Source organism: Trichomycterus rosablanca, chromosome 15, assembly GCF_030014385.1.
Source record: "Trichomycterus rosablanca isolate fTriRos1 chromosome 15, fTriRos1.hap1, whole genome shotgun sequence".
In the NCBI taxonomy this organism is placed as follows: domain Eukaryota; kingdom Metazoa; phylum Chordata; class Actinopteri; order Siluriformes; family Trichomycteridae; genus Trichomycterus; species Trichomycterus rosablanca.
Window position 1 is genome coordinate 6,415,913 of NC_086002.1, and position 576,716 is coordinate 6,992,628.

Below are 576,716 nucleotides of genomic sequence, written 5' to 3' on the forward strand. Positions count from 1 at the left end.
TCTCATCTCTTTCTTTCCCTCTGTCCTCACTTCGTCCCTCTGTACCTGGGAGCTATGCTATCCCTCCACTTCATAATGAAGAGGGACAGACGGGTCGGACTTGGTAACGAGTCCAGCGCCGCGACTCTATTCCACTTCCACTCGCTCTACCCCCACATGGCCCTATATTTATCCTCTCCTCCTAGTTCCTCCCACCCCATCTCTTCCCAAAGAACCATAGTGACAAAAGGGGGAAATACCCAGGTGGTTTCAGTTTCCAGATGCAGATGACTCGGCGAGGGATGGCAATTGTATAACTTATGAGCGTTTAATTGTTTTTATTCATGAGCTGTGTGATTGATATGATGGGAGATGAAACTCGCTAATTGTCCTTTGATATGAGGCCTTGTCCTGTAGGACCTGTTGTATCATTGTGAAATAAACAGATATTAAACAGAGTTTTTTCTTTAAGATGTTTTCATATTGAGTGGTGTTTCTCAACAACCCAAATATAGGTCACAGGACTATTATAGATGGGTCATAGGCATGTTGGGCAGAAGGAGAATTAATTTAAAACATGACTTAGACTTATATAAACATTTCAATAACATTAAATCAACCTTTTCAAAAGTTTTACATTTTAATACTATTGTACCCTCACACGGGGCACCAAATATGTAAATATTATAACTGTGCCTTTCACAAGAACAGCACTAATAATTACTACATATTTAAGTAATTTAGTAATTTAGCTTAAAGAATGAGTGTCAAACAGCAACCCTCACCTCTGGTCACTACCTGTAAGGAGTTTGGCATGTTCTATGTCTCGATTGTTTCCAGGTATTCCCATTTTCTTCATTCTTGCCAGTGGGCCAGTAGGTACATCAGCTGTGCTAAATTGCTTTTAGGTGTGACTGACTGAGTTTTGTCCTGTGATGGGCAGGTGCCCTGTCCACGATGTGTTCCATGCACCAGGTGTTTCTGGGTAAAGCAAGACCCACCTAACCCCTGACCGGGAGGAAGCCATTTTTAAAAAGGTGTTTGGCATTGTTTCAGCTGAAAATCTAACTTTAAAGAAGTGTTGCAAATTCTGTCAGGATGAATTTAATAAGTCAAGCCAAGTCATCATTTTAATTAATCCCATCATTTTCATTCAAAATGTTTGTTTTTTCTACAAATTAAATAATATTTAAATAAACCATGAAGTCTAACCTATGTATTTACGAGGGTTCTTCAAAAAGTTTCTGCACTTATTCATTTTGAAATTCAAAAAACAAATGACATCACTTTTCTACAGTCACCTTCCGATGCATTTTTGCCAGCATTGTACCAATTTTTTTATGCCATCAACTGTTTTTTGTTGAGCGTGTAGCCACTGATGCACTGCTGCTTTCACATTATCATCACATGAAAATCGTTTTCTTCTTAAAGCTTCTCTGAGCTTCCAAAAAGGTGAAAATCAGATGGAGCTAAATCCGGACTATAAGCTCTCTCAGTCCCTCAGACACGACCAATTACTACTCATCCCACCCTCACAGTTTCCAACCAAAATATTAAAGTGCTGAAACTTTTTGAAGATCCCTCGTACTAGTAAAGCAGCTTGAGAGTGAAATATCACATGGCAACACACAACTACTTATTCACTTACTCACACCTGGAGATAACTCGGAGGCAAGTGCCGCACCATTATGTCTGATGTCATATGACACGAGTAAAGGGTAAATACATACTCAAATGAAAAAATAAAGTTGAATCAGATGCATTAGCAGATAAAAATGTATGTTAACTTATTAAGTGAAGGCCTGATAGTAGCATTGAACTCTTCGAGAAGGTTTCCTGCAATAAGGAAGCTTTGACGAGGACGTGACTTGCTTGATTGAGATGATGAAAGCCTTGCTTGTCAGAGTGATTGTCTCTCTCCTGCTAATCTGACAGTCCCTTATTCCCCATCTAATCCTGCACATAAACCATAATTAAAACTCAAGTGGAAAAAACCTTAACGATTAAGGTAAGCGTGAATGAAAGGAAGGGGGGGGGCGGGGGGAGCGCAACGCAATGGGTTCCGGCAGAGCACATATCTGCTACCATTAAGCAGCATCTCCCCAAAGAGCCAGCAGGCCTGTTTGTCAGCTGCTGCCTCTGCATGCTTTATTAAAAATCCCATCCGCTTCAATTAACAGCGACTACCAAACACTTTAACTCCGCTTTAATCCCATCAAGTTGTTTAAACAAGCGTCGCTAAGGAAGGCTTTTAAGGATGGTGCTGCATTTTTTCATCTCAAGGGCAGGAGGGGAATTTCATCAGGATCTGCTTCTAGATAATGTCAGGGCCTTGAGCTTGTTCATGTTGCTACGTGTGACTTCCTGTGGTCTACTTCCTGTCCCACGTGCTTTGTTTGGGGAGGGGTGGGGTGGTTTGACAGTTGCTGTGGCGCTGTCACCGGGGGAGACAGTATGGCGCTGACAGGAGAGAGGAAGGTGTAAATTGGGTAAGGGTGGACGCAACACGGAGTGTTAGCCCGGTGAGCTTTCTATAGCAAAGTGTCTTTCTCTCACACCCTCACCTGAGGGAGAAACAGTGAGAAACAGCGAGAACAAGAAAATGAAATGGATGGATATGTGCCGAGTTAATCAGCTTTCGGTGGAAGTGGAGCGTAAAATAAAAGTTGCGCTCATCTTGTAAATTCAGAGGCAGAAGCAGCGAGAGTTGGCACGTCACGCCTGCGAGTTAACTAACTTTGGGCCGTAAATACAAACAGCGTCCACATCTCTTGATTCGATATTAATTAATTTGCTGAGGGTGAAATAGGCAAAGCTCTAGCAACAGAAGCGCGATTTAACGGAGAGCAGGTGTGCCTTGCCCTTCATCATCACAGCTCCCTGGCCCCTTTAATTATGCGTGATACTACGCACTGCCATCAGGAGGCCAGTTGCAGTTGATGTATTTTTAATCAGAGCTGTTAGCATCAGTGATGGATGCCCATTGACTCTGCCTGTGCGTGGAGAAAGCTGGAAGGTGGCGGTTGTCTGGGTTATCATAGCCGACAGCACATTTTTACATGCGTGTACCGGCTTGCGGCGGTACGTGTCAGATGGGATCTACAAAGTATCAAAGGTGGAAAGTATCAAAGTACAGTTAAAGTAAACTTTTATTTACACTTGTTAGGAACACGCGTGTCACGTTTTTGGAATTTTTTAATGATTTCTGTAACTGAATGATTCGAACACATACTGTACCTTACTGGTAGGATTTCCTACATTAAGTGTTGGGTCAGAAATATAGATGCAGCTTGGATAATAGATTTGCTGGTGTAGAATCATCTATAACAGATTTTTTAAACTATTTTTCCATGATTTTTTACTCCACCCTGGCAACACAAAAACGCATCTTATTCCCTCCACAAGGGGACGTTTGCATCCGTTAGATTTTTTTTTTCCTATTTTATTTATGCATTATCTCCCATTTTCTTCCAATTTAGCATAGTCAATTTGTCTTCCACTGCTGAAGGATCCCTGATTGCAGTTGAGGAGGGTATATTGCTACTCACGCCTCCTCCGACCCACGCGCAGCCCGCGATAGCCCTCTATCTGCTAATCAGGGTCCTTACACAGTGTTTGAAGACCCCACCCACATAGTCCGATCATCCCGCCCTAGCCGAAATGTCTCTGCTGCAGGCACTGCCAATTATGCTTGCTAGATGGCGCCCAGCCGACCGGTGGCAACTGCAAGTTTCAAACTGAGGAGTTCAAAATCTTGGCGCTGCTGTGCTAGCGGAATATCCCGCTGCGCCACCTGGGTGCCTATTTGTCCATGATTTTTTACGCCACCCAGGCAACACAAAAATGCATTTTATTCCCTCCACAAGGGGGCGTTCGCATACAAGTTTTAGGTTAAGCACCTGTTAAAATTTGTTTGTTTAATTATTATTAATTTTATTATAAATTTTTTGGCTCACGACCACCCAAGGTTTGAAAACAAATGCTACAATGTTATTTTGCATCAACTTTAGTTTTGGTGTAGCCTAGTCAAAGTTCTGACATAACCCCATGAACATGCTGTAGTAACTTAATGGCGTTAACTTCGTTTCACTTGTCGATACTTTGGCCACCTCTGCCTTTTTCCTTTTTATGTTGTGGCTCTTTAGCTCTAGTAGTGTTGTATCCTGGTAAAGCATCCTGTTAATCGGGTTCGTTTTCAAATCGTGCAGGTACGAGGCTACACCTGGTGTCCCAGTGGTGAGGTGTAATCATTTGCTCCCCTTTTTCTCCCGACCTTTAGCGCGTCCAATTACCCATGTGCATTATGCTTCCTCTCTACTGATGCTGATCCTCACCCTGACTGAGGAGAGCGAGACTGACACACGCCCCCTGCAACATGTGTGCAGTAGCCGACTGCATCTTTTCACCTGCACAAGGCGAGTTCATATGCAGATCAGCATTGTGTACAGAGAGCCACACCCTGATCAACACATTTTTCCTAGATTCTGTGCAGACACCATGATTCAGCCAGCAGAGGTCGTAATTGCATCAGTTATGAAGAGTCCCTATCCGGCTCCCACCCTGTATGAACAACAGCCAATCGTTGTTCATGTAGCTGCCCAGCCCAGCCGGATGGCAAAGCTGAGTTTCGAACCGACGAGTTCGAAATGTCAGCCCTGGTGTGCTAGGGTGTTTTACCGCTGCGCCACCTGAGCGCCCATACATGAAGTCTTTTTACAAGTTGACTGACACTTTTTACTGTACTTATGAGACCATACTACTTATTTAATGTAGAAGGACAATTTTCAGCGGTAACCTTAAATTCTAGTTTATGGATGTGGTGCATGAGGTGGAGGTTGACAAGGTGGTGGGGGTTGCTGTGGTGTGGTGGATATGCAAGTTACTACTCTGCTGTATTAGACATTTTACACTGGAATTAACTGCACCACAAAGATTTAATAACACTTTTATACTTTTATACACAGACCTGAACTAGTTTATTGAGATTGTTACGTCTCTAACTGTATGTAAAGCCCATTCTTAAGGATTTAGGAACGCTCCTCTGGGAGTAAGTAATGTTCATCCATCTCGCAGGAAGCTCAGAAGTGAGGTGTCTGCACTTTGTCCGGTTTCGGGTACAGCAGTGCCTATAGGGCAAAATTACAGAGTCTGTTTTGTTGCTCCCTCCTCCTTTTCTCAAAACCTCAGGCTCTTGTAACTACTGCAGGGTCAGGTGGTTGTACTGTTACCCCTAATTTTAGGTGTTTGCTTTTGTTTGGTCTAACAGTATTTGAAAATCCTGCTGAAAGTACACTTTTTAATATGCTAACACATACTAGTGTCCACTAATGATTGCTATGCAGCCACTGTTGGGCCCTTAAGCAGCCTTTAACCATGTCTGCTTTAGGAGTGCCATACAATGCCTGACCCTGCGCTCTGAACCCAGCTTCCGAACGAGCTGGGATATGCAGAAAAAGAATTTCATTGTACTGTACACATGTATATGTATATATAATACGAGTATTCTTCAAATTCTTCTTCTTTAAAGTCTCTATATTAAACCATGCATCAACATCTATTGCACCCTTCAGTAGATCTAGCTACAATCATTTTATAATCATAACAAAAGCAAAAATACTGCTCATAAACAAACCTTGATTACAGTATGTGTATCTGTGTGTGTGTGTGTGTGTGTGTGTGTGTGTTGTTTTTCTGACTGTTTATGGGCTCACCTCAAGCGTGTGTTAAGCTCACACAGCTGCCTGGCTCCACAGAGACCGCACATGATGAGACGCAGGCAGTTATTGAACACTGAGCGATTTGATTCAACCTGACGACGACGCTAAATATAATATCAATTCTTAGCTGATATAAATGCATAGAGTATCGACTGAGTATCTTTAGAATACAAATGGGCATCCACATGGCCAAAAGTAAGAAGACCTTTATGCACACTGATCAGCCATAACATTAAAACCACCTCTTTGTTTCTACACTCACTGTCCATTTTATTAGCTCCACTTACCATATAGAAGTACTTTGTAGTTCTACAATTACTGACTGTAGTCCATCTGTTTCTCTGAGTGTCATCATACACTGAAATTGGGAAACATTCAATGTAAAGATGGCATCCTACCACAGTGCCACACCAGGGTCCTTGCACAGTGTTTTGAAGACCCCACCATATAGTCTGGTTATCCCACCCTAGCAGACAATTAGTGTCGGTTGCAGGTACTGTCGCCGAGTTTTGAACCGAGGAGTTCAGAAACTTGCTGAAATATCCCACTCCACCACCGGGCACCAGTAGCATTTGTGAGGTCAAGCAGGATAATACCTGGCTCACAGTCAAAATCCCAATACATCCCAAAGGTGTTCAGTGTGGTTGAGGGCAGGGCTGTATGCAGGACACTGGAGTTCCTAATCCATGTCTTTATTGGCAATGATTTATGCACAGGGGCACATTTACTGGAACAGGAAGGGACTTGATCAGGTTGGCAACTAAATGTAATAGTTCAAATTTGCTATTGTATAAAATGGATAAAGTAAAATGCTGATGTAAAAAACTTTTCCAAAGACAATGTAGATCAGATTAAAATAGGTGCAGATGGGAGCATCATTTTTATTCCTTTTGGCTTACATGTGAAGATTAATCCTCCAAACGTTGCCACAAAGTTGGAGGCATGTCAATTATTTTGCATAATTGATTGTATACACCTGTTGGAACTAGGTGTATTTAAAACAGTAATTAGAAGGAGTGTCCACATATTTGTGGCCATATAGTGCACTTTTGTACAAAGAGTTTGACAAATCCTCGGTGTTCTGTTTCATAATGAGTTTTATAATCCAGCTTTTGTCAAAAGCAAAACTTCTCATTCATTTGGAATCACAGGATTTAAATGAATACTTACATTTATGCCTTCTAAATGACTTAGCGCCCCCGCCCCCCTGCCCACCTTGTAAATACGCTCATGAAGCCATGGCACAGGTGCGCTCGGGCCTCTCCTAAACCACTGTCGCTCTGAGAAACGTTTCTTCTGAGTGCGTTTTCTATCTGTCAAGGGTCAGCGAGTAAAGATGTACCCTCTTCATCGCCTCACCCCACCCACCCCCCCTCCTCCTCCAACATCCTCCTAGGTGGATCTCTACCTTGTGCTTTTTCATCTGGGCATGACCTGTTGCTAGGTAACCCTGGGTCACAGCTGTACGAGGAAAGTGAAGCCTCTTTTTTATTTATCAGGGAGTTATAGGGGAGGCAGGATGTAATTTATTAGTTTGATATTGCCAGGCCGCTCAAGTTTGGGATTATAAAGGGGGCAGCGCTCGGAACAAAGCATATTCAAGATGCGGGTTGAATTTAAAAGCGCTCTTTATGGCGTTTGTGATGTAGACTAGTATCAGCGGAGACTGACAAGTGACCAGCCCCTGGCTGTGATTCATTCTGTATATTGCCAGCACTTCTACTGCTCATAACAGTAGATATAAGACTGCAATATCAGGTCTGAAGAAGAAATAATTAATAAGATTTTTTTTCCTTCAGTTTGATTTTAAAAGGACAAAAATCTATGTAAGCCAAAAGGAATAAAAGGATGCTTTTTTTCTCCCATATGCACCTGAACTGTATTAACAATCATCACAAACATAAATATCCACACATTTTTCTATAATTTCTCTATAATATTATACATGCTGCTAACACAAAGATGTTTTGGATGTGGCAGGGTCAGCACCCTGGTTGTGATGACACTTCACTAGGCTTCAGCTTGAGCAGAGAAGTCCTGTAGGAGAGCTGACCTTTGCCTTCCAGACCCAATGTGTGTTTTCTGGGTGCGTAACTCTCGACCAGAGATTTGTCGAAGATTAGTCTGAAGAAACTTCAATATACAAAGTCTTGTGCACAAGTGCAGGACCAGACCCAGTTTAAAATGTATACACCAATCTTTGCTTTCTATAGTTCCAAAATGCACCCTCATACAAAATAGTATGTCTTGTTTAAAGCACTACAAAAAGTGACACAAAGAACACTATTCGGAACACAGCCAGGAAATAATTTGCATGTGTTGAGTAAACACGGTCCATCTGTCAAAATAATAGCTGTAAGTTGTTTTTTTCTATTTTATTTCTGCATTTTCTCCCATTTTCTCCCAATTTAGCGTAGTCAATTTGTCTTCCGCTGCTGGGGGATCCCTGACAGCAGTCGAGGTGGGTATATTGCTGTTCACGCCTACTCCGACCCGCGTGCAGCCCTTAGCAGTAACCCTTTTTCGCCCATGCACTCTGCACAGCGTTTAAAGACCCCAATTACATAGTCCGGACATCCCGCCCTAGCAGAAACATGTCTGCTTCAGGCACTGCCAATTATGCCCGCTACATGGCGCCCAGCCGACCGGTGGCAATGCAGAGTTTCAAACCAAGAAGTTCAGAATCTTGGCACTGGCGGTATATCCCGCTGATGTAAGCTTTTAAGGCTGAAAAATGTCAGTTAGGTTTTGTAATTTTGGGGGACACATTAAATGCAGTAACAAAGCAAAGCATTTAAAGTTTAGTTTAGCATTAAAACTAAAACTAAAAAAAAATCGAAAAGTATAGCAGGTGGCATGGTGCCTTGGTGGGTAGCACTGTCGCCTCACAGCAAGAAGGTCCTGGGTTTGATCCCCAGGCGGGGCGGTCTGGGTCCTTTCTGTGTGGAGTTTGCATGTTCTCCCCATGTCTGTGTGGGTTTCCTCCGGGAGCTCCAGTTTTCCCCCACAGTCCAAAAACATGCAGTCAGGTTAATTGGAGACACTAAATTGCCCTATAGGTGAATGTGTGTGTATGTGTGTCTGCCCTGCGATGGACTGGCGGCCCGTCCAGGGTGTTACTGTGTGCCTTGCGCCCATTGACAGCACACACACACACCCCACTCGATCCAAAATGGATAAGCGGTTAAGAAAGTGAGTGAGTAAAAGTTTTGAAATAAAATTGTTCCACTCATGTGTAATGTTAAGGTCAGTCATTCCTCCCACCAGTTGTTGATATGGCAGGATCGTTTAAGAATGGCAGCCCCCCATGTTCAAATGATGTCTAAATCATAAGTGGCTAGACCTCACTCTCTCCCGATACTCATCACAACCAAATAAATTACAGCAATAGCACACAATGGAGACCTTGAGGACAAGAGTGTCTTTATTTTTGTAATGTGATTTTAATGTTGTAACGAGTGCATCCGCGAGCACAGTTTCTGTAGATTAGACGCGCGCATGTGAAATTGTGGCGACACCGGGGGAAAATGTGTCGTGTTGCTGTTGCTGTTTTTCCCACTGACATGCTCCTGATTTATCTGTGCACGATGATGCGACTAATTCGTGCCGCATCTGTTGCGGTTTCACGCAGCCATCATGTTGGGTTTTTTTTTATCCTGCGGGCCCCAAGCGGAAACGGCGGCCTTGATTAGGAACGCCGAGCTTTGTTAAATTCTCCTTAATGTTTTGCATATTTTTTCAGATGGCTCCTTTAGGCCGTCTTAGATCAAACCTAAATGCACCTGCACTTTTTTGCATCTGCCACTCCCTGGAGACCTGTAAAAATTGACTCCCTGGCTTCCTCCACAAGGCAATTATGGGCCATCTGTTCCCGACTCAGTAGTTCCAGCTCGTTTTGTTTCTGCAATTGTTCCTGTGATGTTATACGCTCTGAATGAGAATTAGAAAAAAAGTTACAAGGTAAGTTTAATTCGATTCACTTGGACGTATCTGAAAATATGACGGCATCCTCTAAAAAAATGTGACAGCATCAGTACGCACTGTTCAGAAAGTTAAAACAGAGCTGCATACACAACATAGACGTCTCGAATATTTGACTCTAACTCTAACTGGATAACCCCATTAGCCTGCCCGACCACCACTGCTTATGTGTTTTGCCTAACAATTCATTCTGCATGACCCCTTTGGCATTAGGCACAATATTTGTTTGCTCCGTTGCCTCATTGTTCACTGTCAAAGACATAAAGGCAATAAAGCAACATGTTTATTGAATTGTCAGAGCTGCAGGTGTTTGGAAAATATTATTTGAAACAAGACAATAATCCATGTAACAGCACTTAAAATTGGCCATGGCATGCAAATAATCTCAGTAATTGCCTCAATGCAATATCTAATAAACGGGTTGTAAAATTCCACAGTTGCGTTACGTCTGGTCCTCAGCATTTGTTATCTTAGAATACAAGTTTAATGATGTAGACGACAGAAACATTTCTCAGTCAGCACAGAAATGATGATGTGTGTTAATAGAGGGTGGGAAGACTGGCAGGCAAATGTAATAGACAGATGCTGAGGAGGGAAGGTGGTAGGGGGTCAGGGGTTGGACAGCCACAGAATGAAAATTGATGCTCTTGTTGGTTTGTAAAATAAATGTGAGAAAACAAGACTAGATAGATGTGTTTATATGCGAACAATCATCTTAGAACATGACGGGCTCAGTTAGCCCTGCATATATTCCAGTCTAGGTTTTAAAAACACAGATTAAGTCTAATTTTCTAGACTTTTAGTCTTAAATTTAAAAACACGTCTTTATCGTCTCCCTTATTGAAATCACTTTTATGACAAGTGCTTTAAGTGATATCCAAGTATATTACATAAAAAAAGAATATACACCGATCAGCCATAACATTAAAACCCACCTCCTTGTTTCTACACTCACTGTCCATTTCATCAGCTCCACTTACCATATAGAAGCACTTTGTAGTTCTACAATTACTGACTGTAGTCCATCTGTTTCTCTGCATGCTTTGTTAGCCCACTTTCATGCTGTTCTTCAATGGTCAGGACTCTCACAGTACAACTGCAGAGCAGGTATTATTTAGGTGGTGGATCATTCTCAGCACTGCAGTGACACTGACATGGTGGTGGTGTGTTAGTGTGTGTTGTGCTGGTATGAGTGGATCAGACACAGCAGCACTGCTGGAGTTTTTAAATACTGTGTCCACTCACTGTCCACTCTATTAGACACTCCTACCTAGTTGGTCCCCCTTGTAGATGTAAAGTCAGAGACGATCGCTCATCTATTGCTGCTGTTTGAGTTGCTCATCTTTGAGATCTTCATCAGTGGTCACAGGCACTGCCCACAGGATGCTGTTGGCTGGATATTTTTGGTTGGTGGACTATTCTCAGTCCAGCAGTGACAGTGAGGTGTTTAAAAACTCCAGCAGCATTGCTGTGTCTGATCCACTCATACCAGCACAACACACACTAACACACCACCACCATGTCAGTGTCACTGCAGTGCTGAGAATGATCCACCACCTAAATAATACCTGCTCTGTAGTGGACCTGTGGGGGTGCTGACCATTGAAGAACAGCATGAAAGGGGGCTAACAAAGCATGCAAAGAAACAGATGGACTACAGTCAGTAATTGTAGAACTACAAAGTACTTCTATATGGTAAGTGGAGCTGATAAAATGGACAATGTGTGTAGAAACAAGGAGGTGGTTTTAATGTTATGGCTGATCGGTGTATGTTATTATATTACCAGAAAGCTGATGATTGTGTTAGTACCTTTTGTTTTACAAAACATAAATTTATAAATTGTTTTACGCTTAAATTTCTAAAGTCTAAAACATGCAATTTTGCTAAAAACAGTCCATGTGTCATGTATTTTAGTTCTTCAGTCATTTGGTTTCCAGTTCTACAGTTTTACAGTAAACTGCTGATGATTTTAAGCCAATGAATCTTGATCTGAAAACACTGTTTATGCATTAAATAAAAAAATATTATTTATATCAAAATGATCTACATTCACCAGATGGAACATGATGGTCCAAGACATTTGTGCACTATGGCATTTTAACCTCCTACACTCTAAAAATGTAATACAAAATATACAAACGCTAATTTAGTCTCAAGAACGAACAGTTCCATCTTGTTTTGAGAAAGTTTCTTTCTTTAACATATGAATTGGATTTTGGCCTGCATAAGAGGAAGCCTGCCAGATGGACAAAATAATTAGACGATAAATAATAAATGACTGTGATGACTGATGAAGTTTGCCATCATTAAAAAAAGAAAATGGTCCAACCTGAGAACCTTACAACATAAAAAATGTCTTGACCCAATAACATCGGAAAAAATATCAATTTAACAACAAAAAATAGAACATAATACTAAATACCAACAAGCTGTAAAATCTGCAGGTGAAGCTAAATATTATATTATTTTAATATTACAAAGGTCAGATAGTCCAAAACTGTCACCTTATATTAGGAGATGATTTGTCTAGTTGTGTAGTTGGTTAGATACCACCAAAAAATCAGAAGATCACAATAGTCACTTACCAGAGTCATTCAAGCTTTACGTTGCTTTGAGCTTAAAGACTGTCATTGGGTGGGGCAGTCCGTGTCCTTTCTGTGTGGAGTTTGCATGTTCTCCCCATGTCTGTGTGGGTTACCTCCAGGATCTCCGGTTTCCTCCCACAGTCCAAAGAGATTCAAGTGAGGTGAATTGGAAATACAAAATTGTCCATGACTGTGTTTGACATTAAACTTGTGAACTGATCAATCTGATCAATGAGTAACTACCGTTTCTGTCATGAATGTAACCAAAGTGTAAAAGTGTAACAAAGTGTTATAAAACATATAAAATCCTAATAAATAAAGGCTGTCATTAAAGAAAGAAGCTCTTGCTACCACTGTTTTTCTTTGTCATTTGATCATCATTATTCAAGATTTAAGCTTCACTGAAACCTTCTAAGCCCGTGGTGATGTGAATCTCACTTACCTGTGGACGGTGTCCTCTGTGATCCAGCGTTCTATCATTTATGACAGACCTACTTTTGCTTGTTCTTTTAAAGTAAATCTCAAAGTCGAAGAAAAATGGCAACGATCAAACATGATGAGCAGTTGAAATACTTGGTACGCTTGGTACAGACTCTGAAAACACACTGATACCTCACACTGGTCTGCAAACACAAAGGGGCTTAAAACATGACAAACAAGGCAGGGGAATGCAGGACAGGTGAGTACAATCAAAGGTAATCAATGGAACTGAAAACAGGTGAGAAAACAAGGAAACATCAGGGGCAGAAAACAACTGGCAAACAAAACCAAGCTTAGACCATTACAAGCACTTACACTCAGACTTTCACCAACTGTGATGAACACAAATGTAAAAAAATTGAATCAATTAAGTCATGATTGAGTTAATTAGCTCTTCAATTAATTAAATCTTTGTATGAATGTATCTGGTCTACATATGTCAGCACATATATAGTGCAGGTTGACACAGTGGTTCAATGGGTAGCACAGTTGCCTCACAGCAAGAAGGTCCTGGGTTCAATTCCCTGGGTCCTTTCTGTGTGGACTTTGCATGTTTTCCCTGTGTCTGTGTGGGCTGATGCCTGGGTTTGAATCCGCAGCAGTGCAATTGACGCTTGCATGTCTTATTGTAATGCTTTTGGCTTAGTGTAATTGGTGCAGTCAAACTAGCCCTATTTATATAGGCACAGAGCAGTCCCACATACCTGAATTATATCTCACTAAAAAAATAGCTCTTAATGGTATCAAGAAAGCATTTAATGCTATTGATAAGACCAATTTTGCTTGAAAACTTTTATTCATTAATTCATTTATTCATAGTCTGTTTTACCACTGCTTTATACTGGTCAGGGTTGCAGTGGGTCTGGTTCATTAGATAAAAGGCAGGAAAAACCCTGGACAGGTTGCCAGTCCATCACATACACACACACACACACACACACACACACACACACACACGGCAATTTTACTAGCTCTAGTTGAGCTGACTGCATGTCTTTGAAACCGAAGCACACAGAGGAAGCCCACACAAACACAAAGTAGTACCCTGGCTGCCCAGCCGGGGAATCAAACCCAGGCCTTCTAGCTGTTAGGTAACAGCCCTACGCACTGTGCCACGATGCGGCTGTGAATATTTTTATAATGTTATTTAATAAATAAATGTGTGTGATTAATGGTGATGAACGTGTGAATATGTTTGGGGGACTGTCAGTATACTTGTTGAGAGAGCACCCAGGTATAAACAAAATGTGAGAAACACTACAGAAATATGTTTAAATACAAATGTTTACATTTATGTGTACAATTGTGGCAACCAGTTCCATATTGTGTAACAACCACCCTCAGTCTGTATTTAAACCTAGATAAAACACTCTGGGCTTTGACTGAACAAGCTATGATTGATACTGGATATTTAATTTAAGAGATATTAGGGACAGCTAAAAGGGTGTCACTGAAATGTGTTCTGTTGTATGTGTTTAAACAGACTGAAATATTGTAACAAAGAAAAAATACACCGATCAGCCATAACATTAAAACCACCTCCTTGTTTCTACACTCACTGTTATCATCACTGCGGTGACACTGACATGGTGGTGGTGTGTTAGTGTGTGCTGTGCTGGTATAAGTGGATAAGACACAGCAGTGCTGCTGGAGTTTTTAAACAACTCACTGTCACTGCTGGACTGAGAATAGTCCACCAACCAAAAATATTCAGTCAACAGCGCCCCGTGGGCAGCGTCCTGTGACCACTGATGAAGGTCTCGAAGATGACAACTCAAACAGCAGCAATAGATGAGCGATCGTCTCTGACTTTACATCTACAAGGTGGACCAACTAGGTAGGAGTGTCTAATAGAGTGGACAGTGAGTGGACACGGTATTTAAAAACTCCAGCAGCATTGCTGTGTCTGATCCACTCATACCAGCACAACACACACTAACACACCACCACCATGTCAGTGTCACTGCAGTGCTGAGAAAGATTCACCACCTAAATAATACCTACTCTGTGGTGGTCCTGTGGGGGTCCTGACCATTGAAGAACAGGGTGAAAGTAGGCTTAAAAAGTATGTAGAGAAACAGATGGACTACAGTCAGTAATTGTCGAACTACAAAGTGCTTCTATATGGTAAGTGGAGCTGATAAAATGGACAGTGAGTGTAGAAACAAGGAGGTGGTTTTAATGTAATGGCTGATCAGTGTATATGTTTAGCACTGCCCCAAAGATGTAGTTGCCCTCTTCTGGACACAGAAAGAACAACAATGAAATATATCAGCACAGCGAAGGAAAAATACGGAGGCATCCAACAGGGGATTCAAATGAAAATGAAAAGATCGTTTACGGGTCAGGTGCTACACATTCATACATCCATATACATTCTTCTTTACACTGCATACCTATTTTTGTGAAATACTGTTGTAAACTGGTTAAACTATAATGTATGACCTAGAGTATTTGGACATCTAACCATGAGCTTGATGGACATCCCATTTCAAAAACGAAGGCTTTTCACACGACTTGAAAATGTCTATGGGAATTTGTGCCCATTTAGTCAAAAGATCATTTTATATGGCTGGGCACTGTCCAGGAAAGCCTCAGTTGATGTTCCAGTTCATTCCAGAGCTGTTCAGTGGGGCTGAGTTCTGAGCAGGCCACTGGAGTTTCTTTAAGCTGAGCTTTTCTTCATGTCTTTATAGATCTTGCTTTGTGCACAGGAGCACAGACATGCTGGAACAGAAACGAGCCTTCCCTAAACTGATGCTGCAAAGTTAGAAGCATATCATTTCCTTTTGATTTTACACCTGTGAGCAAAGATTGTGGCTGAAACACATTAATTCAATAATTACAAGGTGTGTCCCAATACTTTTATCCATATAGTGCAGATCTAATCCAGTTATTTAAGAAATAGGTATGCTTGTGTTGATTCATCTTGCCAAAATACTTTGTACCTCAATTTACTGTCTGTGAGTTTACCATGTTTCACTATCTTTGTGAGCTTCATCTGAGCACTTTTTTTCTCCTATCTGTCAATTATGTGGACTGTGTGGTTGTTCTAGTGTATAAGTAAATAAATGAACTGTTAAGTGTGTGAGCCCTAGCACATTGTCTAGGAATTATTCCTGTGTTACACTTCACCCAGTGCTTATCAAACTTTAATCAAATCAAACTTTAACTGGACACAATGGAAAATGGGTTTGTGTTTTAGTTCAGGGCAAAATTAGATTTTTAAAGTGATCCTAGATACAAAGACATATTTTATAATTAATGTTACCTTTGAGGCAAACAGGAAAAAAGTTCAATGTTTAACAAAAAGACTTTTACAATTATGAATTAAGGCCTTAAACATATTCAAAATTTACAGAAATATAAAAACTACCCTGAATCAGTTTTAACAGATTTAGGCTAAAACTATAAGGTAAAAGTAATAAGAAAATACAAATATCAGTCATGTGTATGTTATAAATAAAAAATGCAGCTGTGGCTTAGTAAAACAGAATTGCTAGTATTTCATGACATCTAGTGGAGAATGTGTGTAAATGCGTGTAGCTTCAAACTCTCCTCCGTACCCCACCCACCGCTAACCTGACCACCAAAACCGAAACGCCGCACTGGGATTCATGATGGAAATAAAAAAGTAAAATAGCCTCTATCATGTACAAACACATCTATTATATCTACAGTTGCATTTTCAATTGCAAATTTGGTTTATTATCAAAACTGACAATTTTCAGCTGTTTGCAACAAAGTAATCAAACATAAACAGTTCAAATATCTCTAAACAACTAATAAAGCAAGTGGTTTCCCCACATTCAACACAAAATGCCACTTTTAAAGACTTCTGCAGTCTCAGAATTATTCAACCCTCTCCTGAAGGGGTCTCTAGTACTTAGTGGAGACCATTTTGCTATGATTTGGTATGATCTGCTGCAAACGTGATAGATGGCCAGACACCAGCTTCTGGCAGAGTTCCTGTATATTTTGTGTAGTTTGGGACACAGCCTGATTTTTTACAGAAACATAAAATAAACAGTTTGTAGTAATGAAGGTGTCTGTTAAAGTTTATTTGAGTAAAAGTAAATAATTTCTTTGGAAAACATAGTAAAGTAAAAGTTTACAAATGCTGTGTATCATTTCAATGGGCGCAAGGCACACAGTAACACCCTGGACGGGACACCAGTTCATCGCAGGGCAGAAACAAATGCACACACACATACACACACCCATTCACCTATAGGGCAATTCAGTGTCTCCAATTAACCTGACTGCATGTTTTTGGACTGTGGGAGGAAACCGGAGCTCCCGGAGGAAACCCACGCAGACATGGGGAGAACATGCAAACTCTACACAGAAAGGACCCGGACGGCCCCGCCTGGGGATCGAACCCAGGACCTGCTTGCTGTGAGGCGACAGTGCTACCCACTTAGCCACTGTGCCACCCACGATTGTTATTAGAGTAAAATTATTTTAATGTAGGAATAAGGTAAATTATAACCATTTTATAAAGATTGTACATGTATAATATAACAAACATTTTATGTATCTGCAACTTTTCAATTTTCCAAACACATGAAAATGGTGTTAAATACATTTTAAAATTCAAAAAGTAAAATATTACAGAACTTAAGATGTTTACACACAGCAGGAGGGTTTAATGCCTGTTCATGTACAGGAGGCTGAGTGGAGGGAGGTGTGCTGGTATGCAACATGAGAGATTGTGGGAGGATGCAAGTAGAGTAGAAGGAATGATTTCTGATCCAAACCCAGAACACAGCGATGAAGGTGAGGAACACCTTTGTTTAGGTAAGAATACTATAATTATCTTATAGGACAATTTGAAAAACATGTGGATGAACAGAAAAAGCAATATTTTGCTCTTTGAGTGCATCTGTTAAAAATATCTGTTTTTATATGAGCTCTAATTTGTCATAGATTAAACATGCATAAACTGTTTTAAAACCAATGAATTTTAAGCAAAAATCTGTCTAGTACATCACTACACCTGTTAATAATTTTATTACTATGGCTGTCTGGGATGCCTAAACTGGCATGTTCCCCGCTCATCCTTCAGTGTTTATATTTTCTTTGGTCTACATGTTAATGTTATGCAGACTCATTGGTACATTAGTAATCTGAGTCCTCATTCATCTTTAATGTCAAGTAATCTGATCGTCACTGGTGGCCACATTGGAAGAGTGGATTTGTTACTGTGACAGACAGTGAAGCTTTGACACACACAAAAACCTGACCCGTTTACAGCCTCAATTATTCATTTTGCAATCAACATGTTTGCAAATGAAGCCTTTGCAGATAAGAAAAAACCTCTACTGCATGCATTGATTTTAATGTTAAAATGTAAGAGTCTTTAACCAGCCATTTGCTTTCACCCATTTGCTTTTTGTTTGTGTAGCTTCTTGACTTGTTAACTACCAAGTCTTACTTTTATCTAAAATACTAGATTGATAGGAGATAGATAGATAGATAGATAGATAGATAGATAGATAGATAGATAGATAGACAGACAGACAGACAGACAGACAGACAGACAGACAGACAGACAGACAGACAGATAACAGTATTTAACACTGCTACGTAGCAACACATGGTGTGACCCACAAGTCCCTAATGTAGGGGTGCATCTAGATATAATTGCCATTATTATCCACCATTCTACTCTTAATCACCCATAATTATGAAGTTTGACATCCATTATTCATAAAAGTATTCAGTCCCTTTATTACATACTTTCTAAAAGCCATTTTGGCAGCAATTACAGCTGTTGGTCTTAAATACATTTCTAAAGGTTTTGCACACCTGGATTTGGGCAGTTTATCCCATTCGTCAATGCAGATTTTGTATTTCAGACTGGATGACGAGTGTATGTGAACTGCCAGCTTCAGGTCTCTCCACATATGCTTTATTGGAGTGTTATTTTTAGAAATCTGACTCTGAAGCCACTCTAGTGTTGTGTTGAAAGATAAAATGACACCCTATCCCAGATGCTAAGAAGCACCCCACAGCATGATGCTTCCACCACACATGTTTCACTGTATGAATGGTATATATTTTCACGTCTTTATGCGTGATTATGGGTAAAATGATGGGTTACAATTGCAGTTATAGCCTTTCAAAATTAAATCTACAGCAAACTGCATTTTTATGTAAAGGTTTGTTGTATATACTGTAATATATATATGAAACTATAAAACTATTAAACACAATGCAACTGTTAAAGTACAAATAATGTAAATATTCTCTAAAACACTTTATGTCCACTAAACGTTTTGCGCTATACTCTTTTAGGTGGTCTAAGAGAAGACACACGAGGCATAATTTTTAAAGTACCACATGAACTTTTGGGTGTTTTAAAAAATACTCAGATCTAAACCAGATTATTTACTGACAGTTTCAGATGCTGATGTTTAAATCTAAATGAACAAACTCATTATTTATCCATTTACACTCAGGGGTCATATGTTTCCCCGTGGAATGTATTTTGTGAGAGCTCTCTGGTAAATTGATACCATCCTCTTTCATCAAAGAATAAGCTCTGTTCTGGCTGTCTTGGGAGAATGTGTTCTGTGTAGAAAATGACAAAGATTTAGGACATTTATCCTGCTGACAAACAGTTTGTAAAACAGATTGTTTAAGAACATACATTACATTGTGAGAGCTATTTATTAATGAACAATGATGGAATTAAAGCAAAGGTGGTTAAATCTCTTTGTGTGTGATTGTCCCAGATAGCAGTGCCCTCGGTGGTTGGGTCAAAAGAGACTGTGTGACTTTTGAACAAGAGGACTAGTGTTCTCATGAACACTAATCATCATGCACACCAGAGGATTTCACAGAAGAATGCAACCAAGGAAAATAAACCATAGAACACGCCATATTACCACAGTAAATTATAGCACTGTACACAGTTATTATTATGCAAACGGTCTGAAGTTTTTCTATATGGACTGTTAAATATTTATTAATATTTATAGTCAGCTTCAGTATTATTTGCCATTTGTAAAGGTGGTTAAATGTTTTTTTTTATCCTGCTGCCCCTGTATTTAGGGGCCAGCAGAGGTCATAGGTCATAATTGCACCAGTTATGAGAAAACCTGGTCCGGCTCATCCCACCCTGAACAACAGCCAATCGTTGTTCATGTGGCCGCCCAGCCCAGCCGGATAGATGTATTAAAAATCCCAGCTCTGGTGTGCTAGCGTATTTTACTGCTGCGCCACCTGAGCGGCCAACTCCCACTGTTATTTAAGGTGTTTCTTTTCTTCGTAGGTTCTAGAGGCTTAATTATTCTTTATGCTGGGGTGAAAGTAGTTGTGACCAACTGTTAATTAAAGACTAGGTTGCTTGCATATTTTAACTCTGAAATATGGCTAATTGAATGATTTTTAATACAAATAGTGCCAATACATCTGAAGCTAACAGTGTATTCATATGCCTATGTGCATAAGTATTGTGCTTAACAGTATTATGTCATTAACTTATATGTATATAATGTACCTCAGTTGAATTTTTAAAACTTTTTTTTACACAGGCATTTCATCAGTAAAGCCCTGGGATCCAGACTCTCATGATGATGCTACTTGGATCTCACTACAATAGGAAACCTTTTTCTGGGATATCTCACTCAGTGTACAGCACCCCTGTACCACCTCATACTGTATCTACAGAGAAATCTGACCATTCCTCCTTAAGCATGAGCTCTTTACCTACCTGGATAACGCAGGCCTTGTGTGACCTAACACAGGGTGAGCAGGAGCTCCAGCACCTTAGAGAGCATCAGACAAATGAAGTGGATGAAGTGAACCAGAGCCTTGACTCTGCGATCTTTGCTGCCCAGAAGGAAGAGCGTCGCTTGCTGGAGAAGGTTGAAAAAGACCATCGAGAAGCTCAGCAGAGACTGCTGCAACTCAAAAGAGAAAATGCAGCAGCAGCTAGAGTGGGCCAGTCTCTGGTAGATCGGCAGCTGAGAAAAATGAATCATTTAAAAGAGCAAATTCATATGTGGGGTAGATGCCCCAGTGGACCCAACAAAAGTCAGCTACTGAGAGGAGTTCGAGAAGTAATTCAGCCCTGGGAGATTTCACTCTCTCTGAAAAAAGTCTTTTTCCAGCCCAGTCCTGAGTCCAATGTAGTTCACTTTGGGGAGATTCATGTCCAGGAACACAGCTTGAGTTTTCCAGTTGGGGTATGTGGCCCACAAGGGCACAAATGTGCAATCCACACAGGTCAGATGTCACCTAAGAACCATGTGACTGTGTCAGAACAGATCTGTGCCCCAATTAAAGGTAGTGGAGACACGGAAACCCCAAAATCAAACAGTGGAAGTAGACGTGTTGTCAGGAAGATTCAATTATCGGTCTCTGAAAAGGACAAAGCACATAGCACAAAACCAAGTAAGCTTCGGCAATGCAAGCCAGACAACTCAGAATCCTCCCAGGATGAGGAATTGGAATTGCTCAGTTCTGATTCACACGAAGAAGATCTGTTCCTTGCTATTAATCCAATGCCAAACCAACGAGATCTTGAACGAGAGAGCCCTGATTCTGGAAAACATAATATCAAAAGATATAAAAAAGGACAAAGAAAACAAAGAGCTCTTATGTCAGTTTCAAGCCAAGAGCCCTCCTGTCCTCCAGAGGAATGTAGATCTGAGGACTGTTGTAGCAGCCAAGAATTCCAGAGAGGAATATCACCTCTTACCACTTTTCCTGGATCAAAATCTAGTTACAGTTGCTTGGATCTCTCCTTTAATAATCAACAACAATATGATCAAAGCTTGGGTGAATTAAGGCAACCATCTTCCCCAACTGACAGCGTGGACTCAAGCTACACCTTTACTATCAGATCAGCAAGAAGCTGTTGTAACTCCCAACCTTCTACCTCTACAACAGACCTAACTGACGTGGGTTCCTATCTAATTAATGGGAAAGAAAAGTTTCAGAGTGATTTGGCAAGTCCCAGTTCTATTCGTGGTATTAAAATAGATGAAACGCCAAAAGGCAAACCAATAAAGGACAGCAGTGAGGTCTCCAAAAGAGTATGTCGTTCTTTATCTATGTCTGAAATAGAAAGAAAAGGAAGAAGAACCAAGACTGAGCATAATGGAGACAGAGGCAAAAAAGAACAATCCAGTTCAGGTCTGCTAAATGTTGAGAAAGAAAGGCGATCTCTGAAGGTGGGGCATCTGGTGAAGAAATTTGGCAAGCAGGGATCAGGAAGAACTGACTTCACTTTGCCGAGTGGAGTTCATGTCACACCTCAGGGTCAGCTGTACGTGGTGGACTGTGGAAATGTCCGTGTGCAAATAACAGACCAACAGAGAAATGTTGTTCAGCAGGTGACTCTAGCAGCGAGTGACAGTAACTCACGGCACTGTCGCAATCTGTTTGATGTTGCTGCTAACTCAAAGGGCTTGATAGCCCTGACGTGTGCTGCGGAACGGTCTGTGCTGGTGTTCAACCGCCACGGCCGCCTCCTGCAGACCTTTGGAGGATCTGGGGCCCAGCCAGACTTTGAAGCACCAAGAGGTGTCACTGTGACGAGGTTAGACGAGTTCCTAGTAGCAGATATACGGCGTGGTACTTTGACAACTCTGAAACTTGACTTTAAGACAGGAAGCAAGATGGAGCGCACAGTAGTCACAGGTTTTTACAGACCCTATCTGGTGGCAGCATGTCTTACTACAGGACTAATGGCTGTGTCTGAACGGGGCAATGAAACTGGACGGTCACCTTGTATAAGGGTGTTGGAACCTGGGTGGAACACTATTCGCATTTTGGGGGTGTGCTCTGGAATGGGCCCTGTCCTCACTAGCCCGTGGGGGATATGTATTGATGCAGATGGAAATGTTCTAGTGGCAGACTGGGGCAAGCAGCATCAAGTGGTGATTTACCCTGATGTTGGTGTTGGACGATCTATTGTTACTCAAGGTCTTAACAGCCCTAGAGGTCTCGCTCTGCTGCCTGAAGGTCAGCTTGTGGTGTCAGATAGTATGAACCATTGCATCAAGATTTACCGCTACAAGTAAGACTGGTACCCCAGTTTGTATGTGCTGACTGGAGTCATTAAAAAGTATAGTGATTGTATTATAAGAGAGCCCTAAACATCATTTAAATATTAAATTATTTTATATTGGTTACATTGTGCACTAGGTAGGGTGTAGAAGCCATTATGTTGTATGAAATGATTGTAAGGTGTAGAAAGGCCCATTTAGGTCTACCTTAAAAGTCACTGAAGAGTAAACTGCACATGCATAGTACTAGAAACTATGGTTGAAAATATGGTTTATTATTGTATTACATCCAAAAATATAAACTATTCATTCACTGTTTGTAGCTTGTGTGTATATATGTATAATTTAGACTTATTGTTTAGTGTAGGGCGGCACGGTGGCTCGATGTGTAGTACTGTCGCCTCACAGCAAGAAGGTCCTGGGTTCGATCCCCAGGTGAGGCGGTCCATGTTCTTTCTGTGTGGAGTTTGCATGTTCTCCCCGTGTCCACGTGGGTTTCCTCCGGGAGCTCTGGTTTCCTCCCACAGTCCAAAAACATGCAGTCAAGTTAATTGGAGACACTGAAATTGCCCTATAGGTGAATGGGGTGTGTGTGTATGTGTGTCTGCCTTGCAATGGACTGGCGTCCTGTCCAGGGTGTTGCTGTGTGCCTTGCACCCATTGAAAAGCTGGGATAGGCTCCAGCACCGCACCTCTGATTGGATAAGCGGTTAAGAAAGTGAGTGTTTAGTGTGATTACAATTTGCTTCCATTATGGTTTTATGCTTTGTTTTTTTGTTTTTTGTGATTGTTCTTACAGTTTTAATCTAATATATTGACACACATTTTAGGACAGACTACATGATCACAGGACTTAATGTTGTGAAAATGCAGATGTCACAATATTAAATGAATGAGGCTTTCTTGATTAAATAAATTCATGAGTGTACTTACTATTATTTGCCTTGTTGCTCATTTATAATTTAATGTAACTGTAATTGTTTTAAACCATATTGTGTTAACATTAAATAAACTGAATGTGGTGTCCAGAATGTTTTTTGTCTGTTAAATGTTGTGACTTTTCATTTTCAGAATAATTTTACAGGGTATAGTGAAAGTAAATAAGTGGGCGGCACTGTGGCTCGGTGGGTAGCACTGTCGCCTCACAGCAAGAAGGTCCTGGACTCCAGCGACCCCTAACAGAAGCAGCCGAGGAAATAGAGAGAGAGTGTAAGTAAATAAGTAAAAGTGTTATTTGGGTTAAAGACAAACAACTTTCAAAAGCTCTAAAATTGTTTCAGTAAAAGTTCCAATCAACTGGAACTGTGATAAACTTACCTGCATAATGCGGAGGATGGTAAGACAGGCAAATAAAATAAAAAAAATAAAAAGGATAAATGTTGGAGGGGTACAGATACAATTAGGTTTCACAATTGGATACAATTTTCCAGCAGGACAGTGATTCAAAACAAATGTCCAGATCATCACAAATGTGGTTTACTGAACACAACGTCAAACTTCTGTCATGGTCACCTCAGTTCCTTGATACAGAAAACCTGTGGATTGAGTTAAAGAATAAACTGCACAAGAGCGGATCCAGAATCCAGGATAATCTGGTCAGATTTTGTAGAAAGACTGATCTCAAATTCCCTGCTCTGTATTCTCCAACCTTATCAAATATTAAAAGAGGAGACTAAGTGCTGTTTCTGTGACAAAGGCATGGTGTACGATGATTTTTATGCAAGGGTACCAAACATTGTTACAAATAATTAACCACAGTAGTAAATAGTTTCTTGACGTTGGGTTTCTTTCTCTGAATAAATTTACTTCAATTAAAGTTTAAAATGTCTCATTTTTTCAGTTTAAGATTAAGCTAATTTACCCAAAGGTGCTTTTTTATAACTCATCTTTATTGCTGAATTTGAACGGAATTTACTTGGGTGCACTGTGTATGACACAGTTCCTAAAACTCTAATATGCTATAACCCATGTAGCCTATGCAGTAAAAAATTATCCATTTAGGATTTCACCTAACCATGTTACACTATGTGGCCAAAAGTTTGTGGACACCTGAGCGTGATCTTATTGGGCTTCCCATTCCAAAACAGGTGGTGCAGTGGTAAAATATGCTAGCACACCAGAGCTGGAATTTCGAAAACATCGTATCGAATCTCAGCTCTATATGAACAACGTTTGGCTGTTGTTCATTCAGGTAGGGAGCCGGATAGGGACCTCATAACTGAGGCAATTACGACCTCTGCTTGTCTCATGTGTCGGAGGGGGCGTGTGTCAGTTCGCTCTCCTCAATCGGGGCAGGGGTCAGCACCAGTAGAGAGGAAGCATAATGCAAATGGGTGAAAATTGGGCGTGCTAAAAATCAGGAGAAAAAGGGAGAAAACGCATTAAAAAACTATGGGCATTAATATGGTGTGTCCCCCTTTGTGACTACAGTCAAGTACAGTTACATCTATGCAGAATTGGGTGTGGCTAAAATACCTGAAATTAATAATCAGGAGGAAGGTCCACACTTGTGGCCATATAGTATATCTTAAAATATTCACCATTTTGTAGCACATGTGGTTTTGTTTTGTTAAAAATAATTAACAAAAAGCACAATAAATAAATTTGTGATCCAGGATTAAAAAAAAAAAAAAATTACTTCAATTCAAGGTTGGATCTCAGATAATTTGTATTCTAATAAGACTAATACATATAAACAGTGGACTGTAGGCTTAATGGTGACACATCTAGTATGTGGTATTTATGGTAATGTTTAATTCTTGTTAATGATGCATCACACATGATTACTCATTGTAAATCTCACCATGTTCTACTGCAAGTCAAGTTTGTTTGTTTGATTAGTTTATCTCAGTGGGTTTTTGGGTCTTCCAAAAACAGAAAAAAACTATCTAATTCCTCCTATGTAAGCCCTTGTATTAAATTCTAATAACATCCAGTGTAAATTATTTACAATTATTTTGCACCTACTCACAATACTTACTGTATCCAAAAGGTGTTTTTATTTGTATCAGAAATGAAGTAATGATATGGTTAGTACCCTGTGTACTGGTTATCTAATTCCAAAATTTTGTAATATTGGACTCTCCACTCTTACTCTCACTGGCTCTGGTGGTAAACAGTGACACACTGTTTGAACTATTCCAGAAACAGGTACACCCACACAGGGTGCTACTACTACCCCCGTCCATGAAACCAGTATAAAAAACCTGGTCTACTACTGTCTGAGTGCATTGTCTGGATCTTAGCTAAGATTGTTTGAGCAGACTGTTTACCATGAAGTGGAACTTGGTTATTTTTTGTGGGTGTGTGGTGCTGGCTTTAAGCTATGCAGCTCCAGCGTGAGTATGCTTCCTAAATGACTATGCAGCTAATAACCATCTCCATATGTTTAACCTAATATACAGTATGTATCTAGCATGTTTAAGTGGGGTGATAACACACAGCAACGTGGGTCCCAAGGACTTGGGTTTGATCTTAGCTTTGAATCACTTTTTAAAAGAAATGTCACATGTTCTCTCTGTGTCCATATGAGTTTCTTTAAGGTACTTTACTGAATACACATGTGAATGCTGCTAAAATGGTTATACTTTATTTTTCTTGTGAATCTGTTTAGTCTAGTGGAATATTCTGTTTACAGAGTTAAGCACTGGATCAATAATGGTCAGGCAGTGGTCAAAGTCAGCTGACTTGTTCAGCAAATATGTATTTACCAAACGTTATTAGTCCATTTGATATTAATTTAGATTTTTCTTTAAATTACAGTCACCATGATGATATAATGGCAGGTATGTACATGTCAACTTCACCAGCCTGCTTTAAAAATATTTTAATATATGTATTTTTTACATTTAATTAAAATCATAATGTACATTTATAGTTTAATTGTAAATTATATTTTAACTTTTTTTAAATTATTTTACTAAAATGTTTATCCACACTTTAGTAAATCATTAAACTACATGCTAAGCTTTAAAGGTAATGAATACTATAATAATACATTCATCCCAAACAAACACCAATTGTAGATCATCCTGAAGGAAATCCAGAACCCGAGGAAGATTCTCATTACAATGCCAAGCTTGACCGCTGCGAGGGAATCGAGTTTGATGCCATCGCCCCTGATGAGAAGGGAAACGCAATCTTTTTTAAAGGTTATTTGAACAAACTTTTATTGTTTATATATTTATTAATCCAGTGTTGGAAAGCGGCGGTTCATGATGTTTACCAAGGATTATCACATTTAATCCTGGGGATTGACTGCAAGCCAGCAGTTTTGACTGAAAGCCAAACACATTTAAATGCCAGTGTTTGATGAGAATGCTGTTAATGCGCCCAGGTGGCACAGCGGGATATTCCACTAGCGCACCAGCTCCGAGATTCTGAACTCCTTGGTTCAAAACTCGGCCGCCTGGGCGCCATCTAGCGGGCATAATTGGCAGTGCCTGCAGCAGACACATCTCTGCTGGGGAGGGATGACCGGACTATGTGGGTGGGGTCTTCAAACGCTGTGCAAGGACCCTGATTGGAAGGAAGAGAGGCGCCTGTGTGTGTGAGTGCATAGGTGAAAAAGGGTTCCGCTAAGGGCTGCGCGAGGGTCGGAAGAGGCATGAGCAGCAAATTACCCCTGCTCGACTGCAAGCAGGGATCCTCCGCAGCGGAAGACAAATTGACTACTCTAAATTGGGAGAAAATTAGAGAAAATGCATGAATAAAAAATAAAATAGAAAAAATAGAAAAAAATAGAAAAAAAAACAATGCTGTTAATAATGTCTGGCAGTAAAAATGTGTAACCATTTGCATACTAAATCTGTTAAAGCTGCACTGTCTAGGTATTTACAGGCTAATTACTACCCAATATTTCTATAAGTGATTGCAGCAGCAATGCATTTCCAAAGGACTTTAATAGCCCTATACCATGGCTGGATTACTGACCGGGCCAGTCGGGCCAGCGCCCAGGGGCCCTTGAGGTCAGGGGGCCCCGGGGGGGCCCTGGCCCAAAACATTTTGCGATGCCTATCAACATTTATGATACAATATATTTTTATTTCCGAGGGCCCTCCATTTTAAGGATCCTCTGACTATTAGGGACTTTGACCCCAGGGCCTCTTGGGGGCCCTAGCCATGCTTTTGGGGCCCCTAGCCATGCTTTTGGGCCCTAGCCATGCTTTTGGGGGCCCTAGCCATGCTTTTGGGCCCTAGCCATGCTTTTGGGCCCCTTATGAAAATGGATGAGGCGTTGTGGCACTGCTCTGACTTCGACTTCTGGCTATTAGGGGTCCTAGGAAAGAGGGGGGCATATTTTTAGAGGGCCCTGGTTATGAGAGCCCCTACCAGGGGGCCCTAGAGAAGAGCAGGGCATACCATTAGAGGGCCCTTGATCACGAGGGCCCCTGCTATGGGGCCCTTGACTTCCATAGAAGTCGTTTACCATGGCTCCTTGACAAACTTGTGTCCTGTCTCAACCACCGTTTGAATGCATACACACACTTAACTGAGCTATTTGATGTTCTTTTCATGCCTGACAATATGTCCAACAGTGAGCTCACTTTAAAGGCTAACTCACTCGCTGCAGCATATCCTTCAGATCTGAACATGAGCCTGGCAGATGAATTGATACAATACAAATCATTCATAACAGAAAAAGAAAAATGTCCTAGTAAAATGCTCAAAACCATGATAAATTTGAATTTACAGTCAACCTTTCCAAATGTCTACATAGCACCTAGACGTTTTTTGACTGTGCCTATCACAAATTGTGAACTGGCTCGTATTAAGAATGAACTCAGGATTAGGATGCGCCAAAACCGCCTGAACTCACTGTCACTTCTAGCCATTGAATCAGATTTGGTCAGACAGCTTAATTTTGATGAATTAGTGGATGACTTTGCAAGAAAGAAAAGTAGAAAGAAACTTATATAAAATAGATTCTTGTGTTAGGGTTAGTTATTGACAGGTTGTTTAATGTATTAATTTATTTATGTTTTTGGAGGGGGGGTGGGGGGGGTTGCCCAGGGGCCCAGACTATCCTTAATCCGTCCTTGCCCTATACTAATGATAAAATCTAGCATTAGTCACAAGTAACAAGCTACCTGAGTTGTGCTTTTACCAATTTTACCTAAGTAGTAATATTTCTGACCTTTATTTCTTGTGAGCAAACTGTTGACCCCATTTGCATGATCTGGAGAACCAAAGTAATTTGTAGAACAAAAAAAACTGATGTGGAATTCAATTACATTCACATTTATGCTGGAATTCAATAACCTCCACAGGTGATCATTTATGGAAGGGTTTCTCAGGTCCAGCAGAGCTTGCGAATGGTACATTTCAGGAACTAGATGAATACCATCAGCTGGGTCATGTGGACGCAGCCTTCCGCATGCACAATAAAGATGAGGATCAGAAAGACCATGACCATGTCTTCTTTTTCCTGGTATGTTATTATATATACATAGTAATTAATTATGCATTAAAGAAACAGGAAATTATTAAGATTATTAAAAAATTATATATTGTACAACAATATTACCAGCTTTTACAATTAATTTAAATTACAATTTTGTAACAGGATGACAGAGTCTTCAGCTACTACAACCACTCTTTGGAAAAAGGCTTTCCAATGGAGATTCAGCAAGTGTTTCCAGGAATTCCCAACCATCTAGACGCAGCGGTTGAGTGCCCCAAAGGAGAGTGCATTACTGACTCAGTCCTGTTTTTCAAGGGTAAGGCAATACATATTATAATTATAAAGAAATATCCTGACACTAGAGATCAAGTCTTAGAAATGCCACTGCACATGTCAAGTACTCAACAGACACAATTAGGCATGTCTGAGGAAGGGAAGACTAGATTGGCAGTCATATGTTTAATACCTTCATTCGTGTTTAACCTATATGTAGTAATCTGCTAATGGCAAGTGCCAGAGGAGGCGTGTTCCAGCCCACAGCCAGGCATATGTGGGTGTAGTGCATGCCCAGGAAATTCTGCTAAAGAGAAATTGGAAATTATTAAGTAGTTGGAAAAGGCCAGCTTGGATTGGTTACTTTGTCAGATCAGTATAGGGTGTAATACTAATACTTAGTACTAATATCAGCATCTAGTAAAATTACGAGAAAATATGGGCTCAGTGCTTTCTGCATTCTAAAGAGTTATGAGCTTGGTTTTAGTCTTTATTATGTAACTGGATTTATAAGGCCATCATGGGTATTGTAACTTCTTATCCTCTCCTCCATTTAACCATAGGAAGGGAAGTTTACAACTTTGATATCAAGACCAAGACAGTAAAGACGAAGGTGTGGAATCACTTGCCTAACTGCACCTCTGCTTTCCGGTGGTTAGAGCACTACTACTGTTTTCACGGTCACAACTTCACCAGGTTTCATCCTGTCTCTGGAGAGGTGGTAGGAAATTACCCAAAAGATGCCAGACATTACTTCATGAAATGTGCAGATTTTGGTGAGTGACAGATCTTCAGGTCTTAAATTTTACACCTGGATATAGTCCAGATTTCTACAATTTGAAAACTTATTTTATTTTTTTGTTTGTTTTTAGGTCATGGAGCTGGTCACAGAAAGCCTCGCTGCAAACTTGATGCCATTACCACAGACAACACAGGAAAATCATATGCATTTATAGGTGATTTATGATTTCCTACAAGAGTCATGGTGTGCAAAAGATACATTTCAAACGTACAACCGACTTTATGTCAAACAACAAAAATCTGTATTTCTCTTAATGCTCTTCATACACAAACAGGAAACAGTTACATTAGGTTGGACACACACCGAGATGGAATCCATCCGTTTCCTATTGTAAGACTGTGGAAGGAAGTCTCAGGACACGTGGATGCTGTGTTCTCCTACAGTGGCAAGTTATACATTATCCAGGTAAAAAAGAACTGCTTGTATTTCTGACAGTAACTCTTAAATTCTTTATGAGTGCTCATAAAAACAGCATATATCAGTGCACTCAGACAAATCCTGCTTGGTTTCTGCACAGTGGTTATGCCTTTCAGCTAATGCTGAGAATAACTTTGATTTTCCTACATCTGCACATGCTTTAATACCTAAGAAAAATGGGGTTCATTTTAACCTGTGTCATACCAAAAGACTGGGCACCAGCAGTTCTGCTATTAGCCGGCCGGGCGTCTACATGGACACACGATTGGCTTTATGATGCTGGTAAAAAGAAGCAAACGGCAGCTGCGCAGATGTTGGAGGGGGCGTGTGACAGCCTGAGCCCTCTGAGCAATGAGAGAGAGATAGGTTCCAACTGTACACAACTGGATTTAGTGAAAAAAAGGGGAAAAAAACTCACCGCCCAATAAGTTTGTTTGTTTATTAGGATTTTAACTTCATGTTTTACACTTTGGTTACAATCATGACAGGAACGGTAGTTACTCATTACACAATGTTCATCAGTTCACAAGGTTATATCAAACACAGTCCTGGACAATTTTGTATTTCCAATCCACCTCACTTGCATGTCTTTGGACTGTGGGAGGAAATCAGAGCACCCAAAGGAAACCCACGCGAACACGGGGAGAACATGCAAACTCCACACAGAAAGGACCCAGACCGCTCCACCTGGGGATCGAACCCAGGACCTTCTTGCTGTGAGGCGACAGTGCTACCCACTTAGCCACAGTGCCACCCGTCGTCCAATGAGTAAAAATGAAAACATGATAAATAAATGCTTGTTTATTGACAAATGGGGTTTATTTATTGGTATCAACATCACAGTTATTTGAAGTTATAACTATTTAATTTAAGAGTGACATCATAATTTAAGCTCCATAACCATTCACATCTAATTTATTAGAGGACAAGGTCATCTAGACTTTCTACCCTTAAACAATGCAAGTAAGACGAACTGGACGTGCATAAAGTAGATTTGTATTTAGTCATTTTAACACTATAGCAACTTATTAATTATTAAGAGACATTAATCCTCTAGTCTTGTTTTTTATTCTGACAGGGTGATCAAATCTACATCTACAAATCAGCAGTACATTACACCCTCATAGAGGGCTATCCAAAACCCATTAAAGAGGAGCTGGGTATTCAGGGACCCGTGGATGCTGCATTTGTATGTAACGAGCATGTAGTGCATGTTATACAAGGTATGGCTCTGTATAATCGTATAGACATTTGACAAAGGAATTCTTTCCTCTTTCCTTGAAGCAGTTTGAAATGATAACTTTTACTCTCATGTGTGTATCAGTTGTAATCTGTAATCTGAGTAATATTTAAGAAAAGTTATAATAATAGCTAATAATATACAAGCCTTAGTCCACAATATTCACCTGTTTGCTTTTGTTGGAAATAATTCTCTCATGCTTTCTTTTTATTATGTGATTTTTACACAGGTCGGAAAATGCTTGACATTGATCTGGAGGCCACCCCTAGACTTTTTAAGAGAGAATCGTTTTTGCCCTTTCCCAAAACTGATGCCGCTACATGTTCCACTGATGGTGTGCAGTTGTATGTTGGTGCAGAATATTACAAGTATCAGAGCCCAGAACTTCTGGCTATGAGCAAGATCAATCCAGTACCACAGAAAATCTCATCTGAGAAATTTGCCTGTGAATAATAAAAGGTTTAAAATGCTGCATACTTTTTGTCAAACGTTTTTCAACTAATGCTATGTAGCACATTTAAATAAAAAAAAATGAGACAATGTTTGTATAGAGCTTTGTTACAGTCTCAATAAATTACAGAAACAAAATTAAGAAAGGATTGATTTTCCTAAGATCAAAAATCAGAAAAATCTAAATGTAACATTCACTCTTTTACAGCTGATAAAACCTGTGGGGACCCTCCTGCTGAGGTCTTCCAAAATACCCTGTTTAGTCCACAGTAATAAACCTCAATTTAACACCTACCATCAAGTTTAACTTTCCATCCAAATAAAACACAATCTTTGGCTACAGAAATGTTTATACACATGCTTCAAATTCCAAAGTGACTACAAAAGTTACATTGAGGATTGACCCCATCTGCATCTTAGGCCAACCTTTACTGGAACTCGAACCCAACAAATTGCTGATGTGGAATGAAACGCGCCCTAGCTGTAATTCTAACAAATAACCACTAGATGGAGATAAATGCTTATCATATTTTTTATATGGTTTTATTATGGTTTTATATATCTTTTTTTCTCATGTTAAATCACTTAAAATGTAATGAGGGTTAATTAATAGCATCTACTGGTAGGAAAACAAAAGTTTGAAAATGACATGATTATAGGCATTTGGCAAGGAATTCTGCCATGCTTTTATTTGTGAGCAGTAAAAATATGGTGTTGAGACAGGCTGTTGTAATCTAAACTAGCAGGAGATGTAAACAAACCAGTCTAGTTCAGTTTTTCAGGCAACGTTTTCTCACGATTATGATACACTTTCTTTAATTAAATTGTTTTAGCAATTCTTATTTTACCCTGGTTTTAATAGTATCAACAATTAAACAAGGTGAACTACGGGAGCAGACTGTTTTCCTCCATACATTTACATCCATAGCATCATAGAATGTGAGCCCTTTAGCAGGGGAGTCTGACAGGTTTTGACTTGTGAGGAGTAAAGGTTACAGTATTGTAATGTACTTTTATAAAGTGATTAGCAGAAGATATCTAAACAAACCAGTATTGCCTTACTTAGCAAATACTTCTAAAGATTATAATACAATTCAACCAACAGTTAGGTTTTCATCTGAACCATAGTGTTACAAGATGCCAGCGCTTTAGCAGAGGTGTCTGTTATATGATAGACTATAATGTAAACTAAGAGAAAAATATAGCAAAGCTGTGTTGTCATATGATGTACTCTTAAAATTCTGATATGTTTCAACAATGATGTAGGATATCAAGGTGCACAGGGTAGGAGTTTAAAGCAGCTGTCATGGTTTACCTTGCATCTCTAGTGTTGCAAGATAATAGTGCTTTAGAATTGGAGTCTGTCATGTTTTTATTTGTGAGCCTTTTATAACTAGGCTGTCAGAAGAAACTGTCAATGAATCATTTACCTTGGTGCTTTTACAAGATAAAGTTTTATACAGTGTGGTAGTTCATCATGTAGCCTAAAGCAAAGTATTGTAAGATTTCAGCTCTTTAGCAGGGGAGTCTGCCATGCTTTTATTTGTGAGCTGTACAGAATATTGTGTTGTGTTATGGTGTTTTTACAGCAAGACTGGCAGAAGAAACTGTCAATACGTACAATTAATTATCGAGCTGTGTGCATTTTGCAGGATGAAGTGTTATGCAGTGTGGTAGCTGTACATGTACATAGTCTAAAGTAAAGTATTGTAAGATGCTAGATATTGTGTTGAGACTGGCAGAAGAAACTGTCAACACGTTTGATGATTTATTGACCTGTGAGCTTTTACAAGATAAAGTTTTATGCAGTGTGGTAGCTGTACATGTAGCTTAAAGTATTGTAAGATGCTAGCTTTTTAGCTAGGGAGTCTGTCATGCTTACATTTGTGAGCTAAACAGAATATTGTGTTGTAATTGGCTTTTATAACGAGACTGACTGTGCCTTTGTCAATATGTAGGATAAATTATCAAACTGTGCGCTTTTACAGGATGAAGTTTTATACAGTGTGGTAGTTGTACATGTAGTATGAAGTAAAATATTGTAAGATGCTAGCTCTTCAGCAGGGGAGTCTGCCATGCTTTCATTTGTCAGCTGTAAAGAACATTGTGTTGAGAGTGGCAGAAGAAACTGTTAACTCGTTTAATGAATTATCAACCTGTGAGCTTTTACAGTATGAAGTTTGATGTAGTGTGGTAGCTGTACATGTAGTTTGAAGTATTGTAAGATGTCTTGAGCGGGGGAGTCGGTCATGCTTTTATTTGTGGGCTGTACAGAATACTGTGTTGTCATGGGCTTTTATAACGAGACTGGCAGAAGAAACTGTCACATGTAGGATGATTTATCGACGTGTGATGGTAGCTGTACATGTAGCCTGAAGTAGAGTATTGTAAGATGCCAGCTTTTTAGCAGGGGAGTCTGCCATGTTTTTATTTGTGAGCTGTAAAGAATATTGTGTTGTCATGGGCTTTTATAACGAGACTCATGTATGATGATTAATCGACGTGTGTGTTGGTAGCTGTACATACAGCCTGAAGTATTGTAAGATGCTAGCTCTTTAGCAGAGGAGTCTGTCATGCTTTTATTTAGATTATAGAATATAGAATATTGTGTGTCATGGGTCTTTATAACGAGGCTGACAGAAGAAACTGTCAGTATGTACGATGAATGAAACTGTGCCCTTTTACAAGACGAAGTTTGATGTAGTGTGGTAGCTGTACATGTAGTTTGAAGTATTGTAAGATGCCAGCTCTTGAGCGGGGAAGTCCGCCATGTTTTCATTTGTGAGCTGTACATAATATTGTGTTGTCATGGGCTTTTCTAACGAGACTGGCAGAAGAAACTGTCACATGTAGGATGATTTATCGACGTGTGATGGTAGCTGTACATGTAGCCTGAAGTAGAGTATTGTAAGATGCCAGCTCTTTAGCAGGGGAGTCTGCCATGCTTTCATTTGTGAGCTGTAAAGAATTTTGTGTTGAGAGTGGCAGAAGAAACTGTTAACTCGGTTAATGAATTATCAACCTGTGAGCTTTTACAGTATGAAGTTTGATGTAGTGTGGTAGCTGTACATGTGGCTTGAAGCAAAGTATTGGAACATGCTTGCTACTTAACAGTGGAGTCTGTCATGTTTTTATTTGTGAGCTGTAAAGAATATTGTGTTGAGACTGTAAACACATCCGGTATATTATCGACCTGTGCATTTTACAGTATGAAGTTTGATGTAGTGTGGTAGCTGTACATGTAGCTTGAAGCAAAGTATTGAAACATGCTAGCTACTTAATAGTGGAGTCTACCATGTTTTATGTGTGAGCTGGGTTTTACAGTATAAAGTTTTATGCAGCATGGTAGCTGTACATGCAGTCTGAGGTAAAATAAGATGGAGGGGAGACTCTCCCCCCTCCTCATTTCCCGCCTCTTTAATGAGCGTTTGAGTGAGTGAACCACGCCTCATGTTTGCTCACACCGGCCATATTGAGGGGCCTCTGGTGCTCCTCTGCCTCTTTCTGTTAGCGGTGGATTAAACCGAACCGGCTCAACCTTCACTCATCATTTTCACCACCGTTACAAGCTGTGTGCCAACCGGACGCGAGGGCTTCAAACCTCCACACATTCAGGACATTCTTTGTGTCCGTGTTTATGAGTTTGAACAGCGTTTCTGGAATTGATAGTTGGTTTTAGGAGACGCAGCGCTTGAACCAAGGTGAGTTTTTTTTATTGGCTGTTACGGCGCTCGGTCTGCTTGTTCTGATGCACGGTGGCTGTGCTATGTATGTATTAGCCGTTACGTTCGCTTCATAACGTTAACAGTGCTCGTTTGTTTTGTTTGTCCTTAATTGGCGATATTTACTGAGAGACGGTTATTAATGGAGCTTAACGGTAACACCCGCTTAGAGATTAAAGCGCACTTTTAGGGTATTAGGCTGTGTCCCAAATTACGCTACAGTTTACTAGATAGTGTGTCAAATAAGCACACGATTCATGCATTTTCAGGCATGCTATGTAGTACGCACTGTGCAGTTTGGGACACAACCATAGACTCTTAGTTAGCTTTCTCGATCCCGTATTTAGTACTTTAACTTTATAATTATATACATAAACATGTACGATATTGTCAATTAACTCGTATTGTGCGCACTAAAGCACTAAAAGCGCAAACGTCGAGACTCATAACGAAAGTTTGGCCGTGTTTTCCATATGGTAGAATGGTCGCTGTCACAACTTCGACCAGCTAAGCTGTGTGGATTTAAAACTAATAGAGCTCATTTAGCCACCGGGGTCTTTCAGTCAGGACTAAAAGAACAAACCGCATTTCTGCACATTTGTGTTCATGTTGTAGTTTAGAAAGGCCTGGAACTTTCTCAGTGCTGCTCATGGAACAAATATGGCCTTGTTTCCAACGAAGCTGCTGCTGATTCACCCGTTATTTTAAACCACCTCAATCTGGTGCTTCTAGTTTTGTACCAGGATAGTTTTGTACCACTGTTCTTATTATTTAATAAGCTGTAAGTGCATAAATCCACATGAAATGTATTTTTTACAAGTCTTTTAACCATGTAGAATGATGAACAAATAGTATTTAATTAATATGTTATAAAATAAATGCATAATTAGATGACGAATTTAATAGTGAAAGATATGGACACCACCAACTAATAACATTTTTTAATTTTAACTTCAATTTCCTTCGGGATCAATAAAGTATCTATCTATCTATCTATCTATCTATCTATCTATCTATCTATCTATCTATCTATCTATCTATAAATAACATTTATAATGTGTTATATATGACATTCATTTGTTATATATAACATCCATGTGTTTTATATAGAACATCCATGTGTTTGTTTTATATAGAACATCCATGTGTGTTATATAGAACATCCATGTGTTTTATATAGAACATCCATGTGTGTTATATAGAACATCCATGTGTTTTATATAGAACATCCATGTGTGTTATATAGAACATCCATGTGTGTTATATAGAACATCCATGTGTTTTATATAGAACATCCATGTGTTTTATATAGAACATCCATGTGTTATATAGAACATCCATGTGTTTTATATAGAACATCCATGTGTTTTATATAGAACATCCATGTGTTTTATATATAACATCCATGTGTGTTATATAGAACATCCATGTGTTTTATATAGAACATCCATGTGTTTTATATATAACATCCATGTGTTTTATATAGAACATCCGTGTGTGTTATATAGAACATCCATGTGTGTTATATAGAACATCCATGTGTTTTATATATAACATCCATGTGTTATATAGAACATCCATGTGTTTTATATAGAACATCCATGTGTTATATAGAACATCCATGTGTTTTATATAGAACATCCATGTGTTATATAGAACATCCATGTGTTTTATATAGAACATCCATGTGTTTTATATAGAACATCCATGTGTTTTATATATAACATCCATGTGTTTTATATAGAACATCCGTGTGTGTTATATAGAACATCCATGTGTGTTATATAGAACATCCATGTGTTATATATAGAACATCCATGTGTGTTATATAGAACATCCATGTGTTATATATAGAACATCCATGTGTGTTATATAGAACATCCATGTGTGTTATATATAACATCCATGTGTTTTATATATAACATCCATGTGTTTTATATAGAACATCCATGTGTGTTATATAGAACATCCATGTGTTATATATAGAACATCCATGTGTGTTATATAGAACATCCATGTGTGTTATATAGAACATCCATGTGTTTTATATAGAACATCCATGTGTGTTATATAGAACATCCATGTGTTTTATATATAACATCCATGTGTGTTATATAGAACATCCATGTGTCTTATATAGAACATCCATGTGTGTTATATAGAACATCCATGTGTCTTATATATAACATCCATGTGTGTTATATAGAACATCCATGTGTTTTATATAGAACATCCATGTGTGTTATATAGAACATCCATGTGTGTTATATAGAACATCCATGTGTGTTATATAGAACATCCATGTGTTTTATATAGAACATCCATGTGTTTTATATAGAACATCCATGTGTTTTATATAGAACATCCATGTGTGTTATATAGAACATCCATGTGTCTTATATATAACATCCATGTGTGTTATATAGAACATCCATGTGTTTTATATAGAACATCCATGTGTGTTATATAGAACATCCATGTGTCTTATATATAACATCCATGTGTGTTATATAGAACATCCATGTGTTTTATATAGAACATCCATGTGTGTTATATAGAACATCCATGTGTGTTATATAGAACATCCATGTGTGTTATATAGAACATCCATGTGTTTTATATAGAACATCCATGTGTTTTATATAGAACATCCATGTGTGTTATATAGAACATCCATGTGTCTTATATATAACATCCATGTGTGTTATATAGAACATCCATGTGTTTTATATAGAACATCCATGTGTGTTATATAGAACATCCATGTGTCTTATATATAACATCCATGTGTGTTATATAGAACATCCATGTGTTTTATATAGAACATCCATGTGTGTTATATAGAACATCCATGTGTTTTATATAGAACATCCATGTGTTTTATATAGAACATCCATGTGTGTTATATAGAACATCCATGTGTTTTATATAGAACATCCATGTGTGTTATATAGAACATCCATGTGTCTTATATATAACATCCATGTGTGTTATATAGAACATCCATGTGTTTTATATAGAACATCCATGTGTGTTATATATAACATCCATGTGTGTTATATAGAACATCCATGTGTCTTATATATAACATCCATGTGTGTTATATAGAACATCCATGTGTGTTATATAGAACATCCATGTGTGTTATATAGAACATCCATGTGTGTTATATAGAACATCCATGTGTTTTATATAGAACATCCATGTGTGTTATATAGAACATCCATGTGTGTTATATAGAACATCCATGTGTGTTATATAGAACATCCATGTGTTTTATATAGAACATCCATGTGTGTTATATAGAACATCCATGTGTGTTATATAGAACATCCATGTGTTTTATACAGGTCCTTCTCAAAAAATTAGCATATTGTGATAAAGTTCATTATTTTCCATAATGTAATGATAAAAATTAAACTTTCATATATTTTAGATTCATTGCACACCAACTGAAATATTTCAGGTCTTTTATTGTTTTAATACTGATGATTTTGGCATACAGCTCATGAAAACCCAAAATTCCTATCTCAAAAAATTAGCATATCATGAAAAGGTTCTCTAAACGAGCTATTAACCTAATCATCTGAATCAACAAATTTACTCTAAACACATGCAAAAGATTCCTGAGGCTTTTAAAAACTCCCAGCCTGGTTCATTACTCAAAACTGCAATCATGGGTAAGACTGCCGACCTGACTGCTGTCCAGAAGGCCATCATTGACACCCTCAAGCAAGAGGGTAAGACACAGAAAGAAATTTCTGAACGAATAGGCTGTTCCCAGAGTGCTGTATCAAGGCACCTCAGTGGGAAGTCTGTGGGAAGGAAAAAGTGTGGCAGAAAACGCTGCACAACGAGAAGAGGTGACCGGACCCTGAGGAAGATTGTGGAGAAGGGCCGATTCCAGACCTTGGGGGACCTGCGGAAGCAGTGGACTGAGTCTGGAGTAGAAACATCCAGAGCCACCGTGCACAGGCGTGTGCAGGAAATGGGCTACAGGTGCCGCATTCCCCAGGTCAAGCTACTTTTGAACCAGAGAAGCAGCACTGGACTGTTGCTCAGTGGTCCAAAGTACTGTTTTCGGATGAAAGCAAATTTTGCATGTCATTCGGAAATCAAGGTGCCAGAGTCTGGAGGAAGACTGGGGAGAAGGAAATGCCAAAATGCCTGAAGTCCAGTGTCAAGTACCCAGAGTCAGTGATGGTCTGGGGTGCCATGTCAGCTGCTGGTGTTGGTCCACTGTGTTTTATCAAGGGCAGGGTCAATGCAGCTAGCTATCAGGAGATTTTGGAGCACTTCATGCTTCCATCTGCTGAAAAGCTTTATGGAGATGAAGATTTCATTTTTCAGCACGACCTGGCACCTGCTCACAGTGCCAAAACCACTGGTGAATGGTTTACTGACCATGGTATTACTGTGCTCAATTGGCCTGCCAACTCTCCTGACCTGAACCCCATAGAGAATCTGTGGGATATTGTGAAGAGAAAGTTGAGAGACACAAGACCCAACACTCTGGATGAGCTTAAGGCCGCTATCGAAGCATCCTGGGCCTCCATAACACCTCAGCAGTGCCACAGGCTGATTGCCTCCATGCCACGCCGCATTGAAGCAGTCATTTCTGCAAAAGGATTCCCGACCAAGTATTGAGTGCATAACTGAACATAATTATTTGAAGGTTGACTTTTTTTGTATTAAAAACACTTTTCTTTTATTGGTCGGATGAAATATGCTAATTGTTTGAGATAGGAATTTTGGGTTTTCATGAGCTGTATGCCAAAATCATCAGTATTAAAACAATAAAAGACCTGAAATATTTCAGTTGGTGTGCAATGAATCTAAAATATATGAAAGTTTAATTTTTATCATTACATTATGGAAAATAATGAACTTTATCACAATATGCTAATTTTTTGAGAAGGACCTGTATATAACATCCATGTGTTTGTTTTATATAGAACATCCATGTGTGTTATATAGAACATCCATGTGTTATAAATAATATCAGTTTTAGCTTATTTCTTGACGACCAATGTCAGCATCTTATAAAACAATACATAAATAGAATAAATACATAACTTGTTTTGTCTTATTTAACTTTTTGTATGTATTAATACAGATGTGTGTGTGTGTGTGTGTGTGTGTGTGTGTAAACCACCTTCTTGTTTCTACACTCACTGTCCATTTTGTCAGCTCCACTCATCATATAGAAGCACTTTGTAGTTCTACAATTACTGACTAGTCCATCTGTTTCTCTGCATACTTTGTTAGCCCCCTTTCATGCTGTTCTTCAATGGTCAGGACCCCCACAGGACCACCACAGAGCAGGTATTATTTGGGTGGTGGTTCATTCTCAGCACTGCAGTGACACTGACATGGTGGTGGTGTGTTAGTGTGTGTTGTGCTGGTATGAGTGGATCAGACACAGCAATGCTGCTGGAGTTTTTAAACACCTCACTGTCACTGCACCACCAACCATAAATGTATCCAGCCAACAGCGCCCTGTGGGCAGCGTCCTGTGACCACCGATGAAGGTCTAGAAGATGACCGACTCAAACAGCAGCAATAGACGAGCGATCGTCTCTGACTTTACATCTACAAGGTGGACCAACTAGGTAGGAGTGTCTAATAGAGTGGACACGGTATTTAAAAACTCCAGCAGTGCTGCTGTGTCTGATCCACTCATACCAGCACAACACACACTAACACACCACCACCATGTCAGTGGTAAGAATGATCCACCACCTAAATAATACCTACTCTATGGTGGTCCTCTGGGGGTCCTGACTATTGAAGAACAGGGTGAAAGCAGGCTAAAAAGGTATGTAGAGAAACAGATGGACTACAGTCAGTAATTGTAGAACTACAAAGTGCTCCTATATAGTAAGTGGAGCTGATAAAATGGACAGTGAGTGTAGAAACAAGGAGGTCTGTTGGTCGGCCTATCAGCTGGGTCATTGGGACCTTATGTTAGCATTAATGATACTCAACATCCTCGTACCAATGTATTTATCATATTGCTCAGTCCACCTTACCAATTTGCCCAGTGTAAGAACTAGGCGTTGATGGTTGCTATTACCACTAGCCACTTTTTTTTTCACTGCATATTTATTCTACCCCTGATAATGCCCACCATGGTGAGACAGGATCAGCATTTCAGTGGGCAGTGTGGTGATCTCAGTCATTCCCCTGTACAAAGCACTTGGAATGTGGCAAATTTCCACATTAATATGCATTGGATAAAAACTTAAGTATATCTACAAGTACCTGTGTTCATTCTATTTAATGTTTTAGTCTGTCCTTATAAAGAATAAACAATTTGTTTTATTTTAAACGTGGGCAGAGTAAATATTTTTACTTTAGGCCTTGAGGCTTTATTCTTTTCTCCGTCACTGCATTCAAGCCAGCCGTCGTTTAAAGTGCTGTTTGCAAATGTGGATCATTCTGGAGAGCATTTGTAAAGCATTAAAGCTTGTCTTAGCAGCAGAAACAAAACAAATAATTTCTAAACTATTTGCTCACCTAACTTTAACCTTATTGCATGCTTTACATAAACAAGAGTAAAATCTGGTGTGCAGCAGCAGAGCTTCCAGGGTATAAATAGTATAAATCAAGAATCGCACACAGGTGGTTTGTATTTATAGGACAGTCACTATAGATGTATACAGGTTATAATTACTTCCCTGTGGTGACAAAGCACAGAGATTTGTTAACAGTAGAATGTTGAATACTGGTTACATCTAGTAGCCGAGTCAACACACACACACACACACACACACACACACACACACACACACACACACACACACACACACACACGTACAGCATTTATAGGGTTACACAAATGAGGCACTTTTTTGGAATCCACTTTTATCACCTCAGCTCAGCAGGCAGGTGGTTTATAGGTATATGATATGCTATATAGTTATATGTTGTATACCTACAACAACCAAGTACTTTTAGGAATATTACAGCTAGGGATGTCCCGATCCGATCTCACAGATCGGGATCGGGGCCGATCAAGGCATTTATAACTGATTGGAAATCGGCTTTGCTAATGCCGATCATAACCCGATCTTTTGTTTTACGTCAGCATGTCCGCTGTGTGGAAATACTTTAAATTGGAAAGTGAAACGAGTCCAACAGCGGTGTAATGTCTGTAATGCGAGCGTTTCACGAGGCGGTGGGAGCAGAGCTGCGTTCATTACTGTAGAATTTTACTGTTTATATGGTGTGCGAGTCGAGGATCACTCCGGTTTACAAAACAATAACTTTTAATCCGAGTATGAAAACTTCAGGAGCATAACATACAGCTTTTACGAGTTTACGTGTTACAAGACTGAACGACATCTCAGTATCAAGCTCTCTGATTGGCTTAGTTATGTAACCGAGCGTCGTAGTGATGCACTCGCTTAATAAAGAAATAAAATACACGGTATATTCACAAATTGTCGGGAGCAGAACACTTTATTAACTTATTCTGTTCCGAATAGCGGACAGCCAGAGCCGAGCACGCTATCCCATGCACTATGGAAGCCCCAAAGGGTCAAAACACACTCACTTCGCATAGACCCGTCCATCAAACCACTGTCACAATACAAGCACTTTAAGAACTGGCTTTCCTTCATAACAAAAGAGTGACTTTCCATTTTATTTTGGTATTCAGGGTTTACTGTAATGCTGTTAAGTAACTTATTTGTTTTTTTATATTTAAGTTAAGCTGCTACACCACTTGTGAGTGGAGATTTTTGTTCATTTTTAGTGTATCACTGCATTAAACAGAATTATGTTCTTTGAATATAAAGTTCAAAGTGAAACTAATTATCTCACTTCATTTTTACTACAATGCTGCACTAGGTTTGTTTACTTTTATTTTATTTCAGGCCATTTTTTTCCTACAGTGCTGCAGAGCTATTCAGTTGTTAAACAAATACATTGGATTAATTTGAATAACTGTAATGTACTTGAAGTGTGCACTGTGTAAACAGTGTTATCTAGTTATTATCTAGACAATATCTAGAAAATACAAGTATCGGTTTGAGAATCGGTATCGGATCGGGATCAAAATTAAAGATCGGGATCGGGAACAATTATTAAATGTGATCGGGACATCCCTAATTACAGCATCTCAATACAAAACTCTGTTACCAACAATAATAATAAATATTAGTGTACCATATAAGTCTTGTCGTTTCAAAATCTAAAGTCAGCATTTCTCTCCAGTGCTCTGTGTTTGTGCCAATTAAAAAAAAAAAAGAACTTTTTTTTTAATATATTTATATGTATTATGCATTTTCTCCCCTTTTTCTTTTGACTTTTCTATGGAGAGACACACCCTGATCAACACACTCTTTCCCCACCTCTGTGCAGATGCCATCAATCAGCCAGCAGAGGTCATAGTGCATCAGTTACGAGGAGTCCCTATCCGGCTTAATACCCCACCCCAATATGAACAACAGGCCAATCGTTGTTCATGTGGCCACTCAGCCCAGCTGGATGGCAGAGCTGAGACTTAATACGATGTATTTGAAATCCGAACTCTAGTGCGCTAGTGCCATCCCCCCCCCCCCCCCCTTTAAGCTTTTTTGCACATGAGGGAAAAAATTTTGAAATCTGCTGGTTAGTTCAGGTAACAGACACACAAAATCTGCCCTGTCCTACCGCTGCACACTTACAACATTTTCTGCTTATTCTGCCACGTAATCCTCCTGCCAATAATAAACTCTGTCTGGAAGTAGATTGTAAAGTAATATTTTATTTAACTGAAATATTAATGAGAAAAACTGCTTCGTTTTATGGAAATACTCATAACTCTGCTGATAAACTCTCAATCCACATACTGATGCAACAATACATAAAAAGATGTGTGTGTGTGTTTTTTCTTTTGTGGTTACAGCTGCATATTTTTGTGTGGGAATGTCTCATCTTACAACATCTTAGCGAGCATAATTTGTCGAGATGTGCTTAATTCCTGCAAAGCTGAATTGTAGTTCTGAGTTGATATTATCTCTTGTTCTTGGGAACCGTTTTAACCGTTATTCACACCGGATGTGACTTGCAGGACTTCCTTCTACCTTATCCTATTGCTGCCCTGTCCAGGGTATTCATGTCTTGTACCCACCGTTTCCCGGTGGAGCCGTGCCTGCTGCGAACCTGACAGAGATAAAGTGCTAGATTAAAATAAAATTTAATAATACAAAAATATCCACATTGTGAGCTGAAAAAAGCAAAATAATACTAATCCAAATGTGCCGGATTTAACATGCAGTTAGTCTAACAAGACAGCTTCTGTTTGTGATGTTATTGCCTAATAAATGTGTCATGCTTTAAATAATGTAAATGTAATAAGTTACACTGTTTGGATAAGAACTGCATCAGTTTTTCTCTAAATAAGAATGTAAACAGTGAACTGGCGCATGTGCACTGAGGTTGAGTCTCAAATCAGTCTGAGCTCTCTGTAACGCTGTTGTGTAGAGCTCTGTAGGTTCAGTCTAGGCTCAAATCGAACGTTAGCTGTTAAATTAATTTAAACCACTGTTTTGACAGACACCGTTAATCTACCTCCTACCAACCTCTTGGTTGGTTATTGGTCGGGTGCTCCGTTTTCCTACCACAGTCCAAAGACACGCAAGTGAGGTGAATTGGAGACACTAAATTGTCCACGACTGTGTTTGATATAAACTTGTGAACTGATGAATCTTGTGATGAACTACAGTTCCTGTCATGAATGTAACCAAAAGTGTAAAACATGATGTTAAAATCCTAATAAACAAACAAATAAACATTATTTACATATTAACATATTTGGTTATGGTTTAGCTGTGTGTAGTTTACAAGTTTGTCTACAAGTCATTTCTCGCTCTGTTTCTTTCAGGTCCTGTGGCAGTGGATTCGGGTCGTCCTGTATCCGAGGACGAGTTTTTCTTTCTTTTTTTTTTTTTTTTTCCTTCTTGGATAAGGGAAAAGGTTGAAGGCCAAGATGCCGAAACCGGTAAGTCATGGAAGTTTGTAGCAAAAATGAGTTTTATTCATAGAAATGTATCAACTGCATGCTAATGTAAGGAGTAAAGCTTTACTTGTGTTTAAAGCTTTCACCTTTTGTTTGAATTGAGACCTGGTTATGAGCAGGCTTAGTTGTAAAGTGCTTGTTCAGTGGTTTGACTCAGAAGAAAGTGCTCTAAATCTTAGCAATATGAACTGAGGTTTTCTCTGAATTGCTTGAGTAGAGCAGCGTTTATATTTTTTTTTTGTTGGCTGGCCAAACTCTTGACTAGAGCAGTTTTGGGGAAGAACTGCTTTGGTTTTTGGCATGGTGAAGTGTATGAATACGATTCAGAGTTTATTATTGGTCTGCAGGGGGCATGAAGCACGAGGTTAAAGGAACACAGATGTTGGAAGGTTTAAAAGAGGTCATCTGAATTTTTTTTGCTTCTTTAAACTATATTGTCTTCTCTGTCTGATGGCCAAGACCGTCTATGAATGCAGGTGTTTTTAAAAAATGATGAGTTTTAATTTACACATGCGCAAAAAGCTGAAATCAAAGTGACAGTGATGTTCTTTAGATATTTCACATTAAATATGACATTATGAGGATACATACTGCTCAGCAGGCCTCTGACTGGTGGCTTCATGTGTCAGTGGAGGCTTGTGTGGTCCTGTGGCCTTCCTCATTTGCATTTGTAATTGTAGATACATTGAGTGAAAATATACAAACTCTCATTTGTGATTACATTCCTGCATGGGGTACCGTACCCCCACCTGAAAACATGCAAGTGAGGTGAACTGGAGATACTAAATTGTCCATGACTGTGTTGGACATAAAACTTGTGAACAGTTTCTGTCATGAATGTAACCAAAGTGGAAAACATGACGTTAAAATCCTAACAAACATTGTGTGTTAAGTTATTAAGAAGTTAGGAGACCTTGGAACTACAGCAGATTTACATGGAGGAGAGAAAAACTGATGTAAGATTGCAATGAACAATTATTTGACTTGTGGATAAACTTCAGTCAACCTCCAAATTCTAGCTGACCGGCAGACACGGGGCACAACAGTGTCAGCTCACTCCATCCATTGCCATCTGAATGAAATGGGACACTATGGTAGGAGACCCAAGGGGACCCCACTGCAGACACAGAGACATAATACAGCCAGACTGGAGTTTTTAGATCTTACCTGAGGAAGTGTTTCTAGAAGAACATGCTGCTGACAGATGGGACTATAATAGAGCTTTTTGTGAAGTACATAGTTGTACTGTATACAGAAAGGTCAAACATGGTGGAGGTTCACTGATGTTTTGGGGTTGTTTTGATGCTTCTGGCACTGGAGACAGCAGAGATTTCTAAGCTGTTTTGAAGAAATTGAAATATCGAACACTATGAGACCATTCTCAGTGATCGATGGTGTGAAGTGAGCTACCCTAGGATTACAATCAAAAGTAAATGAGTTGGTAGTAGAAGCTGAGCACACCTAAATATTCTCATGATTTCAGCAAACTTTGTACTGATTCAGCCTTTACCTCAACAAAACCTCCTCTCACGTTTCAGTCATCCTTGTGTACCTTCTTTGTCACTTGGGCTGCACTGTTCATTTCAGAAAAAAACACCTACACGCTAAGGTTGCTATTTTAGGCTATTGTGCGGAGGTGCTAAAATGCAATTTACACCCCGGTGAATGTGCATTAGCAAAGATTTAGGGTCAAAAACTCGCACACTCGCATGTCATGGAGGTTTATTGACTTTGGCATTAAATTTACCTTCACTAAAGGCTTAAACTAACAAAGTGTGGCTATATAAGCAAGATAACTGGTCATAAAGATAAGCATTTAAAGCTAATATTGACAGCTGCTGAAGCCACTGATTGTGTTATTAATGCCTGTGGACCCTAAAAGAATGATAATCTGAGTGATAAGTGCAGCACACTTAACCAGAGTGTATTTTCTTTTTGTAAAACTTCCAGAATCTCTGATTAATTTTTGACAAATATTTTCTACATGTTTATGACAAATACTGTTATATAAATGTGTGCATTCTAGTGTTAATAGATGTTAATTAATCACCAGTTAATCAATAACAAACAGATTATTGTTCATAATTGCTCTTTTAAAGCCTTTGAATAAAAGGTCATTAAATTAATTTCCAATCTAAGTTGTATTTGAACTGGGAGTGAAGCTACAGATCTCTACAAACATGCGGTATGTAAAATATTGCCTATCCAGCTATTGGTTCCATTATATGAACTATTGCTGGAATTCAACAAATATAGAAGTTTTGGGAAATAGCTGCACCATTAAATGGCGTGGTAATGGAATATAGAGTGAGAGAGTAGATATTACACCTGGTTTGAAGGGCGGTATGCTATCATGGTGACGTGCCTGTTAAAACATAGGAGAGTGAACAGATTTACAATATCCTTTATTGACAGCCACATGAACAGATCCATTGGCTTGAGTGTTATTAGGAGCCATGATGAAAAAGGGATGCAGGGATAATTATACAGACTGCGACTGGAGGATTTAACAGGATGGTTGAACCAGTGAAGGACAAGATCCACTTAGAATAAGGAAGAGGAAGACTGGGCCAATAGGAGCTTAATCCGGGATGGATTGAGAAAAGTTAAATGCGTATGAGGTTAGTAAGGAAATGGATGGAATTTGATGGATGTTGGATGGCTTGGAGGAATTGGATGCAGGAGTTTTTTTACACAGTAAATGGTGTAGACGGCTGATTTGTAACTAGGGATGTAACGATACACTCTACCCACGATGCGATTCGATTCACGATACTGTGTTCACTATACAACTTGTTTTCCCGATTTTCCTTTTTTTTATTATTATTTTTTTTTTAAACAAAATGAAATTGAAGACAAATTATGACAATGTTTGCTTTTATTATTTCTTTAAAAAAAAAAAAAAATACTGTATTTGTGCTCATCTTTTATTTATCTAAATAATGAATGCCCTTTTATTTCTGAGGTAGCTACAAACTATGCCAAATAATCCTTATTGTGCAAAAAAACTGAAATAAAAAGTATCCTCACATAAATACATTTGGCTGGAAAATTCCAAACCTGGCAACTTTGTGAAGTGCCGTCAGCCAGGCGAGTTGAATAGCGCCAGTGCCCTCTGCTGTTTAAAATGAATAACGATTCATCTTAATCTCTTGATGCATGCTCAATAATCCAGGTACACAAATCCACAAAGTTGAATCCGTTCATCTGGACACGAGTTTGTTGTAGAGAAACGTTACGTCACTCATCCAAGTGACTTCTTCAGTCAGACTTTGTGGATTCATCTTAAATGAATATCCGATTCGAATCGTGGCACATGTCGTGTGGTGCATCGTTACATCCCTACTGTTTACATTTTATTCAGGGAACGAGCGCTGCCACTGAGGTCAGAGCAGAGAAATGTTTTAATGCAGTGATGTTGTTTAAATCATAAACGCTGGAACTGTTGTGCTTTAACATTTCAAACACAAGCAGTTTTGTGTAAAACCAGTATAAAGTCTGATTGTTAAACTTATATCATGTTAGCACGTTATATCTGTGTAGGCTTATAATGTTGGAATAGTGACTGACATGAAGTATTTTTGTCCCGTAAGACAAACCTGGAATCCACGGTTTTATTTACAGTGGTACCTCTAGATACGAGCTGCTCCACATACGAGCTGCTCTACTTACGAGCTCGGCTCTGGAACGAATTAAACTCGTATCTAGAGGCACCACTGTATTGCTCTGAAAGCTTCACTCTCGACTGTCTATAGAGGAATCGTGTCCTTGCATATGTGGATTGTTACTGCGTTCGTAATAATGTTGTTTGCAACAGTCGTGGCTCGACAAACCGTACAGTATATGGTGTTTTAATTTGTTCTAAACTGCCGACACGCCTCATTTCTTTGGCAGGTTCTTCCCCTCTTCTGTCTTTTTTATTTTCACCATTTTGAGGAAACCTCTCTCAACTGTTAAGTCATGCTAACGCTATCTGTATAGGGTTTTTTTCCTGACCAGGACAATAGGGATGAAACACTAAAATGCAGGTATGGTAGGCAGTTGGGTATGAGCAGTGACGTTGTTTCAAATACTATTTTAAACCCCTCAGTCAACCAATCATTCACGAATATAAAACTGAGGACTCACATACGAAGATAAATAAAACAAAAATGAAACAAGAAAGACACGAGCTGCGCCCGGAATCACATACTTACAGAGTACGTACTAGATTGGAGGAAGTATGCACTACTCAGCCGGTAAAAAAGTACATACTTTCAGTACAGAAGTGTGCAGTATGCACACAACACCGCTACGTACTACATCCGCCATCTTACTAACGTCGAGTGATGACGTGAGGACGTGATGACGTAATATCACCATAGTTAGACTCATTACAGACCCCATCGCCAAAATTTTGGATATTTATCGTGTTTTTGTCTTATTTATCTTACTTACACTTGTGAACAGAGGACTCCGTTTTCCGCTATCTATCTTGTTTCTTATTCCGCTTCAATCACCTACGCAGCTCCAGTTGCATTATGGGATACATTAGCGGACCGCAAGTGTGCATCGCTTGCATACTCAAACAAGGCTGCCCAGTAAGTAGGTCATCCGGGTACTTCTCGCGTACCTCTTTATTTATACTATGTATTCGGACATACTAACCGCTCTCGCGTACTCATTTCGCGTACTATTGAGTATGGAAGTATGCGATTCCGGACGCAGCTTATGACTTGGAAATATTATTAAATAAATAAAAAACTTCAGTGTTCCTGCCATGAATGTAACCAATGTGTTAACATGGCATTAAACAATAAAATAAACAAACAAACAAACAAATACCATTGCACCCCACACATGCGAAATGCAGAGAAAAACACAAACAGCTGATTCGAAAGGAAATAAACTCACATAAAAGCACCCGTAAGTTTCCCCCCAGATATACTAGTCCAAAACTAATGATGCTCATGTTGAGTCTGTTTTAATGCGAAGTCCAATCAGAGCTCTTCCCCATCTGTACCAGCAGTTCTCTAGTCTGGCTCCTTCATGCCTCATTGCTCTGTAAACCTCCCTCTCTCTAACGGCGCTGGTTCGGTGTTATGAGGGTCCTGCATTATTTACAGGATGAGCAGAAGGTGCTCAACGATGCCGTCTTCCTCTCTCAGGGAGTGTTTATGAGCTGATGGACGCCACAGGAAGAGGTCCTGCATGTGGCCTCGCGTGTGCCTGTTTTTGCTTGCACTTTTTTGAGAGGAGTGTAAAAAAGGCCGCTGTCAGTTAGGAGGTTTGGACCAACATCCTGTGGGAGGAACTGGAGTGGAGTTTGGGTGAAGTCATTTGACGAATTGCTTTCACAGCTACAGAAACAAGCTGCTTCATTTAGGATTAATACAATTTAAACCATTCGATGAAGAACATGATTGTAAAAAGTTAGTAGTGTTTTTAAAGAGCTCTTGGATTTCTGCTATATGGGGGGAATTGGTGGCTCGGTGGGTAGCACTGTCGCCTCACAGCAAGAAGGTCCTGGGTTTGATTCCCAGGTGGAGCAGCCTGGGTTCTTTGTGTGGAGTTTGCATGTTCTCATGGAGTTTTAACAAAAACATTTATTTATTTTCATAGAGGGAGCCCAAACATTTTGTATGTCTTTCCATATGAAAACATGTTTACTTCTCATCTGTTAGTGGATTATACACAGGAAAACCATTCACACATTAGCCCTGCTTTTAATCAGCCCTAACGAAGGCCAAGTTTTGACTTCTCTCACTGTTTTCATTTCTGACAAGGCCATCTCCTCTCTTATCTGTAGCACATGGCCACCCATCTAACATCCTGTTCACCTTCTTTTCCTCCCGAAGGTTGCTGTGCTCTCTAAGCTCATAATGTGAACACTTTTTGTTTCAAATAGGTTTATTTATTTATTAGGATGAATGTCATGTTTACACACTTTGGTTACAGTCATGACAGGACAGGTAGTTACACAAGATTCATCAGTTCACAAGTTTAATGTCAAACACAGTCATGGACAATTTAGTATCTCCAATTCACCTCACTTGCATGTTTTTGGACTATGGGAGGAAACCCATGCAGACACCGGGAGAACATGCAAACTCCACATTTACATTTTCAGCATTTAGCAGGCGCCTTTATCCAAAGCGAGGGCAGCACAGTGGCTAAGTGGGTAGCACTGTCGAACCCAGGACCTTCTTGCTGTGAGGCACAGAGACTCTCACACCAATCCCCAGTATCCCCCAGCTGGTAATCCCTCTCTTAGACGAGCAAATAATTGTCTGTATAGGTAGCAGAACTAAAATTCGAACTTGTGAGCTTGAGACGTCAGCTCTAATGTGCTAGTGTGTTTTACTGCTGTGCTGTCCAAACATCCAGAAAAGGAAACATGCTTCTAATCTCTTTATTCATGCTTACTTCGTTTCTGTGAGCTCTTGCACATCTTTTTTTCAGTCTTTATAAAAGAAACACTACTGTGTAACCATTAATTCGTCCCGTTGGCCTTTACTAGTCTGAGGAAAACAACTAGTTCATCGTTTTGGAGATCCATAACTTGGTCACGAACTGTTCGTGCCGAACAATTCACTCAGCGCATTTAATTAGCCTGGCCGCTTTTGGTGTGTTTTGGCTCGGGCGCATAAACAAAAGGCCAGGCATTTCACGGCTGATTGCAGGACATTAGCTGCCTGCTTGACACAAAGAGCCTGCCGCTCGTAAATAGTGACCCAGAAAAGATAATTAAGCTCTTTTGCGTCACTTCTTTGCCGTCATACCATGTGTCTGTGTGTGTGTGTGGTTAAAGTGGTGGGGGATATAAACGTGAATGTTCATGAACCTCCTGCTACCAAATCATATTTACACAAGCAGTCAGCCACTTTGGGTTTGTGCCTAGGTCTTGTTTTCTTACTGTTGTTAATGTTGAATCAAATTGTGTCTTTGGTGGCCTAGTGGGTAGAGCTGTGGGTTAATAAACAAATTTTATCTGCTCTTGATTATCACTGATACTATTAGTAGTTTTGCTATTAAATTCTTTAACACAAAGGAGAATAATAGCTGTAATTAAGAAGAGTTTTATTGTTGACTCTTCTCCAGAGATGCGTATAATATCGGAGACTACCTAACGGATACAAAGCACCCACATAAACCTTTCCTGCATGTAACTCTCAAGAGTAAACACGGCGTTAAAAGATAGATGGATGGATGGATGGATGGACCAGAGATGTGTATACGTTGCTCGTTTGTTGTGTGCTTTGTTTTTATAGGCAGTAATCTTGTTTCCTGACATCCTAGACATGTTATAATTAATCTTTTGCATACTTTACTGTTGTATGGCTATGCACTGGTGCTACTGTGTAAATCGCATTAGCAGCAAAGCTACAATGAAGTCTGTGGTTCTAACCAACTAAGCTAATAAAAGTACCTGATTAGTAAGCATTTTGATGGAATTACCTGCAGTTTCTTGCAGCTAATAAATCAGCACACCTTCACCAGTCATGCCATGCACACTTTTAAAGCCATTATGTATATACTGGCACATATACTGGCACCTATACTGAAACAGTTGGCCGTGTCGGTCAGAATGGATGGTCAAAAGGATTCTTTATCAGTTGAGTGATTTCTGGTCTCTGCTGGCTGCTACGTGATGCTGTTCTGTGTGAACTCGTCTCTGGTAGGGTGAAAAGAAGTGGTTGTCGGGTGCACATATGTTGGAGGATAAGGAGCAGGGGCTAAAAAATACAACTGGTAAGTGGATACGACTAGATTTGAGGAAAGAGGGGAAAATTAGGGATGTCCGGATCACGTTTTTTTTGTTCCCGATCCCGATCTTTAATTTTGATCCCGATCCGATACCGATTCTCAAACCGATACTTGTATTTTCTAGATATTGTCTAGATAAGAACTAGATAACACTGTTTACACAGTGCACACTTCAAGTACATTACAGTTATTCAAATTAATCAAATGTATATGTTTAACAACTGAATAGCTCTGCAGCACTGTAGGAAAAAAATGGCCTGAAATGAAATAAAATAAAAGTAAACAAACCTAGTGCAGCATTGTAGTAAAAATGAAGTGAGATAATTACAGTTTCACTTTGAACTTTATATTCAAAGAACATAATTCTGTTTAATGCAGTGATACACTAAAAATGAACAAAAATCTCCACTCACAAGTGGTGTAGCAGCTTAACTTAAATATAAAAAAACAAATAAGTTACTTAACAGCATTACAGTAAACCCTGAATACCAAAATAAAATGGAAAGTCACTCTTTTGTTATGAAGGAAAGCCAGTTCTTAAAGTGCTTGTATTGTGACAATGGTTTGATGGACGGGTCTACGCGAAGTGAGTGTGTTTTGACCCTTTGGGGCTTCCATAGTGCATGGGATAGCGTGCTCGGCTCTGGCTGTCCGCTATTCGGAACAGAATAAGTTAATAAAGTGTTTTGCTCCCGACAATTTGTGAATATACCGTGTATTTTATTTCTTTATTAAGCGAGTGCATCACTACGACGCTCGGTTACATAACTAAGCCAATCAGAGAGCTTGATACTGAGATGTCGTTCAGTCTTGTAACACGTAAACTCGTAAAAGCTGTATGTTATGCTCCTGAAGTTTTCATACTCGGATTAAAAGTTATTGTTTTGTAAACCGGAGTGATCCTCGACTCGCACACCATATAAACAGTAAAATTCTACAGTAATGAACGCAGCTCTGCTCCCACCGCCTCGTGAAACGCTCGCATTACAGACATTACACCGCTGTTGGACTCGTTTCACTTTCCAATTTAAAGTATTTCCACACAGCGGACATGCTGACGTAAAACAAAAGATCGGGTTATGATCGGCATTAGCAAATCCGATTTCCGATCAGTTAAAAATGCCTTGATCGGCCCCGATCCCGATCTGTGAGATCGGATCGGGACATCCCTAGGGAAAATACATAAATAAAATTAATATGACCTTGTCAATGAAGTTCTGCTTCATACTGGATCATTAGGCAAAATATCCAAATAACATTTGTTAAGAAATACCAGTATATCCTAATGGTTTAATATTTTATGTACCAGCACAGTGGCTCAGTGGGTAGCGCGGTCACCTCACAGCAAGAAGGTCCTTGGTTTGATTCCCAGGTGAGGCGGTCTGGGTACTTTGTGTGGAGTTTGCATGTTCTCCCCGTGTCTGCATGGGTTTCCTCCAGGAGCTCCGGTTTCCTTCCACAGTCCAAAGACATGCAAGTGAGGTAAATTAGAGATACAAAATTGTCCATGACTGTTTGACATTGCTGCTCACGCCTCCTTCTACCCGCGTGCAGCCCTTAGCGGAACCCCTTTTCACCTATGCATTCTGCACAGGCGCCTCTCTATCTGCTAATCAGGGTCTTTACACAGCCAATCGAGAATTGGAAACACAAAATTGTCCATGACTGTGTTTGATAATAAGCTTGTGAACTGATGAATCTTGTGTACTGAGTAACTACAGTTTCTGTCATGAATGTAACCAGTGTAAAACATGTTAAATCCTAATAATAAACAAACACGGCCAAACAAAGGACCCCCCCCCCACATAATCCGGTCATCCTGTCCTAGCAGAAACGTGTCTGCCTCAGGCACTGCCAATTATGCCAGCTAGATGGCGCCCAGGCGACCAGTGGCAACGCCGAGTTTCGAACTGAGGAGTTCAGAATCTCTGCGCTGGTGTGGTAGCGGAATGTCCCGCTGCGCCACCTGTGCGTGACATTTGAAGTTTTTGACGTGTACAAAGTGGTTAAACCCGTAGTGAACATGCCAAACAGGTGCTTACTTCTCATGACCATAATCATTCATAATAATCACTTCTCTTTTCCCTGCTCCATTTAGCAGCACACACCCGTTCACATGCACTTCTGTTCAGCTCGGTCAAACACTGCTAACATGTGCCTGTATAAACTTCAGTGAGAGCGGAGATGAAAAGCTCAGTGAGCGAGCGAGCTACATTTCTGCTGATGTTTAGCCTGACGTGTTGTTTCCAGCTCAAACGTGCTTCACAGGAAGTGACAGAATGTATTTAGTTTGTTTTAGATGTCAGCACATCTTTGCTGAATTCTTTGATCTTCTAAACCTCCACTAAGAACAGAGTCGTGCTCAGTGCTGAGCCGTTAATTCATCTGTTCAGACTGTGTGGAGGAAGTGTAAGAAAGGTCAACAACAATCGGCTATTATTTGTAGTCGCGAATGCCTTTGTACGTTGACAGTGCAGTCACATCTTGATTTGCATGTATAGCAGAAATGTGGAACAGCAAACTACATACAAACTGGTATTAAAAGTAAGACAAAAGAAGATAGTGTTCTTGTGTACTCATTTTCATGTGTTTAGTACAATATGAGCTTTTTATCTCTATAAATGGGACAGTATAATAGTGCAGTGAATACAAGGTGTATTACAAAAAATTGATAAAAACTTACATTAATTTTCACTCGAATGCCGGGTGTACACTAATCGAGTATTCACTTGTTTGTTCTTTTAAGGTCTTGTTTTGTCAAATTTTCAAAATCCCTGGTTGTAGGTCATGTGCTTTGACATGTTTGCTCCTGTCATAGACTAATACGTTTTTATTTTATTGGTCTTTTCAGATAACGTTATAGATGGATAGATGAATGGAGGGATAGATAGGTAGATGGATGGATGGATAGATAGATTGATGGGTAGATGGATACATGGGTAGATGGATGGATGGGTAGATAGATGGATGGATGGATGGATGGATGGATGGATGGATGGATGGATGGATGGATTCATGGGTAGATGTATGGATGGATTCATGGGTGGATGGATGGATGGATGGATACATGGGTAGGTAGATGGATACATGGGTAGGTAGATGGATACATGGGTAGATGGATGGATGGATGAATTGATGGATGATAGACGGACGGATGGATGGATGGATAGACGAGTGGATGGATGGATACATGGGTAGACGGACGGATGGATGGATGGATACATGGGTGGATGGATAGATAGATGAGAGATAGATAGATAGATAGATGGGTGGATGGATGGATAGCTTGAAGTGTAAGTAGGTCATCATTTGAGTACACCATGTTTCCACCACTAACTAGAATAAAAGAGCTCCATATCTATAGGATACACAAATCACCCTAAAACATGGGTAGTAGGGCTGTCGCGCTAACCGCAATTTTGAAATATCGCGGTATAGACCAGCCAACCGCAGGGCATGCCAAGCAACCGCATCACCGCGATATTCACGTTTTTTCTTTCTTTCTTAACTTTTTTTTTTTTTGCAGGGTCCATCTTGTTTTATACGCTTACAATCGGGCGTAATAAGTGTTAAATAAGTTCATAATGAAAATGAGCTAGGAGCGACATTTTCCCGCAACCTGTTCGCATGCGTTGCTGCTGAGTGTCAGGCTTTGTGTTTTAAAATGTAAACAATCACAACAGGAATTATAGGCAAGTTTATTAATGATCAAATTGAGTTCACACTCAATAAAATACTTGTAATTTAGACTATATTCAAACAGCCTTGGTGAACTAAAACACTTAATGACGGTTAATATGGCATTGCAGCCTGCAAATATTCTCTTGCTGGCTTGCTGGAATGATTTAAATGTATTTTTTCGTTGAATAAAAATGTATTGAAACGAATAATAACTTAAAATGTAGTATATATTATGTTAATTATACCTACTAAATAGATGGTTAATAGTGACGCGACAACCAGGCTAGATTTGCTTTGATCTGTAAAGTCGCATGCAGGATCAGTACACGTGTATTAGTGCAACATCGGTAACGTCGGGAACATCTCTACCCCACTCAGATCCTCTCTAAACCACATCAGATGAACATGTTGGTTCTTCTAGCGCGCATGATAACGCAGGTTTAAACTCTTACAGACTTTATTCTTTATTCTATTTTTTTTTACCATATTTTGATTAGATGAGCATTTAAAATATTTAGCCTAAACTCTTTTTTTTTTCGTTTCACAGTGTATATCTATCCTAGGCTAGAAGCTAAATTTAAACCTTTTTTAATAGAGAAAAGACGCGCATCCCTGCTCTGTTCTGTATTTAACATTAAACATGCATTTCATTGGTCTTAAAGCTGTCTCATCTTTGTCATTATAAAGCAATAATATACCGAATCATAGCCTAACAATAAAGCTTGTTTATATAGCTCTAAAATCCAGATTAATTAAGTAATTTTCAAAAACAAAAAAAAAACAAAAAATGGCGATATCACCGCATACCGCGATATTGAGACAGGTTGAATATCGCAAGGGGAAATTCTTTCACCGCGACAGCCCTAATGGGTAGCACTGTCGCCTCACAGCAAGAAGGTCCTGGGTTCGATTCCCAGGTGGAGTGGTCCAGGTCCTTTCTGTGTGGAGTTTGCATGTTCTCCCCGTGTCTGTGGGTTTCCTCCGGGTGCTCCGGTTTCCTCCCACAGTACAAACTTGAATCAGTTCATTAAAACTTGAACTGATTAATCTTGTGTAACGAGTAACTACCGTTTCTGTCATGATTGTAACCAAAGTGTGTAAAATCCTTATAAATAAATCAATACATTTAGATTTGTTAACGGCATCTATTAATAATACCAGATACAGTATGTTCTTTTACTAGATTAAGATGACTGTTTTGTTTCATGACACATGCTGGAAGTAGCCTGTGTCAAATGAGTATGTTTGGCAGATATACCTCATTGTTGGTGCTCTTGAACTTGTCTTGGTCTCAAAAAACATGTTTGTGATCGTAGCCCCACCTGAGTGTATGTTTTATAAGATAAACTGGAGTTAAATAGAGAGGAAAGGAAACCCTGACACATGGATATAAGAGACTAAGGTAACTCTATTCCAACAGGACGGCTCGCTGGATCACCTTTCTCGTGTGTGTGCATTTATATGAGTGTGTATATGTGTGCAGAGTGAGAGTGGTGTGTGTGCATACATTAGAGAGAGTGATAAGTACAGCCTGTTGCTCAGTACGCTAGCGTACTGTCGGTCAGCATGTAACTCTGCACCAAACAGCATCCGAAGGGACACACATGAGCACCCATACTCACAGGTGGAGGAGGGATGACCCTAAGGCCATTCTTCACCCATCAGATCATGCATCAGCGGACAGTCACCGTCTGCAACCAATCACAGAGCTCGGTCAGCTGCTCTGTCTCAGCAGAAATGCAGGCAAGGAAAGGAGTGCTGTTTTTGTAATGAAGTGAAGTGTTTAGCCTGAGAGTGCAAAAACGTGGGTGGGTGCTTGATCCACCAGTCACCCGTTGTAACCCTCAAAAGTGCACCTGAGCAGCTCAAAATAAACATCAGAAAACCAAGTTCCCTATTTTTTTTAAGAACAGCATGTGGTTAAAAATACAATTGATGACTTAGTGGCTAAGGTACTGGACTAGTAAGCAGAAGTTGCCACTGTTGGACTCCTGAGCCATTAACCCTCAATTGCTAGAATTTTACTAGATAATAATTGTACACTGATCAGCCAAAGCATTAAACCACCTCCTTGTTTCTACACTCACTGTCCATTTTTATCAGCTCCACTTACCATATAGAAGTACTTACTGACTGTAGTCCATCTATTTCTCTGCATACTTTGTTAGCCCCCTTTCATGCTGTTCTTCAATGGTCAGGACCACCACAGAGCAGGTATTATTTAGGTGGTGGATCATTCTGAGCACTGCAGTGACACTGGCATGGTGGTGGTGTGTTAGTGTGTGTTGTGCTGGTATGAGTGAATCAGTCAATCAGCCAGCGCTGCTGGAGTTTTTAAATAGTGTCCACCCACTGTCCACTCTATTCTCCAATGTTGTATAATAAAAATAATAATAATAAACTCTTGGACAGGCCACCGTTATTTTGCTATGGCAGGAGAAAACTCTTCAGTTTGAAGCGTGACTTTTCTGAGCTGCCTCACTCTGACGTCTTTCTGAAGCAGCTATTCGATCGCCTGAAGGTGTCTGAAATTGGTTCAGATGCTCACAAAGCGGGCTTTAAGAGGTTCTTTCATTCTGTTTCACCTTTTCATTCCACATGCTCACATGCCATGTGTAACCGGCTCACGCGTCACACTCCTGATCCCTCAGCGTTAAAGGTTTTGACCGCTCTCTGAAAACACAATGTTTTGTGACGTCAGGTCACGTTTTTCTGTGCACATGAATGAAACGGTCACGTCTTTGCCCAGAACCTTTGTAATGTAGGGTATTGAAGTACTTTTCTTTTGCAGCGAGGTCAGTCAGCTTCAGTCAGGATTTTAGAGAACTAAATACATGTTTTCAATCAATGTCAGTGATTTTTCACACATTGCTTTGTGTAAGTGTGAGGTTCTGAACAAACCTGACAAGGTCTAAATTGTGGTGACTGTTGAGTGTTCCCAGCATGCAGTGGTTTTAACTTACAAAAAGGTGTCTAAGCAAGTCTTAATTTATGTGCAAGGTGAGCAGGGACTATCCCACAGAAGTGGTACTGTAGATAACATTGCTGAAAAAGTTAATGCTGGCTGGATTCCCAGGTGGAGAGGTCTGGGTCCTTTCTGTGTGGAGTTTGCATGTTCTCCCCGTGTCTGCAGAGGTTTCCTCCGGGAGCATCAGTTACCTCCCACAGTCCAAAGACGTGTAAGTTAGGTAAATTGGAGATACAAAATTGCCCATGACCGTGTTTGACATTGAACTTGAACTGATGAATCTTGTGTAACAAGTAATTACCTGTCCTGACATAAATGTAATCACGTAGGATTCCCCGTGCTGATCCCTGTCCACCCCCGGGAAGCTTCTACAGTGGGCATGTGAGCATTAAAACAGGACCATAGAGCATGGACGAAGGTTGCCTGGTTTAATTAGTCATGTTTTCTTTTACACCATGTGGACGGCTGGCTGTGTCACCTACCTGGGCGAAGATGGTGCAGGATGCACTGTGGGCGGAAGGCAAACTGGCATTGGTAGTGTAATGCCAACTACCTACCTAAACATAAAGTAAACCAAGGGTTTGAGGAAAATAAAAAACACTTGGCCTTAAAATTGGTCAGATCTCAGTCGTCTTGAACATGCTGGACAACCAAGTCCGATCCTTAAATGTCCTGCAACTTACGTCTTTGTGACGGATAACACCTTAAGAGGTCAGATAGAGGCTCGAATTGCAGATCACTTTATTACTGATAAGGTCAGTTTGTGAACACAATTCATCGACGCCTCAGTGTATGGGGCTGCATAATAACAGGCCAGTGAAAGTGCTCACGCTAACTCTTGTCCATGGTCGAAAGCACAGACAACCTGTTTGCTGGCGTCAGAAGGTCGACTGGTTTGACGAATCCTGATCATGTAAATGCTAAACAAGCCCAATTTACAATATTAATTACTGTTACTGTATCTTTGTTTACAATGCTACCATGTTGAGCTTTTTATTTGACAAAGCCTCTACCGATGGCAAAATTTGTGTCCTTAATTTAAATCATTTTAAATGGTAAAACTATCAGTATCAAGGATTTTCTTTAGTATTTTTTTCTGCATGTTTTGACTAAACCAAATCTTATCTGTGCTTTTCAGATCAACGTACGGGTGACTACGATGGATGCCGAGCTGGAGTTTGCCATCCAGCCGAACACCACAGGCAAACAACTGTTTGACCAGGTAGGTGCAGTGCCTCCCTGAACGCAATACCTCCAGTACCATGAAATCTAGACTGGCAAACGTGTTAATTACTCAAAAACTGTAAAAGGAAGGACTTCATCAGTGAGCTAAACAACTTTTCTGTAGTTATGCAACTTTTACATTTTGCACATCATCTAACCTTGTTTCAGTAACTGAGGACGAATTGTCGGTTCAAATCCACGGTCTGCTATGCAGCCACTGTTGGGCCCTTGACGAAAGCCCTTAACCCTGTCTGCTCCAGGGGCGCCTACAATGGTCGACCCCACGCTCTGACCCCAGTTTCCAAACAAGCTGGGATATGCGAAATAGAAATTTAATGGACTGTATGTGTGTATGTGTATAAATGATAAAAAATAGGCGTTCTTTCTTTATTCTTATTTACTGTGATCACATGACATTACACGCATGAATCTTTTGTGGACACTTATCAGTGATTGACAATGAAATGTCTGAACAGCTCCGGTGCCACTGTTAGTTCATCATCCTTCTCATAACTGTGTTATTGACTTTGCTGACACTGACGCCACAGTCAAGCTTTATTAAACATGAACCGTGTGTATTTGTGCTTGTTTATTAAAGCTGCACCTCAAGCAGAATTTCCACTGTTTATCTGATATGACACGATAAGTTCAGTACACCCATAATGATTACTGTGAAAATCCTAATAACACGCACACAACAGCAAAGCAGCTGATAGAACCACAGTCCACTGATGCAAAATAATGTTACTGACCAGCATAGCGGGTTTTATTGCTGCTTGATGATAAACATGGCTTATTATTTTGTAGCAATATTAAAAATATCAGAAGTTAGGGTCTGTTGTATTGAAATTGTCCTTGTGCAGCCGGATGCACAATGTGAGAATTATTTAATACGTTTTGAGCAAACAACATTTAAAACTAATAAATAAAATGGGAATAAATTATCCTAAAAGCACAATAAAATAGAATGGATTTTTCCAGCTGACAGGTGGACAGAGAGGAATGGATGGTGTAAGGATGTAAGGTCAGCTGTGAGGTTGATTTTTGTGAGGCTTAGGAATAATAAACGGATAATAAATAAAATATGTAATGAATAATAACAATAATAAATAGTAATAAAAATACATAATTTAAATTTGTCAAATTATTTAAATTAATTAATTTATTTTAAAAAAGACAAACATTTAAATCCATGCGTTTTTTTGTTGTTTATTATATTATAATTATAATTATTATATAAAGCCAAAAATGGACCAGCCCCAAGATACCTCCAAGGTCTAATCAAACCCCGCTCTGTACCACGCAACCTCCGAGCCACTAGTCTCGCCTGACTTGATCCTCCACCCAGGACTCAAGGAAGACAAGCATCAAGGCTTTTCTCTGTACTGCACCCAAATGGTGGAACGAGCTTCCCCTGTCTGTCTGAACATCTGAGTCTCTCGCTGTCTTTAAAAAACGATTAAAAACCTTCATCACCTCTTTACTAGGCACTTAAGCTGACTTGTACTTACTTACTCACTTACTTACTAACGCTCTTATTCATTTCTTGCAAAAAAAAAAAAAAAACACCTTTGGTTCTAACAGGGTTTCAGCAGATTTGTGTTCTTGGATTGTTGTTTACTTTAACTAGAGTAAGGTAATGTTCACTATGGAAGCACTTCTGTAAGTCGCCCTGGATAAGAGCGTCTGCTAAATGCAGAAAATGTGAAAGTAAACATAATGGGATACTAGTTCATACATACATTGTGTGACTTACCACTGCTTTAACCTGCTCGGGGATGCACTGGGTCTGATTTATTGGGTAAAAGGCAGGAAACACCCAGGACAGGTCACCAGTCCATCACAGGGCACACACACACACACTTGTACAATTCTCAGTAGCTCCAATCGACCTTACTGCATGTTTTTGAAATATCTGAGCACCTGTAGGAAACCCACACAGATTGAGGGAGAACATACAAACTCCCAGAATTGAACCCAGTCTCTTCTTGCTGTGACGTGACGGCGCTACCCACTTCGCTGTCAATGCAGATTCAAGTCAAAGTTAACCAAATTCAAGTTTCTAAAGTAGATTTGCTCCTGAAGTCTGCAATGCAAAGCTGCGGATTTGTGACATCTGCTTAATTCAAATGTTATTTTACTTGCAAAGTTTGTTAGGTACGAAGCTGCTGTTTCTTTGTGCTCCATTAGTTTTGCTCTTGATTGCTGAATCTGTGTTGTAACATTTAAAAACCTACTGGAATTCTAATCAATTCCTACAAACGTTTTAATCCCGTGTGTTTAAAATGAAATAGACTGGCTTTAATGAAGTAGCCAGCTTTCTCTAGAACAAGCTCTCTCACCTAAAACTGAGAACGTGAGCTGCTTACTGAAGTGCCGTTTACTAAAGTTTTGTTTTAATGCATTCCTTGGGCGTTTGTTTCCCTTTAAGAAAGAGCAGTCTGTGCTCGCCTCCCCCGGTCAGCATTTCACTAGCATGCGTCAGCAGAGAGAGCTGCTGGCTGTCGATTCAAATTTCTCCTTTACAATGATCTGTTTTTAAGGACTTTGTAAATCTCTGTGATCTGGCATGGAAAGCAGATCCTTCATCACTTTGTCGAGCTCCACTGAACCTCGTCTGGCACTAAAGTTTAGGGAAAGTATTTAGTGCGTTCCTTGTATTTAGGCTATTTAATCACTGAAGGAGTTTTACTGTAAGGGTCAAGTGGAGTTACTGGAGTCATGATTCCCAAAAGCGCACAGAGTAGCATACACATGGGTCATGTCTATTTAAAGTAATCACCCTCACTCATGCCTATTTCAGATACTGATCAGCAGCATGAGTGTTGATGAGAATGTTGGGGGAATTTTCTCCAGTGGGGTGGAGTTACTACTTTTTGGGGGAGAGCCTCAACTAAACTAATTTAAAATAGCAGCAGCAACAAAAACAAAATACATGAACATTTTTTTTTTATTGTCACTAATGTAAGAAATGTTTATTTTCATAGCTAGTTTGCCACTGCACGCTGTCTTGATATTTGCCTGAAGTCAGTCTATACTGTGTGAGTCTTAAAGCTGACAGTAACAATTGATGCAAACTGTTTCATCGAGTAAAAACAAGTCAGAAACGACTCTTATGAAATGACTCAAACGAATTGTTCATTGAAATCGAATTAGGGAGCTGTGCCATTATCTATGGAAAAGATCCATTTGTTTTCATCATGGTGTCATGAGTAAAGAGTAGGGATGTAACGATACACTCTACCCACGATGCGATACGATTCACGATACTGAGTTCACGATATAATTTTTTTTCCCAATTTAAATTTGTTCTTTAAAACAAAATTAGACAAATTATGACAGTTTCCTTTTATTATTTCTCTTTGAAAATGTTAATAAAATACTGTATTTGTGCTTATCTTTTATTTATCTAAATAATGAATGCCCTTTTACTTCTGAAGTAGGTACAAACTATGCCAAATAATGCTTATTGTGTAAAAAGAACTGAAATGAAATTTTAAAACAAATCTAACATTACATAAATAAATGAATAAGAAAGTATCCTCACACAAATAAATTTGGCTGGAAAATCCCCTGCCTGGCAACTTTGTTAAGTGCCGTCAACCAGGCGAGGTGAATAGTGCCAGTGCCCTCTGCTGTTTAAAGTGAACAGCTATTTTATTTATTTATTTGTTTTTTTACTGGACAGCTACTGATTTGTACATAAAACCCCCCATGCTCAGGGGTGCACGTCTGGCCATCTGTATTACTCTACTTCTGGTGCTTTCAACTCCCCATCTGCCCTTCCTTTCCTCAGACACGACCAATTTTAAACCACAGTACCACAGTGGTGTGTAATCAATAGGCAGTGTGCATGTAGCAAACAGCATTGCATGCTCAGTATTGCCTTAATGTGAACTCACATCAGACAACGTAAGAACAAGCACAAAAATGTTTGTCAGAATTCATAAACATACACAATGATTACAGCTGAGTTTATAGTTGGTAGCTGGTTTTAGAAAACCAAACCACCATCCCTTACTTTAAATCTGCTTTTTTTTTTTCATGTAAAGTGGTTGAAAATGAAAAGGAAATAGGTGGTGTAAGGTAGAAGAGAAATTCTGTGTATTAATGTGCTTGTGGTTTTAGTTGCTGTAAAAGCAATTTCACATTCACACTTCCTCTTGGTTTCACTCTTTGGCTTGGGTGTGGTGCTCAGAGAACCCAGATTTTACAAAACCTAGTGTAGCCATGCAGTATCGGTAGGGCTGGGCGATATGGCTAAAAAAAAAGTCATATCTCGATATGCTTTTAAGAAGTGGCGAGATACGATATGATATAATGTAAACTTAAAGTACAATGGCAGACCATGTATTTTATCTTATATTGTAATAGTCCTAAAAACACAAAACATTGTACTTCTGATAAATTCTGACTAGTGTTTATATTTTGTATTATTACAGGCTGTATTTGTATTCATATTGACAACGTTTATATTAAACAAACCAGCAGAATCTCACAATGACATTTCTGCTCCGTTTTACTTAAAAAAATACAAATAAAAAAAAAAGCAACAAAAAAAAAAAATCCCGAAAACGTTTCATATTTGATAATGCTTTGCTATCATTGCAAAATGAAATCACACGGTAAACAGCAGCACCGCGACCCAGATCAACCACACAGCAACATAAAATCATAACCGCAGCTTACCTTGGAGGCCATCTTGTATATTTCCAGAGTATTTCCAGAATATTTCCAGAATATACAAATCCATATTTAACTGTGTTTATCCACCTAACTAATGAAAACCGTCTTGAAAGCTGAAACTTTTAATTCGTTCACTTATCTGTCAATTATACAACAACCAATGAAGAGAGAGATTGAAATTCTGCTCAAAATTTAAATTTGAAGCTCTGATTGGTTTATACAGCTGAATCTCTGTAAACCTGTGTATTCTACGCATACTCGATATATAGAATATGGTCATTTTCAACAAAAGTGTAATCAAATATATCGATATTTGCGAAATACCGCCCAGCCCTAAGTATCAGCACTTCAGTTAGCTGCTAATAATTTATTAAAATCATTTAATCGTCTTTCAACTGTAAATAGGTTACAAACGTGGGTGGCCACCATGGCTGTGCAGCATAATAATAATAATAATAATGTTTAAGAATGTTTTACATTATCATATCAAAAAGATAGTAGGACAATACATTTTAACCATTATCACTAAAAGCTAACTCATTTGAAACAAAGCTAACTAAATAGAACATAAGGAGGAAGTTCAAACCTGTAATTAAGCAAAATCAGAAGGAGTTTAGCTTTAAACATGATGTGTTTAGGAGACTAGAGCCAGAAAACCTGTGTGTAAATATGCTAAGCATCCTGGGCCTTATAGGTAAGGAGAACCTCCTTTAAAATTATAAGGTGTTTAACTTTGGAGTCAGTTGAACAAGAGTACAGTGGTACCTTGTAACCCTATGTCGTCCAAACTCAAAATCTTTGAAACTCGACACTCGTGTTCAAATGAACAGTAAACAGCCACTTTGTTCAAAGCTTCGCTTGAGCAGTGCAGTAGGACATCATCAAGATGCGAAGATAAGACGAATCTGCATTTGTGTGGAATAACGGTCAAATCCACTCCGAAAGCTCCACGTGTATCTGTGTTTAGCTGGATTTTCTTTCTGTTTCACTTGTTACAGCTCTGGGCTAAGAAATTGTAAGATAAGTCAAAAACGCTTAAGCTTAATGTGACTTAATGTATTAAAATTATGACATAGAAACACTAAAAACAACCCCATTATTTTAAATTAACGGGACCATGGAACACATTAACAGGTTTCCCCAAACATCCTTATGGAAAAAAAATACCTTAAAACTCAACACCTTTTAAACTCCATGCCACTCCCACAACCAACTGACGATGAGTTTCAAGGTACCACTGTGTTTAAATTTAACTACTAAATTTGGCATGTATTGTAGTCTGTCTGCATTTATCAGGAACGCCAAACTTAGAGTATTACAACAAATAAAATCCCTGCATGTGTCAAGAAACTGTCGTAGCAGGATTACTAATGTCGGATAACTAAAGTTTATATTGTATATCTAGAACTATGTAATTATGTATATATTTTTGGTTTATTTTCTTTCGGCTGCAACCGTATTCGATCGCCACAGCGGATCATTCTGGTCTGAATACCTGATTTGGCACAGTATGCATCAGATACCCTTTTTGACCCAACCCTCTATTTTATTTGGACTTATTTCATCCCCCCCTCAGACACAGCCGCTGAGTGGGCTAGTGTATTTTACTATGCAACTATGCAATAATTGTACAACTGGTATAGATGATCTTATTAAAAAGCAGTGCATATATATTATTAAATATATTATATAATATATATTTTATTATTTAACATATATTAAACCTTAAAATGTATTGATCAGGTGGTTTATACCAGATGCTGCATTGGACACACACAGTTAACACACACACACATCTTGTAAGAGGGGAAGCTCCTCCGCTCTGTGATGCGTGCCATATACCCATTTTAATCCCATACTAACCCATACTAACTGAATGTTCTAAATACTTACAGCATCAGCAATCCAGTGCAATACCAAAGTATATGACACAAATCTTTAATCAAGCTGAAATTAAAATAGTTCTTGAGTTTTTAGAAAAAACTGGTATAAAGGAGCGTATCTAAAGAACAACACTTGACAAGGACTATAAACTAAAATATGAGAATTACATGTAAGCACAGCGTAAAACATCCAAATAAATAAATAAAACCTTAATCGGAATCTATTTAGATGACGCATGGTTTAGTTTGACTTTTCTTTGTGTTGCATCACATTTCTGACTCATATCTGTTCTGTTTCTTTAGGTGGTGAAGACTGTGGGGCTGCGTGAGGTCTGGTTTTTTGGGCTACAGTACACAGACAGCAAGGGCTACACCACATGGCTAAAGCTCAATAAAAAGGTGAGTCCTTTCCCTCTGGTCATTTCCAATGCCCATGCCAGCTCTGAAACTACAGCTGCCATTAGCTTGCGGTAAACCCAAACCTCAGATGTGCAGTTTAACTGGCTTCCTGCTTTGTGCTGCCAGGCAATAAAAAAGAGCCTCCAGGCTGTAAACTTCTGGTGTGTGTGTGTTTGTTGGCGCGCACTTTCATTAAGTGAAGCTCAGCTTAGCACTCTCATGGGTATCATGTGTTCTTACTTCTGAGCCACATGTATGAGTGTGTAAGAAAGACAGAGTAAAAAAAGTAAGTGCTTAATGAAAGAGTAAAATAATCCCACTCTGGCCCACTCAAGGTGGTCGCATATGATGGCACATTTTGGTGTGGAACACATTTATGCCAGTTCTGGGCATGAAGTGCTCACAGTCTAGTGAGGTATTACAAACCCTGGTCCTTAGTGACTTAGCTCCTTGTTTTGGGTCAAAAAGAATAAAATTTTATTTTTATCAACTGCTTTATCCTGGCAAGGTTGCGGTCCAGTTTTATCTGGAATCATTAAGTACGAGGTATGAACACGCACTGGACAGGGTGGCAGTCCATCGCAAAGCTTTGGTCATCCCTCCATTAAAAATAGTCAGACGTGTCTGTGTAGACCAGAGTTTTTTTAAGCAACCCACATTTTGTCCAAGATTTTTGGCAATCTGGTCCCACTGTGGTTTACAAGATGTAACAAAGCCTCCACAAGGGGGTGTTCATGTACACGTTTATTTTGTGTTTGCAAAAATTTGTTTTTAATTATTATTATTTTTCTGTGCAACCCATTATTTGGGCTCTCAACCCACCCAAGGGTCTTGACCCAAGGTTTAAGAAACCCTGGTGTAGACGACCTACGGGTCAATAGCACAGCTGAGATTCAAAACCAAATCTGTAGTGGGTTAGCGGAGCCACCTGAGAGCCTAATCAGACGTTTTTCTTATGATTTACTTTTTTTTTCATGCAGGCAAGACTTTTTGGTAATTAGAAAAAATCCAAACATGTTTGGAGCAGATATCCATGCTGCCTAATGGCATGTTAAGGTTCAATCTGCTGACCCTTTGTTTACAGAACTTTTGATTAATCATTGTTTTGTTTTACCTGTTGCAGTCAGTACAAGCAGGTTAATCTTTTTAAACTAAAGTGAAGAATTTCTCTTGATCAGAACTGATTCCACACATTCATGTTTTAATTAAAGTTTTATTTTAAATGGACTGACGTGTGTAACAGTGCAACATGAAGTCTGTTTTACTAGCACATTTAACATTTAAATATCTCTTCCTGCTTCAAGTAAATGAGCTCTAGACTTGCTGCAAACTGAACTGAATCAGAAAGAAAGTTTATTAACAAAATAATTTCATCATGTTGTTTTTGTGTAACCTTGTCTGTGTTTGTTCTGCAGGTAACCCAGCAGGACGTGAAGAAGGAGAACCCTTTGCAGTTCAAGTTCCGATCAAAGTTCTTTCCAGAGGATGTCTCTGAAGAGCTGATTCAGGAGATCACACAGCGTCTTTTCTTCCTGCAGGTAAACGAGTACATTGGGATGACAGGGCTGTAGTTTAGTTTTAGGTCTTAAATCAGAGATTCAACTCTGGGACTAACTAATTGACTTACCTTTCATGAAAAACTGGACCAGACTTTTAGCAATGTGTCAGCAGCTCTGTGATGGATTGGCTCCCTGTTCAGGGTGTGTTCACATGAACACACCCTGAACATTACATTGCATAAGAGTGAGAGCAAATCTGCTCATGTACAATCTATTCAAACAATTGCTCAAACAAATGTTTAGTTCACCATTTGCATAAAGCCATGCAATTTGCATAAAGTCTTAAATTACATTTGATGATGCCAGTCTGTCTCTACAGCGGGCAGTGTGTGTAGCAGCATGAGACCTGAGGAGCTGGGTTTTATTCTTGCCTCTGAGTTTTGCATGCTTCTTCTATGGCAGAGTGTTTTTTTTTTTTTTTTTTTAGTCTCCGGGTACTTTGGATTCTTTCAGCTCTTAAAAACATGTATTATTAGATAAAATGCACTACATTTTACATGGTGATTTAAAAGAAATTAGAAAGCAAACTTTAAATGTGCATATCTAACTGAAGTGGTAACCCAGGGGTAGATCTTTGGGTTACCAGCTAGAAGCTTGTGGCTCTGCAATGCAGTCACTATTGGGCCCTTGAGCAAGACCTTTAACTCTCTCTGGTCCTGGGATGCTGTATGATGTCTTCCCCTGCACTCTGACCCCAGCTTCCAACGAAGTCTGTACTGTATGTGTATATATGACTGATAAAGGTGTTCTAATGAATCTCCCTTAGATTATCAAGCCCAACTAAGCTACTTTGCTGCTTTTCAGGTGAAGGAATCTATTCTGAATGATGAGAATTATTGCCCTCCTGAGACGGCAGTGCTTCTGGCTTCCTACTCCGTCCAGGCCAAATACGGCGACTATAATAAGGAGGTTCAAAAGCCCGGCTACCTTGCCAATGACAGGCTGCTGCCACAGAGGTGAGCCATAGTGAAGCTTACAGTGTAACGTGCTTTATATTGAATAAATGTCACGCCCATGATCTGATATTTTATGTAATGAGCATGGAAAGCATGGACCCTTTCAGCTATTATTGGATTATTGACACATTATGTGGACATGTACACAATTTGGTGAGGTTATGACTGCATTATTAGAGATATGTGGTCTTCATTGAATAAGTAGTGTCAAAAACATTGGCATGTGTCATGAGGGCTATAATTAAACGACCCGGTCTCTTGGCAAGCATTTGAGAGTTTACTAGATCACCTTGTGTGGGCCTCTGACTCGAATGGAAGACTGTAGTCACTTTCACCTTCAAAACATATCTAAACTTTGAGTTTCCGTAACCCAGCGGTTGCCAGCCTTTTTGTATGTGTAATGTAGAAAAATATCCGGCCATAGGTAAAAAAAAAAAAGAAAAGTGCCGGCCACACCCTCATTTGGCACAGGTTGCCGGTTATAAGAACCCCTGCCTTTACTGGTAATGATGCAGATATGTGTTAGTCACATCATGGCTTTATACTGCACTATATCAGGTTGCCTCCCCCTCCATTACACCCCCACCACACACGCGCACACACACACACACACAACCTGTTCCACTAAATCTGTTGGAAATTTAAACTTAAAATAGTTTGTATATCAGTTGAGTCTTTACTTTGCTTAATGACTCATTTATAATACTAATTCTCTTCTGATTCATTTACAAATGATTCTGTATTGGACTCTTTACTAGGCCTGTGCTTTAATTTTTCAGTTATTTTAATTAGCAGGTATTTTTCTGCTCTAGATTAGTTTTACACAATCAGGTGACTAATTAAATGCTTTTGTTTACACATGAACTAAACCAGTATTTTTCAGACAACAGTACTAGGCCATGACCAAGGTTAAGTGTCAGTTTACTAAGCGTTTCAGCTCTGGGTTGCTACCTGGTAGGTTGCCGCCTAATAGCCGAGTTATAGAGCATGTGTATGTTATTGATGTTTTGTTTAAGAAGGGCTAAAGGAAACAGCTTTTGAATAATTTATGGCATTTAAAAGATGCTTTAATTCAAGCTGACTTAATTGTGACCTTATACAATTTGAGCAGTTTAGGGATGAAGGCCTTCCAAAGCCTAGAAGTGATAACTTTACAGTTGTATAGTTTGAACCAGCAGCCTTCTGGGTACTAGACCAGTACTTTAACTGCTGAGCTATACTCCTGCACCTGAAACGCTAAGTCACTATTAAAGAAATGTTTTTGGTCCAAAATAAAAGTTTTGTTCAAGGATTCTATCATAACATGTATGACTTATTTCACCTACAAATAATATTGCTCACAGTTTTATTTTTACATTTAAAAAATATTTTTCTGGGCGGCATGTTGGGTAGCACTGTCATCTCACATCAAGAAGGTCCTGGGTTCGATTCTCAGGTGGAGCAGTCTGGGTCCTTTCTGTGAGGAGTTTGCATGTTCTCTTTGTTTCTGTGTGGGTTTCCTCCGTGAACTCCAGTTTCCTCCCACAGTCCAAAAACATGCAAGGTGAATTGGAGATACAAAATTGTCAATGACTGTGCTTGACATTAAAGACTTGTGTGTGAAATGTGTGTAACATGAGGCTAAAATCATAATAAATATAAACCATGAAATCAATATAACCGTATAAACGTAAATTAATTACCTTTTTGAGTCTAGAGTTCGTCTTGAGTGTTGATTGGGCATCTTTTTCTTGTGTTCAGAGTTCTAGAGCAGCACAAGTTGACCAAAGAACAGTGGGAAGAGAGAATACAGACCTGGCATGAGGAGCACAGAGGCATGCTCAGGTAATTACTGTTTTCACCAGTCACCCACACAGCACACTCATAAAAGCTACCAGCTGCACGTCTGTTTGTGTTTCTCGTAGCTCTGTACACTGTTCGTGTCTGATCCTGAGCTGTCTGTGTGCTTTGTGTTTGCAGAGAAGACTCTATGATGGAGTATCTCAAGATCGCTCAAGATCTGGAGATGTACGGTGTGAACTACTTTGAGATCAAGAATAAGAAGGGTACCGAGCTGTGGCTGGGCGTGGACGCTCTGGGTCTTAATATTTACGAACATGAAGACAAGTGAGTTACGCTAGACTGAAACTCATCCCAGGACTGTGGGCTAGAAATGAGATGAGCAGAAACGTCAGTGTTTTTGTTGATGGTGTAAAACAGTCCCAAGTTATTTATCAACTTTTAAATAAAATAAATGCAGAGTTAATTTAATAATAACAATTTATTCAGCAAAGTGTGGTGCTGACTGTTGTAAATTAGATAATTAGTGATAGCTGCATAGCTGACAAAGCACAAATCCACTGTTGGGACAGTTGTTAATAAGATAAAATGACCGGCATTGTAATAAAAAACCCTGATCCTTACAATGCTGTTTTGCCTGATGCACAATGAAAGGATGGTAAGAGAGGCAAAATAAGTTTGTAACACTTTTGTCTCATAGGTTTCAAAATACACCAGTTAGGCATAACAATATGACCACCTTCCTGATATTGTGTTGGTCCCCCTTTTGCTGCCAAAACAGCCCTGCAACTGTGATGCACTGTGTATTCTGACACCTTTCTATCAAAACCAGCATTAACTTCAGCAGTTTAAGCTACAGTAGCTCGTATGTTGGACAGCCTTCACTTCCCACGTGCATCAATGAGCCTTGGCCGCCCATGACCCTGTCGTCGGTTTACCACTGTTCCTTCCTTGGACCACTTTTGATACATACTGACCACTGCAGACCGGGAACACCCCACAAGAGCTGCAGTTTTGGAGATGCTCTGACCCAGTCGTCTAGCCATCACAATGTGGCCCTTGTCAAACTCGCTCCTGCTTCTAACACATCAACTTTGAGGATAAAATATTCACTAATATATCCCACCCACTAACAGGTGCCGTGATGAAGAGATAATCAGTGTTATTCACTGCACCTGTCAGTGGTCATAATGTTATGCCTGGTCTGTGTATACAGATAGAAAACATTTATACCAATGTTTTTGTTTTTATCTGACCACAAACTTCAAGTCTTGAGTCTTGCTACTAAAACTGTAGTCAGATCAGACAGAACGTCTTTAGTATCTATTTAATTAAGTCTCAATAATTTTGGATTGTATGTATGACCAGAAAATCCATTTCCTGATCCATATGCTGTAATATGCAACTGTGGTTCTTCACAGAGTGGTAAAAGCACTCGTCTTTTCTTAGAGGTGTCTCTTCAAGATTTTAAACTGTGTCTATGGGAATATGTGCCAGTCCAGAGGTTTTTCCAAAGGTGTTTAATGTGGCTGAGTTCAGATGTCAAGTTCTGTCTTTATAAAATCTTGCTTTTTGCATGGGGCACAGTCATTCTGAAACAGAAAAGGACCTATAAAAAAGATTTTATACAGCTGTCAGCAAAGAGTGTGTGTGTGAAATGAACCCAGCAGTCAGGAGGGGTGTTCACACTGCTGACCATAAAATGTATCCAAAATAGTCAAATGATCATGCTGAACCACAGCCTTGTAAACACTGGTAGACAAAAGAGGTTACAGTACAAGCCATGCTTACCCTTTTATCTTCCGTCTGTTGGATTTGTAGTACTTTTTGAGATTGCTGCATGGAATAGAAAAGTGCTGCATCAGTCACGAAAATGCAACATGTCAGAATCTCCACTGAGGTGGTGTAATGTTCTCTATGTAATACAGTTACCACAACTTGGACAAAACCCTGAGTTCATGATTCAGTGTGTTTATCCAAATGATCCAGTTTCAGTAAAGTCGGGTTTTTTGGACGTTGAAATTAGTGGCATAAACCCTCTTTCAGGAAAAAAGCTTACAGAGAGAGATTTGGTAGACGTGTCGACAAAGAGGACTGTGTTATTTTTGGCTTTAACAATAAGAGCTTTGAAACGGATGTACCAGGGTCGAGTGTATCTCAGTGGAGGATAACTCGTGTGTGACCCGTACTTACAAAAAAGGGTCTGAAACGGCACATGGTCATTGGGTCACATCCTTTTTCCTTAAAAAAATAATGATTGTGCCACACCAGTCAAGCGTTTTGATATGTAGATGTTTTAGTACACCTAAATGTTTTTTTTGTGGATGAGTAGTGCCCTAAATAAGCTTCTTATGCCCTAAATAAGCTTCCTAAATAAGCTTTTTTATGTTATGAATTAACATAAAAAAACCCTTAAGGTCTCAGTGAGTAAGTGAGTAATGGATCTTTGAAGTAACCCCACAGTCCTTACTGGAAGTTCCACAGGAGATTACTCGCTAATTACAGATCTAAAGCTAAAGCTGATCAGTGTGTAATTGTACAATCGAAGCCTGGTTCCATCTGCTGGCCAGACTCAGAATAGGACGTCAGTACTGTAATCCACTGTTGTTTTAACCAAAACTAATTTTAACAAATGTTTTTGTTTTTAGGCTCACACCGAAGATCGGCTTCCCCTGGAGCGAGATCCGCAACATTTCCTTCAACGACAAGAAATTTGTCATCAAGCCCATTGATAAGAAAGCACCAGTAAGTGGTCTTAACCAGGGAATGAATTAACATAAAAAAATTTGGGATTTAAAAAGATCCCTAAAAACTGTATTGTTTATACACTTCTAATATGTAGCAGCTGCAGGAAAAAAAAAAAACATCCGGCAAAATTTTAAAACCGAAGCATTTTAGCTTAGGAACAATCATCTCTCCATCATGGTCTTACACCTTAAAGATAATAGTGTAATAAATAGTTAGAAATGTATGAAAATAAAATTCACCCTACATTTATAAAGAGCTAATTCAGCAGTATGGTTGTGACATTCAGACTTTCTATAGGTTAAGCATATGCTAAGCATTAACATAATTAGGTTTATGTAATATCTAAACGCTTGACAAACAGAACGAGAAATGTTTAATTTTTTTTGTTACATGAACTAGAATTACATCATTAAGCTAAGTGAGTAGCACTGTCGCCTTACAGCAAGAAGGTCCTGGGTTCGATCCCCAGGTGGGGTGGTCCGGGTCCTTTCTGTGTGGAGTTTGCATGTTCTCCCAGTGTATGCGTGCGTATGGGTGCTCCGGGTTTACTCCCACAGTCCAAAGACATGCAAGTGAGGTGAATCGGAGATACTAAATTGTCCATGACTGTGTTCAATATAACTTTGTGTGATGAGTAACTACCGTTCCTGTCATCAATGTGACCAAAGTGTAAAACATGACGTTAAAATCCTAATTAACAAACAAACATCATTATATTATAATAATCTAATTGATTGTGTTATTGCCACAATAGCTATTGTTTCTACATATATTATTAGACATAAAGTGTCTGTAAATTTGCACAGCATTGTCATTTTTGCCCAAGTTGGAATCTCAGTTGTGATAATGGCTGGCCAGGTGCCTACACTGCATGATTGGCTGTGTGTGTAAAGGAGAGGGACAGTGATAAAGCAGAGATTCAAGGCACCTTCACAAGCCGTGATTGATCGCAGATGGCGTGTGTGGCTCTCTGTTTGTGATACTGTGCTGTGTGAAAAATCACCTGGTGAAAAGAAGTACAGTCTGAGCAATTAAAGGTTAAGGGCTTTGTTTAAGGGCCCAACAATGGCGACCTGGAAGTGGGACTTAAACCAGCAATTTTTTGATTACTAATCCAGTATTCAGTTTAAATGTACAGCAAATCAAGTGCATAAAGTGGTGTAAAAACTCAAATAAATAAATGTACAGTATATCACAGAAGAAAGTGTTTTTGGAAAAGAGAACTTCGTTGCCATCAATACTGTAAATGTCACTGCAAAAAACAAGACAGACCAAGCGTAAACTAAAATTAACAGACTAGAATAAACTAAAATATTAAGGTTAGTTCATATGTAAGTGAACTTTACTGTAGCTCTGCCACACTTTACTCCATTCCCATACACACCCCAAACACACTCGATCATAAATGTGATATATTTGTTTTTTTTTATTACAGGATTTTGTCTTCTACGCACCACGGTTGCGGATCAACAAGCGCATCCTTGCGCTGTGCATGGGTAACCATGAGCTTTATATGAGGAGAAGAAAGCCAGATACCATTGAGGTGCAGCAGATGAAAGCTCAGGCCAGAGAGGAGAAACATCAAAAACAAATGGAAAGGTACATCCACCCAAATAAGCCACACAGGTTCTAGTCTGGGTGTCTGTGTTACACATATCTGCTCTGTGAAAAGTAGGTGAAGGTCAAAACAAGAATTAGCATTCCAATGAAAGACTAGTGGAGAAGTTCCTCTGATGCCATCTAGTGGCTGGTTGAAGAACATGTTTAACTTTTTTCACAACATAAAATGATGTAGCCTAGATTAGTGCTTCTTTATTCTTTCTTTATGTTCTCCACAGGTCAGTCTGATCTGTTATAATATTGTCAGATTATTACATGAATTTTCTTTTGATCAGAAGAAGAGCTTTGAAATATTGTGGGTCAGATTTGCACAAGGGGACACATGGAGCTTACACAGTAAAAGAAACACATTATGTTTATTAAGCAGATATTTTAAAAGGTCAAATAAATTACAGAAATCATGGACAATTTTGTTTCTCCAATTTACCTAACATACACATCTTTGGGATGTGGGAGGAAACCGGAGCTCCCGGTGGAAATCCACACAGACACGGGGAGAACATGCAAACTACACATAAAAAGGACCCAGACTGCTCAACCTGGAAACTGAACCTAGGATCTTCTCGCTGTAAGGTGACTGTGTTATCCACGAGCCACAGTGCCGTCCCCTTTTACTAAAAATGTTCAAGGCCATCTGGTGTTTAACACTGACAAACTTTCAGTTGTAATCGAATTATTTAAACATTGTTGCAAATTAGGTTTATTAGCACAATTTACAAGCATTCAGCTGTTTGCAATAAAGCAGTCAAACAGTTGAACAATTTATATAGGTCACTACAACTTATATTAGAAGTCGTTTCTCCAAATTCAACATAAAATGCCGCTGTACACGCACCACAAAAGCCAGATTACAACATACGATTGCAACCGTACATGTACCACAGTTTAAGCAACAGCATTTTCAACCAGAAAATATTGATTTTGATTGAACTGCTTATTTCACTTATTAGATTTATGAAATAAAAGTAACCAGCAAGAACAATGTTCTAACTGAACTGCTAAATCATGCGGTCAGTGTTTAACTTTTTTCTGTAGTAGCTGTTCTTAAACCATCTGTACTTTTAGCACTTGCATCACAGCTTACCACATCCCCTGTTCTCACCAGGAGCTTCTATTCATTTTTCTCTCCTCCAACTTAAAGGGCTCAACTCGAAAACGAAAAGAAGAAGCGTGAGCAGGCAGAAAAGGAGAAGGAAAGAATAGAGCGTGAGAAAGATGAGCTGATCGAGAGACTCAGGCAGATTGAAGAGCAAACGGCAAAAGCACAGAGAGGTACAAAAGCATGGTTTGCAAAAGTTATTGCCCTCTTTTCAATCGCACATTTGTTACTATGAAATATTTTATTTAACAAATCATATTATAAAAAACACACCTTACTAAAACCAAAACCTTTTGTGTGGAGTTTACATGTTCTCCCTGTGTAAGTGTGGGTTTACTCTGGGTGCTCAGGTTAATTGGAATTACAAAAAAATGCCATAAGTGTGTGTGTGTTTCACCTGGCAACCTGTCTGGGAAGTTTCCTTTCTTTTGTCCAATGAATCTGACCCACCACAATGCGTGATAAATGACATTTAAGAAATTGGATGTTTTATTTTATGAGCATATCATTTAGGTTAAAAGCTTCATGTGTTTGTGTGCAGAGCTGGAAGATCAGACACGCCGAGCTCTGGAACTGGAACAGGAAAGGCAGAGGGCAAAGGAGGAGGCTGAGAGACTGGAGAAGGAAAAACAGTCCGCTGAGGAGGCACGAGCAACACTGGCCAAGCAAGCAGCAGATCAGATGAAGACCCAGGAACAACTGGTATGTCAGTATGTCATACATATATCTCTCTCTCTCTCTCTCTTTAACCATCCAACAAACCAATCAGTCTGGTGTGAAGGGGCTTCAGTGACCTGCAAAGAGCGTCGACTTCCAGACTTTGTGAAGACTGTTGCATACCAATCACCATAAAACACATCCTGAACGAATGCCCAAAGTAGCACAGAGACATAAAATACATAAGCCCAATACATTAAAAGAAACTTTTAATATAATACAGAAACAATCTTCAAATTCCTTAATGTTATAAGACTGAAAACATATATATATATATATAACACAACACAACACCAATAAACTAGCGTAAAACAGATTCCTGCTGTAAATCATAAATGTGACATGGTGTTATAAAATTAAACAAATAAATAAACGATTACAGTAATTGACTTTTAGATACAACAAATTGACTATTTACTTTTATATTTGCAGTACGCTGTTACTTGCTTGTATTGATGCATATTGCTGGTCGTGCAGTGACTGTATGTCTGTCTGTGTTCGTATGCCTATCTCTGCACATGTGTGTTGGCTTTGTGTCTGAGCTTATTCCTTCTGTTTTTTGTTATCGTTACAGGCTGCAGAACTGGGAGAGTTCACCGCCAAAATTGTCCTGCTGGAAGAAGCAAAGAGGAAAAAGGAAGACGAGGCCAGTGAATGGCAGCACAAAGTAATACCAGCTTATTTTTATTTTTATCTAACGCTTTCATTTTTATCAACCTGGTCAGAGTCGCAGCTGGTCCAGTCACACAGAGCAATACCCTGGACAGGGTGTCTGTCATGTCTGTGTAGATGCCTGGTCTGCCGATAGTACAGCAGATTTTCGAATCCAAATCTCGGCAGTAGTAGGCCAGCATAATAGCACCACCCGAGCGCCCTTGCCCTTTTTTCTCCCTAGTCTGATGCATACCACCTTCGTCTTTACTCTTAACCACCATAAGCACATGAAAAAAATTGACCCACCACCTTGACGTTTAAATAATCTATCAGCTAGCCATCATGACAGCCATTGTAGCTGACATGGGGTTAAGAATGAAACAAACAACCCACCTTCATCTTAAAGACGTGTGTAATGTGTCATTTTAAAATGTGGATCAGGACTTTTATCGTTGGTGTGTGATTACAGCTTTTGTTTTGATTGCACACATCTGTACATTTCAGCTCAGATAAGCATCATCTACAAAGAAAGCCTCTGACTCAGGGCTCAGTGAGTGCATACACTCAATGTGTCACTTCATTTCATACTCTGTGCACTCAAATAACCACTGAGGCGGATCGATAGGAGGTCAAGTGGTGCAGCATTTGTTCCTACGTCCTAATGGATGTGAACTGTTCCAATTAATGGAGGTTCTCTTGGGATTTATGTTGCATAATGCTGAAATGGGACTGAACCTCGTGTTAAGAGTTCAAGCCATTAAACTCCAATCAGGGAAAAGCCAACTTCTGCGAACACTCACAATAAGCATCATTTTTTAACACACATCCAGTTCTGATTGTCATGACATATTTTCATACTAATACATTACTGTACCTATAATTGGTTGTCATCAATTTTGTGGAGTAGTTTTAGCACGACGCTGATCACTACCTTTCTCTTACTGCAGGCACTGTCAGCACAGGAGGACCTGGAGAAGACCAAAGAGGAACTGAAGAACGTCATGGTTGCAGCGGTGCCAGCCGTGCCAGCAGGCAGTTCAGCAGAGAACGAGCACGATGAGCAGGATGAGAGCAGTGCCGAGGCCAGCGCCGAACTCTCCAGCGATGGCCTGGCACATCTAGATACGGAGGAGGACCGTCTCACAGAAGCCCAGAAAAATGAGCGAGTCAAGAAGCAGCTCCAGGTCAGTCCACGCTTCACCTTTACAACCTGATTATTAGCCAGCTGTTGCTTGGAATGACCTAGGTTACGGGAATTTAAATGAACATGCTGTAGCTGTAATGTCTGAAGGTCACGTGATCATACGCTTGTTGGACAAGTATCCCATTACAGAAGCTTGACCAATAAGATGGAGCTGGTCTCTCATGCTGCAGCTAGAACCTCCTCCACTCGTCTGTAAAGAGTGTGTTCTGTAAAACTTTGTACCCGTTCAGTTAGTGCATCTGTAAGGTCAGCCACTGATGCTGAACGAGAAAGCCTGACTCACAGTTGTCATTCCAGTGCAACCTAAATGTGTTGTGAATTTGAAGTCACGACTTTGTGCAGTATCCTGTGCAATCACTGGCTGTAGTTCAGATGCCAGTCCATCGTGAGGTCCATGTCATCACCCCCCTCCTCAGAAACAGCCAATCGTGTCTGTGTGTAGATGCCCAACTGACCGACAGCTCTGCTGCGGATTCAAACCCTGGATCAAAATAAAAAAAATCAAGTGATTCCACTTCAGTTCGGGCATAACTGGCAGTGCCTGCAGCAGATACTAATTGGCCACCGGATCTGCAGAGTGGGGGCCGGACTATGTGTGGGTGGGCATGTGTGTTGGGGACCCTGATTGGCGAATGAGACGCCTGTGCAGAATGCAGGGGTGAGAAGAGGAGGGCTGTACACGTGTCGGAAGAGGCGTGTACAGCGACGTGCTCTCCTCGGACGCAATCTGGTATCTCTCAGCAGCGGAAGACAAAATTGAGTGCGCTACATCGGGAGGAAATGGGAAGAAAAAGCATTTAAAAAACGATTTAAGCTCTTAATAACCCATATCATTTCATTTTTCCTCACTAAATAAGAGCTAACACACTTTTCTTGCTTTTCAGGCTCTGAGCTCAGAGTTGGCTCAGGCCAGAGATGACACCAAGAAGACACAGAACGATATGCTGCACGCAGAAAACGTCAAAGCCGGCCGTGACAAGTACAAGACGCTGCGCCAGATCCGCCAGGGCAACACCAAGCAGCGAATCGACGAGTTCGAGTCCATGTGAGGGGTGCTTTCCCCGACCCAGCCCTCATTACTGCCCCACTCTCGAAGCTGCAGCCCCGATGCCTTGGCAGCTGGCTTACAAGCACAGCTTTTTATAAACCAGCTCATCCCTGCGCCCCTGTAACCTTTAACCGATGACTTTTGATCCCATAATTCCACTCTGTAGAGAGGCTAGAGGGATACGGTCGCCACCTCACTCTCACACTTTGCCAAAGCTCTCGCCGTCCTTGATCAGCCAATCAGGCTGCCTAATTTAAGCTCCTCCCACGCCCTACTTGAATCGCCTGTTTAGGACAAGCTGTGTATCATATCTTTATGAACATTTAAAATTATATTTTCTTTAGAGAAGTTACTAAAATAATAATGTCATTTAAGGGGGAAAGGAAGGATAAAGAGCTAAAAGAGAGCTTTTATCAAAGTCACCGTTTATTTCTGATTTATTAGAAAGTTTGTCCACTCATGCTTTATTTACAATATCTGGAGTTGCAAAGTGTTTCTTTTAAACGTTTTTCTTCAGTTCTTCCCATTTTATTAACACGCTGCTTTTAGTTTCTGCGTATTTCATGGTGTAGCAAACTCGGATGGTGGGTATTTGTTGGGATTTTCACCTTTATTGTCCCCCAGTAAGCACTCTTTTTTTTTTAAGCACTCGTTTTTTTTCGTAGTGGCAGAAAGTGCAATAAGGAGCCGCAAACGAACGCCAGGAACCGCCGAAGCGCTGTCGGTAAACAGGTGTGATGAATGACTTAACCAAAACTGGATAACCAAATGGAAGCTAATGTCTGCATCAGCTAGGAGTTACAACTCAGTCTTACATGTGTTGAGAAATGCCACATATTAGTTTAAGGGAAGTTTTAGTTCTAAACTGAGTTTGTTTGTTCACTGTGTGCAGCTATAGACCACTAGAATAAAACGGGCCCTCATTTACTATCACACACCACGTTTTTGGGAATATGTTACACATGGGGAGGATGTTATTGGTCATGTTATGTGTTAGTTAAATAAGATACGAGTGCAAAACATAACAACTGTTTATATAAGCGGGGCAAACATTATATATACACAACCAAGTTCACAAGGCCGTGTGAGACGAAGTGTTTTCAGGTAGAATAAATTGAATGTAGAGAAAATCACAATTATTTTAAAACCACACTGGATCCTATTAATATTTAGTCTATAGTCAGTTTGGTGTTCGTTCTCAGACTCCCAGCGTTTGGTGCCCGGTCTCCATTTAGATGGTTTTCCCTGCCTGCCGGCTCACAAAGGCCTTGCCATGTCAGATAGGCAGACAGACCAGCTGCTTGACTGAATGCATAAATGAAGGAATGAATGTGTGTTGCTTGCAGAAATGAGTGTGTGTGTGTGTTTGTGCCCTCACGCAGATCTGTCTACCTCTCTGTTGTGTGAATGTTAGTATTAGTTAGTGAATGACTGATGTGCCACTTTTAAGGCCTCTCTGACCGGGGAGCATATGAAAACATCAGTCCTGGAATTAGGACGGCTCTCTACCTCATTAAAGCATGGAGACAGTCACATTAAACTCTGGGTGTGTTCCTGAGCGCTCTTTAGGCAAAGACCTTCTTGGTATCCCACAGTTGTGCACTGCTCCCTCGCTGGGGACGACCACTCACATCTTCAGTTGAAAACTGTACGTAATAGTATTTAAAGTGGTAATGACACCAAACTGCCATAGATGTAGTAAGTTAGCATGGGGTTTGGGATGCAGACAGAGACTCATGAGCGACTGATGTTCCTGTGTACTAAAAAAAAAAATACAGATGAATGCCTCTATTTTTACTCTTTAGGTTTTGAAAATATGGGTATACAGGGAAAAGATTTAGGGCTACATTGTTTACCGTTTTACTCATGGTAATGACCTTCGCCCTGTTAGTTGATGCAAGCTCAAAAAGTTGTACATAATCGTACACAGATTAGAGTATAGAGGAGCACAATTTGCATCACAGCAGTCAATGCACCATTCTAATGGATCAATAGCAGGACTAGGCCAAAATATATCCCTGTGAACATAGCCTTCTCCTATAGCCTTTATCTTTTGGTTCTGGTTCTTGGTGTAGCATTCATTTTTGGATCTTGGTAATTAGATTCAGAATTATTAGCTCAGTATTGTTTCCAGTTTCAATCACCGAGTAGTTCTGCTTCATCGTCACACAGAGCTAAGATAACGAAACCAAAGCTGTTGCATCTGTGTGTTGGTTATGTGCTCATTGTTTTTTTTATACGATGAGAATAAGTGTATGTGAGAAACTGCTGAAGTGCAACAGTAGCGCATTTCTTCTTCAGAATAGCACATTGTGAGGATCAGGTGTAGCAAATAAGTGTCTCCGATCCGCAGACGTGTCGGCTGTTCGTCTTTCAGTTTCATTCTTTCTATAATTAACAGTATTGTGTGTGCACAACATGATCAGATCTGTAAGGTTTTGTGAAATCAGATACATCACAGCTGTATCCATGCTGACGATGTGCTAGAGTTCCTTTCCTGATTTATTCTAGTCCCTCACAGGGATGCGAAAGCAAAATAATGTCAGCCTGTTACGCTGCCTGTTTGTGACCTATAGTTAATTTTTCAGGTTGCAAAGTTAATTATAGCTGGTCCATAAATTCCCATCCCAGGAGAAAAAAGGACACTAGGTCGTTCCTCTAAAATCTCCTTGATTAAAAAGCTTTTGAAGGAGCATTTAGGGGTTTTTGTTGTTGTACTTTTTTTTCTTTTGTATTTAACTATGCTATTTTTGTTGATTTTAAACAGTCAGGCAATGTTGGTTCAGATATTGACCTTAAAGCCTAAAAGCACTTGTTTTGATGTTTAGGACACCGAGGAGCTTTACAACTACCCTGCAGTTCATGTGTCCGCAAACCTAGCATGTATTGCCATAGTAGGAGAATTAAGTGCTTCCAAAACATTTAATGCTTTACAAATCGAAATCACCAGCGTTAGCATGCTAGCCCTCGCTAAAGAGGAAAGAACTGCTACCTTACTGCCACAACGGTGTGAAAAGTTGTGGATTTTGAGTTATGGTTTTCTATTTTTAAGTTAATTTTGTTGTCCTATTCATGGATGTTGTCCTACTAGCGTTGAAATTATTTAAAAGAAAAAAACCCTTCCAGAGCACAGCTGCTACCGCTGCTTTTGTAGCTAGCTGTCATGTTTGCTATTTCCCCCCTCATTTGTTTATATAGCTTTCTGTTCTATAGAATTAACACAGTGAGGCTTTGTTCATGACTACATATGTTCAAAATAAAGATTAAACATGTATCCCTGGCTCCCGTCACTTTTTTTTATTCTTAGTTGGCTGTAACTGTCACTTATTTGTTTGTTTTAAAAATAACTATTTTGGGATCTCGAATACATCGTATCGAATCAGCTGGGCTGAGCAGCCACATGAACAACGATTGGCCTGTTGTTCACATAGAGGTGGGATATTAAGCCGGATCGGGACTGCTCGTGACTGATGCGACTGCGACCTCTGCTGGCTGATCGATGACGCCTGCACAGAGGCGGGGAAGGGTGTTGCTTTCTGTACACAAGGCCGATTCGCATATATGCACTCGCATAGTGTGGGTGAAAAGATGCATGCGGCTGCTGCCCACGAGCATAAAATCTGAATAGCAATACCGCATTGGTCCTGCTGATCTCAGGTCACTTCTGGAAAACAGTTTTTAATGCCTTTACAGATGTGGCTGTAGTGCAGGTCCTTGTCTTTCATTGTGGCTCTCTGGAATTCACAGCTCAGTTTCCTTAAAAATCTTTCTTTTTTATTTTGTCTTCTATTCTTTTTAAAAGCTCCACTATTACTGTTCAATCCAATTTCTTCATATTATTAATTCTTCTTTGAACTTTATTAGTTCGGCGGCACGGTGGCTCAGTGTGTAGCACTGTTGCCTCACAACAAGAAGGTCCTGGGTTCGATCCCCAGGTGGGGCGGTCCGGGTCCTTTCTGTGTGGAGTTTGCATGTTCTCTCCGTGTCCACGTGGGTTTCCTCCGGGTGCTCTGGTTCCCTTCCACAGTCCAAAGACATGCGAGGTGAATTAAAGACACTAAATTGTCCATGACTGTGTTCGATATAACCTGGAGAACTGATTAATCTTGTGTAATGAGTAACTAGCGTTCCTGTCATGAATGTAACCAAAGTGTAAAACATGACGTTAAAATCCTAATAAACAAACAAACAAACAACTCTGTTAGTTCCATTTATATCTGCTCTGGTTCTCAATAGCATCTGAAATTGGCTTCTCATGTTTTTCTTGAATAGAAATATGTTCTTTAGGTCATATTTTGGAAACCTGATTTTTATTAGCTTTAATTGTGTAGAAGTTTGTGGTCTGTTCTACTATCAGCGCCACTCCAAGTCAACCTTGTACGGTGGTGTTCAAAATAATAGCAGTCCAACACCATTAACCTGATAAATCACTGTTTTTAGTAGAAATGCTATTTCTACATAGCAAAAAATTCACTTAAAAGTGTAGTCGAGTAATGAAAACAAAACAAACCCAACAATTAGGACATGCATCCCACTCATTCTGAGTAATCGAAGCATTGATTGAAAGGGGGTTGTTCAAAATAATAGCAGTGAGGAGTTCGATAGATAGATAGATAGATAGATAGATAGATAGATAGATAGATAGATAGATAGATAGATAGATAGATAGATAGATACTTTATTGATCCCGAAGGAAATTAAAGGTGAAGTCATTCATTCTGCAGAAGAACGGGTGTCAATTTTGGCCTTTATTTAATGTAGGAGGGGGGCAAATGTTGAACAGGTTGGTCATAGCGCATTTCCTTCTGAAATACTGGGTAAAATGGGTTGTTCCAGACATTGTTCTGATGAACAGCGTACTTTGATTAAAAAGTTGATTGTAGAGGGAAAAACATACAGAGAAGTGCAGCAAGTTATAGCCTGCTCAGCTAAAATGATCTCAAATGCCTTCAAGTGACAAACCAAAACCTGAAAGACGCAGAAGGAAGCGTGGAACTACTGTTCGACTTGATCAAAGAATAGCCAAAATGGCAAAGGTTCAGCCAATGATCACCATCAGAAAGATCAAGGAACATCTAAATTTACCAGTGAGTACAGAAGATGATTAAATGAAGCCAATTTACCAGCAAGAACTCCTTGCAAGGTCCTGTTGTTAAGAAAAAGACGTTTCCTGAATGGGTTAACATTTGCCAAGGAACACATTGACTGGTCCAAAGAGAAACGGCTCAACATTTGTGGACTGGTGAAAGCAAAATTGTTCTATTTGGGTCTAGTGGCTGTAGACAGTATGTCAGACGACCCCCAAGCACTGAATTCAAGCCAAAGTTCACTGTAAAGACAGTAAAGCACGGTGGTACAAAATGATGATATGGGGATGTTTATCATACCATGGTGTTACGCCTAGTTATCACATACGAGGGATCATGGATCAGTTTAAATATATCAGAATACTTGAGGAGATCATGTTGCCCTATGTTAAAGAAGAAATGTCCTTAAAATGGGTGTTTCAACATGACAATGACCCAAAACAACTTGGTTACAGACAAACAAGATTGAGGTAATAGAGTGGCCAGCCCAATCCCCTGACCTCAATCCCAGAGAGAACTTGTGGGCTGATATCTGAAACGTGTTTTTTTTTAGGCAAAACCCAAAAATGCAGAACTGTGGAATGTTGTCTAATCATCCTGGACTGGAATACCTGTTCAGAGGTGCCAGAAGTTGGTCGACTCCATGCAACACAGATCTCGGAAACAATTGTTATGCCACTAAATATTAGTTCAATAAAAGTAAAGTGAAACCTCAAAATTTTTTTCATGTTATAGATAAATTTTTTGAGTTTTTAAAGAAAAATGCTGCACTGCTATTATTTTGAACAGCCTAATATTCATTTTTCTTAACTTTCCGTAAAGGATTGACACAAACTGACTAAATGTTGTTAATGTTTTGAATTAGAATTGAAAGTGTAGTATTTTCAGTGCATTTGCATTCATGGAATTAAAAGTTATTATAATGATTTTGTGCTTTATTCACTTTTTTAAAGTCACTGCTATTTTTTTGAACACCACTGTACATTCGTTGGTGCAAAGAATGTAGTTGATTTGGTTTTGGTGTCTAAATTCATCTGGTAATGTCCAGCTCTACAATGTCTTTGGTTGCTTGAAGAATATAAGTAGTGAAGAAGTCACATTATGAAGTGTGGCAGGGTGCATTATCCAGCTGAAATGATCATTAGGGAATGCCACTGCCATGAAGGAGTGTACTTGTGCTACAACAATGTTTACTTAGTTGAGGTGAGTCAAAGCCACAGGAATGCCAGGAACCTCCACCAGCTTGCCTTCTTCCCATAGTGTGTCCTGATGCCATCTCTAACCCAGGTAAGCAACACACACACCTGGCCATCCACGTGGTACAAAGAAAACGTGATTTATCAGACCAGACTTCCTTCTTTCATTGGTCCAATTCTGATGCTTGCATGTGTGGACTGGGTCAGCATGGCTATGCAGCCCTATACACACCAAGCTGTGATGTGACACCTTTTTACTACAGCATTAATATTTTCAGTAAATTCTGTGGGATCAGAACGGACTGGCTACCCTTTGCTCCCCAGCCACATCAAAAAGGGCTCGAGTGTCCATGACCCTGAACTGGTTGTCCCTGCTTGTTTGTCCTTCCACTTCTTGTAGGTTCCCACTTACAGGAATTGATCACTATTTGGGGATTGATGCTTGAACCTGGGTTGATGCTTGAACTTGCAGCTGTGGCTTAGTTCTTTACAAAAAAAATTACACCAGGGAATAAAGAGTAAAATGTAGTCGTGGAATAAAATGTAGAATAATTTTCACAAATTCAAACAGAAAACATGATGTCTTAGTATTTTTATTTCAATAAAAATACACATTTGGAAACTTCAGGATATGCAGCAACAAACTCTTGACCACACAATTTGTCGACATGATTAAACAATCCAAAACTAATCTCTCCAACAATATAATTTTCTCTGGTTTCGAAAAATATCTGAAAAACTATCTGCTTTAACCGAGAAATGCTCTATCAGGCTCTATTAGTTCACTGTTTACTTTGGTCCTTAAGCGTAAAGCCTACATATCGTGAAGCGAGAAGTTTCACCGGTACATCTACATGGAAACACATTCAGCAGTGGTGCAGCTGTGTGCATTGTTCTGCAGTAACAGGTTACAGTAATCAGCCTATGTACATGTTCCACCACGTGGTGAGGTGGTGAGGTGAAGCGGAATAGCAAAGCACGCTGAGAAATGAGAGAAGGCATGACAGCACTACAGCAACAATTAAATCACGTTAACTCAAGTCCATGCAGCACGTCACAATGAAAAACAACTTCAATATATCTGAAAACTGGTGCCGCTTTACTGAAGGAGTCCATAATGTCCTCTTGTTTTAGCCTCTATAGCCAATTAGCTTTAACCCAAGCAATGGAACCAGCCAATAGAACTGCTGCTTTTTTAACTCATAGAACAGCTGAACTTGCTTGGAGGACTAAAGCAACTATTCCACATAAATGAGCTCACACGCCCACGTTAGCTCTTAAAAACAGTATGAAGAACTCACAGTACTCTAGAGGATTTCTGTGGAAACTCTTGGTTGCCACACACGATGTCAGAATTGTTATCAAGACAGACCGACATTATGGACGTCCTGCAATAAAACCGGCCCTGAAAACTCGTAAGCTGAACATGGTTCAGATTATTCAGATGTGTCTTAAGCACAATGCCGTGTAGAGGCATTTACTCTATGCCCACGCCACTGCCAAAGATGGCACATGGTGCCACCTGGCTAGAGAGAAGGCTCTTCTTTTTTAAATAAAGGTGCTCCTCACATATATTTCAGGCAGCATTTTACCCCATCCTTTTACCTTTCTGAATTCTGTGCCCAGCCCACGTTACTGCTTATGGGTAAAATCAGGTTGTTTTTCCATAACCAAATCCAAAATAATGTGGCTTTCGTTTTCCCAGAAGTCACATAGCATAACCAGTTTTACAACCCTGTGTTCCACTGTACCTGGTATTCTTGAAACAAAACTCTATTTAGTGTATGGTCACAATATTTCACACATTCTTTTTTATATAATAATTAGTTTTTCGTATGTGTGATGTGCTCTGGTGTTGCAACGGTATACTATGTTGGCCCACTACTGCTGGGATCCAGGGTTCGAATCCACAGCCCTGCACTGGATTAGCCTCTGGGGAAACTGGACTCTGATCAAGCAGTGGTAAAACATAAAAATCAAATGAGAAGTAAAATGTATGTTTAATACTATACTTTTTAAAACTTTTACTGCATTAAACAAAAAACCCAAAATACTGGAGGTGTTAATGTGAATCCTTACTGTTGTTTTTTTTCCTCATTTATTCATTTAATTAACTCATTTAATTCATTTAAAATGAGATTATATGGGTCAATTGTATGGAACATGGACTCATTATGGTATCATTGTCATCATCATACTTTAATCAGCCCCTCAAAAAATTAATTTGTACAGATTTTTGAGCTTGTACTGAGATACTCATTAAAAACTTTGGTATTGAAAATAACTATGTAAAAGTGGTAATATGTATACAATTGGGAAACTGTTAAATTTCAACTTCCAAGTACAGTGGACACTGGGTAAAAAAAAAAAACACCCTACCATTAAGTAGTCAGTCTTCCAACTTGAAAATAAAAACCAAGAAATTTTGCCGAAACATACCAGTTCATTCCCCAATAAGCCAAATTATAATTCTATATCTAAAGCATAAATAACTATTGACATTAAAGAAAATAAATAAATAAAATAGCAAATCTCTTCATTGATACCCTCCTTCCTTTTAAAAGATGCATTTGATGCACTTTTTAGCCCCCAGAAATACCAACTGTTTTCCTTGAAGTAATAATAAAATGTTGCCGAAAATATCTTAAATTACACAAGTACTACATATTGTACATAACTGTGTGAATATATTTATCCATAGATTAATATGTATATAAATGTCTCTGTGTTAAGGTTTTAAAAAAAGATACAATTTGTATCAACGAGGACAGGTATTCTCTGGCTACCACAGGTCACGTCCATAACAGATGTTTTTATAAGACTTCCTCGGACATCAAAATCCACCACGTTTTATGATGTCATGAAAGCTTTTCAGGTGAGCCTCATAACTGCTCGTAGAGGACCAGGATGAAGAGGACTGACAGTAGAACGCACCCGATACGTGAAGCCAGAGACGTCCCTTACTAAAACTAAGGTACAAAGACAGATTGCTGATGTCTGTCTTAACTACACTACACCTGTGGCTACAGACCATGGCCAAGTTTCCCAAAAGTGCCAAGAATGCTGCAAACTCTAAAACAATTGCAGATATTTTTATAACTTTTATGATCAATCACCAACATTCTTTACTATAAAAAAAGTTTAACCTTTTGGGAAACTTCCACACTGTCTTATAATACTGACAAAACAACACAAGTTAATGAGGCAAATTCACCCATACATACATAAATACATACAGCACACAATCACATTCATCCATGAATAAACATTTCTGTAACGAAACGAAACAACAGAAACTAATACAATAATTTAACTCCACTCCATGAGTAAAATAATACTCGGTGAGTAGTCGCTAGAGTAGCTATTGGTGCACATCCCCCAAAATGATTCTTGATTTAAATAGATCGGCTTGAGGAATACCAAATGAAAGAAAAAAAACAACATAAAATTTCAAGTGAGGGTAGGCATTATATCAAAGATGATGAAGGATCAGAGAATGTGGGAATGTGTAACTGTGGGAAATTAAACAACTGAATTGACATAAAAGTTTAAATAAGCAAAACAGACAGCTGTGAGGCTTAGATATTTGCAACAACTAAGAAACTTGAGTACCTAAAGGTGTGTAGCACCAACCTGATCTGTACTGCCAAACTACAAAATGAGCTATTCAAGTGTCTGTACTATCTATAGAAAAAAAAGCAAGCAGGGTCCTGTCCTGACCTGTCCTTAATTTCATTAAAAGCAAAGATGGTACCACAAGCTGGACAGTCTATTTAAGCTTTGAGAGCAGCTGTAGCCGAGTGGTTAAGGTACTGGACTAGTGAGCAAAAATGAGCCCCACCACTGCCAGGTTGCCATTGAGCAAGACCCTTAACCCTCATTTACTTAGACATTATACTATCACAGTACTACTGTGAGTCACTTTGGATAAAAGTGTCTGCTAAATGCTGAAAACATAAATGGATTGGTAATTTTTAGATCAATTCCTACAAATCTGACCTTTCATCAGCTTATTTGATTGACATGCTATCAAACCATTTAGAATTTGATAAACAGCAATAAAAAGTGCCTTGTGAATCAGTACATGCTCACCTGAACATAACTAACATAAAGCAAAACCTTGCAAGAAATATATAGAGCAAAATAAATAATCACACACACTCACACACACTTCTCCACACATTCACGCCTCAGGTAGACAACAAATTGCTACTAGCAGTTCTGGATCCACTGCTGGATAAACTCACCTTGACCGACCTCAACAGAGTTAAACAAGAAACCCAAATGCGAGACGGCTCGTCCTAACGATGGCCGTCTTTACAGGTTTCCCATCGAGACTCTGTGAAACCTCCAAACGGAAGCGCTACATTACCTAACATGGTCTGAACCATTTCTGTTAGATGCTTCTGTAATCCTCAGAAAACGTGAATGACACAAAAGCAACACGTTTGTAAAAGTTATAGTTTTTAAGCGCCCTCAGTACCCAGACTGGCTCTTTTCAGCCAGGATAGCGGCTGCCAGTTGTTGGGCATCTGTAACGTGAGGGTACCGACCCATAACCAGGCGCACAAGCTCAGTGGGAAAGATGTTGCACAGGTTGACGAAGACTTTCTCGCGTACCTCCTGGTAGCGGCTGAGAGGGGGCGGCTCCTGATGCTGATGGGAAGTGTGGGATGGATGAGGAGGAGGAATGGAGGCTTGTCCCCAGGGTACACGCCATGTTTGCTGTCGGTTTTCTGGAAGGCTCTGGAAGGTGAAGGGCTCGTAGCAGGGCTGCTGGTAATACGGCTCCCAGCTTGCCAGCCGTTCCTGATCTGAATATGGATTCCTGGTCAACAAAGGAGAGCGCTCATAGAGCCTGGAGTCGGACACACTATCAAGACGTGTGGAAGCTAAGCCTCGGCCCATTGGAGAACTGTGAGGGGGGTATTCCCCAGGACAACTGGATCTAGCGGCAACCATTTGGTGCTGGAGTTGTTGGCCCATGTAGGACAGCGAGTGCTTAAAGTGAGGCTCTGGAGACTGCTCATCCTGTGTAAAGCTGTGCCCACGAGCCATTCCATGGTGGTACCCCGGGTGTGCTGATGGGACTGGGGAAAGTACACGACCCTGATGGTGGTGATGTGGCGGCGGAGGAAGAACCATAGGCATTGGGTACTGTCTGCGGTGGTGATGAAGATGATGATGGCACTTGAGTCCATCATCCAGCAAGGAGTCGGGTGAGCTCATGCAGGAACGTTCACCAGGAGGTGCTGTGCCATACGAGTCAGAGCTGGCACTGCCTTCACTGCTGCAGTCTGATGCCACCGAACTAAGTCTCGTGTCCATGTCTGGCAGAAAGGGGCGCTCTGGGCTTCTTTGACTGGACAGGTTGAGACCAGAGTAGGCCCGGACAATGGAGTAGTAGCTAAGGTCTGGAGACTCACAGGTGGGGTAGGAGTCCGTTTGAGGAAATGCTGGTAGAGCATGGTTTTTGGAGAAGCATGTTGGTGGTTCTCTCTGATCTTGTGGGTAAGCATTGCAGGAAGGTGGACCACCTGGTGCGGGGGGCAGAGCCAGGCTGCTCTTCTGAGGGTCTGCTTTGGTTTTAGAGCTCAGCTTGTCCTCTACGTCGCTGTAAGAGAGGGTGCGGACAGTGGGGTCGGACTGCCTCTTTGGGTGCCCGCGCTTTCCCTCGCCAGCTCTGTCGTTACGGGAGCCCCCGGGTACACTGTGGCTTTTCACTAGGTTGGATTCACTAGTTCCTTTGGCTGCAGAGGTCTTAGCACTAGCACGGAGCTCATCAGCTACAGCACGCTGGGGCTGGGTGCCTCGCTCGGGGTGGTAGAACTTGCACTTATGCCCGTAGGTGCACTTCTTACCTATGGAAGAAAACACCAACATTTAACAATAATACATCTCCCAAGAATGTTGGTCTTCCATCATGGCCTTATTCCGTTTAAGGAAAAAAAACGGATGGTACAGACAGCTGCCTTACTTGCATTCATTTACCAACTGTTCATCAGATCTATCTTTTTGGAAGGATCTATTAATTGAAATCTATACTTTTAGTGAAGTGCTTCTCAAAGTTGGGTCTAGCAATTGCAGGGGGTTTGTGACACGGTGTTAAGTCCAAAATGAATAAGGAATAAGCCAACAGTAACATATATGACACTAGGCAGGACACACTTCTTAATGCCTGTGTGCAAAGCAGTGATGGCATAGTTACCTTTAAAAAGTAACTTAGTTACTTTATTGATTACTTGATTTTAAAAGTAACTAAGTTAGATTACAAGTTACTTCATTAGTTACATTCAGCAGCTGCCGTAATGCAACTGGAGCTGCGTAGGCGATTGAAGCGGAATAAAAAACTAGAAAGATAGCGGGAAACGGCGTCCTCTGTTCACAAGTGTAAGTAAGTAAATTTTAAAGACAAATAAATAACAAAAAGACGATAAATATACAAAATTTTGGCGAGTGGGGTTTGTAATGAGTCTGTAACTATGGTGATATTACGTCATCACGTCCCCACGTGTAGTACGTAGCGGTGTTGCGTGCATACTGCACACTTCTGTACTGAAAGTATGCACTTCTTTACCGGCCGAGTAGTGCATACTTCCTCCAATCTAGTGCACACTCGATTTCGGACGCAGCTCATGACTTAATTGTCGCATAGGCCAGACGTCACTCCCCGAGTTGCAAAAATAGTAACGCACAGTAACTTGGATAAGTAACTTTAATCTGATTACTGGATTGGAAATAGTAACTCGTTAGATTACTCGTTACTGAAAAATGTGGTCAGATTAGAGTAACGCGTTACTGACATCAGTGGTGCAAAGTCATCTGCCATTTCTAAATAGCCGGATTAGCAAACAGAGAGAAAGATCCAATCTGTCGAAGAGTTTCACTTTCAGTTTTTAGTTGCAGTGGGTCCGGTTTCAGGCAGTAACACAACCCTGGACAAGTTGCCAATTTTCCCCCTACCCCCTTCCCCAATTCCCATCTTCAAAGGCCAACCATGTCTGCATGTACACAGCCAACTGGCTGGAGATTCAAACCTCAATCCCATCAGCAGCACAACACCATTAAAGCGCCCCTGCTGATATTCATCTGAGATATTATAAAAATATTAAAAAACATTTCAACACATGAACTGATTAAGAAATCAAAGACATTCAGCTGTTTAACAGTCGAGTGAGAGCAGCTATATACCATAAGGACAGGGCTGCTTTTTGTGTTCAGGAATGATGGGTCTTTTTCTTAGGAAGTTCTCTAGACTGGGACCGTGACGACCTAGAGGATCATCAGGAGGCATGAACCTAAAAAAAGAGACATCATAATTAAATAGCTATTTTTGTATAGTTAAGACAGGCTGATTCTTAACATACACCGAACAGGCATAACATTATGACCACCTCTCTGTTTCTACACTCACTGTCCACGTTATCAGCTCCACTTACCATATAGGAGCACTTTGTAGTTCTACAATTACTGACTGTAGTCCATCTGTTTCTCTGCATGCTTTGTTAGCCCCCTTTCATGCTGTTCTTCAATGGTCAGCACCCCCACAGGTCCACTACAGAGCAGGTATTATTTGGGTGGTGGATCATTCCCAGCACTGCATTGACACTGACATGGTGGTGGTGTGTTAGTGTGTGTTGTGCTGGTATGAGTGGATCAGACACAGCAATGCTGCTGGAGTTTTTAAACACCTCACTGTCACTGCTGGACTGACAATAGGCAGCGTCCTGTAACCACTGATGAAGGTCTAGAAGATGACCAACTCAAATTGTAGAACTACAAAGTGCTTCTATATGGTAAGTGGAGCTGATAACATGGACAGTGAGTGTAGAAACAAGGAGGTGGTTTTAATGTTATAGCTGATCGGTGTCTGTTACTATGTAAAAGTGTGTTAGCATTAGCATGTGCTTATGTCTTGCCAGTTTTCGTACTTGGTGAAAGGTCGAGATGTAAATCATGGTAATGTAAATATGAATACGACACAAACACTCACTTATCGTTGACAAACGAGTACATGAGGAGTCGTTCATCGATAAATTTCTTCCATTCTGGTTTCTCCACCGCTAAGTCTCTGTAGTTGTCGTTAGAGACGATGATGCCGTCTGATTCGTAGGCTAGCTTGACGATGAACCGGTCATCGTAGCACACCACTCTCCGACCCTGTACCCTGCGAGAGGGGGTGAAGACTAGAATCTTGTCCTTCTCCAGTCGCCTTAGAATCTCCTGATCTGAATGGAGAAATAAAAACAGACTTTAGTCTTGATCGAAATAAAGTCAACAGATGAACAAATGCTGCAAATCAACTCAAGGTTAGAAAAAGATCAAAGTGACCCGACCATTTTAATTGCAATTACAAACCCGATAATGTCTGTTTTTAATCACTTGCACTTACTCCGATGAGGCATAACATTATGACCACCTTTCTAATATTGTGTTGGTCCCCCTTTTGCTGCCGAAACAGCCCTGACCCGTCGAGGCATTGGCCGCCCATGACCCTGTCGCCGGTTTACCACTTTTCCTTCCTTGGACCACTTTTGATAGATACTGACCACTGCAGACCAGGACACACCCCACAAGAGCTGCAGTTCTGGATATGCTCTGACCCAGTCGTCTAGCCATCACAATTTGGCCCTCGTCAAACTCGCTCAAATCCTCACGCTCGCCCATTTTTCCTGCTTCTAACATCAAATTTGAGGATAAAATGTTCATTTGCTGCCTAATATATCCCCCCCCCCACTAACAGGTGCCATGATGAAGAGATAATCAGTGTTATTCACTTCACCTCTCAGTGGTCATAATGTTATGTATGGTCTCAAATACCGCTTGTAGGACCCAATCATTTGCATCATGTGAAGAACATGAACGCCACAGTGGCTTTGAAACATTAATACAAACATGCTGTACCTCTCAACATTAAAGCAATATTTAAGTGCCTTTTCAAGTGATTGAGGATGAAAAGGTGGATTGGTATCCTGTCTGGAGTGAAGTACTGCTTGGCGCCTAGTGATTCCAAGGAAACCAGACCAACAGCGACCCTGACCAGAATGAATATGTAAGGCTTTTTACAGAGCGGAACTTGCCTGTGATAGGAGCATCAGGCCGGGACTGTTCTTTCCTCCAGGCTGGTACAAACACTGTGATGTCTTTGTGGCCACGCTCAAGGAACCAGTCCACTGCGAGCTGAATGCCCTGGCAGGAAAACACCTCCTTGTTGCCGTGGCTGCAAGAGTGAGAGAGTAACAGAGAAGGTGTTAGGTACTAACCACTGTGGACCAAGCTCAAACTAAGCCTCAACATTTCTGGAAAAAAAAATCTCTTATATATATTACACTCGTTCTGCTGCCCTTTTGTGTTTCAATATTAATCTCAACAGGAAAACAGAACATGATTTGTCAACACAACCTGACTACTTTCTTCCGCCCTATATTCTAACTTAAGCAGAAATATACATTTAAATCATTATATAAACTAAAATGAGTGATTATCAATACACTTTATTTAGTTTCATAGAATTTACTCAGTGGCACAGTTAAATCCAGGAAGCAGTTTATTGGTGTGGCGTTTTGGTTCGTGGACACACATTTCCCCACTAAAATAAATTTGAGCTAATAAATCAAATCGCAAACATCACATGTCTTTATCAGTGGTAAACACTGGCTGAAGCCAAGACTTGGAAAACACAAACTTTTGTTTGCTACAACAGAAAAACACAGAGACTGAAACGTTTAGCCCAGCACCGGTGAGATCAGGGTACGATTCTCAGCTGCGCCGACAAGAACAGACGTCTACGCAGACGTGATTAGGCCAAAACCCTATAATAGATTGGCACCCTGTCCAGGCTATTCCTGCTTGTGCCCAGTGTTTCCTGGTGAAACTGGGCCTGGCGTGACCCTGAGCAGTATAAAGCGGTTGATCAAAATGAAATGCAATTAAGAAAATAAATTTGTGATGTATTGTAGTGTATTATTTGCCCTCTGGGAAACATACTTTTACAAGACTAACAGTCATTTTTAAAATAGGAAATTTTGCTTATCCCTAATATTTAAACATCAATTAAAAAAAAAAAAATCAAACAAGACAAAAATATGAAGGAATTGTAAGGAATTGTGCTATAATTATTTTGCTATAATTTACTAATTTCTGCTGTCTAGAGTATGACTAGGGTAAGCAGAATAAGTTACACTGTAAAATGAGTAACAGCCAGTGAAAGCACCTGTGTCATTTTCACTGTATAGTTATCATTATAGACAGAGAAATAATCAACAGATAAGAGGTTATTTTCCTACAGGAACTGAAGAGCTCAAACCAAGCTCTGGTTAAAAAAGGCAAGTAGCTGACTGAGCAATATGAGTAGATTTAGCTTCATGTCAGAGCGTGTGACCGATGTTTCTCAATTAAAGACCTTAACAGATGTCCATAATAAAGTAAAATAGTTAAAGAGTTGGTTACAACTAACTGTGCAAATTAAATATGATTCAATACTGTAAATACAGTCTTTATTTGAATAATTATTAATATATTGCAAAATTGTAATTACTGTGGCAGAGCAGTCACAAAAGCATTTCACTGCCAGTTGTACTGTGTATGACTATGTATGTGACAAATAAACCTTGATTTGATTTAATTTGATTTGAAATGCCATATATAAACTACCAAATTCAGAAACCTCAATTTTTTTATTAGAGTAGGGCTCTGTGTATTGTACATAGAACATATCTTATATATTATTACTTATACATTGAACCCCCAACCCAACGTTTTCCACTCTTAGCTTAATTCCACCAACACGGCAGGACAGGTCTGTAGTGCGCGCTGGTTTGGCTGCGAATCACCAGATGGCTGCTTGTCGCAGTTGGTTACTCTTGATCCCCTCATCCCTACCAGTGGCTGGTCGTGTGACTATGTTATGTTTTGTTTACATGTGCTTGTGTGCTTAAGGAGCTTTTTTTTTTTCGTGTTACCATAGTGGGCTCCTCAGGGAGCACAATCTGGTTGCTGGTTTTTTTTTTATCTCCTATCCTCCCAATGTGTTTATTATTTCTTGTTTCTTATCCTGTCTTCCCGTCCTGTCTCCCCCCCCTGTCATATTGAGTGTTTGGACGGGTGGATGGCTAATTTCGCTGTAATTGCACTTGTTGCAATTTATAGTGACAATAAAGTTCTACTACTACTACTACTATCTATTTATTTATATTAATCTTTTCTCTAATACAACATGCAGTCATGATTCACAGCAGTCACCAGCTAAATAAACAACCACTTACAGCACCGTCACCAGACATATTACTTAAATCTAAAATGAGGGAGAAATTCATGTTTTTTCAGGGTTTTTCTCAGTTAAAATGTAGCAACCCATCTAATGCAATTAGAGCAGCATTATTACTTATTATTACTTATATATGCCTCTCGCTGACATTATTGATTTGCACACTTCTGACAACAGTAACCAAATACATTTCGGCACCTTTCATGTGTTGATCAGCACAGCTTTTATAGGCTATTGTATAACTACAAACTTATAGTCAACAGAACTGGTTCTCACCTCATGGCTACATTGCTGCCATCCACAACTATCGGTCGTAGGTTATCCTTGTCATCCAGCATTGCCTGAGATGGCGACTCAGACCGACGTGAATCAGTAGAGTCAGAAAAGCTACATGCCGAAGAAGACGATGAACCGGAAGACACTAGGGATGAAGAATTGGGTGTAGATAAACCTGCTGCACCACTATCGTTGTCGGACTTGCTGCCGAGTTTGACCAGCTCTCCTAGGATGTCGTTGATCAGTGCATCTGACCCGAGCTTGCTAAGGACCAGCCGGACTAGGTCTTCAGCATATCCCAGCTTCAGAGCAAATTCCAGCTTGGTCTGGTACTCCCTGAGTGTGTCAGAAGGATGTATGTCGTCCTGTGTGTTCTGTGTGACCTCCGGTAACCCTGGAGAATCCAGATCCAGGCACAGAGAGCGGCACAAGGGTGGGTGTACGGTTCGGGCTGATCCATCGCTCTGTGCGAGTGTGCAGCCAGTCTCCACCTCTCCGTCAGAACCGGCGCTGTCCTCCGAATCGGCCCGGGATGAAGGAGCGGGTGTTATAGAGTCAGGGGCCCCGTCATCACCGGAGTCCAATGAGCCCTTTTCCATGCTTGGAGGGGCATCAGCACCGACCTGTCGGTCTACAGCCTTCACGTGGAGGTAGTCCAGATCCAGCCCCAGGTCGAGGATGCGGCCTGCTCCATCATCCAGATGGTCCTTCAGGCCCATGAAGCTGTCACGGACATTCAGTGCCGTGCTGCCAGTGACCCCTACTGACCTCTGGCCCGGCTGCTACTAACCTCTCAGACTGCTCTGTTCATGTGAACCTAGAACAGTGGAAAGACAAAACAGAATGAATTAGAACTAAGAACAACATCCTGTTAAACTTTCACTTCCAATATTGTGCTTAAGCATGCTATTTAAAGGGTCTGTCTCAAAACCTAGTGAGCTCTCTTCAGCATTTTATTGTCATCCTACTCGCACTCCAAAAAAGAAGTCTGTCTCAGTTTTTAGATGCCTCCGAATGATGCCTACTGAGATGCTTTATTCTAACCGATATTCTGACTAAATAACGAGGGAGATCCATGTGCTTTCTCATCTGTGAAGGCAATCCCTGCATACAGTGCAGCAACTTTTTCCACAATGATTTAGGGTCATTTTTCTATAGACAGATGGTCCAAAACTAACTGTAATAGGAATTCCATGCTGCTTTGTTTTAGGGCCTGAAAAACTTGCATTAATTGAGAAAACAATACTTTAAAAACGGTACCAAGAAATGCTACAGAAAGAATATAAGGGTAGTGGTCCATGACCTGATAAAGATCCACTTGAGTGGTACAGTGAGCTATTACACTAGCCTATCACTGCTGAAGTCTGGGTTTAAATTTTAGCTGTGCTATAGGCCGCTGGAGGTCTACACGGACTGAACGGATGAATGGCTATATCAGAGGCTGGATAGCCGAAGTTCATGTCTCGTGCCTAATGATTATGGATGAAACCGGACCCACCACTACCCTGATCAGGATAAAGTAGCCAATCAAAATGAAATTAAATAAATGAACGGATTAGAAACTGTTCCTGCAAAATGACTCAAATGGTCTTGGATTTATTCTAATTTTGATTAGAATTTTAACAAGTTTTATAAGCACCTACAGGAAAAGTTATTGCTATTAAGAGTGTGTTGGTAGTTTAAGCAGATTGTGTTAGTCTACTATTATGTATTTTATGCAGAAATCCAGCTAACTTGCGGGCGCATACCTATTAAATGCTAAAGTCAGGTTACATTTTAACTTTGTGTCGACTGTGGAAAAACTGTGGAGTACAAGTAGGCCCAGATAACTGGGAAGTCATCCGACAGATGCACAGTCTGAGTTTTAATAAGACGTAGCTGAATTATAATGAGCGAGGAAGGAGGGGTGCACTAGCCAAACAAAGGTCGGCCTGGCAAGTCTCCAACTGTTGCTAGGCTGCAGCTGCTTAAAGAACGTTCCTTCCAAATGCCACAACAGAGCGGGAATAATTTAGTCCCATCCAACAAAAGAAGGGAGGGGGGGTAGAAGGAGGGAGGTGGTTTAAGTCTGTCTGACTTGTCAAGCCATAACAAAAGAGTTAGCAGGACAATTCTGTTAGCTCCCCCCAGCATACAAGCAGATAAGCAAATTAGCTGCTAGAAAAGGAGCAATCATCATTGTGTAAAAATAGCGGTAAAAAGTAAACAGGAAACTTTAGCTTTATGGATAGAAATATTTTACTAAATGACCTTGTAATATCTACCAAAATGAAATTTCTGTTTGTTTATAGAGTTTGGTGCACAGCACAACTACATTTGCTGTGATAAACCACAAAACCTGTGCTGAAGATAAACCATCAAGGAATGTTTTGTCTATTGCCACTCACTTCCTCCGTCTTCTACAAATAATGTAAACTAGTAGGAAGTAAAACTAATCTGGCACAAAATAAAAAGCTATTGGCTGGACTCTACAAAATACCAAGCTAAAAACATAATGAAATAATTTCAAACAACTTCAAAAGCAAGTTGGTTGGTACTTAAAAGGTTACAACCATTTTAATATTTAATAAATATGATGTAACATTTATTGCATTATACGTAATATGTACTGGGGTGGTGGGTGGGTGGGTTTTGGAACACTGCATGGCACAGTGCCTAAAGTCTGCTGGCACTGTCAGTTATTTGATTTGTTGGCATTTTTTAAATTCACCAGTAATGCCGCCCCGCCCAACCGTGTGTCCATACCAAGGAGATAATGCATATGTTACATGCCGATCTGCTAGAGTTCATGCATGGTGAAGTGATGTAGGGGGGGTTGGGGGGAGGGGTAACGCTGTGCCGTCTACACTCCTGAGACAAAAGCGAGGATGAGGGCCAGTGGGATGCAGCCAGCAGGGCAACAGATGTCTGCTGAGGCCACAGGGGAAAAGCAACTGGTGTTCTCCTCCTGCTTCTACCATGACGCTCAATAGAGCAGACTGCCGCATATGCCCCGCCTCTAAGCGTCACATGACAAAGCGAAACCTCGTCTTAACCCCGGAGTGCAAACATGCAAGCGGCAACGGCCATGTACATGGGTAACGCCCCCCCCCCCAACTCCAAAAAAGAAAAACTCCTGGGGTACCTTTAACCTTCTAAACCCATGTACACGCCAGTGAACTACCCTTCATCTACATTTTCTAACCCGTTTGGAAAAATTTTAACTTTTGTAATCTTAATAAAAGCAATTAGCAGTATCAATAAAAAAGAATTGTATTATTTTTAAGGACCAGACTGTAGTGCCCAGATACTTAATCATATACACAAGAGGAGTTGGGTTTTTAGGGCACCAAGCAAGAGCTTTAACTGATCTGGCTTCAAGTGATCAATTAAAGATAAAGCTACCTGATTAAAAAGTGGAGTCAGTTTTAGCTTGTGCAAGGTAGGCACAAGCCACACCAGGCCTTTGTGCATAAGACAAAGTACAAAAGCTACACTGCAGTGTGTACAATGAATAAGTATGGACATTAGACCTATGATCACCTATGAACTTTAATAAACTTTATTTATTTTCTGTAAGACCCTTTAAGTAAAAAATTTGATGTTAAAAAAGGGGGTATAAAACGTCTGCATATTTATGAAAAATAATTTAAAGCTGCCACCAAATAATTGCCACATTGCCACCTACAACTAGTGCAAAAGAACTGCCATTAGAGCTGTTACGCAAAAATGACAAGACCAATGTTGCAAAAACAATGAGCTAAAAATAACAGAATTTATACTAAACAATCATGTTTTATTTCCCAAAAAAGGCCAAAACAACATGTTTAAGAACTTAGTTAAACCAAATGGTTACATGAACTCACCGGAAGTTGAGACAGCCTGTACCAAAAATCCACTTCAAAGTTCCCTAAAAGTGCTCTAAATAAAATACAAATCGTACTCCTCAACCCAGTATCAGTCAGACGCAATGGATTGTCCAGCACAAACTAGCAAATCCTCTCCGTGCACTTGTACTTTATTCCAACTGAAACTGGAGTAAAGCTTCCCAGATTGTATTGCGACGGGCCTTCAAACGCCCGGCTCGACTGAAGAAGAGACTCTGCACCATAGATCTTTTTTCTGCACAAGGCAGTTTAAACAATAAGAGCTGGAGCAGATGGAGGTACAATGTCTACCATTCCCTATTACTGAGTCGCTGCCCATGAGCCAATGGGTGAGCAGCAAGATCACAATGGAACACACTCTCAAACTGGGGGAGCGTGCAGATAAGCCAGTGGCTGTCATTCCAAAAGGTCTTCCCTCGTGCGGCCCATGAATCAATGAGGGGTGTGTAGCCAACAATAGAGCCACACAAAAGAGGGCCCGAGCAGGCAGCTGCAGCACGAGGCCTCGGCTATTAGGGAGCAGGCCGGCAGTGGGAAACACCTGGCTAGTTGAGGGACTACAGTGGCTCACCCTTCTTTGTGTTTTTTCTTTGACTGGACGCTCGAGGGGGGGCTGGGTCACAACCAAACAATAGGCCAAATTATGTTAAAAGCATGGCATGCTGCTTAAAAAGAGAGAGCTGGGGAGAGAAAGGACAGGGAGAGAGAGTGGGGGTGTTCTTAAAAGGGGCGAAGTGTGCCTCTGTGCTGGGGGGCATCTGAACAACTGCAAACAATAAGCATGTTTCACGAGTTATTGGAAAAAAGACATCTTCATTGTTGGGACACACTTCCACAAAATGCCATTTTAAAAAGAAGAGGCCAGTATGATGGGCTATAAAGCCCCATGTTTCTGGTGTGGTCTGTTGCATGGTCAAATGTTGGCACCTTGTATTTCCTTTTGCGAAATGGATCCTACCTCTCATACTGCTGCAGGAAGGCACAGACCAAAAGCTTTGCATTTTGAAGGAAGAAATTATTTGACCTTTCAGACAAACTAGTAAAACTAAATCAAAAGATCTAGATCAGTCAGATGATACAAATCAAGCAGAAATGACAGCAGGTCTGCAACAATCAACAAGATTTATAAAATTCCATAAAAATAAAAGTGTCTATTAACAAACCAGTCTATAGCCTGATCCACACTAGCACGGTACATTTTTGTTAAAAGGTCATAAATATGTTTTGACAACAATATCTTTTCAGTCCATTTTTTATTTGATAAACCTTCTGTCCACAATAAAATGAAATCGGCATCCAGGTGCAGGTGTCGAAGTCATTATGTTATTTCAGCTGCTTTTATTTGTTGTGAGTGGACAATCAAGCTGAGTAAACCAAATCCCAAATGTTTTTTTACCCTTTATATCCGTGCTCTAATGCTGTAGTTTATTTTACGTCATTAACAATAGTGGGTCAGTAATGTACCGCTGTGCCACCCGAGTGCACTATATATATTATAGGAATATCACAAATATAAGATTATTTTTCGACTTCCTTTCAAGTACAACAGTCATGAGTTTTTCCATATTGATAGCTAAGAGTGTCAATATATTACTTGGTTTAAATCCACATTAAGTATTTAATAGTAACAAAGACACCTTAAATTCAATAAAAAAAGACCCAAAATGGTGAGCAAAAGAGGTTATCTTTTCTATAGAAAGAAAATGGCAGCACATTCTGATTTAGCTCTGGACTAATAAGATCATTTGTTTTAGTTCATATTTAGTTGATGAGAAACCAGAGCTTGAAGCTACAGCAGAGATCACATAGTTTATACCTGAGAAGCCCATCCAAATCCAATGAAATCAAAATCAGTTATAGTACTATTAGCAGAAAGGTGGGGTATATCTACTATGTATATCAAACATATTAGATATCTCCTCCCTTCAAATTACCAATAGTATCATTTTACCACTATCCTGGCCCTCATTTTTTCTGATTTGATGAACCTGTAATAGCAGAATAGCTATGCAGATCAGCATAGTGAGAATGAATAATGAATAAAGTCTAGCAGGTCTCTTACTCTGCAACACCAATTAAAAAATATAGAATATTAAAAGTAATTATGTCAGATTAGATTTATTTCAACAGCTTCGCTCACTGTACAAAGGTCAAGTAAATGGCACTTGTGCTGGGTTTGAACTCAGCTGCTACACGTACAACAATGCCTCAAAAGGATGTGAAACATGCTATCTGAAAAGTCTGCAAGTAAAAAATCATCAGAGGAGGAACTTCTTACTTTAGATTCAGCACTTCATTTGATTTCATCATATTTCAATAGATAATAGATCTGACTGTAATGAAATTTAAATCGACGATATCAATTTATGATCAGTAATAAATAAAATTAAAACCATTGGTTGAAATAGGGTGGCAGACAGGTAATTCCATTTTTTACTAGAGAACTATTTTGTAAATGTATAATAGTTCTGTAAGTAGTAATCATTTATTTTATTATTATTATTATTATGCACTAAAAAAGCATTTTGGTTTGTGAGCTCTCTGAACACAGTTTAGTTTAGAGTAACAAAAAACAGAATGTGTGTGGGTGTATTTTACTGCAAACTGCAAACTTGTATAATACTACATTCAGCTAATTCAGTAAAATACCAATAATTTTGACAAACCATCAAAAAAGTTATCAAGTGTGTTTCTGCTTCTGGTGTCTGAAATATTCTGCCTCAAAAATCAGGTTCTTTTCCTTTCTTCCATTCCTATCTTCTGAAAGTGGGTCTTGTGTGTATTGTTGTCCAACATTTAGAATAAGCCTGATAAAAGTCTATAATGAGATTTAATCTAGCCAAATTCACACTAGAGCTGGAACAATATATTGTGTCAGCATGACATCACCTGCATTTGCATAGACGGTAGTTACCTAGCAAAAGCTGTAACAGTAAGTTTGGATGACAAACACAAAATGTTTTTAATGTTTTTTTTTACAGTGGAAACAGTTTGCTCGATGTCAGCTTAAACCATGTACTGTTATTTTTTTTATTTAAAAATCTAATAAGGAACTGTAACCGTGGCTGCTGGTACAAACATTTGTTTCCGTAAAAGCTGGGACATTTTGTAAAATTTAATAAAAACAATTATCTGAAAAGTTGAAACTATTCTGAAATGTCCTAGATAAGTAGGTGAATTAGCAACTGATGAATAACTGGGAATTATGATTGGGCATTAAAGAAGGATTCACCAAAGGCTCAGTGTATGCAAGCAAAAATGGATTATGTCTCATGAGTTTGTGCCAAACTTTATAAGAGAACTGTCAATCAGTTTAAAAAGAACAATTTGCTACATTTTCTTTCACTATGTACCATATATTATATTGTGAAGAGATTTAGGAAATATGGAGAAATTTACCAGGATGGACAAGGCTGAAAACTACTGTTCAATGTGTGCGACCTTTGAGCCCTCAGACAGCAATGCATTAAAAACCATAATGCTACTGTGATAAACATGTTTACACGGGCTCAGGAGTATTTTGAAAAGCCTTCATCAATTAATACTGCTGCGTTAATAAAGGCAACCTGAAACTCTTTTGTGCAAAGAGAAGCTGGGCATCAATTCAACGCAGAAACACTGCAGAGTTCTCTGGGACCGAGCTTATTTCAGATGGACTAAAAGAAAGTGAAAATGTGTGCTGTGATCAGATGTGTCACCATTTCGGCTTGTATTAGAGAAAAATGGATCCCGCATTCTCTGTGCCGAAGACAAAAGAAACTGTTATCAGACTGTTATCAGCGCACGGTGCAAGAGCCAACATCTGTCATTGTATAGGGGTGCATCAGTGCCCATAGCCTCTGTGACTTGTATATGTAAATTGTGATTTTAGGGAGACATATGCTGCCATCAGGGCGACATCTTTTTCTGGGAAGTTCATGGTTATTACAGCAAGATAAAGCAAGAATGTACAAAAAGTCCACTAGCAAAACCACAACTATTCGTATCCTTAGTTCCAAAATGATTTAAAAGATTGATAGGAAGGGTGATACAGTGACAACGTTTTGACTGTGTGGCAGACATTACACTCTATTTTTTATATTTAGAAAATACAATTAAATTGGTCAGTAAAAACATTATAAATTTTAAATAAAAGTTTCAGATAATTAAAAGATTCTTGCCTTTATTGCATTTTACAAAATGTCCCAACTTTTCCCAGACACCGAGTTTGTTTACATTTATCAAATGTATTTAAAATAAATGATCCAATACTGTAATAAAGTTATTTAACAAATGCTGTTATTAAATCAAAAGTGTTTAATTATATACCATACACTTAGTTATAAGCAGATAGCTGATTGGTGTCCCTCTTTCTACCTCAATGAGCAACAACTGTTGTGGTTAATTTGATACATGAAGTAACTTTCTAACAATACCAATCTGATATTTATTAGACAAATATTGCAATATAATGCCTTCATAGTAGCACTGGGCCCTATTTTGCACTAAATCCATCTGAATTGCTCGCAAAACAAATCAATTAACATTTACTTTATGCAAGTAACAACAAGAGGAAAAAATAAACATGAAAAGCATTTTTCACACCCCACATCAGTAGAAATGTAACCACATTTATACAGATTGGTTGTGTGCAGGTTGACAGTGAAGCTTGTTGGACAGGACAAGCTGCTTGACTCGTGCTGACTTTCTAATTGCTCCTCAGCTGCCGAGTCGCTCCTCAGGGTCAGCTAACTGACGACCATCTGTTTGGTGGGCCAATGTAAACAGGTGTCATCATGACACCAACTGCCTGAGGTTATCAAATGCTCCTGTCTGGATGGTTCAGGCCTAAAATGAGCTGATATAGCTTGTGACTCATTTGAATTTGGTGTTTAATTATTGATGTAAAAATCTTTGATTGTTGAATAATTTTATTGCGGAACATAAATGGCTTAGAAAAAGAAGCTCCACCACTACTTCCACTAACAGAGATGGATACTTTGGCTTTTTTTCTTTTAGACAACTAATACCTAAATACGATTCCAAACAGCAAAATTAGGGGGTCAGGGGGCTAAACCGGAAGGCAATTTTAACAGGTTGTTACTGTACGATTTGAGATACACTATATCTGAGGTAATGCTTTTCTAAGATGTCCACCCAGGCCTATGTCCGAGTGAAATTTTCAATATACACTTTTTAAAGTTCTGCCATTAAACAGCCATTTTCAAAGTTAAATTACAACCAAAATCAAATGATATAAAAATAAAAATATTGTTCTGAACTGTATTCTGTTCAGGTTCTAAGCAAGTCCAGTTCCACCAGGAAACACTGGGTGCAAGGTAGGAATACTCCAGACACTGCACCAGTCCATCACAAAGCTTTACATTCACCCAACAGGCCTTTTGTTTTTGTTTTTTACCACTTTCTTGTTTCTTTTACATGTAAAATAAGTTCTTCATTTTAGAACAAATTTCTTTTTAAAAGTGAAAGGCCTGAAAAGCTTAATATGTAAAGAAATCCTCAGTTAGGATTTTACCTTGTCAGTATTTCAGGTCTGTACTATATTGTATTTGATCCACTGCTAGTCAATGTATCACGGTAAATGTAACACAAAAAAAAACTCTGAGTCAAGACAATGCATAAATGCCATAGGGGTGGTGGCCTTTATTGACCCTCACAAAAGCCAGCTGATGTGGTCAGCAAGGGGGAGGATTACTTTCCAAATCCCATTTACTCAGCAGCTTCTCTCAAATCAAATCACCAGAAGGTGGCCTTATGGCTGAGACGTCTTTTCCATGCCCCTAAGTCTTGCTTTTTGCAGACCCTTTCAGTCAAAGGGATAACTAACTGAGCTAGACCTACAGCAACTCCAGCTGATCAATTTAGTTGCTTAGGATTTTGAGCATGGTGCATTTCTAATCCTCTGATAGTATGCAATAGATTGCTGCCCTTTCCAGGGTATTCCTGCCTTGTGCCCTTGTGACACAATGGTCTACAAGAGCCCTGAGCTAAATCCCATTTAACACCTTTGGGATGGTTTGGAACACTGGTTGTAAACCAGGCCTATTCATCCAACATCAGTGTCTAAACTGAATGACTGAATGGGCACAAATTCCCACAGAGACAATTCAGCATCTTGTTGAAAGCTTTTCTCAAAAAGATTAGGCTGTTATACTGTAACTGCATGGGCAACTCCATACTCCAGGACAGGGTAAGCTCATTGGTTAAGGAACTGGTCCAAAGATGAGCAAGGCCCTCAACCCTTAATTGCTTTGTTTTGTCTTATAGTCAACGTAAATATTTATGCCCATGGTTTTAAAATGATGTCCAACAAGCTTTTACAAGCATACTTTTGGCCATAAGGTATACTTAACACAAGTTGAACATTTGTCTGTAAATCATGATCATACCTTTTCACTTGCTAATACTGAAGCATATTCATCTAAATTAACATTCATATATTAAATGTTGGATGGCACGGTGGCGCAGTGGGTAGCAGCAAGAAGGACCTGGGCAGCCAGGTTATGTTCTATCTGTGTCTGGGTTTCCTTTGAGTGATCCGGTTTCCTCCCACAGTCCAAATACATGCAGAAGGCCAAATGGAGCTACTAAATTGCTCTGAGTGTACATGTGTGTGTTAATGTGTGTGTCTGCCCTGCGATGAACTGGCAACCTTTTTTGCCTTTCGCCCATTTAACCAAACCCACCAGGACCCTGACCAGGATAAAATGGTGGTAAATCAGACAAAAATGAATTAATAAATAAGTAATCACTTTTTAATCGACTGCCAGTTTTAAAGTGCAGCCTTTTATGAAACTTCTTTCTCAATTCATACTTTGTTTTTCTATAAATTAATGATGATAGATGCTGTGCCCAGACTGTATAAAGCAGCAGAGGGGGAATGCCATGCTCCAGGGTGCAGGGTGAGGACCTTACAGACTGGCTTAGAATGGAGAGATGGTCCCTAAAGGCATGGGGGCCAGCTGTTGGTACGAGCTTAGACACCATCCCCAGCCAGAAGAACCTATTGTGAGTTCAGGCCTCTGTGCAAACCTTTCACCAGGCCATGGTCATGTCTGTGGGTAGGGGGGAACCTCCCAGCTGACTAGGCAAGTATGGAAACCCCAGTGGAACACAATCTGTTTCTATGACTTTTAATGAAATGTTTAAATGCACAGTCTGTTACATACTGCAATGAACCATTTTCAGGCACCAGTGTTAAAGGGTCAAGCTTAAACCTGACACAAAGTCAGTCACAGTTTAGGATCTGATGGTTATCACTAGGGATGCATCAATACCATTTTTTCCCAACCGAGTACGAGTACAAGTACATGTATTTTTGTACTTGCCGATACCAATACCGATACCTATTGGATCAGATATCTGACATGTTAGAACAGGGGTTTTCAACCTGGAGGAGTACTTGTCTGGGGGGGCGCCAGTGCCTGACCAGGGGGGCGTGGCATTATGAGATTTTTTTACTTCTAAAACTAAAGCAATTAATTTTTCACCCACGGGAGACATATTTAATTAGTCTAACTGACCACGCTCACACGCACGTTTAATGTTATTCAGTTCAGTCTGAAAAAAACCTTCAAAATAGAGCCATCAGCGAAGATAAACCGGTGACAAAAGCAATGACCGCTGTTATAGGACGTGTGTGTGTGTCTAAGAGAGGAGATGCTCTGTTCACAGTATTGATATAAGTGATTCAGGAGTCAATTCATTTTAAGCGCAGCGTAAGTTTCTTTTCTCAGTCATCTCTCCATGTTTACTGTTATAATGAATGTTGCGGTTGTAAATAAACACCAACTACTACAGAACATCCTGTGTGACTCGCTTACCTTAAAAAGCTCAGGCTTAATTATACTGCTTATTACCACAGAGCGGGAGCCGACTCAGAGTCGTTCTGTCTGTGGAGCTAAACGTTTTCTGTCAGTCAGAGCAGATGATCCTGAACTAACCAACTTAGTAATTGATGAACTTTTGTCTATGCTGGACTCTGTGAAGTAACGTTTTCTGCTCTCATCTACATCAAAAAGCAAGAACCGCTTATGATTTACCAAAGTGAACCACGAACTTATATAATGTGCTGATAGAATCGGCTCAGATGGGGTCGGACTGTATTATTTTAATTATTAATATAAGTAATATTTTCAATCAGCAAAATTGCATCGTATGTATGATGTGCTCAACGTTATTTTAGCTTGTCAGAAGCTTGCTCGATGATTTCTGTGCGGTGGTTGACGAAGGGGAGGGGGCGTGGCGCAAGTGGGGGTGGGGTGCAAGTTCGCGGTTGGCACACGCGCGCTCACACTTAGTGATCGAGAGCCAAGTTTTGATCGCCGAGCGAACGCCGAGTTGCTCCCGAGCCGGCAAATCTAGCGCCGACCAGCCGCCGAGCGGAAATCAGGGCAAAAGTCATGTAGTGTGAACTAGGCGCAACGCAGCAATAGACACGGTATCGGCAGTGGCGGAGCCAGACAATTTTCATAGGGGTGGCCAGACTGAGACCATTGCTCACACAGGGGTGGCACAGAAACTGATACCTTTTTGTATGTGGTCACTCACTCATTTACCTATACAGGCAGTAAGTGCCATGTAGAATTACATCACGAAGAATAATAAGCTTTTTTTCCTCTCTTCATTTTCTCTGACAAGTGAAAAACCAGAATATAGCCTATAACCTTAACGTTATGAGGAAGAATTTCAAAGATATTCCTTTGCAATACTTTATCATTTGGCTGCCAACTTGTGTGTAATGATGAGACTCATTTGAACACCAGAACATGCTAGTGTGAATGCATGGAAAACAAATTTTAATTTTCTTTCAAGAATATGATACAGACTGACCAACACTATTAAGCCAAATCAGCATTAAAAATAGACTTTACTTTTAATAGCCTTCTACAATGCTGGAGCTTCTTAAAACGGAATATATATTTTTTTAAATAGAAGTGTTATTTAACTGCTATTAAATTGTTTTCCAACAAAATCCGCCCAATTAGGATGATAACCGCCCAATCTGGCAACACTGGAACGCGCAGAGCCAGCTGGCGCCTTTACTCGTAGCTCGCCACAAATACTACTAAATAGTAATAGTAGTACTAGTAGCACTAAGTAGTACTACTTCTGTAATTGTGTTGGTGGTTGACATTTATGTCGAGTGTATTACTGCACTGTTTTGGTGGAGAACTACTTCTTTGAGGTGCGCTGTTGAATTGCGTCCCTGTGAGAACACCTGCGTGCAGAAATGCTTCCGCAAAAAAAGTTGCCGGTGATGGGGGGGCCGGAGGGGTGGCCGAAGATTCATTTATGGTGGCCATGGCCACCACTGGCCACCCCCTGGCTCCGCCCCTGGGTATCGGATGTTTAGTATCGGAGCCTCGTTTGCGAGTACGAGTTAATGAGCGCGGTATCGGCAAATACCCGATACCAGTATCGGTACTCATGCATCTCTAGTTATCACACTGTTTACAATACTGAATAACAGTGTATTTCAGTTTATTACTGTGTAAAACAACAGTCTTTTCATGTCACTTAAAAGGAATCTCCCATTTTTGTCCATCAGCTGTTTAGGCATTTCCAAGAAGCCTAACAACTAAAAATCTTAACCTTTTTTACCTACATGTTTACTAATCCTCCTGTGCTAAGATAAGCTAGTAATTATTTTTACAAGCCAGGTAGACATTTAATTTGTTGTTTATACCAACACAGCAGAGCTGGGCGGTATGACGGTACATTCGGGATACCGGCTTTGATTCCTCGTACGGTATTATTTTTTCATCAGTGGTGACTGGGAGACTGCAAAATCTCGTTTTATTTGTTAAATTTGCTAACGGTAATTGTATAATACTTACATATTATATTAATAATAAACATCGTGTGTATACACCGATCAACCATAACATTAAAACCACCTCCTTGTTTCTACACTCACTGTCCATGTTATCAGCTCCCCATTCATGCTGTTCTTCAATGGTCAGGACCACCACAGAGCAGGTATTATTTGGGTGGTGGGTCATTCTCAGCACTGCAGTGACACTGACATGGTGGTGGTGTGTTAGTGTGTGTTGTGCTGGTATGAGTGGATCAGGCACAGCAGCGCTGCTGCAGTTTTTAAACACCTCACTGTCATTGCTGGACTGAGAATAGTCCACCAATCAAAAATATCCAGCCAACAGCGCCCTGTGGGCAGTGTCCTGTGACCACTGATGAAGGTCTATGATGACGACCAACTCAAACAGCAGCAATAGATGAGCGATCGTCTCTGACTCTGACCAACTAGGTAGGAGTGTCTAATAGAGTGGACAGTGAGTGGACACGGTATTTAAAAACTCCAGCAGCGCTGCTGTGTCTGATCCACTCATACCAGCACAACACACACTAACACACCACCACCATGTCAGTGTCACTACAGTGCTGAGAATGACCCACCATCCAAATAATGCCTGCATCTGTAGTGGTCCTGTGGGGGTCCTGACCATTGAAGAACAGCATGAAAGTGGGCTAACAAAGCATGCAGAGAAACAAATGGACTACAGTCAGTAATTGTAGAACTACAAAGTGCTCCTATATGGTAAGTGGAGCTGATAAAATGGACAGTGAGTGTAGAAACAAGGAGGTGGTTTTAATGTTATGGCACACGTACTGATTCCATCATTATTGTGTTAATTTGTGGGGCCAAGCAAACCTTATAGTAGTCAAAACCTTCACTATATACATGGTGAAATGAAAATGTTCTGCTCTGGCATGTAAAATAAAAGCCACAGACATATAAAAGTCCCAGTCATACAAAAAATAAAACATACCGTGATATACCGTGAAACCGTCAGAATATTAAAAATACCGTGACACAAATGTTTGGTCATACCGCCCAGCCCTACTACAAAGTACTACTGAAAAGCAAAGAAATTTAAAGCAATCAATCATCAGGTTTAACAATCTTACATTTTCATGCACTGCAGGTTTTATGTCAGTGATTATCTTTTTACATTGCAACTGTATGTGTTTACTTTTGAAATTTGATTCGTTTTTCCTGAAATATTAGCCTGTACCATTCTCTTTTTAAGACATTGACTATATTTGTAAACCATTGCATATTTTACCTCAGAACACAGAGACATTGATCAGAAGAATGCGATTTAATATCATTATTTAGCTTTCCGTTGTATTACAGACAGCGTTCAACAGCGACCACAACAAACCAACGGCCCGGAATATGTGCTAACCCGGCTAACGGGCTAACATTCAGCGAGTTTACCTTACCTAGCTCAGCTTTTAGTGTGACTGTTAATAGTGAAATACACGCACGAAACCCGGTAAATAATACTGCCGTTATTCAACACAACAGCAATACGCATTTAATGCTGTTTTAGCATGCATGCTACCCGCCCGCTCGACATAGTTTTACTCAAGTGTTCATTTTATACAAAATTAAACGGCACATGCCGACTATAACTGTCTGTACTCAGCGTCAACGTTTTATTACCATGATATTTCACTAGAAAAATAATAACACCACGGATAATTTATAAATGTAATATAACTTACCGTTTCAGCTATGCTAACTGGTTAGCGGTCCATCATCGCCCAGTCCCAGCCCCTCCTTTCAACACAGCCAGGATCTGACCAGCCACCTGCCGGGCACTCAACCTGGCGTTCGACAATAAGCCGCGTACCAAATCACTCTATATCCAATAAATAGTGCACTTCATAGCCAGCATTTTCACCCGATCTAGTACGAGTATGAAGGGAATAGGAAGCTAAATGGAATTTGGCCCAAAATAACGGTTTATAGCTGCATCTGGGCAAGAAAAGCACCTGACACACAAACAGCATGCCTTGCACGTTATAATGTTTCTAGAATATTCTTGTATTACTAAATCCTGTTTAAACAGTGGTATTGTTTTAGTCTCGAAATGAAGATAGGCTTAATTGCTGTTTATAAGCAAGTAATAACAGGTATTCGGGGTACTGAGTAGAATTTCTAACCCCTATATTAGTAATAATGGGCTCTCCATTTAAAGATGGTAAGAATATATGTACATTTACCAGACGCTTTTATCCAAAGTGACTTACAGTACAGTGACAGTATGTTGTCTAAGCAATTAAGGGTTAAGGGCCTTGCTCAAGGGCCCAACAGTAGCAACCTGGCAGTAGTGGGGCTTGAACCAACAACCTTTGGATTACTAGTCCAGTACCTTAACCACTACGCCACAACTGTCCATATGTACAAATCTCAAGTGTAATATTGTATAAAATTTTTTTGTGAATATATTACTTGAAATTTTATTTTTTAATTGTATTTATTTTTATTTAGTCAGATTTCAAATACACATAATATACATAAGCTGTGCTTTGTGTATAAATGGGTGGGTGAGCTTGTGATGCACTGCAATGAACTGGCACTTTATCCAGGGTTACTGAAGTTGAATAAATGAATGACCATGGTATTGTCTTCAATGTCTTTAAAATTTAACTGAATTTTCCCCTTAGAGAATGTAAGCTTGTTACACATTGAGGAAGTTCTTAAAAATAAGAAACCAACATTTGAAATTGTGCCAATAAGATAAGTGACTTGTTATGAGAGGCATTAATCATAAAACTAAAAGTATTTGTAACCATGCAGTTCATTAAGAGACACTAGATCCTGTATTTTGTGATGGTCAATGATCTAATTGTTTTACCAATTAATGCTGCACATTAGCCTTTACAGTGCAAATGTTACATTGGTTACAGAAACTGTGTAACCTTTAAACAGTACTTACCTTCAATATTACTAAAACTTGGGATATGTAAGTCATGGCAGTAAACACACAGTTCTTTATTTCTTTATTTATTATTTATACTCTTTTTTTTATTCACGTGCATGTGCCTTAACCAGGCAGTTAATGTTTAGTTGTCTGACCTTCCCTCACCTGAGACATGCCGTTGCTGCCACGTCATCTGGGCACCAACATTATAAATCCTTGAACACCACCAAATGAACAATCTAAGTAGCTGTAGTTCATACAGCAGATTTGTTCATATATCAAGACAGCCCACAATAAATTCAAAAAGTTTTTTAATAAAGACGTATCCATATCAAAAAGAAAAGAAATTGCAAAAAAAATATTTAATACATCATATACTAGTGTAGTATACTAGTGAAGTATACTAGTTTTAGTATACTAAAACTTTTCTATCTCTAGATAAAAACTCATTCTCAGGTCATGCGATATCTGAGGTGCTTCCACAAACGGTCATTGGGCCGCATCGTTTGCCTCCACCTCAGCACTCCCTTCTTTTTTCGGATTGATTGGATGGGCTCTGGCAGGAGCGAGTAATCTGCATTCTTCTCACTCTCGACCAGAATTACTTGTACACCGGACTGAATGATGACAGTAAAAAATTCAGTGTCTAGCAATTCGTTGAGCCTTTCTCGGCCTTCAGCCAGTGGAATTAAGCTTTTTTCTTGGTGATCGGCCCGGCTTGATCCTGAGAGAATGAGCACCACTGTTCTGCTCTGGCTTAACACATCAGTCATGTCTGTAATGCTTCCTGCAACCAAAACAGCTTAACTGATTAGATGGACATGTGAGTAATAACTGTTGATGACTTAAAAACTTGTTATGTTTACATATCTAATGATATCACATATTCCTAAAAATACTGAATACCATATTCCTACTGTATTTAAAATTTTCTTTTAGGAAACAGGCTAGCCATTGTTTCCTATAGCCACCAGTCTGGTTAGGCCCTTTATAGACACAACTGGTCATGTCTCAGGGATAGTCAGGTGGGATATCTCCTCCTTGCCACTGCAACGATTCCTACTGTCTGGTTAAGTAACTGGCACAATTAGTGAAGAAATGCTGAGAAATGTGTTTAAAAAGTAACTTAGACTAAATACAGATACCTAATTTGTATTCAGTATACTTATATAGAATACTTATCTTGAATACTTATATATTTTGTTACAGTGCAACCCACTGTGTATAGCCAGAAAATCAACACTTCATCTACCTTCTGTGCTTGAGTCATCACGGCCATGTATAAAGAGTTTGAGGTCATGCTGCTGCTCCAACACCTCAGGAAAGATTTTCAGAGCCAATTTCTCTGCTGTAGAAGGCCCAGGACCATTGCCAGGAAAGTAAGCCACATACGAATTGTATAGTTTCCCTTCCTGAGTTTTGTCTATAGACAAAAACGGAAAAATAATTTTCATTAATGTTTTAATTAACAGGAGAACATTTCTGAAAAAATACTTTCAATACATATTGCTTGATTTTATTTGCCACTTGGTTGCAGTAATAGCTCCCTTTTGTGGAGAAACTTCTGCCTGCTGACTAAGTGAATAAATAACTAAGTGAGTTACTTACAAATGAGGGCAATTAGATGCTAACTAATCATGCTGGGTTAGCACCCTCAACCAATCCAGCCCTGGGTTACTAAATATTTTTACATTTGGTTATATTTTATTGGTGACTTTAAGGGTTATGTGTATCTGTGTGTGACAGAATGATTGTTTACTTACTTTTGCCAAACAGTTGACGGTAAGATAGGATTATATCTATTTTAAAAAACATGAGCAGGGCAAAACCCAGAGCAGCTGCTAGTAAGATGAGTAGAGCAATGATCCATAGTGTCTGGGTAGTATTTTCCTCTATGAAAAACAAAAACAAGTCATTTCATGTCTGTATATATTATATTATAAGTAAATTTAAAACTACATAAACCTAAAACGTCATTGTTTTACTCTAGACAGGTCAGTGACTCTAAGTGTTCTGGCAAATACAGTGCTCTTTAAAATGCCAACAAATACCACTTTTTATTTTATAATGCCTACCTTGAATGAGCCACACTAGACCCGTGTCTGAACCCCTCGGACTAAGAACGATGCACAGGAAAGGTACATTAAAAAATTCTGGAAGTACTTTGGAAATGAACAATGTTGATTTCCCGTATATCTGATTATTCTTTCTGTGTTCTCTGAGCAAAAGGTAAAAATATGATTTATTATTAGTGTTGCTGTAACAAAAAAATAATAGTTTAGGGCAATAATAAAAATAATGTTTAACCATCTATAGGTTGCTACAGATCAGAGATGTTCACAAGTCACAAAATACGAGTCTGAGTCAAGTCACGAGTCTGTAGGTTAGAGTCTGAGTCAAGTCACGAGTCTTTAGGCTAGAGTCCAAGTCAAGTCACGAGTCTTTAGGCCAGAGTCCGAGTCAAGTCACGGGTCTTTAGGCTAGAGTCCGAGTAAAGTCACAAGTCTGTAGGCTAGAGTCTGAGTCAAGTCACGAGTCTTTAGGCCAGAGTCAGAGTCAAGTCACGAGTCTGTAGGTTAGAGTCTGAGTCAAGTCACGAGTTTTTAGGCTAGAGTCCGAGTCAAGTCACGAGTCTGTAGGTTAGAGTCTGAGTCAAGTCACGAGTCTTTAGGCTAGAGTCCGAGTCAAGTCACGAGTCTTTAGGCTAGAGTCTGAGTCAAGTCACGAGTCTGTAGGTTAGAGTCTGAGGCAAGTCACGAGTCTTTAAGCTAGAGTCCGAGTCAAGTCACGAGTCTGTAGGTTAGAGTCTGAGTCAAGTCACGAGTCTGTAGGTTAGAGTCTGAGTCAAGTTATGAGTCAATATAATCTACATAAAACATATATTGGAAATGTAGTGTAGAAATAAACAAATAATATGTAAGTTCAGATAAAAAAACAACAGATTAGCGACTGTATTTTGCCGTTTTACTTAGTGCCTTTACTTTCTTACGTACCAGTTAAAAGCTTAAACTCTTGTTTTGTTTTCATTGCAAATCGCGGCACAGCGGCCAAAATCCCAAACACAGCAAAAAATCCAAAACCACTGCTTGCCTTAGCTTATGTTGTTCCAGATGATATTAAATTTATAACCGTGTGTCCCATTAGGAATATAATTCGTTATTTTGTAAATGTACTTATAATTAAAAACCTCCAAACTTTTCCCGGTTGTGAAGTAAAACACAAACTCGAACATTTACCCTTTGCATGCGTTTCGGGTTAAGACGGCCGGAGCGTTATTAGAGAGCAGATATATATAAAATTGTCACACGTAACTAATGTTGCTGACTTTTGTTGTCCAAAAGTCATTTATTGCGAGTCACGAGTCAAGTCCGAGTCATTTTAAATGAGTTCGAGTCGAGTCTGAAGTCGCTGTGTGTACGACTTACGTGCAATTCGAGTCCCTATCTCTGCTACAGATTCTAGGGAAAAATGCCTGAGACTATCTTTATTGTTTGCCAGTGTTTTTTACTTTTTGCATAGAAAGGACACGAGCTTCTGAATTCTAAACATGCCTCCTAAAAGGCTAAATTTTTTCTAAAGAAGCAGCAAAACAGATGATCAGCAATGTGGTGCAATAATTTAATCTAGAATATATAAAAGTATATTGTAGATGAAGCATTAGCAGTCCATGTACTGTAGGATCCCTTCAAAATGTGTGGCTAGTCATGCTTTTATATAAACTTACATTGTTAGGTTGTTCTGAAGCTGTGAATAGAACTCAGAAAAATTATGGTTTACAGTCCAGTAAATGGAGGTTTCCATCGTTGATTCCTCCTTTAAACCAATAAACACTGTGCACTCCAGTTTTAGTTTCTCGCCTGCTTGAACATAAAAGTAAGCAAAATAAATCACTGCTAAAATACCTAATCAACAAATACTTTTCAAATTGTTAAATGTTTGATGTGATAATCTTCTATCTTTCCTTGCTTGACGTGCAGAGTGACATTATGAGGCTGTATTACTCTCGGCTTCTCCACAGGCTCTAAAAAATAAATAGTTACTTCTAATGTTATTGAAAGAAAGCTACAAGGCTTCTACCTAAAAACTACAGACAACACGGAGAGAATACACCGATCAGGCATAACATTAAGACCACCTTCCTAATATTGTGGTGGTCCCCCTTTTGCTGCCAAAGCAGCCCTGCAACTGTGATGCACTGTGTATTCGGACACCTTTCTATCAGAACCAGCATTAACTTTTGTTGCCGGTTTACCACTGTTCCTTCCTTGGACCACTTTTGATCAATACTGACTGCTGCAGACCGGGAACACCCCACAAGAGCTGCAGTTTTGGAGATGCTCTGACCCAGTCGTCCAGCCATCACAATTTGGCCCTTGTCAAACTTGCTCGAATCCTTACGCTTGGCCATTTTTCCTGCTTCTAACATGTCAACCTTGAGGATAAAATGTTCACTTGCTGCCTAATATATCCCACTCACTAACAGGTGTCGTGATGAAGAGATAATCAGTGTCAATCACTTCATCTGTCAGTGGTCATAATGTTATGCCTTGTCGGTGTATATACAGTCCTCTCCATTATTATTGCCATTATTATTACCCCTGGTAAAGAGGAGTAGAAAAGGCTTAAAATAAATTCACTTATTAGTGAATTAATCCACCAATCACTAATTAATCCACCTTTTTATTAAAGTAGATTTATTTAGAGAAAAAAAGGGTAGCGCTCCAAGAGTAGCTAAACACTACTGGGATTTTGACTGGAACCATCTTCTATGTGGAATGAAACATAAAAAGTTAAAAGGCAACAAAGTCAATGTGGTTTTGGAGTAAAAACAAGGAGGACTAGACAGTAAAGAACCTGATATGCACTGTTGAGTATAATAGGGTGAGTGCGCATCAACACAGTGGCTCAATGTGGAGCCACAAACCTGCGAGATGTAGGAAATTTACCCAATGTGCATGATGCTTAACCAAGGTGGAACAATACTGTGGCTAAAAAGCCACAAAAGAAAAAAAAAGAAATAACTAATAACTAAAAACAAAACAGTCAATCTACATCACTCACCATCCGTAAGCACTTTAAGCTGAATGGTTCGAGAGGCTGTGTAGTTTTTGCCTTCATAGCGGAAGGTAACCATACAGGTGTAGTTAGCCATGCTGCTCACAGATACATTAAAAAGATCAAGGTCACTTCCTTGTATCCCTGTAGGTTTGCATTCCTGTAAAGGGTTGTTAAAGGAAATACACATGTTATTTTCCCCTCTTTTTGAACTACGAATACATAAATGCATTTCCATTTTTGACAAAGACGATGTGTTTGATCTCCACTCCTGATCCTAGAAACAGGTCATAAGTTTCTGTGCACAAAACAGGCTCCATAAAGATATGACGTGGCCAGTCTGGTTAGAAGGAACGCCAGTGACTTGCACTAATCTCAACCCTACTGAACACCTTTGGGATGAATTAGAACGTCCATTGCGAGACAGATCTACTTGTTCAACATCAGTGAATCATATAACTATATTAATACCATGGGCATTAATATGACCCCAATTTCCCAATTCCGATATAATAATCTGAAAGATGAAATGTTGCCTCTGGTAATTTGTGTCAGTTATGTTGGACAAGAGGGTCTGGCTGGCTTACAATTAATGTTCCACTTCATCCCAAAGGTGTTCACTGGGGTTGAGGACACAGCTCTGTGCAAGCAACTGGAGGTCCTCCACAGACTTGTCTTTATGGACTATACCGTGCACAGTCATGCTGTAACTCAATCATTAGAAGGGGTGTCCATAAACTTTTGGCCATATATTCTAGAGGTTATAATATCGTGGCCTGATTTGGGCCTCAAATTACTAAAAGGCATTAAATCACAAGAGTTTCTTAGAATGTGCATGGCAGTGCCTATTTCATAACAGTAGTGCATGTGATGGTCAGGGATGCAATAAATGTCAGGCTGATGGCAGTTATTTGTATTACAAATTTTAAATGCAATGAATATAAACAGCATAAAGACCTGAGTGACTTTGATAAGAGTAAAATACTTAGGGCCAGAGTTGAAGTATCTTCAAAACAGAGGTTTAGATGTCTTATGGAGTCCATGTGTCTCGGTGGGTCAGAGCTGTTTTGACAGCATTTTTGACTTGGCTTATTGGTGTATATAACTAAATACCTTTATAGACACATGACCATAAGTAAGATTATGTCTGACCTTCCACCACTGTACTTGCAGTCTTTGTCCCAGAGTGGGAACATATTCCTCAGTGCAGGAAAGGTTAACATTGGATCCTGGTAGTGCTAACTCCACTGGAACTGGTGCAGGACATGGTCCAGTCACAACAGAAAGTAACACTCCAAATTCCGTGCTCAAAGTTAAATTGGTGCTGTTGAAAACAGATCAGTTTGATTAGCATATATAATAAATATACAGAAAGTGGATGAAAATAGCAAAAAATTAATAAAAAGGATTCATGGGGGATTTACAGTTAAAGTTAAAAAAATTTACATACACTCACACATACAGACATGTACGTATAACGATGCAGTCTTGGAATTTCAGTGCAACTAGTATTTTAGTATGATTGAATACATAGAGTACACGTACAGAAAACTAAAATTTGCCATAGGGATAAAAATATGTGAACATTTACATGATATACTGAACACAACTGTCACTTGTCACTTTAGCCGTCTTGTGATTTGTTGCAGCTTAGTCTTGCTGCTATGCTTTTAGCAATTATGTACTTTAGATCAAATACTTTTTACATTTACTTTTTTCAGTTTCTTAGTTTATTCTATTTTATACTTATCCTACTTTTTTCTTATTTCAGTTATGTCACACACACTGAGGCCTGGGTAACTGTATTTCGTTCCTATCATGTATGTGGTTGAATGACAATAAAGCTGAGTCTGAGCTTGTTGGAAATGCCACTTCCCTCATGAATCTAACAGCCAGTAATTTTCTGGAAATACTTTACACAAAATGTTTCAGGTTTTTTCCCCAACTTTTTTCAATCATGTTAGAATGGGTGTCCACATACTTTGGCCATATATTATGCATATATTAAGAAGCATCTGGCACAACTTTGGTTGAAGCATTGTTCATTGTACTCGTCACATTTGTTGGTTTGTTGACATGGACCTGACCTAATTTAGTCTGATTTTGCCCCTCAGCAAAGCAGCCCAATAGCATAATACTACCACCACCACCATTGGCCATTCAAAGCTCATTTGACTGTGAACAGTTATACCCGCTATTGATTAGTATTTTTTGGATTACATCTGACTATCCAGACAGCATTCATAAGTGATAGTTTGTTTTTACTTCCAACATTTGGATTTTGATTCTACTGTACATTTCAGACACTACCAAAATGTTAAATGTCTTTGATCACAGCAGCACTAATTTGACCACCAGTGAATGTGTCACATTGTGTATTCCAAGACCACTGATCCTTACTCACTTACTCACTCCTTACCAAAAAATCTTTTTCAAAGATTCAATATTTCAATTCAATATTTTTCAAAGAATAGGACTTGAGCATGGGAAATAGAAATGTGAGCAAATGGTTGAGACAGCAAAATCTAGTTTCAGAATCAACAATCCAAGTTCTTCATCTTTTTTTATTTAGGGACCCTATTTCAGTCCTATAGAAATAAATAAAAAGTGCTGAAGAAATATCAGTAGTGCTGAACTACTATTCACTGTATGAATTCATCTTACCTTCTGCATATGTAGAGGCCACTGTCAGATAATACTGTGCTTAAAATCCATAATGAACTTCCTTGTGCTTTAATACGTGAGCTTGTTTTTATGGTCTTGTTTTCTTTACTCCAAATAAATGTGAAATTTTCGGACACCTGGTCTGTTTCACAGAAGAGTTTAACTGCATGACCTTCAACAGTGGATGTTTTCTCCATCTGCTCTGTAAAAGTACCGAAACATACATTTATTATTATTATTATTACAAATATATTTAAAATTTAATTTAGCTGGTAAAAAACCTTACCTATGCTTTTGGACATTGATAAGAACAAGGCAAAAGCTAGCAGAATAAAAACACCAGTCATGTCCTTAAAGAGTAGTTAATAATAAAACATTAGAACTGTGTAAAAGCTAAATAATTTCCTCAACAATGGTGTTGAAGCACTGTGACTGTGTGAGTAATAGATCAGATGTCCAGTTTCTCTTCTTTTTCACTTAAGTTTGTACTAGCACTTCTGCATTTCTTATTATACAAATGCAGAACTTTTGCATGTGATGAAGCTACCAGGAACCAGGAAGTAGTTAATGTTTACCTGTGATTATTTACCTGGGTTTTATTTTGTGCCACCCATTTTCAGTTATGGGCTGTTTGCAGACTATGACATTAGCCTTATTTTGTTTTCATTTATACACTAGTTCAGTCAGACCAATTCCATTTATTTGTGTGTGTGTGTGTGTGTGTGTGTGTGTGTGTGTGTGTGCCCAGTCTATCCAGGGTGTTTCCTGCCTTGAATCAGACCCACCGAAATCATCATTAGGTAAAAGTGGAGGTAAAACAGATAATGAATATTTGTGGTTTGGCTAGGGCTAACATGTGTGCTCGATTTGACCAGACATAAATGCTGCTGCAACTTGGTACACTGCTTTCTCTAATATGTCTGTTTTATAATGTAGTCCGTCTTTTATTTGTCAGCGACTTGCATTAGAAACTCCTTTTGTATTTCTTTCTTTGAGCCCATTCGCATACTGTCTGTAAAATATACTGGCCAGGCCAACAGGCAGTCAGAACAAGAACTGATGTTCAGATTAGGGCCACTGGGAGCACTGTGTATCAAAAGTCTATAAAACTGCCCTCAGACACAGTGAAGAAGGTGCATGCTTCATCTTGTTTCTTTACTTTGAGGATCTGCTGATACTCAAAAGTACTTTGGAGTATTGGTTCTAGCAGTCCTTTGTTTCCCACTGTTTCTTAACTAAAACAAAATAAACTAAAATCAAACAATGGGACCAGTGCCCCTGTAGTCCCACTTGTTTCCTGGTAACACGGTGTTGGTGCTAATTATATTAAAATAAACAACATCCAAATATCCAAGTACCAGAAAGGATAACAAAATAGTCTGATTTTATTTCTTTTTACCTTTTCAAAACATGCAGCACCCAAAAGATGAAAAAGATGAAAAAAGACAAAAAGTCATTAGTTGTTACCCTTATGTTTTATGTATTTACTTTGTTTATCTACACAAGTACTACACACAAGGTTGAGGCTGGTCACAAAAGATAACAATGAGCATATTAAAATTATTTATGGCAACCAATGATGCAAGAATTTAAACATAATGTGATGTACTTTTTCCAGTTTTACATCTGTCCAGCTTTTAATGTTCAACATTTGCTCTCCAAATCAGGCTGTGCTCTAATTCCTACCATGTGGACTTCTGTGTAATATCCTAAATATACACATCATACAAACTAGTCAAAACTTTCTATTATGAAATTAGATTCAGGTTCTGGTCTAATACTATGTATTCTAAGATCAATCACTTTAGCTACAGTTATTTAATCATCCATGTGCACCCAAAGTTAATTTCCATAATTTAAAATATGCAGGTCCCTAACAGGCTGTATTTAATGTCCCTTTTTGATTTTTTTAATCCAAGCTCTTGTCACTCCAAGCTAGAGATTTCCTTTTGGCAAGTTCCATCCAAGATGGCTGTGTTCTGTCTGGCTGAGACTGCTGCTGATCACTTTCCATTTGGTTGGTACTCCTAGCTCTGGATTTTGATTCCCCCTGTAACAAAAAAGCAAAGAGTTAACGTTGTGCTCTTAAGAGTAATGACGAGCAAGAAAACTTAAAATCCAGTAACAACAGTTTCAAACAATTAACTCCACAGCAATCCAACTTCATTCCTACATCACAGGCAAAACTCCTTTGCTAAAATAGAAGGACAGATGTGCATCTAAAAGTTAAACTAAAGTATTAAGACAAATCAGAACACTTTTAAACAAAATTTCACCTTAAAAGAAGGGTTGTGGATTTGATTTCACCCACAGTGAAGTGCAGAGGTGAACACATAATGATATGAGACTGAGTCTCTATTAACAGTACAACATTATGGATTATCAATATATATATAATAAGGGGAAAAGTCTGTAGTGACCTTTAAAAACTGCATTCTTTTTTCTTAAACCCAACATTAACCACCCACACTCCAATGATTCTTTAAACCTTTAAATCTTTAAACCTTTAAATAGTTTATACTGTTTATTATTAAGCATATACCACAGATGCATTTATAATCTGTTTTGTTTAGCTGACCTTAACATCCGGCAGTTCATCTGCATTTGTGGATTGGCTCGCAGCACTCTTTTCTGCTCTCTGATTAGACATGCTCCACCTTTCCAGCATTAGCCTTGGAGTTGGTTTGGGAGGATGTTGTGGTAATGGTTGATTGACTGGCTGTAGTTCTGTGGTGAGGGATGTTTTAAGCTGGGATTTGCTGGTAGGGAGTAACAAAGTTCTGGGTTGTATTGTTGGTTTTGGTATTGTTGGTTGAGTGCTGGAGCTTAGAGTTGTGGATGAAGATGCAAAGTTAGGAGGGAGAGCTGGCTGTGTAGGTGGTTTGGTAAAGGACTGGTGGACTCTTGTCCTCTCCCGGGCGATGCCCATCCACGGTGGTTCTGATCTACAATCTGTTTCACTTCTTGAGCTTGGTCTGGTGCATGTCTCTCTTTCTGAAACTGATAACAAGAGCAGCCATTCAGTGTTCTGTGATATTTTTGTTAAAAACAGAAAAGTATCCTGCCCAGTACTACAGAGATGTTCTGAATCTCAAACAGAATCTGAATCTCACACTCGGTTGTGATAAACCCTGAATGCTAGATTATCCAAAGTTAACTTGTTTGGCTCTACAAAGTACTACTGAAGAAACACAAACCAGAGTTACCTTTGTTTAAAGTTGGATCATCTTGTGAGTCTGTGCTCTGTAGTGCAGACATTCCTTGAGGACTGATTGCTTCCATGTCACTGATAGACGTTTCTTCTCCAAATAGGCCTGATTGCAAGGGATGGGCCTCCAAACTATGTCTCTTGGTTTTATCCTTTAAACTGGCTAAGTCAGAACGATACCTCAAAGACAATGATGTACTGCGCAATTTAACCCCAAAAAGTCCACTCCTGTCTTCAGCTTCCTCACTATTTCTAGATTCTTTGTTTTCAGGGTTGTTGCTTCCTGCTGTCCTGGAGGCATTTTGGGTCATTGTGTTGCTCTGCAAACTGATTTTCTTATCTGGATTTGAATCAGCATTTCTGCAACCATCTGTGGTTTTGGTGTTTGCTACTGGTTTCACTGGGGTTGGCAGGTTCTGGTTGTAGGATATGCTTTTCAGGAGCATTATATTATCATAGATTTCTTCATCCTGTTTGCCCATTTGCTCACCACTTGTCTTGGAAAGATACTTTGCAGATGCACTGCAAAAACGAAATGACCCGGATCTCTCTGGCTTATCATCCTGTCTTGAAGAGCTTTCCATGACTATGTATGATGCAGCCTCATTTTCGTTACTGGGTTTTGAACTGGGTATTTTTATGGGAGCGTTATTATTTTTGGGTGCAGGAGTTGGTTTTTTGGTACGGAGCGGAGGAACAGGATTCATTCTAGTTGAGGATTCTGCTGATTTAGAAACATCTGTACCTATATTCTTTGAATCTGTGCTACCTGGTGTCACAATCTCAACAGTTTTCTCATTTGTAACATCATACAAAGTTGTTCTGTTTACAAGAGAGTGAGGTACCTGCACTGTAGTGGTCTGAAACAACTCTTTAACATTGACTGTAGTTTTACTTATGTGTTGGCTATCATCTAGAGGTTCTTTTCCCAGTTGGTCTTTAGTAAGGTCTGAAGCTCTCTCAGTTTCATCACACAACATTGAAAAGCACAGGGTGGGCATAGGCTGCAATGCAGGTGTATTACTCCTAATTTTACTCTCAGGTTGGAATAGCTCGGCAGGTTTTATAGCTTCATTTCGCCGCTTAGATGGACTCAGTGGGCCACCATCCAGTGCTCTGACCTTCTCTTGTTCCTGTAATTCTATAGTGGAGGTAAGTGAAACCTCTGCCAGTGTGGCATCCTGAGAGTAACAGGAGTAATCATTCATTGTCTGTGTAGTTGTGACACTTTGTGGTGTTTCCTCTGTCTCTGATAAAGGCTGGTCCAGGTTATTCAGGCTGTTGGATTTAGGACGACGCAGATTCTAAAAAACGCAGATCAGACATTAAATAAATAAACAAAACCTTGGCCAAGTATAATCATAGCTTGCAATTTTGAAATCAGCAACCCTTACAGGTGGTCTTTTTCCCTTGGTGCTTGCTCGTTGATTTCTAGGCTTGACAGACATGCGATGACGAGCGGCTGAATTGTCCAGGATCGGGACCTGGGCGGGGCTCGCGAAATCCACACCTTCAGAGGCTGAGGCGAAATCTGCAGGTGATGAGATGAGTGCCAGAGGAGATAAAGGCGAGGCTGGTGAGAGAGGCCTTGATGAGGGCTGTGAGAAACCACCCTGAGATTGAAGAGAATAAAAACCGATGAGAAAATAAGTTTAAATTTCTGCACCATTTCCTCATAAACTGTGGTCTTAATTTGACCTTAGACAAAAAGAGAAAGAAATACATTCTGTCTAAGCTAATATGAAGTTAAATTAATTAACATATTTTAAGAATAGTTATTGCATGAATCCAAATTAATTCAAAGGGTTCACAATTAAATGTATTTCTTTATTTTATTTATAATAATAATTGGATCTAATCTTTTTGCAACTTTGCCACAGTGGTAAAGAAAGTACAAAGTACCTGCTCTTCCTCTTCACTGCCAGTTCCTGCTAAACTCAAACAGCTGAGATGCCTTTTAGCCCTAGGAAACTGTGAAGAACAAAATTACAAGCACGCTCACGCTTCTCACGCTTTAATAACTTTTAGTACACTTCATCACTTTTATATTTTACTTTTACATCTAGCTGTTTCATTTACCTTTAAATTTGCTCTGTGCGGTGCCTCCTGAAAAGACATCTCAGGAGGACTGCAGGGTAAACCATCATCTTCAGAAGTTGCTCCAGAGTCTTCGACGTGCTTGCCAGGAATCAACAACGGAGGACGAACCAGACGCATGTTCTGCTGCTGAAGCTTCAACTTTACGGAGTCAAAGACAATATAGTTTATTACTTAATGAAATTTTAGGTACCTTCCACCCTAACTGAAGCTGAGTTCTTTTGTTCAGGGGTGTAACTGCTTTATTTCCTAAAAATAAGTTCATTCATCTAAAGTAATCCCTGAATTTTAATCAGGTGTGCAGATAAATTGCAGATATCACATAATTACCCATACCCTTCATTTCTTACATTAAAATTAAAATTGATTAAAATTAGAGCAAGCCACTCAACCTGATTACTTTTGGAAAGGGGGTTCATTCAGAACTACCCGAAGGACACAAAGCAAATATGCTAGAATCAAAGACCCACACTATCTGTTGCATCACCTTAATTGGTAATAATAATGCAACAGTTAGGTTTTTCCTTTTTTGATCTGTGAACTGCCAATAGCTGGTACAACCAACTTTCTGCAAGCTGCTCTTTCATAGTTATGTGGTCACTATTAGTTTCTCATGCTCTTCCTGTGTCTAATCACATGTACCCATTTACCTCAGGTTCTTTGGATTCCTCCCAACAGCTGATAACATGCAGAATTTAACATATAGCTAAATTTTAATGGTCATGTAATTCCACTTTTTGCAGGCAGATGTCACCAGACCAATGATGTGATGTGAATGGTGGCATCTACAGAAATGGATTTTTATAAGACACATGACAAATACACTACAGTATACTAATGACTGAAGTTGCATATGTGTGGCATGTCTGCAAAGATTTAATCATGTGAGGTACATTCTCCTGTGCTAATACACTGATATTTATGACATTTAGCAGATAGAACAATAGAACAAAATGCCTTTATTTGTCATATATACATATACAAATGTACAGTACAAGTAAATTATGTTTTCGCATATACCAGGTTATTTGGAAGCTTGGTTATTTAGCCACTAGGCTATCACTGTCCCTATGAAGCATTTATTATTGTGACCAAATACAAAGCAAGCAACTGAAGGTTAAGGACTGCTCAGGGACCCAAAAAGGGCAACTTGGATTTGCTAGGGCTTGAACTGGCAATTTTCTGATTACTAGTCTAGAACCTTAACCACTGCGCTACCACTGCTACTAATGTAAAATTTTTGTTTGTGGCCAAACTTTTTCTTGGTTTATACTACCATAATTTAACAACAGATTTCACCTAGCCAAAGTACTGTGTGAATGACTCTTGGTAGTGAAAGTGCATGTCCTACATGACATATCTGTTAAATTCGGTATAAAACTTTATGACAGTGCTTAAAAGCTTAAATGTTTTGTAGTATGGATTCCATTTGATTATAAAGTTAGATTGATGTTTAGAAATAAAGTTATATATGCAGAGTGCAACTGATAGTATATCTGTATTGCATGTAGTGATTAGTACATCTGGCTTACCTGTAGAGCTTTAATCCTGCTGTGTACATTTTCCTGTGAGAGAACCCGTGTTGGCTCTGTGGACTGAACTTGATCAGCCAGAAAGATACTGTCATGAGACAATGCTCTGGAGCTCAGCGTTCCCTTTGGATAGCTGCAACATACGACCAAGAGAAAATGTCCACATATGGAACTAAACTGTTAAAGACTTAAATGTGTGAGTATTGAAATGGCTTTTCATACAAAATACAACAGGATGGAGCAATATAACTGTAGAAATTTGGAATAGTAGCTCTCAAGTGGTGTGGTAAAAAATGAGTTCGTCAATGAGCCTATCATTCATAGGTCGGGGGGTATCAAGCCCTTAAGATGCCATTAACCATCTGTGGCCATGAAGATACAAGCCTAGTAGCCCTGCTATTTGGCCTTTCTGTCCCCTTCATTAATCATATAATGCTAGTCAATCTAGAGCATCTGTGAGCATCTTAAAAAATGAAAAATGCTTTGTGGTAGGAAATCAGCTGTTCACTTTTGTTAGAGATCCACAATAATGTGAGGTGTGCAGAACAGTTTCCCAAACCTTTCCTCTAAAATGTTTAGGAGTTGCTTTGCTTTTTTTAATCAGACATTGCTGCTGACAAATGTGATCCCTTTTCTGCAATATCCACAGTGTAGCTGCACATTTACAATAATTAAAAAAAGGACCTCATGCTTTCTTACTGGTTAATTGTGGGAACAGTCCTGATTGATCAAAATTAGCAGCCCTGGTATATTATGCAAAGATTGGTTGAATTTATGTTGCTTTCCAAACACAGATTCCTAAAGGAACTGCTGAATAAATAAACCGTAAAACCTAACCATTTCCTTTTACTGGTATTTGATTGAATGGATTTATTTTGTCACTTACAGAGAGTCGTCCTCTGATTCATCCTCACTTCTTCTGCCCTCCTGAGCGGTAACGTCACCTGTGGACTGACTCTGCTTCATCCTTCCTTCAGTCTCCTTCTTCTTCAGACGGCTAAATAGACGTGACTTTAGGACCCTGAACCTTGACTTCTTTCTCACTAATAAAGATAAACAGATAAACACATTTCAACACAGACCATCTTGACATAACTCTGATATAGCAAACAGCGGCATAAACCAACTTCAGAAGGAGCAGAGGCCGAGGTGTGTCCCACATGTTTTTCCCCTCACAGCTGGGCACACTTTGGTGTTTAGAATCATATTAATGTATATTGATTTTGATTGATTAGCATTTAGCTCACCAAATAGTTAATTGTAAGTCAAAATAGGAAGGGTGTGGGATAAAGATTAACCGGTTTGCTTATAGAACATTACTGAGTTGGAGTTTGTATTTCTCAATTTCCAGATACAAAGTTTATCAGCCTATACTGGTCCAATACTGACGTCATTAAAGTAAAAGAGCAGACCCTCAACAAGAAGGTTATGCAAATGGTTGCACATTTTTTAATGTTTTTGTCCTATGTTAGAGCAGCGTTGGTAGTTAATGCACTGGACTATTGATCAAAAAGTCGCTGGTTTTATCATTACTGAAGAAGATAAATAAAACCACAGGAAGTTCTCTAACCTGTTAGATCCTCTGTGTGTCCATCAGTTTCTCCTGAACTTGACTCCATCATTGTACTTGCTCACCTAAAATGGAATTAAAAATGTTTTAATGATAGTGGTGACCAATAAAAAATATGGGAACAGCTTAAAGGAAAAAACAGTACAAGAGCCAAAGATAATGCAGCAAAAATGATTGTAAACATGAGTAAATCAGCAAAAGACTGATTGTGTTTTAATTGTTTGAACTACTTTAATATTGCAGACAGTTACAGGAATGCTGTATGTATTTTATTATATTGTAAAAAGTACTTGAAGCACTAGTCCATTATGCTTCTATTTCTGATGAGTCAGTGGCTTTATTAAAAGAAGTAGGTATGTGTCTGGGATTAAATGGTTGTTAATTGAAACAGAGCCACCTGACGCGGGTGCGGAGTTGACTTTGGCCCCGACAGAGACACTGGTTGCCTAGCAGTGTCTGCCACACAGATGACAGGATGTTAGGCTTTATTAAACCTTATTACTTACTCCTGTTTAAACAGATACACGCAGCGCTGCAACCAAGGAAACACACAGTCGGCCTAAACTCCCTTATCCATTAGTCACAGATATCCACACAGGATTTTCTGCCAAGTTAGACTTAGAAAAGGCCAAAATTCTAAGAGTGTTAAGGGTTTTTGTGGCCTCTGGGTTATGTCCTTGGCCAATTTGTGAGAAAAGCAACAAATATCCTTTTTAAGCAGAAACATTATCCCAAACCAGAAGCCGTCCAAGCTTTCTAAGCCTTTTAGAGTACACATTTCAGTGTGTGTGCATGTTATCGAATGAGGCAATGAGCTCTACTGTAACAAGGCTTCCTGTCCTGCCTGTAACAAGCCACTGTGGCTCATTGTGCAAACAGTTAACACCACTGCAAACAATAGACTCTTTATTTACATCAAACACCAATATACTGGATCTTTTAAAGGTGTTCTTTTATAGATTTAGCAATAAGTCCCCATACAGTGACGTAATGAAGCATTTTATTTGTAGTACAATGTCTGACTTTCTTTGGATCTCAACAGCACTCAGTTTGTAAATATAAAGTGCATGAAGAGAAATAAAAAGATGACATTGTACTGAATAATACACTATTTAAAGGAATAATGTGCTCTACAACAAGTTTCCATTTATGTACTATTGGACAGCAGTGTCACTACAACTTTGACTACATTTGTTGGAAGTACTGTAGGTAGTGGTGCTGCTCCTTTTAAATTAAATGGCTTGCGGGCACTTGGGTGGCGCAGGGGTCTAACACACCATCGCTGTTATTTAAATTTCTCTCCACTGGAATTAAAATGCCAAGGTCAAGACATTAAGAAAACCCGGACAAATCTTCTTCAAAATACTTTAAAGCTGCACTATGTGTTTGACCTGAAAGGGCTTCTCTAGCATCTGCAAAAGATTGATTTGAAAGAATGACATATAATCAATCATCACTGTACAAAATTTTACAAAACTGGAACTGCAGGTTTTGTGTTTAGCTGTTCAGCAATTCTCAGCAATTAAAACCAAAGTTTAAGCGCTCTGTGGTCCCAATTTTGTAGGCTTTTGTGGAAAATATATTTGTCGTAGTAAGTTTGCATTCCTTGACTGGGTTTTAGAAGATCAGTGACTGTCAGCATCCTTTCCCTTCTTAATGTTTTTTTTCATCATGGATATGAGTATAATAGCCAAAAAAAAAATTCACATACTTTGTCATATTGTGTATGTCAGTCTTTTACAAATAGTTTGTTTATTAATAATATCATGAGTCACTGTTCATTCCTCCCTCTCTTTATCAAAACCAGTAACTCTCTGGCCTTCACATGAGGCTGACTGCACAAACTCGGAAATCTCTCTTACTGTTAATAATCCTACAAAACAGTAACTAATTTCTTTAGGTTAAAGAAATGCTGACAAGCACTGCTTACATAAGGTAAGTGCTTAAACCTTTCTTACATTGTTAGTTAGTTGTGTAGTGTACTAAATCAGGGCAGTGTTAGTCAAGAAGAATAGGCTTAATCTTTCTTTTTTACACAGCAATTCCAAAGAGAGACAAGGAGCTGAACTTTTCAGCATTCTGGTAGAGTACCACCACCATTGTACTGTTTTCATGTGGTGCCAACCAAGCACAAAGACACAGAATTACAAAATTCACTCAAAGAGAACCACTGCACATCTATTGTTCTGCCTAAACATGTGCATCTTGATACATCAGACCTTCTCTTTCAGAGCAACTTACAGAAGTGCTTTGTATAAAGATATTTGGACTTTTTTTTGCATCAATATGTGTCTCTCTAATGGTTAGGTTCATGTAGTACCGTGTGCCTTTTGTATTTGTGAGCACAGCTCCGGGATTCAAACTCTGAAACGCAGGTACTGCTGTTACCAGCAGCAAGGCTCTTATCATAATAACTACACTAATGTGGTCAGGAAGTGCTTTAGCTCTTGTAATAATCTGTTCACTATCAGTTACCATTTAAATTCTACATGAATGATGCTGAACTAGTTTCTTACTGTTCTACATCACTGCCATGTTCACTACATAAAACCACATTCACTAGATTCATTCACCCTTTTTCAATTAAATCACCCTTTTTAAAACCAACTGAGTTGTCATACAAAATTTTGACCAAAATAACAGGTGAAAGCTGCCAGGACAACTTCTAAATGACTTTACTTGGCTATGTAGTGCACTACATAGTGTGAATAAGCAGTTGCCTATTTTTAAATTGATGTGCAGTTGAGCTTTAAGACACTAATCTTCGATACTTCTATGTGCAGCAGACTTTAAGCCCATGGTGACGTAAAGCTTGCTCGACTAAGGACAGTTTATACCCATATTCCATCAGCTTCTAATTGCAGACCAGTCTTCGCTGAATCTTCAACTGCATGTGAAAATCCAGACAAATCTCTTCTAATCAGAAGGTAAGAGTTTGGTATTTCTTCCTGACCTTGGCAGCAGGCTACTGTTCCATGTGAATTTTAATTAATGCAGTCAAACATGCTTTATTTATACGAGCCACCAGCTACAGGAATTAAGAGTCAGCAACAAAGTTAAATGACACTATTGATTTATATAAAAGAGTTTAGATGCTCTCCATAATCTCAGTTTCATGTCATTTAATGCACAGCATCTGTTATGTTACAAGATTTGACATGATCTGTAAGAAATACCTCAGCTTTATATAAGATGTGATGCTTATGGTTGTGTAATGAAGGTCCTGTGTAGGTAAGTATTATCTATACTTGGAGCCACTATGCAATACCCAGTTATAGTACTTTATTAATAATATATGCTATTTAAATCTATTTAGCACAGGATATTTTACTGGACATTCTGTCATTTCTGCTGTAATTGTGACCATTTTAATCTGTTCTACTCTAATGTGACATGATTGTAAAAATGAAACAAGACAATTTTAGTATTTGCTGAAAATGTGTTAAACAAGGAGCTTATTACTTCATCTAAGGTATTTTCCTTCCTGTACAGGTTTGCATACTTTCGTAACCTGTCCAACGTTTTTATATTCAGTTCATTAATGGCTATGCAAATCAGTTGGAGGCTCCCCACAGACTAGATACTGTGTAGCTAAGCTTTTTATGATGATTTTCCCACTTGGGCTTTGCATGCTACTCAGATTAACTGTAACAGCCTTTATAAAGCAGTTATAGCACATATAACTATAGCACAGAGTCCACTTATGATTCCCAAGATATAAAGTGTATCCCTGGGCCTCTTTTGTTGTGCTTTTACCCCACCCCTAGTATTCCAGATTTGTAGCTGTTGTGTGCTAGGGTAGAATAAGCAGTTACTTAATTAGAAAAAATATTATAAGTAATAATAGTAACTGTTGGTTCTGAGCTTTATTACTAGTGAACAAGGGGTTAACCTTCATTTGCAATGCAAACCACGCACAGAACCAGAATCATTGTATTTCAATTTCGTTGTGCAAGTGTACAAGTACAATGTGCAATGACAATAAAGGATTTGTATTCGTATAAAACTTTTAAGCTGGCTAATTTAATGTGTTAAGAAAGTAAAATACTTTTTATCCTAAGGTCTGTTTGGTTAAAAGTTTTTTTTTACCAAATATGTGTTTTATAAAACCATATTTCAGATATTAAAGGGCAATTTTTAAAAGCTGTTTAAAGACTAAAACTTGTAAGTGTACTAAGTTGACAGATTTTGCATTTTTCCAGCACTGAGCTCTGAGACGAGTTTAAATTTTATCTGTAGTAATGACACGTGTTATTGATGCAGTAAACAGAGATTAGGCCGAACATGCTTTATTCCTTAAAAGGTAACAGAAGATAAACAGACCAGGTTAATCATGAGCTCTTGTATCGTTGTTTATATGTTTAATCTTCAAGGAAATTTGAGTCTGACTCATCGAAGAAACATTTACACCCATACCTGTGTTCTTTCTAATTACAAATGACACACCTTTTAATCATTTGGGTGTCTAATTCCAGGGAAGGACATTCTTGATGCCACAGCATACAAACATTTATACAGCTTAAGGAAGGTCTATTCCTGTTTGGTGTGACACTTCATTCATACCCATAATTCAAAATCGGACAGGGAGCTTTTTTGTTTTCTTTTATCAAAGTTAACAGGGACCAACTCTATATTAATGGGTGTCCATACACAAGATCATAGCTATTACATAGATGCTATTGTTCTTTTTAGACTGCACCTTTATTCCTCTGCGTAGCTTTCTGAATGCTTTCATTCAGATGCTGCCTGACAACAGAAACTTTATCTGTGCAAAAAGGAAACTGTAGTCCGTCTACTCACTGTTTCCTGTGACTGTGTTCCTTCTTGCAAATGAATCGCCTAACAGACTTTTCACTTTTCAGACGGCCATTTATTTCACATGACTTGATCTCACCTATCCTTAGTGAAAGTTATATAAAGTCAGTTCCAGATTAATTGACACTTTTTTGTAAAGCTACAAATTATGATAAAGGGCTGTAATTAATCAGCTCTAACTCACACTGACATTATGAGAGAAAAGCATAACCTTTCAAAACCTCTAAAAGTAAATTATGTCTTTTATTTCTGAATAAAACCAAGTCACACACTTGGGTAGCATAAACCACGCTAGCGCACCAGAACTAACATCTCAAAGTCACAAGTTCATATCTCAACTCTGCAGGCCAGGCGCCTATACGGACAACAATTGGCTTGTGAGAGGGTGGGATTGCCAGAGGGGATTCCTCATGACTGCTGCAACTGCGACCTCTGCTGGCTGATCGATGGCACCTGCACAGAGACGGGTGATAATGGAGATTGGTGTGTGACTCTCCACGCATGATACAGATCTCATTATGAACAGATCTGCCTCGTGCAGGTCAAATGAAGCAGGCAGCTTTTTTGTAACACTTTCCTTTATTCATTTATCAACAGTGGAGGAGGATAAAAGAATACACAACAAAACATATATGTTGACCCATATAAAACCAGCACTTGGCTACATGCTTGAATGTGGCCATATACACTATTGGAGGAAAAATAAGATGTTTAAACTATCCAGGGCTGTAACCTGTTTGTAAAAAATGCAGGTGTGTTTTGCAAACATGCAAAGTATAAATGGCTGGACAGGCAAACATTTTTCTAAGAATCATCAGACCAGGAGAATTACAGCAGATAGTTGCATGCTACTTTTACGCCAACAACCTGCTTAGAAAGCTTGCCATAAGGGAAGCCTTTTTTCTCACAAAAAGTAGCCACAATAATAAGTACCTTAAGTTTGCTAGACACTACTGGAACTAGATTCTATGGTCAAATGAGACAAAAACAGAGCTTCTTTTTGAACAAACACTCAACAGCAGTGATGAGGTTATTTTCTGAATAACCATAAAGTCATCTTAGGTAAGAATCTGTGATGTTTTCAGCAGGTGACTAATCCAAAACATACCTTCAAAGCCATATACAATGATTCAATCAATTCAAAATCAAGCTTGTGCCATGGCCATCCCAGACCCCCTTACTTAATCCCATTACAAATATGTGGGGTAAGTGAAACCTGAGAAACCAAGATGAAACCTAAGAGCCTGGGTTTACTTTAAGGAAGAATAAGCGCTTTCTTTTTCTTGGGATACATTTACTATAGTTAAGGGTTAGATTTCTCATATCTTTATTATAGGCTTTAGCTAATGAACCAGAAAAATATCTTCTCATATCTTCATCTAGGATTCTAGAGCTGAGTATGTCAGGACAGTCTCAAAAGCAAATTTGAGATTTAAACACAATCCATACTCATTTTAGCTGGATCATGTGTATATGTGTAAAAGTGTGCTAGTAGTACTAATACTTATGAAAGTTCCCTTCAGCATATGTAATTAAAGTACATTCTGGCTACATTACCATAAGCTTTTTCAAAGTTAAATGTTCTGTATTACTCAGTGCTGTTTGAGTTACAAGAGCTGCTCGATCATTAACAGCGTTTTTGCAGTCGCAGACACTGTTCCTTAGCAATCGAGTGAAGTCATGCTCCTTGCTACCTGACCTTTGGATGGCTTTTATCTGTGGTATATCTCTGTTAGCTCTTCTAAGCTGCAAACATAGCACACCAATCATTGTACAAGTCTAATAACAATGCCTTTACCTTTTCCTTTTCCTTTTTTATCCAGAAGCCTATACCAAAAATACTTGCAGCAGGGCAAAAACACACTAGATGATAAGTCAGCCTGTCAGAAACTGTTAACACTCACTCTCCAAAGAACAATTTCAGAATATCCAGTCCTGTTGTCAACATAGTACTGGAATGTGTGTAAAAACCACAGTGCTCAGAAAAAATACATGAAGAGAATATACCTCCCAAACTACACAGTAACCAGAGCACAAAACTGAATGTGGGATTTTGAAGCTATGTGACACCACCAGTCACTATAAGTCCACCAGCTATGAAACGCACTACAGTCAACCAAATGCAAGTAGATTCATTCATTCATCTTCAGTAACTGCTTCTTTTTGGTGAAGGCCATGGTGGTACAGCTGCCTCATGCATTTAGCCAATAAATGCACGCTAGTGATCAGAGAAGTGAGGTAGCACAGTGTCATGAAGTCAGAGAAAATGTGAGTCCAGTTTTAAAAAGTAAAAGACAACCAAAAAAAACAGCAAAACCCACACAGACACAGAATAAGCATTATATGAGTGCATGTCACTCAAGTTTTACGTTCATTTATTTACCAACCTTGTGTCACTTACACAGTTTGTTTGTTTATTAGGATTTTAACGTCATGTTTTACGCTTTGGTTACATTCATGACAGGAACGGCAGTCACTCATTACACAATGTTCATCAGTTCTCCAGGTTATATCGAACACAGTCATGGACAATTTAGTGTCTCCAATTCACCTCACTTGCATGTCTTTGGACTGTGGGAGGAAACCGGAGCTCCTGGAGGAAACCCACGCGGACACAGGGAGAACAAACTCCACACAGAAAGGACCCAGACCGCCCCACCTGGGGATCGAACCCAGGACCTTCTTGCTGTGAGGCAGCAGCGCTACCCACTTAGCCACCGTGCCGCCCCATCTAATGACTCTTTTAACATCTACATCATTGGCAAATTCAAACATGGAAACAATTCTGTAGTTTATTCTGTATACATGTGTTGCATTTATGCATTAGTTTTACTAATACAGAAAAAAAAACTAACTAATTATCCTGGTCTGGGGCGCATTGGGTCTGTTGTCAACCGCAAACGCTTGGGTGACAAAGTGCCAAACCACCACAGGGCATCACACATTTACCCCTCTTGCCTGGGAGTAGTTTCAAATAATAAAAAAAACACCTCTGCATGTTTTTAAGACATGGGAGGAAATACAGGGAGAACATGCAAAACTCCTCACAGACTGTGATAAGAGGCTTGTTGTCCAGGATCCCCCCCCCCCACCACACACACACACACACACACACACACACACACACACACACACACACACACACACACACACACATCTAAACCAACTGTTAAAATGTAAGTTTGATACACTTTTAACAGTACATTCTACTGTATGTATCTGTGCAAAATGTGTTTATCAGCGATGGTAGTTTGATAAGAGCCTCTCATGTAAGTGAGTACACAGTTAGTACACTGTATTTCGCTTCAGTACAGTAATGTTAATACACCGCAAAGCTTTATTACGCTTAAGTATTTAATATAAACACTTACTTTCCTAATTTAATCCCTTAAAATGCATTTTAATTATTAAAAGTTATAATGTCATTTGTTATAAGAAAGGTTAAAAACAACAGACGGCTCACCTGAGGAACAGCAGAGCGCGCAACCGCCTCTGACATGCAGGTGAGCGAGGACTCTGCGCGAGGCATCTCACGCGACTCTAAGTCACGCCCCCTTCAACTCTCTTAAACTATCATTGGTCAAAATTCTCCGTCATTCAAAACAACGCTACCTGTTCCCGCCCATTCTGCGCAGTACCTGTATACCTGTGACAAATTAATAGAAAACAGTACGACTGGGTTGTCAAGACCCACCAAAACATTGAAGTCTGTTAAAAACACAACAATTCTGATGGGTCACCAAAACCCCCCAGTAAACTGCTATATTACTGCTGTAGCCTATAGTATAGTCATTGCAGTAAATGAGTTTTCTGTATTCAGTGCAAACCAGCACTGCCAAGTTTAAATAGGTCAGTATTTGCAACAGAACCAGCTTAACACAGCAATTAGGTTAGGTTTTTGATTTCATTCATTCATTTCTTTATTTAATTATTTAATTATTCATTCATTCCCAGCAGGTTGGCTTGAGATCTAATAATTTAGAGATTCAATAAATGATTTACTGAACTGTGGCTAAGTGGGTAGAACAGTCGCCTCACAGCAAGAAGGTCCTGGGTTCGATCCCCAGGCAAGGCGGGGCGGGGCGGGTCCTTTCTGTGCAGAGTTTGCATGTCTGCGTGGGTTTCCTCCGGGAGCTTCGGTTTCCTCCAGGTTAATTGGAGACACTGAATTGCCCTATAGATGAATGGGTGTGTGTATGAGTGTGTGTATGTATGTGTGTCTGCCCTACGATGGACTGGCGCCCGTCAAGGGTGTTACTGTGTGCCTTGCGCCCATTGAAAAGCTGGGATAGGCTCTAGCACCCCCCTGCGACCCTGATTGTATAAGCGGTTAAGAAAGTGAGTAAGTGAGTAAGTAAATGATTTCTTTTTTCTAGTTTTCCTCAAGAGAATACTCCCATCATAATAGATGTCTCGTATATTAACTGTGTGATCTGTCAGAATACCATGTTACGTTGCAGTGCCACCTTTTTAAAAAGAGTCATATGGACTCAAACCATGCCAGCAAAATCTTTATCACAGTAGTTGCCAGACTCAGTGTAGGGGTCAAGCATTGAAGCCTCTTGGTGTATACCACACATACATAATGGTAAGTGAATTATCTAAACATATTTTTTTTACATCTCTAATGCGTCCAGCACCTTTAGTTTCGCACCATTCAACCTGAACAAATGTGGATTTGTATGATAATTCTTACACAGTCTGATTCCATCCTGTATATATCAGATTCAAGGGAAAGTCTGATATGAAAATATATCAAGTCCCTGCAACTTTGGTAAACCATAATAATTTAAAGGTTGTTTGATGATCTGGGACATATGAGTTTAACAAATATGCAAAAATAGAAGAAACCGGGTATGGGCAAATCAGTTTTCACAGCAATATTTGAATGTAGTTTTATAAAGATCAACCTCGGCTTATGTGTTTCAAAATGACTTAGCATGAACATATCCAAAAAATTAAACATAATATATAATGTATTAAAAATAACAACGTGAGACATTTAAATGTAAAACAATAGAGCACCAATCAGCCAGGGTTCATTTTATAGGTAAAGCTTTAATATGGCTTTAAGAATAATTATGGCTTTAAGAATAATAACATGACAGACAGTAAGAAACAGTGGATGTTTTAAATGTACAGCCTAAAAATGTAGCACCATCCAATCAAAAGCAATTTCATCCTTTAAATATTAACCACAGATTTCAGTGTTCTTTTGACTAGACAGTACCAGAGTTACAGTAGTACAAATACATATAAGGACATTTGATTGATTTAATATGACAGATGTTCAGTGGTGTCACAGTACATTTGAAAAGCATCCAAACTGCTACAATGTCTGATGTAGAGAATTCAGTTCCATCACGCTCTGCTTTAGTCAAACAAACCACTGAAGGTTACACTTCTGTAAAAAATACAAAAACAAAACAGATAAATTATGTATATAATTATAATCACTTAATAAATGTACTGTATTTATTTATTTATTATCTTTTGTAACAACATATTGAAAGCCTAATCTGACTAGTTGAAACATCAGCTATGTTTGTACATTTTTATTGTTTTTTAATTGAATATAGGTTTAAAAGGATTTGCAAATAGTGCTGTCTATTTTTAATTACATTGTCATACTGTTCCCGCCCTGAAGAAGAATGATTGCTAACAAAAGCCAAAATGACAAGATAATTTTGATTTGTTTTGTAACATCATGAGATCAGAAGAACATTCTGTAAAAAAGAGTGTTAAAGCACAATGGGACCCCAATATGCTTACAATATCTTTAAAAGTAGTATTATTGTTAAACTGTTTTGTATCATTAAGATAAAATGCATTGGTTAATGAATTACAGCTCAACGTCCCACTGCTTCTAAACTAGTACCACACTTTTGACAACAACCAATTTGAAAAAAATATTTGTTTCATTAACTGTTTACCACCCTAAACCACTATGGGGCCCGGGTCTTTCTGGTTCAAGGGGTAAAATGTAAACAGTCAAGTCATTTGGCATGTTACTGTGGTATAAGCTGAATAAAGCTTGTGTGCTGTGATTGATCAAAGCCACATTGCACTGCCCATTACTCATTATTTTTCTGTAACAACAGGTCCCATTGTGTTTTATTCATAATTGTTCATAAAATATTTTGGTCTTTAAATAGTGCAGAAAAATCTAATGCAGTCTAACTATATAAGACAAGCATAGATCTTTATTGTATAAGGGTGAACAGAGCTCATGGGTGTGTGTTTTTTATTGAGTTTAATGGTATTGTTAGGTGCACAGACCTGTCAGGCGAGCGTCTCTTGGGCAGGTGTTCAGGACTGACGTAATGTGAGCATTCAGGTGAATAGGATGCGTAAGGGCTGAGGGAGCGGCGGATAGATAAAGGAGAAGTACGTAGTGTGGAGGTAAGAATGGGAGAGCGCATGGATGAGGATAACTCCAAGCTGTGCAACTCCTGTACTGCACGTTTCCTACCACAAAACAAACAAAGGCAGAAATTGGAGGAAATAAAAGAGAGAATGGGTGGTGCAAGCTGTGAGGACAATGCAATGGGGAATTAGAACAAGGAGTAAAATGATATAGTGATTTAGGCAAGGTCTCTACCTCTCGAAACGCTCACAGGAAAGCTGCCTCCTGGTGGTCTCTAGATCAGCCTCTAACTGTGCCGAGCGAATCCTTAACTGAGCCATCTCCCGGCTCTGAGTGCTCCTGAGATACACAACATGGTACAACAAAACACAAAGTAAGCTGAACTGACCCACATAAGTGTACTAATAAAATGTACTATTTAATATGTTACAATACAGTTTGAAGTGCAGGCTGATTCAATTACTGCAGTTCTTTTAAGCTCAATCTTTAAATTGCAGAGATTGGCTTAAAAATGTGGTTTGGTATGGACAAACCTGGGGATTTTGACTTAATGTTGTATGGAAACTAGAGTTATCACTGCTGGTCCTATGAGATTAGCCAACCCGACTTCACTGAAGCCGTAGATTTGAGTGTGTACTCACGCCTTGCTGTCGGCCACAGTGAGCTTTTCTCTGAGCAGTTGTATCTCAGCAAGTCTCTCCTGAGAACTGAGCTGTCTATTCAGTTCTTTCTCTCTGTCTCTTCCTAACTGCTTCCTCAAGAGCTCCAACTCAGAGCGACTTGACTCCAGCTCTTGCTGCACCTGAAATGGTAAAATACACAGAGGAATTTTTTAAGCTTATACTTTGGAGAAATAAACATTTGCATTTATTAATATATCACTTTTATACACATACACATGTAAGTAATTCCTTTATCCACCATCACATGTTGTTGTCTACTACATTTAACAATAAACTATCTATGTTCTTCATACAGGTGTAAATAAAGCACAAACCGCCTTTTTGCCAGCGTCCAGTTTAACACAAAGCTCTCGTGTTTTCTCCAGGTTGTGTTGTGTCTGTGAGTGCTCACTCTGAACCTTCCTCAGCTCTTCCTCCTGCTGCTGTAGCTCAAGGTTCAGCTGGGAAAGTTTAGCATTGCAGCTTCGCTCTGCACTCAGAGACTGGCAGACAGACAGAAGAAGTATGTACAGTGTACAGCATCTGGATAGATAGATTAGCTTCTCTAAAAGTGAGTGAATCGGTGTGTATGTTCTCCCCTACTGCCTGCAAGCTGGTTTCCAGGCTCTCCAATCTCTCCTTGAGTCTGCGATTTTCTGAATCTGAGGTTCGCAGTTCTAACCGACACTCCTGTAGCTCCTTGCACTCCCGCTCCTGCTCAAACAACAATGTGTTAAAAACGGTCAGAAACTGACACAGTGATACACTGCACTGCTGCATGAGCTCATATAGCTTGCATCTTAATCCAGTATTAATCCAGGTATTCAGGATTGGATACCTTGTAGGCCAGAAGGTCTTCGATACGGGAGACATCAGACACATAGTTCTGAACTTTCCTCTTCAGAATCTCAATCTCCTGAGTGGTTTCATCTAAGTTGTGCTGCAAAGTCTACAACAGAAAATGCCAAATCTGGGGTCACACACTATATGGCCAAAATAATGTAGACAAGGCCTCTAATTATTGAGTTCAGATATTTTAGCCATACCTATTGCTACTGTTGTATTGCATAAAAAAATGCTTTTAACTTTGTGACAACAGTTTGGTAAATGGCTTTTCCTGTTCTAGATAAATACATAAACTCAATATTAATACTTTTATTAATTCATGATCAGATGTCCACCTTCTTTTGACCATTTCGTGTTTATGTCCAGTATGAAATTGCTTCACATTTAGAAGCTTTGCCCTGACCACTATTTTTCTCCATCCACATTTTTCCAGACCAATTATTTTTCTCCAGTTTTAATTAACCACATGATTAGCTGTACTGTCCACATTTTCAGGGCTTGAAAAACAACACTGATGGTTAACTAAAAAAATGATCATTTATGTGTTTTAGCCATACCCAAACTAAAATCACTTTTTAAGTACTGACCCATTAACCCTATTTTAATGTCATTGTAAAATAAGTAATGCTGTTTAATACAGTCAGTCAAACTCTTCTTCTTTTTTAATTAAAGTTTGAGAATGCCAAAAACATAAATCACATAGGGCATATAGAGCTACTGCTCTATAAAACATATTTTACCATATACAAGTTATATTTCTATAAGTGATATTTTGTCATTTATGGAGCAAAAACCTACACTACACACAAAATTGTCTTCATGTAAAATGATCTAGTTATAAAACCGATGCCAGTCTCTCACCTGGTTTTCCATGCGAACTTGATCCAGTTCATCCCTGAGTTGCGTGTTCTCTCTCAGTGTAGCATCTTTAATCTTCATCACGACATTAAGCTCGTCCCCGGAGTCCAACAGTTTCCTTTTTACTTCATCCAGCTCTCGCTCTCTATTGTTAGCCATTTCTCTCAGATGTCTGGAGACATGCAGCAGTGTTATAATTTTCCATGCTATAGTCAATGTGATATTGCTTTGTAGCATAATAGACCATAGTAATTACATTATTACACACAATCATTTATCAGCATTACATTATATTCAACATGGGAACACACAATTACACTGTAAGTGTTTTAAATGAAGTAAGAACAGTAACACACTACACAAATCATTTACACAAAAATGTGTAAGCAACCAAATTATGTAACCAAAGACCACATCTGGCCATCATAATACACTGAGTACGTGTACACTATTATATCTGTAATAAGTAAAATATAAACATAAAATATAGTAATGACTGTTAGGAGTAACATGGCATTGATGAACTTTACTTGATTTATACCTACATTATATTTTAATTTCTCCAGAATTTACATGGAAGCATTTTTGGTTTGAAATTACATGTAAAATGCAGACAAAGTTTGGAAAGTCATTTAGATATCTGAAACTGAAACACTTGTGAGAAAAGTCAAGTTATTTCTGGAGATTCTAAGTGTTTAAGCTGACAATATACCATATAATTATCTTAAAGGTTCCCTATCTAATTATATTGCTTCCTTATTAATCTGAGAGAAGAGGTTACTTACTCTACAGTCGTCTCCAGTTCTTCAATCTGCAGCTTCAGTGAGTAGATGTTGTTTTCCTAAAAACATATAGTGATTAAACAGAAGCCGGGCGTGAGTTTTTCCCCTAGTGAATGCGCTTGTGTTTAAAAAGAAAAACAAATTTACCTTCTATATGTGTTGTGTGTCTGGCTTTGTCATCTCTCTGAGTGGTGTGTGAATGGTGTACATTTCTTGTTTAGTTGGCTGTGCAATGTATATGTGCAAATATACGTTTTGTTCTAAGCAATTTATTTATTTATTATTGCTCTCTGTCTCGTGTTGCTTGTAGCAGACTCGCCCCTAATAAAGCCATCAGGTGAATATACAAAAAGAATTCGCTACCTTGTCATCCAGCTCTTCATTCTTTCTTTCTAGATGCTCCTCTAGGGTATTCTTCCGCTGGTTCCGATCTGACACTGTGTCCTGCAACACCATCAGCTCCTCTTTAAGACCTCTCATTTCCTTCTGTAATGACTCTACATAAATACACATAATAAGTATTATAGTAAAATACATACCAAGCCCTATCTGCCAAAATATTATGTGTCAGAGCAAAGAGGCTGTTTGTGTAATTAATGAACACTTAAAGACAAACGTGAGTAACAACATTTATTTGGGACAGTTCCCATTTCATTTCCCTGCCATTTTTTTGTCACACCACAAAGAACCAACTGTTAAAATACTAGTCAATTTCACATTAAAAACAATATTTAGCAACTAAAGCAACTAAAAACAATTTTTTTTGGCTGATAGCCTGAATATGAGACCAGCTTGTATAGGACATGTGGGCAATGGGCACATTTTAATAGTGACATTATGAATGGTTATATAATTGTTGTTACATACTTTAGGTCCTTTATAAGTACACACAGTTTATCATGATTTATCAGAAACAAATTTTAAGGTTGGTTGGGTTTATTGATACTCAGACTAGGCATGATTTAAGACTGCTTGCTTAACTGTTTTACACCAAATTCTGACCCTACAATGAAAAAGAAATGCATCTTAATCAAGAAATCAGAATTTCTCTGACCATGAAAGGTTCAATTTTCCACTGTCCAGTTTCAGTGTGCATGTGCCGCTGCCATGCAACCAGGCCAACTGGAGCTACTAGATATTGCCTTGTGTGTGTTTCCTAACTTTAACCTAATTAATAAGGCCCACCATGACTCTGACCAGGAAAAAGCAGTAGTTAAACAGACAATGAATAAATGAATGAATCAACTGGATGTTAAATTTAGACGCATTTTAAACACAGACAGTGGGCATACAAAACACACTTTGTGCCACACTTTCCCCTCCACTGTGTATTCAGTCCAATGTACGTTTAGTATTAGTAGTATCTAGAGTTAGTACATAATCGTACGACCTTTACCATTCATCTCATCCAGCTGTTTATTCTTTTCCTGCACTTTCTGCATCTCTTCAATCCTGATGGTCAGTCGTCGCTGAGTATCGCTCAGAGTACTCTCTGCACGAGTGTTAGACAGCCTGCCAAAGTTACAATAAACATAACAAGATTATTGACAGTAAATGATCTAAATCGAATTACGAACTCAAAGCCTTCCTCTTTAAAGTGAATGTATAAATTTAGTCCCTTAGCACAGTAAAAGAAAACTACCATTCAGCTGCTTTTGGCTTTTTATTTGTTATACTTATAGTGCAAATATCCAACTCAAATACAGATTCAAATGATGTCTTTTTCCATCTGAGCGCCCAAGATATTCCCACTGTATATATGAATCATATGAAATCATTCTAATTTAAACAAAACAGTGAAGAGGTAAACCTGAGCATGCTACATTCATTCCTCAGATGGTTAAGTTCATCTTCACTGGCGGCAAACTTTCTGCCCAATGTGCTGATCTCTTCCTCCAGGCTCATCGTGGTCTCTCTCATCTGGGCCTGCCTGCTCTTCTGTTCCCCTCGTTCCTGCTCCAGCTGTGCTCATACAGACAAAAGTTAAAGACTTTGGTTTAATACAAAAACACCTAGTTAAGAGTATTAGATAGTTTACTATCAGAGATAGAACTAAGTGCAGTTGTATATTTGAACCATATCATTAAAGCTACAATAAGCTGTCTGGATTTAAAGGCAACATAATTAAACAGTACTGATTGGTTAGATGTTGGAGGTCCATATTATTTGTTTTTTTCTGTTTGCTGTTGATTGTTGGTTGAGAGTTACTTTAACTGATAGCTACCATGCCAATGCTACAGTATTGTGTAACGTACAGTATACATAGTACTAAGTAGTATACATAGTACTAAGTCATAAAACTGAATCTAATTTAAGGGACACTGGTTTGTATCATTGCATTGTTGGCTAAAACACAGAGTTGAGGTCAGCTGCGACTGTTTTCAGCATTTTTGTGTCCACTTTATTGTTCATACCGTCAGTATAGCATTCTGCAGGTCCTCCACCCTCTGCTCCAGGTGAGCTCTCTCACTAATGGCTGTCTCCTGAGAGACCTGTGACATCACACACAGAATCAGTACATGCACAAACATAAAAATAGAAAATAACATACTATAAAGCAGTAGGTTTCCTATTTTTCCCAGTGGGATGTGACTCAGCTTATTATTGTGTTATTTATGGAAGACTATTCTATTAGTCATTTTCCATAACTGTGTCGTATAAAAATATGAACACTTTCCAACAGCAACACTGTTGAGACCATCCAAAAATCCATAGATATGTCCGAAGATACTATAGGATATGTCTGAATTTTTAAATTTGTTGTTAAAGTAGATGTGTTTTATCTATCATGTGCATATTATGTAAGTGAGGCTCATGTAGACGACACATCCCACATTACAGGTTGTATAGTGAAAACAAAGCATAACATACAAATATACACATTTATTTTCCATTTTTATTAGTCATTTTATCCTGTTTAGTGGGTCCAGCTGCCATTCCCACCAATGGGTGATTTGTTATGCCTTTATAAGAAGGTAGAGAGCAAACCAGTTGCAATAACAATCTGATATTAATTGACCGAGACTGTAATGTAGTTGTACCTTAAGTCTCTCTCGAAGGCTGTCTCTCTCCGTGCTCATACGGTGCAGGTCGGACGTCGCCTCATCTCTCTCTGCTTCCACGCGTTTGAGGATGCTGTGAGCCGTCACGCTGTATTTCGGCCCCCGTGACACCTTGGACCTCATCACCTGCCGCCGAAGTTCCGCAATCTCTTCTTGAGCCTGCACACAGCAGAAGGAAGGATAGGACAGAGAGCAATTATGTACGTAACCATGTGTTTTAAAATCATATAGCTATAAAACAAAACTATTACGAGCTTGGTTACATTCAGATAAATTATCATGTAGGTGCCTGGCTCATTGATAACACAGGAGAGATTCAATCTCAGTGGTAGTGTTATCATGCAAAGGTACCTGTACTTAAGTAACATGTTTACGTACTTTAACCACTCCTGACTGTAACTGTAAGTATAGCTGCATTAAAGATGCTTTAGGAAATTATAATAATCCCACGTCTATAATATGTCCAGTCTGATGGGTTCGATCAATACCTGTTGGTAAAGCGTTTTGGTTTTGTCCCGTTCAGCAGTGAGCACTCGTACATTGGCTTGAATCTCAGACATGTGGCGCTCAGACTTATCCAGCATGCACTGGAGCTCGTCCCTTTCTCTTAGTACCCTCATCAGCTCTGAGTCATATGTGCCTCCCTTGAAACATACACAGACATTGAGATGGTTCATGGTTTTGTCCAGGCGTCTAGAGATACTATATTATATTAAATACTGTTAGCTTACTGTTACCTTGACAGGAGACTGCTTGACAGGGCTGGTTGATCTCCGAGACCTCAGTGTGCTCTTCATTCTCTCAGCTTTCTGATTGCTGTCTTCCACTAAACCAGCCACAGAACAGTGCAGACCAGAGCCACAAGCAACTTTGTCATCTGTTATTTTCTTTTGTTCTGAAAATAAGTAACAAATAAACCTGTTTATTCCACATCGGCTCTGACACAGATATGTATGGTAAAATGGGCATTTTACCCCAGAGATGTTCCAAAAGCAGCTCAAAGGATGTCCAAAGAGGTTTAGAGGCAAATATAAAAAAGGTGGGCATTCAAATTATTAGAACCAGTTTACAATTATTTATAAATAAATATTGTGAATAAAATTGCTGCTTGATGTATTGCACACTAGTGATACAAACCAATATATCAGGGATTCAGACCACTTGACACACTTTTAGCACACTTTCTAAGTGGCAAGTAAGAATGGATGGATGGTGTGGATGAGTGAAACCAAATACAAGAACATCCTGGAAGGGAACTCCCCAAGGACCCATAAAACTCTGAATATTGTAGCAACAGTTCACCTTTCAACAACACTGGAGTGGCTTTAGGGGAACGTCTTTGTCTGTGAATGTTCTTGAGGGGCCCAGACAAAGCCCACACTTAAACCCCATCAAACATCTGTGGAGAGACTTCAAGATGGCAGTCAACATATGCTAGTCATCCAGTCTGACAGAGCTTGAGAGGATCTGCCATAAAGTATGGGATTATCTGTTCAAATCCCAGTGTGCAAAGCTAGTTGAGACGTATCCAAGAAGACTTGCAGCTGTAACAGCTGCCAAAGGGACAAAGTGTTCATTAAAAATTATGTGAAGAAGATTTTTTTATTATTGACGACACAATAAAGTGTGCAACAACTCAAGGTGTCTGAATACTTTCTGAACAGTCGCCCTCGGCTTGCTCAACAGGGGTTTTTGTATCTGTTGGTCCTGGATTTTGTAAAGTTGCTTTGAGACAATGTCTATTGTAAAAAGCGCTATATAAATACATTTGACTTGACTTGAATCCACTGTACACTCATTTGGTCTGTGCTGTTGATGTGGGTTTAGGCCAGTAAACCCCCCCTGAGAGACGCACCTATAAGATACAGTTGCTGCACCTGTTTCTGCAGTTGGCTGCGTTCACTCTGCAGCTGCTGAAGCAGATGCTGTAGCTCCTGATCTGTGTCTGATCTCAGCTGTATCTGCTTATCATCACCATTCAGCTCTGGAGGCCCGACTACTACAATGACCTTGGTGAAGAGATCAAGACCAATTAACCAGGAGAACAGTAACAAAAAACACATGAATCTCTGCAATGGATTTGCGCTGTGTCTTATTGGGTAGGTGTGTGTGTGTGGGGTTGTTGCACAGCTGTTTAATTTGCTAGCCCACCACGAAGTTTGAATCTCACAGTCTCATTGGTTAGATGACAGAGGTGCCTTCATTTAAAATGTCAATAGAAGGGGACATGGGGTTACACATCAGCCCTTTTTAAGGCACGGTTTTTTTTCAGCTCTGATTGATTAAAACTTCATCATGACTGTTGTAACAGTTTATATTTTGGCACACTTTATGTCTCAGTTTATTTTTGCATTCTATAATCCTGTTAAATGTTGATTTATGACTAAGGGAGTTTGCCATTGTATTGCCCCGTATTTATACCCTAGGGAAACAGAAAGTAAAAAAAATCTACTAAATATTTACCAAGGGTGTCAACATTTTTTGTAGCTGACTATGTATATTTGTAAATAATGTACATTATTATTAGGCTACCTCCTCTGTGATGACAGGAGTTTGAGTGTGTTTCTCCAGCTCTGTGAGTTTGTTTAACAGCTCCCTCTGCTGACTTGAATCTGCTTTCAACTCTTGCTACTAAGCTTCTGTTCCAGTCTGTAGTAAATCAGCTCAAATTTAAAACAAATCAGGCAGTAAATGTGATTTTTAATTAAATAAACTTCAGTTTATTGATCCCCTGCTCAATCATTTAATAAATGACTGTAATGGGATTCACCTAAATGTGGTAATATATGGCCACAAGCTTGTTAAACATTCTGTTCTTAAACTAGGAGCAATCATACGAAGCTGGCCACATTCTTAAGATTTTGAATTGTGTGCCCATTCAGTCAAAAGTGCATTTGTGACATGAGGCATGGATGTTGGACAAGAAGGCCTGGTTTGCGGTTCATCAGTAGAGATTTGTCCAAACTAGGCTGCACCACTGTATCATTCCTGTATTGTGTTGTGCCACTGATATAATGTTTTGTTATGACACAGTAAGTCAATAGGACAACATGCTTTTCAGAACCATAATTTATATGGTTAGTATATTTGGTAACATTTTACAAAATGTTTTAGTTTATTTACATGGGACTTAAATTTTGCAGGGACAAGATTGTCTTTTAAAATAATATCTGACATTCATATAGAACTATGAAATATTAAATCATAACATCAACCTATTTTTAGCATGTTTGGTCAAACACATGATTCGATTTTACTCAAAAAAGTCAGTGATGTTAAAAAGCTTGTGTTTTAAACAAAATGATTTAAAAATAAAAAATAGCATCAATTTAAATTCACCCCTCCTTTCTATGTAACTCATGTAACACACACATTCAGTTTCTGTGTACTCTTGGATGAGTTATGCCAATAATAAGTTGTCAATGTTTATTTTCTGCTGTTTACTATGTATGGTTGCCACTGGACAGAGAGAGGCCTAGTTTCTTTCTTGAATATAATCAGATATCTAAAGTAAATATACATATATATGCAAATGATTGGACATCACTAATTAAATGACATAATTTGTTGACACAAAATGGCTTAACAAATAATTTAAATGCACAGTAATTTTATATTTGATGAACTAAAACATATTAAGTTTTAGAAAAAAAGTAATTGTGTTAGTGGTGAAAAAGACTAAACGTCCTACAGTCAGCAGTTATTGACACCTACTTTGGCAGACACATCAGCTAGGAGTCTCTGCTTTTCCTTGCAGAATTTGCTGATATTTACTGGAATCTCTGTTTACTCCATCATTATACACCATTTGTTTCATATATGCTCTTGGCTAGTCTTGACTTTCATAGTTCACAGCTGTAGTTGCTATCAAAGTTTTTCAATCTGCATTGCAAATTAGGTTCATTAGCAAAATTTGCTTTTGAAAAAACTTTTGGCTGTTTGTAATAACAGGATAATAGCAGGAACAATTTGAATAGTTTAGCAAAACTAATGGTAGCCTAGTGGACGTGGTAGCCTAGTGGTTAGGGTACTGGACTGGACTGGACTGTACTAAACTACTAATCAGAAGGTTGCTGGTTCAAGCCCCACCAATGTCAGGTTGCTGCTGTTGGGTCCTTGAGCACGGCCCTTAACCTTCAATTGCTCAGACTGTATACTGTCACAGTACTGTAAGTAGCTTTGGATAAAGGCGTCTGCTAAATAACGAAAATGTAAATGTTAATGTAATATAACCAGTGATTGTTCCAAATTTAATTTGTTTTGCCAATGAACCTGATTGGGATGAATATTTTGTATTACAATTGTATTTATTTATAAAAGTATTTGGAATAAAATGTATTTTAAAACATTATTAATCCTTTTTTAGATATTAAAAATGTGTGTTTAAGCAGGGCCCTAACTACAATATAACTGGTGCACTTAGCGTCCATGAAAGGGGTTGTCATAGCAACTTCACATTTACTTTCAATTCATGGTGCATTTTTATTAATCCTAATTTATTAAGAATCTTATTCTCTTATTAGAATCTCCTATTAAGATTTTAATTATTTAATGCATTTAACCCACAATGTAATTAAATAAATAAAGATGCATTACTGAGTAAGGCATGTATCATTTATCTATGGGAAAACGTTTTATTCATGTACGATCTGCATCCTAAGCGCATACTACCATACTACATAGTACATTTAAGCACTTCACCCATAAGCTTACTTCTATTCTTGCATACTTCCTAGTACGTATTCGCTATGGGGGTTATTTTACTTATATTTCTAGCTGATCGTCTTATTTAAAAAAAAAAACACACTGTTAAGTTGTAGAAGAGATATACTGGTTTGCATTTCTAATATAACATTAAGTAAATGCATGTATTTTTCTATAGTAATTAAAAGTTATATTACCTTCCCACTGCAGCAGGCAGTTCCAGTGCAGACTACTCAACAGCTTTACTGAGTAAATCAGTCCCGACCAATCACAGCTCAGCATAAACCAGCAGGTCGAGCCGTCGGAAATAAACCGACCAATCAGAGCGCCTGTTATTCCAACAAGCGCGTCCGTTGACTTGACAACACAGAAACTTAGTTTCAAATAGAAACGTGATTGTTTTTAAACATATTTTAAAAGCGTTTAAAAGTTAAATCTTGTTATTTCTGCAGATGGAGAGAGAATGGGCTGGGTGATACAGGGATACATGATTGTTTAAAAAAACAAAACAAAAAAAACAATACCCTATGCTTTCTAGTCATAAACAAAAGTAATATTTTTTTGTATTTTTTCCCAATTTTTCTCCCAATTTAGTCATATCCAATTACCCACTCGCCCCCTCCAACACGTGCAGTAGCCGACTGCATCTTTTCACCTGCACAAGGCGAGTTCATATGCAGATCAGCTTTGTGTACGTTTGTTTGTTTATTAGGATTTTAACGTCATGTTTTACACTTTTAGTTACATTCATGACAGGAAACGGTAGTTACTCATTACATCAGTATACATCAGTTCACACAAGGTTATATCGAACACAGTCATGGACAATTTAGCGTCTCCAATTCACCTCACTTGCATGTCTTTGGACTGTAGGAGGAAACCGAAGCACCCGGAGGAAACCCACGCGGACACGGGGAGAACATGCAAACTCCACACAGAAAGGACCCGGACCGCCCCACCTGGGGATCGAACCCAGGACCTTCTTGCTGTGAGGCGACAGCTTTGTGTACGGAGAGATACACCCTGATCAACACATTATTCCTCAACTCTGTGCAGGCGCCATCAACCAGCCAGCAGAGGCCGTAATTGCCTCAGTTAAGAGGAATCCCTATTCGGCTTCCACACTGTGGGTGTGTTCGAAAACCTAGTGCGCTTTCTACATAGACAGCATTTTATGTCATCCTATTCAGACTTATTTTTAAATGTAAATAAATTATCATTGATTTTTAATTTGTATAAAGGTTGATTTATTTGCAAGTTCAGGCTTGTTAGGGACAGTTTAAGCGTTTTCGGTACACAGAGGGAGATGTTATTTGACATGCCTGCGCATTGTGCCACCTCATCCCATTGGTTTGAATAGCATGATGCTAACTGTGTTAGCTTAGTAATCAAAACCCGATGTTATCACTGTCTAAGAAGTGCGTTCAAATAACCTGACTTATAAGTAGATGACTTATTAGAATCCTCTCTACTTAGGCAGCTGCTTATGTAGACAGTAAGACAGCAAGGTAGTTCCCTAGAGGCACTGGATGGCAGAGTTTTAAATCGATGAGTTTGAAATGTCAGCTCTGGTGTGCTAGCATGTTTTACCACTGCGCCACCTGAGCGCCCTAAACAAAGGTAAATTTGATATGAAAAAGTTAGTGTATTTTATTATATAAAAATACATGAATTTACCAGGCTTTATTTGGATAGGTGTGTCAGTCTAAATAAACAGCAAGCATAAAATTTTAATGCTAAGACCGGCCGAACTAATGACAAATGTTCTGTATACATTCGTTTACCCCCTTCCCCCCAAGTATCTTGAACGCCTGGAGATCGTAATCAAGATAATTTCGCATAACAACCGCCTAATGTCCAATGCAAACTGCGGCAAATTTGTGGGCATCACGGTGGCTCATTGGGTAGCACTGTCGCCTCACAGCAAGAAGGTCCCGGGTTCGATCCCCGGGTCCGGGTCCTTTCTGTGTGGAGTTTGCATGTTCTCCCCGTGTCTGTGTGGGTTTCCTCCCGGAGCTCCGGTTTCCTCCCACAGTCCAAAGACCAGCAAGTGAGGTGAATTGGAGATACAAAATTGTCCATGACTGTGTTTGAGATTAAACTTGTGAACTGATGAATCTTGTGTAATGAGTAACTACCGTTTCAGTTATGAATGAAAGTGTGTAAAACATGACGTTAAAATCCTAATAAATATTTGACTTTGTGGTTAATCATTTAAAGCTGTGCCATGTGCCTGATGGGTTTGTAAATAGAGTATGTATGTATGTATGTATGTATGTATGTATGTATGACCTTTTTGGCGTTCCACATGCAAGGACGCGCGGACGTGCGACAGAAAGCTTTATCCGCTCGGGAACGCGCACTGGATAATGAGTCCGCTAGTTTAGCGATCTGGACCAGCTAGTTTAAAGTATTGTTCGTGCACATTTGCACATTTTATTTTAATATTTACTTGTGGATTAAAGCTGTAAACCTGGGGAGTGTATGCACTGCGGTTGAGTGTATAATTCTGTACCGATCACACTTTCTGTTGGAAAGGGAGCCGAGAGCAATCGGAGTGTTCGTTCGGATTTGGAGTTTGGGAACAACAACCTCGGCCTGAAGAAAACAAACACGCTTTTGGATTTAAAGTTGAAACAGTTGAAGGTTTTTGGTCAGCAGGAACGATTGTTGGATTATTGGTGAATCGTGCTAGAGCAGTTCCAGGCTTCATTCATCCGTGCGTTACATTTGGTGCTTTGTTGTGCTTTGTAGTAACATAAATCCGCTCTGTCGGAATAAATAAGCGCACATTTAAACGTGTCTCTGTTTTTTACACTGATCTGAATGTGCCAAATAATTTCCAGCATTTAATATTTCTAATATTAGTAATAATAATATATATATATATATAAAAAAACAAACAACCATTACAGGATCACCATGCGATCGTGTGAAAACAACTGAACAATGCAGCATCAATAACAGATGATCCTGACTCACAGCTGTTTATTTCCTAACATCTTATTTATCAGCCAACTAAATACCTTGGAGCGACCATGTCTTTCTTTAATTTTCGCAAAATATTCAAGTTGGGTCCTGAGAAGAAGAAAAAACAATATGATCACGTTCAGAGAGACGTGAATCCTGAAGAAACCTGGGAGATCCTGGGAGAATTAGGAGATGGAGCCTTTGGGAAGGTGTACAAGGTAAACAGTATTCACTACACCCTTAATACACAGTAATAACTGCAAAACAAATGTGTAGTTTATTACATTTGGCCTCTTGTTTTTTTTTTTATTTCTTGGCACACATTAAAATGGTTTCTACTGTTTTTTTATGTGGCTCTGTATTTATTTATTAGTGGTTACATTCATGACAGAAACAGTAGTTATTTGTTACACAAGATTTATCAGTTCAAGTTTAATCTCAAACACAGTCATGGACAATTTTGTACCTTCAATTTACCTCACTTGCATGTCTTTGGACTGTGGGAGGAAACCGGAGCGCCCGGAGGAAACCCACACAGACACGGGGAGAACATACAAACTCCACACAGAAAGGACCCAGACCGCTCCAGCAGGGGATTGAACCCAGGACCTTCTTGCTGTGCCGCTTACGTGGTTCTTCCTTCCACTGTTAATGGTTAATGGTTTTCACCATTGATTGCCCCTTTTCCAATCAAGATGCTGGTGCATACATATACACTTACATATTATAGTGCTAAAATGTACAATTGCTTGCTCCATGGGCAGTACCCTCAATAATGCACATTCTGTATCTTTACAGTGCATATTTATAAAATTATGTACCACATATTTAGTATTTACAGTACTGATCAAGTAACAAATTTTACTCGTGGGAATATGACACCCCTGCAGTTACTTTTAGTATTTGTAGACTGTAGAGTATGGCAATGCAATGCAACAAACTGCATATACAGGCTATGTTTTAATTAAAACTACCTTGCCTTAAAAAAGTTAATTAAAGATGTAAATCTGCGTATGACCTTATAACTGAAGAACAGAAACACAGAAGTCAGGTAAAGAAATACGCTCTTAAATGTTAATGTAAGGAAGTTGTGAACAGAAAGAAAGGCCGCACATACAAATAATAAAAAAAAAATGCAAAAAATAATTTTAGGTTACCCCTTTTGTATCAATGATGTATAAATAAAAATACTCATTTCTTTGAACAGTTAATTAGAACATATCCTACCTTGTTATTACAGTTTTAAAAAGCACATTGCATCCTATTGACCACATATTTTGTGTTTACCAGATTTGTTAATATGACCAAAGTCTATAGCAGTGGTAACTTCTATAGCGATACTGAAACAGTACAAATAAATTTTTTCCACCATAATTTTTTCATCATCCACATAGTTTTTTTTTGTTAGTCTTTTCTTCTTTTCTTTTTTCAGTTTCTTGTTTAACATTTAAAAAAAGCTGTCTGGATTCAACTTTTTAACTGTCCTCTTAATGCAGTGGTATGCATATACACTGATGAGCCAGAACATTAGTTCCAACCCTCAATAACGTGCTAACAATGCTGATTTCATAACAGCTGGGCTAATGATAGTTACTCGTAGTGCACTGTAAGACAATTCTGGACCTGCTGGTAATATCCTGGTACCAGATACCACAGGACTCCTTCAGATGTTTTGTAAAGTCCAATGTTTTTATGTAACACATCAGGGAAACATATCTGTTTTCATAGTGAGTGTCTAGTTGGATAATCTAAGCATGCCAAACTATGCAGATCTAGATTCACTTTCACTGTCAAATCATGTGATGTTTGACTTCAGATGCAAATGACTACTAACTCATAAATCTACTTAACTATGTGTGTGACAAATAAACCCTTGATTTGTATTGACTTGACCAGTTTTTTGAAGAATTGTTTTAAAACATATTAGTTAGTGAACTGGACATTTCTCCAGATAGTAAAGATTAGTGTTAGAACACAGTTTAAACAGCCAGCACATAAATTAACATGAATAAGTGGAAAGGCAGTATGTTTTTTTTTCTGCTGTAGGAAATAGTGCAGGATTTCCGTATAGGGTAGGAGAGTAAATTTGTTTAAAGCAAAGAAAGAGTTCCTGCTTGGTGCTTCATAAAGATTTAAAGTCAATGTGCTTAGTTTCCTGCTGGTAAGAGTGGTGAGAATGAATCAGAATCTAAGCTGACAACCTAAAATGTTCACCACCACCACCAATAAAACATATTTTAAATATGTGTGGTTTTGCAATGCCCTAAAATGTACACTCCTGTTTTATCATTTTTATACTTGTCTCAGATTGCACATTTTAAATATAGTGAGTTTGAACCGTGCATTATGTAAAAACCTTTTACTTACACACAGGTTTAAATATCTCATTTTTTGTGAGGTTTATTATTATACTTAAGACTGTCTAGATCAGTGAAATGAGAATTCAGAATAATTCAAAGGTCTGAGCAGAGAAAAGCACAAAGTCACACCACAGATCTCAGTTCATTCCATATGTAGAAAATATGAAACTATAGCCATACTGCCCAGGTCAGACCCCTTTCTAATCAGGGATGGCATTTGACACATAGGATGTTGTGGCTGCCACTGTCCCTTCTTGACTGAGTTGCAAAATATGTTTATATAACAGGCTGTGACTAAAGACATTTACTGGAAAAGTTTAAAGAAGAAGAAAAACACATCCCACAAACATATCTTTGCTTAAAAATAATTTGCATGTAACTTGGAGGCTCTACACTAAAGTAGCAGAAATTCTTGTTGTCTGATGACGTCAAATTAGCCTTACTATTCACTAAACACGATTCCCACTGTGAGATTCAGTAGTGTCTTGCTATGAGGAGGTTTTTTAAGCTCTAGACACTGATTGTGTGGTCAAGATTGATAGGAAAATAAATGGTGCACCTACAGAGTTTTACAAACTTAGACTGCGAAATACATGTCACATATTTAAATAGTCAAAGGCTGCATGGTTTCATTTAGGCAGATGTGATAATAAATATGTAATAAACTAGCAAACTTTGACCTTGGTATTTTACTGCTGATTTGGTTCTGCTGTTTATTCTTCCTTCAGATTCTAGAATTCTTGGTTGTGAGGCAAGAGTGCTGTCCACCGAGCCACCATACCGCCCTATTACTATGCTTGTAGAAATGTTTGTAATTTTGGATTTGGTTATTTTTAGCCAGCAACTTTGCATATGAATAAACACAATCAAACATACAGCCATACTGAACAGAAGTATAAAAGCTGCTCTACCACCAAGCTTCTACAGCTATGCTCCTGAGCAACAAAGCTTATCTGATAACTGGCAAACAAATCAAGTTAACAGAACATCACTGGCGATTGGTAAATAGGGGATGGATAAATTGGTCTGTACTTGGTTGCAACACTTACAACTGCTAAACAATGTCTCTGAATGCAACACTGGCATCCACACACAAGCCGGCATTGGTGAAAGTGGTATACAACACAGTGCCATTGGTCGTTGTAGCTGTACAAACACATTCTGGGAAATTATGAATCACATTTTTTTAATATCTGTCCATCAGATGCCAAGAGATCACTAGAGGAAATACAGAGTGCTGGCTGGTCTTTGGCTATTTCTCAAGGTTTAGTCTGGGCCTCTGAGTTTCTTTGAAAAGAAATCTAAATTCTAGGGAATTGTGTACTATCAGCTTTGTGACTACAGTTTGGTTAAGGCCCCTTCCTGTCTGTTTTCTTCTGTTTTGTTTTATATAGATGTTATACTGTTGTCTGTTGTTTATTCTACATATTTCCTTTTTGCCTTTGTTCCTCTCTCCCTCTAGTAGCCTTTTCCCTACTTACCTGGCTGTCAAAATAACTTGCCTGGCTAAATTAAAGGTTAAATAAAACACTAAAAGATCACAGTAATTGCTTAGTGTAGCATTAGTGTACTTAACCCATTTCAATTAAGTTAAAATGTAAATAGACACGGCAGCTAATGCTTGTATAGTCTTATCAGATGAGTGTTGTAGACTGTAAATTAAAAGTGCTTAAACATAATGTGTCAATATTAAAGGTTATTTCTTATCCACTTTGTTAATATTTGCCATTATAACAGGGCAAACAGTTCCTGGGTCTGGTGTTTTTCTAATTCTGTATGAAGCTCTAATTACTGAAATTATTTTTTATTTTTTAGGCCCAGAACAAACAGTCTGGCATTTTGGCAGCAGCAAAGGTGATTGACACTAAAACCGAAGAGGAACTGGAGGATTATATGGTGGAGATCGACATACTGGCATCATGTGACCATTTCAACATTGTGAAGCTCCTGGATGCTTTCTACTATGAGACTAAGCTCTGGGTGAGTACACACAACGTGTCTATTAACATGCACGGCATTAGCCCAGTGTAAAAAATAATGGTTAAACAACATTCTTACATTAAATTTGAGTGATTCTTATCATTCCATGTAAATATTAGAATTGTGGTAAAAATAAACTACATTGTATAACTTAACTATGGTATAAGGTGCTGTTCATTGCCTGGAGTGCCATATATGTTTAGATGTGTTGGGACGTATTTGACTTGTTTTTGGTCTCATGTCACACAAGTAGGGCAGTGGTAGCTCAGTGGTTATTGTACTGGATTAGTGATCAGAAGATTGCTGGTTCATACCCCACCGCTGGCAAATTGCCACTGTTGGGTTCTTGAGCAAGGCTCTTAACCCTCAATTGCTTGCATTGCATTGGAGAAAAAAAGTTAATAAAGCTTGATCTATTTTATTTTAGTCCTGAAAAAGTTTACACACCAGTCAAGTTACAGATACGGATAATTAGCTGTTTCTGAGATGATATGTGTTAAATTACAATTGAAAATAATTTAAATGTTTGTCTGCACTTTGACAAACATTAATTCTTTAAATAAAGTTATTTAATGAGCAACAGTTAAGTTTCTCCTTTCTGTCAGGCACAGATTTTAAAAGGGGCCTTAAAAACCTGGACCAACACGACAAAACAATCAGTAAAACTCCCAAGAATCAATTTGTATTTAGATTTTTATATCCTTTATACTTAGATAACGTAAATAAAACTTGCTAGATAGTGCACAACTAATGTACTAATGTGGGAATATTTAGTTGATGTTTTTAGAGCGAGGTTGGTACACACAGTACAGTATTGTATGCAGTCCATTGTCAGAAGAGGCCAGCTGTAATGACTCAGTTATTATATTACTGCCCTACCTGTCCTCCCCTGCCTACGTCCTTTCTTTTCATTTTCCCCTAAAACATGGGCGTGTAATGTTGCAGTAGGTGTGCAGGTTGTTATGAGGCTCAGAGGTTCACCGAGAGATATGCTCACACACTCAGGATTCTGCTTCCTTATGAAGTATTAAACAGACCTGTCATGTAAACGTGTGGATTATATATTTACATTTATTACTATTTGCAGCCATGGTTCAAAAGTCTAGTGTGGGTCATAAATAAATACAGTTGTGTATTAAATAAATACAACTTGGGTGTGGAGAAACTCCAGTGACCTGCTTTTACGCTATAAATCACCTTAAGGATGAATTGAAGTGTTGGTTGTGAACCAGGCCTTTTCATTCTACAGTACTGTCTGACCTTACAATTGCTAGTTAACTGAATGGGCCAGTCCATCACAGGGCAGACACACAAACACACAAACACACACACACACACACACACACACACACATATACACAAAGTCACACTTAGGGCAGATTTAAGTTGCTCCATTAAGCTTGACTGCATGTCTTAGAATTTGTGAGAGGAAACCAGAGCACCTGGAGGAAACCCACACAGAAAGAACCTTAGCCAACCAACTGGCTGGGGAATTAAACCCAGGCCCTTTTTTATGTGAGGCGGCAGCACTGACCACTGTGACCCTGTGCCGCCCTTTGTACTTAACATTATAAATAAAAAGTATGTCTTTATATGCAGAAAAAGTTGTTGACAACTATAGCTTTGAGGTATTTAGTGTAAGAAATAGTTTGCTTTTTGCAGCATTGTGGTTTACTTTTACCTCATTCTTCAAGGTTTAGACAGTCCCTCCAACAGACCTGCAGTTACAAAATTCTTCAAGTCAGGACTTAGTTAAACCATACAAGCACCTTCACATATTCTTACCAATCATTCTTAAAATGTTTGGCTTTATTTTTGGGGCAGTTGTCTTGTTGAAACATCAGTATTTACTTTCTTGTCTGATGGGCTAAAATTCCTGTCCTGTATTCTGGTACATCTTTTATATTGATACATCTGAAATCCATTAAGTTTGGGGTTCAGTGTGTATTGTCCTGTGTTGTCTTTGCTTAGAGTAGTTAAAAATAAGGAGAAATAGTTGAATTGCTACTTCCTTCTAATTCCTTTGTTTGTGTGTGTAACAGTCTGTAAAGTTTATAACCTGAGACAGGCGGTAGATTTGATCAAACATTAACAGGATGTAATGGCCTGAATGGCTCCTATGGAACTGTTCCGCTGGACAGGAAACCAAAGGCCTGCCATCTTTGGCTGTGCTAGTGTATGAAAGTTCTCTCTGGTTCACTGTGTTACTGTACGCTATTGTGTAGCGTAATCGACACTCCGCCCATAATAAAACAACAGAATTGCCCTGGTAGGTGTGATTGTTTAGAGTGTGGCTGCTTTGTTGCTTTGTTAAGCAATGAGATAAAACACCACATTGTTGGCGTCTTTTTTGTGTATCTTTAAGGAAATAGTTGATTAATAATCAATATTATTATTGACAATAAGGCAGATACTGCTGGTATTGTGGGTTCTTTAGGTCCTTCAGATTTGCTACACCTGTCAAGAACATGCGGGAGGGAATTGGTTACTTTATTATCCCTAAGTGAAAACTCGCCATGTTTCTTTTCTATATGTCAATTTTTAGCAGCTGATCAGTAATATATTATTTATCCTTTATAAAAAGATAAACAAAAATCAAAACACCAATAAACCAAGGCATTAGAACCACCTGCCAAATGTTTTTAAAGCAGCTCTAGTATCTGGTACCAGGACATTACCAGAAGGTCTTTAAATGTCTGAACATTGTGAGGTTTTGCTTTGTGTTGACTCTGTATGAGCTCCATTGTTGTGCAGATTTAGATAAAAAAAACTAATCCCCTTAGTTTTTAACAAGGATAAGACCTGAACTCTGAAAGAAATTCTTGAATTCTTTAGCTAACAAGCTTGAATATGATTATAATTATACTGGTGGAAATTAAGCTCTTGAGAGCAATGTAAGAGTGTTTTGTACTGATGGAGGTATGCCTTTCATTTTATTTTAGATTCTGATTGAATTCTGTGGTGGAGGTGCGGTGGATGCTGTAATGTTGGGTAAGTAACACCAGCACTGCATTTACAAAGACATATTTGGCATCCATTTAACTATTGACTGAATGTAAGTCAGTAAAATCATGTATCAATCAATCAAAAAACGAGCTTCATTCATTCATGTCCAGAATCCAGCACTACAGTGACAATTTCAGATATTATATTATCAGAACGTTTGACCTTTTTCATTGTTACTGCCAGCTGTATGCCCAGTGATTTCACTGCAATTCAAACCAGGATCATGATTGTGCATTGATTGTGTTTATTATTATACATAGCAATTAAATATAGCAATTAAAGGTCAGCAGTATATATTATATATAGCAATTAAATATAGCAATTAAAGGTCTATAGTATAGATGTACAGTCTGCAAATCCATTAGTAACAGATTATGAACCACTTGGTTAAAACCCTATTTTAGGTACCTGGTACCTGGACAATTAAAAGATTCCAGTTTAGAATCACCTCTAAAATTTGGATTTTAATTTAGAACCACCTCTACTTAACACAGTGTTAAAATATATATTAAAGTAAGTTTTTAGATTGGGGATTTAGTTTAGAAGTGCTAATTTTGGATTAGAACCACCTTTACCCAACACTGGGTCAAAAACTTACTTAAATGTATCATGTTCACATAGGTTTTGTGTAGCAGTTCTGAATTAGGATCAGGCAACTATCTGTACCAGTCATAGCTTTAGCCAAACTGTAGCAGAAATGACATCCATGAACTGATCATTTTCAAAAAAAATGACAAAAAGGTTTACAAAAATGTTGGTAGACACTGTTTTATATTAAGTAATTTCTTTATATTATTTTCAAAATGTGTGAAAATGTTTTCATTTTGTGCACTTTATATGTAATTTATATGTATTTTTGTTGGATGTAGAGCTGGAAAGGCCGCTGACAGAGCCACAGATCAGAGTGGTGTGTAAACAGACTCTGGAGGCTTTGGTCTACCTTCATGAAAACAAAGTCATCCATCGAGACTTGAAGGCTGGAAACATTCTGATTACACTGGACGGGGACGTCAAACTTGGTACTGTGTGAAAACAAGCGGAAATATAATTCAATTCTGAAGTGAAGCAAAACTAATACATTTAACACTGTCAGAGTGTTATTAGAAATAGTATTGTTTAAACAAACGTCCATAAAAAATACCAACTTAATCGTTTATATTAATTCATACCATTATACCTAATCTTTTTGAATGCTATAGCAGCTGTTTGACATGCTAATATATAGAAAATATCCTTCTTCCCCCAAGTTCCTCTTGGAAAATGAACAGGTTATGTTATCCTCCTTTACCCAGCCAAGAATTGCTTCAAACGTCCCTACTTTTTGCATTTTCCCCCACTTTTGCTCCAAATCTAGTCGTGTTTGATTACTCAAGAGCATTTTGCTTCCATATTTTACATGAGCTCCCCTAACTTTGCTACCATTAACCCAATGTGTTTTTGGGATTGATGATGTAACATGACTGTGGAATTGCAGATCTCCCAAGGTTACTCCTAATACAAAATATAGCCTTCATTAGATGAAGATAATTAAAATATGCAGTATATATGAGCCTAATGAAAGTACTGCAGGAACTACTGGTGATGAAGTAGATCATTAGAGTGCATGACGACATGCTCGCTGTTCTACTGGTGCACTTTTCATACCAATAAAATCCTACCAAGTGACTGTAACGAGCTTTAAAAGATAACATAGAATCATCTGATGAGATAGCTTCTGTTTGTGCTGGAATTGCTGCTGATTCGGCTGTTTTAATATTATTGATGACACCCTCAGAAAATGGGTTTGTGTACATTGAATGAGCTGTTCCAATTAGGTTTCATCCTCGTTCTTGGTGCTTTTACAATTTAAACAAAAGGCCCGGCTGTAGTGCCCAGTGTGCCGATGCACTAATAAGCGTGACACAGCATGCCAGAGAGAGGGAGACTTTTGCATGTCAAATTTAGGAAACTATCTGAAGCATCTTGAGTAGTTTAGGTAAATGTGTGATATCAGTGATTTGCATACAAGCAGGCCAGTTCAGTACACACTATATGGTCTAATGTGTGGAGGATGTCAACGCCCTATTATATGTATAAATTATATGTGTAAACTGGTGAAAAAATAAATGAATTATATACTCCCAATTATATGACTGTACCTCTGCACACAAATTAAGGTTCATAAAGGCATGGTTAGATGCGTTTTGTGTAGAGAAACTCTAGTGGTTTGCACAGAGCCGTGACTTCTACTTTATTATATACATTTGGGGTGAATCAGAATGGCAAATGTGAATCAGGCCTTCTTGTCTAACATTAGTGCTGTGTTGACACAGACGAAAATCTTGGAGAAAGCCTTTTCATAGAAGTGGGGGCCCACCTTCTTTACAGAAAACAAACTTTTGTTTGTTGTTTATTTGCTGAATAAACTAATAGGGAAATACAAAATGTGGCAAAAAGTTGTGGAATATTTAATATTTAGGGTTTTTTTCTTTTTAATATGTCAAAGTTAGCAAACAGTTTCCTAGAGACACCTGAAAAAGTGCTGCTACACTAAGTGAGTTTCCTGTAAAAATTAAAAAAGTGGACCAAAGAAAGAGCAGGTTGCCAACAAAGGAGCTGGCAAGTCTGAAACTGTGATAGATAGAAACACTTTCACCTGGAGCAAACTGACACTCAGCAAGGCGCTGACACTTTAATTATTTGCGCCTTCATTCCACATCTGTCAGCCATATTTGTGAAGGCAGAAGAACATTATTCTTATGCCCATGGCCAGTGATCTCGTTACACGTGTACTTGTTGTACTTTTCATTCTAAAACTAGGGTAAATACGTCATAGTTACATGAGTGATTCCATGTGATCTACTAGCACCCTAAAACAAAACTGTATAACTGCCTGGTGTCCTGTGTTTTTATCTGATGCCAGACCCACCACAAACCTAGTTTGGATGAAGTGGTTACTGAGGATTCAAAACAAAGACAAACAAAGCCAAGTTATATAAATGCTGATTTTAACCCAGAATCACAGCATTCGATCATGTGACTGAAATCCACTAGTGCAGGACTAGTATTTACACTGTCTGTGTCAACAGCATTTAATTGCATTGTAATAATGTGAACCAGTAATCAGTTTACTCTTTGTATTTTGACTGCTGACCATGTGCTTGTTGGACAGCTCATTTCACAAACAAATCATATTAAAATAGGGTAAGCTCCATGTGATCTATATAGCTATGACAGCAGCAGCCAGTCTACTGAGAAGACTTCTGGACACTGGGTACTTTCTTGGTCAAGAAAGCCTCAATTGATGTTCCAGTTCATTGCAAAGCTGTTCTGTAGGGCTGAGGCTTTGTGCACAGGGGCACATTCATGATGGAACTGTAAATTTCCTTTGATTTATTAATTAAAGTGTGTTGTGGTTAAAACACATACATTCAATAATTAGAAGGGTGCCCCAATACTTTTGTCGATATAGCGTATGTGACTGGTACACACAGATGCTATTTACTTGTTATTTGAATATTATTTATTCCGAAAAAACTCCCAGACTTGATCTAATCTCTCTCACTACATTTTTCTCTAGCCGATTTTGGAGTGTCTGCCAAAAACACTAAAACCATCCAGAGACGAGACTCTTTCATTGGAACGCCATACTGGTGAGATGCTAAACCGTAATTACAGGCTGGAAATTTTCATGTTTTCTTATACAGTCTTACTAATCTGGTTTCCTTTCTGTCCTATTTTACTCTGGAATGTTATCACACCCCCACACGCAGGATGGCGCCAGAAGTGGTGATGTGCGAGACGTCAAAGGACAGGCCGTATGACTACAAGGCAGATATCTGGTCCCTTGGCGTAACCCTAATTGAGCTGGCACAGATCGAGCCACCCAATCATGAAATGAACCCCATGCGGGTGCTGCTGAAGATCGCCAAGGCCGATCCACCCACCCTCATGCAGCCCTCTAAATGGTAGGACAGACTACGAGTACCTGATAGTAGTATTTGGGCTTTGGTTTGTTTAATACAGTTTGTTTAATACAGTAAAAACAAGAACCTGTAATTTTTTCATTATCTTGAGTCTTTATTTCCATGTTTTCACTGATCAACTTAATTATTTTGTAAATATAAACAAATTTATAATTTGATGCCTGAAACATAGGAAAAAATTTGGACAGAGTCACGTTTATTGCTGTGTTTCATTACCTTTTCTATTAATTACACTTAATTATTTGGGAATTAAGAACACTATTTTTTACTGTTTTGCAAGTGCAGATTCTTGCTTGATACAATACTTTAGTTCCTCTAAAGTGGTCTTCATTATCTATTTTTTTCCTTATGATACATTTTCAATAGGTGACAGATCTGGATTGCAGGCAGGCCAGACAAGCACACACACACACATGTTTACAAAGTAATGCTGTTGAATCATATAAACAATGAGGCCTGGAATTAATAGACTTCCCGGAAAAAGACAGTGCCATGATGGCAGCAAATGTCACTCTAAAATTCTCATTTGCTGTGGGCACTGGACTTACCATGATAGATGTTGGCTTTTGTACTGTCACTAATAACAATCAGGATGGTCCTTTATTTTGGCACAGAGAACTCACCATCCATTTATACCAAAAACAATACAAAACAGAAACTCATTCTGTACAGAAATAATGTATGGCTTTCTCTTCACATAATAGACTTTCAGGTTACATTTCTTTATGTGGCGGTTGAATGAGTTAAGTGACAACGGTTTCCAGAGTGCTTCTGAGCCCACGTGGCTATTTATAAGCCGCTTGAGAGCTTGAAATTCACGCACGTTTAACAGTAGTTTCTGGCCTTATCCTTCGAATTCCCCTGAATCTTTTTACAATATTATGTGTGGTAGATGGTGAAATACCTAAATTACTTTCCATCTTATGTTGGGAAATATTCTTTTTAAACTGGTTGACAGTTCTCCAATGAAGTCGTTTGAGGAATCGAATTTTCTGTTTCTCTAGGTCTTCAGAGTTCAGTGACTTTCTGAAACATTCTCTGGATAAGAACGTGGACAACAGATGGAGTGCACCGCAGCTCCTTCAGGTGAGTTTACTTGAGGTTTAGAAATGAAACATCACAATTGGAAACCACACTAAATGACTAGTATGTGGACACCCCTCGTGATTATTAAATTCATGGACTTTAGCCACACTGGCTGTTTAATTGATTACAGAAAACAAGTACTGCACTATGTTTCCAACTTTGTGGCAACAGTTTGGCCCCTCTCCTGGCCAGTGAGGTTATTGTGCAAGCAGCAGAATTCTCCTGAGTGCATAGGGAAAAATAGGCCACAAGAACAGAAGTCTGAGAAGTCTGTTTAGTTTTTTTTAAGGATGCAGTATATGATTAAAAGTATGTGGACACATGACTATGAGCTTAATTGACGTCATTTTCATCATGTATTAATATGGAGTTGCCTCCCTTTTCAGCTGGAACTGCCTTTACTGTCCTGCAAATACTTTTCAAGGTTTTGGAGTGTGTTTGTGAGCATTTATGCCCCCTTAATGAAAAGGCCAGACACATATGTTATTAAACAAGAAGGCCTGGCTCACAGTTGACATTCCAGTTGACCCTCAAGGTGTTCATTGTGGTTAACTCCTGTCTTTATGGACTTTATTTGCTTTGTGCCCAGGAGCACAGATATGCTGGACTGTAGATGGGCCTTTTCTGAAACATTTTGTTTATTGCATATGCATCAGGTGCTTACAATGAATCGGCATGTTGATTTAGCTGCCTGTAAGACCCCTGTGTTCATCCTTACACTTCTACGTCAGCAAAAGAGCTTTCCTTAGGCTTAAAGCAGCCCTGGCTTGAGCAACACGTTCCCTCACACGAGTCAACACACACACACACAAACACACACACACACACACACACACTCATTTACTCACTCACATGCACATAATGTTCTGCTTCAGCTACTGTGTACATACAGCAGGATTGTATAGCAGATAAAATGGACTAACAATGTCTAACTGGAGGATTTTTATATGGAGCTCGCTATATTAAAAAAGTTGCATGTTTTTAGATCTGTTATTGATTATGTGCAGAGGGGGGTGATCAAACCCCAGAAGGTAAGACTGGGCTTTATGTTAAAAATAAAACATGGTGATGTATTTAAATGTAATGGCATGTGGTGTTGGAAACAGTTGTGTACTTTGCCTAGTAGAGTAGTTTGTACTGCTTTAAAGGTAATTTGGTTAGTAACGATGTTGGCTCTGTTTAAACAAAGCAATGAGATATGAAATACAGGATAATTTGAATATTAATACATTAAAATGATTAAAAGGAATAAATGGAAGTGACACTTAAGCTTATTGGGGCTCTTGTCACTGTTGCATTCATTTTGCTTTGATTTGCTCTTGTGTTTAGCATCAATTTGTGAACAGCATTACTGATAACAAATCAATTAGAGAGCTGATAGCTGAGGCTAAAGCTGAAGTCACAGAGGAGATCGAGGAGTCCAAGGAGGAAGAAGAGGACGAGGATCACGAAGCACATATGGTAAGAGTGTTTCAGGATGTTGAGAAATATCATCTTTTTAACTGTAAAACACCTTGTTAATCTGGCTTCTTACTTAATTACGCACTCACTCTCTTACTTACATAGTTACATGTAGCAGGCTAAAGTTTCTCCGAAAGCGAGGCCTGAAGCACTGTCAATGCTTTTTGTCCTGAATCCATCCAGGTAGCAGTTTTTGTCATTTTAACCCGCTGGATTCACAGGCTGATGTTCTTTTAACTGACCACAAAATAGCAGTAGGTGCAATATTCTTACAGAGTTTCATTAGTGCTACATGATGCTACTATAGTTTTAAGAAACTGTTTTGCTGTTTGTTGCAACACAGAGGCAGTGTGGGGACTTTGCTTTGGTGATGAACCCTCTGGCACTTTGTATGCAGTCTAACAGATTATAATAAATTTTTGTGCAAATAATAGCAGGCACACAGTAGATAGAGAAACATATCAGGTTAAATGTAATTTTAAAAGCTATCCTTTTTTAAACTACATTGGTTTAAATGGACCAATTTTTATGTGCCAGTCTAGGATTAGGCAAAACTGACACGTGCATGTACATGGCATAAAATAAACCACTCATCTGTTGTGCTATGGTCAGATGTAAATTTAATATATTCTAAACAACAACAACACTTTTTTGTGTTGTGAATTTAATTTTTAGTGGATTTAATTGCCTTTTTATTTTTTTTACCATAAATCCACATTTAATTACCTGTAAAAATGGCAATCATATCCTTTCACAATCAATAAACCAATTCACAATACAATAAAGTGGGCAAAACACAAGAAGTCTGGATACCTTGTCTATATTGTTTAGAAAACCATATTTAATGTGTTCCTACTCTCTTTTCTTAGTGCTTTTCCTGTGACAAAAATAAAACCATGGTGCAATCATGCATCAGATTAATACCTGCCATTCAGTTCTTTCTATTAACACATGCAGTTTCTGTTTCAGAAATAATAAATCACATAATGAGTGATAAATTATCTTTTATCTTATCATTAATTTCATTCATCTTTTCATTAATTTATCATTAATTATCTTATCATTAATTTTATTATCTTTGGATCATGTTAGTAAATCAACATTTTTTTAAATGATATTATTAAGTTTGCACATGCAACATAATTCCAGCACTGTTGTTTATATTCCAGCTGCTTCGTGGACACAAGCGTGCCTCATCTGATGCCAGCATTGTGAGCTCTGAGGACGAGAAGCTTCCCCAGTCACCATCCACCTTGGAAGTCGTTCCAGAGAAAATTGAAGAGATTGCCACTCCCACAACCCCAGATGTGGAACTTATTACTAACAAGACAGCTATACCTGAAATCCCCAAAACAGATGTGAACCACATCCAGGAAGCTCCAGAACCTGTCCAGGAACCTGCAAAGGTACCAAGTCCAAGTGTAAAAACTCAGGAACCAAAAGATGATGAAAAAATTGTAGAAACTACTAAAGAACATATCAAACCAGAAGTGGTAAAAGACAAAATACAACCAGCACCAAAAGAAGAAATGATGCTGGACAGGCCTGAAATTGTAACTGTAACTCAAGAAAATGATTCATTGGTGAAGGAAGAGCCTGTCCCTGAGAAGGCAGTACCGGAGGAACCTGTTAAAGACATTGAGGTTACAGTCACTGTGCCTGAGAAGATAATTACACCTCCAACTTCTCCAGTAAACGATGCGGAAAAGACAAACGTTGAGGATGAGAAGTCTGCAGAAAGCCCAACAAAGCCCAGATTTCAGAAGAAAGACTCAGCAACAGAAAGAAACAGTCTAGATCTAAACTTGTCTATCTCCAGCTTTATGAGTAAATCTAAGGAGGCTGGATCAATGTCCATACAGGTGAGCGGTCTTACTAAAGAAGATAAGGGGGAAGGGGTTAAGTAGCCAAATGTGTCACAATAACTTTAATTTAACATCAGCAAATGTACGGCTAATGAAGTGGAACTTCTTCTTGTGGCCAAAAAGAAGCAGCCCGCACCAGTTGGCTATATTTGACTCTAAAACTCTGATTTTTCCACAGGATAAAAAACGACAAAAGAAGACCCTGAAAAAAACTCGCAAGTTCATGGTGGATGGAGTGGAGGTTAGCGTAACGACGTCAAAGATCGTCACAGATAACGACACCAAAAATGAAGAGATGAGATTCCTAAGGTGAGCTGTCAACCAATCAGTGTTGTTTTTATTCCTACACATAGTACACTATATGGACAAAAGTATCTGTACACTAGACCATCAGGGGTGGCACGGAGGCTCAGTGGGTAGCACTGTCACCTCACAGCAAGAAGGTCCTGGGTTCGATCCCCAGGTGGGGTGGTCTGGGTTCTTTCTGTGTGAAGTTTGCATGTTCTCCCCGTGTCTGCGTGGGTTTCCTCTGGGTGCTCCTGTTTTCTTCCAAAGACATGCAAGTGAGGTGAACTGGAGATACAAAATTGTCCATGACTGTGTTTGATATAACCTTGTGAACTGATGAATCTTGTGTAATGAGTAACTACCGTTTCTGTCATGAATGTAACCAAAGTGTAAAACATGATGTTAAAATCCTAATAAACAAACAAACATATCAGAATATCAGAATAAATTTGTTTAGAAGGATTAATATGACCATATTAATCACCATTACTGCCACAACAGCCTCCGCTTTTTTAAAAAGGCTCTCTTTTTTTAAGAGTGTGGGTCCATTCTGTTTAAAGATTCACAAGGTTAGAAGAACTAACTTGCAATTGATGTTCTAATTCACTCCAAAAGTGTTTAATAGGGTTGGGGTCAGGGTTTAGTGCAGGCCACTGGACTTCTGGAACTAATCAAACCAAGTCTGTTTAGGCATTAAATAAATAACTGATTCAGTTTGCATTTAATGAAGCAGTTTTGCATTCTAAGTGATTTTTGTTGTAAGATCTCCAAGCCAAGACCAGTGATGTCATCGCTTTCTGTGGTTGCCACACAGCACCACTGTCCTTAGACCTGAGTTCAAACCTTGCCTCTATAGTCCTTCCTCTGTGATCTGTTGGGACCCTGTCCAGGGTGTATCCCTTCCATGTGCTCAGTGTTTCTGGGTGGGAACCCTGATCAGGATCAAGCTGTTATTAAAATGAATGAATGATTAAATTACAAAACAAACAATAACCTTTAAATGATACATAAAGCTCAAGGAATTTATGACATTTGACTGGTCTCAGGACGGGAAATGTGGGAAGTATGTGGTTGCTAAATTGTACTTCCTGTCTGCGTGCTGAAGTATATCCTGTTAAGCAGTCTAGGATGTCCTCCAAAAGCATTTTCGGGTAAGATTTCATGCAAAGCTGGAAGGTTTTTCAACTTCAGAGGCTGGAGAAAATAATGAAAACAGTTAATAATATTTTAATATAAAAGAGCAGTGAGGTGGTTGTTATTAAACCCCATTTCTGGAAACAGCGGGATGTTTTGTAAAGTGCAGTAAAAATAAGAATCTGTTGTCTGTTAGTTCTCTTTAAAGTACAAACAAATAATGTAATGTTTTCAGTTAAACTTAATTGCATTCTGTACATTTAAACATTTTAAATTTGCAAAGTTTATAGGATATTTAATTTGCATAAGTAGTAGTTTCTCAACACTAAATTGCAAATTATTTAGGTCTTTTACCATCTACTGTGCATGCTATTGTGAACAGATGCAGGAAATCTGAAGAGATCTCAGTCCATGTAGTTCAAGGCCAGAAACAACTGTTGAATGTGTTTGACTCTTAAGCCCTTAGATTGCATTGCATAAGAACCAGTTCTGTAATTAATGATGCCACATGGGCTCATTTTGTCCACCTTCTGTAATTCTGTGTATTTTCATCCTGACACCCTGCTTGTTTGATTTTGTCTAGACGTCAGGAGCTGAGAGAGTTGCGGTTGTTGCAGAAAGAGGAGCAAAGAGCCCAACAGCAGCTCAGCAACAAACTACAGCAGCAGAGAGAGCAGACCTACAAACGCTTCGAGCAGGAGACCACGGTCAGTACAAGAGTCCAGAACTACTCAGCTTCCACTGAGATCACCGTCCCTATAATCACTATATACACAGTGTGATCTGATATTACTTATTAGTAGTCTTCATCAGATCTGACCCTTGGCTTAAGCAAAATGAATACACCACATGGCCAAAAGTATGTGGACACCTATTTTAATATGTTTTACTCGCATCCATTGCCACATATAAAATTATACTGACTTACCGGGTTGAGTCCACCACTAGGGCGATCCAGATTAGAGTTAGCAAAGCTGGTTGGGTACTCAACAGACACGATTGTCCATGTCTAAAAGAAAGAAGCCCAATGCAAATTCACCTCCTTGCCATTGCAACACAAATCCAATGATCTATGTGTGTATTGTGTTTCTTCATCCACATTAAAGCTTTTTGTAAGAATTTAGCAGCCGTTCAGTAATTTTGCTAAAACAGCATAGTTTGTCACCCTAATATTTCTTTCTGTATTGGCGCTTCACTAAATGTTCACTTACTCACTTTCTTAATCGCTTATCCAATTGGGGGGTGGGGGGGCTCCAGTCTATCGCAGGGCAGACACACACCCACACACACCCATTCGGCAATTCGGTGTCTCCAATTAACCTGACTGCATGTTTTTGGACTGTGGGAGGACGCGGACCCGGACCGCCTCGCCTGGGGATCAAACCCAGGGCCTTCTTGCTGTGAGGCGACAGTGCTACCCACCGAGCCACCATGCCGCCCGCTTTACTAAATGTACATCTTATATGACTCAGCTCAGAGTGTTACAATCTTTCATATGCAAGTTAATAATTTATGGAATAAATTAATATTTTATGGTCCAGTTACTAAGTGTTACTTAGTAAAAATCAATTAATTCATTACAACAATTAAAATTAATGACTATATCTATAAGAATGGCTATATCTTTAAGTTTATGATTTGTGGGTCATCGTCAAAACGTGTAGATTTCTTTCAGTACGGCACTGGACTTAGAGAAGCTTTTATGGATACAGATATTAAAGACTACATCCTCTCGTTTCTCAGAGTAAGAAGCGGCAGTACGATACAGAAGTGGAGAACATGGAGCGCCAGCAGAAGCAAACTATCGAGCGACTAGAACAGGAGCACACCACCCACCTCCGCGACGAAGCCAAGAGAATCAAGGGCGAGCAGGACAAAGAGCTCTCCAAGTTTCAAAACATGCTGAAAAATCGCAAGAAAGAGGTATTAAAGTTTCTTAAATTGCAGTACAGTTCTGCTTTATTTTGATAAAGGTCACAATGAGTCTGACGCCTTTGAACATGAGGCAGTAACACAGTCTGGACAGCAAGCCAGTTTATCAAAGGGCAACTTACACTTACTCATTTAGTTGGCCACACCTAGGGGCAATTTAGAGTAGTTCACCTTCTGCATGTTTTTATGAGGTGGGAGGAGTAACTAGAGGAAACCCACACAGACAATTTAGATAAAACTTTTTGCATTTGTTTGATGCTTCTATTTAAATGATGGATATGTGGTACGATTACTTTGCCCAAAAGATGAGATAAGATAGACTTTATTGTCATTGTAGTTATATAAGAAACATTGTTTGTTAGCTCTCAGTGAGACCAGCAGCAATAATAAAATAAAAATTAGATCATAAAAAAATATAAAACAAATATATATTTTAAAAAATATGACTAGGTGCAACACAAAAATTATTGTAAGATAAGTTATGGGAAATATGAAGTATGTATATGGTGATATGAATATATCCACAGGGTTTAAATAGTGCAAAACAAAACAGCGTAACTGGCATCACAGTGGAAAAAAAAACATAATAATAATGATTATTGCTCAAATTGTATTGATTTATGTAGGGAATGTAAAGTAATCTGTGCATTTAATAGCAGCTTGGGGAGGATGGGGTACAATACAGTTTGGTTTGCTGTCTTCATCATCTATGGATGTGTGTGTGTGTGGGTGGGTGTGTGTGTGTCCGAGGAAGCTGTTCTTAAGTCTGTTTGTGCATTTGTGCAAAATATTGCTTACTGACAATTGCTACGAATTTCCACAGATATTAATTTTTATTATAATATAATAATTTTCATATCACGCAATATAGATACTTAATCATTTCTAATGTTAAAATTAAAGTTACAGTAGCTGAAATGGTTGAAAGCAAAGATCCTAAGCTTTGAACAGTGCCTCAGGTATCTGTGCGACCCAAAATTCTCCATATATGCTGTAAATATACATTTCTATCTGTCTCTGTTCAGGAACAGGAGTTCTTGCAGAAACAGCAGCTGGAACTGGATAGCAGTCTGAAGAAGATCATCCAGCAGCACAAGCTCGAGCTGGCAACTGTGGAGAGAGACTGCCTTAACCACAAACAGCAGCTGCTCCGAGGTGAGCTGTAGAAACCTTAGTGCTGAGGTTCCTTCAGATACATTAGCACATGGGCTCTCAACTGTAGGGTCAGGATTGTAATTGGGGACGTCTGAGATGTAGAATGGGTCATAGAGGATTATTTTCAAACCATTAGTATAAAGGTCTAGGCAAATACATGTATAAAATATAATTTAATTAATAATAAAGTTTTTAGCATGGCTTTATTTTGTTAGCTTAGGCACCTCTCACACCAGTTCATGTTTTGGTATTAACTAAGAAAATACTTACAGAGTGAGGAGTGGGTTTGTCTAAAGTTGAGCCATTGGCCAAAAAAATGTAAAAAAAAAAAGTTTTTAGCATATATTGTTACTTATTGAAAGATTTTATATTGCAAACATTAGTGCTTCATGGGAGATGAACTCAAAATTCAGTGTGTCACTGTGGAAAATATAGAAATGAAAGTTTTCTGCCAGGCATTTTTAACAGCTCTGTTGAAATGTAAGGCTGACAAAGTCGCATAAATACATTATATTACCAAGTATGTGGACACTTGAGCATGTGCCTGTTGTAAATCCATTTCCAAAACCATGGTTATTAATATAAACCCCTTTGCGTCTGTAACAGCCTCCATTCTTCTTGAAATGGGAAACTTCAGCAGCTTTGCTGGTTTTAAGTCTAGTAAATCCTCTTTGTTGTGAGTTAATGCCTGTCATGTGGTTTTCACACATTGGGGATCAGAGCAGCTGTCGCCTACATTCATAGAAATGTGCTCTGGGTACTTCCGAATATTCTGTAGACAGAGTTGCAAGGGTCATGTGATCAATAAAGCAATAAATGTTGGCTTTATTACTTAAACATTCTGATGCTGCATGTATATATGTAATAATACTTTTAGGAATTTGATTGGTTGTGTATTTTGTGTCAAGACAAGTAATGTTTACATCCCAAGCTAATGCTGTTAGCATATTACGGTGTTTACAACTAGACCTAATAATGCAGTTAGCATATTACATTAATGCTGCATTCCAAACTGTACACAGCTCCTCCCACTAGGGGTCCCACTAGATCCCATCAGGATCTTCTTGCTATAATAGTTTTACTGCTATGTAATAGCATGTCACATTTATTTCCTCTTATTGGGAAGTTGCTATAAAACCTTTAAACAGTTTTGATAGCGCCACAAATATTACCTTCGACTGGGCGACATCTAGCGGTCACAATTGGGAGTGCATGCAGCAGACAAATTGGCCACCAAGTCTGCTGGGTAGAAAAAGGCCGAAATAAGTGGGTGGGGTCTTGAAACGCTGTGCATGGACCCTGGTTAGCAGACCGAGGCATCTGTGCTCGTCCACAGAAGTGCGAAACCACCGAAGCATGGGCGAAAAAGGGACTGCGCACATGTCTGAAGGGGTGTGGCGCAGGCAAATATACCCTCCTTAAACACTACAAATACAAATATGTATATATGAGAAAATGCATATATACATATATAATATATATTATTATTATTATTATTATTATCTGTTACATGGAGGTTGCAAGTTCAATCCCTGATATTGCCGCAGAAGCTGCGTGCTGATTGGCACAACTAGTTAAAATTTTAACTAGTTAAAATCTAGTTAAAATTTATGGCCATTTATTTTCAGTGTAAAAGCATGACATGGAGCAAATGTATGCAAATTTGCCTTTACACAGTTTTGTGACAAATCTCTGTGATTGGTCTCAGTAGATCAAATAGACCAATCTTATGCCATAAGTGTCCCACATCATTCTGACTGCCATCTTACATATTTCTTCTGAGTTCTATTAAAACCTTAAACATATAGTTAAGCATCTGGTAGCTCCTGTGAATAGACAGTTAGAGCTTGTTAATCTGTTCAGTAACATGAATCAGGAACGCTAAGGAAAATTCCCAAATAAAGTGACATTTCTTCTTCTGTTTGTTGAAGTGAAGTTTTGTTGAAGTAATGCTGTGAGATGTACAGAATATTCAGAAATTGCTTTAATAATTTTTATCAGAAGTATATGTTGGCAGGTGATCTATTATCTGCAATTTGCATGGCATACTGTAGCTGCCGCTTGACTAACCTGATTTGCTTACAGCAAGGGAGGCAGCAATGTGGGAGCTGGAGGAGCGCCACCTCCAAGAGAAACACCAACTCCACAAACAGCAACTCAAAGACCAGTACTTCATGCAGAGACACCAGCTGCTCAAGAGACATGAAAAGGTATGATCGCTGTTGTAAAATCACTCACCTTATTGTGTAGCTTGGAAATTTATATGTTCAGTCTCTGTTATCATGAATAACTACCACATAGATGCGTTTTATAAGTATAGAAATACGGACTGTGGCTAAAACACCTAAACGTAATGGTTAGGAGGGGTGTCCACATACTTTTGAGCATATACTTTAACTGTAATTTTTACTAACAATGTTGGAGGAGAGCATCTCCATTTTGTGTACAATTGCAATAGCAAATATTTAACCCCCACTCATCTTAAAAGGTACACAGTATGGACAAAAGTATTGGGACACACCTCCTAATTACTGAATTGTAAAATCAAGTACCTGGCCATTCAGTCTGCCTTTACAAACATTTTTGAAAGAGCGGGTTGATCTAAAGAGCTTACTGAATTTGAGCATGGTACTGAAATAGGATGCCACCACTGTAACAAATCAGTTTGTGAAATGTTTTTCCTCCTAGATATTCCACCATCAACTGTGAGTGGTTTTATTGAAAAGTGAATGCGTTTAGGATGCACAGCAACAAAGCTGTGAAGTGGCAGACCACTCAATAACTACAGAGTTCTAAACCTCCTTAGAATTTTGAGAGGTGGTTCTAATATTAGGGCTAATCAGTGTACACTGTGTGTTTGTTTTATAAAAGGAAATGGAGCAGATGTACAGGTACAACCAGAGACTCGTGGAGGAAATGAAGACAAAGCAGACCCAGGAAAAAGCACGACTGCCTAAGATCCAGCGCCAAGACGCCAAGACACGCATGGCCATGTACAAGAAAAGTTTGCGTATCACCTCTGCAGTGGGAACCCCTGAACAGGAGAGGGAGAAGATCAAACAGGTTAGAGGTCAATTTTTGCATTTATTTATACCTGATGTCGCCCAATGCATTAGTAGTATATGGACTATTACCTCAGACAGTAAGTTCAACATGTTTGTTGTTCAGAGTTAAATATGGAACACTTGTGTACCTAAAAACTATGAACGTTTTTTGCAAAATAGGAATTTTGTATAACATTTGGACTTTACATTTTTAAATTTTAGTTTACTACAGTCCCTTTGATTCACTGTTTCAAAATCCTCTCTACATAATCAACAGTATCTACATCAGGATGCATGCCTTTTACCTGTTTTGAGATGTTAAAACAATACATTTAACCCTTCCTTCTCCAAACAGAGCAATCTGAACAATTGCCCAAGTCTTCTAATTTGTTTAAATGCTCATGTGCACATTTAAAAACTTTCTGTGGGGGTGTAGATTTATGGTCATGGGAATCCAGCACCAAATCTAATTCACAAATTCTAATACTTATTCACAATTAGAGCCACTTCAGTCAGGCTTGTTTTAGCAGTGGGAGGAAACCTGACGTCAGGTCCTCAGGATGTGTTACTATGCTGCTGTTCAGAAACCATTCGTTCTACCAGCTACACCACAATGCCACTATGGAAATCAGTGTCTGTAGTCATTGAAGTCTTGTGGTCAAATGCTTGTGTATTATTTTAGAGCACTGGTATTATTGATGTGGCTTGTCAGTATATCTCTGTGGCAATTATTATACTGTGTCTATTAATATTTTTGTGTGGTATAGTTTGCAGCACAGGAGGAGAAGAGGCAAAAGAACGAGAGGCTTCATCAACTTCAGAAACATGAAAATCAGATGAGAGACCTGCAACTGCAGTGTGATGCCAATATCAGAGAGCTGCAGCAGTTACAGGTATAAACACTTTCAGTACCGGGGCTTTACCCCAGGTTTTATAGAAGGTTTAGACATACACGAATATTATTAAAATGGTTCAGTACATGTAAACTAAGTACCTTACAATTAAATAAATTTTTGTTACAAATATACAGTGCTTTAAAAAAATATGTTACTTTTATTATATATACATTTGATGGCTACAAGTGTGTGATATACGTGTGTATTATTAGACATAGTTGTTTCAGCCATAGCTATGCTTTTAACTGTGTGGCAATAGGGAAAGGCTCTTACCCCTTTTCACATAGCAAGGTCCATAAAGACATGATTTGATGAGCTTGATGTGAAGGAACTTTAGCTTCCTGTACAGAGCCTTGAATTCAATCCCATTACTCATCCTTGGGATGAACTGGACCATCATATATGATTCTTGTAAAAAGCCTCCCCAGAAAATTAGAGGCCAGTTGTTATAGCCACAAAGTAAAATTTCATAATAATGCCCATATATTTGGATGTTCTGCCATATACTGTGTACAATATTATAAGTAGTATACATATCATTGCACGGCCTATACTTATGCAAATGTATTTCTTTGTTCATGGCTCAGAATGAAAAGTGCCATCTGCTGATTGAACATGAAACAGAAAAGCTGAAGGAGCTGGATGAGGAGCACAGTGCCGAGCTAAAGGACTGGAGAGAAAAACTGAGACCCAGGAAAAAGGTATGATACAAGACCTGCTGTAGAATCTCACCTGCCTTTAGTTTCTGCAAAGAGTTTTGTATGTTCTTCCTTGGGGTGTCTTGGGGTTCTTTTGCATACGCCAGTCCGCCCCCCCCCCCCCCCCCCCCCCCCCCAAAAACCATAGATGGTAGAGCGGCTGCTCTTAATTAACACTAGTTGTGAATGAGTGAGTGTGTGATGGATTAGAATCCGGTCCGTGGTCCATGGTATTTCTGCAATGCTCACAGTGTTTTTGATTTGGCTCTGAAACCACTGCAGCCCTGTTTAGAATAAAGTGAGATTTTTAACCAAATATACAAAGCCAACAGCATCCTGTGATCAAAATATGATGAAAAATAAAGGAAGATTAACACACATTGTAAATGAAAAGTAATAGTTATAGCTCTAGTCAACATGCTTGTATGTATCAATACATTTTCTTTATTCAAATTCATTCAGTTCTATACACATCACCCCATCAGTTCCGATCAAACTGACACATTCAGACAGTACTTTCATGTGTGTGATCTCATCACTTCTTTTCTAACAGTAGTAAATAAATATTCACTCTTGTCATGTGTGTGTGTTTTGTGTGTGTGTATAGGCACTGGAAGAGGAGTTTGCTAGAAAGGTTCAGGAACAGGAGGTCTTTTTCAAGATGACCGGAGAGTCCGAGTGCCTTAATCCTTCTGCCCCGAGCCGAATCTCCAAGTTTTACCCTGTCCCCACTGTACAGTCCACCGGGTTTTAACACACACTTAAACAAAAGTACTGCGCAAGTTGGCACAACCGTACCGAAACCCAGCTGAGCAATGCAAATATATTTATATTGCTTAATTATACAGCCACAAACTATACAGTGCACACACACACCTTGTGACTGATTAACATGACTGAACATTTGCTGCCTTCCCCCTCTAAAACAATCAGGTTTAAAAGGGGGGGGGGGGGAGGGGCACTTTAAAGGGCTATAGAACCTTAACTTTTCTTGTAGAAGAAGTGAGTTGTCTATGTTACAAGCACATAATGGCTAAGGAATTGATTATATTTAGAATTTTAAATATAATTCAATATATTACATTAAATTAATAAGCCAGTAGTTGTAGTCATTGGTTGAATTAGAGGCTTTAGTCATACTAGTTAAATTAACTAGCAGTAGGCAACCACTCACAGTAGAGTGGTGCATATAGAACAGCACAGTGACGCTCTGTGTGTGTACTTTTTAAATTGAATTTGTCAGCTTTCTGTCTTTGTATAGCTGGCCTGGTCAACTGTAATTGCTGTTGTTGTAAAAAAAATATTAAATACCAACGTGAGTAGGCTGTACAAGTGCACACAACTGTACCATAGAGTGTAAAAACATTTCTCCTGAGAAACAACTGGAACTGTGTAAAATGCATCATCATTGGACCCTCATTGGGTACATTTATACAATCTCTGATGTTATGAATCACACAGACAAACAGACAAACATAGCATTGTTGAAAACTATAGTGCCATCTGTGTAGTTTAATTGTGAAGGAACAAGTCAGTGGTTTTTAATGGGTTTGGCTCCTTGGGTTTTTAGAAACAAACATTTTGGAAAAGGTCTGTTTTGTTTCTGTATGACAGTGCTGCTGTGCATAGAATAAAGAAATGTTTGTTGTAGAGGAACATCGCTGGCCTATACAGATCTCTAAAACCAACAAGATGCATTAGAACCCTGACAAACAAATCCCCATAAACTCTGTTGTTTTAAAAGCTATTGAAAAGATGTTATTAAGTAAAGATGGACTAATAATTATAATCAACATGTTTAACTGGAAAACACATTATGTCTGGCAGAGCATGTCCAAGTAAAAATAATGCAAATGTTTTTAAGTACTAAACCTGGCTGATTGCACAGAATATAATGGCTTTATTTTAAAGCACAGTTTGATATTTCTTGTTGAATAGCATGCTGGGCCAGCTGGTTTGTTCTACAAAGCGTGAGTGTGTGTGTTACCCTGTAAAGGATGGACATCCTGAGTGTATCTCTGCCCTGGAGTCAATGAAAACAATTGAATGCATGTTGTGTTGAAGTGTGTTGATGTTGCATAATACATGAAAAACTGAAAGTGCTGCATTAAAGTTTTTAGATTTTCTTTTGTTTTAAGAAAATATGTTTTCATATTTATGTTTTCATTTCACAGCAAATACGTTTTTCATCAAGGTATCTCCACTTTCAATGTGTAAGTAATAATTTGTATACATACTGTATCTGTGTCAGTATAAATGTAAGAAGATCGTAGTTTTAAAAAGCTGCTGTTAATTTGTCATGATTGACTGCAGTTGATTGCAGACACATTTGTTGTAAATATTAATGTTGGGTTTTTCTTTTTTTGCTAAGTAGTAAAGTAGCTGTAAAATAAAAAGTGATTTTTAAAGAACCATGATTAAACAATTTTCCAAACTTGGTGTCTTATTTTTTTTACAAATATTTTTACAAATAACAAAGAAAACACAACTAAAGATACTTACAAGTTATCCAAAATTTAAAGCAAGCATATATCTGAGCGATTGGTGGTAAGGCCTCCAACAGCTGCTTTTTTGTAGGTGAACTAGGTACCGACCACTGAGCTACAAATGCATTAAACTCATTACACATTAGCTTGTACTTAAAATAAAATTGTCACATTTGGGTAATAAACAAAAAATGCTGTAGATTTCTTTTCTTCCAAAGTCACAATATTTAACCTGAAAACCAGTTCGAAGAAAAAAGCTTGAGTACCACATACAGTCAAGAATATATGTGTCGACATGAACACATGAACTAGGAGGTGTATAGTAGTATAGTATAGTAGTCTGGGATGTGTGAATAGTTTCTATGTGTTTATAGCATCCTAAAACAGCCTGCTAGCTCTAGAACTGCAAAATCTACTGATAAATCTGTAAACCATTGGACTGTTTAATAGTTAAAATACTGTCATTTCTTTAAAGATTTCTCACACTGTACATAAAGAAACTGCTTAAAGAGAGTCATGCATTTTTTAAAATGACTAAATTACAAGTTTTTCTAAATGCAAACTACGAATATGCAATAAAATGACATTAGAAAAAGATAGAGTGGAAAACAGCATAAAAATGCTCAGTGCTTTCTTTAAAAGCCAAAACTGAAAATACTTCCTTAAGAATAAATGTAAAAAAAAAACCTCTTGCACTCTGAAAAGAAGCAATGAAGTTTCCGCCTACATAGTTTCATCTTAGAGTGTTTTGTGATTTCTGCAGTTTTACAGGAGTATTTTCACATGGTAGCATTATTTTAGTAATTAGTAATTATTTTTTACTGTTTTGTATAAAAATACAAAAAAGTTTATAGATTGCTGCTGCTAATGATGATAATGATTGTTTTCCATCTACACACCCAAACTTCTTCTCTTCCTTCTGTGACTTAGGTAAGCAGCTTCTCCTAAAAACAAAAGAAAGGATTTTGGTCAACATATCCAAGACGTATATAAAAGTTAATAAGGATGAAAAGATACGGTCGATACCTTTTTCTCCTTTTTGTCCGTCAATACCAGGACGTCCAGGGATTCCTTGCTCACCTCTTGGACCTGCATTTGGCCAGTAAAAGATTGGATCAGGTCTAGTTAAATGTTACATGAAATAAGAACTACAGAACATTTCTGCAACAAAGAAGCATTCCAGAGGTAAAAATCTAGTATCTGTAGTTCCCAATAATCAGAAATGTTTGTCACAAAAATCAGTGTCTGAAGCCTTATATTCTGCAGCACTAAATTACATTTGTAATAAAATGTATTGACAGACTTGTATTTGTATGATTTGTATTGTACAGTAACTACTTCCTGTTTTCAGGAGGACATGCATGGGAATGAACCATCTCAAGTTTGAAATAGCTAAATATTTAGTCTTATATTATTGAATTAAACAAATGAATAAATGAATGGTTCTTCTGGCTGCTTCTATTATGGATCAACACGATGGTATGTATGTAAAAAAAATTGAAGTGCAATGCAACATGGATACATTAACACCAAAGCCAGCTGCACATAATTTGGTCTGTCTGTTTCCCCAGCTGCTCCCGTTAGGGTTCGCCGGCGGATCGTGATCCACATTATTTATTTTTCTGGGCTTGGGACCGGCACTACGATGCACTGGTTTATGCATCCTAGTGGCTAGGTACCTATAGGACAATTCAGTGTCTCCAAGTAGCCTGACTGCATGTTTATGGACAGGGGGAGGAAACCGGAGCACCCGGAGTAAACCCACACAGACACGGAGAGAACATGCAAACTCCGCACAGAAAGGACCCGGACCACCCAACCTGGGGATCAAACCCAGGACCTTCTTGCTGTGAGGCGACAGTGCTACCCACTTAGCCACTGTGCCACCCTCAGCTGCACATAATTTGGTAAATATAAATTAGAAAATATAAACTGTTTTTAAATTAGTAACACCAAAAGTCATATTACGAATATACAATAGCAATTAAAGATGATTCAAGATTCAAGAGTTTTATTGTCATGTGCACAGAAGAACCAGCAGTTACACTGTACTAAATAGCTAGTTGACCTGACTAGTTGATATAAAATTTATGAACGAATATGTGAATTTCATTGTACAAATGTAAATGCTGCTGTAAGCAGTGGCTTCATATGAAGAAAAAGGTGCTGATCCTATTCCAAACAATGGGCATTAATTCTAACATTTTTCTAATAATTATTTAAACTTCATTTAAAAATTCATGAATTTGTTTAGTAATTGATGGAATAATCATGGATTGGATCAAGAATTGTACATATTGATGCAGTTTCAGTGATATTCTAAATGATTAGATTATAGTGATAATTATATTAGATTATAGTGATAACTATTATTGTTATTAGATTATAGTGATAATTACGGTGATAATTTAAATGATAATCTAAGTGATTATCTAAAATAATGTAATTTCAGATGCTACTTACAACTGAAGCAGAATCTAACCTTTCATCTGAATGCCCTTATTCAAGAGGCAAAAAGACATCACTTCTGGCCACTAGCCCAGAACCATTACAAACATGCCACTTTCCTCTTTAAGTCTTTAGCTTGTGAAATGGCATCCCATACCTTTTGATCCCTTTGGACCTGGATATCCCATGTCTCCTTTCTCTCCAGGTATGCCAGGTGGTCCAACCATGCCATGGTCTTCAAAGAAAAATCACATTAGTAGGTTGTTGGAGATGCAGAATGAAACAACGAGAGGGCAAAAAGACTTTTAAAAAAGACAGTATGGTACTGACATAAAATAAATTCTAAATAAAGCATTTTGTTCTTTATACAAAGTGTCATAATTGGAAAATGTTCTTTCTTACCTCTAATATACTGAACAATTTCAGTCATGTTGGCGTAAGAATTGTATGAATGTCCAGGTAGACCCGGTCGTCCAGAAGGGCCAGGAGGCCCCTGAATATTTTGCAGCAACAAGCCATTAGCTGAAAAGATCATACTGTTTTTAAAACACCCCTACAGTACTTGAAGCTCTCTCAGCATTCTTATATTACATTGTTAAAAAGAGACAGTGTACAAAGATGACAAAGACGTGTTTAAGACCCAAATCTGCTTGACTTATGTCCTTCTCACATGTGTCCTTTAAGATCAGTCCAGTTATGCATTTTAATGAAGCCATATTTGGAAACTTACATTTGATATAGTCCACAACTTGTTCTGCAATAATGTGGTAGTCCAAATTCTCGCCCATATAACCTTGGGGTCCAGCGGGACCTGGAGGACCCGGGGGACCTTGGACACCTAAAGATACAGAAAACATTATAATATATACATTATAAATTATTATATATTATATATACATTATAAACCCTGCCACCTATGACAAACAAAATTTTTTTGATATCGTAGAATTGCTTGATAACCAAGTTGTTTGTGATCTCTGCATACTTACTTCTAAGATACTCCTGCAGTTCTGCACGAATAGGCTCTTGTGCATTTTCAGCATATGACACTAGACTTTTTATGATCCCAGGAGGTCCCTGAGGTCCAGGAGGACCAGAATGTCCTATAAAACCAGCATCTTCAATAGGAAAAAAATTTTTGTTTTCTAAAACAAATAAGGATAAGAGCAAAAACTGCATATTGCTTTAAGAGACAATCTTCAGTTGAATGTGTTTCAAATTTAATTTTTACTGGGTCAAAAACGACCTAATTTAATTAGGGGCTGGACGGTCCTCGCTGATAAAGAGTGAGGCAAATCTACACACCTGCAATCTACACACCAGCATCAAGCTGCGATATGGCTCAGCATCACAGCTTGAGAGAAAAGCAAGTGAATTAATGTTTATGAGGCAAAGGTCACTACTGATTAAGAGTGACTGACACATCAGTCATCTGTGCCTCCGTGCCCCTTCTGCTGGCCAAAATGGCCAAAACTCTTATTGTGAGTCAGCCACCTTACATGTGTGACTATAAGACACATCTTTGTAAGGTGTTAAACCTAAATGATTAAAAAACTAAATGGAAATATGGAGGTTAATGCACCAGGAATACTAATTTAAAAAATATTGGGTAAATATTGTGTATATTGTAAAAGGTAGAGTAAAATGGCACTAAAAAACTCTTACTTTGTAAAAGATGAGAAATATCACTGTAGGGTCCTGAAGGGTCAGATGGTCCGGCTTTTGTAAGCAGACCCTCCTCTGAAAATAGACAAATTACACAAAATTTCTTTATAAATGTAAAAAGTGCATAAAAAAAAGAAATCATATAATAAAACATGTACAGCGGATCAAGCTATGCTCTGTACTGTATATTCCTCTACCACCTGTGTCTCAACCAGACAGTAGCGGCAAGGAAGCGCTTTTCCTCCCTAGACATGGTCAATTGGGTCTGTAAAACAACCAGACAGGTTGGTAGCACCACTAATACTCAAACCTCTAAATTCCAGCAGTGTTGTGCTAGCACATAAGACTGCATTTCTTTATTTTATTATTTTTAAATTACCCTTATTTCCTTATTCCTCATTATATCACTGTTCCTCTTTCTCTCACTTTGTTTGCACAGTTGTAGAGTTCCCAAAGCTTCCCAACACACACTTGAATGTACAATTGCTGTTAACTGTTGTACAAATAACAAATAAACTTGAAACCTGCTGTAAACATTTGAGAAATATTCATAAATTTTAGGGCAGGCACAAATTCAAAGTAAAGCTGCTCTAGCACATGAGTTTTAAATTATTATGGCCTGTTCATTCAGGTTATTTACAAAACTCAGACTTGATTACCAATCAAACTTACCGTTCATTAGATTGAGGACTCTACCAGCTACTTCCTGAGGGTTAATGCCTGGAATACCTGGAGCTCCAGGAGGTCCTGGGGGACCAACCAGGAATAGCCTCACCTCCTCTCCTGCAACACAATTGATGGCATTGTGACTGTACAATATGGGAAATAGGTTATATATATATATATATATATATATATATATATATATATACATATACATATATATATATATATATATATATATATATATACATATATACATACAGTGTATCACAAAAGTGAGTACACCCCTCACATTTCTGCAAATATTTCATTATATCTTTTCATGGGACAACACTATAGACATGAAACTTGGATATAACTTAGAGTAGTCAGTGTACAGCTTGTATAGCAGTGTAGATTTACTGTCTTCTGAAAATAACTCAACACACAGCCATTAATGTCTAAATAGCTGGCAACATAAGTGAGTACACCCCACAGTGAACATGTCTAAATTGTGCCCAAATGTGTCGTTGTCCCTCCCTGGTGTCATGTGTCAAGGTTCCAGGTGTAAATGGGGAGCAGGGCTGTTAAATTTGGTGTTTTGGGTACAATTCTCTCATACTGGCCACTGGATATTCAACATGGCACCTCATGGCAAAGGACTCTCTGAGGATGTGAGAAATAGAATTGTTGCTCTCCACAAAGATGGCCTGGGCTATAAGAAGATTGCTAACACCCTGAAACTGAGCTACAGCATGGTGGCCAAGGTCATACAGCGGTTTTCCAGGACAGGTTCCACTCGGAACAGGCTTCGCCAGGGTCGACCAAAGAAGTTGAGTCCACGTGTTCGGCGTCATATCCAGAGGTTGGCTTTAAAAAATAGACACATGAGTGCTGCCAGCATTGCTGCAGAGGTTGAAGACGTGGGAGGTCAGCCTGTCAGTGCTCAGACCATACGCCGCACACTGCATCAACTCGGTCTGCATGGTCGTCATCCCAGAAGGAAGCTGACGCACAAGAAAGCCAGCAAACAGTTTGCTGAAGACAAGCAGTCCAAGAACATGGATTACTGGAATGCCCTGTGGTCTGACGAGACCAAGATAAACTTGTTTGGCTCAGATGGTGTCCAGCATGTGTGGCGGCGCCCTGGTGAGAAGTACCAAGACAACTGTATCTTGCCTACAGTCAAGCATGGTGGTGGTAGCATCATGGTCTTGGGCTGCTTGAGTGTTGCTGGCACTGGGGAGCTGCAGTTCATTGAGGGAAACATGAATTCCAACATGTACTGTGACATTCTGAAACAGAGCATGATCCCCTCCCTTCGAAAACTGTTTTCCAACAGGATAACGACCCCAAACACAACCTCCAAGATGACAACTGCCTTGCTGAGGAAGCTGAAGGTAAAGGTGATGGACTAAACCCAATTGAGCACCTGTGGCGCATCCTCAAGTGGAAGGTGGAGGAGTTCAAGGTGTCTAACATCCACCAGCTCCGTGATGTCATCATGGAGGAGTGGAAGAGGATTCCAGTAGCAACCTGTGCAGCTCTGGTGAATTCCATGCCCAGGAGGGTTAAGGCAGTGCTGGATAATAATGGTGGTCACACAAAATATTGACACTTTGGGCACAATTTGGACATGTTCACTGTGGGGTGTACTCACTTATGTTGCCAGCCATTTAGACATTAATGGCTGTGTGTTGAGTTATTTTCAGAAGACAGTAAATCTACACTGCTATACAAGTTGTACACTGACTACTCTAAGTTATATCCAAGTTTTATTTCTATAGTGTTGTCCCATGAAAAGATATAATAAAATATTTGCAGAAATGTGAGGGGTGTACTCACTTTTGTGATACACTGTATATATATATATATATATATATATATATATATATATATATATATATATATATATATATATATATATACAGTATATATATATATATATGTATGTATATATATATATACTGTATATAGATAGATAGATAGATAGATAGATAGATAGATAGATATAAATATATATATATATATATATATATATATATATATACAGTGTATCACAAAAGTGAGTACACCCCTCACATTTCTGCAAATATTTTATTATATCTTTTCATGGGACAACACTATAGAAATAAAACTTGGATATAACTTAGAGTAGTCAGTGTACAACTTGTATAGCAGTGTAGATTTACTGTCTTCTGAAAATAACTCAACACACAGCCATTAATGTCTAAATGGCTGGCAACATAAGTGAGTACACCCCACAGTGAACATGTCCAAATTGTGCCCAAAGTGTCAATATTTTGTGTGACCATCATTATTATCCAGCACTGCCTTAACCCTCCTGGGCATGGAATTCACCAGAGCTGCACAGGTTGCTACTGGAATCCTCTTCCACTCCTCCATGATTACATCACGGAGCTGGTGGATGTTAGACACCTTGAACTCCTCCACCTTCCACTTGAGGATGCGCCACAGGTGCTCAATTGGGTTTAGTCCATCACCATTACCTTCAGCTTCCTCAGCAAGGCAGTTCTCATCTTGGAGGTTGTGTTTGGGGTCGTTATCCAGTAGGAAAACTGCCATGAGGCCCAGTTTTCGAAAGGAGGGGATCATGCTCTGTTTCAGAATGTCACAGTACATGTTGGAATTCATGTTTCCCTCAATGAACTGCAGCTCTCCAGTGCCAGCAACACTCATGCAGCCCAAGACCATGATGCTACCACCACCATGCTTGACTGTAGGCAAGATACAGTTGTCTTGGTACTTCTCACCAGGGCGCCGCCACACATGCTGGACACCATCTGAGCCAAACAAGTTTATCTTGGTCTCGTCAGACCACAGGGCATTCCAGTAATCCATGTTCTTGGACTGCTTGTCTTCAGCAAACTGTTTGCGGGCTTTCTTGTGCGTCAGCTTCCTTCTGGGATGACGACCATGCAGACCGAGTTGATGCAGTGTGCGGCGTATGGTCTGAGCACTGACAGGCTGACCTCCCACGTCTTCAACCTCTGCAGCAATGCTGGCAGCACTCATGTGTCTATTTTTTAAAGCCAACCTCTGGATATGACGCCGAACACGTGGACTCAACTTCTTTGGTCGACCCTGGCGAAGCCTGTTCCGAGTGGAACCTGTCCTGGAAAACCGCTGTATGACCTTGGCCACCATGCTGTAGCTCAGTTTCAGGGTGTTAGCAATCTTCTTATAGCCCAGGCCATCTTTGTGGAGATCAACAATTCTATTTCTCACATCCTCAGAGAGTTCTTTGCCATGAGGTGCCATGTTGAATATCCAGTGGCCAGTATGAGAGAATTGAACCCAAAACACCAAATTTAACAGCCCTGCTCCCCATTTACACCTGGGACCTTGACACATGACACCAGGGAGGGACAACGACACATTTGGGCACAATTTGGACATGTTCACTGTGGGGTGTACTCACTTATGTTGCCAGCTATTTAGACATTAATGGCTGTGTGTTGAGTTATTTTCAGAAGACAGTAAATCTACACTGCTATACAAGCTGTACACTGACTACTCTATGTTATATCCAAGTTTCATGTCTATAGTGTTGTCCCATGAAAAGATATAATGAAATATTTGCAGAAATGTGAGGGGTGTACTCACTTTTGTGATACACTGTATATATATTGTATATATTGTGATATACAATACACTACAGATGAGGTAGTTAAGAGCTAATACACAGCTAGTCATTTGTCCTAAAGTTATATTTGAGAAAGTAAAAAACTTACTTTGGAGGTAATTGATAACACGATTAGCCAAGTCATCATCAGATATACTTCCAGGTGGTCCAGGAGGTCCAGGTGGACCAGTAAAGTATTCTCTAATGCCATCATCTTTAGAAAAGAAAGCAGAAATACATGACACAATTAAAAATAAAGTTTAGAAAAACAAGAATTTGTCCTGAAAGCTGTATTGGCAGGAAACCACCGCTAAAGTGCAGAGAATACTTACTGTTTAGAATGTCACTAAGCTGCTGAGTAACTGGAAAGCCGGAACCATCACCTGGAGGTCCAGGAGGCCCAGGTGGTCCAGGAGATCCTGGAGGTCCAGCTGAACCTGGTGTCCCACCTGATCCTCTGCCTCCACCTTAGAATTAAATGTAAAGAGAACTGTTTAGTTTATAAATGACCAAGTGTTAAGCATATTGTAATTTAAAGCCATTAAGCTTCATTAAGTACCTACCATAAGAATAGCCTGGAATGCCAGGGGCTCCTGGAACACCACCATCACCTACAATCAATAAAATAATAGAATTTGATATGCGTACTTAATGTATTTATATCTGTTCTATATCTATATACAGAAATATTTTAAAGAAGTACTGTTTTTATTTTACAGAAACTTCTGTTCAGCATGTCACATATTCAGCTATTTGTGTAGGCTATTGTCTCATTTAGTTCTTGATACCTTTTGGACCAGGTGACCCTTCAGAGCCTGGTGGTCCCGGAGGTCCTATTGGGCCAGGTACACCCCCAGGACCTGGAGGTCCAACTGGGCCTGGAGGCCCTGGAAAACCTGGTTTAAAAGAGATGGGGAAAAAAAATGCTTCAGAAATTTATATTTATGTCCAAGTGTACAGTAAAATTATTGGGGTTGCAAAAAGGTTTCAACCAAGCATAAATCAATGATTTTACTAGTAAGTCAAATACAGTGTATAACAAAAGTGAGTACACCCCTCACATTTCTGCAAATATTTTATTATATCTTGTCATGGGACAACACTATGGAAATAAAACTTGGATATAACTTAGAGTAGTTAGTGTACAACTTGTATAGCAGTGTAGATTTACTGTCTTCTGAAAATAACTCAACACACAGCCATTAATGTCTAAATGGCTGGCAACATAAGTGAGTACACCCCACAGTGAACATGTCCAAATTGTGCCCAAAGTGTCAATATTTTGTGTGACCACCATTATTATCCAGCACTGCCTTAACCCTCCTGGGCATGGAATTCACCAGAGCTGCACAGGTTGCTACTGGAATCCTCTTCCACTCCTCCATGATGACATCACGGAGCTGGTGGATGTTAGACACCTTGAACTCCTCCACCTTCCACTTGAGGATGCGCCACAGGTGCTCAATTGGGTTTAGTCCATCACCTTTACCTTCAGCTTCCTCAGCAAGGCAGTTGTCATCTTGGAGGTTGTGTTTGGGGTCGTTATCCTGTTGGAAAACTGCCATGAGGCCCAGTTTTCGAAGGGAGGGGATCATGCTCTGTTTCAGAATGTCACAGTACATGTTGGAATTCATGTTTCCCTCAATGAACTGCAGCTCCCCAGTGCCGGCAGCACTCATGCAGCCCAAGACCATGATGCTACCACCACCATGCTTGACTGTAGGCAAGATACAGTTGTCTTGGTACTTCTCACCATCTGAGCCAAACAAGTTTATCTTGGTCTCGTCAGACCACAGGGCATTCCAGTAATCCATGTTCTTGGACTGCTTGTCTTCAGCAAACTGTTTGCGAGCTTTCTTGTGCGTCAGCTTCCTTCTGGGATGACGACCATGCAGACCGAGTTGATGCAGTGTGCGGCGTATGGTCTGAGCACTGACAGGCTGACCTCCCACGTCTTCAACCTCTGCAGCAACTCATGTGTCTATTTTTTAAAGCCAACCTCTGGATATGACGCCGAACACGTGCACTCAACTTCTTTGGTCGACCCTGGCGAAGCCTGTTCCGAGTGGAACCTGTCCTGGAAAACCGCTGTATGACCTTGGCCACCATGCTGTAGCTCAGTTTCAGGGTGTTAGCAATCTTCTTATAGCCCAGGCCATCTTTGTGGAGAGCAACAATTCTATTTCTCACATCCTCAGAGAGTTCTTTGCCATGAGGTGCCATGTTGAATATCCAGTGGCCAGTATGAGAGAATTGTACCCAAAACACCAAATTTAACAGCCCTGCTCCCCATTTACACCTGGGACCTTAACACATGACACCAGGGAGGGACAACGACACATTTGGGCACAATTTGGACATGTTCACTGTGGGGTGTACTCACTTATGTTGCCAGCTATTTAGACATTAATGGCTGTGTGTTGAGTTATTTTCAGAAGACAGTAAATCTACACTGCTATACAAGCTGTACACTGACTACTCTAAGTTATATCCAAGTTTCATGTCTATAATGTTGTCCCATGAAAAGATATAATGAAATATTTGCAGAAATGTGAGGGGTGTACTCACTTTTGTGATACACTGTACATTTTAAACAAGCATAGTGCATAAATCTCTCACCAAGGCCAGGTTCTCCTGGTAATCCAGGCTGACCAGGATTCCCTACAGCAAAAATGAATAACAAAAGTCAGTAAAAAGGACTATACAACAATAAAATAAACAATAACAAATGTTTTATTAAAATATATGTATATATAAAATGTACCTGGAAACCCTTCAGAGAAAAAAGAGAAGGAAATAATGACAGATGATTATTAATATGCTCCTCTTATGTATATTATTTACACAAGTATGATATTGGACTATATTTTGGTGCAAGGTTTATGTGCATTTTTTAAACATATTTACATATTTTAATATGATTTGAATATTTTTAACATATTTAACCTTGAGGTCCTCCAGATCCTGGAGGTCCTTCAGGTCCAGGGGGTCCAGGAGGCCCAGGGGGTCCAGAGAAGTATGTCTCTGTTTGAAGGATTAAAAACATGAAGATCAGTCTAACATTGTTCGGGTATTTAATTCTAAAATAAAATGTACAACAAGATGTTGTAGCCCATAAGCTGTGCAATACTGTGCAGGAAGGTTGAGGTTATTGATTCATAAGTCATTTAGTTTTAAATTATTTCCATAGATTATGTATTTGAATGAAACTTTCAGAGCAGTAGCCACTTGCCATGTTACTGTTCATTCACCAGTATGATGCTTCATTAGTGGCAAAATATGTTGGCTGCTTTGTGCAGTATTTATTTCTGACTAAAACTTTTAATGTTTTGATTTGTTTATTTTTTATGTTTGTCTCAGTAGTGCCACTGACATGGCCTAGCAGGGTACTTGAAGGACTACAGTTGGCCATGTCTGAGAAAGGAATTAATGTATGGGTAGAAAAATAAAAAAATATCTGAATAAAATGAAACAAAGAATTCATTTTAGTGTAGCTCTGTATAAAAATAATAAATAGATGTATTATGTATAAGGTCTGTTTGAAAGACACTGAAAAGAAGAAAAAAGGGAAAATGAGAAAGACACTGAAGCAAATCCACCTCAGCCTTTGCTTTTTAATCCAAATAAGCAATGACAAGCAATACTGATATATTGAGACAATGAACATTGTCTTAAATTAAAGCACACATTTACAAAACGTTTCTATAAACAGCCTCAACTTTCAAACTGAGAAAATCATCAATCAAGCATAATATGCACAATGTACTTACCTGGGGAGGGTACAAAGGTTCCGGGCTCACCCTTATCACCAGGTGGACCAGGCAAACCAGGTGGACCAGGTGAACCAGGCACACCAGCTGTACCAGGCTGACCAACACCTGGATAGCAAAAAGTTGACATCAATCACACACACACACACACACACACACATACACACATACACACACACATTAAAAATCTAAAGGGAAAATAGGTAGGTAGTAGATGGATAGTGTCGTTCTATTAACCATGAGTGAGTAAGTAATAAATAAGTCAGGTTTATAAGGTGTTTTGCATTCTTAATGATACACAACATTACTGATGCAACACAATCATGTACTGTACTGTGTGTATCCTGCAAGCGTGGACAATGCAAAATTGGAAAAATACTGATAGATGCAACCTGACAATTACCTGCATAATTATTAGTTAAGAGGATTTACTAACCTGGCACTCCAGGTGGACCAGCTGTACCAGGAGGTCCTGTTGGGCCTATTCTGCTTTCACCTGCAAAAATAACATAAAATTGAATTAAAACTGCTCTACATATACAAATCAACTCAAAAATTTGGGAAGGAGTGTAAATAAAATCAGACATTAATATTTGCCAATTTTTTATGACTTGTATTCAGCTAAAAACATACAAAAACAAGATATCCAATGTCTCAACTAATCAGCTTCATTGATACATAATCTTATTCTTAATTTGATGGCTGCAACAGGTCTCAAAAAGCTGGAAGTGGGGCATGTTTATCATTATATAATGCTATATTTACTTTAAAAAAAGGCCATTAACTAATAACTAATAACATAAATTGTTGTAGTTGTAAAAGTGGAATTAGTTTCTGTTCTTGATCAGGGTCTCACTTGTCACATACTGCACATTATAATGCTCCACATGTTTTAATGGGAGACAGGACTGGACTGCAGGCAGGCCAGTCTAACACCAGCGCTCTCTTACAACAAAGTCTTGATGCTAACACATGGAAAAGGTGACCTGTGTCTTTCTAAAACATGCAGGTATTTTCTTTAAAACAGGTCATCTAGATGGCAGTAATTTCTACTTATAGAGAAACTGCTTCTGTATACACTTTACAAAGTCACCCATCCTTGCTTGTAAATGACTGAGTCTTCTGTTACTTGTTTTCAATTAAATACCTATAAATATTAGTATTATTTAATTTATTTGGGCTTTTAGATGAAATACTAATAGAAACAAAAAAATTACCTGGTCTTCCAGGTTCTCCAGGGGGTCCAGGAGGTCCAGGAGATCCAGGTGTGCCAGGACGACCAGGAAGACCATCTGAGGCAGCTGTTAAATTGATTTGGAAAAAAAAAATTCAAGTATTGTCACATAAAATGTTGTAGAAAGTCTTCAAATATACACAATTAAGTTATAAAACAGGACTTACGATCAGACTTGAATTTTTCAAAAGATTTTACAGAGATGCCAGGTTCTCCATCATCACCCCTGTCACCCTTTTCTCCTCTGGGTCCTGTAAAAATCACTCACAGGTCAAAGAAAAAAAACCACAGAAACTATGTATACAATCTGTACACTAATCAAGAAGGACTATGCTAACAGGGACTTTTCTGAATGTTTGTGGAAGATGGGAAAAGAAGACCCTCCTAACAGACAGTGATGAACAGAAAATTGATGAATATGATGAAATATGGAGTCTTACCAGCCGACCCAGGAAAACCAGCAGGACCAATGGGACCTGAGATGAAACAACATATTACTAAATGTTTGTAAATGTTAATATACTGAGTACATTTTTAAGACTCTTTAAGAATTTGCCTGAATAAATTTGTAATTTGAACTATTTCTATAAAAGACTAAAAATATAGAAGATTGATGCGTCAAAGCCAATGTCAATGTCATACTTGTAAGGCAATTACATAGCTTGAAAGTCATTTTGACATTTACATGTATGATTAATGTCATTTTTCTATCTGCTTCTGTATTTAAATGTCACCACAGTGGATCTGGTTTGCATATGAAACTTGGAACAGTTTTTCAGCCATCCACCATCCCAGGACATTAGCCAATCATGTTCATGTAGACGCCCGACTGGCTGATAGCACCACTGAAATTTGAACCCTGGATCCCCAGATCTCAGCACTAAAGGGCTAGTGTACTTTACTGCTGCACCACCCAAGTGCCACCTGTATAATTAAAGTTAATGTATTTATTTTATTTAATATATTATCAGTTTCAGTGTTCAGATTATAAAAACCCTTACCCGATAGTCCAGGTGCTCCAGAAGGCCCAGGTGGTCCGGAAGGTCCAGCAGGTCCAGGAGGTCCAGAAATGCCCAGAGTGTTTGAAGAAGAGCCTAATAAGAAAAATAAAATCAGACACAGTTTATTTATAAAATAACAAAATTGGAAATAATGAGATTATAAGTCCTTATTTAACTCAAAGAAAGCTGAAAAATACAGCACAACTGAATGACAATAATGAAAGCTGGAGAAAGATTACCTGCAGTGACAACTCTTCCAGGATCACCTGCATCACCTTAAAAAGGCAACAGATTGTATGTGACACGTAATGAAACACATTTATTTGATTTGTTGATAAAATAAATTAGTTAAGTATTAATTACCTTTTGCTCCAGGTTGACCTGGTGTTCCTGGCAAACCTACAAGCAAGAATCCAAACGAATTAGATTTTTTTAACTTTGTATGCTTGTACTTAGTACATACACAGGGTTTTGGGAATAATTATGAATTATTATGCTTTAAAATAAAAAGACTACATTTTCGTAATAAATATTATAACCTGTTACTTGTGTATACAAAGCTTGTCTTTACAGTCCAAAATTAACTGAATTGGTTAATATGGTATCTAGATTAAAAAGCTATTTGTCTGTCATTTCTAAGCTAGTTTTTTTTCTCTTTTTCTCTGATTTTCCCCCCAATTTTCTCCCCTAATGTAGTCGTATCCAATTACCCTGATTGCGTTACACTTCACCTCTACCGAGGAGCTTCAAAACTGACACACGCCCCTCCGACACGTGTGCAGTACCAACTGCATCTTTTCACCTGCACGAGGGGAGTTCAAATGCGGATCAGCTTTGTGGTAGGATTTCTTTTAACAATAACTATTTTTTCATACCTACATACTTTTAATTAGGTAACATTTAGCAATTAACAATTTACTATTGATCTAACTCAAGTATAAGTATTTGACACTTAATACAACACAAAACATTTAAAAAATAAATCATACCTGGTGGTCCTTGGAGTCCAGGGGTTCCTGACAGTAGTGAAACATGAACCAGACCATCAGTGCAGGAGTCAAATAATTATAACAAATAACATAGACTTTATAGATGAATTAAAGTTAAGAAATTCTCATGCTGATAGAAGTACCTGGTATTCCAGCATCTCCTGGAGGTCCAGCTGGTCCACGTAAACCTGGAGGCCCAATCGGCCCTTGATCACCTAAATTTAAGTAAGAGGTGTCAGATTTAGGAATTATGTTTAATTAAACACAATAAAACAGGGTGGAGGAGTTTAATTCAATGTTAAACATACCTCGACTTCCCTTTGCACCATCTGGTCCAGGGGAACCTGTAAAGTTAGATAAATAAGATGATAGTGATGATAATGTAGATAATAAATATGATTCTAACACAATAAATATAGTTGTCAAGGTGGAAATGTAAATATTATGAGTTTGCAATGAGTCACGAGGTTTTTGGTATATAAGATTCCTTTATTGATCCCCATGAAGGCAGCTGCAGCAGAGTAAAGACAGTAAATAGAGTGAATAAAAATGACTATGTAATTTTACACAGCAGTATGCCAATGACAACTAATAGGAAAACACTATATATATATATATATATATATATATATAAATATACACATATGGGTGTTGTATGTAATGTAAAGTCAAGTGCCACAAAAAGGTGTGTGTGTGTTTAATGTGTGTGTGTGTGTCTGTGTGTGTGTGTGTGTGTGTGTGTGTGTGTGTGTGTGTGTGTGAGATGGGGGGGGGGGGCTTGTCAGTGTGAGAACAACCAGTGTATTGTTATTCCAATATATGTTACAACTATTTTTTATTGCACTTTTGTCATTATAGACGTTGTAATTGTGGCAGTAATGAGGAATCCCTGCGACCGTCCTTCCTTGGACTAGCCAACCATTGTCTGTTTTTGTGCCTGGCTGGTTAGCAAAGCTGAGATTCAAACTGTAGTAACAATTATTAGAAATGGTGGTATGCCCCATGTTGTTCAATAGAATAGGTGTTTTTCCCATAGGTGTTACCTGCTGAGCCTTTGAGTCCTTTTTCTCCTGGTGGACCAATGGGTCCTGGCTGCCCTGGCTCTCCTAAAACACAAAGATTATCTAGTTTATAACAATAATTCAGAAAGACATATAACATACTATGCCTTTGTTCTGCAGTGTTTTAATAGTGCAGCACATGGCAATTGTACCTACCAGATGCACCACGAGGTCCTTTCTCTCCTTGGTCACCTATTGTGGGGGGTAGGAGAGACATCAACATTAAATATATTTCATAAATAACCTTTTAAAAAAGCTCATTCTTTACTTAAGATTACCTTTAGGTCCAGGAGGTCCTGCAGGTCCTCTTTCACCTGTTAACAAAAGGAAAAGAAAACAAATAAATAATAAAAAGATAATATACACATTTATATATGTATTTTTGTATGATTAAAGGTTATGCATACCCTTTGCTCCAGGATCACCAGCATCTCCACGAAAACCTTGAGGACCAGGAGCGCCTGGAGCTCCAGCAGTACCGGAAGCACCCACCTCTCCTGTTGTGACATTATTACAGGTACATATTAAAACTACAAAACATGACTAAGAATGCACCAAATCAATATGCAGGTTATGCACATTAAATTGTTCTTATGTCCCTGTAACATTTCAACCCTGATTACGTGTGGCAGACTCGCTACTCGCGATTACCTCTGGGTCCCATAGGTCCTGGTGGTCCTGCAGGTCCCATAGGCCCAGGATCTCCAGATGACCCTAGGGATAAAAAACAAGTGATAATGAGATTAGGAACAAAAAAATGACAGTTTAGAAGAATTAAATTCAGTGTACGTTGTTTTAGTGCCAGATCGATTGCTTGATTGATTACATTATTGATACCCAAAGGGAAATTGCAGGATGCCCATGAAGAATTCAGCATGAACTACAAACCACGTAGCTTTAGATTAAGCTTTTACCTTTTTCTCCCTTCTCTCCAGCTCCTGGAAGGCCGGGTTCCCCTCTGGGTCCTGTTGGCCCTTCGCGGCCTCGCTGCCCAGGTTGACCCTCATTTCCTAGCTCACCTGATTTGAAACACACGTCAGCTTTAACAATCATTATCATCAAATCTAAACAAATTTTTTTTTTTTTTTTTCAGTCACACCAAATAAATGCACACATTAATACATGATTGTGTAGAGGCCTTCTCATCCTAATTGGTTTGTTATTGATAACAGGCTATATTGGCTATTGGCTAATTGGCTATATTTGTTGATAACCGCCAGGATTTTAAAATAGTTCTGATTTAAAAATCACTAGCCCCACTTTTAATATGTGAACCATACCAGCGCTTCCTTTAGGTCCTCTCGGGCCTTCTTGTCCTGGGTGACCAGGAGTACCAGGAGGACCTGATGAAGAAGCATTTATCAGGCATTAAGACATGGCAGATCTCAAGATTTAATAACAAAGTGTAAAACTGCTCTCACCTGGTGCTCCAGGAAATCCAGCATCACCTAAAAAACAAATATGTGCAGATATAAGCATGTCAGATCAATGTCAAATGGGCAGAACCAATTCTGTTGTTAGTTGCACATGAATTACAGCCTTTTAGGGGTTGTTTTGTAGTATTGAAGGGCAGAAGTAGCTTAGTGGCTAAGGCTTTGGTAAGGCTAGAGGTTGGGAGTTCAAGTCACTTTGGACCCTCACTACTGTTGGGTACTTGAGCAGGACTTCAACCAATTTTATTAAGCATTTTATAGTCTCATTGTCTATAGTAATGTACAGGGTTTGGGAATAGGGTGTTTAACAAGCTTATGCTCAGTGTATGTTCATTTGTGATATATGACAGTTGTTTTTAATTACAGAACAGGCTAAAATGGGCTGTTTGTGTTTTGTGTCGCCTCTTTGAAGAGGTAAATGCCCATTTGGTGTGCTGGCAAGTTGGTGATAGTCCTTTGGCACATTGAACACTATTTAACATTATACAAGACAGATGTTTTTCAATAGCTTTATATTTATAACATTTTGTGAAATCATTTAATATAGAGAAAGAGAAGCAGAGTCTTTAAACTTTGTTGGCCTACCTTTAACCCCATGAGATCCCTGGTCACCTGTGGGAAAAAATAACAATGGAGAAAACTTTTACTTTAAATTGTCAATGATTCTTAATGTCTTTCACATTTGTTAAAAAAATTCTCACCTTTAACTCCAGGTTCCCCTCTGTTGCCTTTTAGTGTAGCTACATGGATAATAAAGAAAGGTGGATGAGAACAGTAACTACAAAATAAGTATTCATTCTCATAATCTAGACTAAAATACTACAGATTTAAAAATACACTACATGGCCAAAAGTATGAGGACCCCTTGGAGGGATATATATGGCAGGGGCTACTGGAGCCTCTCCTTTTTTGGACGACTTACACGATTCGTAACGATTTGAATCGTTACTTATACAATTTGTACCCATTTAGTAAAAAGAGTATTTATAAGTTCAGACACAATGCTCAACGAGAATATCAGGCACAAATTAGCCGTAAGGAGCTCATTGGAGTAGCGGTCAAATGGGTAAAGATCTATTCAGGTCAGTGGATCTTCGTTTCACCAAACTTGTCAAACCATTGCTTTGCTTGCTTTGAGCACAGGGACACAGTTATGATGAAACTGGAAATGGCCATCCCCAAACTGTTTTCATAAAGTTGGAAGCATATAATGTATTTTTTTATAATTCATTTGTTAGCAGTAGGTGTAGCTCAAACACCTAAATGCAATAATTAGTAGGGGTGTCCACATATATTTGGTCATTTAGTCTATAGGAATGGATGAATAAATAATGCTGGATCAGTTCATTAATTATTCTAAAAGATTATCAGCAATGTGCTTTAACACAGACTGCTACTGGTCACTGGGTCTACATACCTCTCATGGTATCGGATTGTAATTCAGACTGGACTAGTTGTTTCACAGTATTTTGCAGTGCAACAGTGTCGGACGAGATAAATTCAGATCCCAGCCTTCCAAAAGTCTTCGATATTGATGGGTCTCGTCCATCCAGTAGTGGATCTACAATGTTTACATTTCCGGATGACTGTAGGCGACCAGTCGACATCCGCATTTCCCCACCACTTTCCAAGCGGTCCACACGAGCCTTTAAGTGCTTTAGTTCCTCAGCTGGAATATAGACAACACACACACACACATGGTGCATTTTGAGTCATAGTTTTAACCTTATTTTGAACAATTTGAACACTCTAGCTTGTAGAGTGGGTTCTGCACAGCAAAGTAGTTTCTGAGGACCTGGGATCAAATCTTGATTGCATCTGCAGTTTTGCATGTTCTCCACTGGTCAGATGGGTTTCCACTGGGTATTCCAGTTTTCTCCCACCTTCCAAAAACATGCAGAGGGTGTATTATCTGCACTAAATTGCCACTTAGTATAAATGAGTAACGGGTGTGATAGCTCGGTGGTAAAGGTACGAGACTAGTAATTAAAAGGTAGCTGGTTTACGCCCACTGTTGCCAAGTTGCTACTGTTGGGCCCTTGAGGGGTGTTTTTGAATAGGAGTCTGCTCAGTGCCACAAAAGTAAATATGTGCTTCATTCTGCACTGGATTGGCATTATGGGTATTCTTGACATGTGCTCAGTGATTCTGGGTGGCACTGGACCCACCGCAACCCTAACCAGGACAAACTGTGTAGAAAAATTTATTAAATTAAAACAATAAACATTTTTCTGAATGGATGCATGATAAATTGGGAAATGTTAGTAAAGCAGGTTTTGTGGGTGTTGGACTACAGAAGTACAGGGTCCAAATCTTGATTTCAGTCAACAGGAGTTCAATATGTTCTCTCTGTGTCCATTAAAGGACAACAATTTGTTATACTCAGTTGTTGTTTATAGTTTTGTTGTTGAGCCAAAGACATCCTCAGATTTGTTGATCTGTTGATTTTTGTTGGTCCTTCTGATTGGGTGAGTCAGTGAATGGGTGAGTTTGTGTTGCCAAGTGATGCAGTGGTGCTCTCTCACTGGTGTTTCTGCCTTGCATAGTGTTTCCAGGTAGGCTTTGGAGCCATGTGAACCCTGATCAGGCTGTTCTGATTCATTGGGTGAAAGGTAAGAAACAGCCTGAACAGGTTGGACAATTTAAATTTGAATGTGTATTTATTGCACTGATTGTGGATGAGATTGATTTATCCTCAAACAGTAGTTTAATAGCTCCACTGCAGCAAACAATAGTAGCAAACAATAAACAACAAACTGTTTTTCTTTCCTTTTTAATTTGTAAAGTCAATAACGGCTTAAAAAACCTCATTAACAACTTTTAAGAAACTTATTTGGCTAAACTGTCTCACCCAGAGCAATAAGTCCAAAGAGAAGTCCCAGCAGGAAGAGCAGTCCAAGCAGCAGTCCAAGCAGCCACTTCCACCAAGTACAACATGAGCAGAATCCCATTCCACCTCCTCCACCAGATTCCTCCTTACTAATTTCTGTAGTAAACAAATAAAAATAATAAAATGTCATTGCATTTTGGCATAAAATGTAAAAATTAAATGAAATAAAAGGAAAATGTTGCTAAGGCAGTTAAAAAACAACTCTGGCACAATATTTACACTAACAAATCCTCACGTTAGCTGAGAGTGGTGGTGTGGAGCAATCCTTAGGTCTTATCAACAATACTTGATTTTTTAAATACATAATTGCTTTATTTCATTTTTTTCTACTGTACATTTATTTTATGTTCATTATTGACCAGACTGCCAGTCCCTGCTGCTGACGGACATCTCCATAACACAACGCTACCCTACCATGCTTAAAAAGTTAAAAAGTGCCTACCATGTGACTTAAAAAGTTCAATTTTCCAAGCTTTCTAAGTGACTAAGCATAATATGACCTAATGTAGGGGTGTGACTGTATTTGTTTTTATTAAAATTTCTATAACTAATCAACTCTGAGGAGCTCTAAGATAAGTTTTGTGCATTTGAGATGTTTCCTGTATCCCGCTCCAGAATTTTCTAGGATGGAAGGTTTTAAATGTTTTTTTTTCTTTACTTGTGTTTGATTATGTTTTGCATAAGTTTAAAGCTTATGAATAAACACTTTTCTTTGACAAATGCTAGTAAATAGATTTTTATTTTATTTAAATCATGCAGTTTATAGATTGACTGTCAGGCAGTTTATTTTTTTATGCATCTTTTCCCAATTTTTCTTCCAATCTAGTCATATCCAATTACATGATTTGTATTTCCGTCTCTACTGCTGCAGACCTCCATTCCTGACCAAGGAGGGTTGTAAGTAACACACGTTCTCTTCGTCAAATGTGCATTAGCTGACCGCTTCTTTTCACCTGCACAAGACTTATGTTATACTTAGGTTTATATGGAGATCTGTATCACACATGTACTGATCTCCACTATCCCCCTGTCTCTTTGCAGCCAGCAGAAGTCATAATTGCTACAGTTATCAGAAATCCCTACAGCCCTCCATCCCTCAGACAGGTCAATCACCATCTGTGTAGGCGCCCGGCCGGTCGTTAGCAGAGCTAAGAATCAAACTTGCGAGCTTAAAATAGCAGTGTATTTTTACCTGCATAAGTAGCTTTGTCTTTAGTTGGAGCTGCAGCTCTGACACCTGTAAAAGCAAACATATCATCAGGACATTTTAGAAATCTGCAATTAAAAAATTAAAAAAAGATAAAATCTCTGTATTTACCATTTGCCATCATGGCTGTTTCTGTGGAGATCATTTTCTTCTCCCTCTTCAGTGAGTCATCTGAAACTGCACCTGCTATAATAGAAATCTATACATTTAAGCTTCAATCTGTAACATGAAAATGAATCATTTATTTGTGCAGTATTTTATTTTATTATTTATTTTATATTTTATGCTTGCATTTCAAGTAGTCACCAAGAAAAAATGCTTTAACTTTTAAAGTGTATATAAACTTTAAAAAAGTAGGTCAGACGTATAATTTGTCACTTACACATTCTTGTGGATGCAGTGAACTGTTTGCCTGTGTCTTTAGACACGATCAGCCTCTCCGTTTCTTTTTTTACTGGAGCGTTATCTTTCTCCAGCAGCATGAACTTGTAGTCCTTAACAAACACATCGTCTGTGGAGATCGGACTGGTGGGGACAGCTGAAACAAGGAAAAATAAATATGTAGTTTAACAGTAATTTTGTTTTAGTTTGTTTACATTCTCGACAAATGTCACTGTTTCTTACAGGTAGCAGTGGTTGCTGCAGTGCCAACGACATTCCTTCTAGCTGTGTATACTGCAAGAGAGAAGAGGGCAAACATTAAAAAACACACAAAATACACTTACTTTCAGCTAGGGATTTGATCCTATACTATCATGAAAATGCAGGATTTTTATCAGGGTAGCAGGAATAGAAAAAATGTTTATAGTTGATTTTGTTTTCTTATTTTTCTTACATTTCCCCTATTTGTCCATCTGAATCATTTCCACTTCTCTTTTACAATTTCTCTGCCCCTTGTGCCACCCATGCTGGCTGAGGAGGACCACAGACTAGCACCCTCCCTCTGATATGTGTGCAGTGGCCTTCTGCTTCTTTACTTCAGACAGCAGTGAATTTTAGCAGACAGCCGTAACATATACTGAACATGACGCTATACTTCATGTGTTCATCCACTATGTGTTTTTTAACAAACCCACTTGTGACACAGTTATTGCCCCCCTGCATTTAGTTATTTAGTACTAGTCTTTATAACCCAGTTAAACTAGTCAGGGATGACCCCTGATGAGTTCCTAAACCTACAAACTTTAAAAAAAAATTACAAATTCACTTTGTATAAATCTTACAAATGAGTAACATCTTGTTATTAAGGATTTCTAGGTGCCAGTAGTTTTCAAAATCAAATTATATTTAATTCATAAGGATTTTTACCTTAATCATACATTTAAATATATACAATGGGGGGCTAATGTCTGGACTACTAGTTAACTTTTTTCATTACAATCAAATTATCAGCTTAACAATTTAAGTAAAATGTTAAATTTTTTTAAAAATTACATGAATTTCAGAACTTGCAGACAAACTGTGAAAAATCTGATGACTTGTTTTATCCCAGCATGAGTTTACAATGTTCTAATGCTTGGCCGTTTCTTGTCTTCCACTGTGACATTGTTTCAAACAAAAAAAAAAAGCAAAAGAAGCATTTTTTTCAGTGTGAAATTGATTTAATTTACTGGTATTTTTATATGACATTTCTTATTAAAAATGCCAGTAATTGTAGTCGGTTTAGGATTTGTATAAATCCACTGTAAGGACATTTTAAACCAGTACAAACGTGTCAGCAATATTGTCTAAATGAATTACAAAACACTAAAGATGCTAAACTAATAATTGGTCAAAAATTGCAGGAATATTTATTTAAGTTTGCTTCACTTGCCTGGACCAGCACTGATTGCATTGGCAGAGAGTCCAACACCACCACCGCTGGTTAAATTATTCTGCATCCCATACACTGAAAGTAAAAAGTGTGACATTACTGGGTAAGGTATGAGGTATTAAGTATAAATAAAGTCATATATAAAGTTCCAAGAGCATTTTAATTTATTTCTAGCCTATATATGTATATACAGTATATATACATTAACATTTAGGGGATGTCATTTAGTGTTACAAAGTGCTTTTAGTGTTTATTCCAACACAGACCTGCATTTACAGCAGAGAGGCCACTGCCCATGGTCGATGCACCCAAGGCCAAGTTGTTCTGCAGACCCACTACAAATATCAAAACACAAAAAGCACCAATCAGAATGAACAAGTACAAAATGTCATTGACTGTCATACCCACCAGATTGGCATCAGACATTAAACAAGATAAGCGCAAAGACACAATAATGAAATGATCTTATAAGCTAAATTAAAGAAACCAGACTTTATGAACTTTCCTCAACAATCCTCACCGACACAATACGGCCTATAGTACCCTGAGATTCAAACCCTGAATCCCCAGATCTCAGCAGTAGTGGGTTAGCGCACTTTACCATTTATGTACATGTAAATTCACAAATAACAGACTGGCTGTCATTTTGATCAACAAGGTAGAGAATGCCATCCTCTCCACTGAAAAAATTCCTTGGTCACTGGCTATGGTATTGCTGGGGATTAAATTTGTGATCTTGTTAATGGATAAAGACTTCACATTTTGACACTTTGGAGCCGTGGTTTAACACAATAAGACATAAGTAAGATTTCTGTATATCTGGCCAATATCGTCTTTGTTGGGCATCGATGCCTGGTACCCACTGCACAGTTTCTTCACACACATTCACAATTCAAACAATCACAAACACTCACTGTTGTGCTGTAGAGTGGTGGGGCTGAGGTTGTTGGGGTTGGTGTGGTAGCCAAAACCACTGTATCCAGAATCCATGACAGTGCTGTCATATCCTGATGGGTTATAAAATAAACAGATTAGGTAATGTATTAATCACAGTGCTACTTTTGCATACAAATTGACACTCTCCACAGTTAAAGAAATCAACCATGTATTTAGGCGGATAAAAGTTTGTTGACTTAGTAGCATCATCCTTCCCAAACCCCCAGATCCACCCTTCTTTATTTTTTGAAATCTTTGATAGTTTAAGTTTTGAAGAGACAATTTAAGAATTACAGTTAAAAAATTTATGCAACATTTAGGAATGAATCCTTTTTTAACACAGCTGTCAAATGTTGTAAAAAGTGTGTATGTGTGTGTGTGTGGTACCTGAGTGACTCTCGGTGCGTGTCTCCACAATGCGTTTTTTAGGTATAGGCAGAGTATTGGTGGGAGACCGAGGAGGACTGCTACTACAGGAACGACCCCCTTTCAGCAGTTTCTTTACATCATCCAGTTCAGTCCCTAAATTTACATGTACATAAATGTTTAGAGAATATAAACCCAGTAGATCTCTTAGATCGATGGACTCAGGTCAGCTAGTTGAACCCAGAGTCCAAACTAAACATGGTGAAGCAGCATTTAGCTGTTGGGCTGCATATAACTGGAACAGACTGCCAGAAGATATTAGATGTTCCTCAAATGTAGAAATCTTTAAATCCAGGTTAAAAACTTTTCTTTTTTCTTTTGCCTATGATTGAGCTCGAAATTTTTGCTATTACCCTCATTTTACCATTTTTCTTTTAGTTTTTCATGCTCTTAATAATTTTTTATAGGAGTAGTGTATGAGTGTTTGTTGCTTGTTTTAATTTTATATTCTCTAAACTATAGGGTATATTTTACTATATTTTCCTTTAGTTTTCATGTTCTTAATTGCTTATCTGTCTTGTTTTAATTTCATATTTCTTAAATTGTAGGGTATATTTTACAATATTTTCTTTTAATTTTTCGTGTTCTTAATTTTTATCTCTCTTGTTTGAATTTCATGTTCTTAATTGTAACTAAATGTTTGCAAGAAGTCTTATATATATATATATACAGTGTATCACAAAAGTGAGTACACCCCTCACATTTCTGCAAATATTTCATTATATCTTTTCATGGGACAACACTATAGACATGAAACTTGGATATAACTTAGAGTAGTCAGTGTACAACTTGTATAGCAGTGTAGATTTACTGTCTTCTGAAAATAACTCAACACACAGCCATTAATGTCTAAATAGCTGGCAACATAAGTGAGTACACCCCACAGTGAACATGTCTAAATTGTGTCCAAATTGTGCCCAAATGTGTTGTTGTCCCTCCCTGGTGTCATGTGTCAAGGTCCCAGGTGTAAATGGGGAGCAGGGCTGTTAAATTTGGTGTTTTGAGTACAATTCTCTCATACTGGCCACTGGATATTCTACATGGCACCTCATGGCAAAGAACTCTCTGAGGATGTGAGAAATAGAATTGTTGCTCTCCACAAAGATGGCCTGGGCTATAAGAAGATTGCTAACACCCTGAAACTGAGCTACAGCATGGTGGCCAAGGTCATACAGCGGTTTTCCAGGACAGGTTCCACTCGGAACAGGCTTCGCCAGGGTCGACCAAAGAAGTTGAGTCCACGTGTTCGGCGTCATATCCAGAGGTTGGCTTTAAAAAATAGACACATGAGTGCTGCCAGCATTGCTGCAGAGGTTGAAGACGTGGGAGGTCAGCCTGTCAGTGCTCAGACCATACGCCGCACACTGCATCAACTCGGTCTGCATGGTCGTCATCCCAGAAGGAAGCTGACGCACAAGAAAGCCCGCAAACAGTTTGCTGAAAACAAGCAGTCCAAGAACATGGATTACTGGAATGCCCTGTGGTCTGATGAGACCAAGATAAACTTGTTTGGCTCAGATGGTGTCCAGCATGTGTGGCGGCGCCCTGGTGAGAAGTACCAAGACAACTGTATCTTGCCTACAGTCAAGCATGGTGGTGGTAGCATCATGGTCTTGGGCTGCATGAGTGCTGCTGGCACTGGGGAGCTGCAGTTCATTGAGGGAAACATGAATTCCAACATGTACTGTGACATTCTGAAACAGAGCATGATCCCCTCCCTTCGAAAAACAGTTTTCCAACAGGATAACGACCCCAAACACAACCTCCAAGATGACAACTGCCTTGCTGAGGAAGCTGAAGGTAAAGGTGATGGACTAAACCCAATTGAGCACCTGTGGCGCATCCTCAAGTGGAAGGTGGAGGAGTTCAAGGTGTCTAACATCCACCAGCTCCGTGATGTCATCATGGAAAAGTGGAAGAGGATTCCAGTAGCAACCTGTGCAGCTCTGGTGAATTCCATGCCCAGGAGGGTTAAGGCAGTGCTGGATAATAATGGTGGTCACACAAAATATTGACACTTTGGGCACAATTTGGACATGTTCATGTTGGAGTTATTTTCAGAAGACAGTAAATCTACACTGCTATACAAGTTGTACACTGACTACTCTAAGTTATATCCAAGTTTCATGTCTATAGTGTTGTCCCATGAAAAGATATAATGAAATATTTGCAGAAATGTGAGGGGTGTACTCACTTTTGTGATACACTGTATATACTGTCACACCGTGTACACTTTATGCCTTAGCCTTTTTTACATAGATATGGTCACTAAATCTATGATTGGTAAAAATTGGACCATCATTTGCTACATAAGTGGCTAACAGCCAGTCCTGTGGCCCACACACATGCATTAATGTATAGATACAATATCCTGAACACTACAGTATAGAAGTGCAAGGTGCACCTTCCTGTAAGAAATACAGATTTTTTCATGTAGTTTTTTAGCTTCCCATTGCACTTGTGACCTCCGCTGCAAGCATAACACCCACTACTAGTATATGCTTCCAATAAGTGTTTCTCCAACTGGCCTTCTTTTTGTCTGCCAGTCGGGGATTCCAACACTGAGCCCTCACACACAGAGAAACATGCCAGGCTCTTTGTATTCCTCCATCGCTCATGCCACCTCCTTAACCAGACATTTGAAAGTGACTCCAAATTTGGCTTTTCCAGTCTTAGACGAGATGGCACAGATGGCACTTCCTAGACTCAGCATCTGCAATTTTAGGTTTTGCACGGCGATCTAACTGCAAAGCCTAATACAGCATTAAGTAATGTAAGTTTGTCAGTCAGTGATTGGGTGATGTCAACTGGCTTCAGTGCAAAACTTGACAATCAAATGTCAAGACAACAAACTTGCCTCGGATTACATGTGTGGTAGGGGGTAAAAGGCTTTTTAGTTTAGTTATTTGGTTTTGTTTTGCCTTAAGACTTAATAAAAAAAAATAAAACCCAAAGTTATAAACTTATTGCAAAATATCTTTACTAACATCTTGTGGATGGGGAGGCACTCTGCAGTCTGGCTCTGATCTCGCTCTCTAAAAAGAAAAAGAAAACAGAAATAATTACATTGTGTCGTTTTTCACGTTTACTCTTACGACTGATTTACTTTTATAAATAATCTGTTAGACAATAAAAGTCATTGTGTACCTCTGGTCTGGGTGCGCCCCCTGGTGGCTGCACTTGCAGCTGCTGAAAAAATAAAATCAAGAGAGCAGTGAATCCGAATCTAAATCTGTACATTATTGACATGGGTGTATTCATAAAGGTGCCATCCAATGACAGTGGCACACTGATGGTTTGAATAAAAGACAAAGATTCACAGTCCGACCATTCATATGCTGGTGCTAAAGCAGAATAACCAAACATAATAATTATATGGTGTGAGTGTGATTATTTTAAGTAAGTGGGAATGTTTTAAAAATGTGTTTAAAATCAATAAGTTGTATAATGACTTTTATAATTGTTTTTTACTTACCATACTCTTTCCTGGTGTATTCAGGGGAGGAATTTCCACTTGAGCTTCCTAAAAAATTGGAAAAATAATTACATATTACAGCCAGATTTAGAATGATCGGCATCCTTGGTTATGATGGTTAAAAAGGTTATGTGCTTAGTTAGCTTAAACTCACCCTTTTTTTAAGTATATTTTTAAATAAAATTTAATTGATTTAATTTTTTATTATTATTTTAAACTGTAACTGTTAAAATTGAGCTGAATTAGGAACCACACATATCATATATTCTTCTGTAAGTGAGGGATCAATCCTGTTTTGGTTGTCTATATGTCTATATGGTCTCATATTATAAGATATCTTGAGTTAAGAAAAAGGCCACATTCCAGTATCTTTTATAGAAGAAGACGTATGTAGGTGTATTTTGCCCACAAGCACTGTGAGGAAGTTCAGAGAAGAAAACATTTCTTTAAAGATCATGATTGGAAATTTACAAATGATGGTAGCATTGTGGAGTCACCAAGTTACTCAGTTGTATGCAATAAAGTCCTTTTAATATTCAACGGCAATCACATGGACTTTATTAAACACTACTGAAAATCTGGCTGAAATTTGTCCACAAGAGAGAACCAAGAAGCTTAGAGAATGTAAAAACATTATGTGGTAAGAAGAGCTGACTGTATGTATGACTAAAAAGCTGTTAAAAACATAACAACTGTTATTAAAGTTCAACCTCGGACCTTTGACGCACCTTCATAACCTCCAGAGCGCAGAGTCACACTGGTCTTCCTCTGAGTAACTGGGGAGTAGGTCGCACTCTTCATTGCACTCGTTGAGGAAGAAGAAGTAAATCTGGTCGAACCACCTCCTCCCGTCATCACAGATGATGATACCCCACCTCCAGAAGTCATGACTGAGGAAGAAGCCCCACCAGACAGGTGCAAGGGACCAATCGAATAGCTAGTCATTTCTTCAGAGGGGTAGGACACAAACTGTGAGGACAAACGGGACTCAAAACCACCAGCGGAACCTCCACCTCCTCCTGAATAACCTGTAATGGAGGAGGAGGTGATGCCAGAAGTTCCTAAACTGCCACCTGAAGATGTTACCAGAGAATAAGGGCCAGGTGAAGTCACTGATGAGCTACCAGCTCCACCGGTCACTACTCGCACTGTACTGCCACTCAAGCCTCCCAATGAAGAAGCTGAAAAAGAACAAAGAAATAGACACATATGACAATAAGCTTGTAGCTTACATTTATAGAACAAACTATTTCTATGAACATGAGACATTAAATTTCCACAGTTTTCTGCCTCACATCCAGTGTCTGACATTAACTTAACTTAAATAAATGTTCTGGTCTATTGTTGCAATCATGGATGGTAAAGGTCATCCACATTCCTAACCGATTTTTTTTTACTAGTAAAGCTAATGTTCCATACAAGAGAATTAATTAAAACTTGCCCTTTTATTTGTCTTGATCACACATTCATTGAAACAGCCTATATTAGTCAGTGTGTGTTACGCTGATATGGATTGGCACCCTGAGCTCAATAATACATGAAACAAACACACACACACACACACACACACACACACACACACACACACACACACACACACACACACACACACACTGGGGGGGACTGACAAACTGCCAAAACAAGCAACAACATGCTTGTCGGCAGTGTTACCAACAAATCTCTAAACTTTTTTTTTCCAAGCGGCTGTTACAACTGCTGAATAGTCAAACACTCACTGCACGACAGTGATTTTATTTCCCATTGGGGTTGTTAGTACAACACTGTCAGAAATCTGGCAACCTTTGGGTAAAATAGATAAGGAAACATTTTCCAATAAAAATCACTGTATCATGTAGCACAAAGTAAAAGAATAATTAAGCAAGTTTTTGGCTAAAAAAATTAATTCATTTGTCTTTAGGCCCACGAAGTTGTACGAAAGGGCACGAAGACGAACGAACACTTAAAAACGCTACAAGAACAAAGACGCACAAACTTGCACGGAGACGCACAGAAGCGCACAAAAGCGCACAAAGGCGCAGGAAGGTGCAGAGAGGTACACGACAGCGAACAAAGACGCGCAAACTTGCACGGAGACACACAGAAGTGCATGAGAACGCACCAAACACCAACATGCACCGCAACGAATCAGACAGGCTTGCAGTACGCAATTTTTTTCAATTTCTCAATTTTAATTTTAATATTGAAAAAAAATCTGGCTTCAAACGCGCTGCTTTAGCCGATAATGTAAAGGCCTGATTATTGCAGTGTAAATTATGGGCCTTATAGTCTCAAGTATGTTCCTTTTTAAACTATGTCCAGTCAATTCAAATTACAACAGGTGGACTCCACTGGAGTTCTAGACACATTTCAAGGATAATTTAAACTGACATTATGCATCTAAATACAAATGTAGAGTGCCTCAGCAATACATCTGAATACTTTTGTAAATTAATCCACAACTTAAAGTGTGTAACATGTCAAGGGGTATGAAAACTTTCTGAACCCACTGTATACCAACATGAAGTGTTAGCTTACAGGATTTTACATTACTGCTACTTCCTCCTCCAGCACCACTGCTCTGGGTGAGGATCCTCTTCTCCACCACCACTGTTCCTCCAGATCCAGGTACAGATCCGGAACTAGAACTAGAGCTCAGCGTGCGCTGAGTGCTCACTAATCCACTGCTGCCCTCTGAAGTTACAGATATGCAAAAAAAACCTTGCTCATCATATGAAAACAGTGGCAATAATACATGAACATTTAGAATTACAAGGCAGAATCAGAAAATCTAAATTGTTTTGGTGTTAATTCCTCTTAATAAATCTAAAATTATTTTTGTAACCATCAAACTGAAAATAAGCTACATATGGATTTGTATGTGATAGAAATAAATAAACTAAGAATTCTGGGATGGGCAATAGTTCGATCACCTTCCCATTGTTAAGTCTTAACACTTTGCCTGCAGAGCATAAAAAATTCCCTCCTTCAAGAAGCTGACTGAAAATCTAATAAATAGCTTACTGATGTATACAAAGCAGAGAAATTCTAGAGAAAGAGATTTTAGCGTGTTGTTTAGGTGATACAGCAATCTAACATCACTGCAGAGACACGGCCTGTCCAGGCGCTCAACAAACACAATTAGGCATGTCTGAGGCAAACAAGGCTGGATGGGGAACTTCTGTACATGCCAAAATTACTAAATTTAACTAATTAACTAATAGGTAAGATAATCAAATATAAATGTTTTTTACATTAATTTAGTAGTTTGATGTTTACCTATTTTTCTTTTACTTTACTTCTTTACTACTTTAAAATCAACAAAATGTGTAATTTGGCCCAAGGTGCCCAAGACTTTACTATAGACTGTATAGCAAAGGCTGTACTACTGTATATTAATTTTATGCAATCAAAAATGCAGTAAGCTAGTGGACACTTATCATGACACTAGTCTTAGTAAATTATTTAGTCTTTATACTACATGGGAACAGGGGTTCAAGTTTGTTGACACACTGGCACTGGACCACACAGAACCATCCCACCAAACAAAAACAGAAAACTAACTCCTAACTTCTAACAACTTCTTAACTAATTCTTTTTGGAACTGATGTATTGACCATTGTAATACAATTAGAATTATTTTTTCTCTAGAAATCAAGTTAAATATTTTAATATTTTTTTCCTGCTGTGTTTTAATGATGGTGAATTTGTTTACCAAATTTAAAGACACCGAATTAAGATTCAATTAAGGAACCAAATCAGTGTTGAATAATTAACTTTGTTGTCACAGTGAGTTGTAGTAGTACAGAAAAGTCGTCCACACTTACTTGGTGGAAGGGATGTCAGTCTTGAGGAGGTAAAACTCTCTGTTACTGTAGAAGGTGAAAAAAATATTTCCATAAATCTTTTATAAATCGTTTAGAATGACTTAAACACAAACTGTTTTAGTAATACCCAGAGTACACTTGCGTGTGCACTTGAATATTACCACTAGGTGGTGCCCATTAAATACAAACGATTAGTCAGTACTGTATTTGATATGTGATGCCATTGTTGCGAAATGATAAGCAACATTAAATAAAATCAGACTAATTAGATTTTTTCATAGACTGCCATTATACAGAACAATTTCACTACTCTCAACAGAAGATGAATTCTGCACAAATTAAAGCAAATTATTTTAATGATTAGATGAACATTAATTTGAACTTACCCCGACCTGAAGCACCAAATCCTCCCTCCGTCTTGCTTGTGATTAAATCCATTCCATGTTAACTGCTTAAAAGTACCAAGTCAGCAGAATTTTAGGTAACTGGTATGAAATGAAAAAATTACAAAAACCTTCAAAAATCATTCAGCAAGTCTATTGAGTAAGAATACTCATTATAAAGCAAAAGTTTTATTTATTAGTTTTTTTCCACTATTATTGGCACTGTTCTGGCCACCATTGTGGATTTAATGCATTTGTAATTATATTTATTAATTATATTATGAAAAAGCTTTTTCAGTCTGCACTGATTTATTTAGACTGTTGCCTAAAACAGCCATCCAAATGTAGAAAAAAAACAATACTTATAAAACACCACATCACCCTAATAAGTATTTATTCAATTGCATTTAACACTTTTCAAAATCAGTATTTACACTCACCACTCCTGGTAAAGCCAAAACTCAATCCTAGAAACCTTAGTCCCACCTGAGCTACAGTAGATAAGTAAAGAAATCAAAGCCTAACACACCCTCTGAAGACATTTTAGCTATGACATTAAACATCTTATGCATATTACAAAAAATAGCAGGTTTCAACTTGAAGTCCCTCCTCAAGGCAACATCGTTATGCAGACCTTGACTGGAACTGAAAACCTTTTCATTTATAGGCCTGTCTTATCTTATCACTTATCTATTATTTAAACTAGATGTATTTTGAATATTTTATTAAGAATTACTTTTTAAATTAGGAAAAATAAAACTTGTTTGTTTAACATGCTTATCAGAAATAAAGGAGCACAAGCAATCAGAGAACTATTTACAAACCCTATTTCTGGAATAGTTGGGACATTTTTGTTAATTCACTTAAACTTTTATTTAACTGACAAAAGTACAAAAAGACTTTTAATGACTTTTAATGCTAAATACCTTAATTGTTCATTTAAACAATTCTTTTTACCCAATCCAGTCAAGGCCAATTGGAGCTTATCGTTCTCTCGCCGCTGCAGCCTTCCATCCTTGACTTAGTGGGACTGAGACTACAACATGGCCCCTCCAACCATGTGCAGCTATCTATTGTTTCCTTCCACCTTGTCTACTGTAGAGTAGACTGTTCTTTCTGAGGAGGCTGAGGTCTTACAGTGTGTGCAATAGACTGATGAAAGTATTTTATCAGTCTGTGGTGGCCAGTGCCCTCTTTTATGCTGTGGTGTGCTGAGGTGGTGGCATCAAGGCTGGAGAAACCAGCAAACTAAATAAGCTGGTGAGGAAAGCCAGCTCTGTGGTGGGTCTACAGCTGGACAGTCTGGAGGTAGTGCGTGAGATGAGGATAAAGGACAAAGTCAAAGCCATCTTGGGCAATCCCTCTCACCCTTTCAATGAGGAATGAAAGGCAGCTGGGCAGCTCATTTAGTCACAGGCTCATTCCACCAAAGAGCAAGACGGAGCGCTTCAGGTGGTCTTTTGTGCCCACTGCCATCAGACTACATAACAATAGCAGAATACACAGGCTGTCCTCACACTAACCAGCCAGAAAGACCTTTCACCCCCACCTTTTTCCTTCACCTTTTTCTTGCACTTTACTTTACATTACATACTACAGACATATAAATATATATAATTTATATAGTGTTTTCCTGTGTAGTTATAATTTGTCATCTTCGTGTATAATAGTAATTGCCACTACATAGTCATTCTTTTATTTTATTTTATTCTACTCATTTTACTCTGTGCTGGTGCTGCTATAAAACTCGAATTTTCCCCATGGGGATCAATAAAGGAATCTTATCTTATTTAGGGACAGGTTCTTACAGAGCTCAGTATCAGGTGCGGAAAAGCCACACGCTACCATCTGTGATCAGCCGTCCCCCTTGCAGGCACCTTGACTGGTCAGCAGAGGCTGCACTTGCCCCAGCCCTGTTTTAGCTATTGTCCAGACACACAGCCGATCATGTGTACTTTTTCACAATTTATTAATTCACCTTTTTTTTTTTTTTTTTTTTTTACAAAGTTTGGCACAATGTGGTGAGCCTCAATTCATTTTTGCTTGCACAGACTGAGCCTTTGGTGGATCCTCCTTTTATAACCAATCATGATTTGAATTAGGCTGTTTGGAGCTCATCTTTAAATATCACTGGGTTACTTTTATTAAGATCAGGGTAGTGAGTGATTACTAAAGCTGCATTTTAAGATATTAAAGTCTATTACTGATCACCCAAGGCAAAGTCTAAAGAAGTCTAAAGGCTTCTGATTATGGGCTTCTGTTAAGTGTGGCTATGTATCGTTTTACAACCTTTGAAATTGTTACTTCATCACACTATTATGTCATCACACAATAGCAGTAATTATGACCACAACTGACAGTAATGCTGTACTTTAAAACAGCCATTGCACTGTGGCTTTGCTTAACCATTGTAAGTGTTGATAGACAGATAGATAGACAGATAGATAGATAGATAGATAGATAGATAGATAGATAGATAGATAGATAGATAGATAGATAGATAGATAGATAGATAGATAGATAGATAGATAGATAGATAGATAGATAGATAGATAGATATACAATGGTTAGGCAAAACCGCAGTGCAATAAATTTATGTTTACATTTTTACATTTTTATTTTAAAAATAAGCAAAAGTAAGCAATACAAATAATAATAAACTGTAATTTCTATAGTTAAACTTTTCATCTGTGCATCTCCAACTTTTCATAGTAAACTAGCTTAAAGATGTAATAAACACAAACACAAATATACTATATCTTTATAGTTATTTATTTAAACTCAAATTACTGTTTCACTGTACCAGCATAACTAAACCTTACAGAAGACTAAATAATTACTGTGTAATGTTCACAGAGCAAAACAACTCACCTGTCGTCTCTAAATGAAGAAACGGCTCACGCTGTGTTCTCATGCAGTGGTTTGACTGTTTATTATATTTGTGACCTGGTTCCGTTCAGGTCCGGTGACAGAGAGGACAGGTATGTGGGACCGAAATCTGCAGAGCTGATTCTGACTCACACACAAGTTTTAACAGGATGAGGGGCTGAAACAGGCACATGTCTGTAAGAGAGTGAAAAAAATTACCCTCCAGGCACTTTAATTACAGAAAGAGAGTGAGCTAAAAAAAAAATGCATCCATAATTATTCTACTGTCATTAGTTTTTTTCTTTTCACAGTTAGGGATTGATGTTTAATATTAATGCACCATATCTGTATATTGTGAACACATTATGATAATGTTAAATGTATGTTAAATGTAACTGTGGAAGGGTAGGGGTGGACAAATGTAAATAAAAATGACAGATAATTACACAACCAAAGGTATTTGGACACCTGAGCTTGTTGGACATTCTATTTAAAAAACAAATGGTATTAAAACAGAATGACCTCTATGTGATCTAGAGCAACTGCCACTCTTTTGAGAAGGCTTCTCACATGAAGTTGGAAGTATGTCTGTGGGAATTTGTCCCTGTTCCGTCAAAAGAGCATTTGTATTGCTTGGCGCAGAAAGCCTTAATCGATGTTGCAGTTCATTCCAGAGCTGTTCAGTGGGGCTGAGGTCAGGGCTCTGTGCAGGTTACTGGAGTTTTTTTTTCAAACCGAGCTACATTAAAGGCTCTAAACTGTTGCTGCAAAGTTGAAAGCATATCATTTATTCTATATAATTAATTTATTACACCTGTTAACAATTGTTGTGGCAGAAGGTGTGTCCGAATACCTTCCTCCATGTAGTGTACATGGCTCACTGCGGGGAGATTTATGTACAGGTATGTACATTATACCTACTGTGTCTCTGTATAGCTGCATCTGATACTCTCACATCAAGTCTAAACATATACAGACGTGTTTTAATAAGATTTTTTGAAGTCACGCAAAATTATGAAAAGCTGCAGGCTAAAAAGGGGGTTTTGTATATTAGTGAGTGTTTCATATTGATTTAAAGTTCATTCAGTAGTGAAAAATAATTCATGAGATCAGGTTACTTATGTAAATAACTATTTAAAAACATATTTTTTTCTATTTGGAACATGCACCTATATAAAAAAAAGCTGGTCTGACAACCTGTTCTCGTACATTTCTGCAGAAATTCTTACTTTTTCTCACATCAAGGTCCACCTATTTATAACAATGTACTTAGACCCTAGTTTAAAAAGCATGCAGACACCTGCCCATATTGGACATGTTATTAAAACCACAGGCATTATTATGGAGTTGGTGCCCCTTTGCAGCTATAAAAGCCTCCACTTACCTGGAAAGGCTTTTCACAAGACTTTGAAGTGTGTATTTGGAAATTTGTTCCTATTTAGTCAAAAAGCTTGTGTAAGGTCAGGCAGTAATTGGTTGTATGAGAAAGCCTGGCTCATAAATGAATTCATTTGAATTCATCCCAAAAGTCCCCAGTGGGGTTTAGGTCAGGACTCTGTGCAGGTCACTGTATTTCCTCCACACAAGGAACGTGTCAAACTATATTTTTAAGGAACTTGCTTTATGCACAGGGGCAGAATTATGATGAAACAGAGAAGGAAGGTCCTTCTCTAATATTTCATATTATATATTATATAAACCTATTTGCAATTGGTGAAGCTGAAACACCAGATCTCAATAATTAGAAGAGGTGCCCACATTATATATCAGTATATCATTATATCAGTATAATAATAATAATAGTAATAATAATAATAATCAGTATATCAGTATAGATCAGATCTCATGGTGTATTGGCACACCACGGTAAGTAAATAATTACTGCAAAGTTTCTGTTATGAATAAACTAAAAAAAAAGAATGTGATTGCATTAAGATACTAGAACCCTTTGAATAATTTACAATGTGGGCAGTGGTAGTTCAGCACTTAGGGTGATGGACTAGTGATCAGAAGGTTGCTAATTCAATCAAACCCTCAACTGCTTGGATTGAAATGGGTTACAGTTGTAAGTGGATTAAATTGAGTTACAGTTGTAAGTTTCTTTGAATAGAAGCGTCCATTTACAGCATCAGCCTGACGCTTTTATCCAAAGCAAATGTACAAATAAAAATGTAACAGATATAATGACCCCAGTCTCATAATGCACTGTGACTAGTAGTTCATTCCAGTAGTGGCACTGCTCATGGGAAATGGTTTATTTCCCAGCTGTATAAAAATCATATAGTCCCTCTAAATTCCTCACAAAGCATCTAAACTTGACTCCAAACCTCAGCATCACCAGAAAAGTATTTGTGGTTAGAAATGGAGTGAATAAACAAACAAAACAAAACTCAGGTTTGCAGTGTGTTCAGACTTATGTTCAAAAGGTTTAAAGGTACAAGAGGGTAAATTCAGACAAAAGAGAAATCTTTAGCTTTAAAATGTTTTATTTTCTGCAAGCATTGACCATTGACATTAGTAACTTAGTGTCTGGATGCTGTGACAAGTCTGTAACAGTCTGTGTTGTTCTTAGTGTAGATTTAACCCTGTAAACCTTACTGACCAACCATTAGATTGGAAAGCTATTGGGGCAGAAACAGACCTTATTATTATTATTATTATTAGTAGTAGTAGTAGTAGTATTGTTGTTTTTGTCATGCTGCTTGGAAAGAAGGTGTGGTGCTTCAAAATCTAGCCCCAATAGCCCGATTTTTTTTATTTCTAGCTCTTCTTCTCATTGTCTGTGTGGGCAAAAGACATTTTGTGCACTCGTCCAGGCAGGTTCACTGCAGCTCAGGTCGTTTCAAACTTTGTGTAGTTATTAATACAGATGTTGCCTGATTTATGACGATCTACTAATAGCAGAACCACACATCACATGACTTCACACAGTTGCATTATAAAGTACTGTAGATGATATACAGTTAACAAAAATCCTGTTTTTGTTTCTTTTGACTATTATGCAAATCTTTATTATATAACAAATTTTGAAGTTCATGTTTTTTATAAGTATTGAAGTTGCACAAAACCACATTCCCTTACAAACACACACATACTTACACCTACACACTATTTAAACCCATAAATATGTTAATTTGTGTGTGAATGCACCTTCTGTTTTCACCTCACACCCCAAGTGCATTAAAATGAGGGTAATAAACTGTGAGAGGTCGTGACTATAAACCATGATAACGCATGATTAATGATGAATCATATAACATACTATGTTATGAAATATATTTCTGGAGAAATACCTCAGGGCAGCTATAAATCTCTTTTGTGAAATCATATTATTACTGCATACATATACAAATTTAAGATTACATTTTCAAAAAAGTGTTTTAATACATTTTAAAATAACACTTCTCCTATAGAGTATAGTATTTTACTTAGTAAGAGGTGTTTTAAAATCCATTTATTAATAACCATTCATATTTAGAGATGCAGCAGGTTGTGTTGGTGCTGCAGGGGTTAGATATACAGCTGTGTGGTGTCTGGTACATCTCCCCTAAGGTACCACTGGGTCTTTTAGGGGTCCTCCAGGTTTTGTTCAAGCTAGTATAAACAGGCCAGTGGATGTTGTGACTACGCTAAACTCTGTGTGTTGGAGTGTAAATGGACAGTTGAGTGGCTTTCCAGAAACCGTGGTGCCCTGTACAGAGTGTTCTTGCACCCAGAGTGCATCTCAAAACTATTAACAGATTTCACAATGACAGTCATGTAAAAAAGATTATTTAATACCAAACTAAATACAAGAACATCTACTGTACATCCATCCAATCATGCAGTGTTTCCTGTATAACACATGGGTTACACTTCAGCACCCATCTAAAGTTTACTGACCCCAAATATGTCTAGTCCTAAATTAGATTTTTAAGTAGGTTTTTGCCTAGTGGGCTTATATACACTGATCAGGCATAACATTAAAACCACCTCCTTGTTTCTACACTCACTGTCCATTTTATTAGCTCCACTTACCATATAGAAGCACTTTGTAGTTCTACAATTACTGACTGTAGTCCATCTGTTTCTCTACATACTTTTTTTTAGCCTGCTTTCACCCTGTTCTTCAATGGTCAAGACCCCCACAGGACCACTACAGAGTAGCTATTTTATGGGTGCTGGATCATTCTCAGCACTGCAGTGACACTGACATGGTGGTGGTGTGTTAGTGTGTGTTGTGCTGGTATGAGTGGATAAAACACAGCAGTGCTGATGGAGTGACACCTCACTGTCACTGCTCCACCAACCAAAAATATCCAGCCAACAGTGCCCCGTGGGCAGCGTTCTGTAACCACTGATGAAGGTCTAGAAGATGACCAACTCAAACAGCAGCAATAGATGAGCGATCGTCTCTGATTTACGTCTACAAGGTGAACCAACTAGGTAGGAGTGAAATAATAGAGTGGACAGTGAGTGGACACGGTATTTAAAAATGCTAGCAGAACTGCTGTGTCTTATCCACTCATACCAGCACAACACACACTAACACACCACCACCATGTCAGTGTCACTGCAGTGCTGAGAATCATCCACCACCTAAATAATACCTGCTCTGTGGGGGTCCTGGGAGAGTCCTGACCTTTGAAGAACAGGGTGAAAGCAGGCTAAAAAGGTATCTAGAGAAATAAATGGACTACAGTCAGTAATTGTAGATCTACAGGGAGCTTCTATATGGTAAGTGGAGCTGATAAAATGGACAGTGAGTGTAGAAACCAGGAGGTGGTTTTAATGTTATGGCTGATCGGTGTAAATCATTTGTCCTTACAGGAGCAGTTTTCAGCCTCGGCTTAGGCACTTTTAACAAATAACAAAGAGTTGTAGACATATATACTATTAATAGAGTTGTAGTAATTATTGTTTTGAATGGTTTTTGTGTTTTCTCTGGATACTCCATTTTTCCCACTCTTCTAAAACATGCTGCAGGTTCATTCATTCTAAATGCTAAAGGTGTTTGTGCATGAGTGTTTGTTTTGCCCTGTGGTAGGGTGGTGCCCAGGCGTCACTACCCTGATCACGATGAAGCGGTTGGTGAAAATGAATGATGAATGATGATGAACACATTATGTAAACTGGTAAAACTCATACAATACATTGTATCTATTCATGTCTATAATTCTTAAAAATAAAATTTTATTTAAGCTCATGCTACAGTTACTCCTTGAAAATGTTTGAACATGATACATTACAAAACTTTAAAATGTAAGCATTAATATCGCAGCTTTGTTAGTGTATAATCTTCTCTAACTGCTCTTTTCTGCGATATAATCATAATTAGTGCACTGTATTTACGTTTAATGTTCAGTGAATTGAGCTATAATGAAACAGCAGATATATGTAGCCTGAGGACAAAACCTATTAAGTTGTGAAAGTCAAGTTAAGGCAGCATCCCACCTCCTGCTGTTATAGTTTATAAATTCGAGAAAGGTTTAAAAAATATGAGCCAGGAATTACATACAATGCGTATCAAGGTTCAGTGAAACCAGAGACTCCTTGAAGCAAAATCCTGTACAATTATTCATATAGGCAATTACATCAACCAATACCTTTTGCTTAAGTGAACACATCAAATGGCAGGTTTAACACTCTGTTTGTGCATTCCTGCTCTCCACCTAGTATCATTTTTTATATTCTGGCCTTTTGATTTAGCTCTGGATCCGGTTTTAACAGGTAACACTGAGCACTAGGCAGGATTACCTGGACAGAGCGCCAATCCATCACAGGGATTCGGCCACCCCCTTCCCAGGCATAACCAATAATGTCTGTGTAGATGCCCAGCAGGCCGATCTAAATATGAATCTAAATATGAAATAGTCTGGCCCTTTGTTTAGGGTATTTTCCCACTTGGCGCTCAGGTGGCACAGTGGTCTACTATGGCAGCCCACCGTGCCACCTGAGCGCCAAGTGGGAAAATACCCTAAACAAAGGGCCAGACTATTTCATATTTACTCATTCACATCTGGGAACAATTGCATGATATTGTGAGGTGGAAGTACACATGGGCAGAGACAAGTCAGCAGCTCTAGTCATAAATATTGTCACTAAAAAGAACCTAGAAGGCCATGTTACAAAGTTTAATAACATTATAGACCTTATTACAACCCCAAATAAACAGTCTAAATTGGGTTATGTATTTTACTTTTAGTAACTGCTTCATCCTGGTCAGGGTCATAGTAGGTGCCACCAAGAAACACTTCTACATGTTTTATGCCAGCAGAAACCACCGCCCTGACGAAACGGGGAACACACCAAAACTTTCACAGACACCAAACCAGACCAGAAGTGAGGACTTAACCCAGTTCCCCAGTATTCATGTTGCTGTGCGGCACCTATCAGGTGCACCGCCATGAAGCCCTCATAACATATCATGCTTTCATGAAAGATTAAACATGACATTATGCTATGCTTGAATCATAACAGCAATGCCAAGCAATCCAGCAAGCCTCAACGTCCCAGCGATTCTCTCCTGAGGCAGTCTTCAACATCAAGCCACTGAATGCCAGCACTGTCAGAGCAAGCTGTTTAGTGATTGCCAAAGATCATAAACAGACAGCAGAAATTATAACACGTACAAGAACAAACTAGATACTGGGATTTCTCTAGGGCATTATTAGTTTGATTTGGAAATAAATCTCCTTAGGGCTATGAAAATATGAATCAGTGCATAACTTGAATATCTTTTCCTTTGATTTTCATCAACTGCTTTATCCTGGTCTGGGTCACGGTGAGTCTGGAAACACTGCACAAGGCAGGAAAACCTTGGCCAGGGTGCTAATCTATCACTGGCCCTCCAGGAAAATAAATCTGCATGTTTTAGCAAAACAAAAATCCAAACATGAAGACATAACAAATAAATTGCAAATAAAACTATAGCCGTGCAAATCTTCTGGCTATTTTAAAATAAAGACCCACATCACCTTCCGGCATTTAAAACCATTTGCCAAGAGGAATAGGTTTTGAATTAAAGCTCAAACTAACTTTTTCTTACTGTGAATGTCTCACAGCTGTAATTGCACTCTTTTGAACTGCTATTATTTGGGAGGGGTTTTCTTCATAAATTTGCATATTTAACGGGCGGATCGTGACTTGTCACTAAGGCGGCAGGTGTAGCCCCGTACATGCAAGAATGGGGAGGATAAACCCAATATGCAGTAGACAAACAAAATTAATAAAAAAATGAGACTACAAAACAAAGAGTGGCCAAAGGGTCTGAAATTAATGAAACAAACAAAACGACCAAATAAAATCCGCAGCCCAGAGTGGATAGGTGATAGAACAGACAGATGCATTACTGGAATATCACACTCTACATGATCGCCCAGAAAAGAAAAGAGATGTTTGCTCCACCGGGATGTAAGTCAATGCTGTCCCCACTGTGAGTCCAAAAATTTAGGAACTCACAGGAACATTGTTGACACACTCTGTTTGTGCATTCCTGGCCTCCACCTGGTATCATTTTTTATATTCTGTCCCAAATTTAAATTAAATTAGTAGCCCTAGGTCCAGGTTCACTAGGACAGGGTTTTTCAATTTTTTTTCACATTTTGTCCATGATTTTTAATGCGACCCAGGCAACACAATGCATCTTACTCTCTTACAGTCTGGTCCCACTGTGGTTTACAAGATATAACATAAAGCCTCCACAAGTTTATTTAATTATTGTAATTTTTTTTCCCCATTTTGTGACTCATTTTTACGCTTGAAAAACCCGGCACTAGGAAACACTAAGCAGCAAAATGCACAACCACAATGAGATAAAAACAACAGGAGTGAAAACTGGAGAAATCACAACACTAGCTACTCGGTCCACCCGTGAGTGATAACTGGAGGTCAGTGTATGTCAGGTGGCAAGATGGAGCCTATGTCCAGTGTGTATTTTTCTCTGGTCAAAAGAGTGCAATCATGCCACCTCTGATGGCAGTTTAGGGTAAATACTCAACCCCAGTGACAAAATGCCTGCCAGCTGTCCAGTTCTGTTTAAAAATGTACAATGTATCATGCAGAGGAGAATAAGACAAGGGCCACCACTGACTGCTGAGCAGCTGATGTCTTGTATCAAGCAAGAAAGGGAGAAACTTACTTTCACTTACAAAACCGCAGGATTAATGTCGTGATTAAGAAGTGTAATTAATAGAAAAGGTGATGTAACACAGTGGTAAACATGCCTCTGTCCCAACTCGTCTTTTCTGAGTGTGTTGCAGGCTTCAATTTCAAAATTTGGTTAAATTAACAAAATATATTTAAGCTGGTCAGTGAAAAGATTGAAAATTCTGTCAATTAAATATGAAGCTTTAACATAATTAACAGATCACAGATTCTTGTACTGCATTTTACAAAACATCTAAATTTTTTCATCTCAAATTGTGTTTGTATGTTAAATAACAACAAAAAACTATTTCTCCCCACTGATTATGAGCCAAGGTTTTGTTTCCAGATAGAGGTATTACTATAAGCTGCTGTCATTAAGCCAGTTGCTGAGAGCATATCTGATGGAATGTTGTTTTTGAGACTTGAGGGCTGAATGAGTGACATGGGTTATTTTTTATTTGACATATTTTTTATGGCTGTACTTTTTGTGCAGCCAGTAGTAACATGTATTATCACACAGGACTAATCTTTTTTAATGTCCAGCAGACACTTTTTCTAAATTTCTATAATATATATAATTGGCCTTGCTGGCAGCACAAACTGTATATTGAATAAGTTCTGAGATGCATGCACAGAAAACCAGAAAGCTCCAAAAAGAGTAGAATGAGGAATCATGGCTGACCATGGTACATACATGTGGCACACATCTATACTATTTTCCCCATACATTTATATAAGGTTTCTCATCCACTTGGCTGTGGACCTCTAGTAAGGGACAGACATAGCCTATTGGTTAAGGTACTGGACTAGTAATCAAAAGGTTGCTGGTTCAAGCCCCACCACTGCCAGGTTGCCACTGTTGGGCCCTTGAGCAAGGCTCCTAATCCTTGATTAGACAACATACTGTCACAGTACTGTAAGTCACTTTGGATAAAAGCATCCGCTAAATGCTGAAAATGTAAATGTAGGGATTCATATACCAACATTCAGATGAAGCCAGTGGGCAGTACTGGCCAAGTGATAACTCCGCTTATCCAATTAGGGTAGCAGGAAGGGGGGGTGTTGGAGCCCATCCCAGCTTTTCAATGGGCGCAAGGCACACAGTAACACCCTGGACAGGGCGCCAGTCCATCGCAGGGCAGACACACATACACACACACACACACACACACATACACACACTTATTCACCTATAGGGCAATTCAGTGTTTCCAATTAACCTGACTGCATGTTTTTGGACTGTGGGAGGAAAACGGAGCTCCCGGAGGAAACCCACACAGACACAGGGAGGACATGCAAACTCCGCACAGAAAGACCCGGACCGCCCCGTCTGGGGATCGAACCCAGGACCTTCTTGCTGTGAGGCAACAGTGCTACCCACCGAGCCACCGTGCCGCCGTGCCGCCCTGCCAGTGATATCACATTATGTAATTAAAAAATAAATAGTACAAATTATTTAAAGTGTTGCTTTTAACACAGATGAATCAGCTGTGTGGATGTTATCACATACAGATTAGTTCTACACTCATAGCAGCTAATTAGCAAGATATTAAAAGACATAATTCTTAAATAAGAGCAATTTAATGCTGTATTCCCCAGAAAAAAAGTATAAGATATTCTGTGAGCACAATTTTAAATACATTAAATGATTCTTTTATAACACTAAACCAAAAGCTTCTTCTAGAAAGTGTTTTGTCGCAATTTAATGAAAAAAAAACATAAATAAGGAAATAAATAAATAATATATCATTTAAATGTAAAATTTTATGACATTATACATTTATAAAATTTAATGTATAATATTTTATATAAATATAACAATACATTTTAAGCAATGCTCTTCCCAGCTATTCAAGAGTGCAGTGCAGTCATAAATTGTTGGGCTTTGACATGAAAAAGGTTAAGAATTCCTGCATAAATGTACATGAGCAGCTCGTCAGGCTTTTAAGCAGGTGCAGGTTCCAAATGGAAAAAAAAAAACATTTTAATAGATAGATACTGATTTACATAATAAAACTCACACTAATACACAAAAAAAAATCCCCTTTTTAGCCTGCAGCTTTTCATCATTTTTTCGTGACTTTAAGAAATCCTATTAAAACACGTCTGCATATGTTCAGACTTGATGTGAAAGGATGAGATGCAGCTGTGCAGAGACACAGTAGATATAATGTACATGCATAAATCTCCCCGCAGTGAACCAGGGGGATCATAACTGTCTATAACAGAAGTGCATATATAACCTACTGGTAGGTATCCTGCATACATACCTGTGTGAGGGAAGTGGATGTCATGTCATGAGATTTTAATGTTTAATGTTTTCTCCAACAGTTTTGTTCTAGGAACACATTCCTCTGTCCAGAATAAATAAATAAAATAAAATAAAATAAAAATGTCATACTATCAGTACAAACAAGTGACTGGAAGTAAATGGAACAGTGGTCTCTCTGGTTGAAATGAGAGTCCAAACAGACACTGAAACTATGCTGAAATTTGTTTAGAAAACTAAGAATTAAAGGGTGACAGTGTTCACAGTCAAGCAAGCTTTAGATCTCTATAGGCTAAGATACTGTCACCACTGTTCCAAAACTGGCACTATTAAACCCAAATAGTTTGTTGTTGATCACATAGATAAGAAAAGAGTTTTGTGGCCAGATTAAACTAAAATGAAGTTATTTGGACATAATGACCAGAAATGTGATTAAAGAAAAGGTAGTAGGGTTCAACCTAATTACACTGTACCTACTGTCAACTATGGTGGTAGGAATTTTATACTCTGAAGCTGTTTTGCTTCCAGTACAAATAGTCCATTACAGAAAATAGATGGAGTAATATTTCTTTAGCACAACCATAAGCTATGAGCCCGGAGATGCAAATAGGTGTTTCAACAGGGCAATGGCTTAAATCTGTTTTAGGGATGACTTATTCAGGCTACATTTCAGCTTTTAGAAATTACAAAATGTACTAAAAAAAAATCAGAGCCATAGTGAAAACCAACATTTTGGTTAAAATATAGCAGTTATGAAAGCAGAGTGGCAAATATAACAACTGGAGGGGAAAAAGAATCAGGGGTAATAGCACATTTCCTTTTTTAAAACAAATGCCCTAAACGCCATAAAAGTAACCTTTTGGCCTAAGATATAATCTACTGTAAAGCAGCTTAATTCATGTCATCATTAGATTGGATGTGGGTTTTAGTGACTCTGACCACAATACATAATTATTCAATCATTCATTCATTTTCTTATCCGCTTATTCAATTAGGGTCGCGGGGGGCGCAAGGCACACAGTAACACCCTGGACAGGATGCCAGTCCATCGCAGGGCAGACACACATACCACAATACAGAAGTTTGTAAAAAAATTAATAAATAAAGCAATTAACTGTACTTTATTTTTGCCCTACAATAAGCTGATCTGCAAATTTACAATAGCCAAAATATGTGGACATCTCTAATTATTAAGTTTGGGTATTTAACAGGTCTATAAAATTTCTTACATAAACTGTATATTTAAAATACAAGCTTTTAACTGTGGCAACAGCTTGAAGAAGGCCCTCACTTTTTCCTGTGCCCCTTTGAGCAAAGTAAGGGTCCATATAGCCAGGGTTTCCCATCCAAAATTAGTACCTGGCCTCATAAATTCATTGTTTAAGTTAATTGGCATACATTACAAGCCTTACAAGAAAAAAAGCTCTTTATATATGACTATGGTCTTGGAATTGGATGTCATGGTCATGGTCAGGTAATCTCATACCTTTGTTCATATCATGTATTACTATGTGTATTATAATGTGTTGATTACAAAAGAAAATACCTGCATACAAAATGCACTTTTTAGATGTGACATGGCATCATTTTATTCACTCATTTAAACTGGCAGAACAAGGTGCTTTAATAACATCTTGCAGTTCCCAACATGCACCAGCGGAGGTCACAATTTGCCCAGAAGTTTTGCCAACGTTGTTGTGTACCGCCAATCATGAGGTAATTACGAAAACTATCAACAGGTGCCAAGACACTCAAGCCACCAAATCACTTCCACACAAACACCTCCAATGCTCCTACCTGCTACAAGTATTCCTTAGTGAATTGTTGATGTTCACTAAAGGTAAAATGTGGCTAAAAGCTGTGGTGCTTCTTGTGCTCCTAAGTTCTGAGGTTAGCCTGCTTCCATATACGAGTGATGGAACTGAGTCTGACCCTAAGTGGAGCCCCTTTGAGAAAACTCAAGCAAGAGTTCCAGGTGAAGAGACTTTATCCACAAAACAAGTTGGTGCTTCATGTTCATTTTTGAAATTACCTGAATCTCAGCAAATCCTGGCTTCTGATGTCCAAAAAGTCTTTTTCAAATCAGAGGCTGGCACCAGACCACTGCCTGATGTGTTGAAGTCTATCTTGTTGCCACCACCTACTAAGAAACCAGTATCTGTTCAAGATTCTCAACCAAAGACGATAGAGATTTTGTGTCACCTTGACAGGATTTATGTGAGAGTTTTGAAGAATTTGTTAACCAGTCTGGATGCTTGGAAAAATCTCAAAGTGGGCACATGTGTAGTGAATCAAATGACCTCAGGGTATTACTTCTTTCTGTATGCTATCAACAGCTGTGGAGTTAAGCGTCAGGTGCGTTAGTTGATCTTGGTTACAATGTTGAGCTGCTTATTTGTGTTTCAGGGTGTTGTCACTTATTTACCCTCATCTCCCCTTTACAGGAAGATGAAGATCGGGTCACTTTTTCAAACACGCTCACTTATGAGCCAGTAACTAATGGCCTATTCACTCGGGAACTGTTAACCTGGAATGTCATTACACCAAGTCAGAGCTCTTCTTCCTTGCTCAACATGTATGATGAAATGTGCTGCTTCCAGTGAGACTGTGTGTGTGTGTGTGTGTGTGTGTGTGTGTGTGTGTGTTTGTTTGTTTGTTTGTTTGTTTGCCTTAATTCAAGAGTTTATCTCTTGGCTGTAGATGGTAAGTCATCCCAACCTTCATTTTCTATAAAATGAAAATTTTCTATCAGAAAATGCTTTTTATTGATGTATTGGCATTCATTGACTACTGGAAAAAAAAGGGAGGCCTGTTGGACTAATGTTAACCATTTGCAGGTGTCCATTAGTTTAGTGTACCCTATTGTACCCTAGCATAGTCTAATGGTACCCTACTGACCTTGCATGCCACTGAATCAGGTGTGATGGAGCAGGTTAAAAAGTGACTTGTGTAAGGTAGTGATGCTTGGCCTTCTTCAAAAAGAATTGGTGTGTTCCCCAAGAGACCTGATCTACTACTGTACTAAGTTTTGCTCAGATGTTTAAATATTGCCTGTTTGTGTAACTGGGAAACTGTCAAATCCCAAATGGCCTCTTATTATTTGCACATGTGCTTTGTTTGGCATACAGTAACTGTTTACTGTATGACTTCCTACAGAGACATGGAAACCTCTTGCTAACTGGCAAAGCTTTGTAGCCGGCCAGCCCATGTACTTTGTTGCCAAAGCTCCCGAGTCTCAAGAAGGAAAGAGGCTTTATCTGAACAAGTGCTACATCACTACTTCTCAAGACCCTGAATCTACACCTAAATACACAGTGTTAGACAACTATGGGTAAAAAGGGACTGTGCTATTCCTTGCTTTGATGGACACTTAGTATGGTACATGCTATATCTTTTATATATGCTTTTATACAGATGCATGGTGGATGGGAAGAATACTCCACAATCCACTTTCTTTCCCAGCAATTCCATGACTACAGTGCGGTTTGCAGTGGGAGCCATTTTGTTCAAAGATATGGTCAGGCCTGGAACACAGAAGGCAAGTGTTACCATGACTGGACCATTTCTGGTGCTTGTGATGTTCTCAATTTGCAAATGGGACTTCTGTAAAACTGATCCTGATACAGTATGCTTGTCTTCCAATTCCAGAGTATGTTCTTTCACTGTGAAATGACTTTGGGGCCGGAAAGTGCAACTCTAAGCGCAAAATCATGTTTATACAAGACTAATACAAAACAGTAAATCGACTTCCTGGCTTTAATGAGTTGCGTTTTTATTAACTTGATTACTGTGCCTTAGGTGGTCTGAGTTGTATGGTAAGGACCATGCTTGCTGTGACGCTTCTTGTCCTTCTCCAGAATCTTTGAGTCAGTATCCATAAATATGTTTTTAATCTAAATGTCATGTACTTTTACTGTAAGTAACTGTTTCTTTTGTGAGTAGCTGTAAAAATGATCAGCAGCGACGCTTGGGAACTTGAATATGAAAGTGAGTATGACACACCTGTACCAAGGAATTTTAAGTCAGAGGAAGAAGACCTGGATAAAACTGATTTCGACATGTTCTGGGATTATTAAAACATGCACACCAGTGCATAATTGTTGTATAATTAAAACATGACATTTGCACTTACTATGACTTCACTTCTTAAGGAAAAAATCTCTCACAGCTCTGTAGACTTGGACATCAGGAAAAAGCTACTATGTGGTCTGCTTCCATCATGTATTTTTACTGTATAACCTCTGAATTTTTGGCTGATACACTGCTGTTTTAACTGATTTAAAACTTAAAGCAATCGTAATTTGGCTTTGGTGTGGGGAGGACAGTGGTGAAGCAGATAGTTAGTGCTGCAGTTTTAGGAACCTGATGGCCACCACATGTGCCCCCTTCACACCTTGCCCCCATTGTTGTATGTTTTATTATTTTTTAAATACCTTAGCATTCCCACAAACTTGTGCATTTACCATATTTGCTTAAATGCCCATACTTACACTGGCAGAGGGTCACTGCAAAGGATTGCACTTATTCTAGCCAAGGAACTGATCTATATGACAATAAACATGTGTTTCCATTTATATGACTTAGTTGCTGCTCAATAAAAGTTCAAAGTTTATGAGACCACTTGAAAACAACATTGCTTACAGTCATGCTGTGTGTGTGTTGTGCACTGGTGGGATAGTGAAAATACTGCAATCTTAAAATGAGCTTACAAAAGGGTGAATAGATACAGAACAGGAAAAAAAACACCCTTATGCCTTAACAGCCTTAAGTATTAGTATTTTAATATGATTTATTATTGTTTGCTAGTACACGATTAAGTAGTACGTTACTGCCACCTAGTGGTGTATAAAGTATAAAGGTTGGAATACCTACTGAACTGTATTTAAACAGTACAGTTCACAAACTCGGCATGAATTTTTGGTTAAAATATTAAAAACTCGCTAATCAGACTGATACTTCGTGTGCAGCCTGATGCAAGTTTAGCCAGGTACTATTTTAGGGACACTGTGTGAATTGAAACACAGCCCTCCAGATCATCGGCTAAATCAGCGTCCTTTCTGCAGCGTTAACAGTCTGATAATGAGAATTTTGAATATTAAAATTACAAAATCCACACAAAAAAGGGTTCTGTGAACCTGTCTAATTGATTGCGGTGCACTTTGGTGTCTGTGCGTTTTTTCGCCCCTCTGTGGGGGAGCAAGTTTGTGCGTTTTCGTTCGCTTTCGTGTGTCTGTGAGCGCCTTCGTGCATCTCCGTGTCCTTTCGTGCGTCTTCGTGCGCTTTCGTACATTTTCGTGCGCCTTCGTGCTGCTTTGTCCTCGTTTATGCGCTTATGTTAACACTTTTCTTCAGTCCAGGAAAATACAAACACAGCGATGCCAGTTTTCTTGTAGTGTGTGTGTGTAGGGTGACAATCCATCCCAGACATCACACACTGTAATGTTTAAATAATAGGCTTTTTAATTAAAGGATGTGTGATTAAAAGAAATAAGAGATTGTGAGATATGGAGCCAAAGTCAATGCTGTTATTACAATATGCATTTCCACCAATACCCCCAACCCCCCCCCCCCCCCCCCTCCAATATAAATAATCATATTTTACTTTCTAGCTTTGCATACTGTTAGGACCCGTCAGTGTTCCCATTATCAACCCCCCAGGTTGAACACTGACAGGCCCTAACACCAACATCAGAAGGGATGTTCTGATTCTTTAAACACGGCAGAAATGACACTGCTTTAGCTGACAATGTGGACAAAGTCCACACACGTTAAAATGTGCCTGAAATACTGTAGTAGCTGCTTTAACTTGATGTGTCAAACTGCATACAAAGCAAGACACTTTTCACACATTTCATGTTGTTGGGTGTCTCTGTATACATTTGATTGTATACTTTCCCATCATTGTTGATATGATTACAATAATTAATCCATGTACAGTACATCAATCTTGGAGTGCAATGTAACACTGCTTTATGTCTTCCTGTGGTCCTCTAAGCATGCAACCTTATTAAGACTAACACAAATAAGGGGAATCCTTCTCTTATTTTGCCATCGAAACATACTCCTGTATAAGCACTGGTGCATTTTGTATCAGTTCCTGTAAATGCTGAACTGGATCTCTATCAGATGCCAGTGGCAGAAAAATGTTTGTAGGCTTTGCTGTTTGAAAGTCTTTAGGAAGTTTAATGTCACCTGGAACATGAGAGTTCCCAAGTAAAGCATGGTAGAAAGTTCCCTCTTGAAGCCTCTGTTCAAGAAATGTTAGCATGTCCTTCAGTCTGTCAGCTATCTTATCACTTTCCCACTGCATTGGCTTATGTGTCAAAAGCAAATTAAGCAATGTGGACTTTAAATGGTAACTTGTAAGGCTACACTTTCCAGTAAGATCATTTTGTTTTTTATGTAGAAATGAAAGGATCTGAAGACACTGAATATGGCATGAATTTGATGGAAGAATATTACTGAAGTACTGAAGTAAGGCCTTCTCATAACTAGTAAAAGAAACAGGCCAGTCAGTGTCTGAGATGTCTTGTAGGTTGCAAAGATGAGAGACTAAATACACCTTTGACTCTTCAACTTGGACCACTGGGGTGATATTAAACAGAATAACCCATCCTGACCTGAATCGAACTCTTAAAGCTCCAGGAGCAACCTGGTTGCGAAAAGCTAGCTCAAACTCATACTTGTGACTAATTTTCGTCCAAGCATTTTTAATAAGTGTCCTAAACCATCTGACAACTTGCCTTTTAGCAAGATATGGTGTGTTTGCCTGGCAAAGCATTCCACCAATGGCATCCTTAATTACTTTGCTAACCTCATTATGAGGATGAAGAAGACACAATGTATCATCTTCATCTAGGTTCCCATCCATGCAAGGACAACCATTTGAAATATTTTCAGTCTTCACCATTTTAATCTGTCCAAAATCCTTATGTCCTTTCAAAAATTCTACTTCAAAGCCATAAGGCGTTGGTGCAGTGATGGGTACATACAAATCGCAGACCATGCTCTTGCCTGTAGCCCAAGTCTCATATATGCTTCCTACTCCAATAAAGTCTCCAATCTGCATGTTTACTTCTTCACTGCTGGACTCTCTTGCAGCTTCTAGAAGTTCATCAACAAACCCCTCCACAAATTCACAGACTTGTCCAGACATGTTTGGAGGAATTTGTACACATTGGTCATAAAAGCTAGTCATAACTTTGCTGTCAGGTAAAGATATTTTTGTAGCAAGAGGTACAGAGACAGTCTTGCCTTTTATAATTGAAGTCATCATTCCTAACATTTTTGAATTGCTGCTTAGGCATTTTCTGAGGAGCCTGATCACTGACAGCAAAGAGAGAACTTTCCAAAAATACCAGGTGTACGTGTCCTCTGACTTTTGGTTTGAGATTTGCTCAGTGCCTGGTAATTCTTCAGAATTCAAGGCTGTATTTGCCTTAGCCTGCGTTTGTAAATCTCCACCATCCTTTAAGCCTTTCTCTTCTTGAGGTAGATCAACTTCTTGAGAGGTCTGGAATGACTTTTGCATGAATTCATATATGTTCTGAAAAAATGACCTGGATTCTATTTGTGAGGCTTGTATACTTTCCTGGGATGGGATCCGTTTGTCGATTACTGCAACCGAATCTGATGTGAAGGGCTTTTGAACGTCTGTTGGAGCTGGCACGTCTTCTTGACCAAGTACTTTACTGTCCTTTGACTGAATGTTTTTACTTTTATTTTGGCCAGTTCTTACAATTTCTGTTTGTGTCCCTTCTTCTGAAGACAAAGTCTCATTAAGCACCAAGACTTTGTTATCTGCGTTTGGATCTTTTTGAGACACGTTGTCTGGTAAAACAGAAATCATTTTATCATTCTGCAATTCATTCTGTTTGTCCTTTATTAACAGATTGTGGTGCAGAATATTCTGATCCTTTCTTGACTTTTCTTCTATGCCATTTGGTACCATTTGTTGAACATCTGACTCTTCACCCTGCAACACTTCCTGATTTGAATGTTGCAGGTCTGTGGCTAGCGAGTGCACTTCCTGCTCTAGTTTTGTTGCCTCCTTTTGAAGCAGATCCTCCCGCTCTTGCATGACCATGATGACGTCTTCATCCTGCCCCTCCAAAACAGTGTGGTCTTTTATGTACAACAGGCTGACCACCAGCACACAAACTCGTAGGAACATCTCCTCCATCCTGAAGCCAAACAAGATTTCTTTGGTTAAATGTGCCATGTCATTAATAAAACTGATTGAAAAGCCCAAAACATTTACTATGTCCATCTTAAAATAGAATGAAATGTAATAGATGATGCAAATCAAAGAAAATGTTAATGAATTATAATAATTTACTTTCTAAGATGTTGAACTCTAATAAAGCAGATGTTTTTGCATTACTAGTTTGATATCAAGAGTACAGTAGCAAAATAATACAAATCTGTTTCATGTATTGATTTTTGTAATAACTACTTATACACAATAGGGTTATCCAAATCATAATAAAAGACACACATATTAATACAAATATGAATCACTTATTTACAGTATGTAAACCTAAAGGTTTTAAAATTAAAATACTAAAATAAGGCCTGGGTTGTTGTGGTGTATTAACATATAAAGGCAAAGAGATTCTAAATCTGTTCATGTAAACCATCGTCTGATTATTTAAATTTTTAGAAGACCTTGACAGAACTCTAGAAATCCATTAAACATTCAGTAAAAACAATCAATATTTTTTTTAAATGTCACTGTGAGTGCATTCTACAAATATAACATCAAGAGCATATAAATTACATTGCTGAATAATATAAAAATAACCAAAAGGTTAAAGTCGATGACCTCCAAAAATCTTTAGAAAGTGTCCACTATAAATTTGGCACTAAATAAAAATGTTGTAGTAGTAGCAGATCATAGAAAAAACATGCTGCATGTCTTAAGTGCAAAAAAAACCCCTAAATGTTAAACAGTCGAATATTCCACTCTGCACTAAAACTTTATTTTGTGAAGCATGGTGGAGGAAGCATCATAGTTTGGTGGTACATACTGTATGTGCCTCCTAGAGTCTAGACAGCTTGGGGAACAATAAATTCAAAATTGTTTTAAGACATTTATGACTGTCAAAGTAACATGCATCATATATTAATAAAAAATAGTTGATGCAAAGAGTCCATGTTCCTAAACACACAAATCACAATAAAATGGTTTACAATTTTTTTTTTTTATTGCTCCCAGTTCAGACCCTAAATGTATATTTAAAATTTGCAAAATATAAAAAAAAAATGGTCTTAAATTCCTTCTTTTTTAATGCAAGTCTGATTTGCAGTTACAGGAAATGTTTAAGCTGCTGATGGAAGTTCTACGAGTTATGCAATACAAGGGTTTTTATACCGCTGTTATACCAATGTGTTTAATAAAAACTTACAATTTCAAACCTCTATTGTTTAGTTGTTAGTTTATGCATAATGTTTGTCTTTTATTTAAACATCTAAATCTTTAATTGAACAAAATGTATCAAAATTCTGCTATTTCCTGGTTCAGCTTCCTTTCTCACATAATACATTTAAAGCTTTTTAATGAATTGCTGTTTTGTTTTTTACATAGAAAATTTAAATTAACTCCACCTACCTGTAAAGTTTTGTGTTTAAAGACGAAGTTAGAAAAACTTCCAAGCATCAACGTTTGAAAGTAAGTTGCAGTTTAATGCAGGGTTCTGAACCTTACATCTCTTCCTTTAAAGGATGCAGCCTGTCAGATTTGAGTTTGACAACACACTTCCTCATGCACCTCTTTCCTCTCTGACTAACTGTAATACGTATACTGCCTCAAGGGTATGATCAAGGTCTATAGAGCAAAGGCTCTTATCATCAATCCAATTAGTAACCATTAATAAAATGTTTTTATATAATTTTCATCATGTAATAAAAATTTTAAAAAAAATTTAAAAACACGTGTTTTTATGGTCAGCATGATGGCACAGCTTACAGAGTGACTGCCACAGAGCAACATGGGTCCTGAGGACCTGGGCCCTTATCTGTAAACTGTCCCTTGGTGTGTACATGAGTAAATGTTGAAGTGAGTGGAAGTCCTGCAGTGCATTGGTGTCTTGTCCACAGTTCGCTTCTGTCTTGTGTCTAGTTGTCCAGGTTTATGATGATAATTTAATATGTTAAAAGTGCAATTAGCTTAATCCCTACACCAACAAACAGTGTTTTGTATTAAGCCACAGTTCTGCAAATGGAATATTTGGAATGATTTTTTGTATTGTATTGTTATACACTGATCAGCTATAACATTAAAACCACCTCCTCGTTTCTACACTCACTGTCCATTTTATCAGCTCCACTTACCATATAGGATCACTTTGTAGTTCTACAATAATTACTGACTGTAGTCCATCTGTTTCTCTGCATGCTTTGTTAGCCCCCTTTCATGCTGTTCTTCAATGGTCAGGACTCTCCCAGGACCACCACAGAGCAGGTATTATTTGGGTGGTGGATCATTCTCAGCACTGCAGTGACACTGACATGGTGGTGGTGTGTTAGTGTGTGTTGTGCTGGTATGAGTGGATCAGACACAGCAGCACTGATGGAGTTTTTAAACACCTCACTGTCACTGCTGGACTGAGAATAGTCCACCAACCAAAAATATCCAGCCAACAGCGCCCCGTGGGCAGCGTCCTGTGACCACTGATGAAGGTCTAGATGATGACTAACTCAAACAGCAGCAATAGATGAGCGATCGTCTCTGACTTTACATCTACAAGGTGGACCAACTAGGTAGGAGTGTCTAATAGAGTGGACAGTGAGTGGACACGATATTTAAAAACTCCAGCAGTACTGCTGTGTCTGATCTACTCATACCAGCACAACACACACTAACACCACCACCATGTCAGTGTCACTGCAGTGCTGAGAATCATCCCCCGCCTAAATAATACCTGCTCTGTGGTGGTTCTGTGGGGGTCCTGACCACTGAAGAACAGGGTGAAAGCAGGTTAAAAAGGTATGTAGAGAAATAGATAGACTACAGTCAGTAATTGTAGAACTACAAAGTGCTCCTATATGGTAAGTGGAGCTGATAAAATGGACAGTGAGTGTAGAAACAAGGAGGTGGTCATAATGTTATGCCTAATCGGTGTAATTTGGAACATATTTGGAATGATTTTTTAGTACCTGCATTTCTTTACTATACAGCTCAGAAATCACTGCTTTTGACAGAACAACATGGTGCTGCACAGCAATTCAGGAAAACACTCCAGCAGCTGTTATTTGAATAGGGTGAGGCAGCAACTTTGGCTAGGACCACACTGCATGGTTGTATCTAGCTATGGAAATAAGATACTTTTTTTTAACAGTGGCACAATGGCAAAGCTATTTGAGTCTAAACTGTATCAATAGTTTGTCCATAATTATAGTTACCTTGTGAATAAATATTAAAACATTTTTAAAAATGACAGAGCATTCATGCTGTTTTTGATCAGACTACGCAGTGATTGTATGACAGGGTAGCAGTTCTCTAGTTCTCTAGTTTAGGAGACTGCGTCAAAGGTTCAGCCATTGTAGGAAGTGTGCTGGAAGCATCAGAGAACATTCCTGAACATTCCTTGCATATTTGGATTAAAGAAATCTCACTAAACAACTTTTGACGAATTTGTAAGTATATTAAGACTTTCATTCATCTTTTTTAAAGCCAGTTACTGGTGATTGCATTAAAGCTTGACCATTAGTTATAATAGATATGTTTACCCTTACATGGAACACTGATTGTTTGCATTGAAAAAGTCTTTATTATAATCAGATATTGAGTGTACAAGGAAAAATGTGAATTTGTTTTTCAGTGTATATATAAAAATAATGGCATTGCAAGACAATTTGATAAAATATGTGTGTATCATACACATACAATATGGGCATCATATTTATGACTGAATGTTGAATTTCCTAATGCTGTTTATTTACAAATTCTGTTTGTAAATCAACTTAAAATTGATGTTACAATTTATCCAATAGGTGTCCAGCGGGAAGTCTGGGACGTTAGGGTCAGGGTTCTATGCAAGGCAGTAGAGCTTATCCACATTAAAGTCATTTAACCATGTCTTTATGGGCCTCACTTTGTGCACAATGAACAATGATCCTGTATAAGAAAAGGGCCATCCCAAAACTGGTGCCACAAAGTAACTTATTATATAGAAATAATTTAATACACCTGTTAGCATTGGGTGGGGTCAAGACAGGAAGACTCATTATTATTTTAAGATGTCCACATATTTTGGCAATATAGTGTCCTTCTTTTAGAAAGTTTCTAAAATCCCTTGTATCCATTGTAAGTAAAGTAAACTTTTAAGGTTTTTATTGATAACAGGCCAGTTTAGTGAGGTGTAGTATAATATACTTTCAACATTTATACAATCAGCTGAAGAATTAATTGCACCTTTATTGAAAATTTTTTTGGTTAATAAGCTTAATCTAACACTACAAATGTGAAAGGAATCTAACCGTCATTCATTCATGTATTCATTGTCTGTTTTACCATCGCTTGATCATATTTAGAGCATTGGTGGATCCGATTCACAGGGTAAAAAAAAATAGGAAACACCCTGGACAGTTTGCCGGTCCATCACAGGACAACAATTTATTTCAGTATCATTTTAACAAATCCTATTTAAATAATAGTTTTATAAGAAGTGTATGTGTCATAAACATTGGTGCCCCTGCATTAAGTACTTCCAAGTAACCCAATTTTATAGGAACACACATGCATCTGGTAAACCTGTGTGGAGAGCTATAGGGAAAAGAGAGTACTACAGTACATTCATCAATGTACTTGACTTAATTAGTTGCCATTATCATTTTAGATGTTTTGGTTTATATTTAAAACACTTAAACACAACTTATTCAAAAGTATCCACCTAAAAATGATTAAGTAACTGTATTCTTGCCTTGTAATGGACTGGAGACCTGTTTGGGGTGTTACCTACCTTTCCCCAGCGTTACGGTGGCTTGGTGGGTAGCACTGTCACCTCACAGCCAGAAGGACCTGGGTCTGATTTCCCGGTGGAGTGGCTTTCTGTGTCGAGTTTGCATGTTCTCCCCGTGTCTGCGTGGGTTTCCTCCGGGAGCTCCGGTTTCCTCCCAAAGTCCAAAGACATGCAATTGAGGTGAATTGAAGATACAAAGTTGTCCATGAATGTGTTTGACATTAAACTTGAAGTGATGAATCTTTTGTAAACACAGATTACCTGTCCCTGTCATGAATGTGAAGTGTGTAAAACATGATGTTAAAAATTCCAATAAAATGAATAAATAACCTACTTTTCCTGTGCCCGGTGAATTGTACCTACAGTGACCCTGAATGAGATGGAGCAGTGGTAAAACAGACAATGAATGAATGGATAACTATATTCTCAATATGACCTTTACAATGTACATGCCTGAATACAAATATTTTTGACAGCCATTCAGAACATCCACTCTCAGCAACAGAAATATTAAAATTCTATGTACCCTTAAAGTGAAAGGATGCAAAAGCTGAATGAAGTTTTAAAAAGGTGTGCATAGAAGTAAAAAAAAAAAAAATCTGGTTTATTCAGAATAGAAGATGCAAAGTTTGTACTTGCCTTGTGGTCTTTAAATAGTTCTGAGAATGTAAACTTCTGCACTTGGTTGTATAACCTAACACTACCCTAAATAACTAAGACACAAAGCATATTTTTAGTAATTATTTATCTTTGTCTCCCAGACAGATTTTTATTTTGAAAACCAACATAAACAAACCAAAATGGATAAGTTTCGTATGATGTTTCAGTTCCTTCAGTCCAACCAAGAGTCCTTCATGCATGGTATTTGTGGCATAATGGCTCTAGCTAGTGCTCAACTTTACTCAGTTTTTGAGTTCCAATGCCCCTGCATGCCACAATACAACTATTCCTACGGGATGGGGATCATGTTTGCCCCAGCCATTTGGTTCTTCCTTCTTGGCTTTGTCCTGAACAATAACGTGTCAATACTATCTGAGGAATGGAAACGACCACCAGGGCCCAGGGGCAAGGATCCGACAATCTTCCGCTACATGATTATTTCTGTAACACAACGATCGTTAATTGCTCCTGTGGTTTGGATTTCCGTCACTCTGATGGATGGTAAAAGCTTTCTTTGTGCATACAGCATGGATTTGGACATTTCTCAGTTTGGAAATGTAACTGACCATGGTTTATCCGAAGAGGAGTTCATAAAGCTGCTCGCCAAAATCCCTTGCAAGCACATATTTGATGGTCAAGATATTGTTTCTAGAGAAGCAGCCACCAGGTACATACAATGCGTGTCACAGGTAAGCCCATCTTGTCTTGTTTGTCCAAAAAAATTGTTCACATAATTTCAGTATTTATTTAAAGTATTTAGTCCCTTTTTAATCTTTAAATGTAAAACAGTATATTTGACTGAAAAACAGAAGGCATAATGTCAGATCAACAGAAAAAGTAAATGAATTATAAATATTGACAAATATAATACACAACAATAATAACAATGGCTTTAAATAGAACTATAACTAGTTTTAAGCTCATGCAAGTCATTACTTTTCCAGTTTACTAAATTTGTTAATAGTTAGCTAAGAAATTCATAAATAAGTCATTTAACTTTCTTTCCACAAGAATAAATATCCATTTGTGGGGTTTGTTAGTATGTTAGACACTGTCCACTAAACAGACCAAGAAGAAAAAGTAGGTCAGAAATCTAATCATAGAGAAGAACTGGTTGACTCATTTTATAACACAGCTTACAAAACAATTTAAGGCAGACCTGGTTTTAATAGTTTTTGACCAACCTCACTTATTTCCTCTACATATTAGGTGACTTATCTATTAGCTATTTGCTTTCTGAAATTGATGGGTACAGTCAAACTGATCCTATTTATATAGACACATAAGGGTCACCAGCTGTAATCAAACATACTATCAAGATTTTTGTTTTGTTTAAAAATACACAGTAAATCTAATGTCCACTTTAAACATTAATATTTTAGTCAAGTTGATAAAATCCCAGGTAGAGACAATGTATAACCAATACTCAGTACTGAGCTGTATTAACATTTGAATTTTTACAGGCAGTCGGCTGGCTCCTCCTGTTGATTCTTACTTTAATGGCTTTCCTTGTCCGAGCCATGCGTCCCTGCATGAACCAAGCAGTCTTCCTCAAAACTAAATACTGGTCCCACTACATCGACATAGAGCGTAAAATGTTTGATGAGATGTGCTCTGAACATGCCAAAAGTTTTGCTAAGGTCTGCATACATCAGTACTTCGAGAGCGTCAATGAAGATATGCATGGCTCAGATCATCAGGAGGACAAGACAGACAGCAAAGAGGACACCAACGAGGACAAAGATAAAAAGTGTAAAGAGGAGGATGACAAAATGATGGGCATACATGGCCAGGATGCCATCAATAGAGTTCTATGGGACTGGCACACATGTAAGCCTCCACTAACTCTGAGGAGGAATGAACTTGATGAAAATGACCACAAAGTTGGCTATGACAACGCTTCATTTAACAGTGAACAAAGGGGCTCTGAGAACAAATACAGCAATGGCAACTGCAGCACAAATCAAAATGGTCTTCTGAATGATCATGCAAACGGCAATGAACACATTAGCCAGCACACAAATGGTCTTCTGAATAATCACGCAAACGGCAATGGAAACATTAGCCAGCACACTTGGAATAAGCATAATCATCTTATGGAAATAAGAAAGAAACAGTGGGCTGCGTATTACAGCAAAGTCTAAAGATTCAGGACTGCTAGCATCTGAAAAGTTGGTAATTTTAGCACAAACAGCTAAATGCAAGCTAAGAAGCAAAATAAATTGATGCATGGACAGAGGTATTTAAAGATTACTTGGAATCTCTACACACATGACCAAGCTGAATGGAATAACTTTTTTAGACTTTTTTACATCCTAAGATGAACCCAAACAAGAAGTTTGCAACTCTCGGGTTTGCCTTCCAATACAATGACTAAAACATGGAACATTCATTGTTCAAATAAAATATAAACATCTATTGTTGGGGCGTGTGTGTATTGTGAGATGTATTGTGAGATGTCAACGCTTTTGCCTAAACACCTCTTTGTGAGGAGCCGCTAGCTATAACTGAGCAATGCCTACAATGCATCAAAGAGTCATGGACAATGGAGAGATCAATGTTGTTTTTTTCTGTTTGTACTGTACTATGTAGGCTTTATCTAATGTTATGGTTGTTCTGGAAGCAAGAGCGAATTCATTTCACTCAAACTTGTCTGACTCTCACCACCTCTTGCAAATCACAACAGAGGCCATGGCAGAGTCACACTGCTTTACATACTGATGAAGAAACTAACTCCCGATTTGCATACATCTGCTTTGCCCGCCTTTAGAAAGGCACATGGAGTTTCTTCAAGAAGCATAAATCATATTTTAGGTATTTATATACCTGAATGGTTATTTTTAAGCCTTTTATTATCCCTCAGGGGGGATTTGCAATGTTACAGCAGCTTCAAAAGTATAAAGATATTTAAAAAAAATTTATACATATATAATTATATAATATTTATACACATAAAATGTATACATTTTGTTGATCTCTGTGTTAAATAACTATACTGTTGCAATGCATAAACAAATAGTAAATCGCCTTTATGTTGATTGGATGTAGGTTTGTCCAGTTTGGTAGATTCTGTGCTTGGTTTGCCAGTAGATCCCTTAAAGGCAAACAGTCATATTCAGCTGTTTTTAAAGATACCAGAAAGGGCTGGTTAATTATCTTACTGTTCATTTAAACATTTTCTGGTGAGCATTGGAGGAACTCCCCCAGACTGACTTTTACCAATACATTATGTAGCTCTTACTCAATGCAGCTACATTGATTATTGGGAAATGAGTTCTCATGTTGTATGATAGACACAGTCGTGTCACTCACCCTGTTTTTTATAAGTAGGCTTGAAGAAAAAAAATTCCAAGTGCTGGTATTACATTCTTTCCTGCTATTAAAATAGAATAGACTAAATAAAATAGAAATTGTTTCCTTTTATACCCTTTCTTGTTTATCTGAAGACTGTAACGTGTAGAAGTGCAGCTAATAATGGACTTGATTTGTACTTGTTCACATAAAATGTAACTAACTTAAAATGTAGGCTCCGCATTAAAACTAAAGAAAACTGGCTTCCTGCACATGTGCTACTCCACTAGTCCTGATAGAGGGCACAGTTTACACAGAAGGCCCAGATTTATCCCAAGTAGAAATAGGATTTAGATATTATTGCATGTTAGTAATTATGAATGGATGGATCGATAAATATGTGTGAAATGTATATTGATCACAAAGGTGCTGCTGTTCAGTAAGGTTGTTTTTGACAGCCTAATCCGTATGTATGAAAATGTATCTTAAAATAAAGTATTTTTGTACAGCTGTCATGTCATTTATTTATTTATTTATTTATTTTTTTTGCAGTATTTTGCAAGATGATTTGTGTAGACTAAATCTAGTACAGTATGTAGACTAAATCAATTATATAAAATGAATTACTTGCTTTAGCATGGCGGTATGCCACTTTTGGAATAAACTGGAACAACAATTGTGAACCAGGTCTTTTAATTCATTTATTTAAGCTAATGGTTCGGTGCACACATATTTAGCCATACAATGTACCTTGAATCATAATTTTTTTTTAAATCTTGTAAAATTTTCATTGATTTCAGGCTAGAGACAGGTGGATAAGCAAAGCATTTGTACTCTGCAACCTTTGTTTGCTTGTTCCTAATTCTAGGAGCATTACATTCCGCCCCACTTTATATCACATTAGATTTGTCTTCCAGACAAATAAATTTAATAATTGCCCCCCTGTGGAAATATATAATCTGTATATCTCGGCAGAGATCAGGTTTCTTGTGCATAGAGTCCATCAGCATCTGCCAGGCCTACGGCTGAATCCCTCACTGGCAGTGTGCTTTTATTTAAACCCTCGCTCCATCTGCACAGACTTGTTTATATTCAGGTAAAAGGCGAATCGATTTAGGTTAGTGTCAGTCTTTTATGAAGTCAGCATTAAAGGTGAAATGCAGTGATAGGATCTGAGCTGGTGATGTGTGTATATCTCTACATAGAAGGGTTAACCTGGGTGTTTTGGTTACCTTTGTTTGCACTTTTTATGTTGTGTTTTCTCTTTTGGTGTTGTCCCTGGTGCAGTACATATGGCTCCTGCATACAGCAGGAAAGAGGTCATCGTTTGACTGCAATCACCCCAGAAAAAGACAAGGAGAAACAGAGGCACACTGAGAGTGAGGGAGAGAGATTGGAGGAGGGGAATAGCATGCAGGACTAAGGGAAAGAAGGAGGAAGGGAGGGAGGGAGTGAGGAAGGGAGGGAGTGAGGAAGGGAGGGCGTGAGGAAGGGAGGGCGTGAGGAAGGGAGGGAGGGCGTGAGGAAGGGAGGGAGGGCGTGAGGAAGGGAGGGAGTGAGGAAGGGAGGGAGGGAGTGAGGAAGGGAGGGAGGGAGTGAGGAAGGGAGGGAGGGAGTGAGGAAGGGAGGGAGGGAGTGAGGAAGGGAGGGCGTGAGTTGCGAGGCAAACCGGGGATCACATGAGCAGAGATCTGTTTACAAACTGAAGCTGGGAGACTGAGGCAGCGAGAAACACAGGAGCTAATACTCCGGGGCGACGACAGCCTTGCTTAACATACGTACAAACATATGCTCCACCCTAAACCCAGTCTACAGAGAACAAGGAGATTTGGATGATATGTTGAACAGTTATCTGCCAGTGCTGTTTTTGATTTTTTGCTCTTCGAGGAAAGGACCGATGGACCAGATGGTTTGAAGCGACAAGAAAAACACTCCCCCACACAACCTGCACATACAGTGCTGGTTCATACTCGCAGACACAGTCACACTACATATAGTTCTCTTCCAGCTTCAAGGTGTTATAAAGGTGCTTTGTTGTCTTTTGTTTTCATTTTTTGTATAAGGCTCTGAATAAGGATACCACTGACGGTTCGGCCATTTTCAGGAAGAGGAGGATTTAGAAAGAAGAATGACATCAGACGGAATAAAAACTGTTGTGAGATCATTACCATTGAGGACAAAGACTTCTGCATGAGATGTAGACAAAGTGCTGTCAACCATCAGTCTGAAGGGTGACACTCAGAAGCCTGTTTGTGGATCACAAAACCAGAATAACAATATATTTATAAACACTTTTTATCATCTCTTGTGTGTCATATTTGTCCTGGTTTACATTTTTTTTGGCAGTTACATTGAATCATTCTTCAAGTCCAGCAAACGAACATCAAGGACACATGGACCTGATCTCTTTGTCTTTGTGATCGTGCTCATGAATTCTTTCGTCGCTTTTCTTGTGCCGATTTCCGACGAAGAGAAATGATGACAAAACACCAACGAGGCGTCAAAAGCACAATTACCACGTAAATTAAGTTCTTACCAAGAGCTTGTGCAACCGGGACTCGGACACCTTCCAGATTTACGTGAAAACTCGAGTGAAAGTATCAGCTTGGAGTCGCGTTCAGTTCGGTTCATATTAAGTTCCGTGTCGGATTACATGCAACCATTTCAATGGTGTAACGGTAAGCAGCTACTATGTTTATTAGTTTTATTAGTTTAGTATTGTAATGTTTTATTTAAATTAAGTACATTATTTTAAAACATCTTGATGAGCATAAAGGTGGTGTATACTGTTGGATATAGTTGAATATATATATATATATTAGATAGATAGATATCATTCTACCAAAACAAGGTCCATTTTAAACGTTTCCCTTGACTAAAGACACAAGTCTTGTTTTGTGAACCTTATTAAAAATGCTAGTTTAATGTCAATGGTGTATTAGTTTAAGTGTTGTATTTTTCGACTTCAATTAAGTACATCATTTTAAAACAGCTTGATAAACACAGGTGGTATATACTGTTGGATATAGTTGGATAAATAAATGTATATATCATTCATATAGATGTATACATAGAGAGAGAGAGAGAGAGAGAAAACCAAAACAAATCTTTGTTGCAGATGTAGCAAACAACAGATTACTACAATGTCAATTTTAAACATTTTCCCTTTACTAAAGACACAAGTCTTGTTTTGTGAACTTTATTAATGTCATGTCAATGGTGTAACGGTAAGCAGCTACTCAGAATATTTGTATTAGTTTAAGTACTGTATTGTATTTTTCTATTTTAATGAAGTACATTATTTTAAAACAGCTTGATAAACACAGGTGGTATATACTGTTGGATATAGTGTTATATATATATATATATATATATATATATATATATATATATATATATATATATATATATATATATATATATATATATATATATATATATATATATATATATATATATATATATATATATATATATAGAGAGAGAGAGAGAGAGAGAGAGAGAGAGAGAGAGAGAGAGAGAGAGAGAGAGAGAGAGAGAGAGAGAGAGAGAGAGAGAGAGCTCCTACCAAAACAAATCTTTGTTGCAGATGTAGCAAACAACAGATTACTACAAGGTCCATTTTAAACATTTTCCCTTTACTAAAGACACAAGTCTTGTTTTGTGAACTTTATTAAAAATGCTAGTTTAATGTCAGTTAACGTGGTGTGGTGTTTTTACTACCCCAACAATTGTAGTTTATTTTCACAGGGCATGCTAAGGTAGAAAGGTACTTGTCCGTGGTTATTGCTAACACTCCACGAACTCGTGTAATATAGGCCTAAGCAGTAGAAAGTGAAAAATGCCATTCATTTTCTCTACAACCATTTCTAATTTTAGTGAGATAGTTTGAACATGACAACAGTGACCCAGCACGACCTACCATGTCATCGTTCAGTGTGATTTATACTTCAGTGCTGATGTACCTCAGGTGTTGCTCTGACTACGTGATCACAGACGTCCTCGCGCAACAAAGTATGCTAGTAAATTTGTGTAAACAGACTAAAATAGTAAAAAAAAACTCACAACACTGAATTCACACAGCTACACTATTTACAATAAAACACCTATTAAAGTAAACCATATCAAAATGCTCTTTGTTGGAGGAAAACAGCTATAATGACATCACTTGCATTTCTTTATAAGGCCTTCAGTTTATTACTTTGTAAAATGCAGCAAGGATAGTCTTGTACCTTTGGCTTAATTTCTAAAATCTTTTTAATTCAATATAATCGCTAAATGATTGTGAATACATCCTATAGTTGGTCAGTTTGGTTGAACTTTTTGAAGTCTTGGATGTTAAGTCTGAAAAGTTTATGTAGAAAATGAAAAGCACTTTAGTTTACCTCACCCGTTACATTAAAAAAAGTGAGCAGGCAATGTGTTTTCATTCTTATAAATGTACAGGAGCACATTGTAGTTTTAGTAATTAACTACATTTATTTATTAATTGTCTGTATTACCACCAGATGGTAGTTTTGTTGGATGTGGTGTCAAGGTCTCCCGTATTTGATTTATGCAGTGCTAACTACCCAGATGTTACCTGGCATGGAGTGTATAAACAGAATCCAAAAAAGCTACTAGTGTTCTTAACCAAATATTTGCTTTAGCTTTTATGATTTGGCTTAATTCCAGCCGCTATCAGTGGTAATATGTGCATGTTTATTCAAAGGCTGCCTTTGTGGAGTAGGACTGCAGCGTTCAGACTGCGATATGTCGTCCGAGGATCTGTACCACCTGCCTCTCAACGTCTACGTCATTGTGCTGGGCATTGGCCTGTTCATCTTTATGCTCAGCGTCATCTTCTGCTGCTATCTGTTCAGGTGTGGGCAACGAGCATACTTGCACACATTACACCCTCACCAAAACATCTCATAACATCTCATAATTTGACAACTTTGTCATACAAAAGTATGTGGACATTATGTCAGTTTGTGTTTAACATTATATTCAAAATTATGGACATTAATATGGTGTTACTTTGTTTGACAAAGTCTACTGAAAACATTAACAGACTTTTTAGCTCTATACACTCTAGCACTCATTGGGCATATTCTGTGGCTCACAGTGACACTGATGTAGCTTCTAGGCTTTTCTATTTCACTATATCAGCATTTAGAGCTGACAAACTAAACTGTTATGTAGGTGTCATTTTATTACAGTGCCATGTTAAGAAGTGAGCTGTACAGTACCTGACTTTCCCTTTGGGATTAATAAAGTGATCTATCTATCTATAGTATGAGCTACTGAAATACCAATTGTTTGACTATGAAGGCTGTATGCTTGCATCTAATGTACGGTAATTTGTCAGATAACATAAATATGGTTTAATATGGTTTCTGAAGTTGCAATGTCTTGTGGTGATGGTTTATGTACAGAAAATATAAGTGGTATCGTGTTGTGTTTGTTTGCCTTTGCAGGTTGAAGCAACAAGACACAAGACAGCAATATAGCTACAATGAGGTACTGCTTGGTTTATATACAGCTCTTATAATGTCGTCAGAACCCTTTCTATGTTGGCATAGAATCTGAGAATCCTCTTGGCCATTGTAACTGTGTGACTGATTACTAATACTACTTAAGACTACTACTAGTTAAGATGTTCATGTAAAATTTACTTTCAATTTAAATTCACAGTGGTTTTGTACCATCATTTTGTTCATTTTCTAGAAATACAGTAAACGTGTGTGGATTTAAGCACCATTTTTATGTCAGATCACATGCTCTTGCTCATGCGTGGAAACCCAGTGGAGAGAGAAACATCTTGTTCTAGGCTGCACCCCAAACCTACTACAATAAATATTATTTTAAACAGGAACACTACCATTGATGTTGTTTCCGTGTTGGCAAATGTAGAAGTTGACAAATCTTGTAGTTGCACTTGTGAACACTCTTTTGAAAATGACTAAAATCATTGCTTACGGTGTTCATGCAGACTACTGTTTTTATGCTAAACCCTAATTCTAATGGCAATTCTGTACCAGCAAAATTATTATTATAAGAAACTGTTGGTCTGGAGGAATTTCTTATGTTCTAAAGCAATGCAGCCGCAGTATTACAGGCAGGGCTTGTGGGTTAGTAGTGGTGAATGTAAATATAGCTTATGCTGTGCAAACGTCACTATGAAACTCAATATCTTTCCTCATCGATGGCCTTTACATGATAACCTTGCATTACAGTGGGTTTGTAAGTGTCCACTGTGAAACTGACCTGACACAAGGCATTTGGCAAACACATAACTGGCATCTGCCCCTGCAGTTTGTGGGCCATTCTTGAACCCATGCTTATTGCGTAAACGATAGTAAATGATATTTATGGTTTAGTAAACAGCTCTCTGATGAGTAACTGTTTGGTGTTTTTTCGTAAAGAATGAAAAGTAATGTGAATGTGGCATTGTCTTTCTTTACAGGTTGTGCTGAAAGGGGCAGGAAAGAAGCTGAGCCTTCTAGGAGTAAGTATTTATTTGCTTGTGGTGAATGTGTGTGTTTTTGTGTAAAAACGGTGTGTCTTTGCTTTGAGAAGTACAGTGCGATTTATGCACTTCCTCTTTAACTCTATTTGGCCTGGTTTTAAAATGCCACAACGGAAACTTCACTACCTGTCTGTGTATGACATCTAGTGTGTGGGTGGTTTCCAAAAAAAGTCAATGAACTGTAAAACTCAAATTATTATTTTTAAACCGTAAACTTCTTTTGATTGGTGTAAAATGAGGATTTAGTTTAGTATTGGTATTAAAATTAGCCATTACAATTTTTTTAAATAGACTTTTGAGTCCCAACCATACCAGGAACTTGCTTTTCATCTTGCTTTGCAAAGTATTTGATTTTAGCCAGACCAAAAATGGTCCACCATGTTTAGTTGTTTAGTTAGCAATTTAGCCACAAGGTATGGCATTTTAGATATACCGAACTTGTCAATTAGGAATTTATTTTAATTTGCAAGCTTGTTAAATGCAAGTAAACATGCATAAACTTGGTGTGAAACATGACATTATACATGTTTAGGCTGTTTAAAAACCTAAACATTATTTGTCTGTGTTTTGTAGCAGCCCTGTGCAGTTTGTCTGGAGGAATTTAAAGCTCGTGACGAGCTGGGTGTGTGTCCATGCTCACACACTTTCCATAAGAAGTAAGTGCTAAATCAGATTCTAAATACTTTTACAAAACAGTAGAAGACTGTCTTATTCATTAATACAAATATATGAGTTGAAACTGATTAGAGTAAATTAATAAGAGGCAACATGTAATGTCACTCCAAAAGGCAGCTGAAATATCAAGAGCATTTTATTTTTTTCCGCACCACCATCTGTTAGCACTTACTTGTCTAATACGTGTATGATATGGCCAAAAGCATTTGGACATCTGACTATAAGCTTGTTGGACATCCCCTTTTAATAACAAAAAGTACTAAAATAGAGTGACCTCTGTGTAATATTTTCAGCTATAGCAACTGAGAAGGCTTCTCACAAGACGTATTACTATAGAAGTATGTCTGTGAGAATTTGTGCACATTTATCAAAGAAGCTTTTCTATGTCTGGGCATTGATGTTCCAGTTATGCTGGAAAAGGAAAGGGCCTTCCCTAAACAGTAACTGCAAAGTTGGAAGTATATAATTTTCTTTATATCATTGATTTATTATACCTGTTAGCAATTGTTGTGGCTAAAACATGTGAATTCAAGAATTAAACGTGGTGTCCCAATACTTTTGTTCATACATTGCATTCATATATGATTGTGACATGCACTTACACTTGATCCAAAAATAGCTTTGCTTTCAAAGGGGTATTATAATGTCCACACAGATGTATTAACATGGTTTGACCCACCGCAACCCTGACTAGGATAAAGGTTATGCTAATATGGTTATGAGCCAGTCAGAGAATGCAAAACTTATACCAGCACATAAAAAAACATTCTTAGCAAGACCTGGATCAAATTGTAAGATCTTTTCCTAGATCCTGACTGGCCCAGCAGAAGTTGTTAGTGCTTTTCTGTATTTATGATTTTGTGGATTTCATATTTTTCTGTAACCTGTGAGCATCAGTGACCCTTTGTCAATTAAAAGCAGTGCTGTCAAGACTCCTAGTTTGGTGGACGCAGAATTTGGAAACCATCCAGTCGAGCTTCAGAGAGCTGGCTGTCTGCAGTAGTAAATAGATCCTAAAATAGACACCTACACAAGCGCTGGTGCATTGCTGGTGAAAAAAGCCACTTAAGCCACTTTTTGCTACCAAAAAGCCACTTAAGGGTCCTTAACTACTGTGCTGTAGACTTGATTTCAGGTTCACGTTAAAATGCATGTAACGTAATGTAAACCCAAAACCGCAATTCCCTTTAAAGCTAGCTTATTTATGAAAAAGTCCAAACTTTTCATTAATCGAGTATCATGAAGGAATTTGCACTGCTTTTTTTCAGATGCCTTTTGAAATGGCTGGAGATCCGGAGCGTTTGCCCCATGTGCAACAAACCCATCATGCGATTACACAACCCAGCACGTGGCGCAGAGGGGCCACAAGACCCTGAAGAAGTGTGACCCACTGAAAATTTTAACAACTTTAAAAAACTCTGCCTCAGGGCCATGTTTATCATCTTAAGTACTGCCGCTGTTGGAGCACACAAGATCCCACCGCCACCACTGGAGGATTAAATACAAGCCACTGTGTTCACCAACCAGTAGCACCCGATTGCACCGATCTAGGCAACAGTGATGTTCAGTGAAGGTAGGATGTGCACCACTGTTGATCAAAACAAGGTGTAACTAGGCAGGTATGGTATGGATGCATGAGAATCAGTCTGTGATAGCCTTAAGGCTATTGATGGTAAATAAAATGTGTTGTCTGTTTGACTGGTACCGCAAGTCTTTAACAGGCCTTGTTTAGTGCTTCAAAGTAATAAAATAAAATCTAAATATGAATATAGATACACAGCAGTTAAACCCTACTTCCCATTATTGAATGTATAAGGATCTCTGTTGCCACTTTTCTTATTTTGTATGGCTTGATGGTTTTTAAATAAAATTGTGTTTTGTGGTTGAACCTCTGGCCGAAGACTGATTTTTAAGTATATTCTTGTATGTATTAATTTATTTATTCGTTGAAATTGCACTTTTAGACTAAAACTAAAAAAAACAGCTGTAATTAAAATGGGCTGCATTGCAATCTACACTATAACATAATATAAAGCTCCTCTAACAAGTGCACCAGCAGTAATATGGATAAACACATGTGCCATGAGGACCTCCAATGTCCTCCTGTCCTAACCAAGCAACTACAGTGCACCAGCACTGTGGTCTGTCTGAAAACCTATTAAGCTGCCTTGGTCCCTATTGCCTACCTAGGCAGCTGCCTAAGTGGAGAGGATTCTAATAAGACATTGAAATAAGGCAGCTTAGTAGGCAGCATTTTAAGGTATCTAAGAATTCTTCTGAGTCTTCTGAGGAGCCACCCATAGGATGACGTAAAATGTTGTCTATGTGGAGAGCTCACTAGGTTTTCAGACAGACACAATGTGTTGCTTCTGTTCTGGACAACAATAGCAACAGAGGTGGACGTTTTGAAGATTGTATGTTTTAAAGCACAGCACTTATCAAGCATTAGCACGAATCAAAGCCATTGATTACACAAACTTTGCCCAGACAATTATCTTGTTAGAAAATGTGGCCGGTCCTGCGGGACTAGCTTTATGCCAGTTTTGGTCGGTCTGAAGCCTATCCCAGAAACGCTTGGCGTAAAGCAGGAACACACACCCATTATTGGGCACCAGTCCAACACAGCACACCATACACTGTCACTCAATGATGCAGACAACCACTGCCAGCCTTACCCACAACAGTAGAATTTAAAAACTGTTTTGATTGATTAGAAATCTGTAGTCATTACATCATCCTGATTAGGGTGGCTATAGGTCTGGTGCCGAAAGGTCTTGAGGAAATTGAAATTCTTCACAGTAATTCGAGGCAAGGTGCAAACCCAGGTTTTTAAGACAATGGAGATGTGAGGCACCCACAGTGTCAGTATATGATTCAATTGTTTTTTTAATTATTTATACACAGATGAGGATGGACGAGTGTGCCACCTACAATTTTGGACTTTGAAATTTGTAAATATTTTGTAACACACAAGACACCGATCCATTGTGGGGCCTCAGCCAATCAGTCTCTATGTATGTTGGTGATGGACAGCACCTCTGTGGGTTCGATCTCTGCATCCCAGCAGTAGTGGGCTAGTGCAGTTCTCTGCTGCATTACCTATATTAGAATAATAATAATAATAATAACCTACCTGTCATGTTTTGGATTGTTTTAATTAAAAAAAAATTTAAAAATCCAGAAAAGACAGAATTGGACATCAACAATTGTACGCCATTTTACTGACCTTTTATTATTAGTTTCATTACAAAACCCAGAGTTCATGAAATCAGTACAAACTTACATTTTTGAACCTTGTTTTAGTTGTTTTCCTGGTTCTGGAATAAAGATTATAAATTGAGTAGAATCTCTATTTTATATAACACATTCAAGAGAATCTTTTTTCATCTGCTGGATGATGAGAATTGTTCTCACAGTTAAACGTTCAAATTTAAAAAGGTTACAGGTTCTAGCTTGCAGCTTCAGTTCCTTTAGACTCCACGTACTCCAGAGCTTTCTGTTTGACTGTTTGGATGCTCTCTGGTGTGCCGTGCTTCTTCTCGTAGTCCAGGAAACGCTTAAAGAAGAACTTGATCTTCTTTACAGACATGCTCAGGTTGATCACACGATCGAAAAGAGCCCTATAGAGTAAAAAGAATTAAGATTTTATGTAGGATGTGTTTCCTCAATTTTGTTTATACATTTTATTTACTCCAAGCTTAAATAATCAACTCTTTTGCAGGGCTTAAATAATACAATACTGGAAATAGACACCACCAACAATTTTTTTTCTATTATTGGCTGAATGTGAATGATTATACTTGGCATATTGATTATAAAGTTTAATTTTAATTTCATAAAAAAATACATAAAAATAAATAAAGAAATAAATTACTTTTATTATGCTAAGTCAATTATATACAGCTGAGTAAAGAGCTATCCTTAATGCAGGTCTCAAGCTGATTTCAGATCATTTAATAAAACAACAAAAATATTTAATGCATATTTCATTTTTGATGCATATTAAAAAAAAAATCTGACAGGCACGGGTGTTTCTCTTAGTTTGTAGCAGTCATTTTTGTGTCATGGATTTATAAACACAATGTGTCAAAAAGATTTTTTGCTGAGCTTTACCTGTGCTGATTAAAGGTAGGGAGGTGACTGGTGTCTGGGTGAAGTACACTTTGGTGTGCAAAGAAGTGACCCAGCAGTATGTAGGGATAGGATTAGAATGCACAGAAATGGTCGTGGTGGGAACAGATTCTAATCGCAGCTCAGCTCTGTACAGCTTATTCAGTTTCTTAATCTTTAAAACTAATATACAACCCACCTGACGTCTTTCTGTGAGCCCTGTTTCACCATCAGATCGATGAAGACAGACCACAAGTCAGTGCGTTTGGGGTAGCTGCTTAGCACCTTATCAAACATGGCCTTGGCTCGCTCAGCATTGCCATACTGGAACTCCAATCGGGCAAATTTTACTATCAAGTCCACATCTGTAAAGGAAAATGGAGTGAAAAGATATATAATTACTGTCTGGCACAGAGGTTACATAGTTTAACAATATTAAATTTGATCTTTGAATACTACATAAATTAGGAGAAAAAATAATACAAAAATAAATAAAAATTTGCACATACGCTCTTTATTGGAAAGACTTTGCAGCGCCCTCTGGAGGAGAGCATTGGCAGCGTCGCTCTGTCCCTGACGCAGCAGGAATGCACCGTAACTCTGCCAAACTGCTTTTTCCTGCCTAAATCGCTTCACCATGTTCTTATACAGGCTCTCGGCTTCCTGTGTAAAGAGAATTTACAAATAAGATTTCTTCTTTATTGCATTTGACCTACTGTACCTACTTTTACGGATACTGGGTTTGCAGATCGCTACAGAACATGCTAATCCATTACAATCAGCTGCTTTTGGTTATGTAAACACATGGATTCTCACCTTGATCTTGTTGGAGTTGGTGTAGATGTCTGCCAGCTGTTGGTAGACAGCCATGGGCTCACAGTACTGAATGGCTCGCTCAAAGACTTTCTGAAGACTCTCCTCAGTGCCGTACATGTTTTCCAGGTTGAGTAGAGCCACCCAGACATTTAGCTTCTCCTGCTCCTCTCTATAAAGTCATTAAATATATGATAACCTTATTAAAACACAACTGCCAGTATTACAGAGACAGGATTGTCTTTAGAATGATGTCCTCTGCAGTGTTCCAGACTTGATAAGCAGTATCTCATCTGCTACAACAGTTTGGATGACAAAACATCTCATGCTGAAACAGGCTATTTACAACTTGTCTAATCAGGGAATTGGAAATGACTAAACAAAGGGGAAAAAAGCTTACTGCTTTGCTAACTTGCATGTGCTATGCTGTGGTACACATGTGTGTGTACAGACACTGTATTTTAACCAACGACTCAATTGTGGTCATTATGGTCTCTCCCACCCACCTGAATGAAATGGTTTTGAGGGCTCTCTCAGCCACGGCACGAGCCTGTTCGATCTGTGTGGCCTGCAGCTGAAATGCCATGTACTGCAGCCAGAGCAGAGACGAGTCAGGGGACGAGAGCAACAACCTCTCGAACGCCTCTGTACTCTCCGGCCTCGCCGACGGTTCCATCAGCTCCGCCTCCAGTCTACTGAGCTTCAGCTCCGCATCCTTCCGCTCCTGCTCCACCTCACGGCGAGACATCTTCACAGTCTGACCAGAAGAATAAATGATCAATAATGCAAAATAGTAAAAAAAAAAAAAAAAAAAACACACATATATATGGTTCCATTCTGTATGTGTGTAAAAATGACCTTGTTCTGATCGTCCTGCTCATCGTCGCTGGACCCGTAGTCATCGTGGACAGCAGAGACTGGCTTGAGAGAGCTGAGTGCTGTGTCCCAGGAGAACTCAGAAGTTACCTGGAGCCTGCTAGGTTCTGCAGTAACTGCCCCCTGTTTAAGATAGCATCTGTTAGTACACTTCACACTGAATTACTTTCAGTCATTTAACAAAACATATAAAATATAACTTAACTATTTAATTTATTTAAAGAATAACATGATCCAGCTTGTAGGTCCCACAGCATCAAATCTGAGAGTCACTGATTTGAAACACATGATTGAACACTGAGACCTCAACTTATTATTTGAAGAAGCAGGTGAAATGAATTGCCTATAACACACTCAAGTGGAACTAGCTCAAGTGAGTCATTTACAATATGCTTATAGAAAAAAAAAAAAAACCACACCCTTTTCCAGAGCGGTGACGTCACTGAGCACCCTAGGAATGTTTAGATCACACCAAAATGGTATTTGTTGCTGTATTTGTATTTTCTAATTCCCTGAATCTTTTCACAATATTATGTCTGGTAGATGGTAAAAGACCTAAATTATTCACAATCATGTAAACAAATGTTCTTTTTTTTGTCTGATTGACAATTCTCTCACAAAATAATAAGCAATGGCCTATCTTTGTTGGCAAAAAGTGAACATTTAGTAGATCTTCCTTTTATACTCAATCATGCTTCCCTGTTCATGTTTTTAAGCTCATAACTCTAGTAATTAACCCTCATTCTAACTTTGTCCCATTTCAAAAACATGTTGCATCAAATTCCAAATTGATTCGTATGAACAAAATCCAATTAATTTATTTTGCCAAAACATTACAAGTTTTTTTCTTTGCACTTTTATTAATAACCATTTTTCAAAATCCATTTTTATGCTGTTACTATCAAATAGTGTATATGTATTATCATCAGATATTTTATTGACAGCAGACAATGGATCACCTAAAATCACAACTCAATTCTATTAAAATAAAACCATTAAACACTTATTAAAGTTTAGTAGTTAAATAAAACTTACCTTTTTCACGGTTTTATCAGTCTCCCCTTCTCTGAAATAAACCTCGACTCCACTATCGTGGTCCTCAGCTTGTGTTTTTTTCAGCTTTTTCTTTTTCTTGTCTTTTTTCTTAGGTAATTTGTTTTCTTCTTTCTTTGCTTTCTTCATTTGCTCAGCTTCCTCCTGTTAATATAAAAATGTTACCACAACTTCATCCTCTACATCAAGAGTAGACAATTAGTAACTAAATATGTTTGTTTGCTTATTAGGATTTTATCATCATGTTTTACACTTTGGTTACATTCATGACAGAAACGGTAATTACTGGTTACACAAGATTCATCAGTTCACAAGTTTAATATCAAACACAGTCGTGGCTAATTTTGTATCTCCAATTCACCTCACTTGCATGTTTTTGGACTGTGGGAGGACACCGGAGTTCCCGGAGGAAACCCACGCAGACACAGGGGGAACATGCAAACTCCACACAGAAAGGACCCGGACTGCCCCAGCTGGGGATCGAACCCAGGACCTTCTTGCTGTGAGGCAACAGTGCATAGCTAAATAATACTATGCCACCATCTACAGTAATCATCTTTTTTGTTCATGGTTTGAAGCAGACTGTAAACACGTAACCTCAGTATCTCTGTCTGAAGAAATCACTTGGATGAGTGGCGAAACGTATCTCTACAACAAACTTGTGTCCAGATGAACTGATTCAACTTTGTGGTAACCTCAGTATAAAACACTGACCTGTTTGCTCTCGGACATCTTGCGCTTCCGGCCTGTGTTCTTCTTATCGTACTTCTCTTTCTCCTTTCCTTTTAGCCGTAGTTGAAGGTTGAGGGATTCTGGGAGAATGTCGGCTTTTCCGGTGTCCTCTGGAAGCAATGAAAGGTCCACATGGCCAGTCTTTGTGTCAACACTACACATAAAGAAAGAGATTTACCAATTTTTTTATTATGTCTGCTAGATAGCAAGATAATTCATAAAATGTGTTATTTTTTACCAGCTTAATAATAATAATAATAATAATAATAATAATAATGTAAAGAATGCAAATGATATAAATAAACCCATGCTGTCTATAGCACACTTACACATTATGGCTTTAATTATAAATCTTTTTTTATAATTACATAAAAAGTATGAAATATTATAATATAATTGCATACTGAACGTAAGTGTGATACTAATAAATGTTATATTATTTTTTAACAGTGTACAACAGGAACAGGAATGTCATCCCTGACTCACGACCACAGAAGGTTATGGCATAAACTGGAATCAAACTAAGATTTCTAAATTATCAGTAAATTATTTTTATAAATAAGATTTTGGGGCTGAATCTAAAAAGACAAGAATATCATCCTAAAGTTGACACAATGTTGGTAGCAAATAATTTATTTAATATGATTGATTTTATACACCTGTTAGCAATGGGTGTGTACAAAATAGTTAGTTAATAGATTGTAATGATTTGTAATTTGTATTAGATTGTAATAATTATAAACCTATATAGGAAGTCCAAACTATACAACGTGACTAAATAAAATTAAATATTAATGCTCACACTAGTGATTTTTTACAACTTTTATACAATGATGCATTAATACTAATATTTATACTGTAAATATAAAAAATACATGAAACTAGTTGATATGGTTGAACCACGGTTTGCTTGGTTAAGAGTCTAAGATTTAAAACACGACCTTCTGCTTTCAGGTGACTATTTGTGATCTACACAGCTTCAGATATGCTTACAGATCTGAAAAATTTTGGACCAGTCAGCAGCTCTGTGACCTTTAAAAGGTTAAAATGCACGCAGTGAAACTACAGCAGCAGTGCTTTACTGCAATCACACAATTAATAAATAGCTAGCTTTTTAGCAAGTGAAAATCTCTTAAGTGTACGTCTATATCATGAATGTCTGAGGCCGGCTCAGTCCTATTTGTTTTAGATGCTGTTATCTCAGTCTTTGATCAAATTGTCACAGCAGCAGTTCTTCCGGCCTCATTTCCACCTCATTTGCAGTATTAAATGAAATTAAATATTAATCAGATCAAATTTGGGAAGGAAAAAGGGAAGTTAAAGCTAGAGAGTTTTTAATAATAATAATCATCATAATAATAATGACATTTCTATTATCCTAATAATACATATTTCCTTTCCCTTTTCTTATCATTACTGTTCCAATTTTTAAACTTGAAAAAAATAAGGAAAAGAAACTATGGTTCCATAGATTGGGTGCTTCTCTGAAGAAGAGTTTGAATAGAGGAATAACAGCAGACTTGAGAAAGTGAGTGCTTTAGTTTCTAATAAATCGATTTCTTAAAAAAACTGGAAAAAAAAGCAAGACTGTTGCAGTCAAGGTGGAAAACTGGCCATGCTGTTTTACAGTAAGCCAGTGCAGTAGGAACTGCAGATGAAACATGATGCCATGGCTGAGTGTTAGAGAGAACACGGCCTGCTGGGTTTTGATTGATTTTGAGCATATGCAGCAATCTAATGCCAATGAGCGGGCACTGCAGTAGCCAAGACGGCTGAAAATGTGGATGTGTGGATGAGGTCCAAGATAATTTTAAAGTAGCAAATTATGGGTGGAGGAGGGGGCATTTCAGTAAAAGCATGTAAACCAAAATTGCATTAAACTAGACACTAATTCAGTTATCAGGTTTGTATAGACTTTAGTTTTCTCATAATGATAAAACTTTGGATCTTCATGAGCCAGTCAGTTATCGGACACCTTAGAGAAGCAGCTCTACAAGTGTTGAACCTAATGCAGAGTATTCAGAAAGTATTCAGACCCCCTGACCTTTTGCCCACTTTACTGTATTGCGCATTTGATTTTGACCTTCAGTGGCCAGGCAAAAGACACTGCTGAGTAAAGAGCATATGACAGCTTGGAGTCTGTTCAGTGGCATTCAGGACACTGACATTGACAACACTGGTGTGATGAGATGAACACTGAACTCTTTTGGCAGAACAGCAGACACTATGTCAGCTGAAAAACAGGCACTGCACATCACTGGGCTAGTAGCTTTATTACAGTGAAACACAGTGGTGGCAGTATCATGCTATAGGAGTGCATCTATAGGGGCAGGGGCAGGAAGACTGGTAAAAAAAGGAGGGACAGATGAAAGCATCCAAATACCTAAACATCCTTGTCAAAAAACCTCCCCCCCAGCACACACAAACTTGGACGGGGTGACGGTTTAACTTTCAGCACAACAATAACCCCAAAGCATACAGCCATAGCTATACTGGGTCTAAAGTGGTCCAGACTATGCCCCGACTTAAACCCTGTTGAACATGTAAAGAGACCTGAAGATGACAGTTTACAGACACTCTGCATCCAATCTGACAGAGTTTGAGAGAATCTGATATGATGAATCGGTTAAACAGCCTAAATCCAGGTGTAACTTTTAGATATGTAACTAAGATGTAATACTTGTCAAAGGGGCTTCAACAAAATACTGAATAAAAGGTCTGGATAGTTCTGTGAATAAAAGACTTGGATGGATGGATGGATGGATGGATTGATGGATGGAGGGTGAGAGAGAGAAATAAGGATAGTATGATGTAGATAAAATGAGATTTAGTATCACTGCAATATTAGTAAATGTGCTGCCATAGCAAGCTACCTTTGAATTTAATAGAGAGAGAGAGAGAGAGAGAGAGAGAGAGAGAGAGAGAGAGAGAGAGAGAGAGATATGAATGGATGAATAGATACATAGATGAATTGGATGGATTTGTTTTTTAAATGTATAGTATTATGTTTTAATAAGGAGCAGAAACTGGAGACCTAAACAAGATTCCTATAGCACACGCTCTCTCATGGCTGTTTTTTAATCCAGTCATAATGAGGAAATAGAAATACTGCCAGATACCCTTATCACATTACAACATCCAGACCTATAAGGCACCCTACTGTCTGTGCAGAGTCTTACTGGAGTACTTTGGTGGTGAGCAGTGCATTCTGGGAGATGTGCTCTGAGAACATGTCAGGGTCATTCACAAAGAAGTTAGTGGAGTGCTGGAACAGGACTCTTCCCGTAATCGTTCTCGATAACCTTTAACAAACAAAAGAGCAGCCGTAAGAATTGGTCAAAATGAACAAACACACAAACTGATGGAATATTTTATACACACTGTACATAAAGGTGTAGGTAGAATTTTGACTCAAGCAGTTACAAGAACTACAGCAGCAGGTTGTTTTCTCATTCACAACCACTTGTTGAGTGTTTTCTCAGTCTTTTTATGCTTACTTTTTTATTACATTGTTTTACACTGCAGATACACTAAATAAGCAAATGTATTTGGACATGCATCCATAAGTGAAGTCTAAAGGCATGGGCTGTGGAGGAACTCTTTTGCCTTCACAAAGCCCTGACCTCAACCCCACTTCTGGTCCAAAATAGGGGCCTGACATCACAAATACGTGAATACATTTTACTTTTACAGACAGACAAGTCTAAAATCTTAATCTAAAGCCTTTCCAAAAAGGGTGGTGGGTTGGTGGTTGTCATAAAATTTCCAACAAGGTCACTGTCAGGTGTCCACATACTTTTGGCTAACAGTGTATATTCAATTTATTTGCAACTGTAAACACAGTTAAAAGTGACCAATGCACCATTAACATATGATATGAAGTTTATGCTCCCAGGTAAAATGTCATTACAAAAAAACAAACAACAGGTCAGTACCTCATGAATATACCATTTTGTCCAACGTTCTTCACATAGCCTTGGATAATCTGTCCCTCTTCAAGGTCTGAGACAGAATTGATTTCTGCGTCTTTGACTGGCATGTTCTTCCCAGCATGGATTCTACACACAAGAAGTGTTGATTCAAATTAAAACAGAAAGCTGTGGTTTAAAATGTTATTTCACAGATATTTGATTGACAACACAAAGGAAATATATTTAATGATTTCTCAACTTTATTGATTTTTTTTTTTTTTTTTTTTTTTTTTTTTTTAAATATAGCCTAGTTTGATGTCTGGAACACACTAAAAAAAAGTTTAAATGGTCCAATGTAAGGTTGTGAAATACCAACTTTAGATCTTAAATAGGTAAACAAATTTAGATATAAAAGGAGAATTAATGAAAAGCTTAGTGACATCATTTATGAGCAGAAATAGATTTGAGGTTTGTCATTTTATTAACAAAAACCTGCATAAGTGAATAGCACAACAGCTTACGGCACAACACCTTTTTTCCTTTAAACTGAACTGCATTAAAAACAAACATGCTTTCGTAATAGACTGATGCAGCAAGAAAATATGCATTGTGCTTTAACAAGTCCACGTTTTAAACTTGTACCAAGTTTAAACACCAGTGTCATATCAAGGCTGATTAGGAAAATTCACAACTATTAAAACCGGTGTTCTCACTTCCCAAACATTTACACCATTCCTAACATTTTGGAATGTGTTGCAGCCATTAAAAGAATTTGCAAATGATTGCTGTGTTTTTATTTACATATTTCTACTGACCCAGGAATAAAACTGACTCAAAAGTAGGTTTATGTCCACCAGTAAGTCTACCAGGCCAAGTGCTACCATGGTAGGGATATTTTCACCCTTTTCCCTACAATTTGGATACATCTAAAGCACCTCTGTCAAAACTCTAATCAGCTTGTGCATTTTATATTTGGCCTAAATTTTCTTCAAACGTGCTTTAGGCTAAAGTCATGCAAATAAGAAGTCTAGCGCTTGATTTAATCTGCCACCTGACAGCTGTGTATGAACAACTAACTGCTTAAGGTTACCTGGACAGACGCAGAGACATGTGGAACTTTCCACCTTCCTCCCCGATAACACAGCATCTGAAAATGCAAAAGAAATCAGCTGTATAAAATACACCTCTTATTCCTTTTGTATATCTTCCTCTTATTAAAGTTTTTATTTGTCTTGTTGTTAAATATTGTTACGTAACACCATAAAACAAAATGTTACACAGGGAAGGACATATGACTAAATCCAGCTGTGAAAGTGAAAATGATTTACCTGTAAATAAAGAGACAAATATCAAGCAAAATATTTTGACTAAAACTAAAAGCCTGTGGGTAACAAAGTATGAATATTTGATGAAATCAGGTGTGTGTGTGTGTGTGTGCGTGTGTTTCGTGGGAGGGGGGTGTTAAATGACCATCAATAGACATTTATATGTTACTTACCTGACCACCTGGCCTTCTTTGTACTGCTGCAGTGGATTCTCAGTGTAGGTGTCAGACAGATCAGTTATAGAAGCCGAGCCAAAATTCCTAAATGGCAGTTTCAGAATCAGGCCCTTGTAGGGGCAGATTTTCGACACCATCCCCATGGTAACAACCCCCTGTTCAAGAGTGTGCATACCTATTGAAACAGTACACAATGCGGTCACCCATGGGTTAACATGATCATACCAGGAGGTGCGTGTTTATTCACTCGGCACTGGAGATGTTAGCATGTTCTGGTACCAGTAATACTGTGTATTCAAACTCATTGTGAACTTCTCTCTATAGTGAGAGTTACTGCTACATCAGCTTGATCTGATTGACTGCATGCTGCGTGCTTGTTTAATAATGTTTAATAATTTAAGCATCTTTTACAAAATCTGTTTAAATACCAGGGTATATGTACACAGCATTATACCATGTAGCACATTTTCCAAACATGAATGAATGGTACACTCTACAAGCTGGCACCAGATCTGGTATTTTTAGATTAGCATGCATGTCTTTTCTGCTATATGTTCCATTACTAAATAATAACCCAACTTATTTCACATAACAAATCATGCAACACTTTGATGTGTTTACAGCCCTGATTCTTAAGACATCTGGATTTGGTTTGTATGTTATTACAGTCACAGAGTGTAACAGAAAAATTCAACTGAAAACTGAAATAATAGGTGCAGAAATAAAAAAGAACTTAACTGGTGTTCAGTATCTAGGGAGTTAAACCAGATGTTTCTTTTTTTAATCAAGCAATTTAAAGCTAAGCTTTCTGAATGTTACCTGTAAGGGAAAGCCTGAGGCGCTGTGGCTGTTTGGTACAGACTCCAACAACCTTAGCAGAGACACACTGACCGAGCTTAAAGAGCTTTTGTGGGTGAACGGCTTCCTGCAACACACAGTAATAAGGTCATGGGTAAGGAAATTTTTTCATGTGAATATAAGCTATATATAAACTTTAAAATACCCAGGCATGCTAAACATTTAACTGTAGATTTGTATAGAAAATCTGGTGAACTGAGGATTACATATAGACACTTAAGGGAAAAACAATATAATATCTTGATGATGTATGAATATAATGATGTAAGATTTCTAAGAGGGGTTATGCTCATGATTCATGCTTTTCTTAAAAGCCCTGTGTCCAAAAATAATCTGCATATAAGGGTGGACGGAGGCACCAGTGGACATTTTTTAATCTTGAGATTGCAAATATGCAATTATTTCAACAGACTACTTATGAAATATGTACATTTACATCTACTTACAATTGTAACCAATTACAGTGCAAACAATTAAGGCTTAAGGGTCCTGCTGAGTGGCCCAACAGTGTCACCTAGATGGTGGTGGGGCTTAAACCAGCAACCACCCAATTACTAGTCCAGTACTTTAAGAGCTCACTCCCCTGCTCTCTTTTAAATAATCCAGACTACCAGTCCAGACTACCAGTCCAGTGAAAACAGATAACTCACCCGCGGTTTACTGATCATAGCCAGCAGCTCTACAGATCCAGTGACATTCGGAGACACAGCAAGCTCTAGACATTTAGCCTCTGGCACATACTGCAAGAAAGCAGAAGTGTCAATCATAAAATGTTTAAAATTAAACACAGTTTCAAACAGGCACAAATACGGACACACTTTTCTTACTTTTGATACATAACACACGAGTTCCTCTCCAGGTTTATAGTCCTCCAGTTTGGGTTCATTTTCCAGTGAGAACAAATTCTCCCCATCCAGCAGTTTACTGTAACAGAAAAAAGCAAAGCAAGTGATACACTGTGGTGCCTTACAAGTGAATAAAAACACTAACTAGTCACGTTATTAAGAACACTATGTTAATACAGTGTAGGGATCCCACTGGCTCTCAGAACAACCCTAATTATTTGTGGTATGGATTCCACAAAGATTTTGGCCCATGTTGACATAATTGAGTGATCTGAGGAGAAAAAGGGCATTTTGGACAGTCGTTTTTATTTTAGATTTCAACCATTACTGGTCTCAACTTTTACTATTACAGTATCAAATTATTTGGTTTACAAACCACTGTTTATTATAGGACAATAATTAAAGGGTAGTTAAGGCTCTGTACCTTGGGAGAAGTGTAAGTTCAGGTGAAGTGAACACAAAGTTGGGATGTGTGATGGGGAGATACCTGTTGAACAACAACAACAACAAAAAACACACAGGCAGACCATATTAAAAAGAAATGCAATTTATTTGTAATTATTTAGACACATATGATATCATTTTCTGCCCCAAAATACCAGAACACTTACTTGTGGCTGCGGACCTCTCGACCACCAATGACTCTTCCCTTTACTTCAGTTCCAGCCTTCAGCGATGAAGTAGGAAAGCTTCCCACTTTGGGTGATTCAGAAATCTGGGACACGTGCACCGTCCCCGTGATCCCGTCCGGTAAAGTCACCAGCACACATGCGGGTTTGACCGACCTGACCAGCGCGGTTACCAAGTCTCCTACCTTGTGTGTGTGTTTTTCACCTTTGCACTCAGACGTTCTGCGTTCGCGTTTGGCCGTTACAAGCTGCCAATTTACGAGAGCTCGTCCACCCAAATGTTCGCTGTTAGGCTCGATAACAGTCACAGCCAAGTCTCGACCCACAGACAGCTGTTCTGATTCAAAACGGAATGTTTCGTTCGGATGAGTGGTCACAGGGACTACGGTCAGGTGACCGGCGTCACCCAGTGACACGACGGCAAAGTCTTTGTCTGCAAACTGGACAGTCGCGGTGTGCTGAGAGCCTTCCTTCAACTGGAGAAAAACAGAGGATATAGGGTCAGATGTACAGAGATAAAAAACTGTCTGTTCACTACTGAAGTGTCAAAATACTGACACCACCTCTGGTATTGCAATAATTTAAGGCTATGAATTGCCGTACGTGGGTTAAGATGCAGTCAAAATGGTTAAAAGTTAGTGTTTCTTATTTGCATCTTTATAAAAGATTATACATCCTGGATATTTTATTCTAAATGTTTTAATATTTTCTAATTTTTAAATAATAAAGTTTCAAAGCACCCAAAGCCAAACAGAAATTTTAAAATGAAGATTAAAAATGAAAATAAATGCACATTTTCTGTAGAACACAGCTTTAACCCTCATGTTCTGTTTGGAGTCCCTGAGACCCCAGAGCTTTGAACTGCTCACAAAATATCCTTATTTCTTTTTCAATCAGCCTGATACTTGATGACTTTTCCTAATTTTATGCAAATAAACTGCAAATTAACAATATTTATACTTATATTGTGTTCCAAACACCCCCTAATGTTTTCTTTTTACCCACACACACACTGGGGTCTCTGAGACCCCAAATACCAAGGCAGTAATGTCATTGTCAACAGAACACAAGGGTTAATTAAGCAGAGGAAATAAACCCAAAAACAATACTCAGTTTATTTTATGTGGGTTTAGTTTTATGTCACGTTAAGCGAAACAGGCCTCTTAATGCAATTACATAAATATGTGATGTGGAAAGCCAGTGATGTCGCCAATTATAAGAAACACTAATTAAAATGTATCTGTGATTAAATATTTATAGTTGATTAATTCATTAGCAAAGAAACAAACACCCACGGCTCTGTATCTTCCTACCTTTTTCCTCTTCCCTGTAAGTTTATTCAAGAGGGACACATGCACCTCAGAGGTCAAAAGATCCACGTGCAGCACCACGGCATTGACCTGGCTGTCCGGAGTGGTGTCGACATCTATAACGATTTATTACATATTTAAAGAACTGTTGATATTAAAATCAGTAAATGAAACAGCAGTACAAACTGTACAAGGTCTAAAAGGTATACAAGTGTATCATCTTTACAGCTGAACTCATGTTGAACTGAAACAGATCGGAGTGAATCGCTACCTGCTGAGTGGTACTTGGAGGCCACCAAGGTAACATCACAGAGCTGATCTGAGATCAGGGTTACTGAGCCGTCCTCTCTGACCTCTCCGACGGTCACCTTGAGTTTATCTCCTAATGACACTGACAGTTGCGGTAGCAAATCTGAATCACCTGAAAGAAAATATACATATTATTTAAAAATACATTTTATAACAGTGTGTTGTTTGGGACACAGCACAGTGGTTAAAGGCAGAAGGTAGCTGCTTAAGAAATTTCTGGAAACATTAGCATTAGCAGTCTCTACCTCTTGAGATCCTCATATCGCACAAAGTTCTCCTTTCACGCTGACCCTGGATCAGTCTGGCCTGGGCCTCACTTCCTTCCCAGCTCACCTCCGACACCTTTAGGCTGATCAGGAACCTGCGCTTCTCCTGGTCCAGGTTGGTTATCTTGGCCAGCACCGTCTGTCCTATTTCAAACACCCCAACTGTCTCTGTGATGAACCTATCACTCATGGCCTAAAAAGAGATGCATATTTAACAGCAAATAGATAAATATAAAGGGTTGGGGGGGTGCATCCAAAGAGAAATTACTGGCAAATATCTACACCAAAGCTTAAAGCTAATATATAAATGTATGACGTTTTGCATGTTAAGCAGTGACTTACAGATTTAGGCACGAGGCCAAACAGACCATGAGGAAAGTCAACAAAGACGCCGTAGGGCATGATGCTCTTCACCCAGCCAACCATCACCATCCCCACCTCCAGCTCGGAGAAAGACGAGACCAAGTTTCCTGCTTCCAAAGCCGCTGTCAGCAACGGCTTCTTACTGAGAGCCTGAGTTTGACTTGGTTAAAGGACAAATGTTTTTTGACAATGCGCTCCTACTCCTGCTCAAGCATGTACTTCAGTAACCTCTTTGTCCTAAATCAAGGTCACAGTGTAAGCAGAGCCTATCCCAGAAACACTGGGTATAGGGCAGGAATACAGCCTGGACTAAGCGGTAGCATCACACATCACTAATTAACACCAGTGTACATGATGAGTAATTTAGAGCAGTAGATCCACCAACTGGTATAAACCACATGAGCAAAAGTAAGAAGAAACCTGACCAAGCGCTTGTAAGACATTTTATTCCACCACTAGCATAAAAACAAATCGAGTGCAAAAGGATACGATTCTTTGTTTGTTCTTGCTGAGACACATAACATTAGAGATGGTATCTCCCTCCTCTATGCTTTCCCACAGCAGAGGACTGTTGGTCACATGGTCAGAGAGGTGCACCGTGGGTAGAATAGCAGGGACCTCCTCTGGAAGAATGGACACCTCTAGACCAGTCTGGTTTTTATTGAGCACCCTCACTTCCACTTTCTGGAAAAAAAGAAAAACAAATAATATTGAATTGTCATCTATAAAATATATTTAAATTTATTGATTCATTTTTACTTATTCATTCACTTTATTCTGGTCAAGGTCTTGGTGAATTAACCCAATGTTTTTTTGTTTGTTTATTAGGATTTTAACATCATGTTTTATACTTTTGGTTACATTCATGACAGAAACGGTAGTAACTCATGTCATGGACAATTTAGTGTCTCCAATTCACCTCACTTGCATGGCTTTGGACTGTGGGAGGAAACTGGAACACCCAGAGGAAACCCACACGGACACGGGGAAAACATGCAAACTCCACACAGAAAGGACCCAGACCGCCCCACCTGGGGATCAAACCCAGGACCTTTTTGCAGGGGAAGTGGGGTAGTCATTAAGTATACTGCCAGTGGATTACACAGGCTGGACACATAGACCAAGTAAAGCATGGTGAAGGGCTTCTTAAATTCTGAATGGCCCTGAAGAGTGTCCACATGTTTGTTTATTTCTTTTTCAGAGCTCATTTAAAATTTGATTAGAGGCAGGGTTTATATGACAAGAGCAGATTAAACTTTGTTGAATTTTATAGGGTGGGGTACATCTAAAACCCACACCTGCCATCTCCCATCATCTACTGAGGTTTCTACTACTACTACTACTACTGGAAGTTATGGAGAAGTTATTTGCCCGGGGTACACATACTTTTACAGTTTGGACTGTGAATAACGATAATAATCAGCAGTCAGGATTCTGGATTTGGAAAATTAAATGATGCCACTTTTCTTTTGTTTGGGAGCATTTTTACTATTTAGTCAGGCCAAGAAAGTTCAAACCATTCATTTATACTGATAGTCAAAACATTAAGACTATGGTCCTAATGTTTTGGCTTATATGTTTACATTGTAAGAAAAGTGCTAGGTTAAAAACTACCTTCTTCCAACAGTATTAGTCAACTGTTGGAAGTAACACAGAGGCCAATTCAGTACTCAATTCACACTTATTTTAAAATATACAACACTTCATCAAGGACTCTCTAAATTCTAAAAACTGATAAGCCTGATTTTGCATTGCAAAACACAAAGAAAGTTGAGGGATGCTTCACCTTTCCAATTTCAAAATCGAACTTTGCACTCTGGATACTCTCGATATCTCCACGAGTCACTGCTTTTAAGGAGAGGAGCAGTCTTTCGTTTTCAGGGTCACATTTCAACACTTTGGCTTTAACAACCTGTTTAAAAATGAAAAGAATAAAATTTCATTAAAGGTAACTGAGCACAAATGAATGAATAAATGAATGATTCCACTCCAAGAAAATAGAAAACATTATACACTTATTACAAGTCAGTCACCAGCTTAGCACTTCTGCTTAATAAGACATTATTAACTAAATATAAATCTGTCTTTACATGGAGTTAGTAACCATATAAAACGTTTTTAACTAATTTAAGCATTTAGTCCATTTTATTTTCAATGAAAGTTCATTTCCTGACCTGTCCAACATAAAAGAGACTCTGCGGGTTCAGCGTTGGCTCCATGGTCAGCTCCTGCGTCGGCACCAGGCCCTTGACTTCGCCGAAAAACCTCACAACGCAGCCGAAGTCTTTGATGCAGACGATGAAGCCGTGGGAGACGAGGCCGACCCGGGCGTCTGCATAAGTGAGGAAGAGAGGGAGCGGAGTCTCCAAAAGGGCCTTCTTCTTGGTTAAAATGATCTTTCTGTGTGCCAGGTCCACTGATAAAACCTACAGACAGATAAATACATGAGTGCATTTTCAATCTGCAATTCAAAAAATTCAAAGGAAATAGAGCTCAAATCTAAGCACAACAAAAGAATGTTTATGGCCTCCTTTGACAACAAAGATAAAGCCTAATTTATGCGACTATTGAAACCAGTCCTTCTCTGAACCAAAAGCAGCAACAAAAAAATGGCATTACATTTACATTTTCTGCATTTAGCAGACGCTCTTATCCAGAGCGACTTACAAACTTAATTTGTCCTTTTGGTGACAGCATTAGAAGTAATGTAAGCTACATGCAGCATACACACCCTGCACTTGACCCTGAATCCCTGCTTAAACTTCTTCTCAGGGTTGTTGAGGATGACATCAGCAAGATGAATTCTGGGAACGAGGCCCTTAATGTGGTCCGAAATCTTCACATGCATACCGTACCTCTCCAGCCTCTGTACAGAGCACTGAAAACACACACAGCAAGACTTTACAATCAGAATCTCACATTTCCTGAACAATGTGTGTTTTATTGTTTTATTGGCTGCAGGTTTCAGTTTTCTTTACCTCAACGATGGCTCCTGGTTTAATATCTTGATAGCTGAAGAACATTGCTTCAATCGTTTTCCTTTTTAAAAAAATTACGTTGAAAATGAGACATGAATTATACAGTGGATTTAGAAAGTATTTAGATCCCTTGACCTTTCTGCACAATTGCAACTAATTTGCAGAAAACATGAAAACTTTATTATTGTTGAAGATTATAATATCTTAATAATATGAAGATTATATAGACTAATATCCCATCAGTGCATTTTTCCAATTCGAATTTACACACTATGTTTCGACAGCATATCAGGTGGGTGGTTTTGATATTATGGCTGATTGGTGTGTACATGCACATTATTATAACTGAATTATAAGGCTGTAAATAGAGTTATAATGGCTGTACATGTAAATGGAGCCACTGATACAAATACAGACACACACTCACTTGCGCAGTGTGGCCATGTAGATTTGCTCCATGGGGCTGTAGTCGATGATTCTCAGTTTGTGTTCAGGCTGGGCCAGCAGTCTGTTAGGGTTGAACTCTTTACTGTGCTCCATAAGTTGGGTTTTCTGCAAGATCAAAGACAAATATCAAAGGTTTGTTGCTTGAATTAAATAAAAATACAATATTCTCAACAGAAAACTGGATCTGGTATCAATTTCACACAGAGCAGAAATGTAAAGCTTACCTCATTAACCCAATATGCACTTAAAATGTACCTACCGATATACTTTATGGCCAAAAGTATACGGACACCCCTCCCTACATTTGAATGTATGTGTTTGTAACACCCATTGTCAACTGGAATAAAAAATTTACTACAATAAATAACTTGTGGGCTTATAACTTCCTTTTGGAGAAACACCATCCATATGGTCGCCAGTCAGAGACGACTTGACAGCACTTTATAATAATAACAACAATGAGGCGCCTGGGTGGTGCAGCAATCCATTAAGCTAAATTTAAACCCGGATCTCAGACTGGCTTTCAGTCGTCTGGCCGTCTACACACACATGCAATTGGCTATGTCCGAGGGGAGGATAAGCAAACACTCGTCCAGGGTATTCCTGCCTTGTACTTAGTGCTTCCTGGTGGAACCAAACAAGCTGTAATACTCACCAGGACAAAGCAGTTAATAAAAATTTAATTAAAACAAAATAATGGAGTTTGGAATTGTTAAGGTGAGACTGTGCAGGAATCTTTGTATATAAAATAAATGAGCTGCCTCACGTGCACAAAGGCGCTGGTTCCGTCCGGCAGCTCCATTATGGCTCCAGAGTAATGATGTACGGTTACCATCTTGCAACCTTGCAGGACCTCCCCTACACGCTCACTTGTTACATTCTCCAGCATGTTGTCCAGCGAGGGCAGAAGGTGGCTGCGCACAGAAAGACCCACCAGACGAGAGGAAGAGTCCACATAAAGAATACGAGCCTTCACCTAAACACGATAAAAATGCTCAGGTTAAAAAAGCAACACTCAATATGAACAGCGTAGTCAGTTACAAATTATTAGGGTAGATGAAAAACCCAAAATTCTCTGTTACGATGTATGAACACACTGCAATATCATTTATAGGAATTTGGTCTAATCAGCACAATATACAACATCTCGATCATTATTTAAATATTGTAGATGATACCACATCGCGCTAACTAACATTAGCCTAAGTCTGAAACAGCAGACACTAAACACATATCAAGACGTACAATATATGGCCAAAAGTATATGGGAACCAACCCATGAGCTCATTGGACATTTCGTTACGAACCATAGGCATTCACTGCCCAAGCTGTATGGCTATTTTATTTTTCCAATTTACCAATTTACACATAATCATTAGGAGGGGTGGGAATTTAGTGATTACTGCAGCTTTTGGTTTTCTGTGACTAAAACAAAAATACAAATAAATAAATACTATTTTTATGTACTATTTTTACCCATATTGGGAATCTGTGAAAAACAGTCTGCATAAAGCTTTATGTTATGATTATGCTTTTATTCATGGATTCTCACCTCATCCCCAATGTTGTATGCGACCGCTTTGTCGGGGTCAATGTGCATGAAGTCCACCACACCAGTGAAAGATGAGAGGAATGTTACAATCAGGCCATGAGGAGTCACCTACAGAGACAAAAAGCAAACATTGAGTCTATTATTATCAGGAAAATGACATTATAGCCAGGGCTGATTGTGTATGGCAGAGTTTTTCAAACCAATGAACTGCATAGTGGGAGCAATTTTGGCTAGTGTCCCTGAACTTCTATGGAAATGTACTGTTTGAGTTCAACAATATATGTGCTTACCTTTTGTACAGTTGTTTTAACCAGAAGTCCAGGTGTAAGATTGCCTAGTGTCCAGCCATGCTGGGTGTCAGCATAGGCCTGATTAACAGCCGCTGGGTCCACGGACAGACGCACCACCCGCCCCTCGTTCTTCACCTCCTCTAGTACTGCAGTCACATACTGGCCAACTTTCAGATCTGCAAAATAAAAGGTTTTACCAAATCTGCTACTGAATTCACAAACATTGGTGAACACTGATAAACCACAAAAGAATCAGAGGTAAATTAAACTTGAAGGGCATCACTGATTTCTATATACAATTTGGTCAAAACTGCTGTTCCATGAGTGCATAAAATCTTAACTGTGAAGCTACAGTATAACTGTTTGAAAAACATCTACCTATTTTGGGTGACTTGGCTTCGTTCTTTGTTTTCTCTTTGGGGAGAAAAGCTTTGGTTCCACTGACTCCAATGTCGACCAGGAAACCGTGATCCTCAACACTCTCTACGCATCCACTGAGAGTCTAGAACCAGAGATAAATGTAACACACAAAACAGAACAGTTGATGATTGAATTACCACAGGTTAAATACAGTATAATAATAATAAGATAATCTAGGGCAGAATAAACACCTTTGTCATAGATACATGTTCATGTATGCAGTACAATGAAATTCTTTAATTGCATTTCCAAGCTTCTTTGAAAGTTGGGGTCTGAGTGCAGGGGCAGCCATTGTATGGCACCCCTGGAGCCAAAAGGGTTAAAGGCCAGTCTCAACAGTGGCTGCATGGCAGAGCCGGGATTCAAACCCACAACTTTCTAATTAGTAACCCACACCTCTACCCACTAGGCAAGAAACAATATATCTAATTAAAGGGTGCTTTATTTTATGATTATTAGAACCAGACACATTCATAACATTAATATTAATATTATATAATAAATAACATGGAACACTCACTCCTGATAGCAAAACAACAATGATCAAACCTCAAAGGCCTATAAGTACAGCTTCTAAGCATCAAAACCACTGTTGGCTAATTTAGTTTACTGAATAGTTAGTTTAAACAAGCAACAGTGGATTGAAAATTGATCAAGTATTTTAACAAAACTGATACACTATACAGTTTTAATGCTTAGAAGCTGTACTTATAGGCCATATCTGCCGTTTTGTCAAATACACGTTAAATATTTTGCTATTACAATTTAATTAAATAAAAACTATGGTTAAATATCTCCTGTGAAAGTCTACCATAGCAATATCTTGCAGAGATGCCAGACTAAACTGTCCACCTATATAAAGCAACAGCATTACAAGACAACGTCAGAGGCGGATGATCACAAAGATAATGACGGTAATGACATCAATTCAGCTGCGCGGAAAAAGGCAGCGGTAAACCAATTCTGTATTCTACTGAGAAAACCAAATGGATATGAAAAAACCACAGTGACTCTCGGAACACTGAAGGATGGGAACCTCAGCTCGGAAAGCGCGTTATAGTTAGAGGAATAATGACCAAACCATTGAGAAACCTGAAGGCCCAAACAGAGGACAGCATGTTCTGAAAACAAAACAACAAAAAAAAAGCACCAACCGTATGGTTGCCAGGAATCAAAATCAACTAGACGGCACTTAGTAATAATAACACCACAACAGATCATTTCTAAATAAAGCAAAATAAACTGATGTACTCACCATGCCTGGTTTCAGAGAGCTGGAACTGAACTCTTTGTTCACAGCTTTAGGGTTGATGGAGACTTTGAGACTGAGAAAGCCCTCTTTGGATAATTCCAATGATGACACCACACATCTCACCAGCAGACCTGGAGTCAACAGGTAGGAGAGGGAGACAACGTCCTGTACAAAAGAAAATGCAGGAGCAGTTGTTCCAGGACAGAATTCTTTGCGAAATAAACAGCACAGTCTATTTATGCATGTATTTATGCACCAATCAAGTTTAAATATTCACAAGAAAGTGACATGATAAACTGAACTGATAATTATATATGCAAGGCAAAGCTAAATGTGTTATTGGCACAAATCTGAATGGAAAAAGGGGCTAAACGTTGCTGCCATTCGGGTCCACTTACCTCTAGATCAGTGCCGGAGTCTAGCGATTCACCAAGGATCTTAGTGTACGCGTCGCAGATATTGGAGATGGGAAGGAAGCCCTTGAGGCCACTCGGGAGGCCGAGGACAACCTCAAAGTCTGAGACCTCTTTCACACAGCCGAGCATTAGAGTGCCCACTTTCAAATTCTGCACAAGTACAGGAGTTCAAAATGAGACAAACTGCCAGAATTGATTATAATAAACAGAAACAACAAATATTTAAGCAACCAATGAATTGCACCATGAACGTTTTATTAACTCTAAGTTTAATTAGCTCAGAAGACAATAACTGAGATATTATATTATTATTATCATTATTATCCAGAATATTCTGTTTTCTGTTCGGGTCTTCCTCTAAATGTTTCCATCCATCTTGGTCCTGGCCGTCCTCTTCCTCTTTTACATTTAACATCTCCAAGATTCAACATGACTGTGTTCTGCAGTGAACTGATTCTTCCCATAATGCGTCCAAAATAAATTAAAGGTTTGATGTGGTCGAGAGTTTGTCTGTCTTTGCCAGCACCAAAGTTTAAAGGCATTGATATTCTTTCACCCCAACACTGAGAAAACCATAGTCTACAATTCATTTTGGAGAATAATAATAGTAATAGTAATAATAATAATAATAATAATAATAATAGTGGGCTAGTAAAAATGGTTTGCATCCCTGGAGGTGCTGATGAAAATGAAACAAAAGCAATATGTAAGATCGGATGAAATAATTTATACTTGTTTGTTGAGAAAACAGGCCCTGTAAATGATAGATCGCAGGCAAACGTACCTAGCTGTGTACAGTGGAAAAACATGATTTTCTTATGGACTCTTACCTTGGTATGTAGGATATCCACATTAGTAGTTGTGTTAAGCTTCAGACCACCTTCAGTTCTCGGTTTTTTGGTCACTTTGTCACCATCCTGTTTATGAGAAGACTTCTTCTTTTTCACAGCTGGTTCTCGAACCTGTAAGAAAATCATATCCATATGTAGCTGAATAAAAAGTGGGTCCGGCACCTACATCTATTATATGTTACGTGGAAGGTAGATGCTGTGTTAAACTACATAAAGACATTTTTATTTTATTTTATTATACATACTGTAGAGCTCTACAGTACAAGCATTTCACTGATATTTTCAGCACAAATTCAGTAAGTGTGAATGTGCACGATTATGAGAGAGGGTGATTTTTGGCAATTCCTTTATTACCACCATAATGACCACTTACCTCAAACAGATTGTCCACCTCCACATGAGGCTTCTCATGTTTAGATGCTTTTGACTCTGAAGACTTCCTAACTAGGCCACCACGGGGAAAATCCTCTTCCAAAGATGCCATGCTTTAAACGAAATCTAGACAGATGAAATGGAGCAATTGTTGAAACACACATATTAATATGAAATACTCATACTAATATGAATTTTAAAAAACAAGCAAAAAGGATAATACCACATACCAAAAAAGTGGTAAAAAGCACAAGATTCACGGTAAATTTTAAATAGTATGTTCACATAATATATATTACAAAAACATTCTTGCAGATAAACATTTTGGATACAGCACAACACAAATATTTAAAAAGTGTTAGAGGTGCATATTACAGAATCATAAAAATGCCAGCCAGAAGATCTGCCCTGTTTTTCTTATTTGTAAGCAGTTGAAGAATAAGAATAATAGAAATGCTCATCAGTGCACCTCAATGGGACAGTGGAAGCCTAGTGGGTAGTGCTAAAAGGTTGACAGTTTGAATCCCAGTTCTGCCATGCAGCCACTGTTGGGGCCCTTGAGCAAGGTCCTTAACCCTGTCTGGTAGAGGGGCGCCGTACAATGGCTGACCCTGTGCTCTGACCCCAGCTTCCAAACAAGCTGGCATATGCAAAGAAAGAATTTTGTTTCGTTACTGTACACCTGTATATGTATATATAACAAAATAAAGGCATTCTATTTTAGTCAATGGAAACCAGGGTGTAAATATAGCTGCCTTTCTGATTTCTCCAAACCATGTTAATGAAAGTCTAGTTTTAATCATCGTAGACTTGTGTAACGTCTTGATTAAACATAAAACTGTAGAAAGCAAATGATGATATAGAACGACTACACATTGAATCGTCATTATGTTCTCAGTACTGGACAACGTGTTATCATTGTCCGTGGTAATCACACACAGGCTACAAACTAGTCTACAGGCTACAAACAATCGGCCAGTCTGGTCAATTTTAAAGAGAGATTTAATAATAAGAGAATAAAATATTAACTTCTGATTGCATTAATGATCATACAGCAGCTTCAATCAGTACCAATGCTTTCTTACAGTCAGCTGCATGTTTACACACGTCGTCCCTGCTACACTCACACATGTACACACTCTCAATATGTAATGATCAGAAAACTCACTCGAAACACAATAAACAGCCTGTTTAACCATTTACTTACGTTTCTGATGATTATACTAGATCAATACTGTGGAGTTGTTCCTTCATTCACACACACATGTTCCTCTCAGCACCGCGCCATGTTGGCCACACGGAAACCTACAAGGCAAGGCAAGTTAAAGACAAGTAACCAATAGGAGACGCGGTTTAGCTAGATTGACATTAGAAAGAGCCACTCCGTTTTAAGTTGCTGAGCCTGTTTGGACCAATCAGAATTGTGAATTTCAGCTGCCCACGTCAAGTAGGCGGGATTTCCTCTGAGGTAAGCTTGCTGTACGGCCTCAAGTGAAGGACATCAGTTCAGTCAGACTACACTGCATATACAAGGTAAGAAACTTATTATTTCTTACATTAAATGTATTCAAGTGTTTATTTTGACATTTTAGCTGTGAAAAAGGGGGCAAAAAAGCAACCTATGTATTTCTGTAGTATTATCTGAACTGTAGGGCACAGCATGTACAGGTTAGCCTGGATGCTAAGTCAAAATGCTGCGTTCACAAATAAAAATCACGAATTAATCTCGGACTATCTTGTTTAATAATTTGTCAATTTAATTACTTTGTATAGAATTAGAACTCCCGAAATTAATGTCTTGATTTTGAACCGATTCACGCCTGAGTTTGTAAATTGTGAGAAACTAGCTTGTTAGCTTGATATGTCAAGTAGTCTCGGATGCAGCGTTCAATGTCACGGTACATTTGCACATGAAGTGTTCGTTATGTTTCAGGACCATGGGTGGCCACGACGCAGGTACACAGCACCAGTTCACCGGCATTGCCAAGTACTTCAACTCCTACACCATCACAGGAAGGAGGAATGTAAGTCATGACCTTCTCCCTGTTTTATTAATTCGGGTGTCTGCGAGCATAGTGATGCTTATTTACTAAATCTGAAATTTTGATTTTGCAAATATTGTATTGTGTGATTTGCAAAGGTGACTACTGTGTCATATGTGTTCGACACCATTAACCTGATAAATAACTTTTTTGTAGAAAATATATTTCTACATTGCAAAAAATTGACTTGAAAGTGTAGTAGAGTAATGAAAACAAAACAAACCCAACAATTAGAACATGCATGCCGTTCATTCTGAGTAATCGAAGCATTTATTAAATGGGGGTTGTTCAAAATAATAGTAGTGAGGAGTTCAATTGGTGAAGTCATTCATTCTGCAGAAGAACGGGTGTCAGTTTTGGTCCTTATTTAAGGTAGGATGGTGGCAAATGTTGCACAGGTTGGTCATAGCGCATTTCCTTTTGAAATACTGGGTAAAATGGGTTGTTCCAGACATTGTTCTGATGAACAGCGTACTTTGATTAAAAAGTTGCTTGTAGAGGGGAAAAAACATACAGAGAAGTGCAGCAAATTATAGCCTGCTCAGCTAAAATGATCTCAAATGCCTTGAAGTGACAACCAAAACCTGAAAGACGCAGAAGGAAGAGTGGAACAACTGTTCGACTTGATCAAAGAATAGCCAAAATAGCAAATACTCAGCCAATGATCACCTCCAGAAAGATCAAGGAACATCTGAAGTTACCAGTGAGTACAGAAGATGATTAAATGAAGCCAATTTACCAGCAAGAACTCCTTGCAAAGTCCCGTTGTTAAGAAAAAGACGTTTCCTGAATGGGTTAACATTTGCCAAGGAACACATTGACTGGTCCAAAGAGAAACGGCTCAACATTTGTGGACTGGTGAAAGCAAAATTGTTCTTTTTGGGTCTAGTGGCTGTAGACAGTATGTCAGACGACCCCCAAGCACTGAATTCAAGCCAAAGTTCACTGTAAAGACAGTAAAGCATGGTGGTACAAAATGATGATATGGGATGTTTATCATACCATGGTGTTATGCCTATTTATCACATACGAGGGATCATGGATCAGTTTGAATATATCAGAACACTTGAGGAGATCATGTTGTCATGTGTTGAAGAAGAAATGTCCTTAAAATGGGTGTTTCAACATGACAATGACCCAAAACATCTTGGTTAAAGACGAAAAAGATTGAGGTAATAAAGTGGCCAGCCCAATCCCCTGACCTCAATCCCAGAGAGAACTTGTGGGCTGAAATCTGAAGCGTGTTTTTTTTTTAGGCAAAACCCAAAATTGCAGAAGAACTGTGGAATGTAGTCTAATCATCCTGGACTGGAATACCTGTTCAGAGGTGCCAGAAGTTGTTTGACTCCATTCAACACAGATCTCGGAAATAATTGTTATGCCACTAAATATTAGTTCAATAATTTAAAGTAATATTATATATATATATATATATATGTTGGGCTGATGTTAGTTACTTGTATTACACGTGTTGAATGCAGCAGATATTTACATTTACATTTTTGGCATTTAGCAGACGCTTTTATCCAAAGTGAGACAGTATACAGTATACAACTGAGCAGTTGAAGGTTAAGGGCCTTGCTTAAGGGCCCAACAGTGGCAACCTAGAGGTGAGGCTTGAATCAGTGACCTTTTGATTACTAGTCCAGTACCTTATCCACTAGACTACAGCTGTGATTAGCATAAAGACTCATCACTTTGATTAGGGTCAAATTGTCATGGATACAAGCTTGGGTTGCTCTCATCGACAGTGGCCCAGGAGGGACAAGCCACAGACCACCGACAGGTTGTAGGATGGCCAAGACTCATAAATGCCAGAGGACATGACCGCTATGGTGTCTGGTTTGGACCAACAGGGGGATTGAGGCTCCAACTGTAGATCGTTGTAATACTGGTTATGAGTTGAATGTGTCACAACACAGTGCATCGAAACCTTATGTATATTGGGATGCGTAGTCACAGGCCAGTAAAAACACCCATTTTAATGCCCGTCCACTGTTGAAAGCACCTATAATGGGTACAGAACTGGACATTGGAGCAATTTAAGATAGTTTAGTGGTCTGACAAAGATCATGTGAATGGCCAGGCATGTATGTGTTTTTAAATTGCTGGAGAACAGGATGCACTATAGGCTAATCCACCTAGTAATGTACAGATGTTGAAGGATCTGCTGGTAGTGTCCTTGTACCAAATAGAACAGGACTCCTTCATGTCTTGTAGATGAAGTCTTGGAGGATGAGAGATGTTTTAACAGCATGTTATGGCCCCCCTAGAAATGTGCATGATATCTTGTACATCAAAATGTACTGTAACAATGTAAATATGATTTAAAACATTTATAGTACATGTTGTGTCTGTCTCCCACAGTGTGTGTTGGCCACATATGCCAGCATTGCTGCCATTATTCTTTTCTTTAAGCTGAAACCTAAGAAGGAGAAGGCTGTAACAGCGAGCTAACTTATGGTAACTATTCAAAGTTTTAATATGAAGTTAAATGGCAGTATTATAGTATTATGTTGTCAGATAAAATTAACATGTAGGCAGTTCTAGGCACAAAACTTGAGATGAGTTAACGAAGCTAAAAGGTACTCTTTATATATAGGTAGCTAAACCAAAGCTATCTGTTACATAAAAGGTAGTAAACCACACAAGCTACTTAGTACTGGAAACTGTCTCCAATATTAATGTCCACTTTAGAAGCAAAACTGTTTTTTGCATAACGTAGGTGTTTAGCTTAAAAAAAAAAAAAAAAAAAAAGCTTACATATCACATCAGACATCTGAACTGTATAGGACTTTACGTTTATACTGATTCAAATATAATCTACACACAGAAAACAAACATGACATAAAAATTAACTGTTCAAAACTATAGAAGTTAGCTCGTTCTGTGTGGAATACATTCACATTTTCACTTTGAAAATTGACATCTTGATTTGTTTAGTAAAACATTTAAAAATTGAAACGACTGACTGTTCCCAACAGTTCAAGCTCTCTGTGTTTAGACTGAAATTGAGTTCTTTAGTGTCTTACCGCCTGCCACTCAACAAGTGAACCAAAACAAGAATTAAAATGATGTAGCATTCTTAAAGCTGCTCCACTACGGGATTGATATAGTATAGATATAATATTTACCAGCAACCTAATATAGATGATGATAATTAGTTTAACCATAATGACTTCGATGCTTTTAGTGATATGACTGCCTAATGTGTGTGTAGGCATACGTTCATGAAAAGATCTGACTTTTTCTTTTTCCCCTCTTGCAGGTCATGCTGTGATGTTTGTTGTATAAAGACTGGATAGCTGGTTGTCTTGTGTTCCATGATGTTCTAAATAAAACTATTCAAAACCCATCGTATAGAAAACCTGTTTTATTTACACATTGAGCACCATTTAAAAAAAGACTGTACAGTGTTGGAAGCTGTGACAAATCTCTATGGCAGTGATGTCCAGAAACAAACTTAAAAAATGTAAAATTGTAGTTTGTATAACTTAAAATGTGATACAAATGCCCACATGGTTCAAAGGGAATTAGTTCAGTCTCACTTTAAACATCCCATTAGGAAAGATGATTATGCTTGAGCGGTACAAGTCCTTTTGAGCGCTACATCATTCAGTCATGGAAGGATAAAATGACATGGTTATTAAAGCCACATTGCCAGGCTGCACTCACTGGGGATTGTATGCACCTGCGGCTAGTAGAAGGTTGCGTCTTGTGAAGTGTACATGAATAATGTGGGTGGATTTGGTTAGGTACGTTCCTAGTAATAATTCCTGGGAGTTGTCGGGTATGTGAACGTGGCCAGTGGCTGCTGTGAAATCGTCTGTTTCTATATCATCGATGGCCCTGAAGGCATCCCACAACCGTACTGTGTTGTCCATAGAGCCTGGAGGGAGGAAAAAATAAGAAGTGGGAAAAAGATCCAGCACAACAATCAAACCCTGTACAGTGAATGCCACACATTTAATCAGCCAGTCATGAGTCAAGCTCTTTTGTATAAACAAAAGAGTAGGACAGTGTCATCACTGACTTGCTCTTTTGTATAAACAAAAGAGTAGAACAGTGTCATCACTGACTTGGCTTTTTGCACACAGCAGTCACTAGACTGGTCCCATTATATTTATAAAAAATAAAAATAAAAACCATCCAGAGAGCAGCAGTTTTGCAGGTAGAAACATGCCCTGACCTAAGAGTAATTCAGTAATACAACCTGAGAGTAATGAAACATAGATGTCTATATAGGCACACACCTGAGGCCAGGATATCTCCATCTCGGCTGAACTTTAGTGCATAGATGGTGTCGGTGTGGCCCTTCAACTCTCCGATCATCAGCCCGTGGCCTATATCCCACAGGAGTACCCTTCCATCCGTCGAGCCAGACGCCAGGAATTTGCCACTGGGTGAGAATGCCAATGAGTGGATGGGTCCCTGTGTGGAGACAAACAGTAGTATACACTATAAGGCTATAAGTATGTAGACATCTGAGCATAAGCTTGTTGGGCATCTTGTTCCAAAACTATGGGCAATAATAAGTTTCTCAAACCCCTTCCTGCTTTCCAGTTTTCTGCCTAAGCACTGGGAGTCGCACTTGTCAGTCCACTCTCTGTGCCAGTTCTAAACCTAGATAAAAAAAACCTAGCATAAAAACGGTTCCAAATTAAGTATGTGGACAAGAACTGCTGTGGCGACTAAATACGGGAGCAGCTGAAAGAAAAAGAACAGCAAACTAGTGTGGCTGAAACGAAGGGTGTCCACATACTTTTGGCCATAAAGTGTAAATAAAATGAACCATGTCACTCAATACTACTGACTGTATGAGCCTAAAGAGACCAACATAAACTGTGCTACTTGTGGACGCCTACCTTGTGCCCAGTTAAAATTCTGACACAGTTGCCGTTCAGAACATCCCAGAGACGCACTGTGCGGTCAGCTGAACCCGTGGCTATGTAATTGGAGTTTGGGTGAAAGCGAGTGCAGGTGATGTCAGCAAGATGTCCGGCAAACATGCGCAGTGGCTGGTAGTGGTCAGTCGCCCATAATCTACAAAAACCAAAAACACACTCCATGACATGTCAGTATTTAGAAATATGTTACATGCACATAAGTGTGTAGACCTTCTACAAATTTTCCCAGGGGCAAGAATATGAAGTTGGCCTCCCTTTGCTGCTATAACAGCCTCCACTGTTCCTTGGTTATTGATAACATCGGTAATTGTGGGCAGTTGTAGCCCACAGTACTGGATTAGTAATCAAAAAGTTGTGGGTTCAAGCCCTACCACTGCCAGGTTGCAAACTGTTGGGCCCTTGAGCAAGGCCCTTAACCCTTACTTGCTTAGATAGTAATGACAAAATGTAATTCTTTTTAATTTAGAATAACTCTCATACCAAAATATATTAATACTGAAATATTGCTTTATTTATTTAAGGCACTTTGGTGGCGCAAAGGTAAATAATGCTAACTCACTACCACTGGGATTAAGGGTTCGAATCTCCAGAGGTGATATCGCACGTTCTGGCGTCTACATATACACATGATTGGCTATGTCTGAGGAGGGGGGTGGCCAAGGCCCTGCAATGGATTGGTGTCCTGTCCAAGGTGTGTTACTGCATTAAGTCCAGTGATTCTGGGCAAACAGGACCCCCTGCAACCCTGATAAGGATAAAGCGATTGGAAAACATAAAAAAAGAAAAAAATCTTGATATAGGAAGCAAAATGATTTTAGATAGTTAAACAGTAGTCAGCATTAATGCTAAGTTTATGCACCCATTTCTAACAGGTGTATAACATCTTTAATTATTTTAAATAAATAATATGATTCCATCCAGCTACATTTAGTGCATGAATTACAGCATTTACAAAAAATCATGTAACCCCAATACTCAAATCTCACCGGGCCACTCGGTCATGTCCTGCCGATACAAAGTAATACCCATGTGGGGAGAACTGAGCATCCCACACTGGATAATTGTGTCCTTTATATGCAACCAGGCAGGTAAACGTCTGCAAGCTCCACAGCCTGACGGTTCCATCTTCAGAGCTGGATAACAGATAGTTCCTGAGAAACAGACAGACATACTCAATCACTATTGATTAATATCAGCATCGGTTTTAGATACAGAGGCCACCTTGCTGAACAGACCTGTCGGGACTGAAGCTGACCGCGTATACCGGGCCGCTGTGGCCGTATAGGATCTTGGACTCGCTGGCCGTTCTCTCATCCATGATCCTTTCCAGCACATCGTCGGACTCCTTGTCTATTAGGCTGAGATCTGGAATGTAAATCAAGGTGTGACTTTGAACGCTGTTTCACATGTGGTATAGCAGAATGTTTAACAAAAACACACAATGGCCAAAAATAATTAAAACCCTTAATGAGTTCTAATGTACATTATTTCCATTAGATACAGGTAAAATGTTGATCAGTGCTTAGGCTCACCTGCTGCTGATTTCACCTTGCGCAGTTTCTTGGGTGTGACGCTCCATACTCGCACTGTGGAATCAGCAAAACCTCCTGCTATCAGACTGGAGTCGTCTGTAAAGTCCACTGCAGTCAGACCCTAATGGTACAATAGAGCAGCTCAGCATGCATCGTTTCCAATTTCCAATGAAATGTCCATATAACACCACTAATGGTGGGGACTTTAATAGAACTACAAACCACCAGCATGATTGTACCTGGTAAGCATTGAGGAACGTGTAAAAGCATATAGAGGGCAGCATCTCTGGACCAAGGCGGAGCTTTTTGGAGGTCTCTTTCATGTACATAATTTTATCTAGCTTATCAGAATCCTTCAGTTCTGGTAGAGGAATCCTGCAGAAGATAAGAATACAGTACAGACAAGAATGGATAAAAGAATTTGTAATCTCATACCTACCTTGGTCTGGTTAAAACATGTATATTACATAAACTTCAGCCCCACCTGTTTTGTTGTGGTGCATTGGGGTCTTGCTTTTTGCTTTTTGAGCCCATGCTGTCCTTCTTGGGTTTCTTCTTTTTGGGTTTGCCCTCTTCGTTTTCTGCCTCTTCATCCTCATCGTCTAGAGGAACCTCAATTTCTGGCTCCTTCAGCAAGCCGTAGAATACCTGCTCAGTAAACACAACAATAATTCTTACTGTACGCACGAGAATACAGTGTACATGCAGTACAACTGCCATTTCATTAGAAACACTGAATGAGTCTTTTTGACTGCTCTTGTTAAGTGTTACACTGAATATGTGATTTGGCACAGTTTTTACATGACGCAGCCCTCCTGTTTATTCAGGCTTGGTACCGGCACAAAGGATGAACTGACGTGTGTCCCTCTATTAGTAACGTTCATGTTACGATATGCACCTTTTGTATTTGTAAGCCCAGCCCAGGATCGAACCCCCGGAATTAGGGCACTGCCTCTTCTTAGCAGGATGTTTTCTGGCTGCCAAACTGCTGCTTACTGGATGTTTTTGTGCCAACTCTCTGTCACCCAGACTGAGGCATGGCGGTTGGTGCCAAACAGGCTAGTTGGAGTATGTCAGAATCTGGACCAGGATCACCCAAAACACAGGTCATAGTACACGACACTCATGTAGTTAAACCTAGTGGCAATTTATATTAGCAAATCCACCTTCCGCGCATTTTTGACACGAGGAAGAAACCCACATTGACATGAAGCGACCAACCCAGAGTTTCTACATTTGATGATGTGGGGCATCATAAAACTCCACAAGCTCACCTTGGCCTTGTTAGCCTCTCTGCGGGCCTCTCCGGCCAGACTGCCGGACGTGCTGTCAATCTGACCCTTGCTGCGTGGCATGCCATCGAAAATGTCAATGTAAAGGTGCTCCTGGATGATGTTCCAGATCTGATTGTTCTGGCGCTCCTGCAGGTGCCGTTTTAGCTGCTGGTAGGAGTCACGTGAGATGCGCAGCACAAACCGACTGGTTCGGAAATCTAGCAGCGTCTCGTTGCCCTTCATGTGCTCCTTCTTGGTGAGGCTTGAAAGTACTCGGAGGTCGTCCTTGTAGTAGCATTCCTGATCGCCACTAAACCTGATATAGGGAGAGACAGAGTAAGACCTGGCAATACAAGGACACTTCTGTACACCAATAGAGCCTATTAGTTGATATGAATATTTTTCAGTGTGCTGACAAGGCCAGCACCTCCATAATCTGGGGCAGTTGGGATTCTCCTGACATTCTGTAAGTTTATTTCTAATAACCATGCTTACAAAAAGTACAAACAACTGGTATTTCAGTATCAGAGTCTCGGTTGATTTTTTTTCTGGGATTTAACTGAAACGGGATAATTATTTTAACACACTCCCATTAACCATTATTCTGTCATCTTGGTACATTTAAATACAGCTAATATGATCTGTTTGACATTTTACTGCAGTTAATGTTGAGCCTCTCAGGACTTACTTTTCGAAAAATGCCTTCGCTTCATTTTCTTGGTTGTTGTAGACCAGCTCTAGATACATGTGAACAAAGAGCGGGTAGAAGAGTTGTGACAGCTCGGCCCTGTGGCAGTCCAGCACAGAATCTATGAATTTTTTCAGGCTGCTGTAGTACACCTGATAGAGGGAAGGATCTCCCTGTTGGCTGTACGCTGAGAGAACAACATTGACGTCTGGCTGATCCTCTCCACCTGTAGCTGAAGGGTGAACAAAAAGTTACTCATAAAGATGAGAGTAAAGATGATTAAACTCTGCACCTAATAGTACCTCTGGTTAAGCATTAAGCTGGCTATGTCTAAAACTACATACTACCATACTAAACTGTCAAAACAGTCCATTAAAAAGTGCTCTTCCTTAGTAAATAATGAATTCTACAGGTATTCAAAATCTTTGCTTTAAGGTACAGTCTGTAATACTGGTGTAGGTTTTAAAAAACAATCCCAGCCTTCTTTCCAAAAGTCTAAAACACAGTAAGTCTGCATATACACAAATCTAGCCGAAATGTAAATAATTCCTTGCCGTAATAATCCACTACACCAGCCCCCCCACCACTGAGATCCAGGTCCAAACCTCAGCTGTGCTATCAGCCACAGAAAGCCTAGCCATTAAAAGGTGCACTTGTCAGTGCGCTTTTAGTGCCAGTCACAAGCACGAATACAATTCGAGGGTTGCGTCTGGAAGGACAACCAGCATAAAACTGTGCCAAGTTTGGTATACGGAACAGATCCACTGTGGCGACCCTCTAAATATATGGGATCAGACAAAAGAAACTATTTTTATTCAGCTTTGTGCTAATTACATTATTTGGAATAAAAACATTTTATAGAAAAAAATACAAAGTTGACAAGACAAGTCTGTCGAAAGATTAGATGCTGAGAACAGGACAATGTCTAAATAGTGTTGATTAAGAAATCTCCATATGACACTTTTCACTATTAATATATTCACAAAGTTGAATCAGTTCATCTGGACACAAGTTTGTTCTCTACAACATGATGAACTGATTCAACTTTGTGGATTTGTGTACCTGGATTATTGAGCATGCATCAAGAGATACTATTAATATAGCGTCTTAAAATTCTACTTCAACACAATTACAATCTGACCTGGGCGCAGATGTCAAATCTCCTCGTCCTCCCTACACAAGTGCACTATACCTGGTACAAAATAACTCTCTCTGCTCACCAACTAGTGCACTAACGGTTTTAAAAGCAGTGATTTAGAATTCAGCCTGATTGGAAGCGGTTGTTTTTGAAAGCCACCTTTAGCGGGAGCACTAGATTGAAAGGACACCCTGCTGAGCAGAGAGTTCCCGTCCACGGCGGCGGCAGCAGCAGCGCCGCTCAGCCCGGTCCCTGCAGCCTCCGCCTCGCCCGCCTCCTCCAGCTCCTTCGCTATACGCGCCTCCCTGCGCAGGATCTCCACCGACTCGGTCAGGTTATTCCTCTTCAGGAACTGCAGCACGGCCAGTAAAGTCTGCTGCTCCTCGGGTTTAGCAGCTCCGGCTTCAGGAGCAGAGACCGTGGGAGACGAAAGTGTTCCAGTCGACATTCCGGACAGATTCCCAGCAGGTCCATCGTTTAGAATCTCTGCTTTAGTTTCTTTCTCGCTCTCCAGATCGTTCGGGCCATCATGCACAGCCGCCATTTTTCCGGGCGCTGAAAACAACATCGACGTGCCTACGTACGCCTAAAAGGAAGAACGTAAGAACGACGTCGGGAACGTGCGATGTGATTGGCTACATTTTGGGACGGTCAGACAAAAAGGGCTGTGGCCCAAATCTGCATAGACCGCTGAAGTCGTGCGTCATTCTGTAGTCCTCGTTATGCCCATATTTGGAGACCCGGGTCTAACTCAGATTTCCTATGGGAAAAATGAACGGGGTTTTCAAATCAGAATCAGAATCAGAATCAGATTTATTGGCCAGGTATGTGGATACACACAAGGAATTTGTTTCCGGCTGATGGTATCTCTCTAGTAATGGTACGATACAGTGTACAAGCAACGTATACATTAAACATTAAACACAAAATCACAAAATTAGCCAAACTATAAGATTATATACACACAATATACAGATATGTAATTTAGCAGCATCTGAAATATTTACAAAACAGTAAAGTGCACAACATGTAGGATGAGTACTACAGTGTAGTCAATTTAGCAGCAGATGAATATTTTTACGCTTACGTGTTATGTATTATCAGTCATTTATTTATTTAGTAGGGAGATGGCCTGTGGGAAGAAACTGCTTTTAAATCTGGTGGTTTTAATGTGGATGGATCTATAGCGCCTGCCGGAGGGGAGGGGTTGGATAAAGTAATGTTCAGGGTGTGAGGAGTCAGTGATAATTTTCTCTGCCCGTTTCTTGGTTCTTGAAGTATACAAGTCCTGGAGAGAGGGGAGAGGAGCACCAATGATTTTTTCAGCTGACTTCACCTGTCGCTGCAGTCTGTTCCTTTGTTGTGTTGTGGCTGCACCAAACCAGACTGTGATGGAAGTGCACAGAACTGATTAGATGGCCGCAGTGTAGAATTGTCTTAGCAGCTCCTGTGGCAGTCCCAGCTCTCGCATTTTCCGCAGAAAGAACATTCTCTGTTGGGTTTTCTTGATGGTGGAGTTGATGTTATACTCCCACTTCAGGTCCTGGGAAATGATAGTGCCCAAAAACTTGAAGGACTCCACAGTTGAAACAGGACTGCCTAAAATTGTGAGTGGGAGCCGTGCTGGTGAGTGTTTTCTGAAGTCCACTGTCATCTCTACAGTCTTGAGCGTGTTAAGCTCCAGGTTGTTCTTACTGCACCAGTGCACCAGCTGGTCGACCTCTCGCCGGTAAGCAGATTCATCTCCGTCGCGAATCAGACCAATGATCGTAGTATCATCTGCAAACTTCAAGAGTTTCACAGATGGGTCACTGGAGATGCAGTCATTGGTGTAGAGTGAAAAGAGCAGTGGTGAGATAACACTTCCCTGAGGAGTACCAGTACTGACTGTCCGAGTGTGAGAAGTGACTTCTCCTAGCTTCACCTGCTGTGTTCTGCCTGTCAGGAAGCTGGTAATCCATTGACACATGGCAGGGGGCACAGTGAGCTGAGAGAGTTTGTAGGAGAGAATTCCAGGGTTGACAGTGTTGAAAGCCGAGCTGAAGTCCACAAACAGGATCCTTACATAAGTCCCAGGGCAGTCGAGGTGTTTCAGGACGTAGTGAAGGCCCATGTTGATTGCATCATCCACTGACCTGTTAGCCCTATATGCAAACTGCAGTGGGTCCAGTAGGTGTCCAGTGGTTTCCTTCAGATGGGCTAGCACCAATCGTTCAAATGACTTCATGACTACTGATGTCAATGCTACCGGTCTGTAGTCATTCAGTCCAGTTATGGAGGGTTTCTTGGGGATCGGGATGATGGTGGAGCGTTTGAAACAGGAGGGAACAACAGACAGTTCCAGGGATCTGTTAAAGATACGTGTAAAAATTGGAGCCAGTTGGTCAGCGCAGGCTTTGAGACAGGAGGGAGAGATGTTGTCCGGGCCTGACGATTTCCTGGTCTTTTGTCTCCGGAAGAGCTGGCTGACATCTTTCACACCTATCTCAAGTGTAGCCTGGGTGACTGGGGGGCCAAAAGATCGGCTCTGTACGTTTTGTCCTTTGTACATTTTTCTCCTGTACATCACTGGATCCTCTGAATTACGAGGTTGTTAAAGGGTCGTAATACTAATAATGCTACACGAAAGCTAATGCTACTGCACATTAATTAGACGTCACTGAACTACACCAATCAAATCAACGGAATGAGCGGCTCGCTTTTGTTGAGTACAACCAAAGGCGTAACACCCGACCATCCTTGTTTTCTACTTTAATGTAGCTACCTACTAAAAATTTCAGCCAAAACTTGTGAATATCACTCCACTGTTACACTGGTGAATCGCGCTGCTTCGTGCGGTTATTTAAGAGGCTTATACAAGAAAAAAAAAGAAAACATTAAGAGGCTTCCAGTCTAGTGACGTCAATTCAGTGCGCAGTAGCATTAGCTTACATGTAGCAATATTCATATTTTGACTCTTTAACAACTTCATAATTCAGAGGATCCAGTGATAATGGACAGAAGAATCTCCATAAAACAAAATGTAACAGCTTTGGAACATTTCCCATTCAAAATTTCTCTTAGACCCGGGTTACCAAATATGGGCATAACAACATGGCGTGGCCTACAAAATGACGAAACGACTTCAGTGGTCTATTATAAAGGACATGGATGTCATGGCAGTTTTAGGTAGTGGTGTGCAATACTGCAAATTTTGGTATCTATCTGATACCAAGTAAATACAGGGCCAGTATCGCCGATATCGATCCGATACCGATACTTTTTAATAATTAAGGTAGATGCATCATAAAATTGCTCAATCTGAATTAATTTTCATGACCTTTATGTGTATTATTGTAATACATAAATTTTTTGTAAGTTGCTGCTCTCAGTAGGGTTGTAGGTAAATTCAGTTGTTTAAAGCGATCAGATTTCTTGTTTCTGGTGCTTTACTTTCTCACAATGTTACCATCATGGCGTATCACCACAAAGCGGCTAACTCACACCACACAGGGTGTGTTCGAAAACCTAGTGAGCTGCCTTGCTGTCTTACTGCCTACATAGGCAGCTGCCTCAGTAGAGAGGATTCTAACAAGTCAATGACTTATAAGTCAGGTTATTCGAACGCGCTACTCAGACAGCGATTCCATCGGGTTTCCATGTTTGAGTATGCAAGCGATGCACACTTGTGGTCCGCTAATGTATCCCATAATGCAATTGGAGCTGCGTAGGCGTTCGAAGCGGAATAAAAAACAAGATAGATAGCGGAAAATGGAGAGTACTCTGTTTACAGGTGTAAGTAAGATAAATAAAATACAAATTTTAAAGACGAATAAATAACAAAAAGACGATAAATATCCAAAATTTTGGCAAGTGGGGTTTGTAATGAGTCTGTAACTATGGTGATATTACGTCATCACGTCCCCACGTCATCACTTGACGTTGGTAAGATGGCGGATGTAGTACGTAGCGGTGTTGTGTGCATACTGCACACTTCTGTACTGATAGTATGTACTTTTTTACCGGCCGAGTAGTGCATACTTCCTCCAATCTAGTACGTACTCTGTAAGTATGTGATTCCGGACGCAGCTATGGTCTTTTCTTTCTGGCGAAACAGGAGAAATGTGCTGAATGTAGCAGAGAAAAAGTTAAACTAAAGTATCGATCCGATACCAATACCAACGTTGGTATCGATAATATCGATATTTGGATCGATCCGCCTACCACTAGTTTTGGGATATTAAGTTTGGGAAGCTTCGGTTTCCTCCCACAGTCCAAAGACATACAAATGAGGTGAATTTGAGATACAAAATTGTCCATGACTGTGTTTGTGTTTGACATTAAAACCTGTAAACTGATGAATCTTGTGTAACGATTAACTACCGTTTCTGTCATGAATGTAACCAAAGTGTGTAAAACATGACGTTAAAATCCTTATAAATAAATAAACATATGCAAAACAGAATGAAATGTTTATATATTTGCAGCCTTAGGTGTCGCAGCACCCACCACCTCTCCCATCCCAGACACTAGAGGTCGAATTTCAGCTGCTGTTGCCGAACAGCCAGGTTGTGTCCCAAATTGTGCCATACTCCATATTCCCTACATACTTAAAACTATATAGGAGTGTTTTACCCTTACGGGTTGGGTCACTTGAAAACTAGAATATTTCAATGAACTATAATGTTGCATGATTTTGATGAATAATACCTACTGCGCGTTCGGGTGTGGCTACAAAATACAAAAGTAGTGCACTACGTAGTGAATAGGTTTCGGTTTTAAACGCTGCCATATCATTCAATGGCCTGACTGTGTCTCCGCCCCTTTTCCCAACACCTCGCGTCTGATTGGTTTGCGCAGTTGGCGTAGGTTCCGTGCGCGTTCTCGATTCTCGTTATAATTTAGCGTAGTAACCTGATTTCTACGTGATGCGGTTTTACGTAACTTACGTTTTTTACGTAAAGGGAACGAGCCAGTAGAAAGTACGGGAGGAGCCGAAGGAGCCGAACATTTAGCGCATATAGCACTGATGGGCATTCCGGCTCTTTTCAGTGAATCATATTCATTGACTCAGCTCACTAATAAGAATCGGTTCTTTCACCTCCTATATGACTTTTTGTCATATAGGCTGTCATTTTTTTGGCAGAATTTCTGTAATAATATTACCAGTTAGGTATTTAACCTAATCTTTTCATTTTGTTGCCCCATATGGTACTTCATATAAGTTAATGTATGAACTTTATATAAGTAAGTTTTAACCTAATTTATGTAAAAATGTAAACCCTGTAGGCCTGCTAAGGTTTAAAAAACTAGTGTACCGACTCTCGTAGCTTGTTTAGATTTTCAGTTTAGTTCATCGGAATTTGTCTGTCAGAATATGTGAAGGAAGTATGCAATTGCAGCCTCGTAACTTAGTCACTGAACAAGAAAGACAGCCTTCTGAATAGCAACTGGGACAAAACCAGCCATTCAAACTAAATAGCAGAAGTCAGTGTCTGTGACTGAAGGAGATTAGCAAAAATGGTATTTCAAAGAAGAAGCCCTTACTGAAAGAATCACAGAGCATTATTTAAAGTAGCTGGTGGAAAGAGTTGAGTGATGAGACTAAAGTGAAACTTTTAGGTTTAAAACGAAAATTTTAAACAGTGTGCTTCGTGTAAATCATCCTGTTGTGATTAAGGTAACATAATGACATTAAGATCCCTTCTCACCCTATTTATCAGCTGGGTCTAAAGTCTGGTTTGCTGTCAAAACAAATACATTAATGTACAAAAAAGATCTACAGCAAGGAGATATGGACCTCATCTAAATCTTAACAAGTGTTATTATTTTTTTACTAGCTGCTTAGTCTTGGTCAGGGCTGCAGTGGGTTCAGCATGACTGGAAAATGCAAAATTACATTCTAAACACAGAGTTGATTGATTGCAGGGCATCGTGCATCCACTTATTTACATTTGTGTTTTTATTCTTACTGGGGAAAAGATTGATGTCTGATTTAAAAATTAAACTTTTAGTCACATTTACATTTTTAGCATATGCTTTTTATCCAAAGCGACCTACAGTATTGTGACAGTATATTGTCTAAGCAATTTAGGGTTAAGGGCTTTGCTCAAGGGTCCAACAGTGACAACCTGGCAGTGGTAGGGTTTGAACCAGCGACCTTTTGATTACTAGTCCAGTACCTTAACCACTAGGCTACAACTGCCTAAACATGGGCCAGATTTCTACAGTTATTAATATGCAAAAGGGTCGGGGATTAATACTATTAAGTCCACTATAATATGAACGTAATACAATGATCCAGTGCAATGGAGTACAAACAAAATAAATTGTAATTTATAAATGGTTTAAAACAAGTTGCACTCATTTGAATTACTTTTATTACTTTACAAATGGGTTTAGAAATCATTTTGCATCCTACAGTGGTCAGCCGTTTTTATTCTGTATATTTTATCCTTGCTAACGCCAGAAAACAGGGAACTGGATAAAAAAACCGAGTCTTTACCTCGAGTCGACTCCAAACGTTAATTGTAAAGAGTCGTTTGAAGAGTCGATTCGTTTTCGAACGACTCATCGCTAGCACCAGATAGAGATTTTGCCAGTAACCGTGGCCTGCCTTGTGGAGCTGGATTATCGCTGTGGGTTTTACCAGGTTAATTTCGGTTTGCTTCAGAGTAAATGTTGTTAGTTTTATGTTTATGGATGGTGGAAGTCAGAATTTTTGTATGAACAGCTTTTATTTTGTATTTTATTTGTGGTTGAACGTTGGGCAGGGTGAATCTGGGAGCCGCCATGGAGAGTGGATAGAGCATGGAGAGCTTCAATTTTAGCTTCATTTGAATAACTAGCTACCTCAATGTAAATTTAACGGATAAATAACTAATACTAAGTCTAATACAGCGCGGAACAAACAGAAATCCTGTCTGAATGTTGGTTTCGTTTTTTAAATCCGTACCTACCTATTTAAATGTCTCTGTAGCTTGCTGCTAGTTAGCTAATAGGTTACATTCAAGCCGTCTGTGTTTTTCGGACGAGCTCGACTGAATTGAGTATTTATCTATTTTCCCGTCCTAATGGGTGCCAGTTCTGCTTTTTTATTGGATTTACACAATTACTGCTACCTTCATTTTTGTTGAGCTGACTTGAAAGCCTTAATACAGCGTGAAAACCCTTGGCACAGACAGCAGGAATTTAGCTGACCACTACAGAATCTGAACAAGGACTCGTCGACATCCCGGTTTTCTGATAAAGACTCAGTTTAAAGAAGCAATTTATCAGCACTGAAGATTTATTCAGGTCGGAAAAGGTCGAGGAAAAGCAGAGAACAGAAATGTCTGGGCGACCGAGAACCACTTCTTTCGCCGAGAGCTGCAAACCCGGTGTGCCGCAGCCTTCAGCCTTCGGAAACATGAAAGTCAGCCGTGAGTATTCAGTCCACATCACTCACACTGATATTAATCATCATTTCTGTTTAATAAAACAACATTATACCCAACCAACATTGTTCTGAAACTGTTAAGAGCTTGACCAGGAAGCTAAACCAGTGTTAAACACTCTCACGGTTTCTCCTGGTGCTTTATGATTTGTTTTCTGAAATTCTAATGTCCAAATTAGTGCCCACCAACACTGATCTACACCAGAAACCAATTTGCCTTTAGAAAAGAAAAAAACAAGCAAAATCTGGGATAAAACACTCTTAAACTGCCCTATTAGGCAAATCTTATTGTCCTCTTATGAAGATATACTTTAGGATTCCTGTCCAGACCACTACTGATCTAAAAGTAAAAAGCCACTGACAGCTAGATCAGAAAGCCAAATTGATATTTTTTTTTTATGAAGTAATCCAAAATGTGTTTTTTTGGCTCCCCAGTTTAACGTATTCTGGGACTGATCCATGCACCTGGTGTTGGGCGGGGGCCCTCACACAGAGCTTAGCGTGGCTCTTGGTACGTGATGCGGCCCTGTGTGGGAACCCAACGCTGGCAGGTGATAAGAAGCGTCGGCAGATTGAACACGTGTCAGAGGGGACGTGTGGTGTTCTGCAGAAACAGGTTCCCAGTCTGGAATTGGAAATGACTAAAGGCTGGAAAATTTAGACGAAAAAAAACAACCCATTGGATCGCGGTTGGGTTAGATTTGAAATTGCGTACCTTCCGAGTATGAATATGAATATGGATATCGGTGATGTTGGATGGTTAGATGTGATATGAGATTTGCTTTGACATGCTGTTCCCTGGATGTGTTTCATGCTTTGAAAGTGTGTGGTGTAGATTGAAGTGACAGATTATCTCTGACAGCTTGCTTGGAAAGAGCCTGCTCATGTCATTGTTAGGATGTTCGTGTAGAAATTGTAGGAAAGCATTTTCATGATACACATTAAGCATTTATAGCAGTATGTGCTTTTAAAGAGGTTCGCCAAGTATAAATGCTTTGCAAGAAAACAAAACTTTAAAAACAAAGTATTTCTGCTTTTTCTGGAAGTAAAAATACTAGCTGTCATACCATTAAACACGGTAAGCTTAAACGGTTAATGAAAGGTCAGATTAAATCATTACTATGTGTCAGAGTGTGGTCCATCAACACATCATTTATCGATCAGGGTCTGATGTTGGCCAATATCCAGAGCTGTAAAATCGGCGTAGGATCAACAGTGTTAAAAAATGGAACTGGCTGCAGAAATTCTTTAATATGAAACCACACTGATACCAGTTCTGATTTTGATTGCCCCTGTATTTTATAGGTAAAGGCAATTCTATAAAGGTTTCACCAAAACAATCTAGAACAGGACTACTGTAGTAATTTAAAGGTTGCTGGTTTAACCCACACAACTGCCTGTCTGCCATTGTTGGGCTCTTGAGCAAGGTCCTTAACCCCTAATTGCATGGATTGAAGTTGTTTTGGATAAAACTCTGCTAAATGCTGTAAATGTAAATCTGTCACTTACACTCTGATGATGCTTTATGACTTTTTTTTTTAAAGTTGTGACAGTGTTTTTGGGATAGATCAGTTCTAATATGTAAGTTTTCTTCATGTCTAGTCAGATTGGTACAGGAGAACAGCTTAATCTCTCCGGGGGCCTACGCCCCGTGTCCGGTTGCTCTGTAGTAGCAGGGATTGGCTGTGCACTGATGTGCTTTACTGCACTAAAGCAAAGCTGCAGCCTTAATGTGGATTTGGAGATGCAGAAATAATTGATTTTAACATTTTAAAGGCAGCTGTGTGTGGAAAGTGAAGCGGTCAGTGTAATATGCCAGCGGGACTTCTCCTCTTCTTCTCAATAGATAAGTGCTAAACTAGGGCTGAAACTAACCACTGTTTTATTATTTGTTTAATGTAACAGTCTTTATTTAAAGAATTGTTTTTTGGATTGTTTTTATATACACATGGTAGTGTGAACTAATGACTATAAGCAAGACCATGAACATATTTCTTGCATTTGGCCCCAATTTTGGGCCTCCGCTCTTGGCAAAGTTTTCCCCAATATTTCTAAGTAGGTTTTTGATCTTTAGATACAAAAAGACTTTCAGAAATCAAGCCTACACGTGTCTAGTATAATTAATTGCATTATTAATGACATCTGGTTAATTGTTGGACCAACACACTGTCATACTATCACTCTTTTTAATTTTTAATTCATTTTTATCAACCGCTTTATCCTGTTTAGTGTCGTCGTGGGTCTGGTTTCACTGGGAAACACTGGGCACACTGGACAGGACACCAATCCATCATTGAGCCTCGACCATACTTCCCACTCCCTCAGACAGCCAATGATGTCTGTATGTAGAGCGATTTATTAGCATTTAACTTTATGAAGCTCTCTTGTCTCTGCAGTGACAGTTTAAGCTTGGTGGAACCGATTCTTCAGGTTTTGCTAGGCTCAATATCTGCTTTTAAATAGATATAGTTTCCACAATCCTTATAAGAACTTATCCCAACTCATTGCTGTGAAGACACTGGTATGCCTTTTTACATTATTCATAGCCTCTTCATCACTTGCTAACATCTCTAGAAAGCACATAAAAATACTCCTGTATGTGATTTTTGGCCATTTGTCGTTATCGAGTGCTGTTGTTTACATTACATTACATTGGAGTGCAGGTGCAAATTTATTACCAGAATTTTTGTAATAAACCTGAGATTCCTACTGCTGGCAAATTCCTATGTTCCAAATGAAGTCTTTATTCATAAATTAAAAGATCAGATTGAATTTGTTTTTGCAGTGCTGCCCGGTATGCTTTGCACATTTGCTCGAGAGGTAGTGCAGCGAGAAATCTGCGTGGGGTTTGGAATAATGTGCAAATCCCACCGATCTTTATTATAGCTCAATCAGCCACCTCTGTTACAGCGTTCATTTCTGGCTGCCTCGCATCATCAACAGATCAGCAAGAAATGACTTCCAGTGCTGTTGCTTTTGTTTAGTGCCTCCAAATGAAGTAATGTGCATGGAGAAGCAATCATGCTTTCAGTGCCTCGTCTCATGCTTGACAAATAGTGGCTGTTATTTTTATTATTTATTGATTTATTTTTTATATTAATCTCTTTAAAGGTACTCCTGTACTCAGAACTAGTTGTTTCCCCTTTTCCATAAAAAGTTGTGGTTACATGACCTCAGTTTGAGGTTTCACAGAATTATTGGCAGTGGATACAGTCGTCTGATAGGGGTGTGCATCCAGGAAGAGCTTAGTATTTTTGTCTGAGAAATGTCAAGTATCGGCCTGGAAAGTCACCACAATCATCCAGTGTAACTGTGTCTTATCCACTCATACCAGCACAACACACACTAACACACCACCACCATGTCAGTGTCACTGCAGTGCTGAGAATGATCCACCACCTAAATAATACCTGCTCTGCGGTGGTCCTGACCATTGAAGAACAGCATGAAAGGAGGCTAACAAAGCATGCAGAGAAACAGATGGACTACAGTCTGTAATTGTAGAACTACAAAGTGCTTCTATATGGTAAGTGGAGCTGATAAAATGCACAGTGAGTGTAGAAACAAAGAGGTGGTTTTAATGTTATGGCTGATCTGTGTATAACGTAACATTATAAGAGGGGCATTTACATGATTTGTGGCAAAACTACTTTTGCGATGCCTGTGCCATTGGTTGTTAAGGAGTGAACTGGTGACGCTTACCTTCCTGCTGGGCCGCTTTGAGCGCCGCACGCCGTGCCGATTTACTGCTTTGACGCACGTTTTTTACCACTTGTCGCCACACTCAAATTTCAATCTGATTGAACTTTAATCCAGTTTATCGCTGACCTTTTTAAAGCGCAGCCGATGACACATTGTTTTATGATGAAAACAGAACTAAAACACGGACATGACGGAGAGAAACCGATTCTCACTGTTTTACGAAACCACCCAGAAATGTTTGATTTACCCCTAAATATAGCCTGACATTGTGAGAAAAATACGGTATAGCGACTAGTCAGCTGTAAAGTGTGGAGATTGGGTTTGCATTTTAGATCCCGCATTTACTAATACTGGATTCGCTTGTCCTGGTTTTGTAGTTCTTCAGTATGATTTAATTCGACATTAGATTCACAAAACAAAAAAGTTGCTTGAAGCCCGTTTATTCTTTTGCTGGGTTTTTTATCTTTACATCTCCAAATGATGACTTTTGCAGAGCTTTTTTCATTTAAACTAAGATACGTTTACAGACAAAACTGCATATGAATAAACTGTCGGTCAGTATTGCGGTTGGTTTGATTGTTTTCAAGTTTGCCACTCAGTGGCACAGCCAGCAGAACATGCATATCATTTAAAGTTGTAAATGCCGCAGTAAGCAGCAAGATCAATGAAGCGCAAAACACCAATCATGCAAAAGCCATCTGTAAGGGGCGTTATCTATGGGAAATAAGTAATTGCCATTTTTGTGTGCCAATTAATCATCAGCTGAAGTGTAATTAATGCGAGAGGTCATGTAGTACTGCTTGTTTACTCTCCTTTTTACCCTCCTTTTTACCAATCAGCAGTGGACTCTTGTAACGTATGTACGAACATGATATACTCAAACATTCCTCCACCACTCATATTGACACATCAACCATTTGGCCAATTATGTCTAGAACGTCTGACTCAGCTGGTGGGTCAGCGTAATAGACTACTGCACCACCTGAGCGTCCCTTACTTGCATTTTGCAATGATGCATAATTGAAACTGATGTGTAATGTCCTGATTATATTATCAGATTAAGTCATAGTGTGTAATATGGCACACAGTTACAGGTACAAATAATCTTAGTCATTAGTGACCCCAGCATGTTCCCTGTTTAAATTCTTTTCCTTGGTCATTCATTACTTTATTATTTATTAAATTTATTTGTATTATTCATGCCTCGTTAGGTGAGTCCTTTTGTAGCAGGCAACGTTAAGCTAGGTGTGGTTTGCCAGAAGTGTGTACTGCCTGTAGCTCACGTCATCATCTACTCAGTCAGCGTGTGCTCAGACATGCCCAGTCAGTCCTCGTTTATACGTGTCAGGGCAAAAATCTCTCTCTGGATTTGATCTGAAAGGATTTTATCGACAGCTCTTCATGATAACCACAGCTGGACATATATCCATCAGACGTAAGCTTGTTTTCTTATATATATATATATATATATATATATATATATATATAAATGACTATAAAAAACAAACATGGTTATACAGATGGGCAGGAAGTGCCTGAAACTTGTGCTTTTCTATGGTCATGTGTACATTTGTACACATGTATAAATGTAAATACACGTTTTATTATTGTTACTTTATTTTTTCATTCATATTATACATTCAGTGTAAGAAATGTTAACTTGCTCTGTAATTGGCTACAATTGTAAGTGGCTTTGGATTAAACTAGGATTGAACTCCAATGGTAAAATAGATTAGCATAAGTTTTAACCTTTTTATTATTTACGATAACTGTACCTTATAACGTTAAATTTCTTATTTACTGAGTTAATAAATTTCAGCACTTTGTTGTGCCTCTGTGAGAGCAATGACCTTAAATTGCCCCCGTTGCAATCACTAGAGTTGTGAACTAATGGACACTTGTGTACCTAACCGATTTAAATTTCTATAGCATGGATTCCTATAGCAAGTGCTCTCAGTCAGTGGACTGTGTGTGTACTTTGACCTGTCACGTGACTTTGGGATTAGCACAGGCATAGTGCTCTTTGTTCGAGACTTCACCTGCAGGCACACAGGAAATAAACCAAGGACACACAGTTAATCATCGTAGAATTATGTGACAGAAATTCAGCATGTGAACAAATGCTTAGCAGAATGCATACAGAAGAAAACCTCTTCTCATTTAGTATATGTTATTTATCCTTTTTGGCTTTAACACTCCTAACCTTTTATCTTATTCTGGTCCAACCAGTTCTGCTGACCTGTTTGTAAGGGCTGGGATCGGAACTTTCATAGAACGATCTGATCTAAGAACTCGGGGCACGCCCAGCAATCATCTATTTACAATAGTAATTTATTTATTTCATTTAACAAGTCTGTTTCCTTGGAATTCACTCAACCTTTCACATAGTGACTTCTTACACTATATACAGTGGGGTAAATAAGTATTTGATCCCCTGCTGATTTTGTAAGTTTACCCCCTTACAAAGACTTGAACAGTCTATAATTTTTGTGGAAGGTTTATTTTAAGAGAGAGACAGAATATCAACAAAAAATCCAGAAAAAAAACATTAAATAAAAGTTATAAATTAATTTGTGTTTAATTAAGGGAAATAAGTATTTGATCCCCTACCAACCAGCAAGAATTCTGACCCCCACAGACCGGATATGTGCCCATGAGGCACACAAATTAGTCCTGTCCCTGTATAAAAGACTCCTGTCACAGAATCAGTTTCTTCTGTTCAAATCTCTCGACCACCATGGACAAGACCAAAGAGCTATCAAAGGACGTCAGGGACAAGATTGTAGACCTGCACAAGGCTGGAATGGGCTACAAGACCATCAGCAAGAAGCTTGGCGAGAAAGAGACCACTGTTGGTGCGATCATTCGAAAATGGAAGAAGTACAAGATCACAGTCAATCACCCTCACTCTGGAGCTCCATGCAAGAGCTCACCTGGTGGGGTAAGAATGATTCTGAGAAAGGTGAGGTCAGCCCAGAATTACACGGGAGGAGCTTGTCAATGATCTCAAGGGAGCTGGGAGCACAGTCACCAAGAAAACCATTAGTAACACACTTCGCCGTAATGGATTGAGATCCAGCAGTGCCCGCGAAGTCCCTCTGCTCAAGAAGGCTCATGTACAGGCCCGTCTGAAGTTTGCCAATGAACACCTGAATGATTCAGAGAAAGCTTGGGAGAATGTGATATGGTCAGATGAGACCAAAATTGAGCTCTTTGGCATCAACTCCACTCGCCGTGTTTGGAGGCAGAGAAATGCCCGGTGGGGACGGTGTTCTTGGGGTCATATCCAGCATTTCTCTGCTCCCAGCTCCCTTGAGATCATTGACAAGCTCCTCCCGTGTAATTCTGGGCTGACCTCACCTTTCTCAGAATCATTCTTACCCCACCAGGTGAGATCTTGCATGGAGCTCCAGAGTGAGGGTGATAGACTGTGATCTTGTATTTCTTCCATTTTCGAATGATCGCACCAACAGTGGTCTCTTTCTCACCAAGCTTCTTGCTGATGGTCTTGTAGCCCATTCCAGCCTTGTGCAGGTCTACAATCTTGTCCCTGACGTCCTTTGATAGCTCTTTGGTCTTGCCCATGGTGGTCGAGAGATTTGAATGGAAGAAACTGATTCTGTTACAGGTGTCTTTTATACAGGGACAGGACTAATTTGTGTGCCTCATGGGCACATAACCGGTCTGTGGGGGTCAGAATTCTTGCTGGTTGGTAGGGGATCAAATACTTATTTCCCTTAATTAAATACAAATTAATTTATAACTTTTATTTAATGTTTTAAATTATAGACTGTTCAAGTCTTTGTAAGGGGGTAAACTTACAAAATCAGCAGGGGATCAAATACTTATTTCCCCCACTGTAGATAAATGTGAACATCTGACCATGAGCTTGCAGGACATCCCATTTTAAAATCATAGGCGTTTATAGTGAATGACCCTTCTTTGCATCTTTTATCAGCTTTTGCTTTTAATGGATGGATTTGCTTTTCACAAGATCTTTCAGCATTCTGTGGGAGGTAATGCCTGTTTTTCTAAAGAGTCTGTAAGGTCAGTCACTGATGTTGTACAAGGAAGCCTGACTCACAGTTCATGCTCTAAATTAGGGATGTCCAGACTACAGCCCATTACCATTTTTGAAATGGCTTGCGAGCTATTTTAAAAATAAATTTAAATTTGGCCCGCTATTAAGCAGTTTAAAAAAAAAAAAATAAAAAAAAAAACTGCTTTAACTGTTGAAACTCTGGGTATCTCTGTCGCATAAAACAAATCTTAAACGCTCCCCATCTTCTTTCCCCCAACAGAAAACATTACTGTTACTGGTAAACGTTACCAAGTTTTTGGATAAACATGGCAGCTAGACAGCGTAAACTCCAGTTCGTAAACTAAACGGCGAATGCAGGAGATTTCAGGTGCGCTGGAAAAATAATTTTTTTTTCCACTGAGAATTTAAGTAAGTATAATAGTTTTTCTATTAGGATTACAATCTAGTGAGTAAAATTGGCAAAATCTTAGTTTACACAACACTCATGGATGGAGTCAATTAGTCAAGTGGATAATTAGTTAGTGTAATTGTTAGTAATAAGTTATATTTGTTTTATTACAAAAGAGTGTGTGGCCCGTGCATATTTTTACTCCATCTGACCCCTCAGGCTCAGTGGGTAGCATGGTCGCCTCACAGTATAAAGGTCCTGGGTTTGATTCCTAGGTAGAGCGATCCAGTGTGGAGTTTTTGTGCTCTTCCCGTGTTTCCTCCGGGAGCTCCGGTTTCCCCTCACAGTTCAAAAACATGCAAGTGAGGTGAATTGGAGATACTAAATTGTCCATGACTGTGTTTGACATTAAAACTTGTGAACTGATGAATCTTGTGTAAATGTAACAAAAGTGTGTAAAACATGTCCTTAAAATACTAATAAAACTTTACATTTACACCAGCCAGTAGCGATTATTAGAGCGCCTCACTTTTTTCTCCTTATTCTTCTACCACTCGTGCCAGCGCCTTGACCAGATTGTGGGATTGGCTTAAACAGTTGCAAAGAATTTTATACCTCATCCAGCCTTTCCTCTGTCACTTTCAGTCATTGCTAGTTGTGCCAATAGATCACTCGATCAGGGCAGTTTCATGGCTACATAATTCACAAAATAACCTGTATACACTATGTGCAATGGCTGTGGCTTAAATACATGACCTCCGGAATTAGAATGGATGTCCTGTTCTTTGATTGATGGTGTTTAACACCAAACGTCATCCAGAGAACCATTTTTCTAAACAAAGAACCATTTTGGGATCTTTTTTTAAGGGTGCAGTGCCACGTCACTGAGCTCCTCAGTACAAGCCATTCTAGTGAAGTGTATTTTTGTACACCTGTCAACAATGGGTGCAGCAAAAATAAGCCTAGAATACACACTGCTGGCTTTTATTCCAGCTCATTGTTGGAATGTGGCAGTAATTAGCTGTACAAATCATGTTCAAAACCCCTTCACATGCACAATGATCTCGTGGACATTTTTAAACCCAGTATTTCATTTGCAAGGCACCTGACTGGGTAGACCGGGTTTTAAGGTTCGGTGGATTACATGATTTAAACTATGCATATGCGTGTCCTGTTTATTCACCACAAACACACAATACACATGCTGCTTCATCATCACTTAAGAATCTTCAGGACAGGCTTTAAAGCATGCTGGACTTTTTCAACTCAAATAGACATTTCCTCTAAGAACGTAGGGGCATGGGGGAGTTTTCAATCCACATTTTTTATACTTTCATCACTGGAAGTGTAAAACAACATTTCTATCAGGCATTAGTACCAGGCATAGTATATTAAGGCATATTTTTAAGCCATAAGTGCAGGACGGCACATTGGCTTGGTGGGTAGCACTGTTGCCTGACAGCAAGAAGGTCCTGGGTTCGATTCCCAGATGGAGCGCTCATGTTCTTCCCGTGTCCATGTGGGTTTCCTATGGGAGCTCCGATTTTCTTGTTAAATCTTGTGTAACCAGTAATTATCTGCCCTGTCATGAATGTAACCAAGGTGTGTAAAACATGATGTTAAAATCCTAATAAATAAATTAATAAATAACACTTGAGAACAGAGACTTAAAGAGAAGAAAATCACAAATTTGTCATGTTTGTGGTGCAATTACTATTATAATCCTAACATGTTAAAAACTAAATTCATTGAAACAATTAGTTGTTACCTTTCACTTGAAATTTATGCAAATAAAGCTCCAACAGCGCATAAACCACTGCATGATTTGCCCTCAGCCTACTTCCTGTTCTCCTAAGGAGACCGGGTCGGTGATAAAGTGCTTATTCATAGCACTGGAGTAATCTGCCTGCATCATTAAATGAGCAAGTTCCCTTCCTGAACTGGGTGAGTGTGTCAGTCATTAGGAATGTGAGGTTGTGAATGCTTATGACGAATAAACTCCCAGTTCATTCTCATGGCAGAATGGTGGTCGGGTGGAGATCTGATGTTTCACATGTTCACACATACCCATTGCAGTCAGTCATCTGAGCTGGTCAGCAGGCTCTTTCGTAACTGGCACTTGACGTGGTTTGGTGTATTTCTAGCGTTGTATTAATGAACCCTACATTTGAATAAAAATTGATGCTGCTGCCATAAGTTTACCACTGATCAACACACTTCTCCACATCGACTCAGACGTTACTGTAAAATACCAGGGGTTGGTACCGCCTGCCAGAATAAAACGATTAATAATCATACCTGATCAGAGTAAATAATGCTAATTAGACAGCTGCCTATGTAGGCAGGTAGGCAGTAAGACAGCAAGGCAGCTCACTAGGTTTTTGAACACACCCTATGTGATATTTTAAGCTATATTTGTACCTTTTTAGACCAGATATTTTGCCACTGGACCATTACTGGTGGTCACTTTAAGACATAGGTGGCGTAGCTATAGTCATCGTCTTTTTTCACCAAGCTCTGATTGTTTTTAACAGACCGTAATAACAGTTTTTCATAATGGAAATCAAGCTGTGCATAGTAATTACTGCATTTATATGCACACTATGTGGCAAAAAACACATTCTTATAGTTGAAGTGGCTGTTGAGGGACTAAAATGAAGTTCATTTTATTGCGAGTCCTTGTTTGCTTGAGTCATAATTGATAAAACACAGCTTGAAACAGCTATAAAACCTTAACTATAGGGTTTGGAAACACATCTACGTTCCACCTTACGATTAACCCAAAGCCGTATAAATTCTGCAGCAAGCGCAAGAAGTGTTAGTTGCTCTCATACACACACTGAGCTCTGGGGTTCAAATCCCAGGCTGTCGGTCTAATTGAACTGTTTAGCATAAGACTGTTTTTTAGTTTATTTTCATCAACCATATTATCATGTTCAGGGTCACAGCAGATCCGGTTCTACCGGGATATATCGGGCGCAGGGCAGGAATATCCTGGACAGGGCAGCGATCCATCACAGTTATCTCTGATTTATGCCTCTGCAAAACATAGATTTATAGATAAAGAATCATAGATAACTGGTTTGATTTAAGAACATTAAATATGTATTGCAACATGCTTTAGATGCATTTGTTTCCAAGACTTTGTAGAGAAGCTAATACAATATATAATGTAAAAAATGTCTTTTTGGACCTCCGTGCACATGGCCTCAGTTGTGCAGGAGCAATAAAGGTCTTTTCTTTCGTACTGCAACAAAGTTGAAGCTTCTATACACCTGTTTGCAGTGGTTGGGGCTAAAACCAGAACTGCCAGCACTTTTGGCGATTTAATTTACTTTTCATAAACTGCTTTGTCCTAGTCAGGGTGTGTCCTTTTCATCTTAAAGCACTGGGTGTAATGCAGGAATACCCTGCATAAGGTGCCAGTCCGGCACAGCGTTTTGGCCATCCTCACAGCCAATTAAGTTTGTGTCGATGTCTGGCCAGCCGATAGCACCGCTGAGATCTATCCACACAGACGTGATGAACTACACAGACATGGGGGCTGGCATAGTACACAGCTGTGCCACCTCAGCGCCCCATTTCCGGAGATGACTTCATGAATTGCGAAGGCATCTGTCCCCTATTAAAATGCATTTAAAGCAAATTCTAAGCCAGGTCAGATAGACTATTAAGCAGTTTCTTTCTTGTCTTTTTTTTACTTTAGAATTGTAATGTGAATGAATAGCTTGCTTTTTTTTCAAATGGTATAAGGCTGAGAAAAGCCTTGGGCGCATGTCGTGTCCTAATTGTAACTTTGTGCTGAGTGCTGATCCAGGCTCGATTCTCAAGCATTCACAGCTATATTCATTAGCATGGAAAATGCAAAAACAGCTCCTGGATTAGCAGAGTCTTAGATGCACATGTGGTTTTATATTATAGGGCAGTGATAGCTCAGTGATTAAGGTACTGGACTAGTAAACAGAAGGTTGCCAGTTCAAGCCTCGCCACCACCAAGTTGTCACTGTTGGGTCCCTGAGCAAGGCCCTTAACCCTCAATTGCTCATCGTGTTCCGCTCATTGTGTAAGTCACTTTAAATAAAAGCGTCTGCTAAATGCTGAAAATGAAAATGTAAAATGTAAATATGACCTGAAGTGCGTTAGCTTAAGTTTGGTCTAAGTGCTACCATAGCTGAGTGTGAACCCCTTATTAAGCTTCCTCTACTGCCACAGGTCCCAATTTTCACCTGGCCAGACTGCTTCAAATAAGTGCTTAAAGAGGTTGGCACGAAATTAAGCCGAATTCAGAATAATTTGAAGGCTTTGACCTAAGGATGCAATTCATTTATTTTTCTTTCTTTATAAAAAGCACTTGCCCACCTGATTATCTGCAAATGGTCTATTTAATTAAAATGATGAAGCACATTTTCTTAATCCTCTTGTTCTTGCTTTCCTCAGGAGACAAGGATGGCAGTAAGGTGACAACAGTGGGTGCAACCCCCGGCCAGGGTCCAGATCGGCCTCAGGAGGTCAGCTATACGGACACAAAGGTCATCGGCAATGGCTCGTTTGGCGTGGTGTACCAGGCGAAGCTCTGCGACACTGGAGAAATGGTAGCCATCAAGAAAGTCCTGCAAGACAAGAGGTTCAAAGTAAGGAACTGCCTGTGTGACGTGATTGATCAGGATGGAAAAATAGGTTTTAATAGGTTTTGCAAACACTTCTTTCAGACCACCAAAATTAAAAAAAAGCATGGGGTGTTTATTATATTTGCACTATATAAACAAAAGTATGGGGACCGGTTTGAGGGGACAGAATTGATGACTGGACTGTGACCAGATTTTTAGGGTGGAAATTCATCATTATATTTATAGGGAAATAATTATTAATTTTATACATCAGTTAGGAATAAATGTGGTGGAAACATCTGAACTCAGTAATTTTGAAGGGTGTCCTCATACTTTTGGCTATTCAGTGTATATTAGTATAAATGTAGTTATTGTCTATAGACAAGGCCTTACCTAATTCACTTCGCTGAACATGAAATGAGCCGCTTCCCGTGTAATATGCAAGTTGCTGTGAAACTCAAAATTTAAGGTTTGTGTTTAGCAATTTAACATTTTTTATTCAGTTGGAGTTCAAGTGCCTCAGGTTTACTGGTTAATTTGCACTATAAGGCGGTCCTAGCAATCCTACAATTCATTTAGTAATTGCTTAGGCAAAGTGTCCAAGATCAGTTCTGTGGAGGGTGGGGAGTGTTAAAACACGGACGAGTATTTTCGTATTTGAGACAAAACATGAAGCCATTAAGATAGGCTGTGCTGTGTATTATAGCTTCCATTCATCCTGTCATTCAGTTTATGTATGTTATTTAATGACTGCCGTGGCACTTGTTTTTAAAAATCAGTGTAATCTGTGAAAAATGAGGTCTGAGGTATTAAGCACATAGTAGGACCCTATTTATAGGACATTATGTGATTGCAACGAGAGTTCTGAGAACTGATGTCATCAGTCTGTGCTGAGCTTTTTCATCTGTCATCGTTCAGCTCACAGATTTTAGTTTTGTCTTCTGATTTTTTGCTGCTTGCTGAACTTTTGTCGGGTACATTTGGATGAGTGCTTAAATTAAATCCTGTTATTACTGTAATAGCACCCCTTGTATGGCTGTTTTTAGGCTTGTCTAGAGAAGAGAAATCTGTCCAGCTGTTTGTCTGAATGCTTTGGAGGCACTTTACTGTTTTCATGAGAGAGAAATTCTAGACATGTGAATTTTTCATGACTTTTTTTTTTTCTTTGTTTTTTTTTTTCTACTCGTGCAGAACCGTGAGCTGCAGATCATGAGGAAGCTTGACCACTGCAACATTGTGCGTCTGCGCTATTTCTTCTATTCCAGCGGTGATAAGGTGAGTCCCATGGGCTTTATTTTTTTCTCTCAAAATGTTTTCATTGGTCTGAGCAGTACAGTGTGATACGCTGCAAAATAAAATCCCATTTACCCTTACAGGAAACAGTTTGTCATTTTCTACAATGTGTTTATAGAGGCAAGTGTATGAGCATTGTACTCAAGAGAGCAATTTGCGGTGCCTACAGGTGCCACAGTTATGAGCAGACTTTTATTTAACTTTTTTAAAGGATTGCCCTTTTTTTAAAGGATCGCCCATGAATTACCTTTTACATTCAGTGTGACAGCATAAAGTTTTTTATATAGATCTTACTGCCACTATCAACTGAGCCGGTCCCAGTTCTGAATTTTCTTTCTAATGATTAAATTGTAATGATTTAATCACTGCAAAAAATGATTTGTTTCTGATGTTGGTTTTCATTTTTTACCATTTTTATCAGATCATAATATATGATGGTGAACTGTACATCAATCAGAAAGGTGAAGTGATTAACATTGATCTTGCTATGGCATCTGTCTAGGGTTGGGATCTGTTAGGCAGCAAGTGAATAGTCAGTTCTTGTAGTCAGTTCTTGTAAGCAAGGTCAACGAGCAAGTGTAAAAAATAACTTTGACCAGAAGTGAATTGCCATGGCTGGATGACGAGGTCAAAGCATTTCCAAAACAGCTGGTCTTATAGGGTGTTATTCCCAGCATGCGGCGGTTATTACGTACCAAAATGAAGTCCAAACGAGGACAGCCAGTAAACCATGGTGGGGTCATGGACGCCCAAGGGTCATTGATTTTTGAGGGGAGCAAAGCCGAGTCCGTCTGGAACTACAGGAGCACAAACTGCAGAAAACTTTAATAACTGGATGTGATAGACGTCAGAAGACAGTACGTCACAGCTCTCTTTTATTAAGGGACTTGGTGAAGCAGCAGTGTTGTGTGCTTGCCCACTAAGTTTTAGTCTCAGTGGTGCCACCGGCCTGGTTGGGATTTCAGCAAACACAAATTTGCGGCCTGCAGCAGCAACTCCTGCTTCCTGCACCAGGTACTGGTGGTAGAATAATATGATGTGCATAGTAGGGCTGAAACGATTCCTCGAGTAAATCGGTTATTAAAAATCATCGATTCAAATTTTTTGCATCGAGGAATCGTTTAATCCGCACAACCATATACAGCTCACGGTGTTTTACACGGACGACTTTCACTTTTGCGCAGCGTGTTTAACGCTGTGTGCAGGTGACGTGAAGAATCTGAGGGCTGCGTCCCAAATATCTTAAACATAAACAGAACTCGCCGCTCCTGCGAACTGAACGTATCAGTTTAGGACGCAGCCGAGATTTGATAGCGTGGACTGCAAAATATATAGAGAAAATAGCGAACAGGAGGAGACTGGACAGAGAAAACCACAGAAAGTTTGAGATCATTTTAAGCTGATAAAACTAAAACTCAGTATAACATCCACACCATCAGAGCGTCATGTTTACTTTACTCATGTTTACTGACTTTACTTCGTTTCAACCACCACAGGCTTTTATGAAGATTTAGGCAAACACACACAAACATACACACACACACACACACACACCAGATCTACCTCATCTAGAGACACAATCCTGACAGATTTTTATCCCCCTACAAACACCACAAAACCTCCCAACAAAATATTAAAGCTTTATGTTCTGCGTGAGCTGTAGCTGAAACTGAGTTTTGAAAGTTTTTACAATTACAGGCTTATGTTCATGTATTTTTGTTTATTATTATTTATGACTTGATGACCTGATGTTTCAGGTTGCCTGTTTACATTTTAAAAGTAAATTGATTTATTTTTGATTTATTTATTTTTGCATTTAAAAAATGTTAAACTGTCCTGTATGCAAGGAATACAAATGTACAGTTTGGTTTAAGAAACATGTCTTATTTAATCTAATATGTATTTGTTTTTGCTCTTTGTTAAAGCAAAAGTATTTCTTATCCGATTACTCGATTAATCGCTGGAATAATCGATAGAATACTCGATTACAAAAATAATCGATAGTTGCAGCCCTAGTGCATAGCATGTCTTTTTATGCAGGGTAAAAGCTCTTTGTTGAGATTCAAACTCGTGGCTTCAGTCCGCACTTTGCACTGGTGTGCTAGCGAGCTAAACTACTGTCCCACCCGAGTGTGGTAAACAATTTTGTGATTGTCTAATCATCCTCTCAAGAAAACCTACCACCCAGTTGTGGAGCAAGGTGCAGCAGAGTATAGGCAGCGAAAAACTGTTGCACCATCTTTGTTACTGATATTTAATTATATGTCAATACCCTGCAAAAATAAAACTTCCCTTACACAGGGTAAACAACACTAAAGTTAATTCAGAAAGCTTAAAGTCATGCTCACGGTTTAAAAAATTATCGTTTCAAAGCTCCACTTCTGCAGTGCATTATTGAAATGAATTAGTGATTGTCTTATCATCTTGTCAAGAAAACCAGCCAGTTGTAGAGCAAGGTGCAGCAGTATATTTGTCAGCATGTATGTAGTGAGAAACTGTTGCGCCATCTTTGTCACTGATATTTGATCTGTCAATACCCTGCAAAAATGTAACACTTCCATTGAGTAACCTTCCCTTACACAGGGTAAACAACACTAAAGTCCATTTAGGAAGCTTAAAGTCGTGTTCAGTTTAAAAATAGTTTCAACAGATCCACTTCTGCAGTGCATTATTGGAATGATTAGACATTATATAAATGGCTTCATTCCTGCTGTGCATTTCCTCATTAGAGCCAGAGCTTGTTAAAGACTTATTTGTCATGATTGTGGTTCACGTTTTGTTTGTTGCTAAAACGCAAGCATAGCCATGAACGATTAAATGGCAGTTGGACTCATTTGCATTATACTTTCCATCCTATGCGCTCTGTGGGTCATAGTAATGCTACTGTTTGTAATGTTTGTATAGTAAGGGTATGTAGGTCTGTTCTAACAGTCTTCATGCCAATGGACAGTGCCTTCTGGGGGATTCCTTTGACATTCTACTAACAGCTGGAAAGGAAAACTAGATACAGTGACAATTGAGTCAGTGACAGGACAAATGATTAACAAGTGGTCTTAACCTAAAAAGGGGCCCTATTTTTATCAGGGGACATTGCTTGATGTTATGGGATGTCTCACTGGGGCTTTCATTTGGCCAGCTGCCTGCTGAGCATACAGTAAATACTGGTTAGATTTTCAGGCTTTGGTGCTAGCATGTGCCTAACGTAGCACAGGAAGACTTGTGTAATTTATGTATTGGGCCTAGTTTTTGGAGAAAAGGTGGACAAAGTTTAAAAGCTATTTCTTTAGTGTGGTGTTTTATTTAGCATATTTATTTGGAAAAACCATGATGGGCTGTTTTTTTGTTTAATCCAAGTTGGACTGATATATTTTCTCCATTTGCTTGATAATGCTGATTTTTCAAATTGCATGAATGACCTGAGCAGTTTGCAGTTTACCTAGTATTTAGTCTTAGTCTTTCACTTGTGGCTTAAGGCGAGAGCCCAAAACAACTCGACCATGTACAGTTGAGTGACCTGTTTGAGTAAAACACTGCAGCATGAACATTGGCACCAACTATACCATATGATGCATAATTATTAATGTTTGTAAATCATATTGCTACATTTTACACAATTAATTTTAGTCTAACTGGATACTATTGTTTAAATTCCTGGGCAGTAGATCTATCTGTACAGCGGTGTCTTCCCTTTACTCAGTGGCTCGTTATCACTGTGATTGGCTGCTAATTCACTTGTAAATGATTTATCAAGACAAGGTCACTACAGGATTATGGACAGCATTTCTATTGCACAGTCATTTCTATCTGTAAATAATTTTATGGTCTTATGTTTTACATGACAGGGAGTGATCGGCACCATCATGACTAGTTTCTTTGCTTTCCTTGCCATTCATCGCATGTTTTACCTTCAATAAAACAAGCTGTAGAAAATGTGAAGCCTGTATAAATGAACTTGTTGATTATTTTGGTCAATATGCATTTGTACTGTGCCACTGCACACGGAGTTGTTCACATAATTACTTGATTGTAGACAGAATACATTAAGGTGTTTTAATACAGTTTGGTATATGTGTGATTGTAATGAAGTCCTAAAGATTCCCAATCTAATATGCTTCCATAAATTCTTGTAGTCCCTCCAAATGCACACTTTGGTATTGTTGTCTAATGTCGCCTCTATGCTGCACAGTGCTTGAGCCCAGCAGACAAGTGGGTCCATAAAAACTGTAGCCTGCTCATGAATAGTCCAATGGTTTGTTTTTAAACAATACGTCCTCAGTACTTGAATGTATGTGAATGCACTGCTTGCTTATACTTTCTGTTGACTCACCAACTCAGTCGACTGAAATACACACCCAGAATTCACTCAACAATACTTCATGGCATTCTTTGTTTTGTTTGCATTTAGAATGCAATAGAATGAAGAATTTAGAACACCTTTATGGTCATATATACAGATACATGTGTACAGTACAATGAAATTCTTTTTTCCGCATATTCTAGCTCGTTTTGGAAGCTGGGGTCAGAGCGCAGGGTCAGCCATTGTACGGCGCCCCTGACCTAGAGCAGTAGTACAAGTACAAAGTACAAGATGGGAACATCTAATAAAAGCATTCACATAAACAAAAACGCTTCTAAAACAATCCTTTATTTTTTTAATTTATTTTTTATTTTTTTTAAAGAATGTCTTTCACACTTTACTTTGCATATCCCAGTCCCTGGAGCTGGACCCAATGGTCTTGCTTGAGCAAGAGTCTCTAAAAAAATGTTGCCTTGCTCATACCAGTCCCAGAGATCACAGGGTCTCAATCATGGTAGCAACAAGGATATTGCCTTCAAATGTTCTATGGTTGTATTGAATAAAGGTTTAGTCTTTGGAGGAAATGCCGAAGAGAACGTAAAACAACTTAGTGTTCCTTAAATTGTTCTGTTGCCAGCAAATAAGATATTAGCAGTTGGACTTGTGAAAAACTAATCTTACTGACCTGACTGAGCGGTCTGAACTGAGTGACTGGCCTCCAGCCTGTACTATCCGTCAGCACTGGGTTCTTTCCTGAACAGCTACAGCCTTAGATCACACACCATGATTAGAATGGGATTTATGAGGTTACACACTCTCACACACACGTTCTTGCTCACTCAGTCGCTCTGACCAGGACACAGCTGGAAAGCCACACAATCTGCTGACCTCATTAGCTGTTCTTGCATGCACAATGTGAACATACGCATGGTATGTTGAGCGGTGGGACAGATTTTGTACCATTAACTCTACTTTGTGGGGTAATTAATCAATGTGGTGCAACGTGATGCGCAAAACCTTGCACCAAATCACAGGATCCTATTTATCTAATCTGTTTAAAAGCACAGAGAGTTTACCAGCTGTAATTAAAGTAACTGAAAGACCATTTTGCAAAATAAAGAATCCAAGTTTTATATATTTTACTCTGCAGACAACAAGCTGGTTATGAACAGTAAGCTTGTTAAAAACTTTAAGCTTGTTGAAAGTCATTGTCCACAGAATTACTCTCAAGTTGCCTGCCATCCTGGGAAGGCTGTTCACTAGATTTCACTGTGTCTGTTGTAAGAGTGGGCTGCTAATTCTCTTGTTATTGATGTTGACAAGGTCACTACAGTGCTATGACACTATTTTTATTTCATTAGATGGGAACCAAGTTTTCTTGTCTAAGATAAGTTTCTTGACCTCACCTATGCTCTTAACTAAATGGACACAAACTCCCACAGACACACTGTAAAATAGTGTAAAAAGCCATTTTGGATAGGTTTTCTACCTGCAAATGTGGGGGATCCATGGTTTTTTAATAGGAAGTCCAATAAGCTCATGATCAGGTGTCTGCATACTTTTAACCATTTAGTGTTTGTTCTTGTTGCTTTAATACTCCATGGATATGTTTATCTGTTAAAAGAAATGGGCAAAATTAGCATCTTTAGTTATTACGTTCGTCATTGGGACGCAGTGCTTGATGAGCTTGGTGTAAAGGAACTCCAGTCATGTTGGAACAGGACAGGGTCTTCCCCAAACTTTTGGCACAATGTTGGAAGCATATAATTTATATATACAGTGTATCACAAAAGTGAGTACACCCCTCACATTTCTGCAGATATTTAAGTATACCTTTTCATGGGACAACACTGACAAAATGACACTTTGACACAATGAAAAGTAGTCTGTGTGCAGCTTATATAACAGTGTAAATTTATTCTTCCCTCAAAATAACTCAATATACAGCCATTAATGTCTAAACCACCGGCAACAAAAGTGAGTACACCCCTAAGAGACTACACCCCTAAATGTCCAAATTGAGCACTGCTTGTCATTTTCCCTCCAAAATGTCATGTGATTTGTTAGTGTTACTAGGTCTCAGGTGTGCATAGGGAGCAGGTGTGTTCAATTTAGTAGTACAGCTCTCACACTCTCTCATACTGGTCACTGAAAGTTCCAACATGGCACCTCATGGCAAAGAACTCTCTGAGGATCTTAAAAGACGAATTGTTGCGCTACATGAAGATGGCCAAGGCTACAAGAAGATTGCCAACACCCTGAAACTGGGCTGCAGCACAGTGGCCAAGATCATCCAGCGTTTTAAAAGAGCAGGGTCCACTCAGAACAGACCTCGTGTTGGTCGTCCAAAGAAGCTGAGTGCACATGCTCAGCGTCACATCCAACTGCTGTCTTTGAAAGATAGGCGCAGGAGTGCTGTCAGCATTGCTGCAGAGATTGAAAAGGTGGGGGGTCAGCCTGTCAGTGCTCAGACCATACGCCGCACACTACATCAAATTGGTCTGCATGGCTGTCACCCCAGAAGGAAGCCTCTTCTGAAGTCTCTACACAAGAAAGCCTGCAAACAGTTTGCTGAAGACATGTCAACAAAGGACATGGATTACTGGAACCATGTCCTATGGTCTGATGAGACCAAGATTAATTTGTTTGGTTCAGATGGTCTTAAGCATGTGTGGCGGCAATCAGGTGAGGAGTACAAAGATAAGTGTGTCATGCCTACAGTCAAGCATGGTGGTGGGAATGCCATGGTCTGGGGCTGCACGAGTGCAGCAGGTGTTGGGGAGTTACATTTCATTGAGGGACACATGAACTCCAATATGTACTGTGAAATACTGAAGCAGAGCATGATCCCCTCCCTCCGGAAACTGGGTCGCAGGGCAGTGTTCCAGCATGATAATGACCCCAAACACACCTCTAAGACGACCACTGCTTTATGGAAGAGGCTGAGGGTAAAGGTGATGGACTGGCCAAGCATGTCTCCAGACTAAACCCAATAGAACATCTTTGGGGCATCCTCAAGCGGAAGGTGGAGGAGCGCAAAGTCTCGAATATCCGCCAGCTCCGTGATGTCGTCATGGAGGAGTGGAAAAGCATTCCAGTGGCAACCTGTGAAGCTCTGGTAAACTCCATGCCCAGGAGAGTTAAGGCAGTTCTGGGATATATATATACAGTGTATCACAAAAGTGAGTACACCCCTCACATTTCTGCAGATATTTAAGTATATCTTTTCATGGGACAACACTGACAAAATGACACTTTGACACAATGAAAAGTAGTCTGTGTGCAGCTTATATAACAGTGTAAATTTATTCTTCCCTCAAAATAACTCAATATACAGCCATTAATGTCTAAACCACCGGCAACAAAAGTGAGTACACCCCTTAGTGAAAGTTCCTGAAGTGTCAATATTTTGTGTGGCCACCATTATTTCCCAGAACTGCCTTAACTCTCCTGGGCATGGAGTTTACCAGAGCTTCACAGGTTGCCACTGGAATGCTTTTCCACTCCTCCATGACGACATCACGGAGCTGGCGGATATTCGAGACTTTGCGCTCCTCCACCTTCCGCTTGAGGATGCCCCAAAGATGTTCTATTGGGTTTAGTCTGGAGACATGCTTGGCCAGTCCATCACCTTTACCCTCAGCCTCTTCCATAAAGCAGTGGTCGTCTTAGAGGTGTGTTTGGGGTCATTATCATGCTGGAACACTGCCCTGCGACCCAGTTTCCGGAGGGAGGGGATCATGCTCTGCTTCAGTATTTCACAGTACATATTGGAGTTCATGTGTCCCTCAATGAAATGTAACTCCCCAACACCTGCTGCACTCGTGCAGCCCCAGACCATGGCATTCCCACCACCATGCTTGACTGTAGGCATGACACACTTATCTTTGTACTCCTCACCTGATTGCCGCCACACATGCTTAAGACCATCTGAACCAAACAAATTAATCTTGGTCTCATCAGACCATAGGACATGGTTCCAGTAATCCATGTCCTTTGTTGACATGTCTTCAGCAAACTGTTTGCAGGCTTTCTTGTGTAGAGACTTCAGAAGAGGCTTCCTTCTGGGGTGACAGCCATGCAGACCAATTTGATGTAGTGTGCGGCGTATGGTCTGAGCACTGACAGGCTGACCCCCCACCTTTTCAATCTCTGCAGCAATGCTGACAGCACTCCTGCGCCTATCTTTCAAAGACAGCAGTTGGATGTGACGCTGAGCACGTGCACTCAGCTTCTTTGGACGACCAACGCGAGGTCTGTTCTGAGTGGACCCTGCTCTTTTAAAACGCTGGATGATCTTGGCCACTGTGCTGCAGCTCAGTTTCAGGGTGTTGGCAATCTTCTTGTAGCCTTGGCCATCTTCATGTAGCGCAACAATTCGTCTTTTAAGATCCTCAGAGAGTTCTTTGCCATGAGGTGCCATATTGGAACTTTCAGTGACCAGTATGAGAGAGTGTGAGAGCTGTACTACTAAATTGAACACACCTGCTCCCTATGCACACCTGAGACCTAGTAACACTAACAAATCACATGACATTTTGGAGGGAAAATGACAAGCAGTGCTCAATTTGGACATTTAGGGGTGTAGTCTCTTAGGGGTGTACTCACTTTTGTTGCCGGTGGTTTAGACATTAATGGCTGTATATTGAGTTATTTTGAGGGAAGAATAAATTTACACTGTTATATAAGCTGCACACAGACTACTTTTCATTGTGTCAAAGTGTCATTTTGTCAGTGTTGTCCCATGAAAAGATATACTTAAATATCTGAAGAAATGTGAGGGGTGTACTCACTTTTGTGATACACTGTATATATATAGGTCTTTTCATACATCTTTTAGCATAAGGTGTAGCCACAAGACCTAAACTTAATCATTAGTAGGGGTGTCCACATGCTTTTGGCCGTTTCTGCGTATGTTTCAATCATTCATTTAAAGAAAAAGAACAGTTGCAGAAATCCTTTAATTTACGAAAGTCAGGGTTGACTGAGCTTCAGTCTACGCTGACGTTCTCTATGCTGATACGTTTTCTGCTAGCCTAATTGTAATATGCAAAAGTTTCCCTTTTTCCCGGATTTGATTGGTTAGGTTTTGATGGCCTGTCTGCCTTTCATCCTGTGTAGGTGTCATTTTTCTCACTCTCCCATATGCACACAAATCTAATCTTGCATCTGTGGATGACGCGCTGCTCCTCGACCATCACCCTCGTCATCTAAGAGCATGTGCGACTCTCCAGCCAATCGCACACTACCATTCAGTACCCACCGTTAAGGAGAACCAATCGCGTGGCTCATCGCAAACCGTTCAGCCAGTAGGGGAGTAATTGCAGGGCTGCTGTTGTGAGGCAGAAAGTGACTCATCATCTTCAGCGGGTTTATTTCTGAGGCCGTGCTGCAACAGGAGGCCGTTTTTCAAATACAACCAAAGGCGCATGTTTAATGCAGCGAGGGAGAGATTTGGAAACAGTCAACAGGTTTAAATCAGCGTGGCACAAGCAGTCCCCGCAGATATGACCAAAGATTAGTTTAAAAATGATGTCCCCCCCCCCCCCCCCCGCCAAGTCCGAAAATAGATGATAAATGATAAATCAGTATTCCTAATAATTTACAGATAAAGAATGAGCATTTTTGCAATTGCTTTGAGTCCAATAGATATTTTATTTGATAATATTGATGAATGTTGTAAATTGCCCCATGCTTTGACGCAGTAAAACCAGTAAAAGCAGTATTGAAACATGTTTTATAGGTTCTGTAGGAGGGTGCTTAGGTGGTGCAGTGGTCTTATGCACTAGCACACCACTGTGGAATGTTTAACCCTGAGTGTTCAAATCTCAGCAGAGTCGCCAACCTGGCCAAGCACTTAACATCATTGGCCGCATTTGACTACTACACTAGCCTAGTTGGTAAAGCTATGGGCTATCAACTAAAAGGTTGAGAGTTTAAATCCTAGCTCTGCCATGCAGCCACTGTTGGGGCCCTTGAGCAAGGCCCTTAACCTTCTCTGCTCCAGAGTGACCTTGTGCTCTGACACCAGCTTCCAAATACAAGCTGGGATATGTGAAGAAAGAATTTTGTTGTACTGTACACTTGTATATGTATATACGACAAGTAAAAGCATTCTATTCTATTGATGGAGGGAAGGTTGGGCAGGTTCTCTTGTGCAATTTCTGGCTCCTAGGGTCTGTGGGGAGAGGGGGCAGCATGTGGAGCTTAGCATGGCTCTCAGTACTTGGAACAGCTTGGTGATAAGAAGTGGTCCCAGATTGGACGTGTGCCGTAGAGGGTGGTTATCCGACTCTCCTTGATCAGATCGGGGGTTGTGTAAGAGGCGGCAGATTCACAAACGTATACTGGAAATGACACGGGAGAAAAAAATCCAGAAAAGGAGCAATTATGCACTTTAAGTTACTCAGGCAGATGTTTTATGTTGATGACCAGATTTGCATATTAGTTCTGGCAAACATGGTGACCTTAAATAAATTACCCTGTTTTTAAAAATGCAGCATCCTAGGACATCCTTTACTTATAGTTTAAATCCATAAGCCATCGTGATTGTGACTTGGAAACTAGTAAAACAAGCATTTACTTGATCATTTTACACTTTTTGGATAATATTCGTAGTCATTACGTTGGCTTTACTTTTGCTGCAGTCTAATGACCTGGTCTGTGTCTGTAGTTACAATAGGAGGCAAACCAGTGAAACATTTTTCACCTTTTAAAACATCAGTGTTTGTTCGGAGAAAATAATGTTTACAGTTTTGTTTGTGTCTAATTGACTTTGCAGAAGGATGAGGTATATTTGAATTTGGTCCTGGACTACGTCCCTGAGACGGTGTACCGAGTGTCCCGCCACTACAGCAGAGCTAAGCAGATGCTCCCCATGATCTACGTGAAGGTATGAATTTAAGCCTAGCATGTTTCCTTTCTGACACAGAACATTGGCTTCTCCAAATTAAAACATTTTTGAAAGGGAATAGTTGTAATTCATTGTTGTAATTGTATCCGGAAATATTCAGTATTAGATAGTATTGCTTTCTGTATCTGGCCAATAATAAAGAATCAGGTATTAATTTCTGCAAAAAAGTTCCTCATGTGGTTGGATTTAGGATTAACATATCATTGATACATACATTATAAAAATCAGTTATTTATATCACATTTAATTTTTAAAGTCAACATCAGACAAGAAATTAAAATGTGTGTGTGTGTGCATGCAGCTGTACATGTACCAGTTGTTCAGGAGCCTGGCATACATCCACTCGTTTGGTATCTGCCATCGGGACATTAAGCCCCAGAACCTGCTGCTGGACCCTGAGACAGCCGTGCTCAAGCTCTGTGACTTTGGCAGGTGAGAAAAGTGAAATGATCTGTCTGTTTCTCATATAGTCTTAGTAGAATAAAATGCTACCAGTCTGAATAGAAATAAAATAGAATTTGCAATAGTTCAACCCATACAATACAATTAAAGTCTTCAAGAAAGATAATCAGGTATAAAATATAAAAATTCAAGAATCAATAAAAATTCAGGAATCAAGTCGAATGATGCTCTTAAAAATGGATTCTAACTATAAACTGTAAACACCAAGGGTTAAAGGGAAAATGAAAAAATATGATGAAGTATGAAAATAGGCCATTGTAGGATTGGACTGTGTAGCCAGAATTTGGAAAAATACCCATTTTGGTGCTTCTTATTAGCCTACAAAGGTCACATGACAGTACATGAACCAAGCTATTGAGGGGACACATCAGTACATCCTTAGTATTGGTCCCAAGCCTGAATAAATAATGCATCCTGCATTAAATCACATTAAATGGTGACCCCTAACAGGAGCCAAAAAAACCATCGTGATGTAAATATTCAAAACAAGTATTCGCTGGTTTAGACAGAAAACAAAGGTACCAAAGGATCATTGTTTGTACTAACAGTATCTCTCTCTTCTTACCTTCTATTTTATCCCGCAGTGCTAAGCAGCTGGTGCGTGGTGAGCCCAATGTGTCTTACATCTGCTCTCGTTACTACAGAGCCCCTGAGCTCATATTCGGAGCCACGGATTACACGTCCAGCATAGGTACCCCCCATTTACCACCAACCAGTTCTCACCACTCATATACAGTGGAGTATTTAGACCTTTTGACTTTATCGTGTTGTGGATTTGATTTGATGGATATAATGGCTGTTTAACCCATCAATCTGGAGTAATAAAGTAAAACTATGCTTCTAGAGTTTTAAAAAAATTAAATCATGTCTAACACACAAGTATTCAGACTCGTTGCCACAACAAATTGTGCTCAGGTTTATCCTGTTGGGTTAAATTTTACACTAGAGCTCAATTGGAGTTCACCTGTTGCAATCTGAATTGATTGGACACTGTTTGGAAGATCACACATCTGCCTCAAATTACATTGCATGGTCAGCACTGACTTGCCGCTGTAATTAGCTTCTACAAAGTATTGAATAAAGCATCTGGATACCAGCATTGCCTTTTTTTTTAAACTCCATAACTTTTTAAATAAGGTGGCTTGGTGGGTAGCACTGTCACCTCACAGCAAGAAGGTCCTGGGTTTGATTCCCAGGTAGAGCGGTCCAGGTCCTTTCTTTGTGGAGTTTGCATGTTCTCCCCTTGACTGTGTGGGTTTTCTCCAGGAGCTCTGGTTTCCTTCCAGTCCAAAAAAACATGCAATTGAGGTGAACTGGAGATTCAAAAGTGTCCATGACTGTGTTTGACATTAAACTGTAACTAATGAATCATATGTAACCAGTAATTATCTGTCCTGTCATGAATGTAACCAAAGTGTAAAACATGATGTTAAAATCCTAATAAATAAATAAATCTTTGTAGGTTTAGATTGATGGGTAAAAAGCTTTTCAAAATCAAATCCTCAAAACAAAGACTGGGGTGTGAATACTTTCTTAATCATATAAGTAGTTTAAATGTAGTCTCAGCTATGTTTGTAACTACATGATGTCCTTGTTTCTTAGACGTGTGGTCGGCTGGTTGCGTTTTAGCTGAGCTGCTTCTTGGGCAGCCTATCTTTCCTGGAGACAGTGGGGTGGACCAGCTAGTCGAGATAATCAAGGTATGTAATAAGACACTGTGCAGATCATGCAACCCTGATGCCATTGGGTGGTGTACTTGTCAAATCACTCTTTGTGCTGGTCTAAGCCCGGATAAAAACAAGGAGATACCTGGCAGAAAAAACTGTTCCAAATCGGGTATGTGGACCAGAATGATCCACGGTCACCTTACATTTTAAAACACTACACGACTTTCCAAGTCGTCAGGTCGCTGTACAGTTCACACTACACGACTGAATCTCCTGCACTTGGGAGTCTTTCAGTCGGTGTATATTTCACACTACACGACTGATCGGCGATAGGGGATTTCACACTACATGATCCATCACCAACTGTAATCACGAGAAGTTTAATGATACCACGTCCAAAAAAAGGAACGTCAACAAGTAGCGAGAGATCAAAGGGTTTGTGCGCTGATGTGCAGCGTAATATCAAGGAGGAAAAATAAATGAATCTGAGTGGATTTGGCAACACGAACAGTATATGGCTTGTTCTGTAGTAAGTTTTGCAATGCAGCGTGGGTATTATGTTTTGTAGAGGACGATCAAATCAGAAATACTGTAAAACGTGTGTGTGTGTGTCGGTGTATCTTGATATAAACTATATTAATTAAGCCCCTGTCCCATGTCCTCTCCTGCATTTCCCCTCACGCTGTATCCTGTGTTCTCATTGGCTGTTCGACATGTCACTCATTCCCAGTTGCCCGTCTGAGATCAGATATCTGACGTGCTAGAAAACTCAATCCAGTCGCCGAGCGGTCGGCGAGCCGGTCGGGTCGAGTTGTTGGATAGTTCACACTTAGCGACTGAGAGCCGAGTTTTGATCGCCGAGTGAACGCTGAGTTGCTCCCGACCCGGAAAATCAATCGCCGACCAGTCGCCGAGCGAAAATCAGGCCAAAAATCGTGTAGTGTGAACTAGGCATAAGTTGCTCAGTGGAAACAAAATATTTTTTTTATACTTTTGTCAGTTAAACAAAAGTTTGGGAGAATTACCAAATCCCAGATTCTTGTTTTTATTGTATTTTACCAAATGTCCCAAATTTTCTGCATGGGGTTTGTAGATATTACTGGTTCTTAAAGGTCATATGTTCGATTATCTTTTCTTATTGCAAAGTATTACAATGGTGCTGCAGGCTCCTAACAATCTGGGCTTGATCCCTGCTTCATGTCATACTGTAGGTTCTAAGAACTTTCTCCTTTGGTCCAAAAGAGTTTCATCTGGGTACTGCGGCCTTCCTCTATGTTCCTAGCGCATTACACCACTGTGCCACCATACATAATTGGGATTTAGCTGTTTAGTTAATTCATAGTAAATAATGCAGATCAACATTGTCATGAGGGGAAATGCTTAGCCACTGATGGGTTTCTGAATGTGTGTTTACAGGTGTTGGGAACCCCAACACGTGAGCAGATTCGGGAGATGAACCCTAACTACACAGAGTTCAAGTTCCCTCAGATTAAGGCCCATCCATGGACTAAGGTAAGACAGCTTTTACACCTACACACTGCTGATGTGTTGGTACGTTTTGAAAGATGCTTTATGGCCAAAACAGAAAATTTGGAAATGCCACAGTGCCCTCTTGTGGCTGTGTGGTACTGATGCACTTTCCACTGAACACTCGAGCAGTGTGTTCTCCAGTACAACTTAACCTGTGTCCTGTATTTTCCCACTCCTGATTTGGAACTACGTTTTGGGTTGGGTTATGTTATTAAGAACGTTTGTTCCAACGTTTGTGTGCATATCTTAGGTGTTCAGGCCGAAGACACCTCCTGAGGCGATTGCTCTATGTTCTCGGCTGCTGGAGTACACACCGACGGCGCGTTTTACTCCACTGGAGGCCTGTGCACACACCTTCTTCGATGAGCTCCGCACACCCACCCTCAAACTTCCCAACGGCCGAGAGAGGCCTCCACTCTTTAACTTCACCACGCAGGGTATGTCTGGCATTCATCTTGATTATCAAATTAATAACATTTTGACATACATGCTGCTCATACTGTCTGATATTTTTGGTCAATAAGTTTAGGAAAAGCCAAAGTACAGTAATAATTCTGCTTTTGTCTGGTTTGTTAGAGTTGTCCAGTAATCCATCGCTGGCATCCATACTCATTCCTGCACACATCCGCAACCAGCCTGGAGCCTCCTCTCCCTCAAACGCTTCCTCTGCTGCAGGTTAGTGCTACTTACTAAATAAGTGAATGAATTAATAAATGAAAGATTCCTAATCCGCTAGCACACCAGCGCCAAGATTCTGAGCTCCCAAGTTCGAATCTAAGATCGGCTGGGCACCCTCTAGTAGGCATAATTGGCTAATGCTCTTAGCAGAAAAAATTGGCTTCCAGTCCGTTGGGTTTGGAAAGACTGGAGTAAGGGGTGGGGTTATCAGCACTGTGTAAGGACCTTGGTTGCCCAGGGAGCCTGTACAGAAAGTGGTGTAGCCCAGAGATCGGGGCGTGGCTCTCCGTACGCTCAAATCCACTGAATTATAGGTGAATTAGAAAGGATTAGTGAAATATACACCCTCCTTGGATGCCATGCCGAGGTCCCCAGAAGTGGATTGGCTACACAAAATTGGGAGAGAAAGGGGTAAAATGCATAAAAAAAGATGATCAAAAAAAGATTCCTTGTTATTATTAAATAATTTGATATTTTATGCCATGTTCTTTGTTATAATCTCTTCCAGATGCTGGCAGTGGCGAACGTGGCCCTGGTCCTAACGTTGCTTCTGGCTCTGCCCCCAATCCATCAACCTGATTACCATCAATTCCTCAACAGGCCAATCCCATGATGCTGCTCATTAACCATGCCCACTTCCCCAAATCAGGGGCCGGGCTTAAAAAAATTTAAAAAGAAAGAAAAAAAATGCAAAGCTCATGACGAGACATGGACGAACCAACTGAACTCTCTAACCTCTACCCACCTATTCTTCTCATTTTGTTTATTTTTATTGTAGGTAATTTTATTTATTTATACTTAAGGACAACAGGATGTCTTTAAAAGCCTCTTGTCAGTTGACTGTTCAGCGAGGAGAGCGACAGACTGTGGAGAAGTTTCATAATAATATATACGTCTGCTTATATAGAGATACGGATATATAGACCTACGCTTTCTGTGTGTCTTGTTTTTGACTCCCTCCCCATTTGTAGCAGTAGCGTTTGCTGCTGCTTGTGAATGCAGATTTCTGCACCCAGCTCCATGACACTCGCCCTCCAAGAACAAAGTTTAAATGTGGAAGTTTGCCTGCGTCTGTCTGTGGAAAGGAAAGATGCCGTCAGTACTCGTTACAATGAACGTTCAGTTCACACACAGTTAAACGCTGTTCCCAGACCAGTCGGTGTGTTTTTGATGCATGAACATGGAAGTTGAATCAAAACCAACCTGGTTTTATTTATAATGCCAGTCATAGCAGTTTATCCTCAAAATGGTTAGGTTCCAGGTTGGCATACTGATCCCAGGTCGGCTTTAAAGGGCTACTTCCGAGGCTTTGTTGCAGATTATTGTGAATAATCTTGTCTTTGTGAATGATGTTGCCTTTTCACCTCAATGTTAGGTTGACATGCTGTGTGTTTGGCTTTGAATGGTATGCATTTATTCCAGTCATTTTCTGTCGGAGAAATGTAGGCATTGTTTCGGCTCCTCCACTTGCAAGTCTTCCCATTGTTTACTCTGTACAGTTTCTCTATAATGCTTTGCTTCATCGTTTCTATGTAACATTTACTGTATTTAAAATGCGCCCGAGAAATTAAAATGAACAAAGTCAGGCCTACTTTTACTTTTACTTAGCCATAGACATCATACTAGAGGCTGCAGTTGCAGAAGACGTGACCATTTAGGATATGTACTAGTTTCGGAGTGCCTTTGTTTGTATGGCTTTCCGGTTTTTGTCATGCTGTGTAGGACGAAATCTGTTGTGTCCTGAGATTCATCGACCTGTTTTTATTTTAGAAGATGCACAACAGCTGAAAGTGCAGAGAGATTTCTATCTAAAACAAAGATTAGGCGTTCATGGTTCATGGTATATCAACGATATATCAGTGATTCTCAGCCTGCACAAGTGAATTAGGGCTCACGTTTTATATTCTAGGCTGATTATTACAAGTCATGCATGTGTGCATCCCACAATATGACTATTTGGCTGCTGTTGCAGCCAAGTTGATAAAAATGTTGAAAACCTTCGACGTGTGGCGGCGTTTATGTGCCAGTCTACTCAGTCATTTAAACGCTTGAGAAAAAGATAGTGATTGCTCTAACATGCCAGCTGAGGTTTTTGTTCTATTCAGCACCTAGATTGAGGAATAACAAAAAATAAAATTGGTTTTTAATCATTTAAACTTAAAATCTTTGGCTCGGGTTAGTGTTTTAGCACCATTAAGGCTGCTGATCTTAAGTCAGCATGAGCTTTTTTGCTTCTGGTCTTAGATCAGTTATGCAGCCTATTGTCATGGTAAGGTAAGACTGTTTATTTTTATTATTATTATTATTATTATTATTTTTAGAGCAATGGACCCCCACTGGAGTGCTGCTGAAAGGACACTACTGTCTTTAGTCATAATCTGCTTTATCTCTTTCATTTCTGCATGTACCACTGTTATTTCTGACTCAGAAATATATTAAATGGCCTGATTCACAGGTTAGCATGCATGTGGTTTAGACTAAGGTTAAGCTTGGTTTATAAACCCGTTAGCCTGCTTTGAGGAGCCATTTTTGAATTCATATGTTTCATTTTATTTCATTGTATTTATCAGGATGCAAAGGCCGCTGTCTGGTCCTATTTATACTTGAGAATGAATGATGACTTTTTAACATGTAATCTACTGTTAGCTCCGATTTATTGCTAAGGTTCTTAATGATGGATATTTAAATCATTTTGCTAATTGAATCACCACATTTTAATTACTAGTGTTAGAAATTTCTCATTGTATTGTTCCACTGTCTTTTTCACATCTGCCTAGAATTTAAAATATTGGTCAGTCACACAGTACTGATGCTTAGTCACTCACCTGAGTGTAGGAATAAACAATGTGAGCTGTCTAAGCAGTGAAAAACTTGTAATGTTTATGGTTTATCAAAACAGTAGTATGTTTTCAGCTGTCACCGACTCGATCGGAATTATCTTGTGTTAATTTTTTTTAAAAGAGGAAGTTGATAACTTAATGGATTAAAAAAAGAATCACTGCTTTGCTAAATATTCCTCAATCCATAGGCTGTGTCCCAAACCTCATACTATGTAGCATTGATGTCAGTATAGTGCTTGTGAAACCATTGATGATGTACAAATTTGTCGTACTATTTAATACATATGTGATTTGACACATCACGACGTCTGTATGCCTTAAATCGGCTTGTTTCCAATCACCTCCCATCAACTAAAGTTTGGAGGCTTCCGTTTGTCTGCCTGACTGTCTGTCTGTCTGCCTGACTGTGTCTGAAGCTCATTTCCGACCATCCAAATGTTCCTTAAGATTGCATTAAATACGGCTGAATAGGAAAATTATTGATACCATCCAGTATCAGTATCTAAAAACCAAGATATGTGCATATTATTGAGAGTTAAAATTTACAACCAAGGATTCAATATGAATTAATTATGCAGCCAAAGGAACAGTGTAACTGGAAAAAAAAACTGCTGTCAACCGGCTGGGTGCCTAAATGGACACGATTATGTGTCTGTTGGGACGAGAGACAATGGTCAAGCAGGAATTTCTCATCACTGCTGTAATTATGGCTTCTGCTGGGCAGTTGATGTGCCTGCACAAGAAGTGGTTGATATCAGATGGCAGCGCGTGTGTCTGATGAGTTGTGTGCCAGTATTTGGCCCTCCTTGGTCAGAGGTGGCGGGTGGCAGCGTCAGGAGCAACGTTGCAATTGGATTTGACCAGATTTGGTGAAAAATTAAAATAGGAAAAGAGAATATATACACACTATATATACATGCGCACACACTTGAATTAAGTAAAGATACACCAAGATGATTCCTGCTATTTAAATGTTTTATTATCTATCACAAATAAAGCAGTGGACACTTCCTTTTTAAATTCCTCACAAATTCCAAATTACATGATTCTGCAGACAGGTAACCTTTCTCCTGCAGAGATCAGACAGCTCTGGCTGCACCAGAAATTTGCCTTTTGAATTACTTCACCAAGTACATTGGATCAGGCAGGGAATGGAAAATTTTAGGCTGTTGTGTTTTTGAGTGTTTTTGCTTTACCTGGCCTGTAATGTGTGTGGATATTCTTTTTTGTAAGCTTTGTAAATGCAAATAGTCCCTAAAATGAACATTATCACAAAGTTTTATTCATTGAAAGTTTGTCTGGAGTTTGACCATTTGAGTAGCTTCTCAGCTTTATTGTAGTCAGTTTTGGTAATAGTGTATTAAATCTTAGTCTCTGGTGCAGTTCTGGATCGACTGTACATCGATTTGATGCACCACGCCTTTAGAAGTCAACAGAGCTAAACAGTTGTGCTGTTGAACACAGACACGAATATGCGGGTCAGCGTTCAACAGTTTGACCTTTGCTCAACATTTGACCTGCTCTCACTCTGAATCTGTTATTGCAGAATTGCTTACCGTAAAAAACTGTAACACTTAAAATCAGTGTCGTTTTGCACACCGCATTTCACATACAGAACCTGGTGTGACCAGACCTTTAGTGTGGTCAGTTTTGTTTTTTTTAGTTTTTTTTTACAAAGAACCTCACCAAATGCTCTACTTAATAACATACTAAATAAAAAAAAAAAGTTGCTGCTGGGACATGATCTAGTACGTCCTCTACTACAGTATTACTTAATCAACTATGGCAATAAGTATTACACAAGTAGATTCCTCACATCTACCTAGCTGTATCTTGCGCTTTCAGCAGCACTCAAAAGGGAATGATGTCATGTAGCACTTAATAAAAAAGTACATTAAATACAAATAATAATACAATACTACATTTAAGCATATGTAAATGCTTTCTGCCTGTAAAATTCACAGCCATAAATGTTGCTTCCTAAACGACTATGGAACACATCACAGTTCTAGTGATTTTTTTTTTCTCTCGCACAACCTGTACAGTCTCACAGGTTAAACACAAATGCTTAAAAAAATGTAAAAATAATAAAAAAAGATAAGTGAATATTTGGAGATACACTTGTGTATAGCTGTTGGCAGTTGTAAGAGACTTTGTAACTACAGACAAACCAACTATGACGTTGCTATTACTTGAATGCCTGTTTTTTTTTTTTTAAAATAATTTACTCAAAATAATTTTGTTTTTTTTCCCTGTGATTGTTATGCTAAATGTCTCTTTGTAAATAGCATTCTCTTCCTCTGTGTAAAATGGTTCAGAGACGTAGTTACCCGGTACTGTCATTTGCATTGAATAAAGTGTAGGTTAGCCTGAAACTCTATTTATTTCCCATTTCTTTCAGTGTATCTTTATTTCTTGCCTACATTGTTGCAACCTTTTGCCATATAAGACACTTACACAGATCAGCCATAACATTAAAACCACCTCCTAACATAAAAACCTACTCCCACTGTTAATTTTATCAGCTCCGCTTACCATATAGAAGTACTTTGTAGTTCTACAATTACTGACTGTAGTCCATCTGTTTCTCTGCATGCTTTGTTAGCCCCCTTTCACTCTGTTCTTCAGTGGTCAGGACTCTCCCAGGACCTCTACAGAGCAGGTATTATTTAGGTGGTGGATCATTCTCAGCACTGCAGTGACAATAACATGGTGGTGGTGTGTTAGTGTGTGTTGTGCTGGTATGAGTGGATAAGACACAGCAATGCTGATGGAGTTTTTTAACACCTCACTGTCACTGCTGGACTGAGAATAGTCCACCAACCAAAAAATATCCAGCCAGCAGCGTCCTGTGATCAACTCAAACAGCAGCAATAGATGAGCGATCGTCTCTGACTTTACATCTACAAGGTGGACCAACTAGGTTGGAGTGTCCAATGGAGTGGACAGTAAGTGGACACGGTATTTAAAAACTCCAGCAGTGCTGCTGCGTCTGATCCACTCATACCAGCACAATACACATTAACACACCACCACCACGTCAGTGTCACTGCAGTGCTGTGAATGATCCACCACCTAAGGAATACCTGCTCTGTGGGCGTCCTGACCATTGAAGAACGGTGAAAGTAGGCTAAAAAAGTATGTAGAGAAACAGATGGACTACAGTCTGTAATTGTAGAACTACAAAGTGCTTCTATATGGTAAGTGGAGCTGATAAAATGGACAGTGAGTGTAGAAACAAGGAGGTGGTTTTAATGTTATGGCTGATCAGTGTATATGACATTTTGTCATGTAAGACACATCGTAGCTCATTAGGAACAACTCCAAAGGTGGGTTTAGTGTTTTAAACAATGGTTATATAGAAAAGAACCTAATCTCCAGTGTTAAGTGTGTGAATAATGTCATGTTTTGATTCTTTGCTCCCAGAGATCCTGGGAACCCTGTGAACATAAATGGCATCATGAATTGCTTATTCTCGCTGAGCCAGCCGTGAGCTCTGAGATTTCTGCCTGGGGGAAAGTCATTGCACAAGTTGGCTACGAATAGGATTAAAAACAAATGCATGATACACACAGACCTAGTATAACCTCCACCCTCCCCATAACTCATGCAAAGCAATGTCCACAAAGAGCAGAAAGTAGTAAAAGTCTTTTAAAGCACTGTCTCAGAAATTGGTTTACTATTTGATTTGCATTGTTTCTTCTGGGTGACAGCACAGCCCTTAGCTATGTCCATAATCTGTGATTTGTTAATTCTCCGAGAGCTTTATTTAACAGATTTTTTACCGAACAACCTAATTGTATTTTATTATTATGAACAAACTTAGAATTTAATGTCATTAACACACTTAGAAAAAGTTGGGACAGAGGCATGTTTACCACTGTTACATCATCTATTAATTACACTTTTTAATTGTTTTGGTGGGGCGCAGTGCATAGCACTGTCACCTGACGGCAAGATGGCCCCAGTCTGTCTTGGACTTTTTCTTATTTGATGGTAATGTATATCTGGTTGCTGTTTCTGATAAGGACAAGAGCTAGCTTAGCCTAATGGTTTGTTGGGACCTTTGGCTCACATATGTATGAAAATGAGTACAACATCTGTTCATCTGTTCAACATCATGTGGACAGCTCTTTTAGTTATTGAATTCAGGACTTTCATCCACACCTATTATTAACAGGCATTTTTTATTTAATGTAATTATATAAAATACTGCTTTCACTTTGGTGGCAAGAGTTTGGAAAAGGCCTCTTTCCATCCATGCTCTGTCTCTCAAATGCTCTTGTAATTATTCAGGCACAAATTCCTACAGACATACTCCTAAATTCTGTAGAAAGGCTATGTATGACATGTGAATGCCACTCCTTTGTGCATGTGACCAATATTTTGAAACTACCTTGTAAGCTACAGTACCTTGCTGGCCTGTGTCAGAATCTATAAATAGAATTCAGAATACAGCTAAAAGAGGTGTTCTGGTTCATTTCAAGCATGTTTGTTGCTCTGGTAAACGGAGTCTGCTGAACAGCATTAATATGAATGTATGTATTTTGATTAATCCTAGTGGCTAATATAATAGATTCTCTTTTCTTGTTTTTGCCACTAGAGGGCGAGATGCAATATCAATAGCAATTCTGTCTTACATTCTACTGTACTAACTATTTTACAAAAGTACTGCACCTATGCTGGCCTAATAATGTGAATGGACTCTGTCCAGCAAGAAGGGCAAGAAAGTTACATGTAGATAGATTTATTGTATGTAAAGATGTACAACATGTATGACATACTATTTAACAGTGATAACTTGTGTGTGGATTGGGGAAGGCCCTGGTGACCACTGCATGACAGGATGTCATGTTTGTTTGCGGTTAAAGAAGTCTTAGAAGTCTTAGACTCCAGAGAGGGCTGGTACAACTTTCATAAATGAAATCCTGCTGTCTGGTCCAAAGTTACTGTTGAAAAATATCAACTGAAATCAAGTTATGTTAAAGTCATACTGTTATTTCAATTTAATGTTTTATTTTGATTTGCCTAAATAATTTTAATTGTTGTAACAACCACAAATGTGACACTTTATTTAACTGACAAATGTACAAAGAAATTACTTTTATTGTTTTGGCTGTCCAATCCAAAGTCAAATTGGATGTCTGCACCACCAGAACCACTTATGAATCTAGAATCATTTAACATCAGCAGAATCTCTCTTGCCTCGCTCTGGCAGGTCTCAGTGATGGCAAAATGTCCAGTGCTGGCTGTTTGTCCGGTGCTGGCTGTCTGTTGCACCATGTTCAGAATTATTTTGCTCCTGACATGCCAGGTGGGTGATTTTCTGGATGAACTTTTTGTTTGTCTTGGCAGGATCCATGACCACACCCTTTGTGCCACAGAAATGCTACCTCCAGCTTTATTAACACTTGTTTCTTAGGGTTAAGGGAGGCCTGGTGCTGTAGAGCTGTGTAGAAACCTGCAAGATGTACCAGCAGGTCATCCAGGTACACAGTGCGGGTGGTGGGTGGTATACCTGTCAACACTCTTATCAGTAACCTCTTGAAGGTGCTTGGGCTATTGCAGAGACTGTTGGAAGAACTGTGGATTCCCATAGTCCCATGCTGAGTGAGAATGCTGTCTTGTGGAGGTGCCAGGAACTATCAAAATTAATATTGCTCATAGTGAGGTAAGAATAGTACTTTATCTAGAGTGGTAAAGAGGTGTTTGAAATTTTGAGGATGAAAGCAACCTGATGTCTACTGTAGTTGGGGTTCTACTAACACCGTTGTTGCCACCCAGCTGTTCCTATTGCAAGTAAACATCTATGATTTTATACTTTCTCACTTTAAAGAGACTTATTTTAGAACATTTTGGAATAGAACAGACATCGAGCCCCACTACCGCTGTTGGTTGGGCGCCCACATACAGACATGATTAGCTATAGTAATGATACATTTGAGGATATAATTGAATAGAAATGGTAATACTTCTCTAGAATTTTTTTTGCATCAAAATGTTGATGTTTTATAGAATCAGCTTCGTTTTCTGTTCTCTGTGCTACAAAAATCTGACAAATGAAACCTACAAATAATAATTTATAATTCTTTCGAGCAGCAACATAAAAGTGCCTGAATGAACATTTTATCTCAAAGACCCTTAAATTACAGCGTAAATACATTTTATTTATTTATTAGGATTTTAACATCATGTTTTACACACGTTGGTAACATTCTTGACAGAAACTGTAGTCACTCATTCACAACATTCATCAGTTCAAGCAGGGCCGGCGCTAGGGGGGGGCTGAGGGGGGCATTGCAATGCAATGCAAGCAACGGCTATTTTTAAAATTATCTCTGAACCAATCACAAAAATGCATTTTGTTTTACAGTGTGAAGATATTTCCTTGCTTATTCCTGATTGGCTCTTTGAGTCATATAAAAATCGGCAGACTGCCCCAAACAGTTCAGTTCGGCAGTATATGTTCTGTTAGTGTGAGCGAGAGGCAGGTATACTGGTAAACACTTTTTTTTTACAGAATTAGTATTCTTTTGTTTTCTTTATATTTTAATTTCCCAATAATATAAATATTCTCACTCATTCCTATTTCCACGTTTGAATATTCTCAGTCTGTGTGTAGGTACATTTGTCAGCTTTGACTTAAATTTGTATTAAAGCCTTTCAAGAAATAGAGTTGTTCTATTAGTAATGGCAATTTAATTAAGGGGGCGTATTAAAATGAAATACAATTAGATAAACTTAAAACCCAATGATTAAAAAATACATGTTGATTATGTAAATGGAGAAAAAAGATTAAGTTCGAAAACATGCATTTTTATTTCTTTACCTCATACATCACTTTAAGCCAGTATCAATAGCTTGGCTGTCATCATTCATGCACAAATCAAGCCTTGAATATATTTCTGGCTTCAAAAACATGACTATCAACATGCCCCCTCATTAGGTTTTACTGCCCCCCCAAGCAAATCAGTCCAGAACCGGGGCTGAGTTCAAGTTTAATCATGGGCAATTTTGTATCTCCAATTCACCTCACTTGCACGTCTTTGGACTGTGGGAGGAAACCGGAGCTCCCGAAGGAAACCCACACAGACACGGGGAGAACATGCAAACTCCACACCGAAAGAACCTGGACCGCCCCGCCCGTGGATCGAACCCAGGACCTTCTTGCTGTGAGGCGACAAACTGAGTGCTACTGGGCCACCGTTAAATACATTAAAATTTTTTAGTAAGTATTTGTTATTAGCAGGTAAAATATTTCATCACACAGTTCAGTATTACTAAAATATTCCTTTTGTGCCAAAATATACATTATATAACCTTACATTAAAACCATCATTTCTAGGGAATCAAAGATGCGTCTTTTATTAAATTAAACCATTCTGATTTTAAAGTGTTCTTAAAATGTAAGTTAAATATTCTTGATGCTTATTTTTAGCGTTATAAGGGAATAAATGAAGTGGTTTTGGTTGACAGATCTTTCTCGGTTATATTTGCATTGCAATTGAATGTTGACAGTCATGTGTTTGGTTAATAATATAAATCTAAAAAACAATGATTGATCAGTCACTTCAATACGCAGGCAAGTCGTAGCCTAGTGGTTAAGCTACTGGACTAGTAATCAGAAGGTCGCTGGTTCAAGCTCCACCTGATGTTGGGCCCTTGAGCAAGGCCCTTAACCCTCAATTGCTCATGCAGGCTGTATATTGTAATGCAAGTCGCTTTGGATAAAGGCTTCTGCTAAATGCCGAAAATGTAAATGTCACAAGCAATTCAACAGATGAAGACTGTATTTACACTGCAGATAAACTACAGTTTATAACCGTATACGGTTTATTCTTTTAGTTCTGGTGTCTGGAGCGCGTTGCGTATTTAATATTAAGAAATATTAACAAACAATAAAAAAAATGCTCAAGTCTTTAGTTAAACAGTATAAGAAATGTGACATTAATTATCTTAAATGCTGCCTGTATAGTTGTTCTTACTGAATATTACAGGCATGACTATTATTAAAAGATCTAATCATAGGTACTCAATTAAAAAAAAAAAAAAAGCTTTTCCGAATTAAACGTAAATGATTTGGTTTTGATCAATCACATACAAACCTAAGACAATATCCGAGAACTTATTTAAGGTTTTTGCAATATATTCTTGGGTGCCTTTATGTTTTAAAATTTAAAATGTAAAACAAATTGTTAAATTACGTTGTTTTTTGTTTTTTTTAAGTAGAAAATGTAAACACATCATCCGTAAACAATTAAAATTAATATGCCATTTTGTTAATTTATTTTTACTTTAAAAATGTAACAAAACATAGAATTTGTGTCCAGACTTAATCCAGAAGTCAGGTTCCTCTGACATTGCTCTCCAAAAACAAGGAGACACAATTTCACTCATGCAGAATAAATACAGTTCACTTGTACGAAACACCATAAATCACCCAGTGATGCTTAGAACTCAAAATCTTCCATTATAAATATATGTGAACACTTTTTTATGTGGAACCTCTTGCTTAAAATGCATTAACATTTACTAATAACATTTACTATACAGATAAATTAAGCGAATAAAATAGTAATTGTCAAAAGAAGAATGATAACTCATCAAATTAATAAATAAATAAATAAAACGTGTTAAAACGCATTTAGACATCACAAAATGAGGTCGCAAAGTCCCTCAACTTCTGGAAAAATTGGCCATATTTCCCATTTATTTATATGACAGAAAATAACCCAGTTTGCCTGACTTCATCATGTCATTGTATTTTAGTACTATTCAGATTTATGGATGTATTTAAGGATATTAAGAGCTTAACAGTGTTTTATTTACCCTATGGTTCATCAGACATATGCAATCTAAATACAATCTCTGTTTATCGTCTATTTAAAAGTATTTTTAAACAAACTAAGAGGTTATAAATTTTTTTTTATAAAATATACAATTAATTTGAATTTTATTGCCAATAAATACATTATTAGCAAAATGTTCCACATAATAAAGTGTTCACATATATTCGTAATTACATTTTTTGAGTTCTAAGCATCACTGGGTGATTTATGGTGTTTCGTACAAGTGAACTAACTGTATTGAGTGAAATTATGTCTCCTTGTTTTTGGAGAGCAATGTCAAGGGAAAGTGACTTCTGGATTAAGTCTGGACACTCTAGTTAAATTCTATGTTTTGTTAATTTTTTCAAGTAAAAATAAATTAACAAAATGGCATATTAATTTTTATTGTTTACGGATGATGTGTTTACATTTTCTACTAGAAAAATAAAAAACAAAACGCAATTTAACAATGAGTTTTACTTTTTTCCCTATAGTTCTGTAAAACTGCATGTGGTCTGTTCAGTACTGGGTAAACCACACAATGTAATGAATTAAACTGTTACCCTACAAAAATGTGGTTCAGCTACACACACACACACACACACACACACACACACACACACACACACAACATAAATACAGTATAAAATGTAGCTTCTACTTTATGCTTTACAGCAAACCCAAACTAAATCTACTATCAATTTCCCCTAAGAAATTATTATTATTTACAATAATAATTTTAGTTTGATCAACTGTAACAAGTAAAATGTTTTAATAAAATAACAATACAAATTAAATAAAAAAAGTAACATTTTTAAAATAAAAAGTAAAAAAATCCAAGTAAATCAAACAAAAAAAATATTGAGTAATTTGTTAACTACATAAATAAGTTATTTTTGATCGACAAGCAATTTTTTTCCGATTGCCAGAGTTTTTTCGGGTGTAGCACTTAAATTTACTGTTATTATGACTCGCTTAGGAGCATTGAAATGTTCTACTTTAATAAAATCTGCATGATAAGAAAGTGTTTTATGTATTGAATAAACTGGAGATAAACAGACATTTTACAACCTCTTAAAAGACATTTACCCAGGTGTTATTAAGTACATTGTGGCTAAATATTATTTTTAATTACTTAAAGGATTTAATTGTTGCTTTATTTGGACAAACGTATATTCCTACAAAACGTTATAAGTAAAAACGAAGTGATTATTTCGACCACTGTTTGAATGTCAGACACCTAAACTAAATGTACATAATAACGTTGAAAATACTTAATTACTGACACTAAATTAAGGTCTCTTTTTATTTAAATAAGCATAAGAATAATGTTACTTCTTGCTGCTTCCACTTCGTTTTGTCTTGTTTAAGTTACATGTGAATCAATTTGTGCAGAATCGACTCAATTGTTTTATCTTTTCTCCTAATTCTTTTAATGCCAAGATGCGAGGACTCTTATCCCCAACAAACCCCAAACACAGCTACTAAATAAACAGTTTAAAACTGTTCAGTTAACTTACATATCAAAGCTCGTAAGCGAGTCATAATAACAATACATTTAAGTGATGCACCCGAAAAAATTTGGCAATCGGAAAAGAATTGCTTGTGTATTAAAAATAACTTATTTAAATTAGAAAACAAATTACTCGATACTTTTTCTGGTTTGATTTACTTAGATTTACTTTTTATAACTTTTTTACTTTTACTTTTTATAACATTTTTATTTTATTAAAATAAATTAAGAGTTTTAATAAAAGAACCAATTATGTTTTAGTCACAATGTTTTTGAATGGCATTGAAACAAATATTTTCAAACATATGAACAGTTAATGATTTAAAATATATTAATTAAAATAAATGTAAATGTTTCAGTAAAATCTACTTGACCATAATTTTAATTTAAAGTAATAATGTACTATTTACTTGATAATAAGTCTACAGTTTATTGTTTATGCCTAATTAAATAGTTTTCCTGTATAGGGGAGGATAAACAACCTCCAAAAAAGTATAAAATCTAAATGAATGCGCTAAACACAACATACAAGATTAAAACTGAAAACTAGAACAAATAACTCTTGCTTGTCTAGACAATAAACTATTTTATGTGTCATTATATAAACAGACTAACTGAACAGCTCGACACATCCCACAAAAATAAGATAAAACCGAGAATATAAACGTTAAAAAGAATAAACTTTATTGACTAATAAATATTTGGTCTTTCAAGGCACTTTTTAAAGATAAGGCCAGTAAGTACTTCTCGTCACATGACGGACAAACCCCAGAGTTTTTACATCACAAAGTCCATGAATTCAGACAAAAATGCTCTACAAGAGCATGAATATAATACATATACATTACGCATACACTCTGCATTGCATTTTGTTCAAATGTCTTATATTTTAAGGCTACACAGTGAGAAGGAATGTAAGACCTCAGGGATAAAAACGGTGATTTTTAGGAGAACATCTCTACAACTCAAATGCAATCTGCACCCAAAACGTGCATGAACAACATCAATAACAAAGTTCTGCAGTCATTGTGGTCACTTTTTGTTGACGTTATTGCAACTCCGTTCTCACGTCAAGAACACTTGTTGTGTATAATGACTCTTATTAGTATCATTAAGATAAGTAATACATTCCGTAGGGCGCGCCGAAAAGCGCGGGCACGGCCAGGCTCGGGCGCGGGAGCCCGGACGCGGCGGCGCCATACATAGCCGGGGGCGCATGCGCAGCAAAAGAGAAGGGCAGCGCAAGAGCAGCAGGCAGTACAGGTTTGGCAGCCAGCTTCAGCTTCTCCAGCTCGGCCTCATGTAGCCTCTTGGCTTTGGCACGTCGGTTCTGGAACCAGATCTTCACCTGGGTCTCGGTGAGGCTGAGCGAGCTGGAGAACTCAGCTCGCTCGGCTATGGACAGGTACTGCTTTTGGCGGAACTTGCGCTCTAGTGCCAGCAGTTGCGCCGTGGTGAAGGGGGTGCGCGGTTTGCGGTTGGTCTTGTGCTTGCGCAGGTTGCACGCAGTGGATGGACTCACAGCTCCTAAAAAGAACAAAACAAATTAGGGTTAGTTTGCAAATGTAAAACAATGACAAGAGTTCAATGCAAACGCTCAGGGTAGTTACCATGGACCATACTTTTCTACCACAAAATGACCTGAATTTAAAACTAATTTAAAACACAACTGTACAGGTAAATGGGTCTGAAGTCCTGTACTTGGTAACTGCGCCTTAACGCACACTACAGTAGTGGACAGTGCTGCATTTATTAAACCAAAAGTGACGGAAAGGGTTTGCAAAGCAATCCATTAGAAGAACTAGTCTCAAAGAATATTTAATAGGGGTTTGAATAATTTTGATCTGATTTTTTATAATTAACATTATATTTTAAACATGTTGCATAATTATGAAGATGTGTATTTAGTGCGTAATATGTAATAAATGTGGCATTCAACAAATTCTACAACTGCATTCGATATTAAAATTCAAACCTGTGAGCAACAGGCCTAAATTAAGTCTGAGACAAAGTGTTTTATAATAATAATCATAATAATAATTAGTTGCATTAGTTAAATTAGTTATCCTGTATAATAAGTTTAATATGCCATGCAATTACTAGAGAAACATTATTATTATTTTAAAAATATATAATAATTACAGGTGTATTGTAAGCGCACAGGCCCATTTAAGTAATTAATTACTTCACATCCAATAATTGGACCCAATTATTGGGCTATTATCATTCCAATACAAGCTGGCTGGCTTCTTACAACACTAGATCATCACTAACATACTTTATATAGGATAGGCCCATCAAAATAAACACTGTAAATATCTGCTTATACAGTCGTGTGCAAAAGTATAGACAATCGTAGTCAAATAAGTTTACTGGGAACAAACCTTAATATGACAATTTGTTCAGCACATTTCTTTTACTCATTACTAAGAAATCAGCATTGTTGTTTACTGATTTTGCCAACTGTTGCTGAATTTTTTTTAAATTGTTGTGGCTGAAACACATGAACTCGAAGGGGGCATCCCATCGAATTCATGTGTACCAGCCACAACAATTGCTAAATCACTTATATAAAGCAAATATGCTTCCACTTTTTTTGCAACAGGTAAGGAAAGGCCTTGGAAGAAACTTAGAAGAACTTGGTTTTAACAAATTCCAGAGGCCTGCACAGAGCCCTGACCTTAGCCCCACTGACCAGCTTTAGAATTAACTGGAACATCAATTGAGTCTCTCTTAGCCAACATCAGTGCATAGCCATACAAATTCTCTTTTGGCTGAATGGGCACAAATACCCACAGACATGCGTCAAAGTCTTCTGAAAAGCCTTCAGAACAGTGTCTGTTGTTATAGCTGAAAAGATCACATAGAGGAGGTCACTCTATTTTAATATCATTTGTTTTTTTGAAATGGGATGTCCAGTAAGCTGATCAGGTATCTTAATACTTTTGGTCATTTAGTGTGAAGAAAACTAAAGTGCAAAGTATTGTCTTCATAGCCTGGTACCAAAATATGAGCACATTAATTTACATTACATCACAGTTCTTGTATAATTTCTTTTTTGGACAAACTGATAGACTAATAATAGACTGAGCCAACAACACCAATGCAAACAACAATGTAAAACGTAATTATATTATAATCTAGATGCATTATAAAGAACCACCACTAATCAAACAAGCCACCCCAACATTTCTGAACAGCATTCTCAGTTCGATCAGAGGTTATGAAGCTTACTCTGAGGGGAAGAGAAGTTCGGGCTCTTCAGCCAAGTGCTCTGTTCCTTATCACTCGAATCTTCGCTCTCATCGTTCAGGCAGTCCGATGACACATGAGGAAAGTTTTCTGCTGAAACTTGACTTTTCTGTGTTAGGTAAGTCCTTGAATATTGACCCGGGTGCTCAGGGTAAGACACCGGGGGGGAGTAGTTGCTCCTGCAGGTGAATTTCTTGGATATAAGCGACTCGACGCTGAACGGATGGCGGCTGGCTTTGCTCTTCACCTCCTCCTCCACCACAGCTTCTTTAGCTCTGCTCTCCTCGCCTTCAGATTCCGTTTTCTCGTGGGACGAGGCTTCGAAATGACCGGGTCCCTTAGGAGAAGTCATGACGGGCTCATAGGGACGCGATGTTTCAGCATGTGTGTGTGTGTAGTCCGTTCCTAAAGGAAGCGCTTGATTCTCCCTCTTCCAACTTTTGTTTGACAGGCAGCGTCTCCAGCCACGGCTTCGCTTATAAGGCGGCGGCCTCACTGTTCCTCCTACCCAGCGCATCGGCCAATCAGATCACCACCAGAACTTGTTACGCATTCCCATTGGTCCTCATGCTCTGCCAAAAGACATCAAGAGGATATGTAGAAAAACGAGCAGTTAATCACAGGCGTCGTGCTGAGATGATGTATTGATGGCCTGAGGGCTGCCGACTCTTTGGAACACAAGCGGACCAATTTTAGCCCAATTAAACAGTGGGGAAGCTTAGAGAAAGACAGGCCTATCCATATCCAACTGTTGAATAGTCATTGAGTCAATGCACAAAGAACTGACTTAGTCCACGCAGTAACGCTTTAAAACAGATCATCAAAGTCAGGGAAGACAAAAGTCAATAACAAAAAGCTTGGAATTAGGGAAAATATTATGGTAACGCAGCTGGTAACAGCAAACACGTCTTGGGTAAAAAACAACCTCCAGGTCTGTGTGAGAAAAACCTGGAACAATTGAAAACAAACAATATAACACTGTAAGTTGATAAAATGCAACACAGTTTGTTTAACCGAGACTTTTAATTGAGGGAAAATGTCTTGGTAAGATGATACCAGTCTAGAAAACCGAGAAAACATAAAACACTTCAAGAAACAATGAAGGAAACTATTGCGGTGAGTCCATAACAGCAAACACGTTTAGGGAAAATAGTTTTCATCGTTACACAAATAGTGTTACCTTACCCATTTTTTATAATCGCATTGATCAAAATTTTACTTTTCAAATACAAATTAGAAAACAAAGGTCAATAAAAATGTGGCATCAGGAGAAGTATTATGGTAACATAGTTGGTAACAGATTTAATCATCTTAGATCGTTAAAAGACAAGAAAGCATAGGAATAAAATGTAAATAAATTAATAATATATCAACGAATAAGGCAAAGGAGCACAATAATAATAATAATAACAAAATAATAACAAAAACGTCTGTAAAAAAAAAAAATTCTAAGGAGCGCTGGGTCCTTCACTTCTGCAGCCACCAGGGCTTACAGTAACAATATGTAATATATCACTCATATCTATACTCACAAGTTCATAGTACAATAAAAAAGTGCAAGATGCAATAAATTATTCATATTTTTAATGTATATATTATATTTCACAATAACATATATGCATCACTTTTCTAAAGGGAATATTTTTAGTGCAAATAACTGCAATTTTTTTTCACTTTCATTTTTTCTGTTTCTACCTCCTTTTCATACTGCTGTAACAAGTTCATCTCCCCAAGGGGATCAATAAAGTCTTATCTTCTAGAAAATCAAAGAAATCTGATTTGTAAAAAAAATTATGAAATGATTTGTAGCCTATTAGTTTGTGAAAAAAAGCATTATGGTTACAAATGTAGTAAGCACGAGGTGCATATATATATATATATATATATATATATATATATATATATATATATATATATATATATATATATATATATAAATAAGGACGTGTTATATATATATATATATGTATATACTGTATATATATATATAAAAAACACGTCCTTATTTAGTATATATATATACTGTATATATAATATATATATAATATATATATATATACTGTATATTATATGTATATATATATATATACAGTATATATATATATATATATACACAGTATATATATATATATATATATATATATATATATATATATATACTGTATATTATATGTATATATATATATATACAGTATATATATATATATATATATATATATATATACAGTATATATATATATATATATATATATATATATATATATATATATATATATATATATATAAACCATTTGACCACATAAATGACATTTAGAAAAACACAAACGAAAAGAAGGTCAATGTTTAACGTTTTAATTAATGTTTTCTAATAAGATAAAATTTATGGTAAAATGGTAACGCGTTTTGCAACAGCAAATCCAAAGCAACAAATCTAGAAAACCAATTGAACATGTGTAAACTGTGTAAATGCATGAGGTGGTTATTAAGTGATTACATTTACACTGTCAACATAAAAACATATCTATAATAACACGTTTGCATGTAAACGTCAGGAAGCATGGAACAAACAGAAATCTACCCAAGCTGATGAAAACATATTTTAAAAAGTAAGTAGATGAAATGTAATCTTCTAGCAACTTACAGTATTAAATGTCAAGAAAGCAAAAAGTCTTATTTATAACAGATATCGAAAGAGATGGTGTCTATTACACTGAAAGAAAATAGTGTAATATGGTAATGCATTTGGCAAAATTAAATACATAAAAAAAAAAAAAAAAACAGATGAAGGCTGGTGTAAAAAATAAAGAAAACAAATAAAAACTCAGATATCTGAAAGTCAAGACAGCCTTTAAAAAACGAAGAAAACTCAGCGAAGCTTCACATAATGTTGTGTTCAAGAGTTCAAGAGAGTTCAAGAGAGGCTTTATTGTCATTTCAGCTGTATACAAGTACATACTGAAACGAAACGACGATCCTCCAGGACCAGGGTGCAACATAGAACAAAAAGTGCAAGACAATACAATATGTACACAATACAGATAAAAACAGTACAGTACAATAAATACAAAAGACATGTCTAATCTAAAATGTAATTAAGGGAGACAAGACTAGAGACAGTGGTGATGGCCAGTACATGGTACTGAGTAAATGATAGGTGAGGTAAAAAAAAAAGTTGTGTGTACTGTCTTGGTGTCCACAGCATTACCTACTGAAATGTACAACAGATATTACATTTATTAAAATGTGTCTCTTATCAAAACGTTGACAACAGCTTGAAAATAGTAGTGAAATTAAAATTATATTTCCTAACATATGACTTCTAATAATCAAATTTACCATATCATGTTATATTTAACTAAATAGAGACAGCTAAGCTGAATTCTACAGATGTTGTTAAAAAGACACTAAAAAAGATTTACATGTAAAGGAAAACGTTTGGCAAATGTCCTACTTTTAAAAAAATATTTTTAATGCCTTAAAACAGAAAAAATGTCTCTGTCTTCATGTCTCTGACTACATCCCCACGAATCAAAACGCATCTAGGAGGTCCAATATGTAGTCCAAATGCAGTTAAAGGAAAACCAATACTGAGGTGTTGCTAAAAAGGCAGATTAGAAGGTTGCTAAACAGTTATTACAATTCCTAAAAGTGTTTTGCATTCTTAAATTTGTAAAACGTTGCAAATGTCAGAATAAATAAAATTGGCCTATGTTGTTTTGTGATGGGAAAACTATTATTTGAATACAGTATATAATATAGTAATGCATCTGGGAAATAAAGCACCTCTGCCATTTATTTAAGAAACAATTCTTGGCTGATTCACATGCAGCAGATAAAGGAAATTGATTGGATAAGGCTGTTCACACCGCTTTACCTCAATTTAAGGCTTGTCATGGGCTTTTAAGGTTACAAAAGCTTCAGCTTAGAAGCCAACATGCATTCCTCGCTCTCTCTCTCTCTCTCTCTCTCTCTCTCTCGGCATTTAATAAGCCAGACGAGTTGCGTTTTGGAAGGCGCCAGGCAGGGCAGGATCAAAAGCGAAGCTACCTCAGGGAGAAAAAGGCAACAGTTAACTCCACTTAACCAATTGTCCTCCAAATATGCCATAGTCCAGTATAGCTCATAGCTCCGAGGCTACAGAGTTCAGAGAAGATTAACTATTTCCCTCCTGAACTTCAGCTCTGCACTGTAAAACTTAACTACTGTATTTAAAAAGTAACCAGACTGACTGGAATTAGATCAAGATCTTTAAAATACTTATTACATCTTACATTTTACTTATTGGTACTTATTACAGTGTACACAATAGACTTAGTGGCTATGGTTGTGTGAAGTGAACTCATCCAATTTGAAAGCTTTTTTGATAAGAAAATAAAAACAAAACAAATGTACTTTCCTTTTTGAAATAGATATAGTCTTTTTTTAGGCCTTACTTACAAAATAAGTTCTTAGTAAAATAGTCCTTAGGCCTGGTTGTGACAACGATTACGTAAAAATGGTTGATGAAAGAATGCTTTTTTCCTGGGCACCCTATAACATAAATACAGATTCGTTTAATACATTTGCTATTTACATACCTTCTACTGAGGTGTTATGGAAGACTGGTAAGCTACACTATACGCACATTAAATATGTGGACACCTGACCATCAGCTTGTTGAGTATACCATTTCGATATCAGTCAAAAGAGCATTTGCAGGTCAGGCACAATTGAATTCAATTGGGCCTTTCCCAAACTGTTGCCACAAAGTTGGAAGCATATAACTTATTTTATAAGGATTTCTTATATCTCATTATTATTTATAACTATAACTTATTTATAACTTATAACTAGGTATTATTTAGTTATTATTAATCCAAGCAGTGAGTTCCTTAAAGTATGAGCAACACTATGAGAACTATGGCTGCTAAGGTTGACAAGTTTACATTAGGCTAATATCATGATGTCATGGTGGTGAGGCTGCTGCTCAGCAACCAAGGGCCCTTAGTTTGATCATTACCTGCTGGTTTTGTATGTTTTTCACGTGAGTACTTGGGTCCTGATATATGCCTCAGTATCAATGTTACCTTTACACATATGCAAGTCACCCATGACATGGGCACTGATGCACCCCTATACCATAACTGATGTCTGCATTTGCACCTTTTGCTGCTATCAGTCTGGATGGTTCTTTTTGTTTATTGTTTTTGCATGTTCCAACATTTTTCAAGTGTGTTCCAGGCATCAGATATTGGGCACGAAGCAGATATTCACATTGGAAAGTTCACCAATTTATCCCACACCCATACATTTACCCGTTTACCTACAATTAGTGGCTTTAGTGTTTTCCAATTGTGGTACAAATATTATGAATACAGTGATGCAGTATTTTCCCCAAATTTTTCTGTCCAATTTAGTGTGAGCATTTAACCACCAAGTCAACAAAGCATATAGATGCATTACGGAACAATCTCAAAGCAAACCCCAGGAAGAATAATTTGAGTCTAAGTAAACATATATGCTGTGCCTCTTATAAAATGAATCTCAGCTGATGTATTTTGTTTCATAACATTCCCTCCTTAACTAACTACACACAGACACACACCCATCTGACACAGCATGAAAGTCTTTTGCTTTTTGTTAGATATCACATCACAGTTTGAAATAAGATTTACCCCTGAAGGTCAGGTCACAACAGGCCGCACAATTTACACAGGCAATAACGGCTCCTTTCACATGGAGTCTTTTCCAATTCGGTTTCAGGCTTGGATGAAACCACTCAGCCAGTTCATAAAAACTGGGGCCAAGGCAAATTTAGAACTGAAATGCCTAGCAAAAGTTCAAATGTTGGTGATTGTGCATGTCAGTCTCAATTTAATGAACTCCAGAGGCCCTACTGTGACAGTATGATGCCGTTTTTCTTTCTGTGTTTGGATTTATTAGAATATGAATTTGATTCCTTATACACGTCTGGTTTAGTTAAATCACTAGACCCTCCAGTTACTACCTTCCCACCATACATCAGCTCACTCTGTCAGTGGTGTGCGAACTTAAGGTGTTCAGATGATATTGGAGTACAATATTAAGCCTTGACAAAAATGACTTTATTACTGCATTAAATAATAAAAATAGACTTATCAGTAAGATTAAAATTAGGTAATATAAATGTATTAATCATTTTTAATACTTGAACTTCAGTTGTTCAACCGTAAAAACAGTGTGTTTAGAGAGTTACTGTTGCAGTAAAATAATTTACATACACGTTGTATTTTTTAATTTGTTTAAAGAATGAAAGAGTATTATTTACTTATCAACATTAACAACAAAATGAAATATTATTCTTTATATTAACATGAAAACATTGTCTTGTTGTGTTATCTGATGTCTGTCTGTGGTTCCTTCCTTTAAGAACTTAGATTTTACACTAAAGAACCATATGCAATTCGCAGTCACACCACAGACACAGAACAGCAAAGTATTTAAATGTCAGGAATCTCAGAACCTTAGGGATTTGTAAAAAACAGAAAACAGGTAATGGACAATTGTATTTCAAGGATAAATGGTTTAAAAGCAATGTCTTTACTGGATCGACTAATTTAATGGCATTCTTACAATTTTTAAAAATAAAATTAGCTACGAAGATCTTTTTACTATAGTTCTTTATTTGTAGTCCTCTTTTTAGACCAATTTTTGTGGAAAAAAAAAAAATATATGTATATAGCTATATTTTTTTTTCACTGTGAAAGATGTTAAAAGTTATTCAATTACAGAATAAAATACCTGTACTTCATTATTTAAGTGAAGCCTTATTTAAGAATTAATTATTTGCCATGTAAAACCAAAGCTGCAAATTTCTCATTTGTTCTATATTCAGACCCAGAAGCCAATTTAAAAATAACGTTTTCCTTTGTGATTGACAGGAAGGCAGGATGTATGCACACAAATGTTGTATTTACTCTTCCTCAAAGGAAGAAGGTGCCAGGGACATACTGCTGTTTCTACATTGAGAGCTACAGACTGACTACATGGCTCTGTCTCAAAAAAGAGAGCCAGCCAGGGAAGGTTTGTTTTCTCCCCATTCAGTTTCTCAGCAGGGAAAGGGCTGCCAAAAATGTTGTGAAACGGACGAGGGATCCTGAGAAGAAACTGCATTGATATGCATGTCTATTATTTCAGAACAGCTAGGAACAGTCATGTGTCTTTACTGAAAAGATAAAGAAAAGCTAACAGCATATAAATAGTTTGGCAGTGAACTGAAATGGATTCATCCTATAAACTAATTGTATATTTCACTGACTCATATTTTTCATATTTTCACATTTTAACTAAGGTAAATATTTTTTCCAGTGTATGTGTTAAACCAATAGTAAGATTAACAAAGTAACAAAGTAAATTCCTTGTAATTTTAAGTATATTTTCATATCATACAAAACAATATCATGACATATATCAAACAAAGCATATCAACCAGGTAATACCATCCCCATTGTAAAATATGGTGGTGGTAGCATAATGTTGTTAGTGCTTTTCTTCAGCAGATTTAACTAAGACTTATCTACACAGACTACAAGCTGTAGCTGCTGCCAAAGTTTGCTTAACCATGTACTGACAAGAGAGATATGTACTTATGAATTGTTTACATTTCAAGTTAGAATGTTTAAGTAAATACAGTTTTTCCCTTTGTGATTTTTACAGATAATTATGATTCAATTGTAAAATAGCAACAAATCACTGAATGCAGCAACCATATGTTCATAAATTGTACTTTTCTCAAGGTGCTGTGTAAATTGCTTTTAGTAGTTCTCAGTTTTCAGTATAGTTATGTGCATTTTTATACTAAATATTGCTGTGATAAAAAAACCCCATTAAAATTATAATAAATAGTGCATTCAGTGCTTTTTGTATTTTTATGTGAGAATCTATTGTAACTAAGCATGACCACATAATAAGTTTAATAGCAGGCCCTCCAGCAATTTCCACATTAAATTCCTGAGGCCAGGATCTAGCCAGGCAGCCCACACATCTCCAGTATCGTGGATTGGAAAGTGTGTGTGTGGTGTGTGTGTGTGTGTGAGAGAGAGAAAGAGTCAATGTATGTTTATTAGTGAAACAGAAGGAGAAAAGCTGAAGTTACACAATTTCTAAAACCAACCAGGAATGAACAAAAGAAGTACGTAGGTGTGTTTGTCTTCTTAAGTGCTTAATGGGCACACAACTTCATAGACTTTAGTGGCAATATGTTATTTCATACATGCTTTTGTGGCTGCCTAAATTAAACTAGAACCATTCAGTCAAATTCTTACCACAAGCTATTGTATAAATTGCAGTTAATTGCTGAGAATTACAGCTCAAAGTGTTTTTATTTCTGTCACAACAGATTTAAAAACTGTTAGGAAATTATCAGCTAAATAACTAAATATCTGCACATCCAACACTCAATTGTATTTTTATATGTAATTCAAATTGGCCTCTAATTATTTTTCTTTTTAAAAAGGTTTATTTGCATAAATTGTTTTGAATGTCAAACTGATCTTGGAGAGCTGATTTTGATACAATGTAGATTTTGTACAATTCACACAGGCAATAATGGCCCTCTTCATATGGAGTATTTTCCAATTCGATTCCAGGCTTCGATAACTTGGATTTTGTTTGGCGTTGGTGGCTAATGCACTAACTTACAACCAAGAAAATACACTTTAAGTCTTAACAGAGCCATTGGCCTGGTGGGCATTCAACTGCTTGTGTCTGAGTAAAATATGGCCAGATTAGAAATGACCTCCTTGCCCCTCAAATAGCATTAAAACAAAGAACTACTCAGAACATTTTACACAGCGTCATTATAAATACAAAGCTCTGTTAAAAAACTCTTTAATTTTGAATTGAACGCCCATCTTTTAGTAAACACCACAAAGAGAAAACAGTTAATGGAAATCCAAAAGTACTCATCTCTCTTGTGTAGTACTTGGTTATGCAACCATTGACAGTAATTATAGGCAGTAGCTTTGTTAGTCTTAGAAGCCTTAGAAATCTTTTATTTAAGTCTTTCCCTTTACAACATATGATTTAAAACCAACTGCTAGCCTATATGACGTATAGTTGAATTACAACATGATTAAACAATTGGTAACTCATTAACCATCCTTAATTTGCTTCAGCTGTGATGTGTTCAAGGTATTTTGCAACCATGGTGAAAACTAAGTTGCTGACAAAAGCTAAGAGAGGAGATTATTTTACTGCACCTAAAGAGCCATGGGTATGAAAAGATTTCCAAAACCTTTAACATTCCTAAAGACACATTTGAGAGTATTTTCCGGAGCTTCTAGACTTATAATTCAGCGGAAAACCTGCCTGGTTGTAGGGGAAAGCTCACAACTTTACCCAACGGCATTAGCATTTGTAATTACAAATGATACATTAGTTACTTTTCTTCATTGTAAAGAATCCTACAAAGATTCGACTCTGAAAAGATCCGACTCCCTGATTCCTGGCACGTCGGTTGAGATGAGTCAGCTTTCGAGTCGATTCATTGCTCATAAACTGATTCAGTTCACGCAAGAACGGCGGTTTAGCCGAAGTTTAGCAGTTTTAGCTCTATAAACTGTCAGTTGTTTATCACGAATGTTTAAATTAGTTTAAGGCAACACATAAACTATAAATGTGACATCGAATTGGTATAAGTTTGTGGCCAAGACACCTTCAGTTGGTGAGTCATTCACAACAGTTGTGTTTTACACTTATCTAGTTCAAATACTGAATTTGCAAACCGTGTATTTTTGGGCCCTCATGAACATTAGGCCCTTTCTTGAACCTTAATTTAACTGACAAAAGGAGAAAAAGATTACTTAATATTTTGTAGGACCGACTTGATTTTATTTAAGTTGGGACAGGGGCAAAATAAGGGTGAAAGGTTTATAGAATATTCAAGCAAAACCATTTAAAAACATTCCACAATAAGCAGATGAACTGATAACAGGTGAGGCCATCATGACCAAATACTTGGTCTTTGTGAGCAAATCTGGTTTGTGCCAAGCTCTGAGCCCTTAGTTGGCATTACTACTGTGATGAATATAGTTACTTGGTTATAGGATGCTTCGAAAAACTGTTGTTGCTTACCACAGGTCACCTCTGCATCAATAAATGCAACCTGAAACACACCCATATGGGTATGGCGAACATGCAAAACGTCTTGCATGTTTATATATTATATAGCCAATGGTATGTGGACATCTGATCTGACTTTGAGCATTTTGGACATTCATTTCCAAATCCATGGTCAGCGTGTACAGCTTTACAGCCTCTACTCTTCTGAAAAGTGTTTCCACATGATTTGTAGTGATTCTGTGGGAATCTGTGTCCATTCAGTCAATAAACGTTTGTAAGGTCACACACTTTTTTGTGTGGAAATGCCTGGGTGGCAGCCAAAGTTTTAAAAAAAATACTAAAAGGTGTGAAGTTCAGGGCTCTGTAAGGCCACTGAAGCTCCATCACAAGCTCCAAACTTGTCAAACCATGTCTTTATGTACATAAAGGCCTTCCCAAACTGTTGCCTCAAAGCTGAAAAATATAATTTATTTTACCAATTTTTTACATTTGTTTGCACAGTGATGGCTAAAACACACAACTGGCAATATAGCTTAGGTAGGGATATTATTTGCCTGTTCAGGGAGACTTTAAATAGCATTAGCTGAATCCTCAGACCTGACCGTATCAGAGATGAGTTATATCTACTGTCGGTTTGATCTCCACTCCAGATCAACAATCATTTTCAAGTCATAAATGACTCTTCATGAGATTTGATACCCAACCATGAATTAAGGTCCTTCCAGGGTCAGTCTTACTGTCACAAATCGTTTGATGTCAAGACATGCTAAGTGGTCATGAAAGGATATTATAGGTGTGCACAACGAGGCCTCTAGTGACCTAAAATTGAGCGCAATTTGGAAACTTTGTTCATAGACTTCTTAGTGAACAGGATATGAAAAGGAGAGTCTGATATTTGATATTTGAATAGTGGATTGAGGATCTATCTGGCTCTGCAATGCCTCATATTAAACTTAAGCTCAATTATCTTGGCTCAATTGTCACTTCCTAACTTCTTAGAATATTATGATTTTATAGACATGGACAGTCCATCATTGTGTAGTGATCTTTTACAATGCAAGGTGGATTTCAAAGGTTTGTGAACGCATAAAATCTAAACACTTCTTTTAAAAGTAGTTCTGCTAGGCTCTTTCAAACACGTATTCCAAGTGTCATGTGGCTTAGCACTCGGCAAGCTGCAGCCTGTGAGCTTTTTAATTTTACAAATACAGTATGTACAAAAGATGTATGTATGTTTGAGCTGTTATTGCTCATAGACAGCTATTTACACTTGACTGGGACAGCTCTAGTATGACAGACATTTGAGAGAAAATGTAAACACTGACTACCCCATACTTTTGACCATGTAGAAAGGAACCACAACTAAATCTGGAGCCAAGAAATTTTTTACGTCTTACCATATAACCAGAATTCCTGCATGTCTTGAGATTAGAAGCAGTTTAGAACTGTTTTATCCAAATTTCCATCTGATGTCAGATAATTACATGGTCAGCAGAGGTTGGGCCATGAATATAAATCTGTGTTCTTGGTTGCCCCCAGATTACAATTTGAAATTCCTCCCATGAAAGAGCTGTCCACCAGGGGGTCGAACAGTTAAAAGAGACTTTGAATAAACACTCTTTGGCCCCTCTTAATGTGAATAGAAGGGGAGGTGCAGGGAGGAAAAGAGACTCTTATGCTGATCTGAGCTCAGCCGAAAAGGAACCTTAACTTGCACTGGAGAAGTCTTCGAGCTGATCTCAGAACAGCATGATACGACCAGTTGTGACATGCCGAGAGGGTGCAAAGGGCTTTTAAAAACACGCACAGGACGTGAGGCAGGAGGCCGGAGCCATGGTATCTGGGCAGATGTCTGCCTCATATAGTTGACCGTAATGGCAGGTCAGTGTTTGAGTTTCTTTCATGACAAATTAAATCAAAACAAAGTTTCTGGTCAGTCTTTATCCAGAACGTGTTTTTGTGGAATAATGGTAATGTAAACCCATTTAAGGTTTTGATCACAATAACTAGTTAAGGTTTACAGAAGTCTGTAGTCAGTGGTTGTTTCAATAGGATCTCCTAATTTCCTAACATGACATATGCCATTCATCTCAGTCTATTCTCTCGGTCAGATTCCCCTGGGCCGAAGAAGGCATGCGGGAAAAAGACAGAGGAATGAGCTCACGAGAGACAGAGGCTTTTGTTGACTCAAATGAGCTAGAAAACACAATTGCACTTTTTCCAACAGTGAAAATGGACTGCAGGGCATTGTAAATGAAACGTTTGGGAAATGCCCCAGAGGCGTAGGGCTCTCGCTGTGTAGCGAGAATAGGGAAGCACTGTGGGGAGGGGCAGGAGGAAGATCACAGGGCCTTTTAAGCCGACATTAAGGAGAAGCTGCAGGTAATTGGCTTGTTGCATTTCAAAGCCTCTTCAGAAGTGAATCATTAATAGACAGGTAATTAGCACAAACTAAGAGGAATTGATTTTGCAGATTAGCCGCCAATGAGTAGCTTTTCAGGTTTGCACAGGTTCGAGTCGAGCAGTGACTGAAATGTGCAAGCTGCCACCTTCAAATGCAAACGGAAAACAAAAACAAACAATAGCACTAAAGACAACAATGCAGAATGTTTTCTTGTTAAGCTAAGCTGTATTTTTTTTATTTCATTTGAAATTAGTGCTTCTCTGTACATTTTTAATTCCTATTAACAACTTTTAGAAATAAAAAACTAAAAATATGAAACCAACCAAAAATCCTTTGGAGATTAAAAAAGCTTGAAGACCACAAGACAAATAAATAAACACCAATATGGTTAATTATTAAAAACAAAAATAAGCAAAAAAAATAGATTTTTTTGGAGGTAAGAAATACTAAAATATTCTTATTAATAATAATAACAATAATAATAGTAATAATAATAATAATAATAATAATAACCTTTAATTTGTTCAAATCATTTGGATGACTTTAATCATTCAGATTTGTAATACAACATGCTACCATTACGATTACAATTCTATATTTAGTTTATTCATGAGCTAAAAATAAATTTTGGATCAAGGTCTTCCTGTCAGGGTCATGGTGGGTCCAGTGCCACTCGAAATACCCACAGCGTAGGAATAAACAATGGACAGGGTTCCTGTCTATTACACGGCGAAACAGAACATCCAACAGAACAAGCATCATGTTGTTACCCAACTTTACATCAAACAGACCAGCAGTAGGTTTTAAGATCTGTCCACCTGTCCATCTATCCAACTATGTTTCTCAGTTGTACATCCAGTGACCCTCTGATTACTAGTCCAGTATCTTAACTGCCAATCTACCACCATCACTGTTTTTGTGTTGACATTATTTCTGCTGTTTGCTTTACCTCAGTTCTGACAACCTGATTATCCAGTCCGCTTTAGATCTTGAAAAATATCAAAAGGGACAAATCAATTAGTTGGCTGCTTTTGTTTGAAAACTTTTTTATGCTGTCATTAGCTAATCTCTACTTGTAAATACAAGTGTGAACGATGAATGCAGGCCATCGGTTCCCACACTAGTCATGGCCTGTGGCTGTGCTCCTTACTGCTGCTCTCTCGCTTGGCATCTGTTGCGTATGGTTCTTCTTTAGCCCATACATGCATTCTAATGATCCGGTCATGCTGGGGTATTCTTTTCCTCTGGGTTGCCATTGGTATCTATACTCTCTGAGTGCATATTTGTCATTTGCTGGTTTTCTGTCTCTTGTCTGTCTTTCACTAATTTTGGACTTTTGTTTCATGCTCCTTAGTGAAATGAGCTGTGACGGAAGATAAAAGCCAGCGAGACAAAGAAAGAAAGAAAGAAAGACATTCTTGTGTAAGTAGTAAATCAAGGAGACTGGGCTTTCAGTCACCACTTATTTGAGAGGCTTCACTGGATATAAAAGGCATCTTCAAGACAAGATTACAGGTGTATTCTTGAGGAACAAAATGACCTGGACTTTAGCCAATCTTGATTGGCTACTACAGGCACAAAGAAGAGAGGCTGATGCAAAAAAAATCCCAAATAAGAGTAGTGAGGAAGGGAAGGACCATACTGACCGAAAAGGAAAGAGAGATATAAGTGATTTTTAGTTCCAGAATCTTGATGGGTCTTCACATTCTCATTCTCCAGGCTTGGCACTGGGCTGCTGTTACTAAGTGGCCTGTGGTGAGAAGCCCTGCATCCTCTTTTTTTCCTCTCAGCTGGGCGTCGAGGCTAACAGCTCTGGCAGCTGCTTTGCTCTCTATTCGCCCCAAAAGGCCCATAGTTCTCTCACTGCAGGTGAGTTTCTACTGAAAGGATCTCTCTCTTTCTTGCTCGCTTATTTTCTTGCTCGCCCATTGTGAATAGTACAGGAACTTTTGGTACTAGAAAACCAGAAATGGGCTTTTTTCAATAATCACTTGTCTATTAACAAATAACTAAAGTACGCCATGTGACAATGCATTGTGATGCAAAGACATAATGATTTTCGTTTCTGATAGCGCTAGCCCACTACCGCTGGGATCCAGGGTTTAAATCCCCAGAGGTGCCTATGGCAAATTGAGCATCTGTGTCTGAAGGGTGGTGGCCAGTGCCCCACATTGGAATCACATCTAGTCCGGGTGTGTTACCGCACTGACCTGGTGATTCCGGAGAAACCAGACCCTCCCTGATCCTGATCTGGATAAAATAGTGTTAAAAAGATTTAATACTTATGATATAAGGTGCATTAGTTCCTTTAAATCTTCTAAATTTCATGATGTTGCACTATTTGAACACCACAGATTGCAATAAACATAGCCCACCAAGTCAGATGACCACATACTTACTGGGATTACCCATGATTAAAAGTTCTCCATGTGCTAATGTATTTCTTTTCATTTAGTTTTTTTTATGTCGACATGTCCAATTCCCCTCTTTGCATTGTCGACCTCTGCTTTACGGATGACAACTATTCTGGCCAAGAAGACTGGAGCCTAGCACACACCCCTTTTGAGTTTATTTAAACCATCAGGCTTGTCTTTTCACCAGCCAGCACAGAGGAAAACACTAGACTCAGTTATTCCTCCACCACTCATGCATGCACCTTGAACAGGCAGTAAATCTGGTCTCAATGCAGCGGCAATAAGACAATACCTTATTCGGCCCTCTGTCCATCAGACATGAGCGACTTTGTCTGTAGAGTGCCCGTCCATTCTGGTGGTGGTGGGCTAGAGTAATAGAGTAATAGACAGCTGCGCTGTGTTTCTCAGGTTGATGATTTTGGACATTTTGTTGCTTTGACAGGTCTTGGTGTATTTTTATGTATCAAACATTGTTCTCAGTAAACATTTTCTCTCTCTGTTATAAATGATCTACAGTCTAAGAACACCATACTTATAATATCTAATAATAATAATTATTATAATATAACAATGATAATAAATAATATGTATTATAATATAGAGTATGAGTAAGATTAGTAAGATCTAATAAGATCCAGTAAGATTAGTAATTAGATTTTAGTAGGAAGTGCAGGATTAGTTTTTATTTGTGTACTGAATAAAAAGGTGAGCTCTGGTTTCCTCCCAGATCACAAAAACATGCACGTCGCTGGGTAAACTGGCCTTCCTAAAGAATCCCTGTGTTTTCCAGTAAATGTGTAAGTGTGTATAATAGAGTAGCATTCCCACCACATGTGTCCAGTGTTTTCGCGATAGGCTTTCAGTGCTTCCTGGTCAGGATAAAGCATTTACCTAATGATAATAATAGTAATAATAATAATAAGATGATGAAGAAGAAGAAAATGCCTTTATTTGCCATATATACATATACACATGTACAGTACATTGAAATTTTGTTTGGAAGCTGGGGTCAGAGCGCAGTGTCAGCCATTGTACGGCGCCCCTGGAGCAGAAAGGGTTAAGGGCCTTGCTCAAGGGCCCAACAGTGCCTGCATAGCAGAGCCTGGATTTGAACCAACAATCTTCTGATTGATAGCCCAGAGCTCTACCCACTTGGCTACCACTGTCACTGTAATAAATATATAATGGAGAGAGACCAAATGTTTCAACATGGTCCTAAAGCCTGCTTCAGACCGGTTTACAGTATAGAAGTGCACAGGAGTCACTAGTTAAGATCAATCATTGTTACTGATATAGATTTAGGAGGCCATACTACCAAGTGAAATGACAACGTAGTATTTTCTACACATCTGAATTGATAATCTGAGTTGCCGAATGTATACAATAAACCTCTGAAAGAACTCAGTCACCAGATGAAATACCGCAGTCTCAAAACAGCCATGACATGCTTGTTCCTTTCAAGTTTATGTAAACCTCCGACCAACCTTCAACTGCATCTCAGTTCTTTTAAAGTGGTTTGCTTAGTTTACTATCACGCCGGCTGTATTACAAATATGATCTTGCTGTTGTTTTGGCCTTTAAGACTATATTTAGCCCGCCGCTTTTGCACACCACCTCCCTAAAAAGGTTCCTCTCTGTTTTCCTCTTGGAATGCTGCCTGGCTGGACTATCTATTCATTTAGTTACTTAAATGTAATTGCTCCCCCTTCCCCACCCTTTGAAGCCACTGAGAGGCAAATGATTTGTTTCGCCCTAGGGCTGGTAGTGGCCACATACTCATCCACACACACACGCTTCCATCCTCTGTCCCCCCCACCCCCCGTCCCTAAGGGTTGACACTGTCGGCCTGCCCAGCAAGAGGGCAGCTCTCATACAGAGAAGAAATAATAGAGCATGGGCAGCTCAATTTCGCCCCCTTTTCATCCTCTTCTTTTTAACTTTTATTAACAACAGCTTCAGCTTCGAAAAGGGTGTGGGGTAGTGGGCTTTTTCGGGGTGGCTGGACAGCGGTGCTCCTTGTCATAGACGCAGCAGAGAAAGGGTGTATGAGCATATCGTAGCATTTAGCAGGACCGTGCAGTTTTGAACAGCTTTAGGGTACATGAGATCTGGACTTTAAAGAACACTAGACAATAGTCAGTTTGGGTGAGGCGTCAAAAAGATCTGAGGTAATTACTTGAAATTGTGTACGATCCTTAAGGGGATTCGGGCTGCTGAGATAAAATTTTTGTCGGTTTACACAGACAAACTGACAAAAATCTTGCTAGGCATCTTTTTGGTTTCTTCATATACTTTAACACTGTGGCAGGGCTAGTGCCTCATATCAGGGCTGTTTCTTGGTTTAAGTGGTGTAAGTGGCTATTTCTTGGGAATGGGGGTTGGGGTGGGTGGTGCTGTTTTTTTGTACATTGTTCCAAAAGTGTTCTGATATTGGGAACTGATCATTAAGTTTTCCACTTTGAATCCATATATATTAAATCAGGCCACATTTTCACATGCTCTCCTGTTGGTGTAGTTAGTTTCGCATTAGCTGGTGTTACAGTTGTTGTAGACTAAAGCCAAACCGACGTTAGGTTATAGTTCACTGTACATTTGATTACAATAATATTAGATCTTAGTTACACTTATGTCCATATACTTGTTGGTGTTAGGCCTAGTATTTCTGCACTTCTCACCGCTTACGAGCTGAGCATGCAGTTCTGAACATTGTTTTGGCTAGTTTTGTTCTTGTTGATCAAAACTCTTCTTCTCTCTAAAACTTTCTCATGTAGTTTAGCCATCACATACACACACTCTCTCTCTCTCTCTCTCTCTCTCTCTCTCTCTCTCTCTCTCTCTCTCTCTCTCACACACACACACTTTTCTTGTGTTTATAAAAACTCTGTTTTCTTTCAATAAACAGAGGCATTCATACTTTGACTTGGTGTCTTGTCTGGGTGCTTTCCCTGTGCACGAGATTCAACAAATGATTCTTCTTCTGGTTAAGTTCTTTCTATTAGCTCAAGGGACAGGAATTTGGGTGACTGAGTAAAAACCTAACAAATAATTTATGTTTTCTTTGGATATACCATAAATGTTCAATAGGGCGACACGGTGGCTCGGTTGGCAGCATTGTCGCCTCACAGCAAGAAGGTCCTGGGTTTGATTCCCAGGTCGAGTGATCCGGGTCCTTTCTGTGTGGAGTTTGCATATTCTCTCTGTGTCTGCGTGGGTTTCCTCCAGGCGCTCCGCTTTCCTCCTACAGTCCAAAGACATGCAAATGAGGTGAATTGGAGATACAAAATTGTCCATGACTGTGTTCGACATTAAAAACTTGAACTGATGAATCTTGTGTAACCAATATTATTATCTGTCCTGTCATGAATGTAACCAAAGTGTGTAAAACATGATATTAAAATCCTAATAAATAAATGTTTACTAATGTCTAATTAGCAAAGTACAAAACCTTACATTTCAGCAATAATTACATTACATTTTCATCATTTAGCAGACACTTTTATTCAAAGCCTTGCTCAATGGCCCAACAATAGTAATCTGGCAGTGGTGGGGTTTGAACCAGCAACTTCCAGCTTACTAGTCCAGTACCTTGACCGCTAGGCTACAGCTGCCCTACAATACTTATCCAATTAAATGACTTATCGTCCTTCATACAATTGTGGCATTAAGCATACACTTAACCAAAGGAACTTATAATTGACTGAATACAGTGCAAGCAAGTAAAGGTTAAGGGCCTTTCTCAGGGGCCAACAGTGGCAACTTTGCTATGGTGGGGCTTGTACCAGCAACCGTCTGATCAGTAGTTACATTACCTTAACCACTGAGCTACCTTTTCTCTACCACATTACGGCCTTCTGATTTGTTGGATGTCATGTTAGGCACACAATTTTGCATCCAAAAACCTGATGTTACCTCACCTTAAAGCTCAACAATGTTCAACAATGATGTGACACCCTCATTTTGATGCAAAACAGAAGCTCATGTCCCGTTTTTGACCCCTGTCAGCCAATTGAAGCCAATTGTAGCCAATTGTACAGTTCTTATTTTTTCAACTACAGTAACCTGAGACCTAAATAATTTTCATTTTTGAAATACACAGAGCCAGATTCCTATGTGTGTTTGTGTGTGTGTGTACTTTGTGCATATCTGTTTGCATGTGTGTATTTGTGCAGTAATACTAAACCTGGTTATGAACACAGCGCTTTGCTTGTATCGTTTCGCTTTGAGGTTTTAAAAGGAGAAGCCTTCCCGACAGTACACCCAGATGGTAACAATTCTGAAGCATATTACGAGGCCAAGCAACATACCTGTGGGCTACGTCTTTTCATGACGCCATAAAAAAGCCCTGTAATGTAATTTTGATCTCATTTATCTGATAGGGCTCAAGTGCAGGCTGGTGTACGAGGAGCCTCGCTTAACGCCGGGCATATTTCTACTTGATCTTCTGTGTTGACGGAGCTTGTATGATTTAAAAGGCTGGATTCAAGTGGGGTCATACTTGAGACACAGTGGGTTAGCTTTGAATTTGCTTAATGGATGTCCCTGGGCACTAGGGATATTACTATGAAATGTCATTTGGCAGATGGAGCCTAGTACAGTTGCATGCCTAACACTGAGCCTTGAGGAACCTCCTAAATCTTTTTAAAAAGTATTAGGACGGCCCTTTTATACGAATCATTGTTTTGATCTGGTTCCTAATTCTTTCTTGTTCTTGTGGTGACCTTGATTCCGGTTGGCTGGACCGTGAAGTATTTGTGCGAGTTTGCGTAGATATAGATGTAAAGTAAAAATGTTCCTGCATGGGAAAGTAGTTAAAATATCAGTCATCAGGTCAGGTGTACGTGCTTGAGGCAGATTAGCTTAAGCATTACCGTTGCTTTTACATGTTTTCCCTGTCATCTGTGCTGAGTGGCATCTTCTCTATTAATAGCTAAAGAATGATGGCAGGAGCGCAAACCCACAACAAGGCCGGACGACTGCGGAATGGGATCTGCAGCCAACTTGTTTTTTTTATTTTAATGAACAGTGACTGCCTCGCCCCTCCTCATGATGAAGGATCACACGCACAACTGGCAACCCGCTGTGTGAAATTACTCACGCTAATGGCACAACACACGCGTTTTGCAACAGGAAATCATGCAGCCACACTATAACTATCCAACCGGTGATAAAACCAAATTGCATCATGATGTTGGGTTGTGTGTTTTTAAAAATAATGAGAAAACTGCTCCCCCTTAATTAGCTGTAGTGTAAAAGTTACCCTTTCTCACTCATCTAGGACGGCACACGTTCTAATCTTAAGTGTATTTAAACTGAAAATTGCTCTCAGATCAGGATATGCTGGAATTCCTCCTGACAGCCCTCGAGCCTAAAGACTAGAACAGAACTTAATGAGACTAAGTTGCTTAAACTTGTTGTTCAAGGTGTTCTTAAAATCTAATGTGAGATCATAATTACTATTGGGCTGTTTAAATAGTGCTGCTTTAAGAGGAAAACTTCTCCCCCAGCAATAAATAAAGAACTTTAATTTTTAAAAGCAGTTCAAACTGTTTTAAATGCTCCAAGGTGCCATATCTTAGCTCTGCTAGTGCAAAGGCATGGGTATATTGGTCCATACAACATTTTACAAGACTGTTGGGTGTGTTACTATGGCGTGGGACTAAACAAACCATTCCATAGGACTTTTCATTTGGCTGTAACACAGACTTTATCATATTATTATTGTTGTTAGCACACCAGTGAGTGGAAACAAGTGCACTCCGTTGCCAAAAATGTGTGGACACTGCTTTGCTCACAGGTGTATATAATTAATTATCGAAAAAATGTTACAGAAAACATTCCTACAACATTGGAATTCTAGATACTATTGTGCATGTAAATACCAACAGATCAACAGATTTCTGACCTACTCAAACCAACCTGTCTGACATTTCCAACCTTGCCCGGTCACTCAAATTCAATTTTTCATTCCAGTGTTTGATGTGAATTAGAACTGAAGCTCTAGACTCGTGTCTGTATAATTTTATATGTTGCTGTGCAGCCAGAATTTTGGCAGATTGGCAAACTTAAATGAATAGGAATCACTGACCCCCTTCCCTCCCCCACCATTGCCAATTAGGTCTGTATTTAGATGCCTGACAGGCCGATAGCACCACTAGGAATCCAAACCCTGGAACTCATGCACTGTGTCGCTATTTCTAGATTTCTGTTGCACCTTCCAGCTACTAATGACAAGTGATAGCCAATTATGAATAGTACTAGTATGTAGTTGTAACTTCTCACTAGCTAGTACATTGTAATAAATGTATAAATATGTAACATACATTAAGGAACAAAATCTGATTCAGACTTAAATTTTTCCTTTCATAAATTTATAAACCTTTTAAAACCAATGACGATATGCAGCTATAAGCAAGCTTCTTGTGTGATAGCAATCTAGGCGAATAAAGCCAGTATGCAGAGGCCAGTTTGATCTCTTATCTCCACGCTTTCCTTCCCAGGACTCGTGGCCCCCGTTTCGAGTCACTCAACTGACAAACAAACTTTAATGCAACTCCGAATGAAGAGACGAGACAGAATTACAATGCACCAGTTTGTCTGGATCTGTTCCGCTCGGGGGCTTATAAAGGCACTCGCTTTCCTGGCTCCGCATGGCATTCCGTCTGCATTAAACAAACACTTTTTATCCCTGAGACTTCTCATTTTCAGTCAAGCTAAATCACTTAACAAGCTTCATCTTTAAGCCTGCTTTTCCTTTTTTTTTTAAATGCCATGACGTCTAACACAGCGGGCTAGCTTTCATGTCTAAATGACTTCATTACTGTGGAGAAAAGAAAAATGATCCAGAGTTTGGAATTAAGAGGAGGATTTATGGCCAAATCCATGAGAAGTTTGTGTTAATAAGTGAGATTAAGAACTGAACCTTTCTGTAATCACAAATAACCAAAATTGTAAATTATACCATTTTAAATTTTATACCATATTATACCATATTCAACTTTAAATTTGTACCTTTTTTAAATTATCATGTAGATCAGGGGTGTCAAACTCATTTTCACCGAGGGCCACATCAGCATAATAAGCGCGTCTCTGTAACGACTCAAACCATCACAACAATCATACAGTCGTTTAAGCTCTCGCGGGCCGGATCAAATGACGCGGCGGGCCGGATCTGGCCCGCGGGCCGTGAGTTTGACACCCCTGATATAGATTGTGTATTTACATTTTTTTTTTAAACAACAAATTTAAAACTTTTTTGTGGAACATATCAATTATTTCTGATGTCTCTGTTCTAATTTTCCAGTTCTTGGTCAATAATTGTTTACATTGTTTTTGACATTTAACAAATAACTTTGCAGATGTTGTACACGGCCTTTATTACATCAGGTCTAATAAAACATATTCCAAATGATGTCAAATCAATTTATGTGACAAAAGGTGGACTCTAACTGAGTTATAGACACATCTCAGGAATAACTGGATCATTATTTAGAGTGCCACAGCACTACAACAACATTTTATTAGAAATTGTAGTTTTTCATGTGTTATTAATAACACTTAAAAAATATCTTTTTTACATTGTCATTATAAATAATTAAGTGTAGTTTGATAAATAAAAATGGCAATTATCTGGATCCATATGTGTATTATGATTGGAAGACAAATAATTCTTAGGAAATGGAAATTAACAGGTATCCCATCTACGCATGAATGGCAAAATGAACTGGCAAAATGTGGCAGCTTATGTATGAGAGGATGTCATTTCGGCTATGGCCGAGGATGGACAAATTTACTAAAAAATGGGGAAGATATTTAAGTTTTTTAGAAGAAGGGGAAAATATAGAATCAGATATTTGAACATTATGTAGTGGGGAGTTATTCATTATACTTTCCAATAGCCTTACTTTACATTACGGCATTAAAAATGTTATGGTTGTTAAGGTTTTTCTTAAAATGATGAGGTTTTTTCTTTTGTAGGTTTGCACGTGAGTTTATGAGGATACATGCTGTATTACTATGTTTTTCGTTTGGTCTCTTTTTTGTTAAATTATTATTTTATTATTACCTTTTTTATGTTGACAGCTTTTTACTTACATTTTTTACTCTTTGGTATATATGTCATGTATCTACAGAAGTATTTGTTTTGTTTTACATTGTGAAATGAAGAGAAGAAAATCAGTAAAGTATGAATCTTAAAAAAAGGCAGTTATATCCATTTAGAAGGAAAAGTACAACATAATAAAATGTGCAGAAGGTCAAAGGGTCTGACTGGTGTCTGAATCCACTTTTTACTGAGGTTAATAAAAACAAAAACAAATCTACTTACAAACCCAAATTCGCAAGTGTTGTTTTTTTGACAATAAGCTATGTGTTTAATTTTAAATAATCAAATACCCAAGTCCATCATGGTCTATGTTCCTTAAAACTGTTTGTAAATAAAACCTACAATCAGTATCACAGTTTATTTACTTTAACCAAAACACAATGACATTTGTCAGATGTTTTTCATTGTGCAAGTTCCCTAACCACAGGAAATCTCCTAAAGGAGATATTTACATCTTACAGACCACATAAAGTACCAAAAAAGTGCAGAATTCAAATGCATTTCTATTTAACAATGCTCTTAACTTTGAACTCAAGTGATTTGCTAAAACAAAACAGAACACAGAAACTGTTTAGTCTTAAAGAACATCTCATTTTAAAGTGACAGCGTTTGGCAGATTTCACTTGGCAGGACTCTGGATTCTGCCATCTTTGCTCATGTTCGCTCTCTAATTGTTCTTTTGTTGTCTGTTCAGTAAAAATAACTCTGCTTGGGTTGCGAATTTAGGCATCAGATTGGTAAAAACCCACAGAACAATGAAAGCCACAGAGCTCGAACCCACATTATTGTCAGTGGGTTCTGGATTATGCTATTGTTAGTGAATTATACAGACCCATAATCACATTCTTCTGGGTTTCAGAAAGCCACTTAAATACATAGTTATCTAAACAATGATGTCTTAGCAACTCAATTTAATCCAGAAGTATTTAAACCAGATTTGAAAAGTTAACTGGTGATGATAGAATATTTACGTATGTTGACCAACAGCCTGTTAATTAGCTACACAATGTTAGATTTATTTGTTCATTCATCTTCAGTAACCGCTTTATTCAATTCAGGGTCAGGGTTGGTTTGTTGTTAGTTTTTTAACACTAAAAGCAAGGACAAGACACAGTGCCATGGCATCACACTCATTCACTTACCCTCTCACAGGTACTGGTGATTAAGAGTAGCCAGTTTACCTGAACCATTTCGAGAAATGAGTGGAAACCAGAGGACCATGAGAAAAAAACACAGTGAACATGGGGGAAAAATCATGCCACAGTACATTGACTCGAGGGGACTCAGGACCCTGGTGCTGTGCTGCATCCTTATTTGCTCTTGTGCCGCATATGATCAAAACCAAGAACAAAAAATGTTATTAATATATGATCTATCAATTGTCATACATTCATTCAGAAACGACAAGCAAGAGTACACCATGGAAAGTGGTCTGGTCTTTCCTTCATTTTCTTACTTTTAAAATAAGGGAATTTAAAACAACCCACCTTCTGCATGAAAATTGGTCAGACTGGTCAGTCAAGCTGCATAACCAAAAGCAAAGCCTGTGTATTTGGTATCCTTTAAAAAAAATAAATTGAAAACCATTGGGCAGGATATTGTTTCAGAAGTAAAGCAAGTAGTAACCTGTGTGGTGCAGTGACAACGTCCACAATTAATAATATGGGAAGCCATCGGTAAATATGGGAAGCCATCGGTAGGCTGGTTTGTTTCCAGTTAAATCAAAAAGTGCCAGTAAGTTAAAATGTTCTCAAATGTCATGCGGCAAAACCAACATGAAATTATATTTATTTAATATGCTTTTAAGAAATTAGTGGGTGGGGTAGAATTGTAAAATAAAACAACAAAGTAAACAACCTTACTGCATAAATTTTATTTCATTTTTATGTTGTACCAACGATTTATCTTGGTCATGGTCACGCTTGGTCTGGTTTCCCTGAAATAACACATTTGAACCCTGTATACCTGTGGTAGTGGGCTAGAGCAATTTAATGCTGCACCACCTCAGTGCAGTTGCATGAATTATTTGTTGTTTTAGATATAAAACATTAAGCAAATACTTTTTGTTGTAATTATTGTATTGTATTTCGCTCATTTGTGGTTGACCCTGTAATAATTATAATATAAAGATTACATGAGAAATCAGTTTCAAGCATAAATGACTGGGTACAAATGAAAATAGAATAATTGAATGACTTAATCATAACCATGAAACTTAAAACTTTTGTTAAACCAGTTAGAAATGTGTTAAACAGAATGTAGGAAATGCAGAACATGGGAATGTTCCAGAGAATCCCTGTTTTCTTCTGTGATACTGCAGTGTAGTAATAATGAATAACAACCTAACTTACTAAATACGTTCTGACAACTGCACAAATGTGCCTTTGATACCCAAAACCCAACATTTAGGTAGAGCAAAACCAGATGGAGCCAGCTGTTATTTTGTTCTGAGGCAGCATACAATACCTGGGCTTTGTTCCAAAACACATACTACTGTACTAAAGTCTAGTTTAAAACACTGTACCAGGATGCCAATGTACTTAAAATATATTATTATATAAAATAGCATTCCTTATTGCTGGCAAGCTCAGTCCAAATTAGCACATTTTATATTTGTGTTTCCTGTTAAGATGTTTTCCACTCATTTCAAGCTTCTATAGATTACCATCACATTATGACCACAAAAAAAACCCTCTTTTTTGTCCAATTGAAAGTATTGCTGCTATGAGGGAAGAAAATACGTAACATAATCCCATTATTCAATTCTGCTTTTGTGGCACCGAAGAGAAGATTTTACTGACATAAGTATATCATGTTGTATATGTATGTTCATGATCATGGTCGAACATTTGCTTTGCTTAAATGGTGTTTTCTTTTTTAAAATCCTATATAGCACTATTATTAATATAATATTTAAATATATCCAGTTTACATGTATTTTTATTATACATATATTTATAATATATATACATATACTGTATATACACTATATATTAATTTAATTTCACACAAATTTATTTGCTTCATAAAACAAATGAACTGTCAATTTAAATACAAACAATAAAAAGTCAATTTTTAAGCAAAGTATAACAGTAAAGTTTCATGTTTAAAAATTATTTTTTATTATGTAATATGTTCAGTGTTACATTCAATATTTTTAACAGGGAAAACTTGATGAATGCTGATAAATTAACCATGAAGAAGTTGGTTCTCTTTATTTATTTATTAGGATTTTAACGTCATGTTTTGATTACATTTATGACAGAAACAGTAGTTACTCGTTACACAAGATTCATCAAATCACAAGTTTAATGTAACACAGTCATGGACAATTTTGTGTCTCCAATTAACCTCACTTGCATGACTTTGAAGGACCCAGACCGCCCCACCTGGGGCTCAAACCCAGGATCTTCTTGCTGTGAGGCGACTGCTACCCACTGAGCCACCGTGCCGCCCCTGGTTCTCTTTACATGTTAGTTATTTTGCAAGTGCATGAACAGTATAAGAGTTTATTAATGAAAAGGCAACAAAGCACAAACAGGATAGTGTAAAAAATGTTGAGAATCTATATTGACTCTATGTGGAAATATACATATATTTTAAATAACCTCTCAGAGGGCTAATATACACACGTACCCAGCATTAACTGTGAAAATCATAATCATTTATGTTTTTAAAAGTCAGTTTAACGTGTTAGTGAAATATGCAATAATATAAATTAATATCCTTTTAGAAATCTTGTCAGAGATATCATGCAAATGGCAGGGGTTAGAGTGCAAGTAATTACATATATCCAAACTGGAACAGTGCAAAAGGGGGAAAACAGTCAAGAGCAAGACAAAATCCAGATAAAATTGTTGCTGGAGCAAGAGGAATCGGGATCAAGACTGTCATGACTTTAATCCTGACACTATTAAAATAACTCTTTTCTTGGCACTGGGCTGTGTGTTTGGGACTAAAACAATGGGTCGAGTTCTGTATGATGTTACCAAGGCTGCTAAATGCTAAAATGCTCACATCTAGAAGATAAAATACAGTGTATCACAAAAGTGAGTACACCTCTCACATTTCTGCAAATATTTCATTATATCTTTTCATGGGACAACACTATAGACATGAAACTTGGATATAACTTAGAGTAGTCAGTGTACAGCTTGTATAGCAGTGTAGATTTACTGTCTTCTGAAAATAACTCAACACACAGCCATTAATGTCTAAATAGCTGGCAACATAAGTGAGTACACCCCACAGTGAACATGTCCAAATTGTGCCCAAATGTGTCGTTGTCCCTCCCTGGTGTCATGTGTCAAGGTCCCAGGTGTAAATGGGGAGCAGGGCTGTTAAATTTGGTGTTTTGGGTACAATTCTCTCATACTGGCCACTGGATATTCAACATGGCACCTCATGGCAAAGAACTCTCTGAGGATGTGAGAAATAGAATTGTTGCTCTCCACAAAGATGGCCTGGGCTATAAGAAGATTGCTAACACCCTGAAACTGAGCTACAGCATGGTGGCCAAGGTCATACAGCGGTTTTCCAGGACAGGTTCCACTCGGAACAGGCTTCGCCAGGGTCGACCAAAGAAGTTGAGTCCATGTGTTCGGCGTCATATCCAGAGGTTGGCTTTAAAAAATAGACACATGAGTGCTGCCAGCATTGCTGCAGAGGTTGAAGACGTGGGAGGTCAGCCTGTCAGTGCTCAGACCATACGCCGCACACTGCATCAACTCGGTCTGCATGGTCGTCATCCCAGAAGGAAGCTGACGCACAAGAAAGCCCGCAAACAGTTTGCTGAAGACAAGCAGTCCAAGAACATGGATTACTGGAATGCCCTGTGGTCTGACGAGACCAAGATAAACTTGTTTGGCTCAGATGGTGTCCAGCATGTGTGGCGGCGCCCTGGTGAGAAGTACCAAGACAACTGTATCTTGCCTACCGTCAAGCATGGTGGTGGTAGCATCATGGTCTTGGGCTGCATGAGTGTTGCTGGCACTGGGGAGCTGCACTTCATTGAGGGAAACATGAATTCCAACATGTACTGTGACATTCTGAAACAGAGCATGATCCCCTCCCTTCGAAAACTGGGCCTCATGGCAGTTTTCCAACAGGATAACGACCCCAAACACAACCTCCAAGATGACAACTGCCTTGCTGAGGAAGCTGAAGGTAAAGGTGATGGACTAAACCCAATTGAGCACCTGTGGCGCATCCTCAAGTGGAAGGTGGAGGAGTTCAAGGTGTCTAACATCCACCAGCTCCGTGATGTCATCATGGAGGAGTGGAAGAGGATTCCAGTAGCAACCTGTGCAGCTCTGGTGAATTCCATGCCCAGGAGGGTTAAGGCAGTGCTGAATAATAATGGTGGTCACACAAAATATTGACACTTTGGGCACAATTTGGACATGTTCACTGTGGGGTGTACTCACTTATGTTGCCAGCCATTTAGACATTAATGGCTGTGTGTTGAGTTATTTTCAGAAGACAGTAAATCTACACTGCTATACAAGTTGTACACTGACTACTCTAAGTTATATCCAAGTTTTATTTCTATAGTGTTGTCCCATGAAAAGATATAATAAAATATTTGCAGAAATGTGAGGGGTGTACTCACTTTTGTGATACACTGTAGGTTCAAGAGGATGCTAAAGTATTCTTTATAAATGTGTTGGCCCAACAGCTCATCACAGACTTTAGCCATATTGTTCCACTTCATTTTCACTGTGTACACTGTCGCTGTTTACAAACAATGTAATTAGACGCCCTTTTAATTTGTCTCTGTGGTGTTGGAAAAACGAGGTTTTGAATTGAATGGATGTCACGAAAAAGGACAAGTCACTCAATAACACAAAGCCCGTGTAAACAAATTCACGTCGTGGCTTCGCATCAGTGCTGAATGTACACAAACGTTAAACACTTTCATTTACTGACGAGCACAGTATACAAAGCTTCTCTTAATAAACGTTGTTTTGCCTGGTAAAGCCAGGTCGAGTTATGTTTCCAAACAAAGACGAGCAGAACACTTGCAGATGTGTTAATAGTTCCTCGGTGGAGAGCTCAGCTAATTGTGAGCTTCAGTGATCACACCCTTATCTCAAACGTTCCTGCGAAACTGATCCCAGATCAGAGAGGGAAAAGTTCTCAGCACAAAACGGACATTTCATCTCGCTGAGATAATTGACCTCTTGTTCCCTGGAGGTAAATGAGCAAAGCCTAAGCCACTGGCCCACTAATGAGGCAGGCTCGTAAAAAGCCCTCCATAACGAATGGGCAATTTGAAACACATTGGATACATTTACGAGTTGGTTCCTCGAGTCAGATGTCCTGTGTTCATGTTTACTAGCACAACGTTCATGTTTACTTTTTTCGATGTAGTCACAGTCGTGGGCTCTGAGGTAAGCCTAGACGTGCTGATGGAAGCGACGTTACACTGTGACTTTTAAAATCGCTCGGATTGCTTTTTTAAAAATGCATTTTCTTTTAACCTAATTGTCTGACAGAACGATTCACGAGCTAACCTCTGATCAACCGTTTGAATCGATTTCATTTTATTAATAGGTGTGTTTCCAAAAAACAACATGATTGCATTTGACAGGCATTGGGGAAAACATGAGACGTTATAAGAACCAGGTGGCGTTTAATGCAGTAATCACTGTCATCATAATGACCTAATGGCAAACGTTGTCAGTCACACATAATTGTCAATCTCACTTAATCACAATTTTCACCCATGCGCCAATGTGCCCATTTAACGGCAATTTGCAGCAAAACGTTTCCATTCAGCTAAATCCTTCTCAGCCGAAGCACGTGGTTTAAGACTCGTTTAAACACAGCTTCCGGCTTTGCTCAGCAAAGAACCCAAACTTTAGGAATTCATGGCCCTCTGTCAGTGTTCAGCCCGGTGTCCGAAACGGTGTTCCGCTTAATTTAAACACCATTATTTTTCTTTGTCTGTCAGGTCAACCGAAACTGTAATTTTAGTGGTTATCTGTGACCAAGCTCACCTTGTAAGCACCTTGACTTGACGGCTTCTGTGTGTTTTTCTGAGCGGCTGACTCTGCTTAGCCCTGGCGCTACGGAAAGGGCCTCTTTAAGTGAGCCATTAAGTGGCCCGATCCCCAAGAGTGGAGTCCGTGGTCTGCCTCAACAGTGCTAAGAGGGCTTGAAGGAAAACAGCACGGCAGACAAGTCTGAAGATCAAAGAAAGCCTTAGACGCTCGCTCCCCCTCACCAGCAGACAGCTCCGTCTCTTCCCTGTCCTGCATATAATTACAGACCGGCAGACAAAATGTTCGTATTATGACTTTATTAATTAGACAGACGTTTATCTCGAGCGCTCCTTCACTCCGTCGTTTGTGGAATGTGACAGTTAGCGTGGGATTGATGGACTGGCAGAAAGACGACAGACTGAAAGACCGGGCTGCCATTTTTGATGTAATGAGAATGTATTAGCTCCCTGGAGAGGAGCCGACTTGCGCTCTTTCCACTGTTTGTTGTGGGTTGTGGCTTGAGAGACCTGAAACCAAGCCTTAAAAACAGTGACCTTTAACATCGTTTGAAGAAAGAAATCTTTACGGATTCCTTAAAGCCGTCTTTACAATTCAAAACTCATTACCGACACTTTCTATCCTGACAAGGATTGATATTTAGGGTCTGTCTGAAAACCTAGTGAGCTGCCTTGTTGCCTACTGCCTAAGTAGAGAGGATTCTAATGAGACATCGAACTCATAAGGCAGATTATTTAGACACACTACTTAGACAGCGATTACAACGATTACGTCAACGCAGTGTTTACTTACTAAGCTAACACAGTTAGCCTCAAGCCATTCAAACCAATGCGCTGAGGTGGCACAACCTGCTAGCATGCCAGCTAACATCTCCCTCCGTGTACTGAAAACACTCTATATGCAAGTTACACCAGCTATTAATTCCTTTGCCCTAGAAAAAAACTATTTTGTATTGTTAGTAACTCTTTAGCATTATTTCTCATAGGCGACTTGTAAACCGTTCTCACCAGGGTCGATGACGAACACAACTCATACTCAAGTGTCTCTCAGACCTCCCCGGTCCTTTTGAGCCGGAGTGCTAAAAGCTTTCCACCGGGACATCACGGACCCGTTTTAAGGTCTTTACGTTCCCGGGAGACTCAAAGATGAGAGGAACCCATACAGCATGCAGCTGACGCCTGTCATCGCAAAGCCACAGTGGCCTTAGACACCCTCTTAATTACCCACCATCCCCTGCAAAGCCTGGCCCTCACAAATTACGCCCCATTTAGGGCAACGGAGCTGTCAGTAAGAGAGCTGCATTTCAGTCCCGGGGGGTTGAAGGGGGCAGAGATGGAACACACACACACACACACACACACACTTTTTGCAACATCAGCAAAAGGAAGCTACAGTCGTCCTGACACACTGACAACAGAATAATAAAAATACATTATAGTATATAGTATATTATATTAAAGGAATGCTTAAAATACAAATGTAGCTAACCAGTACTAAAGTGTGTTTTTTAGCACTACAGTCCTGCATGTGATTTTGCTTTAGAGCAATTTTTTATTGATAGAAATGTTTAAGTGTCTGCAGTTTGCAAGTAAGTAAACATTTTTTTAATTAGGTAGCTATTTTAAACATCTGCAAGACATGCAAGTGAGGTGAATTGGAGACACTAAATTGTCCATGACTGTGTTCGATATAACCTTGTAAACGGATTAACCTTGTGTAATGAGTAACTACCGTTCCTGTCATGAATGTATCCAAAGTGTAAAACATGACGTTAAAATCCTAATAAACAAACAAACATAAGCAACCTAGTATTGAAGTGTTAATTATACTAATTTACATTGAATGCCAACAGAATTTTAAAATGTTCCTTCATGTAACGGCTTCATGTAAAGTATAAACACCAGTGCACTTACTCTTGTTAAATTAACACTTGAAATACTATCTGACAGAAAGACAAATCAGAAATCAGAGGGGAACGGATCTTACCCCGTCCCTCTTTGAAGAGGCTGATCTAAGAGCTCTTGTGGCACCTGGCAAGCCTGAATTCTGCAGTGTTTTACTAAATTGCAGGTCTCCACACGGACTTGGCCCTGTCCATCATAGAGAAAAGCTCAAAGAGCGAGAGCAGAGGCCAACTCATTATGAGTTCATTTAACAATAGCAGAAGAAAAGCACTTATTTTAAAGAAGATCAGAGAAAGCAGAACAATACGGTGTAGGCTGAAAATGCAAATACGGATCAGAAAGATGTAAATCGTCAGTATGAGCAAATCAATTCATTTAGGTAATTTAAATTTACTGTGCTCATATAAAAATGCTTTGTTTCAGGCTTCTTTGCCCCTTTTTTCCCTCTTACTTCTTGGTCAAACCCTGCCTGTGTTAATTTTTATTTTATTTTTATCTACTGCTTTTTTCTGGTCAGGGTTGCCGCAGGTCCAGTTCCTCTGAGAAACACCGGACATACAGCAGGAAAACCCTGAACAGGACACCAGTGCATCACAGGACTTCAGCCATCCCTATATTCCTGGCTGCTACCCTTCCTAAAATATATATATATATGGACAAAGGTATTGGGACACCTCTACTAATTTTGTGTTTCAGCCACAACAATTGCTAACCAGTCCTGACCTCAGCCCCACTAAACAGCTCTGAAATGAACTGGAACATCAACTGTGACTATCTTGACCAACATCTGTGCCCAGCCATACAGATTATTTTGTGTGAATTCGAGTGAATGGGCACAAATTCCCACATACATACATATTTCAAAGTCTTCTTAGTAGAGTGGCTGTTGTTATAGCTGGAAAGATCACATAGTGGAGGTCACTTTATTTTAATACCATTAGTTTTAAAATGTAATGTCAAACAAACTGAAGGTCAGGTGTAAAAATACTTTTGGCCATAAACTGCCCTGTCCTGTGTACTCTTGCCTTGCATCCACTGTTTTTCATTGGAACTGAACCTGCCGTAACCCTGACCAGGATAAAGCAATTAATTAAATAAAACATAAAAAATACTATGTTCATTTTATTGATGTAAAACGATCATTTCTATTGCAGATAAAAATACTGAAATAGCAGTGATTGTGTCTCACTCTGCATAACTTCCTGTTTCACCCAGTGCTTTTACACATGGATGATGGTTCCAAACCTAACCAAATGCACCATGAACTGCCCACATAGTTTAGTGGGGCATGCCTTCAAATGTGGCGGAGTTGATCATTACCAGGCTAAAACAGACACTAAATCCTGATTAATGGTTTGTCAGTGGTGGGTTGCTTTTTTTCCAGTGTGTATTTTCTTGTAACCTAATTGTCTGACAGAACGATTCATGAGTTAACCGCTATTCAACCGTTTGAATTGATTCCATTTTATTAATAGATGTGTTTCCAAACAACAACATGATTGCATTTGACAGGCATTGGGGAAAACACGAGTCTTCATAAGAGCTTTCAAAAGCCTGGAGGACTGGTTATTCAGGGTGACATGGAGCTGCACTGCCCCTGCTGTGTTGGCAAGGTACTGTAAAAAGTCACTTAAATACCTTAACAGTGACAGTTTGGAGGAAGGTAACTAAAGCCATGCACACAGTTATTGCATAGGCAATTTATTTATTTGTTTATTAATTATTTTTTATTAACTGCTTCATCCTGACAAGGTTACAAAAAAGGGTAAGGTCCAAAAATACAAGATGGAGATTCACCCTGGACATGGTGCTGATCCACTCACTCACTCACTCACTCACTCACTCACTCACTCACTCACTCTATTGTAACTATTATACACCTTTATTTAATGGGTGTGGATGAAACACCTGAACTTTAGGAAGCCTATTTTATTTCAGTCAGTTAATACGAAAAGCTTTATTGTAATTTTGCTGCCTGTGCTCTTTTGTTAGCATAGTGCCAATCATAAGTACTGCTACTGCATTCAGTGTAACAGTCAGGGCCACGCCTTGTCTACCTGCAAGAATGAAAAATGACCCCAATTTAAAGGATGCATAAACATGGTAGAACAATCCTGTGACTAAAATATGGGAAAATATAAGCAGTGGCCAAAATAACAGAAACAAAGTCACAAATGACAGACACAAAAATGTCCACAACATTGGGATTGTTGGGATTTTTAAATACTGTTTAACCTTACTGGCATCTTTATTAGAAACACAAACCCTGTTAGCACTCATTAGCACTTTATGTTATTGTTTAATGGAGAGTGTGCGTTAATCTTTATTCTTTATTTTTTGTATCTGTAGACATGTCTGATCACACGACACTGTTGACATTATGTTTTTGATGGAAGCATTGTTCTCCTCCCAGCATTGACATGTCATGTCATGTCATGTCACTGTGCTGTCATTGCTTTGTAATGGTTGGCTGCACAGATGAGTCAGAATTTTTCTGTTGTCCTCTTGTCTTGTGTCGGTTTTAACAGACTAGCACCTGATAATGTGTCACTGAGACTGAGATGTTAAAAAATCCCAACACCAATGCTGCACTGATACACTCATACTAGTGTTGTAGTGCTGGTAATAGTCCCCCACCCAAATAACATTGGTCCAACCCTATTTATCAACCCTTTTAGTTGTACAGAGCAACAGACAATCTACAATCAGTACCTGATTTGCTACAATCTGTAGCATAGATGCAGCTAATAAAAAAAATCAACGAATGTACCAGGTGTTCCAGATAGGTGTACCTATTAAAGTGTTGGTGAGTGTATATTTTCAAAACCTAATTATCCAAATTATGGCAAACTGGCCCAAATTATGTCAAATCGTCCAAAGCCCATTTTCTCCTGCGTAATCCAAACAAAAGCAGCCCAGTTTGGTGACACACCATTCAAACAAACGACACACGTCTAATTGCTATGATCACAGATCAAAGAACTTGTAGGGGGCCAAACACTAACGTAGTCACTCTTGCGAGTCATTAAAGTAGCTTTGCTCTCTAATTAATCCGCTTCGCCCGTGTCTCTTTGGGCTGGACGACACAGGGTGTGTTATTTTCTGGAATGTGTGCAATGCGGGACCTATTTCTCACGCACGCCTATAGTGTACATTATGAAACGTTACAATTCAATTCTTCTGTCAGAAGAAAGAACGGCTGATTGTATACTAGCATAAATAATATTAGCATTTCTGGCATGAACAGTATGAGAATTCCGTTCTCATACAACAATGCTACCTACTATTATCTTTTATGGGTTGGCCTACAAAGCCGCTGGTTTGTGTTTTCAGTACCTTAACAAATGGCATGTATAAATAGCAGAACTACTCGAACAACATTGGCATTGGACTACTGGTTCGACATGCTGTTTAGAAGTGTGTGCGTTTTTGGACATGGTTCATGCAGACCTAGGTTATTACAGGCCACAGTGAATGTAAAAATGCAGGCTACTGTATAGAGAATGCCAAAATAGTGTGCTACTTATTGTTGTGTCGGCTAGGGCATGATGACATGACTGTATAATATTAATATTTTTAATAAATATGCCCCAGTACATCTGGGTCAGTTCTGTAAGTATTATATATGTATTCATTTGTTCACTTTTTTGTTCATTAATTTCTAAATTGATAGTAATGCCATATTCTGGTCAGGGTCAGGATAGGCGCAAGACAGGAATACTGCTTGGACATGCCGACAGTCCATCACAGGGCACCACACTGGTAACAGTTTAGTCTGGTCAGTTTAGAGAAGCCAATCTATATATATATATAAATCTGCATATTTATGGGAAGTGGTAGGAGAAATATAAATAAATAAATAAGCTGCTACAGAAAAGGGCCTTCCCTAAACTGTTCCCAAAATTGGAAGCATACAGTTGTCCAAAATGTCAGATTTTTTTCCCACTGAACTAAGGGGCTCAGATCAACCCTTGATAAATAACCCCATAGCATTATCCTTCCTCCACCAATTTTTACAGTTAGCACAATGCGGTCAGGCAGGTAACGTTCTCCTGGAATTCACAAAAACCCAGATTCATCCGTCAGACTGCCAAATGGAGAAGCGTGATTCGTTACTTTATAGAGTACAGTTCCACTGCTCCAGGGTCTAGTGGCAGTGTGCTTTACACCACTCCATGCGATGCTTGGCATTGTACTTAGTGATGTAAAGCTTGTGTGCATGGAAACCCATGCCATGAACCTCTCGGTGCATAAAATACAGGGGTGGCTAGGTGGGTACAATCAGTATCTGTACCCTGCTAGAGTAACAGCACCCTGGCCAGGTTAGCACTGGCGCCTTACACCAAGAAGGTCCTGGGTTCAATACCCAGGTGGAGCGGTCCGGGTCCTTTCTGTCCTTTCTCTGTGGAGTTAACCTGTCCTGTCAGGAAAGTAAATAAACACAGAATAAAGAATATTTGTCATGCAGAATAGAATAAAGGGGCGTTTGGGTGGTGCAGCGGTCTAATAGGGTAGCCTTCTCAGCAGGTGCTATTGGCTGGCCAATTGGCAATGTCTAATAAAGGTGCCCGAAGCCTCGTGATGGATTGGTGCCCTGGCCAGGTTGTGTTCCAACGTTGCATCCAGTGTTTCTGGCAAAACTGCTCCCACCACAAGCCTGATCAGGATAATGGGGGTTAAAATAGAAATAAATGAAACTGAATGCACTACAGTAAAGGCAAAGCTCTGCTCAATTAAGTTAAAACAGTCCAGTTCTGGTCTGTCAAGCTGGTCTGTTCCAATCACGCTGTTCTGGGTAAGATCACAGGTCACAGCCCCGCCCACCTCCCTAGTACCTCTTTCCCAAAATGTAAGGTCTGTATCAATGGCCCGGTGTTTACGGTGTGGCCTGTGAACATTACTCGCTCAGCCAGGCTTTGTAAAAACTTTTAGGCATTTAGGTCTATTTAATCCACATCAGTCCATCCGTCGCATTATGAACTGCGCTCAAATGTTTGTTCTGTTTTTTTCCCTTCATATAACGTAAATTGCTTCAAGCTGCCGCGCTTGGAAAATGTTCCTGAGCTGCTCGGCTAGCTTAAATAGCTACAGATGATTTATTCTTGGCATCGGTGTCCCTTTAGGTAATACACACACTGTACATTCCAAGTTCATTGCATGCCTTTCAGCTGTCATTATGACAGTTGTTAGTCATTTCATCTTTTCCTTGTTGCTTTTATAGCTCCAATATGGCCTTTGTTGTAGCCTGAATCCACATAACAAAATGTGGCATGAGAAAGAGGGAGCACAAGCAGGCGTAATGCATGACATGCAAAAGTTTTCCTTGCGGTTCTTTCTTCGGAATCCGGAGCTTTGAACTTTTTTGCTCAATGGTTCAACCCAGCGATGCGATCATAAAGTTTTACATTGTTTGTTTTCTTTGTAATGATTCTTAAACTTACAAAAGACCGACAAATCTATAAAATCAGCATCTATTCTCTCCCTTACAGGAGACAATTTTATTACCCCGGAACAAATCACAGACGAGCCGAGTGGAAATTCCACCCGGTAGCTAAAGAGCAGTGATTTATAAAGTCGCTTTAAATGCACATTACCACAGAGCTTTAAATGTCGTCTGACGCGGTGATCTATGTCAGGATTCAGCGTAAAGCCAGCTAGTCTTGTGATAGCAGTCTGTGATTGACTGTGAGTGAATGTGAGAGCGAGAACTGTGTTTGTTTAGCAAGCCACAGTTGAACCATTATCGTCACAATCTATTCATTTCACTTACAGATTGGGGCAGTTGTAGCCTGTAGGTACTGGACTAGTAATCAAAAGGTTGCTGGTTCAAGCCCCACCACTGACAGGTTGTCACCATTGGGCCCTTGAGCAAGGCCCTTAACCCTCAATGGCTAAGACCGTATAGTGTCACAGTACTGTAAGTCGCTTTGGATAAAAGCATCTGCCAAATGCCAACTTATGTGTTGCTTTCCTTGGCTCTTTCCTTTTTTTTTGCCTGTCATATTTTGACAACCAGTTCCTAGTTCTGCGCTATCCCTGTTCTATCCAGATTCTTCATTGTGGGCTGCGGATGTTTTTACGCCTTTGTTACTTTGTTTTCATTATTTTGGCCAGCGTTTTTTTTCTCCCAATTTAGCGTAGCCAGCTCGCTGCGGGGGACCACAATGGCATCCAAGGAGGGTGTATATTCACCTGATACAAACTCCCTCTGACATATGCGCAGTCCACCAATCCCTTCTTATTTTCTTATACTTAACGGTACTTGTACGGAGAGCCACGCCCTGATCTCTGCACTCCTCCACTTTCTGTACAGGTGCCCTGTGCAACCAAGGTCCTTACACAGAGTTGATAACCCCACCCCTTAGCCCTGTCTTTCCCACCCAGCAGACTGGAGGCCTATTTTGTCTACTGCAGGTATTAGCCAATTGTGCCTGCTAGAGGGTGCCCAGCTGACTGGTAGCAGAGCCGAGATTCGAACCCGGTAGCTCAGAATCTCAGCGCTGGTGTCCTAGAGTAATAAACTGCTGCCAGAGTTTTTATTGTGTCTTTTTGACCACTGTATTGTTCTGCCTTGCTCTTGGATTCATTTTCACTTCAGTAGTGAGGCACAACCCACCCTGTTATAGTTCTGGTTTTTCATACTTTATCTCCTGTATGTAGAAATTTTTGTTTTTAATACCTCTTTTGGTTATGACTCTGTTGGTTATGCAGTTTGCCCTTTCACATACAACAAACAACCCCCACCAGACCAAACACAAGCACGCAAGAACACAGAAACGCCATCCTTAATGAAAACCCTCTGTTCCTCCTTGACATTTCACCCATTCATTACTACGCTGAGGTTTAATCACAGGATGTTGTAAAAATAATTTGTCAGATGACTAAAGGAAGGGGAGATTAAACAGGCTCTGGTCTGTAGTGTGGGTCTGGACAGACAATGCCATTTGAGTCAGTAAAATGACTAACATGACCTCGTATTCTCAACCCCAAGTAGGATGATAATTGCTACTCCTAGTTTAGAGCGCTGGCTAATTTTCCCGCAGTCCCAAAGGAATTCTTTGGCATTTTTCAGTTTAGTGCAGATTTTGAACCCAGTGGTGATTACCACACACAGGTATGGAACTGCTGGTCACGTAAAACTCAATCATGATGAAAAACTAAAGATGATCTTTGGGCAGAACAATTTAATCATGTGAGTATATGCGTTTTACCAAATGCTTTTTAAAAAAATGCATTTTCTCCCCATTTTCCTCCCAATTTAGCGCACTCATTTTGTCTTCTGCTGCTGAGAGATACCAGATTTCATCCAAGGAGAGCACGTCGCTGTACACGCCTCTTCCGACACGTGCACAGCCCTCCTCTTCTCACCCCTGCATTCTGCACAAGCGTCTCTTCCACCAATCAGGGTCCTTACACAGCCTATGGAGACCCACCCACCCACCCACACATATTCAGACCCCCACCCGGCAGATGCGGTGGCTAATTGGTATCTGCTGCAGGCACTGCCAATAATGCCCACCAGATGGCGCCCAGCCAACCGGTGGCAACACTGAGACCAAATGCTTTTACGAACAGTGGTAGCTCAGTGGTTAAGGTCCTGGACTAGTAATCAGAAGGTTGCCAGTTCAAGCACCTATACCACACTGTTGGCCCCTGAGCAAGGCCCTTAACCCACAATTGCTCAAACTGTAGAGCAAGTGACTTTGGATAAAAGCGTCTTCTAAATGCCTTAGTTGTAAATGTAGAACGCAGCACCATGCAACATTAATTGGACAGTTGTAGCCTAGTGGTTAAGGTTCTGGACTAGTAGTCAGAATGTTGCCTGTTCAAGCCCCACCACTGCCAGGTTGGCACTGTTGGGCCCTTGAGCAAGGCCCTTAACCCTTAAATGCTTAGACTGTATACACTGATCAGCCATAACATTAAAACCACCTCCTTGTTTCTACACTCACTGTCCATTTTATCAGCTCCACTTACCATATAGAAGCACTTTGTAGTTCTACAATTACTGACTGTGGTCCATCTGTTTCTCTACATACCTGATTTCACCCTGTTCTTTAATGGTCAGGACCACCACAGAGCAGGTATTATTTGGGTGGTGGATCATTCTCAGCACTGCAGTGACACTGACATGGTGGTGGTGTGTTAGTGTGTGTTGTGCTTGTATGAGTGGATCAGACACAGCAGCGCTGCTGGAGTCCACTCAATGTCCAGTCTATTAGACTGTGCCTGTCTGGTATGTGAACCAGATCCGCTGTGGCGACCCCTATATACACGGGAGAAGAAAAAAAACAAAAAAAACCACTGTTGTGAGCAGGACATGCTGTGGTCAACTGATGCTTGCGTGCTGAGGGTGTCGAATATCTGCCGAGTCAGCACAACATCAGCTTTCTCTTCATGGCATTGATATGTGTGATCTCTGGTCTTATATACTTATACATCCACATATATCTATGGCTATGTATAGGACCCTCAGTCTTTAGCTACCGTCTGTTGCCCCTGCCTGGTGGAGTTGCAGATCAATAGAATTTTATCCATATTAACAAAATAAGGTTTCTGCAGTGTGTAGTGCGGCCTCTAGGTGGCCCTGTTGGTGTCTTTCATCTTTTCCTCCTTGTATTTCCCTTGTATATTTTCCATTTAGCATGTCTGTCTACACCGCGCTCTCATGCTGAAGGTGTTTCTGATGTAAGACTGTGTGTTAGCAGCGAGTGAGGGGAGTGTGAGGGAACGACAGTAATGGTGTGATGATGAGGGATTTGATTGTAGAGTTGAACTAATTATGGTGTAGGTCAGGAGAATGTGTAATGCAGCTGTCATCAGTCTGTTTGTCTGAGTGAACGGTGTGTGTGTTGGTGTGCATGTGAAAGCAAGAAAAGTGTGTGTGTGTGTGTGTGTGTATGTGTGTGTGTGTAGGTTCAAGTTGTCTGCTGTGCAAGTGGCATTCTCATCTGGCGCCAGAGCTCCAGAGATCCTACAGAGACACACACACACACACACAGCCCACGGGGTTGACCCTCGCCCACTCGGCACGCCACTGTCTTATCGGCCCCCTCCGAGTTCTGTTTAATCATCCTGTCTGGATCCTATATTTCACTTGCTTTCTTTTCCTTTTTCATTTTCCACCCAGCCCTTTTTCTTTCTCCTCCTTTGCTTGTTTTTATTAACCCATTAATCGCCAAAGACTGTTTTGGAGATCTTGGTGTCTTATACTTCTCCACATCATTCTGGATTCACTCACATGTTTTTGGCTTTTTTCATGATCACAGCCATTTGCTTCTGTGTTTATAGCTACTCTGTGTTACGATGTTCCCTGTGTTACATTCTTTCTATTTTTATTTTTTTTTTTGTGTAATACGGGGGATTAAGGTACTGGACTAGTAAACAGAATGTTGCCGGTCCAAACAATTATGCATCAAAATAAATACAGTCCAAACAAATGAACAGTCCAAAAACACATCCAAACAAATGAAAAGTCTAGTTACACACCCACACAAATGAACAGTCAAATTACACATTCAAACAAATGAACAGTCCAAGTACACATCCAAACAAATGAATATAAATCCAAACAAATGAACAGTCTAAACAAATGAACAGTTCAATTACACATCCAAACAAATGAACAGGCCGAGTACACATTCAAACAAATGAACAGTCCAAACAAGTATACATCTAAACAAATGAACAGTCCAAACAAGTATACATCCAAACAAATGAACAGTCCAAACAAGTAATATGTGAAAAATGTGGGAGTGTAAATGAGATGCAGACAGACGCACAGCAGGCTCGCCAACACATACCCACACTCACACTTGTACAAAACACTGAACACATAGCCTGCTTTATCGGTAAGTAGCTGAATGTTAATTAAATCCATAAAGATTTAAATCTACCTCAAAATCCAAAATAAACAGTATAAACACACGGTTAAAATAAAAGAACAGTACCAAAACAAATTACATGCATTGATAGCTCAGTGATTAAGGTACTGGACTAGTAAACAGAATGTTGCCGGTCCAAACAATTATGCATCCAAATAAATACAGTCCAAACAAATGAACAGTCCAAAAACACGTCCAAACAAATGAACAGTCTAGTTACACACCCACACAAATGAACAGTCAAATTACACATTCAAACAAATGAACAGTCCAAGTACACATCCAAACAAATGAATATAAATCCAAACAAATGAACAGTCTAAACAAATGAACAGTCCAATTACACATCCAAACAAATGAACAGGCCGAGTACACATTCAAACAAATGAACAGTCCAAACAAGTATACATCTAAACAAATGAACAGTCCAAACAAGTATACATCCAAACAAATGAACAGTCCAAACAAGTATACATCCAAACAAAGTTACACAATCCAACAAATGAACAGTCCAAGTACACATTCAAACAAATTAACAGTCTAAACAAATGAACAGTCCAATTACACATCCAAACAAATTATCAGCCCAAGCAAATATACAGTTTAAACAAATGAACAGTCCAAACAAAACAAACAGTTCAATTACACATCCAAACAGATAAACAGTCTAAACAATTGAACAGTGTAAATAATTAAGTAGCGTTTGCTTCTGCTGTAAATTGTAGAAGCTTTAGAAAAGACGTAACTGAAAGCTACATCCGTGACAGATTTAATAAGGTTCTTTTAAATCTCGCTCTCACCCAGCGCACAGATACACACATTACACATTATCCACTGCATGCAGGCCCTCTCTCTCCTGGCAACGTTAGCTGTGCCTCGACCAGGCCCGGGCCCACTAAATACCCTCATAAATACTTTGAAACACTTTATTTGGTTCCATGCCCTGGGCAAAGTGAAATTTTAGGCTCTGTCACTCAGACAGCGGACGAGAGGGAGAGAGACGGATGAAAACGTCGATTTTATTACAGAGCTGAGAGTGCAAAGTGGCGATGTGAAAAATGTGGGAGTGTAAATGAGATGCAGACAGACGCACAGCAGGCTCGCCAACACATACCCACACTCACACTTGTACAAAACACTGAACACATAGACTGCTTTATCGGTTTAGACCTGTTTAAGACATGTGTGTGTATATTTTCAAATATTTATTGTGCATCGTGGTGTAAAAAAGTATTTGCCCCCTTTTGGTTTCAGATCCTCAAACAAAACACAGTATGACAACGAGATCAGGACAGAAGCCAGAACACATTTTTCACATAATCATTTCATTAATAGAGGAAAAAGGTAAACCACTTTAAACCTAATAACTGTTGTGCAACAAATACAACCAAATGCTTTCCAGAACTGAAGATCAGTCACATCCTCATTACTGTTTTTTGGGAACTGCCTAAATTAAGCCACATTGTAAGGCTTTTAACATAAACTGCCACAGTGGGGTTCACTGTGGGTTTTAACTAGGCCACTCCAGAAGCTTAGTGTTGAGTCTTGCCATCAGTTTAAACATGGACCTGCTATTGTGTTTTGGATTGCTGTCTTATTGCATAACCCAGTTGCGCATGAGCTTAGATCAAAGACTGATGACCGGACATTCTTAGTCAGGACTTTCTGGTAGAAAGCAGAATAGATCAAATAGATTAGAAAGGTTGGGCAGTGGAAGCTCACTGGTTAAGGTACTAAGCTAGTAATCAGAAGATCCCCAGTTTAAGCACAAGTTGCCACTGTTGGACCTTTGAGCAGGGCCCTTAACCCTCAGTTTGCTTGAATTGTATTCAGTCATAATTATAAATGTAATAGGTCCTTTATTTCTGGCATGTCGCCCAGGCCCTAAAGCAGTTTTGGCTCATTGACTCCACTTTTGACTAAATGGTCCACAGAACAGTATCCCACAAGGCTTGGAGGTCATTGAATTTTTCTTGGTATATGTAGGATGAGCATTTATGGTTTTCTTGTTAAGCATTTCTGGGATACAATCTTGCAAATCTTTTTGTAATAGTGGATACAAAAGCTCTGAGCCCATGTTAGAGGCTGTCACTTATTCTCACAGAGACAGTATATATATTTATTACATACTATATATGTTATATACTTTATACTGTATATTATATACTATATATTTTCTTTAGTATATCAAATCATAATTGTGTAAGCATATGTTGCGCTTTTTCAGGTCGTCTTTGTCTAAAATATTTAATTGTGGCAAATATATCTTTGAGCAAAACTATTTAAATAACACTGTATCCTGGTCAGGGTTGTGACAAGCCTGGTTTGACTTGGAAACACTGGGAGTAAGCTGAAACCCAGTAATGAATTGGCATCCTGTCCAGGGTATTCTTGCCTTGCGCCCAGTGTTTCACAGTTAAACTGGGAATGCTGCGACCCTGACCTGGATAAAGCGGTTGATGAAAATAAAAAAAATAAAATGAAAAAATAATGCAGTGTCACCGTTTGTCACACATACTTGAAAATTATGCTATTTAAATTTTTGACAAAAAATAGTAAGTCTGCTATAATTATCTGGCTTAACAGTTAATAAACTACTAATGTTTAAAAAACATTTATAAGTATTACAGTTGCAAAATAATTGGTCAAAATTATTTGATACAACCTCTATTCTGAAAAAAATGGGACATTTATTTAGCTTTTTTTTGTTTTAACTATAAATAAAAACAGAAACAGTGATGCCAATAGCTTTGAAATAATATGTTCAACAAGCACAAGGTCAGGTGTCCACAAACACTTGGGCATATGCCCATCACGAATCACAAAGCATTATTTTATTTTATTTTTTTCCAAAATACTTTTGGAGATAACTATGTATGTATATATTTGTATATAAGTTGCGATCATGGGGGTCATCAGTGTATAAAAGAAGTCTGTTTTGAATTTGAGAGCTGAATATTGAAATCTTTATTTATTTTTCTGGGAGAAGCGAGTGATTAACAGTAGGTGCCATAATACACGACTGAATAGTGTAGATTTAACATTAGTATCTACTTCATCAAAGAATCTTACAATAACCTTCCTGTTCCAGTAAAAATATACAATCTTCACCAAAAATTTATGAAAATAAATAAGAAATTAATATCCAAGTTAATAAATATAGAAATGCAATCCAGTTAATTAAATAATTATAGCAAATAAATACATAATCCTGAGAGTACATAATAGTTGTAACATTAAATAAATAAATAAATAAATAACTTAACAAAATGTAAAAGTAAAAATAAAACAGATAAACAATAGATTAATTTAAAAAAGATGTAAATAAGTCTGGCACAGTCAAAGCAAGTCAGGGAACATGGGACCCATAATTATATCGATTGTAAATTCACATTCAGAATGGCATCCTTCAGAAGACATAAATTAAGACTCCCACTCTCATATCAACACACAGATCATACATGTAAATCATAATTTAATTCGTATATTTCGCATTCTTGAGGACGTGTTTATTAAATACTTTTACAGATGCTGGTGAGTGATTTTAGTGCTAATGAACAAACAAAAATTTCTTAATACATGGTTCTAAATACATTTCAAATCTTGTGCACTTGTGTTCCACTTTACATTCAGCATGTGTTACTATTTAAAATTGCAAACAGCAAGTGATTATACATTCATTTCTACACTGAAATCAGAATGTGTACATTGTATAGGTTTTATATCCAAACTATGTCTGTACTAGTCATTATTACATTGTCTTGTTTTTATATATTGTGTTTTATGAAAGGTATTTTTGAGAAAACTGGTTAGGATTCATGTGTTGATTTCAAAATGGCTTGAATTGTAATTAGGAAACATTTTTATTACAAGAATGAATGCTTTTTGGCACGCAAATTGTACAGGCCATGCATAATTCCACCAAGCTACACTACATTCACATTGAACTATGAGCGAAAACTACTTAAAGAAAGGTGCAAAACAAACATCTATGAAAAGGTTGGAATCCACAATATCACAGTAAGTTAAAAAAAAAGGAAAAAACGAGTTTTGAATCTATATTTGATTTAGTACAATAAGAAGAGCTGAAAGCATTTGTATTGTCAAGTATGAGTAAGGTAGATTTGAACAGAGCTGCCACACAGGCGTCTTAGCTTTTAAGATAAATATCATCTCAGCACTTTCAAAACAAATATCTCATCTTGTGTGGATATTTATAACACAGAAGCAACACCAGCACACATATATTCTCTTACAAAGTCTCACTCATCATTTAATACTCAAAATACACACATTTAATCCACCCAGCACACCACATTAATCCACATAACCTTAACAATCATCTACACCTTTCCCTTCATACATCTGAACACTTCTTCCAACAAACCTTATTCCACCATCTCCATTCCCTCTCTCCATCCTTCACTGGGAGTGGCCCGCCCCATCCTTGGCCTTCTGTGACTCCTTCAGGGCGTTAATGACGGGCAGCCAGGGGGAGGACAGCTCTGGGTGAGGTTTCTTAGCTGGGTTCAGATGGCTGATGGCTGTGTAGAGGCTTCCCCTTGAGGCAGCATCCTGCTCTGGGTAATACATATCAAGAGCAGCCGGGGTGCAGTGCTTATGCTGAATTTGGAAGACAGAAGGGCGTATGATTAGTACTCTGTGTAAACCTTAGTGGCACAAGGTATTTTAAAGCCATTTTTAAAACGAAGCTTATGACTTTTCAGACGCTGTCAGGTCAGTAAAGACAATGGAAAGATTTGGGTGGGAGCTTTGCATTTGTTGCTGTTACAACATAAGCACATTTGATTCTATAGCTGCATCCCAGGGTGCACTTTGCTGTAATAAATAGAAGGTGCTTTGGAACCCAATCTCACCAAAACCCTTTTGATTAAATCCCACAAACACACTCCGAAATTGTAGAAAAAAGCCCTCTCAGAAGACTATCATCACAGTCACTTTCATTCATTCATTCTTCTTTCTATTCTTTCTGTATCAATAACTGAACTGTAGAGACTGTGTGTACAAATCCAGTGTCTCCATACATATGTTTCTATTGCGGTGTTGCATTTGGTACAATTATCCAATATATTGCTAAAGTTATTAACATACAGGTACTTTTCAATCTTGATTGTTATGTTTGTGCTGTTTTTTTTTTTTTTTAATTTGTACTGTTATATTTTTAAATGTGTACCTTCATTGCTGTATAATGCTACTGGGACTTAAATTTTTTTTGGGATCAATGAAGTATCTAATTTTATATTATCTATATATCGATCGATGAATAGTTATTAGATGTCTAACTCATGGCCATGTGTCCACATACTTTTGGCTGTAACATACACTTCGGATCTACACTTAAACAGCACGGCCAAGCTGGGCTCAAAACCTGAGCTTTGGTCAGGGAAGAAAAACATGCAATGCTCTCTGTGCTAACTATTTAGGTTTAAAATGTCATGGACGAACTAAAGAATGGTTGATCAAAGCTGAGAATTTCTGGCTTTTCTTTGCCTAAAGGATGTTAACTAGCCTCACTCTCGATGAGCCGCATTTCTTCTGAACAAAAGGCAATTTTCCTTGTTTTCAAGTCGGCTACGGTATGTTAGTGTAGCTCGCTGAAGGCAGCTGTGGTGTCGGCATCAAAGCAGCCGAGGTGGAAGCTCCTGTGGGTCTTAATCACAGTTTAGTCATGGCTTAGGCTAATTAAAGACATTCTCACACCCTCGTGCATCTAAAGAAAAATGCCTTGATGCTGTTTGGCTAGTTGGTGATCATAGCTTCAAGATATTAGCCATGAGCTACTAGCATGTCTTCAGAGGCTGCATTAGCCATGCATGAGCACTAAGCTGTCACGCTTAGCTGATGAGAGATGGAGTCATTGTTTTTAAAGTGTTCAGCTAAAAAGATCTTGTAAGAATGTGTGTAGTGGCTGACAAGTGTTGACATCAAATTTAGATACGTGGACTTTGAATAGAGCTTTATGCATGTACAGTTGTAAGGGACATTAGTGTGTGTCATGGCTGTGCTGGGATTTTGATGATTTCTGCAACTGCGTCTTTCTGTGACTTGATTGAATATCTTAAAAAATATCATCAATGAAAATATGACAAAAATGCTGTAAAATACAATTTAATTAAATAATTAATTTGGTTACATTGTATATCCTCTCCTAATTCCTTGTTAGTGATTATAAGGCCACGGTAACTACAGCTGGAGACTTCTCTGTTCCCATTTAAACATGACTAATGTGACCGCACCCACTGAACTACAAGCATTAGGATTGAAAATTCTGTGAAACTGTGTACAGATCTCATAGGGGTGAGGAATGTTCATCATCAACTGTACAGCCAGCTTTTCAGTGAGAACAAAGTACATGGATTAGTGATCTGTTTGCCCACTTATGCTGAGGGTCAAGATAACTGATGAACCATAAAAAACAATCTTCCATAAATTAAAAGCTGCTGGAATACAGGTTTTAAACAGGCAGGTCATATATGTGTTTATATCGCTAAATATGCTCCTGAAATCCCAAGACTGCTGTTTCATAAATGTTTTTTACAAGTGGATGTAAACCTTTGGCTTTGACTAGAGCTGTAGTTATGTGTTGTGTATGTTACCTTGAGGACAAATCCCTCCGGGCAGCTAAGCTGGTCGTACCACAGAGCTTTATACATAACCAGCAACAACAGGCATGCCAGGAATGCCAGGGTGATAATTATAAGTCCGGTGAGCTGCCACAAAACACACATAATACACAATATGATATCATACATCCATAAGCTTATTACACTCAAGCCACAAAAAATAAACATTCAGTAGGAGCATTATATCAGCACAAAAATCACACAATGATTATAAATGATCCTATTCTGCCTTAAAGCTGCAGGATGCAACATTTTGGAATTGAAAGACCCCAAAGCTAGAAATGTATTACTGCAAGCAGGTCACAAATATTCCACTTTTATACAAATTAATCCGATCTTGTTATGTATCCGGGCACATTCAATCAACCAGGAACTGCCTAAGGATGTACTTTAAATTTGTAATAACTTCCAAGTTTCCTCAAAATTGACTTGACAACGCTGTCTTTGAATTAATGTTTTATACTAGTGACAACATCAGATTTTATTCTCACCACAGACAGCTCTACTGTCAGCTGGTAAAAAATGTGGTAAAAACTGGCAACATAGTTTTACATTACAATTTGCAATTTTGGTACTGTTATTGCAAAGTTGTATTAAGCAGAGATGTCTCTTCTAAAATCTCATTAAGTGGCTCAGTGGGTAGCACTGTTGCCTCACATCAAAAAGGTCCTGGGTTTAATGCTCAGGTGGGGCGGTCTTGGTTCCTTTTGAAGTTTGCATGTTCTCCTTTTGTCTATGTGTTGGTAATGAATGAATAAATTAAATTTTATTAGATTATGACATATTCTTAGGGGGGAATGATGGTTTAAGATAAGTGAGATTCATATTCTATAGGGTTATGCATAATAGGATACATTGGTGAACCAATTAACCAATTTGCTACCTTGATTGACTGTAAAACAATAAAATAGTTACATTTTTAAAAGGGTGATTTGTGGTTTACATACCTTTGTCCCATTAATAAAGGAATTAATTAATTAATTATATATATATATATACATATACATAAGTTTATATACTTATATATTACATGTTTTGTTCAATAATCTGAAATCATTAACTGTGACGACAGTCGGAGCAATGGTACTGATGAACAGTAAGGAGGCAATTACTATTTTTGCCCACACCACTGTACCTTATATTTTACCAGATCTATAAGCATTACATAGTATAAAAGTAAAGTATAAAACAACACTTATCCTAGGTTACAGCTACAGAACAGAGTAACTTACCTTGACCTTTTCCGACATTTCATCATAAAGGTTTATGTTGAGCTTCTTAATTCCAGGCAGGTAGAGTTTTTTCTTCTGCTTCTTCTGCAGCTGATACTCAGTGGTTGTTTTGACAATCACCTATGAAAAAAAAAATCAATTCAGCATTAATAGCCTGAAAAGCTCTCAATGTGCTGCAAAGAAATGTCTCAGTTTTTTTGCAGGCTGGATGTTTTACATGTGTTACGATAATTGAAGTTAAATGTTAATAAAGAGCTGAAAGGTACACTATATGTCCAAAAGTACACACTTGATTACATTTTTGGTCATCACATTCTAAAACCCTTAAGCCCTTATTGCAGCTATAACAGCCTTTACTCTTTTGGGAAGGCTTTTCACAATACTTTGATGTGTCTGTGGAAATTTGTGTCCATTCAGTAAAAAAAAAAAAGATTCTGTGAGGTCAGGCACTAATGCTGATTGAAAAGGCCTGGCTTGCAATAGACATTTCAATTGATTTCAGTATTCACCTGGGTTGAGGTCAGGGTTTCTCCTGGCTAATTAAGTTCCTTCCACACCAAACTCGTTAAGCTAGGTTAAAGATTTTTCATTAATTTATTTTAATTAAAAGCAACTTTGATGCAGAATCATAGAATGATTGATACACTAGATGGTATGTGGACATCTGACCATGAGCTTATTAGACGACATGTTCAAAAACTGTGGCCAGTAATATATAGTCACAAGCTTTGTATAGGTCACCAAAGTTTTTCCACCTCATCAAACTACATCTTTATATACCTTGCTTTTGGCCGCAGGAGATGGTTTTGCTGGAACAGAAAAGGGCCTTGCCCAAATTGTCCCCACAATGTAATATTTTACATTATTGTTTGTATACATTTATTATAGTAAGTTGTAATCCGCTTGACTTGTCCACAGTCAAGTAAGCTTTACATTGTCCTGGGCTTAAAGGCTGCTGTGCAACAAAGAAGCCCCCACGTCTGTTTTTATGTGATCAGTAAAAAACTTTAGTCACGTTTAGGGTGCCAGTTTTGGCAAAGCAGCCAAGTGGTTCCCTCCAGGATTCTAACACCCCTATTCAGAGGGCAGTAGTTATTACTGATTGATTTGATTAGTATAAAAAGAATAGGCAGTTGTAGCCTAGTGGTTAAGGTACTGGACTAGTTATCAAAAGGTAACTGCAAGTAATCAAGACCCACGACTGCCAGGTTGCCACTGTTGGGCCCTTGAGCAAGGCCCTTAACCCTCAATTACTTGGAAAATATGCCGTCACGCTACTGTAAGTCGCTTTGGATAAAAGCGTCTGGTCAATGCCGAAAATGTAAATGTAAGAATAAAAATCATATGCTATGGCTTTTGGAGTCACCAGATCTCATCCCAGTTGAGCACCCATGAGAGATTGTATGTTATGTTATGATATGATGTACCGACAAAACACCAAAAGAATATCTTTTGTATTGTTTTTTTTTCCATTTCCAGAGACTTCTAATCCAGGCCAAAAACTAACCCCAGAAACCAGTGGGCTGGTACACACAGTATCTTTTTCCGCTCATGCCTACACAGTGGCAGACAGCAGATCTTGTAATGCTCTGTAATTTTGCCCATCACTGTCACTGAAAGATGAGTCATTTGCTGATGAAACACAAACAGACTGGGAGAGTGCTGAAGCTGTTTGTGTGCCTAGAAAATCTAATTCAGCTCTCATGGGACGTTTACAGAGTACATCAAATGCAGCCACAATATGTAGGTACGGTCATGATGCATCCATTGACACTGAGAATATCCTTTAATAATCATATTAGCCATTGCATAATACATTGATAAACCAAAACATTAGGACCATCCTCCAAAATGTGCATGGCACAGGGATATATTAAATGTTGGGCTACTGGTAGTTACCCAAAGTAAACATGTTGAATGCAGCAGTAATGATCAGCATAAAACTAAGTGACCAGACATTTGGGTTAGGTTTCTTTGAAACAGAAAGAGGTGCTCACAGGCAGCCACAGTAAATACCCAACACACTAACCACTAACAGGTTATTGGGCAGCCAAGACTCATTGATGCCAGGGGACATGAAAGCTATGGTGTCTGGTAGGGACCAACAGAAGGGCTACTGAGATTCAAATTGCAGATGTAAGTTTCATACTGGTGATGAGGTGAGCACCTACAATTGGCATGTGGGCATCAGAACTTGACATTGGAGTAAAAATAGAAGGTTGACTGGTCTGACAAATCATGTTTTTTTAATTTTAATTTTTTTATTTTTTTTTTATTTTTTTTTTTTACAATAATGACATAAAAAAGCGTCCAGCCGCTTTTTCACTCAAGCAAGCAGAGGACAGTACAGTCACACTATTTCTTATGAACCTCCACTACTCAATTGTCTATTAAAGCTGCAATGAGGGCAAACCCTGTTTCACCCTCTCCATCCCCTCAGATCTTACCTTGTCTGGAAAAGGTTTCTGGAGCTGGTTAACCTCCAGTGGTGTGATCAGAGGGATGTTATCAAAGCCATCTTCCAGAGATGGCTGCCTCTCCACCTTCTCACCAAGAGAACTGCCCAGCTTCACCATGTCTAAAACAAACAGACAAAATCAATTACAGATACAGATATTCCAAATACAGTGTTTTTAGGATTGGCCGACGGGGCTTTAAACTTTCTGAAATACCTGCCAAATAGATCTTAATGTGCATCTATTAAAAATATAAAAAATAAAAAGGATGCAGAAGTGAAGATGGTTATACAAGTAGCAGAGTAGTATTTCAGCAATCAAGTCAGTTCAGCAAGCAGAATCTCACAACATTGTGACTTTTGAAGGATCCAAGAAGAAGGATGGGCCCTGCTGAGTCTGGTTCCTCTCAAGGTTTCTTCCTGTAATTTTCAGGGAGTTTTTCCTTGCCACAGTCGCCCTCGGCTTGCTCAACAGGGGTTTTTGTATCTGTTGGTCCTGGATTTTGTAAAGTTGCTTTGAGACAATGTATATTGTAAAAAGCGCTATATAAATAAAGTTGACTTGACTTGACTTGACCTTTGGCAAAAGGTCCTTTAACTTATCGTTCTTTGTTTCAGAATAAGATTCTAACAATTAACTGCTTTATTTATGCAACTTTCTGTTACCACAAATCCACACATTTTCTTTCTGATGGTTTGTATATAATTTAATGTTAAGAAAACTGACCTGTTATTGGGGGGTGGGTGGGTATTAGGACAGCCTAACCATTGGGAGGTGCACTCAGCACAGAGCACGGATTAAAATACAGTTATATGGCATAAAACTGTTCCAAATCAGGTACGATCTGCTGTGGCGACCCCTAAAGCGTTCTGCCAAAACCTGGACTCGTTATTTCTAATTGCTGGAAAGGAGGAATCGAATCTTTCGGGATTCAACTCCCCAGCCCTACAGTTCTGCTCGTATCGCCATTCTGAACCGTTTCAGACTTATAGCGCGGTATTTTAGTATTAAATACTAGACTGTGTCAAGACAAAAGGCTGTAATTTCATTATATTATAACCCTTTTCACTAATATCTAGTGTAAAACGTTAGTTAACCGCGTCTATACGTGTAACAAAGCTACATCGAACACGTACTATCATACTACGTAGTACGCTAGGATTCCTGTTTATAGCTGATCATTTCACACACTGTTTAGTACGCTAGGTTTAGGATGCACCAAAGCCCCTAATCACTCAAAGCTAAAATCCCAAAACGAACAATTCACAAAGCTAAAATAATGGTCACGTAACATTTTATTTACTGTTACACTATATCTATATGATATCTGTGGATAAAATATTACATTTGAGGATGATACGCCTAGAATTGAATAAAATGTAATAAAACGTTACATTCTCGAAGGATCACCCACTGACTGAACGGGGTTACCTTAGTAACCAGATATGACCACATCAAGCAAGCGAACAAAAAAAGCAACAATAGCTTATATTATATAGGGTATATATACACAATATATGAATATATGTTAATCATACAATTTACTTACTGATTTTCAGGGTAAATTGAGCTCTAGTTGTTCCCTGTAAATGATTTTGTGGAAGAAAAGGGTAAAATCAGTGCAGCTGAACGGAGCAGCCCGGTTACCGTGGCAATGCCGGAGTCAGCGGAGGCTGCGTCGGTTAGTGATGTGTCGTTCACGAACGAATGGCTCTTTGAGTCGACTCTTTTAACGAGGCTTAAAAACCGACTCGAAGAGGCAAAGTCAAATTTTGGGATCTAAAGGGTTTTGCATTAGCAACATTAGCAATAGAACAGACTGATTAAATGCCTTTGATTAGTTCTATATACCGTATATTCTCATCTGACGATTGTATTATATACAATGATTTTAAATGAATGACCAAATATACTAATGAATATATGAAAGAATACTGTGATGGACTGGCGACCTGTCCGTTGTGTTTCCTGCCTTCCGCCTAATGAATCAGACCCTCCGCGACCCTGACCAAGATAAACTGATAAATAAATGAATGATTAAATAAATAAATGAATGAATGAATGATAGTGCTACTTAGCGAAGAAGGTGAAAGAACCGACACTTAAGGATGAATTGAGTTTACCAATTTGACTCACTGAAAAGAGCTGGAATTCCAATCGCTTGCGTTGGCAGCAGGATTGTATGCACTGCTGCGCATGCGCAGTATTTTCACACTTTCCAGCTACGAGCTGTCGCTTACATATGAGGTGTCAAACGCACAGCTAGGTCTGAAATGCAAGTAATCACTATGGTCACATTTCATTGCATTTTTAGTGGTATTTAAACATATACGTTTTTTAAAATATTCATATCGTGTATATACAGTGGATGTGAGGTATATATTTTTATACCATAATAACATTTGGTCAGCATTGATGCTGTGATGGTCCATTTTGTCTTAATCCTGGTTAGGGTTGCTGTGGGTCCATTTTTAATGGAATCACTGGGAATGATGCAGAATCACAATTCAGACAGGACACCAAACCACCACACGGCCTCCGAAGTTGTCCCAGGTGTGTACAAGTGACTAAGTTATGCCCTGCAATATATATATATATACAGTGTATCACAAAAGTGAGTACACCCCTCACATTTCTGCAAATATTTCATTATATATTTTCATGGGACAACACTATAGACATGAAACTTGGATATAACTTAGAGTAGTCAGTGTACAGCTTGTATAGCAGTGTAGATTTACTGTCTTCTGAAAATAACTTAACACACAGCCATTAATGTCTAAATAGCTGGCAACATAAGTGAGTACACCCCACAGTGAACATGTCCAAATTGTGCCCAAATGTGTCGTCCCTCCCTGGTGTCATGTGTCAAGGTCCCAGGTGTGAATGGGGAGCAGGGCTGTTAAATTTGGTGTTTTGGGTACAATTCTCTCATACTGGCCACTGGATATTCAACATGGCACCTCATGGCAAAGAACTCTCTGAGGATGTGAGAAATAGAATTGTTGCTCTCCACAAAGATGGCCTGGGCTATAAGAAGATTGCTAACACCCTGAAACTGAGCTACAGCATGGTGGCCAAGGTCATACAGCGGTTTTCCAGGACAGGTTCCACTCGGAACAGGCTTCGCCAGGGTCGACCAAAGAAGTTGAGTCCACGTGTTCGGCGTCATATCCAGAGGTTGGCTTTAAAAAATAGACACATGAGTGCTGCCAGCATTGCTGCAGAGGTTGAAGACGTGGGAGGTCAGCCTGTCAGTGCTCAGACCATACGCCGCACACTGCATCAACTCGGTCTGCATGGTCGTCATCCCAGAAGGAAGCTGACGCACAAGAAAGCCAGCAAACAGTTTGCTGAAGACAAGCAGTCCAAGAACATGGATTACTGGAATGCCCTGTGGTCTGACGAGACCAAGATAAACTTGTTTGGCTCAGATGGTGTCCAGCATGTGTGGCGGCACCCTGGTGAGAAGTACCAAGACAACTGTATCTTGCCTACAGTCAAGCATGGTGGTGGTAGCATCATGGTCTTGGGCTGCATGAGTGTTGCTGGCACTGGGGAGCTGCAGTTCATTGACGGAAACATGAATTCCAACATGTACTGTGACATTCTGAAACAGAGCATGATCCCCTCCCTTCGAAAACTGGGCCTCATGGCAGTTTTCCAACAGGATAACGACCCCAAACACAACCTCCAAGAGGACAACTGCCTTGCTGAGGAAGCTGAAGGTAAAGGTGATGGACTAAACCCAATTGAGCACCTGTGGCGCATCCTCAAGTTGAAGGTGGAGGAGTTCAAGGTGTCTAACATCCACCAGCTCCGTGATGTCATCATGGAGGAGTGGAAGAGGATTCCAGTAGCAACCTGTGCAGCTCTGGTGAATTCCATGCCCAGGAGGGTTAAGGCAGTGCTGGATAATAATGGTGGTCACACAAAATATTGACACTTTGGGCACAATTTGGACATGTTCACTGTGGGGTGTACTCACTTATGTTGCCAGCTATTTAGACATTAATGGCTGTGTGTTGAGTTATTTTCAGAAGACAGTAAATCTACACTGCTATACAAGTTGTACACTGACTACTCTAAGTTATATCCAAGTTTTATTTCTATAGTGTTGTCCCATGAAAATATATAATGAAATATTTGCAGAAATGTGAGGGGTGTACTCACTTTTGTGATACACTGTATATATACCCACACAGTGTAAATGAGAAATGTACTTATACTCGGCTCGATGAAGAACCAAGACTATAAGGGTAAACAGGCTTACTGCATATAGGCTACTGTGTTTGTGGTATGTTTCTGAAATGTGTCAAAGTCAAATTAAGGTGGAATAATTAGTTTAGAATAGTTTAGTTGTTGGGGGGTAGGGTTGATAGGGTGCAAAACAAGGCTACTGGCTTAAAAGGTTGAGGATCCCTGTTCTAAATGTTTCAATTTAAGGTAAATCAAGACAAGCTATTTACAATGTTTCAAATGTTGACAATGTGGAGATATGTGCAAGAAGTAAACAACAAAAAAAGTCATCTGTTCTGATACATCCAGTAATTGTAAATGCATTGCTCACATGTAATGTAATAATAAACTCCTTTCCAAAATCTATTAAATAATATCCCAGACGGATTCAGGAATATCTCAGCCAAGCAGAAAGTGGCTAGAAAACCTATTAATTACACTCAAAGTGCAATTGTATATGATTACCAACGCCAGTCTACAACATTGAGCTAGGATTCAACAGCATTGATATCTGTACACTCTGCACACAAAACACACCAGGCGACTAGACTCGTGTATTTGGGTCCAGCACACCCGTTAAATCATTCTGGCAAGAATGAATCAATTACTTTTCTCGCTGGCTGAACACCACTACACCACTATCCCCATCAATCTGCTTGCTAGGAGACATATCGGATAATCATTTGAGTAAAGAAACAACCCGGGCACTTCTGATAGCGCTAACCATTGCCAAGAAATAAATTCTTATAAACCAGAAATCTGTCAACAACTCTATCAGCATCATCCACTGAAAAAAAAGATTTACAGACTACATATCAATAAAACGCTTCAAGTCACTGAATCTGACTCAACCTGGACACCTCCTGATAACCTCCTACTATTATAACCCACCTTCTGAAGAACTGATGATATACAGTGTATCACAAAAGTGAGTACACCCCTCACATTTCTGCAGATATTTAAGTATATCTTTTCATGGGACAACACTGACAAAATGACACTTTGACACAATGAAAAGTAGTCTGTGTGCAGCTTATATAACAGTGTAAATTTATTCTTCCCTCAAAATAACTCAATATACAGCCATTAATGTCTAAACCACCGGCAACAAAAGTGAGTACACCCCTAAGAGACTACACCCCTAAATGTCCAAATTGAGCACTGCTTGTCATTTTCCCTCCAAAATGTCATGTGATTTGTTAGTGTTACTAGGTCTCAGGTGTGCATAGGGAGCAGGTGTGTTCAATTTAGTAGTACAGCTCTCACACTCTCTCATACTGGTCACTGAAAGTTCCAACATGGCACCTCATGGCAAAGAACTCTCTGAGGATCTTAAAAGACGAATTGTTGCGCTACATGAAGATGGCCAAGGCTACAAGAAGATTGCCAACACCCTGAAACTGAGCTGCAGCACAGTGGCCAAGATCATCCAGCGTTTTAAAAGAGCAGGGTCCACTCAGAACAGACCTCGCGTTGGTCGTCCAAAGAAGCTGAGTGCACGTGCTCAGCGTCACATCCAACTGCTGTCTTTGAAAGATAGGCGCAGGAGTGCTGTCAGCATTGCTGCAGAGATTGAAAAGGTGGGGGGTCAGCCTGTCAGTGCTCAGACCATACGCCGCACACTACATCAAATTGGTCTGCATGGCTGTCACCCCAGAAGGAAGCCTCTTCTGAAGTTTCTACACAAGAAAGCCCGCAAACAGTTTGCTGAAGACATGTCAACAAAGGACATGGATTACTGGAACCATGTCCTATGGTCTGATGAGACCAAGATTAATTTGTTTGGTTCAGATGGTCTCAAGCATGTGTGGCGGCAATCAGGTGAGGAGTACAAAGATAAGTGTGTCATGCCTACAGTCAAGCATGGTGGTGGGAATGCCATGGTCTGGGGCTGCATGAGTGCAGCAGGTGTTGGGGAGTTACATTTCATTGAGGGACACATGAACTCCAATAAGTACTGTGAAATACTGAAGCAGAGCATGATCCCCTCCCTCCGGAAAATGGGTCGCAGGGCAGTGTTCCAGCATGATAATGACCCCAAACACACCTCTAAGACGACCACTGCTTTATTGAAGAGGCTGAGGGTAAAGGTGATGAACTGGCCAAGCATGTCTCCAGACCTAAACCCAATAGAACATCTTTGGGGCATCCTCAAGCGGAAGGTGGAGGAGTGCAAAGTCTCGAATATCCGCCAGCTCCGTGATGTCGTCATGGAGGAGTGGAAAAGCATTCCAGTGGCAACCTGTGAAGCTCTGGTAAACTCCATGCCCAGGAGAGTTAAGGCAGTTCTGGGAAATAATGGTGGCCACACAAAATATTGACACTTCAGGAACTTTCACTAAGGGGTGTACTCACTTTTGTTGCCGGTGGTTTAGACATTAATGGCTGTATATTCAGTTATTTTGAGGGAAGAATAAATTTACACTGTTATATAAGCTGCACACAGACTACTTTTAATTGTGTCAAAGTGTCATTTTGTCAGTGTTGTCCCATGAAAAGATATACTTAAAAATCTGCAGAAATGTGAGGGGTGTACTCACTTTTGTGATACACTGTACATAGTTGAATCTATAATAAGACTCAGCTCTAGAGCTATGTCATGCATCTCTACACAATAACACACACACATACACACACTACAGCAAATGTTGAATTTCTTTTTTTCTTTGATTCTATCTTTAATACTTTATTTTGGCTTGTTGTTGTAAAATCATCACACCATATGGAGAAAAGTATGTGGACTATAATTGTTATGATTAAGAGATTAAGTATTTTTTAACCAAACTCATTGCAAACAGGTGTATTAAATTGTATTTTATAAAATTAATGATCCATAATGATATCATATAAACAAATTCGGTGTGAAAGAACTTCACTAGCCTGAAGAGAGTCCATTATTTTTAGGGACAGTGGTAGCCTAGTGGGTAGGACTTGAATCCCAACTCTGCCGTGTAACCACTGTGGGGCTGTACGATGGCTGACCCTGCGCTCTGACCCCAGCTTCCACACAAGCTGGGATACGCGAAGAAAGAATTTTGTTGTACTGTACACCTGTATATGTATATACGACAAATACAGGCGTTCTCTCTTCTCTTCTCTGTCCTCAACCCAGGTAAATACTTTTTGGAGGACTTAGAATGCAGATTGTATGTAGACTAAATTAGAATGTAGATTGCAAGCCAGACCTTTTGTCCAACATCAGTTTAATTTCACATTTTTTTGACTGACTGGACATAAATTACCACAAGCTTTGTAGAAAGTCCTCCCAGGAGAGAGAAGGCTTTTATAACTGATTATGCCTTAAGATTCTTAGGTTTAGATACTAAGATTCTCTTAGTTCGGTGTCTTCATACTTTAGGCCATATAGTGTATTTTTGTTTGTACTGGTGTCCACCAATGGGTATGTTTACTAAATCCCCAAATGCGGCTGTAATTTAGTTATTCGGAACAATCTGTGGCTCTATAAGACTATAATGTATGCAATAACACAAGACAGAACTTGGCAATTTTAAGAAAATAATCAGTGACAGACTGGGGTGATGCCAGCTATTTACCCACTGAGTGCTTTTTCCTGCTCAAACCACAGCAACCTGCCAACAATTACATATTGTTTCTTGTTAAAAACATCCATTCATTCATCTTCATTAACCACTTGATCTTAATCAGGATCATGGTGGTTCTGGAGCACATCCCAGAAACACTTGGCGGAAGGCAGCAATACACCCTTGATAGGCTACCAGTCCATCACAGGGCATCACATACTCACTCACTTATCCTCACATAGAGGCAGTTAAAAGTAGGCAATCTTCATATTAGAACTGGATATTAGGTCTTTGGAGCTGTGCAACACCAACACTTTCTGAACCGTCACTTTTCATCATTTCATTTCCTTCATGCTTCATGCTGATCAGAGTTTTGATGTGTTCAGGGCTGCTTTCAAAGCGTGATTACAGCCTGAATAGTGTGCCTGTTCTTGGCTGTAGTCCACTTACTTGGTCAGTCACACCTTGGGGAAATTTATTGTAGCCAATTAATGTACTGGCATTCTTGAGGAAGTGGGAGAATGCTGGAGAAACCAGAGATGAGGCATTTGATTTCCGTCTGTGATGTTTGGCAGGTTCTTCTTGTGTCCACACGTCCTCTTGGTACTCCTGTTTGCTTCTAGCTTCTCAAAATACCACTAGGTGGATTGGTTACTTCAAATAAAATTGCCCCTAGGTGTAAACGAGTGAATACATAGATAAAACTGTTGTGTCCTAGGGCGCTCGGGGAGCGCTTTGATTGAACACTCAAGCGCACTCGCGAGTTCGAATCTCAGCTCTGCTACCGACAAGCAGGACGCGCGTATATATGAGCAGCGATTGGCTCATCCGAAGGGGAAAATGTGAAGGAAATTCCTCATAACTGCTGCAATTGCAACCTCTGCTGGCTGGTTGATGGTACCTGCACACAGACACAGGATAATGGAGATTGGTGCGTGATTCCTAGTGCACGATATGGGTCTCCATATGAAATTACCTCCTGAAAGTGAAAAGAAGCAGTCAGCTACTGTGTGTCACTGGGTCACGGCCCTCCTCAGCCAAGAGTAGAGGTCAGCAGCAGGAGAGGAAGCGCAATGCGATCGGGTAATTGGATACAACTAGATTCGGAGGAAAAGGCCTGGTTTTCCAGTGCAGGGTTCCCACAACTGCTGATTGTAAAAGTACTAACATTATTAGGAGAATGAGATCCAATATTATTAGTATTAATAGAAACAGCTATTAAAACTTAAGTCAAGGTAAGTCTAGTTGGCAAACATAATCAGTGTAATTGAGGAGACTGTCAGTGATTGTCATTGATGCAACACTCCAGTGTGACTGGTCGAAAAGCACCAAAAACCACTGCGGAGCCACCACATGTGAGAAACATCTGTCTGCTAAACTGAGTGTTTTTGCAGGAAGGTGGAAGGAAACCAGAGTACATCAGAGAAATCCAGGCTGACCCAAGCAGACAGTAAGCAGAGTTAGTGATCAAACCAGGATTCCTGGAACTGTGCAACATCCTCTGCTATGTTGTCACCCTACCAGAAAGATACATATGAATATTCATTCAAACATTCATACAAACTTAAGTCTTTTGTTTATGATTAGGTTTACTTTGCAGGTGATCAGATCATGTGTAGATAATTTTACGCTGATTCGTGAATTGTTGGTTTGAACACAGAACACTTAGTAAGAATCTTTTTGTGTGTAAATATACATATATTCAATTGTTTTAGTTATGTTTTGCACATTAGGGATAATTTAAAGCACTTCATAGTTCTGTGAAAGGTGCTTTGACATAAAATAAGAATAAAAGAAAAGAAAAATGGACACAGACAGAAAATAAGACAAATGGTTACAGTGTGAAAAAGGGCGAGAGATGTAGTAAGGTAGTTAGAGAGAAAGAGAGAGAGAGGAAGGGATATTTCTCAGTAGAACCAGCAGACTGTTGGAGCCAGCACTGTCTGAGTGCATGAACCTTTTCATTCTTTCACTTGAGGAACCGTGCTGCGCTGTCTTTGGATATGTCCAACTCAATGAATTCAACACCTCTCCCCTCGTGCACTCGTCCTCACTTTAAACGCCCCGCTTTGAGTCCGACCCCCTCTTTCCCCAGGCTTCAATTGGGCCTACATTTATTATTTTGACCTTTAGTTAGCAGGGGACATGCTTCAAAAGGCGAGCCTGTCTCTCTACTCCTTTGAGCAGGGCTCTCTGGGTTGGGAGCACTGAGAGAGACAGAAAGCGTCCCTCCTCTGGCTCTGGCCCATGCCCACAGGACAAAAGCCTCTTGCGGTGACTAATGAAAATGAGAATCAATTAGGATATGGGTTTCTCAGACGAAGGGAGGCCTTTGTCTTTGCAATAAAAGCCCTGAGTGGCAATCCTAAGCCTTGTGTGGGGTGTGGGGTGATCAACCAGGGGGAACAGGACACAGGGGAATAAGGGAGTGTCAGGGGTGAAACAGAAAATCTGTTTTGTGAACAGAAATAGCTAAATAATGTATAGGCAAGATGAAAAAATTGAGTAGATAATCAAATTATCTAAGATCGAATTATGTTTCATAATAATGTTTCTTTGGCTAAAGTTTTGCGTTCAATATTTTTCACAAAAACAATCTTACTCCTGAATTAGCCATCATCTGCAGAAAAGTTACTTTGGTGCAGAATTTAGCAGAAAGCTGTAGGACATGCATTTCCACTGATTTACTGCTTGATGTCACTAAAACCATTTACACCTAATGCAGTTGAATTACATGTACAATACACTGATCAGCCATAACATTAAAACCACCTCCTTGTTTCTACACTCCATTTTATCAGCTTCGCTTACGAAGCACTTTGTAGTTCTACAATTACTGACTGTAGTCCATCTGTTTCTCTGCATGCTTTGTTAGCCCCCTTTCATGCTGTACTTCAATGGTCAGGACTCTCCCAGGACAACTACAGAGCAGGTATTATTTAGGTGGTGGATCATTCTCAGCACTGCAGTGACACTGACATGGTGGTGGTGTGTTAGTGTGTGTTATGCTGGTATGAGTGGATAAGATACAGCAATGCTGATGGAGTTTTTAAACACCTCACTGTCACTGAGGGACTGAGAATAGTCCACCAACCAAAAATATCCAGCCAACAGAGTGGACAGTGAGTGGACACGGTATTTAAAAACTCATACCAGCACAACACACACTAACACACCACCACCATGTCAGTCACTGCAGTGCTGAGAATGATCCACCACCTAAATAATACCTGCTCTGTGGTGGTCCTGACCATTGAAGAACAGGGTGATACCAGCTCAAAAAAGCATGCAGAGAAAAAGATGGACTACAGTCAGTAATTGACCCCCCCCCCCCCCCCATGTGCCTAAACCAGACTCCAATTTTCTGAAAAGATTTTTGGCATTTCTGTCTGTGGCCATATGTTTGTATGATCAAAAACTGATGTTGAACCAACCCCATGTCTTAATGAACTTTGTTTAAAAAAAAATATATATATATAAAGAAATTATTATTATTAATAATATTATTAGTAGTTTTAGTATATTAGTAGTATAAGTAATAATAATAATAAGAGTTATAATAATATGCTCTGTTTTCTTACTTTTTTTTTCCTATTTGCACAAATTCAAAAATGCACCCATCTTCCCAACTGTGTAGAATACCACCATCTAGTGGCCAACATAGAAGAGAAGCCCTGTAGATCCCATAACAGTGTAGAACGGACGAGCTTAACAAAGCTCTCAAGGTACCAGGAGATGGCAGTGTGTGAGCGTTGTAAGAGTCACAAATAACATCCTGAGGTGCCTTTACATTCGTTCACTGGTTAATATGGCTAAACTAAGTCTTGTCTTGATTTTTTTCTTGCAGTGTTGCAAACAAATTAAAGGTTAAAATTTATAAACAAAAGTGTATTATCAAATCAAAAGTAAAGAGCCATGTACCGGGTGTCCATAAACTTATAGTGTACATACATTGATGAGCTAAAACATTGGGACCTCCACCCAAAAAAGCATGACATGTCTATATTGTAATTATGACTGTCACAGTCAGGTATATAATCGATGTTGCAGTGATACCAGTGGTACATGTAGTACACATGTTGAATGCAGGACATACGGGCAGCATAAAAACCTGAGTGACTTTAATGAGGGCCAAATCGTTCTGATCAGATAAGTGGGTTAAAGTATCCCTGAAACAGCAAGGGGTTTTTACAGGCAGCCATGGTTGCTTTTAGCAATTGCAAACATAGATTAAAGGTTAACCAAAAAAATCCAGCCCCAGGCTTTTAATCTTCACAGATATATACAGTTCAAAATATAGTAAATGATTTTTTTCCATGTTTTTAGTTAACCCTGTAAATCCTAAACCCACAATAATCCCCAGAGTATTTATGTGACATTCTGTCAAATACAAAAAATAATTTAAATAAGACTTTGCATATATGAGTTTTGTTTTGTAGCATATTTGATCCATCAGGCTTTTTTAATTTATTGTTCACAGCATGTTTTTTAACATACACAAACATAATTATTAATCCGTAAACTTTGAATTTTCTTAAATTTTTTTGCCTCAGGTAATTTAAAACTTATAAAGGAATAACTGGGGTCTCGAAAAACCTTTGGAGCGCCACTAAAATAAAAAGCAGGGTTTATATTATGATACATACAATACGCTTGGCATTATAGGGTTAATGTCTCTCTCTCTCTCTCTCTCTCTCTCTCTCTCTCTCTCTCTCTCTCTCTCTTCTATATATATATATATATATACAGTGTATCACAAAAGTGAGTACACCCCTCACATTTCTGCAGATATTTAAGTATATCTTTTCATGGGACAACACTGACAAAATGACACTTTGACACAATGAAAAGTAGTCTGTGTGCAGCTTATATAACAGTGTAAATTTATTCTTCCCTCAAAATAACTCAATATACAGCCACTAATGTCTAAACCACCGGCAACAAAAGTGAGTACACCCCTAAGAGACAACACCCCTAAATGTCCAAATTGAGCACTGCTTGTCATTTTCCCTCCAAAATGTCATGTGACTCGTTAGTGTTACTAGGTCTCAGGTGTGCATAGGGAGCAGGTGTGTTCAATTTAGTAGTACAGCTCTCACACTCTCTCATACTGGTCACTGAAAGTTCCAACATGGCACCTCATGGCAAAGAACTCTCTGAGGATCTTAAAAGACGAATTGTTGCGCTACATGAAGATGGCCAAGGCTACAAGAAGATTGCCAACACCCTGAAACTGAGCTGCAGCACAGTGGCCAAGATCATCCAGCGTTTTAAAAGAGCAGGGTCCACTCAGAACAGACCTCGCGTTGGTCGTCCAAAGAAGCCGAGTGCACGTGCTCAGCGTCACATCCAACTGCTGTCTTTGAAAGATAGGCGCAGGAGTGCTGTCAGCATTGCTGCAGAGATTGAAAAGGTGGGGGGTCAGCCTGTCAGTGCTCAGACCAAACGCCGCACACTACATCAAATTGGTCTGCATGGCTGTCACCCCAGAAGGAAGCCTCTTCTGAAGTCTCTACACAAGAAAGCCCGCAAACAGTTTGCTGAAGACATGTCAACAAAGGACATGGATTACTGGAACCATGTCCTATGGTCTGATGAGACCAAGATTAATTTGTTTGGTTCAGATGGTCTCAAGCATGTGTGGCGGCAATCAGGTGAGGAGTACAAAGATAAGTGTGTCATGCCTACAGTCAAGCATGGTGGTGGGAATGCCATGGTCTGGGGCTGCATGAGTGCAGCAGGTGTTGGGGAGTTACATTTCATTGAGGGACACATGAACTCCAATATGTACTGTGAAATACTGAAGCAGAGCATGATCCCCTCCCTCCGGAAACTGGGTCGCAGGGCAGTGTTCCAGCATGATAATGACCCCAAACACACCTCTAAGATGACCACTGCTTTATTGAAGAGGCTGAGGGTAAAGGTGATGGACTGGCCAAGCATGTCTCCAGACCTAAACCCAATAGAACATCTTTGGGGCATCCTCAAGCGAAAGGTGGAGGAGCGCAAAGTCTCGAATATCCGCCAGCTCTGTGATGTCGTCATGGAGGAGTGGAAAAGCATTCCAGTGGCAACCTGTGAAGCTCTGGTAAACTCCATGCCCAGGAGAGTTAAGGCAGTTCTGGGAAATAATGGTGGCCACACAAAATATTGACACTTCAGGAACTTTCACTAAGGGGTGTACTCACTTTTGTTGCCGGTGGTTTAGACATTAATGGCTGTATATTGAGTTATTTTGAGGGAAGAATAAATTTACACTGTTATATAAGCTGCACACAGACTACTTTTCATTGTGTCAAAGTGTCATTTTGTCAGTGTTGTCCCATGAAAAGATATACTTAAATATCTGCAAAAATGTGAGGGGTGTACTCACTTTTGTGATACACTGTATATATATATATATATATATATATATATATATATATATATATATATATATATATATATATATATATATAATTTTATCCAGCAAAACTAACATATTTTAGACTTTGTGATTTCACTGAGTTAATTGTAGGTCAGGAGTTCAAATAGAATAGCACCAGTGTGTATGAGCAGGATGACAATCTCCAAATCATTGTACCATTTCATCCGAGCATTGATCTCGCCGCACCAATCTGCCCTCATTTGCTTCAGCATTAAAGGTCAGGTCTGGTGTCAGCACTAATTTAGACTGAGCTAAAGAGTCAAGCAAATTTTTCATCTGGCTGGACTGACCTCAAATCAAGCACTGACACAGAAAATTGTTTAAAAAACAAAACGTGAACCTCCATGTAATACCTGCATCTTCACGATACCTTCACATCTTCACTACATGTTATGTTCAACTCATAGGTTTCAACTGATTATAGTAAGATTGCAGTGTTAATATGTCTCTACACCATTAATGTTGTATTTGTATATTCCTTTTTGTCATAAAAAATACAAACACATTATTTACAGTCACAATATTTACTACATCACATGGCCAGTGTGTGTGTACAATAATCTTTAGTAAGTTGGGCTATTTATGCCAGTTGTTAACAGTGAATAAAATCAAGTCTGCAGCTATGCGGTCCACACTGAGCTGCCTTTACTCCAACAAGTCATTTCATTAAAATTGTACCTAGTAAGAGCTGCTCCTGTTAACTGCAAATGCTGTTATTGCAGTAAAAACATCTACATGCAACAACAGGTTAGGAGAATGCTACATTGGAATTAATTGGAATGCTGACCAATTAATGAGTTAGACTTTATTGCCCTACATCAGTGTATTCACACAAATACAAGGCAAATAGAAAAACAGATATCCACATTCAAGCAAGGATGTCTAGGTGATTAGCAATCAGTTAATAATAGCAAAAGTCAGTTTTACACACTTGGTTTTGGACAGTTTATCCTCCAGTTCTTACTTGTTTCTATGTTTATGCATTTTCTCCCCTTTTCTCCCTTTTAGCTCGTCCATTTGCCAGATTGCGTCATGCTTCCTCTCCACCAATGCCGATCCCCGCTCTGATTGAGGAGAACGAAGCTAACCTACGCCCCCTCCGATAGTGGGCAGCATGCCGTATGCATTTTGTCACCTACACTTTGACGAGTGCAATGCGGATCAGCACTGTGTACGGAGAGACACACCCTGAGAACACTCTTTTCTCATTTCTGTGCAGGTGCCATCAATCTGCCAGCAGAGGTCGTAATAGCATCAGTTATGAGAAAGTCCCTATCCTGCTTTTTAATATCCCACCCCTATCTGAACATCAGGCCAATCGTTGTTCATGTGGCTGCTCAGGCCAGTTGGCAGGCAGAGCTGAGATTCGATACGATGTATTTGAGATCCCAGCTCTGGTTCCAGCGTGTGTTTTTACTGCTGCTCCACCTGCTCCTTCTAATTTTATCAGATATATTGTTTAAAATATAGTAAATTAAGTTTTTCTTCATGTTTTAGTTAACCTTGTAAGCCTAAACCGCCAAATAATTCCCTGAGTGTTTATGTGACCTTCTGGCAAATACAACAAAAAAGAAATTAAATAAGACTTTGCATATATTAGTTTTGTTTTGTAGCATATTTGATACAGCAAGCTTTTTATTTATTGTTTGCAGCATGTTTTAACATAAACAAATGTACAGAACATAATTTATAATCTCTTAAACTTTGGATTTCCTTTAGTTTTTTGACTCAGGTAATTTAAAACTTATAAAAGAATAACTCGGGTCCTGAAAACCCTAAAACCTTTGTATCTCATTCTCTTGAGAATCATCCACTTAGCATGAGGTTGCCACCACTATGCTTAAGCGTAAGGATGGTACTAGCCAGGTGATGTGAGTGCCTGTGCTTATAGACCAGATTTTTTCCACTCATGTTGCCATAGTTCATTACATGCTGCATATACCTTTTACTAAACAGTGACTTCCATTTAGCCACACTTCCATTATGGCCTAATAAAGGCTGCAGAAATCAAATCCACATCACAATAAAATGTGCAAAAATACAAGAAATGCACTGTGTAGGTACCAGATTAAGCTAATTATGTTCGAAACATTGCATGGAATGAACAACATCAAAGACACAATGTATAATTGAACCTGATTTGTTGCAATTGTTATTCACAGCGTCTAAACAAAGCACAATCAGTTTGATATAATAATTACATTCTTATCTAAACCGGCGCTGGTTCATTCTCTTCTCATTTCCTCTGGCCTGCCATGCATTCAATTAGTTAATTAGATGTTCAGCTAAGTTTAGAGAGCAATCTTCATGCAACAGGATGGAACAAAATAATCTAATTATTTTGATGCTGTAACCATTATTAGCAATGAAAAAGACTGCTAATGATAAGCTGACGTTCTGCAGCACGTCTTAATTCAAATTAGACGAACGGGTAAAACATTACAACCTAAATTATGAATACAAAAACAGTTGTACCTTATATTTATTAGAAGCATTGCTTTAAAATTCACTGACTGAGCTGGTAAATGTATATAAACACATTTAATAACCAGTGGAACCTATTTCTGCAGCATTACAAATGAATGTAGCTAATGCACTGGTGAGGAGATCAAGACTAATTTATTGTTTTTGCATCAGGCAGGCCAGTCAAGCACACACACTCTGTGACTAGCTGTATCAGATGCAGAATGAAGCCTGGCATCATCGTGCTAAAATAACCATGGACTTCTCGGGAAATATGTCTCTTGTTAGCAGCATGTATCTTTCTAAAATCCCAATACAGGGCTCAATGGTGCACACACACAAGATAACAGACATATGACAGCCTGATTTACAAGGTAAACATAAGAAAAATGACTCCTTGATCTGATAAGACAAAATTTAAACTCTTTGGATTGAACAGCAAACATTTATGTATTGTGAAAAACAGGCACTGCACATTATCTGGCTAATACCATCCATCCAGACAGGTTTTATTTAAGTGATGTTTAGATGCAACAGGTTAGGCAGTAATCATGGGTGTGTCAAGTGACAGCCAACTGTCACTAGAATTTGGTTAACTGGTTAATTTAGTAGGGGAATAGTTACTTTTTCCACACAGGCCAAGAATGGCTGAACAGCATTTTTAATAAACGATTGATAAACATTTTGTGTTTACTTGGGTTCTTTGTTTAACATTAAAATTAGTGTGAAGAAATCAGGAAGGAGGCCAATACCTTCTCCACAGCACTGTAACCCCTAATGTCACACCTCTTTGGTATACAGTTAAGTTTCGTTTTCCCCGAAATCACAATGGTTCCAGCTGCATTGGCTAACTGAACTGTCAACAAGCCAGCTGTGCTCGTGCCAAATTTACTGGATTAAAAAGCAAAGCAGCTATAAATGGATGACTGAAATTGAAAAGTTGCTCCACTTTAAAACCCAAGGCAACGAGAAACAATGGACGCAGTGATTGGAGCTCTGACGCCACTCTGAGCTCTGTTCTGACCTGAGAAAAATAATCATAACAATACTGCAGTGTCAACAACAGGAACAGTTCTCACAGTGGGAGTGAAAGTGAGGAAGACTGGGTTAAGTGCCAGCTATTAAAATAGATGAAGTGTACGATGACCTAATAAAACTTATATAAGTTAGTAATGTATTGTTATAGAAAAAACTAGCATGCATTAATAAGCAAACTGATTTGTTAATCAACAACAAACCCACAGGCAAAAGGGGAAAAGCATTCACCCGGTTTTGTCTTTGCTATACAATATACCTTTACTACATAAATCAGCTCATGTTTACCCACACATAATGTATTTTGACTCTAAATTGAAGTACTTTACACTTTAAAGTAAGTTTATTTCATTAGTACCTGGGGTGGCACGGTGGCTAAGTGGGTAGCACTGTCGCCTCACAGCAAGAAGGTCCTGGGTTCGATCCCCAGGTGGATCCTTTCTGTGTGGAGTTTGCATGTTCTCCCCGTGTCTGCGTGGTGCTCCGGTTTCCTCCCACAGTCCAAAGACATGCAAGTAAGGTGAATTGGAGACACTAAATTGTCCAGGACTGTGTTTGATACAACCTTATGAACTGATAAACCTTGTGTAATGAGTAACTACCGTTCCTGTCATGAATGTAACCAAAAGTGTAAAACATGATGTTAAAATCCTAATAAACAAACAAACAAACAAACATTAGTACTTTGTTGCAAAGGCATTGCTGCTGGTTAAAGACATCCAGCTGGTATTGCATCAATAATGGCGAAGCATTTATGCTCTAAAACTGCAGTGACCCTGATCCAAATAACGCACGACAAATTACATAACTTTGCTTGTATTTCCCAGAATTCTACTGCTAGATACAGAGAGTCAGCCAGCCATATAAGAGCATAAACTCTGCAGCTTCAAATCTAGTTAAACATGTCAAATCTTGTTCTGATTCATGCTTGTAAAGTTGATATTCACTTTAGACATTCATCCACTTGAGTATTTGAGAATTAAAAAAAAGATTGACATGAACAGCAGTAGTTTGAAACAAAGTATTACATGGCCAAAAGTATGTGGACACCCTGTTTGAACACATTCATTGCAAGTAAGCAATGCTTTTCAAAAAGTTATGTATATTATGTGGCCAAAAGTTTCCAAACACTCTTTAAGATTTTTGTGTTTAGGTGGGTTTACTGAGTTTGGTGTGAATGAACTATGTACATTGACCTGCAGAAACCTGACCTCAAATTTATTGAACACTTTTGGATTGAATTGGAATGTTGACTGCAAGCCAGGCTTTTTTGTTCTCAATTGCTCTTTTGACTGGGCACAAATTCCCACAGACACAAACTTCCAGACAAAAACATCTGTTCTTAATGGTGATGCTCACTACTGGGTAAAAATCTACCGCAGCCACAAACAATCCAAAGATCAACATGCACAAAGACAGATGTCAGCTGGAGAAGTGGAAATCATACCTTTATTGCACTAGAGCAGTAGAAATATATTTGGTAGTGGATTGTTGGTTGGCAGGAGAAGCAACAGTTGGATATCACAGTATTAACTGTAAAGTATGATGAGGTATGATGGTTTTTATTGTTTGGACTGGGGTTTGTAGTTAGGGACCACTGAACAGGATCTAAAATGGTTTGTAAAGGTTTTTGAGTTTAGGTGAAACACATAAAGACACGTGAAGGGTTAACTACACTGACCTGCAGAAACCTGGCCTCAAATTTTTTGAACACTTTGGGAATGAATTGGAATGTTGACTGTGAGACAGGCTTTCTTGTTTAACATCAGTACCTGACCTCTTAAATGCTCTTTTGACTAAATAAGCACAAATTCCCACAGACACAAAAAGTGCAAAGTGCACATAGCTAGTAAAAACATCTGTTCTTAGTAGCACCATTTGTAACAAGGTCACCACAAAGACTTTTTGTTGTCTATGGCTAAGCGGCCACAATGATCCTAAGATCAACATGCACAAAGACAGACGTCAGCTGGAGAAGTGGAAATCATATCTTTATTGCACTAGAGCGGTAGGAATGTGTTTGGTAGTGGATTGTTGGTTGTCAGGAGAAGCAACATTGGAAATCACAGTGTTAACTGTAAAGTACTGTAAATCTTGGTTTTTATCATTTAGACTGGGGTTATTAGTTGGGGATCACTGAACAATTAAAAGTGATTATCTGTGCTGTCATGGTTTTTTTAATTGCCCTATTTTAATTTACATATGTCCAATCAACCATTGCAAATCCCCATGCTGGCAAAGGAGTGCCACAGGTTAGCACACACTTCCTCTGACGTTAACAACTAACAAGCAGTGGATTCCATTACACGACCAGTTGTGTCCATAAAGCACCTGATCACATTAATAAGACTCCTGGGATCTAAACCTAGTCATATTTTAACATTTATTGCTAAGCCTTTCCATAAGACAGGAAGCAGTTAAAGCAGCAAAGAATATCGACATACTTCTGGCATGTTGTGTAGCATATACCTTAGGACAGACGTCAAAGTTAGAGAGCTTCCTCGAAGTCATATCCTATAATGACTGTCAGGTTAGGGGCAACTGATCCTGCAATACACTCTTTTCCCATGCAATAACAAAAAAAGCATAACCGTAGGACCTGTATGAACACATTTAACAGATAAGAGTATGACTCAATCACTCACTGTCTGTATTACACTTTAGCTGTTTTGTTGTCTCTTCTTTTGTCGACAGGATGTCGCAATATCATTTTAACATAATTGCTTCTGAGCAATGAATTAGCAACGTGTGAAACGTTTAATTCATCAGTCATTAGGTCTGAGATCCGTCTCTACTTGCTTGTGGCTGAGAATTATTTTACAGTGCCAAAGTTCAAAATCTGAAGCTTTATAATGCACAAATGTATTTATTTATTAAGTATTTTAACGCTGTGTTTTTACATGCTTTGGTTACATTAATGACCGGACAAGATAAGATTCATCAGTTCACAAGTTCAATGCCAAACACAGTCCTGGACAATTTTGTATCTCCAATTTACCTCACTTGCACGTCTTTGGACTGTGGGAGAAAACCGGAGCACCCGGAGGAAACCCACGCAGACACGGGGAGAACATGCACACAGACTCCGCACAGAAAGGACCCGGACCGCCACACCTGGGAATCAAATCCATGACCTTCTTGCTGTGAGGCAACAGTGCTACCCAATGAGCCACCATGCTGCCCTATAATGCACAAACACTATAATTTTAAAAGTATACCACCACCCAGACTAATTATTAAGTTCAGGCTTTTATATTTTTATATTTTTTATTTCATATTTATAAAATGTATCATATGTAATAAATGTTATTCTTTCTCAGTGGCAAGTTTGAGTTTAGTCCTGTCATGTTTCAGCATGCCTGATCCCTTGTGCACAAAGAGACGTTTATAAAAAGATAGTTAATGGGTTTGTGTGAAGGAACACCTTTGGAATAAATCAAAGTGTTTATTGTTAGCCAGGTTTTCTCATTTAACATCAGTACCTAACCTTTTTTTATTAAATGGGCACAAATTCCCACAGCCACACTCCTACATCTTGTGGAAAGCCTTCAGAGAAAGTGGGAGCGACTTATTATACATATTAATGTATATAGTTTTGGAATCTGATTTCCAATAAGCTCAGGTCATGCGTTCACGCTCTTCTGGTTGTTAAAATGTAAAATAAGTTTGTCTTGATTGTACCCAGAAGTTGGGCAGCAGAAGTGTGACTGCCTCCATTTTTGCCTGTCTAATTTGATGTAAAAGCTCATGAAGGTTTATTTAGTGCGTGAAGGTTAAGTGCATCCAACTTGTCATTGTGAAAATCCAGCAGTGCTTAACGACATATAAATTAGAACATCTAGCGCTTCACACTTCACCAATAAGATACTTCTACAAAAAATGCCATATTAAAACATAAAACAAATCCAAAAACTCAGAAGCAAATTGAACAGCAGTTTCTTCTCAAATTGTTAATGTTGGATGTCATGGTGGTTACTGTAAAAAATCATTACCTCACTTCTACCTTCGTGTTTTTAATCAAAATTTAAATCAAATCAAATCACTTATTGGCACATCACTTTTACACAAGCATGAAAGTGAGTGAAAATCTTAAGTGTGTAGTCTTTCACAGTACATGAACAGACATTAAATGTAAAATTGATATTTGAGATTTTGTATACAGTAAAACAAACAAACAAGTATTTATAGCTGAAACCTGATGTTAGTAATTAGGATGGGTGTCCAGATACTTTTGGCCCATAGCAAATTCAAGTAAAACTTGAATGTATATAAGTGTGGGTCCAGTGCTGGCTTACACCCTAGACATAGTGCCTGTCTATTGATGAATCAGCATTTGTAGCCTGCTGGTTATGGAACTGGACTAGTAATCGAAAGGTCACTGGTTCAAGCCGCACCACTGCCAGGTTGCCACTGTTGGGCCCTTGAGCAAGGCCCTTAACCCTCAGTTGCTTATACAATATACTTTCACAGTACTTTAAGTTGCTTTGGATAAAAGTGTCTGCTAAATGCTGTAAATGTAATGTTGTGTATTACACTCTGTCCCCGCGCCTAGTGCTAATTTAAACTAGCCAATCTACCTAATAGGTGAAAAATAAAATATTGGGAGAATTCTACATCTATAATGGAAGTACATGTTAAACTCTTTACAGGGCGAGGTTTCATCCCAGGTCTTTAGAGTACTGGATCTATGAGGCAACCATAATTCCTGATGGTCTTGTACCACTCCTGATTTAGATTAAAACAGATTAAAAAGATTATTATTATATTAACACCTGCCAAAGTGCAGTTCTGTAGAACACAATAAGTAAGTCAAATCAATCATTTGCACTATTTCCAGTCAGCTGTGTATGACTCGGTATGAATGTGATGGATATTATTCACCATACTTTGAATCCCTATTCAGACCCCCTGCCCCTAAAACTTTTCCTCTTTCCCCCTAAACTCCCACCCTGCATTCCACATCTTTGCCAGAGAAAGATTGGAAAGTCCACATGTCTTTAACCTGACAGCACAGGGGCGGGACTTGGAAATCCCAGCACTACACAATATAAAGAGTGAAAGTTGTGCTGTATTCTTCACTTTATACTTTCACTCCACAGAGAAAGTCGGTCTTCACCTTTTCTCTTCGAGCTACGTCATATTTCCAGTCGATCTGTCACGATGACTTTTGTAATCAAGGCTCTTGGTTTGTTCCTGGTTGCTGCCATTTGCCTCCAGCTCATCAGTGGTAAGTGTGCAGTAGATTTTGTGTTGAATTCAGTATTTTGAACTTTGGACTTTGTTTTAGCTAGGTTACTGCAGATCATTAGCTGTTATTTGACACAGTTCATATTTGTATTATAGATTTCTGTGCTCCATAAAATACATGCTGAAATGCAAAATCTGGCTTAAATGTTACTTACAGGAAGCTTTCCTAACATGTTTATAATGATGACATTAGAGACTTCGAGCAGTATTTGACATAAAACTAGATCTCTTTTGCTAACTGAAGAAGTGCTCAGATTTCCACTTTACCTGTAATGAAGCACTATAAGTATGTCATGTCAACTGAGAAAATACCCCAGGTCTTAAAATAAAAGATGTGCATCATATTTAGTCTCACAATCAGGGACAACATGTTGGCACAGCTGGTAGACCGGGTGCTGCATAACAACATGGGTCCTGAGGACCTGGGATCAGTTTCACTTTGTGAGTTTTGTGCTTTCTCCCAGTGTCCAATTTCTTCAATGCACTTCAGTTCCATCCTATAAAACAGAGAAGGTTAATTGTCTGCTCTAAATTGCCCCTAAAAGTGAATGGGTGAGTAAGTGAGTGAAAGTGTGGTGTGTTATCCTTAGATAAACCAGGGTTTAATTCCTCGTTGTAGAATGTATGTGCCCCTTATTTTTTATAAAACTCTATTTAAGCATTGAACTGAACTTATTCTACGGACAATCTTCATTTCAAATTTTTGCCAACACACCAATCAGATTTATGTACAAAACTAACTGGATCCATTAGCATTGTTCTGTTGTCCTACCATGTGCACTTTTAGAATACACTAATACATCTGTGTCTCTTTTATTATCTTTCTTCAGCACAAATGGTACCTGACAGATGCAGGTGTGTTCAGACAACATCAAGGAATTACACCCTGAACAGAATAATGGAGTTCTCCGTCACTCGACCACGAAGCCGCTGCAAAGACACCGAAATCATGTAAGTGTCCTCCTGCTGTTCCAATCCCATCCTTCATTCACCTTCAATTATGTTTACAAAGACAGAATCGTATTCAGGTGCAAGAAATCTGAATCAAATCAACAGATTTATATCTGTTCAATCAATCACCAAGATCTCACTAAAAATACAAGAGCAGTCGGAGTCTAACTAAAGTCATAAATGTTTCTTTTTAAAGAATCAATTCAGTTTTGTTTTAGGCTCGAATTTCTTTTTTTTGGTCAATAATTAAGACAGTTAACACATTGAAATTTGTAAGAAAATCTTGTAATTTTCTTGTCTGTCGGTGGAAGCACAATTTTCTCAAAGTTGTTTGCTTCCTACAAGTCTCTTTCCAATCACTTTGGTAGTACATGTGTGTTTTTTTATTTTATTAATATAAATAATTGCCTAATAGTGGCAAATCACGAACACCCTTCAAGTTGCATCTCATCTAATCCTAAGCTGCATTCCAAACTGCCTACTATGTACCAAATAGCATATCAACTAATCAACACTAATAATAGTGACTAATAATGACTACACTTTTTAGTATAGTCAGGGTTTGGGACTCAGCTTTAAATGAACTGTTTTTGTCCTAATGTTTTTACACATGCACTTTGGTATAAAGCAGAAAGAAATCCTAAAACATAGACATAAATAACTGAATTACTTTGACAAAATGTTGATTTTATCAGCCATGCAGAGCAATTTATCTCAAGATTATGTAACAACATAATATTGTAACACCCCCTGGTTCATTTGCTTATTTAATATTGCTGTTTCAAACCTAGTGAGGAAGGAAAATGCTCACAGTGCTAAAAGAACATTCTACTTTTCAGACTGACGATGAAGATTGTGAAAGCACTTACAAACAAAAAAGTGCAACGGTGTCTGGACCCAAAGACAGAGCTGGCAAAGACCCTTCAGGAGTGCTGGGACAGGTACGAATATTTAAGCTCTTTTTACACTCTTACATGAAAATAACACACAATGAGATGTATAACAAATTACACATATAATAAATATATATGTACATTTTAAAATGTATGATTACAGTCAAAAGTTACCATACACAAATTGGGAAAATGTATATCATAGTACAATGTATAGTAGTATAATGTAGGGCAGTGGTGGCTAAGCGGTTAAAGACTAGTAATCATAAGATTGCTTGTTTAAGCCCCACCATCACCATATTGACACTGTTGGCCCCCTGAACAAGGCCCTTAATTCTCAATTGCTTAACATTTTTATTGATTTGCTTTGTATTTATAAGTCGCTTTGTATAAAAGCGTCTGCTAACTGCGACAAATGTAAATAGCAAAATGATGTCTCTGCCACTATTCAATAATTCAACATACTAAAATAACTACTTCACACTCTCTTATTGAGTGTATTTTAATTTTAAAATGTTTTAAATATGTTTCCCAGTCACACAGACTTTGTACCATATAGTTTGTTACTCCAATATTGTTTAAATTTGAACATTCATTAAGAAGTATGAAATTACAGATGCAGCACTATTAATACACTCCAGATACTTCTAGTTTAGAATATTTCCTTTCACTGTTTCTTTTCACCCCCTGCCTATTTACTGTCTTTATATAATTTCCTGATACTTTATCCAGGTTTCTGCAGTATTTTAGAAGTCACATTTACATAATGCTACTTATTTTGTGGAAGCTGTATAATTTAGTAAATGTAGAGTTTTACCGCAGCAGTATAATCCAGTTTTATACAACTGTGAGGAGCTTCATTTCTTTTATAGAAACTACAGTTGAATAATGTTGCTTTTTTTTGTTCTAACAGGGTTAATACAGACAGAAAAGAGACCATCCAGGCCAGCGAGTGTTTACAGAAAAGCACTGAAAGAAAATGAAAGCAGAAGAGCAGGATGTTGAGAACAAGAGCGAGCAGGGGGGAGTGAGTGTGGAAACTCCAGAAATGCAGCATGCAGAAATCCTGTCGGACATGTGACCAAACAATCCAATGGGAATGCTGACAATCAGACCTGGCCTCCTTATGGTGCTGGGAAAGTCCACGCATCCAAATTCTGTCAAGCACAGATGTTATCCAGGAATGAGAGGAAAAAACAACTTGTTCAGATTACTGAAGCACTGCTGAATGTTTTACATGCTTTATAATCTTTACTGTTCTATTTAAATACTGATCATGTAAATAATAATGCTATTTTTGTATTCGTTGATATCTATAATATAACTTAAAATAAATGTAAACATTTTTTCTATCCTAAGTGTCTGTGTATTTTATAGCTGATTAAAAAACAAAGTAAAACAGTTGTAGCCTAGTGGTTAGGGTACTGGACTAGTATTCTAAAGGTCGCTGGTTCAAGCCCCACCACTGCCAGGTTGCCACTGTTGGGCCCTTGAGCAAGGTCCTTACATTGCTTAGATAATATACTGTGACAGTACTGTAAGTCGTTTTGGATAAAAGCATCTGCTAAAATGCAGAAAATGTAAAACAACTGGAAATAAATAATCATAACCAATCAAGCAAGCATTCAGCAAATCATCATGATCACAAGCTGTGAGCAGGACTCATTTAAAAGTGCAAAGTATTTAAACTCAGAGTAGGTCAAATCCATTTAAATGACCCCCCCCCCCCCCACACACACACCACACAATAATTTCCACTTAATTAAGTGTAATGCAGAGTGTCACAAAAGGAAGAGGGTTGTTATTGTTCACACAGTTTTGTATATCCTACAATTATTTTTTAAGCAATACACTAAGCAAACAATCCCTAGACATTTGTTAATTTAGACACGTTACTTTATTAACTTTATTTTATTTATTTATTAAGAAAGTTGATGTTATGTGTGACTAACATAAGGAAGTATTCAAACTGATTTAAATGGCCCATTCAGATTTCTGCTGAAAACAGTCATTTGTCAAATATTTAAATTCATGAGCTTGGAGGTATTGGGTTGCCCTACTAAATGACACACAACATCTGAGTTTATTCTTCTAAAGAATATAACTATTCTTCTTTTTGATTCTTCATAGAAACCATATTCAGAAAACTAGTACTAGAGGTACATGAAGCTGAAAACAGGTGTTTAAATAACCTGCATTTATAATAATTCACATTGAGACCAATTGTCTGCAAGGAGATGTGTTTCAGGGATGTACATGTGTCTACATAGATGTCCTTGGAATGGGCATCCTGGTAAGCTCATACTAAATTGACAGCATGTAGTATTAAAATGGGTGTATTGGAGGGAGTCAGCAAAAAAAAAAAAATGCCAGCAAAAGAGATCTGGGCAGATACAAGCCCACTGTCTCGGCTTTCTGAATAAGAGCTGTTAAAAAACATTTAGCCAGAGAGCTGGCCAACGAAGCCAGAATTGAAAGGTCTTTAGTGGTTGCAGCCAATTAATGCTTTAAAGGAACTGGCACTGATCAGTCATCTGCGCCTCCATGCACCTGCCAGTCCAGAATGGCTTGGCAGGTTGGCATAACACTCTGGTGGTGCAAGTGATAGAGGAAATGAGAAAGGACTAGACTGGAAGAAAAGGAAAAAGTGAAAAGGAAAAACATGCAGAAATCTCCAGAAATGTTTAAAGTCTCTGTTAATGTGTCCAACATTGCAACAGAACACGTGGATGTGCAACACAAGTTAAACAATGTTCTGTTGCTTTTGGCTAACAGAACAACAACATCTTTAGAGGAAAGAAACCTCTGCACACCGGCACCAGATCCGAACCTCAGTTGTGAGATAACAAGTTTTAGGCTGCATAGTTGCCTCAGGGCTCGGACAGCTTGCAGTTTTTAATAAGCCATGCATTTAAAATTATATGAACAATTTCACAGAACAGTGTTTAGAACAGCAGCCCGTCATCTAAACTTTAACACAAGTTTTTTATTCACAAAAAACGTCTTTGTCTATTTTTATGACTCAGATCAAGATAATCTTTGAATAAATAATGAAGTAGTTTTATTGTGTGTATTCTACGTGATGCTTTAAAGTACCAAGCAAACAATGATTAGTCATTTTGAAAAGTTAGTTGAAGTTAGTTGAAAACCTTTTATATAATGCAGTAAAAGTATTTTCCCTTACTCTATTTTTGCATATTTGTATAATAATTTGCATAATTGGTTTCAGATTATAAAAAATGTGATTTAAGAAAAGAACAGAAATAAAAAAACTGATATTAAAAACAGAAAAGAAGTTAATGAACGTCATTTAAAAAAATATTAAAAGGGGCACTTTCCTTATATATAGCTTACATGGCTTCATACTCTCTCTCTTACTCTCTCTCTCTCTCTCCTCTCTCTCTCTCTCTCTCTTTCTCTCTCTCTCTCTCTCTCTCTCACACACACACACACACACACACTGCAGCACAACTGAGTAAAATGTAAGTAATCCAACATAAACCTCTCATTTTAGGATTACCCATATTTCTGCAGGGGGAAGGAGCCCCACCTACTGACTGCTCTGGATCATTTACCCAAGTGGATTGTCTGAAAAACATAATTAACCTGATTATAATAGGTTAACCAAATTATAATAGGTGTGTGTGTGTGTGTGTGTGTGTTTTGTTCCGTATGTAAAAAAAGTCTTAAGAAAATAGGTAACTACATAACTGATGTTATTTTGCTCTATTAAAAGTTGCTATTACTTTGTAGACTAGAATCTCTAGATTTAAATATTATTTATAAAAATTGGAGCTTAGTCCAGACTAAAATTGATGTCGTGTTATTCCATCCACACTACAATGTCTCAGCTTAAACTGAGTTTAGTCCTGAGCTAGTAGGGCATCATAACCAACCGCCTGTATGCCAAAATTTCCAAATCTTGTTAAAGTATGTAAAGTACGCCTCAGTGAGACATAGTCACGTTTCCTCAGAGTGAAGCATGAATAAATTCCTTCTGATTTGTAAATTACACATGAGTTTGACCAGCAGATCAAACTCAATTCATTATACAGTCATGAAGGGCAGAGGGGCTCGATCTTCAGTGCTGACTGTGTCTTGTAGGCGAAGTGTGAGTCAAGTGGCGTGTCTATGTGAACAGTGAAGTTTGTCCGTATTCTCCGGGGAAATCAAGACCTTTCTCTAGTTTTAACTAACAGGGAGTGTGTTGGGAGAATGAGTTCTCCATAAATTTGAACACTTTGTCAGTCTGGAGGGTCGGCTGGCACTTTGTCTTTTTTATGCCCGCTCTCTGTCTCTGATTAATCTCACCCCTTTAGACACACTGAAACACCAACTGAGTTTGGACTGAGACTGGCAATAACAATTGCCTGTGTTCGGCTGCAGTTCTCAGGAGGAGAAACTGTATATAAACGGCACAACACGAACACAGTCTGTTGTTTCCATTACAAAAGATGAATAGAAATTAAATTACTCCATTCGCTTTTTGTTTTTTTTCTTTCTGCGTTGGCTGTCAGCGAGATAAAAATGCACTGTAAAAGAAAAGCATCTCGTTCAATTATAGTAAATAAATACTGGCAGCAAAATTGCCAGTAAACTGCAGTATATTCACACACTTCACTTTGATACTGCTTGTATTGCAGTGCTCCAATCAATATGCCAGTTACTTAAGTGTAACAAATCCTTCTAAATTTTTTCTGCATCATATAACTTTGGCTAAAATTGTTTTTATTTATGCCAAGAATCTGTGCCTTTTCAGGAATATTACTGATAATAATGATATTGATGGTGTATGCCATGTGTTGTGCACATTCTAGAAAGCACTGCATCATCATTAATATGATAGTATGTTAAGGTCCTACACTGGAAACATTGTAGTCATGTGATTTCAATCATTTCCTCAACTGTTTCTTTTCTGTAGGTAAATAAAATTTTGTGGTGTCGGTGAGACGTAAGGAAACATTTCCGCTCTTTAACTGTATGGGCAGCATTCGTGTGAGTTACAAAAGCATGGAAAAACAGACCAGATCTGATATACGGCCCTCCCACTATGCTTGAACAAGCAAACAGAACAGGATGGTCACTACACGACACGCTTCACAAAAATGGTAAATTTACGAACTCAGATGTAAAATGCACTAAGCACAACATTCCGACTATTAACTCGTTTTTAACTATTAACGCGTTCTTATTAATGTTCTGGCCGTGGGTACACTGCTTCGTGGGATACCGCGCTCCCATGGTCGATGGCATTAGCAGGTGGAACGTGTAGAGCAGTTGTAGTCTAGACTCTAGAGGTAAGGGTACTGGACTTGTAATCGAAAGATCACTTGTTCATGCCCCACCACTGCCAGGTTGTCACTGTTGGGCCCTTGAGCAAGGCTCTTAACCATCAATTGCTCAGACAGTATACTGCCACAGTACTGTAAGTCGCTTTGGATAAAAGCATCTGCTAAATGCCGAAAATGGAAATGTCCCTTGCCTTTCTATGGGCACTATATGGTCAAAAGTATGCAGACGGCCGCTCAGAAGGCACAGTGGTAAAAACACACGCTAGCACACCAGAGCTGGGATCTCGAATACATCGTATCGAATATCAGCTCTGCCATATATATATATATACAGTGTATCACAAAAGTGAGTACACCCTTCACATTTCTGCAGATATTTAAGTATATCTTTTCATGGGACAACACTGACAAAATGACACTTTGACACAATGAAAAGTAGTCTGTGTGCAGCTTATATAACAGTGTAAATTTATTCTTCCCTCAAAATAACTCAATATACAGCCATTAATGTCTAAACCACCGGCAACAAAAGTGAGTACACCCCTTAGTGAAAGTTCCTGAAGTGTCAATATTTTGTGTGGCCACCATTATTTCCCAGAACTGCCTTAACTCTCCTGGGCATGGAGTTTACCAGAGCTTCACAGGTTGCCACTGGAATGCTTTTCCACTTCTCCATGACGACATCACGGAGCTGGCGGATATTCGAGACTTTGCGCTCCTCCACCTTCCGCTTGAGGATGCCCCAAAGATGTTCTATTGGGTTTAGGTCTGGAGACATGCTTGGCCAGTCCATCACCTTTACCCTCAGCCTCTTCAATAAAGCAGTGGTCGTCTTAGAGGTGTGTTTGGGGTCATTATCATGCTGGAACACTGCCCTGCGACCCAGTTTCCGGAGGGAGGGGATCATGCTCTGCTTCAGTATTTCACAGTACATATTGGAGTTCATGTGTCCCTCAATGAAATGTAACTCCCCAACACCTGCTGCACTCATGCAGCCCCAGACCATGGCATTCCCACCACCATGCTTGACTGTAGGCATGACACACTTATCTTTGTACTCCTCACCTGATTGCCGCCACACATGCTTGAGACCATCTGAACCAAACAAATTAATCTTGGTCTCATCAGACCATAGGACATGGTTCCAGTAATCCATGTCCTTTGTTGACATGTCTTCAGCAAACTGTTTGCGGGCTTTCTTGTGTAGAGACTTCAGAAGAGGCTTCCTTCTGGGGTGACAGCCATGCAGACCAATTTGATGTAGTGTGCGGCGTATGGTCTGAGCACTGACAGGCTGACCCCCCACCTTTTCAATCTCTGCAGCAATGCTGACAGCACTCCTGCGCCTATCTTTCAAAGACAGCAGTTGGATGTGACGCTGAGCATGTGCACTCAGCTTCTTTGGACGACCAACGCGAGGTCTGTTCTGAGTGGACCCTGCTCTTGGCCACTGTGCTGCAGCTCAGTTTCAGGGTGTTGGCAATCTTCTTGTAGCCTTGGCCATCTTCATGTAGCGCAACAATTCGTCTTTTAAGATCCTCAGAGAGTTCTTTGCCATGAGGTGGCACTTGGAACTTTCAGTGACCAGTATGAGAGAGTGTGAGAGCTGTACTACTAAATTGAACACACCTGCTCCCTATGCACACCTGAGACCTAGTAACACTAACAAATCACATGACATTTTGGAGGGAAAATGACAAGCAGTGCTCAATTTGAACATTTTGGGGTGTAGTCTCTTAGGGGTGTACTCACTTTTGTTGCCGGTGGTTTAGACATTAATGGCTATATATTGAGTTATTTTGAGGGAAGAATAAATTTACACTGTTATATAAGCTGCACACAGACTACTTTTCATTGTGTCAAAGTGTCATTTTGTCAGTGTTGTCCCATGAAAAGATATACTTAAATATCTGCAGAAATGTGAGGGGTGTACTCACTTTTGTGATACACTGTATATTTCGTAATAAAGAAGTGAAAAAAAAAAGTTTTTGAAGTGTTTCTGTTCCAACACATTCATTTATTTACTGCTGGAATAAGCTGAAGTGAATATCTGGTGTATAAACACAAGAAATAATGAAAGAATCCAAAACGTCTGTCTGTATACAGTGTACAGTATCAGTCATTATGTAATACTGCTTTCATGCCTCCTATACACTGCTGATAAAAGGTCAGACTTCAGAAGAATAAAAATAGCATCATGTCCGGGACCTGTCACCACGCTCCATCATAACAGTCTGCAGCATCTTATATTGCAATATTCAAGAGTCACCTTTTACCGAAGCTCCTCACACAGCCGGTCATGTCATTTCACCGCGTTTTATCTCTCATGGAAACATTTCACCAATCCACCGGCCATTAGTGGAGGCTTTGATGTCTCATCATGTCAAACAGATTGACCCAATAAAAAAATGTGTTGCATCTGTTCAGTTTTTTAATATATAAGCGTGCTGGAAATAGGGTGTTTACCATTTTCCAACCTGAGAAAAAGGTTTCACCCTGTTCTTCAATGGTCAGGACCCCCACAGGACCACTACAGAGCAGGTATTATTTAGGTGGTGGATCATTCTCAGCACTGCAGTGACAATGACATGGTGGTGGTGTGTTAGTGTGTGTTGTGCTGGTATGAGTGGGTCAGACACAGCAACGCTGCTGGAGTTTTTAAATACCGTGTCCACTTACTGTCCACTCTATCAGACACTCCTACCTAGTTGGTCCACCTTGTAGATGTAAAGTCAGAGACGATCGCTCATCTATTGCTGCTGTTTGAGTTGGTCATTTTCGAGACCTTCATCAGTGGTCACAGGACGCTGCCTACGGTGCGCTGTTGGCTGGATGTTTTTGGTTGGTGGACTATTCTCAGTCCAGCAGTGACAGCGAGGTGTTTAAAAACTCCATCAGCGCTGCTGTGTCTTATCCACTCATACCAGCACAACACACATCAACACACCACCACCATGCCAGTGTCACTGAAGTGCTGAGAATGATCCACCACCCAAATAATACCTGCTCTGTGGTGGTCCTGTGGGGGTCCTGACCATTGAAGAACAGCATGAAAGGGGGCTAACAAAGCATGCAGAGAAATAGATGGACTACAGTCAGTAATTGTAGAAATACAAAGTGCTCCTATATGGTAAGTGGAGCTGATAAAATGGACAGTGAGTGTAGAAACAAGGAGGTGGTTTTAATGTTATGGCTGATCGGTGTATGTCTGAGCTATGTTTTTACTAAATCTATTATGTAGAGTCGGCATCTAGTGAGCCAGTTCTATGCAAGTCCTGCTGATGTTCATCATCTCCATGAAAACCACAATGTGTTGCTTGTTCATTGCATCATTATTCAGAAGTTAAATGGTGTCCTTTTGTGTAGTGAGAAGGTTTGGTAATGCAGGCCCCTCCAGCAGAAATATCTTGTCTGAACTTTATATTCAGCTGGTTTTAGTCATCGGTTTTGGTTCTGTCAGTTGCACAGCATGTTTTTTAGACGAACCCCTGGAAGGCTGACATGTGCTCACACTCATAAAAAGGTTTAGGAACTCATTCGGAAGATTATGCAAAGCCGGACTGGTGAAGTCGCATATTTCAAAGCAGAAACCGTCCTGAGCTGTCACTCAAACACTGTGACTTGGAGCAATAGCTTTTCACATTGAGATCTGTCTTATACACCTGATCTAATGACATGAACCAGTGAGGAAAATAAATAAATAAATAAAAATCCTAAACCAACCGTTTGCATGGCAAATCGAGCAACATGTCATGCTGAGTGACAGCAGGTCTGGACTTTTCCATCCAACAGACATCACTGTAATGCAACCAGTTGGCCTGAGGGGGGCAGCAAAGCCACCCTGTCGTCACTCTTCCTGCCCCACATCAGCATGCTGCCATAATCCCTTCCTGCGTCCTAAAAGCCTCAGTGCGACCACTGTAAGGGATCCATTAACCTTTTTCGCCCGGCTCCCTTGCAAGAACACAGGCGAGTCGCTGGCGGCCAAGAAACGCAGCACCGTGAGCACCTTTGTAAAAGGGAGGTCAGAGAACATGGTTGGACGGGGCCTCCCAACCCATTTGTCCCGATCAAGGAAGTGTCGCCCCAAATCAGCGACTTAGTTATTCAGGAACGCACTTGGTCCTTACATCCTTACGGAGCACAACTTCAGCCATGATGTGCCTCTGCCAGACAGGCGACAAATTGCGCAAAACTAGTTCGTCCTGTGATAATTACGTGAGGCCAGAGCCTGTGATGAGCTTCAGTCACTTGGAAGTGAGCCTTCAGAGGTGGTTTGTGTCAAGGTGGGTGCTGAGATCGTCATAAGGTGCAATTTTGAGACGAGGATTTAAAGTTTCGGACAAGATTTGGAAAAATGTATGAAAAGTATACATTTTTATTTTATTATTTTATTAATTTAATTTTAATAGAATCAGTTTTATATAAACAGTCAAGGCTGGTATTTATATATAAAATACAAAATAATCTGTATAAAGACAAGTTGTGAATTCAGTGCGACTTAATTTAACCATTTTAACACTGAATAAATTTAATAAATAAAATGTATAAAAAAATAAAAAATATATAACATTTATTATTTAAAAAAAATGATAATTTTGATTAATCTTTCTAGATAAAATAAATTTTTAATGGTTTGTTAAAATATCCCATAACCTACCTGCATCTCAGATGACCCCATGGAAGGTTCTGACTCCAAGGCTAAGATCAAACATCTACTTTAATGTCAGAGGTCTAAACAAAAATAAATGTATTTGAATTGAACACATTTCTACACTTATGGTATGAATTAGGATTGTAGAGTCTTTAGGAGAAGAAAAACATAGTGCTTCTCACCCCCCCATGATGACTGTTAATTTATGAATATATTAATATTACACACAAATTACACAAAGCGGACACCAAACCCTTTACTGGAATTTCTAAATCATACACAAACATACTGTATATTACAATAAGGTTTCCTCCCTAATTTGAGCCTTTAACATAGCTATAACTTTCCACACTTTACCAACAAGCTCATGGTGAGGTGTCCAAATACTTTTGACCATATTGTGTATTTTAACATGCCCAACTTTTGCAAGTGTTGCAGTATCATGACTGCCTAATCACTGAGTCCGGCTGCTAGTCTGGCCTGCTTTTTTGTCCAGATCTGTCTTTCACTAAAAATGAAACCATACAGTACCTGAGTTCTTTGGCATTAACATGGAGTTGCCCCCCTTTGTGGCAACACTAGCCTCCACTACTTTTTATAAAATCTTGGAGTCTTGGTGTCTGTGGGAATTTGTGCCCTTTTAGACAAAAGAGGAATTGTTATGTCAGGCCACTATTTGTCCCAAACATATACAGTGGGGTTGAGCTATGAGCTGTGTGCAGGTCACCAGGGCAGTCATGCTAAAATAAAAAAAAGGACCATCCTCAAACAGTTGGGAGCATATACTGTAATTATTTTTATACCCCTGTATAAATGGCTGTGGCAGAAGCACCTTAAATTCTTAAGAGGTTTTCAAATACTTTTGGCCATATGTGCATATGGCTTAGGGTAAACAAACGTATAAACTTTTAATGAGTGCAAATATTTACATAGCAGCTGTTGTATTAAAGAGTGACTCAGACCCTCTTCACATCAGTCCCTCCCAATTTCACCTAACACAGACAGAGCAGAGCCAAAACAACAGTCACAAACTTTCAAAAAGTTAAATAATAAAACCTAAACTATATTTCATAACAGGAAAAAGTGTCACGCTAAAAATGTTTCTCATTTCACAAACGTCATCTCATGCAGGTTGACATATTTTTGGCACACAGGGAGTTGTCTTTGTTCCCACTGATGTCTGGCACCTTTGTTAGCTGAAAACATGCTCAAAACACGCTGAAAAATATGTTATTTTTTTCCATACGGCATTTTTAGAGGTCTATAAAAAACTAAACCAGAAGTCTGTAAAATTGTACCCTAAAAACTACAAGCAGGCAGCCAGAGGAGTAATCAAGCACCGTAGTGCCTTACAAAAACCTGAACTTAGGCACAGCTCATGTACTTAAATTAACCTTGAGATTTAAGCAAAACACAATGGTTCTAAATCACCGAGGATGCAGATGAAGTGGAATTTAAAGTGAAGGAGAGATACAGTACTGCAGTGGAAGTACAGAAATGCCTCTAAACCTGGCTGCATGATGACGACGGGGATTTGAGGAAAAGCAGGAGTGATAAGAAAGTTTGATGTGTGGTAGGTAAAACAGACATGGGAACTCAAAGTGAAAGAAGTTTTAATGAGCGTGGATGTGACCGACAGGAGATCAAGGTTTGACTAAGACAGAGAAGATGAAACCGTACACCTATGTGACCCTCAGGGTTAGATTAGACATTTATGGCTGGTAAAATCAAAGCAACAATCCACAACTAACAATGAGATTCTGAGGACAATGCAACTTGATGTAGCAGAAGTTCTCTGCATAATAAACAGAGATGGGTGGAAATCGACATAGAAATACATAGAAATACAGTTTATGTTTACATTTTTGGCCTTTTATTCAGAGCAACTTACAGATGTGCCTCCACAGTAAACATTTTCCTACTCTAGTTCAAGTGGTCAAGTGTCTAAAAACAACCCTGTTAGAACAAGATATAGACAGAAGTTTTCCTTTCCTCCCGATCTTTTAACACGTCCAATTTTTACCCAATTGCGTTATGCTTCCTCTCTACTGGTGCTGACCCCTGCCCCGACTGAGGAGAGCAAACTGACACACACCCCCTCCAAGTAGCCAACTGCATCTTTTCACCTACACAAGGTGAGTTCATATGCGGCTCAGCCTCGTGTACGAAGAGCCACACCCCGATCAACACATTATTTCTCAACTCTGTGCAGATGCCATCAGAGGTCATAATTGCATCAGTATCCAGCTTCCTCCCTGTATGAACAACAGCCAATCCATGTTCATGTTTCGAGTTTGAAATGTCAGCTCTGGTGTGCTAGTGTGTTTTACCGCTCCGCCACCTGAGCAAAAAGTTAAAAGGTGGGTCTTCAATCATCTTTTAAAGATGGTGAAAGACAGTGAAAGTTAGTTCCACCGCTTGGGTGTTAGTACAGAGAAGAGCCTTGATGCTTATCATCTTCAAGTTCTGAATGGTGGATCAAGACGAGCGAGGCTTGTGGCTGAAAGGTTAAAGTCAAAGCTTACACTGAGGGGGTCTAACACTTTACTTTCTGAAGACTACTCTGTACTCTACATTGGCTCTCCATTATTATTAATTTATATAATTTATTAATAAGTTGATCTCTTAATCAGTTTGTTTTAATTTATTTTGTTCTTCATTACATTACATCCTTACACCTAACGTCTTTCCTTCACATTAACACTCAGTCACCTTAACATCAACAGACGGATAATAATAGATGGATTAAATTATAAAGTTAATCATCATTTCAGTTAAGGTGATGAATTTCTGTCACTACTGTAATAGGTGTTTTTCTTACAGACTGTAATACTGTAATACTGAGTGTAAGGAGGATCTGAACCCATGACTGTAGAAACAATGTTGCGGTACACCACTCACTTACCAGCAGTGCCAGTGCTCTGCCTTAATTACAAAACTAGAACTTTTCACATCTCATATTTTCAGAATCATTCCAATCATTCAAGGCTGACAAACAATACATGGACAAAAGTATGTTGATACTCCTCCTAATTATTGTGCTCAGCCACACCTATAATTAACACATATACACTGATCAGCCATAACATTAAATCCACCTCCTTGTTTCTACACTCACTGTCCATTTTACCAGCTCCACTTACCATATATGAGCAATTTGTAGCTATACAGTTACTGACATTAGTCCATCTGTTTCTCTGCATGCTTTGTTAGCCCCCATTCATGCTGTTCTTCAATGGTCAGGACTCTCCCAGGATCACTACAGAGTAGGTATTACTTGGGCGGTGGATCATTCAGAGCACTGCAGTGACACTGACATGGTGGTGGTGTGTTAGTGTGTGTTGTGCTGGTAATAGTGGATAAGACACAGCAGCGCTGATGGAGTTTTTAAACACCTCACTGTCACTGCTGGACTGAGAATAGTCCACCAACAAAAAATATCCAGCCAACAGCGCCCTGTGGGCAGCATCCTGTGACCACTGATGGTCTAGAGAATGACCAACTCAAACAGCAGCAATAGATGAGCGATCAACTAGGTAGGAGTGTCTTATAGAGTGGACAGTGAGTGGACATGGTATTTAAAAACTCCAGCAGCGCTACTGTGTCTGATCCACTTATACCAGCACAACACACACTAACACACCACCACCATGTCAGTGTCACTGCAGTGCTAAGAATGATCCACCACCCAAATAATACCTACTCTGTGGGGGTCCTGTGGGGGTCCTGACCATTGAAGAACAGGGTGAAAACAGGCTAAAAAAGTATGTAGAGAAACAGATGGACTAGAGTCAGTAATTGTAGAACCACAAAGTGCTTCTATGTGGTAAGTGGAGCTGATAAAAATGGACAGTGAGTGTAGAAACAAGGAGGTGGTTTTAATGTTATGGCTGATCGGTGTATAAAATCAATCAGAAAAAGTCTTTCCTGTTGTATAATATCTGTTTCTCTGTGCCCATAGTACGGTCTAAAACCTACTTTGACTGGTTTAGTATGGACAACTCCAGTGGCCAACAAATGAAATTTTTTTTCTTATTGAAGTCACCAGATATAGTCTTGGGCACCAATGAAGATTTGGGCCATGCCACAAAGAAAACATTTTGACCCATTGGATTTTTAGTGAACCTACAATGAATGTATGGAAGAACTCAAAAGTTTTAGAAACGCTACAGAAATTGCCAAAATAAAATAAGTAAATAAATACAAATGTGGTTTCAGTCTGAGTCTACAGAAAGGTAAAAAACCTGAATAAGATTTTAGATTTATGGTTGGATACTGCTTTAAATTTTAACTGTAATTTATTAATGCATTTTTTTCTTACCTTAAAAGGTCTGTTTTCATACCCATCGTGACTTATTTTCTGTATTTTCAACATAAGCTTTCAACAGCTCCACTGCTTTCTATTTCAACATTAAACACTTCACCAGATAAATCAACACCGAGAACAATAAAAGTCAGCATGACCAGACCTTAACCCCAACAAAAAACCCAGCCTGTATCCCACTGTGAACCACGTGCTTCATCTAAAGTGATATTAGATTCAGTTTTAAAGGAAAGCAGTTCAGTAAATACGGGTTAGACTCAGTGTGAGGCGCTTGCTTTGATCCACTCACTGACCCTCAACGAAGCTAAAAAAGGGTCAGTGCTTAGTTGCCCGTTTCCTTAGGCTCACTTTCATGTCTGTAAGCGCTGGACTCGAATCAACTGAGCGATGCGAGTAAATGCCGGAAAGGGACGGTGGACAGGAGATCTGACAGCTCCCATGCTGACCTGACTCACTGTGCATCAGCTGGATCTGGTAACCCAGGGTGCAGAGGACAAAAGAAAAGACCAGAAGGTTGAAAAGAAGTGAAGAAAAAGTAGAAGTGTCATATTGTAGGAGAACAAAAGTGAAGTGTGATTTATTTTTAAGATAGATTTCTTACTTGATATTAACTTGTAGTGCTATGTGGTCAAAAAAAGACCAATCAGTGTTAACGCAAGTGAATCAAATACAGTGCTGTGAATTAAAGCGCCTCATTCTGATTGGCCTATTTGTTCCATTCATCCATCCATCCATCCATCCATCCATCCATCCATTTAGTGTCTGTTGTATCAGTGCTTTATCCTTGTCAGGATCTCAGATTAATTTGGTGAAAGGCAGGAAACACCCTGGACATGTTGCCAAACAATCACAGGGCAGACACACACACACACACACTCACACTTAGGATAATTTTTAATAACTCCAGTTGGCCTGACTGCATGTCTTTGGACATGGACATAAGCACCCTGAGTAAACCCACCTGGACTCAGGGAGAATATGCAAACTTCACACAGAAAGGACCCTGGGTGCCCAACCAGGTTTGGGAAAGGGCTGAAAAACTATATGCCCAAAAGTATTTGGACAGCAATCCTAATTCAGGTTCAAGTGTTTTATAAATGACATTATATTCTTTTCACTTTGTGACAAAAGCTAGTGCATAGACTGTTTCAGCATAACTGTATCCCTGTGCACAAAGCAATGTCCATAAATATATGGTTTGATTATTTCAGAAACCATTGAACACCTTTGGGATGAACTGGAACATCAAGATTTCTGTAAGTTGCTGCCCATAAAAGCATCAGCTAAAAGCTGTTTGTTTAAATGTAGTAATAAGCTGCTTTAAAGTCACTAGCATATGAAGTTGTCCATAAAATAATTTTTAAAAAAGCATTAAATTTTTCAGCCCTTTCCCAGTGCACTGTACGTTTTTAAACCTGTGATTCTACATTTAGTGCTTGTTTATATTGCCAAGTGCCCGAGTACCCATGCGAGATATGGTTACCCTTGTTGACCAGGGGCCATGCATACTGGAGTGGGCCGTGTGTGGGTTGAACGAGAGGGTTTGATTGGTTTAATGCAATTGTCAAAGAATCACCAATGAGGTTAGAGTAAAAGCAGCATGGTAAAAACCCTACTGCAGAAGATTTTATCAAAGCTGTGTCAATAAAATAAACAAAAACCTGTTGACAGGGCTACAATTGGAAATGGATAAAAGCACATTAGGTACATCATGAAATGTTCTGTATTTGGATGCCTACTGTACTGTAGTGTCAGGTACCGTACAATGGAAAACTATATGGCCAAAAGTATTTGGACAGCAATCCTAATTCAGGTTCAAGTGTTTTATAAACTACATTATATTCTTTTCACTTTGTGACAAAAGCTAGTGCACAAACATGACTGTTTCAGCATAACTGTATCCCTGTGCACAAAGCAATGTCCATAAATATATGGTTTGATTATTTCAGAAACCATTGAACACCTTTGGGATGAACTGGAACATCAATTACAGCCCAGGTCATAGCCCGACCTTACATGTGTTTTTTTTTTTTTTACTAAATGGGTACAATTTTTTATTTTCTTTTAATTTATTTATTCACTTTTTTCCTAATTTTAGTTTAGCCAGTTTGTCTTCCACTGCTGGAGACCCTGATCGCATTCCTTATTTGCCCATACTTCAGTGGATTTGTGGATGAGGTCAGTCTCGTGCACATAGAGTCACACACTGATTTCTGTGTTTCTTTACTTCTGCTTGGGCTCCTCAGTCTACTAACTCAGGGTCTTTATACAGTATTGAAAACCCCACCCCTTATTTCAGTCTGGCCTTTAGTCTGGCCTTTAGTCTGGTCTTTTTGTCTGCTGTAGGCACTGCCAACTGTGCCTGCTTGGAGGAGTCTCCTATCAGGCACAATTGGTAGCAATTGGGAGCTGAAATTTGAACTTGTTTTTTCAAATGCAAGAACCTCAACGCTGGTGTGCTAGCGGAATATTCCGCTGTGCCAGCTGGGTGCCAATGGGCACAAATTTCTAAGACAAACTTGACAGATGAAAGCTGTTAAAGTTGCAATAAGTTGCAACTTTATATTAATGCTTTTAAAAAGGGGTGTCCAACAAGCTAATGGTCAAGCGTCCACATACTTTTGGTTATATAGGGTATCGTTCTTGGCATATTTAAAGTCTGATCGAAGCAATTCCCTCTTGTTGTCTCTTATAGCCCTGTGAGCACAACAATGACATCTCCGCTAATTGCTCTGTCTTACGGGCTGATCTCTGTGTGGCAGCTACACATTGTATATCAATATTGATCCGGTTTCAAACGAGCCACTGACGCATGACTATAGTGCAGTGGTCTTTACGCAGTGAAAAAAATAGTCCTTTGCTGAGGGATCAGACCAACAGAGTGTGTTCAATATTCTGCTCATCTAAAGTGTCTGATACTGATACAAATGGGAAATTTGGAATACAAAACACCACACATTCTCAGATTTAGTCTCTCTCTCTCTCTCTCGCTCTCTCTCTCTTTCTCTCTCACACACACAGACACACACCTGACACATGCCCACTTAATCTGCCAAGCCAAAGGCACACTCACAACTTTGCTGCCAGACTGCAGATCTCATTTAAATGACTTTCAAAACTCTGTGGTTCTTTCCCAGACGTGGTTTAAATCTGGGCCAGAACTGGGCATTTGATTCAAATTAAAGTAGTTTGTTCCAACCATGGATTTTTGAACTAAGCTGAACAAAAATTACTTAGTATGAAGTCCGGTTACAACCAATAACCCCAACAAATATCTAACTGCAGAGGAAAGAAAGATAGTCTGGGCATTCATTTGCAGAATTCAGTATAAAAAGCCACATTGTTGGACATCCCATTCCAAAACCATGGGCATTAACATGGAGCCTCCACTTTTCTGGGAAGGCCTTCCACAAGATTTTGGAGTGTGTCTGTAGGAATATGTGCCTATTTGGTCAAAGAAGCATTTGTAAGGTAAAGCACTGAAGTTGAATGACAGCGACATTCAAATTATCAACATTCAAATTGATCTTCACCATCCTTAATAGGGTTAAAGTCCAGCTCTGAGCGGGCTGCTGATGTTTCTTCACACCAAAACTTGTCAGACCATGTTTTTATAGACCCTGCTGTGTACACAGGGGCACAAATATGCTGAGAATATTTGAAGAATATTCTTTAAAATTTAATTATTTTGGAGGACCCAGTGATGCAACATGCGGGTGATGCCCAGCAATAAACACAACAAATTCTTGGGGGCCTGCTTAGGATCCTCAACTTTACACCGATGTTTAAAAACTACAATTAAAAAGTGCATCAGCTTGGAGTGGATTGGAATGGAAAACGAGTTTCAGATTTTCTGTGCATCAGCATGTAGAGTAGAGGGTTTTGATACTACTATGCCATAATCCCTACATCACATCACTCCGGATAAGTTTCCATGTTTAATTATGTTTCTTGTAGGTACGCCAGGCTTACAGTATCAGGAACCTTGATGTAATTGCTTTTGAATTTAAAAGTGCCTTGCAGCCTCTTTGAGCAACTTTACATACTGTAGGTTCACATAAATCAACAGTATCAGTGAAAGGTGCAATATGACAAAAGTTAATAGCATTTAGAGGCCTTGCTGTTTAAATTAAAGACTTGGACTCCGAAAGTGCAGTGATGTGCAGTACATTTACTTCATCTTTTGAAATCTAATAGCAATAATTTAACTTAAAGGTTATATACGTCAGTAGCTGTCTTTTTTATTCAGGTGTTTATTAAAGCTTTAAATATATAAAAAGTTACAATGGAAATAAATGTATGCCATTGACTTCTCTTGGGCATTAATTCCAGAATTATGACATGATGAGATAAAGAAAACTACAGTATGAAAGTTTTGGTAGTTGGTGCAATTCTGACAAACAGTGGTAGCCTAGAGAGCTATGGGCTATTTGTCGGAAGATTGTCAGTTCAAATCCAAGCAAGGCCCCTAAACCCTGGTTGTCCGGCCAGGGAATCGAACCCGGGTCCTTCTTGCTGTGAGGCGACAGCCCTACCCACAGAGCTACTGCGTTGCACGTATATCATGTATTAATTTTCTCCTGATTCCTGTATGTCTGGGTTGTACTGGACCCACTGCGACCCTGACTGAGTAAGCATTTGGTAAAAATGAGCGAATTAAAAACTACATGTGAATGTAATTTCTGATTATCGGTCCTTACTGTGCCAGAGAACAACGCTGGCTTGGGCAACAACGTCATGTTGCGGCACAGATGGGTGCTGTTCGGGCGTTTTCACGAGCTTGGGAGTGGTCGAGCGGGAGCGGGAGCCGTACATTAACTGACCCTGGGCTCTGACCCCAGCCTCTAAACAAGCTGGAATGAATTAAAATGTAATTTTATTGTACTGTACACGTGTACATGTTTATGACATGTATATATGATAATATTTATAGGCTCTGTATCAAGCAATACTTGTACAATGTACACATGAAGTTAAAACTTCTTTCTATGAGCCTTTACTTGAATCTATCCTGGAGTAACAGTCAGGTGCCCATGAGCTTCAAAACATGCCACTTAAAGTTGAAATCATAAGTGTACATACACTTACAAGGGAAATTGTTATGACAGTGTTGATATTTTAATCATTTTTGCAGTTGTCCTTATTTTTTGGCTAAAATGTTGTGATGACTGCTTTATGACATTATGTCAGTGTTATGATGGAGGTTTTAGGTAATTTGATTTGTGTTTACTGTATTTGCCTGCTGTTTTGTAAATAGCTTTTTAAAGAAAGTGTCAGCTAGGCTAATTATCCACTAGTGGGACTGTTGTGCCAGTGTTAGTGTGTTAGCTGTAACTCTGTTTGTTAGTGTGGATTCTTTTATAGTTATTTATAGATTAAAATCACACTTGTGAATAATTCAGCCAGATGGTTTGCTGAGGTACTTTTTCTAAAGACTGCTATAGACTAGTTAGTACAGGTAGGGTGCATCCAATATAGTATATACAGTATATATACACTGTATATATATATATATATATATATATATGTATATTATGGTATGGCATAAGAACCTGGGGCAGTTCCAATTTTTTTTTAATTAACAGTTTAAAATGTAAACGTAAAAGTTTTTCCACCATAGACATAATAGAAAATAACAAAACAATAGTATTGTTCTATAAAAGAATACCTTTATTTATCATATATACAGTACACGTGTACAGTACAAAGACATTCTTTTTCCGCATATCCTAGCTTGTTTGGAAGCTGGGTTCAGAGCACAGGGTCAGCCATTGTACAGCACCCCTGAAGCAGACAGGGTTAAGGACCTTGCTTATGGGCCTAACAGTGGCTGCATAGCAGAGCCTGGATTTAAACCGTCAATCTTCAATCAATAGCCTAAAGCTCTACCTACCAGGCTACCACTGTCCAGACAGTGGTGTGTATACATACTCAAATTTTCCTCTGCAGTCTTCAGACTGTATGATTTTCAATAGTTGTAATATAAATAAGATGCTATACCAACAATAAACCTTTTAATATAGTAAGTATCCTTTATAATAAAATCAACAGGAGATCTGTCTTTGTGAGGTGTATATATATATTTTCAGAGCTTGTTGTTTATTTAAACAAACCACATTTCTCCTCTGTTGAGTTGCAGATATCATATAATCACCTTGAACAGTTCTGGTTGAGTGCGACTGTCAACTTTCAATGCTCCGCTGGCAACAGCTTGAGAGATTGTATCACATGGAATGGTTGTTTTCTTTTCTTGTCTTTGCAGCGTCTGTAACACAGAGATACAGCCAGAGAGAAAGTTGAGATTATTTAAATACATATAAAAAGAAACCACCAACACAATACATATTTCAGCTGCCTTCATGTTACATCTATGAATCAAAACATGTGAACATGTACAGTACTAATAAGAGGAGGGCTGTGCACGTGTCGGAAGAGGCGTGTACAGCAACGTGCTCTACTCAGATGCAGTCTGGTATCTCTCAGCAGCAGAAGAAAAAAAAAAGAGTGCGCTAAATCAGGAGGAAAATGGGGAGAAAATGCATTTAAAAAAAAAAACAAAAAAAACTTGTGAACTGATGAATCTTGTGTAATGAGCAACTACCGTTTCTGTCATGAATGTAACCAAAGTGTAAAACATGACGTTAAAATCCTAATAAACAAACAAACAATTAGTTTAGTTTTATAACCATTGTGTTCCACTAGCAGGTGCTGTAACTTCCCCAGCAACACAACCTGATCTCAGTATTTGTGGTTTATAAGACTGGTTGAAAGCACAGATGATTTACACAGTGTGAAACTGGATCTTATAAATGAGTCAGTTTTGGCCACATGCGGCCCCTCATGCCACTTAGCTTTTCATCATCTCTTACAACATTGCAGAATCTGACCCAGCTGACCCACAGTAATTAGTTAGCTGACTTTCTAATTGGACTGAAAGCTAATGAAATACGAGGGAAACGACCCAGTAGAAGCTATATACAATATGAGAAGCTTGAAAAGCTAAGAGCGGGAGATTTCACCTCTCTGGTAGGCTTATTTTCTCCATTCAAATAAAATTTCCTTGAATTCAAGTAAGTGTGAAATTAGCAGTTAAAGGACTTCAATAAAATGAGTACAGGACGAGGTTGTAGAATTTCCAAGAGCCGAGTAAAACTACTTAATAAATGAGCTTTGCTCAGCAAAATCGGTCTTGTGTCAAATCTTTATTTCCCCATGGGTGTTGCATAAGGAACACACATCTCATGAACCCAGAAATAAATCAGAAGTCATGATTAGTTATTTAACTACAAGAGATGTTTAAGTTTGGTTGTATAAAATTGCTATTATTACTTGTTTTTACCTGCCAGAGACGGGCTTTCACAATGAGTAGTATCACATATGGAGAGTCACACACTGTTCTCTATTATTCTACAGTACTTCCAATTGGGGAGGATATATATATATATATGGAGAATAAAAACATATATGAAAATATATAATATGGCATTTATTATTATTTATTATTATTATATTATTATCCAGTTGAATTATGCTCCTCTCTACTGATCCTGTTCTCGCCCTGATTGAGGAGAGCGAGACTGACACATGCCCCCTCCAACACGTGCGCAGTAGCCAACGTCATCTTTTCACCTGCACTAGACGAATTCATATGCGGATCAGCTTTGTGTACGGAGAGCCACACCCTGATCAGTGCATTAGCCCCACTCAATCAGCCAGCAGAGGTCGTAATTGCACCAGTTATGAGCTCCCGTCTGGCTCCCACCCTGGATGAACAACAGCCAATTGTTGTTCATGTAGCCGCCTAGGATGGCGTGCTAGCGTGTTTTAACATTATTAAATGTTATAAATAATTGTTAAAACTGCCTATAATACAGTACCTGTCTCTTACCAGTGTACCTCATCTTTCAACATTTTCAAAATACATTTTCCCGTTTTCCTCCAGTCATATTTAAATGCCTGACTGCATTTCACTACTTCTACTGCCGATTGCTTGCATATGGATATCTGTACAACATGGTAAACACCTTCAAAAAGGCAACAAATGTACAGTGTATCACAAAAGTGAGTACACCCCTTAAATTTCTGCAGATATTTAAGTATATCTTTTCATGGGACAACACTGACAAAATGACACTTTGACACAATGAAAAGTAGTCTGTGTGCAGCTTATATAACAGTGTAAATTTATTCTTCCCTCAAAATAACTCAATATACAGCCATTAATGTCTAAACCACCGGCAACAAAAGTGAGTACACCCCTAAGAGACTACACCCCTAAATGTCCAAATTGAGCACTGCTTGTCATTTTCCCTCCAAAATGTCATGTGATTTGTTAGTGTTACTAGGTCTCAGGTGTGCATAGGGAGCAGGTGTGTTCAATTTAGTAGTACAGCTCTCACACTCTCTCATACTGGTCACTGAAAGTTCCAACATGGCACCTCATGGCAAAGAACTCTCTGAGGATCTTAAAAGACGAATTGTTGCGCTACATGAAGATGGCCAAGGCTACAAGAAGATTGCCAACACCCTGAAACTGAGCTGCAGCACAGTGGCCAAGATCATCCAGCATTTTAAAAGAGCAGGGTCCACTCAGAACAGACCTCGCGTTGGTCGTCCAAAGAAGCTGAGTGCACGTGCTCAGCGTCACATCCAACTGCTGTCTTTGAAAGATAGGTGCAGGAGTGCTGTCAGCATTGCTGCAGAGATTGAAAAGGTGGGGGGTCAGCCTGTCAGTGCTCAGACCATACGCCGCACACTACATCAAATTGGTCTGCATGGCTGTCACCCCAGAAGGAAGCCTCTTCTGAAGTCTCTACACAAGAAAGCCCGCAAACAGTTTGCTGAAGACATGTCAACAAAGGACATGGATTACTGAAACCATGTCCTATGGTCTGATGAGATTGTTTGGTTCAGATGGTCTCAAGCATGTGTGGCGGCAATCATGTGAGGAGTACAAAGATAAGTGTGTCATGCCTACAGTCAAGCATGGTGGTGGGAATGCCATAATCTGGGGCTGCATGAGTGCAGCAGGTGTTGGGGAGTTACATTTCATTGAGGGACACATGAACTCCAATATGTACTGTGAAATACTGAAGCAGAGCATGATCCCCTCCCTCCGGAAACTGGGTCGCAGGGCAGTGTTCCAGCATGATAATGACCCCAAACACACCTCTAAGACGGCCACTGCTTTATTGAAGAGGCTGAGGGTAAAGGTGATGGACTGGCCAAGCATGTCTCCAGACCTAAACCCAATAGAACATCTTTGGGGCATCCTCAACCGGAAGGTGGAGGAGCGCAAAGTCTCGAATATCCGCCAGCTCCGTGATGTCGTCATGGAGGAGTGGAAAAGCATTCCAGTGGCAACCTGTGAAGCTCTGGTAAACTCCATGCCCAGGAGAGTTAAGGCAGTTCTGGGAAATAATGGTGGCCACACAAAATATTGACACTTCAGGAACTTTCACTAAGGGGTGTACTCACTTTTGTTGCCGGTGGTTTAGACATTAATGGCTGTATATTGAGTTATTTTGAGGGAAGAATAAATTTACACTGTTATATAAGCTGCACACAGGCTACTTTTCATTGTGTCAAAGTATCATTTTGTCAGTGTTGTCCCATGAAAAGATATACTTAAATATCTGCAGAAATGTGAGGGGTGTACTCACTTTTGTGATACACTGTATGTCACATTCATAAAACAGTCATTCTTTTGATGATTTGCACACTTGTGCACACTTGCTTTGCATTGTTCATCACTAGCTTACACACACCAAACCAATTTAACATGGATCACCATAATACTTTCTTTATTTTATTCTCATCTTCCTTTGTGTCTTTCCTTTCTGTTTCCTGGCATAAACAAAGAAAAAAAGAAAACCATAGTAAGCTCAGGATCCATTTAGAAATCCTCTGGCTTTGTTGAATATAATAGATACAGTTTTAGTTCAGTTCAATGCCTGAGCTGCAGTGTTAATGCTATAAAGAATAAGTGCTGAAGAACGTCATAGCTAAACATAGTTTAATAGAGTCACACTGAACAATAAAGTCCTGTACTGAGTAATTATAGTTCATAAAAACTATAACAATAAACTGCAACAATAAATTCCTCATAAAGGGAAAGAAATTGAATCAATCGAATCAAAATGAAAACAAAAGTATGAATCTTTGCCTCAGACACCAAAAGAATAAAAAACTAACACTGTTATTGTCATTGATTCATTCAGCTGTTACCTGCTGAACTGATAGTAAAACACTGAGCAACACAAGAATAAACCCTGATACTCCACATAAAACCAGAGGCAACAATATTATATTTATACACCCCAGTAAACAAGAAAACAAATACAACATATAAAAAAAGTATATTGCAGTAATAAGTAATACAAAAACTATAATTCATAAAGGACAAACTAAACTAATACTAAACTAATAAAACTTTCACAACTTTACATCTTCACAGAAGTGAATATATATACTGTATATATATATATATTATATTATTTATTTATTCTTCTGGCTGCAGATTCTATCCAACTGCATCTCAAAGGTGTTCTGTTGGATTGAAATCTGTTGACCAAAAGTACAGTCAATTTTTCTGTTTATGGAACCAGTTTGAAATGTCTTATGCTTTGTGGTGTTATCTGGCACTATAACATAATAAATTGTGTCCATATGCACAGGATCAGTAAAATAAGTTGTGACAAAGTTGCCCATTCACCTATAGGGTTTGATATGTTGTGTTTCTAAGATGCTTTTATACTTAGCATTTTAAAAATAGACATGACTCTTTATTTAAAAATAAACAAGAAGTTTTTTTAAGCGTGTTGTTGGTGTTGGTTTCAAGCCAGTTAAAAGCACATAAGCATATTTATCATGTCTGACAAATTACAATACAAGAGCTCCACAGAAGTGGACAGTAGAAAAGCAATTACAAAGACAAACACGAGAGGCTATCAGGCAATGTGCCCATCACCTCTTCTAATTTAAATGTTTGTCCATTGTGTTTAATCCACCAAAGTTCTAACACATGTACATTAGACAGGAATAAGATATTTTAATCATTTTATTACATAAACAAACATGCAGATAGAGACAAGCCGCACAGCCAAATTTTGTGTAGACCACAAATGAACAAAACATCTATTTACATTTATGTTTTTGTTATTCAATGTGAATTAAACTCCAATTTAGAATCCAAGCCACTGGACCTTGCTCAAAGGCCCAGCAATACCAACCTGGCAATGGCTACCACTCTTGAGTTCTTTCTTGAGTTTTGACTTTTAAGTTTACTTTGAGTTATTTTCTTTTCTTTTATTTATTTCTCTAAGTCTATTGCTATGAAAATGCAGATATAGCAACTCGGATTATTAATTTTGTAGTGTACAACTCCTGGCAAAAACAACAGAATCACCACACCTGGAGAATGTTCCCTTTATTTGTTTGTTTGTTTATTAGGATTTTAACGTCATGTTTTACACTTTGGTTACATTCATGACAGGAACGGTAGTTACTCATGACATAAGATTCATCAGTACACACAAGGTTATATAACACACAGTCATGGACAATTTTGTATCTCCAATTCACCTCACTTGCATGTCTTTGGACTGTGGGAGGAAACCGGAGCATCCGGATTAAACCCACGCAGACACAGGGAGAACATGCAAACTCCACACAGAAAGGACCCAGACCGCCCCACCTGGGGATTGAACCCAGGATCTTCAGGAGCCACTGTGCCACCCGAATGTTCCCTTTACTTCATCTCAAATAAACAAATAAAGGATGCGACTAAAACATTTTGTTTAATAGCTTAACATTCCGGTTTTGTGCTAAGCTTAATAGCTTAACATTTAAGTTTTTCAAATCAGGTTATTCTAAAATTCTAGGTCAGAATAACAAACGGTGCACCAAATCTCTTTTCTAATTTACCTAATATGTGCACGATCATGTTCAATCAGCCTATGAACGGTTAGTGTCTCCTACTTTCTCATCCTGTAGGTCATTTCCATTAGATATTTCATGTTTTGTAATGATAACATAATTGCATCATAATTTAAGCTTCCTCCAATCATGAGACCCAACAATTACTTCATTCTTTGCACAGCCATTACTGCCACTTTGTTGCCATTAACTGAACCCAGTGAACTTTAAATGGCAGTCGTCACATTTATCCAAAATAAAGAGGTCTGGGAATTACAGCATTAACATATAAAGCCAAAATGTCAATTTTAGGAGAAAGTAAAGAGATGAGGCTCATTTGGGAGGAAGAGCAATAGAGCTATTTGTTTTTTCTTTTCTTTTTTTTTTCTTCTTAAAAGTAAATTCTTTGGGTTCTTCAATCAGATATCAGACTCAGAGCTTTGGTAAATTAATTAAATGATAATGCGTAACAATGCATTATCAGAGGCTAGTCTGCTACGAGACAGGGGGCAGTGGAGAAAGCTGACCCATCAATGAACTAGAACGGAGATTGTGAGCCAGGCCCTCTCCATTATCAGTGTCCTCACAAGACCTCACAAATGGTCTTTTGAATGAATGGGCAATAATTCCACAGACACACTCCAAAATCTTGTAGAAATCCTTCCAAGAAGCTGGAAGCTGTTATAGCTTTTTTTTAGCAGCTCATTAGTCACCGTGCTGTATGTTTCTCGCAATGCTGTGCTTCAGGTTTTGTTAAACAATGGGATTCGGTTTCTCTCTGCCATGTCTGTGTTTCGTTTCTAACTGTCCTTTAAACAATTTGTCTCATTGGTGCCACTTTGAAAAAGTAGAAAGTCCAATCAGTTGGGACTTTTAGTGCATTTAGCCCTTAATTGCTAATTCATTTTATCATCTCCACTTACCATATAGAAGCACTTTGTAGTTCTACAATTACTGACTGTAGTCCATCTGTTTCTCTGCATGCTTTGTTAGCCCCCTTTCATGCTGTTCTTCAATGGTCAGGACTCTCCCAAGACCACTACAGAGTAGGTATTATTTGGGTGGTGGATCATTCTCAGCACTGCAGTGACACTGACATGGTGGCGGTGTGTTAGTGTGTGTTGTGCTAGTATGAGTGGATAAGACACAGCAATGCCGATGGAGTTTTTAAACACCTCACTGTCGCTGCTGGACTGAGAATAGTCCACCAACCAAAAATATCTAGCCAATGGCGCTCCATGGGCAGCGTCCTGTGACCACTGATGAAGGGCTAGAAGATGACTAACTCAAACAGCAGCAATAGATGAGCGATCATCTCTGACTTTACATCTACAAGGTGGACCAACTAGGTAGGAGTGTCTAATAGAGTGGACAGTGAGTGGACACAGTATTTAAAAACTCCAGCAACGCTTCTGTGTCTGATCCACTCATACCAGCACAACACACACTAACACACCACCACCATGTCAGTGTCACTGCAGTGCTGAGAATGATCCACCACTTAAATAATACCTGCTCTGTAGTGGTCCTGTAGGGGGTCCTGACCATTGAAGAACAGTGTGAAAGCAGGCTAAAAAGTATGTAGAAAAACAGATGGACTACAGTCAGTAATTGTAGAACTACAAAGTGCTCCTATGTGGTAAGTGTTGCTGATAAAATGAACAGGAGGTGGTTTTAATGTTATGGCTGATCAGTGTACTGTCACAGTACTGTCAGTCACTTTGGATAAGAGCGTCTGCTAAATGCCGATAGTGTAAATGTAAATGTGGTGCAGTGGGTGGCTGTATCTGTGCGATGTGGGACGTTCTAGGTGGCGCAACGGCAAAGTAGGCTTCACTCCATAGTAAACAATGCCCCAGTGTTCACAAAAGCAGTTCTGCTGCGTATCATGTGAATGCAGCCTAACACCATGTCTTAAGCTTGACTCTTTGCTTTGAGTCTGCTATTTCGCTACAGTAAGTGCTAATTGATGCAAATTGCGCATCAGATTAATCTCCATTACTATCACAGGTTTAGTAAATTACACTGCTGGGGCATGCCCAAAATATTTTTTATGTTTTTTGATAAGTTTATTAAAGCAAACCTGCAGAATGATAATGCCAAGCTGTTAGCAAATCATCTTGCACATTTATTAACTGCGTTATTAAGTTTGCTAGATTTTACACATCATAGTTCTTCACAAACGAATTGCTTTCAGAGGCTACCTTAATTAAAGTCGCTGACTGTGACTGGACGTGAGCATGTGCATGTATCATAACATCATAAATACGTTTTAATAAGACACCTTTCACCTAGCACTGCTAATTTACTTGTGCCCGGTTTACTAGCGTAGCTTTTTATGGAAGAGTGATTCGAGTTCATAGGCAGCCTCATGATGGGTGGATACTCCTACGTATAATTCAATAATAATTCACACTCTTGCTTTAATATTCGGACATAAGAGCCAGGCAGGCTTCACACACTGTGGCTGATGAGACACTACTGGAGGCGAAAAGGAAGTTGTGATTAAAGACTGTGAAAAGCTCATGAGCTGAAATCACAGGGAAAAAAGTTACCAGAGGCGAAACACCACATCGAGATACACATAATTTCTCTCACAAATAGCACTGCCAAATCTTTGATCTCTACACTGGCTTTAAAATAGACACAGCAACTATAATCTATATTGCCTGATGTTTGAATATCATTTTTCTTTTTCTTGTTTAGTGCATAAAGGCAAGCCTCTCTACAATGTGGAGGATGTGATTATAATGAGCTGTGTATAACATAACAGACCGATTCATTATCAGAAATAACACCGCTATTAGCCAGACTGCTTAAACAAACTTGATTTGTCCCCCTCAAAGCTTAGAAACTATGTAATTGTGGCTAATAATTACACAAGAATTGAATAACGTTACTGTATTGAAGAAATCAATGGGGAAGATTGCACTGCAGCGTGATTGAAATTTGAACAGGAAAGAGGCAGACCAGAGATGTGCATGCAGGGAATTATGATGTGAACGACATTGATTTTGCAGAGGATGAATACAAAGCGAGGATATCACAAGCTTCTTCTGCTGTTTTCTCTCTCAGTGTGGGTTCTGCAACAATGATCCTGATGTGGGATTTCAGATATTGAATATATTCACAGCAGGACTTAATCCCAGCACAACCCACCCAATTCTAGGTCCTTGTAGAGAAATGTACACAAATTGTACATTGTTCCAAATTGTAAGGATTCATTCACTGTAAGTTAATGTCAGTTTAATTAGCTGATTCATTAACTGATTCAAATGCATACAATTGAATCAGTTTACAGCAGCAATAATATGATCCCATATTAATGACCCAAGACTATGCTTCCTATTCCCCTTTCACTGTCCATTTTATCAGCTCCACTTACCATATAGAAGCACTTTGAAGTTCTACAATTATTGACTGTAGTCCATCAATTTCTCTATATACTTTTTTAGCCTACTTTCACCCTGTTCTTCAATGGTCAGGACCACCACAGAGTAGGTATTATTAAGGTATTATTTGACACTGACATGGTGGTGGTTTTTAAATACCGTGTCCACTCACTGTCCACTCTATTAGACACTCCTGCCTGGTTGGTCCACCTTGTAGATGTAAAGTCAGAGACGATCGCTCATCTATTGCTGCTGTTTGAGTTGGTCATCTTCTAGACCTTCATCAGTGGTCACAGGATGCTGCCCACAGGGCGCTGTTGGCTGGATATATATTCTCACTCCAGCAGTGACAGTGAGGTGTTTAAAAACTCATTGCTGTGTCTTATACACTCATACCAGTACAACACACACTAACACACCACCACCATGTCAGTGTCACTGCAGTGCTGAGAACGATCCACCACCTAAATAATACCTGCTCTGTGGGGGTCCTGACCATTGAAGAACAGCATGAAAGAGAGCTAGCAAAGCATGCAGAGAAACAGATGGACTACAGTCAGTAATTGTAGAACTACAAAGTGCTTCTACATGGTCAGTGGAGCAGATAAAATGGACAGTGAGTGTAGAAGGAGGTGGTTTTAATGTTTTAATGTGTATATGTCAGTGATTCTTTAGTTCTACTATTTTTAAGTTATTAAAATATATGAAATAATGCAAGACTTTTTAATACTATTCACTGAAACAAAGTGGTTTCAACATTATCTGTCTGTTGAGCTGCTTTTTGAAACCATACATATTATATGTCAGTTATACCAGGCAACACTAATTGTATGGGTGCTTACAGGCTTATGAAAAAAAAAAGAAAAAAAAAAAGATAAATAAGAATTTTTTATATGTATTAGCAAAATTGTCTCCATGTTTCTGATCTTTATCTGCGATTGACCATTTTTACCTGTTTTGCAGTTGCCTGTAAACCTTGTGCCTCAAGCAGATGGCAGTTAACAGGCAGTGGCAGATGTGATTAGCTTAATGAGCTACAGCTTTAGTAAATTGAACGCTAATGTCAGGAACAATGTAAGCACAGAAGGTGTATGTTATAATGCACTTTGTCACTTTTGCACATCTAGCCAACAATGTTAACAGACCCATTTTAGAGCCGCTAAAGGAAAGAAATTGGTGAATGTTACCTGTGTATCAAGCTGATTTTTTAAAGGTTTAAATGTCATTCATATCTGGCAACCCTACTTAAATAGGCACTGGCTTAAAAAAATATAATACTAATAAATAAATACTGAATAGAATGATTACAAAAGTCGTCTTTATTGCTGAAAACAGTTTTCTGGAATCAGCTTTTCTGAAGCCAGAAGCTTCCGTAGCAATTCCACTGTAGTGTGATTAGTGACAACCTCTATTTCCAAACTATTTTGTTATTAGTATTTCTGACATAAAAATAGAAAAATATACCCTGGCATGAATGCAAGACTGAGAAAGTTTAATATGTGCTGATTATACAAAGTGTGATTTGGCGGCCTTTGTGCTGGCGTAGGCAAAACGACAGATATAAAAGCACTGCTGTCTCAACGGGAAGCTCACTCAGCTAAACAGCAGCATACAGCTGCCATCGAGCTGAGTTTGATAAAGTTAAAAACACCTTGAAAGTTAAAATCGGAGAGTGCACTAGAGTCAGACGTTAATTGGTCTCTTTGCAGAGTGGACATGGTGAGGGATGTGCTTATGCTTGCCCCTCCTGGGGGTGAAACGGCTCTGTGAATGAATGAACTCAGCAGCTGAAAAATGTCTGTAGCCTGCAGGTAATCATTAAAAATAGACAAATTTCTGCAAAAGTGTGTTCATGTTCACATCAGTTTTATATGGATGCACATGGTGGACAGCAGATAACAGGGCTGAGTGAGTGCATTTTACTGCACGGCTTAAACCTGAGAGACTCTTATGTGAGTCTGTGTTTGTATGGGTTGGTCAGTGGTAGAAGTAGTACTAGAAGATTAGCAGTTAAGGTACTGGGCTAGGGATTGGAATGTCCATTTTTCAAGCCATACCACTGCCAACTTGGGCACAGGTACAGCCAATTGTGTATGTAAAGTGCACAGCTAGGCCAGTGACACCACCGAGATTCAAATTCAGGATTCAAGTCTCAGCAGTGGACCATGTTCAGATACTGTCCCCGCAATATACTGATATACTGAAAAATTATCAATAAACATTCCACCCCCCCCATGCTCAGTTCATGACTACAGCTTTGGTAGACACTAGTGCAGGTAATTATTACAAAGTCAAACAAAACCACATCATAATGTAAACCGCCACCAGATAAATATAAATAAACACAGCAAGAGTTATAAATAGGGGCAGTTAGTAGCCTAGCGGTTAAGGTACTGGACTAGTGATCAAAAGGTCGCTGGTTCAAGCCTCACCACTGCCAGGTTGTCACTGTTGGGCCCTTGACTTAGACAGCTTAGACAGAATACTGTTACAGTACTGTATGTCGCTTTGGATAAAAGCGTCTGCTAATTGCCAAAAAATGTAAATGAAAATACATACACCTCACTGTTACCTCACAGCAAGAAGGTCCTTGGTTCAATCCCCAGGTGGGGCGGTCCAGGTCCTTTCTGTGTGGTTTGCATGTTCTCCCCGTGTCTGCGTGGGTTTCCTCCCACAGTCCGAAGATGTGCAAGTGAGGTGAATTGGAGACACTAAATTATTCATGACTGTGTTCGATATGGCCTTGTGAACTGATGAATCTTGTGTAATGAATAACTGTCCTGTCATGAATGTAACCAAAGTGTAAAACATGACGTTAAAAATCCTAATAAACAAACAAACAAACGTTATTATCCTAAAAAGTAAATAAATACATACACCTGACATGGAAAGAGATGCTTATGCTAAAACTAATCACTAGCATGTGTAAAAGTAAAATGCAAGCAATGTAAAAGCAATGTCTAAATATAAAAGCAATGTCTAAATGCTAAACCCGACACTGATACAATATATAACTATTCTATACCAATGTAAGTATTAGCATATGCGGGGCACAGTTGTGGCCTAGTGGTTAAGGTACTGCCGGGGGCAGAACAGGTGACAGGGGCTGCTGGGAAATGCAGTTCATTACGAAGCTGTTATCGCTTGCTAATATACTGTAGTGACTGCAGGAGTCATTGAGCTGTGTGACTGTTTGCAGTACCCTGAAGCATCGGTATCAGCACTGATGGTATTGCAGTACATGTAGATGCATTGACTTCTGTGTTGTGTGTAGTTCCTGGGAGATTATGAATACGTGTGTGTAGTTTGTTAGTGTGTATGTGTGTGTGTGGTGGGAGGAGGTAGTTTACCTACCATCTAGGGCTTTATTGTGTGTTTTACCAGCTTAAATAATCAATCTACCTATTTAATATCTAATTGAAGTGTTCTTAGTTTAAACATTCATTAGCAATGTTCTTCCCTTAATCTTTTAAAGCTGTTCCCTTGCAGCTCATTCAAAATGCAATGTTTTTAACCAGCCCAAACACTGCCACATCACCCCACTGCTGCGTTCTCTTCACTGGCTTCCTGTAGCTGCACACATTCAGTTTAAAACACTGATGCTCGCCTACAAAGCCAAAAATGGACCAGCCCCAAGCTCCGCGCAACCTCCGAGCCTCTAGTCTCGCTCGACTTGAGCCTCCACCCAACTTGGGCACAGGTACAGCCAGTTGTGTATGTAAAGTGCACAGCTAGGCCAGTGACACCACCGAGATTCAAATTCAGGATTCAAGTCTCAGCAGTGGACCATGTTCAGATACTGTCCCCGCAATATACTGATATACTGAAAAATTATCAATAAACATTCCACCCCCCCCATGCTCACCTGTACAAAGCCAAAAATGGACCAGCCCCAAGCTCCGCGCAACCTCCGAGCCTCTAGTCTCGCTCGACTTGAGCCTCCACCCAGGACTAAAGGAAGACAAGCATCAAGGCTCTTCTCTGTTCTAGCACCCAAGTGGTGGAATTAACTTCCTCTGTCCGTCCGAACATCTGAGTCTCTTGCTGTCTTTAAAAAACGATTAAAAACCCACCTTTTTACTAAGCACTTAAACTGACTTGTACTTATTTACTAACATTTTTTTTCCATAAAAAAAAAAAAAAAATACACTTTGGTTCTAACAGGTTTCAGCAGATTTGTGTTCTTCGACTGTTGTTTACTTAAACTTGAGAAATGAAATGTTCACTATGGAAGCACTTCTGTAAGTCGCTCTGGATAAGAGCGTCTGCTAAATGCAGAAAATGTAAATGTAAATGTTCAGGCTTTGTGGGAGATTGTATTACATATAAAGCATTGTGGAGGGTGCATGTTAACACCCAGTTAAGCCAGTGGACTAGCTTATTAGACTGATGCACCTCCTGGAGCACCTCTACAAATTAAAACATATTATTACATAAACATTAAGTTATGGTTTATATATAAAGTAAGGGAGTTTAAAACCTTTCTGGCTGCAGCAATATTAACCACCTTGTAAAAATGGTAAAAGTGAGGGGCTGGAAATTTTTAAGAATAAAACAGTTTGTTCTTTTTATACTGATTAGTTACAAAGAAGCAAAACAGCTTAAAAACTGGTTAAAGGTTGTGATATCAACATTGTGATATACTTAATCTGTGTGCTTAATAAAGACATGAAAACTTTAATTGGTGTGTTATTAGTTCATACATGTTAGCAGTGAGTGTTTTTCTCATAAAAAATGGCCCCAAACCATGATGCACCCTCCACCATCCTTTGCACTTTGTTAAATATTTAACATTTTCAGCATTCAGCAGATTCCTTTATCCAAACCGACTTTTAACTGAGACTTTTAACTAAACATTGCAAGCTATTGAGGGTTAAGGGCCCAACGGTGGCAAGCTGGCAGATACAGGGCTTGAACCAGCAACCTTCTGATTACTAGTCCTGTACCTTAACCACTTAGCTTGGTGTTAAAATTAGCATTGCATATTTATTTCTAAGAATTTTGGCTTGTGTCATAATGTTCTATCAAAATTGAAATATTATGTGTGTCCATAGAACATTTTCATATTTTATCTAATTCATTCAAAAATATTTAGGAAGCAGTAGTTTTAATTATTGGATGAAGATCAGACCACATTCTATGAGGAATCAAATCAGTCTAATCCATTTAGAAACTTTCCCTTTGCTTTTTTTTTTTTAAACTGGATATGTATTATGTATTTTGACAGCAATTCCCATTTCTTTTTTAAATACACAGCTGCTGCAAGCATTTGTGCATCCTTATACTGTACAATTCTATTTAATTATTAGCACTGCAATAAACATGACCTTGTCTCAGATAATAGACTATTATGGAACATGATTATACCAGGAACGATAAGCCTGAGTGGTGATAGAAATCTCATTCTGTTTAGTGAACACCCGAATGTACAAGGAGGGTCCGGTGTCATCTTTAACAAGCTAATTTAATGACTTTTTTCTTTTTTTTTAACCTCTCAGCTCATCTGCAGGAACTCCCAGTACTGGCATTGTATACTTTGTGAATGTTTGCTTTTGTTTTGCATGCTGCATTACATCTGCTGACGATACACTGCCTGTCTGCGCCACTGAGCCGTATCATGAACGTAATCTAGGAAAAAGTAATTGTGCACAGTTAATGGACTGGCCAAACAAATGGAATGAAAGTTTATTAGTAGCTGTAACCCTACAGTAGATCTGGTGCTGATTAAGGGATGCAATAAGAAATATTACTTTATTTATCTAATATCCTCAAAACTTGCTGGACAAACTTTATGCATCTGCATCCATAAGTAATTGTGCTTCAGCAGAAAGAACTCTTGTCTTTTATAAATGTTATTCATCCATTTCTTTATTGATACTAACTGCTTTATCCTGGTCAGAGTTGTGGTGGGACCGGTGCCATCTGGAAACTGATGTTACCAATCCATCACATGGCCATGTTTAGGGGTCACCATGGTAGCTCTGATTGGCATACCAGACTTGGCTAGGCTGTTTCGGCCACCTATACACCCTCCATCCCACCACAAATTCTGAACAATCATGTCTGTGCAGACACCTGACAGGCCAATAGCACCACTGAGCAGCACTTTACTGACGAGCCACCTTAAAACCTCTTTTATTATTATTACGATGGGTGATGCAGTGGTAAATTACGCTTGCCCACTATGGTTACAATCCATTGTTTGAATCTCTAGCGGTGTTCTGGGCCAGTCGGGTGTCTACATACTGACATAAATTACTATGTGTGTCCGTGTGTGTGTGTGTGTGTGTGTGTGTGTGTTACTGTCTTGAGGCCAGTGATTCTGGAAATACTGGACCCATTGTGACCGGGACCAGAATAAAGCCAGGAAAAATCCAAGTATATTTATACGTTTCGGCCCTGGATTACATTATTAATTTGATATTGAGGTCTTTATAGATCTTGCTATAGGAAAGAGACTCAAAGATGAAAGCTGAAACACTACAGTCAATAATTACAAGTGGTGTCCACATACTTTTGAACATAGTGTGCATTGTAATTTGTCTACCATAAAAGCCGGCTTGGTTTTAAGACTGCAAATGCTGACGTGTGTAAATAAATGCTAGTACAGTATTACATTAACTCAAATGAACGTTTAGTGAAGATTAGCATGATTGGTGGGTCTATCAGTCAAAGCTTTCTTCACTACTTAAAGGTTGAAGATTCTTTGAGAATGTTAAATCAGTTTTATAGATTTTAACATTCTAAAATGGATCTTTTAAAAGTTTTCTCGATCCTACCTCACGTTTCATCTGTGCTTGGGCTCCCAACACCTTGATTTAGGTCTGGAAATGCAGAAAGATAGGTCAGTCAGGTGTGGAAAGATTTAGGGTTAGTATAAGCGACGTGTGCTGAATGTAAGTGTGAGCGGTGCTGCCTCGGCCGCTGGGGGACACTGAAGCCTGAAATTTTCTCTGCCATCTTGATCAATCATTTGAGTGGGCACAGATGCGGTGACTCACTGAATGTCAATAGCAACGGTTGATAGCTCCTCTGCTATCCGATAGAGATAACTAATGGAGAAATCTTTTAATCACCCTTGTTAAGCTTCATCTAACACCCTGCAGCCATCATTCAATCCGGTCCAGTTAAAAACCCTTTCATTGCTGAAAAGGTAAAAGGGACTACTGAGACCTCATCTTATATACAATTTATAGCTATTATAATAAGACTGAAAGATTTACACCTACCATTTAGCTTCCTGGATGATCTACAGATTAAGTCTGGGGTTCTGATATCTATAAAATTTTGAACATTACAGATGACTAGCAACACATCAAAAGATTATGTCTTTAGATGGATGGATGAACGTATGGTGTAAAAGGCATGATAAAGTGCAAAAGACGACATTTAACATTTGCAATCAGTATTTATCCTAAACGGTGTGTGTGCGCACACGTGTGTGGGTGGGCGTTATTGCTAAATTTATTCTTTTGATATACCTTTATAAAATGTGCACAATTATGTTTGACCTTGGTGTGACTGTCATTGGGTTCTTTTGTGGCAATACCAAGGATGCCTGTATGTAATTAAGTCAATGTTTATTTCTTAATTACACCAATCAGCCATAACATTAAAACCACCTCCTTGTTTCTACACTCACTGTCAATTTTATCAGCTCCACTTACCATATAGAAGCACTTTGTAGTTCTACAATTACTGACTGTATTACATCTGTTCTTTACATACTTTTTTAGCCTGCTTTCACCCTGTTCTTAAATGGTCAGGACCCCCACAGGACCACTACAGAGTAGGTATTATTTAGGTGGTGAACCATTCTCAGCACTGCAGTGACACTGACATGGTGGTGGTGTGTTAGTGTGTGTTGTGCTGGTATGAGTGGATCAGACAAAACGTCGCTGCTGGAGTTTTTAAATACAGTGTCCACTCACTGTCCACTCTATTAGACACTCCTACCTAGTTGGTCCACCTTGTAGATGTAAAGTCAGAGACGATCGCTCATCTATTGCTGCTGTTTGAGTTGAGGTCATTCTCGAGACCTTCATCAGTGGGCACAGGACGCTGCCCACAAGGTGCTGTTGGCTGGATATTTTTAGTCCAGCAGTGACAGTGAGGTGTTTAAAAACTCCATCAGCATTGCTGTGTCTTACCCTCTCATACCAGCACAACACACACTAACACACCACCACCATGTCAGTGTAACTGCAGTGCTGACAATGATCCACCACCCAAATAATACCCACTCTGTGGTGGTCCTGGTAAAGTCCTGACTATTGGTGAAAGAGAACAGGGTGAAAGGGGGCTAACAAAGCATGCAGAGAAACAGATGGACTACAGTCAGTAATTGTAGAACTACAAAGTGCTTCTATATGGTAAGTGGAACTGATCAAATGGACAGTGAGTGTAGAAACAAGGAGGTGGTTTTAATGTTATAGCTGATCTGTGTATACCTAATAAATTGCCAACTCAATGCATATGTAACACAACTCTATAGATGGTCAACTGACAGGCAAAGCAATGCAAACCTGAAAACAAGAACAATATGTCCTAGACTGATGCCAAATCAATAAAACTATGAATTCACTCCATCATCAGTGTAGCTCCAAGTAAAGAAAATGTAACATTTACTAATATATTTTTAAAAAAAGTTTTAAAAAAAGGAAACCCAACAGTCTCTCCAAAAGTCCTCTGCAGAGATAGGAGTACCTGTTAGACAGACCATCTCTGCAGCAGTTTGTAAATGTAAATCAGGTCTTTATGACAGATTGGACAGACGGAAGCCGCTTTTAAGTAAAAGAGTCCATATTTGGAGCCCATTTGTAGGACTTAAACATGCTGGTGGTAGCATCCTGCTATGGGAGTGCTTCTAAAGAGCATGGACAGGTAGACTGATTAAAAACTGAAGGTAGATAAATGCAGCCAAATACAAGAACGTCTCTGAACCTCTTTGAACAACAATGACCTAAGAAATGTCTGAATGCCCAGACCTAACCCTGTTGAACATGCGTGCAGAGACTTGAAGATAGCTGTTCACGGATGGTAAACTGTGCTCAATCAGGACACAGATGTCAGAAAACGCTAATCAGTGGGCGTTAATTAGGTTTGGAGGCTGGCTAGAGGACACCTACTGCCTTCACCTCATGTCTTGTCTACCTGGCCAAAAACAGCTGGCATATGTGCATGGAGCAGTCAGCTCGGGGCACTTTGTACTAACCCAGACCTGAAACGTCTGGTCTAATAGTGTCCATGTATGTGTGTTAAATTGTTCACTCTGCCTTAAGTAACCGTGCAGCATTTCCACTCATTAAAAAGGGCTAGAACTGCACACACACAACATTTCCACCTTCAGTTTGAAGACTGTGAATACTAATGATGGACCATTCATTACAGGCGAGTGCCCTAAAGTAATAAACCACCACAAAATCTTGTTGGAGTCCTATTTTCTCTCCCTGCTGAAAAGGACTTTGCAATCTGACACTACTTTAGTGTATTGAATGAGTCATTCTGAACTTAACATGGCTTCATAATCATTTTTTCTGCCGTCGGGCTCCAACTTTGCCATTCTAGCACTTACTTAACAAGTCCCCCTCTCAGCCCTGCAAGGTCATTAACACTGAACTTACTTAAATCACATTCATCGCTCGCAGGACAGCAGACTGGACAATGGAGACTCATGAATCGCACCAAAGGAGTCTTCAGGCATGTATGGGGCTTTAATCAGAAGCAGAATTGATTTTGTGACAAAAAAGTTTAAAGTACAGTTTTATATATACGCTCTATGGACAAAAGTATTGGGACGCCTGACCATGAGCTTCTACATCATCTACATTTTTGGGAAGCCTTTGTACAAGAGTGTGTCTGTGGGAATTTGTTCCCATTTAATCAATAAACGTTGGAAGAACAAGTCTGGCTCACAATCCAAGCTTAATTCATCCCAAAAGTGTTAAAATGGGTTGAATCCAGGGCTCTGTGTAGGCAGCTGGAGCTCCTTTGCATACAGCTAGTCAAACCATGCTATTATAGACCTTGATTTGTGCTCAGGGGCATAACCATGTTGACAGAGAAAAGGGACTTCCCTATAAGTGGGTAGCACTGTCGCCTCACAGCAAGAAGGACCTGGGTTCGATCCCCAGGTGAGGCGGTCCGGGTCCTTCCTGTGCAGAGTTTGCATGTTCTCTCCGTGTCTGCGTGGGTTTCCTCCGGGAGCTCAGGTTTCCTCCCACAGTCCAAAAACATGCAGTCAAGTTAATTGGAGACACTGAATTGCTCTATAGGTGAATGGACTGGCGCCCCGTCCAGGGTGTTGCTGTGTGCCTTGCGCCCATTGAAAAGCTGGGATGTGCTCCAGCACCCCCCACGCGACCCTGATTGGATAAGCGTTTAGGAAAGTGAGTGAGTGAGTGAATGAGTGAGTGAGCAATAAATGTTGTAGAAACAACTATATTCAATCATTAGGAGGGGTGTCCACATATAGCGAATATACAAATTAGGTCAGAAATGTACATTTACTTGTAAGTGACATGTACACTGTACTGCCCAAAAGTATTTGGACACCTTACTTTAAACTTGCAGAACCATTCCCACAACCATTGGCATTAATATGGAGGTGCTTTACCTGCTTCCAGACTTCTTGGAAGACTGTTGGAATTTGTGTCCATTCAGTGTGAGGTCAGGCACAAAATCCAATGTCATAAATATAAATACAGATTCTTTGATTTAAAAATGTAATTTAAATAGCCTATTATTTTGTATCCATTGCCACCCACTTAAACCTGTAAGGATTTTTAGAGTGGAAACCCATCCTGTGTTTTTATGCTAACCACATCTAACATTTCATGTCCCCTTTAATAATCTTTAGCTGCGTGGCACAAAACACACCATCTCATTTGGCATCTGGCCAGCGCAAGATTCATCCTTGCTGGGTGAAGTGCTGGGTCTTCTAAACTGCGAGGATCCAACCCCTGCAGAGGATGTGTCCAATTTACATAACAAATACCGACCAACTTGACTGGGCTGCATCTAATATCGCAGACATTTGATGATCTAAATGAGAAAGGTTGCATCCCATGACAGTGCCAAGCTGAAAGTAACTGATTTTTTTAAGCATTCTGCTGCCAGTGTTTTTTTTTTAGATTGAATGGCTTTATGCTTGATTTTATGCATCCGTCAACAAGTGGAGCTAAAGTTGTAAAGTAAAAAAGGGGGCCAATATGTTCTTACACATTTATTGTACAGTGCTTGGATGGCACAGTCTTGCAGAGTCTTAAGATCAAGTATTAGCCATGCCACCAGCCTGACCGACCATCAACAGACACCGTTGGCTGGGTTTTATGGAGGAAAGGCTGCATTGGGAAGCACTTTGTTCCCCCTGTGGCCTACTGTCTGGTCAGTGTGCCAGTGTGAGTGGTGGAGGAATACAGAAAAAGTAGCATGGTCTCTGTATGCGATAAAGCTCCCTAATTTAGGATTCAGCTCATGGCTTCACATGTTTTGGATGAGGCATGTGTTAGCCTGCAAGCCTTCTCGGGCAGCGAAGGGGTGCATTTGACACAGGTCACTGGTGTTAAAGTATATTTAAATCAGGACAATATAAAAAACAGAAAACAAGATGTGTGTGCGCTTTAAGGGGTGGTGCAGAGGGAATAAGACATACAGATTAGAAGGTATAGTAAAAAATAGTAACACCAGGCCCAACACAGTCAGGCTGACAGCATGAACCCGAGCGTGTGCTGAGGTTAACATTGTATGATGTACAGGCTATAAAAAGAAAAAGAAATTGGATCCCGAGACATTTAAGTCTTTGATGTTGCTGAATACAAGAAGCTGCGCTGTTCTTGGCTTAGCCTTGGACCTTTGACAATAGAGACGCTCTTATTTTAGCCACAAGCGTTAAGATTTTAGATTTCCCAAAAAGGCCTATTGCATTGTGTGAGCATTAATATTCCAGATTTAGCATATAAACGTGATCATCAAAGCATCAAGAACAAAAATATTACAGTAGACATTTCCATGAACCTCTACACGATGTTCTTTTGAACAATTTGCAGCCTCTAGCAGTTGCAACATCTCTAGCAGTTTAGCCGGAGGTAATTCTCCATGCAGTGGGGTTGTCTTGTAATGCAAAACAGGACCAGTTTGAAAAAATGAAAGTTCATCAATGTAAATGAAACCTGTCCACACCAATTGTAAATCCATACAGGGTTGAACACTTGTCAGAGCTTTTGATATGCTGCCTATAACTCAAGCATGTAACTGAAAGGCAATAAAGCTGCCATCAACCTGTCCTGTTAGTACTAATTATCAATTCATTATTCATGTAATAGTATAATGTTCAATTTATGGAGGTATTATAAAAAGTATTTAGCATAACCTCCTTTTAATTCAAGAGCATTCGCTCACTGGTGGAATATAGTGTGGGCAGTGTGGGTCCTGAGAGTCACTATCTTCCTTTTATAGGGGTTTGTGTGCTCATCCAAAACTCATACAGGCCAGATGGTCTTCTAGTAAATACAGCCCCAGTCCAAGTGGATGCTGTTAAAAATCCTTTTCTTGATGTTTTTAAAGAAATGTTCTGGTTCAAAAATCTACACCAGATGGCTGAAAGGAAGTGGACACCTAGACATCCTTTTGAAAGCCATGTACCTTTCATATGGGGCTATAACAGCATTCATTTTTTAGAGAAGGCTCACCACAAGATTTGGAGTGAGGATTTGTGAGCTGAGGCTCTGATGGATAAAAAAAAATTCTGCTTTGCAATGAACATTTTCAGTTCAACCTAAACTTGTTCAGATCAATTAAGGCAGAAAACCTGTCAAACCATGTCTTCATTTACATTCACGGGATTTAGCAGATGCTGTTATCCAAAGCGACTTACAATTATGACTGAACATGATTTTAAGCAATTGAGGGTTAAGGGCCTTGCTCAGGGGCCCAACAGTGACAACTTGGCAGTGGTGGAGCTTGAACCGGCAACCTTCTGATTACTAGTCCAGTACCCTATCCACTGAACTACCACTGCCCTTTAGTCACGGCTCTTCTTGGTCATAAGTGGAAGTCAGCATCAGTAGAGAGGAAGAAAAATGCAATCGGGTAATTGGATATGTCTAGATTGTGAGGAAAATTGGGGAGAATAGTGCTTCAACCAAAATTTTTAAGCCAGCAGCATCAGTGTCTACTGATAGACCAGCGAAAAATTAACACATATAGGGTATAAATAAGGGAAATAGCTTTTGTCAATGAGTGCTAGATTCATACAGAGTATGTGTTCCTAATAAAGTGGTCAGTTAGGGTAAACTGTAAATCCCGTCCAGGCCGGTTCTGCCTCAATGGCTGAAAAGAGCTGCAGGGCAGGCTGGGTTACCAGGGAAAGATGAAGAATGCCGGCATTTGCGCCAGCAGAAAACCAGACCAGAGAAGCCTGCAGCACTGTAAGTAAGAAGCTTAGGTTCATAGACCAGGCATTGCGCACAGGGGCAAAGATATGCTGAATCAGGAAAGAAATCTTGCCCAGACTGTTTTCACAATGTTGAAAGCATATAATTTATTTCAAATAAATGTTTTATAAAGCTGTTAGCATTGGCGTGGGCTTAAACATCTGAAATCAATAGACAGGAATGGTATCCACACATTTTTGATGCTGATGCCACAGATGATTGATATGACAGTTTCTCTTAACTGTCATCTGTGCCTAGTTGAGCACTAATTCGCTCCAGGTGGAAGGATGTGTATGTAATCACAGCTTCTTACTTACAGTGCTGCCAGCTTCTCTGGTCTGGTTTTCTGCTGGCACACATGCCGGCGTTCTTTATCTCTTTCTGGTAATCCAGCCTGCCTTGTTGCTCTTTTTGGCCATCGTGACAAAACTGCCCTGGACGGTATTTTTAAATACTATTAAATCATACTGACCACTTATTAGGAACGCATACCCTGTATAGATTTAGCACTCACTGACTCACTATTTTTTTAATTCATACCCAGTGTAGGTTAATCTTTCGCTAGTCTATCAGAGGACACTTTAAAATCACATGACACTGCTGTCTTTGCATTTTTTGTTGGAGCACTATTCCCCTATTAGCACTGACTTCGATTTTTTTCTCTCCCAATCTAGTCGTATCCAATAACCCGATTTCGCGTCCTCTCTACTGATTCTGACTTCCACTCCTGACCGAGGAGAGCCGTGACTAACACATGCCTCCTCTGACACGTGTGCAGTAGCCAGCTGCATCTTTTCACCTGCACAAGTTCATATGGGGCTCAGTCCTGCACATGGAGAGTCACGCACTGACCTTCACTATTCCTCGTCTCTGTGCGGGCGCCATCGGTCAGCCAGTAGAGGTCATAATTGTGTGGAAACCCTTCCAGCATACACCCTACGAACTAGCCAATCATTGTTTGCATAGGTGCCCAGCCTGCCGGTAGCAGAGCTGGGATTCGAACCTGAATACTGACATTGAGGTTTTTAAAAATCCCAACACATGCTACAATTATAATACACACTATTATGTCATTACCATGTGTGTGTCGTTGCAGTGCTGAGAATGGTCCACCACCCACCCATAATAACATCTGGTCAGTGTTGATTTTATGCTGTTTTCTTTGTGTACAGAGTAAAAAATGGGTTCAAGTCCATAAAAGAAGGTTTTAAGCATAAAGTTCATCTCGTAGGTAGGTGTAGCTTATAGAAAAATCAATGAATGTATAAACCAGATAGATGTACATAACAAAGTGCACCTATATAATATATGTACGAGTACAACGGAGGTGTAGCTAATACATTAGTAACTGAATTTTTCACTACATTAAATTTTTCATTATGTAACCATCTGTCTATACTGCGAGAAAAAGCCTTTTCAATAATTAGAAAGCATCTGCTTCGAACTGGTATAGCATATTGACTAAAGAACTTCACACTGCTCGCTCATGTTAGAGTTTAGAGAGACGTGACTGAAGAACCTTTAGCTCTACTGCAGAAATATGCATAGCTGCAGCTTTCAAGGCTGAAAAGAAGCTACACTGATCAGCTATAACATTAAAACCACCTCCTTGTTTCTACACTCACTGTCCATTTTATCAGCTCCACTTACCATATAGAAGCACTTTGTAGTTCTACAATTACTGACTGTAGTCCATATGTTTCTCTGCATGCTTTGTTAGCCCCCTTTCATGCTGTTCTTCAAAGGTCAGGACCCCCACAGGACCACTACAGAGCAGGTATTATTTGGGTGGTGGATCATTCACAGCACTGCAGTGACACTGACATTGTGGTGGTGTTTTAGTGTGTGTTGTGCTAGTATGAGTGGATAAGACACAGCAGCGATGCTGGAGTTTTTAAACACCTCACTGTCACTGCTGGACTGAGAATAGTCCACCAACCAAAAACATATCCAGCCAACAACGCCCCGTAGGCAGCGTCCTGTGACCATTGATGAAGGTCTAGAAGATGACCAACTCAAACAGCAGCAATAGATGAGTGATCGTCTCTGACTTTACATCTACAAGGTGGACCAACTAGGTAGGAGTGTCTAACAGAGTGGACAGTGAGTGGACACGGTATTTTAAAACTCCAGCAGCACTGCTGTGTGTGATCCACTCATCCCAGCACAACACACACTAACACACCACCACCATGTCATTGTCACTGCAGTGCTGAGAATGATCCACCACCCAAATAATACCTACTCTGTGGGGGTCCTGACCATTGAAGAACAGCATGAAAGGGGGCTAACAAAGCATGCAGCGAAATAGATGGACTACAGTCAGTAATTGTAGAACTACAAAGTGCTTCTATATGGTAAATGAAGCTGATAAAATGGACAGTGAGTGTAGGAACAAGGATCGGTGTATATCCAGCTTTGGAGAAGCTCTGTGATCTGTGCAGAACTGTACATTATGGTTTTCTGATGCACGGCATGCATGACCTTTAGGATTTCCCAAAAAAAATGTGGCCTCGTGCTGGATAGTTTCTCCTTATTTAATACAGAAAATCACCATGTGATATTTTAGTGAATGAAACCTGGGGGAGGGTAACCTCACCTGAGGGAGTCTTGAGATTTATATGCAAACTGTAAACTTTATGAGGCTTTGTATGTTTTTATTGCTAGGTCTGTCCCCTGCACATTTACACTATATGGCCAAAAGTATGTGGACGCTTGACCATTTCCAATCATATGCATGTTGGCCCCCTTCACATTTCTGGGAAGGCTTTGTACAATATTTTGAAGTGTGTCTGTGTGAATTTGGGCCCATAGAGTGACATTTGTGAACCGTTGTTGGAAAGAAGGTCTGACTTGCGGTCAACCTTCCTGTTCATCTCTAAGGTGTTAAAAAGGTTGAGGTCAGGGCTATGTCCTCCACACTATCTATGGACCTCGCTTTGTGCACAGGGACAGTCATTGTGAAACAAAAAAGGGCCTTCCCTAACCTTTTTTTTTGCATTCCCCCCCAATTTTCTTCCCAATCTAGTTGTATCCAATCACCCAATTGCATTACGCTTTCTCTCTATTGATGTTGATCTCCACCCTGGTTGAGGAGAGCCGAGACTGACACACACCCCCTCCGACCTGTGTGCAGTAGCGACTGCATCTTTTTACCTGCACAAGGCGAGTTCATATGCAGATCAGCTTTGTGTACGGAGAGCCACACCCTGATCCCCATTATCCCCCGTCTCTGTGCAGGCACCATCAATCAGCCAGCAGAGGCTCTGTTGCTCCCTGGAACAACAACCAATCGTTGTTCATGTAGGCTCCCAGCCTGTCGGCTAGCAGAGCTGAGCTACGAACCATGTCAGCTCTGGTGTGCTAGTGTGTTTTACCGCTGCACCACCTGAGTGCCTTATAATTTTTTTAAACCTGTTAGCAATACCAGAACTTATTAATTAGGAGGAATGTCCACATAGTTTAGCTCATATAGTGTATGTTGTAAACTTTATTTATGCAAAGTTCCTGATTACATGGAAATAAAAAACAAAAACAGGGATTTCAGAGAAGCCTCCTTCTGATTCGTCCCTTGGTTCATCTTCCTCAGCTGTTCCCCATGTGTTTATGATCAGTCTGTGTATATAAAACCCCTCTGTTTTGTTTTCCTTGCTCCTTCGATTAATTGCTCAAGTGACTTTGTAGTGTTTCCTTTGTCTTTAATTCTAATGTTTTCTTCTTTTGTTAGCTTAGCATACGGATTAGCATTTCATGTTTCCTCTAGATTTACATAGCTTAGTTTAAGGATCTGTTCTTTGTTCTCAGTGTTTAGTATTAGCGTTAGCAATTAGCATTAACAATAAGCATAGGGTTTTGAATTTCCAGTTTCTTTCTAGTTAAGTGATTAGATTAGCTTAGTTTAGAATTCTGTACTCTGTGCTTTAATGTTAGCATTTAGCAGCAGGTTAGCACTTAGCTCAGGGTTTAGTTTGGTTCTTCTCTGTCTTTGTTTTGCCTTGTTTCCTGTCATGTTTATCGTGTTCATTGTTTTTGTCTTGTTTTCCTTGTTCTGAGTGTATCCCTGTCATGTCCTTAGTGTTCATTGATTTGTGTTCTTGTTTATAGTTTCCTTCTAGTTTTTTCATTCCTCGTCCTCCTTGTTAGTTCTTGTTTTTGCTCTGTTTGGTTCACTTAATAAATATAAATATGTTTATAATATCTGCACACTTGTGTCCTGCAACCTCTCTAAGTACCTTGTTACATCTGACTGTGGACAGCAGGCTATTACAATGTTCCAGTGGCTTCTAATTTATGACAGACCTGCTTTATAATGGTTCTTACATCTCAGAATAATGTGACAGTCAATTTTTTCGCAACCTCGGCAAAACAACATACAAAGTATTATTTTATTTTATTTATATGTATTTTTATTGATTAAAGTCAAACTAGTTCTACTAACACCGATCAGCCATAACATTAAAACCACCTCCTTGTTTCTACACTCACTGTCCATTTTATCAGCTCCACTTACCGTATAGAAGCACTTTGTAGTTCTATAATTACTGAGTGTAGCCCATCTGTTTCTCTGCATGCTTTGTTAACCCCATTTCATGCTGTTCTTCAATGGTCAGGACCCCCACAGGACCACTACAGAGCCGGTATTATTTAGGTAATGGATCATTATCAGCCCTGCAGTTACACTGACATGGTAGTGGTATGTTAGTGTGTGTTGTGCTGGTATGAGTGGATAAGACACAGCAGCGCTCACAGAGTTTTAAAACACCTCACTGTCACTGCTGGACTGAGAATAGTCCACCAACCAAAATTGTCCAGCCAACAGCGCCCTGTGGGCAGCGTCCTGTGACCACTGCTGAAGGTCTAAAAAATGACCAACTCAAACAGCAGCAATAGATGAGTGATTGTCTCTGACTTTACATTTACAAGGTGGACCAACTAGGTAGGAGTGGACAGTGAGTGGACCGGTATTTAAAAACTCCAGTAGCTCTGCTGTGTATGATCCACACATCACCACCATGTCATTGTCACTGCAGTGCTGAGAACGATCCACCACCTAAATGATACCTGCTCTGTGGTGGTCCTGTGGGGGCCCTGACCATTGAAGAACAGGGTAAGAGCAGGCTAAAAAAGTATGTAGAGAAACAGATGGACTACAGTGGAGCTGATAAAATAGGAAGTGAGTGTAGAAACTAGGAGGTGGTTTTAATGCTATAGCTGATCAGTGTATATGGGTAAAGAGAAGTCACCAGCTGTAGTCAATGGTAATTTCATACTAGGAAATAGGAGATCATGATGCTCATCTCTTTTTCCCTTTTATTAGCCTATAAATTGTTTGTTTGATGCATTTTATTTAGCCAAGAGATTGAACGGAAAACAATGAAACTATACAGTGTTCTGATACTTCAGCACTTTTACCAGAAATAATTGCTGAAGAAGTGAGGCTTTGTAGAAATCGATTGCCTTGCAAAGACCCAATTTAGGACTGATTCCAGTTCAGTGGTGCAACAAATTTCAATAATGCCGTATTTAGAGAAAACATGATTGTTTCTGTTATTTGAATGACTGTGGTACAGTTCCACTGAACTCTAAGTGGATGGATCACTGAAAACTCTGAGGACACAAATAGATAATTATGCCTATGATCATATTTGGCAAACTGTGAAATTTGAGACATATTGATAATTGAAATGTCATCCTCAACTGCACGCACATTTCGCTGCTCTCGCTGAACTTTTTTGTTTACTTTTTGGTGGCGGCTCAGCACTGACTGTCTGAGCTCAGCCTGCAGTGAAAAGAAACCATGAATAGCAGCAAATTTGTTCATTTTCCTCTGGCATTAAACTAGACGTGAGTTTGTGTTATTGTGCATTGTGTCAAAATAATGAGTAAAATCTTGAGACAATGCTGAATAATTTACCTTCCAAACTGCCTCATAGTGTGTTATATGGACAGCCATTTTTGTTTAAAAATTCCCTAGCAGTTGCCAAATTGCTTAATAATATACTTATTAAGACTCAGGCACTGGGGTTGGTTTTCACAGTCCCATGCCACACAATTAGTCTTATGAATTGGAGATGAGACTCATGCTCAGGCGATTAACTATAAAAATAAAAATTGTAGTTCTACAATTATTGACTGTCGTCCATCTGTTTCTCTGCATGCTTTGTTAACTCCATTTCATGCTGTTATTCAATGGACAGGACCCTCCCAGGACCTACAGAGTAGGTATTATTTGGGTGATGGATCATTCTCAGCACTGCAGTGACACTGACATGGTGGTGGTGGTGTGTTAGTGTGCGTTGTGCTGGTATGAGTGCATAAGACACATCAATGCTGATGGAGTTTTTAAGCATTCTGACTTAACATCTACAAGGTGGACCAACTAGGTAGTAATGTCTAATAGAGTGGACAGTGAGTGGACACGATATTTAAAAACTCCAGCAGCGCTGCTGTGTCTGAATTTTACTAATTCCTGCCTGTTAAGTCTTGTTATTGCCACAATTATTTCACTAAGAATTGCTGCCTGAAATAAAATATACTTGAAAACAAAGTTATTGGATGGTAAATGGACTGGAAGTTGGTTAGGTATGAAATTTGATTGGATGGATGCTGGAATGGATCTGGTCAATCTAAGAAAAGGTTCAAGTTACTTCTTAGGAGATGATTACTGGATGGGTGTGGTCTCTGTGGGGCTGTTTCAGTATGAGTAATTTATAAAAAATGATGCTTCAGTGGGTGCTGTCTTTGACTAATGAATATACTGTACTTGATGATTTATTTTAATTACATGTTTAACACTTTTAAGCATATAATGCATATGTCTTCATTTATTTAAGTAAATGTTGCCTTTAAATATGGTATGGATTGCTAAGAAAATGACAGTGCCTAATAAATCAGAATGTTGCTGGTAAAATTAAGATAAATTTAGCATGAATAAGTACATACCAAAAGTACCTAGCAAGGTGTTCCCAGCCATCAGTCTAATTGAGCATCTGTGGGATGTGCTGGAGAAACAAGTCAGATCAATTATTGCTCACCTTGCAACTAGCAGCATGCAAAAATATTGGGTACAGGGCAGGAATACACCATTGATAAGGCAGCAGTACCTCACAGGACATCAAACACCCACTCACTAACACAGACTATACGCCGTCAACATTGCCATTTCTCTTCTACCTGAGTACCTAAAAGGAAACCCAACCCGAGGGAACCAAGGACATGCGCTGCAATGCGGTACCTATTTTATTGGCTGTGCCACCAGTCGACCTACAGTAGCTGCTTAATAGAAAATGCTTCTATCCTCATCTATACCACTTTGTGTCCACCACGCCACCAGAGTCTCAGCCTCGAAGAGTTTGATTTATTCAGCATTATAAGTTACAGCGGTGTGAAGGGAAGCATTTTGAGAATGAAAGATATGAAAGGAGTTCAGTTCTGAAACATAACTCTTCTCTTTCCACTCGTGTGTATTGATCTCTCTGGTGACCTCTGGAAGGCTAATATTACCAGGAGATGATGCAGCAAGAGTATCCATCAAATCCAGAAGGGTCTGTGCTCCTGCGTGGCTTGGGTCAGACCTGTGTTCCCCAGCCTGACTTATTCCTGCTTGCCAAGCCACCCGCTGACTGTAAAATGGAATCTGAAGTGACACTTTTCCGATAGAAAACATCACTTTTTCCTGTACTGCTGAATATACATAATGCTGGCAGCTCCCCTCAGTGCCGGGCAGAATTTCCTGTTCTTTTTCAACTTAAAGTGTCTTAAGCCATGAGTGACGCCGTCCACTCCCTGGTCAACATGGACGTCGAGTGCACTTTGTCTAATTGTGAAATCAACTGATTAAATCAAAAGTTTGCATACATTTGAAGACAGATTGAAAACAGCTTTCCTAATTACTGAGCATAGAAAAGAAACAGGTGTGTAAAATCAATTGTATAAAAATAAGTATACACTGATCAGCCATAACATTAAAACCACCTCCTTGTTTCTACACTCACTGTCCATTTTATCAGTTCCACTTACCATATAGAAGCACTTTGTAGTTCTACAATTACTGACTGTAGTCCATCTGTTTCTCTGCATGCTTTGTTAGCCCCTTTTCATGCTGTTCTTCAATGGTCAGGACCCCCACGACCACTACAGAGCAGGTATTATTTGGGTGGTGGGTCATGGGTCATGCTGCTGGAGTTTTTAAATACAGTGTCCTCTTACTGTCCACTCTATTAGACACTCTTACCTAGTTGGTCCACCTTGTAGATGTAAAGTCAGAGACGATCGCTCATCTATTGCTGCTGTTTGAGTTGGTCATCTTCTAGACCTTCATCAGTGGTCACAGAACGCTGCCCATGGGGCGCTGTTGGCTGGATATATTTTTGGTTGGTGGACTATTCTCAGTCCAGCAGTGACAGTGAGGTGTTTAAAAACTCCATCAGCGGTGCTGTGTCTTATCCACTCATACCAGCACAAAACACACTAACACACCACCACCGTGTCAGTGTCACTGCAGTGCTGAGTTCTCCAGGTACTCTGGTTTTCTTCCAATACAAAAGCATGCAGGTGGATTATTTACTATGAAATAATCTAGGTGAATGGGTAAGATTATGATGCATAACAATGGACTTCAACTCTTACCAGGGTATATTTTGTCTGGCTATTACTTGGGCTACAATGATGGAAAATGCTCATGACTCCTAATGGCTAAAGATCAAGTGAATATCTAAATGATGGTGTCATTGGATGGATGATCTGTGTCATTAAAGACAGAATTGTACTATAGCTGTGTTAATTGATCTAATTAACTAAATCTAATTCATTTTAAATGAGAATCCAACAAAGGATCATGAAATGACAATTAACACACTACATGAAATGCTGACACAGCTCCTGAAGAAGAAAATAAATGGCTAAGATAAGTTAGCACCACTGTTATAGCCTCATATCACCACTTTAAACTCCCATAAAGACTGTCATTATATGTGGAGGCTATAGTCATACACTACCTTTATCTGCCCATGACAGTCTTTAAAAATGTGCCCAAGTCAAGTTTGCAGCCAAAGTCATTTATATTGGTCATAAAACACTGAAGAGGTTTTTTTTGTCAGTTTTTGTTAGACTGAAAAAGACTTTTGCCCACATGTTGAATAACTGCTCCCTGTATGGTATCAAACAGAAAAATTAAGCTATGCAAAATGTACACAGTTTTAGTGATGTATTTATACAAAACAATCATATAATTAAGAAAATGTGACCTTGTTAATACTCAGCTTACCGTGTTTGTATGCACTATGGAGCTAAAAATATGTTGACACCTGATCATGAACGTGTTGAACATCTGTATTTTAAAATCATAGGCATTATTATAAAATTGGCCCCTTATTTGCAGTTATAACATCCTTTAGAAAAAGGGATTTTTGTAGGAATTTGTGCTAATTAATTAATCAAAAAAAGCATTCTGAGATCAGGTGATTATACTGTATTAGACAAGAGGGCCTTGTTTGCATTAGTTTCAGTTCATCCTAAAGGTGTTGAATGGGATTTGGGACAAGGCCTGTGCAGGCCACTAGAGTTCCGTCACATCAAACTCTTCAAGTCTTTGTACAGCTCTCACATGCTCACATTGGTCTAGTACAAGCCTCGGTCTCTTAACTCAGTGGTTAGGTTACTGGACTATTACTACTACTGGATCAGGATGTTGAAGAAGACAGAATGAGATGTTCAGTAGAAGGCAGCAGGACTGAGTCTACAGCTGATTTTCACCTGAAGGAACTAAAAAAAATATCCATGGCTTCTAATTTTGCATGCAATGCTGCAAGTTACAGCAGCTGGAATGAGAGAGATGGACAGCTGACACACCAGGATTCCTTCTCAACTGCTTCAGGCCTTTCAATCCACTGAATCGGACAGGTAAGGTAAGAATCTGAGCTCTGGGGAAAAATAGTATTATCGAGAAAAGCATGGCATTGTGAGCCTGTCATGTTCCTTAAACTTTAGGAATAAAAGCATGGGCTGGTTACTGATATTATAAACAGTTAAAATACACCATGCCAGCCTAAAAGGCTGTTGTTAATCTTTTTTTAATCCAAGTTTACTAAAAAGGTGGTTGACTTTGAGTGTCAATAAGATAGACTGGAAAGTAGGTGATTAAAAAGAAAATTTAGAGAAAGAAACATTAACCAACAGAATAAATTTAATGAACATTGTAAATAGAAAATGTTCCTCATTCCTCAAACATTAAAGTTTAGCTTAGTACCTCTAAAATAAAATTAATACAATTTGGGAGAATGATACAAAAAAGACTAAATCTATATTTTGTCAAACATTCAATTCATGTACACTTATCAGCCATTACATTAAAACCACCTCCTTGTTTCTACACTCACTGTCCATTTTATCAGTTCCACTTACCATATAGAAGCACTTTGTAGTTCTACAATTACTGACTGTAGTCCATCTGTTTCTCTACATACCTTTTTAGCCTGCTTTCACCCTGTTCTTCAATGGTCAGGACCCCCACAGGACCACCACAGATCAGGTATTATTTAGGTGGTGCATGATTCTCAGCACTGCAGTGACACTGGCATGGTGGTGGTGTGTTAGTGTGTGTTGTGCTGGTATGAGTGGATCAGACACAGCAGCGCTGCAGGACTTTTTAAATACCGTGTCCACTCACTGTCCACTCTATTAGACACTCCTACCTAGTTGGTCCACCTTGAAGATGTAAAGTCAGAGACAATCGCTCATCTATTGCTGCTGTTTGAGTTGGTCATCTTCTAGACCTTCATCAGTGGTCACAGGATGCTGCACTGAGAATGATCCACCACCCAAATAATACCTGCTCTGTGGTGGTCCTGGGAGAGTCCTGACCATTAAAGAACAGCATGAAAGGGGGCTAAAAAAGCATGCAAAGAAATAGATGGACTACAGTCAGTAACTGTAAAACTATAAAGTGCTTCTATATGGTAAGTGGAGCTGATAAAATGGACAGTGAGTGTAGAAACAAGGAGGTGGTTTTAATGTTATGGCTGATCAGTGTATACTGTAGCTTTAATATTTTAAGTTTTGAAAGATAATTTTTATAATTTACTAAAAAGCCAGATATGGGTGCGCCTGGGTGGTGCAGTGGGATATTCCGCTAGCACCCCCATGTGCCGAGATTCTGAACTCCTTGGTTCAAAACTTGGCATTGCCACCGGTCAGCTGGGTGCTAACTAATTGGCAGTGCCTGCAGCAGCCTCTATTTGGCTACCGTGTCTGCTAGGGCGGGATGAACGGACTATATGGGTTTGGTCTTCTAACGCTGTGTAAGTGATTAGCAGATAGAGGCGCCTGTGAAGTGTGCATGGGTTAAATAAGTAAGGGTCTGCTAAGGACTGCGAAGGAAATATACCCTCCTTGAAGGGGTTCCCAGCAGTGGAAGACAAATTTACTACACTAAAAAGATGGGAGGAAAATGGCAGAAAACACATAAATAAATGAAAAAAGGGCAGATATAAAGCCCAGTTACCTTGGCAGCTGCACTACTGTTCAATAGGGAAAATAAATGAAGTACAAATCTAGCTTTCTATAAACTGTCTATGAATTAAGATTGTAAAATTTCAGAACTGTTTAAACTAAGCAAACTGGTGCCTAGTAAAACATCATGTTTACAGGAATAAATATTACAGGAAAAATACAGCAAATACCAGGAGTGTTTTAAACCCAGACATAAAATAAATGAGGTTTCTTGTTCTGGCAATTGTGGAGTTATAATGTAATTAAACAGCTAAGGAAAAGCATGCTTGTAATTTCTTACTAATTATGTTTTCTTGCTCAAGTTTGGTCTATTTTAACTTTAAGAATAAAAGTTGCATGGGATGCTATGTTTTATTCAGTACTTTCACATAAAACAGACTAGATTATGCACCAAGATACAAAAGAACCATTTGCAATCATCATACTGAATTAGCAGGTGAAAAAAGAAAATACAGCAGTGATGAAACCAATTGTACTCTGGAGATCAGGATAATATGGACCATAATGCTTTAGAGAAAAGTAAATGTCTTGTAATATCAGATTGATCAATAAATGCTTCCAGTCTGGCCATTTAGCACATCGTTAATGGAAAGAGTTTCTGTGTGCATGCCGTGCTGCGTTCATTTTACTTTGTTAAAATGATGCTGCAAACGTCAGATGCCAGGGAGGCAACGTTTCCAAAATCTCAATCATGTTTTCAGAGTCAGAAAGCCATAGCAGCTATTCATTTCAAGGCCCTGAAATGAAAAAAGAAGACAAATGATGTTTTTTTGCTATTATCAGTAGTATGGCATGTTTTCATCACTGGGTTGTTTGGGAGATTTCAGGTAGGATGTTATTTTTCGTCAAGATAAATCCATTTAAATCCGCTTGAGGATAGTTGTCTTAAATTAATAGACTGATGTGCAGAACAAATTTGAGATTATAAGGATGTGCTCCCATGTTTGAAAGTGTGGCTTGTAGGTATATAATTACTGAATAGGGGCTCGTCTGCTGACATGCACAATTTGTCAGCTGCCCTCGACCCATTCATCATACTGTCAGGGATACTGGCATGACAACAAGTGTGTTGTGCTGGTTTGAATGCATCATGTGCAGCTGTGTGGCCGAGAAATTTAAACACTGTGTTCGCTCACTGATCACTTTCAGACACAAACTACCTCGTAGGTGCAGACTGGTCAGTAATGTAAAAAAGTAATTGCCCCTTTCTGGTTGTGTTATTTCAAATTTGTCACACTAAGTATTTCAGACTATTGAACAAAACATGATAAAGGGAACATGAATAAAATCTCAATAAAAGCTTTTCATTTACCAGAGCTGGGATCTCGAATACATCATATCGAATCTCTGCTCTGCCTGCCAGCTGGGCTGAGCGGCCACATGAACAACGATTGGCCTGTTTTTCAGATAGGCTGCTGCCCACGTGTCGGAGGGGGCGTGGATTAGCTTCGTTCTCCTCAATCAGAACGGGGATCGGCATTGGTGGAGAGGAAGCATGATGCAATTGGGCAACTGGATGCCCTAAAGGGGAGAAAAAGAGGATGCAAATGTAAATAAAAACAGAAAGCATTGATGTGTGAATTCTATTGGCGCTATATTTGATTGAACACTCAAAAAAAGAAATTTTTTAAGTTATTTTCTTGTATCATTGTGCTCGTTCTAGATTTGATGGCTGCAACGCATTCCAAAAATAGTTGGGACAGAGGTATGTTTACCACTATTGTCCTATAATCATTCAAGACCTGAGGATACCAATTCTTGTAGTTGTAAAAAGTGGACCCCCCCCCATTCTTGCTTGATATAATACATTGCTGCTTAATTAAATTCAGTCTTAATTTTTCATATACTGTGCTTTACCTTTTTAATAGGAGAATATACTAGAGTGTAGGCAGCACCAGCCACAGATTGTATAATGAGCGACAGCTGTAGTAAATTTAATAGTAATGTTTAACACAAGGTATGTGCTGATTATTGTGGCATACGGACACTTTCAATTTATTCACTGAATTTATTCATTACTTATTTTTATCTTTGTATATCAAGCACTTAGATTCGCTTTGCGTTCTCTCCTATCTCCTATCCCACACACGTTAATAATTTGAGTAATAAAAGTAATCATTATTGAAAAACTTAATAAAACTTCCTCTGCTGTAATTTAATAACTTACACTTCAATTTACATTTCTTCTAGTAAATATTGAATCAGAGCAGACCCGTGTGTGGAGGTGACGTCTTTAGCTAAAGAATAGTGAATCTTAACCATTCTATTTGATAAGGATGAATGAAACCTTTGCAGTTAGAGACCCCATTGTCAAAATGTATTACTGCAAACTGTTGAAAGTTGTTCTCTGGCTTCCTCATTGGCATGGACAATTTACTTGTGACTAATGGTTGGAAGCAAAGGACAAGGCTGTAAAAGGAGCAGCTAACATTAGCTGACTTGCTCTGTGCTTTGCTCTTAAACCAACTGTCAACACTGTTTGTGGTCACAATGTGTTACTGTGAATGTAAAAAATATTATATACACTTGTAAGAACTATGTATGTTATATCAGCCTTGGGTAATAACCTATTCACATATTTTTCTGGGACTTAATAATTGGAACACACATTACATGTACAACCCCAAATCAAACAAAGTTGGGACAGCATGGAAAAGGCAAATAATAAAAAAAACACAGAGTTTCTTACATTCACTTTGACTTTTATTTGATTGCAGACAGGATGAACCTGAGATATTTCATGTTTGTCTGCTCAACTTCATTTCATTTATTAAAAAACACCCATTCCTGCATTTCAGGCCTGCAACACATTCCAAAAAATGTTGGGATAGTAAAGCATTTACCACTTTGTAATGTTGCCATTCCTTTTCACCACACTTAAAGGATGTTTTGGCACCGAGGATACCAAGTGATTTACTGTTTCAGCTTTTATTTTGTCCCATTCTTCCTGCAAACACGTCTGACGATGTACAACAGTACGGTGTCGTCGTTGTCACATTTTTTGTTTCAAAACTCTCTATTGGGGACAGGTCAGGACTGCAGGCAGGCCAGTCCAGTACTTGTACCCTTTTCTTTTGCAGCCATGCCTTTGTAATCTGTGCAGCATGTGGTTTTGCATCCCAACAGTTCTGATTTGGGGTTGTACAAATATACTGTACATACACCAACTGAGATTAACAATGTTGTATAAGCTGAAGGCTTAATAATGTATCAAATAGATGTATGCAATGAATGCATTAACATTCTTAATGGTAGCACATCACCCTATTCACTTAAATTAATACTGGCCCTGGCATTGGGACAACAAAAAGCAGCATCCACACTTCCTGATCTTGTGATATGCCATAGTTATTTTACAAAATTTGCATTACATTTTTGTTGCGTAAAGTCTAGCACCTGCTTTTAGTGACAATTTGGCAAAATGGTATATGAAAATATATAAATATTCATGGTAGCTCATGGTAGCTTATACAGAACTGACTTTTTATGTATAGAGATAGTACATGGACATAAGAACACACTATTTCTGTATATATATATTTTTTTCATTCCAAAGTGACAGGAGTTTCACCTTGATCCTGATGCCCACCATCCTGTCTGCAAAAGTGATGTCACTGCACTGACAGCCTGCACAACTAAGATGTCAGTCAGTGCGGTGTCCATTGGGTACAACCACTGACCTCCTGTTTTTACCAGGAACAGCAATTTGCTGACCTACCAGAGGGACAGGTTCCTAGACTCTATATTTGGCCTCACTGACCCGTCATTGTGTAATGAACTTTCATCACCTACTCATATGTGATTTCTCTTTTCCTGTTTATTTTAATACTTGTTGTCTCCCAAAAACAGATTGCCAATTTACACCCACTAAGATGTCAGTAAAATGATGCTTAAGATTATTCAACTCAGACTAGAGTGTTACATTGTAGAAGAACAAGTAGAATTCAGAAAAGGCAGAGGAACAAGAGATATCATCACAGATGTTTGCTGGATTATAGACAAAGCCAGGGAATTCGAGAAGGAAATGAACATGTGCTTTATTGATTACAGTAAAGCTTTTGGGTGTGTTGACTAGTCAACATTATGGAATGTTCTTAGGAAGATGGGAATACCAGAGCAACTCAAAACTAATCAACAAGCCACAGTCATGAAAGAACATGGACAAACAGACTGGTTTCACATTGATGAAGAGTTAAACAACGCGTCATTCTGTCACCATTACAGAACATATAATAAGAGAAGCAGGACTGGAGGAAGATGGTCACCTTTAATATGCAGATGACAACACATAGTAGAAAATCAGAGAGACCAGAAGGCCATTATAAGAAAAGTCAAAGAACAGAGTGAAAAGACGGGACATCGGCTCAGTATGAAGAAGACAAAAGTCATAACAACAGAAATGACCACTAACTTTACCAGTGATGGAAAGATGTTGAAGTGGTGGACAGCTTTTACCTACCAGCTTCAATTATTAACAGCAAAGAATCCAGCAGTCGGAAAATAAAGGCCTCTAAAGCCTTACCTCTCAGACCTCCAAAAAACATTGACGTTCCTCGGGGAGTTCCACAAGATTTTGTCACATCTATAGACCTTAAAGTGGATGTTGCTTTCCTAGTCAAATATGGTCAAAAGGCAATTAAGTTTGTGATATAGCAAACCAGGAACAGTGGAAGTCACAAAAAGAACTTTTAAAAAACTATTTGAGAGACTTGCTCATGATTTTTTATTTTATTGTACAATTATTTTGCACTTCACTCATGAATACAGTGATATGTCGCACAACTAAACTATGCAAAGTCATTTAAATGCCATGTCCTTTGTAATATTGTATACAGAAAGCCACCAGTGCCAGCTTCTATGTCATTAGCCACTGCATTGTAGTTGTAAAACCAGACATCAAAGAGCACAATAGGACACAGCTCTGGCATTTTAATCTGCTTTTGTCTTGTTTCCTACACATACCAGTCTGTCTTTGAGACTAACCTTGGAACAGCTGTCTCAACCTCTGTCTTGACAATGACCTGAAATAGCTGTGAAACTGGTGCCTCATCAGTCAACTCGTCTCTCTTTATGTTACTTGCATGTTAACGTGGAATGAAGATGCACACTGCTAGCTGTAGAATGTTCTGTCAGTCTGGATCCTCATAAAGAATACATGGCTCCTGGGCTTTGAAATAGGCTCAGAGCCGGCTGGGCTCAACAACAACTTTCTGAGGTTGTCACACAGGTCAGCTGAGAGGAAAGACAGCACATGCTGGTGCACTGAGGGAGAACAGTGAATAACTCTTATGAAGTAGTCCCTGAGAGGACACTCCTGCTGGGATTGATTACATCAGGGATGGTATTGGACAAAGTTTAGAGAACGAGACATCTAGAGGGACTGTGTGAATACTGTTTCAAGATTTTATCTACAATGTTGATAGAAAGGAATAATTATTGTAACTTTTTGTCTGTACCTTTTTAGGGGCAGTGGTAGCCTAGTGGTAGAGCTTTGGGCTATCAATTGAAAAATTGAAAGTTTGAAGGCCCTTATCCCTCTGTGCTCCAGGGGTGCCATAAAAAGACTGACCCTGAGCTCTGACCCCAGCTTCCAAACAAGCTGGTATATGCGAAAAAAGTATTTCATTGTACATGTACATCGATCAGGTGTAACATTATGGCCACCTTCCTAATATTGTGTTGGTCCCCCTTTTGCTGCCAAAACAGTCCTGACCCATCAAGGCAGCATTAACTTCTTCAGCAATTTGAGCTACAGTAGCTTGTCTGTTAGATCAGACCACATGGGCCAGCCTTCGCTCCCCACGTGCATCAATGAGCCTTGGCCGCCCATGACCCTGTCGCCGGTTTACCACTTTTCCTTCCTTGGACCACTTTTGATAGATACTGACCACTGCAGACCGGGAACACCCCACAAGAGCTGCGTTTTTGGAGATGCTCTGACCCAGTCATCTAGCCATCACAATTTGGCCATTGTCAAACTCGCTCAAATCCTCACGCTCGTCCATTTTTCCTGCTTCTAACACATCAACATTGAGGATAAAATGTTCACTTGCTGCCTAATATATCCCACTTACTAACAGGTGCTGTGATGAAGAGATAGTGTTATTCACTTCACCTGTTAGTAGTCATAATGTTATGCCTCGTCTGTGTATATATGACATATAAGGCACTAGGATCACTCAGTTACTTACACATTGGGCCAACGTAGAGCACCCAATCAACCTTCTGTAGGTATTTGAAAGGAAAGGTAAATAAATAAACAGTAAAATTGAACAAATATGCCAAACTTCTTACAGACAGTGACTAAAGGTGAGGTTAAAACCCATGTCTCTAGAACCCTAGAGCTGTACTGCAACCAGGCTAACTTCTAAGTGTCACTAAATGTTTTTTATTTATTTACCTGCATTATTGTTATCCTGAGAGTTAGCCCATTTGTCCATAATGACCCAAATATTCATAAAGAACACAAATATTAAGGGAATTTATTCACGGATTTATCTTCGGTAATCAGTAAGCTGTCTCACCCACTAAGATGTTTTATGGCTAACTGTTTATTATGTATTAGCATGGCGGTGCAGCTGGTATAGTGGATGTTACAATATGAGTCTTTAAGACCTGGGGTTAATCCTCAGTGTGTGTTGCCCTGTGAAAAATTGCCATGTGTCCAGGAGACTTTACTTAAAATGAATTTATGAAAACTTGATTAACTTGAAAACAAGGATTGAAAGAAATGTCGAACCTTTGACTAACGACCTTCTCAACTATATTCACTGCTTCAGATAGTCTGAGATAAAGACTGGATCAAAACATGGATTGATAGATCACAAAGAAACCCATGTGTGAAATGAACCCATAGCGCTCTTCATTATTGTCCTGAACTCTATTACTCTTAGTGGAGGATTGTTTTAACCTAATCTGATCATGTATCACTCCAGACAGCTCATTACGATCTTTTCTTCAGTAGACATCTTGGACTTTGACACCTCGTCAACTTGCATTTAAGCACCCAGCCTCCGAAAGACTAGCCCTAACCAGACAGCTTTCTTCTCACTGATAAGGCCAAACCTCCTCTCTCTATATTTATTGTGTTCTTTGCAAATCTTAGACCCATTCTTGCTCCCAGTGACGGGTTCAATCAGCAAGCTTGCATCTTAAGCGAAAGGCTGAATTTAGCTGAAAGAAAGTGCAGACTTAAGGTTGTTCACATTATGTGCTTGTCAAACAGCGATCTAACATTTAGCCATCTGTTTATCTACGTGTTAATCATGTCCCTTTTTCTGCATTTGTTGCTGCAGATTGCTTTTCCTAATTGTGCCATTTCTTCTGCAGATGTGTTTTTCTGACGGCAGTTTAGGAGCTTGGCAGGCCAGTGCTTGAGTAAATGCTACAGCTTGGTAATGGTAAAATAAGCACTTCTGAGAGTGTGATCCAACAGTCACCTACATTTTCTTTCCCCCCCCTTGAAATTGGGAGACTTTAACCTCATCTTGAAAGCCACAGACTCATGTTTTGGTGAGGGTTGTGTGTCTTGTAGATAGCTGACTAGTCTTTAGATAGCTCCACATTGCTTTTGGCCAGTTTCTCACATACAGCTGAACTAAAACGTTTACAAACATTTTAATGAATTCTGTTACTGAATAATTGGAACACATAGTTCTTTTGTTGTTTTCCCTACCAAGGGTGTACCAAATTATGGATTAATTTTTTTTTGTTTTTTGTGCATTTTCTCCCCACTTTTTCTCCCCCTTTAGCGCGTCCAATTGTCCAATTTTGCATCGTGCTTCCTCTCTGTCTATGCCGAACCATGCCCTGACCGAGGAGATCGAAGCTAACCCATATCCCCTCCAACATTGAGCAGCAAGCCGGATGCATTTTTGCCACCCACACATTGATGAGTATTGTGCCTCCTAGCGTTGCATGCGGAGAGACACACCCTAAGGGCACTCTTCCTCATCTCTGTGCAGGCGCCTCTAATCAGCCAGCAGAGGTCGTAGTCGCATTCTGACAGAGAAAGACCCACATCCGGGTCTTTGTCCTGCCCCCCCCCAACTGAACAACCTGCCAATCGTTGCTCATACAGCCGCTCAGCCTCGAGCCGGCAAGGCAGAGCTGGATTCGATACGACGTACTCGAAATCCAGCTCTGGTTGCAGCGTGTGTTTTTACCGCTGCGCCACCTCAGCGGCTGGATAAAAAATTTTGAAAGATTAATCTCTTTTTTACACTGCACATTATGGATTAGGGGTATACATTTTTTTCATTTCATATTGACCTTACTCGAATATATATAATTTTTAACAGCTTGTCACTCTCGCTGGCCGCATCTTTATAAGTCAACTCAAAATTACAGGAAAAAACTTTTGAGAGGAACCAGACTCGGCAGGGATCCATCCTCCTTGGGTGGCCTAGAGAATCATTTAAATTAATATGATTTATACCAGTTATCAGTGTTCCTCCTAGAAGATGGAAATTGGAGGTTAGTTTTCATACTTAAGAGACTTAGTTGTTCGAACAGTTAATAACTATTAAAAGTAAAATTTAGCCGCTGTAAAAAAAACACATGCTGTTCACCAGAGCTGAGATCTCGAATACATCATATTGAATCTCGGCTCTGCCTGCCATCTGAGGATGAGCGGCCACATGAACAACGATATGTGTGCAAAGAGAAATACATTATAAAAGTAAGTAATGATTAGTTTAAAACCTTAATTGATAAGGTTTGGTTTACTGTGTTACCCTCAGTTACAACAAGGAAAAATTCAGCGTCATTGTTTTTGTTCCAAACTTTATCCTGGTCAGGTGGGTCCAGGGACAACATTAGGTACAAGGCAGAAATGCACATCAAACTGGGCGTTTATTCACTGCAGGGTAACTCACTCATTTACTCACTCACTCCCTCTCTCACTCATTCACTCCTTCACTCACACTCACTCCCTCATATACTCACTTCCTCACTCACTCCTCACTCACTCACTCACTCACTCACTTACTCCCTCCCTCCCTCACTCACTCACTCATTTACTCACTCACTCACTCACTCACACTCACTCCCTCATATACTCACTTCCTCACTCACTCCTCACTCACTCACTCACTCACTCACTTACTCCCTCCCTCCCTCACTCACTCATTTACTCACTCACTCACTCACTCACTCATTTACTCACTCACTCACTCATTCACTCACTCATTTACTCACTCATTCACTCACTTCCTCACTCACTCACTCCTCCCTCACTCACTCATTCACTCACTCACTCACTCATTCACTCACTCATTTACTCACTCATTCACTCACTTCTTCACTCACTCACTTATTTACTCACTCACTCACTCATTTACTCACTCACTCACTCACTCATTCATTCACTCATTCACTCACTCATTTACTCACTCATTCACTCACTTCTTCACTCACTCACTCCTCCCTCACTCACTCACTCATTCACTCACTCATTTACTCACTCATTCACTCACTTCCTCACTCACTCACTCCTCCCTCACTCACTCATTCACTCACTCACTCACTCATTCACTCACTCATTTACTCACTCATTCACTCACTTCTTCACTCACTCACTTATTTACTCACTCACTCACTCATTTACTCACTCACTCACTCACTCATTCATTCACTCATTCACTCACTCATTTACTCACTCATTCACTCACTTCTTCACTCACTCACTCCCTCACTCACTCAGAGGGGCAGTTTAGAGCTTCTGCCTTCTGCATGTTTTTGAGAAGTGGAAAGGAATTTAGATGACCTCAGCTGGAAGCAGGAAGAACATGCAACACTCCTCACAGAAATAAGTACTGAATTAAGTACTTCAGGACCTACATGGCTGTGTGACAATCATTCTACCAGCTGCACCAGTGTCCTGCAGAGAAAGCCGGACCAATGACATCACCATGTCTGTTTCATGCCAGAAGGGACGCTCCTAGTAATAGGTTAATAAACTATGAGTTCCTTCTGTTTAATACAGAAACTGCCATGTTGTTAGTCGAGATTTATGTGTTTAGTTTTTATATAAATAACTTTATTAAGGTAAGGGTTTTATTTAAGGGTTTTATATAGGAGTTAAGGGTTGTTTTCTTTAAGTGCCGTTAAACAGCCTTAGAGAGCCAAACATGACTGTTCTTTTTTTTTTAAATGTGTTCATTTGGCTTATCCTATTTACTTTAAATATATTGTACTTATGAAGGCTGAGCTGTGGTGGCATCTCACTAAGTGGATTTAATGTCATTTTTTAAATTATTTCTGCCAGAGTGATTTCTCTAAAAGAAAATTCCCTCAGTGAAGCTGAAGCAAAGTTAACCAGAAGCCACAGAATGCTTCAATATCCTGCCTTGCTTTTCTCATAGGACCTTGTGAAAATGTGGCCTATTTTAAAACTAATTTGCTGCAGTTAAACAGTTTTCATGTTTTAAACTGTAAAGAGGATGAGCTTAAAAACCCTAACATGAATCCTATCTACATGTATGAGTAACAGACACCACAGAGCCAGGTCAGGTCAGGTGTAACCCCAAAACTGCTAGAATTGATAATGAACCCAATTTCCAAGGAAGAACAACACTACCATACACAAAGGCTAAATGGAAAAAAAGAAGGTGGTCAAAAGAATGAAAACAAAGTAACAAATGAAAGACACGTCTGCAGCCTGCCGTGGAGAAAGTGGATAGAACAGGAATAGTGCGGAAATGAAATAGTTTTCACAACATAGCAAGCTACTCAGAGCACTCAAGCCAGTTTTTAGAAAAAGAGGAAAGAAAGGAAACACAGAATGCTTATAGCTTAGTCAAATAGGGGTGTATTAAATTGAAATGCCAAAACAGAGGCCACGTGTATGAAGTTTGCATGTATAGAATGATGATCTACTGTGTGTAAGGTTTGATAATAATGTAAGAGTAAGGTGTATTTGATTGTATTTTTTGCAGATAATGTACACATATTAAGAAAGAAAATGGAAAATACTGACACCTACTGGAATAAAGAAGCAATGCAGGATTGATTGGAAATTGGTTTTCCTTAAAAGCTGTTCATGGTTGAATTTAAATATAGTAACAGATCATATACATTACATACATTACCTTGTTGGCATGCATGCACATCATACTAAGTTTACTTGACTTTAGTTGCTTAAGTTTTAGTAGCTGAGAGACTCAAGGGCCCAACAGTAACTGCAAGACAATACTGTGATTCAAACCCACAACCATCCAGTTGGTAACTTGTAGCTCTGCCCAATAGGTTACCACTGTTTTATTTCCTCTTCTTGCTTTCTTTTTTGCGTCCTTGAAAGATGAGCTGTATATCAAGGTATGAAAGGAAGAAAATGAATCAGTAGGTGCATCCTAAAATAGCATTTGTTGCTTATTTGATACATAGATTCAGCCTGTGACCTCCGATAGAAACGATCAGAGTAGACCATCTTTAAAGCTGTTGATGTAGGAGGCATCTAGAACAGTTACACATCTGTATATCTCATACAATTGGATATTCCACTAGCACACCAGCACCGACTTTCTGAACTCCACAGGTCAAAACTGTGAGTCGCCTGTGCAGAATACATGGGTGAAAACGGGTCCCGCTAAGGGTTGCACGTGAGTCAGAGGAGGCATGAGCAGCAATATTCTCACCTCGACTGCAATCAGGGATCCCCCAGCAGCGGAAGACAAACTGACTATGCTAAATTAGAAAAAAAAAAATACAACTTCACCCGTCTACAACTTCACATCTAAAGCAAATTGAAAGCTATTGCACAACCAAGTTGCTTTTACGCCTTTTATTATTTTATGTAACACTTTATTTTATGTTAATAGCTAGCATATTTTGTCCATAATTGGCAGCAAAGCTGGTAACACACCATTTACTTTAAAGTAACACCACTTTAAAGTGATACTTTAGTAAGCAAGGATGTCATATTTCAAAATTATGTTTAGCTTTGATTCCTGTGTCCTCATTTCCTTTCCCCACTGCCCCGAATTTGTGTCCTCAAAGTGTAGACTTAGAAATCAAGGATATTAATTATTAAAAAGAATCAAGTGAGCAACTGACCCAAGGCGGTCACGCACCTCAATTCACTAAACAGCCAACAGCTCCCTTTAGCAGAGATGGGGACTCGAGTCCTGAGACTCATGACTCGCAAAAAATGACTTGAAGACAACAAAAGTCAGCATGTGTTATATATATGTATATATATATATATATATATATATATATATATATATACAGTATATATATACGTATATACTGCAAATATTTTATTATATCTTTTCATGGGACAACACTATAGACATGAAACTTGGATATAACTTAGAGTAGTCAGTGTACAGCTTGTATAGCAGTGTAGATTTCCTGTCTTCTGAAAATAACTCAACACACAGCCATTAATGTCTAAATAGCTGCAACATAAGTGAGTACACCCCACAGTGAACATGTCCAAATTGTGCCCAAAGTGTCAATATTTTGTGTGACCACCATTATTATCCAGCACTGCCTTAACCCTCCTGGGCATGGAATTCACCAGAGCTGCACAGGTTGCTACTGGAATCCTCTTCCACTCCTCCATGATGACATCATGGAGCTGGTGGATGTTAGACACCTTGAACTCCTCCACCTTCCACTTGAGGATGCGCCACAGGTGCTCAATTGGGTTTAGTCCATCACCTTTACCTTCAGCTTCCTCAGCAAGGCAGTTGTCATCTTGGAGGTTGTGTTTGGGGTCGTTATCCTGTTGGAAAACTGCCATGAGGCCCAGTTTTCGAAGGGAGGGGATCATGCTCTGTTTCAGAATGTCACAGTACATGTTGGAATTCATGGTTCCCTCAATGAACTGCAGCTCCCCAGTACCAGCAACACTCATGCAGCCCAAGACCATGATGCTACCACCACCATGCTTGACTGTAGGCAAGATACAGTTGTCTTGGTACTTCTCACCAGGGCGCCGCCACACATGCTGGACACCATCTGAGCCAAACAAGTTTATCTTGGTCTCGTCAGACCACAGGGCATTCCAGTAATCCATGTTCTTGGACTGCTTGTCTTCAGCAAACTGTTTGCGGGCTTTCTTGTGCGTCAGCTTCCTTCTGGGATGACGACCATGCAGACCGAGTTGATGCAGTGTGCGGCGTATGGTCTGAGCACTGACAGGCTGACCTCCCACGTCTTCAACCTCTGCAGCAATGCTGGCAGCACTCATGTGTCTATTTTTTAAAGCCAACCTCTGGATATGACGCCGAACACGTGTACTCAACTTCTTTGGTCGACCCTGGCGAAGCCTGTTCCGAGTGGAACCTGTCCTGGAAAACCGCTGTATGACCTTGGCCACCATGCTGTAGCTCAGTTTCAGGGTGTTAGCAATCTTCTTATAGCCCAGGCCATCTTTGTGGAGAGCAACAATTCTATTTCTCACATCCTCAGAGAGTTCTTTGCCATGAGGTGCCATGTTGAATATCCAGTGGCCAGTATGAGAGAATTGTACCCAAAACACCAAATTTAACAGCCCTGCTCCCCATTTACACCTGGGACCTTGACACATGACACCAGGGAGGGACAAGGACACATTTGGGCACAATTTGGACATGTTCACTGTGGGGTGTACTCACTTATGTTGCCAGCTATTTAGACATTAATGGCTATGTGTTGAGTTATTTTCAGAAGACAGTAAATCTACACTGCTATACAAGCTGTACACTGACTACTCTAAGTTATATCCAAGTTTCATGTCTATAGTGTTGTCCCATGAAAAGATATAATGAAATATTTGCAGAAATGTGAGGGGTGTACTCACTTTTGTGATACACTGTAAATATACAGTATATATATATATATATATATATACTCGCAACACACGCAATGGGTAAATGTTCCAGTCAGCTTCCGGTGTAGTAATGAAGCGTTGCTCCCTACTCCCTCTTTTTAATTAGATTCTTACTTAAAGTGGTGGAATACCCTACATAGTGCACTTCACTGAAACAGCTGGTGTGAATGAAATGCTTCCACAGAATTGGCGCTAATGGTTGGAAGAACCACTTTCTGAACCAATCAGACCTTCTCATTTAAATTTTTAGTAAGAAATGCTGTTATTTGCATTTATTTAGTTTGCAGCGTCACACAGATGTTGTGTCAGTGAAATGCTTGAGTTCGTGTTTTACTTCACAACCGGGAAAAGTTAGGAGGTTTTAAATTATAAGCACATTTACAAACTAACGGATTATATTTCTAATGGGACAACACACGGTTATGAATTTAATAGCATCTGGAAGAACATAAGCCAAAGTAAGCAGTGCTTATGGATTTTTTTGCTGTGTTTTGGATTTTGGCCGCTGTGCCAAGATTTATCACGCGCTTTTGTTTTGCAATGAAAACAAAACGTCAGTTTAAGCTTTTAACTCGTACCAAGGAAAGTAACGGCACTAAGTAAAACAGCAAAATACAGCCAGTAATCTGTTGTTGTTTTTTATCTGAACTTACATATTATTTGTTTATTTCTATGCTACATTTCCAATATATGTTTTGTGTATATTACATTGACTCATGACTTGACTTGGACTCTAGCCTAACGACTTGTGACTTGACTCAGACTCTAGTCTAAGGACTCGTGACTTGACTCAGACTCTAGCCTAAAGACTCGTGACTTGACTCAGACTCTAGCCTAAAGACTCGTGACTTGACTCAGACTCTAGCCTAAAGACTCGTGACTTGACTCAGACTCTAGCCTAAAGACTCGTGACTTCACTCGGACTCTAGCCTAAAGACTCGTGACTTGACTCAGACTCTAGTCTAAAGACTCGTGACTTGACTCAGACTCTAGCCTAAAGACTCATGACTTGACTCAGACTCTAGCCTAAAGACTCGTGACTTCACTCGGACTCGTATTTTGTGACTTGTGAACATCTCTTCCCTCTAGTGCCCAGGTTTTACCTGATGTTACCCTCAATCTTTCTGTTTTGGTACTTTACCTACCTCTCCACATTCTGTACAACTAAGGTGACTAGACGTTAGATTGCTCACACTAAAGCAAAAACAAATATTTGTGTTATTTCACATGGACTCAGTCCTAACTGGTAATACTGGTACTGAAACAAATCTTTTTCAAGGACGCCATCAATGAACAGAATGTGACTGACCATTTTCATTCCAAAGCCTATTACACAATTACAAATTACAGATTGTAAATGTTCCCCTCTGTGTGTACGCCAGTTGTTTTTGGAATCTCATTCAGGGATACTGGAGTAATTAAATTTCTATAATGTACAATTTTACAGATAACCACCTGTTTAATTGCAATTAAGCTGAAATGCTGTCAAGACGTACCGACCCGTCATATTTCATATGGGACCGAAGGAAAGAAGAAATTAAATAAGCTATGCTCTGCGAAATGTTACCATCCTGCCACAGTGTTTGGTTTCAGCAATGCTAATTAGCTTTGGAGGGTGAAAGCGATTATAGAGGCACATGTGAGCTGAGCGCAAATCAACAGCTGCTAGCGCTGGAGCTCCCCCTGTGCACTACATCTTGCCCAAACGAAAAAAGAAGTGCAATGACAGCAGCTGGGTTTGCCACAGACATATCCCAGTGGCTGTACATATAATACACTTTAGCTAGGATATATCCACAGGGCTTTCTAGACAGTGATTACACTCAATGAGCTCAGGGAGGATGGTGCGCTATGTCCCATACATGTTCAAAGCTAGTGGCAATGTAAAGCTCCAGGGAATTAAGCTCAGACACAGATATCTCTGTGTGTTACACACTAGAGGCAATAAAACACAAGGGACTGGGCGGGATTGACTAGCATGGAGCTGCTCAGCTGCATTATGGTAGGTTCACCATCCATCCACAGCTGCTGGGAGCGCATGAAATAGAAAATGATTTATCATGGATGATCTAATTAATCCGAAGAGGAAATTTTATCTTCATTTGCTATTTAGTGGCGTAGAGGAAGTGGTGGAAGGTTTCATAGAGGGATGCAGCAAATAAAGACCATAACCATAACATTAAAACCACCTCCTTGTTTCTACACTCACTGTCCATTTTATCAGCTCCACTTACCATATAGAAGCACAGTTACTGACTGTAGTCCATCTGCATGCTTTGTTAGCCCCCTTTCATGCTGCTGGATAGAAGTTTGGATAAAAATTTAAATCCTGCTACATAATTCAGTGTGCCCCACCCAAATGGCAAACAAACTTACTGGGATGAGCTCAGGTCACTCCAAACATTAGAGATAAGAACGGTTTATGTCTGAAAACCTTTGCAACACTTCTTCAAATTAGAAACACTATACTAGAAGTATATGCTTATATTATTTTATTATGATGTGAAAAATGTATTATTTAAAAAAAGAGGTACAATATTCTAGAAAGTTTTTTATAATTCATTTAATCTCAAAAGGGTGTAACCAGTTTAAATCACAACTGTTTACACACCTTATTCAGCCTGACCTGTAAATAATGAATGAATACTCAACAGAGACAAGAAAAGTACAGATTGTTAAATGAATTTACACAGATTGTGTTTGGGTTCTTACTTTACTTTGATACAGATCAGCATAATTTGAAGAGCTCCAACATGCCCTGAGATGGGAGTAGAACTTGATATGGACTGTAACACAAGTATAGTCATCATCCATTATTACTACTCAGTGTTGTTTCTGAAGCAGACTCTTTTGTAATTTCCCCTGACTCAGCCATTTTGTTCACTTTCTTTTTGCCTCTTCTCCTGCATACTGCATCCACCGCAGAGCCAATAAGGGAAAGACATGAAACCTGCTTACGGGTCTACTTTTAAATCACTTTACTGTATGCTATACCAAGAAATGTCAATACAATTGTTGTCAGAGTAATATAGTTACATGCCTTGTTTTAGAGTGCGTGTGTATGGGGTGGGGGGGGGGGGGGAGGGGATTCCATAGCTTACTAAAAAAGTGACAGTTTTTAAATATAAAAAAATAAAATAATTAGTTAAAATACTATTGTTGTTGTTAAATAAATAAATAAGATAAGATAGACTTTATTGTCATTGTAGCTATACAGTGAAACTTTGTTTGGTAGCTCTTAGTGAGACCAGCAGCAATAATAAAATAAAAATAAGATAGAAAATATTATATCAGATTATAACTGCCAATAATCATAATGATAATAATAACAATAATAATAATAAATCTAAATTATTATTTAAATGATTTGTGGGTTAGCAGTTTCTACAGTCATTCAACCTTGTAGCATAAATCCTAATGTAATATAATATCATTGTCAATAATTAATAACTATAATGTAAATTAAAGTAAACTAAAGCTGGTGACTTAACTGTGCTCATATAAATTGAACATACAGTACATTAATACATAGAACCAAGGTATTTTTGATAAAGTTGGAATTAAAACCCATTCTGTCACCTTATGCTGAGAAAATGTAATAGTTTGGATGTTTAAATGTAATCCAACCATCAAGATGACACATCTGGCATGAATTAGAACTGCTGAAACATGTGTAACACTTTGAAATCAACAGCTGGAGGATACACATTTGAAATGAAGAGTTCACATAGCACCCATAAAAGATGTAAAAAACCTGTCAAGATTTTAATATGTTTTTTGACTTCTTTGTTAAAAATAACTGGAAATTGTATTGCAATAGGTACATGACACCTATTTAGAATAGTGGTTAGGGTACTGGTCCAATAATCAGAAGCTTGCCGGTTCAACCCCACCACTGCCAGGTTGCCACTGTTGAGCCCTTGAGCAAAGCCCTTAACCCTTAATTGCTTAGACAATATATACTGTCACAGTACTATAAGTCGCTTTAGATAAAAGCGTCTGCTAAATGCCGAAAATGTAAATGTAAAAATGAAAATACTCCAAAATTCAAATCCAAAATTGATCTAAAACATGCATTTCATTTTACAGAAAATTGTTGGCTGACATCAGAATGAAGCATTTGCCTTAGCTATCATAGTTGCATTTCTTAGTTTCTTGGGACTATACCAACAACAGACAATATATATTTTTATAAGTGCACACAGTATTTTTTTTGATGAGCCTCTACCAAACAGTTAAAATGATCACAAAAATTATGCAACTTTCATGAGTGATTTTCAGTTGCACACATGTCAACCAAGGAGAAGATATGGCCAGTGGCGTAACTAGGAGCTCATGGGCCCCAGTGCAAAAAAATAAATTTGGGCCCCCTCAACAAATTTCATATGCTCAGAATGAATTAAAGGTACTCACTCAGAAGTTCATGTGGGGTGCCTTGTGCTCAGCAAAATCATCTACGATAGACTTCAAGTCCAAATGTCTAGCCTCACGGCTTTCTTTTCGCTTCTGCTTTAATTTACTGAGCATTTTACCCGTTAACACTTAGCTCACCACAGACAGATCCGTTCGGTAGTTACACCTCTGGATATGGCCCAAACAAAATTAGTTAAATACAGCTTTAAATAAGCTCAACCAAATGGTTAAATAGACAATTTCTCTCCACTAGTCATTAACATTGATGCCTTTTCGTCAAACTAAAAGCTGGTGCTCGTTAATTTTGCTCTTATTTCTACAAAAGTGTGAACTGTTAAAAAAAAAAAAGGAACATAGAATTAATATCACACTTGATAAAGAAATGGATTTAAGATGTTAAGAACATTTATATTTACAGCATACACCTTTATCCAAAGTGACTTTTGGTACAATCTGAGCAATTGAGGGTTAAGGGCCTTGCTCAAGGGCCCAACAGCAGCAACCTGGCAGTGGTGAGGCTAGAACCAGCGACCTTTTGATTACTAGTCCAGTACCCTAACCACTAGGCTACGGCTTGCCCTACATGGGTAAGAAACTCTGGCCTAGTCATTATGTTAGTCAACATGTTCTCTTACATCTTACAGGCTTTGATGCTGATTAAAATCAGCAGGCATAAAGCTGCTGGTTCACACCTGCTCCTTTGCACTTAGTTGAAATCTGTCAAAAATAAATGTACTGTTCCACTGGTGACTCGTCACTTTTTCAGCTTTAGTCTCACTGAGACTTATTGTTAACTTGTCTGCATTAAGATAAAAAAAAAATGCAGTCAGCTGAACTGCTGAGCTTTTAATTCTTCTACGGGTTAAATTATGAGCTGTGTGTATGCAGATACATAAACAGCAAAAGGCCAAGGTTTGCAAGAGTTGATTTATGAAAAGCTAGATTTACAGATGGAGGAATGTGATTGTGATAAGTATTGGCAGACTGTGAAAAGCAAGACGGTGTAATGATAAAATATGAAGTTCCAAAATATGTGGCCATGTAAATTGGTTCAATCGATCAATTTATGTTCCAAGTGCACACTTCACAAATTCATCCACTGTAGCTAATAGCTCTGTCATATCAGAGATCTATACAAGTGTTTCAGTGATTAAAAATCACATGTTTCATCAGGGAGTGATCTGCAAAACAATTGAGCGTATCAAGTTCTTGGACCATTTGGGGTGTTGTAGTGTAGGACTGTGTTTTCCACCTAATTTAGTCGTCTTTAATTCTTTATTGCTACCTTTTGCCATTCGCAAAAAGCCTCTGACGCACCTTCTTCATATGTCGCACCATACCCATATATATCATATATTCATATACGCAAAAATACCCAGCAGTGGACTCTAACAGATGAAGAGTTACGCAATGCCCTCTGTGAATCATCCACCACTCATGCTGGTGCATCGACCTGACAGCAGACGTTGCATTTGTGCATCAACAATGAAACCCTGTCGACCTCCCTCCATCAGACATGCCCAATTGTTTGTTAAACACACAGCTGAGATCCAAACTCAAGCTGTTTGCAGATTTGGTCTAGCTCATTAGATCTCTGCATGACAAAATTGCCTAGAGCAATTTTGAACCTGTGTGCCAGGCATGACCACCTATCGATCGGTGTTGGCATGAAATAATGGACTATTTAAAACCATGGGTCAAAGAAGAGTGGTTAAAAGCAATCCAAAAATATGGACAGTTTAGTACAGAACTTCAGTTATAGTTTTCTTTCCTGGTTTTCAACTGTGCTGTTCTTGCTGTTGTTCGAACAGTAGAGCTATTGGGTTGCACATCTTAGACCCGTCTTATATATTCTTATATTTTTTTTAATAATGTGACTTGCCACTGAATTCACTCGGTATGTAATATGCAGAATCATAAAACCATTTATTAAAATGACATTGAAAATGACACAGATGAAAAGAAGAGAATAAAGACTAAATGTTGATGACCAAATATATATTAATTCAGTCGCTGCTTCTAATCTACAAATGGAGAATGAGAAACATACAATACTGCACTGCAAATGCAAATCTGCTTTGTCCAATATCTTGTCAATGAGAACACATATATAAATTAATAGTTAATTTATAAAATGAATTGGCATGCTGATTGTTTTTAAAAAACTTATGACCAAAACTGTAATAAAAAATATGGATAAAGTGGCAGGGAGGAGGGTGTTGGGTTAAAAGCAGATGATGGTAGTGGGGGCAAGCAAGCAGATGATGGTAAAAGGTTAAACTTTTTCTGTAGAGCAATGTAGAATAATCTTTAATAATAATTTTTCACCACTCTTTACTAGTCATGTTTACATAGTGTGGGGTGGCACGGTGGCTAAGTGTGTAGCACTGTCGCCTTACAGCAAGAAGGTCCTGGGTTCGATCCTCAGGTGGGGCGGTCCTGTTCCTTTCTGTGTGGAGTTTGCATGTTCTCCCCGTGTCTGCGTGGGTTCGCTCCGGGTGCTCCGGTTTCCTCCCACAGTCCAAAGACGTGCAAGTGAGGTGAATTGGAGATACTAAATCATCCATGACTGTGTTTGATATAACCTTGTGAACTGATGAACCTTGTGTAATGAGTAACTAACGTTCCAGTCATGAATATAACCAAAGAGTGTAAAACATGACTTATTAAAATCCTAATAAATAAATAAACAAACAAACGTAAAGTGTCCTTAAACAAAAACCAAACAAAATATATAAAAACCTTCCAGAGATTCCAGCAAAGAAACAAAAATTATTAGACATGTATTTTTAGGGTGATACCACAAAATTAGTAAAATAATTCTGAGCTGATTATATCTGACAGATAAACTGGTGCTAACTGGCTATCTCATGTGGTAATATTCTCAATATATGGTAATAATCTAGATGTTAATAGTTGCTAGATGCATCTCAATTATAAACTCGTATTATCTTTATAAATCACAGTTATTGAGGTATATTCTAACATTTGTAGACTCTGATAGTAAATTGGATTGTCTGATTGCATACTGTGCACTACATGGTGAGTCATTTCTAAAGAAACCGTAGGTGGTGCATTAATATATAATACTGTTTATCACAGGTGTGGTCTGGTACAGAGCTAAAATAATAACTACTGTCATTTCAAGCACTCTTGCCACCCGCTGTTGGTTAGCTGGAGGATGTTGGGGAAATTTCCAATATACTCCGCTAGTGTTAATAAAAATAGAGAGGGAGACGTCCGTCTTGTGTTTTATGAAATACATTTTGAAGGACTGTGCTCTACAAACTACAGAAGCCACAAAATATTCACTTAATTAAAGGAGCTATGATGAATAAAATCCCACAGTGTAGTATTATGTCACATATTCAGATTTATTACAATGACTGTGGGAGATCCACCAAGCACAGGCGCGTGGCAGGGATTTAATTTAAACTCCGTTCTCCTGGTGTTTTACAGGAAAGTCTGCCTTGAGATAAAGAACCACCTTAAAAATTCATAAGACATATGTTCAGTCTGACATTCAGGCTAAAAAGGCATCTAAATTTTTCAGGGAAATCCCAGAGATTTCATTTGCCCTTCCTGATTCTATCCGGGTTTCATTTCTTTATTTTGTTAATAAAATAAACAGTAAAAATATTATTAACTGCTTCATCCTGGTCAGGGTCGTGGCAGGTAAGGTTCCCATTGGGAAACACTGTTTGCAAGGTAGGAATACCCTGGACAGGGAAACAATCCATTGCAGGGCCTTTTCCAACCCCTCCCTTCTTAGACATAGCTGATCATGTCTGTGTAAAACCCTGGCTGGGTGATAGCATTGATAAGATTCAAACCCAAATCTCAGTAGTGGTGGCCTACGCCACCCGAGCACTATTCTTGATGTTGTTGTTGTTGTTCTTCTTCTTATTATATTATTTTTACTTTGTTATTCTTGCTACTTGCCACACTACCACTACCTTCATTGTAATGCTACAAATAATACTACCACTTTATTGAATTTGACTAAATATAGTTAATTCTTTTATTTATTTTTTATGTTTAAATAAAACTTAATAAATTACAGGTTAAAAAATAAACCAGAAAATACACTTTATGGTCAGTAGCGTGTGGACAACATGATATCAAATAGCAGATATCATATGCTAACTGTACCCTTCCATTATCTTGAGTTTACACAACCCGAGACTGGCTCGCATTGAATAATGGATTAGGAAGAAAAAATTTTCTCCTTCCCACTCGATGAGCAGAGCAAATTTGTATTTGAAAAATCTTGTGCAGCTTATACAAGTCATCCACTTTAAATACAAAGTCAATACATTGTGGATAAAAGAAGAACCAAGAAGAAATACCATTAAATGAAATGGCTGTTATTAATCATATATTATTAGCATACACAAACGCATTATCCAATTATAGAACAGCTGTGTCTGACACACAAAAAAGCAGCTCATTAGACTTTGATTCCCTCATTAGTGTAAGCATAGAGCAACAACTAATAGCTACAAAATCACAAGTCTGTCCTTATAAGTTATAAGTTACTATGCTAGTAGTGCTAGACTCAGCAGGGACCTCCATCCTTCTTGGGTGGCCTGGAGAATAATTTGAATAAATAGGATTTACACAATATCATACACACACAAATTAAAATGAACTAAAAGTTATAACTAGCAAAAATAATTAAAGTTATTATTCAGTTCAGTCTGTGATAAAGTCTGTAGTGTGTTCTTGACATTGTTGGTGCAAACTTGCCAGGTTGCCATCACCTTCTGGCAGGAGCAGCATTGTTGGCACGGCAGTCTCGACTTCATTCCTTAAACTCGGGTGGGTAAACAGGTTTCCATCAGAACCACCTCGGGGGAAAACAACAGAAAGTGTAGTTAAAAATGTGAATTAAGTAAAATATCAGTTTTACAGAGAGTAGCTTTAGACTCCAACACCCCTAATTATTACAGCATAACTAAAAGGGAGAGCGAGCGGGTAACAAAGTCATGAAGGCGTTCACAGGACCCACCTCACCCACCATCATCAAACCTGAGTGATCGGACAAGAGAGGCAGAACGACAGCAATCCAACATCCCTGATCACCACAAGTTTCTATGACCAAGAACCCCCAAGCTCTGCACCTTTGTCTATATTCGGGGTGGACAGCTCCGGCCCCAGAGTCCAGAAGCTGGACGCAGCTAGAAGCCAACACGCAGCAGCAGCAAATCTGACAAAACATGCGAGTACCAGACCGCCCAGACCCCAGATCTCCAGGACCGGAGCCACACACCCCTAGTCTGTAAAAAACGATTCAAACGCCTGAGTAAATAAATATGTTTTCAGTATAGACTTAAAGTTATAGCGATTGAATTACCTTTTAAACAGCCTATTTATTGTCTATTTAAAAAAATCCTTTGGTAATTCACTTTTAACTTAGGATAAACATTTGTTGCACTCTTTTTAAAGTTTTTTTTGTTATTTACAAGTAATTTTCTTAGGAATATTTTTTGTAAAGCTAACCCTTGAACTCAAAGCGGTACCTTGGCAACATGTTTTCATGTGATTATGTCTTCAGAAAAAAGACTAACATATCACTGCCTGCAGCTACAAATGAGTACACGTTTCTCCCAGCATTAGTGTTGTCAGGATATTCAGTAAATCATCCCTGCTGTAACGATAAGCCAGTCTTTAGCTGTTCTTTTTTTGTTTTTGACCAAAACAGCCTGAGCTACTAATGGAAAATCTCATTAAAGACTATTATTTCATTGTAATTTCTTGAAATTTAATATTACTAAATATTGGCCAAAAGTATAAATACACTTAAGCTTATTATTGAGTTCTGGTGTTTTAGATTGATCTCCAGGCATCAGAAGGATTTTATTGCAGCTGCTGCTGTGAAATGAGACACAACCAGTTATTAAGTAGGGAGGGCATTGTTTTTAAACCTCTAATTATTAGCTTGGGTGTGTCTTTTAAAAAAGAATTCATTATTAACAAGTGCTTGCTTGTTCATTATTATTTTAATGTCATGTTTTACACTTTGGTTACATTCATGACAAAAACGGTAGTTATTCAGTACACAGGATTCATCAGTTCACAAGGTTATATCGAACACAGTCATGGAAAATTTTGTATCTCCGATGCACCTCACTTGCACGTCTTTGGCTTGTGGGAGGAAACCGGAGCTCCCAGAGGAAACCCACACAGACACGGGGAGAACATGCAAACTCCACACAGAAAGGACCCAGACTGCCCCACCAGACCTTCATGCTGTGAAGCGACAGTGCTACCCACAAGTGTAATGGGCCTACTTGCCATAAAGATCAACAAGAGGCATGGATTATGGTATCATGCCCACCTGCCATGCCATTATCATAAGGGCCATGAAGGGACAGATGACTGACAGCGCTCTTCTCTGTGCCTCATTAAGCATCAGGTTCCTATATATAACTGACTGGCTTGTCTTATTTCCTACTTTTTGTTTGTGTGCACACTTATTTTATTTTGGAGGCACACACACACATTCTTTTGTGCCCTTTTTAAACATTCCTGTCACAAAGACAATGCCCTGGATGCCAACTGCCTCCAGTAGGCTTGTAGCGGCCTCTCTTTTATGCAGCTGCCACCAGAGGTCTATCCTAGACGTGGGTGGCGTCCAGGTGAAATAAAGCAGAGGTCCTTTTCATTTCTCTTTTAGCTGTTGCAGTTTCATGTCTTTGTTCTTTTTTCGAGAGCTTAGGATGTCACTCGCTGGTTGTTTAAGTAGCTTGCACTATAGAGGCAACCTGGCTCCTCTGGGGTTCTACTCCCTCACTACCCCTTCTGTTTTCTGCATGGAATTGCGATCACTGGGTTTAAAGATGATGCCACTGTGGGGTGACTGCATGGCCACCAGTGTTCCCTTGTTTGTCAGAGCAGAGATCACCACACTACAGATGTTATTTTTCTTTTGGACTTTTATTAATTTAGTTATTATTTTCTTCTTAACATTCACTTAAGCCACATTATTGTTCTACCTTGTTCAAAAATCCTTCAGTTGGGTTCCCTTTCCATAACATACTAGGTTTGGGTCTTGGAGATGCGCTAACTGCCTAATTACAGTAACATATTTGCAAACAAAAGTAAACAGAAAGGGCAAATTATTTTCATAGCTTAGGGTTGTAAGGACTAAAATGGCTGTTATTCTGGTTTAGTTCATGTAATGACAATTTTTGTCTTTCTATTTTCTTCTTCTTTTTGAAGGAATATCATTTTTTATCAGTTAGTGACAGAATGTCAGAACCAAAAGATGATACTAAGAAACATGAAAACAGACACAATGAAAGCTTTTATAGCAGAGTATTATATGACCACTGTATGACACTGATCTGACAAATACTTTGGGGCTTTTAGATTTACTGAAGCAGAACATCTTGACATCTGGTTAAGACAGGACGAGCTCAAAGACTGAATGCTTTTATTTTGAAGACTGTCCAAAACTCCAAAGAGAATCTTAATGGATGTTGATCAAAGGTCTCATTTGATTGTACCTCATGTGAATGTTGTTTCTGCTCAGCTTTTCTTTTTGAACCAGCAAAGAAAACCTACTTCAGATTTAGTGGTTCCATTAATGCTACAGTCAATATGATACTGCTAGAATAAACTCAGTTACACAACTCTGTTAGGTTAAACAAACTTTTGGACAGTGAGGCACATTATACTCTATTTGACCAAAAAATTTTGGACACCATAAGCTTGTTGGACATCCCATTCTACAACTAGAGTTGGTTATAACACAGTCCAAAATGTTGGCTGTCTGAGACTTTAGTCAACAAATCACACTGGTCAAACCAGCCCTAATGGACCCTGCTTTGTCCCCAAACTACTTTCAAAAAGTTAAGATCAGATAATTTATTTTATGACCACCGAACTTCATACAGACAATAAATAAATAATAAAAAAAATTCATGAATGAATAACCAACCACTGACATGAAAAAAATTCATGAATGAATAACCAACCACTGACCAAATGCTTGAAAAATAGTAAATGTAACTTGTTACACTGTACATTATATAACCAAAAGTATGTGGACACTCTGCCTAATTATTGAGTGTATGTGTTTCAGTCACACCTATTGCTAACAGGTGTACAAAATAAATTAATGCTTTCAACTTTTCTGTCCCAGCATGACTGTGGCCCTCTGTGCAAAGTGAAGTTTAAAAATTTATGTTTTTGGTGTGAAGAAAGTCCAGTGGTCTGCACAGAACCCTGACCTCAATGTTATTGCTCACTTTTGGAATGTCAGTTCCAAGCCTTGCTTTTAATTTTTGTAAAAGACCTTCCCAGAAAACCAATAACCACCTTTTTTTTTACCCATTCCTTCAGTGAATTCACGCATCAAATTGCCACACCCTGATTTCCAGTCTCCTCCACTTCCTGTACAGGTGCCCTGGGCTACTAATCAGGGTCCTTGCACAGCATTGAAGACCCCATCCACTTAGCGGTCTGGACTTTTCCCACGCAGCAGACTTAATGGCCGATTTTGTCTGCTGCAGGCATTGCCATTAATGCTCGCTAGCGGGCAACCAGTCCAGAATCCCAGCACTGGTGTGCTAGCGGACTGGAGTCAGTTGTGGCGCTTTTATGGAGCCTCCCTTTGTGATTATATTACTGGATGCCCAACGAGCTTCTTTTAACAATATGAACAGGAAAGTGAAACATAGGCAGATCAAATAAAAATAGCCTAAAGTAGTTCATCAGTCATAGAAACAGCAGAAATTAATCTGTGCTAAGTGTCAAAAATATTAAATACCAAAGAAAGAAAATGATTCAGCTGTGAACAGGTGTGTTTGTAGGCTAAAGCTTCATGATGTACCAGTACAGATTTAATTTAGTGCTACATACAAAAATGCAGTGGTGCAAAATTATAATAATTTATAATAAATAAATTTAAAATCAGACCAAAGTTGTGTAATATTAGAAGAGGCGGTATGGAAAAATGTATGTTTTACTAGCTGAGTTGGTTTATATTTGGACTGTGCTATAAACTGTCATTTTTGACCAATGCTAACTGTATAAAAATCCTTAAAAAGTAATTCATCTGGGTTGTTTCTTTATTTTACTGTATTATAGTTGTATTGAAGGAACTGTTCAATATAACATACAAAGCCCGACACAATGTACCGTTGGATGCCAACCTACACTGGCACAAATAATCCTAGAGTCTTTCTATTATGAAGTTTCCAGATCTCTTCTAAACATCCCAGTAGTTGGTGTTAATGGAAGACAAAGCCCAGGGGAATCAATGCAGCCGCCATTCAGCAGCATGTCTGAATTTAGCGAAAGGTCATGCAGACAGGAACATCGATTCCACATCAGATGTGAACAGTGTGTGTTCCAGAATTAAATGTTCTACAAAATCAAGTCAATCCTGCTTTGAAAGAAGCAATCATTGAAAGCACTGGGGTATATATTGGACCATCAGCATTTATCCCGCATTTGAGTTGTACCGCCGTATCACCTGATATAACCTGTTGATTGACTTGAAGGCATCTTGAAGGTTTGAAGGTGCTGTTTAATAAAGCCATGGCTCTAAAGCCCAAAATAAATACTAATCTTTAAAAATGAGCAAGCTATTTTGATCTCGTTCTCGTACACTTCATTATTTCAGTGCAGTGGATTAAAAGAAAAGTGATTAGGTTATAATGAATGATCACCACTTTAATTTGATGTGATGTTCCTTTTAATTAGTAGAATGCAAATTTATTCTATTTATTCAACTTACTGATGGCACGGTGGCTCAGTGAGTAGCACTGACACCACAGCAAAAAGGTCCATCAGCACTTATCCCGCATCTAAGTTGTACCGCTGTATCACCTGGTCTGATGTAGCCTGGTCTGTTATATGTTGATTGATTTGAAGGCATTTTGAAGGTTTGAAGGTGCTGTTTAATAAAGCCATGACATGAATGTGTATGACATTAAAGACTTGTACTGATGTGTATCGAGTGATTACCTGTCCTGTCATGAATGTAACCATAGCGTGTAAAACATTATGTTAAAAACCTAATAAACTCTTTTGACAGCAGACCTCGTCTGGTCACTGTGGCTTAGATGCAGGAGCAACATACAGTAGCTTAAAAGAAAACAGGGTCAAAAGAGGAATATATTCTTCTCTAGGTGACATTGGATAGCGGGATCTACATTTAATGTTAGTGATAAATCTGTCACTGTAATGTCAAACAGTGGAAAGTCAAAGAGGTGACTGTTTTATAGCCTGTAATCACATTCATCTCAAAAGTGTTGGAGTGCTAGTCTGGACTGCTGTTAGGCTGAGGTCAGGACCAATCATGTTTTTTCCTTGTCAAACTTGATAAAGCATAATTTTTCTGACCTTGCTTTGTGTACTGAGGCATTTTCATGATCAAACATGTTGTCATACTTGTGAAAGCACATCTGTATGATGATTTACAGCACCAGACCATTTTCTTTTGAAAGTTGTTAGGATACACTTGAGAAGGTAAAAATCTTCTAGCATTCTCTTCTCTTCCAAAATCACTTTTCAGTGCTCCAGAGACTAATGTTGGTGTGCTTTATGCTAAGTTCACACTACACGACTTTCAAAGTGTTCAGATCGCTATACAGTTCATTCTACACAACTTGATCTCTTGTAATCTGGAGTCATTTAAATCATGGTTTTCACACTATACGATTGATCGGCAGTAGGGGACACACACTACACAATCTACCACCGGTAGGAATCACAGACAAGTCTAACTGGTCTCCCAAACTATGTTCTGTCACGAAAACACACACGTGAAGTGACGAGGGGTTTAATGATACCACGTCTAAAAATGCGAGTGATCGAAGTTGTTTGTGCTCTGATGTGTAGCGTAAAAGCAAGTAGGAAAAATAAATGAATCCTGGTGAAGGAGTGGATTTGGCTACTCGGCCAGCAGGAATTTTCTGTTCTGTTCTGCAGAGAGAGTTGGAAGTCAAATAAATATTTTTTGCAATGCAGCATGGGTATTATGGTTTGGTGTGTATAATAAGATCACAAATACTGTAAAGCTTGTGTGTGTACTGATGTATTCTGTTAGAAACTACAGGTGTGTTCGAAAACCTAGTTAGCTGCCTTGCTGTCTTACTGTCTACCTGGGCAGCTTCATAAGTAGAGAAGATTCTAGTGCATGTCAGCTAACATCTCCCTCCGTGTACCGAAAATGGTTAAATTTGCTGACAAGCCCGAATTTGCAAATAAATGACAAGTGTGCAAGTTTATACAAAGTTAAAAATCAATAATCATTTATTTATGTTTGAAAATGACTCGTTTCTCCGCACCGTCTGCCATGTTTTTTATTTTTCTGTGAGAAAAGTTGGGATGCTGGGATTGTCTTCACCGCTAAGGCAGCATTGGATGCTCACTCTTTCTTGGGTCAAAATAGCGTTGAAATGTTAAGATGCCTAACTAGTGAGCATATTAAGGCATCTAGGATTTCGAACAGCCTATTTCTCTGGAGCGCGCACAGGATGACGTAAAATGCTGTCTGTGTAGAGAGCTCACTAGGTTTTTGAACACACCCTACATTATCCCCCTGCCCTACACATTTACAACTCCTCTCCCAGGGTTTCTGTATTTTGCGTTCTCTACAATCACAACCTGATCACAACACCTATCACACTACAGGATTTAAGTCACCGACAGGTCCAGATATTTAACATGCTAGATATTTTTCTTGAGTCTGCGAGCGATCAGTGAGCCGCTCAGACCAAGTCGTTAAACAGTTCGCACATAGTGATCGAGAGTCGATTTTCAAGCCTTAAGCGAATGCCTCCGAGCTGGCACATCTAGCGGCGACCTGTTGTAGCGAACATCAGGGCAAAAATCGCGTAGTGTGACCTAGGCATTAGGCAGTCGGTTTGGTGTGGCGAAACTTCGGTGGCCTGCCCAAACCCCCAACCTCATAATTAATCTTTTGAATCAGTGGGTACATATTTTTACAGACACACTGCAATTGTAACAGCCGTCAGTTTTCTGTGAAGGCTGTCCACAAACTTTTGAAAAACAGAGGCCACCTACATAATAATGGCTATGAGTTAAAAACTGGATGTCCATCGAGCTCATGGTCAGGTGAACAGATACTTTTAACTATGGTGTAGCACCAAAAAATGAATCCATCCCTCTTTTGTCACACAGTGTTTGATGTCTACGCCACAGATGGACGCTTCAAAGTGACAGACTAATGTCAAACCTGCACTTTTTTCTTTGCATCTGTCCTGTAGTGTTTCAGGTGCCTTTTTTATTTCAAAAACACAATTTCTCTTCATGTTTGACAGAACAAAATAAGCAATAAAAGAAAAAAAATCTCAGCATCCCCGTGATATGAAAATACTACTATTGTGTGACATTGGCACCCTGTACTTTGATGCTATTTCCTTGAAACATGTAAGAAACAATACCAAAAAAGTGTCAAACCTAAGCTCAAGGCACAGCTTATGTGCTAATACCTTAATTCCCATGCCAGCCTGCCTATGCAGAATTAAAATCAGTCCCTCTCTGTCTTGTAGAACAGCTTCCAGACTGCTGGGACTCATTGCTCATGTGAAAGATATATATTTGTCTGATTAGAGATGCTGAGCACAAACAGCCAGGATCTGATCTCAGTGGGCAACTGATACGGATGAACACCTGCCGCTTCTGGATGTGGCCCTGAATTCAATCAAGAGAAAGGCGAGAGGATGGAACAAACAACTCAAATAAAAGCTAAGAGCCTGAAGAAAGGAACAGAGAATTGTTACTTTGTCATCAGTCTTGTTAATAGCTGTTGTTTGGGCAGAGGTTTAAGTGCATTTTATCTTGCTATGCCAGAATCTGTGCATATGAATAAGACAAGTATCATTTTGTCTCTGTTCAGTGTCTGCAGGATTCATCTGTAAAAAACTCTTACAACTTTTTTTATTCATTTATTATTTAACTCCAAAAACTTCATCGTACTCATCGTCCTCACTTGTGTCAAAAGTTTTACTCGCTAAACATAAGAGAATATGTGATTAAGGGGTTGTAAGCACTATTAATAATTGAAAAGTTGCTTGCATTCATGGCAACAAGTCAATACAAATGTAAAGCAAATTTGTGTTCCAAACCTCATACTACACACTTTTTTTTACACTGATCAGCCATAACACCTCCTTGTTTCTACACTTACTGTCCATTTTATCAGCTCCACTTACCATATAGAAGCACATTGTAGTTCTACAATAACTGACTGTAGTCCATCTGTACCTCTACATACTTTATTTTACCCTGCTTTCACCCTGTTCTTCAATGGTCAGGACCCCCACAGGACCACCACAGAGCAGGTATTATGTAGGTGGTGGATCATTCTCAGCACTGCAGTGACACTGACATGGTGGTGGTGTGTTAGTGTGTGTTGTGCTGGTATGAGTGGATCAGACACAGCAGCGCTGCTGGAGTTTTTAAATACTGTGTCCACACACTGTCCAATCTATTAGACACTCCTACCTAGTTGGTCCACCTTGTAGATGTAAAGTCAGAGACGATCGCTCATTTATTGCTGCTGTTTGAGTTGGTTATCTTCTAGACTTTCATGGTCACAGGACGCTGCCCACGGGCCGCTGTCGGCTGAATATATTTTTGGTTGGTGGACTATTCTCAGTCCAGCAGTGACAGTGAGGTGTTTAAAAACTCCATCAGCATTAATGTGTCTGATCCACTCACACCAGCACAACACAGAGAATGACCCACCACCCAAATAATACCGACTCTGTAGTGGTCCTGGGAGAGTCCTGACCATTGAAGAACAGCATGAAAGGGGACTAACAAAGCATGCAGAGAAACAGATGGACTACAGTCAGTAATTGTAGAACTTTAAAGTGCTTCTATATGGAGCTGATAAAATGTACAGTGAGTGTAGGAACAAGGCGGTGGTTTTAATGTTATGGCTGATTGGTGTATGTATATACGTATATAATTTATAATGTTTTTATATATTAATGAATGTTTCTGGAAACTGGTCTGATTATTTTTGGGATGACACTATCCTTCTCATCTACCAGCTTGTCTACAGAGACTATGCAAAACATTAATGAGAACCCCACTCTCCACGAAGCGGTGAGCACAAGAATGAAATTGACTTTGTCCACCGAAGGGGGTCATAAATAAGCCCAAATTGGTTATGACAGGCAAAATAGGGTGGCTCGCATGTATGTAAAGACATCCTATTTTAATCATGCAAATCCAGTCGTTTGGGCAGCCATGCAAGTCCAGGGATACAAATCAAGCCAGGTTTCACATCAGCAAACCAGGCAATAGGCAGCAGGTTTATGAGGAAACCCCGGGGACTGTGTGGTCATAAAGATCTCAGTTTCGCTTCATACTAGCTTTAAATTGGTCTTTTCTGTATTAGCTGCTAATCAATCTGACTCCAGTTAACATATACATCACACAGACCGCAGAAATCAAGCTTGATTGCATTTAAGCTCCTAATTAAAGGATTTTGTTATACTATATGTATCATAACTGCAGTGTATTAGAGCAATCGTAATCAGACCAGAAAATAACCCTGCAGTTCTGCTTCATGCTTAAAGGTCTCATTTTTAAACTCTCCTTATAAATCACAGACAATCTCCCACACACTGTCCTGCATCTTATCACCCAATGAAATTAATACACAATCATAAATGCTTCATTATGGCAAGTCCTTTATCTGACATCTTCTCTCTGCAATGACCAAATGTCTTGGTGTTTAGAAGAGAACTGGACAGCAGCCTGTAGTTTGTTATGATTGGACATTAAATTTAACAAGCTACAACAGACCAGCGCGAGCTTGATAATAAACCCGACAGTGTAACCCAAGTGCCACATTTCATCTTTCACTTTGTGAACACTGTGATTACTGCTTTTTTGGTCTCAAGATAGGACAGTTCAGTAATTTATATCAAATAAGTGCCCATCTCTTTAAATATTGATTTATGGGATGGCGGTGCAATGTGTCATCTTCAGTCTGACACTAATTGGATTCCAAAGATGGGTCAAGATATGAGACACTAGAGGACTCCCAGTTTTTTGTCATCCTTCGTTTAATACTATTAATTTTAAAACATAGTGTTTTTGTGTTTATTTTTATTTCATTTTATTGCAGACAGATATTTCATGCTTTGTCTGGTCAGTTTCATTTCATTTGTTAATATACCTCTATCACGATTCCCGCCTGTATGTGCTCCTGGAACCTGGAACTCAGGTGCACCTGCCACGCCCACCTCTCCATGCCCCTAATGTGATTGGTCCCCTCTGCTAATTAGCCCCAGCTGCACCTCATTTCAGAGGATTAAAGAGGGGAGTTAGGGAACAGGCCTGAATTTACCTTAGGTCTGTCTGTCTGTCAGTCAGTCAGTCAGTCAGTTTAGCCTTTGTCTGTCAGTTTAGTTCTTGTCTGTTAGCCTTTGTCTGTTAGCCTTAGCTCGCATGTTTTGTCAGATTTGCTGCTGCTGCGTGTTGGCTTCTGGCTGCGTCCAGCTTCTGGACTCTGGGGCCGGAGCTGTCCACCCCGAATATAGACAAAGGCGCAGAGCTTGAGAGTTCTTGGTCATAGAAACTTGTGGTGATCAGGGATGTTGGGTTGCTGTCGTTCTGCCTCTCTTGTCCGATCACTCAGGTTTGATGACGGTGGGGGAGGTGGGCGCTGATGTCCTGTGAAGGCCTTCATGACCTTGTTACCCGCTTGCTCTCCTTTTTAATTATGCTGTAATAATTAAAAGCTACTCTCTGTAAAACTGATATTTTACTTAATTCACATTTTACATTTTTAACTACACTTTCTGTTGTTTTACCCCGAGGTGGTTCTGAGGAAAACCTGATTACCCATCCGAGGTTAAGGAATGAAGTTGAGACTGCCTTGCCAACAATGTTGCTCCTGCCAAATGTGACGGGAACCTGGCGTGTTTGCACCAACAATGTCAAGAACACACTACAGACTTTATCACAGACTGGACTGAATAATAACACCAATTATTTTTGCTAGTTAAAACTTTTAGTTCATTTTAATTTGTGTGTGTATGATATTGTGTAAATCCTATTTATTCAAATTATTCTCCAGGCCACCCAAGGAGGATGGGTCCCTGCTGAGTCTGGTTCCTCTCAAGGTTTCTTCCTGTAATTTAAGTGAGTGTTTCCTTACCACTGTCGCCCTCGGCTTGCTCAACAGGGGTTTTGGTCTGTTGGTCCTGGATTCTTTAAAGTTGCTTTGAGACAATGTCTATTGTAAAAAGCGCTATATAAATAAAGTTGACTTGACTTGGAAGCTCTGTGTGTTAGCTCTGTTTGTTAGCCCTGTATCTTAGTTCTGTCTCTTAACTTCTGTTAGCCCCTGTCTGTTTGTCCTGTCTGCTAGTAACTTTTCATGCCTTGTTTAGTTCCGTTTGTCTTAATCTAGTCCTTGTTTAGCTTAGGGTTTAGTATAGCTTAGTATTGTTCATACATGTTTAGTTTAGGTTAGCATTTAGCATAGGTCTTGTTAGTTTGTCTTGTTCCTACCTGTCTTGTGTAACCTTGTCTTGTCTTTTGTTATTATTAAATACTTTTGTTTGAACCATCTCTGCGTGTGTCTGCATTTCAGGCCTGCAACACATTCCAAAAAAGCTGGGACAGGGGGAAATTTAGGGCTAGTAATGAGAAAAACTGAATAATGATGTGATTTCAGACAGGTGTTGTCAGCAGGTGTTTGTCATCATGATTTGGAACAAAAGCAGCATCCAGGAACGGCTGAGAAGCAAAGATGAGAAAATGATCTCCAGTTTGTCAACAAATGTATAATTTGTTAAAAAACAATAAAATCATTTTTAAAAACAATGTTTCTGGAGGAAAGACTGGAAGGGATTTGTGTATATTTCTTCCTCTACAGTACATAATATCATTCTGGAGGAAAGGCGCAAGCCTAATCTGAACACCTGTAATCTCCGAACAATCAGACGACACTGCAGCAGCAAGAACCATCATACATCAATAGCTAATATAACCACACAGGCAAGGGATTACTCTGGCAAACCTTATAAATCACGACAATACAGAGTTACATGCACAAACACCACCTAAACCTTTACTGGGCAAAAAAGAAGCCTTATGTTACCCATGTCCAGAAGTGGTGTTGACTTTTCTGGGGTCGAAGGCATCTAGGATGGACCATCACACTGTGAAAACGTGTATTGTGTTATAATCATGTTATAATCGTGTATAATCAGCGTTCCAGGTGTTTTCTGGAAGAAATGGACACGATGTGGTCCAGACCAAAGAAGAAGGATCATCCAGTTCAAAAGCCAGGGTCTGTCCTGGTATTGGGTTTGTGTCAGTGCCCTTTGATGGCAGCATTAATGCAGAAAAGTATTCATTCATGTATTCAAGTATTCATGCATTGAGATCTTAGAGCAACATATGCTGCCTTCAAGATGACATCTTGTCCAGGGACGTTCATGCATTTTTCAACAAGACAATGCAAAACCACATGCTGCAAACATTACAAAGGCATGGCTGTGGAAGACGAGGATATGGATATTGTACTGGCTGTCTCCAGTCCTGACTTTTCGTCAGTAGAGAATGCAAGGAAACAAAAAACATGACGATGACAACCCTGTACTGCTGCACATCTTAAGATGTGTTTGCAGGAACAAAGGGACAAAATACCACCAGAAACGCTTCATCGGTTGGTATTCTCAGTGCCAAAGTGTCTCTTAAGTTTGGTGAAAAGGAATGGCAACATTACAAAGTGGTAAATGCTTTTCGGTCCCATTTTTTTGGGAATGTGTTGCAGGCCTGAAATGCAGGTGTAGATGTTTATTAATAAATGAAATGAAGTTGAGCAGATAAAACATGAAATATCTGAAGTTTATCCTGTCTGCAATCAAATAAAAGTCAAAGTAAATGTAAGATACTCTGTGTTTTTTCAACCTTTATTTTGCATACTGTCCCAACTTTTTATAATTTGGGTTTATATGATAGAATAACCTTTTTTCTTTTAAAACTAACCACTTTTTACAGAGTGTGCTAGATGTGACACTTTGTAACACATATTATTTATCACATGGGGATCATTTAGATGTAAAATCATCAAACCAACAACACTGAACGCATGGACGCAGCCAAATGCAACTATACTGCACGACAACTCAATGCTCACTCACTCCTATCCCAGCTTTTCAATGGGCGCAAGACACACAGTAACACCCTGGATGGGGCGCCAGTCCATCGCAGGGCAGAAACACATACACACACCCATTCACCTATAGGGCAATTCAGTGTCTCCAATTAACATGACTGCAAGTTTTTGGACTGTGGGAGGAACCCACGCAGACACAGGGAGAACATGCAAACCACACAGAAAGGACCCGGACCGCCCCACCCGGGGATCGAACCCAGGACCATCTTGCTGTGAGGCGACAGTGCTACCCACCGAGCCACCGTGCCGCCCACAACTCGATGCAAAGCACGCAAAACATCTTCTGATCTGCTAAAAACAACAGAGTGCAATTTTGATAATCAGTTTCAGTATCAGTTGCTATCAGATATTATCAGACGCTGTTAAACATTCTAAGGAAGAAGAAAAGTGTAAAAGGATTAAAACCTCAGAGATAAGTAGTCTTAAAAAGTTCCAGCAACAGCAAGTCGCAGACAGAATTATAATTAGGGAAGTAATGAGTTTAAAGGATTCTGGGTGCTGAATTTATTTATTCAGACTCCAGCGTAGATCCTTTCTAAAGTTCAAGGAGACGGCAGCCTTTTTTTGAAATGTGAATCAATATTAATTCATCATTTTAGGTGACAATTTGCTAATGACTCTTGACCAACTTTAACCTCAGATGTGATTTAATATCTCAGTTGAGCGTGGTATATGTTCGCCTTTAAACTCACCTAACGACATTAATTAAGCAGATATGTTTACGAGGATTTAAAGGCCGCTTATTGCTTATTGCTTTTTCTGCACACTGCAGTTGGTGCAGCTGGATAGATCATACGAAATTAAAGCACATGGCACATACTAATGCAGTCATTATAGTGGCACAACTGGGGACCTTCTCGTTAACTTTATTATGCATGCCCTGGCTTGCATCGCATCAAATCGTTACCACCTTGAAGTCAACATTTTTTGACTAAGATAGTAAACAATCACTGATGCCCCGACTTTCATTTTCTCTCATTTTTTAAAGCTGATTTCCCTCGGCTTTAGATGAATCCTGCTGAGAAGTGAAAGGGAGGGAGAGTTTTGCTTGGGGAAAACATTCTGGATGCCGCTTTCAGTTGCAGCCGGCTCTCTTCATAGGATGAGGTAATTGCCCCCCTCCTCACCACCACCTTTCCCCTCAAAGACTCGAGTTCAGAGATTGCCTGGATCCACTGCAGATAGTCTAAAAATAGCTGACAGAAAGTGTCAGTTCTCTCCAGCCAGCTGAGCAAAGGGATTCCAGCAATTTCCATCAAGGGCTCTGCAATAATTATAGTTCTACCTTACTTTCAAAGTAGAACATCTAACAGAAGACATACATCTCTCTGCCTTTTTCAGTTCATATACTTAGTTTGTTAGTTAAGCATCACCGTCACCTTCACACTTCAGCTTGCAGTCCTTCAGCCTTGCAATCCTGGCTAAGCGTCCTAGACTTGATTCTAGTGTTTTCAATTGCTTGTTCCTCACTGCTGGAGATGCCACAGTGGGCAGCAGAAGTATAATCCATGGGCCACGGCGAAGTCAAGGTTGAAAGACGCTGTTTTCTCAGTGCAGACAGCACAACAGGTCAATTTTTCTCAGTTACTAATCCTAAAAAATAGAATGACCGCTGACATGGGGATTAGATTCTGTCTAAAAGTGGCCAAAAGAAAAAGCTCAGGTGACTTTTTTAAATAAAGACGTGTGTTGCACAACTGATATGTTTTATTTAGCAGTAGAATTTTGTATTTCTTTCTTTTCGTTTTATCATATTACAGAAGGTACAGATTACACACTGTCTGCTGAAAATCTGTTTTTAGACATAAAATCCACTTCTCATTTTAATCAGTTTTTTCTTAATAAAACAAAATTCCAAATTGATGACTTTCAAGACAAAACTTGAACAGACACCGGTTATAATTAATGGCATGGTACAGGATAATTAGAACTGGGAATTAAGTGCCATCTGTCACCAATTATTAATAAATCTTAAATCGTTGCACACCGTTACATAATTGTCCCATTCAAATAGTTTAACAACAGTTTATTGGTTAAGTTGATTATTTTAAGTGTACAGTAAGCTGTAGATTTAGGAAAAAGAATAATTTTAGACAAAACAGACAAAATTGTCTGGCTGGCTGCCTAGCTGGATGGATGGCTGATGGATAGATGAATAGCAGGAAGGGTGGATTAATGGCTGGAGGAATAGATAGATGGCTGGGAGGTTGGATGGATGAGTGCTGGTTGAATGGCTGATGAATAGATGTCTGGAAAGTTGGATAGATGGATGCTGGCTGATGGATAAATGGCAGAAAGGATGGATAATTGTTGGACATATGGATAGATGACAGGAAGTTTGGGTGGTTGGATGGATGGCTGAAAGGATGGCTGGCTGGCTTGATGGATGGATGGATGGATGGCTGGCTGGCTTGATGGATGGATGGATGGCTAAAAAGATGGATGGACAGCTGACTGGCTGGCTGGTTGGATGCCTGATGGACCGATAGTTAGAAGGATGGCTGGCTGGCTGGTTAGATGGATGGATGGATGGATTGCTTGATGGATGGATGGTTGGATGGATTGCTGAAAGGAGGGCTGGCTGGCTTGATGGATGGATAGATGGATGGATGGATGGATGGCTGGTTAGATGAATTAATGGATGGATGGCTGGCTGGTTAGATAGATGGATGGCTGAAAGAATGGATGAACAGCTGACTGGCTGGCTGTTTAGATGGATGAATGGATGGATGGATGGATGGATGGATGGCTGGAAGGTTGGATGGTTGGATGCTGGCTGGTTGGATGGATGAAAAGATGGATGGCTGAAAGGATGGATGGCTTGCTTGATGGATAATTGGATAAAAGCAATGATGGATGGATGGATAGATGTATGGCTGACTGGTTAGATGAATGAATGGATGGATGGCTGAAAGGAGGAATGGACAGCTGACTGGCTGGTTGGATGCCTGAAGGACAGATGGTTAGAAGGATGGCTGGCTGGCTGGCTGGTTAGATAGATGGATGGATAGCTGGAAGGAAAGAAGGATGGATGGATAGCTGGCTGGCTAACTTGCTGGATGGGTGGATGGAAGGAAGCAAGGATGGCTGGATGGATGGACAGCTTTACTATGGACACATCTTGAAAACAGATACAATTCCAGACAGATTAAATTTGACCCCTTTAGGTGGTCAGGAGAAATTATGTGTAGCAAGGGAGCACAGTATACTCCAGTGCAGCCTGTACTGAGAAATTTGTTGAGGGCAGAGCATCAGGAGATTGCTGCTGGTGATGTCCTTAGCTTTGTGCTGGAGGGCAGATTTCCTCCGGCAAGTCTGCAATCAACAGAGAGAGAGAGAGAGAGAGCATGTGGTTTTGGCTCTGAATAGTGTATTCTTTGTCTCCATGTTTTTCCTAAACTATGCAGCTCGCTTTTGCCTGAGCCCAGATGAGCTACAGAAAAGAGTGTTTTGGCATAATGAATTCCTTCCAGCAGTGGACATTTGAGTTTTTGTTAAACGTCGGTGGCTGATACAGAAACCTACCGCCGCCTTATCATTGACACAGTTGTGCACAGAATATACATTTTATGGCCCAAAGTAATTTATTTTCGTTTGTAAACAGTTTAAATAAGGTCCTTCACTCTTTCACAAAAAGTGGTTTAAAAGACACATTCAATAGGTGTACACGCACACTTAGTACTTAGTTGATCGCTTAATTCAATCAAAAATATTACTATTTTTATTGCTATATTTTCGTTGGAAACAGTGTTTGTTCATTTGTTTATTAGGATTTTACCGTCATGTTTTTACACTTTGGTTACATTCATGACAGGAACGGTAGTGACTCATTACATAAAATTCATCAGTTCACAAGGTTATATAGAACACAGTCATGGACAATTTTGTATCTCCAATTCACCTCACTTGCATGTCTTTGGACTGTTGGAGAAAAGCGGAGTACTCGGAGGAAACCTACGTGGACACAGGGAACATGCAAACCCCACACAGAAAGGACCCGGACCGCCCCACCTGGGGTTCGAACCCCAGACCCAATTGCTGTGAGGCGACAGTGCTACCCTGGAAACGATGAGGGCGGGAGGTGTTTTAATTGGTTGTGTCTGAGAGACTGAGAGAGCTTATAGTCTGGATTTAGCGCCATTCTGATTTCCACCTTTTTGGACCGTTCAAAGAAGCTTTAAAGGAAAGAAGATTTTCATGTGATGATGGTGCCTCAGTGGCTACACGCTCAACCAAAAACATTTTTTGCTGATGGCATTAAAAAGTTTGTACGACGCTGGGAAAAAAACATCGGAAGGTGACTATGTAAGACAGTGATGTCATTTGTTTTTGAAATTCTTAATAAATAGAGTTTTAAAAGTTAAAAACTTTTTGAAGAACCCTCGTATTATGTCACTATATTATGACACAATAAATAACTCATTTAGTGAATTACAGACTGATTGCTAACCAAACTGGATGCTTAATGACACATACTTTGGGGGGGGGGGGGGGGGGGGTGCACTGGAACCCATGGCGGAGAGGGGCCCTCTACGACATGAACTCAACCCCCCATCGCACTGGAAGGCCCCCCCCATTGGCTACACTCGCCAGGTCGTTATTATTATATTACAATATTGTAGCGGCATATATTGTTAACGTTACTAGACCAAATTTTTTTTTGCACTGGGGCCCATGAGCTCCTAGTTACGCCACTGCATACTTGTACTGCTATAGAAAATACAATTATGTACCACATCTTAAAAGGTTACATGCAACAACACTGCAATTGCTTGCAAGATTGTTTAAGCTCTCTGAAAAATTACCCAGATGGGCACAACCCCTTATTATTAGGTTATATACCTGCTGTGTGTTTACTTAGAACGATGTAATTGAAAAGAAAACAATAAATATACATAATTAAACCATTCAGCTGATGTTGTACCCTTGAAGGTGCACTTACCATCTACATTATGTGTACATTAGGGAGAAAACTATCTACAGTGTCCTGACAAACATAACACTTATGGATGTTTTATGCCTAGCGCACTGTGTATGATAACAAGACTCAGTTTTCCAGTCCCTGACAAATTCTGGGGACGTAAACTAGCCTTGATCTGTGACCAAAATAAGGTTGTATAATAAGGCAACTTAGTTTGTATCTAGTTACTGATCAAATGTAGCTACTCCCACTGATGAACAGGCAATCCTAAGTTAGATGTAATTTGGGACACAACCCTTTAGCTCAGAGACACATTAGCCCTACTCACTTTCTTAACCGCTTATTCAATTAGGGTCGTTGGGGGGTGCTGGAGTCTATCCCAGCTTTTCAATGGGCGCAAGGCACACAGTAACACCCTGGACGGGTCGCCAGTCCATCGCAGGGCAGACACACACACATGTTCACCTACAGGGCAATTCAGTGTCTCTAATTTACCTGACTGCGTGTTTTTGGACTGTGGGAGGAAACCGGCGCTCCCGGAGGAAACCCACACAGACACAGCGAGAACATGCAAACTGCAGACCTGGGGATCGAACCCAGAATCTTTTTGCTGTGAGGCGACAGTGCTACCCACCAAGCCATCATGTCGCCCTTACGTGTAATACAGTAAATTTTAAATATTCTATTATTTTATGTGTAAGTATAACATGCACCCTGGTAATACACTCCTGACACTTTCAGTACTCTCACAAATGCATTGATTGTGAAAAATAATGGTCAAAAATGATAGTGTAAGCAGCTGGTCTGGCCCTGTGAGATTTGTGTACTGTGTATTGATTGTTTTATACAATTTATTAACAATTTTTAACAATTTTATTGGTCAATGATATGTACAGTATGTACAAAAGCAATTCTCTCCATCTTAGCAGTTTGTTTACCGGTCAGTGAATCTATTCAGCTATAAATTCTTCTTATAAAAACATAATTTAGACTTCAGTGTTATTTAGTAAAAAGTTTGATTGACTTTATCTGAGCATTTGGCCTTATATTTAGCAACAGATGATCCGGCTGACCTCTTGTCCAAGAGTTATAAAATCAATTATCTTCCATGATAGGAGAAAAGCTCACATGTGACCTGTTTGGTTTCAATCATATTAGATCACTACAGGACGACTCGGCTGATTCAAGTCTATTTTCAACTGGACTATTCATCATCTTTCAGGTGGGATTGAGGTTTAATTAACCCCAGTGACTTGTTCATTTATATTCATTATTCAATTTTTTGTCCCATGAGTGTAAAATAAAAACATATCAGTGCTTATATGAAGTCAGTCAAGTATCACAGATTGAAACATTTGCAAATATATATACATACACGCTATACACCGATCAGCCATAACATTAATACCACCTCCTTGTTTCTACACTCACTGTCCATTTAATCAGCTCCACTTACCATATAAAAACACTTTGTAGTTCTACAATTACTGACTGTAGTCCATTTTCTCTGCATACTTTTTTTTTAGACTGCTTTCACCCTGTTCTTCAATGGTCAGGACCCCTACAAGACCACCACAGAGTAGGTATTATTTGGGAAGTGGATCATTCTCAGCACTGCAGTGACACTGACATGGTGGTGGTGTGTTAGTGTGTGTTGTGCTGATATGAGTGAATCAGACACAGCAGCTTTTAAATATCGTGTCCACTCACTGTCCACTCTATTAGACACTCCTACCTAGTTGGTCCACCTTGTAGATGTAAAGTCAGAGACGATCGCTCATCTATTGCTGCTGTTTGAGTTGGCCATCTTCTAGACTTTCATCAGTTGTCACAGGATGCTGTTGGCTGGATATATTTTTGGTTGGTGGACTATTCTCAGTCCAGCAGTGACAGCGAGGTGTTTAAAAACTCCATCAGCATTGCTGTGTCTGATCCACTCATACCAGCACAACACACACTAACCCACCACCACCATGTCAGTGTCACTGCAGTGCTGAGAATGATCCACCAACCAAATAATACCTACTCTGTAGTGGTCCTGGGAGAGTCCTGACCATTGAAGAACAGCATGAAAGGGGTCTAACAAAGCATGCAGAGGAACAAATGGACTACAGTCAGTAATTGTAGAACTACAAAGTGCTCCTATATGATAAGTGGAGCTGATAAAATGGACAGTGAGTGTAGAAACAAGGAGGTGGTTTTAATGTTATGGCTGATCGGTGTATGTGGTAATGTTTTAGTAATTTAATTCTTCTTAACAACATTATAATATAAGCATTTTTGATTCTATGTCTACCTCATTTACTCAACAGTACTTAATGCTTAATGAAAATCCATCAAAATTCCCAAGAAAATAACATCTGCATTTGGCTAAAGGGTAGATTCTGGTGTTACATGGATCAACCTATAAAAAATTTCCGATTCTCCTGTTAAAATTTCCTGCAGCATACACCAACCACCTCATCATTTCCCCTGCTAGGGGCAAGTTCTCACAAATAGCCATACTACATACAGAGAACAATCTGAACTGTTCACACTGGGAAGCTTGGTTCCATAGATCCATGCTGTCTATGTGAAGGCTGACCCTGACATTTGCATACAACAGTAAAAAATTGGATTATTTAGACCAGGCAGTGTTTTTCCAAAAGTTTCAGAGTATGTTTCTACTTTAATCACTTCTTACACTTTTTTGACCCTTGAACCTCAACATAGGGCACACAACAAAAGCTGCTATTGCCTAGGTTGGCGGTTTTGCCTTACGTTATCAAACGTTGTCCAGGCCAGCAGCCAGGTCATCGAAGACACCGCAGCTTAGTTAATTTAACACACAGGGATACCTGGCAGGGGGTCTCGCCCATAAGATTGATGGGATGACTGGATTTAATTACCTTAATTTGGGCTCCTGGCATGGATGTGCTTCCGGATCTGTTTGAGGCTATGTAAATTAGCCAGGGATAGATTCACACCTTATCCAGTCGCCCCCTTTGTAAAGTAGTGACAAAACAATGGAGCTTTATGAGCCACACTGAATTGAGTTAAAGTTCGGATGAAATAACACACTTTCTAGCTAATATTATACCATCTTCTACTTTCCATTAGTCTTTTCATTTAATTACAGTAAATGTGAAGATGATGGTTTTAATGTGATACTGTTAGTCACTTGTAAGAGACGTTAATTTCATAGCAGTTTTAAGTTTTTAATTAGTTCTGCAACTGCTCATATTCTGGATGATGGACTGACTGGAACACACACCTTTTTTATCAAAAATTAAACAGACATAGCAAGAGATTGGAAAGTCAGAAAGGGTTATTGGTTTAAAACTGGTGTTTATATCTGTGACTCTATAAAACTGTGTCATAGGGCAGCGCTGCCCAACCTTTTTTGTACCACGGACCGGTTTCATATAAGATATAATTTCAGAGACCGGCGGGGGCGGGAGGATTAAAATAGAATAAACTATACTGCTCACAACGAGACGCTGCTTCCACCTGGGGGAGATACGTATGAGATGATAAACACCCGTGTGTTGGAAATGGAAGCAATGTTTTCATTGCTGATGTAGCGATCTCTAATTATTTATTCTATCTGTGCAGCTTGGTAATAAATGACCCACGGACCTGTCCACGGCCCGGTGGTTGGGGACCACCAGTTAAAGCCATGTAAATTCATAGCTCAAATGTTCTTCAGCGAACTTGGAAGGTCCATCATCTTTAAGAACAAAAACACTTGCAATCTAAATTATTTAAACCCCTACCTACCCACCTTAAAGGGTATTTTGGTGATGTGGATAAAACTGAATGAAAATAGGCAAAATGAAAACTCATTTTATTGTAATATTGTTTAACCCTTAGATGCACAAGTGGCTGGAGCCTAAAGTCTTCCATAAGTGGGTCAAAAATGACCCGTGTTAGAATCAGTGTGTCTCTATGCCACTTTTGTCATTTTGGTTTAGAATAATCATTTGTATTATATTTAGTATTATATTTTGGTCCACAAAAGAATGATTTCATGTTTGAAATAAATAGATTATCTATCTATCTATCTATCTATCTATCTATCTATCTATCTATCTATCTATCTATCTATCTATCTATCTATCTATCTATCTATCTTTCTATCTATCTATCTATCTATCTATCTATCTATCTATCTATCTATCTATCTATCTATCTTTCTATCTATCTATCTATCTATCTATCTATCTATCTATCTATCTATCTATCTATCTATCTTTCTATCTATCTATCTATCTATCTATCTATCTATCTATCTATCTATCTATCTATCTATCTATCTATCTATCTATCCATCCATCCATCCATCCATCCATCCATCCATCCATCCATCCATCCATCCATCCATCCATCCATCCATCCATCCATCCATCCATCCATCTAATGTTAGCTAGCTTAGTTAGCTATCTAGTGTTAATTTGCTGATACATGATAATATTATATACTCTTTCACACATACTCTTTGACACACACACACATTTCTGAGGTAAAAATGAAGATAATACTTACATGTATCAGATCTATCTGTGTAAATAAATGTGTAATTCTTAAGGGGTAACACTTATGATATAGTCTGTGTGGTCCACAAAATATATATTCCTGATAGTCACAGTTGATAAGAATCAAATAACTAACTGATAGCTAATTTTAGAAGCGAGCTGGTTTGATCCCCAGGTGGGGCGGTCCGGGTCCTTTCTGTGTGGAGTTTGCATGTTCTCCCCGTGTCTGCGTGGGTTTCCTCCGGGAGCTCCGGTTTCCTCCCACAGTCCAAAAACATGCTGTCAGGTTCATTGGTATTTTAGTAATGTGGATAGACAAAATGAAGACTCATTTTAATTTTAAGACTTTTTAATTACTTTGAGTTTACGAAATCTTGACACCATTATTTAACCACCAGCCTCAGAACTTGGCGAAACCAGTGTCTTAAAAATACACATACACATTAAGCAAATAAAGACATACATTTACAATTTATAAATGAGCTTGAAATGTAATTTCAGCTTTTACACATAATTATTAGCTTGGCCCCATCATGAAGTATGACAAAGTATGACAATTATGACATACCGTACACAACCAATTATAATGAATGTAAAATCTCATTAAAGATTTACACATCACTTTTTTCACACCATGCTTCAAGTTCCTTTGAAAACACTGTTGTGTTGTTTATTGACTTTTCATGAAGAGAATATGAATCCGTAATCAGTTTTTTATCTGTTGGAAGAGAATTAGTATTTAAATAGGTGCTCTGTTGCCAGAACCTGTGTAGAAGCTCAGAGCTTAGTTGTAAACGGAGCTATAGTATCTATAGGGCCGTAAATTCAGGACTGTTGCACCAGCTTGTTGTAAGCCGAAAGACTGGGTGTAAAATTTATGCCATGCCATGAGCACCCAAAGAGTTTCCTACTATGTAACTGCTTTAAACAGTATTTAGCTGGTTTTGGTACTCTTTATAAACAAAAGTATGTGGACATCTGGTTATGTATAATTGCAGGTATTACAGCCTTGAGTAATATAGGAATTTATGCCAGTTCAGTCACAATTATATACAGAGGAAGCTTGATTTAACAGACCTCCATTTAACAGATTCTGGATTTTACGGACAAAATCTGGAAAACCAAGCACAATAGGCTAGGCTTTGCCAGGAGGCTCGCTTTGTTCTCGCCTTTTTCTCTGTGTTTTATGCTTAATTTTTGCAAGTTAAAGCAAAACCTTTAGTCTGTTAAATTGAGGTTCCTCTGTATTATATATTATATGATTGGCTAATGTCTGAGGGGGTAGACGTGCACAACATGGTGGTGGTGTGTTAGTGTGTATTGTGCTGGTATGAGTGGGTCAGACACAGCAGCACTGCTGGAGTTTTTAAATACCGTGTTTACTCACTGTCCACTCTATTAGACACTCCTATCTAGTCGGTCCACCTTGTAGATGTAAAGTCAGAGATGATCGCTCATCTATTGCTGCTGTTTGAGTTGGTCATCTTCTAGCCCTTCATCAGTGGTCACAGGACGCTGCCCACGAGGTGCTGTTGGCTGGATATTTTTGGTTGGTGGACTATTCTCAGTCCAGCAGTGACAGTGAGGTGTTTACAAAACTCCAGCAGCGCTGCTGTGTCTGATCCACTCATACCAGCACAACACACACTAACAGTGTGACTGCAGGGCTGATAATGATCCACCATCCAAATAATACCTACTCTGTAGTGGTCCTGGAACTGTCCTGACCATTGAAGAACAGCATGGCAGTGGGCAGCGTCCTCTGACCACTGATGAAGGTCTAGAAGATGACCAACTCAAACAGCAGCAATAGATGAGCGATCATCTCTGACTTTACATCTACATGGTGGACCAACTAGGTAGGAGTGTCTAATAGAGTGGAGAGTGAGTGGACACGATATTTAAAAACTCCATCAGTGCTGCTGTGTCTGATCCAGTCATACCAGCACAACACACACTAACACACCACCACCATGTCAGTGTCACTGCAGTGCTGAGAATGATCCACCACCTAAACAATACCTGCTCTGTGGTGGTCCTGTGTGGGTCCTGACCATTGGAGAACAGCATGAAAGGGGCAAACAAATCATGCAGAGAAACAGATGGACTACAGTCAGTAATTGTAGAACTACAAAGTGCTTCTATATGGTAAGTGGAGCTGATAAAATGGACAGTGAGTGTAGAAAAAGGAGGTGGTTTTAATGTTATGGCTGATCTGTGTATGATGGCAATGCACTGTCCCCCCCCCCCCCCCCCCCCCCCCCTTTTTTTTACCCTGTCTGGCAGAAAGTACCAGAGCATTCAAGCCACCACTTCCCTGTGGTGATGAGACCACTAAATACACTGTTTCCTGCGATAATCTTAAGATAATAGCAGTTTAGCAAGGGAGTCTGTCATGTCTGCATTTTGGTTCTAATTATTTGAGGAATATGAATGTCATTTTGATTGAAATTCTTAAAAAACATAGACCACCAGATTTTTTTACTTTGCTTTGACAAGTTATATACTGTTAACATAACCTTGCTGCCAAATTATGTAATTACAGAAAGCCCTCGTGGCCAGGACGGTCTCTGGCAAAAAAAAATTCAGCGAGAGAAAGAGCGGGTGAGATAGTGAGCCCATCTGGAGGTTGGTAATTGGTGAACTGTGTTCAGCTGAGGTGAAAGATCCTGGGGCCACATGAACACACACATGTGTACACAAACGCAAACACACACTCCCAGTGTGCTTAAAATTCTGCCAACTCTTGGAGTGTTTGGAGAACTTTAACCTTCAAAGCTCCAGTAATCGCTCTCCTGGGTCCTGGTTATCAGCGTCCAAGCATCAAGCTACATCTACGTGGGCCTGAGAGAGAAGAGATATGTGCAGAATCAAGCTCTTTACAAAATCTTGAAATATTTTTATATTAGGCCATGTCACAGGAAGGCCAACTTACTAAGGGGGAGCGTGTACTATGCTATTTGTATGTCGAGTATTGCTGTGATTAATACTATAGAAAATAATATCAGCCCTCACACCAGGATGGTAGAATGGTTTTCATGTGATGATGATGTGAAAGCAGCGCTGCATCAGTGGCTTCTCGCTCAACCAAAAAAATTTTTTGCTAATGGCATTAAGTTGGTATGACACTGGAGCCTATGCCAGCTTTTCAATAGGCGCAAGGCACACAGTAACAAAGTGCCAGTCCATCGCAGGGCAGACACACACACACACATTCTCTACAGGGCAATATAGTGTCTCCAGTTAACCTGACTGCATGACTTTTGGACTGTGGGAGGAAGCCGGAGCTCTTGGAGGAAACCCACACAGACACGGGGAGAACATGCAAACTCCGCAGAGAAAGGACCCCGACCGCTCCACCTGGGGATCGAACCCAGGACCTTCTTCCTGTGAGGCAAGCCACTGTGCCACCCAAAACAAGAATCTGTGATTTCTTAATGTTTTCAAAGCCTTATTTGGCTGACAAAAGTACAAAGAGAGATTTTAGAACTTTATGTCTGCAATACACTCATAAAAGTTGGGACAAGAACCAAATAAAGTTATAAAGTTATACTATTTGAGACAATCTACGTTTTATTTATTTATTTCATCTTGCTTTTGGCTGCTCCAGTAATTAGGGGTCGCCACAGTGATCATTCTGGTCCACATACATGACTTGGGACGGTTTTCATGCAGGATGCCCTTCCTAATGCAACCCTCCTTCTTTTTATCCCAAAAGTAACTGTTCACCATGCATTAGGTTTTACAGATTTGTAACTATCTTTTAAAGTATTTGCAGACTTTTAACCTTAAATCTTTTAGTAATCAGTTTGAGGAATTTTTCTTTATAATTTGCTTGTCTTATTTACTCTCGATACTTATTTACTGGCTTTTCTATGTTGTCCTTTTCCACTTGTCTCTTATATCTTTTGATAGTTAGTTAGGATCATGTCGTCTGGTATTTTTTAAACCAATGTACCTCGTGTTTGCCAAGTATAAATGTGTCACTACATGTTTATGTAGTCTTACATTCCCCTTTATGTCATGCCTAGTTTCCCTTAACATTTTTCTAGTCCGGCATTTTTAAAACACTATCATAATTCATAAAGACATACAAATTCTCAGTGTTGATCATAACTGGCTGTTCTAATGATTGGTAATGTAAAAAATACACTTTGGTGAGTGGTTAACAATAAAAACTGTTCTGTATTACTACAGTAAAATTTTATGTTCACCTTAGAGCACTCCTAGCTGGATAATTCAACAAATCAGTTGACAAAACTTCTGCCCTAAAAGAGCTTTCCTGGTTGACAGCAAGTGCTATTATTGTGAAGTTGAACCATCTAAGAGCAATAGCTAGTCTAAGCAGTAGGCCATTCAAGCCTATAAAACATAAACATTGTATGGCTTGGTTGCAACAATCACTATAAAGCTTTAAAATGACCTTCAAAGCTGATTTAGAATAGTACAAACTTAATGGATTTGGTTTTCACATCTAAGCAGTCCCACACCAGTCTACGATCACTATGTTTAATGCCAAGTGTTGGCTGAAGTGGTGAAATGCACTGCTGTTGGATTTTAAAGCAGTAAATCCTTACTCTTTAAGGTGACTGATCACGCTCCATCATCTGACAATCTGTCAGACAAATCTGTGATCAGCAAATGCAGAAGATGCAGAGTGAAAAATGTACTTAGGTGACTTTGGTAAATAATTTTCCTGGACTGTTGATCAGTATTTAGGTATTTTGTGGAAAACCTGTTATTGCCAAACATCAGTGCCTAAACTCACTCACTTTTATGGCTTAATAAAAAGGAATTAATTACAGTCATGTTTCAAAATCAATTGCAAAGCCTCTTTTTGAGAAGAATGGATGCTGTAAAGCAGCAAATGGATGCAATCTCTATATTAATTGCCCTGCTTTTGGATGTGATAATCAGACATTGATTTTACAGAAATGAAATATTAAAGGGAGACTGTTGAGAGGGAGGCAAAATAATGCAAATGCAAAGCTAAACAATAATAGTGAATTAACTGCTGGACTGAGAAAAGCCCATCAACCAAAAATATCCAGCCAGCAGCGCCCAGTGGGCAGCATCCTGTGACCACTGATGAAGGTCTAGAAGATGACCAACTCAAACAGCAACAATAGATGAGCGATCGTCTCTGACTTTACATCTACAAGGTGGACCAACCAGGTAGGAGTGTCTAATAGAGTCGACAGTGAGTGGACACGGTGTTTAAAAACTCCAGCAGCACTGCTGTGTCTGATCCATTTATACCAGCACAACACACACTAACACACTACCACCATGTTATTGTCATTTCAGTGCTAAGAATCATCCACCACTTAAATGATACCTGCTGTGTGGTGGTCCTTTGGGGGTCCTGATCTTTAAAGAACAGGGTGAAAGCAGGCTAAAACAGTATGTAGAGAAACAGATGGACTACAGTCAGTAATTGTAGAACTACAAAGTGTTTCTATATTGTAAGTGGAGCTAATAAAATGGACACTGAGTGTAGAAACAGGGAGGTGGTTTTAATGTTATGGCTGATCAGTGTATATATATATAAAACATATGAGGCCAAATGACTAAGCAGTTCAGGATACATAATCATTTATGTCACTCTCACCTAAGCTGCAAATCCCCACACAAACAGGAGTTATAAATGTAACGAGTTTGGAGAAATGCCTGCAGCAGAGGCAGTGACCCACCATACTGAACAAATTTAGCTTTGTATTAAGGCTCAATCATTCTTCATTTACAAAGACTGAATTCACTCTGCAAGTAAAAATGCCCACATGTCTTTTTTTATATGTTTCTGACCCAGATTTGTCATTTTTATGTTGACGTGTTTCTGATCTGGACCAGTTCATGCGTTAGTGCAATCTTATATGTGTTTAATATGTGAAAATGCAACCAATACATTCATTTAACTTTGACACTAAATGTAAATATAGCTTTTATATTTGTAGTATACTATATCATCACAGAAAAGATTATTATTCACTGAATGTAAACATCATTAGAAAACAGACATTGTCTTAGACATTATATTATGTTGCATTTGTAATTTGTATCTCTTAGCTTTACTGCAGTATTTTTCCTCCAAACTGGCGTATTGCATCATGAGCTGCTTTTCTGAACCCAAACCAAACAATTTGGCAGCTTTTCAGACCTAATAAATCAGGACTAATGTGCAGGACTAATGTGCAATCCTCTCAGATCCAAATATTCTGATAATATCACCATCGACTGATCAAATAATATCACACTTTTAATTAAAATGTAAGAACCTTTTGCAATCCTGGAAATAAAACTGTGTCACTGTGCTGGTATGAATAAAATTTATTTTTACTTTTAATACTTTTGTCATGGGTTTATTTTATCATTTTGATTATTAGTATGTGTTACTTTATATGGTTACTTTATACACCCATTGCTAACAGGTATAAACAGTTACAGTCCCCTCCACAAGTATGACCCTTTTACCTGGGGTGCAAGTTAAAATTCACCTTTTATTGTTTAGTGTGAAATTCTTACTGGCACTATAAGAAATTCTTAAACACAGTAACTGAAGCATTTTTCAATTTATATTTTACTATTTTACTTTAAACTTTACCATTCTTGTGGTCAGCTGGTCTGTGTAGAGAACTCCCTACATATTTATCCAGGTCATTGCTGCTGTCCCATACTGATCAATATTTAGGAAGTGTGTCCTTTCTCTACCTATTTATAGACTGCGTTAAAGGTTAAGGTAATGGATGGATGGGTGGGGATAGATAGATAGTTAGATGGATGGATGGATGGATGGATGAATGTTTTTCGAATCTTTAAAATAGCCACCATTTACTTTTTAGCTTTTCAAACTCTTAACCAGTTTTAGAAGAATCATAAGTGATACTTAAGTTCATAAAATAAAATACAAATATAATTCATAAAATAGCTAAATAGTCTTCTGTCTAGCACACAACACAGATCCCTCTGGGCTTCATTTACATTACGAAAAGTACAGCTCTGTTTACTTTACAGCTGTAGTGTAGCTATGAACAAAGTTGCGGTTTCCTGTTGGGCATCAGTTTCTGGTGTCATCAAATGCGATGTTAAACCCAGGATTATGGCCCTGCTGCCAAACGATGCAGGGGGAAGTTATTTGCAACAGATTCACACCCCCTGGGTCTTTTACTGGCTCCCAATTTCAGCAGAGTTGTTTTGTAGCGTGACACCAAGTGGCTTGTTTTGTAGCGTGTACCTTGTTTACTGGTCTAAAGAGGAAAACAGACAGTGAATCTTTTCAGGCTAGTGGCGTCCCTTCAGCTGGCTGGTGGGTGTGGTGTGTTTGTTGATTGCAGCAGGTTGCTAAATGGAAGCTGCAGATGAAGGATGAAAGGACGGCGAGAGAATGAAAACCTGTGTAGAGAGTGAGGAGTTGATTGTGTCATTTCGACTGTAGGACTCGTGTCAGCACGGTTTAGTACTGTGTTTAATCATTTTACTAAATTTCTTGTTTTCCAGTGATGCACACCTGAAAAATTTTGTCATATCGGCCCGTCTGAAAGATTTTCATCTTCATCCATTTCGCCAAAGACAGCTGCTCGGTTACATCTGAATCAAACAGGAAGTGCTGCAGGAATGTGGCCAAGACGTGTAATTGCAAACGTGGACAAAGTCGGCATATTAATTTTATTTTCAGATGCATTTTAATTTATATTTATTCACAAAGTCGTGCAGCATGATGCACTGTTGGGAAATAACGCTGACGGTACAATTGCACACGCTAAATGAATGTTGATTAAAGAAAGTCATGTGCTGCACCGTATTTACATTTGAATGGGTGGAACACATGGTGCTTTGATGAAGGCCAGCTTTTTGCTGAAATTAAAACGCATTAACTTCTTGATTATTAATTTAATAGTGTAAAAAGTTTTACAATGTCATTTAATTTGAGGGTGAAGTGAAAGACTCTTACGGGTTGGGGTGGGTACATTGTACTTCGATAAAAAAAGAGCCAGTTTTGTTCTGTGGTTTTAAGATGCTCTTTTTCAGGCTTATACACCTGATGTAAACACGGGTTTAACAGCTTGGTTTTAGTGTGTTCTCCAAATACACATGGTACCTTGAAACTCAACGTCAATTGGTTCTGGGAGTGGCGTTGAGTTTAAAAGGCGTTGAGTTTCAAGGTATTTTTCCCATAAGTACGTATGAGAAACCTGTTAATGTGTTCTATGATCCCATGGAATTTAAAATAATGGGGTTGTTTTTGACACTTATACACTGAAAATAACACAAAAATAATATCAAAGCACTGAAATACAACTGAAAAACAGTAAATACGCCGCTCAGGTGGCATAGCGGTAAAAACACACACTGGAACCAGAGCTAGGATCTCGAATACATCGTATCGAGTCTCAGCTCTGCCTGCTGGCTGGGCTGAGCACCCACATAACAACGATTGGCCTGTTGTTCAGATAGGGGTGGGATATTAAAAAAGCCGGATAGGGACTCTCTCATAACTAATGCACTATGACCTCTGCTGGCTGATTGATGCCACCTGCACAGAGACGAGAAAAGAGTGCGCTGATCTGGGTGTGTCTCTCCGTACACAGTGCTGATCCGTATTGCACTCATCAAAGTGTAGGTGATAAGATGCATACGGCTGCTGCCCACATGTCGAAGGGGGCATGGGTTAGCTTTGTTCTTCTCAATCAGAGCAGGGATCGCACACATGTCGATTTTAAAGGTACAAATTTCTTGAAGAAGGGCACAAAAAGATTTCAAAGATTTTGAGTTTAGGGGATGTTGAGTTACAAGGTACCACTGTATTCCCGACTTTTTGTTTTTTTATCATTGATTTTAAATTTGTATAAAAGTGTACAAGTGTCATTTATTTGCTAATTCAGGCTTGTCAGAGACAATTTAACCGTTTTGACCGGAAGCTAACTGTGTTAACTTGGTAAGCAAAGATCTGTAGTTACGTAATCACCATAATCACTGCCTAGATAGTGTGTCTAAATAATTTGCCTTATACACTGATCAGCCATAACATTAAAACCACCTCCTTGTTTCTACACTCACTGTCCATTTTATCAGCTCCACTTACCATAAAGAAGCACTTTGAAGTTCTACAATTACTGACTGTAGTCCATCTATTTCTCTACATACTTTTTTAGCCTGCTTTCACCCTGTTCTTTAATGGTCAGGACCCCCACTACAGAGTAGGTATTATTTGGGTCCACCAACTAGCCAACAGCACCCTGTGACCATTGATGAAGGTCTAGAAGATGACCAACTCAAACAGCAGCAATAGATGAGCGATCGTCTCTGACTTTACATCTTCAAGGTGGACCAACTAGGTAGGAGTGTCTAATAGAGTGGACAGTGAGTGGACATGGTGTTTAAAAACTCCAGCAGCGCTGCTGTGTCTGATCCACTCATACCAGCACAACACACACTAACACACCACCACCATGTCAGTGTCACTGCAGTGCTGAGAATGATCCACCACTTGAATAATACCTGCTCTGTGGTGGTCCTGTAGGGGGTCCTGACCATTGAAGAACAGGGTGAAAGCAGGCTAAAAAGGTATGTAGAGAAACAGATGGACTGCAGTCAATAATTGTAGAACTTCGAAGTGCTTCTATATGGTAAGTAGAGCTGAAAAGAATGGACAGTGAGTGTAGAAACGAGGAGGTGGTTTTAATGTTATGGCTGATCGGTGTAAGTTCGATATCATGTAGGCAATATGCAGCAAGGCAGCTCACTAGGTTTTCAGACAGACCCTTGGTTTGATGAGTTTGGCAGGGTGAAGTCAAGGTGAAATCAAGCCTTCTTGTCCAACATTGGTGCTTCACCACACAAATGCTTGTCACTAAATGGGCACAAATAAAAGGAAGCTCGTATAGCTGCAATGATAGCGGGTCCCATATTAATCACGCTCATGCTTTCGAAATGGCATGTCCATGCTCATGAGTAGGTATCCAAGGTCTTTCAAAGTCAGTAATGATTGAAAAGTTCTTGTAGGTCGCACCCACTGCAGGATGTCATGTAGTGAACATTTCGTTCTATCAGCTTCTAATGCTTCATCTCATTTTGTGGAATAGTAGAAAAAGTTTCAGTGAGTTCAAAACTAATTAGTAAGTAGAGCGAGCATCTCAATCAGATTCACATTAGCGCGATCAATTGTTCTGAATTGAATGAAGAACCCTCGTAACAGACCACTGTTCCTTCTTTCATTAACAAACAGATCAATCTTCAATCACAGCCACCCAATCACATATAAAGCATCAGGATTAATTGGGCATGTTAAAGCCCAGTTTGTGACTCTGGAATCGGCTGAGACAAATATTTATAAGAATTAGCCAGGGAGTCGGTCTCATTGTCAAAGTGTCCTTGTCCCTGCCAAAAGTCTTAAGCTGGTGGGATCAGTGGAGTGTGCACATGCATGAATCAAAGAACTAAGCAAATATGGGAGGCACTGCCAGGCTTTCTAATGAGTGCAGAGTGGGTCAGATAGATAATATAGATAAGCAGTGATTTTTATTGCTCGTTTGAATTTATGTCATGGTTACTTTCACATTATTTACTATTTGGTCACTTTTGAGAAATGTTGCAAAAACATGGCAGCAGGTGGATTGACAATTTTTATCCGCTCCAGCCACAATGTGAGTAGGTAGTCAAGTGGATTGGTGGATTCTGAAGCTTTCTTCAGTTTGTCCACACAAGACACCACAGCCTTCATATTTTCTGGCATCATTGAGTCTTGGCTGCCCAGTAACCCGTCCATGGTTTTTTCTCTCTTGGATTTACATTTACATTTTCGGCATTTAGCAGACGCTTTTATCCAGAGCAACGTACAGACAGACAGAGACAGACAGACAGATAGACAAGCAGACAGAGAGACAGACAGACAGACAGATAGGTAGGTAGACCGACAGACCTGCAACAGTGGGGGTCTTGGATCACTGTTAGTGAGTACTCATCTGTCTGTCTATCTGTCTGTCTTTTTATCTGTCTGTCTGTCTTCCAGTATGTCTACCCGTCTGTCTGTCTATCTATCTGTCTGTCTGCTTGTCTATCTGTCTCTGTGTCTATCTATCTAGCTGTCTGTCTGTGTATCTACAGTATCTCTCTGTCTATCCATCTATATCTGTCTGTCTGTCTGTCTGTCTGTCTGTCTGTCTGTCTGTCTGTCTGTCTGTCTGTCTGTCTGTCTGTCTGTCTGTCTGGCTATTTAATCTGTCTGTCCATCAATATATCTGTCTGTCCATCTAATCTCTCTGTCTGTCTGCTTGTCTCTCTCTATCTATCTAGCTGTCTGTCTATCTATCTATCTATCTATCTATCTATCTATCTATCTATCTATCTATCTATCTATCTATCTATCTATCTATCTATCTATCTATCTATCTGTCGTTCTGTCTGCCTGTCTGTCTCTGTCTGTCTGTCTATCTAGCTATTTAATCTGTCTGTCCATCGATCTGTCTGTCTGTCTTTCTGTCTGTCTATCTATCTATATGTCTGTCTGTCTATCTATCTCTCTGTCTGTCTTTCTATCTGTCTGTCTATCTATCTTTATATGTCTGTCTGTCTATCTTTCCATCTATCTATACAACAATTTATCATAATTAATAATACATACAATATAAAACTACTAATAATTCTGTAATGTCAGATGTTCTGGTGTCCCATATGGTCTGTCAGTGTTGCAGTTAAGTGTGAACCTCAGTTGATGCTCTCTCTCTTTTTCACTCACTAAGCTGATGTTCTACCATGTGACCTCCTTGTGCATATACAGTGTATCACAAAAGTGAGTACACCCCTCACATTTCTGCAAATATTTCATTATATCTTTTCATGGGACAACACTATAGACATGAAACTTGGATATAACTTAGAGTAGTCAGTGTACAGCTTGTACAGCAGTGTAGATTTACTGTCTTCTGAAAATAACTCAACACACAGCCATTAATGTCTAAATAGCTGGCAACATAAGTGAGTACACCCCACAGTGAACATGTCCAAATTGTGCCCAAATGTGTCGTTGTCCCTCCCTGGTGTCATGTGTCAAGGTCCCAGGTGTAAATGGGGAGCAGGGCTGTTAAATTTGGTGTTTTGGGTACAATTCTCTCATACTGGCCACTGGATATTCAACATGGCACCTCATGGCAAAGAACTCTCTGAGGATGTGAGAAATAGAATTGTTGCTCTCCACAAAGATGGCCTGGGCTATAAGAAGATTGCTAACACCCTGAAACTGAGCTACAGCATGGTGGCCAAGGTCATACAGCGGTTTTCCAGGACAGGTTCCACTCGGAACAGGCTTCGCCAGGGTCGACCAAAGAAGTTGAGTCCACGTGTTCGGCGTCATATCCAGAGGTTGGCTTTAAAAAATAGACACATGAGTGCTGCCAGCATTGCTGCAGAGGTTGAAGACGTGGGAGGTCAGCCTGTCAGTGCTCAGACCATACGCCGCACACTGCATCAACTCGGTCTGCATGGTCGTCATCCCAGAAGGAAGCTGACGCACAAAAAAGCCCGCAAACAGTTTGCTGAAAACAAGCAGTCCAAGAACATGGATTACTGGAATGCCCTGTGGTCTGACGAGACCAAGATAAACTTGTTTGGCTCAGATGGTGTCCAGCATGTGTGGCGGCGCCCTGGTGAGGAGTACCAAGACAACTGTATCTTGCCTACAGTCAAGCATGGTGGTGGTAGCATCATGGTCTTGGGCTGCATGAGTGTTGCTGGCACTGGGGAGCTGCAGTTCATTGAGGGAAACATGAATTCCAACATGTACTGTGACATTCTGAAACAGAGCATGATCCCCTCCCTTCGAAAACTGGGCCTCATGGCAGTTTTCCAACAGGATAACGACCCCAAACACAACCTCCAAGATGACAACTGCCTTGCTGAGGAAGCTGAAGGTAAAGGTGATGGACTAAACCCAATTGAGCACCTGTGGCGCATCCTCAAGTGGAAGGTGGAGGAGTTCAAGGTGTCTAACATCCACCAGCTCCGTGATGTCATCATGGAGGAGTGGAAGAGGATTCCAGTAGCAACCTGTGCAGCTCTGGTGAATTCCATGCCCAGGAGGGTTAAGGCAGTGCTGGATAATAATGGTGGTCACACAAAATATTGACACTTTGGGCACAATTTGGACATGTTCACTGTGGGGTGTACTCACTTATGTTGCCAGCCATTTAGACATTAATGGCTGTGTGTTGAGTTATTTTCAGAAGACAGTAAATCTACACTGCTATACAAGTTGTACACTGACTACTCTAAGTTATATCCAAGTTTTATTTCTATAGTGTTGTCCCATGAAAAGATATAATAAAATATTTGCAGAAATGTGAGGGGTGTACTCACTTTTGTGATACACTGTACATGTGTTCTGTACAACACAAGTCTTGTTTGCCTAAGGCTTTACAAGCTAGCAAGGGTAAAGATCTAGGCTGTGTTATGTGAAAGTATTTGGAAGGATCGCCACAGTCCAGAGAGTAAAGCAAAGATTAGATATATTTATTAATTTCCATTATAGTCCCCTTAGCATTAATACAATCATTCACAGCATACTTAAATAAAATGAACAGAAAAGTAAAGCCTGTTTTACACCATAAAGAGTAATAAATATTGGTAGTGTGGTAGTGTCATTTTTAAGAGCATCATACATGTGACTTTAAAAAGGGTGGTGATTACTTTAGGTCAAACAATATGCTCTTCTCTTCCATAATAATTCACCAATATTTTTTTATCTTGTGGATCAAGTGGAAATAAAAGTGAAAAAGGAGCTACATGGCAACACTCATAAAAATATAGAGACCAGGCGTCTCCGGCAATGATTGAACATGCAGGAATGCTTACTCAGCGTACAGGCTGTGATGGCTTCATATATTTTATATCAGTGTGTTTCAATTTAATATATGATGTGTTATATTATTATAATATTTAGAATAAATTTGCATCATTATTTAGAATTAAACTGGTGACTAAATAAATGTTTTGTACTTTGAAATGTTAACAAAAAGTATTTACTTTTTAGCATAAAAAATGCAAAAAGGATTGTGGGAAAATAAAGTCTAAAATCATAAAAGGCTTATTTCAATCCTATTTCATAAATAACAGCTCCTTATTATTATTTTACTCTCTTTAATCTTTATAGCTGGCACTATGCATTTGAGCTGCTATTCATTTTCTGGTGTGATGTACACTACTTCAGCCAGAGCTTGGCATTGTGCATGGTGATATTTGGCTTGCTTGCTCTTGCTTGGCCATTAAACTCGATCCATAAAGCTTTCAACGAATAGCTCTTGTGCAGAAGCTTTCAGAGGTACTCTGGGACTCGATTGTGAGTGTTGCAATTGAGGACAGTCCATTTGCACTCAGCGGCCTTATTTTGTGGTTTAGCACAGCAAAATAATAATAATAATAATAACATATTTTTAAATATTTTAAGATGCCCAATCTCCCACCATTGTAATGGTAACCTGAGCCTTATGCACAACATCCTGGCCGGCCGAGAAGGTTCACTGACTAGCACACGCTCCCTCTGACACGTGAAGGCATTGGACTTGGTTTTTCACCAGCCAGTGCTGAACTCGTACATAAACTTCTAAAATGCACAGATAAACACACTATATTAAAGTATTCCTCCACCACTCATGTTGGTATCCTAAACAGACCAGGGCAGCTCAAGAAGAGCAAAAATATAACGGACAAGGGGCAGTGGTAGCCTGATGGGTAGAGCTTGGCTCCAGGGGTGCCGTACAATGGCTGACCCTGCGCTCTGACCCCAGCTTCAAAACAAGTTGGGATATGCGGAAAAAGAATTTTGTTGTACCGTATATGACAAATAAAGGCATTCTATCCAGCCATTCTTCCAGCTGAAAATAGTCTATATTTAATGTACTGGTGTATATCGTCAACAGTATATTGACAAACTGGAACTATGCTGGAAAAAAGAAGAAAAGCTTCCAGTGAGCAGCAGTTCTGTGGACAAAATAAACCTTTATTTGAGAGACAATAACCTGACAGTTTAGACTCTAGTAGCCTAGTGGTTAAGGTACTGGACCAAACCCCACCACTGCCAGGTTACCACTATAAGGCCCTTGAGCAAAGCCCTTAACCCTCAACCCTCAAGCTATAGCAGCCCACTATAAAAAAGGACCTGCATTAATTTACACTTTATTGTGTTAAGGACTTTATCATATAATAGGGCAGCTGTAGCCTAGTGGTTAAGGTACTGGACCAGTAATCAGAAGGTTGCTAATTCAAACCTCGCCACTGCCAGGTTGCCATTGAGCAAGGCCCTTAACCCTCAGGCTATAGCAGCCCACTATGAAAAAGGACCTAGGGACATAAGTCTAAGTGTATATCATCAACAGTATATTGACAAACCCTCGAAATCACAATGAAATCCCACATTATCCCTCCTGATCGATCCACTTGCTTAACACCCAATGAACAGTTTAGCCTTTTTGAATTGTGGATCAGCAAAAAACGAAGAAAAACAAGTTTGAGGTTAGCCAAGCCAATAGGCATGTGTGGCCTGTTCAGTGATATTCACACTTCTTATTAATCTTCACTGAGGCTCCGGGAGCCCAAACAGACTCCATCAGATTAACCATTGATTTCGATTAACACGGGGCTGCAAATAAACGGCTATTGTCAGTCAACCATCAGACCTTGTGCTATTGATTCACTTGGGATCGTTCCATTCCCGCTTGAGCGTACGGTTGACGGTCTGTCATCTGATTGGCAGCTATTTTCTCCACGTTCGGCATGCTGCATGCATGAAAAGACGTCTATAAAGGTTGCTAATAAGGTTACTGGCATCGTGCGTGCAAAAAAGATGACAACGCTCTAAAGGTCACGATTGAAGAGAGGAGAGAGAGAGAGAATGAGAATATCTGAAAGACAAGGGTGAAGTAAAATGTCATTCTATACTTTCACAATCTAATTTGGGGTGGGAAAGTTACTGATGCAGCAGTATAGCAATGCTAGCTCTGCAACAATCAAAACTAGCTCTTAAGTGTGCTTAAGTTTTGGAACAGTGCATGTGTGTTTTCAGTTGTTAAGTACGAATGTGCAATCATCTGCTTATTTTTGAATACTGTTATTGTTAACAAGCCACATCTGAAATCATAAGGCAAATCAAGAACCTGAGATTTAAGCTACAAAAGCAAAAACTGACTCACAAATGCCTACAGTGCTCCAGTATACCTGCTTATTCATGTGATTTAGTCACATTAGCAGCACAATGCATAAAATCATTGCACATATGGGTTAAGCTCTGTGCTATAGTTTCTGGTGCCAGGTGAGCTGGTTCAACTAGTCAGAAAGTGCTGATCTTTTACAGTGTTTACAGTGAATTATGCTGACAGCAGTTCTATGGACAAATTCAACCTTTATTTGAGAGATAATGACTGGGCAGTTCAGACCCCATGACTTGCCCACTTTATTGTGCTAAGGACTTTATTTATATATATATATATATATATATATATATATATATATATATATATATATATATATATATATATATATATATACAGGGGTTGGACAATGAAACTGAAACACCTGTCATTTTAGTGTGGGAGGTTTCATGGCTAAATTGGACCAGTCTGGTGGCCAATCTTCATTAATTGCACATTGCACCAGTAAGAGCAGAGTGTGAAGGTTCAATTAGCAGGGTAAGAGAACAGTTTTGCTCAAAATATTGCAATGCACACAACATTATGGGTGACATACCAGAGTTCAAAAGAGGACAAATTGTTGGTGCACGTCTTGCTGGCGCATCTGTGACCAAGACAGCAAGTCTTTGTGATGTATCAAGAGCCACGGTATCCAGGGTAATGTCAGAATACCACCAAGAAGGACAAACCACATCCAACAGGATTAACTGTGGACGCAAGAGGAAGCTGTCTGAAAGGGATGTTCGGGTGCTAACCCGGATTGTATCCAAAAAACATAAAACCACGGCTGCCCAAATCACGGCAGAATTAAATGTGCACCTCAACTCTCCTGTTTCCACCAGAACTGTCCGTCGGGAGCTCCACAGGGTCAATATACATGGCCGGGCTGCTATAGCCAAACCTTTGGTCACTCGTGCCAATGCCAAACGTCGGTTTCAATGGTGCAAGGAGCGCAAATCTTGGGCTGTGGACAATGTGAAACATGTATTGTTCTCTGATGAGTCCACCTTTACTGTTTTCCCCACATCCGGGAGAGTTACGGTGTGGAGAAGCCCCAAAGAAGCGTACCACCCAGACTGTTGCATGCCCAGAGTGAAGCATGGGGGTGGATCAGTGATGGTTTGGGCTGCCATATCATGGCATTTCCTTGGCCCAATACTTGTGCTAGATGGGCGCGTCACTGCCAAGGACTACCGAACCATTCTGGAGGACCATGTGCATCCAATGGTTCAAACATTGTATCCTGAAGGCGGTGCCGTGTATCAGGATGACAATGCACCAATACACACAGCAAGACTGGTGAAAGATTGGTTTGATGAACATGAAAGTGAAGTTGAACATCTCCCATGGCCTGCACAGTCACCAGATCTAAATATTATTGAGCCACTTTGGGGTGTTTTGGAGAAGCGAGTCAGGAAACGTTTTCCTCCACCAGCATCACGTAGTGACCTGGCCACTATCCTGCAAGAAGAATGGCTTAAAATCCCTCTGACCACTGTGCAGGACTTGTATATGTCATTTCCAAGACGAATTGACGCTGTATTGGCCGCAAAAGGAGGCCCTACACCATACTAATAAATTATTGTGGTCTAAAACCAGGTGTTTCAGTTTCATTGTCCAACCCCTGTATATATATATATATATACGTATATATATATATATACTGATCAGCCTGACATTAAAACCACCTCCTTGTTTCTACACTCACTGTCCATTTTATCAGCTTCACTTAGTAGCACCATATAGAAGCACTTTGTAGTTCTACAATTACTGACTGTAGTCCATCTGTTTCTCTACATACTTTTTTCGCCTGCTTTACCCTGTTCTTCAATGGTCAGGACCCCCACAGGACCACTACAGTGCAGGTATTATTTAGGTGGTGGATCATTCTCAGCACTGCAGTGACACTGACATGGTGGTGGTTTGTTAGTGTGTGTTGTGCTGGTAAAGAGTGGATCAGACACAGCAGCGCTGCTGGAGTTTTTAAATACCGTGTCCACTCACTGTCCACTCTATTAGATACTACTACCTAGTTGGTCCACCTTGTAGATGTAAAGTCAGAGACGATCGTTCACCTATTGCTGTTGTTTGAGTTGGTCATTTTCTAGTCCTTCATCAGTGGTCACAGGACGCTTTCCACAGGGCGCTGTTGGCTGGATAATTTTTGGTTGGTGGACTATTCTCAGTCCAGCAGTGACACTGAAAACTCCTTCAGCATTGCTGTGTCTTATGCACTCATACCAGCACAACACACACTAACACACCACCACCATGTCAGTGTCACTGTAGTGCTGACAATAATCCACCACCCAAATAATGCCTACTCTGTAGTGACCCTGGGTCCACTGACCATTGAAGAACAGCATGAAAGCAGACTAACAAGCCGCTCAGGTGGCGCAGTGGTAAAAACACATGCTGGAACACCAGAGCTGGGATCTCAAATACATCTTATCGAATCTCAGCTCTGCCTGCCGGCTGGGCTGAGCAACTACATGAACAACGATTGGCCTGTTGTTCGGATATGGGCGGGACTAAGCCGGATGGGGTCTCTCTCTCATAACTAATGCAATTACGACCTCTGCTGGCTGATTGATGGCGCCTGCACAGAGATGAGAAAAGAGTGTTCTCAGGGTGTGTCTCTCCGTACACAGTGCTGAGCTGCACTGCACTCGTCAAAGTGTAGGTGATAAGATGCATACTGCATGCTGCCCACGTGTCAGAGGGGGTGTAGGTTAGCTTCGTTCTCTTCAATCAGAGCAGGGATCGGCATTGGTGGAGAGGAAGCATGACGCAATCGGGCAATTATGCGTGCTAAAAGGGAGAAAATGCATAAATAAAAATATTTTTTAAAAAACATTATTGATCACATTTAATCCACAGATTTGATTGTTTTTTTTTCTATTTAAAAACATGTACAGTATATACATCTGTGTATTAGTGACAAGGTACATACATTTAGCATTGAGCCATTTTTAAAGTACTTGGGTAGATTTTTTTTCACTACTTTTCCCATCTATGACATTATTATTGTAAAAATCTCAGTAAAAAGCTTCCACCAACCATCAGAAGTGTTTTCTTTCTTGTTATCCCTTGAGAAAATTTGTCTCTACACAGTTTTTCCCTGATGTGCTAATATGGATTAAGTGTTCATTAGCAGGTTTAGAAGAAAGAATCGATGATGATGGCTTTAGCAACTACAGCCTTAGTGTCAGCTAGATACACATTATCCAGAAGCTTCTAAACTTAGAATGTAAAACCCTTTAAAAAATGTGCATGCCTGTTTGTGTCATGTTCTAAATAATCAACTTGCGGTTATCTTATCTCCCTACAGTCACAAAAAGTAAAAAGCCTGCACTTAAAAAGGCAGATTGTGCCTTAATATGTTATTATAATATGTTATGTGTAAGGTTTTGCATAGAATTTATTCCAGTACATCAGCTACAGCAGTGTTGCTGGGAGCAGTTTTCAGGTACCTGATTATCGGGGCGGCACGGTGGCTAAGTGGCACTGTTGCCTCACAGCAAGAAGGTCCTGGGTTTGATCCACAGGCAGGGTGGTCCAGGTCCTTTCTGTGTGGAGTTTGCATGTTCTCCCCGTGTCTGCGTGGGTTTACTCCGGGTGCTCCGGTTTCCTCCCACAGTCCAAAGACGCGCAAGTGAGGTGAATTGGAGATACAAAATTGTCCATGACTGTGTTTGATATAACCTTGTGAACTGATGAATCTTGTGTAATGAGTCACTATCGTTCCTGTCATGAATGTAACCAAAGTGTAAAACATGACGTTAAAATCCTAATAAACAAACAAACAAACCTGATTATCACCAGCTTATTTTTATTACACTGGGTTTATTTATTTTTGTATACTGAAGTTGGCTTAATTTAACTACATGAGTACATTTGATTATTAATTCTTTAAATTTCTTTTTGGAGTATTTAGGTAAAAGAATGTTTCTTGTACAATCTGCTTGTGAATTAAGCCTATTTTGAGACAGAGAATATAAATCTGGCAACCCGGATCCCTTCTAAAAACAGGTCTGCAGTAATGGATGTTGTTGAAAACAAGATGTTCTTTTTGCAGTCTAGCAACAGTATTTTAACGTAAACCTTGTTTATCACATGGATAAAATATAAAAGAGGCATGGACCTCCTTCTTGCACAGCAGCTTACAAGCAGATGGGAATGTAAAACATGCTTGACTGTGGACGGTGTTAATGTGTACTTGTTCCAGTAGTTTCTAATTATATGAAAGTTTTGCGGTGGTTCTTGATTCTCCTGACAGTTTTCCTCTCATCATGACAGTTTCCTCTCAACCTTGGCAAAGAGAACACTGTTCCATGTGTATTGTAATGATTGCAGTCAAACTAGTTTTATTCATATGGGCATCAAAAAGTCAGCAGATCGATTTAAGCATGACCACTCACAAACAATTAAAACGCACAGCCACAAAGTTCATTACTTGATAGAATTTTGTACCCTACATTAATCTTGTTTCAGAAAATGTACAATAAATTGGTTCTCCCTGTGTCTGTGTGGGTTTCCTCCAGGAGCTCCAGTTTCCTCCCACAGTCCAAAGGCACACAAGTGAGTTTAATTGGAGATACTAAATTGTCCATGACTGTGTTTGACATTAAACTTGTGAACTGATGAATGTTGTGTAACGAGTAACTACCATTCCTGTCATGAATGTAACCAAAAAGTGTAAAACATGATGTTAAAATCCTAATAAATAAAAAAATGGTCTAAAAGAATGCATATAAAAAAACATACTAAAACAACGCTTGACACAAGGGCTATAGACTGATATAAAAATTACCTACCCTTTCCTGCCGTGAATATAACCATTGTGTAAACATGGCATAAAAAATCCAAACAAATAAATAAAACTCTTTGCAGCCAAGGACTGTGATTCGCCACCACTGCAATGAAGCCGGGTATATGGCATGGGTGTATTCACATGTTTACATGGACGATTTGTGTAATCAGTCAGCATCACAAACAGTCAACAGCATCCAAACCCATCCAATATTGATCCAGATCCATAAGACCTGTATTGATGTCGTACTTGTACTCAGTAGTGGATCAGTGCATCCCTCCTGCTTACACTGGTACACTTGGTTTTTAAATCAAGTATAACAAATTAAACATGTGTTATTTCCTTTACTTCCTTTATTTTAAAATATTTAATGTGTTGTGGAAGGCCTTGGCAGGGATGTGTCTTTAACATGGTGATTCTATCCACTTACAGAAACAGTCGGCTGCTTTTCTATATATTGTGAGCATCTCTTTTACACGGATAATTTGAAGAGTGTATTTTAATGAGTATAAAATCATCTTGAAAGAGCTATGAAAAGCCAATGCCAAACCCATGAACAGATGAATGAGTGGGTGCTGATTTTTAAAAGCATATTTGTTCTTTTGCGTCTGTGTGTGTATCAGTAATGGAATATCAAGTGCCTATCAAAAAAAAACCGATTGTATGATATATTTTTGCTTTAGGGTTCTAAAGATTATAAATAGCCACTGTTTAAGTATAGAAGTGGGGTGGGAAATAGTATTGACTTTTTTATACAGTATGTACTGACATAAATTAAGATGCTGGTACAGTATCAAACCTGGCTTAAAGGTAGCATTGAAAAATAGACAAGGTTTATATACTAGTGATGTAGTTTCATTAATGCCAAAAAGGAGTACTTAAAATGTGGATTGTAGAGATGACCTGCCATATGTCAATTTTGATAAATACTCCTGATATTGGACAAAAAATAAAATAAATAAATATCAATCAATTAACCAAATTAATAGTAATCAGCTAATTAATAAAAAAAATCAGGGGCCTTTATACAGTAAATGGAGAACTTTCAGTATTTTGTTGCTTCTCCCCCAAGATGCAAAAATCCCCACATGCGCTATGTTAAAAAAGCTAAATATTTCGAACAGTTTAAAATATCTATTAATATATCTTTAGCGTTTAAGTCCAATCCTGTATGGATACAGCCCATAAATATTTAAGAGGAAGATTTTCAGAAGTAAATACGGGGAGGATTAATGCTTGGAGCCCCCAAAAGAAGGAAAACAACAGTTTGTGGAGGTCAGTTCATCTTTAGTCAGCTAAACTGTAAATTCAGGCAAAACTTACAAACTAGCTGATGTTAGCATTCATCAGTATGCAGTTGAGACAATCTAACTCAAAAACCTAGACAGCAATAAAATGTATTAAACAAGCTAGAGAGCTACTTAAAGAAATATGCAGTGTCTTCACTGGCTATACATATACACCGATCAGCCATAACAGTAAAACCACCTCCTTGTTTCTACACTCACTGTCCATTTTATCAGCTCCACTTACCATATAGAAGCACTGTGTAGTTCTACAATTACTGACTGTAGACCATCTGTTTCTCTGCATGCTTTGTTACCCCCTCCCCCTTCATGCTGTTCTTCAATGGTCAGGACTGTTCCAGGACCACTACAGAGCAGGTATTATTTAGGTGGTGGATCATTCTCAGCACTGCAGTGACACTGACATGGTGGTGGTGTGTTAGTGTGTGTTGTGCTGGTATGAGTGAATCAGACACAGCAGCGCTGCTGGAGTTTTTAAACACCTCACTGTCACTGCTGGACTGAGAATAGTCCACCAACCAAAAATATCCAGCCAACAGCATCCTGTGACCACTGATGAAGGTCTAGAAGATGACCAACTCAAACAGAAGCAATAGATGAGCAATCGTCTCTGACTTTACATCTACAAGGTGGACCAACTAGGAGTGGACAATGAGTGGACACGGTATTTAAAAACTGCAGTGCTGCCGTGTCTGATCCACTCATACCAGCACAACACACACTAACACACCACCATGTCATTGTCACTGCAGTGCTGAGAATGATCCACCACCCAAATAATACCTGCTTTGTGGTGGTCTTGTGGGGGTCCTGACCATTAAAGAATAGGGTGAAAGCAGGCTAAAATAGTATGTAAAGAAACAGATGGACTACAGTCAGTAATTGTAGAACTACAAAGTGCTTCTATATGGTAAGTGGAGCTGATAAAATGGACGAGTGTAGAAACAAGGAGGTGGTTTTAATGCTATGGCTGATCAGTGTATACTAAATACTATGGCCCATATACAGTATATATAGACTATAAAAAAGTTAGTAATAGATGAATAGATGTTTGATGCTCAGTTCTTCCAGTAATATTTCTATGTACATATACCACTCCTCCCTCCAAACTTATTTTGTCATTGATATAACAGTGTTGTTTCTTTTCTTCACTCACGATGGACAATAAGTCCATTCTTTTACATATTGCTCACTTTGATTTGTGGTCCGGGGACTATCATTGTTTCCACCTCGCTGCTTTTAATACATCAATATGAAAAGAGCCATTTCCACAGCAGGTTAAGGAGGTAGTGGAAGGAAAGAAAGTGGGAGACAGGAGAAGATTTATAACTAAACTCAAGATATTCCTCTTTTTAGCACTTTCATAAGTAGGACTGCTCGTTCTGCAATGAGATGTATTCCCTTAGGAATCAATAACTCATACTTCTATAAAATGAGTTTCAGAGCGTGCTGAGAGAGGTGGGGAAACAAGAGGAGGCAAGTTGGCATAAACTATAGAAGGTAAAATTCTATGTAACACTAATGAATTTTTGCCAAATTGCTGTTAGAATCGTACCTCACAAGGTGCTGCTTTATGAAGTGTATTCTTTTAATGGCACATTAAATCAAATTAAAGAGTTGCGTGAGTTGCGAATCGATTTGCTCCTCATTTATTACTAATGTAGCAATTATGTCATGGCTTGACCCGCTCCTTCTAAAATATTAGCCATTACTACACAATTCAGATTATACTGACATATAGAAAACATTTGAAACGCTACAGAAACCCGATATCTACATAATGTGCTTTTTTATTTATCATTTACACCATGTACTGCTTCATCCTGGTCAGGCTAGCTGTGAAACTGGCACCACCTACAAACCCATGGTCCAAGGCAAGACTACACCCTGGATGGTGCCTGCTGATCACAGGTTATAACACTCACACATTCAGTTCTGATTTACACACAGGGACAGTTTAGTGCAACTAATCCATCTCTTTGGATGTGAGGGAAAACAATCAACACAGACACTGAAAATATATGAAGTGAGTAACCTGAGGGAGGGATCAAACCCTGGCCTTTAGAACCCATGTTGATGTGCAACACTCACTTTTCCTGATGCACCACCACACAGCCCCTATTGGCATAATAATTTACTTATTTATTCTTTTCATTAGACATTTTTTCCCACCAACCCACCCACTGACTCACTCACAAACCCACCCAAGTCACTCACCCACCCACCTACTTATCCACTCACTCACTCAGCCACCCATCCACCCACTTATCCACTCACTCACCCACTCACTCACTTTAGTCCGATCTCTAGTCCAAATTGGCCACAGATGAGTGGCCAATTTACAAAACAAGATTTTATTGTACCCATTCACACTCTGAATGCTTAGTGATTGCCTTCATACCCCAATCCTCCTACATTTCTAAGGCCTTCACACTGTTTTGTCTTTCATGGCTGCATATAGTGCCAAATATTTGAAAGAAAATAATAACATTTATTTATTCAAAAAAAAAAAAAAAAATACTGATGTAAACTGACTAGCTTTGTGTGATGTAATCCCCCAGTGTTCTCGCCAGTTGTTAATATGGTAGGAATGTAATGGCAGGAAGCTCCCACCCCTTTTGGTAGATTTGGTCCCCTCAATGTTTAATTCATGGTTACAGCTTTGATAACATTGCCTGTCTGCTCTTTAATGTCATGTTGGTTGTGTTTCCTGCTCTCAGAATGAATATAAATAGACAGATAAAGTGGTTAACAGCATTTTTAAAGGTAGTTATTGATCACTTATTTAGACCATGGATGATAATCTGGAGATAACAGAATAAAAATGATTCCTCTATCACTGGGTTAAAAGAACCAGTAAAGAACCACTAAAATGCACCTGACTTTATTTTTTCTAAAATAGAAAAATGGATTTTGCTTAGCAAACGTAACACTTCTATGGTGTTTTAAGCTGTTAGATTTTTAGGCCATTTATTTTGCTGGTCTGACTAGCCTGAGGCTATTGTGGCCAGTGGAGTCCATGTGCACTGCAGTTTTTCCATAACAAGCACACCTGAAACACAAGTGCTGGTCCAGCGGAAAGTTTTTCATCACTTTGGGTCTATCTGAAAACCTGGTGAGCTGCCTTAATGCCTACAGCTGCCTGAGTAGAGAGGATTCTAATAAGACATCAAACTCATAGGGAAGATTATTTAGACACACTACTATGTAATAGCTTTTTAAGAAAATAACATTCATTCATTTATTCAGTCATTCATTGTCTGTTTTACCACCACTCACTTTATTCTGGTCTGGGTCACGGTGGGTCACATTTACTGGGCAAAAGGAAAACACCCTGGACAGGTCACCAGTCCATCACAGGGCAAGAAAATAATAACATTAATAACAAATATCAAAATCACAATATGTTTTGGACGTCCCCAATATTTAGATATGCTCAAAATAAATTATTAAATAAAATATTAATAAATTAATATTATAAATAAACATATTGCACTTACTAACTTTATGTAATGTGACCCGTCAGTGCATAATATCTTCATTCATATACTTAGAGAGTGATTACGGCGATTACGTCCCTGCAGTTTTAAGTTACTAAGCCAACACAGTTAGTCTCAGGCCATTCAAACCAATTGGCTGAGGCGGTACAACCCGCTAGCAGTCCAGCTAACATCTCCCTCTGTGTACCGAAAATGGTTAAATTGTCACTGACTGTCTGTATTTGTAAATAAATTACACTTGTACATTACCGTTGTAGCCTAGTGGTTAAAATACTGGACTAGTAATCAGAGGGTTGCTGGTTCAAGCCCCAACACTGCCATGTTGCTGCTGTTGGGCCCTTCAGCAAGCCCCTTAACCCTTAATTGCTCAGACTGTATAATGTCACATTACTGTAAGTCGCTTTGGATAAAAGGCGTCTGCTAAATGCTATAAATGTAAATGTAATTAAAAATTAATAAAAAATGTATTTACATTTGAAAAGAACTTCATTCGTTCGTTGTGTTGCATTCGTCCACCTTATTTGTCTTTTTTTTTGTGAGAAAAGTTGTGCCACACTGAATGCTGGGATTGCCATTACCGTTAAGGAAGCATTAGGTGCTCTTCTGTCATTCAGTCAGTTTATAGCTTCGAAATAAGGCACCTCAATAGGCAGCATTTTAAGGCATCTAAGAATTTAGACAGCCTTCTTCTCGGGAGCGCGTGTAGGATGACGTGAAATACATCTATGTATAGAACTCTCTAGGTTTTCAGACAGATCATCTTGTATGTGCTGCTAACATGCATTAGCACCTAAAGGGTTAAACAATTTCTACTGGCCTTTTCACTGACTGGTATCTTTATCACAGTGGTACGCCACCATGCTTCAGAGCAGATCTGAGTTGCTATTGGCTAGGCAATTAGACTCTTACTGTTCAGCTATGAAGCCTGAAAGCTTTTTTTTTCCTCAAATGAACCTGAAGATCATTCAGTAAGGTACCACACTTTTCAGTCCTTTCGTGTTTGATTCCAGGCAAAATAACACAGCACCTTGGGGGTGAGCATTTCAAAGTGAGAGGCTGATTAACCAGAAGAAGAGAGGACCAGACAAAATAGAAAGAGACAGAGTGAGACAATGGGCGATGGGTGAGAACGAGAGCTGAACAGGAATGGTATAGAAAGAGACAGGACCAGAGTGCACGGTACAGACGGCGGGTGGGTATGAAAGAGAGAGCGAGCGAGTGGTAAAAGAGCTTATTGCTGGGCCAGCACTTGCAATCTTTTTATAACAAGCACACCTGAAGTGCAAGAGGCCACTTTTGGCCACATTACAGCCTCAGGCTGGCCAGACCAGCAAAAAAAACTGCTTCAAAATCTGCCAGACATCTTAAAAACCTCAGGAGAAGGTGTTCAATTTGCTAAGTAGAGGCTTTTTTTTTTTTTACTTTTGTATGAAAGTCAGGTACAATTTCAAAGGGTCTGAGCTTGTCTGAGAAGCTTAACACATCTAACTTGGTTTAACTTCTTGGTGAACCAACCTACAGATTGATTGTGTGCCTGTTAAAAGTAAAATAGTGTTATCTTTAAGTTTGGACAACAGACATTGTTTATCCATGGCAGTATATCAACACTAAATACGAGTAAAATAGGGCCGCTCAGGTGGCACAGCGGTAAAAACACATGCTGGAACCAGAGCTGGGATCTCGAATACATCGTATCGAAAAAGAGTGCTCATACGGTGTGTCTCTCTGTACACAATGCTAAGCTGCACTGCACTCGTCAAAGTGTAGGTGATAAGATGCATACGGCATGCTGCCCACATGTCGGAGGGGGCGTGGGTTAGCTTCGTTCTCCTCAATCAGAGCAGGGATCAGCATTGGTGGAGAGGAAGAATGACGCAATCGGGCAATTGGACGTGCTAAAAGGGGAAAAAAGGAAGAAAATGCATAAATAAAAAAAATGTATTTAAAAAAACCACTAAATACGAGTAAAATAGTACAAAAAAAAACAATATGAAGAGTCATTCTCACTGTGGTGGCTATATAATCAGAGCAAGTCGTGTGTTTAAGCTCATGGACAGTTAGTGACACAATTTAGGTAATTAAAAGCTGTAAATCTTATTTTTTACACTTTTACACTAAAAATACCACAAATTTAATATAAAAACACTGTTAAAAAATTAAATTGAAAAACTGTTAAAAAATCTATATAAAAATACAATAAAACACTATTTTTTATTTTTACATATTACAGTATATTGCAGAACAATTATTTGTACTTTAAAGTGTTATTATTTAATACATTTGTGCCTTTTTGGCTCTAAAGCTCGGTCAGACTCTGTCCATACACATGAAATTCACCCTCCCCCATTTCATCACATCAGTCTGTGAAAAAGCATCACTGAATCACTCAGTAAAAATTAGTCAGAATTGACTCTTTTCAAACGAATTATTCATTGGAATCGAATCACTGAGCTGTGCTCTTATATACAGTACAAATTCATTCGTTTTGCTCACTCTGTTTCATTATGTTGTTGTATGTAAACAACTCCATGAATCAGTGCATTTGATTCAGCTAATTATCCAACTAAGACGGTTTATGTTAGTTTGGAGGACAAACACAGATATTGATATTTATATATTCTGGAAACATTCAAGATGGCCGCCAAGAAGAAAAACAAGTGAATTAATTATATCCCTAATGGAACAACACACTGATTTGATTTGGTCTCAGTCTGAAGAAGAGAAGCTCAGGTAAGAAGCTGTTATGATTTTATGCTGCTGTGTGGTTGATCTGGGTCGCGGTGCTGCTGTTTACTCTGCGCTTTCATTTTGCAATGATAGCAAGGCATAATCAAATATTGAACTTTCTCGGGATTTTTTAAGCGCATTTATTTGAAGTAAAATGGACAGCATAAATGTGATTGTGAGGTTCTGCTGGTTTGTTTGATATTGTCAGTATTAATACTTTTGATGGTGGTTTACCGCACCACAGAGCAAAGCCATAGTTGCACACACATCAAGTTTAAGGAAACGTCAAGTTATGCACCAGTGCTGCTCCAGTATCCACCAGCAGTGCTTCAGACTCACTATACGATCACAGGTTTTACATTACATCATTACAATGTTTAGCAATTTTGTGGACATTAGTGCTGTGTTTTCGTATATCCTCGTTGTTTCAGACAATCGCATTTTACGGACCAGTCACCTTCCCCCCTACCTTTAGTACGTGAAATCGAGGTTCCACTTTGCAGGATTTATTTATAATAAAGGTAAATAATTTATTTATTAGGGCAGTTGTAGCCTAGCCTAGTGGTTAAGGTACTGGACTAGTAATCAAAAGGGTGTTTGTTTCACTGTTCCACTGCCACTGTTGGGCCCTTGAGCAAGGCCCTTAACCCTCATTTGCTTAGACTGAATGCTGTCACAGTACCGTAAGTCACTTTGGATAAAAGTGTCTGCTAAATGCTGCAGATGTAAAAGTAAATAATTAAATGTGTGCATGTTTGTACATGTGTTTTTATATGTGTGGCAGATATATGGCATGTAGAAGCTGGGTTCTCTTTTCAAATTTGGCATTGATATTTTTTGGAAGAAATAACTGGCCGAATTACATTTTCTTGATACTTAAGATCCCAGTTTTTACTCAGCCAAAACTGAACATTTTTATATATGACTTTTCCATAAATCACATAAAACACATAAAAGGTTAAATTATCGTTCTCTTCTCTCTACAGCTGCATTCCACCCCATTTTACATGTGTTACCCCTACCTTTCCATTACACTGTCATTTTGTTTGTCTACTTTCCTCTGTGTTCTAGCATTAGCGTACTGTACATTTGTGCTCTCTGTGACTCACCTTCCTCACCTCCCCCTTTATTTACTCAGTGCCAGCACCTCTTACAGTGAAGTATCAATCTAGAAGAAAAACCTTTTACAGTGCCCAGCAATTCTGGCAGCGCTCTCCTCTCTCTCTCTCTTAGTCCTCGTTTCACAAGCGCCCTTCTAAAATAATGCTGACGTGCTAACAGATTTGACAATTAGCACATTGGCTTGTTAAATATCAGCACAGCAGCATCAGTAAGTTTCTATCTTTTTCAGTCTTAATAACATCAGGAGCTGGGATATCCCCCCTACAGAAACATTAACAACAGATGCTTCATGTCTGCAATGTTTGCTAGCTTGTTAGAGTGTATGAGTTATCCATAGATGTGGTATTTTCCTGTGCGGCTTTAGCTTACAGGTTTATTTTTAGTTAAAAGATGCAGATATGCATAAATGAAGGTGAAAAAGAGGTCATTATTGTTATTCATGTTCATAAATAATGAGTTCAGTGATAGTCAGCAACAGAGCTATTTTTTATTATAAGCACAATGAGCAACTGTTTAAAGTCCCCAAGCTGCTAGCCATTAGGGGCCCCACAAACATGCAGAAATATACAGATGCACAGTTCGGTTGATTAAACTATTGGGAGCTCAATAATGACCCTTAATTTGCTTCAGCTGTTATGTGCAATATAATCACCACCTAGAGATGTGTTAAGGTGTGTTGCAACCACGGTGAAAACTGAGGAGCCGCTCACAAAAGCTGAGAGAGGAGAAATTGTCATTACACCAAAAAGGCCATAGCCATGGGCATTGGACATTCCTAGAGACATCATTTACATTTACACGTTCTGTTTTTAGCAGACGCCTTTATCCAAAGCGACTTACAGTAGTGTGACAGTGTACAGTCTGAGTAATTGAGGGTTAAGGGCCTTGCTCAAAAGCCCAACAGCAGCTACCTGGCAGTGGTGGGGCTTGAACCAGCGACCTTGTAATTACTAGTCCAATACCTTAACCGCTAGGCTACAACTGCCCTGGAAGTATTGTCCAGAAGTTAGAAATTTATGGCGCAGCTGTTTTGCTCTGTACAATCTGGTCCAACTGTAGTTTACAAGATTAAATTTTTACATCATGTTATTTTTTTTACTTACAGTATATCTGATGGTCATTGTAATTTGTAGATCTTAACCCTGAACCACAACATTCATTTGATCTTTTAACGTCAACTAGTACAAGAGAAAACGTTGTAGAATCAGGCATACATGATGAATTGAACAAAGCCTATCAATAACTCTCATACATCTCCCTAATGGAAGCACAAAGCACAGGCAGATAAGAAGTTTAGCCGGGCATGATCATAAATCACGGTCTCAAACTGACCTATATAAGGAATAAAAGTCAAAGATAGGATTTCATACCTTGTAAATGGACGTCGGATCACAAACAGCGCTGTTACAGTCACAAATTATAAATGAGGCATGATCTGATGTGCTGTATCCTGATGTTGTAATCTAAGAGTGAGTCCGTCTGCGGTCCCCATTAATTTGGAGGAAACACAGACTCGAGCATTTTTGTTTTTGTTATTTATTATGATTTTTGTGCATTAGCTTGTTACATTTCAAATACATATTGACTTTTGACAATAATACATAAATTAATACATGGTTAAAAACAAATTGGGCAAAACGTCTTTATATTAAAAATTCATACCTTTATATTCATAAAGGTAACAGTCAGTCAAGTTCTAGCAAGTAATGCTGCAAATAAGAAAGTTTAATTGTTTGTTTATTAGGATTTTAATGTCATGTTACACTTTGGTTACATTCATGACAGGAACGGTAGTTACTCATTACACAAGATTCATCAGTTCACAAGGTTATATCAAACACAGTCCTGGACAATTTAGTGTTTCCAATTCACCTCACTTGTACGTCTTTGGACTGTGGGAGGAAACCGGAGCACCCAGAGGAAACCCACACAGACATGGGGAGAACATGCAAACTCCACACAGAAAGGACCCAGACTGCTCCACCTGGGGATCTAACCCAGGACCTTCTTGCTGAGAGGCGACAGTGCTACCCACTGAGCCACCGTGCCGCCCGAAAGTTTAATTATAAGTGTAATTAACACATTGCCATATGTTAAACATATTTCACGCAAGTAGCAATAATAGTAAAGAAGTTCAGGAAGGTTCCTAAAGTATGACTTGAATGAAAACCCACTTGAATGGAAAAAGCCATAGCAATTATAACATCGTCAGTCAATTGGTTCATTAATCATGTGTAGTCATTCCTGGGCAGGTGCACCACCCAAAATTTTACCATGTTCTTTTAGGCTGTGTCCAAAATCGCATACTTAATCAGTAAGTACTAAATCTGAGGCAGTGTGAACTGCCTGGCCGGTAAAGCAGTACGCTCTTTCAGTATGCAAGTGTGCAGTATGCATGCAACCTCGTCAGGTGATGCATGATGTCACATCGCCACAGTTATAACAATTTTAAAATCAGTCAAAATTAATTCTGTCACTCTCCACAAAGCTAATCATAACGTTATTCAGGGTTGTACTTAATTATAACATTTTTAATTTTTGTCTTACTCCGACTCTCCGCTTTCCGCCGTCTTTCTTCTTCCGCATCGAAAGCCTTTGCATCTCCAGTTGAATTATTAATTTTGTCTTATTTTAAAATTGTTGTAACTGTGGCGATGTGACATCATGCATCACCTGACGTTGGTAAGACGGCGGATATAGTACGGACGAGGTTGCAGGCATACTGCACGCTTGCATAATAAAAAACCTACTGCTTTACCAGCCAAGTAGTGCCACCCAAGGAGGATGGGTCCCTGCTGTGTCTGGTTCCTCTCAAGGTTTCTTCCTGTAATTTTAAGGGAGTTTTTCCTTGCCACTGTTGCCCTCGGCTTGCTCAACAGCGTTTTTTGGTTTGTAGGTCCTGGATTCTGTACAGTTGCTTTGAGACAATGTTCATTGTAAAAAGCACTATATAAATAAATTTGACTTGACTTGACAATTACAGTGCAGTTTATTGCTTATTATTTACTATGTTGTTCCTGCTGCTTTCATGTCACTGATTGCTGACTTCTTTTATCATCCGCATCCGAAATTGTTTGCTCACTCTAAACTTCCCCAAAATAAAATAAGCAGACAACACAGAAGCAGATTTTTTAAAGATTTTAATTTCTACTATATTGCATTTAGGAAATACACAGTTCTTACTTTTAACAAACAATATTCCATTTTTTCAGGATTTAAAATGTAAAAAAATGATTCTGTTTTTGTGTGATGAACAGTACCGAGCCGGCCGGTACCCCAGCAACAACCTCAACTCTGCTTTGTTGGGAACATTAGGGAGCTTGGCAAATCAATGCATCGATGAGCTGCAGATTCATATAAACAACTTTGTGCTGTTTCAGATGCCTCACCTCAGCTCACACCTGCAAAACTCACACTGATTTTTAATCTGAGCTCTTTGTATCACTGTTGGTCGTTGTTTAAAGTAACTGAAAGAAACGAGTCACAATTAGATTGTTCTCATGCTGCATTGATGTTTCTCCTCATGCATCGTGTGATCCTCATGGATTTATGTTAGAATCCAGAGGTAACCGTGTTAAATTACACGGCCTGATCAAGTTAGCAATGGTTATCCAGGTGAAACTGAAGAGAGATCAAATATAGATGTTTAGAGGTCTAGTCTGTGCTCTACGCATTCGTACTTGTAAATAATACTTAGTATAACAACAACAAAGGTTGGCAAGGTCTACAGTTGAAATGTGAAAAAATAAATATTAATAATCCTCTCTTTTCTAATGCGCTTGTTTATTGGTTCTATCGCCTCTCGGTTTTGAGCTGCAGATTTTATTCGACTTCTTTTGTTTCTTTCAGTTCTGTTCTCATGGCTCTTATTTTGTAGTTTACTTTTGTGGTTTTTAGCCATTGTGTTGTTTATCTTTGGTTAAGCATCCTGCATCCTCACAATAGAATGCCTTCATTACTCATTATACATATACACTGATTAGCCATAACATTTTTAATGTGGTTTTACCACCTCCTTGTTTCTACACTCACTGTCCATTTTATCAGCTCCACTTACCATATAGAAGCACTTTGTAGTTCTACAATTACTGACTGTAGTCCATCTGTTTCTCCGCATGCTTTGTTAGCCCCCTTTCATGCTGTTCTTCAATGGTCAGGACCCCCACAGGACCACTACAGAGCAGGTATTATTTAGGTGGTGGATCATTCTCAGCACTGCAATGACAATGACATGGTGGTGGTGTGTTAGTGTGTGTTGTACTGGTATGAGTGGATCAGACACAGCAGCACTGCTGGAGTTTTTATATACCGTGTCCACTCACTGTCCACTCTATTAGACACTCCTACCTAGTTGGTCCACCTTGTGGATGTAAAGTCAGAGACGAGCGCTCATCTATTGCTGCTGTTTGAGTTGGTCATCTTCTAGACCTTCATCAGTGGTCACAGGACGCTGCCCACGGGGCTCTGCTGGCTGGATATTTTTGGTTGGTGGACTATTCTCAGTCGAGCAGTGACAGTGAGGTGTTTAAAAACTCCATCAGCGCTGCTCTCAACCTTTTGGTTAATAGCCAAAAGCTCTAACCACTAGGCTATCACTGTCCCCCAATGGTAATTCTAAAAAAAGATGCAATAACAAGCCATTTAAAATCCTAAAGCACTGAACAGAGGACATCATGATGTTCTTGAAAAACATGGTTGGTTGCTAGGAGCCAGAATGTTTATACGGAATAATAATCATCATCATCATCTTCTTTTAATTACTGTAGTAGAAAGTGACACGTATTGCTGTACCACCACTGTGCACATTTAGTCAGTGACCCACTTTGCATCCCCTACACCCACTTTTCTTAAGACTTCACTTTATTTGGTCTGAAAAGTTTGCCTTCAGTGCTAATTTTGCTGGAGACATCAATAAAAAAGCAAATGTGTGCAATTTTGGGTCTGTTTTCTCATGGTGTTGTTGCCCCCCCCTTCCTAAAAACATCTTCTGGTCTAAATTGCCTCTGAGTATGAGTAAGTGAATGGGTTCATTTGGGGTGCCTTCAATGGTATATTGCCACCCTGTGTCAAGTGTCTTTAAGTGTTTTCAGACCCACCTCATGTGTAGATGGATACTGAATAGAAAGGTAGAATCTAGCACATTAGATAAAAAGTGTCATAGCTAAAGCTACTGGCTATTTTGTTTATTGTTTATTTTATTGTTATTGATTTGTTGTTGTTGCTATGGGCGGCACGGTGGCTCAGTGGGTAGCACTGTTGCCTCACAGCAAGAAGGTCCTGGGTTCGATCCCCAGGCGGGGCGGTCCGGGTTCGTTTGCATGTTCCCCGCAGGTCTGCGTGGGTTTCCTCTGGGAGTTCTGGTTTCCTTCCACAGTCCAAAAACATGCAGTCAGGTTAATTGGAGACACTGAATTGCCCTATAGGTGAATGGGTGTGTGTATGCGTGTATGTGTGTCTGCCCTGCGATGGACTGGCGCCCCGTCCAGGGTGTTATTGTGTGCCTTGTGCCCATTGAAAAGCTGCGATAGGCTCCAGCACGCCCATGCAACACTAATTGGATAAGCGGTTAAGAAAGTGAGAGAGTGAGTGTTGTTGCTATTGTTGTTGCTGATCTTGTTTATTAACTCTAGATTTTTTTTAATTTTATAATTATTATTTTTATCGTAACATGTCCAGTGTATCTTGTACAAGTACTTTTCTCAAGACATCTGACTATATTTTTTGAATCCTTGTATCCTTGTACTGCTCAAACCTGCACACCCTGTTCAGATTCTGCTGCTTCTATCATAATTCTAATTATCATCATTATCTGCTTCACCGCATTGCTCATTTCCCAAAGAGGTCACATTCTTTTTTAAGTGCATTATACTCTCCTGTTTTTAATAGTGCACCCCCTTACCCGTAATTAGGAATAGGTGACTCTGTAATATATACTGATCCAAGCTTATGACCACTATCCCTTTATTTCTTTATTTTTGAAGGCAGTGGAGGAAGACTGATAAAGGAAGCAGCAGAGCCTCTTGGATCGTGTGAGGTAAAAGTTCGATCCTCGTCCTGTGTGGGTTCTGACCGGCGTCGGGCATTAGGGGATGTCAGAGAGAGAGTGAGAGTTCATGCTGAAAATCATTCACGTTAAATGCCAGCTAAGAATAGATTTCAAATCAATCAAGGTCCACCGCTGCACCACTGGCCACACATAGTGTTCGAGAATACTACAGTTTTAGTTAAAGCTTGAACATGGAAATAAAACGTCCAGGTTAATTAAAAAAAACACCAAACCGCTGCTGTTAGATGAATCCTGGAGTTTATTCTTATTTACTATCAGAAATACGAATACTTAACATATAAAAATTGTACATGTAGTAACCTATAGTTTACACAATCTATACAACCTACCTATATTTTCTACTATTTATCTAAATAAATGCCCCTAAACTTTCATGAATTAAGTTTTTTTTAATTACGTGCTCAGAAGGCCAAGAGGTCTATTATGCTAGCCCACCATTGCTGAGATCTGGGTTTGAATCTTAGTAGTGCTATGGCTGTTCGGACACCTACACAGGTTGGCTATCTCAGGGAAGGGGGAAACAGGGTTGTTTGGAGTGAGAGGGGTCAAGTCCTGCAAAGGATTGCACCCTGTCCAGTATAGTCTAGGCTTTCTGAATGAACTGGACCCACCGTTACCCTTTTTTCCACAATAATATGCTGGAATTTATGGTATAGTTCTACTGTATATAAAGGGTGCCTCGGTGGGTAGCACTGTCACCTCACAGCAAGAAGGTTTTGGGTTCGATCCCCAGGCGGGGTGGTCCGGGTCCTTTCTGTGGACTGGCGCCACGTCCAGAGTGTTACTGTGTGCCTTGTGCCCAATAAAAAGCTGGGATAGGCTCCAGCGCCCATCACCACAATTGGATAAGCGTTTAAGAAAGTGAGTGAGTGAGTAAGTTCTATATTATAAAGTTCTATAATTTATTTAGTTTTTTGGTCCTTTATGGTGCCACTTACACAATATCCCCTTCATTTCCTTCTGAGTGTTCTCCTGTAGTTACAGCTGTGGAAACTTTAATAATAGTGAATGTTTTTCCAGCTACACAGATTTGCTGCTGGTCATTAACTTTTCTTACTCCTGCTGAATAAAACATAAGTATTTTTCAAGCTTCTGTCTTGAGCTTAACTTATCTTGTCTACTAGGAACAATCTGCAAAAACAATAATTATACAATAAAACAACAACAAAAAAACTATTTTATACTGTTGTTATTTCTACTATTAAATTCGAATCAATCTGCTCTTCAAAGATTAAACTCCAAAACTTAAGCCTAGGGTGACAGTGAGTGAAAGGTAAGCACCATTTAAAAGTAGTATTTGGATTAATTAAAATATGATTAAATTGTTTAATAACAGGTTTTGTTTACAACAGGAGAAACGTTTTAAAAATGAAATAGATAAGAAGATTTAGAAGAAAAATACAGTGGACCCTTGGGTTATGAACGGTTTACCATACGAACATTTTGGGTCACAAACAATCTTTTTCAACTTAACGTACGAACAAATTTCGGATTACGAACCGAAATTCGCGAAACACGTGATGTACACAACGAACAAGTTAACTCCGACCGACCGTCTCTTTCTTTATATATACAGTATATATACAGAGAAAGCTGAACAAATGAACAAATCTATTACTATTCGTTGTTGTATAATTACTCCTGCCAGTAGGTGTCACTGTGTATCAGACAGAGGGGACAGTGAGTGAGAGAGAAGAAGGAAGTTCGCTGAATAAAGTATTCTCTTTTGTGCAATTACACCTACAAAATACAACACTATTGAAATAAAGAAGGAAATAATAGAGAAATATGAAAGTTATTGTTTCTGGTAGATACATTTTATAAAAAAAAAGAAGGAAATGTATTATGGTGTATGGTACAGCACACGTACTGTACTGAAGTGGGATGTGTGTTTTGTTTTATGTACAGTACCACTGTGTATTGTTGTTTATTATTGTTTATTACAGGAATGTCTATTCTATAATTTAAGATTAGGGGAAAATATACTTGTATTTATAACAAAAAAGAGCATTTCAGACATTAGCGAGGTTAGGTAAGGGGGTGGTTTGAGAGGTCTGGCATTTATTAATTCTATTTACATTATTTCCTATGGGAAAAACAGGTTTAACTAACGAACATTTTGACTTAAGAACAGCCCTTCGGAACCAATTAAATTCGTAAGTCAAGGGTCTACTGTATTCACCAGTGGAGCAGGCATTTGTCAGGCTGCTGGGATGTGATGAAATAGTTTTTTCATGTCAATAAAAGTATTAAATAAAAATAGGAGTTTAATCTCGAACTAAACCCTGAAGAACCCTGATCCTGTACCCCAACAATTTTTAGTGCTATTCATCAGCACACAAGAACAAGGAAGAAGAAAAAAATACTCCGGCTTAGTAGTAGGGCTGGGCGGTATGACGATACATTCGGTATACCATTTTTGATTCCTCATACCATATGGATTTTTCAAATACAGCTATACTGTAGCATGGTTAATACAGCTGTAGGCTTAGGTAGGCAGAAAATCATATAATATTCCTCTATAGACAGTCGAGAAAGAAGCTTTCAGAGCAATAATTAGAACACTGGATTCCAGGTATGCCTTACATAAAGTCGTCCACATTTCTAGAACAGAGCTGTGGGCAAGTTGTACAGTGGAGTTTGCAAACGTCGTTTTATTGGTTAAAGGGAGAGATAAGGGTAATTGTACAATACTTAACTGATTCCATCATACACTGATCAGCAATAACATTAAAACCACCTCCTTGTTTCTACACACACTGTCCATTTTATCAGCTCCACTCACCATATAGAAGCACTTTGAAGTTCTACAATTACTGACTGTAGTCCATCTGTTTCTCTACATACTTTTTAGCCTGCTTTCACCCTGTTCTTCAATGGTCAGGACCCCCACAGGACCATCACAGATCAGGTATTATTTAGGTGGTGGATCATTCTCAGCACTGAAGTGACACTGACATGGTGGTGGTGTGTTAGTGTGTGTTGTGTTGGTATGAGTGGATCAGACACAGCAGTGCTACTGGAGTTTTTAAATACCGTGTCCACTCACTGTCCACTCTATTAGACACTCCTACCTAGTTGGTCCACCTTGTAGATGTAAAGTCTGTGACGATCGCTCATATATTGCTGCTGTTTGAGTTGCCCATCTTTTAGACCTTCATCAGTGGTCACAGGACGCTGCCCATGGGGCGCTGTTGGCTGGATGTTTTTGGTTGGTGGACTATTCTTAGTCCAGCAGTGACAGTGAGGTGTTTAAAAACTCCATCAGCGCTGCTGTTTCTGATCCACTCATACCAGCACAACACACACTAACACACCACCACCATGTCAGTGTCACTGCAGTGCTGAGAAAATAGTAACAATAATGTAAATGCAGGCACTGAATAATAATCAGAAACAGTAGAACTGTTCAGAAGTGTTTGCATTGTTTTACTTCTACTTTGTGAAAAACTCAGTTGTTTCAGAAGCCGCTGGCTCAGCATAAAACAATACAGTAATTAGATTACAGGAAGAGAAGAGGGGGTCAGTGAGATCAGGGTCAAAGGTGGGTGAGCTTTAAAACCCTTCACTCTGGCTGCATCTGGACAGCACGGCAGGAGATGATATAAGATATGATGGATGGTACACTGAGAGAGGGAGGTAATGAAGACCAGCACCTGCAGGTACTCAATCTCAGCTCTTGAACTGTTTGCTACACATGACCTTTATGGCATTTGTGCTTTTATTGTGCACAGGACACGTTCATTTATTATGTGTCACCAATATATAAAACAACTGTATCAGGGTGAGATCAAGCAATGATTTCTCCAGGTCTGAAGACCACCAGGCATTCATCTTTGTCCTCCAGACCCTGTGTGTCTTTGGTGTGTTTTGGTGTTTTTAAATGCAAAACTCGGTGTTGAACAAGCCTTGTTGTTTACAGCAGTGGGCGCCAGTATAAATATAAATCCCAGGCATTAAGGTGTGGATTATAAGATTGTGTTTTCAATTCATCTCACGCAGATCAGATAAAAAGCTTTCTTAAAACTTGAATATGTTATTCTTTAAAAACAGATTGCAACATTTCCAAGCATAAGCCATTCCTGGATCAAGCATAACATTCCTAACTGACTGGTCTGTGGCTATGCAGCCCCATACACAACAAACTGTGATGCACTGTGTATTCTGACACCTTTCTATCAGAACCAGCATTAACTTCTTCTGCAATTTGAGCTACAGTAGCTCGTCTGTTGGATCAGACCACACGGGCCAGCCTTCACTCCCCACATGCAGTTATCACAATTTGGCCCTTGTCAAATTCATTCAAATCATTACGCTCGTCCATTTTTCCTGCTTCTAACACATCAACTTTGAGGATAAAATGTTCACTTGCTGCCTAATATATCCCACTTACTAACAGGTGCTCTGATGAAGAGTTAATCAGTGTTATTCACTTCACCTGTCAGTGGTCATAATGTTATGCCTAGTCAGTGTATGTACGCAGACAAATACATGATGAGACCTTAAAAATGAATCAGATTAGGGCTGGGCGATATATCGAGATTTTATAAAATATCGATATATTTTCATACGCGATATAAGATAAGACAATATCATCTATATCGATATAGATGTTGCGTTCCAATTAGATCCGACAATTCGTCTTTCTCTTCTCCCAGTTAGTCTCTGCGCATGTTCACCTGCCCCGCCCCTCTCCCTCACTGAACACAACTCGCCCCTACCCACCGCCAATTCTTTCTGCCCTCAGAACACATTTCTGTAAGTAAAACTCCCATGATAGCATGAAGACCGTGGAGGAGCTGCTTAGTAAAAAGAATAATAATGGCTCAATTATTTGAAGATGTTTCAGATTCAAAGTGTCAGATGAGCAGCAGAATAATGTATTCTGTACAGAATGCCAAAAACAAGTCCAGACAAAAGGTTCCAGCTTCGTCTACCTTTGGTCATTAGTTTTTCACTTCAAATCCCAAAGTTGAAAAACAAGAAAACGAGTCGTTATTCGTTTCAAAAACCAATATTGGAAAACGAAAATACATACAAGCGCATGCACGCGCTGACATGCATGTATTTACTTCATATTTAAACAGTGTAAATCAAGCAGAAGTGTTTTAAACAGTAATAACGTAATGGTGCATCTCCTGTTGTTCTGACTCTTGTGTTTGTATATGTGATGTGCATGTATAGATATTTGCTATATCTGTAAAAAACATTATGGGGAGTGATTTCTGTACTGGATGTTGTACGTGGTCGTGTTAGTTTATACTGGATGATCGCCCGACGTCCGAGACTCATTTATTTATTTATCTTCTATTATAGTATTTCTTGTTCTTGGCCAATAAACAACCAAAAATTAATAAAATTGCATGAACTAACTCAATTAACAGCAATTAAACAACAAACAAAGCTGTTAAATAATAATAAAGTGCATGAAGCAGAACGCTGATTAAAATGCATGAAATGTTGTAATAGTTACACAGTAACATTAACGATTAGTTCTGCCTGTATTACAGAACTGAGTTCTATACGGTAAAAAAATATTAATGTAAATGTTGTGGCGACATATACATAATAATGTATAAAGTCCAAACATGTGAGGGGGGTTTAACGAGAACTCTATATTTAATGTCACACAAGCTCAGTGCAAAACAACAGAAGAACACGAGCACAGCCGGAACGTTTGGGGGGGAGGGGAGCGTTGAGGAAACGTTGGGGGGGGACCTTGAGGGAACGTTCGTGAAGGAACATTGAGGGAACGTTCATGTGGAAACGTTGGGGGAACGTTCGTGAAGGAACGTTGAGGGAACGTTCGTGGGGGAATGTTGGGGGAACGTTCGTGGGGAAACGTTGGGGGAACGTTTGTGAAGGAACGTTGAGGGAACGTTCGGAGAGAGAGCGTTAGGGAAACGTTTGTAAAGCAACGTTGGGGGAACGTTCGGGAAGGAACGTTGAGGGAATGTTTGGGGGGGAATGTTGGGGGAACGTTTGTAAAGGAACGTTGGGGGAACGTTCGTGAAGGAACGTTAAGGGAACGTTCGGGGGGAACGTTGGGGGAACCTTCGTGAAGGAACGTTGAGGGAACGTTCGGGGGGGGGAACGTTGGGGGAACGTTCGTGAAGGAACGTTGAGGGAACGTTCGTGTGGAAATGTTGGGGGAACGTTCGGGGGGAACGTTTGGGGGAAACGTTGAAGGAATGTGAGGGGGGAATGTTGAGGGAACGTTTGGGTAGATTGTTGGGAATGGTTGGGTGAATTGTTGAGGTAATGGTTGGGTGGATCGTTGAGAAAACGTTTGGGTTTTCAACAATTCACCCAACCATTCCCTTAACAATCCACCCAAACGTTCCCTTAACAATCCACCCAAACGTTCCCTCAACAATCCACCCAAACGTTCCCTCAACAATTCACCCAACCATTCCCTTAACAATCCACCCAAACGTTCCCTCAACAATCCACCCAAACGTTCCCTCAACAATCCACCCAAACGTTCCCTCAACAATTCACCCAACCATTCCCTTAACAATCCACCCAAACGTTCCCTTAACAATCCACCCAAACGTTCCCTCAACAATCCACCCAAACGTTCCCTCAACAATTCACCCAACCATTCCCTTAACAATCCATCCAAACGTTCCCTTAACAATCCACCCAAACGTTCCCTCAACAATCCACCCAAACGTTCCCTCAACAATCCACCCAAACGTTCCCTCAACAATTCACCCAACCATTCCCAACAATCTAGCCAAAAATTCCCTCAACTGTTGAGAAAACGTTTGGGTGGATTTTTGTGAAAACGTTTGGGTGGATTTTTGTGAAAACGTTTGGGTGGATTTTTGTAAAAACGTTTGGGTGGATTTTTGAAAAAAACGTTTACATTACACGACAGGAGATACCTTAGAAACAACTTTCTTTTTCTTAGAATAGCTCTTTTTTTTTTTTTTTTTTTAAGTAAAAATAGTTGTTGTGTGAAGCTTCCCCAGCATGAATTTTAATAAAAGTGCCTGTAAAAAATGTGGAACATGTAGCTTTGTCTCAGAAGTGTCTTTTTGTTATTACCTTACGGGATAAAAAAAAATATCGAGATATATATCGTATATCGCCGTTCAGCGAAAAAATATCGACAGTGTAAAAAAACAGTGTAAATCAAGCAGAAGTGTTTTAAACAGTAATAACGTAATGGTGCATCTCCCGTTGTTCTGACTCTTGTGTTTGTATATGTGATGTGAATGTATAGATATTTGCTATATCTGTAAAAAACATTATGGGGAGTGATTTCTGTACTGGATGTTGTACGTGGTCGTGTTAGTTTATACTGGATGATCGCCCGACGTCCGAGACTCATTTATTTATTTATCTTCTATTATAGTATTTCTTGTTCTTGGCCAATAAACAACCAAAAATTAATAAAATTGCATGAACTAACTCAATTAACAGCAATTAAACAACAAACAAAGCTGTTAAATAATAATAAAGTGCATGAAGCAGAACGCTGATTAAAATGCATGAAATGTTGTAATAGTTACACAGTAACATTAACGATTAGTTCTGCCTGTATTACAGAACTGAGTTCTATACGGTAAAAAAATATTAATGTAAATGTTGTGGCGACATATACATAATAATGTATAAAGTCCAAACATGTGAGGGGGGTTTAACGAGAACTCTATATTTAATGTCACACAAGCTCAGTGCAAAACAACAGAAGAACACGAGCACAGCCGGAAACGATAAATTGCGACACCTTCCCTACACACTCGCTCCCTGCGCCCTATAGTGCACTTAACATTCTTAAAGGGCCAGACAATATATTTGTAACAATCCACCCAACCATTCCCTTAACAATCCACCCAAACGTTCCCTTAACAATCCACCCAAACGTTCCCTTAACAATCCACCCAAACGTTCCCTCAACAATCCACCCAACCGTTCCCTTAACAATCCACCCAAATGTTCCCTTAACAATCCACCCAAACGTTCCCTCAACAATCCACCCAACCATTCCCTTAACAATCCACCCAAACGTTCCCTTAACAATCCACCCAAACGTTCCCATAACAATCCACCCAAACGTTCCCTTAACAATCCACCCAAACGTTCCCTTAACAATCCACCCAAACGTTCCCTTAACAATCCACCCAAACGTTCCCTTAACAATCCACCCAAACGTCCCCCTTAACAATCCACCCAAACGTTCCCTCAACAATCCACCCAAACGTTCCCTCAACAATTCACCCAAATGTTCCCTCAACAATCCACCCAAACGTTCCCAACAATCTAGCCAAAAATTTGAGAAAACGTTTGGGTGGATTTTTGTGAAAACGTTTGGGTGGATTTTTGAAAAAACTTTTACATTACACGACAGGAGATACCTTAGAAACAACTTTCTTTTTCTTATAATAGCTTTTTTTTTTTTTTTTAAGTAAAAATAGTTGTTGTGTGAAGCTTCCCCAGCATAAATTTTAATAAAAGTGCCTGTAAAAAATGTGGAACATGTAGCTTTGTCTCAGAAGTGTCTTTTTGTTATTACCTTATGGGATAAAAAAAAAAAAATATCGAGATATATATCGTATATCGCCGTTCAGCGAAAAAATATCGAGATATTATTTTTGATCCATATCGCCCAGCCCTAAATCAGATTATAGAACAGCAGAAAGCGTTCCTATTGCTTTTGACAGTGGACAGGAATTAGCATGGCCACTTTTACTAGCCTCATAAACTGTTGTGACACATTCACCTCGTCACCAGTATTAAAATTACTTGGGCGCCCAGGTGGCGCAGCGGGATATTCTGAAATCCCCAAGTTTGAATCTCAGCTCCGCTACCGATCAGTTAGGCGCCCTCTAGCTGGCACCATTGTCAGTGCCTGCAGCAGACAAAATTGGTCATTAGTGTGCTGGGCAGGAAAAGACCGAACTAATAAGTGTGTGGGGTCTTCATACACTGTGCAAGGACCCCGGAGATAGGTGCATGGCTTTCTGTGCCCAATACCTGGCCTCATGTGCAAATCCAGCAAAGTATGGGTGAATAAGAAGGGGTCAAGAGACATGTTGGAGGGGGCATGTGGCAGGCGAATTTACACTCCTAGGACGTGGTTGTGATACCCAGCAGCGGAAAACTAATTGGCTATGCTAAAATCGGTAGACAAGGGGACAAAATGCATAAAAAAATACCATAACTGAAGGATTAAAGTTATAATTGTCAACTGTTCATGGGTATTTCACACAGTTTATTTCATTCTGTGCTCCTGTGCTAGCGTGTATAATCATGTCTTACCCAAAATGCCACATTTACTCTTTCACTTCATGCCCATTTCAGCTATCAAAGGCATAATGGATGCCAAATGAAGCAGGGCACTAGTTTAAAAGAAAGAAAAAAAATTCAATCCTGCCGACCATTGATCACTCTTAATAATTTCCCGTAGATTCCTGAAGACCCATGTTTATTGAACTCATCTATCTTTCTCTGGCTTGGCCGCTGGACACAGATAGATCACAGTCAATCTGAGATTTAAAGACTTTTCGTGTCTGTCTGAGTAAACCGAGAGTTCTTATTTCTTCTAAACGCTTACTGCTGGCTGGTGCGAACCCTCCCACACACAGGGCTAAAATATGTTAGACTGAGGGTGTATCGTCCCGGGCTGAATGAATACAGTGTGCATTGTGGAACGACCCGTGGGCGCCATCGGTGAGACACTGAGGGGCAGATTTTTCAGTCACATGTACAAAGGAGACAGTGCAGCGTTTGAGCGAGGAGGTTTTTACATGTAGGCAGTTTGTCACCATCAGTGAACTGCAGTATTAACAAAGGCCTGGCATTGAACATATTAAACCATGAGCAAAGAAACAACTCTGTTGTACTACACGGCCAAGAAGCACTTATGTATGAGATATGGGTATTTTTTGTGAATGTATTGATTAATTTATTTGTGATTTATGTATTACCTTGCTGGAGATGGCACTGTGTCTGCACCATCATCATGGCAAATCATGCCAGGTAGCCCAGCTATAATTTGATGTGTATTACACTGATCAGCCATAACATTATGACCACCTCCTTGTTTCTACACTCACTGTAAATTTTATCAGCTCCACTTACCATATAGAAGCACTTTATAGATCTACAATCTACAATAGATCTTTCATGCTGTTCTACAATGGTCAGGACCCCTACAGGACCACTACAGAGTAGGTATTAATTGGTTGGTGGGTCATTCTCAGCACTGCAGTGACACTGACATGGTGGTGGTGTGTTAGTGTGTGTTGTGCTGGTATGAGTGGACCAGACACAGCAGCGCTGATGGAGATTTTAAACACCTCACTGTCATTTCTGGACTAAGAATAGTCCACCAACCAAAAATATCCAGCCAACAGTGCCCCGTGGGCAGCGTCCTGTGACCACTGATGAAGGTCTAGAAGATGACCAACTCAAACAGCAGCAATAGAGGAGCGATCGTCTCTGACGTTACATCTACAAGGTGGACCAACTAGGTAGGAGTGTCTAATAGAGTGGACAGTGAGTGGACACGGTATTTAAAAACTCCAGCAGCGCTGCTGTGTCTGATCCAGTCATACCAGCATAACACACACTAACACACCACCACCATGTCAGTGTCTCTGCAGTGCTGAGAATGATCCACCACCTAAATAATACCTGCTCTGTGGTGGTCCTGTGGGGGTCCTGACCACTGAAGAACAGGGTGAAAGCAGGCTAAAAAAGGTATGTAGAGAAATAGATGGACGACAGTCAGTAATTGCAGAACTACAAAGTGCTTCTATATGGTAAGTGGAGCTGATAAAATGGACAGTGAGTGTAGAAAACAGAAGGTGTATTTAATGTTATGGCTGATTAGTGTATACTGGAAATATACAGACACCACAGGACTCCATCAGATGTATTGTGGAAGCCATGTGATGCTGATTTGAAAACATATTAAGCAGGTGGTCCTATTGTTTTGGTTTATTGGTGCATGTGGGGTGAACAGAGCAGGTAGAAAAGAATGTGGATTACACCGACGGTCAAAGATACAGACAGGCAGGTACATTGGTACATGGGTAGGTTAGTGAGTGGGTGGAATACATAGACAGACAGAAGGCTGATAGGTACATGGATTAAACAGTTAAAGAGGACACACAGAAAAACAAGTAGGTAGGACGTTATGGGAGTTAACTAATACACAGACAGAAAGGCAGATAAGTAGGCAGAGAGGTGTTAAATAGGTAGATGGGTAGGTACTATAGGTATGTGGGTTATACAGATAAATAGACAGACAGGCCGCTCAGGTGGCGCAGCGGTAAAAACACACGCTGGAACCAGAGCTGGATCTTGAATACATCGTATCGAATCTCAGCTCTGCCTGCCGGCTAAGGCTGAGTGGCCACATGAACATTGATTGGCCTGTTGTTCGGATATGGGCGGGACTAAGCTGGACTGGTGCAATTACGACCTCTGCTGGCTGATTGATGGCGCCTGCACAGAGATGAGAAAAGAGTGTTCTCAGGGTGTGTCTCTCCGTACACAATGCTGAGCTGCACTACACTCGTCAAAGTGTAGGTGATGAGATGCATACGGCATGCTGCCCACATGTCGGAGGGGGCATGGGTTAGCTTCGTTCTCCTCAATCAGAGCAGGGATCGGCATTGGTGGAAAGGAAGCATGACGCAATCGGGCAATTGGACGCGTTAAAAAGGGAGAAAAAAAAAATAAATAAATAAATAGACAGACAGGAAAACAAAAACCTAGGTGGAAGATAAGTGGGTATGTAGTATAAAAATCACCCCCAAGCATGATGAGAAGATATTAAGCATATTTCACAAACTACCTATATTTTACACAACAAGCACACTTGGTCTACTTAATTAATTTAAAGGTTTAATTTAAAAAAATGTATGCAGGAAATGCTTAGATAAAAGATATTAAGCATTTAGTGGCGAGCAGCCGGCCTACCGTCATAGAAAGGCAAGGGACGTTCCCCCGCTTACGTCATCGGCCATGGAAGCGCAGTATGCGCCATGTATGCGATGCAGTGTGCCCACAGCCAAAACTTTAATAAGGGTAAACACGTGATTAATAGTTAAGTTGTGTTAAAAGTATTTGTATTCATAGTTGCGTTCAAAATGATGTAATGCATAGTGCATTTTGTGTTCGTGTTAATAATGAATTTGTAAAGTTTTTATTAAGTTTGTTATGTTTAGTGACTTTTCTGTTCTGTTTGCTTGTTCAGGCATAGTGGGAGGGATCTGCTGTATGTTACATCTGGTCTGTGTTTCCACGTCCTTTTAATTCACGAGAGCAATTCAAAATAAAAGAGCGCCTCCTACAGTGAAAAAGTAGAAATGTTTCCTTACGCCTCAGCGACGCCTCAATATTTTACACAATACCTATATTTTACACGTGCACAGCCCTCCTCTTCTCGCCCCTGCATTCTACACAGGCGTCTCTTCCGCTAATCAGGGTCCTTACACAGCGTATTAAGAACCACCCACCCACACATAGTTCGGCCCCCACCCTGCAGATACGGTGGCCAATTAGTATCTGCTGCAGGCACTGCCAATTATTCCCGCCAGATGGCGCCCAGCCAACCGGTGGCAAACAGAGTTTCGAACCGAGGAGTTCAGAAACTCAGTGCTGGTGTGCTAGCGGAATATCCCGCTGCAGCACCTGGGCGCCGGTTCACTCACCTTCTTAACCGCTTATCAAATTAGTGTAGCGGGGGGTGCTGGAGCCTATCCCAGCTTTTTCAATGGCCGTAAGGCACACGGTAACACCCTGGATGGGGCGCCAGTCCATCGCAGGGCAGACACACATACACACACATACACACACACACCCATTCACCTATAGGGCAATTCAGTGTCTCCAATTAACCTGGCTGCATGTTTTTGGACTGTGGGAGGAAACCGGAGCTCCCGGAGGAAACCCACACAGACACGGGGAGAACATGCAAACTCCGCACAGAAAGGACTCGGATTTAATTACCACTGCTCAGAAAAGTCTAACAAATAAGTAACAGAAATGATTTTTTTCCACAGTTTCTTTCTATGCATTTTGATTTATAGAAATAAGAACACAGCAGAGTAAAATGTTGTAGTCCACTCCCACTCCCCATCCTGAACATCAGGCATTCCTAAAAGTCTTTCTGTGCTGAATATGACTAGCAACTGTGGTCTAAATTCAGATCAAACGCAGAGATAAATAATTCATGAGAGAGAAAGAAAAAAAAGAGAGATATGCTGTGAGAAAAAGGAAGAAAGAGAGAGTGGAAAAGTCTGGTTTTTTTTTTTGCATTCGTTTAAGTAAAGGTTACGACCCTCATTAATAGCCTCAAATAGGGAAATGGGACCTTTGTAGATTGCAGACTAAAAGAGAAAGAGGGAAAGATGGTGTTTACGAGGAAAAGCAACTCACAGGCAGAAAGAGAGAGTTTGGGTTTGAAAAGTTTTCTGACAGCCAGCTGGTGAGACACAGATTCCTGTTTAGCCTGTGGTGCCTTGTCTGTACGTAATAACCTCCCTTATGAATATTGCAGCCGGACTGAATAATTTATCCCCCGTGTTCAAAATTACATGCTAAACAGTTTCATACTCCCATAAGGCCAGAGTAGTTTAGAAAATCCCAGTTTTATTTAATCCTTCATTTATATGGAGATAAACACTTTTAGATTTTTCCTTTTCAGGTTTTCTTATTCGTACAGTGGACCCTTGAGTTACGAACCGTTTACCTTACGAACATTTTGGGTTACGAGTGATCTTTTTCAACTTAATGTACGAACAAATTTCGGATTACGAACCAAAATTTGTGAAACACGTGACGTCACAAACAAGTTGACTCCATCCATCCCATCTCTCTCTCTCTCTCTCGCGAACATTCGGACAGCGCACGGTGTTTTTTCGGTGTTTTCTTTATATTTTGTACAATTCAATATTAAAATGGCCCCACAGAAGGTGCAGAGAAGGCGCAGTGGTGAGAAAATTACTTTATTACTATTTGTTGTTGTATAATTTCTCCTGCCAGTAGGTGTCACTGTGTATCAGGCGGAGGGGACAGTGAGTGAGAGAGAAGAAGGAAATAGGCTGAGTAAAGTATTCTTTCTTTCATGCAATTACACCTACAAAATACAACACTATTGAAATAAAGAAGGAAATAATAGATAAATATGAGAGTTATTGTTGTTTCTGGTAGATACATTTTATAAAAAAGAAGGAATTTTATTATGGTGTATAGTAAAGCACACGTAGTGTACTGAAATGTGATGTGTGTGTGTTTATGTACAGTACAGTCCTACTGTGTATTGTTGTTTATTATTGTTTATTACAGGAATGTCTATTCTATAATTTAAGATTTAAGGGAAAGGTATTTATAACAAAAAAGACCTTTTAAGACATTAGAGAGGTTAGGGGGGGTTTGGGAGGTCTGGCACAAATTAATTCTATTTACATTATTTCTTATGGGAAAAATAGGTTTAACTAACGAACATTTTGACTTAAGAACAGCCCTTCAGAACCAATTAAATTCGTAAGTCAAGGGTCTATGTAATATTATTTTTATCTTAATAATCTTAATTTTTTTACCATTGGCTGGATGTCTGGTGTATGAATTACAATGCTAGCAGAAAAATCCTACATGCATTATAAAGAGTGGCAGGTGCATTTATTTTCTTTTTTTATTTCTTTTATTTCCCGTAACTCATTTGTTCGAGTGACAAACAATGTAATTACTGTGGCAGAATGAAAATGCAATGATTCATTTGCAAAATAAACACATAAACAAGCTCCTACAACACCAACAGTCATTGATCATTTGCATGGTCCAACTTTTAGGGAAAAGATACACCACCTTTGACACCAGGTTTGGGCACGGGTTACATTTGTGATTGTAGCTTTTCGTAACACTTAATTTTTATGACATGCAATCAAAGCTTCAAATTCCTGTCTGAGATCAAGAATGAGTTTAAAAGCATCATAAATGTTGGAGGGTACTCATGTGGTGTTCTTTTTCTTTTTTTATACTACAGTTTTCAAGTGGACATTGAGCTGATCTAACTGGTTGTTGTTAGTGTCACACCAGTCCCCAGAGTTTTAGCCTTGGTTTTCACACCCATTCTCATTATTTGCTGCATATTGAAATCCTTTTGCAAAGCAGTATAAAGTATAAGAGCATTACCAAAGCCTGTACTGAGCAGGGTTTGATTCTACTGTACATAACATGACAACCCCTGGAAAAAAGAAAGGGATCGCATTTACATTTTCAGCAGTTGGGATGTAATGATGCACCACAAGACAGTTAAAAATCGATTCACATGTGTAATGATTCAATTCGGTTCACATGTATAATGAATCGATATTCACTTTAAACAGCAGTGGGCACTGGCGCTTTTCACCTCGCCTGGTTGACGTCACTACAGGGTTCCCAGGTTCTGAATTTTCCAGCCAAATGTATTTATGTGAGGATACTTTCTTTATTTGTATTATTTATTTATGTATTTAATGTGGGATTTGTTTTAGAATTGCATTTTTTTTTTTTTTTTCATTTCACAAAGAGGGAAATGTGCAGCATTGTTTTGCATAGTTTGTACCTACCTTTGAAATAAAAGGAAATTCATTATTTACATCAATAAAAGATAACCACAAATACAGTATTTTATATTTTTTTTAAGAGAAATAATGAAAGCAAACTGTCATCATTTGTTTTCGTATCGTGAACCTATCGTGAAATGCATCGCATTGTGGTTATAGTGTATCGTTACATCCCTATTTATCAGACACCTTTATCCAAAGCGACTTACAATTAAGACTGTATACAATTGCAAGCAATTGAAGGATAAGGGCCCAACAGTGGCATGCTGGCAGATGTGGGGCTTGAACCAGTGACCTTCCGATTACTAATCTTGTACCTTAAACACTGAGCTACCCTTTCCCCACACTTGGATCACCAAATATACAAATCACAGATATGACACAAGCTGTATTTGCAGACCAGTGTAAAGTATCAGAGCATTACCAAGGTGGGGTTTGATTCTACTGTCTCGTGCCTTGCCCATAACCTGTTTCATATTTGGCTTGTTTTGTCTTTTAGTCTTGTCTAAGTAAGCCTGTTTGCAGATTGACTGACCACAGCTTTGTTAATGACTAGGGATGCATCAATACCATTTTTTCCCAACCGAGTACAAGTACAAGTACATGTATTTTTGTACTTGCCGATACCGATACCAATACCTATCTAGAATGATGGAGTTAATGAGTTAATAGAGTTAATGAGTTGGAGGTTAATAAATATTTTTGCAATGTTGGTGTTTTGTTGTTATATTTTGTAGAGAATGATCAGGTCAGAAATACTGTAAAATGTGTGTGTGCTGGTGTATTCTGATATAAACTATATTATCCCCCTGTCCCACCGGTTTACACTCCTCTCCTGCGTTTCCCCTCACACCGTATCCTGCGTTCTCACTGGCTGTTCGACATGTCACTCATTCCCAGTCGCACATCTCAGATCAGATATCTGACATGCTAGAAAACTCGATCCGGTCGCCGAGCGCTCGGCAAGCCCGTCGGATCGAGTTGTTGGATAGTTCACACTTAGCGATCGAGAACCGAGTTTTGATCGCCGAGCGAACGCCGAGTTGCTCCAGAGCCGGCAAATCTAGTCGCCGAGCGAAAATCAGGGCAAAAATCGTGTAGCGTGAACTAGGCATAACGCAGCAACGTTCACTAGGCACGCGGTATCGGCTGTTTAGTATCGGAGCCTCGTTTGCGAGTACGAGTACAAGTTAATGAGGGCGGTATCGGGCAAATACCCGATACCAGTATCGGTACTCATGCATCTCTTAGCCTAACCAGCATCTAAATGCCTCCAAATCCATCAAAGATGTGCCTTTTTACCCTCAGCATGGCTCATTTCTAAGTTTCCTTTTTTATTTCAGGGTTTTCAATATAGCAACATTGGATTATAAATGTCTAGGTTAGTTTGTGTTTATTTCTGTGTATTGTTTTACATAGGGCTACTGTGACTCAAATATCTGATAATTGTACCACTGGTGATAAGGTGAATGTGTCACAACACACAGTGCATCGAATCCTTATGGGGCTACGCAGTTGCAGGCCAGTCAAAGTGGCCATGCTAATTCATGTTTGCTGTCCAAACTAAAGGCCACACAGGCATCAGAACTGAACACTGTGCAAGGGTAGAATGTGGACTCATCTGATGAATGCTGTTTTGTTTCCGAGATCTTGTGGATAACCTCGCATACAGCATGTGCATTGTTTATCAGCGGGACAGCAGCAGTAGGACCATCCACTTTGGTAATGTCTACCACAGCGCTCCTTAAGGTATCT

The 576,716-nt window shown here is 39.0% G+C and overlaps 19 protein-coding genes and 1 long non-coding RNA gene across 24 annotated transcripts; 9 read left to right on the forward strand and 11 right to left on the reverse strand.

Moving 5' to 3' along the window:
- Positions 1 to 25,978: 25,978 nt before the first annotated feature.
- On the forward strand, positions 25,979 to 32,372 carry hpxb (hemopexin b). The gene is made up of 10 exons (XM_063009308.1): positions 25,979 to 26,103; positions 26,528 to 26,550; positions 26,791 to 26,916; positions 29,035 to 29,195; positions 29,331 to 29,484; positions 30,005 to 30,217; positions 30,314 to 30,397; positions 30,518 to 30,648; positions 31,739 to 31,883; positions 32,130 to 32,372. The coding sequence occupies exons 1-10, from the start codon at positions 26,039 to 26,041 to the stop codon at positions 32,351 to 32,353; spliced, it is 1,326 nt and encodes a 441-aa protein (XP_062865378.1). The 5' UTR covers positions 25,979 to 26,038; the 3' UTR covers positions 32,354 to 32,372.
- A 3,459-nt stretch (positions 32,373 to 35,831) lies between these two features.
- LOC134328225 (radixin) lies at positions 35,832 to 85,323 on the forward strand. The gene is made up of 15 exons (XM_063009302.1): positions 35,832 to 36,051; positions 45,944 to 46,060; positions 61,612 to 61,695; positions 68,570 to 68,665; positions 70,081 to 70,203; positions 71,029 to 71,180; positions 72,921 to 73,004; positions 73,140 to 73,286; positions 75,608 to 75,704; positions 77,143 to 77,306; positions 78,469 to 78,599; positions 78,968 to 79,128; positions 79,718 to 79,810; positions 80,745 to 80,981; positions 81,886 to 85,323. The coding sequence occupies exons 2-15, from the start codon at positions 46,049 to 46,051 to the stop codon at positions 82,048 to 82,050; spliced, it is 1,746 nt and encodes a 581-aa protein (XP_062865372.1). The 5' UTR covers positions 35,832 to 36,051; positions 45,944 to 46,048; the 3' UTR covers positions 82,051 to 85,323.
- A 7,485-nt stretch (positions 85,324 to 92,808) lies between these two features.
- On the reverse strand, positions 92,809 to 115,336 carry LOC134329300 (probable ribonuclease ZC3H12C). Its single transcript, XM_063010513.1, has 6 exons — positions 115,273 to 115,336; positions 99,875 to 100,691; positions 97,413 to 97,552; positions 96,326 to 96,560; positions 95,524 to 95,630; positions 92,809 to 94,193 (listed from the first exon to the last, which is right to left on the reverse strand). The coding sequence occupies exons 2-6, from the start codon at positions 100,591 to 100,593 to the stop codon at positions 92,809 to 92,811; spliced, it is 2,586 nt and encodes an 861-aa protein (XP_062866583.1). The 5' UTR covers positions 100,594 to 100,691; positions 115,273 to 115,336.
- Positions 115,337 to 116,805: 1,469 nt separating this feature from the next.
- LOC134329299 (interleukin-1 receptor type 1-like) lies at positions 116,806 to 124,540 on the reverse strand. The gene is made up of 10 exons (XM_063010512.1): positions 124,480 to 124,540; positions 124,194 to 124,395; positions 122,682 to 122,853; positions 121,536 to 121,689; positions 120,424 to 120,495; positions 120,199 to 120,322; positions 118,550 to 118,692; positions 118,238 to 118,366; positions 117,727 to 117,897; positions 116,806 to 117,261 (listed from the first exon to the last, which is right to left on the reverse strand). Exons 1-10 carry the CDS (start codon positions 124,538 to 124,540, stop codon positions 116,927 to 116,929), a joined length of 1,563 nt encoding a protein of 520 aa, XP_062866582.1. The 3' UTR covers positions 116,806 to 116,926.
- A 1,498-nt stretch (positions 124,541 to 126,038) lies between these two features.
- On the reverse strand, positions 126,039 to 132,649 carry cracdlb (cracd like b). The gene is made up of 9 exons (XM_063010836.1): positions 132,601 to 132,649; positions 131,917 to 132,073; positions 131,031 to 131,163; positions 129,481 to 129,639; positions 129,304 to 129,372; positions 128,796 to 129,014; positions 127,400 to 128,705; positions 126,772 to 127,193; positions 126,039 to 126,243 (listed from the first exon to the last, which is right to left on the reverse strand). The coding sequence occupies exons 1-9, from the start codon at positions 132,647 to 132,649 to the stop codon at positions 126,103 to 126,105; spliced, it is 2,655 nt and encodes an 884-aa protein (XP_062866906.1). The 3' UTR covers positions 126,039 to 126,102.
- Positions 132,650 to 142,453: 9,804 nt separating this feature from the next.
- On the reverse strand, positions 142,454 to 154,930 carry tsga10 (testis specific, 10). The gene is made up of 19 exons (XM_063010429.1): positions 154,894 to 154,930; positions 152,525 to 152,641; positions 151,848 to 151,991; positions 150,724 to 150,887; positions 150,481 to 150,636; positions 149,972 to 150,151; positions 149,345 to 149,422; positions 148,741 to 148,892; positions 148,327 to 148,442; positions 147,294 to 147,427; positions 146,934 to 146,989; positions 146,152 to 146,320; positions 145,283 to 145,393; positions 145,048 to 145,158; positions 144,780 to 144,947; positions 144,424 to 144,584; positions 144,017 to 144,121; positions 143,695 to 143,883; positions 142,454 to 142,819 (listed from the first exon to the last, which is right to left on the reverse strand). Exons 4-19 carry the CDS (start codon positions 150,787 to 150,789, stop codon positions 142,789 to 142,791), a joined length of 1,983 nt encoding a protein of 660 aa, XP_062866499.1. The 5' UTR covers positions 150,790 to 150,887; positions 151,848 to 151,991; positions 152,525 to 152,641; positions 154,894 to 154,930; the 3' UTR covers positions 142,454 to 142,788.
- Positions 154,931 to 157,734: 2,804 nt separating this feature from the next.
- slkb (STE20-like kinase b) lies at positions 157,735 to 183,636 on the forward strand. Its single transcript, XM_063009346.1, has 18 exons — positions 157,735 to 157,884; positions 161,842 to 162,006; positions 164,949 to 164,997; positions 165,882 to 166,031; positions 168,572 to 168,644; positions 168,765 to 168,959; positions 169,982 to 170,063; positions 171,393 to 171,524; positions 172,694 to 173,386; positions 173,568 to 173,698; positions 175,395 to 175,518; positions 176,555 to 176,734; positions 177,769 to 177,898; positions 179,984 to 180,108; positions 180,770 to 180,961; positions 181,710 to 181,835; positions 182,426 to 182,539; positions 183,144 to 183,636. Exons 1-18 carry the CDS (start codon positions 157,735 to 157,737, stop codon positions 183,288 to 183,290), a joined length of 2,958 nt encoding a protein of 985 aa, XP_062865416.1. The 3' UTR covers positions 183,291 to 183,636.
- Positions 183,637 to 185,813: 2,177 nt separating this feature from the next.
- Positions 185,814 to 217,920, reverse strand: col17a1a (collagen, type XVII, alpha 1a). The gene is made up of 51 exons (XM_063010837.1): positions 217,869 to 217,920; positions 217,483 to 217,527; positions 216,194 to 216,349; positions 214,387 to 214,839; positions 213,659 to 213,706; positions 213,331 to 213,372; positions 213,171 to 213,218; positions 210,145 to 210,279; positions 209,736 to 209,828; positions 209,088 to 209,156; positions 208,822 to 208,896; positions 207,633 to 207,683; positions 207,391 to 207,546; positions 207,120 to 207,194; positions 206,994 to 207,038; positions 205,763 to 205,897; positions 204,329 to 204,580; positions 203,613 to 203,651; positions 203,497 to 203,523; positions 202,900 to 202,926; positions 202,759 to 202,821; positions 202,393 to 202,497; positions 202,130 to 202,192; positions 201,886 to 201,975; positions 201,757 to 201,792; positions 201,635 to 201,670; positions 201,461 to 201,523; positions 200,726 to 200,761; positions 200,561 to 200,632; positions 200,418 to 200,444; positions 199,792 to 199,827; positions 199,668 to 199,703; positions 199,429 to 199,521; positions 198,868 to 198,903; positions 198,595 to 198,678; positions 198,411 to 198,494; positions 197,194 to 197,301; positions 196,370 to 196,447; positions 196,043 to 196,084; positions 194,239 to 194,319; positions 193,987 to 194,034; positions 193,756 to 193,872; positions 193,533 to 193,637; positions 189,808 to 189,918; positions 189,136 to 189,210; positions 188,460 to 188,615; positions 188,201 to 188,308; positions 187,873 to 187,992; positions 187,628 to 187,705; positions 186,049 to 186,111; positions 185,814 to 185,966 (listed from the first exon to the last, which is right to left on the reverse strand). Exons 1-51 carry the CDS (start codon positions 217,918 to 217,920, stop codon positions 185,914 to 185,916), a joined length of 4,326 nt encoding a protein of 1,441 aa, XP_062866907.1. The 3' UTR covers positions 185,814 to 185,913.
- A 15,054-nt stretch (positions 217,921 to 232,974) lies between these two features.
- Positions 232,975 to 235,205, forward strand: zp3c (zona pellucida glycoprotein 3c). The gene is made up of 7 exons (XM_063010838.1): positions 232,975 to 233,484; positions 233,574 to 233,676; positions 234,286 to 234,460; positions 234,544 to 234,667; positions 234,778 to 234,866; positions 234,928 to 234,995; positions 235,069 to 235,205. Exons 1-7 carry the CDS (start codon positions 232,975 to 232,977, stop codon positions 235,203 to 235,205), a joined length of 1,206 nt encoding a protein of 401 aa, XP_062866908.1.
- Positions 235,206 to 237,004: 1,799 nt separating this feature from the next.
- LOC134328573 (inositol 1,4,5-trisphosphate receptor-interacting protein) lies at positions 237,005 to 250,289 on the reverse strand. The gene is made up of 3 exons (XM_063009690.1): positions 250,211 to 250,289; positions 238,717 to 239,312; positions 237,005 to 238,614 (listed from the first exon to the last, which is right to left on the reverse strand). The coding sequence occupies exons 2-3, from the start codon at positions 239,309 to 239,311 to the stop codon at positions 237,170 to 237,172; spliced, it is 2,040 nt and encodes a 679-aa protein (XP_062865760.1). The 5' UTR covers position 239,312; positions 250,211 to 250,289; the 3' UTR covers positions 237,005 to 237,169.
- LOC134329554 (calcium homeostasis modulator protein 1) lies at positions 244,892 to 249,465 on the forward strand. Its single transcript, XM_063010839.1, has 3 exons — positions 244,892 to 245,440; positions 246,215 to 246,876; positions 249,330 to 249,465. The coding sequence occupies exons 1-3, from the start codon at positions 244,892 to 244,894 to the stop codon at positions 249,463 to 249,465; spliced, it is 1,347 nt and encodes a 448-aa protein (XP_062866909.1).
- zgc:175214 (uncharacterized protein LOC557610 homolog) lies at positions 249,758 to 257,106 on the forward strand. The gene is made up of 7 exons (XM_063009692.1): positions 249,758 to 250,273; positions 250,389 to 250,720; positions 252,754 to 252,904; positions 253,502 to 253,544; positions 254,491 to 254,532; positions 255,127 to 255,209; positions 256,497 to 257,106. Exons 2-7 carry the CDS (start codon positions 250,696 to 250,698, stop codon positions 256,612 to 256,614), a joined length of 462 nt encoding a protein of 153 aa, XP_062865762.1. The 5' UTR covers positions 249,758 to 250,273; positions 250,389 to 250,695; the 3' UTR covers positions 256,615 to 257,106.
- Positions 257,107 to 258,434: 1,328 nt separating this feature from the next.
- pdcd11 (programmed cell death 11) lies at positions 258,435 to 282,673 on the reverse strand. Its single transcript, XM_063009680.1, has 36 exons — positions 282,590 to 282,673; positions 281,384 to 281,508; positions 280,990 to 281,121; positions 280,142 to 280,309; positions 279,747 to 279,908; positions 278,450 to 278,573; positions 278,072 to 278,247; positions 277,782 to 277,889; positions 276,996 to 277,205; positions 276,210 to 276,334; positions 275,783 to 275,843; positions 275,536 to 275,682; positions 274,979 to 275,230; positions 274,591 to 274,716; positions 273,294 to 273,488; positions 272,784 to 272,954; positions 272,421 to 272,634; positions 272,138 to 272,287; positions 271,870 to 271,982; positions 270,539 to 271,032; positions 270,352 to 270,414; positions 269,910 to 270,006; positions 269,733 to 269,822; positions 269,044 to 269,149; positions 268,222 to 268,399; positions 267,814 to 267,870; positions 266,748 to 266,870; positions 265,992 to 266,114; positions 262,795 to 262,966; positions 262,063 to 262,224; positions 261,010 to 261,150; positions 260,658 to 260,908; positions 260,155 to 260,323; positions 259,848 to 260,001; positions 259,538 to 259,703; positions 258,435 to 258,848 (listed from the first exon to the last, which is right to left on the reverse strand). The coding sequence occupies exons 2-36, from the start codon at positions 281,492 to 281,494 to the stop codon at positions 258,677 to 258,679; spliced, it is 5,463 nt and encodes a 1,820-aa protein (XP_062865750.1). The 5' UTR covers positions 281,495 to 281,508; positions 282,590 to 282,673; the 3' UTR covers positions 258,435 to 258,676.
- A 135-nt stretch (positions 282,674 to 282,808) lies between these two features.
- On the forward strand, positions 282,809 to 286,779 carry atp5md (ATP synthase membrane subunit k). Its single transcript, XM_063010492.1, has 4 exons — positions 282,809 to 282,915; positions 283,316 to 283,406; positions 285,792 to 285,887; positions 286,693 to 286,779. The coding sequence occupies exons 2-3, from the start codon at positions 283,320 to 283,322 to the stop codon at positions 285,879 to 285,881; spliced, it is 177 nt and encodes a 58-aa protein (XP_062866562.1). The 5' UTR covers positions 282,809 to 282,915; positions 283,316 to 283,319; the 3' UTR covers positions 285,882 to 285,887; positions 286,693 to 286,779.
- A 3-nt stretch (positions 286,780 to 286,782) lies between these two features.
- taf5 (TAF5 RNA polymerase II, TATA box binding protein (TBP)-associated factor) lies at positions 286,783 to 293,507 on the reverse strand. 5 transcript variants are annotated; one of them, XM_063010489.1, is made up of 11 exons: positions 293,123 to 293,507; positions 291,826 to 292,057; positions 291,138 to 291,453; positions 290,348 to 290,511; positions 290,103 to 290,238; positions 289,864 to 289,984; positions 289,567 to 289,696; positions 289,318 to 289,482; positions 288,290 to 288,467; positions 287,678 to 287,855; positions 286,783 to 287,313 (listed from the first exon to the last, which is right to left on the reverse strand). In XM_063010489.1, the coding sequence occupies exons 1-11, from the start codon at positions 293,505 to 293,507 to the stop codon at positions 287,096 to 287,098; spliced, it is 2,223 nt and encodes a 740-aa protein (XP_062866559.1). In that variant the 3' UTR covers positions 286,783 to 287,095. The 5 variants fall into 5 exon arrangements, 3 of the variants coding, with proteins under 3 accessions (XP_062866559.1, XP_062866561.1, XP_062866560.1); XR_010014852.1 differs by lacking the exon at positions 286,783 to 287,313 and adding an exon at positions 287,971 to 288,047 and having other exon boundaries at positions 287,772 to 287,855; XR_010014851.1 differs by lacking the exon at positions 286,783 to 287,313 and adding an exon at positions 287,971 to 288,062 and having other exon boundaries at positions 287,772 to 287,855.
- Positions 293,508 to 299,535: 6,028 nt separating this feature from the next.
- gsk3bb (glycogen synthase kinase 3 beta, genome duplicate b) lies at positions 299,536 to 335,171 on the forward strand. Its single transcript, XM_063009347.1, has 11 exons — positions 299,536 to 300,363; positions 312,947 to 313,140; positions 314,308 to 314,391; positions 325,488 to 325,598; positions 325,921 to 326,051; positions 326,666 to 326,772; positions 327,684 to 327,781; positions 329,165 to 329,260; positions 329,529 to 329,715; positions 329,855 to 329,953; positions 330,465 to 335,171. Exons 1-11 carry the CDS (start codon positions 300,273 to 300,275, stop codon positions 330,533 to 330,535), a joined length of 1,269 nt encoding a protein of 422 aa, XP_062865417.1. The 5' UTR covers positions 299,536 to 300,272; the 3' UTR covers positions 330,536 to 335,171.
- On the reverse strand, positions 311,430 to 319,468 carry LOC134328269 (uncharacterized). The gene is made up of 3 exons (XR_010014727.1): positions 319,392 to 319,468; positions 312,869 to 313,119; positions 311,430 to 311,548 (listed from the first exon to the last, which is right to left on the reverse strand). It is a non-coding gene; the product is annotated as an uncharacterized LOC134328269 (long non-coding RNA).
- Positions 335,172 to 344,248: 9,077 nt separating the features above from the next.
- Positions 344,249 to 346,741, reverse strand: msx1b (muscle segment homeobox 1b). The gene is made up of 2 exons (XM_063010568.1): positions 346,372 to 346,741; positions 344,249 to 344,664 (listed from the first exon to the last, which is right to left on the reverse strand). The coding sequence occupies exons 1-2, from the start codon at positions 346,739 to 346,741 to the stop codon at positions 344,249 to 344,251; spliced, it is 786 nt and encodes a 261-aa protein (XP_062866638.1).
- A 44,382-nt stretch (positions 346,742 to 391,123) lies between these two features.
- caly (calcyon neuron-specific vesicular protein) lies at positions 391,124 to 400,189 on the reverse strand. Its single transcript, XM_063009701.1, has 5 exons — positions 400,062 to 400,189; positions 398,504 to 398,634; positions 396,057 to 396,176; positions 394,798 to 394,911; positions 391,124 to 392,803 (listed from the first exon to the last, which is right to left on the reverse strand). The coding sequence occupies exons 2-5, from the start codon at positions 398,630 to 398,632 to the stop codon at positions 392,603 to 392,605; spliced, it is 564 nt and encodes a 187-aa protein (XP_062865771.1). The 5' UTR covers positions 398,633 to 398,634; positions 400,062 to 400,189; the 3' UTR covers positions 391,124 to 392,602.
- Positions 400,190 to 421,273: 21,084 nt separating this feature from the next.
- Positions 421,274 to 424,639, forward strand: cxcl18b (chemokine (C-X-C motif) ligand 18b). The gene is made up of 4 exons (XM_063010628.1): positions 421,274 to 421,445; positions 422,296 to 422,416; positions 423,256 to 423,357; positions 424,223 to 424,639. Exons 1-4 carry the CDS (start codon positions 421,379 to 421,381, stop codon positions 424,290 to 424,292), a joined length of 360 nt encoding a protein of 119 aa, XP_062866698.1. The 5' UTR covers positions 421,274 to 421,378; the 3' UTR covers positions 424,293 to 424,639.
- The last annotated feature ends 152,077 nt before the right edge of the window (positions 424,640 to 576,716 follow it).

Bases quoted from the DNA above. Each gene is read 5' to 3' on its own strand.
- gsk3bb (XM_063009347.1), top strand. From the start codon at position 300,273: ATGTCTGGGCGACCGAGAACCACTTCTTTCGCCGAGAGCTGCAAACCC. The intron at 313,141-314,307 runs GTAAGGAACTGC...CTACTCGTGCAG, and splicing joins TGCAAGACAAGAGGTTCAAA to AACCGTGAGCTGCAGATCAT. The intron at 325,599-325,920 runs GTATGAATTTAA...GTGTGCATGCAG, and splicing joins TCCCCATGATCTACGTGAAG to CTGTACATGTACCAGTTGTT.
- cracdlb (XM_063010836.1), bottom strand. From the start codon at position 132,649: ATGGAGTCAAGTTCAGGAGAAACTGATGGACACACAGAGGATCTAACA. The intron at 129,640-131,030 runs GTAAGCCAGATG...GACTCCGTAAAG, and splicing joins GCAGGATTAAAGCTCTACAG to TTGAAGCTTCAGCAGCAGAA. The intron at 129,015-129,303 runs GTACTTTGTACT...CTTCAATCTCAG, and splicing joins GCAGTGAAGAGGAAGAGCAG to GGTGGTTTCTCACAGCCCTC.
- LOC134328225 (XM_063009302.1), top strand. The intron at 77,307-78,468 runs GTACATCCACCC...TCCAACTTAAAG, and splicing joins CATCAAAAACAAATGGAAAG to GGCTCAACTCGAAAACGAAA. The intron at 79,811-80,744 runs GTAATACCAGCT...CTCTTACTGCAG, and splicing joins CCAGTGAATGGCAGCACAAA to GCACTGTCAGCACAGGAGGA.
- col17a1a (XM_063010837.1), bottom strand. From the start codon at position 217,920: ATGGATTTAATCACAAGCAAGACGGAGGGAGGATTTGGTGCTTCAGGT. The intron at 207,195-207,390 runs GTAAGTGACAAA...TTTCTATTATAG, and splicing joins CACTGCATCCACAAGAATGT to CAGGTGCAGTTTCAGATGAC. The intron at 204,581-205,762 runs GTGAGACAGTTT...TCTATATTCCAG, and splicing joins CTTTGGACTTATTGCTCTGG to CTGAGGAACTAAAGCACTTA.
- LOC134329299 (XM_063010512.1), bottom strand. From the start codon at position 124,540: ATGACTGGTGTTTTTATTCTGCTAGCTTTTGCCTTGTTCTTATCAATG. The intron at 120,496-121,535 runs GTGAGTGATGTA...TTTATTTTTTAG, and splicing joins GCTTAAAGTGCTTACGGATG to AGCCTGTGGAGAAGCCGAGA. The intron at 118,367-118,549 runs GTAGGCATTATA...TGTTTTTCATAG, and splicing joins TCTAGTGTGGCTCATTCAAG to AGGAAAATACTACCCAGACA.
- cxcl18b (XM_063010628.1), top strand. From the start codon at position 421,379: ATGACTTTTGTAATCAAGGCTCTTGGTTTGTTCCTGGTTGCTGCCATT. The intron at 421,446-422,295 runs GTAAGTGTGCAG...ATCTTTCTTCAG, and splicing joins TTGCCTCCAGCTCATCAGTG to CACAAATGGTACCTGACAGA. The intron at 423,358-424,222 runs GTACGAATATTT...TTGTTCTAACAG, and splicing joins CTTCAGGAGTGCTGGGACAG to GGTTAATACAGACAGAAAAG.
- msx1b (XM_063010568.1), bottom strand. From the start codon at position 346,741: ATGACTTCTCCTAAGGGACCCGGTCATTTCGAAGCCTCGTCCCACGAG. The intron at 344,665-346,371 runs GTAAGCTTCATA...TGTTCTTTTTAG, and splicing joins GAACTTCTCTTCCCCTCAGA to GAGCTGTGAGTCCATCCACT.
- LOC134328573 (XM_063009690.1), bottom strand. From the start codon at position 239,311: ATGGAGGAGATGTTCCTACGAGTTTGTGTGCTGGTGGTCAGCCTGTTG. The intron at 238,615-238,716 runs GTATACAAGCCT...ATCTACCTCAAG, and splicing joins ACGGATCCCATCCCAGGAAA to AAGAGAAAGGCTTAAAGGAT.
- LOC134329554 (XM_063010839.1), top strand. From the start codon at position 244,892: ATGGATAAGTTTCGTATGATGTTTCAGTTCCTTCAGTCCAACCAAGAG. The intron at 245,441-246,214 runs GTAAGCCCATCT...GAATTTTTACAG, and splicing joins ACATACAATGCGTGTCACAG to GCAGTCGGCTGGCTCCTCCT. The intron at 246,877-249,329 runs GTATTACAGCAA...TCCCTGGTGCAG, and splicing joins AGAAAGAAACAGTGGGCTGC to TACATATGGCTCCTGCATAC.
- atp5md (XM_063010492.1), top strand. From the start codon at position 283,320: ATGGGTGGCCACGACGCAGGTACACAGCACCAGTTCACCGGCATTGCC. The intron at 283,407-285,791 runs GTAAGTCATGAC...TGTCTCCCACAG, and splicing joins CCATCACAGGAAGGAGGAAT to TGTGTGTTGGCCACATATGC.
- zp3c (XM_063010838.1), top strand. From the start codon at position 232,975: ATGTGGCTAAAAGCTGTGGTGCTTCTTGTGCTCCTAAGTTCTGAGGTT. The intron at 234,867-234,927 runs GTAAATCGACTT...ACTGTGCCTTAG, and splicing joins TACAAGACTAATACAAAACA to GTGGTCTGAGTTGTATGGTA. The intron at 234,996-235,068 runs GTCAGTATCCAT...TTCTTTTGTGAG, and splicing joins TCCTTCTCCAGAATCTTTGA to TAGCTGTAAAAATGATCAGC.
- caly (XM_063009701.1), bottom strand. From the start codon at position 398,632: ATGGTGAAGCTGGGCAGTTCTCTTGGTGAGAAGGTGGAGAGGCAGCCA. The intron at 396,177-398,503 runs GTAAGATCTGAG...TTTTTTTCATAG, and splicing joins AGAAACCTTTTCCAGACAAG to GTGATTGTCAAAACAACCAC. The intron at 394,912-396,056 runs GTAAGTTACTCT...GTTTTGTGGCAG, and splicing joins AAATGTCGGAAAAGGTCAAG to CTCACCGGACTTATAATTAT.
- hpxb (XM_063009308.1), top strand. From the start codon at position 26,039: ATGAAGTGGAACTTGGTTATTTTTTGTGGGTGTGTGGTGCTGGCTTTA. The intron at 30,218-30,313 runs GTGAGTGACAGA...GTTTGTTTTTAG, and splicing joins CATGAAATGTGCAGATTTTG to GTCATGGAGCTGGTCACAGA. The intron at 30,649-31,738 runs GTAAAAAAGAAC...TTATTCTGACAG, and splicing joins GCAAGTTATACATTATCCAG to GGTGATCAAATCTACATCTA.
- zgc:175214 (XM_063009692.1), top strand. From the start codon at position 250,696: ATGCAACCATTTCAATGGTGTAACG. The intron at 250,721-252,753 runs GTAAGCAGCTAC...GTTTATTCAAAG, and splicing joins ACCATTTCAATGGTGTAACG to GCTGCCTTTGTGGAGTAGGA. The intron at 254,533-255,126 runs GTAAGTATTTAT...TGTGTTTTGTAG, and splicing joins AGAAGCTGAGCCTTCTAGGA to CAGCCCTGTGCAGTTTGTCT.
- LOC134329300 (XM_063010513.1), bottom strand. From the start codon at position 100,593: ATGGGCCTGAAGGACCATCTGGATGATGGAGCAGGCCGCATCCTCGAC. The intron at 96,561-97,412 runs GCAAGTTCCGCT...TTCTCCATTCAG, and splicing joins GCCTGATGCTCCTATCACAG to ATCAGGAGATTCTAAGGCGA. The intron at 95,631-96,325 runs GTGAGTGTTTGT...CTCTTTTTTTAG, and splicing joins TACTCGTTTGTCAACGATAA to GTTCATGCCTCCTGATGATC.
- tsga10 (XM_063010429.1), bottom strand. From the start codon at position 150,789: ATGAAGAGCACACTGAGGTCTCGGAGATCAACCAGCCCTGTCAAGCAG. The intron at 150,152-150,480 runs GTATTGATCGAA...TGCTGTGTGCAG, and splicing joins CCAAAACGCTTTACCAACAG to GCTCAAGAAGAGATTGCGGA. The intron at 144,122-144,423 runs GTGAGTACACAC...TGTGTATCTCAG, and splicing joins ACTGTGGCCGACAGCAAGGC to GAGCACTCAGAGCCGGGAGA.
- taf5 (XM_063010489.1), bottom strand. From the start codon at position 293,507: ATGGCGGCTGTGCATGATGGCCCGAACGATCTGGAGAGCGAGAAAGAA. The intron at 289,483-289,566 runs GTCTGTTCAGCA...TCTGTTTCTCAG, and splicing joins GTCAGCTTCAGTCCCGACAG to GAACTATCTGTTATCCAGCT. The intron at 287,314-287,677 runs GTGTGTGCCTAT...TCCTCCCTCCAG, and splicing joins TGGAGATATCCTGGCCTCAG to GCTCTATGGACAACACAGTA.
- slkb (XM_063009346.1), top strand. From the start codon at position 157,735: ATGTCTTTCTTTAATTTTCGCAAAATATTCAAGTTGGGTCCTGAGAAG. The intron at 157,885-161,841 runs GTAAACAGTATT...TTTATTTTTTAG, and splicing joins CCTTTGGGAAGGTGTACAAG to GCCCAGAACAAACAGTCTGG. The intron at 168,645-168,764 runs GTGAGATGCTAA...CCCCACACGCAG, and splicing joins TTCATTGGAACGCCATACTG to GATGGCGCCAGAAGTGGTGA.
- pdcd11 (XM_063009680.1), bottom strand. From the start codon at position 281,494: ATGGCATCTTTGGAAGAGGATTTTCCCCGTGGTGGCCTAGTTAGGAAG. The intron at 277,206-277,781 runs GTGAGAATCCAT...TATCGTGTTTAG, and splicing joins CATACAACATTGGGGATGAG to GTGAAGGCTCGTATTCTTTA. The intron at 266,115-266,747 runs GTACTGACCTGT...TGTTTGTTAAAG, and splicing joins CAAAATGGTATATTCATGAG to GTTATCGAGAACGATTACGG.